The following is a 462,179-nucleotide window of genomic DNA, read 5'->3' as shown; positions in this document are numbered from 1 at the left end:
GAGAAACAGAAATATACCACCGTCTATCTAATCACAACACTAGCTTCCAGGCAGAATCTCGAGTAATAACGGAATGCGTAAATTGCATTAAAATAAATATGGCGCCCACAAGGCTTAACATATTTACCGACAGCCAAAAGGCTATTAGGTCGATAAAAGGTAATAAAGTTAAATCTATGACCATATTGTAATGTAAGAAAGTTTTAAACGAATACTCCCCCAGATGTAAGGTTCACAAGATATGGGGACCAGACCGCATGAAAGAGCTAATGTATTAGCTTTAAAGGGAAGGAAGCTTGAGATAGGTAATCTAACGAGGTCTGAATTAAAAATATGGGCATGAGAATCCCATAAGGTCTCTTGGAGTAATGAAACGGTGGTTAGAGCTATAAAGATCTTATGTGGTGATAATAAAGAGAGCAGGACTAAGGTTAGTTTGATGGTACGTATTTTAAGTGGACGCACAACTATACAAAATTGGCGTTGTGTGGATTTAGACCAGCGGTTCCCACAGATTTTTACTTCGCGGACCCCTTGAAGAACTTATTTTATTTCGCGGACCCCCATACATATTTTTTTTCCTGTACATTGAGAATATATAATATTTCAGAGGTTGTCAATTGCATGTTTTGAAGATAGAATGACTTCTTTGTTGATATGTTAACATGATGTTTAATTTTATGATCGTGTGATCTTTCATCTTCATTTTTCTTCAAGGTAGCGAAAAGGTTTCTTTATCAAATATTGTCACATGTGCTTAAGGAGTCACGTTTCAAAAATTTGTTGCGATTGCAAAGGGTGAACTGAGTAAGTGAGCTAAGTTTTCGGGAAAATAATAAGAAAGTTGGACTTCTTCTATGTTGTTGCGGAATGCGTTATCCGCATAATATATGATTTGAACTCTTTGTTAAAGTACTGTGAATTTGGAACTTAAATTTGAATTTTAAAATACCAACGAATTATTTTACTTCATGGTTTTTGGCTACATATTTACGCGAAACGCTATGGATTTTCTATTGTTAATTTAATAATATGTATTGGTCGACAAAATCAAGTTAAAATCTGTGTATCACGTCGGATTGGAATATTTATATAGAGATGCATAAAGAGTCACCTCTGTTTTGGAAATATATAATTTTAGTCCTTTCAAACGAGAACACTTTTGCTTACAATTTGATAAACTTAAATCTGTAATAAGCTTGTCTTTGAATTGAACTTCATACTCCGGAATACCAGTATCCCTAATTTAATTGTAAGGCAGAGTATTATTTGTCTGAAATAAAAACCATTATTTCAGTACATATACAGGAAATAAAAATTACAAATCACGCAGTACTTTACTTTATAAAAGTTATACAATAAATTTGTAGGGCCTAGCTTCTTCCTGATAAACAACCGAAAAAAAAAATTCAAAAAGTTACCAAAAAATTTGGGATTATTGCACAAAAATTGGAGATATTTGTACATACATATAAAAGCAGAATATTGTTTATTCATGGTTTTTTTCGTTCGTCTTCGCGGACCCCCTAGGATTTTACTACGGACCACTAGGGGTCCGCGGACCCCCATTTGGGAACCGTTGATTTAGACGAATGTAGAGCATGTGTAGAGGACAGTAAAACACTGGAGCACTTTATTTGTCATTGTCATTCCTTCATAGAAATTAGATATTAATATCATGGGAGTGATATTATTCTGGATATAACATACTCTAAGAACATTGATTGAAAAATTCTTAGGCATTATGTTTGGGAAACTGAGTTTTGAACAGTCGCTCATTAACTAAAGTTTTTGAACTTTAGATCTAAGTATGTCGCCTGAAAGGTTAATATACTCTTAATTAATAAAATTAAACAATTAAACAAAAATCCAGTTAATACACATAATACATAATTAAACATAAACAATGAAGGGCATAACAAATTCGTCACATTGAAGACATAAAAAAACATAAATTAAAAAAGTAAATATTGTTTATATTTTCTAATAAAAGTAATATTTTAAGTATTCAATATAACTGACAACACTTTTTTTTATTTATTTAATTTATGGGTACATAATACTAGTGTGTAATAATTTTTTATTGTACAAAGTAGTATTTGATTTGTTATTTTCAAATTTTAACCACCACTTACCCAGTTACTTACTTAGTTGTATCTTTTTTTTTGTTAAATAAATACTCATCATACTATTATTAACATTATTATGTATGGAGGATGATGGTTAAGAATAAAATAAGTTCAATGCCACATTTAAACACAAACATACATATAACTACAATATTTGTACAATCATAGGCAGACAATTTTTGTTTAATTCTAACATTATAATGTGTAGTTTTTTACTACAAACAACTAACAACTACAACAATAAGTAAACATGTCTTAAAGCAACAATTGTACAAAATTATTTGAAACAAAAAATAACAAAAATAAGAAACCTTAAATGAATTTTAATTTATTTTAAACACATTAAATTCTCATTTTATTTATTTGTTTAATAATGAAAAACCAACAACAACAACTATTTGAAAATAAATTCTTGATTTTCTCTATTTAACCCTGACTAAATTTTATATTTGTACGAGTCCAAGATCACTGACAACGAAAACAACCCACTAAATATTTGACAACTGTTATCATTTGAACGTGTCATCATAAAGAAAGAAAAAAAATCATTATTCTGATTTTAATTATCGATGATGATTTTGATCATAAATATTATTATGATCGTCATGTCATAATTGTTACAATGACCGTCGTCAGGTCGCTCATGGTTTTTTTATAAGATAAAATATAAATAGAATAAAGTGTCATAAGAAAACTATACATAAATGACATTTATTTTCTGAATTATTAAGAGAATTATAAAACTAAAGTTGAGTATAAACGATTACACAAATTATGAGTGATATAACCGAAAGATATAACCGAATACTCTCCCAGATGTAAGCCTGGTATCCATGATATAGATACCAGTCTACTCGGGAGTATTCGGCTACAAAGGTGCGAATGTACTAGCTTTAGAGGCAGCGGAGCTCGAGGTAGTTAATCAAACGAACGCTAAACCATACGATGCAACGAGGGCTGAATTAAAAATATGGGAGAGAATCCCCACAAACATAATATAGAGTGACCTTAATGAAAGAAGTTCGGGAAGCCTCCTCAAAATTATCAAGTCTGCGATTGGTATGATAATAGGTGTTCTAAATGGACACACAGGGGGTAAAACTATACAAAATTGACGCGGATTCAGACGAATATAGATCATGTAGAGGGAGTGAAACTCTGAAGTACTTTATTAGCCATTGTCAGACTTTCGTGGAAATTATATTTAAATATCTTGGCTGGAAAATTCTTAAGAATTAAATCCAGGAAACTGAGTTTCTGAACATCGGATGATTATACATTCTTCGGATTTTATGTAGTATACATTCTCCAACCCATCGCTACCCCCGGGGGCATGTTCCCTTGATGATAGATCCCATCTTGGTGTAATTCAATCCCGGGGTAAAGAGGTAATGTCACTTCACTCCTCGGCTAGTCCTTGCTATGATTTGACATGGGGTCTAATCAGTTGAGGTTCCTTCGGGATCGACGTAGTGGCTGTGGTATAAACCAAATTTGCGGGGAGAGTAAGTGGCGGTTAAAGGACTGATGTAAGGTAAATTCTATATTTCGGAATAAGTTCGATGCTATTACCGAAAACAACAGATACCTTCAGATTCTCCGGGATCAACGTAGTAGCTGTGGTTTAAACCCAAATTCGCGGGGAGAGTAAAAGCTCACCCAGTGGATTAAAAAGACCACCGTGAAATAGGTCAACAGGGCAGGTGTTTACGTTAAGCACTTCGACATTAATTAATTCTCCTACCAACCTAATCTAAACTATTCTAAAGTCGATGGTCTCGGCCAAAATCAACCTGGAATGGAAAGGGTGTCTGAAAAGAAGCCCCTATAAAAGCGGAAAAACAAGCTAGACACTGAAGACATCTTATGATATCTGATGATTTTGCATTTATTCGAAGCAACCAGGCTAAGGAACTAGGTTTTTGAACATTTCGACCAATATGTTTCATGAAAAACTTGTCTGTGTGTATATTGTCTGAAATAATCTTATCCTAATTATCAGTAGTCATGTCGGGCCACATTTGACTTTAGGCCCCATATACCCCCTGGGACATGTTACCTTGATGAATCTTCCTCATCTTGGCGTTTTTGCAATACCGGGGAAGTACGCCTAGTCTGCTGAGACTATAAAATTTATAGTTGGCGGCGGCGCGGCTTGCAAAATATTACCGGCGGCCAGCTGTCGCCGATTTGAGCCATCTCGTCTTGTATCTCTGCTATAAACTGGTGATTAAATGTATCCTCGGCCTTTCCTTGGAATTATTTGACATGAGGTCGAACCAGAGAACCACATAATCTGGTACCACGGTAACCGGTAGCCCGCTGGAAAGAGTTTCGACTTTGTCTTGTCCCGGTTATTGGAGAATCCCTTCGCGGTTATTGAAGAGTCTCAAATTCGTGGGAAGAGAATGTTGGTTGAAAGGCTGATGCACGGTAAGGTTTGTGCTGTTGCCGATGGCACTGAGCTTTGGAAATGTGTTGGTGTCAAGTGTATATGATACAGGATGGATGTAGGGGGATGTAAGCCTTACCCCACCCGTAAACCTAGAGTGTGTGTGTCGGAAGTTTTTCTCAATGAGCACGTCAGATGAATGAGAAGTGTGCAGGGTAAAATTGTGATGGACTTAAGGTATCTTAGACAAGTGAGACCATTCAGTTTTCCTTCCTTGCCCGGGTATGTTCAGAGTTTACTTTGTTCATGCCAAATCTAACACACTGTGTCCTCTGTGAGTAAGAACAAGTATTCGGCTTATTTGATGGATTCGTGATTCGGTCTACCGATTACGTCTCTAGGTAATGGTTTAGACTCAACAGAGGCCATCACATCTGCTTGGTTGTAAATGAAGTGATGTTTTTGCATCTCGGAAGTTAAGCAACGGGGCAACAATGGTCAGAAATTTGATAGTTACAGTAATTGTGTAAAGTGTTTGTACATGGATCGGCGTGTAAAAGTATGTTAGGGGTGGTGGTGAGTCGTCACAAAAGTTCACCCTGTGAATGAAAAAGACCACCGTGAAATTAGGCCTTTAAAGCAGGTGTTCTCGTAAAGCACTTCGACATCTTTAGGTTCTATATAAGATCCTTTTCAGAATATGGCATTTAATTACATTCTTTAATTGTGTAGAGTTCAGTCCATATTTGACTCAAGTCTCTAATAAAAGTTCTAATAAAATAATACAATTAACATTTTGAAAGGATCGATCCATAATAATCTAAGTCTTTATAAAGGAGCAACTTCCAAAATTTACTTTACATTTGCGAAACCTGTTATCCTTGTTTGTATCAGTTTTAGTAATCGGTTTTATGTAAACCTTTTGTGAATCTATTTGGCGAACCTACAAATTGAACTTAATATTTGGCCGATGATGATGATGATGGGACGTTATGCGTTACAGTTCCTGTAGAAAACCTTATAAAAGGATTTGGTTAAAATCGGTGAACTAACCGACGTCACTAAAAGCAATGCTGGGTTTATGGTGGATATAGAAAACCAGAATTTATGATTTTTAATGTGTGCATTTTCATATGACTTAAATATTTAATATTTATGAGACAATAATAAAAAAAAACACAAAACGCCATCTAGAATTCTGAATGTCAGTTTTAATTTTTAATTTAATTTATTAACTATAAATATTTTGGCTACTGATCAACAAGTTCAACAAAAAAACATGATTTTTATCATGATCGTCATCATGATCATCATTGTCGTCGTCGTCGTCAGCAATATCATTAAGTTATTTTATGCTGATATTTATTAAAAACATGCACATATACATACATATGTACATGTTTGAAAAGTGCGTTAATATGCGTATTTTTTGTATGTTTGTATTTTCGGGGGAATTTTTGTTTATTTCTCTGATTTTTTAATGTTTTGCTACTGTTTTGCTTATAAAATTACTAATATCTAGATATTTTTTTTTCATTTGACTACCGTTTAATATGGACTCTAAATATTTGTATAAATTTTTATGTTATTTGTCCGGCCTTCCGTGCAAATATCTGTCTGTCTTTCCAAATATCAGGTTGTACTAGTGCTACAAGTGTTTTGCCTGCATGTGTGTATGTGCATTCCAGTTCCATAAGCTAGCTTTCGATGCGTAATTTTCAGAATGTATATGAAAATTGCCTCAAAATCGTGATAAGTTAAAGTAGAATAGTTTATCAAATTGCGAATATTTTGAAAAAAATAAATAATTATTATGCCAAAAACACTTAAGCCAATGAACGGACAAACACATACTTGTATTACTCACTATATTTGTGGTTTTATTTCGTAAGCGAAATGTTTATAAACGATTTAAATAAAAATTTATAAAAAAATAAACAAGAAGACAAATTGATGGGTTGGCTGGTGTTATTTGGTTTTCAGAATAGTTTAGTTGACAGTTTTTAAAATTTTTAATATTAAAATTTCAATACAAATTGGAAGCAATAAATAATGATTTAGTTCTAGTAATAATTTATCACTTTTATTTATTGTTCAGCAAACATTAATTTTTTTAAATATAGTTTCTTTATCCTGAAATTTAACAACAAATTTACAAAAACAAATGTGTTAATTTATTTCGCTGCAGTCTACTATTTATTGCACAGTGCAAACTATTACTACTTTTACAAATAATTTTTGTGAAAACAAAAGACTTAAGAAACAAAACTGTTTTTTTCTGGAGCAATAAATATTTCACATTTATTTCTCTTTTCTCTTTTTTTGCAATTTAACACAGTAATTTGGCTTTTTTTAATTTGTTCATAAATGTTTTTATTTTTAATTTTATAAAGGAACGCAATAAGTTAGTGGCATGGCACGTATTATAGATGTTTTTTTTTTTCAAAATACGTGATTTTGCATCAATATTCATTTGAACAAAAAAAAATGTTAAAAATTAAACATGAATGAGTATAAAAATTAAGAATTATATATATCGATACAATAAATATAAAAAATACTATATTACAATAAATAAAATTAAGTAGTTTTGTTGTTGAACACACACACACACAAAAACTTGAAGCCGCAACAACAACAATCGCTTAACTCTACAATACCGGTAACAATAATAAAAAATACATTTTAGTTGAAATATTTTAAGTTTGAGGGTTTTTGTAAATGAATTTTGTTGTTGTAGCAGTTATGTGGACGCGCATATTAATTGTTATTTTTTGACTTAAACTAAACTAAACTATGGAGTAGTGCGGCAGTAATGTTCTTTTTAAAAAGTATTTTTATGTTGTTTTTTTCAAGTCGTGCTGATGACCCTTCATCATACTACTAACACAGTGTCACTGAAATAAAAACTCACTTGTTGTATAGTTGCGTATTCTTGTGTATTTATACCCTACATTATGACAATGGGGTGGGTATTACTAACTGGAGTTAAGGTTTGTACACAGAGGGAAAAAGAAATATACACGCTTGGTACCAAATTGGCACCAAAGAGTTTGTAATTTTTCAATAACAACCGTTGTCAAAGTATATACATACGTACGACAACACTATGTCGCAACGTTGTCAACATTGCAACAATTCGTTGTCGAAATCTAAATTTTTTACACATACGTTGTCTAAATGTTAACAAACGTGGTAAGTTCACTATTGCAAACAATCCGTTGCCAATAGTGAGCTTACCACGTTTGTTAACATTTAGACAACGTATGTGTAAAAAATTTAGATTTCGACAACGAATTGTTGCAATGTTGACAACGTTGCGACATAGTGTTGTCAACAATCCGTTGCCAATAGTGAGCTTACCACGTTTGTTAACATTTAGACAACGTATGTGTAAAAAATTTAGATTTCGACAACGAATTGTTGCAATGTTGACAACGTTGCGACATAGTGTTGTCGTACGTATGTATATACTTTGACAACGGTTGTTATTGAAAAATTACAAACTCTTTGGTGCCAATTTGGTACCAAGCGTGTATATTTCTTTTTCCCTCTGTGTAACAGCTAGTCTAGTCCAATATATTAACTGACTAGTATTATGTTCACTGCACTTTGAACTAGTCTATTGTTTAGTCTATTGAATAGCCCCTTGACTAGTCTATTGCAATTCAACTTAACTAGTATCATGACTAGTCTTTTGTTTAGTCTCTTAACTATTTTATAGATTAGTCTCTCGACTAGTGCAACGGTTAGTCCACTAACTAGTCTCTCGATGAATTTATTCATTAGTTTCTTGACTGGTCTCTTGGCTAGTCGCTTGACTAGTCAAAAGACTTGAATAGTCTATTAAATAGACAAAAGACTGTTCCATAGAATAATCAAGAGACTAGTCAATAGCCTAGAGAATAGTAAAGATTCTTGTAAATAGACTAGTCTCTTGTCTAGATTCTTGACTAGTCCCTTGACTAGTCCCTTGACTGGTCTATTGAATAAGCTCTTGACTGGTCTCTTAATACGACTATTGACTATTCTCTAGTCTCTTGACTATTTTCTAGTCTATTGACTAGTCTTTAGTCTATTGACTAGTTTCCAAATTAGTCTATTAAATAGTCCCTTGTCTGTATATTAACCAGTCAATAGTCTCGTCTCTTTTCAAGTTTCTTGACAGTTTTTTGAATAGTCTCTTGACTCTTCTCTTGTCTAGATCCTTGACTTGTCTATTGAATAATCTCTAGACTAGTCTCTTCTAGTTCAGTTCTAGTTCAGTTCTAGTTCAGTTCTAGTTCAGTTCTAGTTCAGTTCTAGTTCAGTTCTAGTTCAGTTCTAGTTCAGTTCTAGTTCAGTTCTAGTTCAGTTCTAGTTCAGTTCTAGTTCAGTTCTAGTTCAGTTCTAGTTCAGTTCTAGTTCAGTTCTAGTTCAGTTCTAGTTCAGTTCTAGTTCAGTTCTAGTTCAGTTCTAGTTCAGTTCTAGTTCAGTTCTAGTTCAATTCTAGTTCAGTTCTAGTTCAGTTCTAGTTCAGTTCTAGTTCAGTTCTAGTTCAGTTCTAGTTCAGTTCTAGTTCAGTTCTAGTTCAGTTCTAGTTCAGTTCTAGTTCAGTTCTAGTTCAGTTTTAGTTCAGTTCTAGTTCAGTTCTAGTTCAGTTCTAGTTCAGTTCTAGTTCTAGTTCTAGTTCAGTTCTAGTTCAGTTCTAGTTCTAGTTCAGTTCTAGTTCAGTTTTAGTTCAGTTCTAGTTCAGTTCTAGTTCAGTTCTAGTTCAGTTTTAGTTCAGTTCTAGTTCAGTTCTAGTTCAGTTTTAGTTCAGTTCTAGTTCAGTTCTAGTTCAGTTCTAGTTCAGTTCTAATTCAGTTCTAATTCAGTTCTAATTCAGTTCTAGTTTTATGAACCCTTCTTTGAACTAATTAACTCATACCTGTTGTAGCGTATCATATGTTCGATTATGCCCAGTTTTTTTTTTTAATCCTACTTGTTTTAAACATTTATCATTGAGTGTACTCGAAAATTTATACAAATAATTTTAATTTTTTTGTTTTTGGTTAAACAGTGTTTTTGTTTTTTAGTCTTGTCGATGTTGCTTTTGAAAATGTTGTTGCATTTTTGTTTTTGTTTTCGTTTAATGCTGTTAATGTAACGTTGCTCGTCTTCAATTCCAAGTGATATTGATTTCTTATTTCTCATTTTATAATCAGTTAGTTGTACGATTTTTCAAAAATAATTTGTTTATTTTTTTTTAATGAAAATTTTAACGGTTTGTCAACTCAGTTGCTCATCACTGTTAAGCGCGTAATGTTGGTTGTTCATACTTGAATTAAATTTTTGAAAAAAACGAAACAAAAAATAATTAAATAAAAGTTTAATAATAACGTTCATATAATAAACAACGGTCAAGTGCATGTGATTTTTATATAAAAGAAATATCTTAGCAAACTAATAATGCATAAAATTTCTATTAGATTCAAGTGTTAAGAAATATTAAAACAAATATAAGAGAAAAATATTTGAAATTTTATATTACAAAAAGAGAATTAATACAAAATTATTATTAAAGTTTACAACAGTTTTTGCTTAAAAAGAGCTAAATAATAAAACAGCAATTAAAATTTAATAACCACCATCATTAAATATTTGCAGTTAAAAATAAATAATATTCAAACATAAAAAAATATCAAAGTAAGTAAAAAAATATAAACAGCTGTTTGTAAGATATTTCATTGAATTTCCTTTTTTAATAACGATCAATAAATATGGCAAATATATGAATAATAAAATTTGATTTAATTATTGAAATTTTTTTTGCAATAATTAAATACAGATGTTGAGTGAAATGAGGGTTTAATTAGTAAGTATTGAAATTATTTCCAATTAGTAAATTGTCTTTTTCTTTAAATAAAAGTCATATACATATTTAGTTACTTTGACAAAAACGATTTTAATTAACAAAAGACTGCAAGTAAGTCTTGTTTTCTTTGCCAGGCCATAAATTTGAAGAATAATTTGTAGGTGCTCTGAAAATTTATTATCTGTCAAATATTTCTGTCTTTATTTCACTCAAATTATCACCATTACAAAGTTATAAATTGTTTTTATTGTTTTAAAATTCATTAAGCAAAATGTTCATCTACATATGTATATAAGAGAATCGCGTTTCATTGAGAGGTATGTATGTATGTTACATCAAACGGGACTATTGAGCGCCCATTTACAAGATACGCTGCTGGTAGGAATTGAATTAATGACTTCCAGTTTTGGCAAACTAGAACTGTAACAATAAGTACAGTGGTTAAGAAACTTATTTTTGGAAATAATTCGGTATGTCTGGAACTATTGAATATATCACGATGTCATTTCACATGTTGAGAGCTGAGGTGTTTTTAAGTTGATTGACAAATGTAGTTAATCTTGGCCGAAATGAGGGCCAGTGGGTAGCCCCTCAAATTCGCCAGAAATCCGTTTATCATCTGAATGAGCTGAAATTTAAAATATAGCTTATCCTTAAGAAGATTTACAAAACGTAAGCTTAAATTTATGGGTTATCTCTTTTGCTTTAAGAGATATTTATGTTTAAATTTATTTATTCATAATAAACTTCTCAACAGTTATCTTGTGCGTAGAAAAAGTAAGAGGCATGCAATTTTTTTATTCTTAAATTTTCACTTTCATTTTTTAGTGCTTTAAATGTAGCGGGCCTAAGAAGGGTCGTACAATTTTTTTAAAATATCTTTTTGTTTTCTAATGAAATTCTAAATAATACAAAATAAACTTCTCAACTGTTATCTTATCCTTAAAAAAGTTGGACACATTCAAATTTGAAACATATAGAAAGGGCCGTTTTTAAGTTTTTTTTTCGCAAAAAAGTCCTATTATAGAAACAAATTTTCTTTAGAACTATATATACATTTTATATGAACTGGAAAGAAAAATTAAGGCGTAAGCGTGTTAAGTAAATTGTGGCGGGTAATTCATTTGAAGAAAAAAAAAAAAATTGATTTGAGTAAAAAATTCTAAAAATGCAAAGCACCGATCCGCATAATGGCTTTATATTAATATATGAACCTTAAATATATCCGAAGTCGTTTTAGTATCACACGGTAAATAACGACAGGGTGGGCAGTTTTATCAAAAAATTAGTTTCTTTGAAAAACAATTTCACGCTTCAGGAATTTCGGTATTTGTATATAGAAAATGGGAAAACTGGCAATGGTGTTGTTTTGGAAAGATTTGGATATATATCAAAAATTTTATTCTGATATTTTTATCCGCTCAAATTTTCAATTAATTACAATTTTCTAGTTGAGATTTTTGAACTTTTTTGTACATGGTATTCTAATAAAAGATCCGTTATCTATCTATAAAATGGGCAGCCTAGCTATAGTGGGCGTGGCTCCACCCATATAAAGAAAATCTGAAATTAGTATATCTGGGAAAGTATAACAACTAGAGTTCTTATTTATTTCGGAAACACTTTAGTATCAACATTAATGTTTAGGACCAAAATGGGCGGACTAGAAATAGGGGCGTGGCACCTCCCATATGAATTAAATAGAAAAACTCGTTTATCTGGGAAACTATTGTAGTTAGTTAGTTAGTTAGTTAGTTAGTAGTTAGTTAGTTAGTTAGTTAGTTAGTTAGTTAGTAGTTAGTTAGTAGTTAGTTAGTTAGTTAGTTAGTTAGTTAGTAGTTAGTTAGTTAGTTAGTTAGTTAGTTAGTTAGTTAGTTAGTTAGTTAGTTAGTTAGTTAGTTAGTTAGTTAGTTAGTTAGTTGTAGTTAGTTAGTTAGTAGTTAGTTAGTTAGTTAGTTAGTTAGTTAGTAGTTAGTTAGTTAGTTAGTTAGTTAGTTAGTTAGTTAGTTAGTAGTTAGTTAGTTAGTTAGTTAGTTAGTTAGTTAGTTAGTTAGTTAGTTAGTAGTTAGTTAGTTAGTTAGTTAGTTAGTTAGTTAGTTAGTTAGTTAGTTAGTTAGTTAGTTAGTTAGTTAGTTAGTTAGTTAGTTAGTTAGTTAGTTAGTTAGTTAGTTAGTTAGTTAGTTAGTTAGTTAGTTAGTTAGTTAGTTAGTTAGTTAGTTAGTTAGTTAGTTAGTTAGTTAGTTAGTTAGTTAGTTAGTTAGTTAGTTAGTTAGTTAGTTAGTTAGTTAGTTAGTTAGTTAGTTAGTTAGTTAGTTAGTTAGTTAGTTAGTTAGTTAGTTAGTTAGTTAGTTAGTTAGTTAGTTAGTTAGTTAGTTAGTTAGTTAGTTAGTTAGTTAGTTAGTTAGTTAGTTAGTTAGTTAGTTAGTTAGTTAGTTAGTTAGTTAGTTAGTAGTTAGTTAGTTAGTTAGTTAGTTAGTTAGTTAGTTAGTTAGTTAGTTAGTTAGTTAGTTAGTTAGTTAGTTAGTTAGTTAGTTAGTTAGTAGTTAGTTAGTTAGTTAGTTAGTTAGTTAGTTAGTAGTTAGTTAGTTAGTTAGTTAGTTAGTTAGTTAGTTAGTTAGTTAGTTAGTTAGTTAGTTAGTTAGTTAGTTAGTTAGTTAGTTAGTTAGTTAGTTAGTTAGTTAGTTAGTTAGTTAGTTAGTTAGTTAGTTAGTAGTTAGTTAGTTAGTTAGTTAGTTAGTTAGTTAGTAGTTAGTTAGTTAGTTAGTTAGTTAGTTAGTTAGTTAGTTAGTTAGTTAGTTAGTTAGTTAGTTAGTTAGTTAGTTAGTTAGTTAGTTAGTAGTTAGTTAGTTAGTAGTTAGTTAGTTAGTTAGTTAGTTAGTTAGTAGTTAGTTAGTTAGTTAGTTAGTAGTTAGTTAGTTAGTAGTTAGTTAGTTAGTTAGTTAGTTAGTTAGTTAGTTAGTTAGTTAGTTAGTAGTTAGTTAGTTAGTAGTTAGTTAGTTAGTTAGTTAGTTAGTTAGTAGTTAGTTAGTTAGTTAGTTAGTTAGTTAGTTAGTTAGTTAGTTAGTTAGTTAGTTAGTTAGTTAGTTAGTTAGTTAGTTAGTTAGTTAGTTAGTTAGTTAGTTAGTTAGTTAGTAGTTAGTTAGTTAGTTAGTTAGTTAGTTAGTTAGTAGTTAGTTAGTTAGTTAGTTAGTTAGTTAGTTGTTAGGAGGATGTATATACATCAAATCCGAAGAAATACACCTAGGCCTCTATCGGGCCTGTTGTGCGCTCCTTAACCAGTGCCTAGGTGGGAATCGAAACCACCACCTCCGGCCTACCACACTAGAACACTAACCACTAACCTACCGGAGGCCACAACTATTGTAGATAAAATCTTAAAAATTTTGCACAAAGATCTTTAGCATCCATGAGAATATTTAGGACAAAAATGGGCGGACTTTCATAAGGGCGTCTTGGCATCTCCCATACGGATTGAATACAAATATTCGTATGTCTGAGAAACTATTAGAGCTAAAATTTTAAAATTTTACACGAACTACTGTGACATCCATGTGAACTTTGGTGTAATAAATTGGCGGACTAGCTTTTAGGGGGGGCGGATGCTGTGATACCCCCCATATAAATAACTTGGTTATTTCTGATTCGATTTAAGTATTTTATATCTTATTCTTAAGTTAAAATTCTGTAACACTATTATAGGTTCTACTTAATTTCGATTAGGGCGACGAAGCTCGCCGGGTAAGCTGGTTCATAATAAAATTAAATGAAACATATATCAAGATGTCAATGTACTTGAACTTTCTTGAACATATTTTGCTGCACAAATAAATATTTATTAAAAATATGAAAACCTTATGTTTGTAAAATAATTTTATTATTTATTTAATTGTTAATAATGATATTGAATAGTAAGTTAATGAAAATATCATTTAAATGCAGTGACCAATTGTTAACGCCTGATCTTGAAGTGTGTTTCTCTATACAGAATGAGTAGTTTGTTAGTTACAACTTAAATCACGGATGACACAAAAATCGTGCAAATGTATACAAAGTAAAAATCAAACGTTTTTTTATTTAAAATATTTTTTATTAAATTATTTATTTAATAAATTAAGAATTACACAATTTGCAATGATAATTAAATTTTGAAATTTTGACTTAAGAGTTTACTACATCAAGGGCTTCATTTAGCAAATGCAGAAATTATTTTAAAAAGCCTGCAGAAATAGATTTCCATATCAATATTTTATATTTCTATTTTTAATTACTTTTAGCAACAGTGTAAAGTCTATTTTTATAATACATATTTCAAAAAATGCAAATTAATTTAATTGTAGCATTTAAATTAGCAACGGAACAATGAAACAGACTTACAATTCTCTTCATGCATTCAGCAAGATTAATTATAAAACTCTGTTTAATAATAAAAAAAAATATTGGCATCAAATTTAAATAAATTAAACATTTAATCAAGTTTATGTTCTATATTGAAAAATAAACACTAATTGTTGAGATTAAATAAAAAATCTTAAGATAATATTTAAAAAACGTTTTTAAATATAGAACAAAGGGTTGTCAAGTAAAACTAGTTTAAGAGTCATAAAAAGTTTTGTTTTTTAATAAAAAAAAGCTGAAAAGCACAATTACATTCATGGATTTTACGTAATTAACATAAAAGTACAAATTAATCATTTATTATTTGTTTTGATTTATTTTTTTATTATGTAATTTTCAAATTAATACGAGTATCAATAACAAACATTTGTTTTATTGGAAAAAAACGAAGTGGGTTTTCAAAACGGACATTTGAAAAAGGGGAAATCCTCTATTAATATTCAAATAATTTGTAACACGAGCCATTTTAAAGTGTTTTTAATAGAACATGACCTCGAACTAGTATATGTTCACAAACGGAATTGTTTGTATCTATAGGAATAAATGATAGTTACTCTTTCTAATGGATTGCGGAATAACAATTCTTATAGTCTGGTCTACAGTAATTTGGTGTAGTATACAGTCTAATCTATAGACTACACTATAGTGTAGTGTAGTATAGACTATAATCTAGTCTATAGTCTAGTCTATAGTCTAGTCTATAGTCTAGTCTATAGTCTAGTCTATAGTCTAGTCTATAGTCTAGTTTATAGTCTAGTCTATAGTCTAGTCTATAGTCTAGTTTATAGTATAGTCTATAGTCTAGTCTATAGTCTAGTCTATAGTCTAGTCTATAGTCTAGTATATAGTCTAGTCTATAGTCTAGTCTATAGTCTAGTCTATAGTCTAGTCTACATTCTAGTCTATAGTCTAGTCTATAGTCTAGTCTATAGTCTAGTCTATAGTCTAGTCTATAGTCTATCTATAGTCTAGTCTATAGTCTAGTCTATAGTCTAGTCTACATCTAGTCTATAGTCTAGTCTATAGTCTATAGTCTAGTCTATAGTCTAGTCTATAGTCTAGTCTATAGTCTAGTCTATAGTCTAGTCTATAGTCTAGTCTATAGTCTAGTCTATAGTCTAGTCTATAGTCTAGTCTATAGTCTAGTCTATAGTCTAGTCTATAGTCTAGTCTATAGTCTAGTCTATAGTCTAGTCTATAGTCTAGTCTATAGTCTAGTCTATAGTCTAGTCTATAGTCTAGTCTATAGTCTAGTCTATAGTCTAGTCTATAGTCTAGTCTATAGTCTAGTCTATAGTCTAGTCTATAGTCTAGTCTATAGTCTAGTCTATAGTCTAGTCTATAGTCTAGTCTATAGTCTAGTCTATAGTCTAGTCTATAGTCTAGTCTAGTCTATAGTCTAGTCTATAGTCTAGTCTATAGTCTAGTCTATAGTCTAGTCTATAGTCTAGTCTATAGTCTAGTCTATAGTCTAGTCTATAGTCTAGTCTATAGTCTAGTCTATAGTCTAGTCTATAGTCTAGTCTATAGTCTAGTCTATAGTCTAGTCTATAGTCTAGTCTATAGTCTAGTCTAGTCTATAGTCTAGTCTATAGTCTATAGTCTAAGTCTATAGTCTAGTATAGTCTAGTCTATAGTCTAGTCTATAGTCTAGTCTATAGTCTAGTCTATAGTCTAGTCTATAGTCTAGTCTATAGTTAGTTATAGTCTAGTCTATAGTCTAGTCTATAGTCTAGTCTATAGTCTAGTCTATAGTCTAGTCTATAGTCTAGTCTATAGTCTAGTCTATAATAGTCTATAGTCTAGCTATAGATCTAGTCTATAGTCTAGTCTATAGTTCTAGTCTATAGTCTAGTCTATAGTCTCAGTCTATAGTCTAGTCTATAGTCTAGTCTATAGTCTAGTCTATAGTCTAGTCTATAGTCTAGTCTATAGTCTAGTGTATAGTCCTAGTCTTAGTCTAGTCTATAGTCTAGTCTATAGTCTAGTCTATAGTCTAGTCTATAGTCTAGTCTATAGTCTAGTCTATAGTCTAGTAGATCTATAGTCTAGTCTATGTCTAGTCTAAGTCTAGTCTATAGTCTAGTCTATAGTCTAGTCTATAGTCTAGTCTATAGTCTAGGTCTATAGTCTAGTCTATAGTCTAGTCTAGTCTAGTCTATTCTAGTCTAGTCTATAGTCTAGTCTATAGTCTAGTCTATAGTCTAGTCTATAGTCTAGTCTATAGTCTAGTCTATAGTCTAGTCTATAGTCTAGTCTATAGTCTAGTCTATAGTCTAGTCTATAGTCTAGGCTATAGTCTAGTCTATAGTCTAGTCTATAGTCTAGTCTATAGTCTAGTCTATAGTCTAGTCTATAGTCTAGTCTATAGTCTAGTCTATAGTCTAGTCTATAGTCTAGTCTATAGTCTAGTCTATATTCTAGTCTATAGTCTAGTCTATAGTCTAGTCTATAGTCTAGTCTATAGTCTAGTCTATAGTCTAGTCTATAGTCTAGTCTATAGTCTAGTCTATAGTCTAGTCTATAGTCTAGTCTATAGTCTAGTCTATAGTCTAGTCTATAGTCTAGCCTATAGTCTAGCCTATAGTCTAGTCTATAGTCTAGTCTATAGTCTAGTCTATAGTCTAGTCTATAGTCTAGTCTATAGTCTAGCCTATAGTCTAGCCTATAGTCTAGTCTATAGTCTAGTCTATAGTCTAGTCTATAGTCTAGTCTATAGTCTAGTCTATAGTCTAGTCTATAGTCTAGTCTATAGTCTAGTCTATAGTCTAGTCTATAGTCTAGTCTATAGTCTAGTCTATAGTCTAGCCTATAGTCTAGTCTATAGTCTAGTCTATAGTCTAGTCTATAGTCCTGTCTTTTATATTAACCCCAAGAATCGATAAAAATTGGTGATTGTATGTATGTATGTATCATTTCATTTGTAAAGCTTCACTCCTATATTCCTTTGTTTATTTACAATTTTTCTCACAAATATTTTTATTGACACAAAATTTCATCATATTGTCCCCCACATTAACAAAAACAAAAGACTTAAGACACAAGCGTGTTGTTTCAGCTTTGTTTTAAATACAATTAAATACGAAATTGTTTACTTAAATTGCTCTTAAATTATGTTTTTTTTGCTTTGAAAGATAAACACTACAGCAAATCAATTAGCTTTTATTACATTCCACTATTCAATTAAACACAAACACAAATTAACACAATTTCTGTTGTAAAATCCCGCATTAACAAAATAAAAAAAGTAAAATTGTTTAGGTTTTTTATTTAACTTTTTTATTACATTTTTTTATTTACACCTCTTTTTTACATCATCACAACACTCATGACACACAAAACTAAATTCATTCCGTAAAATAATCATAAAAAAGCACTTGCAATTTCAGTTGACATTGAAAATAAGAAATGAACACAGAAAACACAAAAAAAAAATCATAAACATTTTTAACCCGCTTTAAATGTGAACAAACAGGCCTGAACCAACTAAACAACAACTTGTACTATAAAGAGAGCTGCGGACGGAGTTGAACAAATATGAATAGTGTTTTTTTTTTTCTTGTAAATATGAATAAAACTGCATTTTTCTTATAAATACTGATACATTTTTTTATGATTATCTTCATTATGTGTTCATTTTCTTTTGAAAATCATTTTTTTTGGTAAAAATTTTTATGATGCATTTTAATGATTTAATTGTTTAAAAACTAAATTGATTTACATTCCTCAAGTTGTTGTTGTAGTTGTTGCTGTCCATCATTATGATGTTGATATTGCTGGTAATAAATGTTTATAATAAGTAGTCACGTGATTTAAAGCACATCGACCGTTCGTTCGTTCGACCACCAACTATCAGCCACATTAATCGATAAATCGTTCAATAGCTAGTTGCCAGCAACAACAATATCATCATTATCAGCAGCAGCAACTAAAATTATACATACATACTTATTTATACTGTGAAGTTCACAGTGCCGGTAAATTATGCAAAATTATGAAATAATTTAATTTTAAACAACAAATAATAAAAATAAATAAATTAAAACTATTTAAACGATTCCAACGAAATGCAGTCAGGCTTTTAAATGAGCGTGTGATATTATTAAAGTTATTAATAAAGTTGACCAGGTTCGATTATGTTATACCCTACATATACATAAATACATACACACATACATTAACATTGAACAAGCTTTAACCTTTGTGCCATAATGATCAGTTAAGATAGATTGTTTTCAAGTAAAATGTTCAACTAATTTTTGTTGTTACAAACATAATCCTAATCGCATAATACCGTTGAAGTAATGTAGGGTATAAAAATATTATCACTTGTTAAAATTTTTGTAGTTTTTGTTTTTTGTTGTTAAATGACTGTGGAATAACAATAAAAACTGAAAAACACTTATAATTGTTAAACACTTTGTAATTAAATATTGTTCAAAATTTAACACTTAATAAATCAAGGTAAATTACAAAATGATTACTTTTTAATACAATTTGTTACATTTTGATTTAGCCTAAACAACACAGTGGTTTGGCGGCAGTAAAGTTAAACCAAAATCCAAATCAATGTTAGAATCACTTTCTGAAACAATTTAACGAAGCCCATCGGACTGGCTATCAATCTACTCTGATATTTCGTACTTGTTCTTAAACGATAAAATCTTTATAAAAACTTCAGAATTTTTGTAAATGTCGGACCAATATAGACTTAACGGCATCGATCTTCTATGTTGTTTTCATTGTAAATTATTATGTGATGACAAAAGTTCGTATTTTTTAAAATAGTTTGTTTTAGAATTTTGTTTATAACTCCGTTATTTATGCACCAATTTTGCAGATTTTTAAACCAAACTTCTTGAAAGTGTGTGAAGGTGTAGGATACTACATGACCTCAATATTTGAGGCAACATAGAAATTGTTGTCGATAGTCAAGCGGCACTTTCCTCACTACATTCTTATACTATAGGGAAGTGCTATTAGTTAGACAATGCAAGAAAGATCTGTCAAGGCTGGGTCGCCAGTCTGACATTACCCTTTTTGGGGGTCCCTACGCATAGGGACTATTATGAAAATGAACAGGCAGATGAGCTTCCCAAAACGGGATCTGTTCTTGATATCTCCAATGCCGTTCCAGTAGCAACCCTTTAGGTTTTATCAAGAGTATCTATCTTAAAAAGGCTGAAAATAGGTGGAATAACCTAGACACATGTAAAGGGGCCAAGATATTGTGGCCCTCCTTCAATGAGAAACGCACAAGACTCCTTATAAACCGAAGTAGACGATATATATCGAGATTGATAGCAGTAACAACAGGACACTGGCTGCACACATGCAAGTCGGCTTGGGCTACCCTTCAATGAACACTGTCGCACTTACAAAGACAGGGAAAAGGAAGAAACAGTCTTCAATCTTCTCTCCGAATGCCCTGCTCTATACGTTTAAAGAAAACGTTTTCTTGGTAGTTACTTCATATCTAAGCTTGGTGAGATATCTGGATCTAAGCTTAATGATATCCTGAGATTTCTAATGCTATACAATACTACGTCTGATGAGTGGAGTGATCCGGTCAAAACGGAGTCTCTTCGACCCTACTTGACTGTTCGCGTAAACTACCGCATTAACCAACCAACTAACGTGTCTGATATATTTAAGATTTAGAACCCAAAGATAACTGTGTTCCGGTCTTCCATCTTCTCTCCAAATGCCAAGAAACCGTTTTCTTGGCAGTTACTTCATATCTAAACTTGGTGAGATATCAGGATCTAAGCTTAATGATATCCTGAGATTTCTCACTGCTATAGACTGGATCTAATACTATACAATACTACATCTGACGTGTGGAGTGGTCCGGTCAAAACGGAGTCACTTCGACACTACTTAACAGCTCGCGCGCAGTGAACTACCACGTTAACCGACCAAATAACGTGTCTGATATATTTAAGATTTGGAATAGGCTGAGAAGAGAATGTTGGTTAATTGTTTGGTTCTGTTACCGAAAAGACAACAGATATGCCATAGAGGAATGACTATGGGGTTAAGCGTTGAGAATGGTTTGGTGTCAAATGTGTGAGATGTAGAATGAATGAAGGAGTATACGACTTAGTCCACCTGTATACCTAGAATAAGTCTGTACGATGTTTATCTCAATGAATGTGTAGTGTGTTGGGTTGAATGGTGAAGGATGTATAATATTTTATACAAGTGAAATCATAGAATTTCTCTTCTTTGTCAGGGTTTGTTCAGGATTTACTCTATTTATACCAGACTTACCACAGTGTATTCTCTCTGAATAAGAATAGGTCTTTGGCTTATTTGTTGGATTCGTATATCGGTCTGCTGCTAACAACCAATGCGGTTGTAAATGGAAGAAAGGTTTTCGCATTTCGGAAGTTAAGCAATGGTGTTTAAATAGTTCAAATTGAAATTAGATAGATCGGGGGAACTATGTACGAAAATTGACACCTGTTTGTTATTTGCAAATCGCAAAGATAGCGATGGTAAGTCGTTCTAAGCTGACTTGTGGTTGTAAAAGTACCATCGTGAAATAGGCCGTTTTGGCCTAATTTTGAATTAATTTTCCTTGTTCGAAATATCCCAAAGTTTGAAACACCGCACACCTGGCTATACAGAGTGCTTTTGTAAGGAAATACGTTTATTATAAGTACTCCGATAGTTTTTGTTGGGTAAATGCAGAAAAACTGTTAAATAACACATTTCTTATAATACTGTTACAAACTTTAGAACTAAAGCGTCATGGATTAATATATTCCCATAGCAAGTTTTGAATTACATACAGATGTAATAGGAGTATGGATAGAAGTAAACAAATCAAACAAATTTTAATTAATTGTATTGTTAATTTCTTAATAGTCTTGTTAATAATTTTTTTTTATAATAAAATGTATACATTTGTAGGCTCAAGCAAATGTTTAAAATTTATTGTTTTAAATTCAAATCCAAATAAATTAGTTACTAAACAAACTATTTTAACAATCAGTTATTATTCAAGAAATGTATTCTTTTACATTTATTAAAACACTGACTAATTTTTTTGGTATTTTACAAAGTTTGGTTAAAAAGCAAGTGCAGCTACGACTAGATGGGTCTACTACGTTGAAATAGCAACGTAACACCAGTGAGTAAATAGTTTATATTGATTATTGTTGTTGTTGTTGTGGTCAAAGTAGTTAAACTATTTGCTTCATTTGTTTTAAATCTGTTGGTCATTATTGTTGTTGTGCTGGCGTCGCTATGCTCCGTATGATGACAGTGTCGTGTTTTTTTTTGGTCAATGACCGTTAACTATCAATGACATTGATTTTGAATATTTTTCTTTTTGAATTTTGAATATTATTATTATTTATGTTATTGTTATTGAAATATTTTGCTTTTTTGTTACCTTTTGTTTTAAACTATTAATTGAGTCTAATGATCGATTAGTGTTTTAATGTATTAGAAAAATCTGTTCTTTGATTTATGAATGTTTAATTGAAAAATCAACAAATACATGTTAATTTATTAAATTTTTTTTGAAAATATCGTTGAAGTTTATACACTAATTTTCAATTAAAGCATAACAAATGAAATTTATATTAATTAAATACCCACTGTTAATGCTTAATATTTATTTAAAAGTTATTAAATATTTATTGTAAATTCTTTTAAATAATTAGTTAGGGTATTATAAACGTTTTGCATGCTGTTCTTGAAGGTCTTCGTTTTATAGATGAAGGCCTAGTTTTTTTTTCAAAATTTTATCGTAAACGTCATAATTTTTTACTGTTATGCATTCCAAAAGTTCATTCCAAAAGTTCCAAAGTTTTTAACCAATCAAAAACTGCCATAAAAGTGACACTCAGTTGGAAAATTTTGTACCAGCCAGATCAATAGAGAGGAATTCCCAGAGTCTCCTGGGACACGAATGTCGAGAGTTTAACGTGAACACCTGCCTTGACGACCTAATGTCACGGTGGTCTTTTTCATCCACTGGGTAGACTAGAGACGGTCTACCACGCGCCCCTGAATTCTTCAATGAAGAACTCAGGTAGCAATTTTTGTACATGGCTGAGCCGGTCCATGTACAAGCACTTTGTTGAAGAACTCGAGCTATCTAATCTCTTGCCATAGTAGCCCCGTTGCGGAATGACAGTCAGCATGGGATCAATCCCAATGCAAATCCCGACAAGGAAAAAGCAATCACTGGTCTAAAGTCAATAGAAGGGGGTGACAAGTCTCAACATCAGGTGAAATCAATCTTCCGGTAAGCCGGAAGCTGACCACCCTTATTATGTGATGAAAGATTGCATTATTCAAAATGCAATCCCCATCATCTAATGACCCATTCCAGTGCATTCCTTAACCTCTTTAAGCCCGCGCAAGCACACTACTGAAATAGCTCTGTTGTTTTGGCAACAGCACCTAGAGACCGAAATACCCAACAAAATGGATCAGGATCCCTCTTTTATGAACCGATCAATGTAACAAAACATGCTACGCGACAATTAGTCGCGTAGCATGTATCAATATATCCTGTTGAGATGGCAACAGCACCGAAGAACTTCCCTGAAGCGTAAAAAGGCATACTAAATCAGTACCAATCTCCAATATATGGAGACTTTCCCGATCTTTCACCAATTTTCGCATCAGTTTCATTCCCATGATCATAAAGATCGCTCTACGGGATGACAGGCAACCATTGGATACTAACCTAACAATTCCCCAGCATATACCGGCGTCCCACTACGCGACCGGTAAGAAATACCGATCGGGTTTAGGAATCCAGCATATGCTGCTTTGTACACAGACCTGTTCGAAGAGAGAATTATCCAACCCATTAGGTATGGGATATATCAGTCCTTAAACCAACATTCATTCGGGATCCACGTTGACCAATCAACCAATTGACCAGTCAGGACTTGGTCCTGTGCGCAACCGGCCACCCGTAGTGCCAGATTATATGGTGCTCTGGTTAGACCCCATGCCAAATCATTCCAAGGCGAAGCCAAAGATACATTTGATATTACCAGTTTATAGCCCTGGCTGACTAGAGATACTGGTAGCATCTCTTTACCCCGGGATTGCAATACACCATGATGGACATTTCATCGTGGAAACATGCCCCGGGGGAAAAGTCTCCTGGGACAGATGGTATTTCAGCACTGGTCTTGAAGCAAGGTTTTTTGATGCTAGCTCGTCCATTAGCTAATGTTTTCAAAATTTCATAACATGCCGTTGAATTTCCCGAAAACCTGGAATATTGTTATTGTAACGCCTATTACTAAAAGGAGAGGAAAAGATACAACCCTGAAACTACACGTTCCGAAAGTTATGGAAAATATGGTAAACTACTGTCTTATCAAGTATTCAAAGTCCAATAATTTTGAAACGAATACCAGTCTGATTTTAGTAGCAATCGATCTACGAGATACCTATTAGACCTGATTTTAGAGAAGTAAAGTCATTCTTTTCATCATTTTGATGAAATTAAAGTGGTAACTCTAAATACTTCCATGACAAGGTGCCCTATCATTCAAACAAATTACTTTTGATGTTGATAAGAACTTCTCACGATTTATATCAAGCTTACTTAGTCATTTTATAGAGATACAAGTTGTTATAGATGGGATTTCATTAGAGCCTTGATTCTATTCTGTTTTTTATATTTTTAAATGACCTTCTATGACAGGTTTTCATATATATAATACTCTATATCATTCCTATTCGTTCAATTGTAGTCCAAGCCTTTTAGAGAAGGACAATGGAACAAAACATAAATACTGAAGCTAGAGGGTAGACAGTCGTCGCTCTAGTGTCCCTTTTGAAAGTGAGAGCTAAGAGAGGCGTCACTTTACTATCTCCAAATTATCTATAGAGTGATTATACTTAAGCAAAAATGTTGGACTGCCTTCTTTGGACTAGTCTTCTGACTGTCTCTTTGTAATCTATGGAGAGACGATTGACTTACTTGTAGGACAAGTACGTGTTAAAATAACCTTGTTACCTGGGTAGCCGTTGGGTAGCGGTAACGCGAAGTTATAGTTTAAAAAACTCGAAATAGCCACCGCGAAGGGTTGGTTTTAATCTCGAAAAAATCATAAAATCACTGTTGTTCCCCCCGTGATCATGTAACCTTGAGGAAAGACACCATCTTGGTGTTATGGCAATCTCGAGGAATAGAGGTGCTAGCTCCGCTTTTCCTTGGGTTTAGTCTCGAAAAAATCATTCAAATGTCTCTGTTATTCCCCCATGAGCATGTAACCTTGAGGAAAGACACCATCTTGGTGTTATTGCAATCTCGGGAAAAAGAAGTGCTACCTCGGCCTTTCCTTGGAATGATTTGATGTGGAGTCGATCCAAAGAACAACATCTTCTGGTACCACGGGAACTGGTAGCCTGCAAGACTGATCTGTGAACTTTGTCTTGTTTTGGTTATTGGAAATGTCCCTTCGGTAGCACGTGGTGGCTATGGTTTAAATCCAAATTCGCTAGAAGAGAATGTTGGTTAAAAGAATGATGCATGGTAAGGTTTATAATTCCGGATAAGCTCGGTGCTGTTTTCGAAAACAACAGATACCCTACAGAGGAGTGACTGTGGGACTAAGAGTTGGTGTTAAGCGTATATTATACAGGTAGAATGTAGGTGTATACGGAACTTACCCTTCAGTATACTTAGAGTGAGTGTGTCGCGTGTCGTTTTCTATGGCTTTACCGAATGAATGAGAAGGGTTGAGTGGTGATTGATGAAAGTTATATTATACAAGTATTTAATACCATTTAATTTTCCTTCCTTGTTCAGGTATGTTCAGGGTTTACTCTGTACGTATCAAATTCTCTGTTCTCTTTGTGTAAGAACAAAGTCCCCGGCTTATTTTATGGATTCGTGTTACGGTCTTCCGAATATGCTCTTGATGCTGTTGCCGACTCAACAGAGGCCATCCCATCTGTGTGGTAGTAAACGAAAGTGATGTTTTGCATCCCGGAAGCTAATCAACAGTGTAACAATGGTCAGAGATTAGATAGATCCAGTAAAAAACACAAAGAGGCAGTGGTAATTCCTCTAATTAGTTTCCCCAATGGTTGAAAAAGTACCACCATGAAATAGAGCCAACACGGCAAGAGTTCACATAAAGTATTTCGACATCTTGTCTCACTTGTTATAAAAACGCTACAAGAAGTACTCCACTCCATATGTTCCAACCAAAAATGGAATACAACTGTTATTTATGGGCCGGTGTCTGAAAGTCCAACGTGGAGCTACTCGGTTAAAATAGGTCATGATATTAGAATGGAATATGTTTCTCTGAAATTAGGGAACTTATTATCGATACACATAGGTTTCTAAGCAAAACTTTTGAAGAACACATCCATTTCGCACAAAGCATTAGATGAAAACTCGATCTTTAAGTCGTAATCATTATATATTATATGTTGTTGTTATATTTAGTTTTTATAAACAAGAAGTTTATAGCTGAAAACAACAACAACATATAATATATGATATGTTTTTGTTGTATTGTTATTCTGTATATTATTAGTCATTGTTTGAAAGACAGGATCTTAGGGATTTGGGCGATTGTTTCTAAACTCTAATGACCGCTGCGAAACTTTATTTGCTCTTAAAATTTTATTATTTTTTTACTTTAATTCTTTGGCTAGAGCAATGATGAATCATTGAATCAGTTAAGTTATGCTTATAAATATTCTTAGAAAGAAGTCAGAGATTCTATAAAGTTATAAATATTAATACATAATAAATATTATTAATAAATAATTTATTTTAAACATAATTTTTTCTGGTAAATTTAAAGTCATAAAAAAGCAATAGCTTTTTCGAGCAATATGACGCATACCCGGATTCTTTCAAGCTGCAAATGGTATTGATTTTTGTTTTCTTTTTGGTTCATGACTTAAAAGGCAGTTTGTGCCAAAATTATGTAAAAATGAAGACAATGAATAATTTACACATAGTAATAATAATATTACTAATATTGTATTAAAATGTTTAAAATTGTAAAAAAAAAATCAATAAAAATTATTCCTTAGCCTTTAAAGTTGTTGGTTTGTTCACACGAAGTAGTTGTTGTTGTTGTTAAAATATAATTTACATTTAACAAATGTTTAACCTTGTATTTGGGCTTAGGAAACCATCAGTGTTTGTTAGGTTGCTGTTGTAGTTGTTGTTGTTCAATTCACCTTTAAAACATTAAAATGTTCATAGTATTTTATAGTTGTTGCTGTTGTTGTAGTTGTTACCATTAAATTCATCATTAATTCTGCCCACGTTAAAAATGCGGAATTGAATTTGTTGCTATTTTTCTGGTGTGAATTGAATTGAAGTGAATTAGAATCATTTGTATTTTTATAGTGGAAACAAGTTCACTTTTGTTTAAATTACAAACAACAGACACCATTAACAATAATTGTTTAAACGAAAATTGACTAAGTGACTAAAGTGACTATAGTGTAAGTGTAAGAGTGAGTGGTGCCGCTGATCAACTGAATGAATGAAACATCATTTTAAATTATTAATGCGTTTTTTTCCTTGTAACTTGATTTGTTAATTTGTAACATATTGATGTAATACACAATTATTAACAACAACAACAGACTATAAATAATAGATTTTGATTTAATCGTTTAATATTTACTTTGATTTTATTAATGTTTTTTTCTGTTGATTTTATTTGATTTTTATTTGTTTGTTGTTGTTGTTGATTTTTGACACTTGTTACATTGTAGGAAGTGTTTTGTTGTACTGTTGGCCTAATGTTTTTTTTTTTGTTTTTCATTATTAATTGGTTGCCTTTAATTAATGTAACTACAATTAATTAAATTTAAAATTTTAAAATTGTTTTTGTTCTTTTGTCTCAAGTTTTTAATGGTTTCATCACTTAGTCAATCACTGTTAATATTTGTAATATTGTTGGTTTTGTTGTAAAAAAAAAGATGTTACTTCCGTTTTTAAGATGGTGTGTGTATGAAAGTGTGTTTGCTCAAGTGTATAAAAACAAAAGACTTAAGAACCAAACTTTATGTTCTTGAAATTTTTAAAGGTTTCTTAATGAAATTTCTAGGAAAATGAAAACCGGAACCATATTGTAATTAAATTATTGTTATCAATGAAAGATAGTTTGTTACATTTTTAATTAGACACTCGTTAATTGCGTGCAAAATTAAGAGGTGAAAAAATAGCTTTAATTGTTTTTAGACATTGTTGCTACTTTTATATAAATAACTACTTATAGCTTAAGATTTCTGTCAAATCGTCTGTATATTATATATAAAAGGGTTGCATTACTCACTGATTGATCATTGCTCAGACTAAACGGCTGAATCTAGAAGCATGATATATGTTTAATTTCATATTTCTACACTGAGGGATAAATAAATATACACTCCTGGTACCAAATTGACACCAAATTTCTCAATAACATCCATTGTCAAGTATATACATACGTACGACAACACTTTGCAATGTTGACAACAATTCGTTGTCGCGATATAAATTTTATACACATCCGTTGTCTAAAAGATAACAAACATGACAATGGATTGTGAGCTTACCACGTTTGTTAACTTTCAGATGTGTATAAAATTTAGATTGCTACTACGAATTGTTGCAATGCTGACAACGTTGCGTTGTCAACATTTCATAGTGTTGTCGTACGTATGTATATACTTGACAACGGATGTTATTAAAAAATTTTGTGTCGATATATTTTTTTCCCTCTGTGTAGGTTTTACGTTATAGACAACTGAAAAGGGACCTTTTGAAGAACGAAAAAGTACCAAAAAGTCCCTTTTTATAGGTTTTCATGTGCTCCGGACTTTACATGCTAAATTTTATGTTTCTAGCTTCAATATTATAGAAAATTCAAAAGTACCTTTTGTAGAACGAAAATGTATCTTTTGTATTACCAAAAAGTACCAAAATGTCCCCTTTTATAGGTTCTAATGTACTCCGTAATGTACTAATTTACATGCTTAATTTCGTGTTTCTGTGATCAATATTATAGAAAACTCAAAAAGATTCTTTTGAAGTACGAAAAAGTACCAAAACGTTCCCTTTTATAGGTTTTAATGCACTCCGGGCTTTACATGCTTAATTTCATGTTTCTAGCTTCAATATTATAGACAAAAAGACCTTTTGAAGATTGAAAAAGTACCAAAATGTCCCTTTTTATAAGTTCTCTTAAACTCCGGGAATTTCATGCTTAATAGAAAGCTCAAAACTCTTTTTGAAGAAGGAAAAAGTACCAAAAAGTTCCCTTTTATAGGTTCTCATGTGTTTTATGTTTCTAGCTTCAATATTTCGTTTTTTTTGCAGATCGAAAAAGTACCAAAATGGGTCTTTTTATAGGTTCTCATGAACTCTGGGCATTCCATGCTTAATTTCATGTTTCTGGTTTCATTATTATGGAAAACTCAAAACTTCTTTAAAAGAACGTAAATGTACCGAAAAGTTCCCTTTTATAGGTATCATCTGTTTTATGTTTCTAGCTTCAACATTACAGAAAATTTAAGAAGTACCTTTTACAGAACGATAAAGTACCAAAATGTTCCTTTTTATGGGGTTTTCATGAACTCCGGGCCTTCCATGTTTAATTTCATATTTCTAGGTTCATTATTATAGAAAACTCAAAACTCCTTTTGAAGAACGAAAAAGTTCCCTTTTTATAGGTTCTCATTAACTCCGGGCTTTATATGATTAATTTTATGTTTCTAGGTTCAATATTATAGAATATTCAAAAAGTACCTTTTTGTAGAACGAAAAATTACTAAAAAAATGCCCTTTTACAGATTCTCACTTAATACGGGCTCTACAAACTTAATATCATGTTTCTAGGTTCAATATTAAAGAAAATTAAAAAAGTACCTTTTGAAGAACAAAAAAGTACCAAATGATCCCTTTTATAGATTCTCATTTACTCTGGGCTTTACATGATTAATTTCATATTTCTAGGTTTAATGTTACAGGAAACTCAGAACTCCTTTTGAAGAACCAAAAAGTCCCCTTTTATATGTTCTCACTTACTCCGGGCCCTTTATGCTTAATTTCATGTTTTTGGGTTCATTATTACAGAAAACTCAAAATTCCTTTTGAAGAACGAAAAAGTACCAAAAAGTTCCCTTTTATAGGTTCTCATGTACTCCGGACTTTACATGATTAATTTTATGTTTCTAGCTTCAATGTTATAGAAAACTCAAAAAGTACCTTTTGATGATCGAAAAAGTGCCAAAAAACACCCTTTTATAGGTCTTCACTTACTCCGGGCTATACATACTTAATTTTGTTCAATATTATAGAAAATTCAAAAGGTACCTTTTGTAGAACGAAAAAGTACTAAAAATCCCCCTTTTATAGTTTATCACTTAATACGGGCTCTACAAAATTAATATCATGTTTCTAGGTTCAATATTAAAGAAAATTTAAAAAGTACCTTGTGAAGAACAAAAAAGTACCAAATAGTCCCATCTATAGATTCTCATTTACTCTGGGCTTGACATGATTAATTTCATATTTCTAGGTTCAATGTTACAGGAAACTTAGAACTCCTTTTGAAGAACGAAAAAGTAGCAAAAAGTCCCGTTTTATAGGTTCTCACTTACTTCGACCCCTTTATGCTTAATTTAATGTTACTGGGTTCATTATTATAGAAAATTCAAAACTTCTTTTGAAGAACGAAAAAGTTCTCTTTTATAGATTCCCATTAACTCCTGGCTTTACATGATTAATTTTATGTTTCTAGGTTCAATGTTATAGAAAGCCCGAAAAATAACTTTTGCAGAACGAAAAAGTACTAAAAGCCCCCTTTTATAGTTTTTCACTAAATGCGGGCTCTACATGAAAAAGTACCAAAAAGTCCCCCTTTATAGATTCTCATTAACTCTTGGCATTACATGATTAATTCCATGTTTCTAGGTACAATGTTATATAAAATCCGAAAAGTACCTAAGATCGAAAAAGTACCAAAAAGTTCCCTTTTAAAGGTTCTCACTTACTCCGGGCCCTCCATGCTTAATATTTCTTGGTTCAATGTTATAGAAAATCCGAAAAGTACCTTTTGTAGATCGAAAAAGTACCAAAAAAGTCCCCTTCTATAGGTTCTCACTTACTCCGGGCACGTTATGCTTAATTTTCATGTTTCTGGGATCATTATTATGGATAATTCAAAACTGCTTTTGAAGAACGAAAAGCTGAAATATTAAAGTTTTGAAAGAATTGAGTTTTAATTAGCACCGTGCTCAAAAATAGTCTTTTACTCCCAGTTAAAGAATTTCTGCGCTCAATTTCGAAATCAATCCCGATGGGTACTTATTATAAGTACTTTTTTGCTTGAATTAAGAAAAGTAAACTTAAAACTGAAATGTCGCTTGCAAAAGTTGTGTAAATATACATTGTAGTTGATATATAGATCCAAAAATGTACTATCTTCTCTTCATATTCTATACTAGTTCTATTCTATTATAAAAAGAATCAATAAATCTTTACAAAATACCCGATCAAACCAAAAAAGAGGATGTACAACAACATTCCTAACCATTTTTTTTTCACTGAAAAAAAAAAAACACTTGACACATTTATGCAACCAAAAATTATTTATTAACAAACATTTTAAAAATTATGCAACAAAGTAATAGTTACACACAAAGATAATTAAACCATCTGTATCATTATTTATAATTTATTGTGATACAAAGTTTAAAAGTTTTATAATTATAAAAAATACAACGAAACAAAAAAACTTAAAAACAATAGGATGTTATGTGACACCTTCAATTACAACTAATACGAGTTCGAGTATGATGAGATGCTAGTTGTATCTATAAGAACAATTCATATTTGTGTTCTTATATAAACGAATGATCGAAAAAATAAATTCTCATAATTACACGAAAAAATGATTGAGTAAATACTGGGATTCAAAAGTCATTAATTCTCTAATGAATAAAAAGTTTTCTGTTTGAATTGATTCCAAGATTTCAATATTCTTGAAACTTGTTAATTTTTAAAGTTCTTGACAGATTTATCAGAAATTCTTTCAGAATTGTGGAAAATATCTTTTTTTATTCTGGTCTTTGATGCCCCAAAACTTTTCAATCCTGTTAGTTATAAACATTTTCAAATTATGGTTACATACTCAGCTCCATACATGTGGATGTAACAAATGAATTTAACAATTTAATTTTTTTCTTATTATAACTTTTTTATAGTTTTAACTATTGATGTTGCAGTTTTTCTTAATGAAAAAAAAAAAAAATAGTAAATATTTCAAGGTTGCAACAATTAGTAGTAATATTTGTTTAACACGTGCAACCGTAAAAACCTGCATGTTTGAAAATTATTAGAAGCAAATTCGTTAAAAAAAAAAATATTTAAACAAATTAACGAAACTCTAACCTCAGTAAGAACAATTGCAAATTCAATGGCAAAAGGCAATTAAATGCATTTCCTGCACACAAAACAAAACGAGCTCAATGTATTCTCAGCTCATCAACATTAGAGGCATCGTGTCGTCATCATTGTGTTTAAACATCTTTAGCCATCTTAACAGCCACTAACACATTGCCGACAAAAGGCAATAAAATCGAAAAAATATCTAATACATAAAGTGTACAAATGCATCGCACATATAGGGGTTTTAGAAGGGGAATTGACGGCAAAAAAAAAATACTGGGATAATAAACAAATATTTGACCTTCTGAACCGGTTGCTGAATGATATGATGACAAAAGATATTCGAGTAGAATTTTATCCCGATATCACGAGTTATTTATGATTATTTTTTTTTATTTATTTATTTAACAATATTCAATAACCTAGCCTATAGGCCATATATCTATCTATCTATCTATCTATCTATCTATCTATCTATCTATCTATCTATCTATCTATCTATCTATCTATCTATCTATCTATCTATCTATCTATCTATCTATCTATCTATCTATCTATCTATCTATCTATCTATCTATCTATCTCTATCTATCTATCTATCTATCTATCTATCTATCTATCTATCTATCTATCTATCTATCTATCTATCTATCTATCTATCTATCTATCTATCTATCTATCTATCTATCTATCTATCTATCTATCTATCTATCTATCTATCTATCTATCTATCTATCTATCTATCTATCTATCTATCTATCTATCTATCTATCTATCTATCTATCTATCTATCTATCTATCTATCTATCTACTATCTATCTATCTATCTATCTATCTATCTATCTATCTATCTATCTATCTATCTATCTATCTATCTATCTATCTATCTATCTATCTATCTATCTATCTATCTATCTATCTATCTATCTATCTATCTATCTATCTATCTATCTATCTATCTATCTATCTATCTATCTATCTATCTATCTATCTATCTATCTATCTAGCTATCTATCTTCTATCTATCTATCTATCTATCTATCTATCTATCTATCTATCTATCTATCTATCTATCTATCTATCTATCTATCTATCTATCTATCTATCTATCTATCTATCTATCTATCTATCTATCTATCTATCTATCTAAAAGAAAAGGAATGCATATTAGGTCTTATAGAGACTTGGTTTCTGGATTTGGCGTGTGTTTTCTTTGTATGAAGCGTTTTTTCCTCTTTCTCCGGAATATAAATTCAAATTCTGTTAAAAAAAAGTCGGGAAATTAAAACCTCTAATCACACATACTAAGTTAACTGAACAAAAAACATTAGAATAGAGTAATAAACTCATGAACTTTATATGTTTTTACAAACGAGGCACACTTGCTTTGAATATTAAATAATTCTTGGGTTACTATTTTGGAAGCATACCTTAGAGACCCGATAAGAAGAAATATATATGTTTGAAGGCCACTTTTAACCTAATAAACATTTAAAAGAAATCCAATTTTTTCTTTATACTCTGTAACAATAATTGGCTTAAACCTTACCCAAATAAATATGGATAATTTTTATATCATGCTTAAAAAGGTACCCTTTCATCAGTGTAAACACTTTTCTTACAATCCGACCAGTGTCATCTCTCTTTTTTACACAGCAACTTACAAACAACCAAATGTGTTAAATCATGCACTTGTAACTTGACTCACTTGTCATTGCAAACAAAAAAAAAAAAGTCAAATGCATTTAAGTCATTCAGTTGTAGATGCAGTCAGTCACATTGATTTCACATTTAGATGGATACACAGGGGTCTCTAAAAACATACACACTTACTTAATCACTAACTTGTGGACTTAATCGATCTGTCTTAACAATTGCAGTTTTTTTTTTAATTTCAGAAGTACTAGTAGTAACAGATGTTGTTTTACAATTTTTTTTTTTTTTTTGTATTATTTCAAAAAACTTTACGATCTTTTTAAACATGGAGGAGGTTGGCTGACAGTCTTGACAGTTTGTTTGTTGGTTGGTGGGTTTTCGTTGTTAAATTATGCAAAGGAAATTAATTACGCCAGTGGTCTCATTAAGCCATTTTGCTAATTGTTGTTGTGTATTTAAATGCTTTTTGTTGTTGTTTGCTTTTTTAAATAAATTATTATTTTGTTCATTTAAATGACAAGAATATTTGATTTTACAAATAAGTTTTTTTTTTTTTGCTAAAAGCTGTGTAACACATTTGCATACTAGATCGTTATATGTAAGTATGTTTTTAACCAAGAAATTAGAAGCCATTGAATTAAACGTCCTTGATTCTAATGTAAAATAAAGTATTTTAGATTTCATTCCACCACATTTTAAGAGACGAGGGTTGATACTTTGTGTCCACCAAATATTTGGGGTTTATTGATTTTATAATTCTGAGTCTGTGAAATTTTATAAAAGAAAATAGCTTTGTCCATCCATTCTGTCTGTTAAAGGCTCAGGGGTGCAGACCCCCGGTCAGAAGAACCCTAGAGATCTGTATCAACATTCTATTTTAAAGTCTTACTTGGAGTCTCTTCCAATGATTATCCGGAACTCTCTTCAAATGTACGAGACATATTATCGCTGATCTATTTATAGACTAGGTCAAAGAACCGATCCATTCATGTATAATGGGTTCTATAGCAACGATGTAGTAGTAAATAATTGTTCGTTCGAGATATGATACCGCTGATGTAATTTCCCGTTCGGTCAATAGGTTTATCACAATTTCTAGACCTTAAAATGTCGGAATCCTTGCTGTTTAGAATGAAAACCCGAACCATTCAAGTATAATGGGATTCTATAATAACAACAAATTGTGGCAGCGATAAATAGAAGGAATACAATAAAGCTATAGTAGTCGCAAGAAAAACTCAAAAGATTCTGCTGGACTTAGTAGAACTCTGGATAAGAGGCAACAAAAACACATCTAAAAAAGAAAAAAGGACTCGGAATCATCAACGTAATCAATTGATATCATCAACGGAATAAACGCAAATATATATTTAGGGTCCTTAAAAAATTCTGCGACGATCTAGTTATGTCCGTCTGTCTATTTAGATTTGAAAATGAGCAATATAGGTCGAAGATTCCACCTAGCCCCCTTACAAGTGGCTCCTCAAAATACAGTAAATTATATCAGACTGTAGTTGATCCTACCCATATTAGGTCCTCTTTAGAAAATGACTTCAACGCTCATAACTAGCTTAAAATTAAAAGAGTGAGAATGAAATTCTGCAAAAACAGGTTTTATAGAGAACGGGCATGGCCGACTATATGATACCCTACACCATGGGTATATTTTAAAAATAATTTATTTTTCATCAAGAAACTTTTATGTTGATTATCGCTCCCCATATAAGGACCCCTATAGAAAATGATGTTATGGCTTAAAACTTCCGACCAAATGTTAAGGGAGTCGGCCCATAATTGATCCTTAACAATATAAGTATGGTGATGAAATTTATTAAGAATAAGTTTCATAGGAATGAAAATCTTGTTAACAACTTTCATGAGGATCGCTCCATAAATAAACCTATCGCCCATATAAGAACCTCTTCAGAAAATGAATTCAACTAAGTTCTCTTTACCGAATTTTATGAGGTTAAGTCCATAATAGATCATGTGTTAGCAATGCCACAAACCATTTGAACTTTCTGAAACGAGAATCGCAGCACAAGCAATGGTTGATCTATATCCCAGAAGTATAGCTTTATGTTGTTAAAGTGAAGTCATGGTCTTCTTTGCAACCTTTAGTTAGATTTAAAAGTACAAACGGATTAATGGTCAAGTTAAATCGACTTAATTCTGATTAGATTAACAAATCGACTTAGAAAGTGTTTCTGCTCCAATTAGTAGATTTTAAGTGAGGTGCAGAACCATTATTTTCGATCTTATTTATAATTTTGGAAATTTTTGAAGTTTTCTTTAAACGAAATATAATCATTATTCTCTTAAGAAATATGGACAATGACATTTACCAAGTTTATCATTAAAACAAAGTTTAAAATCCGTTAATAACAGTTTAAATTATAATAAATGAATAGAGAAATCATTAAATTTGCTAAAATAGAATTAATAATTGAAAACTAATTTTGAAAAAAAAACAAAGACATAAATAATGAACATGCAAACTAGAATGGTGGGTGGGTAAAACCAGCATACATACACATACATACATATTCCAAAAGATAAAGAAACACCGAACCAAAGATAATTAACACAGCATGAAAACAAAAAATTAATTACCTATAATGGAAAATTTTCTTCTAATTAAATATAATTTAAAAATATTTAAAACTAAAAATAGCTTAAAACTAAAGATTGGACAGCCTAAAATAATTTCAACTTAAAAACGTGGGACTTGAACTCAGACCCGAAGAATATTTTTATTAAATAATAAAATCTAAATAATTTCAAAACTTAAGAATAAAAGAAATAATTTTTAATTGAAAACATATTAATTATTTAAGAATTTTTATTAAACATTAATTGTATGTTATTTAATTGTTTTAAATAAATCATAAAATTAAATTACTTAGTAATCATAGAATTCTTAAACAGTTTAAATATTATAAAATGCCATGACTTGACATATTTCTAGTTAAGTGTGTTAATTTAATAATAATTTAAAATTTTAATTAAAGTAGAAATATGAAAAATTCAATGTCTAAGAGAACACCTTTCAGATTTTGTACACCTGTTGCAAGACCCTTAACAACAATGACAAGGTGGCAAGAAAACAAGTTCAAATTTTATGGTCTTTTCATTAAGACTTGTACTACTCCTATTATAAAATACTTATTTAGTAAAGCACATAAATTGTAATTTATTTAGTTGTTTAACAGATTCACATAAATTAATATTTAATTGATGTTTAAATTAAACTAGACAGATGGACAGTTCGACAGACAGACAGTCAGACATTTAATCAATTTACAACCTTTTTTTTAAATATTTAAAATAATCAATACACTTTATAATAAAAATAATAATTTGTTTTTTGAATATGATTGCGTTTGTCAATACAACATTTGTAAATTAAACCACAAATTAAAAAAAAAAAATTATACGAACAAAATGGTTGCCCAACAGATGTGCAAAATGACACTGCTGCATTATATAAACTCACTTTGAACAGCTGTTGGTTGGTTGGTTTGTTGACTTGATTTCATTTTTCTTTTAATTGTTGGGCTGTGGTTCATTGGGTGGATTGTTTGGTTTAGTTTTCATTAATTCAGTTTCTTTTGATCTATATAATTAAGTTGTTGCATTAATCACTAACTAAAGTAGTTATTTACTACATAATTAATGTATACACAAGTGCAACGTTTGAAATATGAATTATTAATGCAATTGCTAAGAAGGTAATTTAAAAGAAGCAATTAAATTCAATAATTTTCTGTTTTAGTATAAGTCTCATATAAGAAGACTTTAGGCTGCTGTATAATTATATGAATGCAACTGCCCCGCATTTGTTAAGTTTTTCAGAAATGCAGGTTTAAGGGAAAGAATTTAATTTTCTTAATTCTATGTGGAATGATTATTCCAAAAGTTATTTCAGAGTCATTAACATTATTCTGTCCAATCTGTCTTAGTAACGCCAGTTTCTGGAGACACGATTACTGCAAAATTAATCATACTATATTTCAGAAGACTTTAAATCGAAGACAAAATACTTTTAAGTTAAAAGGTTTTTAACGATTTAAAACTTTAAAAGCGTCACAGGCAAAAGTTTTTCTTCATTTCATTAATTTGAAAAAAGTTCAGCTGGAGCACACCGATTGCTCACAGGAGCTTATGGTGAACGTTTTAACGTGCCACCTGACAAGAAAGCTTAATATTCCATCATCACAACGCATAAATCTTCATCCCGCTCCGTGAAACTCTAAACTCCTGCAACTCGTTTTCTATCTGGGAACTTATAGACGCCTGGTCTTCTAGAATATTGGGGGTTGAATTCGACGGCTTGTTGAGTCTTGCCTTCAACATGGTGTGCCAACCAAATTTGGGCTAATATATGCACATATAAATCCACGCATAATTCTCGGAGATTCAGTAAGTAAGATAGTGGCTGGCCACAAAACATTTAAGAATAAGTCTGAGGCACCGATTGACAAAAGCTTGTAAACTGATCACTTTTTGACCGGATATATTCCATGTTTCGCAGCCATATAGAACGGCACGGCTTTTATCTTGGACTTAAAAACTTTGAATTGGATGTTGGTTGCGAAGTTTTGTTATCTCCAGAATTTGTATGTCCTTCTTGCTGCCTACGATCGTTAAGATTAAAAATCCAAGGTAGCAGAAGTTATCAGGCTAGAATTGTGCGTTGTTTGTGGAATTTATAGGCATTAACTTGCTTTTCTTAATGTTAATTTGTAAGCCAGCTTTACCCGCACGAGAAGTGAAAGCTTACATTTTGGACTGCATGCTTGAGAATCACTAAATCGTCAGCAAAATCGATGCCTATCATGTAGACCTCACGAAAACCATGTTTTCCAGACATAGAGTTGCCCAATATAGATTTAGGTTAGGAAGGGTTATACAAAAACCGTGCATATCCACTCGTAGACCTTAAGGTCCATTGTGATTCCCTTCAAGGCGTGAGGATTTAAAAGCAGCAAAACAAAATAAAATTACACTACAAGTAAAAACAGAGAAGAAGGTAAAAAAGGATAGATATAATTAACAAGTCTGTACCCCAAAGAACAAAGAAATAAGAGAAAAAAATCTTCGTCCCCCTATAAAGCCCAGTCGAAGAAGTGACTAATGCCCTTGACAAAACCTAGTAAACTGCGAGGGTCAATATCCCAATATTGTCGTTAAACCTATTTCCTAGCCATTTCAGCCTGAGACTATGTATCCTAGGCAAAATATATGCTCGATCGACTCCACTTCCTCCTCATCCTCGCATAACCTACAATAATCCGGTGTATTACTGCCCCACTTACTGACAAAGGCCCTAACTGAGCAGTGCTTTAACATAACATCCAGAACAATATTAAATAATAGGAAGGGGAAAAACACAGCCTTGACGGGCTCCAACGTTAATTTTAATGGGTCTGTTCTCTGAGTTGTTTTATAGTTCTTTTATGGCCTCCCATATCGCATTGTTATTGAATGTGACAAAAGCACGTTTAAAGTCCACGAATACTAAGTAAAGGAATGAACGCCATTCTACTGCCTGAAGAGTTTCCAGACTTTGAAGGCTTAATAGCATCACTATGGATGCTTGGGTTTATATAGTGATTCACGTTGTTAATATGATGTATTGGATCGCCGTTGGACTTACAGGCAACCATTTCATTTCTTGATCTTTGGTATAGATCAGTTTGTCTTGTTCGTTTCTCAAGGGTTTTATAATATAGTAGTTACGAACATCTATCTGATTGGTTATATGGTAGAGCTACTTAAATCGACTTGTTTCACCGCTTATTTGGACTTCTTTGTTTAAGTTTTCAGCCCACTGTCCACTCTTGAACTTCTCTTGACCTCTAGATTTTTCACTAGATATTCATGTTGCCCTTGCCATTTAGATCATAATGTGTCAGCACAATTTAGCCTGCCCTTCTACTTAGATTATATCAGATGCCATGTTTTGGATGATATCCAAAATTTGTGGCTTCTCCTAGCATTTACTATTTCGCTTCCAGTTGTTCCTTAATGTTCTGATAAAAGAAGAGAGAAGTGTATCAATGACTTTACGTGTGTAAAATTTGTGTAGATCGAATCTTTTTCTGCTTGGTCTTCGTCATACAGCCTTTCTTGCCTTCAGCATTAATTAGATGGTGGTCATTATCTGTATCCGCACAACTGTTGTTCCTCACATCCAACAATTAACCTCACCATATTGTACTCATAGCGATCAATCTGCTTCTCGGTTATGTGTAACCGAATTCAAGGAGTCGCGTCAGGATAATAGTTACAGATTTTTAATCAGAAAATGGCTCAAATTGTCCATTGTGTGCCACCCAATACCAAATTAAAATTCTTCGACAAGCCTTTCCCCTATTTCATTTCAGTTACATGTACGTCCAGTGTCATGTTTACCCATAACGCTTTCCCTTCTAGAAATTTCACAACCAATTTGCACGTTTTAGTCTTCCATTAGTATTAGAATCTATCATTATTTTGGTAATCAGCTCATAGGAAACAACTTCCTAAACCATGCTTGTTATTTAATAAGAACATTTCTCGCCACCTTTGATTTGAGGAAAGCTGCTTTCTATGAGCTGATTACAAAGAAAATCATGGATTTTAATACTAAATCCATGGATCAGTTGCTCTGCGAACATAAGCCAAAGTTGAGCCGCCAGTCTTTGTGTTTTCAACTCTTTCTGGCCATTGTGTTTCCTACAGTCTCAATATGAGGATGGTTTAATTGTTATACTCCTTCTCGATTTGCCTTAGCTACTTTGTACGTTCCAAGACCCTATATGTATTATTTTCTTCATTGCAAGTGCCGTATGTGGGGGTCGACTTGAGCGATTTACTAAAGATATTGGCAACACTTTAACCAAATCACTTTATACACTCCTTGCTATACCATTTAAATATTACTAAGAAAGAAGTTGTTGGAAAGTTTTTCCTTACCCGCCTTATACTCTAGGCCATTCCTCGTCCTAATACTATTAGTTTCTATCGATATAGAACATTCTTTCTGTGAACATTTCTATTGGAACTGAATCCATATATTTGTAGCAAAATGAGAAAATGTCAAAGCTCAAAAATTATGAATTTTTTAAGTTATACGCCCATATTTTCCCACGTTTTCAAGTACTCTTCAAATTCAACCTCAATCGGATCGTAAATAGAATTTTTATGATTTTATATTAATGGGCAATTGTTTATACTATTATTCCCTTAAAAAACTACTTGTCTTAGCATTTTGATTTAATTAAAAACAATTTCAAAATCTTTCCATTTAATAGAAATCAAATCAAAAAGTTCATGTCTTAAATCTTTTGTTATTAAGTAATAATGACAATAACTTAAAACCAGAAATTGCTCATCAATGTTCTTATGACATTTCTACAAGATTTCATCTTTATTTTTCAACAATTATTTTCTAAAAAGAAATAAACCAAGCAACACAATAGACTATTAATAAAAGTTAAAAATAAATATAAAAAAACAATGAAGAAACTATGCCAAATTCGTTCAAACTGACATTTGGTCTGTAAAAAAAAATTAGATTTGCAATGAAATAAATAAATTTAATATATTTTTTTATTTCAAGATTTAAACATTTCAAAATAATGATTAAATATTTATTTATTTTTTATTTACATATGTCAACTTGCTAAAATGTTTCAACTTTGCACCAAAAATGAAAAAAAAACACATGACCTTATAACATTTAGCCAAAAATACTAAAATAAGCCAAAAAAAAAACTAAAAACACCAAATGCAAATTATTTTTTTACAGATTTCTCCTCACATTTGATATTTTCTATTTTATTCCCCAAAAACATTTTTTTGCTTTAAAGTTAATATTAAAAGATCAAATAGAATTTATTTAAGCTTAACTAATTGCAACCGAAAAAAGAGACAAATAAAAACTTTAAACGTCTACCGAGATTGAAAAAAGCATGACAAACAAGACATTTGAGACAATAAAATAAATAATAAAAATAACAATAATAAACAATAATATTGAACATTTAACCATAGATTAGTTAAACATTGACAAATTGTCAAAATTTTATTGGCAGAACATAAATTTTAGAAAAAACAAACTATAAAATGAAAAATAACATAATTTTAAATTAAATGACAATAACTGAATAAAACAAAAACAAATACAACAACAAATTGCAATATATTGAACACCCGCTTAATGGTTACAACAACTACTTTACTAGCGCAATAACAAAAATAGTAGCTTAAACTCGGCTCAACTTAACTCCACAAATTGTACAGAATTTGTACCATCATTATACATTTGTTGAGTGTAGGCAAGTTGTATGTATGAGTCCATGTATGTATGTTTGTGTTTAAATTTGTAATTGAACAATACAAGACCTCTAATATTTTAAAGAGTCTCTGTACGTACGAGTACTTACATTGCACAATGGGTTGCTGATTAATTGATAATAGATATATAATATTTATTGTGTACTCCACGCATGGACGGACAGTTTTTTTTCGATCGGCTAAGCAGATTTTAATAATTTTAATATCAATCATCTATGATCAATAGTTCCATTAAGAGTAGAAACTGGATTACAATTGAAAAACTTTGTTTCACATGGGCTGATTTTTCCACACAGATCCTCTCTATTGTCCCTAAAGCCATCCCCCGGGGCATGTTACCATGTTAGTGAACTACCCATTATTGCGGTCCGGGGAATTGATGTGCCACTGGTACCTCTGCTCCCACTTTATGCGCAACGTGAAAAAGATCATGGTTTCACAAGAAACATAATCTCACCATAATCTTAGGAGAGTACATACATAAATATGTAGGTTGACATGGGTTTCCCCTGAACACCGGACAGAGAAGAAAAAAAACCACATCGTCTTAAGTAGGAAACTGTGAGGCTTCTTATAGTATATTTAAAACAAAACGAGGTGCTGACGGATCCTCTAATCGCCATTTATTTGTTGGAGTACTTAGACTGAAAATGTCAGCAACTCACCCACAGCATATGAAACCATCACCTGGTCACGGAGAGAACGCTATGAGAGATCTTCAGTATTCAGCATTATAAAGAGTATCATAAGTATCGGAGCACACCTTATTAATGAAAAAGGACAACTGAAGAATTATTTAAATGCTGTGAGAACACACTTGTAGATTTGTTATCCGTCTCTGGGCTGCATGGATAAATGCAACGCTCTATGGTAAATCAATCTTGAACTGAAATACCAATACCCATTTTGATCAGAACAGGCTGGTTTTAGTGTTCGTCACTCATGCACAGATTACGTGAACAGGCTTCTTGTTATTATCGAAAAATCGGAGGATTGATGACCCAACCCCTTATAAAGCTATCTGACCAGCACTGGGATACAAATGAGTTCCATATGAAAGATAATACGTGCTTTTTACCGGAATTGTAAGGTTTTACTTGAACGCAATCTGACCAATCTGAATTAATGCAGGTGCATTAAGGCAAGGCTGGGTTTTATCTCCATGTCTATTCACTATAGTATGTACTTGACGTTGTAATGCATAAGTCAAACACCAATACAAAGGATATAATGAGGCCTAACTGAAAGTCTCGAAGAACTCGATTATGCCGAAAACATACATATAAATACAGCCTAACTGCGGAAAATACTTATGATGAAAGTTCCAAATAAACAACGTTAAAGATTTCAAATCGTTCATATTTCTGGCTAGTGTTATATTAGCATCAGGCGGCTTACGAGATGATATTAAAAATCATATCTAAAGGGTCACTGACATGATATTAAAAATCATGTCTAAAGGGGAACTGCCAAAAGTATTGAAATCAATCACAGATTTATTTGAAGAGCCAACACCGTCCACCGATCTGTAATCTAGGCAGATATTCATTAATCACACATTACGAAAAAATCCTAAGATATTCTGACTGAACTTATCTCAAACAGAGATATGTGACAAAGAGCACGGGAAAGGCAGACGCATCTAAGTCAATGTAATCAAGATACATATTAATTGAATGGAACCCCAAAGCAGTAGAAGAAGGGACAGGCCGGATATTATCTGAAGGAAAGATAAAAGAGATTTAACTGGAAAGAAATAGTCCCTTGTTCCACATTGGATATATAGAACTAAACATATACATATGAACATTTATGCGCTTTAAGCGAATTTTTAGTTGGAATTTTTCAATTTTTTTCCATTTTGACTGATTTAGGAAATTGCAATCCCCTCTTCTGTTCACACATTACCTGGCTGACTATCCATCAACTCAGTTTTATTGTAATTCAGGTGCTACCAGTATTTACAGTCCATCAGAATTATAAAGTACTGAAGACTACTTGCGGTCTGATCGGAGAACCTAAAACGAGAACTGGTGGATTGCGGGGTATTATTTATGACCTTATCTTATGTCGGTTACTGGAAGGGTTCCTTCGGGGTGTACATTGTCATTGAAACATGTTGGTTTAAAGATTAATAATGGATTTGCGGTATCCTATTCATATATTATCGAAAAATTTCCTTCATTTTAAGAGGGGTTTAGGATTCAATCTTCTCATATAGGACTTACCTCTGTATGACCCCTGTGAGAAAATGATTGGCTTATTAAACATATGCCATTACATCAGTGTGATTGTGAATTGTCGTCGGGGACTGCAATGGTCAGAGAACGTACTAGTACATGGACCGGCTTTAGGCATGTACAAAAACGGTCACAGAGGTAAAGTAGATAGATGGATATAGCTTATCATATGGATATAGCTTTATCATATGGTTTAGTCGGAGACCCACGACCGTTATACAAATTTCTTAAAATCGAAATTAAAATTTGACTGGACTAAGCACCTTGATCTAATTAGTGTATTTAGGGTAATAAAATTCTGTATAAGATGCTCTTTAAAATACGAAATTTTACTTACATAGTTTTCAGAAATTTCATTAAACAATCTTTTTTGATTTTAAAACAAAAATATTTAAAAATGTGACCCTTGAACCCAAGGATTTAAGAACTACAGTTTAAATTGCAATTGCGGTAAAACTGTAGAAGATAAAGACCTCTCTCTCAAGTACTCTCCCATCCTTTGCTTGAAATTTCTCTCTTATTAAAGCGGAGCGTTATAATCTTACCAATTGACAGGTGTCAGTTTAATAGCTTACAAATCTTATTTTTTGTCATATGCCAGTTTCTCTCGTGTTAACTAAACATGTAAGCAATTTTATTAACTTTTTTTTTGAAATATGGTTTAATTAAACCCAAAATCTATTTAGAGAACAGCCAAGTGCTACATTAACTATTTCAATTATTTGTTAACATTTCAACATTTTTAACCAGGACTTAATGTTTACTTTTTTTTCAGAAAATTTTTCCAGAAATTTAGTAATTTTTGAATTATTTCTCAAGCAATTTAAATATTACATTTATTTTTTTGATTTTTATTACAACTTCCAGTCGCATGTAAAGTTTTTGCCAAAAACACAGTGGGTTAATGTTGAAAGAAAAGTGGATAAAATAGCTAAGTGGGTAATGTAGTATGTAAGTTTAATAGTTTAGAAAATATGTGCAAAATTGTAAAGAAATATAGATGGGCCTGATGGATCTATTATAGAATTGTTTTGCGGATTTGTTTAGCTATGAACAGATCTGCAGATTGATTCTTTAAAGGCTTGGGAAATAGAATTTAAACAATCTGTATTACAATCTGTTCAAAGTTGTTGGATATGACAATGATTTCAAGTTAACAGCTCGTAACATACTATTGTTTAAATTTTTTTTTTTTTCAAATTTTATACAAAAAGTGGGTGTGTAATCTGCAATATTAATGCATAATATCTATTTAAAATATATAAATTGGTAAATTTTTGTGTAATCAAGTGGATTATAAAATACTTTCACTTAATTTGAAATAAATATTGAAAGGAATTGTTTAAACTTTTGTTATTAAAATGATGTGATCACGTTTTTCTTTTTCAACTCTTCTATTATTGATCAAAAAACTGCAGTCTTTAGACCATTGTGCTGTGACTATAACACACATTTAACGAAAAATAAAACCAACAAAAACAAATAAACTGACAAACTACATGATCCAAAACTAACAAAACTTATACGACAGACCAACAACAATAACAAAAATAACCTCAAAAACAAAATAAACAAAATTTTTTTTATATTTCGAACGAAGTATTTAGTAGTAATTTTTTAATACTTGAGCCGGCATTGATCAGACACCGAAGTCAGTTCCAGCACAGCCGCATTGGAGTGTGCACGCGAAAATATAAAGTGAATTGGAAAAAGAAAAAAACAAAGTTTTTTTGGAAATAATAAAAAAATCAACATTTTCGTTTAGTTTTTCAAAAAAGAAAAGAAATAGAGAAAAAAAGCCAACAACTTTTAAGTCATTCAATACAACATTTTGTTTTTTATTTTTGTTTTTGCTTATTTTGGTTAACAAACAAATATTGGCTGTATTTATGGAAGTTGAATAATAGCAACAACTACAACAACAACAACAAAACATGCATATTACGTTAAAAACAAATGAAAAATAAAAAAATTAAAGTTTTTGTTTGCTTAAATCAAAAAAACAAGTTGAGGCAGAAAAGTTTATACAAAAAATATACAAAATTGAATTGAAAAGTAAAAACAAGCTTTGTGTTGTTGTTGTTTTTTGGACCAAAATTTTGAAAATATAAAAAATTATATACAAAAAGTTGCAAAACCGCCCACTATAAACAAATTATTAGCATTTTTGGCCTTAAATTTACCAAAAAAAATCTATAACAATTTCATAAAAATTTTAAAGAAATTTTACAAGAAAATAAAACAAAAATTAAAAAAAGTAATAAAAAAAGAAAATTTTAAACCACATAACAAATCTTAAATATTAAACAATAATTTCTTTAAGTGCCCTTCAGGAAAAACCCACAAAAATCAAAGTGTTTTAATAATTTCATTATGATTGCCATTTAGCCCAGTTTCTTTAACTTTAAAATAAAAGATAAAAAATATATTTGACATAATTTTTTTTTTAAATACTATTTCTTTCTTTGTTACACTAACACAAAACCAACAACAATTTAAAAAGTTAAGAAAAAACAAACAAAAATAAATAAAATAAAATTAACTTGTCATAATTTTGTTTTTTGTTAAATGTAAAAAAGCACAAACTCAAATTCACTCTTAAGCCGACAAAGTGTTTTGAAAATTTTGAAAAAAAAAGTGTTAACACAAACCAACTACAACTTGAAATTGTCATTTAAAATACCATAACAACAACAATAAACAACAAATTTCAAATAAAATAATTATAAATGATGGATTCTCTTAAGCAACAACAGCAGCAAAAGGTATGAATGAATGAATGAAATATTTTTATACAAAATTTTGTTTATTTTGATAAATTTTGTTTTATTAAAACGACCTTTAAATTTCCTATAAATAACACAATAATACGGCTTGACATTTACACTATTTTTTTAGAGACATGATTATTATCATCGTCATCTGTGCCATTATTACAATGAAAATTATATTTAATATAATGATTTTTATTTTAAACATTATAGTTGGTAACCCTGATAATTAGTATTTTGATTTCACATGCAGATAATGTACAACACGTTTAATTATGTGCAACACTCAACACACACCATTTCCAGTTTTCTATTTCAGAATTTCTAAAGCTCCGTTCACACGAGCACACAAGTAATAGGACCTAACAGCTGTTTCCATCTTACATTGTTATTGTTTTAAAACAATCGTGTAAACACCAAAAATATAAATCATATGACTTTTATTCTCTTTTTTTTTTTTGCAGATGGATGGAATTTCATTTTACTTTTTCATTAGACTTTACATAAGTAAAGTGTGATCGTGTGAAGGGCTCTTAAATGAATTTTAGAATTTTTTTTTTAATTGTAAATCTGAAATTTTTAATTATTCCAGCAAAAACTCAATTACATTGGAAACTAATGATTTAAAAAGTCGGGAGTGTTATATCCGGAATAATATCACTCCCAAGATATTTAGGTTAGATTGATCAATGAAATCAGAAGAAATACACCTAGGACATTATCGGGCCTCTTGTGCGCTCTTTTAATATGAAAAGTTTATTGATAAAAACAAAAGCCTTATTATAGTATTTATCGTCCGAAGTTCAGAAACTCAGTTTCTTGGACGTTATTTCTAAGAAATTTCCCATCAGTGTCGGGAATGTTATATCCGGAATAATATCACTCCCAAGATATTTTGATCTAATTTCTACAAAAGCCTGACAATGACAAAGAATGTTCTCCAGAATTGCACTGTCTCCTCTATATGCTCTATATTCATCTGAATCTGCACATCCTCAGGCTTGCTCATTTTGAGAAGGCTTCTCGTTCTGCAATCGTTAGGGTCACCATATAGGATCTTTGTGGTTCTACCTACCGTTTTATTATTCCATGAGGCCTTATTCTCTCACCCACTTTTTTTAATTTAGCCCTCGTTGCGTCCAATGGTTTTGTGTTCGTCAGGTTAAGTACCTCGAGCTCCCTTCTCTCGATGCCGACCACTCCCGAGTAACATGGTTACCCATATAATGTAAACCTTACCTTTGGGAGTGTATTCGGTTTAAGCTTTCTTATAATCCAATACGCTCTTAGATTTAACTTTATCACCTGATTAGGTCGATAATTGGCTTCTGGCAGTCGGTAAATATAGCACGATATTTATTCTAAACCAATTTACGTATTCCGTTATTGCTCGGACTTCTGCCTGGAAGTGTTGTGATTAGGTAAACGTAGTATATTTCTGTTTGTGGGCCTTCAAAATAGAACCCCGGGTCCGCTTAAAACCCCAATTTAGAGTCATCAATGTAGCAACGGATTCCTAAGGGTCCGCTTGATCATGATATTCTAAGATCAGTGTTTCAAAGTTCCCGACATATTTTGTGTCTGTTATGCGATCGGGCATGTCTGATGATTATGTTTAGCCTTCCAATGTGTACAGTATACATTGATGGCGACTAAAGTTATGAGCAGTTCGGCTGTAAGTGGCGCCTCATATCTTATATAGTACATATGTTTCAATGGGTGAAATATCTATAGATGTTTACAGAGCCTTGGTTGACGTAGTGCTCATGACAACACTTACACCCAAGCAGCATGTACGCTGAAGTCCCTGTAATAGTTTGATATAACACTTTTTGTCCAAAGAAGTCCTCCAGATTATTGAAACATAAGTTAGAAATAAAGCCAATGGTTCTCCTACATAGCGGCCTAACTCCCTGGCCGTTGTTTTGTATTACACAAAAAAAAACTGCCTACACAGAATGAAAACATGGGTCTTGTGACTTCGCTAATCCGCTGTTGCACTCACAACACCATTGCTTACTCAACAAAGACTTTTCTTACCATTTAAGTTGTTAAAATTTACTAACACAATAGCATTTTAAATAATTATTTTAACACGGTGTTTTTTTTAATAGTTGTCACATAGTTGTTAGGGCGTGAAATGTGTAAACAAAATGGGAAAACTAAAATAAGTTTTTTTTTTGTGAAATCTAATAATAGACGCAGTGGACCTATCCTCGTAGGATTCTTTTTTAGAAACAAAACTACTAACTTAATTCCCTATTTGCAGGCGATCGTAGTAAGTACTTACCTAACTCCCTATTTGTAAGCGAGCGTGGTAAGTACTTGCCACTCCCGTACTTGTCATTCCCGTGTTAAAATAATGACTTAAAATGCTATTGTGCAAGGTAATGTAAGTTTTTGCTGGGTACATACTTACTTATCAAGAACTTTGCTACGAATATAATATTATTGTAATATCTTCTTAGTTGCATACGCTCTGTGTCACAAATGCGACTATACTTTCTTGAATTAGTAATTGTAATGGTATGAAACACGGTGCACTAAGAAATTTTCATATTCTATGAGTTAAGGCATCAAACATACTTTTGTAATGAGCGATTAATGGGAAAAGTTTAGGAAGGAAAACTTTTAAGGGTTTAACAGTCTGCAAATATGATCGTTTTTGATCCCAATATCATATTCGGATTAAGGTCATGTATGAACAGAAGTTTCGTCCACGTGGAACACAGCAAGCCATATTTTGCTACTTTATAGTAATGCAGAGTAATAATCACCATTTCGTTGAAGTTGTTGCGATATTTCAATGCTCTTCTTTATAACAGAATAAGTTCAGTTTTGAACATATTTTCAAAAGAGTCAGTTGCCAATTTTGAGCTAGAGATCATTAAAATCTTTCTTGTCTCTCTTTCAAAACGAGATTTTAGCTCGAAATTTAGTCATTTAAGAAGTACTAAAGTTGCGAGTCCTTTAGAATCTGTTCTATGAAAAATATTTCATAGAACTTTACCTTTCACGGAACCACATTACTTATTCTGGCTTTTGAGAAGCGTTAAGATTAGGTGAGGTACAAAGTCGTCATAAACCATCTGTTGATTCATCTTCATCTGTTCCAAAAGATGTTAATAATTTCTAAAGCGTACTCATAATACTAGAGGCTCACTTTATCTTGTTGATTCATTCATAACGGATCATTGTTCCTCGAGTTCAGAAAATCATATGTACTAATTTTTGGTTCCCACTATAGTGGGAAGGATATTATGCGTTTGTGCTGATATTTGTAACGCATTAAAATATTAGTACTATATCCACCTTAAACTATAACGATCGACTCAGAATCATTTTCTGAGTCGGTTTAACCGTCCGTCCGAGTGTCCATGTAAACATTGTTATCAAAGTACAGGTCGCAATTTTCAAGACAATTTAATGAAAATTGGAATACACGTTTGTTTTAACGAATCCTATTGAAAATGTTTAAAATTGGTCCATTATTTCATCTAGCCCCCATACAACTGAACCCCCCGAAAATGGCTTTTGAGCTCATAATTATGTATAATATAGATGTATCTCGATGAAAGTTCGCACAACTAAGCCTTGATGACCTTGCCGAATTTCGAAATGATTGGACTTCATATGACCCTAGCCCCCATACAAAGCCCCCTTCAGAAAGTGACTTGAATATCAGAAATTAATATATTAACATCGTTATTTCAATGAAATTTAGCACAGAGAAATATTATATAAATACAAATCTATCCAGGCCATTTTATCGGAATCGGTCCACATTTGCTCCTATCCCCGATATAAAACCTCTCTTAGAAAATTTGTTTTTCGTCAATAAATTGCTTAAATAAATCGGAATCAAGGTAATATTCAAGATAAATGCTTTATTATGAAAAATATATAACATTTAATAATCATAACTGGTGTAGGGTATCATATGGTCGGCCACGCCCGTCTATGCTTTCTTAATTGTTTATTTTTGGCTTTCTGTAGCTTGGAAGATACCACGAGTAATCGTTTAATTCTTAAAGAACCAAGAAGTGTTTAGAGTCATCATAATAGCGAAAGTAATCTTAATTGATTAGAAATCGGTTGACTCCGGTAGCACAAAGTATTCAACTGGATAACTTTGGTCTATAGATCTGTATCTTTCCCATGAGTACACACGTAATTCTTCAAAACTTTACACCCTAGGCAAAGAACAAACATATGACAAAGACAAGGAATCTTCGATCTGGAAAAATATAGTTTATTATTCGTAACCTTTATGACACAAAGGTGGTAACTCAGCTTTTTAATTAAAGTTCTCTAACCAAATTCTTTAGCAAGCTGTGAAATTAAAAAATATTAACACACCACCGGCTAAAGTCATTAAAAACCAAGAATAATCTTAAATAAAAGTTTTAAAGGCACGTGTCGAGATTATTGTAAATATTTATTTAGTTACATACGTAAGTAGTGAAATATATTTTTTTGAATATTCATTAATTTCTCTAAATTTCGCACCTCAAAATCTATTAAGAAATTGCGTAAAACATTTAAAAAATTCTTAATTACTAACTGACTATAAGCTCCAAATTAGTGATTGTCATGATGCTTAACGGGTTGTTATTGTTGGCTATAGAGTTGATGAGTGGTGTTGTATTTATTGGTCATGGGAAAGATTAAGCTGACCTTTTATTGTTTTTTTTTTATTATTTGTCGGCATTTTGATTTTAATAAACCTAATTATTACCAAACCCAAATGTACTTGTAGTACTTTGAATTTAATTCTTGCATTAGTTTTTTTTTTTATTAGAGATCTAAATTTTTTTCTTTTATTATTTGAATTTTTTGACGGCTTTGTTGTGTTTGACATTTAATACAGTTTAAAATTGAAAGTTGTTTTACAAGTGTCAATAACTTGCGGTGATTCGAGATAAAAATGAAAGAATAACAGCAACAACAGCAGCAGAAGTAATGGTGCCAACAGTACCAAACAGCAAAAGCAGTAAATTTGAAATAGATTGACTGGATATGGTTGACACGTGTGGTGTGTGGTTGGTGAAGAATGTATAATTTAAACACGATAAACATTCTAAAATTTTGTTTAAAATAATAAAGTTATAAATAATATTTTTATAAAATTGTTTAAAAAATCGTGTTAAATAATTCTTATTTAAATAAATATGTATCTCCAAGTTTGAAATAATTTATTATAAAGTTCAAATAGGATTTAATAACTTAATGACAAAACTAATGAATGAATTTTTATACCCTACACCACTTTAGTGGGGAGGGTATATTGGATTTGTGCTGATGTTTGTAACATACAAAAATATTCGTCCTAGACCCACCTTAAAGTATACCAATCGGCTTAGAATCGTTTTCTGAGTCGATTAAGCTATGCCCGTCCGTCCGTCTGGCTGGCTGGCTGGCTGTCCATGTAAACCTTGTGCGCAAGGTACAGGTCGCAATTTTCAAGATAATTGGATGAAATTTGGCACAATAGGACGAAGCCTATTGAAAATGGTTAAAATCGGTCCATTATTTCACCTAGCCCCCATACAACAGAACCCCCCGAAAAGGGCTTCTGAGCTCATAATTATGTGAAATACCAATCGGCTTAGAATCGTTTTCTGAGTCGATTAAGCTATGCCCGTCCGTCCGTCTGGCTGGCTGGCTGGCTGTCCATGTAAACCTTGTGCGCAAGGTACAGGTCGCAATTTTCAAGATAATTGGATGAAATTTGGCACAATAGGACGAAGCCTATTGAAAATGGTTAAAATCGGTCCATTATTTCACCTAGCCCCCATACAACAGAACCCCCGAAAAGGGCTTCTGAGCTCATAATTATGTGAAATATACCTGTATATCGATAAAAAGCGGCCTTGATGACCTTGCCAAATTTCATAAAGATCGGGCCTCATTTGACCCTAGCTCCCATACAAAGCCTACACAAATATCGCGATGGAATTCAGCACAAATAAATATTATATAAATATATTCACAAAACTTTATCGGGCTAGGTCCATATTTGCCCCTAGCCCCATATAAAGCCTCTTTCATAAAATTAGTTTTTCATCCATAAATTGCTTAAATGTATCAGAACAAGGGAATATTATTATGAAAAATAAATCACATTTAATATTCATAACTAGTGTAGGGTATCATATGGTCGGCCACGCCCGACTATACTTTCTTACTTGTTTTTTAATAAATTTGAAACAAATTGTTTTTAAATTATTACAAGATCTTTCAACAAATTTCACACCTCACATCTCTCAACTTAATCAACATCATTTATTATATAATTACAACAAAAACTCGTATATAGTACGCTATAATAGGCCAAACCCATTAACGGCTTATTTTTTGAAATTTAAATTGCTTTTTTTTATAAATTTAATTGGAATTCTAAAGATCTTAAGGTATTAATTTAACCCTTGAATTAAATAAAAACCTTTAATAAGCTTGAATTTTGTATTAAGTTCTCCCTGGGAATACGTATTATACAAAACTTAACAAAAACATTTAGATTAATGACTATTAAATTACAAAACATTTAACTTCCAAGTGTAAAAAATTAACATAAAAGGCTGTTGGGCATTCATTTGTAATATGATTGCAAATAAATACTATTTCTCTTAAAACTCTAAAGTCAACACCCTGACTACTACAAGTAGCAAAGATGAGCTATAACTGACTTCATATAAATTATATTTTCAAAAATATATAAAGATCAAATTACTGCACGAGAATATATTAATATCAAAACATGTTTTAGATATTTGAAATCAATTTTTTAAATATCCTGTTAGATTGTCGTTTTAGCTGCTAATTTTTCAGACACGAGACGTCGTTTAAATGGCTCATATTTCAATATTTATTGATTGCTTTTAGGAAAACTGTCAAAATCGTATTGGAATGGAATATTTTACTCTGTTTGAAATTTGTTTATTGACCTTCAGTCTCAATTGCATTTATTAATTAAAAATTGATCGGTTAAAAAATGGCAATACAAATTTGGCTAACACGTGTGAATTTAAATTTTTCATTTATGTTTAAGTTTTAACCAAGGATTAATAGGCAAATTGGCAACTAAAACTGCTGAAAAAATAGTTATAGTCTAGTCTATAGTCTTGTCTAGTCTATAGTCTCGTATAGTCTATAGTCTAGTCTAGTCCATAGCCTAGTCTAAAGTCTAGTCTATAGTGTAGTCTAGTCTATAGTCTATTCTATAGTATAGTCTATAGTATAGTCTATAGTTTAGTCTATAGTCTAGTCTATGGTCTAGTCTATGGTCTAGTCTATAGTCTAGTCTATGGTCTAGTCTATGGTCTAGTCTATAGTCTAGTCTATAGTCTAGTCTAGTCTAGTCTATAGTCTAGTCTAGTCTAGTTTATAGTCTAGTCTATAGTCTAGTCTATGATCTAGTCTATAGTCTAGTCTATAGTCTAGTCTATACTCTAGTCTATAGTCTAGTCTATAGTCTAGTCTATAGTCTAGTCTATAGTCTAGTCTATGGTCTAGTCTATAGTCTAGTCTATAGTCTAGTCTATAGTCTAGTCTATAGTCTAGTCTAGTCTAGTCTATAGTCTAGTCTATAGTCTAGTCTATAGTCTAGTCTATAGTCTAGTCTATAGTCTAGTCTATAGTCTAGTCTATAGTCTAGTCTATAGTCTAGTCTATAGTCTAGTCTATAGTCTAGTCTATAGTCTAGTCTATAGTCTAGTCTATAGTCTAGTCTATAGTCTAGTCTATAGTCTAGTCTATAGTCTAGTCTATAGTCTAGTCTATAGTCTAGTCTATAGTCTAGTCTATAGTCTAGTCTATAGTCTAGTCTATAGTCTAGTCTATAGTCTAGTCTATAGTCTAGTCTATAGTCTAGTCTATAGTCTAGTCTATAGTCTAGTCTATAGTCTAGTCTATAGTCTAGTCTATAGTCTAGTCTATAGTCTAGTCTATAGTCTAGTCTATAGTCTAGTCTAGTCTAGTCTATAGTCTAGTCTATAGTCTAGTCTATAGTCTAGTCTATAGTCTAGTCTATAGTCTAGTCTATAGTCTAGTCTATAGTCTAGTCTATAGTCTAGTATATAGTCTAGTCTATAGTCTAGTCTATAGTCTAGTCTATAGTCTAGTCTATAGTCTAGTCTATAGTCTAGTCTATAGTCTAGTCTATAGTCTAGTCTATAGTCTAGACTATAGTCTAGTCTATAGTCTAGTCTATAGTCTAGTCTATAGTCTAGTCTATAGACTAGTCTATAGTCTAGTCTATAGTCTAGTCTATAGTCTAGTCTATAGTCTATAGTCTAGTCTATGGTCTAGTCTATAGGTTCTAGTCTATAGTCTAGTCTATAGTCTAGTCTATAGTTTAGTCTATAGTCTAGTCTATGGTCTAGTCTATGGTCTAGTCTATAGTCTAGTCTATGGTCTAGTCTATGGTCTAGTCTATAGTCTAGTCTAGTCTATAGTCTAGTCTAGTCTAGTTTATAGTCTAGTCTATAGTCTAGTCTATGATCTAGTCTATAGTCTAGTCTATAGTCTAGTCTATAGTCTAGTCTATAGTCTAGTCTATAGTCTAGTCTATAGTCTAGTCTATAGTCTAGTCTATAGTCTAGTCTATAGTCTAGTCTATAGTCTAGTCTATAGTCTAGTCTATAGTCTAGTCTATAGTCTAGTCTATAGTCTAGTCTATAGTCTAGTCTATAGTCTAGTCTATAGTCTAGTCTATAGTCTAGTCTATAGTCTAGTCTATAGTCTAGTCTATAGTCTAGTCTATAGTCTAGTTCTATAGTCTAGTCTATAGTCTAGTCTATAGTCTAGTCTATAGTCTAGTCTATAGTCTAGTCTATAGTCTAGTCTATAGTCTAGTCTATAGTCTAGTCTATAGTCTAGTCTATAGTCTAGTCTATAGTCTAGTCTATAGTCTAGTCTATAGTCTAGTCTATAGTCTAGTCTATAGTCTAGTCTATAGTCTAGTCTATAGTCTAGTCTATAGTCTAGTCTATAGTAGTCTAGTCTAGTCTATAGTCTAGTCTATAGTCTAGTCTATAGTCTAGTCTATAGTCTAGTCTATAGTCTAGTCTATAGTCTAGTCTATAGTCTAGTCTATAGTCTAGTCTATAGTCTAGTCTATAGTCTAGTCTATAGTCTAGTCTATAGTCTAGTCTATAGTCTAGTCTATAGTCTAGTCTATAGTCTAGTCTATAGTCTAGTCTATAGTCTAGTCTATAGTCTAGTCTATAGTCTAGTCTATAGTCTAGTCTATAGTCTAGTCTATAGTCTAGTCTATAGTCTAGTCTATAGTCTAGTCTATAGTCTAGTCTATAGTCTAGTCTATAGTCTAGTCTATAGTCTAGTCTATAGTCTAGTCTATAATCTAGTCTACAGTCTAGTCTACAGTCTAGTCTATAGTCTAGTCTATAGTCTAGTCTATAATCTAGTCTATATGTTAGTGCATAGTCTTAACTTAGATAACCTTTTCCACCAATTCTAGCATTATACAAACATATAGTTTGAGATTTTCCCATCAAAATTATACATACTTTGATGAATGTAAATAAATATTTGACAAGGTTAAAAAATCTGCAAAAATATAAATTTGCATAAATAATTTAATAAAAAAAACAAATTTTTAATAAAGGTTCGATGGCATTTAAAAAAATATTTATTAATGCCTCTGCTCAATAAAGGTCAGCCTAAATGTTTTTTAATATTTTATAGTTTTTATTGAATTTAATTTAAATTAGCACATAATTTATTAACAATATTTAACACTTTTATTTAAATACATTCCCAACCAGCAAATCACATTTCTTATTTGGGAAATCCCTTGTCTCAACTAAGACATGTGTATGAAGAAGAGTAAATATGAGGAATATCACAAATCATCTAAAAAATCAAGTTAAATTCATTTGTCATTCATATACTAATTGCAAAAATAAATGTTTAAACAAACAATTCAATAATAATAATATTCACAAATAGAGGGCATTTTGAAAAAAGACAACAACAAAATGGCTAGAGCAAAAAAAAAAAAAGCCGGTAGACATTGATAACAAAAACACACAAACCCACATAAATAGAAATAACAATAGCAACAACAGCAAGAAAAAATGGCGATATCAATGTAAAACACCTGTAGATGTCGGTTATTTACACTTTGAAATCTAATACATGACTCTATTTACTCCAAAAAGCGACACTCTTTATAATTTGTATGTATGTAGAAATGTATGTATGTCTGTCTAGTTTTGTTTACAGGTGTGTTGTATGTGTATTTGTTTATTCATAGATGTTGTTTACAATGGAGAAGAGAGTTAGACAGATTTACTTACACACTTCTACTACTACCATTTGAACAAATATACAGACAAACAGAGATATATATTTCATTCATTCATATTAACATGCTCTCCCGCTATTTTGTCGTTGTTGTTGTAGTTTGAATATTATCATGTTCATGCAAATTTGACCTTGACATCATTTTCATACAATTTCATAATAAATTGAGAAAACAAACAACAAAACAATGAAAAAAATAAATACAACTCGTATTCGCACTCGTACTCTAATATGTATTTTATCAGGTGGCGAAAATAAAACAAATATATGAATGGATGGATAGTCTGACAGACGAATTATCAACAATGAAATGCAACAAAACTTAAGGAGGAATAGAAAAAAGTTTGATCTTTAAAAAGATTATTTTGTTTAAAATATTTTTTCTTTATATACTTTAAAAAAATTTAATAATTTTCATGTAGGTCTGGAAGCATCTATAGCAAGCTTTCACTTCAACATTTCAAGTGGTCGAGGTGACACGCCCTCTTATAAAAAATGTATTAAAAGTCGCATATATCAGAAACTCTAATAGCTAGAGTCCATATTAAAATAGCTATAATGAGTGTGGTAAATTAGTAGATCTAAGAAAAAATAATATATAGAGTCCTCAAAACTCTTTCCGAGCCATTTTATTATTAGGATGAAACAAAAAATGGGCGGACTAGCAATATTGGGTGTGGTTCCCATAGGGATAAAATACTAAAATTCGTTTATCTGGGAAACTATTAGAGAGAGAAGCTTCAAATTTAGTACGAGAAATTTTAACATCCATGTAAACATTTCTGGGAAAAATGGTCGGACCTCGGAGAAACCTTTGGAGACTATAGACTAGTCTATAAGCTAGTATAGAGTCTAGTCTCTAGTCTAGTCTCTAGTCTAGTCTATAGTCTAGTCTATAGTCTAGTCTATAGTCTAGTCTATAGTCTAGTCTATAGTCTAGTCTATAGTTTAGTCTAGTCTAGTCTAGTCTATAGTCTAGTCTATAGTCTAGTCTAGTCTATAGTCTAGTCTAGTCTAGTCTAGTCTATAGTCTAGTCTATAGTCTAGTCTATAGTCTAGTCTATAGTCTAGTCTATAGTCTAGTCTATAGTCTAGTCTATAGTCTAGTCTATAGTCTAGTCTATAGTCTAGTCTATAGTCTAGTCTATAGTCTAGTCTATAGTCTAGTCTATAGTCTAGTCTATAGTCTAGTCTATAGTCTAGTCTATAGTCTAGTCTATAGTCTAGTCTATAGTCTAGTCTATAGTCTAGTCTATAGTCTAGTCTATAGTCTAGTCTATAGTCTAGTCTATAGTCTAGTCTATAGTCTATAGTCTAGTCTATAGTCTAGTCTATAGTCTAGTCTATAGTCTAGTCTATAGTCTAGTCTATAGTCTAGTCTATAGTCTAGTCTATAGTCTAGTCTATAGTCTAGTCTTTAGTCTAGTTAGTCTAGTCTAGTCTACAGTCTTGTCTATAGTCTAGTCTATAGTCTAGTCTATAGTCTAGTCTATAGTCTAGTCTATAGTCTAGTCTATAGTCTAGTCCATAGTCTAGTCTACAGTCTGGTCTATAGTCTAGTCTACAGTCTAGTCTTTAGCATAGTCTATAATCTACTCTATGGTCTAGTCTTTAGTCTAGTCTATAGTCTAGTTTAGTCTATAATTTAGGCTATAAGTATTCTTGTCTATAGTTTAGGCTATAGTGTAGTCTATAGTCTGATCCAAAGTCTAGGCTATAGTCTAGTCTAGTCTATAGTCTAGCCTACATAGTAGTCGTATATTTAGGAAGCTATTTGTATATTTAAAAATGGGTTTTTATTTATGTTGTTTTAGGGTACAGCTAGTTATATACATACTTAAATTCACCAAAGTAGAGATTTCTTATCTAAATTTATTATTATCAACAGCGAAAGCAGTCAACATTATATCATAAAAGTTCATAAAGATCATAAAAATTCCCATTATAACTAATGGGAATTTCTCCAAGATAGTAGATACATATCTCAAAAACTATTGCTGATTGATTGATTAGCCAGCTCATTACAATAGATGAAACTTCTTTCCATCCAACAGTTCATAACCTTTAGTCATGTTAACATGGCACCCTATGGCAAATCTGATCTTCTGATACTGATTTCTCAATAATGTTTAGATTAATTCATTATTAGCAACATTTTCAACTGCTGGTTTTGTTTGTTTCTTTTATATTGAAAATTTATTAATAAAAATTCTTGTTTCTTCAGACATGCAATGTACTAATTCACAAATGTTACTCATGTTTTTGTTTTTTTTTTTTTTTTTTTTTTTTTTTTGAGAAGTTTCTTTGAGTTCAGCAGACAAAGACCAAAATTCGCATAAAAAATTCTTAATGATGAGAATAAAATTTTACACAGTTAAAGTAAAAAACGAAAAATAAAATTCACACACTATACAAAATTTAACATTTATTTATTGTTATTATTTTTTGTCTTTATAAAGGCTATTGCTTTTGTTTGAGAAAATATTTAAAAGAAATAAATAAAAATAAAATTTAAACAATAAAAATAAAATTGTGCAAAAAATGGGTTACATAAAAAAAATGAGCAACACCAACAATTTGCATAAACAAAATATTTTGTTAATAATAAAACATAAACAAAATTTAACAAAAAAATTTCAATATTAAATAAACATAAAAATTCTTAATTGTTTTAACAGCTACATACATTTGGAATATTTTGAATGAAACTTTTTTTTTTAATTTTTTATTAAAATTGTATTTCATTGCCATTTTTTGTTTTGTTTTGTTCAATTATAAATTTTTGATAAATATTCTGGTTGTACTTGTTTTCTATTGTATCTGCTGTTGTTGTTTTCTCTAGTTGTTTTAATTTTTTTTGAATTAATTAATACATTTTTGATTTATTGTTTTTCATTCATTTTATTTGAAATTAATTGAACTGAAACAAAAGATTTAAGTAACAAACTTATTTGACATACTAATTTTTGAATTGTTTCTTGTTGTGGTTGTTGTTATAGTTGTTGCTGTATATAATTGGGGTAATTGGCCCATGATCAATTAGAATTTTTTAACAATTAGTTACATTTAATGGTTGTTTGTGTGTGTATGTGTGGTTTTTGCTCTACATTAGATTAACGGTTTCAAAGTGGAAATAATAGCAAACTTAACGGTTAATTTGTTTTGAAAAGTTCAATATTTATGATTTTATTAGTTCCGTTTTATTGGTTACACTTCTTAATCATGAAAATAAAGTTTAGACAAAATCAGTAGGGCGCAAGTTAGTTTTTATGTTCACTCCGTTCCAAAAGAACTGCTCCTTTTTAGGCCAAAAAGGAACCAAGCCAATTTCTGTTCTGAAATTAAAAGTATCCTAGAGCGTTCTGTACCAATAAACACAAATAGTACTAGGGCGGAGCAAGTTCTGCACTGTAAGGCAGCCGAGATAAAACGACTTCTTTTATAATTAATTTCGCTATATGTGATCGAGCGTTATTATGATGAGAGTTCCCTGAGATCGTCTGTCTGCATAATTTTGCGGTTTTCGGAAAAATTTGTAGTTATTAAATGTTCCCTTTTTCTTACCTGATTTCTGCATCTCATAATATATAGAACAATAAACTAAATATGGAGCGTTTCTTTAGCGCCATGGATATTAGGCTTTGGTGTCATTTCGGCTTGTTGACCGGGCTTCACATACGATCACTTACACTTCGGATTATCGTAATTCTTCGCAAGTAATGATTTCGTGCAAAAAATTACACAAGCCGACATAGTTGATTAAAATCGAAACCAATTTAGACTTTTTTAAAGATATCGTGTCCTGAAATTTAAAAAACTCCATTTAACCCCCTTTTTGAGACTTTATAGCAGCGCGAAGAAACTTTATTATAAAATGCCTGCTGTAGGCCACCTGAAAGTCCATTCCGTCGACTTTAAAATAAAGGCTTAACATCTGACATATCTTCTGTCTTCTTCGAGATATCTGCACCTAAAGCTTAAGAGCTCCTGGTTTTCGGTGTATTCATGGTATTTATAACTTACACTACTATAGTACATAGGGTATTATGCATTGTAAATATTGTTTATAACGAACAAAATTACTGGATCTTCACCAACCAGAGGATGTTCCAATCGACTTAACATCAATTCCTGATTCGACTTAACAATGTCTGTCAGTCCGTCAACTTCAACGGATGATATCTCAGCAACTACAGCTGATTTTTAAAGAGTACTTTCATATCAAGCTTTAGGTGAAGATATTTCGCTAAAAATGGCTTTTTTCAAACTTCAGGACACGATATCTCAGATGTGAGTAATTCTGAGTTCTGATTAGGATTCAGCGCGACTCAATCCTTAAGATAAGTATTCTTTGGTCTCTGAGTTTAAAATTTATCGGCCTGTATTATATATATAATATAATATATATATATATATATATATATATATATATATATATATATATATATATATATATATATATATATATATATATATATATATATATATATATATATATATATATATATATATATTATATATATATATTAGCATTTTGGAGTCATATTTGAAGGTCTCCCGGATTTGATTTCCACAGCTATCTGATGAATCCCGTAGCTAGCAAATGTTTTGAAATTGAAAATACAGGTTGTAAACGTTTTACAGTGAAGTCCATAAACACCATTGAGTGTAACCATTACAAAAATGCATAAAAATCTTATTACTCTAACATATTCTCTAGGGGAAGATCTCTATAAAAACTAGTTCCATACTGGTACCTTCAAGGAGATGTATAATATAATCCATCATGATTAACTTATTTCCCTAGTTATTACTTTTAGAAAAAGGCCCCCCTCCATAAACACTTAAATTTTTACCCACCACTGTAGGATTTCCTTTCACATCGCTGTCACATTGTTAGTGTGTTAAAACCATTCCATCTTACTTACCGTAATTAATTATACGGTTATTTAATTTCTTTTTTTTATAATTTTTTATTATTTATTTAAAGACAATTAAAATGAAAAGAAACAAAAAACTTAAGAAATAAACTTGTTCTATCAATTATATGTTTTTTAAAAAATTCTGCTTTTTTTTGCATTTTTTATTATAAAACAACAATAAGCAGGGTTGTTTTAAAAACGCAACAACAACAACAACAGCAACAAAATAATTCTAATAAAAACTAAATCTGATAGCAATAATTAAAATACAATAAAAAGTTATACGATTCTCATGTAATACATAATACATCTGAGAGAAAAAGTGAGGTGAAGGTCATAATTATTTGTTCGTTCGTTTCGTTGTTATGCTCTCAAAACATTTTTAATTGGCAACACTAATAATAGAAACCGACACAACAAGCAAAACAATTAAGAAAAACTGCAGCAACGACAACAAACTGCAATAAGAAAAGAAACTCTCTACTGTAACAGCAACAACAAAAAGAAAAACTAAAACAAAAACAAACTGCTGGCATTATTATTAGGCTGGCGGTATGTAATTAAACTGTTTCATTATATTGTATGTGAATAATAATACAACAACAAGAACTTCCACTTAGTACTAGCAACAACAACAAACTAGACTACAATACTTGTACTTGTAATTTAATAACCTAAACAGAGTAACAAACAAACAAACGAATGAACAAACTAAATAGAGAAACAAGCAAAAAGCAAACTTATAACGGTAAATGTGTTTTTGTTTTTGCATTGCACAAACTTGCAAACATGCACATGATGCATGTATGCATGTTGTTCGTTTGTTTTTATGATTCATTGTCATTGTATTAGTTGGTTTGTAATTTGTTGTTTTAATTTAACATAAAAGTAAATCTGGACCAGTAGTACAATAGGCTGAGAGGTGTGGGGGAGGTTAGTTATATGCATTTGTTGTTTTATTAGACCCCCACAAGTTTTTATAACAAGTTTTCTGTCACTTTAACTGCACTTTTTGTTTGTTTTTTCTCTACTATGTTTCTATTACGTATGTGTATATTTTTGTGTTTTTGTTATAAAATCTTGACATGCATTTGCAAAATTGTTTGATTATCTCTTGTTGTTGATTTTTTTTCTCCTTCAAGTTGTCATAAACCGTGTGATAATGTTGTTTTTTTTTCTAAACAAATTTGTATATTTATTTCATTATTTATTTTATGTTTTGCTTTGTGAAAAGATCATGGTTTTCTTTTTTTTTTTTGCATTTAGCCGGTTACTAGTTGTTTGTTGCTGTTAGCTTTTGTCACTTATTCTGTTGTTTGTTGTTGTTCTTTATTTTAAAAGTCATCGTTGGTTTTTTTCCTTAGCCTATTTTTGACATTTTTATATGCAAAAATATCAAATGTCTAGATTGAAAAGGTGTAAATATTTACATACATGTATATGTTTGCTTTGTGGGTCTTCATACTTTATGATATTTTTTGTTGTTTTATTAGTTCAGGGTAAAATGTAATTTCTTTTCAACATGAAGGTTATGTTTTGGTGTGTAATTATTGTGTTACTTGATATAATAGCCGAACACTGTTTAAAGTTAGTTCGTTCTGCTACGGGTCTGAAGTTTGAAAACTTTTCTTATTAATTTCTCTTATTGTAGTACAAACGTAATGTACTCAGAAAATATCACAAATCAGCTGATGTAGTGTAGATTGATTTGTTGCAATCTCAGCATTCTTATCTACAACTTTGACGTTGTAAACCTTTTGAGATAGTCCCTGAAGCTCGTACTCTTCAACTACTACCAATAAAGGAGATCATCTCGAGTACCCTCTTTAGCAGTTGCCATTTGTGTCGTCTTCAGGCTACCTCATTTTTTACCTTTCGCGAGTCGCAGAGGTATACTCGGATGAAGATCGAAGATTCAAAGATTCGTTATTAAGTACAACGATCATATATCTTGAAAAATCAGCAGTCTCTGAATCTTATACCATTTTCCGATCGCTGAGGGTTACAGATCTGAATTTAGCTCTATATTCGGCGGTGGAGTGCATAAGAGAAATATCGAACCAAAACCATAGCAGACCTTTCTCTTTGTGTCTCTAAGCGTCTTCAAAGATTCGTTATTAAGAACAACTATTAAGAACAAAACTCACTCCATTTTCAATCGCTAAGGGTTACAGATCTGAATTCACCACGAGGAGGAGTGCTTAAACGGGATATTGGTAATTGACCTTAGTTAAGATTAGAGAGTAATATCCTTAGTATTCTAAGATCAATTTTGTTAAGCCATAACATCTTTTTGGATTTTCTTTCGATTAAGAGCTTTGATTGTCTAAGACCTGTTTTAGCTTCGAAGTGGCGAGCAAATTTCAATTCGATACACGAATCACATCTTAGTCTGGCGCTTAATTGTGGGATACCAAAGAATGGCTCAGGGATGGTGAGCTAGGCAGTCCACCCGTTCGTTGTAGGAGTGATCTTCATGACCAGGTATCCTTCATAATATTAAGTTGTTGTGTTTACCCAGTTCGTTCAGTGATATCTCATAGTACATTACAACATCCGACCTAAATTCATACGACAGTAAGGCCTTGAGTTCTGCTTGGCTGTCTGACATTATGTGAATTCCTAGGTCCTTTATACTTCTCCTCACACACTCCCTAGAACACTTGAAGATGGCGTGCTTTTCCACCTGAAAGATTGAGGTATATTTTATCATGAAGATTACCTTCTGGATGTTAGGACCACAAATGCCTGCTCCAGTATCACCATCTATGTGATTGCACTCGTTAGAAAACCAAACTTGATCAGCACTTTGCTGTCACTATGTTTGATTGATCCCTAGTTTCCGGTCAGGTATCATAACCACGAAGATACGCTCAAAAACCAATGTTGGTGAACCACAATTATGAACGCGGATCGTTGATGAATGTTAAATTCAAAGGCGGATTGTGAAGAACAGCCCCAATGGCATATGTAGGACTTTTTCTGATGGCCCCCGAGACACAAACGAAATGATAAAGTTTGTCCAGAGAAGCCCGAGTAGTGGTCTGCTCTATCTTTTTCCAACAGGCTAAGACAGCATAAGACAAAATGGTCTTTATTATGATATGAAAAGTCCATGAGACTATTTTCGGTTTTTGATCCTATGTACTAGCAAATAGCCTTTGATATAATGTTGTAATGGCTCTATTGGTCGTACTGGATACATGTGAGTTCCAATTTGTCGAGAATAATCCCTAAGTATTTGACATACTCAGTAAACTTAAGAGATCTCTCTCAGAGATCTACATCTAGTAAATGTTATAAGGATAGTTTTTGAAGGGCTCTCTCTTAGTCAGGGTGGTATCTGCTCAGAAGTCACCACCTCGAGTTTCGCAAAGTAATGCAATAGAACACTTCAACGCCGTGTAGCTCCGGTTGTTCTTAAGTTAAGTTGGAATAAGGGAAACTGTCATTGCTGGTTCGGACGGACACATTTGATTGTATGACCAAGAATTAAGCCCACATGTCCACAATGTCCATCACTCTCATTAAGGGCAAAATAGTCGTGGAGCCAAGCAGAGGAAAGGTAGTTTTTAAGTTAAACCGTTCCCTCCAGTATGGCTCTATAAACCACACTGAAGGGGACGCGATGCATGCCAGATGGTCTGGCCAAATTTCAACAGCTTATGCTAATTCTGTTGGTTATCATAACATTATTGGTTATTCTTGGTTGGTTATCATAACATTTTTAAAATAATATTTCATAATTTTACTTCCTTTTTGCAATAATTAATAAAAATTTCATCATTTAAATTTCCCAACATACATATATTAATGTATATTTGTTTAATTTTTTTCAGGTAAGAGCCCCACTAATTATAGTTTCATAAAAATATGTTCTAAATACTTACGTAAGTAATGACAAAATGTGATTTATATGCAAATTATAAAAAAAATATTATTCATGTTTTCAAGAGCGACAATTTGCTGATGCAAAAGTTATGAAAATTTCATAAGAAATAAAGATTTTCTATAAACATAACAAACTAATTTTAAATCCGGGAAAACCCATGTAACCGTTTTACAAAAGTTGATTGCTACAACCAAAACATATGTATGTACATACTTTTGGTTATTATAACGAAACTGTGCTCTCTAAGGAAAATAATATTAAATGTTAATGTTAAAGGATTTTCTGTTAAACCCTGTCAATATTTCATTAATCAATCTTACCACCACCACCCAGGTATTACAATAAACAATTAACTTTTATTTTTAATCTTTTTTTTTACAAAACATTTCAAAATATTTTGTGCTAAAAATAACAATTTCTAAATATAATTTACATTTAAATATTTTATTACACCAAGTCCAAGAAAACCTTTTCTGTTGGATGGATTCAATTATTTCTTATAGCGTCGATTTTAGCTGTTCCGTTTTGAAATTCCAGTGCGTTTGATTTACGTTTTGTTTTTTCTACTTTAATCCCATAAAGTTCTGTTGTGAAACAATCACGTACGTTTCATGAAATCCAAAGAAAAATAGTTTTTTTTAAAGATCTAGTGTAAATGGTTGAAGCATATAATTAAATGGTAATAGCTACATGAACAATGTTGTTATTATTGTGTAATGAAGGCAGAGAGTTAAAGGTATTAAATCATTAAAAATTTTATTCAAAGGATTTGTCATTGTTAACATTTTTTCATCTTTCTGGCCACATATAGATTCCCTGCCAATAGAACTGCTGATATTTTGAGACCAAGAACAAATCAAGCAAATGTCAGATACTATGTTCTGAAGTAAAGCGTATTCCATAGAGGACATTATGCATCAGTTGAAACAAATAATAGTCGGACGAATCAAGTTCTGGGCCATAAGTCGGCTGAAGTTAAACTTCAAAACCAAGACAAAACTGTCCAAAAAGTTCAATTATATATGTTAAAGATTTCATTCCTTAACATAACTGGTTCCCATGTCACTTTTTTTCTTTACTAGCTGTTGGCTTTTGCGTACGTGCAGAGTTCTTTTTTTTTATATGCCCCAACAATGTTTCAATTTCTGTTTAAGCTCCCGGATCTTTTTAACTTTTTTTCCATTTTACTTTTTCGTTTCTTTTTTGTTGTTGTAGGTATTAAGATTTCTATTTAACACACTTCCAACTCTACATAAACTTTATAGTACAAATGAAATTAAATTTTTGTTCCAATTCTGTCTGATCTTAAAGTGGCCATATAAGAAAAATTATAGTGGGTTTTTGTTTTTGGTACAAAATGGATAACATAAAAAGTAATTTACACCATGATTTTGATTGTTACTCATAAGAGAAGATTTGATTTTATCTTTATAATTTCTTTGCTATATTTTTTCTGTAAAAATGAGTAAAAAGTGGGGTTTTCAACAGAATGAAATTGTTATTTCTTATACGCGGAACCGAAAAAACACATTTAATCATGTTAATTTTTTTTTATTATTCCCCAAATGTTGATTGTTTTGGAAATGCCCAATTTTTTAAATTTATGGGAATTTCTTTTAAACATAAATATTTTCAAAAGAAATCATTAAATTGTTTTCAAATACTTATTAGGAATCTCTTTCTGTTGTTAATTTGTTTATTTTAATGTTTTAAGATTAATTGTAAAAGGGTTTTGCCAAAAGCTCAGTATTGAAATTTGGAAATTTGTTTGTGGCTAATGTAATTGGGAAGATTTTTAGTTAATTTAAATAACACAGAACAACGAGTTTTTTATCCCTAACGCTATTTTTGATCATATTTAAGAGGTTATAACAGCGCGTAGACATCTTTGTTATATCATCTGAAAGCACAATCTTTCGACTTTAAAATAAAATTTTAACCTCTGTCATATCTACTTCCTTCTTTGAAATATCTTTATCTAAAGCTTTAGACAACCAACGTTACGACAAAAACTGGATGTTTTTCTCTAGCTTTAGGTAAAGATATCTGGAAGAAGAAAGCAGATATAACAGATGTGGAAAAAGAGGTTAAACCTCTGGGTCTCTGGGTTTAGACTGTTTTCGGAATTTTGTTGGCCTGTGTATTCTAAATTAATCTGCGTTTTATTCTGTTATTGTATCTCAAATCACTGGAAATAAAATTTCTAAAACTAGGGGCGTCTCACTTCAGTATGGAGGTGGTCTTAAGTTCTTTTCAAAACACATTTTAAATGGAAATTGTCAGACCTCGACCCAGTAAAAATTGTATTTAGAATTTGTTTTAAAACGGATGCTGACCTTTGAACTAAAGATGTTGCCACTAGTTCTTCAACTCGATCTAAGGAACATTGTTGTGATGCCAAAGAACTTCTAAGGAACTTTCAAAGATCCAGTGCTTTGACACTAGCTATACATGCAATGTTACTCCTATTGAACCTATACAGTTCCAAAACAATTTCTTAGACCACGTAGAAGTGTGGAAAAATTAAAAAAAAAAAATCGGTTTGGCTTAAGTAGGACCACACAATTTTGTGTGAATTCACAAAACATTATCGTAAACCCCTTATATATAACCGTTGTCCAATGCCATAGATTACAGTCTAGCATTGATTTGTCACACTCTAAACTGATCCGCAGATATCCTCGATTGACCACCTCAATTGTAAATGTTGGTGGAGTCGGTCTCGAAGCGAGCGCTTGCAATTAGCAAGCGATATTTCGACAAACTGTCGGCATGCTCCCTTGCAGTGTTTGAAAGGGAAACCATACTAGTCCGGTTTCCCCTTCAAATATCAAAATCAGGTATATATGTATCTCTTATTGAATCGAAATCAGACACAATCCTACGTTTCGCAATCTTATTAAATGATGCCCAGTGTTTAAGGTCCAAGATTGATACCGTATACTCGTTAGAACCCAAACCAATTTGTAGAATGCTACACTGGTCCAATCTTGAACCAACCATCCGACTATATTACCACACACTCTATATTACCACATAGAGTTTTCAAAGTCAGAGTCCCTTCTAAGAGCGAGTGGTATATAGGTAACCTTCTGAGCGAATATAGCCCAGAATCTTTACAGATGATTCTAAAATGAACTGCGTGTTGTTTCTGGTGTCTTCTGTAAAGAAGTTGTAGTGCTTTTCAGCCTGAATGTCAGCCTGTAGGGTACTATACGATCTCAATATTCGTGGCAACATAGGAATCATTGTCGATAGTCAATAGGAACTTCTTTCGCTAAACTCCTGTACTATCAGTTCCATATTAATCAACCAATACTAAAAGGATCTGTCAAGGCTGCGTCGCCTGTCTGACATTACCCTTGTTTGGGTGCCTGTGGGGACTATTTTAAAAATGAACAGGCAGATGAGCTTGCAACTCCGTTAGGTTTTATCAAAAGCTGTATCCTCAGATTCTTTCTGCAAAAGGCTGAAAATACATGGAATAACCTAGGCACATGTGAGGGGCCAAATAGGCGGGAAATATCGAGATTCATAGCGGTAATAACAGGACACTGGGAGCTAGGCAGACATGCAAGTCGGCTGGGGCTCCCCTTTAACGAGTACTGTTAAAGTTGCAAAGACAGGGAAAAGGAAGAAATGATCTTTCATCTTCTCTGTGAATGCCCTGCTCTAGCCGTTAAGATAAACAGTTTTTTTTGGCAGATACTTCATATCCATCCTTGGTGAGATATCTAGGTATAAGCTTAATAATATCTTAAGATCTCTCACGGCTACAGGCTGGATCTAATACTATACAATACTACATCTGGCGAGTGGAGTGGTCTGGTCAAAATAGAGTTTCTTTGATACCACTTGACTGTTCACGAGCAGTGAACTTCCACGATAATCAACCAACCATGCTACACTGGTCATGAAGCTTAAAAGTGGGCGCAACTTAGAGGCCACCAAAGAAATTGCTATTTCATGTCCCGTATGGCCAACAATCATTAATCCCATAGACTTCAGTTGCACGAAAAGCGGGCCCAATTTTAACAATTACAACGGACAACAACATACTATATTCTTTAAAGCTTCCCTAGAACAAGTTCCGAGAGTGACAATTTCTAACCGGGACCGTTTTGTACAACGAGTGTCGGCTTTCATACAACTAGTTCGAAGTTGAAAATTAAGATCAAGAGCATTAATCTCAACGCCATAATAGAACGAATACTTGTTGTAGAACTAGTTGAGGAACTAATAAAAACATTTCAGGAAAACTTTAATATTTATTCCTTAATAAATTCATGATAAATGAAAATTTGTCGTTGCAAAAGACTTTCTATAGTCGAGCTTGTTTAGACATGTGACCTGAGGCATGAGATGATTGATCATTCTTTCAAAATTATTTTTCAGAATAATTACCAAAATGATATTAAAGTCATTAAAAATTCTTTGTTAAAAAATGTTCTCACGTTGGCTAATTCATCACCAAAACCGTGACTCACGTGAAAGATTTTTACAAAAAAAAACAAATTACAAACAACATGAGAACATTACGTTTACAATAAACACTTTTATAAATTGTAACATTTCGAAAATTTAACAAAAATTTTTAAAAGTTTAAAGCCCCTTTTTAAAGAATTCAAAATTTAATTTATTACATGCGGAATTGAATTTTTTATAAACATTTTACTAAAATTAAACAAATACATGTTTTAAAAAATAAACACATCAACTAAATTACGTTATTTTATTTATATAGTTTTTTTTTTTTAACAATTTCTATGAATTTTTAAATAATGCGTTGTTGTATGAAATACAAATAGTAGTATGTAGTAGCTTTTGTGCTTAGTTTCAAAAGTATTTATGTGTAAATTTTATTTGTTTTTATTTTCTATAGTATAACTATATATTTTTTCATCCAACAATAAACAAATCTATTATTAATATTCATACAAACTTTATGAGATTTTTTTAAGAAAATAATAATTATAAATTCTTTAAAACGAGTTTCTTTTAAAAGTAAAATATGGGAATTTTCTGCTGTCAGTAGTAGAAGTTACCAGTAGAATTTTGTACCAACAAAATCAGCAGCAGCATGTTTCTATAAGAATTGAACTGTTTTTGTTGCATAAAAATAGAAAAGGAAAAATGCTAAAAATAACTTCAACATATTTTTAGCCAAAATAACAAAGAAAATAAAAAATGTAAACAACTATAATAAATGGTAAAATAATGCAAGTCAAGGGGAAGTATAGCTGAGGGCGATAGTTGCTTCTTAAATCGTTGAACGTTGAGCTTTGTTAAAATTTGTAATTGTAAGATTTTTGGAAATAAAAAAAAACCTATAATAAAGAATTCTTAACAAATTGTTCCAAGAAAGTATTCAAGAATATTCCACAATTTCAGAATTATCGCAAATCTTTTTAGAAATAGAAAAATTATCTAAAATGATTCGAGAAATAAACTTCAGAAATGGTTCTGTGAAGGCGTTACGGGTCCGTTACTCGTTTTATGAAACATTTATGGAACCAGTTCTGTTCGAAGTTGTCGCTATTTGCACTTGTTCTAGGGAAGCTTCTGACTTGAAAAAAGTTATGGAACAGGTTCTTTTCTTGTGATTTTAGGTAGTTAGTTAGTTAGTTAGTTAGTTAGTTAGTTAGTTAGTTAGTTAGTTAGTTAGTTAGTTAGTTAGTTAGTTAGTTAGTTAGTTAGTTAGTTAGTTAGTTAGTTAGTTAGTTAGTTAGTTAGTTAGTTAGTTAGTTAGTTAGTTAGTTAGTTTAGTTAGTTAGTTCGTTAGTTAGTTCGTTAGTTAGTTAGTTAGTTGTTAGTAGTTAGTAGTTAGTTAGTTAGTTAGTTAGTTAGTTGTTAGTTAGTTAGTTAGTTAGTTCGTTTAGTTAGTAGTTAGTTCGTTCGTTAGTTAGTTAGTTAGTTCTTTAGTTTCGTTCGTTCGTTCGTTCGTTAGTTCGTTAGTTCGTTCGTAGTTCGTTAGTTAGTTCTTTCGTTCGTTTTTCGTTAGTTCTTCGTTCGTTCGTTCGTTCGTTCGTTTTCGTTCTTCGTTCGTTCGTTTCGTTCGTTCGTTTCGTTCGTTCGTTCGTTATTCGTTCGTTCGTTCGTTCGTTCTTCGTTAGTTCGTTCGTTCGTTCGTTCGTTCTTCGTTCGTTTCGTTCGTTCGTTCGTTCGTTGTTAGTTCGTTCGTTCGTTAGTTATTGTTCGTTCGTTCGTTCGTTTAGTTCTTGTTCGTTCGTTCGTTTCGTTCGTTAGTTATTCGTTAGTTCGTTCGTTCGTTCGTTCGTTCGTTCGTTCGTTCGTTCGTTCGTTTCGTTCGTTCGTTCGTTCGTTCGTTCGTTCGTTCGTTCGTTTTTCGTTCGTTCGTTCTTCGTTCGTTCGTTTCGTTCGTTCGTTCGTTCGTTCGTTCTTTCTTCGTTCGTTCGTTCGTTCGTTCGTTGTCGTTCGTTCGTTCGTTCGTTCGTTCGTTCGTTCGTTCGTTCGTTCGTTCGTTCGTTCGTTCGTTCGTTCGTTCGTTTCCGTTCGTTCGTTCTTCGTTCGTTCTTCGTTTCGTTCGTTCGTTCGTTCGTTCGTTTCGTTTCGTTCGTTCGTTCGTTCGTTCGTTCGTTCGTTCTTTAGTTCGTTCGTTCGTTCTTCTCGTTCGTCGTTCGTTCGTTCGTTCGTTCGTTTCGTTGTTCGTTCGTTCGTTCGTTCGTTCGTTTCGTTCGTTCGTTAGTTCGTTCGTTCGTTCGTTCGTTCGTTCGTTCGTTCGTTCGTTCGTTCGTTTTCGTTCGTTCGTTCTTCTTCGTTCGTTCGTTCGTTCGTTCGTTCGTTCGTTCGTTCGTTCGTTCGTGTTCGTTCGTTAGTTCGTTTATTGCATCACTTCATCATTCACTCAATTAATTTTGGATAGGTTAGGTTCGGTTACTTGATTGTTCACGAGTTTACATTACTGGAGACACTGAGTCCATTATCTTAAAACCTTCATGATACTAGTAAAGATCAAGGTTCATCGAATTACTACTCTTCGAACTAATTACTCTGGATCCCATCCAGTATGAAAGAATCTATCATCCGGATGTTGACCTCGGATAAATTTGTTGAATTCTGATGAAAGTTGCAGCCTAACAAGTTACATCTATATTCTGATAGGCTGGCACGTTTAAATAAAATTTTTCTTTATATCGGAGTAAAAAAAATATAAATTTGTCTGGTATTTTCGTTGTTTCGGAACTAGCGAGTATTTCATTGAACAATGTACTTTGGATCACAATAAAGTTCCACAGAACTGGTTCGAGAATTAAGAGCGATTGCAATTTTTTTGGAGAATTTATTAAAAAAAAAAAAAAAACTTAATACCAAAGATAATCAAAAAAAAAACTCTCTTAAAAGAGAATTGTTCGAAAATCATTCGCGAAATAACCGAAAATCTTTCCATATTGAGAATTCTTTTTTATTCAAATTCATTCCATAAAAATAAACTTGATAATCTCTTTCTAAAAAAGTAATCATATAACAATTAAGCAAAAACACTGCCCAAAAAAATCGAAACCCTGAAACCGAATCAGGTTCATCACAACAGATTTTTGAAAAATCCCGTTATTTCCTATAACTGAGACCTGAAGTTTATAACGATTGTCGCTGACATACATAGATCTTAATGGTTGTCGTAGTTCTTGCATGTTTCTCTTTCTGAAAATTAAATTTATAGAGAATCATTCCCGAAATATTCGAAAATCTTTCCATTCATAGGATTTTTTTCAGAATACATTAAAAATCTTTCGCGAATAAATAATTAATAGAAACCCTTCGCGAAATAATTGAAAATATATCCATGAACATAGAAATTATCTAAAAATGTTCCATTATTTAATATAGAATTCATTGAAAATCATTCGCGAATAAAAAAATAATTCATTGAAAAACTTAAATGTCAAACCAGGCTGAGTGAGATGAAATTCTCTAAGAAGAAATTCTTTTGTTAAGTATCAGCAGTCCTTCCCCACTAAAAAATCATAGCAATAATACAACAGTGGGCGTTAATTTTATGACGCATATAAAAACAACAATAACAAATGACAATATTTAGCAAAAAAAAATATGAGAATATTTTGCAATCATACTGGTATATAGTTACCTATAAAAAAGCTAATAAAACAAATAAAAAAAACTAAATAATATTAAACAATGTTGCGTCACTCCCGGATTAAATGAATTCTTTCTTAGCTCAAACTCACAAACGATTGATTCCATTCAAAACAGCTGATGACAGCACGTGAGTAAATTGATTTAAAACACGCATGAATGAGTCTAGAATTGACGGCGTTGCGAATTGTAAATTCCATTTAAATTATTCAACAAAATAAATATTAAATTAAATATAATAAATAGTTATACAACAAAGTGTTAAATATACAATAAATAAATAAATAAAATAGTATTTGCTTTACAATTAATTAATATTATTTTGTTATTTAACAGTAAAATTTAAGAGCAAATATTGATGTCTGGCTATTTTGAAAAAAATTAAAATGTTCAAAACAAATATATAAAGAATTGTTTAAAACTTTTGTTTAGAATTTAAATAAGTGCAGCTGATTTATAATGTTTTCATTTGTTTTTGTTTTTAAATTTATTTTTAGATATTTTGGGGTTTTTTCGAATGCTTTTTATTTGCTTTTTTTTACGTCAAACTTTAAAATATTTCTTTATTTTTGTTTTTATAACTGTTTTTATTATATAATTTTAAATTGTTTAGTTTATAAATTATATAAAGTGTAAGCCTTAATATTACTCATTATTTATTTTTAAAAAAATTTAATTATTTTTTACTTTAAAATTGCTGATAAAAAGATTTCAAATAATTTTAATTTTAAAAATAATTAAAATTTTTAATTATCTTCAAATGTTATTTCAACACTTTCAAAATAAACATTCCAACTCAAAAATCCTTTCACTTTCTTACGAATTTCATTCAGTAAATTAAGAATTCTTTTTTTTTTTTTTTTTGTCAATTTAATTATCAGATTTACAATTAATTGACTCCGCTGTTCTGTCAATTCGCTTGTTAACTGATCAAAATTTTAATGACTTTAGAGTGGTGGAGATTGTAGAACAATTACATTATTTGTACGAAACATTAATTTAAGATTTTAATATTTCAATTTGTTTTTATTTTTATTACAAACATTTAATCGACAATTGTTATTAATGCAACACTCCTCTTTTTTTAGCATTAAATTCACTGGTTTATGAGCAAAATAATTTTAATAAATTATGTTTTTTTATGAAACTAGTTAGTTTTTTTTATTTTAGTAATATAGTTAGTGTTTTTTTAGTTCAGTAGATCTTTTAATGCTTAAATAATGTTTTTATATGTAATCATAATTTTTAATAGTTTTGAGAAATACTTAATTGCGTGTTAAATAAATGAGAATTATAACGTTAGATTTGTAAATTATACATATTTAAGTTGATATTCCGAATCTAAGTAAAAAATCTGATATTAGGATACTCTAAGTATTATTCCTCCCTAATCGTTTTGTTCTCTTGATTCCAAAAAAGAACCATCCGATACTTCAAACAAATTTGATTTGACTCTTTGAGATAATAGAGATCATGAAAGAGGCTTGAAGAGCCAGGCTGTTACATAAAACTTGTTGTACCAATTTGTCTTCCTCTAAACAATTTCTGCAATAACTGTGGATAGTCCATACTAGGCACACTAGTCTATAGTCTAGTCTATAGTCTAGTCTATAGTCTAGTCTATAGTCTAGTCTATAGTCTAGTCTATAGTCTAGTCTATAGTCTAGTCTATAGTCTAGTATATAGTCTAGTCTAGTCTATAGTCTAGTCTATAGTCTAGTCTATAGTCTAGTTCTATAGTCTAGTCTAGTCTATTTATAGTCTAGTCTATAGTCTAGTCTATAGCTCTAGTCTATAGTCTAGTCTATAGTCTACGTCTATAGTTCTAGTCTATAGTCTAGTCTATAGTTCTAGTCCTATAGTCTAGTCTATAGTCTAGTCTATAGTCTAGTCTATAGTCTAGTCTATAGTAGTCTATAGTCTATCTATAGTCTAGTCTATAGTCTAGTCTATAGTCTCGTCTATAGTCTAGTCTATAGTCTAGTCTATAGTCTAGTCTATAGTCTAGTCTATAGTCTAGTCTATAGTCTAGTCTTATAGTCTAGTCTATAGTCTAGTCTATAGTCTAGTCTATAGTCTAGTCTATAGTCTAGTCTATAGTCTAGTCTAAGTCTAGTCTATAGTCTGGTCTATAGTCTAGTCTATAGTCTAGTTCTAGTTAGTCTAGTCTAGTCTATCTAGTCTATAGACTAGTCTATAGTCCAGTCTATAGTCTAGTCTATAGTCTAGTCTATAGTTTAGTCTATAGTCTAGTCTATAGTCTAGTCTATAGTCTAGTCTATAGACTAAACTATAGTCTAGTCTATAGTTTAGTCTAGTCTATAGTCTAGTCTATAGTCTAGTCTATAGTCTAGTCTATAGTCTAGTCTATAGTCTAGTCTATAGTCTAGTCTATAGTCTAGTCTATAGTCTAGTCTATAGTCTAGTCTATAGTCTAGTCTATAGTCTAGTCTATAGTCTAGTCTATAGTCTAGTCTATAGTCTAGTCTATAGTCTAGTCTACAGTCTAGTCTATAGTCTAGTCTATAGTCTAGTCTATAGTCTAGTCTATAGTCTAGTCTATAGTCTAGTCTATAGTCTATAGTCTAGTCTATAGTCTAGTCTATAGTCTAGTCTATAGTCTAGTCTATAGTCTAGTCTATAGTCTAGTCTATAGTCTAGTCTAGTCTAGTCTATAGTCTAGTCTATAGTCTAGTCTATAGTCTAGTCTATAGTCTAGTCTATAGTCTAGTCTATAGTCTAGTCTATAGTCTAGTCTATAGCTAGTCTATAGTCTAGTCTAGTCTAGTCTATAGTCTAGTCTATAGTCTAGTCTATAGTCTGGTCTATGTCTATAGTCTAGTCTATAAGTCTATAGTCTAGTCTATAGTCTAGTCTATAGTCTAGTCTATAGTCTAGTCTAGTCTAGTCTATAGTCTAGTCTATAGTCTAGTCTATAGTCTAGTCTATAGTCTAGTCTATAGTCTAGTCTATAGTCTAGTCTATAGTCTAGTCTATAGTCTAGTCTATAGTCTAGTCTATAGTCTAGTCTATAGTCTAGTCTATAGTCTAGTCTATAGTCTAGTCTATAGTCTAGTCTATAGTCTAGTCTATAGTCTAGTCTATAGTCTAGTCTATAGTCTAGTCTATAGTCTAGTCTATAGTCTAGTCTATAGTCTAGTCTATAGTCTAGTCTATAGTCTAGTCTATAGTCTAGTCTATAGTCTAGTCTATAGTCTAGTCTATAGTCTAGTCATAGTCTAGTCTATAGTCTAGTCTATAGTCTAGTCTATAGTCTAGTCTATAGGTCCCTAGTCTATAGTCTAGTCTATAGTCTAGTCTATAGTCTAGTCTATAGTCTAGTCTATAGTCTAGTCTATAGTCTAGTCTATAGTCTAGTCTATAGTCTAGTATTTAGTCTAGTCTATAGTCTGAGTCTATAGTCTAGTCTATAGTCTAGTCTATAGTCTAGTCTTAGTCTAGTCCTAGTAGTCTATAGTTAGTCTATAGTCTAAGTCTAGTCTATAGTCTAGTCTATAGTCTAGTCTATAGTCTAGTCTATAGTCTAGTCTATATCTAGTCTTAGTCTAGGCTATAGTCTAGTCTATAGTCTAGTCTATAGTCTAGTCTATAGTCTAGTCTATAGTCTAGTCTATAGTCTATAGTCTATAGTCTAGTCTATAATCTAGTCTATAGTCTAGTCTATAGTCTAGTCTATAGTCTAGTCTATAGTCTAGCTCTATAGTCTAGTCTATAGCTATAGTCTAGTCTATAGTCTAGTCTATAGTCTAGTCTATAGTCTAGTCTATAGTCTAGTCTATAGTCTAGTCTATAGTCTAGTCTATAGTCTAGTCTATAGTCTAGTCTAGTCTAGTCTAGTCTAGTCTAGTCTAGTTGTAGTCTAGTCTAGTCTAGTCTAGTCTATAGTCTAGTCTATAGTCTAGAGTAGTAGTCTAGTCAATAGTCTAGTCTATAGTCTAGTCTATACTATAGTCTAGTCTAGTCTATAGACTAGAGTCTACAGTCTAGTCTATAGTATAGTCCGATACGGTGGTGTGAAACAATCTGATGGAGATCTCCTCCCTGTGGCATGTTACCTTATTAAAAGACTTGATGTGATTGCAATCCAGGGTAAAAGACGTGCTACTAATAGCTCTTGTCTACCGAGACTATAAACTGGTGTTGATTAAATGTATCCTCAGCTTTTCCTTGGAATGATTAGACAAGGGGTCGAATCAGAAAACCACATAATCTGGTACTAAGGGTGGCCAGTCGCAGGATATTATCCTGGCTGGTCAATTAGTTGAGGTTCCATTGGCAGTTCGTGGATAGTGCCTGTGGTTTAAACTCAAATTCTTGGGAAGAGAATGGGTTAAAGAACTGACGCACTGTGAAATCTATAATTTGGAATAAGTTCTTTGCTGTTGCCGAAGTCAACAAATACCCCACAGAGGACTGACTGTGGTACTAAGCGTTTTAAATGAGTTGGTGTTAAATATATATGATACAGGATGAATATAAGGGTATACGGGTCTTCTCCCGCTTCTCCCGTATACTCAAAGTGAGTGTGTCGGAAGTCCTCGGGTTATTTTATTTCGTAACTGCCGAATACGTCTCTTTCATCTACGTGGTTGTAAACGGCAATTTTCAGAGATTGGATAGTCCGAGTACTTGAGCAAAGAACCATGTATAAAAATTGCCACCCGCGTGTAAGATACACAAAAGCTTACCCAGTGGGTGGTGAAAAAAGTGCAATAAAGGATAGACGCTCATTTGAGTCCACCTAACTGTGATTCCGTAGTGATCGTAGAAGTCTTGTGTTATAGTACTACTCACTACTTCCAGAATTATACGGATTTGATTTACGAAGTTCAGGATATGTTTAAGATTTATTCCTGATAGCTGCTCTATAACTAAGAACCAAAATATTGTTGCCCGCTCTCAGTGAATGTCCTTGGATAGTAGCAGATAATATGATATACAGTCTCCTCCTTCTCGTTATGTCAACTTCTTCCCTAATCATTGTATTCGAGACCCATTCTCCTGCCACGATTACGAATAACACAGTGTCCCGTTATTATAATAGCGTTCTTATCAGCTCCATACGAAAACTTAAATGTAAGGTTAACGTAGAGGCCAGATTGACCTCAGTATGGAATAGATGGCTTCGCTAAAGCATTTGATTTGATCCATTTCATATAACAGTTTGTAAGGGAAATAACAGTCAAGGTGTCGATTTCATCATCCCCCTCATTTAACCATTCCTGTCGAGTTCGTATGCTATACAGTTTACTTGTCAATTGTCATGTTAAGGGACCCATATTAGCGTTATCCGGGAATATTTCGCTATCTCATTCAGAGATAACCGGTATTCTTCGGTTAACCTAGATGTCATGGGAAGCAATATAACCGGATCTATTGTATATCAGTGGGTACTCTTACCTTTTTAATTTACGATATCATTGCAATTATAAAGCAGCCGTCATTTGAGAAAGTTATGCCATTCGATAGGAAATGTCTTTACGATTTCTATATTCATGTATCAAATTTAATTAAAATTTAATTTATTTATATTTTATTATTAAAAATACCTTTAAAAATATCATTATATATATCACAAAGAGTCTCAATATCATTAAATTTGATTAATGAAATATTTGACATATTATTATCGGCAAAATAATCAAACTTTTCTAATTTTCTTTTTTGCCACTATAACAACACTTTATTCCTTTTTTAATCAAAAGACCCATCAAACTAATTATAAAATTATAATCCGGTATAAAAATAATTAATTTTTTTTAAATGCAACCGAAAAAAAAACCGTACACATGCCAACAATAAAAAGAAGTCTTTTGTCTACTTAATGGTAATCACAATATTCTTGATCTTTAAAAAGAAATATATTTATGACTGACATTCTATTATTTTAAAAATAAATCTTAAAACTATACGTAGGTAAGCATTTACGATATTAATTCTAAATATAAATCTAAGAAACAAATAATTAAAATTAATTAGCTATAACTTAAAAAAAAATACTCGTAATATTTTTCTATTTTATCAAAGGTTTAGTGACCCTAAAAAAAATCAAAGAAACCTTAAATGAATGATCGCTAAATAGCTGTTAATTCTTTAAAAGTGCTAAATAATTAAAAATATATTTGTGATTTAATCATTATTAAAAACTTAAACTTTTTTTCATTCAAATGAGTTTTTATGTAAGTTTTCGATATAATTTTTTAAATTTAATTAATTACTAATTAGTAAAAAGTTTTTGATAATTGTGAATTTTGAGCGAACATTCACATAGATTTTCACCAACAAAAGTGTTAGTTTGATAATGGTTAATTAATCATTAAGAAAGACTTTTTCTTTTTTAACATGTTTTGTCACACTTTTGATTTGAAACTTTCAATAATAATTCCAACAACTTATCTGAAACCCTAAAACAAAACGTTTCTCAAAGATTTGAATGCTTTTTTTATAGTATTTCTCTTAAATTCCTTTAAATCTAAAATCGGTAGGGTACTTAAACAGTCGGTTTATTTTAATTGTATCTCTCTTTTTTTACAACTAATTTATTTAACCACCTGGTATTTTTTTAATTAATCGTAGTTTGTCTATCTATTTCTGTAACTACTTATTAATTTAAACTTTCACTGATTTTTGTTTTGTCACATTTTAACACATAATTAACGCTTTTTGTCCATTTTCGCCATTTTAATAATAAGGTCTTGAAGCGTTCATTTTTTTTAATTTTGTAAAATTATAATCACTTGTCTCGTGTCTAAAGGGTTCTTTAAATAATTTATGACTCATTTGTCATTTGTATTCTTTTGCCACTTTTTGTTACCAGTTTGCAAGGTTGGCTAAAAATAGATTTTCTTTACTCATATCATGTCAAATTTTACAAATGGTTTTGTAATAAATGAACATCGTAGTAAAGTGTTGCCAAATGTTGAAAATTTACTTACTTTTTAAAGAATTTAGATTTTTAAGAATTTTAAATTTTAATTATAGTTAAATTTATAAACGATATTTTGAACAGAGAATCACTTCCAGCTTAGACTGAGGAAAACAAGCAAGGATTAAGATTGCACCACTAAAGGTTGGATTCTGCACACTTCTACTGTACGCTGCGATATTGTCTAAAAAACTATAAAAAAAACAGCCGCTAAGGATCGCTACATAATTCTGATCGATACATAATTCTGAACGATACATAATTCTGATCTGCGATATTTGCTTGATTTTTTCAGGCTCAAAGAATTCTTTAGGATCATTCAGTTCTCATTCTTTAGCTTCTTCTCAGTTCTACTTTAGTTCTAGTTAATTTCTAGATCTAGTAAACTTCTAGTTCAATTCCAGCTCAGTTCTATATCAACCCTAGTTTAGTTTTACTCCAGCTCTAGAATTCTGTTATAGATCTGTTCTAGTTTTGTTGTAGTTCTGACCTAATTCAGTTCTAGTTCATTTATAGTTCAGTTCTAATTCTATTCTAGTTTTGTTCTAGTTCTGTTCTACTTCTGTTCTAGTTCTGTTCTAGTTCTGTTCTAGTTCTGTTCTAGTTCTGTTCTAGTTCTGTTCTAGTTCTGTTCTAGTTCTGTTCTAGTTCTGTTCTAGTTCTGTTCTAGTTCTGTTCTAGTTCTGTTCTAGTTCTGTTCCAGTTCTGTTCTAGTTCTGTTCAGGTTCTGTTTTATTTCTGTTCTAGTTCTGTTCTAGTTCAGTTCTAGTTTAGTTTTAGTTCAGTTCTAGTTCAGTTCTAGATCAGTTCTAGTTCAGTTTTAGTTCAGTTCCAGTTTAGTTCTGGTTCAGTTCTTGTTCAGTTCTAGTTAAGTTCTAGTTCAGTTCTAGTTCAGTTCTAGTTCACTTCTAGTTCAGTTCTAGTTCAGTTCTAGTTCAGTTCTAGTTCAGTTCTAGTTCAGTTCTAGTTCAGTTCTAGTTCAGTTCTAGTTCAGTTCTAGTTCAGTTCTAGTTCAGTTCTAGTTCAGTTCTAGTTCAGTTCTAGTTCTGTTTTAGATCTGTTCTAGTTCAGTTCTAGTTCAGTTCTTGTTCAGTTCTAGTTCAGTTCTAGTTCAGTTCTAGTTCAGTTCTAGTTCAGTTCTAGTTCAGTTCTAGTTCAGTTCTAGTTCAGTTCTAGTTCAGTTCTAGTTCAGTTCTAGTTCAGTTCTAGTTCAGTTCTAGTTCAGTTCTAGTTCAGTTCTAGTTCAGTTCTAGTTCAGTTCTAGTCTAGTTCAGTTCTAGTTCAGTTCTAGTTCAGTTCTAGTTCAGTTCTAGTTCAGTTCTAGTTCAGTTCTAGTTCAGTTCTAGTTCAGTTCTAGTTCAGTTCTAGTTCAGTTCTAGTTCAGTTCTAGTTCAGTTCTAGTTCAGTTCTAGTTCAGTTCAGTTCTAGTTCAGTTCTAGCTTAGTTCTAGTTTATTTTTAGTTCATTTATAGTTCAGTTCAGCTTAGTTTTAGTTCAGTTCGATATCAGTTCTAGTTTCGTTCTAGTTCTGTTCTAGTTCTGTTATAGTTCTGGTCTAGTTCTGTTCTAGTTCTGTTCTAGTTCTGTTCTAGTTCTGTTCTAGTTCTTTCTAGTTCTGTTCTAGTTCTGTTCTAGTTCTGTTCTAGTTCTGTTCAAGTTCTGTTCTAGTTCGGTTCAATTCTACCTCAACTCTATTTCACTTCTAGCTTAGTCATAATTCAGTTTCAGAATTCTGAAAAATACACTTTCTCGAACCAAACTTTATTTTTAGTAAATTTATGTTATTTTTATTATTTTAGCAGAAAAAATCACAACATCTTTGGTGAAAGGGAATTTTTTTGCCACTAAATCCACAACTAATAATTCAATATTATTATGACAGTTTATAAAACAAAACAATAATTATTGTTTAAAATAATGGAAATGTTTATTAATTTTAAGAAATGCTAATTTTTATTAAAAACAAATTAAACAAACGAAAATGATTATTATTTTAAATAATAGCTATTTATTTATTTATTTATTAGAAAATATTTCAGTTTAAATAAAAAAAGAAATGCTAATTTTTTAATAAAATAATAAACTGCATAAAACAGATAAAGTGTTTATAATGTTAAAAAAAGAAATATTTTTTTGTAAAAAATAATAAAAATACATTTAAGTAAAGAGAATTGAAAGTTAAAAAAAGAATGCTGTTGTTGTTGTTTGTAGTTTGGTTGCCACTGCAAAGGCGTTCACATACTTAATGTTGTAAGGAAGTGCATATATCAAATGGAAGGTCCTTTTAGACATTTACTAATTAAATTTACATTTCGAGAAATCCAATTCAGGATGTTGTTGCTGGAATCTGTTCAAATAACAATGTAACAATTATAATGCAAATTATAATAACAAAAGAAAAACCTACTTTTTCAAAATATCCTGTTTCTTTTGATCATCACTGGTGGGTAGACCCATTTCCTTTTGACGCTGATCATACATCATTTTCTCAACCAAACTTCTGGTTTCACCCTCCAAATCGGAAAGTTTTGAAGGTTCTGGATTGATCTTGCGGGTAGAAATTGGTGGATCAGTCATAACTAAACGATCCCACCAGTTCATTTTATTAATCTGTAAAACAAAACAAAACACAAACATAGTTTTATTAATTAAAAACAAAGTTACATTTTCTTTTTTCGCCCACAAACCTTTTCCAATGTAATTTGTACAGTTTTACTATCTTGCAATACCCAAAGACATTCCTCCACCTTAACCTCGGCACACAATTGACCATTGATAATGGGCTCTTGACCTTTAAGGCCCACCTTGAGTGTTTTCTTTTGTATGTCCACCACCAAGTCACGAGCTCTCAAATTGAATGTTACATTAAATGGTATTTTAAGCTAAAAATAAAATAAAAACACAAATAAACATAAATATAAAACATACGATTTACGATTGTTTATAACATTGTAGTTTTTGTATTTTGTTAAGCATCAATCTAAATTTAACACAAAAAAATTACAAGATTAAAATAAATAAGTAGATAATAAACCATTTTGTAAAATCTTCTTCAGTTTGAGCTCTTTAATGAAAACCTTGACTTTTGAAAAGTTCTTCTTTGTGTTCTTTACTACATTGTGTGGTTTGGATGAAAAAAAAAAAACTACAATCATTCCATTCCAATTGATCACAACAAAAAAACTATAAAAATCTTCTTCAACATTATGCCACAAGTTCTTTTTATACTTTTAAGTTGCCTTTCTTTTTTTATTCAGTTTTAAATTACAGTATTTGAGCGCGTTGTTGGTACGTATTACAAATATACATCCTACTTGGATCCATCAACTGATCGATTTCACCCGACAGTTCTACTTCAGTTCTGTTCTAGTTCGGTTCTAGTTTGGTTCTAGTTCGGTTCTAGATCTGTTCTGGTTCTGTTCTAGTTCTATTCTAGTTCTGTTCTAGTTCTGTTCTAGTTCTGTTCTAGTTCTGTTCTAGTTCTGTTCTAGTTCTGTTCCAGTTCTGTTCTGGTTCTGTTCTAGTTCTGTTCTAGTTCTGTTCTAGTTCTGTTCTAATTCTGTTCTAGTTCTGTTCTGTTCTAGTTCTGTTCTAGTTCTGTTCTAGTTCTGTTCTAGTTCTGTTCTAGTTCTGTTCTAGTTCTGTTCTAGTTCTGTTCTAGTTCTGTTCTGTTCTAGTTCTTTTCTAGTTCTGTTCTAGTTCTGTTCTAGTTCTGTTCTAGTTCTGTTCTAGTTCTGTTCTAGTTCTGTTCTATTTCTGTTCTAGTTCTGTTCTAGTTCTGTTCTAGTTCTGTTCTAGTTCTGTTCTAGTTCTGTTCTAGTTCTGTTCTAGTTCTGTTCTAGTTCTGTTCTAGTTCTGTTCTAGTTCTGTTCTAGTTCTGTTCTATTTCTGTTCTAGTTTTGTTCTAGTTCTGTTCTAGTTCTGTTCTAGTTCTGTTCTAGTTCTGTTCTAGTTTTGTTCTAGTTCTGTTCTAGTTCTGTTCTAGTTCTGTTCTAGTTCTGTTCTAGTTCTGTTCTAGTTCTGTTCTAGTTCTGTTCTAGTTCTGTTCTAGTTCTGTACTAGTTCTGTTCTAGTTCTGTTCTAGTTCTGTTCTAGTTCTGTTCTAGTTCTGTTCTAGTTCTGTTCTGGTTCTGTTCTAGTTCTGTTCTAGTTCTGTTCTAGTTATGTTCTAGTTCTGTTCTAGTTCTGTTCTAGTTCTGTTCTAGTTCTGTTCTGTTCTAGTTCTGTTCTAGTTCTGTTCTAGTTCTGTTCTAGTTCTGTTCTAGTTCTGTTCTAGTTCTGTTCTAGTTCTGTTCTATTTCTGTTCTAGTTCTGTTCTAGTTCTGTTCTAGTTCTGTTCTAGTTCTGTTCTAGTTCTGTTCTAGTTCTGTTCTAGTTCTGTTCTAGTTCTGTTCTAGTTCTGTTCTAGTTCTGTTCTAGTTCTGTTCTATTTCTGTTCTAGTTTTGTTCTAGTTCTGTTCTAGTTCTGTTCTAGTTCTGTTCTAGTTCTGTTCTAGTTTTGTTCTAGTTCTGTTCTAGTTCTGTTCTAGTTCTGTTCTAGTTCTGTTCTAGTTCTGTTCTAGTTCTGTTCTAGTTCTGTTCTAGTTCTGTTCTAGTTCTGTTCTAGTTCTGTTCTAGTTCTGTTCTAGTTCTGTTCTAGTTCTGTTCTAGTTCTGTTCTAGTTCTGTTCTAGTTCTTTTCTAGTTCTGTTCCAGTTGTGTTCTAGTTCTACAAACTACTCCTCCCTTTAATAGTACGAAAATTAGTTAAAAAGTCAAAAAAAATTTCCCTTTCAAGCAATTCAAGGTTTTATATACTCTTATAACTAATAACTAAACTGATTACATTTCCGAATTTTATCATGCGTACCAATGTCGTGCTGTTGTGACTGTATTTAAAATAACAAAATTATACACATGTTTCTTTTTTTATAAATTTTATAAAAACATAGTTTTTTTACGTAAATACATCTTGCTAATTGCATTTATACTTCTATTTATGTATGATTATAGAGGGAGAACTGACTACTTTAAACATGATCTTATAATTAAGTTCTATATAGTTTTCTAGGCACATTTTAGATTCGCCTGCTTGCATGGTCATCGGTTCTATAGAGATTTTTTATTTAACTTTTCAAAAATCATGTTAATGACTTGATCATTTTGTTAGTTTTTTTGTTTGTTTATAAATAAAACAAACAAAAAAACAGACAAAATTTTAATCGTCATCAGCATGATCATCATTATTATAATTATTATTAAATATGTTGTTGTTTTGGGGCCGGTCACGTTAAAGTCACTGTCCAGTACAGATTGTTTTTCCCTTTGTCAAGGTTATTTTTATTATTTTTTCTTCTTCTTCTTTTTACATTTTTTATTGTTGTAGTTTATTATTATTGTTGTTTTTGTTTTATGATCAATTGGTCACTTTTTTCTCTCGTTGTTGTTGTTGTTGTTGTCTTCAAATTCAGAGTCGTGCAGTCAGTCGCCGTCTTCATTGTTGTGCCAATGTTGGCAATGTGAACAAACGGTATTTTATAGTTTAATTGGCCACAACATTTCAAGGTCATTGCAATGCCTTTGCTGGAACTCTCCCTACTCGTAGTGCCGCTGTTAAAGATGCTGATGATGATCTTCAAGTCAGTAACTCTTTTTTTGTTTTTGTTTTCAATGTTTTGATCTTTTCATTTTTGTTTTCAAAGATCATGATGATTTTACTTTTAATCTTTCTTTTTTGTTTTAGTTTCTTAAAGAATGTGGAACAACTTGTTCTGAATACAGAAAATCCCAGCTAATAAACAACAAAAATATCACAAAACAAAAATGAAAGGATTCCGTTTATTGTTTACCTTTGTATAAAGTGATTTCTTTAAAGTGATAGTGTTTTGCAAAAGGATCGTACTATAAAATAAAAACATTCTGTTCACAAAAAATACTTGACCTACCTTACATGCCTGTTCAACTTAAAAACATATGGATAAAAACATCGAAATTAACTTAAAATTTGCAACCTATTTAGCACTTTAGCATAAACAACAAAAGTACACATAAACCGGAAACTTTAAATTCAAATTAACAGGCGACCGTTACTATTTCATTGAGCAGAGGCCGTTTTTGGGCGATTGCGTTTGATTAATCAACATTTTTTAATTAAAATTCATTAACGATAAGAGTTAAAATAAACATCTTCATTAATAAAATTTTTCCACTTTAAATGTTTTTATTTTATGTTGATTATAATTTGGACACGCATAAAGTTATAAACGCAAAATTGATTTATTTTAAAGCGTACGCATATTATGCAAAATTTTTGTTTAGGGAATTCAAATCATTAATTTTTAATTAGCAAAACCTCTAAATCTAGATAATCTTATAGTATGTGAGAATTTGAATACTTGTAAAAAACATCCTCTTCAAGGCATTTTTAAAATATTATTTCAGTTCTAGTTCAGTTCTAGTTCAGTTCTAGTTCAGTTCTAGTTCAGTTCTAGTTCAGTTCTAGTTCAGTTCTAGTTCAGTTCTAGTTCAGTTCTAGTTCAGTTCAGTTCTAGTTCAGTTCTAGTTCAGTTCTAGTTCAGTTCTAGTTCAGTTCTAGTTCAGTTCTAGTTCAGTTCTAGTTCAGTTCTAGTTCAGTTCTAGTTCAGTTCAGTTCTAGTTCAGTTCTAGTTCAGTTCTAGTTCAGTTCTAGTTCAGTTCTAGTTCAGTTCTAGTTCAGTTCTAGTTCAGTTCTAGTTCAGTTCTAGTTCAGTTCTAGTTCAGTTCTAGTTCAGTTCTAGTTCAGTTCTAGTTCTAGTTCAGTTCTAGTTCAGTTCTAGTTCAGTTCTAGTTCAGTTTAGTTCAGTTCTAGTTCAATTCTAGTTCAGTACTAGTTCAGTTCTAGTTCAGTTCTAGTTCAGTTCTAGTTCTAGTTCAGTTCTAGTTCAGTTCTAGTTCAGTTCTAGTTCAGTTCTAGTTCAGTTCTAGTTCAGTTCTAGTTCAGTTCTAGTTCAGTTCTAGTTCAGTTCTAGTTCAGTTCTAGTTCTGTTCTAGTTCTGTTCTAGTTCTGTTCTAGTTCTGTTCTAGTTCTGTTCTAGTTCTGTTCTAGTTCTTTTCTAGTTCTGTTCTAGTTCTGTTCTAGTTCTGTTCTAGTTCTGTTCTAGTTCTGTTCTAGTTCTGTTCTAGTTCTGTTTTAGTCCTGTTTTAGTTCTGTTCTAGTTCAGTCCTAGTTCAGTTCTAGTTCTGTTCTAGTTCTGTTCTAGTTCTGTTCTAGTTCTGTTCTAGTTCTGTTCTAGTTCTGTTCTAGTTCTGTTCTAGTTCTGTTCTAGTTCTGTTCTAGTTCTGTTCTAGTTCTGTTCTAGTTCTGTTCTAGTTCTGTTCTAGTTCTGTTCTAGTTCTGTTCTAGTTCCGTTCTAGTTCCGTTCTAGTTCCGTTCTAGTTCTGTTCTAGTTCTGTTCTAGTTCTGTTATAGTTCTGTTCTAGTTCTGTTCTAGTTCTGTTCTAGTTCTGTTCTAGTTCTGTTCTAGTTCTGTTCTAGTTCTGTTCTAGTTCTGTTCTAGTTCTGTTCTAGTTCTGTTCTAGTTCTGTTCTAGTTCTGTTCTAGTTCTGTTCTAGTTCTGTTCTAGTTCTGTTCTAGTTCTGTTCTAGTTCTGTTCTAGTTCTGTTCTAGTTCTGTTCTAGTTCTGTTCTAGTTCTGTTCTAGTTCTGTTCTAGTTCTGTTCTAGTTCTGTTCTAGTTCTGTTCTAGTTCTGTTCTAGTTCTGTTCTAGTTCTGTTCTAGTTCTGTTCTAGTTCTGTTCTAGTTCTGTTCTAGTTCTGTTCTAGTTCTGTTCTAGTTCTGTTCTAGTTCTGTTCTAGTTCTGTTCTAGTTCTGTTCTAGTTCTGTTCTAGTTCTGTTCTAGTTCTGTTCTAGTTCTGTTCTAGTTGTTCTAGTTGTTCTAGTTATGTTCTAGTTCTGTTCTAGTTCTGTTCTAGTTCCGTTCTAGTTCCGTTCTAGTTCTGTTCTAGTCAAAAGGATAGTCCACAGTCAAGTCTATATAGTAAACCATTGACTAGTCATTGAACTGTTCAATAGACTAGCAAATAAAATAGACCAATGGTCTATTGGTCCCTAAATTAGTCAACATAGATAAGTCTTCAAAATAATTTATAGAACATTCCCAAGACTAGTCTAGTACTAGTAGATAAACTTTCAAATATCTCAAATTGAATATAGTAACAGTGATCAAGTTATGCCCACACTATTTTTACTTTGTAATTATACCCTTCAGCTCCATCAATTAATAATAAAAAACCTTTTTATAAATAAATTAAATGAAAAGCTATAAATTCATTTTAAATTGTTTTAATAAACTGAGAAAAATTTTACATTAAAGCAAACAGATGTGATATTTCATATTGATAGAAATTAAATTATATGAATTTTTAGATTTTAGAAATTAACGTTTTAAATTGCTAATTAATAAATTATTTTGAAATAAATTAAAAAATAATTATAATTAACTACTTTGTAATTATTAGTTTACAGCAAGTTATGATGATTGTCAATGATTAACCGATTGAGTAACTTCAATACAATTAACAAATTTCAGAAATTTAAAAGAATAATATTCAAATATAAAGAGATGTCTGACATGGTAATGACTTGGACTTAATGAACAACTTACTTATCAAGGACTATTGCATACAGTCTGCATTACTTAGAAGGAGTTTAGTGATGACTTACGAATAAGTACTAACATTTTTCATTTGATATTTTGTTTTCAAGTTGTATACTTAGCTTTTCATTTAAAAGCGATCATAGTAAGTACTTACAAAACTCCCTATTTGTTAGTGAGTGTGGTAAGTACTTGCCTTGTCATCACTGTGTTAAAATACATAATTTCTTGAAATGCTACTGCGTAAGTAAAGTTTAGCATTTGAAAACCCTTACATTTCAATGTAAGTTTTTGCTGGAACGATTATCTTATTTTTGAAACTCTTACGAATCAGCAATGACCCACATTTGCGTAAATGGGTTAAGCGAAAGTTAATTCATTTTGTATAAAATTTCTATACAATGTTAATTTCATTTTTTATATAATTAAAGTGGGTGTTACTTTTTTTTATTAGATTTTGTTTATGAATGTCTAAATTATTATTATTATTTTTTATTAAACAAATAAATTTAATTACATTTTGTATAACAGTTTTTGTTTAAAAACATTTCTATAAAGTTAATCAAATAAAAAATTTATTAAACAGCATTCTAAATGTGAAAAAAGTATTAAAAAACTCAAAAAAATAAATAATAGACAGGTCAAGGTCGTCAAACAAAATTATACTTTACACAACAGTGATCACAGAGGGCATTGTACTCAGAGATTAAAACGTCAGTCTAGTAGTAAAAGTAGAAATGCAAAAACTGTAATTCCCACACATTTCATATGGAATTATTATTTATTCAAAATTTTTTAATAACTTATTTGAAATATTTACAATATAATCTTTATTAATTGAAATTTTATGGAAATTAAGTCAGTCTATGTTTGCAAATTTTAAGAAGCACAAATTTGACAGTTTTTAGTTAACTTAGTGTTTAAATTAGGATCACCTAACCATTAATATAACGATATATTTCAGATAAATAATTCAAAATTAACTACTTATTACTTTTTGTTTATTTACTAAAGTCGCAATTGTTTGTTTTCAAAAATTCCATTTTAAAATATTTAAAAATAGCCAATTGCTTCATTTAAATCAATAATAATATTTCATTAATTGTTTAAATCATTTCAAAGTTTATCATTTCAATCTGTAAAAATTCATTAATTTCCCATAAATCATTTGGGGTTTAAGTAAAAAACACAAACTATAAAAATCCTTTTAACTAAATATTTATCTTTAAATTTAGTTAGAATAAATAAATTTTAAAGTATAATTATTATCATTAATATTTTGTATATTTTAGCAAATTAATATTATTTAATAAAAAAACAATTATTAATCATTTAAACACCTCAACGATGTCATTAACAAATAATTTGCAACTAAACTATTTTAATCATTAACAGCAGCGCCATCAGTTTTTTTAAATAAATTATTGTATTTTTTTAGTTGAATTTAAAATAAATAATTATTTTGTTTTGTAAATAAAATATTGTTAAATTATATGTTTGATGTACAAGGATCTTGTGTAAATGATATTCCATGTGAAATAATAAATTGTTTCGAATTTATCTTAGAATTTAGTTAGGCTGTCAGCTAATTTTGGTTTTATGACCAACACCAAACAACTTGATTGATATTTAGAAATTTTTCATAAATATATTTTTGACAATTGACAAATTAAGTTAATTTTTTAACTTAATTTTAATTTAACACTGTAAAATAATTAATTAAAAATGTAAACCGAACTCACAATTTTAGATGACGTTCTAACAAAATGTCTTCGTTTTAATATATAGTTCCCTGTAGTTCTTGTTTATTCTGTCGAGGGGTCCTGAGATCGTTTTTCAGAGAGAGAGAGTCTAAAGAGCGCTTGAAGCGCAAACACAATTATTATATAAAGAATATCGAAGCGATGTGAAATATCCGTTAAAGTCTCCGGTCTGTCTCACAACTGGTCATCGCGACACAAGGACATAGAACATTGTGGGATTGAGAGCTTAAACTACTAATAGACCGAGGTGAAGTATTTGACCATGGCATTTAACAAGTCATCTATACGATATAACTTAGAGAAAATCGCTTGAAGTACAAACACAACTATTATATCAGACTTTAAAACCCCTGCGAAATACCCACCAAAGACTAAGTCCCTAATTTAGATGATTTTACAAATCCAAAACCGACGGCTACCCCAACAGTCCCTTGAGTTTGTTAGTCAGCTATAGGATTCATCAGATTATACCGATCTATAACGCTTATGGTCATCGTAACTCTCGTAGGACATTGTGGGATTCTTAAAAGTCTCCCTCCTTAATTTTGATGATTTTGCTATTCTTATTCCCCAAAAACCGCCTACTACACAAACAGTCTCTTGAGTTTGGTAGTCAGTGTTGCTATGGGCGTCACAAGACAGTAATGAAGACGTTCACGTTACAGGTTATCATTATAAGATCGATTGGACGATTAGGCGTCAAAAGCCCATGAAAAAGAAAAAGGGATGCGAAAGATTCCGGAATGTCTCACAACAAAGGGCGTATGGTCATTGTGATTCTGGTTCATATAACATTGTGGAAATCTTAAAAGTTCCCCTATCTCATGTCATGTTGCAAATTTTATTTCCGAAACTGACGACTACCCAGACAATCCCTTGAGTTTGGAAATCAGCACTGCTATCGGAGTTATCACGTTACGCAGATTTATAACTAGACAAGGTTCACATGCATGATGACACTGTCAGCTTATCCGCTATTAAGAGATTAAACTTTTATAAGATCGAAGAGAATAATTTGCTCATGGTATTTCACGAGTTAACTTAACGAAAATTGATAATTTAAATACTGAACTGATCGCGAAATGACTTAATAGGTATTTTCGTTTTAGGAGTTCAATCAAGAACAAAGTCAAAAGTTACACCAACGATTAGTAATCATCGTAATTCCCGGACATCAACGACCCATATATCAGCGTTAATAATTGTGGGTCCCCAACATTGGCTTTTGGACTTTACCTCAAGGTTATGATACCTAGCAGGAACCAATAGGTTATGATACCTGGCAGGAACTTATAAACCAATGGCAAAGTGACCATAGACTTCCAAAAGGCAATTTTCATGGGAAAGTACCCCTCAATATTTCAGGCAAAAATTTACGCCATCTTCATCTGTACTAGAGTACGTGAGGAGGGTTTAAGAATTTACATAATGTCGGAAGCTAAACAGCGCCCAAGATCTTACTGTCGTGTGTTGTATACCTGGTCATGAAGGTCACTCTGGCATTCATTCTCTTTCTTTGGTATCCCACAAGGACACACCAGACAAAGAGGGCAAATAGCGGGTCGATTTGGAATTTGCTAGCCAGGGGGGGGGGGCTAAAATAGAGCTATGACAGACAAAGCGTTTAATTACGCTACCAAAGGGAAAATCCCAAAAGCTGTTATCGCTAACAAAAGTAATCTTAGGGTCTACGAAAGTTTCGTTTTATAAAATGAGGGGGTTAGAATACTAGCTCCACTCAAATGACACTGTGGTCACAGATAACATTATGTCATCCTAGGAAACTCCATATCTAATCTATGTAGATTTCGTGGCTGTCAGGAGAAAACCTCTGAACCCATACTGTACAATTGTTTAATACTAAGGACTCGTCAAGCAAGAATCATAGGTGCTTAGATCACTAGCCCCAAAGGATATATTTAACCTCTCACCAATCAAACCCGTTATTTTCATGCGTGAATTAAACCTGTTATGATGAACCAACGTGTCGTGGAGCTTAGTGCCCTCTCTGGTCTAATTCTCAGAAATATTTTAAGGTTAAATAATTAGTTTTCTGTTCGGAAATTGACTAATTTTGATCTAATAGTAGCCAAATGAAACCCAAGACATTTAGATTAATAACTTTCTTAATTTTGAAGTTCCAGCGTTTTAATTTCAAAGTTAATATTCAAGTTAAGTATATTCGGAAAACATAAACAGTTTCATTACCATTTGTTTTTATCCGCCTAATTTTTTATCAAACCACCTTCAAAATAAATCAGTACCAGTAAATCCAAATAATATGAATTAATCTGTTATAATCATACACGACAAAAATTTATGACAATCTATTCATTTAAATTTTTAATTTTTTTTTTTTCTTCAAACATTCAATCAATTTCAAACAATAGGAGGAATAACCAGCATTAATAATAATAACAATAATAATGATTGTATTAATTATTTCAATTGTTTTGACCATAATATCATCGTCAAACACAACGTCACAACATTTCTAAGCAATTAACAGCAGTTGCTAATAACGGCAGTAGCAACACACAATAGACAGCTGATCATTTAAGATCATGTCATCCATATATGAAGACAACAACAATCTACTCCCAGCTGAGATTTGTCTGTTTACAACAAGCATTCTCTCATTTCTCTTCCATGATAATGAACTTTAAGTAATTGACTTAAGATTGACTTTTAATTACTATATTACGTATGTGAATCAACAATTTATTTAATAAAATTAATTAATGGGATTCAATAGAAAACGCACACACACAAACAAACGGTAAACATTAGAAATTGTTTGTTTGTTTTTTAAGCTACGATTTCTACACTTAGAACAGGGTGTGTTTTACATTTCTCTCTAAAATTTAAATATTTTATTTACATTTTTTATTAAATTTTGTTTCTTTATTAATTTGTTTGATTCTATATTAATTGGTTTAACTTTTTTTGGATGTTTTTTTATAAATTACTTTATATGAGTCTATAATATAAACAAATAAAATAATTTATATAAAATGTTAAAAGAAATTTATCGTTCAAAAATGATTTTTGAATGAAATCAATCGTAGAACACAAAAACAAATTATCACATCTATAACATTTCTAATGTATGCAAATTTGTTTAAGTTATAACATTTTGAAAAAAATTATGGCAAAAAAACAATAAAAATTTATAATTTATAAACAGTAATAAAAATCTTAATGATTTCTGGCTACAATGAAAGCGTTGGACTACAATAAACAGAAATTATCCATATCATTAGCATTTTCTTACTTTTGAAATCATTTCTGAAAATTAGGGAATACTTTTCTTTCTGGGAAAGTGTATTGCGTAAAATGTATAGTTAATTTATAAATATCGCGAATATTTGCGAAAAATTTAGTTTTTATCGTCTGAAAGCCCTATCCAGTGAATATCAGCCTAAACTCCGTTATACATTGTTTCTTCTTTGAGATATCTTAATCTAAATTTTGAAGCAATTATAACTTTCCCTTCTCGCGGGAGTTTTTCAGCTTTTGCTGCCGAGCATTTCTGCGGGTCTCTTCTACCATCTACAGTTTCTCATAAGCTGGTACTACTGTCCTGGCTGGTCAGTTGGTTGAGGTTCCTTCGGAATACACGAAGTGGCTGTGGTTTAAAACCAAAGGAAGGGGAGCTTAGTTAAAAGATTGATATACGGTGAAATATACATTTTCAGGATATGAATGACGGATGGAGTGACGGTAGAAGTGGCGGTGAAATTGGTTGAAGTGACGGTGGAGTTGGCTGCGACTTTAGGAGTTGTTGATACCTTAATCTTTAATTTATCGGCGATTTTACTTCATGGTTCGAGGGAAGGGGTGCGTGGTTAAAAGATTGATATACGGTAAAATATAAATATAAATTTTCGGGATAAGATGTCGGAATGACGGCTGGAGGGACGGTTAAAGTGGCGGTGGAGTTATTAATACCTTAATCATTAATTTATCAGCGATTTTTCTTCATGGTTGATTGTGTTGGAGTTTACTCTAAAACATGCTGAACTTATCAGAGTTGGTCCTTGTAGATACTGAAATAAGTCTTGTCAATTGAAAATGGATCCGTATGGTTGAGCGACTTTCAAGAGGTCAAGGAATGCATTGGGGTGAGGCTTTAGAAGATGAGAATGCTCGTAGGGACTAGCATCAATATGGTGTTTTCACCCGATGTAGGGTCCGCCCTTTCTATTGACACTAACCAGTGATAGCCTAATCCTTTGTCGGGGTTTGATTGAGCATGACTCGTGATAACTGTTATTCCTCAACGGGGCTACAATGACAAGAGATTGGATAGCTCGGGTACTTGAGAAAAATGTTTGTACATGGACCGGCAGAACCAACAAAAGGGGCGGTGGTGAGTCGTCAAAGAAGCTCACCCAGTGGTTGAAAAAGACCACCGCGAAATAAGGCCAATACGGCAGGTGTTCACGTAAAGAACTTCGACATTCGTGTTCACCAACTGGGAATCTTGTATTCCCCGTGGAATAAAAACTTGATACCGGGGTGTTTCCATAAAAAAGACAAATATGAAACCTAAATTTAACAAACGTTTGCTTGATGACAGAGATCCTGTATTCAAAATTACAATAAATTGGTGAATTGTTTAAAAAATAATTGAAACATTAGCTTAATAATTTGTTTAGAATCAAAACAAAAAGCTCGTCTCAACTGACAACATATAATTTAAAAATTTAAATAATTGATAATTGCAACTGTGTGTAGATTTTAATCAAAAACAAATCTATCACAATTAATCAATTTATTGTTTAAAAACAAAAAAATATAATTAAATAAAATGCTAAAAAACAAAATTGTACACCCCAAAAGAACAATAAATTTCTAAACAAAAATTATATTCCCTGGAAAAAATTTTGACATTTAAAAATTAATTGAAAATTAATTATTTTTTATTAAACAATAACATTTCAAAACCTACAACTTATTACTAAAGATTAAAAACATAATTAACATAATAAATAGAAAAAAATAAAAAAAATTATTTGTGACAAATAAATATTTAATTGTCGTAGCAACCAAAAATTTTGTTTATTTCTCTATTATTTTTATAATTCTTTGAAAAATTTCTTTTTTTTTAGAAAATTAAAGATGAACAAATTTGCCAAATAATTTATTAGTTATTTAATACAATAAAAGTTGTGACAACTTTTTTTAAAGAAACAAACAATCAAATTTAATAAAAAAAATAATGATAATGATAAATAACACAACAATAGTTAAAGATCAATGAAATCGTTAAACAATAATATAATGTTGGGGATTTCTTCTTTAAATAATAAAGAAAAAGAAGAAGAAGACATATTATTTGGTTAATAATAATTTCTAAGAGATAAAAATAAATAAACAACTAAATAATAAAGAAAAAAATTAGAAAAAACACATATAAAATTATAATATCACAGGTTTACAGACAAAGGCCTGTGACAGTTGAAATTTAAACTTTTCAAAAAGACAGCTGAATAGACGAATTTATAGACAGACTGACAGACAGACGGAGGGATGGACGGACGTTTCAAATATGTTTAGATATTTGTAGATGATTTGATGATGATCTTTGATAAATAATATTTAAATTTTGAAATCCTACAATAGATCCCAATCACATTATTAAATCTTGTTTTGAAAAGTTTCTTATAAATTAGATTTTTGTTGAAATAAATTTTGTTTTTATTTAAATTGGGTCGTCGTGTGTGAAGGGCTTAACAAAATTTGGAACAATAAATCTAAAAATGTCTTTATAATTACATTGATTTGGTGACAATCGTTTCAGAGATGTTTACACCTGTCCGATAGGTGACATCATCATTGCTTTTAGTAAAGTTGATGAGTAAAGGGTTTTGTAAACCAATTTCGGAATAATATTGGGTGTATAGCTTAAAAATAAGGGATTATTTTCAAAATGTTTAACATTATTTTGAAACATTTGTTGTTAGTTATGATCTTTTCCCTTTCGGGGAGGCCAAGACGAAAGTTCATTTTTTATACCCCGTTCTGAACTGATGCTTATCCCGGAGAGAACGTTGTGCAACGATCGAAAGAAGTAGTGGTCCGACTGGGGAAGGTCTGGACTATTAGGTATTGCAACATGTAGCCGACAATTGTCATGATGGAATATTGTACTTTCATATCTGATTTTCTTTAACAAAGTTCAAGCAGCATTTAATGTTATGCAATAGGCCTCTCGGATTCAATTCATATGGTAACCATTTTCCCTTTTGAAATTTCTGCTTGAGTAGCTCCTAATGATTTTGCAAGCTTTTTTAGAGTTTGACAAGAATCTTCATCGCTCCAAATCTTGATTTTCAAACTTTTAGGCCTGGACAGAGCGATCTTTGTCTTCCGTTTCAAATGACCACTTTTCAACTGCACAAACCATCACTAGAACGTTGACTGACGGACCCTCGCTCTTAAATTTTAAGATTGACTAAAACCTGCCTCGTTTCATTTCGTGCGGAAGTTTCGATAACCTTTTGAGGACCTTGTAAGAACTTTTAAAAGTATTCAGAGAAAAAAAATAATACGACTTTTCTTAAATTGATCTCAAACTATGATCAATTACGAGCATAGCTAACGGACAGGATCATATTTCGATCAAAAACTTAGTTTCAGTATCTGTCAAAGTTCGTTATTAATCAAATCAATTCGAGCCGCGAATCTTGAGAAGATCGATCCACAATAGTTCATGTAAAGGTCAATTAATTTATAAACATTCAAAAGTTACGAGATGTGGATTCTTCTGATCTTCATAGTTTCTCGATCGTATACTGATCGCCATAAACCATTACAACAACTCACAGCGAAGGAAATTGTGAGTACAGCACGGCCAATCATCCGAATATTCACCGCGCTAAGATAATACTATTTGTGTGCACCAGACCTACTAAAATAGATTCATCCATATCTGATGAATGCGCAATCAAAGGGCTCTTGGTAGAGCTCTTTTCCTTCATTTGGACTGTCTCAGAGATGCGTCACTAATAAACATGATCGGTTTTATTAGAAGCATCAGCTGGTTTTCACGGAGACCGAACGAACCAAGTAGTCAACGAAATTAGGGAGGGAAACCATTCTCTCAATATTAGGTAATGGCAATTCTAAGGGTATCACAATGGGCCACAAGGACTCCGAGTGAACTCGCTTACTAGCGAGCAACCCACGGAACCTAACCTAACCTATACATTCACCTTACAAACTGTTCACCGATAGATAACAACAGATGTTAGATCTGGACTATTAGGAGGTTTGGACTTTCATGGCCATAGTTTGTTTACAAAGCTTTACTGCCTTATTCATAACAATTTTCCAAAGTTTATTGAACAAATGAAAAACCTTACTGTATAATTAAAGTACAAATGCCATTTATCAGAAGTGTCGAAATGGTTGCGGAGCCTGTTAGTAGAAGCAATTTTAATACGTTCCCATGGCAACTGGTTTCGCATAAGTCATACTCTGACAAACTTCGTCAACTCAGCGACTGCCGAAAGTTGTTTTTCTCAAGAAGGAACTCTAGGAACTTTTAAAACTTCTAATTATATAGAACAGTTAAATTTTCTTCAACAAAATTCCGGAATCACATAAAAATGCGTAATATTTTGTCTAATGAAGACAACATAAATCAATTTCATGAATTATTTAGCTTTTTTTCTAAATAAATGTAAATTAAAACTTCCAAACAATAAACCCTTTGCCAAATTTCATAAATATGCGGAAAACTATATTTTAACATTATAATAACTAATGTTGTAAAAACTCGACGACATTCTAATTTTAGAAAAACCAATTTAAAACAAATTATAAACCATAAATTATAAAACACATAAAAAAAGACTAATAAACATGTCCAGCATGAAACAATAAAAATTAAGTTAATTCATGTCTAAAACTACTTTAAATACAACTAATTTGAGAGGCCAGAAAAAAAAACTAACATTTATAAATTCTATTAATTAAAACCACAAAAATGTTAAATGAAATGAAAAAAATATTCCATATATTTTATTATTACTAATAAAATTATAAAAATTTACTCTCCCCTTTATAATATTTTTATTTAAAATAAAAAAATTATCAAATTATTAAGTTATCAGTTAAAAAAAAAAGTTCAAAATTTTGCCAAGTTAAACTTGTTTTAAAAATTTCCAATTAAACCAATAATATAATGTGTTTTTAATACACAACTAGATAAAAACAAAAAGTAAATCCCCCCCTCATTAAAAATCTGCAAATTATTGATAAACAAAATATAGATAATATAAAATAATACTCCGAAAGAGTATTCACTAACTGATAACAATGATATTTTAAACCGACTGGCAAATGGAACTTGTTTTTCGTACCATACACTACTACTATTCAGAATCAATAGATTGATGAATTTTTAGTTTTTTTTTCAGATTTCGTTTTATAAAAATAAAGAAATCATCAGATTTAAAGTGTAATATTTTTTTCAGTTAACAATATTTTAATTTAAAGAATTTCATTAGAAGTTGTATAACAACTTGTATAAAGAAGAATTAAAAATAAATTAGTTTCTAATCGGTATTAATTCTCGAAGAAACATGTTACGGTTTTGTTATGTATGTCATGGTTGTTGGCGAATCGTAGATACCCTACAAAATTTTGCATATTTTTATTTTGATGTGTAGGGTCACTATTACACTGACGTCTAGTTTGACGTCAGTGTTGGATATTTATTGATTTGAGGCTCTTAAAACCTTTAATGATGCGCATGTTATTTGCATAGTTTCAGAAGAAACTTAAACAAATAAATTCGATAAAAAATAGACCTCAATTATTCATGGTTTAGTTAAATCATTGCAGAATTGTGAAATAATTAATTCCGGAAGGGTTATCGAACCAACGACTATCAAACTAGCCTTTTTTCAGTTAATTCCAAATTCATTATAGTATTAAAATCAGAAGATAAAATCTTCATATATAGAATAATTATTTTGAATTTTTGTATTAAATTTATAAAAGGTTTTTAATATTGAAGACCTAACTTTGAACGAATTGAGGAACTACTTTCTTCGAAAAGAAAGAGAGAGATCAACAACTGTTGCAAGAAAAATCAAAAAATTATATCTTCATCATCGTAGTCGTACGACACCTAAATGGAACAACAATGTATCAATGTAACCCACTGCCGATCAATCAGATTTCGTTTCACAGATAGAATTTCATCAGTATCCCGCTATTAAAATGCAACGTTCTGAAGATATCCAAGATAACTATTGTACATTTATGAGATAAAGTAATATTAAGGACCCTGTGGTCCAGGAGTCGAACCATACCTGAATACATAATCAGCATAATAAGTTCAATATTGCTCTTGTGCCATATTGTTCTTCATCGAAGGTACGACGGTCATCCTAGCGTTTCACAGACCACCAAATATCCGAAAGAACCCGAAATTCTAATCTGTAAATGTCAGTATTAAGGCTGGACCGTTACATCAAGTTTTTCACGGTTAATCTAATGACAAACATTAGTTCCAGAGTATTGTCAGAACACCTGGATTTGTAACTCTATGAGGAGACGCTCTCATCCGGATCAGACCATTCTCTCATTATTACATTATTATATAGCTCTGGTCCTGCACAAATCGTGTCTAAACATATGTCAAGCCTATAGTGAAGATCTACAATAGTACAATAGGACTAAAAACAAATTGATTATGATTTCAAGTTGTTAACTGGAACAATTAAATAACAGAGTAATTGACGATTTCTGGTTAATTTGGACCATAGTCAGAACTGTAGTCTGGACTATAATCTAAACTATAGTCTGGACTATAATCTGAACTATAGTCTGTACTATAGACTGAACTATAGTATGAACTATTGACTGAACTATAGTCTGGACTACAGTCTCGACTATAGTCTGAACTATAGTTTGGACTATAGTCTGAACTATAGTCTGAACTATAGTCTGGACTATAGTCTGGACTATGGTCTGCACTATAGTCTGGACTATAGTCTGCACTATAGTCTGGACTATAGTCTGCACTATAGTCTGGACTATAGTCTGCACTATAGTCTGGACTATAGTCTGCACTATAGTCTGGACTATAGTCTGCACTATAGTCTGGACTATAGTCTGCACTATAACCTGCACTATAATCTGGACTATAGTCTGGACTATAATATCATGTTCTGAAGTTTGAACTTGGTCTGAAAGTCTATCTGAGTAATCTATTAGGAAATTGCAAATTCATTAGTAGCGGCTGACAAGTTCAAAATTCAACAGAATCAATGAAAACAATGTACACTTCTTCATCGGCTTGTTCTTATCTTTATAGTTCCGTAATACTCAATTATTTTAAACATCAAAGCATAGATCAGATCACCATAAATGTAGACTGCTTTGGTGGTCCATCTTATCATAGCAAACTCTTCAGTGCTATACCGAAAATACTGTTATCTAAGAGTATAATGGATAAAAAATTCTGTTATAATTCATAGTGTCAAGTCTGGCAAACCCTAAAGAATTGGCATTTCTTTATATGACCCAATGTTCTCAGTGTAAATATGCTGATATTCAAATTCTCCGTCAAGGGCTGTCTAAATCCAATGATTTCAGGTCCTCAATACGGGTTGAACTTTCATCAATATTAAAAAGCTTTCGCTTCAGTAAGAGGTGACGTCTGATCTCTAATATTTCTGAGTTCTTCTTGATAAAAGAAGATATTGACACTGAGAGAAATCGGAGATATCTTAAGAAATTCATAAGAACATGGCAGAGTTCCAAAACTGAAAACTTTGAATTTGTCAAGCAATTACTTTAACAATTCCAGAAGTAACCATTACTCACTAACTCCCCCAACAACAACTATAACACCACTACACTTGAAAGTCTAATTAATATGGATTAATTCTGTCAAAAAAACCCAAAAACGTTTTGATATTTCTTCCTTATCACGTGTTATACCCGCAACAAAACTCTTCAAAATAAAACTTTATGAGACCATAAAAAATAAAATTCTCACTTAAAATAAACGAAATAGTAAATCACAAATAGGAAAAAACAGCACTAGACGTACGTCGGTCGAACGTACAACTTAATGTATGGGTGGGTTTTTGACATTCGTTCGTATAATTCTATTCTACGATAAAAACGTAACAAAAATACTATTTGACGATATTTGTTTGTTTAATATTATTATTTTGGTTATTTTATTTTTGTTTGAATTTTAAAATTTTGTCAATTCATTTAGTGAATGTCTAGAAAATGTTTATGCCAATTTGGCTTAATATTATTTGTTATCGAATGATTGGAGTTGTTGTTTTTTCTCTAGCCAATTTAGTTGATAAGATTCTGTATAAATTATTTAAGTTTTTTTTTGTGTTTCACAGTCTTTTGTACCATCTTTTTTTAGTACCAAAATTGTTGTTGTTGTTATTTTTGGGGCTTTTGTGATAATTTAAAAATCAATACTCTTAAACTCTAATTGGTACCAGTCTACGATGTCTGTTTTTTTTTTGTATATTATTATAATTTTCTACATATTTAATTAATTCATACGATTAAATGTTTTTTTATATTATTTAAAATTCAACGAAAAAACAATAAAATTAGAGGAAAGAAAAAAACTAAAAAAAATATACAAAGGCATCAACAATTATACAAACATACTCGTATATCAAAATGTTATTGACAGTTTAGGGGGAAGAAATATGTTTTAAATTTATATATTTCGCTACAAATTAACGTTAGTTTCTTTCTTTCTTTCAAAAAAAAAAAGGAAAAAAAAAACTATAAAAACAGTTTATAAAACATTTAAACAAAAATAAATAAAAGTCATTTTTAATCATAACATTTCTTTTTCTTTTTTTCTAACCATAAAAAGTCTTAAAAAAGGTTTAAAAAAAGTCTTCAAAAAAAAGCTTTAACAAATTAAAAACACAAAGACGCGTGTCTTTTTCTTTAACAACTATTTTTGCCGTAATTTGTTAGAAAACTTAAGGTGTTATAAAATTTATTAATAATTTTATTTTAAATGATGTCTTATTTGAATAATTATTGTTGGACAAAAAAAAATGTTAAATGTTCAATATTAAGAATTTGATTTGTGTACGTGACCACTTCTATTAATTATTGTTTCTTTTATTTTAATGGCTAAAAAAATAGAAAAAAATTAAAATTATGAATTTAATTTAAACTCGTTAATAAAACAATAAAAAAGCTTTATAAACCAGCTTTTTTTTTAATTATAAAGCTGCTTGCTCATCCCCTTTGCTTAGAGAGGAGGTGAACTTAGGGGTGGTACTACTTGAAGTTTGAAATAGAAAGTAGAAATTTGGTTCAATTGATTGAAACCGGTAAATCTTTGCAATGCATATAAAAGAGATAAATTCAAGTTGTTAACTGGAACAATTAATTAACAGAGTAATTGAAGATTGTTATCATTTTGAATAAATTTTGGATTTAACATTTTAAGTCTTTGATCCGGCTATATGTATATATAAGCATTTCCGTGAATACTTTACAATTCGGGATCAAATATTTATCAATTACTGTGGTCTAATGATCAGTAGTTTGTATTCTACAAAGTGTAGCTTGCGTTAACCATATTGGTTCCACAAGTTGCACTTCTCAGAGGTCAGTTTGAAGACAATGTCAGAGTCAAGATTCAAATATGACTGCATTGGTTTCGACACCATCTTAAACCGATCAGATCAGTGATGATTAAGCTGCAAACTTTGTCATTAAAAACTTGGTGATTTAAGGCCACCTTGAAAAACAATGGTACGATAAGCATTTCCGTGAATACTTTATAATTCGGGATCAAATATTTATCAATTACTGTGGTCTAATGATCAGTAGTTTGTATTCTACAAAGCGTAGCTTGCGTTAACCATATTGGTTCCACAAGTTGCACTTCTCAGAGGTCAGTTTGAAGACAATGTCGGAGTCAAGATTCAAATATGACTGCATTGGTTTCGACACCATCTTAAACCGATCAGATCAGTGATGATTAAGCTGCAAACTTTGTCATTAAAAACTTGGTGATTTAAGGCTACCTTGAAAAACAATGGTACGAAATTGTTTTCTGGTTAGCTCGTCCGGACTAGAGTCTGAACTATAGTCTGGATTATAGCCTGGACTACAGTCTGACCTAAAGTCTTGACTATAGTCTGACCTAATCTCTTTACTATAGTCTGGACTATAGTATGGAATATAGTCTGAACTACAGTCTGGACTGTACTCTGGGCTATAGTTCCATACTATAGTTCAGACTATAGTCCTATAGCAAGAACTATAATCTGGACTATAGTCTAAAGTATGGTCTGGAATATAGTCTGGACTGTAATTTGGACTATAGTCAAAACTATATTCTGGACTATAGTCTGTAATATAGTCTGTATTTTAGTCTGAACTATAGTCTGATTTACAGTCTGAACTAAAGTCTGGACTGTACTTTGGACTATAGTCTGAACTATAGTCTGCACTATAGACTAAACTATAGTCCAGGCTATAGTTTAGACTATAGGCAAGACTATAGTATGAACCATAGTCTGGACTATAATCTGAACTATAGCAAGAACTATAGTAAGGACTATAGTCTGGACTATAGTCTAAAGTATTGTCAGAACTATAGTTTTTACTATAGTCTGGCCTAAAATCTAGACTATAGTCTGGGCTATAGTTTGGACTATAGTCTGAATTTTAGTCTGGACTATAATCTGGATTATAATCTGAACTATAGTCTGGATTATTGTTGTATTACAATATGTAGTATACTCTAGACTATAGTCTCAACGATAATCTGGACTATATAGATAAGAATATAGTTCAGACTATAGTCCAGACTATATACATATAGCTCAGACTATAGTTCAGACTATAGTCCAGACTATAGTTAAGACTATAGTCAAGACTATAGTTCAGACTATAGTCAAGACTATGGTTCAGACTATAGTCAAGACTATGGTTCAGACTATAGTCAAGACTATAGTCAAACCTATAATTCTGACTATAGTCAAGACTATAGTTCAGACTATAATCAAGGCTATAGTTCAGACTATAGTCAAGACTATAGTTCAGACTATAGTCAAGACTATAGTTCAGACTATAGTCAAGACTATATTTCAGACTAAAGTCTAGACTATAGTTCTTGCTATAGTTCAGACTATAGTCTAGACTATAGTTCACACTATAGTCTAGGACTATATAGTCCAGACTATAGTCTGATCTATACAGTATGGACTATAGTCTGATCTATATAGTCTGGACTATAGTCTTAACTATATAGTCTGGACTGTAGTCTGATCTATATAGTCCAGACTATAGTCTGATTTATATAGTCTGGACTATAGTCTGGACTATAGTCAGAACTATAGTCTGGACTATAGTCAGAACTATAGTCTGGACTATAGTCTATAGACTATAGTCTGAACTATAGTGTGCACTATACTCTGAACTATAGTCTGGACTATAGTCTGAACTATAGTCTGAACTATATTCTGAACTATAGTCTGGACTATAGTCTGAACTATAGTCTGGAATATATTCTGAACTATAGTTTGGACTATAGTATGAACTATAGTCTTGACTATAGTCTGAACCTGGACTATTAGATTGCTTTTCTATGTCAAGATCCATTTTCTTGGTTTAAAAACCATTAAAGCATAAACCAAATACAAATAAAAGTCAAGCAAACACGACGTGAATACCTTAAATGAAAGCTTTCCCTTAAAGTTCATTTCTTTAACGATAAAATTTAGCTTTTACTGTCGCTTAACTGTCTGACAATTCTAACAAATTATGTAAATTTTTTCATAATTTTTTTTTTCCCCCTTTTAAGCCGTTAAATATGTATTTCGGCAAAAATATCAAAGAAATTATGAATAATGTAAAGAATTTTTGTTTTATTGTTTTAAAAACTATTCGCATAGATTAAGTTGGAATAAATTAATGAAATGTTAAAAAAATTAGTCATGTTAATCGCGCGAAAGCTTAGAAACTCGTGTCTCCCTTTTTTTGAGGGCTAAATAATTAAATCGGGGTTTTTTTTTTTTTTTTTTTTTTTTTGTAAGTTATATAAGATTTAACAAGCCCTGATTATAATATATAGATTTTTGTAAAAAGTAATTTTGAAGCTGTGTACCAAATTATGGATTTTAAAGAAAATTTTGAGGAATTTAAAGAAAATTTCTAATCAGTGGACCTGATTTTGAAAAAAAAAACTAAGATAAGTTTAGTAATTGCTCGCGATTTCTAAGAGCGAAAGAGAATATTTTTCAATTGAACGATGAAGTAATGAACATAAACTTGAAAGTCTTGTTTCTCTAATCAGAAATATTGTTTTAAAATTCTCAGAGTATTTAAAATCTGTAAATTGAAAAGGGGGTAACGACATTGGTTTTATATAATTTTTATTTGAATTTAAAATTCTTGTTCAATTTATTCAAATTATTTCGAGCGTTTTGACAAGATTTTTAAGCAGGTTTTGTTTTTGTTTTTTTTTGTGTTCTTCATACATTCTGTAAGAATCTTGTAAGATTTTCAGTGATAAATAAATCTTTATTTTTTCAATTAAAGTAAAAAAAAGAATTTTATGGGCTGGTATTTATTTATAAAAAAAATCATTGCAAATACAAAAAATATTACTTTTAAAAATGCAAATTGTTGAATTTAAACAAATTACGATCATTATGATGATTTTGATTTTTTTTTGTATTTTGTATGTCATCCATTAAACATTAAATAATTCTAAATCTATTTCTGTTGGTTTTTTAAGCTAATTTTTATGCAAATCAATTTTTAAAGAAATTTTATTTGCTAAAATTTTATATTTATTTGGTTTGTGTTTTTGTTTGCTGGTTCGTTCATTTTGGGAATCACGCCTATAAAACGAAAGCAATTTTTGTTGTTGACAATATACACAGAATGGAAAGATTTTTGAAACAACAATGAAAGAAGATATGAAATATTTGTTTTGTTTCTTGAGATTTTGCAGAAAGTTAGTGAATAAATAACTGATTTTTTTCACTTAATAGCTTCAGGTTAAACCCGCTTAAATATTAAAATTACTTTTTTTCTTATTTTTTGGCCTTTGATTAGCACTGAGACTAATGTGTTGATGAGTGAGTTTTACCAACATTTCGTTTCATGTCATTTAATTTACATAATTATTAGATTTAAAGCTGTAGGGGTTAAATAATATTTGACGTCCTAAAGTCTGGTCTTGGTTATTACTTTTTTTTGGGGGGAGGGGAATTATTTGCCTGTGTGCCTGTGTGTTAAACTAATTAATGACTTTCTAAAGAAAATTCATTGAAGCAATCAAGCATTCATACATAACTAATACAACAAATAATATTAATAATTCTTTTAATATTTTCCATTTCAACCTAGTTTTTTAGTTTTAACTTCCAAAAGGTTAATAAACTTTAGCTTCTTAAAATCATCATCATCGTCATCTACATCTTTCAAGCTCTTCCAACATCATCATTATCATCATAATCTTCTGGGTTTCTCATTTATTATTGATACAACTTGTTAAATTTAATTCTTCTTATGTTAATTAGTTCTTAGTAGCTTTGTTTGTTTGTGTGTGTGTTTATTTTTAAGTTTACTATTCATTTCATTGAATTAAATTCCTGAGTTGAGTCATGTAGGTTTTCCTCATAATTATTTCTGTTTTTTTTTTACTGGCATTTATTTGCATTTATTCATTTTTTTTTTTGTTAAATATTTAATGTCATTAAAAAAATGTTCTCAAGTTGTAGTTGTATTTTACGGCTGCTGTGGATGATGAGTAATCAAATCGATTTTGTTGTTAGCCACAAAATTCCAATTGAATATTTATTATTATTTTTAGATTTTTTTGGGGGGGTTTTTCAGTAAAACTAATTTTAGATTTTTAATTGGTTATTGAGTAACAATTAGCAACAGACGTTTTTAAAGCAGGAAAACCCTCATATAAAAACTCAGTTGTGGACCTATTTCTTAAAAATTTCCCTATCAGTGTTTGTGAGAGATATAATATCTCGAATAACATTAGTCTCTAGATATTTAGTTTCAATTTCGACGAAAGTCTGGCAATAACAGAGAAACGTTTCCAGCATTCTACATTCTTCAGAATCTGAAAGTACATTCATTGCCCGGACAAGTTTTATAGAGCCATCAGTAAAACAACATATTATTGTTCCGCTTAAGGAATGTCTCACAGTTCCCTATAATTTCTGTTTTCAGTAAGCGATCGGCCAAGTCTAGTGTTTGTGTTAAATCGTCCAATATGTCCTGTGTACATTGATGATATGTCCCGTAACTAGATTTAGTCAATTCGTCTAGAGATAAGAACCTGTCGACTGTGAGTGCCAAACCGAATCTCAAGGCATGCTCTACATTTGTCTGAAACTGTTTAGCTTTCTCAAGCTCCCTTTCATTTTTATCGCTCTTTCATTACCAATTATTCCCGAGTAGCCTTGTACTACACATAATGCAGAGCTTACCATTGGAAGAGTATTCGGTTATGGGTCTGTTACAGCCCAATACGGCCTTAGAATAAAACTTATCACTTGATATCGCTATAATTGATTTCTGGCTGTCGAAGCATATGTTAACATTCATTGACGCCATATTCAATCCAATCTATTAGACATTACTCAAGCCAGTGTGTAAGGCTTGAGTAATGTCTCACAGTTCCCGACAATTTCTGTTTCCGCTATGCGGTCGGCCACCTCTGGTGTTTGCTTTAAAACGCCCGTAACGAGGTTTGGTCAATTCGTCTAGAGATAAAAACCTTTAGGCGGTGAGTGTCGCCTCGAATCCTTTATATGTTCCGATTGGACGGATATCCAGCCCCAGAACAAGTCAGAAAATAATGCTAGACGTACTTTTATCAAGAGTATTTCTGCTAAATCGGATTTTGAATTTAGAGAACCCAGAGCACTGATCATGTCACCATCTACCAAAAGGTAGGCTGGCCGGTTCAGAGACGCTTGTCTGATTATATACTACATACACCAGTTCTTCTGAATCAGAATAAAAACAACGATAACTGGCTCGGGAATTTCCTTTGATTAGTTAGACTCCATGAGATTGCCTAGACTCTGTTTTCCGGGTTGGAATTTATGCTATTGATAAAACGTTGTGTATAATCCGAAATTTTAGAGAAATTTTGCTCAAAATTTTGCTCAAAAAACACTTTCAAGACCTCAAGTGTCCTTTAAAGATGTATCAAACCTATTAGAAACCGGATGGTTCTTTCGGGGCCAACATAATCTAAGATAATGAATCTAATACAAGAAGTACCAGCTTATTATCCCTGGAAGCACAAGTTGTAGAAAATCGTTCGGATTAAAGGGAGAAACTTTTAAAGTGGATAACAATGACAACCTAACCTAAACAATGGTCTCAACAAAAATCTGTTTATCTTTTCAAATCCCCTGTTAATCTACTAGATAAAACCCTAATCTCATTGTAAAACATAAGTGGAAGTAAAAAAAAAGAAAATATTTATTTAATTTATAAATTTTTTTAATAAATTAAACAAACAAAAACCAACAAAAGTCAACATGGTTTATTTACAAAACAATTTCAATGTTAAAAGAAAAAAATCCAACCAACATGAATAAGAAGAGTACATATTGATGACGTATAGAAACAAAAACAAAACATATAAATTAGGCGACCAAGATGACTACATGATCATTAACATGTTTTATTAACAAGATAATGAAAATAGTGTTTTTTAACTCATCATCATGATGATGATGGTGATGATTTCCAATGTTGGTAACAATTCGTGTCTGGCACCCAAAAAAAAAAAAAAAAAAACAAATTCTCAACAAATAAAAGATGTTTGTTAGCCTAACACTTCTTTACTTACTGGTACATGATGTACTCTCAAGTATGTACAACTACTTGAAATTTTTTTTATTTTTAAACATTCAAAACTTATAGAATACTACAGCTGCTCTTTAACTGCAAACCTTAGAATTATGATGATAGATTTTAACTTAAAAAAAAATCCTCAAACAATAATCAGTCAGTCGTCAGTAAGTCAATATTTATAACTACAAAAGTTATATGGATAGAGAAGTCTAGAGCAAATTGTATGTAAAACTTAAAATTCATAAAATAGCAACATGTGTTCATTTTTGAAAAAACGAAATAATAATAAAAAAGAAACACTTATCATACTTATAAGGTGAGAACACCATACTTCTTTCTAGCTAACAAAAGTATTAATTATTAATATTGTATATTTGTATATTTTTGTTTGTTATTGCTTTTTTTTATTAGTTTAAAATAAATACATTTCAAATAATTTTCCATAAGTAGTTGCTTGATATGTGCTATTTATATTTAACTTCACAAACATTATAACAATATATGAATAGTTAAACAAATAAATAAAATATTATTGAAATATATTTTAAATACTATAAAAGTAATAACAACAACAAAAATACAAATCATTGCAGCAGCTATTGTTAAATATTGAAAAATAAATCAAACAATGATATGAGCATTTTTAATATTCTTAAAGTTTTTGACATGTATTGTTGAGTTTTATAGGAACATTATGTTGTTTTAGAATAAATACAAATTTTTTATGAAAAAACAAGAAACTCCAAATTTAAAAAGGTACTTTTTTTAAGCCGAAACTTTGTCCTAAAACAATATTGTTCCTGTTTACATCTCTGGCCAGCCTGAAGACAATTTAGGCATATCTGTTATTAATATATAAATAAAATGTATTTCTACTAAGTCAGTTCTATGCCTCAAAGAATCAGACACACTGAAGCAAAAACATATTAAGTCCTGTTAAGAAGATCTCCACTCACGAAGGTCTTTTTACCCAAAGTGTGCGTTAGAGATTAACTATCGGTAACGGAATTGGAATCTCATCTCTAACTATACGTTTTCTTTTAACCAACATTATCTTTCCGCGATTTGGGTTTCCACCACTAAGTGGCACCTTTTTTCCCCGGGATTGCAATAACAACAATGTGAGGGTGTCTCAATAAGGTAACATGCTGATTGATTCACATCAACTAGATAAAATGTTATCTGTGTTGGAACAGTTTGTGAATAAAATGGGATGCATTTTGAGCTTATTGAGAGCATTGATAGATACAGGAATGTCCCTATATTCTTTTTAGATATAAACTCACGGTGGTCTATTACAATCACATGGTGAGATAACGAAGACTCACCAACGCCACTTTTGTAACTTGCAAAGAACACGCAGATGGCAATTTTGAGACATAGCTGAAACCGTTCCATGAACAAACAATTTGCTCAAATACTTGAACTATTTATCTCTTACAATTGAGAACCGTTGTATAATGTCCGGCAATATTCAGACCCTATCTGAAGCCTTACACTGACCTTTCATCTGAACATTCATAAGGATATGTGGGTGGAACGCGATCTGTATCTTTCTGCATACTTGTAACATCAACTTATTGCCAACATATAGTTGCCGCAGTCACTTCTTTGTGGGGTTTAGTCGGCAATGGCACAGAAATATTATCCCGAAATATAAATTTCATTGTGAAACCATTACCACCACGTAGGATCTCTTTGGCCCTGTAAGACATGTTCTCTGGAACGAAATGATGGGCACTGTTCATGAGAGATAGCAGAACTTATCTCTAGACCGCGTATTTTTAGTCGCGACACAAGACTTCCACGTAGATCTCATCCACACTGGAGCACTGAACGCGCTTCCCATTATAGGGAAATTTCATATTTTGGACGAACCATACGTTTGTGGAACATTATTCCCAGTAGAATATAATATTCGTCAATTTAAGTCAAACATTAACAAACAAATTTCTCACTTTTCTCCCCCATTTATTTCATAACATTGACACTTAATTCACACATACAAATACTAATTCCTCTTCTCTCACTTTAATTAGCGATATGGGTGAATTCATTGCTGATATTTCAATCCTGTTGGCCCAATCAAAGTTTGGATAGGTGGGTAGTATTGAGTTGACCTGATAATCAACTTTTATAGGACTTTGTCATGATCAATTCGATCGTGTTTCTTCCGCGACCTACTCTTACAGTCTAACAGTTTGAGCTTTAAAGAAAAGTTATTTTACAACATGTAGACAGTTATGATGAGCATGGCCTCCGGTAGGTTAGTAGTTAGTGTTCTAGTCTGGTAGACCGGAGGTGGTGGGTTCGATTTCTATCTAAGGCACTTGTTAAGGAGCGCACAACAGGCCCGATAGAGATGTGGGTGTATTTCTTCAGATTTGATGTATTTACATCCTCCTTTCAAACTAACTTACTAACTAACTAACTATGATTACGAAAATGTTTCAAAGCACCTGATTCTTAGAGAGCTAGTCTATAATCTAGTCTAGTCTACAGTCTAGTCTATTGAGTAGTCTATAGTCTAGTTTATAGACTAAGCTATAAACTAGAATATATACTAGACAATAGACTAGACTATAGACTAGAATATGGGCTAGACTATAGACTAGACTATAGACTAGACTATAGACTAGACTATAGACTAGACTATAGACTAGACTATAGACTAGACTATAGACTAGACTATAGACTAGACTATAGACTAGACTATAGACTAGACTATAGACTAGACTATAGACTAGACTATAGACTAGACTATAGACTAGACTATAGACTAGACTATAGACTAGACTATAGACTAGACTATAGACTAGACTATAGACTAGACTATAGACTAGACTATAGACTAGACTATAGACTAGACTATAGACTAGACTATAGACTAGACTATAGACTACTATAGACTAGACTATAGACTAGACTATAGACTAGACTATAGACTAGACTATAGACTAGACTATAGACTAGACTATAGACTAGACTATAGACTAGACTATAGACTAGACTATAGACTAGACTATAGACTAGACTATAGACTAGACTATAGACTAGACTATAGACTAGACTATAGACTAGACTATAGACTAGACTATAGACTAGACTATAGACTAGACTATATAGACTAGACTATAGACTAGACTATAGACTAGACTATAGACTAGACTATAGACTAGACTATAGACTAGACTATAGACTAGACTATAGACTAGACTATAGACTAGACTATAGACTAGACTATAGACTAGACTATAGACTAGACTATAGACTAGACTAGACTAGACTATAGACTAGACTATAGACTAGACTATAGACTAGACTATAGACTAGACTATAGACTAGACTATAGACTAGACTAGACTAGACTATAGACTAGACTATAGACTAGACTATAGACTAGACTATAGACTAGACTATAGACTAGACTATAGACTAGACTATAGACTAGACTATAGACTAGACTATAGACTAGACTATAGACTAGACTATAGACTAGACTATAGACTAGACTATAGACTAGACTATAGACTAGACTATAGACTAGACTATAGACTAGACTATAGACTAGACTATAGACTAGACTATAGACTAGACTATAGACTAGACTATAGACTAGACTATAGACTAGACTAGACTATAGACTAGACTATAGACTAGACTATAGACTAGACTATAGACTAGACTATAGACTAGACTATAGACTAGACTATAGACTAGACTATAGACTAGACTAGACTAGACTAGACTATAGACTAGACTATAGACTAGACTATAGACTAGACTATAGACTAGACTATAGACTAGACTATAGACTAGACTATAGACTAGACTATAGACTAGACTATAGACTAGACTATAGACTAGACTATAGACTAGACTATAGACTAGACTATAGACTAGACTATAGACTAGACTATAGACTAGACTATAGACTAGACTATAGACTAGACTATAGACTAGACTATAGACTAGACTATAGACTAGACTATAGACTAGACTATAGACTACTAGACTATAGACTAGACTATAGACTAGACTATAGACTAGACTATAGACGAGACTATAGACTAGACTATAGACTAGACTATAGACTAGACTATAGACTAGACTATAGACTAGACTATAGACTAGACTATAGACTAGACTATAGACTAGACTATAGACTAGACTATAGACTAGACTATAGACTAGACTATAGACTAGACTATAGACTAGACTATTCTGTGTTAAAAAATTTTATATTTAAACATTAAAATTGCACAAAAATCTAGTTTTTAAATATAAAAAGATCAGCGCTTGCGAAAATTATTATTTTTATATAAAAAAACAACATGTTTTCAGTAGGAAATTTTTGACATTCTTAATAAAAAACCTCTTTTTTTGCAAATTTTTCCATTTGACCTAAATTCATTGAAAAAAGGGGTGTGTGCAGTTACATTTAAATGTATAATAAATGCAATGGTGCTGTTTATTTGCCCATAGCTAAAACAAAACTACAAGATTTTTGGGGCTTAAATATGTGTAAGTTTATTGACTTACGACAATTTCAAAACATTAACTTAAAAAAACAACAAGAAAATAAATATTTATAGAATAAATACCAACAAAAATAAATTAAACGGTTTTAACACACAAATAAAACAATAAATAAATATTTAAAGAAAATATAAATAGAAAAAAAAGAACAAAAACAAACGTATAAAGAAAAAAACGACAACAACAAAAAACTAAATTGTCAATTTAAGAAAAAATCTTGAAAAAAAATATATTTCAAAATAAAAACACAGAACTGCACGATTATTTGATAGGGAATCCGTAAAAAACGAATTTAAAATTAATATTCAGAAAAAAAAAATCTACAAAAAAAATAATAATTAATAAAAAACAGCACGCATATTAAAAAAGTTGAACGAAAAATCGTGCATGGCGTGCGTTACTTAACACATCATAAACAATTATATCAAGAAGCAAAACATTCAAACTCATTCCACTAATAATAAGTTTGAAAAATATTGGAAATAATTTATAAGCGAAAAAAAATAAAAGAATGAAATCAAACATACACACACGCTTTGCAAAAAAAAAAAACCAAAAAAAATAGAATTATTTATTTGAATAATATAAGAGTGAGTGAGTGTGTGTGTGTGTGTGTGTGGTAGGAACCAAAATCCGGCAAACTAAAGTCAACAACAACAAATATCACACCAACATTAACAACCTGTTGACAACAAGTTCATACAACAACGACAGCAGCGCCAACAGCAGCAATAACAACAACCATATAACATAAAGGCAAACAAACAGCAACAAGCAGCCCGCTAAGGCACCAAGCACCAGCAGCTACCATCCAACGCCAGTTACCAGAGTGATACGTCAAACAACAGCCAACCTTTTTGGTTTTTTTTTATTTTTATTTTTTGCTAAAATTTCACACATACACTAACACCTTTAAACAACTACTATATACAATGACAAGAAGTTAGGCAGCTAGATAGAGATTTTTTGTTATTTCGCTTTTAACTTAAACAAATGAGCAAACATTTGTTATTTAGAGATTTCAGTTTGATTCTTGATGTTGGATAGATCGGTTCTAGATACGGTTGTTGTTTGAAAATAATCAGACAAAAAATCAACGAACGAAATAAAGTATTTTTTTCTTTAATGTTAAAAAAAGCAAAGAACAACTTAAATCTTTTTAAAGTTAATTATTAACAATAAAAAATTTTCTTAAAAAAAAAGTAATTAAGTGTTGTTGTTTTATAGCAAAAGAAAATTATTTAAAATAAAACGAATCTTGAACAAAAATTTCTAGTTAACTAAAACTAAAGAAAAAAGGATACGATAATTTGCCAAATCAAAAGCAACTCTTTCTAACTAACTTAACAACAAATGCAAAACAATTATTAACATTTTAATTTGAACAAGCAAAAAAACAAAACAATTGTGATATTTTAACATTTTATTTATTTATAAATTTAACAACAACAACGAAAAAAACAAACCACAAAGTAAGTAAAACAAAAAATTTAACAAAAAAAAATTAACAAGTGAAATTAATTTACAATAAAACAATGAAATAACAACAAAAACACACTTCCTTAAACTTCCGCCTTAAATGAAATTGTCATAAAATTTTTAAGATTAAACAAATTACATTAACAATATAAAAAATTTTTGTGCAAATTATTAAGAATTAAACCTCAATTGGGAAAACAGTTGAATTTCAAACATATTAAACAAAAGACTTAAGACACAAACTTCCGCCGAACAAACCAAAAACACATACAAACAGTTGGTGAATAAAAATTAATTTAAAAGCTATGTTTTATAACCAAATTTATAATAAATTTATTTAAACAAAAATTAAAATTGCCAAAACGTTTTTAATACAAAAAAAAAAACTAATTAAAATTCTATTAAAAGTTATAAAAATAAATAATGTTTATTGCAAAACTATAAACTCCAGACACATTAAAACTAAATTTAAATAATGAATGAAAACTAAGAAAGAAATGTAAAAGTTAAAGTTTTATTTTTTTTTATTGGAGCGCACAACAGGCCCGATAGTGGCCTAGGTGTATTTCTTCGGATTTGATGTAGTATACATCCTCCTATCAACCTAACCTAACCTAACCTAAAGTTTTATTTCGTGTTTCAAAAAAAAGTGTAATAAAAACAAAAGACTTAGGAGACAAACTTTATCAATGAACATGTAAATTTTTGGACTTTTTTTTTCGAAAAGAAAACAAAAAGAAAAGAAACTGTTAATTTAAGTGTTAAAAAAACGAATTGAAAACAGTGCTTTTAAAAACCATAAGAAACTAAGTTTAAAAAAAATTTAAAAAAAAAAGTTTTTAAAAAAAGTTTAAATTTGAATTGTTTTTGAAATTTTTAAAAAAAGTTGTTTCAAATTTTATAGAAAATTTACTATAAATAGCAAAATTTTAGCCAAAAATTTACAATAATAATAGTTAAAAATTAAAGATTTAGAAAAGATAAGAAATATTTTATCTTAAACTGATTTTAAATCTTTAAAAAAAAACAATGTTATACAACTTTTGCCGGAAAAAAAAGTGACAAAATTTTTTCCAAAAACTATTATGTTATAACAACCAATATTGGTACCAATGTCTATGAAATAAAAGAAACTATAAAATTGTAATAAAAGACATTTTTTTGAAATAAAAATTAAATTCCATTGACATTTTTCTAAAGTAAAAAAATTTATAAAAATTTTATCGTTTAATGTAAATTTATGTTGTCGAAAATTCATCATTTATAACAGACAAAAGACATTTTTTCAAAACTATTAAATAGAGACCCTATACAGAAATAAAAATAAGTATTTATAGTCGGACATGACCGACCATATGATACCCCACACCAGTGATTATGTAACAAATGAAGAATTTAATTTCATTTTTACCTTAATTGAGAAGTATTTTAACAATTTGTTGAAGGGTTATATGAGGGCAGGGGGTTAATATGGTCCTATCCTTATAAATTAGTAGAGAGATTTGCATCAGTTATTTATACAGAATATCATCATGATATTAGTGTTTATAAATGAATTTTGACCATCAAGTTATTTTCTGGAGACTTTGTATGGGGGATAAGTTCAAAATAGGCACGATCATTACGAAAATCAGCAGTATTATTAAAACGTAAATAAAACTAAGTTTTGCCGATTTTTGAAGTGATACAAGAACATTTAACATGTGCCAAATTATTCATCAAATTATCTTGGAAATTGCTACCTGTAGAGTACGCTTGGGACACACAGACAGACAGACGAACGAACGGACATAGCTAAATCAACTAAGAAAGTGATTTTGAGCTGATTGGTGGTTGATGGACCAATATTTTTGGATGTTACAAATATCAGCACAAAAGCATAATACCCTCCTCACTATAGTGGTATAGGATATAATCATGCTAAAATAGTGTAATCTTTACTAAAATCTTGATAAAACATTTTGTTAAATTTTAACACATAAACACATATCAAATTTTAAGCTAAAATTTATTTAGCAAAAAACACCTCCTGATGGGCAAAGATAAGAAATTTAATGGTTGACATTCAAAAACAAAAGACTTAAGACATAAACTTTTCATTAGGTAGACCAGCAGGTTAAGGAGACATAGAAAACAAAGTTAAAAAAAAAACTGTTTCTATTTATACAAAAACAAAAGACTTAAGACACAAACTTTTTCATTAGGAAGATAAGCAAAGTTAAAAAATCTAAACTTTATCAAATATTTTTCTAATTAAATTAACTATAAATTTTCTTTAGTTTTTATAATAATTTTCTAGATTTAAAATAAATTTTCAAAAATTGATTTTAAATTTATAACAAAATTATTTAAATAATAACTTTAAAAACCAAGAGAGAAAGGTTTATGTGTTAGTCTTTAAAGAACTCAACAATTCTAAAAAAAAATACTTTTTAAAATCCCCCCAAAAAAAGATTTACGACTAAAAAAACAAGTTTTCTCTAACTAAAACACTTCTAAAATTAACCAAAAAAAGCAAAAAATATTCTAAAAACAAACTTAAATTTAAAATTTGCCTCAAGAGATGTGTTGAAATAGCAAAAAAAAATATATATTACAAAACTTTATTATTTAAATATTAAAATTCCCCCCAAAAAATACTAAGCATTACTACTACTATAACAAACTAAATGATTTATGTATAAAATTTACAAATAAAAACATTAAATTTACAAAACCAAATACAGAAGATTTTGTTAAATTTTAAATTGCCATAAAATTGATTTAACTGTTTTGTTAGACTTTTAAGGAAATTAGACAAGTCTAAAAAAAAACAAATAAGGCATTAATTAAAATTAGAGCACAGCAAATAAACAAATAAACTTAAACTTAACAATTTGGTAGCATTTTGAAAGGGCGTTGAAGTTATTTAAAGCAGAAGATTTATTATATATATGATGACAACTAGTTGTTGTTGTTGTTGTTTAAAAATAAAAGGTGTTTAAATAAAATTTAAATTACAAATTAATTAAAATTTAAATTAGTTTTCAATTTAACGGAAGTTTGTGTCTTAATTAATAATGAATCAAAAAATTACAAAGCTTTCAACTATAACAATAACAATTTATATTTAATTTATAACTAAAAACTTTAAATTTTACTTTAAATCTATTGATTTCTTGAGTAGAAAAAAGTTTTTTGCAAAAAAGTTTGTTGGGCAAAATTTTAATTTCAAAAATTATTTTTTCTTGCTTTCAATTATAACAGCTTATTTTTAACTAAAAACATCAAATTTTCCTTTAAATCTATTGATTTCTTCAGCAGAAAGAGAATTCTTCAAAAAATTTTCGTGTCTTAAGTCTTTTGTTTTGCTCAGCAAAATTTTAATTTCAAAAATTCATTTTTTGCTTTCAACTATAACAACTAATTACAACAACAATTTATATCGAATTTTGATAGAGAATTTTTAACTAAAAAACCTCAAAATTTTGCTTTAAATTTATTGATTTCTTCAGCAAAAAAAAAGTTTTTTCAAAAAAAGTTTGTGTCTTAAGTCTTTTGTTTTGCTGGGCAAAATTTTAATTTCAAAAATTCATATTTTTGCTTTCAATTATAACAACATATTACAACAACAATTTATATTGAATTTTTATAAAGAAAAATTTTTTCGACAGAAAAAAGTTTGTGTCTTAAGTATTTTGTTTTGTTCTAAAAAATTTTAATTTCAAAAATTCTTAATTTATTTTTATAAAATTCGAAATAAAAAAAAATTTTAATTGATACAAAATTTAAAAATATGGCAAATTAAAAATTTTACAAAATTTAAATTTTTTAAAAAAATTTATAAAAATTTCGAAAATTCACAATTAAATTAAAAAAAAAAAAAAATAAAAATTAAAAAAAAATAATAATTCAAAAACAATTTAAATTTCCAAAATTCGAAATTTATTTAAATTTAGAACGTTCAATAGTATTTTAAAAATCAAAAATTAGTTTAAATTAAGAAAAATTAAGAAAATTCAAAATTAATTAAAATTTTCTATAGTCAGAAAATTTAAATTTATGTTCAAAATATAAAAACTTCTAACCAAATAAAAACGTTTCCTATTGGGTTAATTCTTAATAATTTGTCCAAGACAATTAAGTCTTATATAAAATAGCAAAAACAACAACAACCAAATATAATAACAAATATAAATCTATTATAAAATTTATTTAATTCAAACTTGTCTTAATAAGAACAACAAGAAATAAAATCAAAAACAAAAACAAAAAAATATTCCTTTCACTTAACACTCAATAAAAAAAGACACAACTTAAATTTAAGACATTAATTTACATACCAAAAAATTAAAATTATAAAAAAAAATCTGATTGGAATTTTTTGTCTTAATTTATAGATGAATGATTACTGGCATATACCCAGAGCATCACTCTCACCATCCTCCGCATCATCGGCTGTATCATCAGCATCATCGACACAGCGCAGTAATCGCTCGCAAAATAAACAAAAATTAACGCCCACACACTATAGACAACAGCACCAGCAACAGCATAGTGGTGTGGCGTCTATAGCAGCAGGAGGAGTTGGAGGAAGACGTGATAGTGAAATGAGTGCTACAACTAATGCAGCAGTAACAGCTGCTGCTGCAGCCGCTGTATTGGCAGCCGCCAAAAGAGGTTCCAGATCATCACAGGGTAGCAATGATAGTAACAATAGTACAAGGGTGAGTATAAGGTATTTAAGAGTTAAATTAAACAAATTACTTATAGGTTTTTTTTGCTATTTAGAGCGCCGCTTCTGGTTCTTTGCTTTTAACAGCAGCGAATCTAGAACGTATGGCTGAAATCCATAAAAAACAACAGCAGCAACAACAACAACGTACAGTAGCAACAGCAGCCTCTTCAACTTATAATGCAAATTTGGTTCAAGTCTCTAGAGATTATCAATTGGCAGCCCTACCAGCAACAGATGCTAGAGGAAAACATAATCATTTACATCATCATCAGCAGCATCAACATCAAGATCAAACACAAACAGATGCTGTCATTAATATTGATCCTAATTTGAATTTTATTAAAACCAAAGATTTAGACACGGTGTCCATAGCAAGTTCAATGCATTTTACTATGGTCAATGGTGAGGCCGGAGCAAATAAGAAAACCAAAAAGGGTTTATGCGATCGTGGCAGACAAGTCACAGTATTGATTATGACAATGAGTACAATATTTTTATTGCTCATTATTGGCATGGTGTATGCACTGGAAAGTAAGTTGTAATAACAAGCAAAAACTTGCTATTTGAAGACAAATAATTTAACTTAATTTTTTATTAATTAATTTTAATTACAGTGCGTGCTCGTGAAATGCCTCAAAGTTAACAATACTTTTAAGGGCACAATATAAAACAAACAACTTTTGAAACTCTTTTCCCGCGTTGAAAACAAAATAAACACAATTTAAGAGCAAAACAGTTAAAATAAAAGAGAGAGACCGAGAGCGAGAGGAAATCACAAAACAAAAGAGTATTTTTAATGAGAGAGTTCATTTTACAGTCATTGTAAAAAATTAACGTATACACCATTATTATTTTATTTAAAACGACTTTGAAAAGGCGTTTGTTTAAAAACAACAAAAATGTCAACAATTCCTTTAACAGCAAAAATCAAGGAAATTAAAAACAATTGTTAATTAATGAAAATTAGTTTATAAGATTATTTATTTTATTTTATACGAAAAACATGAAGAAGAAAAAAACAATCACATTCTATGTCATCAAAAAGTTAATACATTAAAACTACAACAACAAGTTAAAGTGTTTTTTATAACAAAAAAAAAAACACTTAATTAATTTAATTTATATAGTTTTATTTAATTTCTATTAATTAATAACAAACCTAAACCCCCCTCCCTTAAAAAAACACAAAAAAAATCAACCAATTAAAAACCATTAAATGTAAAATTCATTAAAACTTATTAAATTAAAAAAAAACCTGCCCAAAACATACATACAACATACCCACACATACACTATCACACACACATACACCTAACACCTTTTAGTTTTATTATTTTATTAACAATTATTTTTATTTTATTTTTTTTTTTAATTAATTACTTATTTAGTAATCCTTCCCAGAGTCACTTACATTTGTCTATTAAAAAAAAAACTTAAATTTAAGTTTTAATTTCTTGCTTTTAATTATAATTATAAATCATTTAAAATAATTTTTGTTTGTTAATTTATAAAAATTTAGTACATTATTATTTAATCTTTATTTTTATTATTTTCTATTTCTTTAATTATATAAAATTTTCTAGAATTTAGTGTAGTTTACAACATCGTTATATCGTGTAATTACGCGCGCGCCTTAATTGCTTCAAAAATCAAAAAGACAACAACAAAATCATGTATTATTTAATAACAAAACATTAATTTTAATTATAAATCTTTTATCCCTGTGATATGTTTAAATAAATCAAATTCATATATAAAATTCTATTCAAAACAAAAAAAAATCATGTTTTTCTTAATTTGCTACAAGCTCCAAAAAAGGGGGTATTACATTGGAAAGTAAGTATGAATCAGGGAACATAATGGACATACGTATTACAATTTACTTTTATTTGTGTAAAACTAAAAACAGGTGCTACACTTGCCAGTTATTAAAGTTAATTGCAACTTAGTAACAATGGTAGGCGATTATTATAGTAGATTCGTTTGTGGTGGTTCGCAATGGGAAGAATATCAGGGCAAAGTTTTTTAGATTGTCCGTGTGTAACCAAAACTTATAATTCCCGACGTATTATAACGTTTAAGAAGGACTATCTTATCAAATAACTTAAACAAAACTCTATCCCCTTTACTCTGGGTTACCACAATTGATACCTCCTAACCGAGAAAGACTTAGTTAGACCTGTCTGCTATGCAGGCGAAAGGATCCAAATTACTTGTGTATAAGAGCTGAGGAGGCTCCGAATACGGCCTTGAGCTGAGCTCAACCAAGGAAAGACTTCAATGTTAAGCCGGCGAAGACGAAAATCTGTCTTTTCACAAGAAAGATACAAATGTCTGAGTATAGTGAACCCTGTTTCCTGGGCAGAGTATCTATGTGTAATCATTGACCGGAAATTAAAACGGAGACACCCCATAGATAAGATCACCAAGGCCCATCGGTGCTGGACGATATGTAGAACAACTATGAAATCGGATCTTAGTCCTACCATGACACATTGGCTTTATAAAAGTGTAAATAGACCAATTCTAGCTTGTGCTTCAATAATCTGGTAGACTTCTTTGGACAAAAAGTTTAATATCAAACTACTACATGGAGTTCAGCATGCATACGGATTGAGTATAAGTGGTGCCATGAGTAGGGTAGAAGGGGGACCATACGCCACTTTTTTTTAAGGCGTTCTCAAATTAAAACCATAATACATATTCTTAATTTTTTTCTTGGTTCGGATACTTAGATATATTGGCTTTAGTTTTATTCATTTCAATCTTTCCTATATCATCTTAATGTACATATTTTTTTAAATTTTCTGCACTGACCAAAAACGGCGATACCGCCCCACTCATGGGGTAAATACGCCAAGGAGATGGAGCAGATTTGTCATTAGTAAAATAAACAAAAAAAAATTAAAAATAAAAACTTTTTTCGCTATTTTATATTTTAATTCATTAAACAAAGTATAATAAACCAGATATTTATTGTTTATTTCAAATAAATTAACAAAAAAAATTAAAACAAATTGTGACTGATTTTTTCTATATTTTAACCAAATTTTGTTCTACATCACAAGCATTACATATATTTGGCAAATGTGCCCCACGGGCAGTTTATATTATCGGAAATATTATTATATCTTATTGTTCACTATTATTGACGTTCTATCAAAGACCAATATATTTTTTTCTATCACAAAAACTAAAAAAGTTAGTACAAAAAATTCCCAAAGTGAAATATTTTCACAGCCTTTTGAAAAAAATTAATCACGTCTGCCTCCCATCATATGTAAAGTTAATGTTTCAAACTTTCAGGGATGATAGATAATCGATAAACGAAAACAAAATTCGGTAATGCAATAAAATCGATTACTCGGTTTTCAAGTTATTCGCTATTGGCAGATGTGCCCCTATGGAGAATGATCCCCCTTCTACCCTACTACGTCAACCAAGACTCTAGAAACATTGCTAGATATTCTACTCATTGGAACATACATATTTAAGATATAAGGTGGCACTTACAGACGAACGGCTAATAACAACATCAATGTATATTGGACACATTGAAAGGCTATACACAATCATCGGATGTGTCCGGTCGCATACCAGACACAGAAGATGTATGTCGGAAACTTTGAACCAATTAGAGCAAATACCCGTAGGAATCCGTTGCTACACGGATGGCTCTAAATTGGGGGACAATGTCGACCTGGAGTTCTATATTGAAGACCCAGTAATAGAAATATACCACCGTTTGCGTAATCACAACACATACTTCCAGAAGTCCGAGCAATAACTGAATGTGTAAATTGGATTCCAATAAATATGGCGCCCACAGGGTTTAACATATATTCCGACAGCCGGAAGGAAATTAGAGCGATATCAGGTGATAAAGTTAAATCTAAGACCTTAACGGATTGTAAGAAAGCTTTAATTGAGGTTAGGTTTACATCATATGAGTACCATGAGGCCACTCGGGAGTAGTTGGCAACGACAGGGCGAATGTATTAGCATTAAAGGGTAGGGAGAACTCTAGGTAGTTACCCTTACGAACGCATACAAATATGTATGGGTTAGAGAATTCCATAGGTCCTCTTGGAATAATGAAACGATGGTAAACCCACTCTAATGGGAGCAAGAATAGAAATCTCCTCAAAATGAACAAGTCTGCGGTTAGATGAATTGGACGTCGAATGTAGGGCATGTGGAGAGGACAGTGAAACTCTAGAACACTTTATTTGCCACTGTCAGGCATTCGTCTAAGTTAGGTCCAAATATCTTGAGAGTGATATTATTCTGGATATAAAATTCCTCACGAATATTGGAAAATTCTTAAGAATTACGTCCAGAAACATTGAAAAAAAATGTTTCTTCCATAAAAAGGAGCGCACAACAGGCCCGAAAGTGGTCGTGGTGTCTTTCTTCGGACTTGTTGTAATATACATACATCTCCTATCAACCAACCTAACCTAAACAAAACCCTAAAGGGCAAAAATGAGGGAGAAACATTTTTTAAAAACAAATCTAAATTATATAGATAATTTAGTCCGATTAGTATGCGAAATGCCACAACTGTTAAACTTATAAAGATTGTAATTCAAAGAAATGCATTTGATAGTTATTCGTTTATATTGTTCGACCATACCGAACATCTTCCAAATTAACCAAATGCTTAAAAGTGCGCGAAAAATAAATTAAAACATTTCATAAAAATCGCAAAAGATCTCAAAGTTTCTCGTCACACTATTTCCAAAACCATTAAACAGTATAAAGAAGACTTGAACATTGAAAGAGAACCTGGACTGGGAAGAAAAAAGGTCTAGCAGATATTAATAAGTCAAAAAAAAAGTTTCGAAGAAAACCAAAGACTTCCATTGAAAAATCAGCAAGTAAAGTTAAATACCAAAGAATATATTAAATACTATGATTCTAATCTTGTAAAGGGAAATTTTGTTCAGAATCGATATAGTGATGGACATTTGTCCGATATCATTTGTATTTAGTAATTGCCAAACCTTAAACTTTCCAATACAATAAACATTTGAATGATTTCAAATAAGTTCTTTCTTTTTTTACATATTGTTGTAAGTTCTTCTAACAGTGTGACCTTAAAATTATCACGAAGCGGAGGTGAAAACACTGATGCAGGGTAATTGAACACTGATCAGCAAGTTTTTTTTATACATACCCCAAGCAGCTGCCGACTGGTGTTTTGAGAAACCCTTTAGCAATCTGAGTGTGATTGTTTTGTCATGAACTGAGGAGCTAAACGTTTAATCTCAAAAATTTCTGGATGAATTACAGTTGGAATTTAGTACTTATTGACTACTAGCTCAAGATTAGGGTTTAACTCATTCGTCAAGTGTTGCTGAAGACTTCGCATGTTATACCTTAATATTAGGCAGTGTAAAGATTGCATTACTCATCAAAGCGTGGGCGGTAGCCAAAATAGTGAGATCGCTTCCATTCCTTGTGAAGGTGTAAGGAGTTTAATTTAATTGGGTATACGTTAAACTTAAAATGTGGGAAATATCTGTCGTAGAAATAGCAACGGTTCATGGACATATTTAGGTTTACTTTCTAAACTCCTTCTAAAACCATATCAATATATGTTCAATTATTAATTGTGAAGATATAATAAAAGCTGTTCAAGGAGCAAATGTTTGGAGTTTGGAAAAGTAGCATCTTTTATCTATAACAGGTGATTTTCCTGCCATTAGACTTTATGTAGTGGAGTATGATTCTTAATCTCAGGAATTGCGATTCATTAATTAGAACATTTTGAATGTCAGATACTGTCCAGAAGTGTGTGTTAACATACAATTTGTATTTTAACAAATTCGTGCTTTTGTTACTATGAAAAAATTTGTGTGGAACTTCTATTAACTTCTATAGCTTAGGCGAGCGTTCCAGTGAATTTATCACTGATATATGTATGTAAATTCTCGTTGATGCTATTGATTACAGAAAGTCAATTACATAAATTAGGTTCATCTAGGAGTTATACGAACGAGAACCTATATCTTTAGCGTTATAAAAACTATCAGAATTAGCTAAACTTCAATCTTATGTTAGGTAAGGCCGTTAGCATTCCAAAAACATATTTTTAAAAAGTAAATACTAAACATATACTTAATATAGCTTTACATATGAAAGAACTTCTATTTTAAGCTCTAGAAGTATCAGGGAAACTTATATTGACTTAGCTTTATCTTAATGTGTAGAAGTACTGGACATTCCTAGCAATTCTGATTACAATGCAGTGAGCATTTTCTTATATTAATATCTGTTTTTGAATTAATGCCTCTATAGATCTTTCCAATTCTTCACAAAGCCAAAAGATAATTTACAAAACTCTTGGAAATTTAGACTTTAAGGAGGACCTTAACAGCTTCTTCTATATTTAATTTACATTTTAGAAGATATCTTAAATAGTTTATTGGATGAGTATAACCTTTTTTGTTTCTGATACATTTCCTTTACTCAGAGATATCACGTGGAGATTGTCTTTGCCTACAAGTTGGGACAATTTGTTCAACAAGATTTTGTATTAGAAACCATATGATTGGGCTTTTTTTAACATCATAACATCATCACACAAAGGCCACTAACTTGTTTGTAATAATAGTATTTGCTATAACTAGGGTCTCAATTTAAATTTTATCAGAAAAATAAAAAAATAAAAATGGCAAACAATTTCTTATTTCCCTCATATAATACTTCTAAGTAACTTAAATTATCTTGACTTGAGAACTGTCCCATTATTTAAAATACAAATTAAAATTAACATATTACGCAAATGATTTTTTTATTTCAGAAATTTCTACTAATTAATAAAATTCCCAACAATTTTAGACTTAGATTTCCCACATTTTTGTAAATTTATTGTCTTTTGATAGTTATATTTTCCCAAAATAAAAAAAATTTACCAATAAATATTAATTTTAATAAATATTTCTTATTTAAATATGTGGTAAACTCTTAACTAAGGGATAATTTAAAAGCGTTGTTCTTATTTCGTGTAAAAAAAAATCACCACAAAAGAACATAAATATTGCGTGTTAATGAGTGAACTTCAACAAATAAATAAATCATAATAATTTTCTTGCCGGACAGTTTTGACATTTGAAAAGTTTTTTATTACGGCTTTAGTTAGAACAAAATATAAATCAAAGTTTTTTTTTCACTAAATTTATCATTTAGGCAAAAGTTCTTGACATTTATGGGGAATTGTACTAAAATAAAAGTAAAGTCCCCTGCAGGAATTATTGTTACTTGGTATTGTTTTGTATTTTACTTAAATAATTTTTACACGTTTAATGTCTTAAAAGGTAAAGTACAAAATAATCTAATAAAATACATGTTTATTTAAATGAAAGGAGTCTGATGTTTAAATTTTAACATTTGCATCTGATTGATTGATGTATATAATTTTTAAGCCCAAAAACGCGTTGATATTTTATGAATTGTCGCATATATAAGACGCACTTGAAATGTAATTAGATTTAAACCGTATGTCATTAATAAATGATAAATAAATGTAATATAATATAGAAAATACAAATTGCAAAATTAACTCTTATTATCTTATTTCATTTAACCCGACTTAAGTTTGGCTTAATGGTGTAGAATACTTCAAAGAGAATGAGATATTACCAAACACTATAAATATGTACCAATATGTAACCAAATTAGAAATGTTAATCCGTGCCACAATGCCTCTGAAATTTAGGTATACATTTTCAAGGCAAAATTATATACATATGTATTTACTTTAGTGTAACGTGACCAAATAGTTTGCAACTAAAAAACAGGATCGATTGATTGATTTTAAAAATCGTCTTTTATAAAATAGACTTTCTTAAGATCAAATGTAAATAATTTTTAGGAGATAGACATTAATATTTGGATTAAAGGATACTCGTACTAGATACTGTATAAGTTTATTCTAAAAGCACCACAAAGTGCTCTATGAAATATTAAGTTCAGTCCTAGATAAGTTTAGTTCTAATTTATTTCTAGTTTCAGGTCTAGTTCAATTCTAGTTCAGTTCTAGTTCAGTTCTAGTTCTAGTTCAGTTCTAGTTCAGTTCTAGTTCAGTTCTAGTTCAGTTCTAGTTCAGTTCTAGTTCAGTTCTAGTTCAGTCTAGTTCAGTTCTAGTTCAGTTCTAGTTCAGTTCTAGTTCAGTTCTAGTTCAGTTCTAGTCAGTTCTAGTTCTAGTTCTAGTTCAGTTTCTAGTTCAGTTCTAGTTCAGTTCTAGTTCAGTTCTAGTTCAGTTCTAGTTCAGTTCTAGTTCAGTTCTTTCGTTCTAGTTCAGTTCTAGTTCAGTTCTAGTTCAGTTCTAGTTCAGTTCTAGTTCAGTTCTAGTTCAGTTCTAGTTCAGTTCTAGTTCAGTTCTAGTTCAGTTCTAGTTCAGTTCTAGTTCAGTTCTAGTTCAGTTCTAGTTCAGTTCTAGTTCAGTCTAGTTCAGTTCTAGTCAGTTCTAGTTCAGTTCTAGTTCAGTTCTAGTTCAGTTCTAGTTCAGTTCTAGTTCAGTTCTAGTTTAGTTCAGTTCTAGTTCAGTTCTAGTTCAGTTCTAGTTCAGTTCTAGTTCAGTTCTAGTCAGTTCTAGTTCAGTTCTAGTTCAGTTCTGTTCAGTTCTAGTTCAGTTTAGTTCAGTTCTAGTTCAGTTCTAGTTCAGTTCTAGTTCAGTTTCTAGTTCAGTTCTAGTCAGTCTAGTTCAGTTCTAGTTCAGTTCTAGTTCAGTTCTAGTTCAGTTCTAGTTCAGTTCTAGTTCAGTTCTAGTTCAGTTCTAGTTCAGTTCTAGTTCAGTTCTAGTTCAGTTCTAGTTCAGTTCTAGTTCAGTTCTAGTTCAGTTCTAGTTCCGTTCTAGTTCAGTTCTAGTTCAGTTCTAGTTCAGTTCTAGTTCAGTTCTAGTTTCAGTTCTAGTTCAGTTCTAGTTTCAGTTCTAGTTCAGTTCAGTTCAGTTTTCAGTTCTAGTTCAGTTCTAGTTCAGTTCTACTTCAGATCTAGTTCAGTTCTAGTTCAGTTCTAGTTCAGTTCTAGTTCAGTTCTAGTTCAGTTCTAGTTCAGTTCTAGTTCAGTTCTAGTTCAGTTCTAGTTCAGTTCTAGTTCAGTTCTAGTTCAGTTCTACTTCAGATCTAGTTCAGTTCTAGTTCAGTTCTAGTTCAGTTCTAGTTCAGTTCTAGTTCAGTTCTAGTTCAGTTCTAGTTCAGTTCTAGTTCAGTTCTAGTTCAGTTCTAGTTCAGTTCTAGTTCAGTTCTAGTTCAGTTCTAGTTCAATTCTAGTTCAGTTCTAGTTCAGTTCTAGTTCAGTTCTAGTTCAGTTCTAGTTCAGTTCTAGTTCAGTTCTAGTTCAGTTCTAGTTCAGTTCTAGTTCAGTTCTAGTTCAGTTCTAGTTCAATTCTAGTTCAGTTCTAGTTCCGTTCTAATTCAGTTCTAGTTCTGTTCTAGCTTGCTCAGTTCTAGCTCAGTTCTGTTTGTTCTAAAATTAGAGATTAGTACTTTTAATTCTTAACAAAAGCTTTCTGGATAATTGTCATTTGTCTCTACATAGTTAAATATCAAAATACTTAAATCAATTAAAAATTCCAAACAAACTCATAGAATCTGTTCTTTAGAGTGACATAGCCAATGAGAACCATAAGAACTTTTCCACTGAAAGATTGATTTGATTCTAAATTACTCCACAAGAATTTTTTAGAAACCAGTTCTTCGACTGTTTTTCAAAACTAAGAAAAATTATTTGATCTCTAAAGATTCCTTCTTTTAGTGTATTAATTCAAATTGAAAATATTGATAAAAGAAGAATTTCCTTCTATAGAACGTATGACGAATCTAAAACAAACTTAAACATAACCAAGTTGCAACTTCGAACAAAGCTCATTTATACAAGAAAACATATCTCGACTCTTATAACCTTTTCACAGAAACAGTTCTATAGGTGATTTGCGAACAAAATTATTATTTTTAACAGCAAACTATAACAATTACAAAATACTTATTGCATTCAAAAACATCAACATATGAAGCCATTGCAGTTTTTGAAGAAAAATGCTTTATAAACATAACTTGTAATAGGAAATCGTGGTTTTCTATAGAAATACCTAGCAAAGTTTTTCTTAATAAATTCTTCTCTAAAAACAGAAACAATCACTTACCTCTACTTCACCCAATGTTTGTGTCCACATGTATTTGTCGAGTGTGCAACCGTTACCAGAATTTGGTAACAATTTACCAACTTCACTCTTTTCAGAATCATCTTCTACTTTGTCGATAGGCTTAGATTTCTCTTCCTCAATAACCACGGGAGCAGTGCCATCAGCGGTGGCAGCTTCTTGTAAAAGTTTTTGACGTTTTCTAAATACATTGAAGAAACACATTAAAGAACAAATTCATTTAGAAAACAATAAATTTATAAATATTCACTTGTTCTCTTCCTCCTTGATTATTTGAGCAGCTTCCTCATCGGTAATATCACAAATTTTACTTTCAGACATTTCTCTTTCACGGGCAGCTCTTTGTTGACGTTCTTTTTCTTCTTTGAGTTTTTGTGCCTGTTCTTGCTTTTTCATTTTTTCTTTGTGTTCACCCATGGCCACTTCAGCTTCTTTGCGTAAAATATCCATGATAAGTTTCTCCCAATCGCCTACATAGAAATCACTTCTACGTCTCAAGAAACCAGCAAAAGTTTTAAGAAACTGCGGCAAAACCAAATAGAAATTTATTAATTTTATTCCCTTGAAAAAAACACAAATAACAAATTCTACTTACATCGGGCATACCACCTGGATGTTTTTGGGCCATGGCCAATAAAATATTATCGTATTGTTCCTCTTGGCTGGACATTTTGTTTATGTTTTAATTAATCTTTTCGTAAATTGAAATGTTTTCAATAAATTGTTTCGATTTTTCTAGAAATGTTTGTTAAAAGAAAACGCTTTCTATGATTCTCACACCGGTATGGACAATGAAACGTGCAAAAAATGTTTTTCGTTTTGTCATCTGTTTGAAAAAAAAAAAATCATTTGTTATGACAACTAGTTGTGAAGTAAATAAACGAGAAAAAATTGCTAGGCAACCCTGTTGTTTAATGTCAAATTGGAAAACAGTGTTGGTAAGTGGTTATATTTATGAAACGAGTAATCGTTTGGCTAGAGATTGTTCTTTGAATGAAAAATAAGGAATAAATTTATTTGAATTAACGATAATACTAGATTGAATTAAGATTTGTGGTATTAAGTTAGTTAATATTAACCGATTTAAATGTTATGTTAACCCTCATAAAAAAATACTCCGTGTTTGTTAAAATGTTTCCCGAAATATTTTGGGTGTTGACATTTCTTGTAATAGACCGTTTTTAAAAAACACTTTTTAAATTATTACTATGATAATTTTCATAAAATTATGTAAACTTATTGTCAACTGTTGTAATAATAATGAAAAGTTTTTATTTTACATCTCCAATAAAATGTTCAAGGTGGCAGCTCTATGTCAGAACCGCAAAAGCGCCATCTGGTGGCTAATATATGAAATTGATGAATTTCCGGTTTGTATAGCTACTAAAACGTTATTAATTAAATTTCCGGTTAATTGTTCTCAAAAATAATAAAAACGAACATGATTTTTCGAAATTTTGAAACATTCGTTCAAAAGTTTGTTTAAAAATTGTTCATGTATACATACATATATTCCGATTTACACAACAAAACTTTTTTAATCTACAAAGAAGAATTACAAAAACAGATTATAGATGTTTTAAGGGGAGTGCTGTTCTTACGAATTTGAGTGCAAAGAACAATGTTTCTTCTAAAGCAAACAAGGAGAAACTTCTTGATAAAGAGGCGTCAAGAAGGAGCTGTACGAATTGTTATAGTATAATAAAGGCTCCTAGTTTTGATGGCACTACAACATCTAATGTGTTTAAGTTCCAGTTTGATACAGTTGCCTCAATTATGCATTAAAAAGGCAGTCTTGGAGATTTTAAATAACAAACGAAATAGAGCCAAAACATGATGTTATAACTGGGAAAACGAACCAGGTCTGATGTATCACCGGGAGAAAACCAGCAGGCGAATCATCCATTATCAAAAGAGCCACCTATGAAACGAATTAGCTATGCTGTACTTAATCTGGCCTCCACATCCGACAACACAACAATCTCTTAATGGTTGTGGATGCATCAACGGTCGGAAGCACAGGGGAGTTGCAATCTATCTCAGATACGATTTGGTAAGGAAAACGATTGAACCATTATGCTTTGTAGGCCTGCGGATCACTTCTGGAGAGCCCGCCACAGTCCATGACAAAGTATGTTTATGTGAAATTAACAATCGAAAAATTAGCGTCAATTATTTATATGTTGTTGCCGATATTGTGGACGAAGTAATTAGATTAGTCATGGTATTATTTTGCATATGGGACGAAAAGTTATGATTTGGCGAAATACATTTTAACGTTGGATATACAAAAAAGGCCCAAGTAAGAAATCTAATTGAAGTAGAACTTCTAAAGTAGCCACCGCCATCGTCAGAGGTTTTGGTGTGGGTCAATGAAGATTGTCATGTATATTCCGGAAACTTCTATCTGTTAAAATAACATTTGGTATGGCAACATTAAGTATGAGTACAGGCACAGGGTGGTCATTATAAAAAATAGAGCTTTCATAACTGTGTCGATTAGACGAAGCTAGCTGTATCTGAAAGGTGTAGCTAGAATGTCCTAGAAATATCTAAAAGATGACGCTTAGATATAAATAGCGCCGTCAAGAACCGAAATGAGTCAGTCTGTTGTAAAACTTCGTTGAGGTAAGTTAATTAACTCAATTGTGCTTTCGTGTATTGAAGATAAATAGACCGTCTAACAGTTTACCTTATAAGTTGTAGGGTGACCGATTAATCGGCATTTACAATAAACCGGTTTTCGAACAGTTGACATTTGAAAAAAACATTGATATCTTTGGTCTTTATACTCTACACCACTATAGTAGGGAGTGTATTAGTAATATTGCTCCTATAACCACCTTAAAGTATACCAATCGGCTCAAAATCACTTTCTGAGTCTATTAAGCTATGTCCGTCCGTCTGTCTGTGTGTCAATGTTCATTTTCATTTGTTCATTTCGGCTAGCCCCCATACAACCGTACCGCCCAAATAGGAGTTTTGAGTTTATTTATATGTTAAATGTTGTGGAATCTATACAAAAATCGGCAAATCTTGTTTTTATATAAGTTTAAATGAAATTGCCGATTTTTTTTAATGATTGGGCCTCATTTGATCTTAGGCCCCAGTACAAAGTACTTGAAGGTTGAAAATTCACCTTTAAACACTAGTATCGCGATGAAATTCTGCATAAATTATTATGCGAATAGGACCATATTTAACTTTGCACCCTCTTTCAGAAAATCACGTTTTTGGCATCAAATATTTCGGAATTAAGGTAAAATGCTTTATTATTAGAAAAATAATCCACATTTTCATATGGTCGGTCATGCCCGATTATACATTCTTACTTGTTTTCAAATTCAGAAAAAAAACTGTTAAACGTTTTTCCATTATTGGCAAAATTATTGCCTTGATAGTTTCATGTTTTAGGTTAAAATATCTCGAAGAAGAAAGGAGATAAAATTGAGGTTAAACCTAGACACCTTGGACTTATAAATGACGCAACAAATTGTATGAATTAAAATGTCTTTGCGCTGTTATACCGTCTCAATCAAGATTTTTCGATTTTAAGGACACTATGGAGAAATTGTAAGGCCAGGTTCAGATTCAGTGCAGCTCAATCCTTTTGGATTATTGGGCTGTTTTATTAAAAGAACAAGAAGCTTTTAGTTTTTATATTTTATTAAATGTGGTCAGTATCTAAATGAAATACTACATGTTCTACCTAAATAAAAAAATCTATAACTATAAATTCAAATACCTACCTTAAGTACAACAACAAAAACTTGCTTGCTGCACCACTATTTATAAAAACAACATGCGAATGCAAAAATAATAATAACAAAAAGTTTACCCCGAAACCATTGAATTCCTACACATGAAACAAAACACCCCAAATTGTGAAATTCTGCCCGCAAATGAGAGCAAGAAACGGCGCAACTGGTAACGCTGTTTGCGCAATTGTCTGGAGTGCACTTTTCCCATAAAGAGCTTCGAATATTCACTCAGTTTTGTTCGGTCTTCTGAAGGAATCAGTCGTTTAAAACGGTTTCCATCCTCAAAGCTTAATACAAATATATTTTTGTTACTGTCAACTGTGAATAGTGAATTTTCTAAAAAAGGAAAAAAAATCTTTTACTTATACACAAAAAATCCAAGTCCATATAAAGAAGTTGTTGAAAAAAAAAGTGTTAGAAAAAGTTAATTAAAGTGTGGAAAAACAGCTAAAGTTGGTAAAAATCTAGAAGATTTTTTGTGTTAAACTGGAAAAGACTAATCCATAAAAAAAGTAATACAATTAATTTAAGCTTTTTTGTAATTTTATGGTTAATAAATGTTTTAAATGCTTTTTTTTTGTGCCTGCTATAATGGTATAGAGAATTTTCTAAACTTTTTTTTTGTTGAGACAACAAAAATTTAATTAGAAATTGGCAAATTATAGTTATTTGCCGTAATAAATTTATAGCATATTTTGTTTATTTAAAAAATTAATTTATTATTTGTGTAGACAAAATAAATTTTCCACTACCGCTATTAAATGTCGTCGTTTTAATCAGGAATCCCTTTGCTGGGGGTATTTTTTCTTCTTTCGTTGGCTGCTGCTGCCTGCTTAAAAATCGATAAATTGTTTCCACACTTTTTGTTGTTGTTGTTCTTATATGTTTTTTCGTTCTCCACCACTTCTGTTCGTGTTCTACTATTGTTGTTGGTAACTTTAGAGATACGACATACATTCGCACATTAATACGATGAAATTAAATAGTAGTGCCATCTCTGTGCATTAAAATACAACAAAAATAACAAAATTACTTGCGTACAACAAACAAACATACATTTTTGCGTACATACTAACACATAAACACGAATATTTAACCACCACCATACATACCGCTATGAGAGAAACTTATAAACAAAATTCTTGTACATTGTAAATGGGGGAAGGACAACCAACCATGTGTTCGAAGCAAAAAGAGTTGGGGTACGTTTTTTTTTGTGTGTATTTTTTGAATAAAAGCTAAATATCATAAAAACGTGCTTTTCATTGTTTGTAACTGATAAATTAGGCAATGGATGGGGAAAGGTTCAAAGGCTCCAAATATTTGACAATAAAATTATGTAAATTTTGTTTTCCTGTTTAGTTAAGGACATAAGATTTGGAAATGTTATCAATTTATCTTTTTGTAATATACATAAGTCTTTGTTTTAGAGTAAAAAATTCAAAGAACATTATGAAATTATTATATAATATTCAGGAAATTCTGAATTATTGAGAGAATACATTATATCAAAAAGTTATATGAAAAAAAATTTAATTTAATTTGGACCCTAGAATGTCTCCGTCGCATCAGGTTTCGAGATAAAGTTTGAAGAAACTTAGGTCTTGCTTAATTCGACAAAATATTGGAATGAACATATTTACATTTTTCAGACGATAGAACAAATTTTAAGAAAAAATGTGAAAAGTTCTCAAATATAGCGAAAGAGGGGTTTCAAACTGAATTGATTCAGTGGATTTTGTGCCTGATTTACTAATTGTATATTCCCCGTCGTCCAATGTCCGAAAGTGTGCGACTTCATACCAAAATATCAACAACTCAAGCGTTAGAGACTAGATTTTGCTCATTTTATGGGCTGAAATGACAGATAAATATTAACTGGGATAATAAAATTTTAACCCAGAGCTGCGCTAAATCCAAATCTGCCCTCAGAAATTCTCCAACACACAAGGTTTTTCGAGATATTGTGTCCTAAATATGGAAAAAACTCATTTCGCCATATTTGACACGTTATAACAGAGCAAAGATTTATAAAATTGTTTAAGTCATATGAAAGTCAAATCTGTTGACTTTAAAAGAATGTTTTAACCTTTGTTATATCTTCTTCGAGATATATTAACCTACAGCTTGGGTTATGATATCTCGAAAAAGGGAGCAGATACAACAGAGGTTAAACCTTTATTTCAAAGTCGATAGATTAAACTTTAGGATGATATCACGTACTTTGTAAATAACGTCCTAAAAAACGAGAGTTTTCAAACTTTAGACAGAGATTCGGTTTAACGTAGTTTAAACCTATAGAAATAATTTTACGACATCCATGAGAAATGTATATAGACCAATATCAAAGACCATACTTTTGAGCAGTTCGAGGGAACAGTCCCGAACTAGCTATTTAATCTATCCTTAGACACACACTTTACTAGCTGTTGTAACATGTGCTTGTTCTAGGAGGATGTCAATCGCCACTTCATATATAACAAAAAGACAGTTGGAAAGCTAGTCCAAAGTAGTCAATTCGTGACAATGAACTTTTTTCGCTTAGCTATATTTAAAGTCTCCATATTAGTTGGGTACTATAAAGTAACTACTGTCTACGCTATCGCTTACAAAAGGGACATTAAAGTGACGTCTTCACTTTAGTTTACTCTTTGTAAAAACGAATTAGAGCTAAGCGTTAGAGAAAATTTCTGTCATTTTCAGATGCATTGATTCTTTATCGAAATTCCACAGTTGGACTTCACTTTTTTGCGTCATTTTAAACACACGCCTAAGTCGATAAGTCATTTAACAAACAGAGTCGCAGTATCATATTATTAATTTAGATTATCTGTCTATAATGTAGTGTCCATTTTGTAAGCAAGAGCTTAGGCTATATTTTGAGTTTCTATATTACTTGGGTACAGTAAAGTGACTATTGTCTCCGCTCACGCTTACAAAAGGGACATTAAAGTGACGACTGTCTTTACTCTAGTTTACTCTTTGTAGAGGCGAATTAGAGCTAAACAGGTGCTTAGACGTTAGAGAAAATTTCTGTCATTTCGCGGATGCATTGACTCTTTATCGAAATACTAGGTATTGAAAATTTGCATTTAATAAAATTTGAAAAATTCCACAATTGGGCTTCACTTTTTCGCGTCATTTTAAACACACGCCTAAGTCGATAAGTCATTTAGCAAACAGAGTCACAGTATCATATTAGTCATTTAGATTAACTATCTATATAGGTAAAGTCAGTAAAATTTTTATCAGTCTACATGCTACGTAAATGCAAAAAATTTCTAATTTTTCCACTTGCAATTTTGACAAAAACACGCCTTATGAGAAGTTATTTGAGTAGTTTGAAATTGCTATCACAACTAAGATATTTAATGCAAATAATTTTAGAAGAATTGAAAAGAATTGCTGCATAAAATTAATTCAATACCATTTTCATTTTATTAATTTAGAAATGAATAGAAATTTGTTTATTGTCTAGTATTAGTTTATTTTTTTTAATAATAGGAAAATAACAGTTATTTTGACAATTTGTTAATTTATTTAATTGATTTGTTTTCGTGTGATAATAAATAAGAATTTGAATACACATGTTCGATTATTCAATTAAATTTTATATTTAATTTAACAAACGTATCCTCTGCATGTTTCCTAGAGGTCATTTAAATAGAATGAAGTTTAGTTTAATACATAATTAAAATCATGTGAATTTTATTTTGTGGAAATTACAATGGGATTGGACAACTAGATGGATCAATTAAACCATATAGTAGCTGGTTCACTCCAAAGTTTTCTTCAGGATATCTGATACATTTAAAAATTAGGTAAAATAATTGTATCTGGTAAAGCGTATGATTAGAGTTTTTTGGTTCGAAACGATTTTAACCTATTTTCAAACTTTAAATGGATAAGAACCTAACGTTTCTATCTTTGAAAGTTGTGATATAATGCATCTTTTAGTAAACAGAAGTGGCACTATGGGATGAACGATGACCAAGGTTATAAATGCAAATTGAATCCTATACCAGTTTATTACTTGCATACTGTATTAAAGTATTTTTTCAGAATAAACTTTTGACAATATAGCGCAGCTGTTACACCCATGATTAGGATTCATTCCCACTCATTTGCAAAATATAAGTTTATAGCACGTTTATTACTGATTTTTTACTTTTTTATACTCGGTCATCATAGTATTCAATGTGCATCAGACATGGATAACTGAGATTTTGAAATGGCACAGAACTCAATTTAAATGGTACTTTTTAAAAGATTGAAAGTACTAAATTATTTTTAACAATTATTCACATATAACGAACGAAGCGTAAATGTATTTCAGATTAAAACTTATACGATCTTTTTCCCGATTCAAAACAGAATTGGAGTTTAAAAAGGAATCCCAACTTGTGCTAGGTTCAGTCATCAATTCTTTTTAATTTTTATTTTGCTAAATTTTCGGCGCATCCTGAAGGAGTATCGCATATGCAAAGAGAGAGGTTATATCGGAAATATAATAGAAATATTCCTAAAAATAACGATACGCAGTTGAGGTAGGTAGGTAGGTCGATAGGAGGATGTATACTACATCAAATCCAAAGAAATACACCTAGGCCACTATCGGGCCTGTTGTGCGCTCCTTATCATGAAAAAAGGGGGGAACTGAATGAATTATTTTTCAGTGTTCATAAACTCAGTTTCCTGAACGTAATTCCTAAGAATCTTCCAATCAGTGTTAGTCAGGAATGTTATTTCCGGAATAACATCACTTCCAAGGTACTTGGATCTAACTTCGACGAATGCCTAGCAGTGGCAAAGAAAATGCTCCAGAGTTTCACTGTCCTCTTCACATGCTCTACATTCGTCTGAATCCGCACGTCCAATTTTGCATAGATGTGCTCGTAATCCTGTGTGTCCACTCAGAATACGTACCATCATACTAACTTCAGACTTGCTCATTTTGAGAAGATTTTTCGTCTTGCTGGTAATGACAAAATAAAAATTCGAGCGTTTCACTGCCCTCTACATTCGCCTGAATCCGATCGTCTAATACTAACCACGGACTTATTCCTATGGTGTAGAACCATGTGTTTTATTTTAATGAAATCTTTATTAACAACCGAGCGCACACAGCCATATATGTTCGTTTCAAATTCAGTCCTCGTTGCGTCGAACGGTTTTGCATCAATCAGGTTAACTTCCTCGAGTTTGCCTCCATTTAAAGAAAGAACATTCGCTCTTTCGCTGACGATTATTCTCGAGAGGTCTGGTACTCATATTCAGTTACGACTCTCTTATACAGTTATGGCTCTCTTATAGTCCAATACGGTCTTACATTTAACCTTATCAGCTGATATCGCCATAATTGGCTTCTAGCTGCCAGAAAATATGTATATTAAACCAGAAGAATCTGAATAAACAAAAATACTGGTACAATTACAAACGCAAAAGTACAATTTTCAATATTATTTATTACAATTAGTACTTTTTTATTTCGCATCTCTGTTGCAAAGTTTATATGAACCCATGTAGGTAAAACTTTTTTTTGTTTATTTTCAAGTTAGGGTTTTTTATTTGTTAAACTTCGCTATTTGTGTTGTTGTTGTTTTGTTAAAGTACTCTTTATTTAAAAAAAAATTAAATACACAAAAAAATTGGCGTACGTGAGTGTTAAAATACAAAAAAAATCTACTCTTAAAAGAGTCCACATTTAATGTATGAGTATTTTATTTTTCTCAAACCCCTCCCCACCCCTTTTTATAGAAATACATATAATTTAGACTTGTTGTAGCCGCTCTGCTACCTACCTACCATTCGTTGTTTTTGTATTTTTGCCGGTTCAAGCAGAAAATTGTATTTCAAAATGCGATTTTTCTCTACGACTATTTGTCAATTACTCGTAAAATAGCAAAAAATTATAAATAATAAAAAAAACTAAATTATAGCTTAAAGTAAACAAATAAAATAATAATTTGAAAAACAAATCTGGAACAACATTAGAGCAATACTTTCTAAAAGGTCAGTTCAAGGTTATTTAATGCTACTTGCTGCTGCTTAAAAGTTAAATCTTTAATTGAACTGTTGTGTTTTTTTACTATTTGTTAGATACAATTTATGATTTGACTTTTTTGTTGTCTATATTATGGCACATGATTCCTTATTAAATAAAATTTCCAAAAACAAAAGTAATAAAGTCATAATGATATAAAAATATAAATCAAACACACGCGTTCTGTTAAACTTTAATACTTGTTAGTAGACCCATTGACGGCTGTTGTTTTGGTGCTTTTTTATAACTGTCATAAACATATATTTGGCATTTGACATCCTTACACACTTACATATGCTTGATACCAGATTATAGCACAACCTTAAAGGATGTATTATTAGCTAAACTGGGAGTTGCTTGTTCTTTTTATTGCCACTTGCGTTTGAAATATCCTTAATTTATTTCCACAACTATAAATCTGTGTTTGATTTTACTTCTGTAGAAATAAATTAAAATAAATTAGTTCTAAGAATTTTTGTATTAAGTAGTAGTAAAGTAGCAAAAGAAAGACAAATTTTTTCAGAGAAAAAAAAGGCATTTTCTGTGAAAACTTGTGTTTCTAGTAAATAATTTTGAACTCAAAACTTTTCTGAAAACGTTGAGTGAAAGTCGAATGAGTAAGTGGTTCTGTGCTTACGATTCTTGCAAGAAAATCATCGATAAATGATGGTGTCTTAAGCTATGTAAAGACGGTTGTCAGATCTTACAATGTTGTCAGATCTGGCAATGTATTGACAATAAACATTTTAAGCAACAGTTAAATTGTCAGTTCAGACGATTGAAAGAAAACCTTTTAACACATTTATTAGTCAACAAAAATTGTCAGTTCACACTGTTGTCAGATTATTGTATGTCAAAAGTTGCCAGATCCGCGGTTTGACATTGCCTGTTTCTTTTAATGCACCATTTTAATGATGTCATTGTCAGATGCATAAAAATCGGACATGTGACAATAACGATTATCTTACAATGATCTGGCAACGTAATGTGTTTACATAATTTTCAGATGTCTGACAATATTAATGTATAATTTACTGACAAATCTTTGTCTGACAATGTTGTAAGAAATAAATTGTAACACGCTTGTTTTACATTATACACTTGACCTATATTGATCATAACATGTGGTGAAAATTAAATTTCATATGTCCTTTTTGAACAACACGGTCGTTAGACATTTTCTGACAACATTGTAAGATCCGACAACCCTGTATAAATTACATTACACACTAGATCTATACTGATAATATGATCGGGTGAAAATCAAATTACATATGTTCTTTTTGAACTTACATAAATAATCAGGCGCACTTAAAAATGAACGCATCGGTCATGGCACCAAAAAGCAACTAAACCTTCGATAGGATCTTATGGTAGTAAATCATCAGGTTATCTAATGCCTGTTCTGATATTTCTGCCATCGATAAGGTTGCGAGAAAAATCACAACACAAAATCTCAAGACGTAGACTTTTAACGCTCTTGTAGAGCGATGGCTGAGATCTGTTATTAAGGAGTCTATCCAAATTTGCAAAAAGTGACAGTTGTTTCTCTCTGGAAAATTCATTTAAAGGGTGTCACAATGACCAAAATGGCATACGAGTGTTTTCGGATTGTATGTTGTATGGAATCCCCTAACGAATCCTAAATAATTCAACGGCCTTTACTTTCTGTATATATGCATTTGTGATCGATTTTTTGTAAGATAAGGTTCCTTCGGGATTTTCTCTCCGGTGCTGTTGCTATCCAACAGATGTCACTGGGTGATGTGAGAGAACAGCTTATGATGAATTCCTGAACCCGTTGAGTATCTCTTATTATTCGCGTAGTAGGGCGCCAGTATAGGTTAGGGAATTCGCCTGTTGACACTTGGTAGTTGCCTGTCATTCCGTAGATCGTTCTTGGTGAACGATCGGGAAAGACTCCTCTGCCCGACAGGAGATTAGTACGGATTTAGTAGACCTTTTACTTCAGAGAAGTTCTCGCTGCTGTTGCCATCTCAACAGGATTCATATTGTTTCATGATACGCAACTTATGGTTGAGGCCCTCCACTCAACTTGTCGGGGTAATTGTTGGGTTCGAATTGTTTTTGCGAATTCCTACATCGCTTGTCACATTATCTGACATACAGAGGGATTCTGATTTATTGGCTTGGTTTTTCGGTCTACCAAATCTATGTGTTGTTGCCGAATCAGCAGGGCCATCTCAGTAGTGTGGTTGCGCGGGCTTTAATGCAATCTTTCATGACATCTAAAGGGTGGTCACCTTCTGATACATCGGAAGATTGATTTCACCTGATGTTGGGGGTTGTCTCCCCTTCTATTGACTTTAAACCAGTGATTGTTTTTTCCTTGTCGTAGTTTGCATCGCATATGACAATATTAGATCCTGTTGGTACGTCTCTAATGTCATGTCCGAAACATAGTGGCTCCAAAAGGTGCGTTGTTGAGATTTGTGGGAACCCCTCTCTATTGATCAAACTGGAAATTGTCTCCTCCTTGTAGGGATATGCATTGGGGTGTCACGCTGCAAGTCCCAGCACTTTAGCTGTTCTTTATTAAGCCAGCAGGAATGAAGCGGAGGTTGAGATACCATTTTCTCAAATTTTGGCTTGACGTTTGTTTTAAGGAAATTGATTCAATAAAAAGGGTCATAGGTCTGCCTATGTAAGATTAATCATTGCAGAATGAAAATTGGACCCGATACGGACTTACATAAATAATCGTCCTACTACTTATGGAAATTATTTTATACTTTATTGATTTTAATATCATGTATTGTGCACTTGTTTTTTATAAAGTATTTCCTTTGACGTAAATAATGCATTCACGTAGTCAAGAGCAAAAATCCTTTTAATATTTTCTGGCAACTCGGTACTCACACTCTCTTTCGCAAGAGCAACAAAAAATTAACTTCCGTATTTTATTTTAAAAAAATCCTCCCACACAGAAATGAGAAATGTAGTATGTATCTGAGTGTATGTGAAAATAAAGGAAGAATTAATGTCCTTATTTAGCAAAAGAGAGCAAAATACATGGTGGGTGTAGTAGATTTACTACATACTATTTTACATATTTATACAAATATACTATATATTTTTATATAAAAACACTATTCATTATACAAAGATTGTTTTTGTTCTTTGATTTTTTGATTATTTTATATTATAACGACATTATATACTACTGATTTTGTGTAATATAATAAGTTTATTTATTAGATATACACTGTTATACACACACTTTTTATATGTATGTACTTATGTATACATATATATTTTTAAAAGTATCTAAGTATGTTTGTTTTTTTCTATTATATACAGCATGTTTAGATCCTTATGTAGTGATTCAAGTGATGGTCTCTACGTTAATGTTACATAATCTCTACTTTTGTGATTTCCATTCAGTTTGGTTGCCTTTTGCGGTTGTTGTTCAAATACTTGATTTCCCCCCAGAGTGTGATTGACATTTAAGTATGTTATTTTTTTGGTTGTTTGCAGTTAGTTAATCTCATTCTAAAACGATTTATTATTTTATTTTCAAGAGTTTTTAACTAAATAGCCATCTAAAGATTAAGGACAATTAGGACTTATTGTATTGGAAAACAATTAAAATTTTTGATTTAATTTAAGGTCAAAGATTTATAAAATTATAGGAAAATGTATTCATCTTTGGGATGTTTTAAAGGTTATATATCAGTCTGGAAATCGCCTGTTAGATTTGGAACAATTTGTCATTTTACTGAGATAATGGTCTTAGGAATTACATATATTTGTAGTTCCTAAGACCATTACAGATGCTCAAGCTCGTTTAAGAGCGAGCGCGAGCATCTTTATTATCGATGAACACAGACATATCTAATCAAATTGTCATTCTGCAATGATTAATCCCACATAGGGAGACCTAGAACCTAAAGTTTATTATACAGTAATACTCCACCTGTATTAATTCATCGCCTAGTCAATATATTGAAGACAACTCCATACAATAGTCTAAAAACTAGACCATTGATTAGTCAATAGAGTAGCCCATGAATTTGCCAAGAACCTAGTTAATAGACCAGTAGAGTTAATAGATAAGTCATTAGACTAGTCCTTAGTTAATGGACTAGTTCATAAGAGGTCTACTCTTAACAATTACGAATTTGTCAAATATAATTGCTGAGACCGTGAAAAGAGTAGAGCATAAATTGGAAATCTAGCCGACGAATTTTAGACCAATGGACTAGCTCCGTTTCTTCAGATAAATAGAGTTGTCAATGAGTACTATACAAAAGTTATATATTTTTTAACTTAAGAATGAGTTGAAAATTCGTTTTGGAATTTAAAAGTAATTATTGCTTTTAGATAAAATTCTTATCTAGTTCTTATCTTTTTATAACTTCAATTAACAAGAATTTGCAACAATTTTCAAAAACTACTAGGGGAATATGAGATTTCAAATAGCCATTGAATTGCAGTATAAGCGAACGTTGGAAAAATTATACTTATAGCAAATATTATTATGTATATTTTATTTTATAAATAGCAACATTCCGATATCATTCATCCAATCATCTAGTATACATGTGACTGACGTAAAGAGGAAAATACACAATTGAAAGAATTTTCTATCTGCATTTGTGGCGACAGCACAATACAGAGCAAATTTCCAGTGTTTTAAGTGGGTTTTTTTTTTCAATGCGTGATAAAAATCACGTCGGTTTTTTTACTAAACGGTCCTAAAATTCAAACATTTTACGATAATGTTCTTTTATTTTTAAAGTTTTAAGTAAATTTGGATAGGTTTTTATCTTACACTAGGTCCGGGGTCGTTAACCCAAATTTTTCGCTATAATTTTAATAAAAAGATAGACTACTTTATCTTTTTATTAAAATTTTTATAAAATAATACACTTTTCAAAATTATTCTCTAAAATGGAAGGAGGAATTTCTGAAAATTCTTCTATAAAAAATAAATTTCCGAAAAATTTTCTATAAAAAGAAAAATTTTTGTAAATTGTCTATAAAAAGAAAAATTTCCGAAAATTGTCTATAAAAAGAAAAATTTCCGAAAATTTTCTATAAAAAGAGAAATTTTTCGAAAATTTTCTATAAAAAGTGAAATTTTTCTATAAAAAGATAAATTTTTCGAAAATTTTCTATAAAAAGACAAATTTTTCGAAAATGTTCTACAAAAAGCGAAATTTTCCAAATATTTTTCCAATTTTCCAAATTCCAATTTCCAAATATTCTATGAAAAGAAAAAATTTCCGAATATTTTCTATAAAAAGAGAAAATTTCCGAAAATTTTCTATAAAAAGAGAAAATTTCCGAAAATTTTCTATAAAAAGAGAAAATTTCCGAAAAATTTTCTATAAAAGGTTAGTTTTTTCCGGAAAATTTCTTTAAAAAGAGCAATTTTCCCAATATTTTCTATAAAAAGAGAAATTTTCTATAAAAAGGAAAATTTCGGAAAAATTCAAAAAAAGATAAATTTCCGAAAAATGTTCTAAAAGAAATTTTTCTAATAAAAAGAAAAATTTCCGAAAAATTTTCTAAAAAAAGATAAATTTCTGAAAAATTTTCTAAAAAAAAGAGAAATTTCCTAAAATTTTTCTATAAAAAGAGAAATTTTCGAAAAATTTCTATTAAAAGAGAAATTTCCGAAAAATTTCTATAAAAAGAGAAATTTTCCGAAAATTTTCTATAAAAAAGAGAAATTTCCAAAACTTTTCTATAAAAAGAGAAACTTCCGAAACATTTTCCACAATTTTCCGAAAAAAAGAGAAATTTTCAAACAATTTCTATAAGAGAAATTTCCGAACAATTTCTATAAAAAGAGAAATTTATGAAAAATTTCTATAAAAAGAGAAATTCTCCGAAAATCTTCTATAAAAAGAGAAAATTTCCGAAAATTTTCTATAAAAAAGAGGAATTTCCAAAAATTTTCTATAAAAAGAGAAATTTCCGAAACTATTCTATAAAAAGTGCAATTTTACGAAAAATTCTCTATAAAAGGAGATTTTTCCGAAAAATTTGTTTAAAAAGAGCAATTTTCCCAATATTTTCTATAAAAAGAGATATTTTCGAAAATTTTCTAAAGAGAAAAAGAGAAATTTCGGAAAAATTAAAAAAAAAGAAAATTTTCGAAAAATGTTCTAAAAAAAAGATAAATTTCCGAAAAATTTAAAAAAAAAAAAATTCAAAAATTTTTCTATAAAAGAGAAATTTTCAAAAAATTTTCTATAAAAAAATAAATTCCCGAAAAAATTTCTATAAAAAGAGAAATTTTTCGAAAATTTCCTTTTAACAGAGATATTTCCGAAAAGTTTCTTTAAACAGATAAATTTTTAAAAATTAATAAAAAAATTCGAAGCTTTTCTATCAAAATTTTCTAAAAAATTAAAATTTTAGAAATTTTTGAAAAAAGAGACTGAAAGTGTTCTATATATATAGTAAAGTTCAAAATTTTCGAACTTTTCTTTAAACAATGAGAATTTTTTTAATTTTCTATAAAAAGAGAAATTTTGAAAATCATTCTTTAAGAAAAATTTTACTTCAGTTTGTATCACATGGAAATATTGGACTTAGACCCATAAAGTAATATATATATATTCGGGGTTCTTTTTAGATTCTTAGACGATCTAGCCATATCCGTTCGTCTGTCTATATGTTATAAGAATGATTGGTTCCGAATGTAAAGTGCTACGAGCTCATTTTTTCATAAATATATTAAGTATGCCGTACATCGGTACATATTTAACCCTAGCCCTGTGTCATTTACCTGTCATAGAGAAAATCATTTTTTTGTCAACAAATCGATAAACTCGATAAACTATTGACCTAAGTCCCCAATAATCGGCCTGATGTTTATATAATAATATTGATATATCATAAAAATAATAAATAAATCTGGTAATAAATGACGAAAGAATGGATCCATAAAGACCTATGTTCATATATAGAATGCGAGTTTTGGTATTTTTTCGAAAAATAAAATGAGTTTTTATAAAAATGAATTAATTTAGAAATAAATTATCAACTGTGCTATAATTCTCTTTCACACTGTTTACAATCTTTAAAAAATATAATTCGAATTATCAAAATGGCTTTTTAAAAAAATTAAATTATTTTTAAATATTTATTGAGTTGTTTCAATGATTTACAATTGTTTATAATTATGTATAAGTATCTACAGATATATTAACAAATATATTTTAAAATAATTTTAAATAAACATTTTTCGGCACAATTTCATGCCCAAAAAAAAATCACAGTCCCTGACCTTTAATTTAAAGAAATTAAAAGTGCTCGAGTAATAAAAGTTCTCTTTAATTTGCTAATAAATAAATATTTTTTATGACATAAATAAGGAAAAGATTTTTATTAGTAATCGAACTTTGTTCTCAATTTTCAATATTAGTAATTGATTCAATATCTTAAATTTTTTTGCAAACAAAAATATAGTCACGTATTGTTGAATTTATAAAATACATATTATTTGTTTTGTTTTTTTGTTGCTTTAATTTATTTTTCTTGTATAAACAATTAATTAAAAATAAACTGTTTTCTGTTTTTTTTTTCTCAAACCCATAAAAACTTGTTGTTGCCCCAATTTTTGTTTTTACCCACTACATCCATACTACAGAAATATCTGCAAATATATGTTTGTGTATAGTTGTTCAATATTTTTTATTTGGAAAAAATCTTTATATTTTTAAGTCTTTTATTTGTAAATATTGCGTGACATTGCCGGCCGGCAAAAATAAAATATTCGTCCATAATAACCGGCCAGCCAGTCAGTTCGTCACTTAATTATTTGTTGGATTTTAAGCATTAAATTATTGTTTTGTTTTATTCTTTTTAAATAGATTTAAGTGGTAAAAGAAAATAATGTTTTTTTTTTCATGTTTTTTTTTACCCCACTATCCGAAAATATGGTGGTATATTGATTTTGTCATTCCGTTTGTAACGCATGGAAATATTGAACTCAGAAATACAGAAATATATTCTGGATACTTTTAAGATCTTAAATTATCTAGCCAAGTCTGCCTGTCTGGATCGAATTGTCTAGTTGGCTGACATTTTTCTCAAACATTCTCTCTATTGATATTGAAAATTGGAAATATCGCTTGACGATTTCCAGTAGCCCCCACACAAGTGATTGTTTGGAATCGTGATCAAATTTTTCAGAAACTAGTTTTATGTATCCAGAAGAATACTGTTAAGTCTGGAGAACATCGGTTCATATTTAATCAAAATGGCTTAAAAATACCAGAATATCAATAATTTATAAGATTCAAAATCTTTTCAAGAGCATCGGTCTATAACTCACATAATTTGTTAAAAGTTATTAAGACAAAATTCGATTATGTGTTTTAGGAAATAAGTCACTCCTTCCAATTTCGTAGAGCTCAGTATACAATAGACCTAAGTCCACATAAATGGGTTTATCCCAGATTTCCGATCTTGTTAATAATACAATTCAGCATAAATCGTTAAACCGCGATAATAAATGACGACAATATGTATCTAAAAAGAGCTAAGTTCATACATAGAACCCCTTTCCGAAATTCCACACATACATATATGTAGACCATTTAGTTGGCATGACGAACCAACGATAGTTCAAAAGTTAATAAAAATGAATACAATTTTTCGAAATTAGTACTTTTGCACTATAATCTCCAATCGCAAAAATATGTTTCTTTTTAGAATGTGGGACATTTTTCAATATGTATTTAAATACCATATCAGACAGTTTATACATATATTGTTTTTGCAAAATTTTATTTCCAGATTTTGCATTTGTATTGTTGTCATTTAAATTTCTTTTGGCTTGCACAATATTAAAAGATATGTATGTTTAAAAATAGCATACAATTGTTATTGATTTTGGCAAAAATACAATTTTTTTGTTTAAAAAAAATGTTTTTTGATTGCACAATGTATAATGTAATTCAGATTGTTCCAGAATTATGCATTTGAGAAAAAATCTTAGAAGTTATACACTTATATTAGTTATACAGTCGAGCATGCTCGATCATATGGTACCATACTTCACAAATAACGCGGTCTACTAGGACCTTTAATTGACCACTCCACTCATCATTTATTGAGTAATTAATAATGTTATGGAACTTATTTATAACGAATTCGAAAAAGTCTTTTTATAGGAGTGTGGATCAATGAAGACCAAACTTTACAGTTTACTGATTAATCATTGAACAATCTTCCAAATGTTAGATGAGTTAAATCTTTCGTTACCACTAAGTCCCGAAAGGCCTGGTAGAGCTTACTATTGCAAGAAAAGTTGATTATGGCTTCAGCCTTAGACTTAATCGGAAAATATATATGTTTACATCTGCCTGGTCCATATTTAATTCTGTCTATTCTTCACATGGACTATACAGTTATCATTTAGGAAATGGGTTCATTCCTATTCTATCCGTCCGTATAACAGCAGATTCCCATGGGTTTTTTTTCTACTAATGTTCCACTGGTCAAGATTATTTATCTGGAATCAAAGTCTCGCAATTTCCGACAATTTTTGTCTTTGGTATTCTAAAATTATATCCTTTATACACTGATAATGTAATCTATATCCGCTTTTGATTAATACCTTTAGAGATATGAGGCACAAATTTGAGCATATACTTTAGGTAGTTCTGCTACATAGTGCCCAACATCGGTGTACTTTGTTGGCAAGGAGTACGCATAGATTTTTAACCGTGTATGTCAAAAATATCGTGAACAAAGGTTCAGTATAGTTGAGAATTGGCGTCTTCGCTGTTTTGGCATTCAGTCCTCTTAGTGTCGCTCAGTTGAAAGCCGTGTTAAGGGTGCCCTCGGTCCTTCCAAATTGTCATCGTCTAGGCAACAGATTGGTCTAAATTCTTCATCAAGCTGGATGTCCACACTACGCGTTTTCGCATCAAAGCATTGCATGCTTTTCACACCTTCTTTGCATCCTACGCATCAAGTTACATGCAACGCTTCTTAAGCGTCAATTTTTTTCTTTATTTATAAAGAACTTCGCGTTTTTTTTTTAAGTTTTTAATTTTTATTTTCACAATTTAATACCCCGTTCACACGGTGCAATTATTCGTAATTCACGCTCTCATTCATCATTCAACTCCCAATTACGTACTGAATTACATGATGATTCGCCATACAAAATTTCAGTTTGAATTACGTACCAATTACGAATGAATGAGTGTCATCTCTAATTTTTATCGGGTATTTATCATAATCAGCTGTTTGTTTTCGTTGATTAGAGACAAATAAAAAATAAAATTACAAAAACAAAATGCAAATAAATAGAAAATATACAACTTAAATTGTTGAAATAATGTAATGAACGTATTTTTGTATCATACACACACACAAATATTCCAAAAAATTACAAAATAATGAATGAAAAAAAAACAACATGCCGATGAACTGTCAAAACGAATTACGAATGTGTCATAGAAACGGGTTAATTGGCTATTGTCATTCAGAGGCCGAATTAAGTAATTCAACTGCTTCGTGTGAACTTGGTATAACTCGTTTTAGTTTATTAAAATTGATAATACACTTTAAAATAGAAAATAAATTGTCAAAATCAGCTGACATGTTCGTTTGCCGCTTATGACGCTTAGAAAATTAGAAAGTAGATCTACTTTAAGCATTCTACGCGTCAAGGCATCCTACGCTTTTGTGCTTGTAACTTGTAGTACATAACAACATTGATTCTACTTTTTTGAAAGCCTAGAAACATCCTTGGCAGTTATGTATATCGTACACCTCTCAGCTTATCCATATATTGCTTAGGATGTCGTTGATTCAATTACGAAGCGCCCAGTCAACCGGGAGCTGTTATAAGATCTCTGTTAACAAATGCTATATACTACACCTTGTAGTAAATTATAAAAATTCACTGCCCTAGGAAATATACTAAAATAAGTTATTTCCGTAACATTCCAAAAATATTTATTATTATTATTATTATCTTTTTAATTTATTATACCTACACCTGAAAATTTTAAAGTTTAAATTTTTAAAATAAAATTTCAAACGACAATACCTATTTGCATTTTTAATTTCAAAAAGCTCTAAATATTTATATTTGAAAATAATTATTTGGCGCCTGAAACGAAACGATAAGACTTCATGAGGGGTATCAGTAACGAGTGTTTTTCTTGATTTATTTTTTTTTTTTCTGTTAATGAACATTATTGTTATTTTTTCGCAATTTATACGATTAAATTATATAAATAAATAAAAAGCATTTTTTTTTTTTGGTTACGACAACATTCCCTTTTGATCTTGTATAAATTATAAATATATATGTATGTAGTATGTACTATATGCAAATAGAAAAAAAGAATCATCACTGTATGAAACGATGTAAAACCGTAAAATTGCGTTTCCAGAATATAAACTGGAAGAGATTTATTCAATTATTCTGTTTTTGGGAATTTAATACAAACCCACTTAAATCTTTTAAACTAGACGGATTAAATTTGCTAATTAGACAAAATTTTAACTTTAATATAAGTGTGTACTCTAGATATAGAAAACTTTTATTTTTTCGTAACTCAGTTCCTATTCAGTTCTTCTTTTAATCTAATAATTAGGAGAAATAACCTTTAGAAAGGTTAAATTTTTGTTCATGATAATAAACAAAATGTTATTGCTCTCGACAAAAGAAAACAATCATGATTAAATTCCTATTTGTCTAATGATTTGCATTTCTATAATTTCGTGAAACTCACCATTCGTTTTTAATAAATTCGATTAAATATCGCACAGTTAAGAATCGTACTTTTTGCATCTTCTGATTCATATTTCTTAGCAATATTTAATTTTGACTTTATAAGATAATAAAAATGTACACTGGTACACATTAGAAGTTGGAATTGGCAATTAAAAACCTATTAATAAACAGCTTAAGTAGTTAATCTAAAAATAATTTTTATCTAATCCCCTTTCATGTTCTTAAGTATAAATTTATACTTCGCAGTGTTATTATACAAAACAACAGAAAACGTCACTGTTTGCTATCAAAACAATGCATGTTTTATGAAAAAGAAGACAACTTTAAGTGTAATATGAAAAATAACAAAAATTTTGTGGTTTGAAACATAGAGAAACATATAGAGAGGAAACCTGTCAAAATTTTTTTGAAAACATAGTTCACAGTAGGCTGTTCACACATATGGGTACTTAGTATTCAACAGAAGCTCCCACCACTGAACCATTGATCTCTTGTTCGTACAAAGCTCTAATTGTTGTTATGAAGAGCATGTAATTTTTGTATTAATTTATGTATTTTCTGCGTCATTTAATGGAAATGTCCCATGTGGTTATTTCAAGCACTACATGTGGCTATCAAAGTGACATTTTTAAAACATTTATTTTTTTGGAATTTATTTTCTTAAGCTTCATGCGAAAATTTATCAAATGTGAACTATTGATTACAATGGTGAAATGTAGTGAACGTTTAGGCAAAATATCGACTACTTTAGTTACCAGAGGTAACTAATTAGTTGGAAATGCGGTAATATAACTAGTGAAAGGTGCAAATTGGCACTTTTCGTACACAAGGCAATGAAACACACAGACATCCAAACATCCGAAACGAAATACTCAAAAAAACAAAATACACAACGCAATGAATAAGCAGTGTTGTTGTTGCTTATTTATCAAAGCGTGAAAAAAATTGTCTTTTTTATGAAATTTTCAGAGGTTGTCTCGGATTTTCGCTTATATCAACGTTGTTTATGGACGGATTTTGCTGATTTTAAATAGGAAACTTCTCGAAAGCATGTCTGATAGAATTATTGAAGATTTGGATCCCAAAGATATCTGGGGTCTTCAGAAAACTGATTTCAACAGACAGACAGACGGGCATGTCTTAATCGACTCCGCTATCTATAAGGATTCAGATTGCCAACTCAATATATACTTTATAGGGTCGAAAAATTATATTTTGGAAATTACAAACGGAATGACAAACTTATATGTATATACCCTTCTCACGAAGGTGAAGGGTATAATTATCGGTTCAAATAGGCGATCAAATGTATCAGTGTTGTAGAAGTAAAATCACATCGAATTTGTGACAAATTCAATGTAAAATTGAAAATGCACAGTGGCTTTTGCATAAGCTGTTTACACTATTGCATTTCTTGTTGCGCCTCTATTGGGCGCTTAAAGCTGGAGATCCACACCACGCGTTTTACGCAGCTGTCAAAAAAGTAGAATCAATGTCGTTGTGTGCTACAAGTTACTAGGGTTCTATAGTTGAAACGAAAAGTCGACTTTTCGACTTTTTGCATTTAGTTAAAAGTCGACTTTTCGAATTTTTTGCATTTTATGGAAAGTCGATTTTTCGACTTTTTCATTTAATTAAAAGTTGACTTTTAGTATTTTATAAATAGTCGACTTTTCGACTTTTTCCGACTTATAGACTTTCGAGTTTTTCCGACTATTTTAGAGTTTTTGACTTTTTTCAAATTTTGGTCTATTTTTGAAATTTTTCTACTATTTTCGAGTTTTCGACTATCTTCGACTTTTTCCGATTTTTTCGACTTATTTCGACTTTTTCCAACTTTTTCCGACTTTTTTCGACTTTTTACGACTTTTCGACTATTTTCGACTTTTATTTACAAAGTCGACTTTTTTCATAGGCGATAGTCGAGTTATCGACTTTTTTGGAACAATTTTCGATTGTTCGAAAGTTGATTTATAGAACCCTACAAGTTACAAACACAAAAGCGTAGGATGCCTTGACGCGTACAATGCTTAAAGTAGATCTACTTTCTACTTTTTGTAAGCGTCATAAGCGGCGCACGAATATGTCCGCTGATTTTGACAATTTTTATTCTATTTTTAATAGGTATTTATCAATTTTAATAAATTGAAAAAAAAAAAACGCGAAGTTCTTTACAAATAAAGCAAAAAGTTGACGCTTAAAAAGCGTAGCATGTAACTTGATGCGTAGAATGGAATGAAAGTATGAAAAGCTCGAAATGCTTTGTCGCAAAACGCGTAGTGTGGACCTCCAGCTTTGGAGATTAATTTTAAGTACCGGTTCACACAAGGTTTCTTTTTTTAGAAATCTTTTGATTTGTTTCTCTTTCTCTCACACAAAATCAAAAGTTTCCCTGTGTGAACCGGTACTAATTTAATCGGTAATCATTCACCTAAAGATTGGTTCTTAATGAATTCAACGATATTCGTAGATATATCTTATAGACAAGCGGTATTAGAGTATTAGTTTTAGAAATGTGCCATCTTCCGAATCCGTCAAAGCCCAGTGACGGCGACTTAGTAGCTCAAAATAGGTCACTTTCAACATATAAACTTCCTTATTTTTTTGCTAGTCAAACAATTCCCAATCAAACACTAAAAGTTTCAGACCAATATACATACATACATATTTTCTGACTTAAAAAATTAAGCGATTTGCAATTTGAAAAATTTATAAATTTGATCATTTATCATATTTCTGAAAACATATGAATTCTGAGCCAATCATCATCGTTCCTCTTCAAGCCAATTTTGGATATCCTGTTCTAAAGTGAAGCGTATCCTATAGAGAGTGTTCTGCACGGGACGAAACAATAGTTGCTGGAAAGGGCAAGCTTTGGACTATAAGGCGACTGAGGCCAAACTTCCCAACAACTTCATTCTTAATAGTTTTATATTATGCTTTCATGTCTGGCCGCAGATTCTTGACATTTTTCGGCCAATTCTCGCTTCAAACGAATCAGCTGCATTCGGTCCAGGTTCTTTGTGATGGTTTGACCACAATTCAAGCTAATAATAGATAGTACCCTTTTAATACCACCAAATACGGAGCATTATCTTAGCGTTATAGATATTTGTCTTTGTTGTAGATTCGCCTGGTTCGTCGATACCCTTCGGTTTAACTTAATGAATCCAATTTTTATTGCAAGTAATTTATTCCGGTACATACATATGTATGTACGATTAAAATAGTCAGCACGAGTGTCTGGTATATGTATTTTTGTTTTTGTTTTATAAAATTTGTTATACCTACTACTTGTTGTTTTTTTTATGATAAGAAAAGGCATTTTTTATTGTATTTCTTCTCATCTACATCACCAACAACGCTGTCGTCGACAATGCGACGCTTCGTAGTCATGAATATTGAAGTGTATTTGAATGTGAACTTTATTTTGCGGTAATCTAAAATGTGTTTAATGTATTTTTAAGCTATTTCGATTGCATTCGCCTGATAATGAGTAATATGAGTAGTTTGTGACAAGCAACAACAAAAACAACACCTAGAAAATCATATTTTTTATAGAGCCCATAAAAAGTATGATTGAAAATGGAATAAAATAAAACCATAATAATCTCAAAAATCTACTACACAGCTTGATGATATCGCAAAAATTTTCACGGCCCTGGCATGTGATTTCGTTGTGGTCCCACAGGAAATTTAAAGGAAAGGCTTTCATAATTGAAATTAGATAAGTTAAAAACAACTGTAGTGTTGTTGTGTTTTTAAAATAGAAAAAAATTAACACAATTTACAATTATTTATTAAAATTGCTCCAATTTCTTAATCAAAAATTTGTAATGAATCTTTTAGATTCTTCATAAAAAAGTACATACATATATTTCTAGCTGTCTATGACTATGAGTGTATGAGTATGGGCTTGATTGGTTTTATAATTGAGGTAAAATTTTTTTCCATCAGTTACATCAAAATATATTTTATTTAGCGGTTTCCAATGTCATTTTTATTGCGTCTTTATTTAGCAAATCGTTTAAGCGCAAAATAAATTAAATAAAATAGAAACAATGAAAAAAATTACAATTAATTATGTAAGAAACGTTATATATAAGTAAGTATATAGTATATAACGATACTATCAATTATGAGCGTTTTCGAACCTACACCACAATTTGGTGTGGCTAGGGTGTTATTCGACGCTAGACAACAGGAGAGAGCTCTAATTTTCTACTGAATGTTAAATAAATTGTCAGATTTCAATATTCTAATAACCAAAAGACTGTATTTGTTTTACAACTACACCATTTCTAAGAGAAATTGAAAATTATATTAAAATTCCGTACTTTAGTACTTTTTGGTTTCTATGGTCTAGTCTAGCCTAGTCTACAGTCTAGTCTATAGTTTAGTCTATAGTCTCGTCTATAGTCCTGTCTTTAGTCTAGTCTATAGTCTAGTCTATAGTCTAGTCTATAGTCTAGTCTATAGTCTAGTCTATAGTCTAGTCTATAGTCTAGTCTATAGTCTAGTCTATAGTCTAGTCTATAGTCTAGTCTATAGTCTATAATCTAGTCTATAGTCTAGTCTATAATCTAGTCTATAGTCTAGTCTATAGTCTAGTCTATAGTCTAGTCTATAGTCTAGTCTATAGTCTAGTCTATAGTATAGTCTATAGTGTAGTCTATAGTCTAGTCTATAGTATAGTCTAGAGTCTAGTCTATAGTCTAGTCTATAGTCTAGTCTATAGTCTAGTCTATAGTAGTCTAGTCTAGTCTATAGTCTAGTCTATAGTCTAGTCTATAGTCTAGTCTATAGTCTAGTCTATAGTCTAGTCTATAGTCTAGTCTATAGTCTAGTCTATAGTCTAGTCTATAGTCTAGTCTATAGTCTAGTCTATAGTCTAGTCTATAGTCTAGTCTATATTCTAGTATATAGTCTAGACTAAAGTCTAGTCTGTAGTCTAGTCTATAGTCTAGTGTATAGTCTAGTCTATGTTCTAGTCTATAGTCTTGTCTATAGAGTAGTCTATATTTTATTATATAGTCTAGTCTGTAATCTAGTTTATAGTCTAGTCTATAGTCTAGTTTATAGTCTTGTCTATAATCTAGTTTATAGTCTAGTCTGCAGTCTAGACTATTGTATAGTCTAGTCTTTAGTCTTGACTATTGTATAGTCTAAGTAGTCTAGTCTATAAACTTGTCTATAGTCTTGCGGGAACTATTTTAATACTTTAAAACCTAAAAATATAGACTAGACTATAGACTAGAAAAGACTTCGAACTGGTCTATTGAATACTATTTGGACTATTTATCAAAAATTTTCTTTCAGAACTTTGAAAAGTTTTTCCTCGTTAAAAGACGAACAGTTAGTTCTTTTGGCGCGGAATCCAAATGCGTCTTTACAATATGGGTATATATTATTTACTATAGGGTAACTAATAGTTCCACATCAGTGGTTTGTAATTTGTTTAAGGAAGTGTACTGTTATGATTGATTTCAAATCACTTAAATTCTAAAATAAATATTTATTAATTCTCCATTTCATTTTTTTCAACTTAATGAAAAAGCACTTGTGAAGCTTCAAGTGCAACAAATTGATAAGCCTTCAATTTAGAATTAAATATTCCATTACAATAATAAAAAAAATGGCAAAACTGCAACAAAAAATTCGCTTAATTAGCAAAATACTAGCCAAGAGATACGATTTTTGCAAAATGTTTTAAATCGCAGAAAATACTATGAAATGCGAAATAGTTTTATAATTCATTTTTTAAACTAAATTGAATTTCATAATTGACACAATTATTTCAATTTCTTTAAAAAATAAGTTTAAATATAAAAAATTTTGTATTCAAATTTCCGCTGATTACTAATGTACTTTTTATTGATTAAAAATTTTTATTGTTTTTATTAATAAACCATATAAAATGTACATCCAAACAAAGTCCAATTACCTTTCAAAAATTTAAATGTGTTTGTTTATGGCGTTGGTGGTCTTATCAATTTAGCCCATTTATTCAAAATTTGAATTGGAAAAAAGTACTAATCACGCACAATCAGCACACGAATTGAATGCATGTATAATTTCCTATTTTGTTGTTCTTGTTCTAACAAATTTAATCTAATAAAACATGAAAATAGTAATAAAAATCATGCATGTATCATCATAAACAGAAAAATTCCAAAAATAAAAACTATAAAATAAGTTCACAGCTGATTTGTTTCCCCCCCTTACAAGCAAAAATACGTCAGACAATTTTTTATCAAAAAAATGTATTTGAAAATCATTCATTCAACTGTTAATGTGTTCTATAAACCAAAAGTGATTATGTCCATTTAATTAATAAAAAAATAATATAGTAATTATGACTACTAAAAATACTTTAATGGTTTTTATATGACATTTATTAAATTTTGTTTATACATAATGGACTTAATCGATTTTTCCTTTTCAAACGATTCAATATTGTTTATAGTTATACAAGTTTAAGCGTCTGAAAAAAAACATCATTCATAAAATAATTACTTTCAGAAAATGTATTTTAAACGTCGTATACAAAGGCGAACTTTGCTCCTGCACTAATCATTGTCATCACTGTCGAAAATATTCTACACAAAAAAACTAAAGCAAAACAATAATAAAATAAATAACAATAAAATACGTAACAAAAATATAATATTTGGTTGTGTCGAACTTCATATACCCTTCATGTGAAAGAAAGGAGTCGTATAACAACATTCGCGATCGAACGACTTTCACATCTAAATAAGACTATAGTCTAGCCTGTAATCTTGACTACTAGCCAGTAGTCATCATTATAGTTTAATATATAGTGAAGACTACAGTCAAATATGTAGTCTGATCTACAGCCAAGACTATAGTTTACTCTATAGTCTAGTTTATAGTCAAGACTATAGTCTAGTCTATAGTCGAGTCTAAGTTCAAGACTATAGTCGAATCTATAGCCAAGACTATAGTCTAGTCTATGGTCAAGAATATAATCTAGTCTATAGTCTAGTCTTTATCTAATCAAGACTATAGTCTTGACTATAGACTAGACTATATTCTTGACTATAGTTTACAATACAGTCAAGACTAGTTTGTAGTTTACTCTACAGTCAAGACTATAGTCTAATCTACAGTCAAAACTATAGTCATGTCTATAGCCTAACCTATTGTCAAAACTATAGTATTGTTTCTAGGTAAGAATAGACTGGTCCATGTTCAAGACTATAGTCTGGTCTAAGACTAAAGTCTAGTCTATAGTCAAGGCTATACTCACGACTATAGTCTCGTCTATAGTCAAAACTATAGCCTGATCTACAGTCAAGATTATAGTCTGATCTAAGACTATAGTCTGATCTAAGTCTATGGTCTGATCTAAGACTATAGTCTGGCCTATAGTCAAGACTATATTCAAGAATATAGTCTGGTCTATAGTCAAGAATATAGTCTGATCTACAGTCAAGACTATAGTCTGGTCTATAGTCAAGGGTATAGTATGGTCTATAGTCAAGGGTATAATATGGTCTATAGTCAAGGGTATAGTCTGATCTATAGTCAAGAATATAATCTGGTCCATATTCAAGACTGTAGTCTAGTCTATAGTCAAGACTATAGTCTGGTATATTGTCAAGACTATAGTCTGGTCCATTGTCAAGAAAATAGTCTGGTCCATTGTCAAGACTATAGTATGATCCATAGTCAAGACTATAGTCTGGTCTATAGTCAAGACTATGGTCTGGTCTATAGTGAAGACTATAGTCTGGTCTATAGCCCAGACTATAATCTGGTCTATAGTCTTCAAAACTAACTTTTTGATAAATTAATAGCGAAATGTTCAAAATTGACTTCAAAGGATAAATACCTAAATTTGACATTACTAGAAGACACAGAAAATAAAAAATCAAATATATTTTTTTTATCTAGTATATTCCAAAATATGTCGCTAGTATATAATACATATTATAGAGTACAAATATTTGTACGTAAGTTGATAGAACATTTTTAGTTCGTGTGCCAAAAACAAGAAAAAAACAACAAACAAACAAGTTGATATTAATCATATAGACATTCATATTAACATTATATATAATATAAAAACATAAATACGTACATATAAACCGATATACAAACATATGTATGTTAGTTCCCCCCCCAGCAGTTCCGGGCGACTGTTTTAAATTACGCAGATTAAAAAGATTGTACAATTTCGATTATAAATGGACAATTGACTGGTAAATATATTATTTTTGATAAGAGTAATAACTACTTACTTTCTAGAGTAAAATTAAAAATGAATAAAATAGCTACTCTCTTGATTACTTGGGCACACTAAAGTGATAATCGCCACCACGTTAGTTTACTTGAGCAATATTAGGTAAACAATTGAAAAAAGGCTAAAATGATATATAAATACATCTGTTTCATCTACCTAACTATGCATTTTGTATCTACAAAATACTACAAATTATGTATAATTCTTATCTCAATATTAATGAAGACAACAACAAAAATTGTCTAACAGCAAAATATTCAACTCATTTATTTACGTTTATTTAATAAAATTATTAATTAAATTTTTTTCCGCTTGTCATTTTAACCGTTTAAAACGTATCTTTATTGTTCATCTTTAAAAATCACTTATTAAAATCGAATAAAATAAATTTAAATCAAATTAGTTGTTTTGTGGAAATGTTGTGAAATTGTTTAGATTGAAATTGATTGATGTTTTTTATATTTCGTAGATTTGCATAGACAAAATTTAGAAAAAAAAGAATCAAAATTGTTAGTTTTAATTGATAATAACCAGTTTGACTTTGTAAAAATTTCCATTCATAAAAATAAGAATATTAATTCGTATGGAAAGAAAAGAATAACTTATTGCCCACAATGAGTAATTTTGCTTATAAAAATAAGTGCACTTAAGGGCACTTCATACATATATGAAGTATTTAGACGTTATAAGTATTCAAAATAGTCACAATATCTAATAAAAACACTTTGAATTCAATAATTTCCAATGAAAAATAAACTTTCGGTGAAGGAGGAAAAGATCGATGATGTTGTTTTTTAATCAAATTTAATTATTTTAGCCTTTATATATGATTCCTTTCATAAAATTACTTTTACGTCCATAAATGTCTATAAAATATGGTCTTAACCTAGTGATTAATATCGATATATGATAAAACTTTGTATACACAGTTGTCAAATCTTACAACGTTGGCAGAAAAATGTTCAGAAAATGTCTAACAACCGAACAATTATATTTTCAGACATCTAACAATCGTGTAGACACATTGTATAATTTTCTAAAAATTTTTAATGACAGATTTCCGAATTTTTTGCATCTGACAATGAAGCCATTTTCCGATAAATGTTTTCTATTGACAGCACGGTGCATATAAATAACATATAAATCTGACAACAGTGTGAACTGACAATTTTTGTTGGCAGATAAATTTATTGTTTGAAATTTGTCTGGCAATGAAATTGTAAGATTTTCTTTCAACAGTCTGTACTAGCAATTTAAATGTTGCTAACAATTTTTCATTGTCAGTGCATTGCCAGCAGAGATACAAGCCGAGACGGCTCAAAACGGCGGCGGCTGGCCGCCGGTAACATTTTGCAAGCCACGCCGCCGCCGACCTTTAATTTTAATTTAATTTATAACCGTTTTTTACTTGTTCCACTCAAAGCTCTAAAAGAATTCATTCCCTAATACTTTTTTTTAAAAATTTAGTTATATTTTATAGAATTAACAATTCTTCAAACTCATTCCCTTTGATTTAATTCCTAGAATTAATTATTAAAGCTTTCGATGTAGTGAATTAATTCCTATAGAATGTTAAATTCCTTCTGAATGAATTAATTTTGAATGATATACATTTGTTTGAATTCAATCTATTACAAATTGAATTTAAAAATTTTTCAACCATTCAATTTGAAATAGATTGAATGAAAGTTTTATTTTATAATTCAAAAGCATTCTGTATATTAAAAATTGAATTAAATTTTTTTTCTTTCATTCAATTTGTAATAGAAGGAATTAAACAAATATGAATGATCATTCAATTGAATTCATTGCTATAAAGAATGAATTTTCTTAGGAATTAATTCAATTAAATATAAAGCCAAGGAATTCAGCTTTAGAATTTAAATTCAAAGAATGATTTTAAAGAATGGTACATTCAAAAATTTAAAGCCGAATTAAAAATATAAGGGAATTAATTTCAAATAGAATTAATACAATAATACAATAGATTAAAACATATTTACTATAAACAGAATTAGAGAGACAGATTTTTTTGGTATTTTAGAATCTGTTTATTATTATAATTATTTTAATATCTATGTGAAAACAAAACGAAATTGTTTACTTTTTTAATGAGCAAAGTTCATCATAAATTTCTAAAATGTTTTTCTTAGCAAAATGTTTGGGACGGATTAGACTAGATGAGTGGACGAGCACCAAGAGAATCTAAAAATTTTAAAAATCAGATAAAACAAATAAATTTATAGGTATATAATTAATAAAAAAAAATGTTGAGTGTATATACCTAAATACATATATACATAATATGTATTTAGTTTTTCTCAGACCCTGCTAGCTTGTATGCCGACCACTGATTTAGACTTGTTGTTTTTGAAAATACACTATAAAATATTTACTCGAAATATAGTATAAACAATCCTACAATAAATATTCATTAATAGATATTAAATTTAAAGTGTTGTTATTTTGTAGTATCTACCCAGTCCATTTTCTTGTTTTACCATAAAATAGTCTATCAATAGAAAGGACAATAAAGATAGCTACACTCCTTTATTATGTAAATAAATATAATTTATTTACCAATAAAATTGTAAAGGACGTTTTGTTTTGTCTATTCAAAAAGAATAAATATTTAATTTTAAATATTATTTCTTTACTATTTAATAAACTGTGTAAAAAAATTGTTATTTATTTACCTGTCACCTTAGTTTCAAACAGAGTTTAAATATTAGTAGATGCTTTTATATTTTTATTTTTGACTTTGCAATAAATATGCATTTACCTCATATTTAAAAATATGCATATTTAAAAAATGGTTCTGTTCAAAATATTTCTAGTATTTTTGCTAAAAATATTTACCCATACAAACTATTGCATATTACAGCTTACAGACAAATATAAAATGTTTTCACTTACAATATATTACGCAGCAACTCGCTAACATATTTATAATACCCACATATATTTCATATGGCTTGCCTATAATATTAAAATATTTTCCTACACAAATTATTCGCAGTCAACAATATTGAAGCCATGCGAGCAGTAATATACGAACATGAAATGTACGCAAGCAGAGCATATATGTGCCGACGAAAACACGAAACAAAACGATAGTCGCGACTATCAGGTTACAATATTTTTACTATCAAACTTAAATATTATTTACTATAGGAAATGACTTATGGTCTAAAATTTAACATTTCATGTTGAACTTGAAAAATTATAAAATATGAAAAATGTATGCAAGATATAACCAAATTTTATTTAGAAAATAATTGAAAACGTTTATATCTATGTATGTTTTATGTATATTATGGGAAAAATGTATGCATGAAATAACCAAATTTTAATTAGAAAATTTTTGTATTGAATTATTGAATGTATGTATTTATTAAATTTATGTTTAATTTTTATGTGGAGTATTAAAATGTATGTATTTGTATTGATTGTAATATAATTAGAAAAAAATTATATAAATACTTAGAGGATCATATGAATGTAAAAATATATTCAAATATGTATATATGTAAAAAATTGTTTTTACAGGCTATATTTAAACATATTGTTTGTAACAGGATGACAATAAGTTTGTAAACAGGTAGTAATGCATTAGTAGTGTCTATGAAATGATCAATAATGAAGGAAATTATAGGTATTTTAGAAATTTGTAACAGGATAGCAAAAAATTAAGAGGGGACATAAAAACATAAAAATTTGTTTTTGTAATTTTACATTGTGAAAGGTTAAAACAACAAAAATGTATGAGTGTATTACATACATATACAAGTATGTTTTTCATATGCATGTGTCACATTTCTATAAATTATTATTACATACACTCAATTATCTTACAATAATGAATGAACAGGCGCGAAGAAAAAAATATATAGGTGTTAATAAATTTGCATATGCCATTGCCAACCTTTTGAATTTGCATGAGAGAGACTAAATAATAATGATATTTCTTTCCTCTTCTCCCCACCACAAATTCAAGTAAAGCAAAAAAAAAGGATCTTGCGTAAACCATCGTTAAGGAATGTGCGTAAAATGATAAAGTAGGAAGAGAATTTCTACTACAGGTCATTTTTATGACGAATGTATTTTTGCATCACACGTACATATCTTCTTCCCTCCACCAATTCAGGGAAAAAATGACCTATCGTAATCCACCGTTATGGAATGTGCGTGAAAAGTAGGAAAGAAAAGTGCTGTTACAGGTCATTTTTATGACGAATGTGTTTTTTGTTATTGTTTCACACATACTTACATACATACATATGTATATACAAAACCAGATATAAATGGTGTTGCATATTTGAATATATTTTTACATTCATATGATCCTCTAAGTATTTATATAATTTTTTTCTAATTATATTACAATCAATACAAATACATACATTTTAATACTCCACATAAAAATTAAACATAAATTTAATAAATACATACGTTCAATAATTCAATTCAAAAATTTTCTAATTAAAATTTGGTTATTTCATGCATACATTTTTCCCATAATATACATAAAACATACATAGATATAAACGTTTTCAATTATTTTCTAAATAAAATTTGGTTATATCTTGCATACATTTTCCACATTTTATAATTTTTCAAGTTCAACATGAAATGTTAAATTTTAGACCATAAGTCATTTCCTATAGTAAATAATATTTAAGTTTGATAGTAAAAATATTGTAACCTGATAGTCGCGACTATCGTTTTGTTTCGTGTTTTCGTCGGCACATATATGCTCTGCTTGCGTACATTTCATGTTCGTATATTACTGCTTGCATGGCTTCAATATTGTTGACTTCGAATAATTTGTGTAGGAAAATATTTTAATATTATAGGCAAGCCATATGAAATATATGTGGGTATTATAAATATGTTAGCGAGTTGCTGCGTAATATATTGTATGTGAAAACATTTTATATTTGTCTGTAAGCTGTAATATGCAATAGTTTGTATGGGTAAATATTTTTAGCAAAAATACTAGAAATATTTCGAATGGTAGCAATTAAATATATTATATTCATAAAATATATTTATATTTTAATATTACATACGTATGCATAGGAGAAAATATGCATTTTGGTTACTAATATATTAGTAATTTTAATCACTGGTTTCAAATACTTTAGGCATCTTAATTTATTTACGGCGCAATTACAACAATTAACTGTTGACAATAAATAAATAGATATTTTATAGAAATATATATGTATATAGTCGTGTAAAATGTTTGTTGTATTCGATAAAACAAAAAATTAATTGAAACCTGTTGGTATGTGTATCAGATTACATTGTCTGACTATTGGGATTAACTGTATCGATGTGTTTGTTAAGAAATGAAACTAATAATAGCTACACGTACAGTAGAAATTCGATAAATTGTTTAATTAAGTAGGGATCTAATTAACAATTAAATGCGTTTTAAATTATTATTTCAAGAACATAATATTAAATTTTAGTTGGTTTGGTTGCGAGAGATGTTCTGAAACCAGAAAATTGTTTTTCGTCTATATTTTAACATATATTCAGTTTATTAGTTTCAATGTATAGATAATAAAACAATAGATACTAATTAAAAACTGCAAAATATTAACTTATACTTTTTTCTACTATTTGTTTTATTATACAATTTATATGCGCTAATACTTTAAGACATGCAATTACAATTGGCTCATGAAAACATCTCAGCAGTTCTGGAGGACGACTCCGAAATGCTTACCTAAATGAAAGCGGTCTTAATGTATGTACTAAGAGAATCTACATATACACAGGAATGAAATCTAAGAAGCCATATAGGGGGGTAATGATTACATTTTTAATTACAATTAGATTTCAAGTAATTGTAATTGAAGTTTACCAATTACAGTTACTTGTAATTAAAAATTTGCGAATTACAATTATTTGTAATTACGAAATTGCAATTGCAGGTAATTGTAATAATTGTAAAAAATAATTACAAGTAAGTGTAATTGGTTATTGGTCAATTACCCATTGCAAATAATAGTATGTAATTGGAAAAACAATTACAAGTAATAGTAATTTGTTATTGCTCAATTACACATTACAAGTAATTGTAATTGACAATACCCGAACTGATTTAATAAGCCCTTAAGTTATTCATAGCTAACCGATATCACAAATATAGTAGTCTTCTGCAATTTTACTCACAAATACTCGTTTCAGTTTTACTACTCATCTGTTTGGACCCATAAGTCTTTAGAAATCCAAACAGTAGTTGGTACGGGGTTATATTAGGTATTTCGTTCAGAAACTTTATTCTTAAAAATTGTATAAACATTTCCCGAGAAACTGAATACGTGGGTAAAAACATTGCACATGTAAAACTGCTGGGTTTATTTTGTTTTTGTTTTTTTTTCAGAATTTTGCATGTTATATAATCATTAATCATGGCAACTTCTAACTGCATTGTTATTATTCAATTTTAAAGCACGCTTTTGAAATACATATTAAACAATCACGGTCGGTTACAGACCCCTTAAACGAAAATAACTTAAGTTACCCAGCAGTTCAACAAAGAGACAATATATTCGAAAATGACAGACATTTCCACTCTAACGTCTAACCACTTGGTTGGCTCTAACTCGTTTTTAGTACTGTACTATTTGTAAACGAGAGTGAAGATAGTCATCACTTTGCTGTCACCAAGTAATTAAGAGAGTAGATTCTTAAAAAAAACTTAAGCGAAAAGGTTTATTGTGCTGGACGACGATTGACTTCCTTCTAGGAAGGAAGTAACCTGGTTAGTCTAGGGGTAACCCTAAGTGATAGGTTAAATAGGTAGTTCGCGGCTGTCACCCTGAACTTCTGGGTAGAGATGACCAATATATTGAAAATGTGTCTAATATTGGTTCAAAGTATTCTTCAAAGTAAGAAGTGTAAAGCCCTGTGTTTGCATAATAATTCAGTTTAGAACCGATTGAAAACCATTTAAATTGTAAGGGAAATTGTTATTATTAGATAAGGTAGGGTTCTATAGTAGAAATAAAAAGTCGACGTTTCGACATTTTACAATTAATTATAAAAGTCGACTTTTTGTAATTTATATAAAGTATTTTTTCGAATTTGTGTAATTTTGAAATTAGATTTATCAACTAAATATTGGACTTTGATTTTCTTATGACAAAAAGTCGATTGTTCGAAAGGTAATCTTCCGATATGATTTTGGCGTTACTAATATCTACACTAATGCATAATATTATACCCACAATTAGGTAGAACCCAGCAAAATCTTTGCTTACAATGATTACCATTAAGTACTTCATTAATGACTTACTTTTGTAGGTAAAGTCTAAAAAAAATCAAAATAAAAAATTTCTATTTTTAGACAAACAGAAAATAAAATAGTATTTGTGTGTGAAAACTATTATTTGACGCACAATAAAACAACAAAGCAGTGGTGTAGTAAGAGTAGCATTCAACTGGTAGACGGAAGGTACTGAGTGCAACCCCAGTCTGTGTCGACTTTTTATTTTTATTTTTTCATAAATATTCTATAAATAACTCTACTAAAAAACAACTTATTTCCAATCAAATAATATTGACTTACTTTTGGAACATCTCAAACAAAAATAAGTACTTTTTCTAGTAGAATTGTAAGCACTTTACTCGATGAGTTCTGGTGATTTTTCTAGTGAATTTGTAAGCAAATATTTTGCTGGGAAAGTAGGGTGTAAATAGAGTTCTTATACATCGCTGCAAAATGTATAATTCCAAATACATAATTTAATATTCATAACATATTCAAATTGCGGTTTTTACGTCTAAACTCAAGCAAGGTTTTATTTTCTCGGAAAGCGGTGCTTTTTTTTGCAGTGAAGTTGAACCTAAACAAGAATTTTGTATAAACGTTTTATAAGAATTGAAGAAATTGAAATTATATTAATTTTTTATTTTTTTTTTCAAGTTATTATTCAGTCATTCAAAATTTTGGTCGTAGACCCACAAGATTATATTATATATGTATATTCAGGGTGCTTGTATGAGTAGGTCCACTAAATAAAACGCTTATACTGAAATTCAATTACAAATTAAAACTTTTTTGTAGGACCAATTTAATTTTTTCAAAACAACACGTTCCATTCAGGCATTACATAGAACCACGTTGTGAATTTTAAATTGGATCATGTAAACCAATAAATTTTTCAGGGAAGTAGTTTTGGGATTAATTTGATGTAATGGATGTGTGGATTACACGGTCCTCATCCATGACATCCCAATGTTAAATGGAACTGTAACCGCAATTTGATTATGGACCAATCCTCATAAAATTTCGTATAGAGATTTTGGTTCCTATACTAGTTTTTAGTTTAGTTTTTGTCAAATTTCATTCAAAATACTTTTATTTTAAAGCCAGTTATGGGCCAAAAGCCATTATCTGAAAGGGAACCTTATATGGGGATTTTGATTAATTATGGACCGATCATAACCACCTTTGATAGAGAGATCTGTTCCAAAAAAACTTGTTCATGCCCAATATCGTCGCTATATTGGTATTATTAAGCTAATTAAGAGCGTTGATATGATTTTCAGAAGGGGTCCTCGTATGGGGGTAGTGTTAATTATGGCCCGATATCCGCTATACATTAGAAAGTAATTTCAAGTTGCAGAAAACTAACTTGTAAACTATTTTTTTACGACTACTCTATAATGAACTTACTTATAACCCTTTTAAGCTGTATCCGAGGGACCACTTATATGAGGTATAGGTGACATCATGGACCAATGATATTTATACTCTAGGAGGTGATACTCATCTTGATTACAGACATATAGATGGACGGTCATGGCCAGTCATGGGGGGTAATGATAACACAAAGTAATTCATTACATGGTCAATTACAATTACTTGTAATGTGTAAATGAGCAATAACCAATTACAATTAGTTGTAATTGTAATTAAAAACTTTTCAATTACAATGTGATGTGTAATGATACAATAACCAATTATAATTGCTTGTAATTGCAATTGAAGTTTTTCCAATTACAATTACTTGTAATTGAAATTTCCAATTAAAATTACTTGTAATTGTAATTTAGGTATAAGTAATTATAATTGGAAATTCTTACAAATAATTGTAATCTGTAAAGCTTCAATTACCATTACTTCAAATGTAATTGTAATTGAAAATGTAGTCATTAAAATTAAAATCCGGTTTCTGAATATAAGCGGGAGTCTTTGATTAAAAATATATAGAAATATTGGTTATTTCTCATCTAGATTAACGTGTAAAATATCTGTCAAATACTTGATATCTAGTCATGTTAGCTAAAAACGGATCTCGTCTCGTTTTTCTATCACAATAGTCCCCCCTTAATCTTTAGAATAGTAATTTCAGAACCCTATATATTATAACAATAGGTCTGTTTGATCTATGAGTTACGATTTGAAATTTAACTAAATATTTTTAATGGATTTATATTTATTTTTCTTTTAAAATCAAGAGCAGATGAAATACATATTTTTGCAAAGAAAAAATGAACAAAATTTTTCTGTTTTATTTTATTTAAAATTACATGTGTTTAATTTTAAAAACAACGTGCTTTTTTCATATAAAAAATAAAATGCAATGAAAAAACAAGCACGTTTACGAACAAGAATTAAAGAAGAAGAAAAAAAATTAAATGTAAAACAGAGACATAGACAGTTTAAATAGTTTTTTGCAATTACTTTTTTTTTCAATTTTTACAAATTTACATACAAATCTCTCAAGCGATCTTGCAGTTACGCTAATGCTCTGTGCTAAAATAAGAGAAATCCTTTAAATGCAACTCTTTAATGAGAACGATTCCAACAAGAATTACAACAATTTCTAATAGAGAATTTTGCAATTTTTTTTGCAAACGACGCATTTTCGAATTGCATTTAGAGAGGAGGGAAAATAAAATACATTTAAAAATTGTTGTTGTATTTTAAAGATAATATAGAAAACCGCACGATCAGTCAACGGCAGCAAAATGAGAAGAAACAATTTTTTTATTTTATTTATATTTTAATTGCGAATGTATGAATGATTGTTTGTTGTGTTGTTTTTGCTGTTTTTTTTTTTTCATGCGGATTGTTGGGGTATAGTGCAAATTATTTAACGAGAGTTGGCTCATTCAACGGGAGTCACTCGTCGCAGTCGGTTCTATTAACGGTTACAAAACGCTATACGTTACGTTTTTTAAACAAAAACACAATCAGTAAAAGAACAATAAAATTGTGTGTCTGTGTTTGAAAGTGATTTAATTATTATAATTATTTTTTTTTTTATAAATTTTGACAATAAAAAGAAGAAGAAAAGTAAATAAAATATCAATTTTGTGCAAACATTTAATTGTTTATATTCTTGTTAATAATTAATTAAAATAAAATTAAATAATAATATACAATACATAGAAAACAAAAAAGCATTTAAAATTGTTTTATTAACAACGCCAAAAAAAATAAATTTATTAATAATTTTCTAACCTCTTTCATTTCTTTTCCCAATAGAATCAAAAAAATAATATAAAACACGAGCAAAACTGAGTGTTAAGAAATCTTAGAGAAAAAACAACAGAAGCAGAAGATTTAAAGAAAATATAAGAAAAATAAAAAATCTTAAAGAAAATTAAAAAAAAAATAAATTCAAGTTCAAAAACCCTTCAACACAAAGTGTGCAAACGAGCAAAAGAAAAAAAAAAACAAGAGTCAAATAAAACTAAAGAAAAAAGAAAATAATTTCCCCGTATTATTGAAAACCATATAATGGCCCCAATAATTGCTGACAATTTAAACGAATCAGGATGTGAATTTGTTGATAATTCCAATACGAACACTTCCAACGTTGCTCAAATTAGTGAAACTTTTTATAGTGAAGAAGAAACGTCATCATCATCATCATCGTCCTCCTCATCATCAGTTGGCAACTATACGAATGACGAAAGTGTTGTTGTTGTTGTCGAAAAAGAAGAAGAAAGTGTTAACGAAGTGAATAATTTAAATGTTGTTGATGTTAAAAATGAATCTTCTAATGCCGAATCCGATGGATTATTTATGCCAACTAGCAAGCAAATGCCCTGGGAAGCTCCAGGCAAACAAGGACTTTATGATCCTCAGAATGAGCATGAAGCATGTGGCGTTGGTTTCATTGTGGCCATCGATGGCAAACGCTCTCACAAGGTATGTTGTCTTAAGGGAACATTTTTCAAAGCGAATCTGTAAATCCCGCCAAAAAAATATTTAGCTTTTGGGGGTAAAAACTTTTTAGGAAAAAATTTATTGTAAACAGAACTGAGTAACCGAAGTAGGTCAAGATATCAAAGTGGACGTCTGTTTTTCAGTTAATATAATTTTGTAAACATAGCAACACGTATTGCTTTGGGGATAATTTGTTTTCAACTTTTTTCTCGGGTCATTTTGGTTCAAAAACCTTCTGCGGCAAATCGATTTTCTAAAACTATTCACAAACAAATTTACATACATGTATTTTTAATCCTATTATCTACAAGTTAGGGTACTAAATTTAGAAAAGGTCTAAACCGCAACCCCTATCCTTGCCTTTTCTCCATGTAAATGTCGTGGGTCAAGCAATGACACTTGTTTATATCAAAAATTTCCTATTTTGTATTAAAAAATTTAAAATAAATATCGAAAACTTTAAAGCATTTTAAACGGGAAAAGTACTTTTTCGAAGTACCTTTTAATACTCTACTATATGGAAAGGATAGAACCAATTTGAAAATTTCGAAAATTGCATAAAAGTGATGACCCTAATGTACATATTTTTATTAAGTTAGTTTGAATATAGGATATATGTTACAACAAATCCTAGACCTTCATCGGGCCTGTTGAGCGCTTCTGGAGGGAATCAAACCCACGATCCCCGGTCAGACAGACTAGAACACTAACCGGAGACTCAGTATTTACATACTACACCGCTAGAGTGGGGTGGGTATTATGCATTTGTGCTGATGTTTGTAACACCCAAAAATATTGGTCCTACACCCGTCCGGCTGTCTATTTGGCTGCCAGTGTGTCCATGCATTCTTGTGCTCATAGTCGATCCCAATTTAAAATGGTTGAAACCAAAATCTCTCAATCAAATTCAGACCCTATATAATCCTAACCGCCGCAGTCAGATAAATTTAATGTTGCCTATTCGAGAAGTGTTATTGGAACCGATTATGGCTTTTGGCTGGGATTCTGTAATTGAATGAATAAAATAAAAAAATCGACAATCACTTTACAATTAACTCAAGCCCCCCTACGGAACTGGGAGTGTACCGTTATATATTGTAATATCAAATGGTTAGGTCCATATAAATCTCAGTCTATAAATAGGTGCGCTTTACCAAATTCATATGAAATTTTCTAGAATAATCGTAGTTCTTCAAAATTTTTTTTAATAATTTAATAAAATGTCAAATTCCGTCGTGACATTGGAGACAAGTACTTACCACGCTCGCTTACAAATAGGGAGTTAGGTAAAAACTTACTATGATCGCCTGCAAATGGGGAGTTAAGTAAGTAGTTTTGTTTCTAAGAAAAAAATTGTCTACGTGGATACAACCACTAAATACTTTTTTTTTGTGTTAAAACAAAGTTCGAAAACAATATGTCAAGTCTGTTAAGTAAGTACTTACATAATATATTATATGTAAGTTATTACTAGACTCATTCTAAGTAATGCAAACGGTAGTAGTCATTTAAAAGTAAGTTGTTGAGTAAGTACAAGCCATTACAATGTCTTTGTCCAACTCTGTCCATTTTTTTTATTATTTTGGGGAAAAGGACTAACTGTTTCTCAAGGGTTTAAGATTAAAGGATCTATTAGTAAGATCCAGATAACTTCGTGCTCGTTTGCAGCTCTTATAACGTTATCAGCAAAGACCAGTAATCTAAAGAGGTCGTATGAACGATGTGGACGTTCGCGAACATCATTACATGATATTAATAACATATAACTCATATTGATATCGTCGAACTGGTCCCAAATATACTCCGACATCAGATATTTGATGGTTATGGGCGCGCCGTTTTCATCGAAAGATATCGGCTGCCGCGCAAAATAGTTAATTTTGTTACCTTGTGCCATTAAGTCAGAATTTTCCACAATTAAATGGCATAGGTTTCAAAAATAAGATTTGTCAAACCTACTGTAAAACCTTTTATCAGGTTTTAATTAGTTACCGAGGTTTAGGTATAAAAATATAAACATAAATTCATTTTCCATTTACATATCTTTCCAGATTCTTCGTGATGCCCAGACCTTGTCAGAACGGATGAATCATCGCGGTGCTTGCGCCTGTGATAATGACACTGGCGATGGCGCTGGTGTTATGGCTTCTATACCCCATGGATTATATGCCAAAGCATTGTAAGTATAAACATGCAACACTAATACATTCATATAGAAATATATGTACATTGTACATATTGCAAAAATGTCGAAATTTATTATCGATCAAACGTATGCATACCCTTACCTTACCACCCGCCTTCCCTATTTCCTATTCTATATTTTATTATAAATGCATTTATTAAACTAAAATAAAATTATTCTTTTGGTGTTTATTTTTGTTGGCACAATCTCAAAATATTCTATACATTTTGTTAAAAAGAAGAACATTTTCATACATATATTTTATTTTTTTATTTTTAATGTGTTTACTAATAAATGGATGTGAATGAAAACAATACAAAATTAGTATATTTTATATACTGTAATTGTTATTTTTTTTAATAATTTAATATTTTTTAAAAATATTTGTTATTTAAAATGAATAAACTAGATAGACTTCAAATATTGCTAAATTCTCCCTTTTTACGTAGTTAGTAAAGAAAGCCCTTAAACACGTAGCACTCTTGTATTACGTAGCTTTGGAAAATAGTTTCAAATTAATGTTATTTGAAGTATTTTTTGTTCAAAATTTAATTTCGTATTTTTTTTTAAATGTAAACTTTTACTTTAAATGTTAACATATTTAATATCAATGTCATTGAGAGATCACCTTTACAAAATTATTTACTTCCCGTTTGCTCTAAATTGCTATACACATAACCTAATTTTTACTAATTTGTAATGGAAATATGTTCCCATGTCTAGAGTACATTGTATTAACTTTCCTATAGAGTTTAACTAATACAAAATTGACAACTGTCGCGACAGTCCGACAAGTGATGCTATTTTAGCTAAACCAGATGTAGACAAATATGACGACGATCAGCGCTAATTTACTATAGCAATTATTTCCATTTATAATTTATTGTATAGTTTAATTTCTTTATAATTTATTTCTATTTAAGTACTCTCCTCATATATTGTTACTAATTAAAGTGCATTCAATTTCTCTTCATTCAATTGAAGGTATAAATAGGTAGCTCGATCGTCGTCGTAAACAAGTTCATATTTTTTTGCATATTTATAGTCACGACCTTGAAAATTATTCTTATTATTTCATATTGAATTGTGCTAATTTAGTTCATAACTTATGGCTACTATGTAGTATTTAATATTAAATGGAATTTCAATGCACTTTTAAGTATTTATGAAGTAATTTTTAAAAATCTATATAAAAATGTGTAATAAACTAGATGTATACAATAATTCTAAATTAAAACCTTCACACGTTTATAAAAAAAATTCGCATGTGAGACATATATTTGAGAGAAAGTATTCACTTTTCAATACAAGCATGGAAAATTCAGTACTTTAGTACTTTTATCAGTAGTTTTTGATATTCAAAAATACCGTGGACATTTTGGGTACTTTTTCTAACTTATAAACTTTTGATAAGTAGTCCTCATAGGAGTAAATAGACCAGTCTGTAGCAGTGATGCCAGGAGATTTTTTTCAGAAATCCCTACGCTTATGAGAAAAAATCCCTTTTTTCCCTACACGCATTTTTTATTTTCCCTACATTTTTCCCTACACTACTTTTTTCCAAGTTTATCTTAAAAAAATACAAAAATAACATAAAAAACTAAAATATTAGCTCCGTTTTATAATATACATATATACATATATATGTATTTTTTTAATTTTAGGAATAAAATTTCTAGAATTTAAATTTTAAATTTTTTTTCTTTCAATTTTACATCATACAAATCTTCCAACCCTGACTCTTCAGTTAAGATTAAAAAACCAAGACAATTGAAAGATTTATGCCAGTATCACGATTCGATGTTAAAAATTTATTTTATGTGCCCCCAACAAAATAATTTTCATAAAATAATTATTTTAAATAAGGTTTACTTTTGCGTTTACTTTTTGCGGTTTACTTTTATAAATTTTCAGAACATTAAATCTATATGAAAGATTTTAGTATGTCGCATGTTTTGTAGACCTCAGTTCAAGAAACCCGAATTTTGGATTATGCCAGTCTTGTAGAGATATGTAGGTACATATATTGTAGAAATTACAAGCGGAATTTTTACTAACGATACACTTAAAACTGATTTCATTTTTAGTTTTAAAGTTTAATACATGAGAGGGTATATTTTTAGTTGTTAAAAACTATGAAATTGAAAAATCCCTACAATTTGACAATAGTAAGAAATCTTTCCCTTTTTACCTACACGTGAAAATTTTGAAAAAAATCCCTACAAAAAGGGAAAAATCCCTACACTTGGCATCACTGGTCTGTAGTATACTTAGTATAGATTACAGTCTAGTCTATTGTCTAGTATATAGTCTAGTTTATAGTCTAGTCTAGAGTCCAGTCTATGGTGTAGTGTATAGTCTAATCTATAGTCTAGTGTATAGTCTAGTCTATAGTCTCCTCTATAGTCTAGTCTATGGTCCTGTCTATGGTCTAGTGTATAGTGTAGTCTACAGTCTAGTGTATAGTCTAGTGCAAAAATCCTAGGGGGTCCGCGAAGACGAACGAAAAAAACCATGAATAAAAAGTATTCTGCTTTTATATGTATGTACAAATATCTCCAATTTTTGTGCAATAATCCCAAATTTTTTGGTGACTTTTTGACTTTTTATTTTTTTGTTGTTTATCAGGAAGAAGCTAGGCCCTACAAATTTATTGTATAACTTTTATAAAGTAAAGTATTGCGTGATTTGTAATTTTTATTTTTATTACAGATTTAAGTTTGTCAAATTGTAAGCAAAAGTGTTCTTGTTTGAAAGGACTAAAATTATATATTTCCAAAACAGAGGTGACTCTTTATGCATCTCTTTATAAATATTCCAATCCGACGTGATACACAGATTTTAACTTGATTTTGTCGACCAATACATATTATTAAATTAACATCAGAAAATCCATAGCGTTTCGAGGAAATATGTAGCCAAAAACCATGAAGTAAAATAATTCGTTGGTATTTTAAAATTCAAATTTAAGTTCCAAATTCACAGTACTTTAACAAAGAGTTCAAATCATATAATATGCGGATAACGCATTCCGCAACAACATAGAAGAAGTCCAACTTTCTTATATTATTTTCCCGAAAACTTAGCTCACTTACTCAGTTCACCCTTTGCAATCGCAACAAATTTTTGAAACGTGACTCCTTAAGCACATGTGACAATATTTGATAAAGAAACCTTTTCGCTACCTTGAAGAAAAATGAACATGAAAGATCTCACGATCATAAAATTAAACATCATGTTAACATATCAACAAAGAAGTCATTCTATCTTCAAAACATGCAATTGAAAACCTATCTGAAATATTATATATTCTCAATGTACGGGAATATTTTATAGATATGACATCTCTACATTTATTAGACCTAGGGATTAATGAACTAGGTCAATTTTCGGATGGACAATTATTTAGAACAATAAGATATAAAAATATGTATGGGGGTCCGCGAAATTAAATAAGTTCTTCAAGGGGTCCGCGAAGTAAAAATCGGTGGGAACCGCTGGTCTAGTGTATAGTCTAGTGTATAGTCTAGTCTATAGTATAGTCCATAGTCTATATTCTAGTCTACAGTCTATTCTAAAGTCTAGTATATGGTCTAATCTATAGTCTAGCGATAAATCGGTTTATAGTCTAGTCTATAGTCCAGTCTATAGTCTAAACTATAGTCCAGTCTATAGTCTAAACTATAGTCTAAAATATAGCCTATTCTATAGTCTAGTCTATAGTCTAGTCTATAGTCTAGTCTATAGTCTAGTCTATAGTCTAGTCTATAGTCTAGTCTATATTCTAGTCTATAGTCTAGTCTATAGTCTAGTCTATAGTCTAGTCTATAATCTAGTCTATAGTCTAGTCTATAATCTAGTCTATAGACTAGACTATAGACTAGACTAGTCTAGTCTATAGTCTAGTCTATAGTCTAGTCTATAGTCTAGTCTATAGTCTAGTCTATAGTCTAGTCTATAGTCTAGTCTATAGTCTAGTCTATAGTCTAGTCTATAGTCTAGTCTATAGTCTAGTCTATAGTCTAGTCTATAGTCTAGTCTATAGTCTAGTCTATAGTCTAGTCTATAGTCTAGTCTATAGTCTAGTCTATAGTCTAGTCTAGTCTAGTCTATAGTCTAGTCTATAGTCTAGTCTATAGTCTAGTCTATAGTCTAGTCTATAGTCTAGTCTATAGTCTAGTCTATAGTCTAGTCTATAGTCTAGTCTATAGTCTAGTCTATAGTCTAGTATACAGTCTAGTCTATAGTCTAGTCTATAGTGTAGTCTAGTCTATAGTATAGTCTATAGTCTAGTCTATAGTCTAGTCTATAGTCTAGTCTATAGTCTAGTCTATAGTCTAGTCTATAGTATAGTCTATAGTCTAGTCTATAGTCTAGTCTATAGTCTAGTCTATAGTCTAGTCTATAGTCTAGTCTATAGTCTAGTCTATAGTCCAGTCTATAGTCTAGTCTATAGTCTAGTCTATAGTCTAGTCTATAGTCTAATCTATAGTCTAATCTAGTCTATAGTCTGGTCTATAGTCTAGTCTATAGTCTAATCTATAGTCTAATCTATAGTCTAGTCTATAGTCTAGTCTATAGTCTAGTCTGTAGTCTAGTCTATAGTCTAGTCTATAGTCTAGTCTATAGTCTAGTCTGTAGTCTAGTCTATAGTCTAGTCTATAGTCTAGTCTATAGTCTAGTCTATAGTCTAGTCTATAGTCTAGTCTATAGTCTAGTCTATAGTCTAGTCTATAGTCTAGTCTATAGTCTAGTCTATAGTCTAGTCTATAGTCTAGTCTATAGTCTAGTCTATAGTCTAGTCTATAGTCTAGTCTATAGTCTAGTCTATAGTCTAGTCTATAGTCTAGTCTATAGTCTAGTCTATAGTCTAGTCTATAGTCTAGTCTATAGTCTAGTCTATAGTCTAGTCTATAGTCTAGTCTATAGTCTAGTCTATAGGTCTAGTCCCTATAGTCTAGTCTCTAGTCTAGTCTATAGTCTAGTCTATAGTCTAGTCTATGTCTAGTCTATAGTCTAGTCTATAGTCTAGTCTATAGTCTAGTCCTATAGTCTAGTCTATAGTCTAGTCTATAGTCTAGTCTATAGTCTAGTCTATAGTCTAGTCTATAGTCAGTCTATAGTCTAGAGTCTAGGCTATAGTCTAGTCTATAGTCTAGTCTATAGTCTAGTCTATAGTCTAGTTTAGTCTAGTCTATAGTCTAGTCTATAGTCTAGTCTATAGTCTAGTCTATAGTCTAGTCTATAGTCTAGTCTATAGTCTAGTCTATAGTCTAGTCTATAGTCTAGTCTATAGTCTAGTCTATAGTCTAGTCTATAGTCTAGTCTATAGTCTAGTCTATAGTCTAGTCTATAGTCTAGTCTATAGTCTAGTCTATAGTCTAGTCTATAGTCTAGTCTATAGTCTAGTCTATAGTCTAGTCTATAGTCTAGTCTATAGTCTAGTCTATAGTCTAGTCTATAGTCTGGTCTATAGTCTAGTCTATAGTCTGGTCTAGTCTATAGTCTGGTCTATAGTCTAGTCTAATCTATAGTCTAGTCTATAGTCTAGTCTGTAGTCTAGTCTATAGTCTAGTCTATAGTCTAGTCTATAGTCTAGTCTATAGTCTAGTCTATAGTCTAGTCTATAGTCTAGTCTATAGTCTAGTCTATAGTCTAGTCTATAGTCTAGTCTATAGTCTAGTCTATAGTCTAGTCTATAGTCTAGTCTATAGTCTAGTCTATAGTCTAGTCTATAGTCTAGTCTATAGTCTAGTCTATAGTCTAGTCTATAGTCTAGTCTATAGTCTAGTCTATAGTCTAGTCTATAGTCTAGTCTATAGTCTAGTCTATAGTCTAGTCTATAGTCTAGTCTATAGTCTAGTCTATAGTCTAGTCTATAGTCTAGTCTATAGTCTAGTCTATAGTCTAGTCTATAGTCTAGTCTATAGTCTAGTCTATAGTCTAGTCTATAGTCTAGTAATCTAGTTTATAGTCTATTATTCGGAAATCTAGTATATGGTCTAATCTATAGTCTTGCGATAAATTGGTTTAATACTTTAACCCTAAAAAAGTATTATTTTTGTTATAAGTTAGTACTATTTCAAAATTTAAATTTGCCATGCCTGTTTCAACATCATACGTTTTAAAATTATTTCCCTTTCTTCAGCTCCCACACACTTTTGGCAATGGAATTTCTTATTTTACATGTAAATACATGGAACCAGTTTCGTTTTATTGCATTTCATTTAAACTTTTTTTATTTTAATTTTAATTAAGCTAATTTGAAAATTGTACATTTTAATGAAATAATTTTATAATGAAAATGCAAAAAAAAATTGTTGTTTTTGTAAGTCTATACTTTGTAGTATAGAGTTTCTAATTTAGAGAAGTGCGCGTCAGATTATTGTTACAATTTAGTCTGAAAACTTAATTCAAATCTGATAATATTAACACGTGTCTGTCAGATAATTTCAAAATGCGATTAGTAGAGTAAATAATTATTTTCCTTAGTTATTCATAGCGAGAGTGTAATCATTTTCTTAATCTATTACGACATGTCCGTCTGTCTATCAATTTAAAAGTGCAGTTCGCAATTTTGATGATAATTCGAATAATACTTCTCAAGAACAACCCCTATTGTTGTTGGTTGAAATCGGTCCATTATAATACACAGCGGGAATTCCGAATATGGAAGTCCTAATTGTACTACCAAATAGACTCAAAAGTAAAAATGATGGGTCCATAATTGACTACAGCACCCATTGAAAATCCCCTTCCGGAAATGCTCTTAACGTCCATAATTATTATCGCTTTGAAATTCGGCATGAATCAGTTTTTATTAACATAAATTCATTAATGAAATTTTTATGTAAAGGTCCATATTTTAATTATAATTAATATCCGATATATAAATTTAAAAAATTGTGAAATAGAACTGGAAAAGTTGTAGACACAAATTTAAAAACTTATATGTAATAATTCTTTCAATACCCTGATTATTTGCTCACTTGTATTTATATACATATATTTATTTCAAATACAGAAATTGCAATAAAATAATTGCTGTATTCCAGTATTTATACAGTTGGAATCCGTTATTTACTTTTGTGATTGTTTATCTAATTTGTTTTTTTTTTCAATACAGTTCTATAATGAAATAATAAATAAACACCTACCTATTTTTTCTGAAAAATTGTTCGTTTTTCATTATATTTTCCATGGCAAACGCTATAAAATATTTTTAATGATCTAATTTATTTTGTTAATTAAATTACAAATAAACTTTAGAAATTTTGTAAAAATAAAAGTTTAACATACATGTATGAATTACAACCTGTATTTGTAGATTTTCGTAAAATGTGAGTCCAGACACGCAACTCGATATCATGCAAAAATATTTAAAACTATTAAAGCAAGAATCATTTAGCAAAGCATGAACAACTTTGACAACCATGTGAACATTTGGTTAATATTTATATTGGTGGATAAATCACCATAAGGGGCGTAACACCTCCCATATTAATTAAATACAAAAATTCATATATCTGGTAAACCATTAGAGCAGAAACCTTAAAATTTTAAACGAGCAACATTAAACCATATATGAACATTTGGAAGAATGGGTTAACTTACTATACTAAATGGAATATAAAATTGTTAAGCGGGTTTTAATTATATTATTTTAATGGTAGCGAAGCACACTGGGTATAGCTAGTACTTTATATATAACGGTTTTGTACTGTTGACCTCAGTGAGAAGGGTATATATAAGTTTGTCATTCCGTTTGTAATTTCCACAATATAATTTTCCGAACCAATAAAGTATATATATTCTAAAACCTTATAGATAGCGGAATCGATTAAGCCATGTCTGTCTGTGTATCTGTTGATTTCAGTTTTCTGAAATCCCCAGATATCTTCGGGATGAAATGAGTCCTAAGTTTTATATAGTTTCAGATCATACTAATTTTATTTGTGTAACCTTGGCTTTAATGTGGTGAGTCCATGTTAAACGGCGATCAAGGTGGATACCAAGATATCTCACATTGCTTTGTTTAGGAATTTTTATATTATTTATCTGTACGGGAGGACAATTTTCCCGTCTTAAAGTAAATCTAACGTGAGTACATTTTGTTGCATTGACTTTTTTTCTCCATTTGTCCAGCTACTTCGCTAATTCGCTGATGTGAGACTGGAGTTGTTCAAAAGCTGTAGAAGGGTTTTCATGTATGCTTACAAAAGCGGTATCATCCGCAAATGTAGAAGTATGAGCCAGTGCGTTCGTTGACATATCTACAGTATATAAAATATATAGGAACGGACCTAGAATACTACCCTGGGATGTTCCAGTAGATATTTTTCGACGTGAAGAGATCACATTTTTAGATCTGATTTGAAAAGATTTTTCATATATGTAATTTTTAAGCAGTTTGTGAACTTTCGCAGGTAGTAATATGATAATTTTGTGTATTGGTCCATTGTGCCAGACTTTATCGAAGGATTGAGAAATATATATGAATAATGCTGAACAGTATTGCTTGCTCTCGAATAACTAAGAGTAGTTATTCGGTGTACCTTTTCAATAGTGCTGTGCTTTCTTCTGAAACCAAACTGATGGTCAGGAACAAATACCGCAATTACCGTTAAGGTGTACTAAAAGGATTTCAAGCAATAACTTTTCAAAAAGTTTTGAGAATATAGACAACAGGCTAATTGGACGATATGATGTTACTTAAGTGATATCTTTCCCCGGTTTTGGTATCATAACTGGGCAGGTTACTTATCATCGTGATAGTAATTTTATCTATACCAGGTGATTTTCCTGCTTTTAGACCTTAACGGTAGAGAACCGAAATTTTATTGGGCGTGGAACCACATTATTTACAATGTTAGCACTAATAGAAGAATCTAGAGACTATATTCTGTTTTCTTAGTAGTTTTAACGGGATATGGTGGAAATATATTGGCAGTACTGATGGTAGCGAAGTTCACTGGTCATAGCTAGTACTTTATATATATAACGTTTCACCTTCGTGAGATGGGTATATATAAGTTTGTCATTCCGTTTGTAATTTCCACATATAATTTTCCGACCCCATAAAGTATATATAATTCAGGATCCTTATAGATAGCGAAGTCGATTAAGTATTGTCCGTCTGTCTGTTGAAATCAGTTTTCTGAAGACCCCAGATATCTTCTGGATGGAATGAGTCTTAACTAAGTTTTATATAGGTTCAAATCATACTACCGATTTTTTGCATTTCCAAAGCGAAATACCTTTTCGACGATCGTCTTAATTAAGCATTTTTTTCATCACAATAATTATGTTTGTTCCCGTATTCTTCAGTTTTAAAGGTTTTAATGAAGACGGGCAGAATAATTCAGAAAAACAAGTAGATTGTATATTGAAATTTAAGCACGGAAACATCTTACTGGAAAAACTTGCAATCCAGCCGAGCACAAAAAATTTTAAATTCTCAGGAAGTTTTTTTTCGAATTTGATACAATTTAACATTTCAATGACTTCCTTAATTGTATGTAAAAGTGTGAAACGATTAAAAGCAATCACTTTATCACTTTAATTATTAAGTAACAAGTTCAAAGAACCACCATCTGTACAAACGTGAATATGTCTGTCTGTCTGCCTGTCAGAATTTCAATTCAACTTTATTTTAAAGCGATAAGAAATGCATTTCGTGCACACATTCACAATCTGAAATACTACTTTCCAACGTAGTATGGGATGGCAATTAAGGAATTATTTGAATTATTTTTATACCCCCCTTAAAGCTTGATTTATGTAATATATTTATGAAATGCAAACATCTAAACACAATTTGACATCGATCCAACTAATAAATGAATATATGTGCAAAAAAATTTTGATAAGTAATAAAATATTTTGCTTGATTGGTGGTCTGTTTGATATGAATGTCTAAGAGTGTGGACAAGAGGAGCTTTCTAATAGAATTGCATTCTCTAAAAAAAGGCAGTGAGGTGCAGTATTAAAAGCAAACAAACAAATAAACCAAACCAATAAACAATTGAATTAAATGAAATATGAGGTTTTTCCAATTGAATTGCATCCAGTTAAAAGTATTGTTTGTTACTAATTTAATTGAATTATCACTATAATTTACGTCACATCATACGAGCCATTCTGATGGGGGGTAGTTAAGAAAAAAACAAAACTATAGTTTATTATACATAGTCACTGTTGTCATTCATCCATATCAGACGAGTATCATTCATTATTTTACATCATTTCCTATAGTATTTTGTAAATTATCAATCAGCTGATATTTATTTTTTTTTGTACAATCATGAATTTATTGCACAATTTTATTAAATTTTTCATAAATATAATTCTTGATTACGTTTTATGAAATGGAAGATTCCTTTAATCCGTAATCAGTTTGCATTAGTTGCAATTTTTGCGATTGTAAACTAATTGATCATACTGTTGTCAGCTTAAACAGTTTCATCTCATATTCTGAATTCCATTTGATTGATATTTACGTTCAAAAAAGTACTGTTAAATATAAAAGGAAATGGTGTTTAGAACCTAAAGTAACAACTGGTCATCGTATGTGGTGTGGCGTTACAAATACTTGTAATTGATTCAATTTGAAATAAAACAAAAATAACTACTTTAAATCACCCCTAATTTGTTTAAACAATTGTATAAATATTATTTACGTTTTATTTCCTCAATTGCAGGTCTTCTCAGGGCATTGAATTGCCAGAACTTGGTAATTATGCCACTGGTATTTTCTATTTGGATCATCAAACTCACAAGGAAGCTGAGCAAGAGTTTAATGCATTAGCCAAGACTTTGGGAGTTGAGGTGTTGAACTGGCGTGATGTGCCATCGAATACGAATGCTATCGGTGTGGTGGCTCGTAAATCGGAACCATATTCTCGTCAAGTGTTTGTGACTCGTCCAGCTGGCATGGATGATGAGACTTTCAAGCGCAAGATATTCGTATTGCGTAAACGTGCCAGTCACGAATTGGCTAAAGAAGGTCGTCGTTTTTATATCTGTTCCCTTTCTACTAAAACCATAGTCTACAAGGGTCTCTTTACTTCCGATCAACTTTGGGATTACTATACCGATCTTAAGAATCCAGAATTCGAAACCTATTTGGCTTTGGTTCATACACGTTTCTCTACCAATACTTTCCCTTCATGGGAGAGAGCTCATCCCTTGCGTGTTTTGGCTCACAATGGTGAAATCAATACACTGCGCGGTAATGTTAATCTCATGAAGGCCCGTGAAGGTGTCATGAAGAGTGAATTGTTTGGTGATGAATTGAAGAAACTCTATCCAGTGGTAGAGCCCAATCTATCCGATTCCGGTTCATTTGATTGTGTCTTGGAATTTCTTACCCAAGCTAGTAGTCGCACATTACCGGAATCGGTTATGACCATGGTGCCTGAAGCCTGGCAAAATGACAAAACTATGCCTCAAGAGAAACGAGATTTCTATCAATGGGCCTCTTGTGTTATGGAACCCTGGGATGGTCCTGCTCTAATTTCCTTCACTGATGGTCGCTATATTGGTGCCGTCTTGGATCGTAATGGTTTGCGTCCTTCGCGTTTCTATATCACCAAAGAGAATATTTTGGTTATGGCTTCTGAAGTTGGTGTCTATGATGTTGATCCATCACAGGTTACCTTGAAGAGTCGTTTGAAACCCGGTCGTATGTTATTGGTCGATACTCAAGAGAAGAAATTCATTCAAGATATTGAGCTTAAGACTTACATTGCCAAATCTCGTCCTCATTCGGAATGGTTACAACAGAAGGTAAGTTGAGTAAATTGAAATTTACAAAAAGACATATGAGTTAAATACTAGACAAGATGAACCCACATGATAGTTTATTTGACTTAATAAGAACCAAATTAGATTAGCTATAAGAGATGAATTTCATCGTGATTGTTATCCAAAAAGTGTTGGAGAGTTACCAGAACCGTGAGAATAACTCAAAATTCAGTATATAGTTAATTAATATAGGTTTGAGATCAGTGCAACGTTTCTTTTGAAATGTCATGTACCATTAGTCTACTTTCAATCATGTCATGTATTGATTGACATCAAAGCCCGGAAATAAGTTGCATTGGGTCCCTTGTAAAAAGAGTAAAGCGAAACCCGTATTGTCTACCAAGTTTTAGTTAAGAATGCTCTCCATAACTTTCGTGAGCACAGAACGAATTACGATTGGGCAGAGTTAACTTGGGTTGAGGGGTCTCCTCTTTTTGGAATTGGCGGACTTCCCAATATATGAAAGATTAAATATGTTTTTAAGCTGTCGGGCGAGTGAAAAAGAACATTTACTGACAAAAACAACACTCTCTCAAATATAGAGATGCCGTTACTATTCCCAATTCTTTTCGTTTCATAGCTACTATCCGAAAATTTATAATAAACAACAAATAATGCTGATCGACCGATAGCTTGAGATAAAAGTTTCCTCTTCTAGTATCTTCATAATTCTCTTCGTTTAGAGAAACTTTTCAAATCCCTTTTTAGAAAAGTTAACTCCCAATTTATGAAAATGTCATTCTTATTCCTCTCCCTTCCTATCATTCTACGAAACAAATAGAATTCAGAACTTTATTCCCAGTTTATCTTGATCATCGTCAATTCCCATAACACTAAAAATATACACCAAAACCTTCACACCTAACTAAATATTTAATAAATATAAATTATAATTAATACTCGTATATCCTTTCTTCTAATGCTTCAATTAATCAAATTTAAATTTTGGACTTTAAAAGATGGTGAGTTAATATTTTCAAAATTTTGATTACGGAATGAAGCGCTCAAAAGCTGGCTGTTTTCTCTTTTAAGTTTTTATTTCCAAAGCTTTTAATTTCACAAAAAGATCAGTTGCTTTAATTTATGTTGTAAGATTTTTCAATAAATTCTTTAAAAAACGTATCGATAACTCTTCTATAATTTTACAAACCAGATAACTTTGGACGAAATTCGCAACGCCAATGTCTTTAATACGGATAATGCCAATGGTTTGGCAGAATATACCACCGATCCCGCTACTCATGGTATGTTGGATCCAAGACTTTCTTTGTATGGTTACACCAATGAGTCGGTTAATATGCTGTTGGTGCCAATGTTTAAGACCAGGTTAGTGGGAATACAAATTTCGCAATTAATTTGTATTCAATTAAAATTATATATTTTGTTTAATTTATTAGAAAAGAGGCTCTTGGATCTATGGGTAATGATGCTCCTTTGGCTTGTCTTTCAACATTCCAACCCACACCCTACGAATACTTCAAACAATTGTTTGCCCAAGTTACCAATCCTCCCATTGATCCATTCCGTGAGAAGGTTGTCATGTCTATGCAGTGCCCTGTGGGTCCCGAGGGCAATTTATTGAAGCCTTCTGCAGAACAAGTCCATCGCATTTGGTTGCCCAACCCCATTTTGAGCATTCCAGATACAAATCTGCTGAAACGCAATACTCATCGTGGTTGGAAAACCAAGGTTTTGGACATTACATTCCAATTTCAAGATGGCGTACAGGGCTACATTGATTGTATTGATCGCATTTGTCGTGAGGGTGAAGCGGCCGCTTCTTCGGGCTATCAACTTTTGATCTTGTCCGATCGCAATGGTGGACAAAATGGCAAAGCTCCCGTATCGGCTCTTTTAGCTTTGGGTGCTCTACATCATCATCTCATCGAAACATATCAGCGCATGAAGGTTGGTATCATCCTTGAGACTGCTGAAGCTCGCGAAGTTCATCATATTTGCGTGCTATTGGGTTATGGTGCTGATGCCATTTGCCCCTATTTGGCATTCGAATTGGCCCAAGCCTTGCGTAATGATGGTGTCATTAGCCCCGATGTTAGCGACAAGCAAATCTATTCGGCTTACGCTCAGGCTATTGATACTGGCATTGCTAAAGTCATGGCCAAAATGGGCATTAGTACTCTGCAATCGTATAAAAGTGCTCAAATATTTGAAGCCGTGGGTTTGGGTAGTGACATTGTCCACAAGTGTTTCCGTGGCACTGCTTCCCGCATTGGTGGTGTGACTTTGGAGATTATGGCTCGCGAGGGTCTGGAACGTTATCAAATGACTTATTGCAAAGTTTCTGCCGATACTCGCATTTTGCGCAATCCTGGCCAATATCATTGGCGTCATGGTGGTGAAGCCCATATCAATGAACCTGGCTCGATTGCTAGTCTACAAGAAGCAGCAGTTTCTAATAATACGAATGCATTTGAAGCTTTCAAGAATTCCACTTTAGAAAGTGTTAAGAGATGTACTCTAAGAGGTCAATTGGAGTTTGTTACTGATCGTGAGAAGATCGATATATCAGAAGTGGAACCAGCCAGTGAAATTGTAAAACGGTAAGAACAAGCTTTTGTGAAAAATAAACTTTCTTTTAAATAAAAATTTTCTTTGCAGTTTTGCTACTGGTGCCATGAGTTTCGGTAGTATTTCTCTGGAGGCCCATCAAACATTGGCCATTACCATGAATCGTATAGGAGGCAAAAGTAATACCGGTGAGGGTGGTGAAGATTCAGATCGTTATTTGAGTAAGTATTGTCGTTTTGTTTTTTCATTTCTAATTGGGATTTATTGTTAAAATGTGTAAATTATTTCAGATCAAGATCCCCAAAATAGCCGCCGTTCTGCTATTAAACAGGTAGCTTCGGGTCGTTTTGGTGTCACCGCTTCTTATTTGGCCAATGCCGATGATTTGCAAATTAAAATGGCCCAAGGTGCCAAACCAGGCGAAGGTGGCGAATTGCCCGGCTATAAAGTTACCAAAGAAATTGCTAAAACTCGTCATTCAGTGGCTGGAGTTGGTCTTATTTCACCACCTCCTCACCACGATATTTACTCAATTGAAGATTTGGCCGAACTTATTTACGATTTGAAATGTTCAAATCCTAATGCTCGCATTTCCGTAAAATTGGTATCTGAAGTAGGTGTGGGCGTGGTAGCTTCTGGTGTTGCTAAGGTATGGTATTTTTAATAAAACTTGTATAATCGGCGCAATAAAATCTTCAAAATACTCGTTTTCAGGGTAAAGCTGAACATATTGTTATTTCGGGTCATGATGGTGGTACTGGTGCTAGCTCCTGGACTGGCATTAAGAGCGCCGGTCTACCCTGGGAATTGGGTGTGGCAGAAACTCATCAAGTTTTGGTTTTGAATAATCTACGATCAAGGTGAGTTAGTCAATGTTCTGTGTTTCGCGTAGCAACACTAACCATTTAGAACAAACTACATACTTATATATATATAAATATACAATAACTTACAAAAAACCTGGTTATCCAGATAACGAGCTTCTTCAACGGCCTTGTCGTCGGAGAGGATTTTAACAAACAAACAGTGAGCGTACTCAAAATACAAAAAGTCGCGCGTCGCGTTTCATTTAGAAAGACTAGCAAATCACATGTCTTAAAACGGTTAGAAGAAGTGATTTCAAATTCTGCACATTTCTGAGAAAACAACAATAACGCTTACGAAATGAACACACACACAAAACTCACACGCTCCTCCTCCCTTACTACACAAAAAAGACTGGAGAGACTGCTGATCAAATAAGAAAAGCATCAATAAAGAACGTGAATCCTGGATGGCTGGATTGTGGGCAGTGTGTATCAATACAAATGAGTGTGTGTGTGTCTCTGGATGTGAGCGTTAAAATTTGTTGACGAAATGTTTGCATGATCGAAATTTTCTAAATGATCAAACGAAAATTATAAATATTTTAATAGAAATAAGATCGCCATCGTTGTCAAAAGCTTAATAAACTGATTGCATTACTTGCTAGAAACTAATCTTAACAAGAATACACATTCAATCATCTCACTAGTTGATCCCTTTGATATCTTTCGCTAAGTTGCTCACTTGCATCTTCCGCCCTAGTCGCCCTCGTGTTTGATCGTTCTTCATCAGCTGCTGCAGCGGCTTCATTAGTAATTTTTTCTCAATCTTTACTTAAACTTGTTTAGAAGTTTTTCTAATATACGTTTTTTTATTTTCTATGTTTTTGTGTTGTTGCTATCATTTGATTCTGATTATCACCTTGAATGCTGCCATTGCTGATCTCGTTCCTCCTTGTTGTTGTTTTCTTTTGTTTGAACAAATCAACAGAGTTGTACTCCAAGCTGACGGTCAATTGCGTACCGGTTTCGATGTTGCTGTTGCTGCATGTTTGGGTGCTGATGAATTTGGTTTCAGTACAGCTCCTTTAATTGTAATGGGTAAGTTTTCACTTAAAACTAGTTGAATATGTTATTAATGAAGGCAATGACAGGAATAGAATGCCAAAGAAGTGTCACTTACATGTTGAAATATTTATAACTTTTTAAACTCTATTTTCAGGCTGTACCATGATGCGTAAATGTCATTTGAATACTTGTCCAGTTGGTATTGCCACCCAGGATCCTGTGTTGCGTAAAAAGTTCACTGGCAAGCCAGAGCATGTCATTAACTTCTTCTTTATGCTGGCAGAAGATGTAAGTTTACTCAGAGTAACATTTATATATTAAAGCTTGGTTTATCTTACTTTTATATTTGAATAGATTCGTAAAATCATGGCCAGCTTGGGTATACGTAAATTCCAAGATCTTATTGGTCGCACTGATTTGTTGCGTGTCTCTGATAAACTCTCGCCAAAGGCCAGCACTTTGGACTTGTCGTTGATTTTGCAAGATGCCCTAAAATTGCGTCCTGGCACAAATATCTTGGGAGGTTCCGTAAAACAAGACTTCCAATTGGAAAAACGTTCCGACAATGAACTTATTAGCAAAATCCAACCCATTTTTAATGGTACTGAGGATAATGTTACTCTAAAAATGCGCATCAATAACGAAGAAAGAGCTTTTGGTTCCACACTCAGCTATCATATTGCTTGGTAAGTTTTAATTCTCCAGGGGAAAAGTTTAAAATTTTATAGCTTATTTGGGTTTATTATTTCAATTCTAGCAAATATGGTGAAGCTGGTCTTCCTGAAGGCAAAAGTATGGATATTTACTTGGAAGGTTCTGCTGGTCAGAGTTTCTGTGCTTTCTTAGCCAAGGGTGTTAATGTCACCTTAAAGGGCGATGCCAACGATTATGTGGGCAAAGGTTTGTGCGGTGGCAATATAGTTATAACGCCACCTGACACCGTACCCTATGAATCCCATTTGAATGTGATTGTGGGCAATGTTTGCTTGTATGGTGCCACTCAAGGTCGTGCTTACTTCCGCGGTATTGCGGCTGAACGTTTCTGTGTACGCAACTCAGGTGTTACCGCAGTTGTAGAGGGTGTGGGTGATCACGGCTGCGAATACATGACTGGCGGTACTGTGGTAATTTTAGGTCTTACTGGCCGTAACTTTGCTGCCGGTATGTCTGGTGGTGTGGCTTATGTCTACGATATCGATGGTTCTTTCAAAGCCAAAGTAAATCCAGAATTAGTAGAACTTTTACCACTCGAATTGGCCGGTGATGTGGCTTTAATTAAGGAACTTTTGCAAGATTTCATTGAGAAGACGGGATCAAAGATTGCCAAACAAATCATTGATAACTGGGCTCAGGAGCAGGGCAAATTTGTCAAAGTCTTCCCCTATGACTATCAACGAGCTCTTAAGGAACTTGAAGCCGAAAAGGAAGAACAAGAAGTAAAATCCGATGTCAAATCTATTGAGAATGGCAAAAGCAACGAACCCTCTATTAAGGACATCGAAGAAGCCATACAGGATGTGGCATTGGAACAAAAGAGAGCTGATCGCATTTTAGATAAAACTCGTGGTTTCGTCAAGTACAAGCGTGAGACCGCACCTTATCGTGATGCTCAAGAGCGTCAAAAGGATTGGGAAGAAGTTTACAATTTCCCTCATGTGCGCAAGAATCTAAGGGTTCAGGCGGCTCGTTGCATGGAATGCGGTGTACCATTCTGTCAATCGAATGTACATGGCTGTCCTTTGGGCAACATTATTCCTAAATGGAATGATCTAGTATTCCATGGTGACTGGAAGGAGGCGTTGCGTCAATTGTTGCAAACAAATAATTTCCCCGAATTTACGGGACGTGTTTGTCCAGCACCCTGCGAGGGTTCATGTGTCTTGGGTATATCCGAACCTGCTGTTACCATTAAAAATATTGAATGTGCAATAATTGATCATGCTTTTGAACAGGGTTGGATTAAGCCCGAAATACCAGAGGTACGTAGTGGCAAACGTGTGGCCATTGTTGGTTCTGGTCCTTCGGGTCTGGCAGCTGCTCAACAACTTAATCGTGCCGGTCATTTTGTTACCGTTTTTGAACGTAATGATCGCGTAGGTGGTTTGTTGCAATACGGTATTCCTACTATGAAATTATCCAAGGAAGTGGTGAAGAGACGTGTTGATTTGATGGCTGATGAGGGCATTGAATTCCGCACCAATGTTCATGTGGGAAAAGATATACCGGCTGAGACCTTGTTGCAAGAGTAAGTAGAGATGATAATGGTTTTTATATATTTCTTAAAATTGTTTTTAAAATTAATTCCTTGACAGATATGATGCTGTCTTGATTACCACTGGTTCCACCTGGCCACGTGATTTACCACTGGCCAATCGTGACCTCAAGGGTATACACTTCGCCATGGAGTTCTTGGAAGCTCAACAAAAGAAACAATTGGGCGGTAAGAAGGATATAATCTCTGCTGAGGGAAAAGATGTTATAATTATTGGTGGTGGCGATACCGGCTGTGATTGTATAGCCACTTCATTGCGCCAAGGTGCCAAGAGTATTACAACATTTGAAATTCTACCCGAACCACCCAAGAGCAGAGCCAATGATAATCCCTGGCCACAATGGCCCAAAGTATTCCGGTAATTTACGAATAAAATTAAAATGTAAGTTGTATTGTTGCTAATTTTTTTAATTTCTAGTGTTGACTATGGCCACGAAGAGGTGCGCGTCAAATGGGGCAATGATCCCAGACAATATTGTACTACAACCAAAGAATTCATTGGTGAGAATGGTCATATCAAGGCGGTTAAAACCGTTGAAGTGGAATGGACTAAAACAGCCAATGGCGGCTGGAGCATGAAAGAAGTGCCCGGCTCAGAAAAACATTTCAATGCTGATCTTATTCTATTGGCAATGGGCTTTTTGGGACCCGAAAAGACGGTGCCCAATGAATTGTCTTTGGAATTAGATCCCAGAGGCAATATTAAGGCCGTCAATGGTCATTATGGTACCTCGAATCCTAAAGTATTTGCAGCTGGAGGTAATTAGAGTTGTAATTAAAAAAGAGAAAATAATTTATTGATTTATGTTTCTAATATAAACAGATTGTCGCCGTGGCCAATCATTGGTGGTGTGGGCCATTACCGAAGGTCGCCAGGCAGCTCGTCAAGTGGACTCTTATCTTACCGGCCGTCCTAGTGGTCTTCCAGGGCCTGGTGGTGTTGTAGATCCCACTAAAAATGCTTAAATTTATTAGTTCATTAACCTTTTAAGATTTTTTTATTTACTTGCTATTTTTTGTGGTAAAGTCTTGAATAAATATTAAATTTAATTGTATTTGTTTCCATTATTAAACCTAAATTACTTTACTTTCATTAAAAAGAAAATGAAAGTAAATTACAACAAAAATACATACACACAGCTTTAAATTGTTTTTTTTTTAACGAAAACCAAAAGACTTTACTTTATAATTAACAAAAAAAAAAAAAAGAGAAAAAATTACTCATATTTTAGTTTTATTTATTTATTACATACATATAAAACTAAAATTATATTAATTATAACTTAGTAAGCTTCAAATTCGAAAAAAAAAGTAAATAAAAATTATTATTAATTACATTTATCTTAAACATAATTAGAATTTGCATCTTAGACTTATTTTAATTAACAACAAAATTTAAAAAAAAATGCTTAAAGAAAATATGTTATTAAATATTATATTTACATAATTATTATTATTATAAATATTATATTGTATTATTGCAAAATAAAATAAAAAAATTACACATTTAATGGTCAATTAGCTGCACTTTATATATCTGAAAATATTATTCAAATGATTAAATATTATTTTTAAAATGAATAATTTAAATTTACTTAAAAAACAGATTCTGACTAAATGGTATATGGTTTTAGCAACTGACATGTTAAATGAATTCACTTTAATTTCTGGCGAATGAGATTGAAAAGAAAACTTTAATTTCGCTTGTTAAAAGTAGAAGCTCAATGAGAAGTAAAACTGACAAAATAAAGCCAAGTTCTGGCATTATATTAATTGAAATATTTATATGGAATTCCATTTCCCAAATTTCTTATTAATTCCAAAGAAGAATTCAAAGAATAAAAATCTAGATCTTATGTTCGTTCCTAAGTACATAAGTCTTTATATTTAGAATTATAATTAAGATTCTTCGACATAAAATTATTACAGCGTTTTCTATAAATTAAATACTAAACCGATTTTAAAATAATAAGAAATTTTCTATATGGAGATAGTAGGATTTTTTATTTAAATCATAAATCATATCTGGAACATTGTCAGCCAAAATGTCCAAAATTTAAAATTAAGATAAATATTTTCTAAATACAAATATAAGACCAACTAGAATATATAATTAAACACATAAAGTCGGTCCTCGGAGTATTTTCCAAATTTAAAACAAAGCTTAAAAGCAAATTCAAAACAAGTTTGTTCAACGCCTATAATGATCAATTGTAGAAAAACTGGTCGATTTTAAGCCTAAAAGTATGCTAATTTACTTTAAAAAGTGTGGTAAAAATCTTTTAAAAATTAAAAAAAATGGAATATAAATGAAAAAAATTTAAATTTACAATTTGAATAACGTGTCAAAATCGCTGAAAACTCTATGCCCTTTACAATTTACTCAAAACTACTGATATAAATAAACCAACTCCTAAAAAATACCTTGTTTTTTTGGCAAAAATAAAACTCTACTATAATAAAAAAATTTTAAAAGAAATGAAAAACTTTATAAGACAATAACTAGAAATTAAACTATTGTAAAATTATTTATAATTTAAAAATAAATAAAACAAATGTTAATTGGTATGCTGATCACTTGGAAAACAGAAAAAAAATCATTTATAATTATAATTTTTGAAATTTTACTGAAATCATCCATAAAACCATTAATATATGTAATTCAAAAATTAAATAAAGGTTTTAAAAAAATATAAACAAAAATAAATGTAAAATACGAATTTTAAATTAAACATACAGACATACATACATACATACATACATATAAACAAGATTACCTACTTAACCACTTGCATATGTGTAATAAAAACCTTAACATATTTTAAGGGTTAAGGTTGTTTCAGTATTTCAATTTAATAATTTTTATTACACATCTTATTTTTCTGTCCTTTCTATTATTTTTAGGGGACATTTATTATTTTATTAATATAATAATTTTCTTTTGATTCTCTTTGTTTTTTGTCCTTAAGTATATTTTATTTACTTTTCAAATTCCTAAGTATATATACAATATCAAATAAAATATTAACTCAATTTATTACTAAAAATATGTATACATATATTCTTAAATAATACATTGCTAAAAAAACAGCAAGAATTATTAACTGAGTTTCAAGTTAAAAAAAATCAAATATACAAAAAACTTACAAAAATATTAATAAAATGTATTTATGTGTTAACTTTTAAAAACAAAAGTTGTTTTAATTTAAAATAAAAGAAAATTTAATTCAAACTCAACCTTTATGAAATTTGGTGCGATAGGCAAAAAACAATATAATTTTTTCATATGGATATTTCCGAAATGTCGGTTATTGTTTAACAGATTGATATACTGCCGGTTAAAATTATTTTTGTATATGAACTGTGAATTTATCGTTAGGATAAAACATAATCAGACTTTGAGAAATTGGGGATTAAAGTGATTGTAAGTTCAAAATAAAACCGATTTTAATTTTGGTTTAAGTTCTTTTCTAGCTTTTAATTAGTGGTGCAAAGTTTAACTTTGGGAAATTTTTCATTTTCAAGCTAAAACGAATCCTATATACCTTTCAACATGATATTAAAAAAAATATCAGAAAGTCCCCTTTTATAGAATTCCATGCAATCAGGGTGCTGCGTAGGTGCAAAAACCAAAAAGTACATCATAAAACGAAAAAGTACTAAAAATCCTTTATGTTTCTTGGTTCAATAAATACCCTTTGTATTATAATAAAGTACCAAAAAGTCCCCATTTATATATTTTCAATTATTCCAGGGTCTACATGCTTTATTTCATGTTTCTGGGTTCAGTATTATGGAATACTAGCTTAGGAATACCTAATACATAGTTTCCGCAATATACGAATTTTTGTATTTAATTCCCAGCAAAAAATAATTGATGTCATACTTTACAAACGACATCTTAATCACATCTATAAATGCGATTGCATATTTTTCGCTTCTATGAACCAAATTTTTCCTTACAAATAAAAACCGAGTTAAAAGTGAGGAAAGAGATGTTGAAAAGTCACTACAAATAACATATTCGAAGTACATCAAATTTTGGTGAAAAAACCAATGAAATTTACATAAGCGTGTCATTGAAAGAATGTGGTTTATTTTTGACATCCAAATATCGGATTTTTACTGCATCTATGAATAAGATTGTTTCCCAGATAAATGTAAAAATTCTTCGTCCAAAATTTAAAGATACTAGCTCCAATTGTTTCCCAGATAAACGAGTATTTAATTCATATGGGACGTGCCAAGCCACACTTGCGATACTGATGAAAATCATAATCTTCGGCGATTTTTGCGCATATGTACATTTTTGTGAAGAACTGCACATTAGATGAAGCGCAGTGATGTATTTCGGAACAGGACATAACTTTCGAAGTCTTCCGGAAGTCTGGTTAAGGGATAACGGTTCGACAAGTTTATTAAATTTTAACTTTATGAGCAAAGTATTGAAACGATGGATACGGAGGAGTAGGCATAAATAAAATCTCAACGAATTGTTGTGATTGTATGTATCACGATATCTACATTGAACCTTCTAAATAATTTTAACACTGGGACACTTGGAGAGGATTATGAATTCTTTATAGATAACAATAATAATACATGTACTTCTGGAGACACAAAAATAAATTGTAAACCTATTTTCCCCCTTTCAATATATGTATGTAAAAACAAACCTCAGCAACATACATAGATACCTAATAAGTATAAAAACCAGGATCCAAAGGGATAATATGTATTGGGGCCCTAACAGAGCTCTGGAGGTGCATCCGGCGATTTTCCAAAGGAAATCCAAGATTCGGATTCGATCTACTATTTATATATATATGTTTATATATTATTTGGTACTCACCAGTATATATGTATTATTTTCAAATAATTCAAGATGCATCAAAAATTAAGATGAACAATTTCTGAATAAATTCATTCAGCTCTATTCATACTTTTCGGTGTTTATTTAAAACACAACGAAAGTGTCATCGCTAAATGTAATCGCCAATGTATCATATCTAATTACTTACTTAAGGCCCAAATAGACTACACAAGCGGCTTGACAAACATACCAATATTTTACGTTTGCGCAAGCCTGTTGTGTAGTGTATGAGGGTGTTTTCGTGTTTGTACAAATGATTTCATTTGTTTGTACAAAAATTAAAAAAATTTGATTTTTACACAAACATTTTGAATGTTTGTCAAGCCGTTTGCGTAGTCTATAGTCAAATTGTTTAATTAATAAAAAAATTTTATAATATAAACATTTAATTTTGTGATAAAAAATGGAAGAAAAAGAATTTTTAATAGAATTTATTGATGTTTACAAGTCTTTACCATCATTATGGAAAGTGAAATCCAAAGACTATAGCAATAGAATGATAAAAAATAGAGATTATAATGTTTTAGTTGAAAAACTAAAGGAAAAATATCCTGATGCTACTAAAGAAATGGCAGTAAAAAAGATAAACGTCATGCGTACATCATATCGTCGTGAATTAAAGAAACAAAGAGCAAGTCTAAAATCTGGTGCTGGCGCAGACGACGAATATGTGCCAACTCTTTGGTACTTTGATCATCTCTCGTTTCTTAATGATCAGGAAGAGTTCATTACAGGACGAACTACAATGGAAGATGAAATAGAAAGCGGGGTAAGAAAAAATAATCAACATTTAGGTTATTTAAAAATTTTATTTTGCCATGAAACTGCACCATTAGTATTAAAATAAGTAGAAAAAGTTTCTCTTATATATTTTGCATTATTTGTTGCATTTTTGGAAGTTGAAGCTTTTAGATTTTGAAGATTTGGGCCATTGTGCCAATCAGCATATTCCATCGCTCCCGTTTCTACTATTTCGGAGTCAAAACCACCTTCGAAGTAGGTTTGTTCATATTCCCTTCTTAAAAAATTGTGCAAGTAACAACAAGCTAGAACAATTGATGTAGTTTTTTCAGGAGATAGATTTATAGTTTGTAAAAGTATTCTGAAACGGGATGCTAAAATACCGAAAGCATTTTCCACTAGTCTTCTTGCCCGCGAAAGTCGGTAATTGAAAATGATTTCTTCTTTTTTGAGCGTATTGTGGCTAAATGGCTTTAAAATGTTTTCGGATAAGGGGAAAGCATCATCCGCCACAAATACAAACGGCATTTTTTCATCACATCCTGGAAGAGGTTCTGGATTTGGAATTTTTAAATCATTATCCTTTAATTTTGTATAAAATTTTGTTTCGGCAAACACACCTCCATCCGATGCCCTCCCATTTGTTCCAACATCCACCATCAAAAATTCATAATTTGCATTGACAACTGCCATTAAGATAATTGAAAAAGACTTTTTATAATTGAAGTAGAACGATCCGCTTCCTGGTGGTTGACGAATGTTGACGTGTTTACCGTCAATTGCTCCTATGCAATTCGGAAAGTTCCACAAGTGATAGAAATCGGACGCTTCTTTCTTCCACTCGTTTGGTGTTTGTGGCAACTGGAATAAATAATAAGTGTGTGTGAAAAACTAAATAATTTCTACAATTTTTTACAGGAATTTGACATTCCATCAAAAAGGAGAAAGACTTGTCCAGAAGACAATTTAATAAAGTTAGCGTGCGAGAAATTAAGCAATAGCAACTGTCAGCAAAAAGAAAATGACTCTTTGGCGAAATCGTGGAATGCTCAGTACCAAGAAATTAATGACAATCAAAAAATATTTGCAAGGAAAATAATTTCGGATGTTTTATTTCACGGTTGCCTAGGAAAGCTGGAGCTAAATGATACTATAAAAATCCAAAATATTTTAAATAAGAAAAGCGACAGTTTAGATACATCAGTACCCAGAAACGTAATAAAAGTTCCAACACCGTTTAGTAATGGGTCTTCTACAAGTAGTTTTAGAGCAGTAACACCTCGAAATAGTGGTTCTTCAATATATGGCAATAAAAAACCAACTCCAAAAAAAAATGTAGTATATTTCATACAAAAGGAAACTGCTGATAACACAACAAATGACGGTTTTTTTGTAGAGGATGAAAGTTCACCAAATTGCTATGAAGAAAGCAGCATTCAAAACTACTTCTCAAGTTTCGAAGAAAGTGATGAATGAAATTTAATGTACACGCGTAATTGATGTCATATTCGTTTTTCGAAGTAGTTATTGTACTTTTTAAAAATAAAATAAATTATTTATGTTTGTAAACGAGAACTTCTGATTCTTTATCACTTTTTGTGTGGGATGTCATGGGATGTAATGTAAAAGTATATGTTTACCCACTATCATAAAATGTGTCGTAAACTTGTAATGGCAAATAAAATATTTGAAATCGACCTTCATAAAATTTACAAGGTTTGTAATCATATATTATAAGTAGCATTACAGGTCTACGACCAATATTTTTATGTGCTACCAACGGAAGGATGGCTATAACAATTTAAGCCTTTACCTTTATATAATCTTTTAATTCGCTTATTATAGCTTCACACGTTTCGATTACAATTTCTGAAATCGTTTGAGGTGCAATTGCTGTTAAGAATTTTAAATCCTGGAAATTATTGCCGCTAGCCAAAAATCGTAGTGTTAATGCAAGTCGATGATGTGGTGGTATTGCATCTCGCATTAACGTATCCTTTTTTGTAATGCGATGTATAATTTTCTCCAATAAGTTGTCAAATGTTGACTTGCTCATTCTAACATAATTTTTAAAATCATTCTCAGCGGTAAATTCCAATTCTTTTAGGAGTTTTGTTTGCCCTAATAGTGGTCGTTTGATATGATAAGTGGGAAAATGTACTTCTACTTAGAGTATATAGCATTTTTATGTTTTTTACCCAATAATTATTTAAGTTTTACCAAATGCAATAAAATATAAAACTTATATTAAATACGTTCATTACAATAATATTAAAAAATAATAATTATTAAAGGCTTTTAGAAAGCCTATCAACACATAGACATCTTTGCAGTTACACGCCTACTATTAAAGCTTGTGTAAATATTTAATCAGCTAACCATCCACCCATTTTTCCATTCGTATTTAAAATTCTGTACCACAATTGGAACAACGTTTATTCTTCATAGCTAAACAGCACAAAATGCCCACAGGAAAGAATAAAATTGCACAAAACAAACCAATGCAAGGATACGAATCTTCCAAAATACCAATACGACAAGCTGGACAACCACCAATTACAATGATTTCACGTGGCACTGTTGCAGCTGGCTGTATGACAACATTCACTGGAGTAGTTTCAAATGCACCATATGATGGTACCTGCTGAAAGCCAACATGGGCAGGTTGTGGAGGTGCACTAGGAGTTCCGTGTATTGGCACATTTTGAGCATAAGCCTGTGTTTGTGGCGGTACATATGGTGTTGATGTTTGGGTAACACCAACATTTGGATTGGGATATTTAAAGTCTTTATATGCAATGAAACAAATAATGTAAATATGTACTAAGTATGTCTTCGGTGTTAATTATTTAGACAATTAATTTACTTACCAACTTGAGGTGCCTCAGTGGGGGCAAACATAGCTTCTTCATAAGATGGTGGCTGAACTTCTTTAGACATTACTTTGTTGATATTCTTCTATTTCTTATCAATTTATCTTTTCGTTTTATGACTCAATTTATTTTGTATTAATAAATTAATCGAATCTATTTATTTTTTGATGTTTTTCTTTTAAGTTGTTTTTGCTTTGTATAACAGTTTACTAAATGCACGTAGTGATGACAATTTATATCGTTCACAATTGGAGATGACACTGATGGATACACTTACAAAAATGTTTCTAAAACAAAGTTCGATCTACGTAACTGATTTAAAGTTTATCCCAAGGCGAATTCACATTAGGTGGTGGCAGTTTTGCAACAACAATATTTTACATGTATATTATTACATGTAAATATTTTTAAAAAATAGAGATAGACATTAAAATTTGTGAAGAAAAAATATACTGAATTGAAAAATGTTTGTTTCAAACGAAAAATTCTATTCCGGCAGATTAATTTGCAAAAGTAATTTTTAATATTTTGTAAAAAATAAACATAAAAAAGTACATATTCATGAACAAATTTTATTATGAATGAATGAATCTTTGTTGCGAATGGATAATTCTACTCCGGCGGAGGCCATAACGTAGCCGGCCGGGTATGGGGTTTATTATATAAAGCGTTCCGGATCAGACTTTTTTTAGTTAATCACGTTATCTACATAGTGTAAATAAAACACAATATTGTTTAATTTGTTAGCATTTAATAGATTTCAAAATTAATCCATAACGTAGTAAGCTGCCGCTGGCCGGTTAAATTCTTCACAGGCGAATAAAAGGTCCAAATACATACAATACTTTACGACGAACTGCGACTGACAGCTACGCAACATAAAAATGTGATGCCCAATCGTTGCGTTGATAAAGTATTAAAGTATAGTTAAATATTTTTTAATAATATAAAAAATATTAAATATAAAAAATATTTTATATAAAAATGGTGTTTTTCACACACACACATACACAAATCACAATTAAACACAACAAAAAAGACAGACAATTATTTTCACAGTTTTGTTTTTGTTCTCATTTTTTCTTTCTTTTTTCCTTTTCTTACGTCAAAGTTAAATATTTTTCAACTTTTGTACTTCGTGAAGAAGTTGGACGTATTGATTGTGACCGCAAAAACAAATTATCAGCCGATTGAATAACACCACCTTATGTGAATTTGCCTTTGAGTATGCATGCGAATAAATTCTCATTTGTTTGCGAAATTTACAGAGACTTTTGACATTTAAAAAAGTCTAAAATCAGCTTTTGTTTGATTTTGAAATTGTTTGGTGAGAAGTGGTATATAAAACACAGCTAAAAAAATCATATTGAAATCGTTTTGTGCGAAAGAGAAACAGTTTTGTGCTCGTGACACCTCTGTGTACCCTACGGTTTTTTGCTCATATCTCCGTTATTTATGGACGGATTTTGCTGATTTAAAATTTTAAATAGATTTGGATCCCGAAGATATCTGGGGTCTTCAGAAAATTTATTTTGGCTTATCGATTCCGCTATCTATAAGGATCCAGAATATATATAATTTATAGAGTAGAAAAATTATATTATAGAGAAAAATACATAAAATAGTATTCATGAATACAAAAATGTCCTCGATAATCCGAATGTGTCCAAACTTAACCATATGTGATGAATTGTCGAAGTTGCACTGTAGATGAAAACTTAGCCGACTTACAGTCGATTTTAAGCCGGCGCCGACATTTTTTAATGCCAGCCGAAGTCGACGTTAATATTTGTCGGCGCAGGGCTCTGCAAACTAGTGCGACTAATTTTGTAAAAATTTCTCTTTAAAATTAAAATAAATTAATAAAATCCCTAAAAATGGCTAAAATGGCATTTCAACACCAGGCCGGCACGGCCATGGAGTGTTTGAGTGTAAGTAGTAATCACTAATTACATGGGTGGAGTTAATCGCATATAAATTATGATTTCCAAACATTTTTTTAGATTCCTATAACACTGCACAAGGAAAAGGATTATGACCAGGAAGGCAGAGAGATCTTAAAATGTGGTTTCAAGATTGGTGGTGGCATTGATCAGGATTATAAGAAAAGTCCACAGGGATATACAGATTATGTAGGTTCTTACTTTATTTTTAACTTGTACATAATTTATTAGCTATAATGTATATTTCAAGGGTATTTATGTTACTGAGGTACATGATGGTAGTCCTGCTGCCCGTGCCGGTTTACGCATACACGATAAGATTTTACAATGTAATGGCTATGATTTTACCATGGTCACTCATAAAAAAGCTGTCAGTTATATACGAAAGCATCCGGTATTGAATATGTTGGTGGCACGTAAGGGTGTCACCTCCACATAAGTTTTTTTTACCATAAGTGTAGCGCCAGTTGAATTTTACTCAAAAACCTCTTGTCTACCTATTAAATACAAATTAAGCAATTGTTATCGTCTGCATAATCATATACCTACACTACTCTACACAAAACTCACGAAGCTCTCTTCATCTTTAACCACCTAAAAACTCGGCAACTTTACTGTATTTCTAATAGGTGTAGATGGACTCAATGCCATTGGAAAAACTCAATGCAAGTGAAAAATCCTGTTTTTACCATTAAGGGCTTGAGTCCGTTCTACACTGTGCTTAAATTAGACATCCAAATATATATAACTTTCCAGCAATGACTTAAGAAAGTCGTTCAAAAGTAATTAGTATTTGTATTAATAATGGATGTTGTTATAATTTAAGCAAACTTTGAAGATCTCTTTTTTTCTTAATCTAATAATGATAATTATTTTATAAACTTATTAAAACTATTTAAATATTTTTCTAATTTCTCAATTGTCGTTCCAAGCCAATATAAATATTTAATCCGTGGACAAATTAATGCTATAAGTCTATGCTTATAAACAATTTTATAATAAATTATTAAAGAAACAATATGTATTAATTAAATGTACATTAGAAAAAGTAACACGCATTTATATTTAAAACAAAATCACCACAAAACCTTTATACTGTTTTTATATGCACCACAACTTGTAGTACAGAGTAGCTATTCATTCATACTTATTTATACAGTTATTTTTTTAATTAAAATTTCCCATTTTTTTATACTAAAACATAGATGTTTTTATTAAAATATCTAAAGAAAAATAGTATTTTATGTGATAGAAAAGCAGCTAACAAAAAATTAAATATGTTTATTTTAAGCATAGAAAACAATTCTATAAAAAATACATTCTTATTTTATTCATGTATTAACATTTATTATTTTTAAGAAGATTTATTTTTTATTTGTTAACAATAATAATTTGTATTTTTTATTATTTAATAAAAGAAAACCAAACGTTTCTTATTTTGCAATAGTTCAAAGAGTGTTTTATTTGGAAAAGGAGATTATATACATATGAGCAGATCTTTTTGAGTTACTGTATTAAGAGAAAATATGTAACCATAAATTAGGTTGAAGTTTTCAATACCTTGTAAGTAATGGACTCAATAGAAAGTTGAAAAAAAAGAAGTCACTGGTATTTATTTTTGTTTATATGTATATGGAATTTTTATAATTTTTAATAATCTTAGACATTTTAGCAGATGCTTAAATAAAACACAGAAATATTTATTTTTTAATTTTTTTATTAGAAAAAAAATCTCATTTTGTTTGACAAACAACGCACATTAAATAAATTATGTTGAAATATCAATGATAGTTATTCTTCTGTTATCAACTTAGAAAGTGCGTTTTAAGATGAGGATTTATTTAACAATTATTATTCTTTTTTTAACATAGATCATTATTTAAGTTATAAATCGAAAGACGACGCATCCTTCCTTCAGCTTTTCTAATAAATCTAAAACGATTTTTTCATGCTAAAACTAAAAAAAAACTTTCCTTTCTTGTGACAAGATGAAAGAATTTCCTAAAAAAAAATGATGCACTGTGTTCTTCACGTATGTAGCAGGAAAAATGGAAGCAAAATCGTAAAAGGGAGGGAATTTTAGTAAAATTTTTGAATGTATAAAAAATTATGTTCCTAAAATCTTAAAAAATAGCATGATTAACTTAATGCTTTTTGTTTTTGCCATAACGTTCGTATTTGCTCTTGGATGAGTGCCACAAAGCCAAAGGAATGGCCAAAGAAGGAAGGGTCATGATGGCGAAAGCGACCCAATCGAAGAAGTGGGAAGAGAAACGCTTGTTGAATTCGCTCAAGTTGACAATACCACCCTCACCAGGTTCAGAGCTAATGGCCAATTGCAACTGAAAACAAAAAACGTAAACAAATAGGTGAAAAAGGAAAATCTATAATTTATTATAATTATATTACCTTTTCAGCTTCTTCTACTGGTTTGTAGGATACTTCGGCAGCAGTGAAATTGAAATAACCATGAGACTTGGGACGTACAACCAAGACATGGGTGTAGTTGGCCTGAGGAGCAATACGTTCGACGGTAGCAGTGGGTTGACCTCCAACAATTTCAAAAGCTTCGGGATGGAAACCATTGTCAACCAACTTAATGTTGGTGGCAGCACCGTTGCCTACATTGAAAATAGTGTAACGTACCAACAGGTCGCTCTTCTCAACCAAGTATTTGTTTAAGATCTGTTTGGAAACCAACAAACGGGCAGAGGTTTCTTCATCAGACAAGCAGACATTGACAGCGGCCAACAAGGCGCAGGCAATTAATAGCGATTTGAACATGCTGCAATAAAAACAAAACGTAATAAGCTTAATTTTATCAAAGTGAAAAACTGATGACAATAGAGATGCCGCAAGTTTTGTTGACGTGGAGAGCGATTGACAGACTTTCTTTTTAACGGTTTATTTTTTCAATCAACTTGTGTTTTGTTTTATAATTGCATTTTCTAAGTAGTTTTTATTGTTACTTTTATTTATCACTTACATTTATGTTAAAAATTATTTAATATTTTTAGGAAATTAAAGGAAATCAGTCTTGATTGTATGCACTTTTTACTTCACTGCCGCTCTTCAATACAACGTTTCACTTTTCAATGGGAACGATGAAGTGTTGTGACGTGTAAACTTCGTTTAAAAATGTCATTTGTCGTGTAAACAAACACATAAACGAAAGCTGCTTGTTTTTTCAACACATCGTGGTTAACAATTAGAAAAACACAACTCTGAAAGGTAATATAGTGCTCATTAGTTGATAAAACCGTTGACAGTTTACTGCTTTAGTGTTATGGCAGTTCTGAGCAGGAACTTTTGGCAACAGATATAACCTTCCGGCGTATGTGATAATATCCTTTTAAGAAATCACATTCAATTTATTCTGGTGTTCAAAAATTTATCATATTTTTTTTTTAAAGAATTCTGAGAAGGTAATGAAGTTTAAAAGAATGTTTTCCATCTAAATGTCACACAAAAGAACATTTTTAACGAATAATTTTCACTATAACAGTACCACAGGAACTTCTGGTAACAGATATAACCTTCCAGCGTATGTGATAATATCCTTCTAAAAATGACATTGAATTTTACTGGGGTTCCTAAATTCAAATTTTATCTGTAACACCAAAGAACATTTGATAATATCCTTCAATGAAATGACATTGAATTTTTTCTGGAGTTCCAAAATTCATAATTTTATCTGAAAACAATTCTGAGAAGGTAATAAAGTTTTAAATGTAATAATACCAATGAACATTTTTGGCGAATATTTTTTAGAATAACAATACCACAGGACAACAGAATTTTAAAAACGTCGAAACTCAAAGACGAAAGTATAATTTTATAAAGAAATATGCAATCATATTTTCGGCTTATCATGTCAAAGATTTTAACGTTCTAAAAGCCCAATAAACATCGATTCAAACCTGTGAATATTTCTGAAAATTTTCTTAACTAAATAATGTATTTGCCAAATTGTTTTCAAATTTGAAAGTTTAGCCTTTGAAATAAACATGAAAATTTCCAAAAACGTTTAAAAAAATATAATGTGTGATATTTATAAAATTTTCAAAGTTTTGTTTTAATTGAACTTAGAAAAGTTTCTTTCAAAAAATAAATTATTTTAGAAAAATAAAAACAGAACATTTTTTCTACACAAGGGAGCGAAAAAACGTTAAATATAGGAGAAATAAATGTATGAATGTTTTATTTTCAGGTGATGTAAAAAAATATATGAATTTTGCAATAGTTAGCATTATAATTAGGGTTTGAAATATGTATGAAAATAATAATAAAGAATACTTGAAATACGTTTGAAAATTTTTTTAGTTTCAAGCTTACCTCTAGCCTTTTTTTAAATTTGAAATACATTTGAAAAATACGTTTGATTTCTAGCTGCCTTTTTGTTTGAGAAGGCCATAATTTTCCATTTGAAAACAAAAATTTTCAAATTTGTTCTCAAAGGCTATGTATGAAATTTGAATAGGTTTTCAAATACATATTTACATCATTTCAAAGGTTTTTGCTTATTGGGAGAACATTGTTTATTTATTAAGAATTAATATTTTAGAATTACATTAGTTGTGTTTTGTTGCTAACGTTCAAAGGCAATTTCATATAAATTTAAAATTTATAAACGTTAGGAGTTAACGTGTAAAATTATACAAGTTAATTTTAACGTCGATAAAAGTGCTACCAATTCAAAAATAAAAATACAAATATTAATGTGTTTATGTCAAACAATAAAAAAATATTTTAAAATAAAATTTAAATCAAAAAAAATATCAAATAAAAAACCTTTTTTAAGAAAATGTAAATAATTTCAAGATTTAGCAGATTTCTTCTGTGGAGTGATGCCAAGTCAGGTAATGTTCGTTTTGTTGCTAACTTTAAGCGTTAACACTCATTGATAGCAACAAAACACAACTATTGTACATAATATGTATGTATGTATGTATATCAAGCAGCCTAGGGTTTCATTCTAAAAATTAAAACTATACCTACTTGATATTTAAATTTTTTTATTAAGAAAACTATTTCAGTTATATAAAGATTAAAACACTACATATTTTATAAAACTATATACACCGATTTCTACTGTTGCTCATGGATACAGAATTGTTTTCTCTTTTATTGCAATATTGAAAAATTAAGATTTTTTAAAAAGTACCCTAAGGGTAAAAATTCCCCTGGATTTGGTTAGTTAGGGAAACAATCCAGTAGTTTGAAAATTATTACTTTTAACGTGTTTAATTTTTGAGACGTTTCAAATGTTTTTTTTTTTTTTTTTTTTTGTTAAAAACACTTTTTCATATCTTGGAAAATAGCAGAAACCCCAATACCACAACCATAGCCTTTGCCTCCTCGCCCAGTATATCCAGTTTTGACGCGTCCGTTGCTGCTCCCCTTACCGCACAACACATCACAACAACTAATGAATTTTTTAAGAAACTAGGTGAACTAAAATTCAACGAACTCATAGACCAGACCAAAAATTCGATTTCAGATTTACCAATATAAAATGCATACTAAGATGATCTTTGCTATTTATGAAAATTGTAATAATCCCAAGGAACCAACCAATTGATGACCATTCGAAATGAAATGATATTAATTCAAATCCAAACACATTTCCTCATTTCTTCTAAAATCATTTTGACATTCTTGATAATACAGACGCAAGTTCATCAAGTGATCGGAAGGAATACTTTAGTTTTATCTTCTTTTATAAATGATTCATATAATCTGATCTAAAGTCGCTTTAGGCCCACAATATTTTGCCAAACGACATCTATGTATATAAGACGACAACCTAGCCAGATTATGTCCTCTAAGTGCGTGACATTCTCTACAGTGCGATAAATTTGTGTAAAAGTCGGCTTAACAATTGTTTCTTGTAAGTATTCGGCCATCATAGTGTTTGGAGATAACAAGAGCTTCACTGAAAGGCACACCAGATAGGCATCATACGCTTTGGGTTAATGGTAGTGATTCTGCTGAGATCAATGGTATAATAATAAGTATGTATCCTTGTGATAACCCCTGGATACGGCAATCAGAGTCCGTCCATTGCCTCTAGGTGATAATATACCATGTCACCACTAACCGACCACCACACCCTAGGGTGACTCGTTATTTCAATATTGGCATGTCCTCCTAGGGAGGTATACAATTGCCACTCTCTTGTGGGCATTCTTCCACGAGACCATCATGATGCCTCCTCTTTCTTTTTAGAGACAAATAATTAATTATTTAACATGTAATGTACTTACAGTTTTTAATCTTCTAGATCACACAAACAGGCCAAATCTATAAATACTATTAGTAAAATACTAAAAATACTTTTATACTCTTCAATAAACAATTAATGTTAATTCCAAATTATATATGTATATTTTATAATTTTTTAAAAAGAATTCAAAAAATTTCCAAATTTAACACGTTCTACGTTTGTTACAAACTCAAAATGTATGTAAAATGCAGAAGATAATAAAAGAAGAATTTGCAAAAATTGCTGCGAAAACATGCAACTACGCGCAAAAAATTGCACAATTTTTTCTTCAAACAGATTCTGTTTGATGTCCCATTTAAAATAGATTTGTTTGACGACTTAGGAAACTCTGGTTTGTCAAACACCAATGTATTTTTCGTATTATCTCGTGTTTGTAGCAAACACTTATTTGTTTGAAGTGCTACCAGAAAAAAACTTGAAGTGCTACAATTTACAAATGTATCATTGACAATATTTCATAATCTGGCAATCTTTTCCACAGAAATGTCAAACAACTTGCCGCCATGTTTACGAAACAGAGACAACAAATGTTACACGTAAGAAAAGAATAAAGACAACTATATAACGCGGAAGCAGAGTTGTTAAAATATTGTCTAACAAAAAATTAATTACAAATTTCTACTATTTGACATTAATTAATTTACAAAACAGACAATTCAAGTAAATAAATTATTCTATTCGAATAAAAAAACAATAATATTGTTTATATTTAGTGTTATATTTGTGGATTTATTTGCGAGTGCGAACAGATAAATGCAACACTGAGTTTTGTTGTAAATGTATTGGGGTTAAAAAGAAATCGCAGTTGAGTTTTATTCGTCGGAGAAAATTCACGTACGTATTCGCTGTGACGGTGTGAATTTTTTTCATTTTTTATAATTATTTTGTTTAAACAATAATAAACAAAGTTTGTTGTTTTATTACCAAACAAAGCGGTATAAAAACAAACATTTACTACTAAAACACCACTTTTCGAAAAAAAAGAATCACACAAAAAATTTGTTCGATAAAAAAAAGATAGAAAAATTTCAATTTTTTGTCTTACAAAAAAAAAGTGCAAAAAAATTTTAGTATATCGTGTAACAGTGTGAGTGTGTGTGAGTGAGTGAGAAAAAAGAAGTGAAAAAAGGGCAACAAAAAATAAAGAAATTGGAAAAAAGAAAGGAAAAAAAGAAATCATAATCAAAAATAATAATTTAAATTGAAAAAAAGTGTTAAACAAAACAAAAAATATACAAAACAGAAAAAACGCATAACAAATTTGTAGTGAGAATTAAATTATTGTAACCAGCAAGAACGGGGTTAATATTTTTACAACAACAAAGCATTGAATTGATTGAACCTGTTTAATTGGTCACAAAAACAATTGTTTGTGACGACGACAGCAAATAACTACAAGCGGATTTTTATCTTCAAAATACATTTTTTATTTAAACAGGGTAAGTTTTATCATCTATCATTGTTTTACAATAAATATTTTGATAAAATCATATTTTTAAAATAAACTTTTAAAATCATTTCCATGTCACGGTTTTTCCCAAAAGCATAAAAGTTATTGAAATTTTTGTAAATTTTCATTCATTTTATAGACAGACGACATCCAACCAACCCCTCCTTCTTTAGATTTTTTTGGGCTTTTTAATTTTTCGCTTTTTTTTGCATTTGTACTCATTTAATGTCGTGTTTTGAACCGGTCTATTTGAACTGCGCTGTTTCGTCGTTCATACTCGCGTACACAAGTACACGTTTGGCGCTTTCTGTTTTATTAATTCCCTTTTTTTTTTGCTTTCTGTTGGTGTGTTTTGTTTTTATTTCGTTCTTTTTCCAATTTAACGTTTTTTTGTCTGTGCCCCATTATGATTCTCTCTCTTTCTATGTGTTTGTAGTTGTTGTGTTTGGCAGTTAACGTCAAAGTATTTTGACGTTTAATTTTTTCTTTTCGTTTGTGTTTGATTTACAAAAGCATTTTAATTAAAAATTACAAAAAAGAAGAGTTTATGAATTGAAAGCTTCTTTAAAGCAAAATCGGGAACATTTAGATAAAATTATTAAAGTTTGAATAAATTTAGATTGATAATAATTATAGGAGGCATTCGTGCTTGGTTTAAAGGTGAAAAGTTAATTTGCTTTTTATTAAACAAATTTTTAGATTATTTTAATATAAAATTGAGTTAACTAATTTAATTAATTATTACAATATTTGGTGATATTTTTAAATTTTTAGGAACTCATTGCTTTCATTTAAGAATCCAGCTCTACCACGTTATGTACCTATACCTACAGTTTATCTTTTCAAATTGCCATGAAAAAATAAAATGCTGTTTTTTTACTGTTCTATAAATTGGAATTCAGTTTTGTCAGGATATGGTTGGTGGATTACTTGCCAGAAAAGTTTCTTATAATCTTATCACTTTTACTGCCATATTATTTGCAGTTTATATCTTGGAATTGAACACTTGCCATGCAATGCAGTTATATTATCGAAATACATATTTGAATTGATAATGTTAACTCAGAATCTGATGAGAGGACTTCTTGTTCGGATCAATGATATCTTGCAAGAAAGGCTACGGCTTAGAATATGTTACATTATTTCATACATCTGCAGGAACTAAACACATGCAATGAAATATAGAAATACAGTTTTGGTTTGAAGTTCAGTTATGATGTCCTATATCATTTGAAATTGACTACCAATTTGAAGAAATCCTACCAAATCCAATTGAAGAAGTTCAGTTTTGTCATGATTTGAAAAGAGGATTTCTGTCAACAAACGATTTTATTATATTCTAAAAAGTTTATTTACATCTTGGAATTGAACCAATGCCTTGAAATCGTGAAATAAAATTTTAAGTTTTCCTAAGATCTGTCCATGAATACTATCATATCTACACAGTTTATATATTGTAACAGATCACGTGCAATGGAAAGGTAAAAACAAGATTTTTCAAATAAATGATTATTTCAAAGATTATTTTCCACGGTTCTAATTTAAATGAACTACAGAATCATGAATTTCATCATAAACTCTTTTAGTTCTTCAAAAAATATATTGTCATGTCAACGTTTGTCTACTTATCGATATTAATTTGGCAATATAAATGATAAATAACATTAGTATCACACTATATAATGCTTTTTTAAGCACTACATTGCTGGATATCAGCCCAACTTAGGTAAATGGCATTAACAAAATACTGAAAAAATACTCTATAGATAAGTAGATAAAGTATTACAATCACAACATTATTTAATTTTGTCGGCAATCTTTAGGTTTGAAACTATTGTACACTAATGCTAGATTATTGTTGTTGTAACAGGTTGGCTGCAACTGGATGTTCTTCCCTAGGGAAAAATACTTCCTGTTGATACAGCTGTTGCTGACTTGACAATCTTTGGGCGATTGAGAATCGGGTCGTTCCGGAGCGGAGATCCAATTGTCGTTGGAACGACTAATGTTAGGTGATTTATAATGCCTTTAACACGACCACTCTACAACAAAGAAAAACCAGTGGAGAACATTAGTTCTGCTTTATTAGAGATATTGCTGCTACCATGGTCCTTTCTTTTACATGCCTTAATGGACTTTTAAAGGCTGATATGTTTAAGTCCCATTCTTTAAATTCTATATCCAAATAGACATGTACATAATTCGATTTATGAACAGTTGCAGTTAGCAGCTCTTTAGTTAGCATTTAGTTTTTTATTATAGTTGTGTTTTGTTGCTAACGTTCAAAGGCAATTTCATATAAATTTAAAATTTATAAACGTTAGGAGTTAACGTGTAAAATTATACAAGTTAATTTTAACGTCGATAAAAGTGCTACCAATTCAAAAATAAAAATACAAATATTAATGTGTTTATGTCAAACAATAAAAAAATATTTTAAAATAAAATTTAAATCAAAAAAAATATCAAATAAAAAAACCTTTTTTAAGAAAATGTAAATAATTTCAAGATTTAGCAGATTTCTTCTGTGGAGTGATGCCAAGTCAGGTAATGTTCGTTTTGTTGCTAACTTTAAGCGTTAACACTCATTGATAGCAACAAAACACAACTTATGAATAAAACCCTTACTTTATTTGTTAAACCATTTTATTATCTCATTAATTGACTAAGATAATCTCTCAATGTTCCTGCTACGTGGAACGGGGTCAACCAATATCTAAATTGAAAAAGGAAGAAAATTAGTTTGACATTTTTTCAATTAAATGTTCATTTGTATACAATTCAAATAAAAATTGTTTTTTTTTTCTAATAAAATTGTTAAAATAATGTTGATGAAGTAGTAAATTCCCTTAAGCCTTTGTGACAATGGAAAAAGTAATCATACAAAAGAGCAACCATTACATTTATTAAAATTGTGATTGGAGGGGTGATTAATATTGGCTGTAGTATAATAATAATATTACAACCATATTAGTTTAAGATATGCAAACATATTAAAAAATATGTATATATAGTAGTACATACATAGTACATTATTTGTTTGGCTTGTTTTGTTGATAATTAAATATTCTTTAAAAAACACATTTAAATACCTTCATAACCTCGAAATTTCTAGAGCAGCATCGATATATTCAAACAAAAGTAGCAGCAGCAAAAAAAAAAAACCATGCTTGTTATTGTATGTGACCCCCCTTCTCTCCACTCTCCACTTAATAAAATTGTATGTACAGATGTATATACATAGATGTATAGAGTATAGTGTAGAGGTATGTAGCTACATACATACAAATGTATGTACATATTTATATTATATGTATAGTGTTTTTTGTATATAATCTTGTTGTATGTACTATTGCTGTTGTTGTTGCTGCTGTTATTTTCATTTTTACCAGTAAAAGATACCAACAATCAACCACTTACTCCTCTCCTTTCCTCTGGTCTATACTTTGGACACGACACATGCACACTCATACACTAATAAACAACAAACACACTCTTAAGTCGCATTCGCATAATTGTTGGTTGTAGTTTGATTTTTTTTCACTCGTTTAGTCATCTATATATTCATTGTTTTTGTTGCTGTTATTTTCTTCTTGTGTCTTTTTTTTTTTGTTTCAAACGTTTGAATTTATTGACCCCAACTCTTTTTTTCATATTTATTGTTTTTGATTTTTTTCTTTATTTAACTGTACTAATTTTTTTACGTTTTTTTATAATTAGTTTTATATTAAAATTGTATTAAAAACAATTATTGCTCTCTTTTCTATATGATCTTTTTTATGCATTTGAACTTGAAAATTACTTACGTGTATTTTTATTTCATTTCAAATAAAATTGTTGTGTTTATTTAGGTTATATTTATGAATTTTCTATACTATGTAGGTATCATAGTTAATTTTAATTTAATTTTGTTAAATTCTACACATTCTTCTTCTGTGAATTTTTTAATTTACATTTCTTTTTTACAAAAATATCATCAATTGTGCAGTTGTTTATTATTTGTTTATTTTCAAATTTATTTTTATTCCAATCATTAGTCTTCTTATCATTAATTTCTACAACTATGGTATTTAGTATATAAAGACAGAAGTTTAAAATAATATTTTCATTTGAGATTTTTACATATTATAAAAAATTTCTAAGATATATAGAATAGACCGATTTCAATCAAATCAATTGTGTACGTCCTTGCGACAAAAGTATTACCTTTATCTAATTTCATATTCAAAATAAAAACCTGTATTTTATTACAAGGTTTACATGGAAGGATGAAGGACAGACGAGTTTACGGGTGGAATTGACTTATTTGACTACAAAAATGATAATACACTCCCGTTTTGTTGTATTGTATTGTTGTATTGGGTATAGATTTTAGAACAAATCTTAACTTTCGTAGTTTAACGGGAACAGTATGTGCTGCAAGTGGGTATAATGAACCTTCCTTGCTAATGTATTATACAGGGGTGATTCTATAATTATAGATGTTTTTGTTCTTTGTCAGTTCCATATTATTTAAAATGTAATTATCAAATAATAGTTTATCGAATATTTACTTTAAGCCCCCCTCGGGGCATGTTTCTTGATGAAAGACTCTCATCTTGGTGTATTACAATCCCGGGGTAATGAGGTGCTACCAGTACCTCTAGTCTGCCGGGATTATAAAATAGGATTCGGCTAGTCCTTAGAATGATTTGACATGTGATCGAACCAGAGAACCACATAATCTGGTACTACAGATGGCCAGTTGCCCGCAGAACTTATGCTGACTGGTCAGTTGTTTGAGGTTCCTTCGGGATCCACGTAGTGGCTGTGGTTTAAGCAAAACTTCGCGGAAAGAGTAAGTTGCGGTTAAAAGACTGGTACACGGTATAAGGACGGTGCTATTGCAGAATGACAACAGATACCTCACAGAGGAGTGACTGTGGGACTAAGCGTTGGAAATGAGTTGGTGTTAATTGTATATGATATAGGATGAATACGGAGCTCATCCGCTCGTATATCTAGTGTGAGTCTGTCGTATGTTGTTCTCTTATGAGTGTGTCGGATAAATGAGAAGTGTGCAAGGTTGAATGGTGTTGGATGTAAGGTATATTATACAAGTGATACCATTGAATTTTCCTTCCTTGTTCAGGTAAACTCTGTTCATACCAGATTTACCACAGTGTGTCACTGTGATTAAGAACGAAGTCTCGGCTTGTTTGATGGATACGCTGTTGCCGACTCAACAGAGGCCATCCCATCTGCGAGGTTGTAAATGGGACTGATTTTTTGCATCTCGGAAGTTAAGAAACGGGGCTGCAATGGTCTAAGATTATATAGCTTAAGTACTTGAGCAAAGTGCACGTACACTAGACCGGAAATTCCATATACGTAAGTTGTCACCTGTGTGTAAGAAGTACAATGGGGCCTTGGTGAGTCGTTACAAAAGCTCACCTAGTGGTTAAAAGCCCACCGTGAAATAGTCCAACAAGGCAGGGGCACTTGACATTAATTTTACTTTATAGTGTGTCTGCTTTCACATATGTATCCCCACTTAGAAATAAACTTTACACCCCACTCCATTGCCTAAGATATGACTTAAACAGGTCATTGAATGTTCAATAGATCATACAATGATTAATAAATCTCTGCTCCTAAGGGCCGATAGCGGACTTTTTGAAGTTGTTGTATTATATATCTTACTGTCAATCTAACCTAAAGCCCATCTCTTCATTGTCGAGTCATTCAGGGTTGTTAACCCAATCTAAAATGTTAATATCTTCTAAATGCAACAAGAAGAATTGAGTCCAGGCAACACTGAGTTATTTTCATCTGTTTAGTGTAGATATTTAGACTTGTTCTGATATTTCTTTTATTAATACGATATTTTTGATAAAGTTTATTTATTAAACATCGATCAAATCTACATTATAGTAAATACCAGGGATGGTGTTTTTTTATTGCCATTCTATGACAAGCGATATTTTACGTTTTTGTTCGTACCAAGAAAAAAATTAACAACAAATTTTCAACACCGATTTAATGTAAAAGTTATTCATGACATTTCATCACTTTGTCTGCAATTTATACATTACATAAAATATGCAGACAGTGTACACACATGTATTTTTATATATACAAAAAACATTCCCTATTCGTTGTTACAAGCAAATTGTGTAATTTTAGTTTTCTTCAACTTTTTATTTTGTTTTTATACTTCTTACTGTGGCAATTATTGTGGCATTATTTAGATGCTGATTGTACTTACTATACACAAACAAAATATGCATTTAAAGACGGACAAATATTTCTTATTCTTTCTTTTATTGTCTTCTTCATTTTTTTTTCGTTTCATTTTATTTTATATTCATTTAATGCATCTGTTTGTTACGTTACTGTTGCATTATTTCCCAGTAGTTTTGGGAACTGGGCGAATCAAATGATCGTTTATAGTTTAAAAAGTTGAAGCTCTTCGATCAAAAATCTTTATATTGACTACATGGCACATTACCTAGCGATAGTAAAGTAGTGCAATTTTGACTTTACTTATTATTATTGTTGTTGTCATACAATGTTTCCATAAAAGAGTAATAAATATGAAATGAACTAAGAAAGCCCTTTTTTTAATGAAAGTTATTGCCTAAAAAGGAACATTGTCTATTCTATGAACTGCTGGGTTCCTAAGTGCAAGATTCTAAAAGTTTGTGTATATGTATGTATTTATTAGTTTTAGTTGTTGTTGTTGTTTTTGTATATTTGTTGTTTTTCTTTGTTTTATGGTTTGTTTCTACTCGATTAGTTTTTCGAGTGCACTTGCAAAATACAAAAATGCAAAAAATATTGAGCCAATGAATTTTTTATAATAAACGGATTGATGTCAATAATCTTTATTGTATATTTTGTTTTTGGTTTATTTTGTTTATTTTCTTTATGAGATTTTTTTTATTTTTTAATAAATAATAATCTGCAAAGTGCATTTCTTTAAAGCAAAACATAATTTTTGGTTTTAAATTATGTTTTTGTCATAAAAAATCAAAAGTTTCAAGTTTTTATCAACATGGATTACCTGCTAAGCAATTCTGCACGAACAAATTGTAAAAAGGACTATAAATTTTTTTTTAAATTTAGACAAATCTTACTAGAGTTAACTGATTTTTAGCGAGGATTTCTTTAAAATTATCTTTTAAAATGTAATTAGTTGGTATCCACTAATTTCTGATTAAAGATTACGTTTCTTGAGAAACTTACTAAAATAACCACCAGGTCAAAGTTTGTTAGTGTACATACAAATATTATTATATACATACATATACATACATATAATAGGTAAACATAATCTACAAAAACACATAACATTTACATATCCACTTCTAGATGACAAGTACAAAACGTACATAGATATTTTAACAGATAAATCAAATATACATATAATCATTTATATCTACAAGTTTGCATCCCAACATTTATCCGAGAGTACGAGTGCACAAGCTGTATTGCTGTTATTTGGCTTCAGATCTTTTTGCATTGAAACTATGCATATAAAGGAACTGAAATTGTTGTATCGCATTACAACACTAACTAAACTAAAGTGAATTTAACAAAAACATAACTAAAAACAAAATCCATATTGTACATAGATACATACAGCAACTAAGTACTAAAATTCATAGAACAACAACAATACTAGCAGCCAACTAAAACTAGTGGTACTAACTAAAAACAAACAAATGTTTAAAGACAGAAGAGCAGGAGAGGAAATGACTGAATGACAGACTGGTTGGTTGACAGAAACATACTTTCAATATACATACATATAGCTATATTGAAAATTTTTGGGTGTTTCACATATAGGTGAGTGTATCTAAAATCTAAAATGTTGCAAGAAGTTGATATTGAAACATATCGCCAGTGGGGTATGTTTGCATTAAAATTTCACATTTTGTTTTCGTAACAATTTTGTCAATATTATTTTCTGTTGTAGGTGTCATTAACGATATAAGTCACAAACAGATTTATAGGGAAAAGTATTTATAAAATTATAAAATATTCTATTAAAATTTCTTCTTAAATACTGTTAATGACAATTTACAACTGAATTTATTATTTCGTAAGGATAATTTGAAAGGACGGCAACTTTTCTCGTTTCATTGTGATTCAGTTGAATTTTTGCGAAAATTGGAATTATGCTGATTCTGGGAACATCGATAATTGTCATTTATTGCAAATAACTTTAGCCTTAGAAAACTTCATAGGAAATAATTACAGTTCATTCCTAGGACCATCATTTAGTGAAACGTTCTGACGTTTCTGTTAGGCGAAGTGTATTTCTAAGAGGCTTTTTTATATGAGCAGTTTTCACATTCTTATTAAATACGCGGAGCGCAGATCGGCTATTCGCGTGCTAGGATTAACAAACATGAAAGTTAATGCCCTGGTAGACGACCCTGACTTGATGGAAGTATTGTATTGATCATGTATGCAGATATGTGTAACAGGCATGGGGGGTCATAATTACACAAGGTAGTTCATTACATGGTCAATTACAATTACTTGTAATATGTAATTGAGCAATAACCAATTACAATTACTTGTTATTGTATTTGAAGTTTTGACAATTACTATTCCTTGTAATGTGTAATTGACCAATAACCAATTACAATTACTTGTAATTGTAATTGAAGTTTCCAGTTAAAATTGTAAATTAGGTATAAATAATTACAAATTACATGTAATTATAAGGAACAAATTTCAAAATTACAAGTAATTGTAATTGGCAAAACTTCAATTACAATAACAAGTAATTGTAAATGGTAAGTTTCAATTACATTTACTTCAAATGTAATTGTAATTGAAAATGTAGTCATTGCCCCGATTGTGACGCTGATTAGGTTAGGTTATCACAGGTAGTCGATTTCGGCTTTACTTGGCTCCATGTTGATCCCTTTGTAAAAATACCTGTAAGAAAAGAAAAGGAGAGATAGGGAAGAGTGCAAAAACAGAGACAGTAGCAAAGAGAAAGAGAGGATGGGAGTAAGATTGTTGAGAATGAGAAAATCCAGCCCAGCTGCCGTGGATAAATTTATGAAGATGTTCTAGTGATAACCGATATCAGCCTACTTAGCTGCGGTCTTTGGAGACCAAGAATATATTTAGACCTGTGTGAATCCATTTGTGACCACAGACTTCGAAGAGATATAATATCGGAACTTTCTCTCTAGGTACTGGAGTACAATAATCAACAATATACTGATTATTCGGTTACAGCCAGTTACACCCAATCTGGGCGCAGTTGTCATAGCCAATTAACTGGCTAGAAGGTTTAACTGGCTAGAAGGTTTAACGCTGTCCGAGAGTTTTATTACCTCGCCGTTTAAGCAAGGAAGAGGAAATAAAGGAATCTTGTATTTACTAGAGAGTGACGCTGAGTAAATATCCTTACAGAAATCTAAGTCATTCTCATTAGGAATTGCTGCAAACCCGTCCATAAAGGTCATTTTGCTCGAATGGTTTAATGGATTCTGCCATTTATCCGATCAGAACTATTTGGGAGCCATATCAGGGGTTAAAAAAAACAGTTCGTAATGCTAACAAAGGGAAATCCATGATGGCCTTAGAATACTATCAGCATTGTATATATAATGGACCATTTGAATTTTCAGATGCCTTTCATATTTTCGGTAATTCTGTGGGAATTCTGTGGAATGGAGGGTAAATCTGTACAAGTTGTGACTGTTAAACAGGATCAAGGTTTCTTGGCGTTACATTACTAGTTCCATAAGATTTTTAACATAACCTTCAATGATAAAGTGAAGGGCTGCACAAAAATCCAAAAATGTCCCCCTTAATCTAATAATATTCGTTAACATTTTGAAATGTATCAGCCATTCCAATGGTTATCCTTGTTTTGCTTTATAGCTATTAAAATAGTTCAGTAAATAAAAACAAATAAAATAAAGTTGCGGTAAGTTCTTTATATCCGCTAAACTATCTTTTGTCCTGTTTGGGGGACTCGCAATACTTTTTGGGAAAAAGTTTGAACAATCCTCAAAGTTATTCAAGCCACTAATTTGTGTCCAAAGAGGTATAATAACAACTGATCATAAACGCTTAATAAAGTTATTGATGGTATATTGTAAGATTTTTTGTATGGAAAAAGTTCATAATAAAGCACAAATAAAGCGATTAATATCTTTCTGAATACGTTGATGAAAATATATTTGTACTTTGTATCTCCCGTTATATTTATATTTACAATGACGTAGACATATCATATCACCAACATTTATACGTAATCAGTTGTTCTAGCCAATGGGATGTTTTAATTAGATCATGGCTTGATGATGGCACACACCCGCTGCCAGTTAACATTTAGAAACAAAAAAGACATAAAATAAAATATGCGGGTAAAATATTTTGGCCAAATTATATTCTTCAATATTAAATAAACAATTATTTGAACAAAGTACAGACAGTACACGCTGCTACCAACGTACTTTTACATAAATTACTAAATACATACGTACGCGTACGTAAAATATATGATGAGAGGAGTCTAGAGTACAACCATAAGAGACTGAGAATTATTGAGAGCTGTCGTGTAAGCCAAAAGTTGTCGTAGACAAATATGTTTTTTTTTCTGTTCACTGGAAGTTGGGTTTTTGTAAAAACAAAACGATAGACAGACGTTCTGCCAGTATGGCAGGGAAAACTACTAACCAGCCATAACAGGCAGCCAGCAAAAAAAATTAAAACAAAATTGTTGGTTTAAACAGAAAGTTGAGAAGTAGTGTAGTCGTCTACAATTCAACTCTATTCTAGTACAAATGTACAATTTTAGTTATTTTATTGTTGGAATATACTTTAGTATGGATGTTGAAAACATAAAAACAAATTGTATGTTCTACATACTTTAGTACTATGTGTATTTGTTGTACATTATTGTGTATATTTCTGAATTCTTTTTAATACGTGTACTATTTTTTTGAGAAAATATTTTTTTTAACTTTTTCAAAGTGTAAGTGAGAGTTAAGAATAGTTTTCTTCTGGTTTTATATGATATACACAAGAATTTCAATTCAAAGCGATTATATAGTTTTACGAATTTAATGTATTTACAGGTGTTAGAAATATTATTAGGATTCTGTAGTGGCCTTCTACAGAAAAAGTCACAATTATGATTCCGAAACTGTTAAGTGGCCTTCTTGAGTAGTTTACGCCGCTTAAGGATTTGTAACGTTTTCAGCTATACAAAGTTCAGATATTTGGGATAACAGGTGCTCTAAGAACTAGTCCTTCAGAAGCTCTGAACACTATATTGCACATCCTATCTATTGATCTGCATATAATGGCCACATGCAGTGCAGCGAGACTTAACTCATCTGGAAGTTAGAGATCAAAAACATATGGTCACGCTAAGATTTTAAGCCTATTACCTCCAATCTTGAAGCAACCATCCGTCTATATTACCCCACACTTGGACTTTGATAGTTTTCAAAATCAGAGTTCCTTCCAGGAGCAAGTGGTGTAGGGGTAACCTACCAAGAGCGAATATATCACCACAATCTTTACAGATGGTTCTAAAAGGAACTGTGGTGTCGAAGTGTGGGGAAAGTATATCTCACCGTCTTCCCAACAACTGTAGTGTCTTTTAGGCCGAAATATTTGCAATAAAGTCAGACTGCAGGGTAATACATCACCTCAATATTCGCGGCAACATAGACATTTTTGTCGATAGTCAGGCAGTACTTCTCTCACTAAATTTTTATATAACCACTTCCCTATTATTCAGGCAATACAAGAAGAATCTGTTAAGGCGGGGTAGCCTGTCCGACATTACCCTTGTTTGGATACCTGCGCATAGGGACTATTATGGAAATGAACAGGCAGATGATCTTGCCAGAACGGGATCTGCTCTTGGTATCTCCAACGCCGTTTCAGTAGCAACTCCGTTAGGTTTTATCAAGAGGAGTATCTTCAGATTCTTTCTTCAGAAGGCTGAAAATAGGTGGAATAATCTGGACACATGTAAAGGGGCCCTCCTTCAATGAAAAACGCACAAGACACCTTATAAACCGGAGCAGACGTTATATATCGAGGTTGATAGCTTTAATAACAGTTCTGGGTGCTAGGCTTGGGCTACCCTTCAATGAACACTGTCGCACTTGCAAATACAGAGAAAAGGAAGAAACGGTCTTCCATCTTCTCTGCGAATGCCCTGCTTTAGCTGTTAAGAGACAAAGCTTTCTCGGCAGCTACTTCATATCTAACCTTGATGAGATATCTGGGTTTAAGCTTAATGAGATCTTGGATTTATCAAGGCTACAGGCTGGATCTAACACTATACAATAATAAATCTAACGAATGGTGTGGTCCGTTCAAACGGAGTCTCTTCGACTCTACTTGACTGTTCGCTTTAGAAAAATCTGTTCAATTTTGGAAAAATTTTATAAGAAATATACTTGTGGTGTGATGGATAAGGAAACTTATGAACTGGGAGAATTTTTCCAACTTCCGAGTCAAGATTTTTATGCGTCTGATAGACGAGATAAAGTTCAAAAATAATACCGGACAAAAACAAACAAAATTCTCCAATATGTTTCTTGTGTGGCAAGACAACCATTTGTGACGTAAGGCTCGATAAACACAGAAATACAGAAGAATAAAGTGTCTATAAAAAGAGGGTTTACCTATCTTTAAACAGCGCAGAGGGTCTTCATGTTTCTGGTTCGATTTGATTCATTTCACTATGGAAAAAACACTGGAGGATTATCATAGTACTGGAGCTCTTTGACATGAAAAGTATTACAGCATTCATGTCTCCAGGAGGTAACCACATTAAAGTGTTTATAGGCTTTCTTAAAGGGAATGGAAATCTAAAGAGAATGGAAATTGTTTCAAAACCTATAGGACAATAATCCTAAAGTTAGTTTAAAAAATTCAAATAAATCTATAATATTTTTTTTAAATTTATCCTTTTAAATAATTAAACTTAAAATCTTAAATTTGAGAATTTCAATCAAATCCTTTTCATATCCTCCCACTACGTATTTTATTTTGTTGTTTTGTATAAGTAAAAATATTTCTGTATACATATACAAACACATACATAACTACAACTAAAAATATATACATACATATGTATGTGTGTATGTATAACCTAGCATTTTATATAACTTTTAGAGAAATACAGTGAATGACGGTGAATTGATCGTGGGTGGCTAGGGGTTGTTTGGTACGTTTTGGTTAAGTTCGTAACGGATGTTGGCGGGTTATATTAACGAAATTTTGAAATTATTTTTTTTTTTGTTTGTTCTATTTTGTTGGTATGATGCAGTTAGATGAAACAGGATTTTAGTACTGGGAGGGTGGGGGTAGGATATGGTGTTATTAGCCGTGGCAGCATATGATGGCAATCGCCATACAACAACAAAATACGGACAAAAACAAACGTACACACTTACACCATCTAAACCAATGAAACAAACCTATGAATTCTAACAACAGTTTCAACGGAATCTATTCAATACAAAATTCTTTACACATTCATACAATATGCACAAACTCACAAACACTTTCATACTAATACAAACGCATATATAAACATACACACACATATACATACAAATAGGCTCTTTAAATACAAATAACTAACATTTGGTCTTCTAAAAAGGGGAGAGGTAGGTTAGATGGCGGGCGCAAGAAGTAAGGAAATGTTTAACAGAAGTTGGAGGTCTAGGAGCTGCACGTGGAGATTATGTGTGGTTGAGATGATGTTGATGTTGATGATGATGACGATGTTATAGAGTAGAAGGGAGTAGAGCGTTAGGCAGATGACTGAATACAAGGATGATGTTGGTGGTGTCGGTCGGTTGGTGATGGAGCTATTTGTTTGGTTTTGTTTGTGTTAGGTCATAGTATTTTGTATAAGAACCCCTAGAGTGTCGTGTTGTTTAGGGAGTAGTTTCTGTTTCTATTTTTGCTTATGTGAAGTGCCAAATGTGTGTGTGTGTCTGTATGTGTGTAAATGAGTATTATTTTGACAGTATAGTTGTGAAATAAATTTCCATGTTATTTGTTCAACATTTGTCGACAAATTCTAGTCGTTGTCGACATTTATGCATACGCAATCATATAGGGATATTAGGTACATCATATGCATCCATTTTTTCATGCATTTGTAGTTGTAGGCAAAACGGAAACGGAACTAAATCAGTAGATATTTGCAATCTACATATAAATATTACTAATATTGTTACTAACAATATTTTATTTATTTCTTGTATTTTATCTAAATATAAATATGTTTTAAATAAGTGCTAAAGGTTTGCTATGTTTTACTTTTGTCTTAAGAACAAAAGGAAATTGATTTTACCAACAAAATGAAAACAAACAAAAAAAATTGGTTCGTGTTATTGTTGCAATGCAACCCTTATATTCATGAAGAGCTTTTTTTTCTTATTTCTTTTTAATAAACAAAAATCAAGCAGAAGGATGGATATCAGTTAAATTGTTAAACAACAATCCTTTAAAACTTTAATATCGAAAATGTTAATGGAATGCCAATAAAAGGAAAAAATACGCGGTCCAAAAGCGAACTCTTAAATGATTGCTTTCTTTTGATCAATACACAGATTTTATTTAAATTTCCATAATTTTAACGAACAATATTTATGCCGACAATATGACCGTGAAAAACAATCTGAAAGAAAACAGTTTGGGATTTATCGCAGGATTGAAATATATTGTTGGAGTAGGATTATACAGAGCCTGGCAGCTATCATTGCAAGAATTGAAATCGACTGCTGACCCTAGGAAAACACAGGCAGAAAAGACGCCCCTTACATACTTGGTTAGCAGATTTCTATGTGTTAACATCACTGGGGACACACTTGAGTCCATCAGAATGTTCTCCTTATTATACCTGCAAAGTGAGAATGGTCACTTCGACCTGAAAACTCTTGTCGCATTGATAAAGGAATCTTCATTAGATCCAAATATCGCGCAGAAAATTGCTACCAAGCGTGTTCAACTTATGTTCAGCCATGGCATTGCATTGACAGAGAAAGATAGTTATATTCTCCTCTTCTTTTTCATCTTGACAGCTGCAGAAGTTATTGCTTGGTAAGTTCAGACAGTGGCCAGTTACTTTGTGGGTTTTAAGAAGAGTACATGATCTTCGTCAGTCTGTAGAAAGCCTTAATCGAGCGCCTGGATTGTACAAGATCGTGTAGTTTATCATAAATCGAGCATTTTGGTGTGCCGAAGAAATTGTTCATGTGCTTGTTCTTGCTATTGAGGAGCTGCAGGGTCCGCCATGATATTATTAGTTATCTGTTGATGACTTGAAATCCAGTACAGTCATATTGTGGTATGTTTGGAAATTTCATTAAAAGATGTCCGGAGACAGTCCTTGACTGCCGGTGTAAACTCAAGTTATAGCCTTTAGGGCGCTCTAGCTATTGGTATATATTCGAATATCAACATTGTATATTCAATAGAACCTGAGACAGTTTTGTAGTCCGTTTAATAGTTGATAGTTCAATCTGAAGAACTCTAAAAATTAGAAAGTTTGAAGTTCGTATTCCAGTATCCTTACACCATAGTTTGCTTTAGAACCATCTTAAACGACCCGGTACGGGGGATTGATTCCATATAATTTGGATCGTGTTGAATCCTCACCGAAAAGCTTATTTTACTTGATAGTCAATCGTTACAAAACAATCTTAGGTGAATGGAGACTAATCAGAGAATATCTAACAGAACTGAATGGAACCAGTTTGTGGGGATTGCAGAGAAAACTTTTTATTGTCCAAAATAAAGTATTCATTCGCGCAAAAAGTTTGTGAGTTTAGCTTGCTAGTGGATAACACTCCCTTTCTTGTACGACCTATATTTAGAAGAATGTGGGAGAAACTTAATCAAACAATATCAAAGAAGCGTATCATGTGACTTGATACGTAGGATGCAAAGAAGGTATGATAAGCACGAAATGCTTTGACGCGAAAACGCGTAGTGTGGACCTCCAGCTTTATAAATTTTCTTGGGTTTAACTAGTTTCTCTGATAACAGTCCTCAGATTTAAAAAAAAACTGCCAAAAGAACTTAAAATTCTATTCATGACTACTGCCATTTATGTACTTTTTTTATATTCCATAAAAAAATTAAATGAAAAAAAAATCAACAACAACTTTAGAAAAAAGTAATTTTAAATACAGAAAAAAAAAATAACAGACAATTTCAAAGAAAAAAACATGACTGATGGTGGCAGTAGTCGAAAATGAACAAGTCTCAACAAACACACGCAATATTTGAACTTAAAAGGGTGGGTGCAGGATTTTTTCCCAAAGTGGGTGGTTGGCAAAAAAATTAAAAAAAAAAATCAATGGACTTGTTATACTGTAAAAATATCTTTGTGTAAACACTTCTTTTTTTTCATATTTTTTACAAAACCAACAATATTTCTATTTTACAAAATAACTTAACAACAAGAGTAGTAAAAAAATATATGGACATGTTTGTTTTTATCAACTTGAAAGTCGTTTGTTTTTAACCCTCTTTAAAAGGCAAAAGAAAAAGTTCTTTAGGAAGAATACAAATTTAACCTTGATTTAAATTTTTTATTAACAAAGTTAAATTTTTTTTAATCTTTTCACACACCACAAATGGAGGTTAAAAGATTAGAAAACTTAATGTGGCAGAAAGATTTAATAATACTCATGTGCCTTACAATTATGCTATAAATATATATAAAAAAACATCATATTTTTAAGAATACTATGACAAATTTTAGTTTGATTTAACGGAAAAATCTATATTGTCCCTAAAGGATTAATAATCGAAAAGTGTGTGGGTGGTTTTGTTTGGTCCTTTTTTCATTTATGCTAAAAGTAAATTAAAGAAAACAAGACAACTGAGGAAAACAAGTAAAAATTGTACAAGTATTTGCTTTTATACCATTTTATAAATATATCTATAAAAGAAAAGTAAAATAAACAAAGACTGTCAAATACAGTAAATTTATTTATAAATAAAATATATGTTTGTACAAAAATATCGAATACATATAAACAGTGAAACTGTTATAGGTAGTACCCGGTCATAGAGTTTCCAAAGTGTAAATATTGAAGAGCTGGAATCTTTTAAAACTTTTCTTTAGATGATTCTCTTATACATTTATGTTTTCAAGAATATCCAGTCGGTTATTTAATCCTTCGACTGAGGTACTTAAGTTTTAGATGATGAAGACTTTGATAAGACATTCGGAAACAATTTAAAGAATGTCCAAAGAATTGTCCTTGGACATAAATACACTTGTTTTGTCTTTGGAAATCATTTAAAATATGTTCTAATCATACATCATTAGAATATCGAACGTGTACTATCACACCAAAAGCGCAGAAGTCAAATGCTTTACGCGAACTCCTGACTTTCGGCTTATTTAACTTTTTTAACCACATAGTGAGATAGAGACGACTCACCTGGTTCCGCTCGTCCGTGTACAAGCACTTTGCTCGAGTACTTGAGCTTTCTACATCCGATATGCAAAAGCGTTACTTCCGTTTAAAAACGCGCAAATAGAATGGCATCTGTTGAGTCGAAAACAGTAGCTAGAAACGTAAACGATAGACAGAATTGTGATTCCATCAAAGAAGCCAAAGACATGTTCTTACTCCCAGAGAAACCACTATGGTAAGACTGGTATGAACAGAGTAAACCCTGAACATACCTTGATAAAGAAAGAAAATTTCAATATTATCACTTGTATAAGATATCGTACATCCATCATCATTCAACCCAACACACTTCTCATTTATCCAATACATTCATTGAGAAAGCATCCGACACTTCCATTTAAGATATACGGATGGTCGATGCTGATATACGCCTTCTTTCATTCTGTATTTTCTGAAGTTAAAAGTGTTCTCAACATAAACAAGTCTCCTGGACCTGATGGTATACTGGCTGTGGTCTTGAAGCAATGTTCTTCGACTGTAGCTCGGTCATTAGCCAATCTTTTTAGCATTGGAAGTTTGCTAATGTAACGCCAATTCCTAAAAAATAGAGGCTAACAACCATGATCATTATCGCCTAACAGCAATTTGTTATGCTCTTTCCAATTTGCTTAGCGAGTGGTAGATCTACGGGGGACTTGTTAGATTTTGTAGATCTATGGGGGACTTGTTAGCCTTCCTATCGGAAAATGGTGTCACTGGCGAAAGTAAAGTGGTGGCTTTGGATATTTACATGGCGTTTGATAGAGTGTGGCATGGAACACTTCTATAAAAACTAATTTTTCAGAGGTCGAGTTGTTATAGGTAGAATTTCATCAAGCGAGTTCAAGATAAATTCAGGCATACGGCAAGGCTCGGTTCTTTCCACTACTTTGTTTCTCATTTACATAAACGAACTGCTTTATCATGCTTTATAATCGTATATTTTCTTTCGTCGATAACATCAATATCTGCCATTGTTATTCTTTCAATCACAGGCCAAGCCCTTTAAAAATAGGGGCAAATAGGCTTAATATGAATGAATCGCACAACCACGACTTAGTAACTATCTCTGAATGGGGTCGAGCTAATAGAGTAGATTTTAACGCCCGTAAAACTAAATTTTGCTTCTTGATACACAAACGTATGTTGTTCCATCCACATCTATGAGTGGTGTAAATATTAAGGAATCGGAAACTCTTGATGTTCTGGCCATAATGATACAGTGCGATGTCCGCTGGACTAAACACATTCTTCAAGTGTGGAAAGAAGCATTGAAGTATCTCAGTTTTTTTTTTAAACGATGTAGGACATAATTTACTCCAGCTGATCTCCTCACCGACCGAAAATGGAATACAACTCTCATATATGGGTCGGAGCTTCAAAGTCTATTTTAGAGCTACTCGGCCGCGTAAGAGAGAGAAAGTACTCATTGGTGACAGTAGGGTATACAACTGTATTGATTCACTAAAGCATCGACGCAACGTGGGGTATATTTCATTTTTTTTATTGATATTACAATGCAATGTGTTTCTCTGATATTAGGGAACTTGTTCCCAATACCCCTATATTTTTGCCCAACAACAATAACATATCCATTCGTGGTCGAGTCCTCAGTCCTTATGTGAAATAGACTTCCCACAGAGGTATTCCCCGCCACTTTCGAAGTAAGATTTAAATCAAATGTCTACAAACACTGCTACCTCTATCCTCACCCCCACAACCAATTTTTCTAGTTCCAACACAAGGTACTGCAAGAATAGGAATCATTCCCAGAGTACTGGTCCGAGAAAAAAATATGTTGTCTGGTTCGACCACAGGTCTAATTATTCCCTAGAAAGGACGAGGATACATTTAACACCACCAGTTTATAGTCCCAACTAGAGGTACTGGTAGCACCTTTTCTTTAACCCGGGATTGCAATCAAACCAATATGGGGGAAGTTCACCTTGGTAACACTTCCTCTAAAGAACTTTATCACTTTACCCTTGTGCGGCTTCGTTGGGCATCTCAAGTGTTCAAAAATCATGTACCATTATTCCAACGTATTATTCCAACTGCGACTTCTAAGCTGAAGCATGTTATTTCTTTATAAGCATTTACAAGATCTACATAATAAACTCCATTTAATATGTGTCACTCTGTAATTGAGTCTTACACATAAAAGGTGCGTGTATTTTCCTTGAATTGGAAAACAAATGTCAAGCATGAAAATTCCATTATTATTTTCCAAAAAGGCTACAGTAACAACACATCCGTAAAGTTTTTCATTTTCTTTAAAGAAAATTAATATTTGTTTGATTTTTGGGTCAATGTTGATTTTGTTTGATTTCTATTAATTTATGACACGATTTTTATAATTTTCCCTAAAAAATATAAATTCATATTTCAAAATTTAACCGTCAGTGGTAAAGAAAGAGACAGAGAGTGAGAGCACAAGAGAATGAGTGATAAAGTTAATAATATGTAGAAATGTTTTCTAATGTAATAATTTCTCTTATATATTGTAGTTGTTGTTGTTTTTGTGTATTTTAAACCTGTTTTAGATGGTCATTTAATTGATTAAATATTCCAAGAACAACAAAACTGTCTGCAAATTATTTGTGCGTGTTTTATTGGACGGGAATGGATGGATAGATGAGATGTATGTGTGTATTAATGTTGTTGCTGTTATTGTTGTTGTTGCTATTGCTTCTATTGCTGTTGTGATTATTTGATAGTTGTAGAGATTTCAATTAATATTGTGGTGGGTAAAGGCGGATGGTCGGCTAGTCGGGCTGGCAGGCGATCGTTAGTATGGAATGGTTGAGTGGTTTAGTATTGCTGTTGCTGATGTTGTTGTTATTGCTATTGCTGCTGTTGCTGTGCATTATTTGTATGTATTTTTGGCATGTTATTGCGCACATGCTGTTCTTCTTCGTCTCCACCGTTTTTCCCTTGTTGCAGTTATAGTTGTAGTAGTTCTTGTTGTTATTTTATGTTTAATATTAGGTGGAGCAATATCTCTATTTACAATGCTATAAATAAAAAGATTTTGAAATGTTATACACACCACAAAAACTTAAAAACAAACAGCAAAACTACATACATACATTCACCCAAACATACATTCACACTGCAGCTTGCATATTATTGCAACTTGTACGAAAGTTGCATGGCTTTTTACATGCAATTTGTAGTTGTTATTGTTGTTTTTTCATTATTACTTTTTTTTCTGTACATATTTCACTTTTTTCACAGTTACTTTTTGTTGCTCTTTGTTGTTTAATTATTTTTAAATTATTATACATTTTCCTTGTTGCACATCACTCGAATGTGTGCCACAAGAGTCACTAAATTGGGTTTGAGTATAAAAGAAAATTATTAAATCGTATAAATATGATGATTTGTTAAAATTACACTTGTAATTTATTTAAGCACTACATTGAGGATTTGATAGTGCATTTACAAAAATCTTGAATATTAAATAAAGATGTAAAGATGTAGATATTTTGCTCGTTAAGCAAGATTTCAGACTTTGTTTCTACACCACTCATTTGTGGCAATATATGTATATCCTCACATTATTTTTGAATTTGAAAAAAAATTTGTGTCAAATTCTCAAATATTGAAAGTATTGTTATAAAATAGCATGTAATTTTTTAAATTAAGAAATAAATTAAAATTTTACTTTATTAATTAAAATAATTTTCTTTTTCTTTATTTCAGGTGAGCATTCACAAACAAATACATATTTGGTTAACATTTCAGTATTTAAAGAAAGTAAGTTTAAATTATATGTTAACTATAGGGAAGGTTCATGACTAGAAATCTGTATATAGAAATGTTGATGATAGTTTACAGAACACCTTTTCTTTATACCGATCTCAAAAAAGAGATTCGTTAATACTTCCCAGGTAGTATTTGAAAGATTATAGGATGACACATTACCTTAATAAGACTTTTACGACACGTTTTAATGACCCAAAACTGACTAATAAGTAATATTAAAAAATGGTTCGAAAACGATTTCTATTATTTAAAAACCAATAAGAAAGTGTACAGCAATCGTAAATTACTCTAAAACCATCAGCAGTTCGACTCAAAAATTAGTCAAAAATTGTTCACAGTATATTTATCAGAAAATAAGTAGGAAAGTATAGTCGGACATGGCCGACTATATGATACTCTACACAATTATTTTAAATAAAGAAACTTTTATGTTGAATTTTACCTTAATTCCGAAGTATTTAAGCAATTTATTGATGAAAAACTAAATTTCTAAAAGAGGCTTTATATGGGAGTTAGGGTCAAATATAGGCCGATCCTCAACAAATTGGGAAGAGGGATGTAATTTTATATAAAGGTTAGTTATGCTGAATTTCATCGCAATACTAAAGGTCATAAGTAAATTTTTGGACGTTTAAGTTATTTCTTAAAGGAGGGTTTGTATGGGGGCCGACGGCCGATCATTATAAAATTTAAAATTGGCACGATCATTTATGCCTACATAAAACTAAGTTGTGCCAATTTTTGGTGAGATAGTAGTATATTTGACGTAGTTATGAGTTAAAAACGCTAAATCGGAAGGTAAGGTTGTATGGGGGCTAGGTGAAATAATGTACCGATTTCAACCATTTTCAATATTCATCGTCCTTGTGGCAAAACTCGTATGGTCGAAATTTTATCAAAATATCTTGAAAATTGTGGCCTGTAACCTGCGCACAAGGCCAGACGGCGGACATGTCTTAATCGACTCAGAAAGTGATTCTGAGTCGATCGGTATACTTTAAGGTGGGTGTAGGACCAATATTTTTATGCATTACAAACATCAGCCCCACTATAGTGGTGTAGGGTATAAGGAGCCGAAATTAATCTGAATATGGACTTGTAATATGCTTTTTTAAAAGGGTCGCGCACAGGATACTTGTTTTCTACCGACAAAAGTATCATTTATGAACAGAAATAGAGAAAGTATACAGCAATCGTAAATAAGTAATTTAGGTGTTCGAAAATACTCAAAAGATCACCGATTCGACTCAAAAATTAGTCGAAAATTATTCCCAATACTTATCACAAAAAGAGCCGAAATTAATCTGAATATGGACTTGTAAAATATCATTTATGATTAGAAAATGAGCGCCCCTTAAGGTATAATGAGAGTATACATTGAGGGCCTCCAATGGAGGTGAAAGTCGTATAAAATCTTCCTTTAGAAGGTAAACAGTAAAACTTCACAAATAACATTTTCGTCGTCACAGATATCCATAAGTAGAAGAATGTATTTGACAGACCTCTGCAACACTCAATCAGCATAAACCCATAAACCTTGTTAAATTGGAATTCTTCTTGGGTTTCCATATCATATTCCAAACAGTAGATATTGTTTTGTTCTCGAGCATTAAGGTTTTTCCAATCTAAAACTGTCGAAACTGTAATAATATACTAAAGTATACTCCTTAAAGACCAAATACTATCTCTCATAGGATCCTCAATGGAGCATATTTCATTGATGCACCTCTGCATCTAGCTGTTGGCCTCATGTTTGGCGGGACCCACAACTTCAGGGAACCATTTGCCGCCAGTCATGATTTGTTCTGGATATTGGAGAGGACCCTTTGGAAATCACTTGCCCGCAAGTCATGATTTTGTTCTGGATATTGGAGAGGACCCTTTAGGAAACACATGAGGGGTATGGATGAAAACCAAGTCATGGGAATATTTTCTTAAAAGTTACCACAAACAATAATGCGGTTGTTCGACTTCGGTTGAAGAATGCTATACAATTGGAGAAGCTTCTAACTTCTCCAGATATATTACCATCGATGACAGTTCGAATGAGGTTTTGCAACCTCATTGAAGGTTCTATTAACGTCGATGCTTTTTATGATAACTGTTAAAAGAACTGAACTGCATTTTAGGGTCCTCAGTGGTAGAAGGCTATGTTGATTTTTGTTCGCTTTTCCGGTTTAACAGACTCTTTAGTAAATGTATTAAGCCATGCTTAATAATTACATGTATATAACTATAGAGATCAAATTTTAATATCTCGCATTATCTTGATTAAGGACATTAATTACATTCCTTTAAATTCTGCCCCCTCCTCAACATTTACACTCAAATTATTGTTAAAGAAAAAAGAAACACATCGAAATACATGCAAGAATTCATAAATATTTATTTTTCTAAAATTCATATTAATTCAATATTTATTTTCTTTTCGAATTAAACTTCAATGCAAAATGTAAATTCTGTATTTCATTCGTGCGTTCGAAGGTTTTGTTCGTTTCCACCTCGCAACCTCTCTCGTGCCTCTCCCTCTCTCTATGTTTAACGAACGGCCTTGCGTTTTTATTTCAAATTATACGATGACTATGGACGGACGTTCGAATACATACATTGGGTTATTAACCTTGAACTAAGCAGCAATAATTTTTTTGTTTTCATTGTTTCTCTTTTATTTTAATTTAAATTTTACTGAAAATAAATATATTTTTTTTATATTTATTTTATTTAAATATGTACTTACAAATATACATTTTCTGTCGATATAAATATACAATTTGAATATTTACTTTTTCTTTTGAAATGCAATCTATACATATGTACGTACGTACGTACGTGTATGAATGTATTTTTTCTTTTTATAAGAATATTTAATTAATTTATGTTATTTTGCTTACTAGAGTAGTATAAATGTATTCATATAATAAAAGAAATTGAGTTTAAAATTAGTGCATACATTGTTATTTTAATTTAAAAAAGTATACACGAAGTATTTATGGGTTTACTAAGAATTTTGCGAAAGCAATCTGATCAGCCTCTTAATTCCTCTTAATTCAAATCAGATATTAAGTTGCAGGTCCAGCTCTTTGAATATCTTAAAGATCAGTAATTCTTGGCAATGATTATTATTATTCTAAGATGTTATGCGATATATGGGATATATATTTTGACATGAATTAAATTTTAAATTATAATCTTAAGTTGTTTTGAAATGACTGTTCAGTTTACCCTCCTGTTTGTGATACATATTAGAAAAAAAAACTGTTGTTACTGATAAGCTTTTATTTATTTTAGTTTGTTTAATTTGTTACTTATTTGTGTTAAAAAGTTATTTTTTTTTATTATTAGTACGATTTTAGATTGTTAAGCAAAAACGAAAAATAATAAAAAAAATTGCTTAATTCCTAATGAATCATACTATATATGCACCCCCTTTTGATAAAATTTTGTTGCTATCTGGGTTTGTCACGTCCCTAAAACGTAAACAACGCTAAATCGATTAAATTTTGTTCAAACAAACAACTTTATTTCAAATATAAAATTGTAATTAGGAAATTCTCTTCTTTGATCGTTCTTTAAGGATCTCCTGTGGGGCATTTTCCTTCTATTGAGTTTCACTGAATACTTTAAACATCCGTTTATGATATTAGCTTTATATTTAAAAAACTTAATGGTGACAAATTTTCTGAAATAGGCTTTGTATGAAGGATACGGTCAAATACGAACCGAATGGTTTTATGTTTTATGCAAAACTTATTCCTGCTAATTATGAGCAAAAAAGCCATTTCCAGAAATGGTCAACTATATATGTATACACATAACGCAAAATTGTTTTGTAAATATACATGTATATTAAAATAATTAAAATCGGAGACCCGGTTGTAGTGGACATAGGTGAAATAATGAAACGATTTCCATCAGTTTAAATAGGTTTGATTCTTGGGTTAAAATATGTTCTAACCTTTCATTCCAATAAGAACAACTTTTTAACTTACAGACAATAATCCTAAATGTCCCGTTGAAATCTCTGTCCTCAGTGTCCTTAGACTATATCTATCTAGTCCAATAAGTATCTTCGTTTATTTCGCATTAAATCTTGGTCTCTAAATACTTTACAACCCATTTTATCCTAAGTGAAACCTTACTGTCGACATAAATTATAACAACAGAACCCAGATCGATATGGTACCGTATCAGTTCCGTCGCTCTTAGACCACTTTTAGATGAGGGGACACCAACGTGCGACACCAACGTGCGACACGAGTCATGCGACACGAGTTTGTAGGCAAAGGGGGTAAAGAAGAAAGGGAAGTAGGAAAAGACGCACGAATCGTAATTTGAGGGGTTTTTTTGCTATCTCTTTTGTTACGCGTTCGTATTTTTGGCAGTTTCTTTATTTTTATTCTGCACTCAGGCAGTGAAGATCGTCTGCGATCACTCTAATGCATGAATCAGTGTTGCCACTTGCAATATTTTGAATTTCATTTACATTTCATTTAATCCAAAAACAATAAACATTTTAAATATTTGCTTGTTAAATTTTAGTTATTTTTATGAAAAATGTAAATAATTAAATAAATAAATATAAAACAAGCAAAAACATATTTATTAGAAATTTAATTAACAAATATTTTAAAAATTAACATATTTAATGTTAAACAAAATAATAGAAACAATATGGCAACACTATCAAATAAATGTCGCACGCCTTCTGAGTCGCCATCTAAACGTTCATTATTTTACGAAGGGCATTTAAAAGAGAATTGAGAAAAAACACCGCGACATGACCCCTCAACTAAAAGTGCTCTTAAAAGACACTGCACGCGTCTGGGAGTAATAAGCAGACGGCAAGGGTGCCCACATCTTGCACCCTTCGGCAAATACTGCACACTACTAGAATATATTATCGGATCAATATCAATCGTTCTTAATTGTCTATAATTGTTGCTGATGAATTGAGTATCAGCCATCAATCTCTCTGCTTTAGTCTGATAGGTTTCAAAACTTTCGGCTTTAAGTGACTCGACGTTCCCCCTTTGGGTACGAAACCCCTAAACTCCCTCTACCACTTGGGGAGATAGATAGTTACTACTAAGACACCTCTTGACAAATTTCCATTAAAAGAAATAAACGGGTTTCAATCTCTGGAGTGTTTTAACACCGGGTTCGCAATATTAAATAAGCATTTCGATAATATAAGGACTGTTTTTAATCCGTGGACTTTATATCATTATCTCATGGTTTTTGTGACACTTGATGGTATGTACGGCATGTATGGCATTACGACATTCGAAAATTCGATCTTTAATGACGGTGAATTCTTCAGACTTTGTCCATATTGTATGCTGAAGTTGTAGATTCAGATATTTATTTATTTATATTGTAATTGATAAGTATTATGCAAATCTGGTTATATCCCTAATGTATAATACTTTGATTACGTGTGTATCATTATATTTAGCGTTTGTTTGTTGTACTCGAATGCCTGACCGTACATCATCTGTATGTACATACATACGTACATATGTATGTATAAATGTTAGTATGTTCTGTTGACTTAAGTGTGTATTTTGTAAAGCTGTACATCGCACAGTGGGACAATAAAAAAAGGAAATTTTTAAAACTTTGGAATTTCGATCTTTCAATAAATCTGAATTTCTTCAAACTCTGTAATTGGAAGCCGACACATTTTTCTATTTGTGACACGATTTCTCAGATTATAACTCATATATTTGTTGGATATTGAGGCAGATGAAACACAAGCACTTAAACTTAAATATTTACGTATTCCCTCCACTGTACATCGTACTATTATGTATGTACTACATAGAAATACATACTGAGATCTTTATACATATAAATATATAGAAAATATAAATATGTACAGAACAAGTGATGTCGGCTGCAATAAAAACAAAAGCAACAACAACAACAATAGCAGAAATAATAGAACAAACAACTAAGAAGCAGGAATGAACGAACGAACAAGTGTAGTGAGTGGTAGTGATACACACATGAAGTAGCTGCGGAAACTTGCATATTAAACTATACATATGTACATAGTTTGTATGTATGTATATACGATTGTCATCATTATGCATTTAGTATATAGTAAGTATATAGGTATATAAAATTATATTAACACAAACGGCGACACTACTATCAGAACATTTAGAGAACGCATTGTCTAATTGACACCTTCAAGTAGTTTAAACACACTTTGATAAGCAATAATAATTAAATGACATCAATTTCTGTTCTTTCTATTTTATTTATTCTATACTATATTCGCGTGCTCTCCCTCTCTCTCTGTTCCTCACTATTTCTCCCTCCCAGCTTTCTCTAGATTTGAATTGCAAATTTCAGATTACTTACACATTATTATAATTTAATTTGCAAATATTATCGCAATATTTTCTTAATCTTAAATTTGTTTAAAAACATCTGTGATTAATTGCTCTATACAAATAATTAAATATACATATATTTATAAAATGAATTTATTTATGTATTTATTTAACGTATGGTTGTGATACTACCCCTGCTCCTTACCTCCGCCAATAATAGAAATGATAATGATGAATTGTCATTCAAATTGTGCCTGTTTACATGCTAATTATACGTTTTTATAAAGTCAATTTAGCGTTTTTATCTACTATTTGCCGGTTGTAATGAGTTTAATGAACTTAATCTTAAATCGTTTGAGTTAAATCTTTTGTTTTTTAAGTTTTTGAATTGTTTAAAAATGGATTAATAAAGTTGCTGTGTTTATCAGATCTATGTTGGTCCTTTACTATAACATAGTTTGCTGTTCATTTAGAATGATCTTAATAATAACAAACTCTTCCAAGTTTATTAGGCTATATAGAAAGATAGAGTGTGAGAAGTGTTCTATCACCAACACCAATTTTTCAAACAATTAACTGATTATTCTTGGCTGTGGTAATAGCAGATAGTATGCTACTACCACTAGCAGAATATTCAAAATGCTCTAACCCTTTGAATTCCTTAAGGCTTACTTAAGGTATCGGTAGCATATCAAACCGTACGGATTAACAGTTCTTTGCGAAGTTATTTAGACGAAAAAGAATAGGAGCTATCTTGGTACAAGTCTCTTTCATGATCTGTATTCTCAGTAGGATGTATAAAAATTATCTTCAGATTGTCACCATGTTCAAAATTTCCTCCGAGTGCTTCTGACAAATGCTAAGCTTTGCAGGACGGGAAGCCTCCTTAGAATTAGAGCATTCCCAAGGTATTATTCTAAGTGGACACAAATGATTACCTGTACAATTATACAAAATGTGACATGTGGAGAGGAAAGTGAAACTCTGGAGAATTTTCTTTATAATTGCCAGGGTATCGTAAAAATTAGATTCAAATATCTTGGAAGCGACATTATTCCGGCTACAACATCTCTCACGAACATTGATTAGAACATTCATCCAGGAAATCCAGGAAACTTTGTTTCTGGACCTTCATATAACATTTTTAATGAAAAGGACCACATAATAGGTCTGATAGTGATCTAGGTGTACTAGTCCACTCGGGAATAAGCGGAAGAACGAATGCAATTGAGACGTGACGAATGCAAAACCGTTCGAGGTAATAACAAATGGACAAAAAACACGGGCGAATCCGAAAACCAATAAAGGAACACGATGATTCTACTATAAGAGAACAAGCGTCCCACTACATTCTTGGTTAGTATGATGGTACGTATTCTGAGTGGCCACACAGGATTGCGGGAACAACTATATAAAGTGGTATGAAGAGTTTCAAACGAACCTCTTTGTCATTGACAAGTTTTCATCGAAATAAGATCCAAATATTTTGGGAAAGATGTTATTACAGATACTATATCCCTTGTGAAACATTGAATGCAAAAGTCTAAGGAACAACGTTCAAGAACTGAGTTTTTACCATATTTTCCATGTATGACCGCACAACAGACCAGACAAGGGCCATGGTGTATTTTTTCGGATCCGACAAACGCAAAACCGTTCTTGAGCAAAACATGGAATTCCCACTATTCCATGTCTTGTTAACATAATAGATAACTCTAACTATAAGAGAACGAGAAGGCTCCCCAGTGATAGTAAATCTGAGGTTAGTTCTTTGCTATGTATTCTGACTGGACCCACACCTTACTACACTTTAATTTAAACGAATTTGACAACATTTTTCATTTAAGGAACTTTTTCCCAACTTAACTCTTTGACAAAGTGGCGATTGTTTATGATGATGACCATCACGACTAACTAGATGATTATGATGATGCTAAAGTAATGATCGTAATAATGATACCTTTAAAAGTAAATTGTAACAACAACTTTTGTGTTGGTACTCGTATACATGCTGCAGTTACTCACAATAATAGTTGTTGTATAGTTGCGTTGCAATACTATTTCTGTTGTAGTTTTCATTGGAAAATTGTGGTTACAACAATGTGTGCATATGTACGAACGCATTTTCTGGATGAAGAGGTCTGAGGCGTAAATAAGGGTAGATTGGATGGAGCCTTTCTAGGGAGACTTTTATTGTGTTGCAAAACAATACAAGATGACGATGACAATAACCAAGATGATGATGATGTTGTTGTTATTAGTGTTGGTGTTAGTGTTGCTGAAGGTGAAAATTGGTATGATGCAGTGGTGGAGTGGGTTGCGGTAGAGGGTATCGTGTTATTATAAACATTAATATCTACATCTCCGTTTCCTTTTCCATTTTGTGTCTTTTCGATGGCGTTTCATTTCGTTTTGTTTCATTTATTATTAAATTTTAGTTTGTTTGCGTTCGTTGGAACGATGATGATGATGATGACGATGGAGTGTCGTCGCTGTATTTTAGTACAATTTAATCTAAATCTTGTAGTCAAGTACACGCCGAACTACAAAAACATGCACTTGTTATTGTTTGTGTAGTTTTTGCAGTTGCAGTTCTTCTGACAAATACTTATGTATGTATAGATTGTATATATGTATGTATTCATACTATTCAAATGTGTTTTTGTATATACAAGTATATTGTTGCTGCCACCATAGTTCTGCCGCCGCCGTTGTCTTTAACTCACTAATGCAGTTGATTTGTTTATTTAGGATTTTTTCTCTTTGTATATACATAATATAATGCATTGATATAACAAATACATATGTATATATTTACATACATATGTAAGTATTATATAAAATATTTACTTACTCATATCAAATCTTTAAAAATTTCACAATATTTTGTTTTTACGTTAACAAAATATATTGATTTATTGGTTTTATTAACTAAAAATATTTCGAGGCAATTAAAATAAACTTACAGAACTTCTCATGGGATTTTCTGAGATATAAATCAAAAATTTTTACAACTTAATGATAATTTTAATCACTTGAACAAATTCTAATGAAAATTCGAAGGACATTAACTTGTTCAATTTTGAGAGGGTAATACAATCAAGATTTATTATACATATATGTACATATATACGATTTTTATTGTTTTACAGATCAAGAAGAAATGGATTTCCAAAATCATTGGCCTAACATTTAAGAAAGTTATAGTTAAAGACTGACTAGAGTATAGTACAACGGGAATCAGTTGACCGCATTATTCTGTTCTTGTCTTTTGAGCACCTTCAGGGAATAACATCTCCAACAAGAAGAAGTGCCTTTCGGCACCACATGAGTACTTCCTGCACATCTTTGTTATTGCTTTCCGATCTAGAGAGCTGTTACCAGTAACTCAGGTTCCACTAGACATAAAATTCAAAGAGTTTATAACTAACGGCTAACTAGCGTTCCTCTCTAGTAATTCCGATTCATTGCGTTTTACAATTTCATTTATAATTGACAGATATTGTAATAAATTAATACAATTTCTTCGAATCATGTAATATTACAGTTTTAAAATAAATAAATTTGTAATTAATACAAGTTACAATTACATATTAATTTATTTAAACACTTTAATAATTCCGTCATAGTAAATAAAATATTTACATATTAATAAACCATATTATTTGTTTAAATTTTTAATTGGTATAATTAAAAAAGACTTTCTATTTATCCCATTATTTCAATTGATTATAAAACAATTACGAAAAATCGTAGCAAAACAAACAAAACGACAATCGATTCAAACCCATTACGGCCAATTTAGTGTCTATGATATGCCTACAACGATTAATAAATAAATATTTTATTTGTTGTTAAACAATTTAAAAAAAATCTCTATTTAATAATCACAACATTTTATAAATAACACTTGAATATATTTTGTTATGAAAGCAACAACAATCAATACGTTAAATAAAAATAATAAGAAAAAAAAACACACAACGAAATCAAACAAAAACAACAACTACTTGTACAACACACAAGCCGACATACATACACTGTTGCCAATTTAGCTATTTTCTCGTCAAATCTAGCGATTTTTAATCCCATTTTGCGGGGAAAAATATGATTTAGCTATTAGCGGGAAATCTAGCGATTTTTCTTTAGATTTCAAGGCATTTTTTATTCATTTATATTTTGATAATATCGCTTAAAAGTTGCTACGAATGACGATATTTACATATATGTATGTATATAAAAATATTCATTCAATGTAAATTATTTGAGAACATTATTTTGAATGTTCTGAAGAACATAATTAGGTGCAAATATTTGTGCGTACAGGTAAAGTTATACGAAAAACTTTAAAAGGGGTATATTTTGTTGTACTCAATTAAAAAACGAATATTTAATTATTCTAGTCTTTTAGTAAGTGAGTGAGTGATAATAAAATTTACCATAACTCTAAAAAATAGTGAACATTGGAAATAAGTGACGAAAGGATCGATCCATGAAGTCCTAAAAATTTACATCATTTCTAAGGCGTATAGGGCCGCATATCGATATTGCAGATAAACTTCCCACAAAAGGAGTGTATAATAATAATCTTGGGTGCCCCGGTAGGCTAGTTGGTAGTGTGCTAGCCTGTCAGTCTGGGGGTTGTGGGTTCGATTCCCAGCAGAGATCCTGTTCTGCTACACTACAACGGTCGTATGGTTATCGTCACCCTGCTCGGTAAATTAGGTTAGAATATAATTTGTAATTGTATTGTAATGGAAAAATATATAATACTCTTATACCGAAAATAAAGGATCGATCCATAAAGGCCAGCATTTCGAAATACAATTTATTTTTACAACATTTCTAAAGCAATCGCATATCGAAATTAACCTCAACTTGACATTTTTCCTAACCCAAAGTGAAAATATTTAACATAAAAAAAGATTCTCTTATGTGTTTGTTATAAGATGTGTTTGTATCACTATCCCATTCCTACGTACGTATATAGATTTTAGCGATAAATCGCTGACTTTTTAGAATAATATAAAAAATCTGAAAAATTTAGCTAGTTTTTTTTTTAGCTATTTCTTATCAGAATCATATAATAAATATTATTTTGACGATTTATCGCTAAATTTTTCAAAATGTCTTGAATTTAGCTATTTTCTAGCTATTTTTCAGTCGACTTTAGCGATAGTTTTGGGAAAAAAGTTGGCAACAGTGCATACATATAATAAAAAACAAAGTGTTAAAAGTTAAAGAAGAAAAAAATTAAAATAATAAATACGAATTATAAATGAAGAAACAAAAGGAGAGAAAAGCAAATGTGTGACAAAAAGTGATAAACTAAAAAGAACAAAAAAAAATACATCACATTATGTGTGAGAGTAAAATAATGGATGGATACTTCTCATACAAACATGAATACATACATTCATATAACTATAAATTGACAGCAATAACAACAACAATAATAATATTATAATAGCAATATCAACAACAGCAACAACAAACCAAATTGGTATTATTTCGTATGTAAGTTTGTTGAATTGTATGGTCGTTTGGTCGGTCACCGACCAAATACCAAAAGACACATTAAAAAAAAAAGAAGATAAAAACCAAAAACAAATAAAACCAACCTAATACAATAAATTATTCGGGCGGACGATGATAGTCGTCTGTTAAAAACGTAAAGAACAAGATAGTGTGTAGTGAGTGTGTTGCTTTAGAAAAGCAAAAAACAGAAATAAAAAACAACAAGAACAAACAATCAAGCAGTGCACGTTGTATTTGAAATAAAATTGCAAAAAAAAGTTTGTTTAAACAAACGTCAGACATCGTGACAGACACAGTACAATCATTCACTCTCTGTTACACTACCCTCTTAAACGATGTTGCCAGACATATTTTATAGAAAATATATTTTTCTTAATATATCAGCTGTTTGCTGTTAATCATTGATCTGTAATTCTCGCTATGTAATATCTCTGCCCTTATTAACACCATTTTCAAAGAAGTTTAAACCCATGATAATGTAGATCCGGTAACTCTGTTTTACAACCGATTCTCAACAGTGGGCCTGTCTTGCCATGCTTTTTTTTATTGTTTTGTATTTTATTTTGGTTTTACTGTGTTGTTTTCTCCACTCTGTGTATTTTTTTTGTTGTGGTTTTGATGTTATCGTTGTTGTTTTTGTTGATGTGCTTGTTTGGGGAATTAAAACAACTCGCGTGAATGCTTATTTGTGAAAACACGATGTCAAGTATACGCGATGATAAATAATAATACTACGTATGTATGAAAAGAATGAATATTATTGCCATTGCTGTTGTTTCTGTTATTATTTTTAGTGTTGTTATTATTATTCTATAGTATTTACATATATCTATGCTTAAACAAATAAACCACATAAAGACAAATATACATACAAACAAACTACTCGAAATAAAACGAAGTGCTAGCAAGTGAGAAAATGTAAAATATTCGTATAGGTACGATTCAAATTTGTAAAATCGAAGAGTATAAAAATTGGAAATGACAGGTAGTAAACTATCACTCAACGATTTTATCGCTTCTAAATGCCGTAATTACAAAGAAAGCAGACTTGTTCACGGCTTTAGAGCATTCACCGAGCGTATCTTCAATGACCTAATATCTCCTCATTATACTTGTAGTACAGAGGCAGCAAGATTGGCGAATGGACTAGATGATATTCGCAGTACCAACTCAAGCGAACCACGTCTTATTCAGCTGCTCAGCGACAGCAGCAGATTGGCAAGCGGAATAAATGGTTAGATCATCTGAAGAACTGTAACCAAAGTTTAGGAGTTAATAAGCTGTTGTCTACGGTTTAGTCTCTATCATACTCTACGAAAAGGAAGTTTGCAGATAATATCATATCCGATCCTGAACGTTGCTCGCATGCATTCTGCCGGCTTTTCATTGAGCACACAAAGAGATAAGGTGAAACGGAGTGTTGTCCGCAAACTTCACAATTTTTCAATCTAGGACCTACCACAACCATACAACGCTTCCGGTGTTGCTAAGACCAGCGGGTAGTTTTGTACCTGCCGAAGTTTTCAATCTGTCAGTGAATAGCCTAATCATTCCTAATGCTTGGAAAATGTGTAAATCATACCGATTCTTAATCCGGATAAGATGCGATTAAAGGAAACTCATAGAGGTCAATATTTCTCCTGTCGCGAAGATTTTCCACGCTATTCTCCTCCCCCAGTTGACATGCCACCTCGCAGCAGTTCATCACATTATAATACTGATCAAACAGTTTCTCCTGTCATCGAAGGAGTCATCCTAACTTTGACATTACACAGTTTAATACTTCCCCGAGACATGTCAGGAAGGACTTTCGTGTTCACAGGGAAAACACACTGAGATATGCGCAGGATCCGTTATAACACAACTCGTATACAAAAGCTTCAATCGGTATTCATAGAGGCTCCATTAACTTCGCGGTTGGAGGCCGTCCACCGCAAATAGCAGAATCACAAGAAAACCTGCCGTGCAAAACAAGAGTGGTTCTGTAACAATTCTGTAACAATTGATGCCTACTGGGCCCTCATAGACCGTGCGGTCCCTAATGAATGTCCAGCTTGTGTTCGGGGTCCTCATGATACCCACCACATATTCAGCTGTCTACCCAACCCTTCTACACTTTGTCCAATTGATTAATTGACGAACCCTGTTTAAGCCTGGAACTCAATGCGGAGTATCTGTTACAACAACAACTAACAGGGCTTATATGTAGGTAACCAATAGGATTTCTTTATCCATACCCCAAGTGCTGGCAGCTAACGCTTTAAAAACATAGTTTTTACTTCGAAAGTACATAGTTCATCCGCATAAGATCACATCCACACCTTGTGTGGGTTCAAAATGTTGCAGTTGATCAAGAGCGTCTAGAAGTTGAAGCGTTTAGAAGTTTAGATTGTTTGTCTATAAACTCTAAAAAAGACTGACGATCACTATGATAACTAACGATAACTTTATGTAAATACTGTGGCTGTTAAAAGAGAAGATGCCTCGATCTTCGTGGCAGTTTATGAAGGAATATCGAAGAAGATTGTCCCTCAGAGAACCATATAATCCGTTTCTAACATATAATCTGGATGAAGTCCCTTCTGGGTCCATTTTGATTCTTTGATTGAAACCTCTGACTTATACACGGTTAAGTCAGTAATTCGGTATAAATTCAGTGCTATTGCCGAGACAGCAGATAACAGATTGGCATTTCTCTCATTAGTGAACAATACAATACTTGTCTCTTCAAGAATGGCCGTATTAAAGTGATATGAGTAAACTTTAATCGGTTGATAATTGAAAAATTTTTAATATTCAGATTGTATTTTTCGAATTACTGGAGCGCCAATGGAGCTCAAATGTTTACAGTGTTTATAATTTCAATTACAATTTTAAATGCAAAAATAAAAATGTGTTACCAAAAGAAAGATAAACAAAAAATACGTGAATAAACAAGTTGCTTACATTAAAATGCATTTTTTTAAATAAATTGTAAAAAAAAAACTAATTGTAGATTATAAATTTCTACGAAAAGTAGTGTCAACAACTGAGGTTGTTTAAAAAAAATTAATAAAAAATAACAACAAAAAATTAACATCATAATAAAGAGCTGAAACGACCAACTTACTAAGTGCATTTAGTATATTTTTTTGTTCATAAATCCAATAAAATGAATAGACGAATGAGGGAGAAGCAGAAGGAGATAGTAGTTGGAAAAGCTATTCGTAACTAACTACTAGTAATAGTTGTGAAAAATCAACATATTCATGTTGATTACAGCTAAATACACAGACGGACGGATGGATGGACGGACAGACAGGAGCACGGGCACAATTTAAAGTTTCAAACTTAAATGCTAAACGTTTTTGCTAATCAGTAATTACGATTATTTATAATGGTTGTCATAATTTATTTTATTTGTTTATTTGTATTACTTTTTATTTTATTTTTTGTATAGCTTCTGTTGTAGTTTTTTTTTGTTTTTTCACTTTAGAACTTGTTTAACCAGATTAGTTGGTCTTTCTTCATTAATGACCAGTCAGCGAAATAGAGCAACAAGCTCCTCGAATGTCTGCCGTTTTTTTTTCGATGTTGTTGATGATGATGGTACTTGTAGAAGTATTAGCAGAGATTTTAAGTTATTTGTATTTCTTTTTTATAAGTTTTCTAAGTTGTTCGTCTATTTTATTTGAGTGTGTGTGTGTGTGTGTGTGCTAAACGTATAGAAATAACATAGAATTAATTTTTACATAAAATTATGTGGGTCGAAACTGAAAGATACATAATTTACAGTGTTTGGTCATATTAATGAGGACATTCATCAACAACATATGTACATACAAATTGCTCATATGTAGTATTTGTTAGAAATCACACAAAATATTTGTAGTTTTTTGTGTCTTTAACAAATCGTTGGTCATTTTTCTTTAGCACAATATTCTTCAATTGAATGAGAACGTCTAGGCCACAGTCAAAGTTGTAATACATTCACTGCACCTGTTCTGTTATTTGGCTGTTTTTTTCTTCAAATTTTATGCAATTTTCAAAAGATAGAGTGCAACATGTGCAAAATGAACTTCATTCATAATTTCTGGTACAAGTATTATCGACACCAATGAATTTAATCCATTTACATATCACCAAATATGAGGACTTCGGGTTTATACGACTCTGAGGCAGAAACACTAGAGAAAATAAAATCCAAACATCAAAAGAACACACTCGGTTTTAATATCTATAGAACAGGGAAATACTTAGTATTCAGCTGGTATAAGAAACTTCGGCGGAACATATTAAAAACTAAAGTTTTTAATAAGTATTTCGAAAGTACTCCTGTGAACAAATAAATATTCAACTGTCACCATGAAGCCTGCTCTCCGCGGGTCATGTTATCTTTACGAACTTGCAGCTTGAAAGTCAAATGAATTAGTTTTGGTGGGTAGTCCCGTAATTGTGTATGGAATATCATCGGTAGAAGAAATCACAAATAAAAGTTTAGCGGAGACAAATCGCAAATCGTGTGACACGTAAGATAGTAATAATCAAATTCTAACGCTTGCCGTTGACATAGATACAAGGTCCGAAATCCCCACCAAACACTGACTTTCGGGATACATTAAAAAGATACAAGACTATACAAAATAATTGGCGGTGGCGGCTCGAACTTTTTAGATCGGCGGTCTGTTATTAAATATACCGGCGGCCGCTAAAATGTCGGCTAAATGTTTTATTGAAATGTATCTCTATATAAGTATTTTCTAGAAAAGATATTCATTATTACAACTATTTATATGAACAATTTTCTATATATACTATAGTCTTGTCTATATAATCGCCCGGCCAATTGTATCGACTATATTGTATTGTCTCTATAAAGCTGGAGGTCCAGACTACGAGTCTTCGTGGCAAAGCATTTTATGCTTCTCATATATTCTTTGCGTCCTACGCATCAAGTTACATGCTACGATTCTTAAGCGTCAAATTTTTGCTTTATTTACAAAGAACTTTGAGTTTTTTTAAGTTTTTTGTTTATATTTTCACAATTTAACTCGTTTTAGTTATTAAAATTGATAAATACACATTAAAAATAGAATATAAATTGTCAAAATCAGCTGACATATTCGTGCGCCGATTATGACGCTTACAAAAGTAGACAGTAGATCTACTTTAAGCATTCTACGCGTCAAGGCATTTTGTGATTGTAACCTCTAGCACACAACAACATTGATTCTACTTTTTTGACAGCCGCGTAGAATGCGAAGAAGCGTAGATCGCGTGGTGTGGACCTCCAGCTAAAATTTTTCACAATTTAAATATATGAACATAATATAATGTGGCAACTCGTTTAAATTTGTCTGTAAATAAAGGCAACTCAGCCACGGCGGCGTGGCTTGGCAAGATATGGCCGGCGACCAGCCGCCGCTGATTTGAGCCGAGTCGGCGTGTTTCCCTGTGGTATCATTCAAATTCAACAATTTAATTTGTTGACGAAAAAATTAGCTTTTTTCTTGATGAAAATTTCCTCTAATAAACCATTAATAACTTTATTAATTGTTTATGAATTCTGGAATAAATTTAACAAATCAGGTCTATATATGCAGTTTTATAACAGTATGCATTTCTTGTATATAAAGTTTGCTATTAAATTTTCTTTATAATACAATAATAAAATCATTTCACGCTTGGAAAATTTAACGGATTTTTATATTTGTTTTTTTTTTTTTCAATTCAAAAACGCGATATTAGTAGATGTGTTTAAATTGGCCTTGGTAGAAAAATAAAATTGTGTTAAATATCAGTTTTATTAATGCTAATGATTATTACAACATTTTTCAAGTAAAGTTTGTTAAAGAAATGGAAAATATTTGATTTGTATAAAAAACAAACTGAATAATTTTATTTAAATCTATAAATTAGTGAAATCTAATATTAAACAAAGAAAACTGCTAGAAGTAAAACTATTAATTTTAATATTTCTATTAAATATATTACTGTAATTCATAATTTTTAACACTAACGTAACAATCAATTCAAATAAATGCTAATTAATTTAACAACCTATAAATAATTAAGTTTTTATTAATATTGTTGTTAGATTATTATTATAAAATAACTAAATAATTAGCGCTATTATTAATATTATGCATTCATAAATTATAAAGTTTAAATACGTTTTATTTAAGTTGCATTTTTAATTATTTAAATTAATTTTCTCTCCTTTTTTTTCTTTTTTCTAGGTACGAACATTTTTGCTTAATAAATTTCATATAATTGTAAGTATTTATGTTTTTTTAAATAGAAAAATATTTAAAAATTATTTTTATTTTATCTCGCATTTATTCCTGTTCTTATTACGTTTCTCTAGTTCTTCTTCTTTTCTGGAATACTACAAATTCGTTAAACAAAAAAAATATAGACTAATAAATCTTAAAATTTGTTAATGACTTTTACAAACAGGTTTTTGTTAACGACTTTTGGTTAAAAAAAAATACATACAAACGTAGCCAACATTAAATAAAATATTAAACAAAAACAATATTCCCAGCCAAAGTAAATATACCTTCCCATTGTTCAAATATTTGGCCAAATAAATAACATTTATAAAACAAAAAAGTTAATTTTTTATTACATTAAAATTAGCAAATTTTATCTGTATAATGTTTAACTCAATTCTCTTTACTTCTTAAACACATTTAGATAATTTAAATTAATTTCATTTCAATTATTTGCATTTAATAATCTCTAAATTTCACTTCTTTTGTTTCTTTTTCAATAAAACTGATAAAAGTAAAAATGTGTATTTTATTTTACATTTACCTCTTCTTGTATTGATTTAATCAAAATTCTAATCAAAATAATTTCCAAAAATTTCTATCTATTTGTGTTTATATACGGAAATTTATCAGTATTTGTTAAACCGTATAAATGTATGAGTTATGTAGTGTATATAATGCTTAATGGGTTCACCTAAAATCCCAACAAAATTAAGGTGTAATTTTACTCAACCTTCACTTCGAACGTTCGCCCGAAAGCACTCATTGGAGAATAGGTTGTAAGAGACAGAATAGAGAAAGTTAAGTTCTCGAAAATTTCATTTAAACTTTCTCATCGAAAGTGACGTAAATAACTTTTACACGAATTTTATTTATGCGGACATATATCTTGTAATTGATGTGTCGATTGTTCAGTTCTTTAATTCAGGTTCAGTTCTGGTTTATTTCTGGTTCAGTTTTAGTTCAGTTCTAGTTCAGTTCTAGTTCAGTTCTAGTTCAGTTCTAGTTCAGTTGTAGTTGAGCTCTAGTTCAGTTCTAGTTCAGTTCTAGCTCAGTTCTAGTTCAGTTCTAGTTCAGTTCTAGTTCAGTTCTAGTTCAGTTCTAGTTCAGTTCTAGTTCAGTTCTAGTTCAGTTCTAGTGCAGTTCTAGTTCAGTTCTAGTGCAGTTCTAGTTCAGTTCTAGTTCAGTTCTAGTTCAGTTCTAGTTCAGTTCTAGTTCAGTTCTAGTTGAGTTCTAGTTCTAATTCAGTTCTAGTTCTAATTCAGTTCTAGTTCAGTTCTAGTTCAGTTCTAGTTCAATTCTAGTTCAGTTCTAGTTCAGTTCTAGTTCAGTTCTAGTTCAGTTCTAGTTCAGTTCTAGTTCAGTTCTAGTTCTAGTTCAGTTCTAGTTCAGTTCTAGTTCAGTTCTAGTTCAGTTCTAGTTCAGTTCTAGTTCAGTTCTAGTTCAGTTCTAGTTCAGTTCTAGTTCAGTTCTAGTTCAGTTCTAGTTCAGTTCTAGTTCAGTTCTAGTTCAGTTCTAGTTCAGTTCTAGTTCAGTTCTAGTTCAGTTCTAGTTCAGTTCTAGTTCAGTTCTAGTTCAGTTCTAGTTCAGTTCTAGTTCAGTTCTAGTTCAGTTCTAGTTCAGTTCTAGTTCAGTTCTAGTTCAGTTCTAGTTCAGTTCTAGTTCAGTTCTAGTTCAGTTCTAGTTCAGTTCTAGTTCAGTTCTAGTTCAGTTCTAGTTCAGTTCTAGTTCTGTTCTAGTTCAGTTCTAGTTCAGTTCTAGTTCAGTTCTAGTTCAGTTCAGTTCTAGTTCAGTTCTAGTTCAGTTCTAGTTCAGTTCTAGTTCAATTCTAGTTCAGTTCTAGTTCAGTTCTAGTTCAGTTCTAGTTCAGTTCTAGTTCAGATCTAGTTCCGTTCTAGTTCAGTTCTAGTTCAGTTCTGGTTCAGATCTAGTTCAGTTCTAGTTCAGTTCTAGTTCAGTTCTAGTTTAGTTCTAGTTTAGTTCTAGTTCAGTTCTAGTTCAGTTCTAGTTGAGTTCTAGTTCAGTTCTAGTTCAGTTCTAGTTCAGTTCTAGTTCGGTTCTAGTTCAGTTCTAGTTCAGTTCTAGTTCAGTTCTAGTTCAGTTCTAGTTCAGTTCTAGTTCAGTTCTAGTTCAGTTCTAGTTCAGTTCTAGTTCAGTTCTAGTTCAGTTCTAGTTCAGTTCTAGTTCAGTTCTAGTTCAGTTCTAGTTCAGTTCTAGTTCAGTTCTAGTTCAATTCCAGTTTAGTTCTATTTTAATTCCAGTTCAATTCTAGCTCAGATCTATATCAATTCTAGTTCTGTTCTAGTTCAATTCCAGTTTAGTTCTATTTTAATTCCAATTCAGTTCAGTTCTTGTTCTGTTGTAGTTCCATTTTAGTTAAGTTCTAGATTTTGTTATAGGTCAGTCCAATTTCAGATCTAATTCGGTTATAAAACGGGTTTAGTTCATTTTCTAGATCTAGTACAGTTTTATTCTAGTTGTTATCTAGTTTTATTCCAATTTTGTTCTAATTCTTTTACTTCTAGAAGTTTTGTGAAATTGAACCGGATTTAAAATGAACACTGATTTATGTGTTTGTATTTCATTGTGGATATACATACACATACATATGTATGTAATGAATTTAGTATACATATAAATAATATAAATATCCTTCATATAACTATATTGATATCTAAACTTATCGATTAGGCAGAGCTGTAACAGTATGTTAAAGTACATATTAGAATCGTTATGTACCTATACATTCAATATCTTAATAGACCTCCATGCAAATGTTTACGAGCTTCCGTGCATTAAGACTTGTATTTAAAGAATTTAAGGTATTTTGGAAAAACCTCTTTGATGAATTAAAACCAGAAATATACTCGTATCAGTTTAATTTGTAAAGTATCATTCCGTTTTTTTTTTTTTTTCAAATTGAAATGATACTTTAAAGTGCATCTCGGTACAATTTAAATAGTAAAGTGCACCTAAAATGGAATATGTATTCGTATGCTGCCAACACCAGCACCATCATCTCCACTAACTCGCTCACTCACTCACTCACTACCAGCATCGTCGTCGTCGTAGTCAACATCATTATCAACATCATGTGTGTTTGTGTTTTTCTCTATATGAGTTGTGTTGCACTATTGTTCTCGTTTGGTAACCATTTATATGTTTTGTGCAACAACTCAGGGATGTCTAAATAGTCAGTTAGTTGTTGTTTAGTTTAGTTTAGTTTAGTCGGTTGTTGTTGTATAGTTGTTGGTTGGTACTAGATGTTGTTGTTTTGTATCTGTAAATACACAGATAATATCTGTCGTTGTGTTAGTTTATTGCTAAAGTATTTGTGTGTATCTTCAAACTATTTCTATAACTTGATGTTTTCATACATACAAAACATACTCAGCAGTTTTACTAGTTACCAAAGAATCCCTCTTAAATTCCACAAATGTCTATTACAATTTACAAATAAGTGCAATTGATTACTTAGCATATCACTGGTAACCTATTTTGGGTACAATTATTACTTTCTGGTTCATAAGTAATCAGCAATCTATATTCAATTCCAATTTTGTAATCATTATTGGTAGTTAAAATCACTAGAAAGAGCGGTTTTGGCACTCGAAACTACTAGGTAGATATTTGTAAGTTTATATGTTGTAGTTGTATAGTCGTCGAAATATTTACATAACTGTTCTAATGTTTTACAACATACATATGTATGTATGTATGTATGTATAAAATACAGTAATGCATATATGTACTGTTTCGCATAGTTACATTAGAACATTTCTGTATGTTACTTTATACCTTTGTAAATTGGGAATAATTTATTTTTTCAAAATCTTTATTAATTACATTTTATCAAATTTAAAAGAAAACTAATTTTTTATAAGATCCAGTTATATTTAATGGATACATCTGAAATACATACTAATTTGTATGACAATATTTACTGCTTCGGGAGTGGATTACTTCGATTTTGTTTCTTCACAGCTACAACATTTCACGGACTTCCAGATCTAAACGAAATATAGAACCCTATTAGCTATGTATGAAACCTGCATTATGATTTGAGGTAACGTACTCCTTCATTGATGTTCCGAAATCAAATAGGTCCTAAATATAATGAGATTTTTTCATTAATACCGAATGCATAAAAATCGTTAAAGTATTGAATTAATAAAATGAAACGTTTAAATCTTTGTAATCAATAGAAAGAAAAATTTGTTTCATTAAACTCCAATATGTCGTAAATGTAATGAAATTTTATCATTAATACCAAATGCTAATATTGCTAAAGTAATGAAAAAAATTTCATTAATATAATGAAACGTTTGAAACTTTGTGATTAATAAAATGAAAAATTTGTTTCATCAAACTCCAAGATGTCGAAAATATAATGAAATTTTGTCATTAACTACTACAAATGCTTAAAAAAGAAGATCGAATAATTTCAAGTTATGAATTCTAAGTTATCGTAAATATAATGAAATGTTGTGATTAATAGCAAATGCATAAATATCGTTAAGCAATGAAGATAATTTCGTTAATATAAAGAAACATTTGATCTTTGTGATCGATAAAATGAAAAACTTGCTTCATTTAGCTCCAAGATGTCATAAATATAATGAAATTTTGTCAATAATACTAATTGCATAAATATCATGAAAGTAATGAAGAAAATTTCAGTAATATAATGAAACGTTTAAATCTTTGTGATCAATAGAAAGAAAAATTTGTTTCATTAAACTTCATTATGTCAAAATGCAATGAAATGTTGCCATTAATACCAAATGTAAATAATGAAGAAAATTTCATTAATATAATGAAACGTTAGAATCTTTGTGATCGATAAAAATGAAAAACTTCTTTCATTTAACTCTAAGTTTTCGTAAATATAATGAAATTTTGTCTTTAATAGCAAAGTTTCGTAAATGGAATGTAAAAAAAATTAAATTTATAAATATTTATTTGTTTAAGTAACTTTATGTTTGTATATGTATACAAATATATAGTTGTTGTTCATGACGGTGTTTCTCTCCATCCTTAGATACATTTTATTGTGCTGTTGTTGTTGTTGTTGTCTTTATTGCGTGTAAGTTTAACCAAATATACTCTATTCATATCTCTTTACATAACTACAAAATTTGAATGCAATATTTGTAAATTTCGCATTCTGGTAACAAAATCTATTTTCCTACAACACACACAACTTCAATACAAATCCATATAAACCATGAATACGTATTTACATACACATACATATACAAATAACATGCAATATGCTTTCATAATACAACTTATACACACTTACTAAAAACTTGCAACATAAATATGTTATATGTATGTATGTATTCGTTGTACACACACACACACCTATATATCAACACGCTTTATATTTTCGGCCACCTTGCTACCCAAATATTCTACCCACTTTACACACTGACAGTATTACGTAGTAAACACCGCACCTCTTTAGGTTGATTTTTCCCAGGCATCAGACATCCCTTTATCCTCTGTAATCCATTCAGCCAGCCAGCCAACCAACCATCTATCCATCCAAATATGTATGTTCATTCATGTATCCATCCATCCATCCTTTCACCCTCCACAGCCTCTTTCGTTAGTTGTGTGTGTTTTTTTTAATTTTTTGGAATTGTTGTAGTTTGTGTTATTATCCTATCTACTACTCATTCCAATTGTACCAGCATTTCATTCGTAGTTGCCGTTGTCATAATGGTCATCCATCCATAGTTCACCAAATGTATTCGAAGTTTAAAGAACAAAAATATTTTTGGTTTAAATTCTTTAAATACAATTGCAACACTGTGTCGTATTGAGATCAGTTAAACTACAGATAGAATTTTTGGTAAAAAAATGTTTGCTTTTACATTATGGCCTCAATTTTTTTCATTTGACTTAACACTATAATATTCGCCAAATATCATAATATGCATCCTCGCTATAGTCTCTAAATGAAGCCGCGGATTATGCCTAAAAAACCTAGCCCGTTATTACCCAGTGTCTCCGGTAAGTTATTGGTTAGTGTTCTAGTCTGGTAGACTAGTAAAGGAGCCGATCCTCCTTTCAAACTAACTGTTATCCAGCAATACTCAACAGTTCGCAATTTTCCCCAGAAACTCTATTCTAGGACAATAGCAATTTATGTGCCCAATCTAGTTTCTAGTCCCTCCTAAAATATATATTTATAGATTAACGACCCATTAAAATCCATATCATAATCCTAAGACTACATCTGTCTAATCCAAATGTACCTTGGGACTGCTTGATACTATCACGGAATCTATCAGAGATCATGCTATAATAGTGACAAATGTCTAATTTTACCTGTCCCTTCGAGTGAGATATAGATTCGACCCTGTCAACCTCATTACCCTGCCCTTGTAGCCAACAGAGTTTCATAAGTTCATTTAGAGTATTTCAACACCGTATGAGATAATCAATCCTCTGAGGCTGATTATCACAGACCCTAGAACGATGTGATCCATATCGCTAAGACTCAAAATAAAGTACTTACGTATCTTATTATAAGTAAGTCATTATAAATATACTTAAAAGTAATGCAGATGGTATGTAGTAGTCATTGAAAACTAAGTAGTTGTTAAAATACAAGCCACTACGGAGTTTTTGCCGGGTTCAGTCTGTAATGCGATCTTTCAGATTAGTCTACATAATAAACTTAATATTAAATACATTTTTTATAAACTATTATTTTTTTCGGGGACCAACACCAGTCTTAATTATACGATATCTTTAAATGGAAATATTTTTTTAAATAAAAACATAAATTTTAACATGTTTAGGCATAAAAGAAATTGTTTAAATATAAATATGCAAATTAGTTTTCAATTTTTTTCAAATATAACTTAATCTCAACTATTTATAAAAAAGAAATAAAAAAAATATACATAAATAATTTAGTGTGCGAATATATGAATATATTTATAATTATATACATACATATGTATACGTAGCATGTTACTAACCTATTTCTTTCTATTTTGTTTTATTCTTTCTTTTTTTTAATTTTTTTTCTTTCAATTAATATACACTTTATTTTTACTTAATATTGCTTTGTTTTGAGTTTTACACAGATAAATAAATAAGAACAACTACAACAAGAAAAAAAAAACAAACAAAATATAATAAAACACATTTAAAATAGCAAAAAATATCTTTAAATAAAAAAAAATAAATAAAAATATACACATATTTTTATTTATATACATTTATACACACATGTGTAGAATATACAGTAGAATATTGATGATGCTGTGGTACAAGAAATAACAGTTTATTTTTTATAATATTTAAGAAAACCTAAATAACAACACATCTAAAATTGTTCGATCAATAAACACTTTTATCGATTTTTATTTCTTTAAAAGATTTTCTGTTCATTTGTCATTCTACTGTACATATTGAATTTATCATTTATACTCAACTACATATGTACATATTTATGTTCATCTGTTCACTACCCTGCAGTTCATTTAACTGATTTCGCAAAGTCAATTTTGACTTCTCCATTCTATTCTCTATTATGTTTGTCAGTACGGGGAATTGTCACAGTATTTGTGAAAAGTAATTATTACAATTAAAAATTGTCCTAAATAATGTTCTACGAATCGCAATTTGATCTGTAAAGATGGCTTATTTGATTCAGTTATACATAGATATCAGAACATCTGATATTTTGAAAATAAATTTCATGACAATTTTTCAAAAGTATAAAATTTTGATATAGATTCTAATGATTAGGATATTTTATCCTAAATCGACGACTGATTGTCCCAGTAAACATATTACCTGTCAACTTCCAGGCCCTCTTATTCTCGACCCAATTACTAATAACTCGCGGCTAAGCTATTGATCTATATAACTACCACTTTTGTAACTAGTTCTTCATATTTTTCCTGTGAAATTTTATATTTTACATTTAGTTCTCAATATCGATAGTAATCCATGATTCTGAACTCACTTAGTGCTTCTCCAGACCTTCTAAGGAAATTTACCCACTGATGTAGGGACCAATTAATAATAATAACTCGTGGCTCGGCATTCGCTATAGAACTAATTTTTTATTTCGTGGTTTTATTCGAAATTATCACCTCTAGTTTTGTTTTCGGGGCCCAAGGAATAGTTGTTGCTTTAGAAGTCTTTTAGTATCACAATAAAGTTCCACAGAACTGCTTTTGTAATAAATGGCGACGAGGTTCTTTTTGCACCGATTCTTTAACTAGTCAAGTTAGAATAAATTTTTAATTTCCTGTGAAATGTTGTATTTTACATTCAGTCCTCAATATCGAGGCTATTTCATCATTCTGAACTCAATAAAAAGAAGATGCACCAGGTGGCACTGTAACAGAGCTCAGGAAACTATACGTGATTCTTTTTGTAACGATTCAAGAATTAGTCAAATTAGAACAAATATAATGTTAATGGTTGTATTTGTACATTCAACCATCAATATCGAGGGTATTTCATGATTCTGAACCCAACAAATAGGGCTGGAGATGCACCAGGTGGCACCGTTACGGAGTTCAGGAAACTATTGAGCAAAACATTTCTTATGTTATTATTACAATGTGAATGGTTCCGTTTCATTATTAAATGATCCTAAAGCAGATGCGCTAAACCAGTTGCTCCTATTTTTCTCCTCCTCTCTGGGGTTATCGCTTTGTAATACTTGGAATTGTGGGTGTATTTAGTAAGTACTTGTATTTTCTATACGAGTTTATCGCTCGAAAGAAAAAATCGCTGTCAACTTCAATTAAATCTTTAAAGACTTGCGTAAGAGGATTAAAGTTCTAAGTCTACCCAGCAAAAACTTGGTAATAATTTTCAATTGTAACCACTTACCATTTGACATACGTTTCAATTACTACTACATATCCTGTCCTGATTACATAAAAGTGGTCTAGTAACGTCTTATTAATAATATGCTATATAAATACTTTATAATTCATTACTAAACTTCTCCCTAACGATTTGCATTGACTTATTTTCCCAATTACTTATAAGCGAATTATGTAAGTAAATTATAGCATTTTAACCCCTTACTTGGTAATGAATGTTTTTGCTGGCTATATACTGTCTAATTTAGACAACAGTGAAAGTAAGAAGATTAATAAAGGACTGATTCCGCCAGTCACTATAAAGTGTGACAATGGATCTGAATCGAACATATGTCGGCTACATATTTTTGACAATTTGCCTCAGTAGTCTATCTAGTCTGTACGTATACGGTGAGTTTATCTATAAATCAAATGTTTCCAACCTAAATGTGATATTCGAATATATTTATCGGTCTCCACAATCACTAAACTGCAACTTCTGCCGAACTTTCTATGACTAGAGAATTTTCTATGACTAGTAGCAGATATTTAAATAGTACAAAGTTAGCTATTGACACCTTTAAAACTGCAGGGTGTGAAAATATGTATGTATGTAGGTGAGAATGCAAATATTTATGTATGTTGGTCTGTTTTATTTAATTTTTTTTTTTTTTTTTTAAATTACGTGTTTGTCTTCATCTCTCAATGTTAATGGTGTTGCAAATGTAGAGTTTTTTTTTTAATTTTTATTTTCTTAATTTAAATTTCTTTATCGTTTTGAATTGCTTTTTGTACATACTATTTGTTTACTATTTACTTATTTAGTGTTTTTAATTTTTCTTCTTTTACATTTCTTTACTTTAAGAGCAGCAAAAAAAACGAAACTTTTTTTGTATCTTTTAGATGACGTCTGTTTAGTAAAACTCTTCTTCTTTCCCCACAACTGTATTACCACTAATTTTTCATTTTATTCATGATGTTGTGTAAGGGTTTCTTTTTTATTATTATTAATGTTCGCAATACCCAAACACTCGTACATTTAACAAACCATTCAAACTCTCGACAAATCTCCTCTTTCTTTCCATGGCTGCACTTACTCATATATATTTGCTTGTTTTCGTTAGCAATCTCAACTTTTGTCTATTTGTTGAAACAAAATTAATGGTGTTGCTTCCTTCCACATTTGTAACCATGATGAGGAGTCATGTGTAGGGGTTTGTGTTTGTCTCCTTATCCCATTTCATTAAAAAAAATATTTAATTTTTTCATGTAACTACCAGTGACGTACAATGCGTTAGACGTTTTTCGAAATTAAAATCGCAACATTGAAACTTTTTTAATTCTTTACTTGTGAAACGTCAAAAGGAAATATTTGCCTTTTGTTTATCACTTTTACATTTTGATATTTTCTCAATAATATTTTGGTTGACAGCTCTGGCAACCAAATTCCTTTTGACTTCTTTCTGTGTCTTAATCCTTTAAAGTTATTTCCTATACGCTCCTGTTACTTATGATTCCACGAAGTTGTTGTTTTTATGATGAGATGTTGCTGTTGTTGTTTTTTACGTCTAGCAAACGTGTGCGCTTTAATCATTTGACTGGAATGTTTTTTAACTTTTTTTTTGTAAAAAAAATTGTTTATTTTCCGCTTCTTCTTTTTTTTATTATTTCTTTTTGTTTTAAAGGTCTTGAGCTTGTTGTTGTTTTATTGTACATAATATAAAATGTGATAAGATTTATACCTTGTCGCCAAAAAATATCCCCCCAATGGTTTATAAAGTAGATACTGGTATTGTTCTTGATGTTGTTGTTGCTATAGAGCGGTGTTGGTGGGTATTGTTTTTATTGCCGTGTTTGCTGAGATTTAAAGCAGCTTTTTTCCATCATTTGAAGGGTCACGTTTTAAAAACAACAAATAAATACAACAACAGTATAAAATACTCTTTAAAACAAACAAAAATTGGATTAGGGTTTCTAATTTTTCGAAAATGTTGAAGATTCCGCTAAAATTTTGTTTTTATTACTAACAATTTTTATGGATATTCTTTCCAAATTTAGTAGGTCTAGAACAGAACAAAACAACTTCAGATTGAAGCTAGTGATGTCTCCGTTATACCTAAAACAGGTTTATATGGATTATGGTTGGGATTCTAAAAAAAATTCAAATCTTACCAATCATTTCCTAACTCTAAGTAGCATTGTGGGATTCTCTCTCTTCGATCTCGTTGCCTTAAATGCTTATGCATTTATCAGGTTGACATCCTCAAGTTCCCTTCTGTTTATATCGAGTGATTTAGTTCTATCAGACTATACCGGAATAGCCTGGTGCCTAGATAATGCAGAACTTATATTTTTAAATCAAAAATCGGTTTGGATTTTCTTACAATCCAATACGGTCTTAGGTTTAACCTTATTAACCGATTAACTGACTTACTGTTTATTGAAATATGTATTAAATTTTGTCGGATTAATTTTCAAAAAGTTTTGCGTTTATGGGGGCTTAAGTAATATTCGGCAAGACTTCTCACATGTACATACGTGGATTCCTTATTGTAGAGGCGATATTAATTGTACCAGAACTTCCCCCCGGGACATGTCAACCGGATGAATCTTTTCGTCATCTTGGTGTTATTTCTATCCCGGGATAAAAGTGGTGCTACCAGTACCTCTAGTCTTCCGGGACTTTATCATCTGTCGGTGCTTTATCATCCTCGGATATTCTTTAGAATCGTTTGATTTGTGGTTGAACCAAAGAACCTATTGTATCTGGTAACATGGAATTGAGTGTCACTCAAGGCAAAGTTTCAGACTTTGCATGTTGATGGTTATTGGAGAAGACCTTTCGGGATGTTGTCTGATGCGCGGTGAAATCTTTATTATGGGACACGTTCGCTGCTGTTGTCCAAAAATATGTTGGGATTGAGTAAGTGTCAAATGTATGAGATACAGAATGAATCAGGTGTATATAGAACTCTCCACATCTATATACTTGTATGAATGTGTCGAATGTTTTCACTTGAATGTGTCGGATGACTGAAAAGCGTGATGGGTTGAATGGTGGTACCTGTCTAACCACCACAGTGGCTTCTCTGTGAGTAAGAAATTGTCTTTGGGTGATTTAGTTTATTCATTTTTCAGTCTATTGATTACGTCTCTAGGCGCTGCAATTGTAAACGATTGTCAGAGATTAGATATTAGCTCAAGTACACGAGTAAAGTACTTGTGCATAGACCTTAACAAAAGGAAGGTGGTGGGTCTCTAGCTTACCCTGTTGGTACCATTGTGAAATTAGATCGTATGTATATGTATATACATCATAAACAATACATCCCAATTACTTAACTAATTACACGAATATAAACTTTTGTATTTAAAGTATTTTAAATTATCATTAAATAGTAAAAACGTCCACCATCGAGTTAATTGTAAAAATTTCAAAACATTTTACGAATAATGGTTTAACAACCTTTAAATCGAATCAATCCACCATTTTGTGAGTGTGTAATAAACAATAATTATATTTCTGTCTTACGTTTCTTTTGTTTAAATAAAAAAAAAAACAACACTTACAACTGGAAATAATGATAATTGCATTGAAATGTCAAAAGTTAATTTCATTAGAACGTGACCATCGAAATTGCATTATTTATTATTTTATATACTAGAGAAGATGCATGTATTCAATACATAATGACTGACAAATATTTACTCACTCTAACAATGCAGCTGTTGTTATGTATTAACATATTAAGTTGTTTCTTATATACAAAAACTTCTTTATATACATATGGATAAATAAGTTTATATACTTATTTACATATATAATATGTTGGTATATACTCGTGTAGATACATACTTATATTATATACTGGTTATTTGTTTAAAGAAAATATGAATATTTCAAGTATATAGGATGAAGAACAAAAAAAAGTCTTTTGTATATAAGTTATATATTATATAATGTATACGAAGTACTTGGGTATATAAGTGTTTACATAGTATATACTTTGTGTATATTATTTTGATGTCATACTAGATGACGACGTCGTCACCAACGTTTCTTAGTATGTTTTTGTTGTATTATAGTCTCGTTGTTGTATTATTTTGTTGTTGTTGATGATTTTTTTTAAATATTTTTTTTCCTTTTACATATATACAACAGACTTGAATATATATATTTACATATATACATGTGTTTGTTTATATACAATATTATTCACCCCATAACTGCCAACCAGCCAGCCAGCCAGTCACTCTTCTCACACTCTCTTCTGTTTTTATATACAAAATATATGTTTGTTTGTGTGTCTGTCTGTTTGTCTGTATGTATTCTTTCGATGAATGTGTTGTATATATGTATTATATATAAACGTACATACATACATACATATGTATGTGCACAAGTGTGTAAGTGTATGAATGAGTTTGTGTGTATGTATGTGTTACGTTTTGCTGCACAACTGTACTTTTTTGTTGAGATAACCTTAGTTACCGAGTATTTGAATGGTTTTGCGTTGTTATCGCCGCAGATACATTTACTTCTTGTAGTTGAACAGAAAACTTTTTTTGTTTTTGTTATTATATTTTTAGGTGTTTTTGTTGTTTTTTGCTGATTTGTTTTTTTTTTTTCTAAAGTTTATTTCTTTTTATAGAAAAAAGCAAAACAAAATAAGAAGCTATTTTTTATTTTAATTAAAAAAAAAAACAAAAATTACAACAGAATTTCCTCTTTCATTTCTTTGTCTACCTATCTTTTTTGTCATCTTAATTTGTGGCCCGTGGTTTTTTTCCTTCTATTCTTAATGGTTTCTGAAATGTTTTAATTTAAATTTCATTAACACGTTTAAAATTTTACCCCTTTTTTTTTTCATTTGACTACTTTATTAATAATTTACTTTGTTTTGTTTTTATTTTTTTTATAAAAATTTTATTGTTATAATTATTTCACCACCAATCATCATCGCCACCTTTATTCATTAAACAATTTTTAAAGCAAAATATAAAACACAATACAAAAATAAACAGTTTGAACATTAAATAAAACACCAGCACGGTTAACTACTATAACAACAACAACAATAAAAAAACAATAATAATATTATTGAACTTGTATAATAAGCAATTTTGTTTAAATCAACCACAAAATATGCGAAATAAACAAATTCATTTCATTCAATAAACAACAGTTGTATGACTTTTAGACTTATTTGCAGCAATTTAAATGAATGTAATCTTTGAGTTATTTATTATTAAAATTTTGCTTTATAGTTTAAAAACCAATTAATGGTATAGATAATAGACTTGTTCAATGTTTCCCAATAAGTACCTCTAGGGCTCCATAAAAACGTCCTAGGGATGCGGATGCAGATTTTAAAATAGACTGATTGGTTTTATTAGATTGACCAAAAAAAAATCGTTGTTTTAGAGTCGAATACTCATTAAGATACTCATGTTTAAGTTCTCACGTTACATAAACTTCAGCAAAGTCCAGAAATCTTCTATAAACCTTAAAATATCATTACGGGTAGGAATTTTCCTATTATGTTGACAAGATTGCCTTCAGAGGAGTCATTTTAACTTCAAATTTTTTATTCTAGGTAAACGGGTGGGTGAGGCCCGATTACCCCACATTCATCCCATACCATATACAATTAACACCAACTCATTTCCAACGCTTAGTCACTCCTTTGTGGGTATCTGTTGTTTCGGCAACAGCACCGAACTTATACCGAAATATTGACTTTACCTTACATCAGTCCTTTAACCGCCACTTACTCTTCCCGCGAATTTGGGTTTAAACCACAGCCACTACGTGGATCCCGAAGGAACCTCAACCAACTAGAGGTATTGGTAGCACCTATCTACCCCGGATTGCAATACACCAAGATGTGATCTATCATTAAGGAAACATGCCCGGGGGCAGTCTATAGGGATAGTCAAGACAACACAGACCGAGATAAACAAAACATTCCAATAAAGTTTGAAAAATATCATTGACCAAAGAATACTTTTCTAGAGGACCCGCACTGATGCCGAATCTGGTCTCATATCAAGTTTTCCAGATTCGTGGCATAAAAAGTTTTTGTCTCTATTTGAGACATTTATAGTCCCGGCCGACTAGAGGTATTGGTAGCACCTATCTAGCCCCGGATTGCAATACACCAAGATGCGATCTATCATCAAGGAAACATGCCCGGGGGCAGTTGATAGGGATAGTCAAGACAACACAGATCTGACATAAACAAAACATTTCAATAAAGTTTGAAAAATATCATTGACCAAAGAATACTTTTCTAGAGGAGCCGCACTGATGCCGAATCTGGTCTCATATCAGGTTTTCCAGATTCGTTTCATAAAAAAGTTTTTGTCTCTATTTGAGACGTTGCAGTGCGAAGACACCATTATTGATAGAATTCGTTATGTATGAAAGTTTAATCTGTGGACTTTAAAATAAAGTTTTAACTTTTATTATATCGTTCGATTAGATTGATAAGATGATGAATACTACATCACATCCGAAGAAATACACCTAGGCCTCTATCGGCCCTGTTGTCTGAAGGTATTATCGTTTGACATTTCAAAACTCTGCTTCCTAAAGACACATAGAATTTTCCATTCAGTTCGTTAGGAATGTTATATCCGCAATATTATTGCTACCAAGATATTTGGACACAATTTCGACGAAAGCCTGGCAATGACAAAGAAAGTGTTGCAGAATTTCACTGATCCGGAAAGAAAGGCAAGAAGTACTTTTAATCCTAAAAATACACTCTCTTTGGTAATATTTTGTATTATACAATGTATTCCTAGGGTGACCCGGTAGGCTAATTGGTAATGTTAGTCTGGGGATTGTGGGTTCGATTCCCACCAGAGACTCTGGTCTGCTACACTACAACGGGCGTATGATCATCGTCACTCGGTAAATTAAATGGACAAATAAAATAAAATGTATTCTTTTTAACTTCTGTCCGCATACTCTCCATTATTATTCCAATAATTTTGTAATCCTTTAATATTTTCTATGTACATTAAAATTTACATTATTTAGCAATTAATAATTAGTATTAATTGCAAATAACGCTATTGTTTGTAAAACAAAAAATATTTAATTAAAACCAATTAAAGTTAAATTTTTATTTTGTCATACTAACTTAATTGTTCATTAATGTATAGTAAATAAACTTGCAAAACTAAGTATGTAATTGTTTTAATTAAAATATTTACTTGAAATGAGTGTTTAAAGGAATTTAGAATTCCAAAAATTGTTAAAAACAAAAAATGGAAAGTTTTTTAAATTGAGGTATTTTTAAAGAATTTTAATTTTAGAAACTCCCACCTGTAATTTAGATTTAGAGCAGCTATTGTCTGTGAGAGGTAGCGAACGCTCTTTGATTGATGGACAATATTTAACTGATTTAATTTTTCACTTTGTTTATAAAAATCTACGCAAAACGTGACTTGTTTAATAAAAAAAAAAAAACAATTATAATAAAACAAATATTCAAACGCAATCTGTGTTGACAAATATTTAAACATGATTTTAACGTATTTTACAGGGTGTTGTAGAGTAATAGTTTTATGTTTGAATTGTTAACAAATGAGATATTTCGCTGTTAATATTACATTCGATATTTTCAAATATTCGTAAACAAAGTATTTATTAGAAGACAGTGATATTTAATGACATTTAAATCCTATATTTAATGCCAATTTAAAATTCAATAAAATTGCATCTATATATTTTTAATTTAAGCCTGTTTTAACACTCATTAACAACATTATTCAATTAAAGGCATTTCTTGCAACCAGTTTTATATAAAAAAACACATTATATTGCAAAAGCCACCATTTAGGAAAGTCGATTTAGTTGTTTCTACATAATTAATATAAACCTGATTTTAAGTAACATCTCTAGGATGTATAGTAGTACAGACATAGGTCTTTATGATGATAATATTAATTAAATACTTTAATTAATGACATTTTACTTGTAATATTACCTTTAACTAAATAAAAATCGTCATGGCGATAATAATGGTTAAATGACAATCATCAAACTGATGATGATAACTCTGTTTAAGAATATCCATACTGATGAATTGACTATATAAAATAAAACATATCAGATTGCCAGTAAAAGCAGCATAACTTGCAAAATGTAAGAAGAGAAAATAACATGAAAATGCCATAGAAGGCAGCAAATCATGATTTGAAATTGTTAACCATTGTATTATACTTTAAGCAGAATTACTGCTACCTTTAAACATATGAGTAGCAAACGTTGTCCTCTTCTAAATGTGGCAAAAAAACGAGACACAGACATTTAGACAACGGCAACAAAAGTAAAAAACAACTTGCAACATAAGTAGTAAATTGAAAAGACATTTAAAACAATACAAGAACCAACAGCATTAACAGCAGGAAAAAATTGTTGTACTAAAGAAACAAAATAACAAGTAACAACAACAACAACAAGTTACAACGAACGACCAAGTTTATAAAGCAACATTTTTGTAAAAAACCCTGACGTCTAAGTTCTGTTTGCAGCGAGAACTAGGGTTGCCAGGAAGATTATTGCATATTGTTATTGATTGATTTTATAATAAAATACATGTATGTATATCACTTATTTATGACCATTAATCCTTTCCAATTTTGTTTGACAGTTGTTGTTCAGGTCTGAGTTGGCGTCATCGTTTTTGTCTCTTAAGGACGGTCAGGCTTGTGCTTCTTGCCGAGCTTTAAACAGAGTTACTTTTCACTTGTACTAATTTAATGCACTACTTCATATAACTCATGACAGAACAAGAGAGGTCACTACATCACTACAGCAATACAAAAACATCATGTATTTTGTTTTTGTATAAGAATTAGCTTACTACCAAAATTACATATTAAAATCATAACATGTAAACAGTAACAACCCAGCAGTTCAACAAAGAGACAATGCACCCAAAAAAGACTGTGATTTCCATTAACGTCTAACCACTTGTTTGGCTCTAATTCGTCTTTCGTCATGGATGCACTCTTTGTAATCGAGGGTGCAGATAATCGTCACTTTAGTGCCCCTTTGTAAGCGAGAGAGGGGACAAAAGCAATCTTAAGGTATTTGTATGACTATTCATAATCTATTAGGTGACGATTGAATTCCTGATACGAAAAGCACATGTTAAAATAGCTAGTTAAATAGGTATTTCGGGACTGTCCGACCTGGGAACTTTTGACAGAAGGGTACTCTACACAATAAAAAAAATAATCGGCTGCTTTATTGCAGTCAACTTTTTTATTATGCCATGGTATTACTGTTTCGAAGTTAAGCGTTACCTACATTAAACGCGTGCTTTCGTTTCGACTTTTAAAAGTCGAAAAGTCGACTTTTCATTAATTGCAAAAGTTAAAAATTTTACTTTTTGTTTCAATTTTAAAACCTTATTGCTAATCCATATTTGAGTTGAGATGAATTTATCTTAATAATAAAGATAACTTTTTTCAAATCTATTGAAACAAAACCAGCGAATGACGGCAACCCTTTTCTAAACATGCACAAAACTCGTAGTCGTACTTTTGAACTACGAAAATAACAACTACTTTCTACTTAACGTAGTAGTCTACGTTTTGGCAGACTCCAAAAACAAAATCAGACTGAATTTAAATGTTTAAAACTGTTGCTGTGACGATTTTTTTCATCATTTTATTCCATTCATTTTTGCTAAAAACTTGGCCAACTGCATGCTCTACATCTACAACGAACCTGAAAAAATGCAAAAAAAAAATAAAACAGAAAAAGTAATGATGTCGTTGACAATTTAAGCCAGACATTCTGCCAAACATTATTTATAGCAGCCAGCCAGTCAGTCAGTCCGCCTGCCATATAAACAAAAAAAAAAAACGGAACATAGTCATAAAATATTGAAAATTGGAATGAAGAAAAAACATAAAATTGTGTGTTTTAAAGAAAAGCGCGTGGTGAGTTCCACAACAAACTTAACAAGCTCTTTTTTTTTGAGCTGGTGCGCCTGACTTTAATGGTGTGGCATGTACTTGTATCTGGCAAAAAAATACATACCTTAAAGTGTTGCCACTTTAAATCATATTATTACCCAACAACAATTCGCAAAAAAAAGTTTCTTATACAAAAGAATTTTTAAAGGAATGTGTTCCTTAATTCAGCAAATATTTTGGAAGTGTAAATTTGAGCAGTAGATTTACTCTGAATTAATAACACAGGCCAAAAAATTTTCAAAATTTACGAGATAATATCTTGAAAACCTGATGTGATGTATAAATTCTGAGTCCAGTTATGTATACACGGTTTTCAGATATCTTGAGATCTTACAATGTTGGCAGATCTGGCAATGTACTTACAATGAAAAATTGTTAACAACAGGTAATTTGTCAGATCACACGGTTGCAAGAAAACCTTAAAATTTAATTGTCAGACAATAAATTTATCTGCCAAAAATGTTGTCAGCTTGTTATATGGCGAAAGTTGATCTTATTTTAGCTGCATATGTTCTTTTAATGGAACGTTTTGTCAATAGAAAACATTTATCTGACAATGATTCCATTATCAGATGCATAAAATTCACACATCTGACAATAAAAAGGAATTGACAACGTAATATGTTTACACGATTGTTAGATGTCTGACAATTTATTGTTCTACCAAATACTGACAATGCATTTTCTAAAGACAAAAATTGTAAGTCACACGGTTGTTAGACATTTTATGAACATTTTTCTGCCAACGTTGTAAGATCTGACAACCTTTAAGGGAAATCTAAATTTCTGGATTTAGACTTTTTCAAAATGTTTTTGGACTTTGAATTTATTTAATTTTAAAGAAATAATATTTCGAGTATGTTTTCTTTACAATAAATGATTTCATTCTTTGAAATTCCTTCTTAAAACTAGAGTGAGAAAGAGCGGATAAAAAACACGTTGGAAAAATGTTGAATTAAAATATTTTTACACGCAACAAGGTCTTTGTGCCACTAACTGCAACATGCATTTATTTTATTCATAAAAGATTTTTTACAATATAAAATATACACAAAAAATTTTTATGTTCGTTCACTTGTTTGGGTATCTGGTGTTTAGTGTTGCCATATTTGGTGCTTTTCACAATATTGTCCGGTTTTTAGAAATTGTCTCAAATATCTGCTCGGACTTTCATGAATACGTTAAACATGAAGGTCAGGATTCTAATTTGATATCAATCGAAACATCTTTTGTGCGCGTTTTTCGTCTTGGTTATATCCAATTGTAAAGATTAAAGATTATGAAAGATTAAAATTACTTAATTTTGAAGTTAACCCCATTTTTAATAAACTGGCAACTCTAATTTATATTCACTGTAAATTTTATTCTTTGATGGAGTATTTTTATTGCCTCCTTCCCTATTTACCAAATGTTGGTGGCAAAATGAATATTGCGTTTTTTTCGTCGTCTCCTTTTCAACTTAATGATGATGACGATGAACTTTTTTCCACTATACATACTTATAAAAATATGTTTATTACTGCAAAACATGTGGATTTAGTAGTAATAAAAAACATACAGTGTCTCACATAAATATTCGAATTTATTATTTTTTATGAATTACTGTGTTATTGTATGATGCTACTTTAAAAATAATAATAGTATTTAAAATTTTTTAATGAAATTTTATTAATTTATATTATTTTTACAAAATACAAGAAAAAAGTAATAAAAAATCATTAATGGTTTCCAAGAAAATGGAAAAAACCCAAAAAGGGTCATTTCAGGTACTGCGCAAAAATATTCGAATTTTTTCTAAGAACTTTATTAGAATCCTTGAACACGTGTTTTATTGCCCATTAATTAACCCATTATGCAGGTAGTGGTTATATGGAATATTTAACATTATATTTTTTGGAAATTTGCATAATTATGTTGTAAATCCTTCCTGTGTAAGTGCTTAAAATGTTCAAAGAAAAAGAGTTGATCAATTCAAATTAAAAAATTAATTTATATCTGTATAAACAAGGCCGATCAATTAAATATATATAGGAAATGGTTGATAGATTCCCATCGACAATATATTTTGTCATTACACGCATGGAACAAAGAATTCCATCGAGTATTTACCATTATCAAGTCGTCCAAAACTGCTGTCAATACAGGGCGACAGAGAAATACTGAAGAAATACCGAAAGAACCTTCATCTATCAGCTCCAAAAATTAACAACGAACTCATGACAGTCCTGTGAATAAAAATTAGTGTCGAAATTGTGCGCAAAGTACTAGGGAGCAATAATTCGCATGGTCAAGTACCAAGGTGGAAACCGCTCATATCGAAGTTAATCGATGTTAAGTGTCTTGACTCCGCAAATAGACTCATAAGTAAGAATATTGGATTCTGGAAGGAGGTTATCTTCTACGATTAGAACAAATATAATATTTTTGGCTCTGATGGTCGTCAAATGATATGGCGAAAGCTTGGAGATGCCTTGGAATTATCAAACTTAAAATCAATTGTAAAGGACCCAAGTTGCTCTGCCATATTTTGGGGTTCTGTGTCCGTCCACGGTGTTGGACTCCTAAAATTTATTATTGTAATTATAGACTAGAAGGTCCACTTGTCAATTTTAGAGCAGAATTTGCATGCTAGTACCACCAAAATGGGGCTACAACCCATTCAATTTATTTTTCAACAGAAAAACGATCCAAAATACACGACCTGGTACGTGAAAATGTTGATCATTAACAACACTAAGTATCTTCTTTCACCAAATTTTCAATGGAGTTAATGTCTGGACTTAAACTCCATTGAAAATTTGTGGTTATATTTACAAGAACAACTTTTAAATCACTCATTATCCTCTAAAACCACCATACGGTTGCTTTGCATGAAGAATGGGACATAATAACGCCAGAACTATTCCATAAATTGGTAGAAACGGTCCCACGACGATTGGAAGTTGTTTTTAAAAACAAAGGCTACTATACAAAACATTAATTTCATTTTAATTATTTATTTTTACTTCATAATGCTAATCTAAATATGATTTATACAAAAAATTCGAATACTTTTGTGAAGCTATTTTTTGCACTTTTTTAAAAAAAAGTTAAATTAGTTTATGTAAATAATTTTTTTTTTTAATTTTTAAAATGTGGTATAGAATTTAAGGACTGTCTGGACAACATAATAAATTTATTTATTTATTTTTCCCACAAAATCTATTATAAAATGATGTCTGTTTTCATAATACATTAAATTCGAATACTTATGAGAGACACTGTAAATATGTTTTGTCAGTTTAGTGTTTTTTTATTCAAATATTTTAATAATGAAAAGCTTTTGTTTTTGTTTGCAATGTTTAATTTAGTACTACATTTGTAACTAAATTTTCAACCAGAAATTTGGCATTCGCGAATTCGCTTAATGACAATGCAAGGTTATTTTCGAAGTTATGATCAAAAAATATTTAGAACAGTATCTGGATTAACAAGATCATTAATAAATTTTCGAAAATTCGGACTTATGTTCGAAATATTTTTAATACTGTTAAAATAATCACTAAATTATGAGATTTAAAATATTTTGATTTAAAACTTCATATGTAGGTATTAAAAATTAGTCTGGGACCTCTAAATTTTAGCTAAATATATGCATTTAATTTCCATAGGACAATATCAAATACCTCTTTAATAAAATCATAAAAAATTTCTGTTTCATTTACCTTAATAAACATTTTCACTTACACTTTTATTTTGTAAAGAAAATGAAGAACACTCATAAAAACTAAACAAATAAAATTAATTTCCAACATTGATTTCTATCTTCTGCTAGAGTGTCAAGGTCAGTACAAAAAAATAAGGAGGAAAGAAACCAAAAACAAAATAAATAATACAACTACCAACAAACAAATAAAAAATCTAATTACCTTTAGTGTTTTATTGTTGTTGTTAAGTTAGTTAACTTTATAAATATACAGAAAAAAAAAACGAACAAACAATTCCGAGAAGGAAATCTTTATTTTATTATCCTGACATAGACTCTCAAATACATAAACATTTACACACTTGCTTACACAACACACGTATAATATAAAAACAAAACAAAATGAAGAAGAGGAAGCATGTCCAGTGCTAGAACATAGAAAAAATTTTATTAAGAAAAAAAGGAAAAACACGAAAGAAATAACAAAAAGCGCAATATAAACCGGAACTTAACAAAACCAAATATTACAAAAAATAGCAATAATAACAAAACAAAACAGCAACAACTCGGCAAATAGTCCTGATACTCCCTAGGGGGTTGCACTCGTATCTACGTAAGTACGAAAGTGTACGCCCAAGTTGTTGTATATTACAGCTACAAGAACAAAAACATCGTCGACGATGACGACGACAATCAAAGGAGAACAGCAGGATATTAAAAACACACAGCTGAGAGAGCATAAACATGTTTGGCATGTTAAATTTTTGTTGTCGTTTTTTTGTGTGTGTTTTGTTTTTAAAGTGGGCTTAACAGTGCTTTTAAAGTATCCTTTCTTAATAAAACTTCAAATAGACATACATACAAATATTTTTTTTAAATATGTAAAAATAAACGTGTTCATAATTTTGCTTAGAAGAACTTTAAAATAATATCAAAAGATCCAAAGGAGTTTCAAAACTCAATTTATTGTTATGCTAGGTTATTGATTTGTCAACAAATTTCATATGTTATTCGTATAACTAGAATTTTTAAGGTTATATGCAATAACAGTCAATTTTAATCTTCTGAGTAGATCGCCCTACCATATTTATAATATATAATATATGCTCAAAATCGGGAGTTATCCCAGAAAACGGATTATTAATTGTTGTCGGACTTTAACATTTTTAACTCAATTTTTTTTTTTTTGATTCTAACATGTAAGTGAATCTAAAAAACAACTTAAATGAAAACACTCTTTTAAATTCAGACAGTATCATTAAAATGTGAATGTTAAAACAAAACTGAATATAAGAAGTAACAAATGAATAATAACAAAAACATAAAAAAGAAGAGGAAAACACTTTACAATTGTTAAAAAGAACAAAACACAAAAATCTATAAAAACACTTTCCACGCACTTCGTAAAATATCTTCCGTAGAAACCCTTGACATTTTATCTGTCATTCTGTTAATATTATTCTCTTTTATGTTTTAAAATTTTTTAAGTTTATTCGCGTTTATTATTGTTTTTGGAAAAATATTAAATAAAACACAATAGTTTTTAAAATTTAAAAAAGTAAATAAAAGCAATACCTTATAAAAAATTAACTAATTAAACGAATGCTTCGATATATTTTTCTATTTATAGATAAGTCAACATAAGCCAAAACGACGCGACGCGCGAAGATGGCCAAAATGGAAGTCGACGATGTCGTCGACTTAAGTTTAGGCACCGGCCGTGATCCGGCTCTAACTATAACACCTACAACCGTAAGAGACTTGAGAGCACTTACACAAAACTCTGGACTGACTATAACACCTGCACCACCGCCACCAACAGCAACATCACCGGCCGCAGCAACAACCGCCACGGCACTGGGCAATAATAGCAGTAGTATAACTAGCAGTACTAGCAGCAGCACTAGTAGTACAGCAATAGCAAATACAAGTGGTAATACCACACCAACTACAAATAATATATCGACGACTATAACCACGGTAGATCCATCTAGTAATAGTGCAACTAATCAAATAACAAATACAAATACATTAAACAACACATCCACGGCAAGTGCTAACACAGTTGTGGCCACAGCAACTACAACAGTTGCAGCAACAACAACAAATTCCCAAACCACAACCAACTCATCAGGGACGGGGTCATCTGGTGGCGGCGGCACTAGCATTGGTGGTTTAGGAGTAGTTAGTTCAGGCAACGAAGAGAACAAAGTTCAACGTCGTGTTCTGAGACCACGCACCGAACCCAAGTCATATGCAGAGGCTCCTGATATAGTCTTATTGCCGGCCCGCATGAATGGTCGCCAACAAAATGGTAACATAGACTCAGAAACAGATGACGAGGAAATGCCTCCATATGTACCCATAAAAGAGTTGACACCAGCCGAATTAAAAGAGCGCGAAAAGGGCCTGCGTAAGTTAAGAGACGACTTACGCAATGAAGAAACCAAATTAGTGTTGCTAAAGAAGCTTAAACAGTCACAGCATGTCATGAAGGAAAATATTGTGGTCACCTCGACCAGTGTATCGCCTACAAATCCCCTGGCAGCTATACCAGCAGCTTTGACATCGAAGGGAGCCTTAAGTGTTACCCCTACTACGGCAGTACCACTGCCAGCACATACCAAAAGTTCACGTTCCAATAGCAGTAACATCTCATCATCGGTTAGCATAAGGTAAGTGAAATGAAATCTGAAATACTTGAAATTTGCTTATAAATCTAATCGTTCTTTCTTTTTAGTGCTACCAATAGCCGCTCGAATACAAATTCCTCTTCATCCGGGTCGACATCATCCCCCCATCGTTCAACTAACAACTCTATACTGCCTCCACCACGTTCGGCACTACCCGGTGGTGCTACTCTAACAGCCGGTTCTTCCGCTTCAATTAGCATTCAAGCCACATCGTCACCATCATCATCAACGTTGTCATCATCAGCCCGTTCGAATGCTCTACCACCCCGCACCAATCTACCGAATCTCACTATAACGCCATCAGTGACTATAACACCAACATCGGCTCCACCATCTGGACTTAAATCACGCAATGTGAGTTGTTGTAATGTGATCGTTGCAGTAAGCGCTGTGTTGTTTCATTATTACATGTTTCTTTCTACACCTTTCCTCTAATCCTCCCGTCCTTTAATCACACTTTCTATAACACGAATCTATTACTAATACATACATCATACACACAACGCTTACTTACAACAATATACATATTATTTTTTGTTCATTATACTCATACTTACATATATATTTTAACTTAGTTGTAGTATAGTGTTTCATTAGCTAGAGGAATATAGTTTTGCGAATCAGTTAGATTTTTTAGAAGATAACATTTTTTGAGGATTAAAGTTAGGTCATTAAGTTATTTATTATAATGTAATTTATATCTCGTGGAGGATCTGTAGGCTTCTTCTCCACGGCGACTAGACTTAAAATAATGGCATCTTTACGCTATGTGGACGATCTTCTTTCGAATCGCTACTTTAGGTCAGTTAGAGGGGATGCCTTCCTACTTTGAGCACATATTACAATGATATCATGCTCCCCATCATAACTCATCTCCTCAAACTTTTATTGTGAAAAGTTTCTCAAAATAAATATATTGACAATCCAAAAATCTCATCAACCTTACAGTTTTTAAAAATCGTTCACTTTTTATGCGTTTATCCCAACCTTCATAATCGAAAAGATTAAAACAACATGTAATATTAATTAAATCACTGATCTTCAAGTTAAAAACTGGCTCTAAAAATTCAAAATAATTGAAATTTTAACATTGAATTTAAATAATTACCAAATCTTAAAAGACATTCCCAAGATTTAATTCCAAATATTAATTTTTAAAGCTAAATGATTATTTTTTAATTTTAATTTAATAACAATTAGTCTATACACATAAACAACTTCACACTACACTAATCCCATTCCTCACCTTAAGTAATAATGTTAAGGGTTTATATAATTTAATAAAAAACGATAGTGCAACATATTTGTTATTTAATACTAATAATCTATATAATTATTTAATATGCTAATTGTTATTTAAATGTAAAAAAATTTATCATGTTTTTTTTCTATGATTCATTTATCAATTTCATAAAACTAACCAATTTGTGTCATATTGTTGTGTGCCTTGTATTGTTTATATTGAACTAACAAAACAAACAAAAATATAAATAAATGAATATAAATAAGCAGCAGCCTAATGTTTCGGATAATTCAAAGGTACCTAACACCATCAGCAATTCGGTATCAATAACACCAGCACCACCGTTGTCAACACAAAATCAACAACACAATGAGTTGAAGGTGAATTAAAAGCAAAAAATCCTTTAAATAACAAATATCATTAACCTATGATATGATTTAAATTTTAGAATGAACGCTTAAATTCCCGCGAAGATGTACAAACACCCGCACAAAGGCAAGCGGCTGCTAAATTGGCTTTAAGGAAACAGTTAGAGAAGACTTTGCTACAGGTATTTGTTTGTATTAAATAAATATTACAAAAGAATATACTAATACATACATGTAATTAATTTTTTATAAAGATTCCTCCACCTAAGCCTCCACCACCAGAGATGCATTTTATACCAAATCCTAGCAATACTGAATTTGTTTACCTGCTTGGCTTAGAGACTGTTGTCGATTATATAACGACAAATAATAAGAAAACAAATACAGTGGCACCACCATTTCGCTGTGCTCAATGTAAGATTGATTTTACACCAGTCTGGAAGTGGGAGAAACAAGGTAAACAAACATTTGTCTTTAAATTAAAGATGAAAACAGAGTTTTAATTATTTACATTTTTCTCTCTCTCTCCGCTCTAGGCAACAAAGAAGCTAAAGTTATTTGTGAACAATGCGTCACCACTAATGTTAAGAAAGCTTTGAAAGCTGAACACACCAATCGACTGAAACAGGCCTTTGTTAAGGCCTTACAACAAGAACAAGAAATTGAGCAACGTTTGGCCAGTCAAAGCAGTCCTTCCCCGGTGGATGCTCATGTAGCTGCTAGTTCTGCGTTGTCTCAAGTCCAGAATCATTCTCAACAAACGGCGCATCAATCTCAACCACAAGCAGCCCATGCCGCCTCGACAGCAGCCGCTTTAGTTAATCTACCACCGTCTGTAACGGTTATACCCACCAAATGTCACACTCCAACACCGAGTATCACGCCGCGTCCCACACCACCACCAACCAATCAACCGACACCTCCACCACCAACTACGCCACGTTCGTCGCGAGGTTCCATGTCTCATCAGGCTCAGCCCAGTCCTAGTACACCTACACCCAGTCAAATGCATCACCATCAGCAGCATCAACTCCAGCAGCAACAACAACACCAGCAGCATCAACAGCAGCAGCGTGAGCGCGAACGTGAACGGGAAAGAGAACGTGAACGAGAAAGAGAACGCGAGCGGGATCGTGAGCGTGAAAGAGAACGCGAGCGTGATCATCATCGTGCTGAGCAGCAACAGCAAAGGGCTGCTGCTGAACAACAACAGCAACAACAACAGCAGCAACAGCAACAATATGATAAATATTCAGCTGCTGCTTTAGCAGCCGCTGCTCAATTGGGTGCTCTTGGTTTGCCGGGTCTAAACAATTTAGCTGGTTTAGGCGGTCTCGGTAATCTGGGCAATTTAGGGCAACTGGGTAATTTGGCGGCGTTGGGTGGTTTGGCCAATCTAGGTGCTGCTGCCGCCGCTACGGCCACAAATCCAGCAGCAGCTGCTGCAAATCTCGGTGCTCTTGGCAATGCATCACCTGCTGCCGCAATGCAAGCGTTCCAGCAGCAATTATTTAGAGGTAAATGTGCTAAAGCATTTCTTTTATTTATTTGCTCATTCTAAATAATATGTTTATTCCTCTAGCTTTGGGTCAAGGTTTAGCAACGAATCCTCAACATATGATGCAATTTACCCCACTATTGTATTCCTATCAAATGGCTATGGCTCAGGCAGCTCAAGTAGCTGGTAAGCAAAAACGCCTTCAATTAACAGATTAGATTTTCAATTTTAAATTTCTTTTATTTGGCAGCATTTACAAATAAAAATAAAACAACATCTGCATCTTCCTCCTCTGCTTCATCGTCCAAGAATCAAACAGCCTCATTGGCTGATATACAACGAGCCGCTGAATTGCAGCGACAATATTTACTAGAGATGATACCACCGCAAGCACCAGGACCTAGTAACAATCGCCAAAACAATTGGAAAACGTAAATAACACACAACATCAGCAGCAGCAGCAACAGCACCAATAATTATAGAACTAAAACTAAAAGAAATCGAGTTTTGTGCATGCAATAATCGTAAGATTTTAAAATAATCTTTAAACAAAAAAAATGTACTACAGTCAAATATTAAGTTTAAACTAATAACTTATGGAAAATGATTTATTTCTTTCTTTTAATTTAAACATTTTTAGCTTTTTTCTATTTTAAAGAAAAATCTTATTTGTTTGTTTAAAAACTATGCATGCTTTGGTCGTTTGATCAGACCAAAAACTCAATAAACCATTTCTTAATACATATTTGAAAATGTATCCTAATTTCTTTTTCTCATACTCTCTAACTTCCCCTCTATCTCTCATTCTGTATAGTTAATCCTTTAAAGATTTTTGTTTAAAATTTTTATCACATAATTAAATCAAATTATTTTAAGTTTTAATTTATTCAATAACATCAGATTAAAATATACAAAAACATTTGTAAAAGCAAGAATAGAACGAAAAGAAAACAAGCAAATGTCGTAAATGGAGTGATCGAACTCTATAAAAACAATCCTCTCTCCTTCATTCATACAATATTTTTAAGCATTAGTAACTCTTGAAATAATTAATGCAAATTCTTAAAAAAAAGCAAAGGCAAATAAATCCCATAATTTGCATTAAAATCTACAAACAAAAAACATAAATAAAACTATTTTTATAATAAAAAAAAACAAATAAATAAAAAATAGTTCAATAATTATTTTTATTAGTTTTTAAATGACTTAAGCATTAAGTGTTATTGTTTTTTTCTATAAAACAAAACAATTAATTAATTATTTAATTAACATTTCAAATGAATTTTAGTTTTTTATATAACATTTCGTTTAAATACATTTTTTTATAATTGCTTTAAAAAAACTTTCGTTTTTTTTTATTTTCTGCCTTCCCTTCCCCCTCCAGAGGCGAAATTTATTATTACATTACCTTTTACATAATAAAAAATACTATTACAAAGTAATTGTTAACTTCTACTTGTGTTTTTATTGTTTTAATTTTTTCTGTTTACATATTAATTACTCTGTATGTTTTAATTAATTAAATAAAATATTTTAATTTAATTATTACTATTTTTTATTACAAATTTAATTTCGTTGTAATAATTTGTATCTAAATGATTTATTTCTTAATTAAAAAAAAAAAAAAAAAAAAAACAATACGAAAGAAAGAAGCCTTAGTAATATCAAATTTAGTTTTTATAGTTTATTTTAAATTTTAGTTATTTGCTTTAAATTAAACAAACAACAACAAAATATTATTAAATATATATTTTCTAGATATAATTGAATTAACAAAAATAAACATTTTATTGCTTAATTTAAACAAAAAATAAATAAACCAACAACATGAATAACTTATTTTTAACGGGTGATATCTAAAAATTACAATAAAACACTCTTTTTTTAATAATTTACAATTTTAAATTTTTGCTGTGTTTCTAAATTACCGAAAACTTTTGGATATTTATTTAATATCAGCCACGAAAGTCGTCTTTTTTTTCTTTCGCGAAGAAAGGTAATTCTTATAGCAGAAAATTTATGGACTAATATGTCCTTTACTGACTTTTTTATATAGAAATCAGAATATAAATATGTTTCTATAGTATGTATTAATTGAGCTGTGCTGTATCCGAATCAGGCCTTCTATGTTGCCCACCTTTTCTTTGAATTCATACTTTAGGTTAATATATCTAGAAGAAGTTAGTGGTAGTTAGTTTGAAAGGAGGATGTATATACATCAAAGCCGAAGAAATACACCTAGGCCTCTATCGGGCCTATTGTGCGCTCCTTTACCAGTACTCGAGGCCACTATCTGGAAGATGAAACAAAGTTTTATTTTTATTCTTCTCTGACACAAGCGTCACAGTAGGAACAATGAACGAATTGTTCTCGAGACTCTTTTTTTTTTGTAGTTTATATGGGTCCAAGTTTAGGAGGGGTTTAGATGGCTTTTATATTACAAACTTTAGAATGGTTTAAGCTACATGACCAGTGAAACATCATCCAGATTGATATATAGAGAAATATTCGCATAGATTTCTCTCTGGCATCTACACTACATCCAGGCTAGTTTTCTTAACGAGGTGGCGCATCATTCGAACATCGAATTGTTCTGCATGCCGGGATACTCCAACTGTTTAAATATGTTCTCGCATTGATGATTGACATTTTGGTAGGTGTGCCGCTTTCATGTTCTAAAACTTCTTCAGCAGGAGTAAGGCTGACCTGACCACTCTACGCCAACCTTTCATGTGGTAGGCTGAGGCTACTGATAGTCGTCTTGACAAGTCATTCGTTATTAGGTGCGCTTGCTAGGATATTTTTTTTCTATCTAATGACTTTTCCAGAAGTTAAAATAATGAGAATTATGGTCGAACACTGTCCGTATCTAATCTGACCGATTTAAAAAGTAAGTTCACGAAGTGATCGGGGAAAACTGAAAGTATATTCGTACTCTATGTACTACAACGAAATAAAATATATGAGAACTTCATCATTTTATTTTCACAATTTTATTTGATTTGGATCTTTGGTCTTTCGTCAATGTCGACGAAATCTGTTCGCTATAACAGATTTTTTTTCCAAAATATGCATTAATCTTCGAAATCCTCTATTATTTTTTCACCTCTTTGAGGGAGGTAATGAGGACAGAGGTTAATATGTATACCAACATTTTAAACGTTTACAATTACAAATCCCGAAATCTTAGAAGCAGGCTTCTAGCCTCCTTTATTTTCTTGTACGACACCTACATCAATATGTTCTCAATAACACAGACCAACATAATTTGAAAATAAGTCAAAACAGACCAATACATACTTTTGTAGAGTGATGTATTCGAAAATGATTTTCCGGTGAAACTACAAATTTTATAAATAAATATGTCTTTGAGCTGTTATGACGCCTCTAATATGGCCGAAAGCGGGAGATTTTTCTATTTTATGGACATGATACCTTTAAAACATGATGTGATGGAGAAATTTTGGGCCCAAATTATGACATACGATATCGATCGAAATCTCCATTTAGATTCTATTGAGATTTCGATCGATATCGTATGTCGTAATTTGGGACCTGATTCTAATTCAGGGCAATTCAATACTTTAGAAAAATATACTTTTGGCCTGTGTTATGGAGATCATTTCTTAGCAACTCACATTGTTAAGGTTTCCAAACGACTAAGAATTATGAACTCATGGCCCAAATTATGACATACGATATCGATGGGACCAGAATCGGTAAGATAATTTCTAACCTGCCTGGACGTACAACCTCCTGCAGAAATTTCATCCGCTGCCTATTGCGAATGGACAATGGGTTATTAAATGAAGGTTATGGTTTAGGGAGGACCACACATTTATGTGTGCAATTCACAAGATCAACAATTGTTACAATTGTCCGGTGCCAATGCCTCCAATATCGTATATTTTCGTCAGGTTCTAAACATCTCTGTATTCTTCCTTCCATGCAGCATAGTAAGTTATATATACTTCACATTGAAATCGATAGCGAGATAATGCAAAACATTGACAGAGAAAGTGAAAAGAATCTTCTTCCTCCTCGTTACACCGTTGGCAAGTGTTACCATTACATAACTTTACTTTATTAAGGAAATATTTAAGCACATTATGTCCCGTGATTATACCTACATACAATCTTAGTGCGTACTTTTCCAATTCTAGAAGTTTTTTCTGTGTGTTTTTATCTTCTGGACTCCATAGAGCTTTTGTTTGGATATATCGAGATAAATTGTTCCAAAGTGTATACGAGTCGACTTTAAATGTATACCTTATACTTCTATAAACGGAGTCAAACCCAGGAAAGACAAGCTGTGTTCAAGTCCATATCTACTCAGGCTCATGCTAGTTTGTCTGCAATTTTTATTTTTATGACCTGGTACCCAGCACAGAATCAACTGGTGTTGTTCGTTGAGAATCTGTAGCTCTCTGCGAAACGACTATAAATATTTTTGGAATCTAAATGCGAAATATTACTGAAGTTTTTCAGTCTGAAGTTATTAAAATAAGTTAATTACAGAAATCACCCGTTATTAAATATATTTTGTTTTATTTTTTAACCAATTTAAAAAACAATTAGAAAAAAGTATGTAACAATATAATAAAGAAATAAAAAATAATATAAAAACTAAAATAAATTAAATTGAACAAGCAATATCAAAAAGAAACCAAACCATAAAAGATTTTTTTTCAAATCCATATCCATTACTTAAGATAGCATTTAATAAGCATATAAAACTTATTCCTTATAGGCATTTTCCATAATAACACATTATTAAATAAACACAGTTTTAATTATAGTTTAAAATGAAAAGCCACAATATTTTTTGCGTTAAAGTTTATAAAAATAAATAAAAACCTAAACTCAAAACATATAGAAAAGACACAATGAGAGAAAAGCTGAATGATAGAATATTATGTCTGGATCTATATCATACATTTCCCTCCTTGTGCTCAAACCCTTTATGTATAATCTAAAAAAAAAAAATAAAATAAAAATATGCCTTTAATATCAATTTACCGTATTCAGTTAAATGCCTTAGAATATTATTTGATTTGTTAATAATTTAGATTTCATAAAATTTTTTAAAAGAAGACTTGATGATCATCATAAAATACCTATTCAAAATATATATTTTTTATAAACAAACATACATATGTATCATTTTAAAAATAGTTTCTTTGTGAATTTAAAATAAAATGTTTATCATAAAATTAATATGTGAACAATAAAAAAAAACACTTACATTAAAAAAAATCTTCCATATATCATACATCATTTATTCATCATCATCATGCTTTCATACATTATACATTATTCATACATAGCACATTCATAAAATTTATGTAAACATAACCTACATATTTAATTATTATCATTGACTCATCATTAATTGTTTGCTGTAGTAAATATAGCAAAATATAAACTAAAATTTATAGTAAGATTATTATTAATAAATTAATAAAAAACAACAGTAATAATAATATTTATTTAACAAAAAATTATTATAATTTATTAATGTGTAAATAAATAAAACAGAAAAATTTTAATTATTTTGAGTATTTTTTTAAGTGATACAATTTTCTTATTATTTTATTAATTTGTAAATTTTACATTTGTTTAAAATTAATTATTTCATTTTTTAACACTTCAACATACTTCTCATTTTGCGAAGAGATCCATTTTGTAATATCTCAGGTTAGGTGAGCAGGTTGTTTATATGTTTACTTCACTGGGGAAACACTTGGGTCCATCACAGCCATTCAGTGTTATTGTACTATTACACAACTTTTCAATATCGAAAAATACAGCTTTTCTAAACTTTTGCTCATAATAGACTAGTCAAAATGCTAGGACAGAGATTCATATTTCATAATAAGTCAATAGGCTGGTGCATAGACTAGACCGCAGGCAAATCAATAGACTATTTGGTAGACTACTAAAAAGACTAATCCATAGTCTAATCAATAGACTAGTCAATACTGGTAAATACTAGTAAATATAGTCTATAAACTATTCAACAGGCTTGTCAACAAACTAGTCCATAGATAAGTCAACAGCCTAGGTCTATCTTTTTACATAAAACTCAAAAGGACAGTGGCCAGTAAACAAAGGAAAGTACATAGTATACTGATAAACTATCGTTCTAATCCCTTGCTATGCTAGAACATAGATTAATCAATAGACTATGCCAGAGATAAATCTATAGACTAATTTATAGGTTTGTTAAAAGACTATTTCATAAATAAGTCAATAGGCTGGTCCATAGCCTAGTTTACAGGCAAATCACTACACTAGTTAATCGACTAGTCAATACTAGTCAATATACTAGTCAGCAGGCTTGTCCACAGAGATTATATTGGCCCCTATTCTGCATTTCAATTAGAATCGAAATTTTCTCCGCCATATAAACAACAACTTACAAAAACGTATGTAGGTACGATCGTAACGCAGAATACACACATTCGTAAAGCATTGAAACGAAATGGAATTGCTTCTTCTTTTTCTTACGATGATTCAGTTTTTTGTTGGAATACCTTTTTTCGATCATTGCGTAACTGAATGCGTAAACGTAATCGAAATGCAGAATAGGGGTGATTATTCAACAGATTAAATCTATCTTTTAACATAAAGCCCAAAAAGACAGTGGCCAGTAACCACTGAAAAGTGGTATACATATAAAACTGTCATTCAAATCCTTTGCTAGTTTTTACATAGAACTCCATTTGTCTTCTTCTGGCATTTGCAGGTGTCTTTTCTAGCTAGAAATAGACAGTAGCCAGACCACTTTATGTTCCGTAGGTAATCCGGTGGGCATGGCTTTCTATCAAACAAGTGCACAGTGAGTACCATAACAAAGATCTATTTAGCATTCTTTGGATTCATAACCCAGGTCTCCCTATTGATATCCTCTACGTGAGTACTAGGCTGTAGATGCTTTACATCCAAGGATCCAGTATAACTCCCAAATATTTTGCACTATCAGACAATTTTAGCTTGAATTTTGTATTATCTTCGTTTTTGCACACATAGTCCACTTCTAGTACTCCAGGTAATGAAGTGCGTTCTCTGCCATTTCTAATGATAATGATACTGTAGGTCACGATTAATTCAATGTCTCTTTAGTACCGATGTAATCGTAATCGTTAAACGTCCCTTCAATAAGCAGCAAGGCAACAAGTTTATAATCCCCACATTATGTGAAACACTTTACCTTGTAGTTCCATACAATAAAATCAATTTTTAACCTTTAAATTTAGCAAATTTAATTCATTTTTTCTTTACGAAATGTTACAGAGACGGTCTTTTAATGTTTGAATTATAACACAGGCCAACGAAATTTTAAACCAAAGTATGTTTTTTTTAAAGATATTGAAGCACTGACGTTTTCTTTTCAAAACTTCATGACATTATATCTGAAAAACCTGATATAATGGGTAAATTCTGGGGCCAGATTCGGATCAACGCTGTACAATTCTTTAGAAAAGTATACTTATACTTTGCCTGTGTTTTCTTTTCTATTTCATTATTTTACAAGTTTGTTTTTTTAATATCCTTTCATTACATATTTAATAGAAGAAATTTAATAAAAATAAGCGCAATTATGATTTTTTTCATATTTTTAACGTTATTTTTTTAATATTCTTGACAAAATTAAAGAAAAACAACATCGAAATTAAATTATTTGTTAATAATTTATGTGTATATATTATAAAATTAATAATAAAAAATATTTTTTAATTAATTATAAGCTTATGTTTGAAAGTGACTGAATTAAATTAAACAAAGACACTTTTAGGTTCTTTGACAAATTAAACAATTAATTAATTATATTCTAGCATTAAATAAAAAGGTATTTTTGGCAAAATAAAATTAAGTTGTATAAAAAACTGAAACCAACAACACACACTTACACAAAACCGTTTCAAAATTATAGTTAAAAATGCATTTAAATTATAAAAACAAAAAATAATTAAAATTGATAAAATGTACAACATATTTTTGGATAATTACACAATGTACGAGAATTTTGGCTTGAAAAACAAAAATAGAGTAAAACGAATAAACAAATGAATGGTTTTGTAAAAGGAACAAAAAAAAAAAAAAAACAAAATTAAACAAAAATTTAAGGATATTTTAAGGAAAATAAATGGAGTCAAAGAAATCAAATTGTGATCAAAAAAAATTAAAAAAAAAATAGTAAACAAAATAATACAACATACATTTTAGGCAAAAAAAGAGAAAAAATCCCTTTTACAAAATATTAAATTATATACAGCTTATGTTTTTAATTGTTTATAAATATTTATTATAATTTTTTATTTTTATTTAATTTATTAAGGAATATATGAAAACTATTAAAAGTTTATTAATAATTAAGTAGAATATTCATAAATTCAAATCTCCGTGTGCTACTTTACTAAAAAAAAAACAAAATTAACTTTAAAATATTTATAAAACAAAAAAAATATTTATAACACAGAAAAAAATAATAATAAATTAAATAAAACCAAAAACTATCTACGTAAATGTATGCAGAACTTTTTGCCATTAAAATCAGCATAAATAATAAATAAAATTAAACAATAACAATTAAAAAAAAATTATATTCAATTTACCATAAACATCATTTCGTAATTAATTATTTTTCATGCCTATTAAAACAATTTAAAAAAGAGAAAGAAAAACAAATAAAACCAAAAAACCATATAAATGTTATTTAAAAAACTTTATTTAGTTTATTATCCTTTTTTATTGATATAATAAATAATAAACAAATAAAATGAAAAGTAATAATAAAATTTCATAATTTTCTTAATGTAGAAAATACTTACATACGTATAAAAATAATATTAATTATTGTGTTTTATTTTGTACTGCAGTAAAAAATGGGGATTAATTTTGCAGCCTGGTTTTCAATAGTTTATTATTTATGGATTTTTTCAGATTTTTTTTTTATATTTCAACATGCATACATACATATATTATATTCTCGAAAGTATTTATAACTTTAGAGTATAACAAATTTGTACACTGGAAATTGGGTATCAAAACGAGTAGTATACACTTCTAATTTAACTTCTTATCAAAACAGGGGTTCCCACCCTTTTTATTAAAGTCGGTAAAAAGTCTTGCTGAAACCAGGGAAATGAGCAAACCATACAGACCAATTTCCTCAATCACTCGAGAAACTACTCCTCTGGGAATTACAACATCATCTACATCCAACAGATCCTCAGCATGGATTCCGTCTAAAATACAGCATTAGAACAGGTGGACTTCTTTCACCGATCCTGTTTAATTTATATAACATCACCACACACATAATCTCTTTTGCAAATAACTGTTCATTGTATTGATGACCTTTGCGATTTGAAAAACAGGTACCTATGTGATAATTCCAGCTATGACTCTAGCCGGCAGCAGGGAATGAATAAAGAAACGTTACCTATCTACCAAACGATTGACTGGTCAGTGGTAAACTAAGCAGCGCCTGTGTGAACTCAAATTGTGGCCCTTAGATCCATAAGGGGCTATATTCAAATGACGTCAGAAGAACATTTGTATGATGAGTCGAAGATGCGTTCGGTTAAGGAACATAACACCCGAACCACAATCGAAATTAACTGGAACCTGAATCCCTTTGGACCCAGCCGATAGATTAGGCTCGGCTACTGGGTTTAGATCTAGCTGATTTAAATCACCAGAGCAAGGAAGAAGAAAATAAGGAATAATCTACCGGTACCAATTTGATAGCGATTTTGATTTGATTTTGGATTTTTAAAATCTTCATTTCATGGGCCTTTGTAATCTCACTATTTTACCTTTAATTACTGGATTTCAAATCCTGTTGAACTGATAAAATTTAAATTTCTTCTGAATAATTAAATTTTTATTGAATTCAATCTATTACAAATTGAAATTCATCAATTCCAATTTGCGATATTTCCAACTTAAAATGATATAAAATGATATATGATCAGTGGATTTTTAAACTTTTCCATAGAATATTTACATATATGATATGTAAATATATATTTTAAATCAAAATAACTTATACATATTTCTAAAAATAAGTATAATTCAAAATAGAATTTAAATGAAACTACTTTTTTAATGCTTGTAAATTAATTAATTAAAATAAAATTTCAACTTTGATTTCAATATTTTTCAAATACGTTTCTTTATTGTTATTATTAATGAACTTGGTTAGACAATTTTAAAAATTCAATGTAATTTTTAAATTGAATTCCTTATAAAAAACAATAATTAAACACAATAAACAAATAAAATACAAACAATAACAAAAAAACACACATTAAAAAGTTCAAGAAGTTTATCATTCTACATGTAGTACAAGTACGACTACATATGGATTGGAATTTTAAAATTTCACCTCCAACAATTGAAATAATAATGAAAAGTATTATTTACTTATGTAAAAAGTACACGAAAGCCCAAACGCCAATCAGCACCGGAACCTTTAGCAGGATATTTTTTTATAGATAAATTTATAAAACAAAATATAATTATTTACGTTTCCTATAATCATGATGTAGATGAAAGCGTGCCGAATAGCGAGTATTACCGTTTTGTAAGGAATTTGAACGATGTAAAACTTTGGCCGAACCATCGATTTGTGTATTGCCATCTGTACTACGCCATAGATTTGCAATGGCCTCTAGTGCTATTTCAGTTTCATCTTCTTTGTCATCATGTTCGGCGGACAGGGTTAAATCAATTTGTCGCTTGAAGCGTGTTTTCAGCAATTGTTTTTGTATTCCAACATTATTTGTTAATGGTGCCGAGTGGATTAGAACTACCAAAAGCAAAAGTAATAATGTGATTATTCTGGTAGAGAATATCATTTTGATACTTTTGTAGAGATTTAATACGAGTAGTACAAGTTGATTGTTCGAATATTTTATTAAAACTGAATTGATAAGAGACTTAACTACAGCTTAAATGAGATGATTAGCGTGTACCCATATACAATGATGTATTTCAGTTGGAATTATCTAAAATATGTATTAAGTTTAATAATTAAGTTAAATTATTAAATATTATTATTAAACTTTTATTTGTAACTTGTTCTTATTGAAAAATTAAAAGGACTGAAATATTTGTAAAATAAAAAATTTAGACATTTATTCAAATTTGTATTTTTTGCAAGCTTTTATTTAACTTGCTCTGTTCGTTAATTAGTTAGTCTGGTGGAAATTGTCCCACTACCTCCCGTCTGATAGGCTAGAATACTAACAAGTTACTAATTCGAATTTATATTCGGAAATTTAAAGTAATAAAGAACGAATCTTACATCTACCCTTCAGACTCTTCTTAACAAAAAAATCTAAGTAAATATTTTCGGAATAATAACAATGTCTTTTCCTACTGTAATAATAGGGCAGTGGTTTAGAAAATCTTGATTCGTAATAATAACACAAGTGTCAAGTAAACAATTTTTTTTTGTTTTCCCTATACCGAATGCTATTAATATTATACTGTCAAGATAGATTATAGTCAAATTAAGTAAATAGTCAAAAAGTATTTTGAGAAATTCGAAAATCTTTATTAACAAAAAATTCAAATAAACGGTATAAACTCATTATGTTTTCAGTTATTCAGTGCAATAACAATTTCATCATTATGCTGTTAAGAAAAACTTTGCCCTTACAGAAATTACTTCTAATAACAAAATAATTTTGCATGCATCTTTACATTAAATCCATAGACACTTTGAAAATAAGTTCTTAACATGTTTTTGTTTTAATTTATTTAGTTTTTTATAATTTAAATTTTAGGTTCAGTAATTTTTGCTGGTGGCCAATCCCACTGTTTGTTGGGAATGGGTTGTGCCAATTTTTCCCAAGGTTTCCAGCCCAACATTTTACGTGCCAATACCAATTCATTTTCAGCTTGTACAATCAATTCTTCAACTTGGCCACAGCCAATGGCTTTCTCCAAAGCGTTGATGTCTTTGTTCTGTAAATATATCCTCAAATTAAACACAATATTTTAAATTAAATATTTTTTACTACTTACGCTTTCTACAGCTTTTGCTCTTTGTTGTACAATTTGTTCAGTGTATTTGCGGTAGGCAGCATCTTGAGGCATCTTGGCTACGGCTCTTAAGATTTTACCATACAAAGCACTCAAGGTATGGTGTGGATTAACTGCAACAGCCAAGCCTGTCAAGCCGGTAGACTGAAAATAGTGGGTTAAATATTACCATTATATTTTACCAAGGTTAGGTATTTTGGACAAAACATTTTCCGAAACACGTATGACATAACAAAAACAATTCACTATTTCCCATTTTGTAGACGTTAAATTATTGGGGAATATGTTGTTTTTTATTTACAGTATTTAATTAACAAGTTGCATACTTACTGCTTTCAATATTTTCGACATGTTCACAAGTTTTTGCAATAAAGGTTTTTTAACAAAAACAGTGGATAAAAAACCACAAATCTCAGAAAGAATTGAGCTGAAAATCGAAAAAAGTTAAACAGCTGGTCAAGTTGCTTGCCAGACTTCCATGTAGCGTTACCATATTTATGCGGTTTTATTATTGCGGTGGCGAAAAATTAAAATTATATACGGCAATATTTGGATGTACACTTAGAGATTGAAAGGTGAGTATTTTAATTAAACACATATGAGAATGTAAAAAGCTATAAAATTTTATTATTTTATTTTAATTGAAATAAAATTAGTGTGAAACCACATTTAACTATGCCATTGTTACCTTCAAAACAACTTTTCAGCTAGTTTGTGATGAGTGAAATAGAAGGAAGTAAGTCTGTAACTTCTAAATGTTTAATTAGTCCGATTTGAATGAAATTTCACTTGCGGTAAAAGAAAAATAATATTTCTTCCTCGATGAGCTCTATAAAAACTTAGTTATCAATTAACTATTATAGCTTAGAAAATATTCGAATTTGAAGATTACATTTTTTTCAGTTCTTTGATAACATACTTGTTTAAAAATTGCCTAACTGACAAACTTTACACAAAATATTTTATATGAACAAAAATTTAAAAAGATAAATATAAATAACTATAAATATATTTTTAAATTGAAACACAAACGAAGAAATAGAACCGTTTTAAAATTTAACATACCTGAGTAGTCCTACATTGCGGACTCCTGGCCGCATCTGCATCTTTTGTCTCTTCAATATATAATTCTAAAATACAAGTTATTTCAACCCAAAATAACGTTACCGTTAAGTTACCCAAATACGCCTAAATACCGTTACCGAAATAAACCTAAATACCGATACTTTTTTACAGTTTCCAAACGATTTCTAACTTTGAAAATATTTCTTCTTTTAAACCTAAATAACATGGTGCAACTAATAATAATCTATAGACCTTGCTAAATACCCTTTCCGAATATTAAAATAATATTTATGATATATTATAAACTTTTCATATTTAGCAACACAAAATTTGCCCTACTAATTTATTTGTAACGGCGAATTCAAAGATGTTGCCACTATTGATTTTTTTCAAATTAACAATACGGCAACTCTAACAATTGCTTATCAGAAAAAAGTGAGAGAGCCAGAAAAAATTCAATAGCGGCGTGAAAATTTTTTATTTGTTTATACATTTTTACAATAAATTAATGTCAAGTATTTAAGTAATAAATTGTTTATTTACTATTAAATAAAATACTTGAAGATTAACTGCATTTATTCAAAATAAAAACATCTACAGTGCACGCTATTTATTAATGAAACAACAAGATTGATATCAAGAATTAGTAAACACTTAATGGGAGCAGCAACTGCAGCTACACAGAAATCTAACTTTTGCGACGTCGGAACAAGAACATAAAACATCCAAGAGAACTGGCCCAGTCTCAACTCAGAAGCGGCGGTGTTTAGTAAAAATACGGACGTTTAACAAAGTATCCGTACGATACGCTGAAAGAAAGTTTGGCAAAAGACAGGGGGAAAAGTGAAATTGTTAATGAACCACAAAGTTAAATAAATACGCGAATTATTTCATCAATACTATCAACGGTTTTAAGCAGTGAAAAGTAATAAAAACAGAAGCGTGTGTTAATTTGTGGTGTTGAAGAAGGGCGTAAAGTGTTAAATATTAGAAAAAATATTTAATTTAAATACAAGAAATATTAACAGAGGTCAGCATCTTTAGCACTGAGTATACTATAGTATAAGTTTTTATTCATAATTATCATTATTTCCGTACGTTCAGGTTTTTGACTGACAACCAGCTGCTATTGAATATCCTCTCTTTTGAATATTTAGTTGTTTGACCAGTGGTGTCTGCCAGTTTAGTGATTGTTGTTGAGTATCATCTTCAATAACATCATTATTATCTCAAAAGTTATACAAAAAGATTTAATTCTCAATTTGGTACACTAACAACGTGTTGTTTACACCAATAAACTGCTCATCTTCATTAAAAACAGTTTTCCAGATAGTCTAACCGACCGACGGACATACATACATACTATCAGGTAGATATATTGGTGTTGTACCAAGTATTTAGTTGTGAACATTAGCAATACTAACGAACATCTTTGCGCATAATTCTTTAAAGTGTAATAAATAATTGAATTGCTGACGTCAATAATAAAAATTCTTATAAAAGTAAACTTTTACTTTTTCCAACTAAACAAGAGCAATAATATAAGTGTATTCTCTCTTGCTATCTATATTATATCTAGAACACTTTTTAAAACGAGATGGCTCCCCCAACGGTATTAGTAACGGGTGGTGCTGGTTACATTGGTTCCCACACCGTTTTGGAAATGTTAAATGCTGGTTATAATGTTGTTTGTGTGGATAATTTGTGCAATGCCTATAGTTCCAGTACGGCAAAACTTCCCGAAGCTTTAAATCGTGTCCAGGAAATAACTGGCAAGAAAGTACATTTCTATCGCGTCGATATTACTGATCGCGAACAAGTGCGCGCAGTTTTTCAAGAGGTAAGTCAGCTTCAATTACAATTATTTTGCATTAATCATATTCTTTAGACTTTAACAAATTTTTTAAGATTTCTTATTGTATACTTGTGTGTATACATTTGTTTAGGCGTGATTTGTGATTTGTTTCCATACATCTCCCAAGTATTTTGTATAGTTTAGTTCATTGCCCTTTTCATGGCCTACTTACATAAAATTAACATCTCATTTTTGAAATTTGCTGTTTATAGATCTAACTAAATTAGTTATGATTTTCCATATTATTTAGAGCGCACAATGTTTGTTGTGGGTAATATATTTTTAATATATTGTGTAATTTAAACTTGACATTGAATTATTGTTGATGGTTCATTGTCTTTTAAATATTAATGATTTTTTAGTATGATTTTACAGTGCAATGTTAAAATTTAAACAGAACTTTAAATTTACATCGATGTTTGTAAATATAGTAATGTTAATTTTATGTAAATTTTTAAAAGTTTATCACTTTAATTTTGTGACAAAATATTGTTTGAAAATTGTCGTTTTGTTTATTTTCAAAATGTTACATTTTACAAATGGAAGTTATTAAAGAAGTATCATAAAAACTGTAGTAATTATATAAGAATTTTTGTAAATTGAAAAGTTAAACGCTTTTTATTAAATTCCAAAATGTTACACTTAACAAAATTGGGTCACATGTTGTATTTTTCTTTGAATTAATAAATATATTTGTTTAACAGCTACAGCTGTAGAAACATATTTATGTTTGAACAGCTTTTTTATAGCTCCATTGAGTGTTTATTTTATTTGTTTATAAAACATCAATTTAATTCTTTTTAAATAAAAGTAAGAAATCTATTTAAACGTCTTTCTCTGAAAGATAAAACAAATTTGATTCAACTTAATTTTATATAAAATTCTCGAATCAACTACTTTTTGAAGGTAAACAGTCTAAAGTGCTTTATGTCAAATGATAAGATAATGAAATTAATAAGAAATTTTTTCTTTTAATAGATATAAAAACATAAACTTAATTTGATGAATAATCCAGTACTACACTAAACTTAAAAATGTCGAAAAATCGAAATTAAATAGGAAAATTTAGTGAATGTTTTTATGGTTGAAAATTTAAACTGAATTTTTAACTAGTTCCTGTAGCCCAAATTTGCTAAAATTTGGCATACAGTATTGTTCGAAACCTAAGCAACTTTTTTTGGCATTGAATACAAAGTGCTATATTTTCTATTTTAATTTATTTATAACATTATGTGTCTACAATGTTGTTATTATAATGTAGACTCATAATATTATACAAATCAATTATATAATTTTGAATAAATCAATTAAAATAGAAAATATAGCACTTTGTATACAATTCAAAAAAAAGTTGTTTAGGTTTCGAACAATACTGTATATGTAGACAACTGATGAAAACATAATATTATGTTCTAAATCTAAAAATTCGATTCGAAAATTTTTAATTATTTAAAAAAGAATAGTCATATTGCCAGATATAAAATTTAAAGCAAAATTGCAAAAAAATTCAAATTTGTTTAAATTTTCTTGATTTTTGGTCAAACTAAACAAAAACTGAAACAGCTAACCAATTATTTAATACTTTAAAACTTGTCATAAAAGCATATATAACATAATTCTCAGTATTCGCTTTCGTTACAAAACATATTGTGTCTGCATCAACATATTTCTTTGATTTTCATAAAAAATACATATTTTAATTTAAAATATATCATTAAATAATTTCCGTCTGCTTTTAAATTTTTTATCGTGTTGGCAGTTTTTTTTAAGAATTTGTTTGTAGAATTTTATATAAACAATACACTATATAATATTCTTACATATGTACATGCGCTTATTGTTAAGATAACTAAAAATAATATTTTTAATATTTCACAATGTTGGACGTACATTTCTGTTTGCTTCCCTTTTTGGTTTGTGTACGTGTTAAAAAAAAAAAAACTTTATCGCATTCTTGAAACAATGTACATATAGCTAAAATATCAAATTAAAAAAAGGTCGTTATCAATTAAAACATATTTTTTATGTTATTTGTTTTTCTCAATAACATACATTAAATGATGCATTTTGTATTTAATTTTTTTAATTTCTTTTAGCATCATAATTACAAAATTCAGAATACACATATCAGCCTATAGTTATTACATTTATTTTTTTATTTTTCACTATCAGCATATTGTTTTACAATTACAATTGTTTGCCTTTTTTAATTCTTATCAGTGTTTTTAATGCAATTTTACTATTATCATTGTTGTTTATATTTGTTTGGAACTTGTAATATTTAGCTTTAATATGTTTTATTATTTAAACTATTAATTGCCAGCAGTATCTGTTTCTTAAGGTCAAAATATTTTCTTTATTTTCAAGTACTTTGATCACGTACTTGCTTCAATTGAATTCATATACATACTTACATATGTATGTAAGTGTGTTTATTTTTGTGCATGTATTTGGATTAAACAAAATTTTGTTTAGAATATTTTCATTGAGTGTAGATTTTCACATTTTATGTTTTTTTATGGGTATTGATTACAAAGTAGAGATCATGACGCACGTGTTACTCTTGATGGGTGATGGAATTTTAATTAAATATTAATCACGTGAACGTTGATGTTTGTTAAACAAACTTGTTTCCAAATTTCGCACGTATTAATACAAAAAATGTTCATAGTTAATATATGTACAATAGGGTGATTACTTTTATTTGCTTTTTATACCCTACACCACTATAGTGGGGAGGGTATTATACGTTTGTGCTGAAAAATATTGGTCCTACACCTTTAAGTATACCGATCGACTCAGAATCAAATTTTGAGTCGATTAAGACATGTCCGTCCGTCCGTCTGTCCGGCTGGCTGGCTGTCCATGTAAACCTTGTGCGCAAGGTACAGGCCGCAATTTTCAAGATAATTTGATGAAATTTGGACCAAGCATGTTTTTTGGACGAAGCCTATTGAAAATGGTTGAAATCGGTCCATAATTTAACTTGGCCCCATACAACCGTACCTCCCGATTTGAGTTTTTTATGCCATAATTACGTCAAATATGCTATTATCTCTCTAAAAATTGGCACAAATAAGTTTTATATAAGTATAAATGACACTGCAGATTTTCGTAATGATCGGCCCTTATTTGACCCTAGCCCCCATACAAAGCCCCCATCAAAAAATGTATTAAACGTCTAAAGTTGACTTGTAACCATTTGTATCGCAATGAAACTCAACATAATTAACTATTATTTAACAATATATCCTTTTCCCAAATTTAATGAGGATCGGCCCATGTTTGACCTATACTCCTATATAAAGCCTCATTTAGAAAATTTGTTTTTTATCAATAAATTGCTTAAATACTTTGGAATTAAGGTAAAATTCAACATAAATGTTTATTTGTGAAAAATTAAAATTTTTAAAATATTCTCATGGTGTAGGGTATTATATGGTCGGCCATGCCCGACTATACTTTCCTACTTGTTTAATTTTAAACCGATCCATTCCACATAAAGGATGTCGAAAAATATTTTTGTAGAAAACGTTATGAAAGTACATCGTCTGATGTTCAAAAACTCAGTTTCCAGGACCTGTTCAGTATTTGTGATGTATGCTCCAAGATATGTATGTATATAGATCTAAATTCGATGATGAAAGTGTTCCAGAGTTTCACTCTGCACATTGTTTGCCTTTCTCTGAATCAGCTCGTACAATTTTGTTTATTTGTCTGCGTAATGTGCGTGTGTTCTACCAAAATACTTATAGGACTGGAAAGACGCAGTCTAAGGGTTCTGATAGGGTTTCTAACTGGACACTGCTCAGTTAGAACCTTTGTCAGTAAGTGGGACAGTAGTATACCGGACTATTGCAGGATATGCGAAGATGAGGAGGAAGTAGAGACGATCGAGCATATTATCTGCTAATGTCCTAGCATACAAAACCTCAGGCTGAAATGGCTAGGGAATAGGTTCCACGGCGAACTGGGGGAAATTGCGGGACTTAACCCTCGCAACCTACTAGGTTTTGTCAAGGGAATTAGTCACTTCTTTGACTGGGCTTTATAGGAGGGCATGAATTTTCGTTATTATTTATGATTATTTATGTATCTGTATTTTACTATCTATTCACATATCCTCTTTACCTATTTTCTTTCTTTCTTGTGTTGTTGTAGCGTTTTTGTCTTCTCTGTTTTGAATCTTCACTTCTTGAAGGGAATCACAATGGACCTTATGGTCTCCGAGTGGATATACGCCGTTTTTACGGTGTATAACCCTTCCCAACCTAACCTAATCATGTGTGTTCACTCATCACCTTTCCAAAGAAAGTAGCACGATGTCTTAAATAAGTATAATCGTTTTTCGTTGCCGATTATTGCCTGGAAGCTATGGCTGGTACCCATATGATGCAAATCTTACCACTGAAAGAGTATTCGCTTAGTTCTCTGTAGCAGTCCTAATTGCCTTTTGACTGTCGGTAGATATATTAAACTCTGTTGGCACCATATTCAAATACATTTTTGCCTGAAGCTAGTGGTATGATTAGATTTTTGGGTTTTAAATGTAGATCCACAAGACCGTTTTAGAGCCATGTGTGCAGCTATGGATACCTATGGATATTTGCTCTAATGTTTGCTAAGATTTTCCATAAAGTTGCGAAATTTTGTAGAATAAATCAATTTAAAAATATGCGCAAAAAAAAAATAAAAAAAATAAACATATATTCCTATATTTTTTTTTCTTTTAGCACAAAATTGATATGGTAGCACATTTTGCTGCCCTTAAAGCTGTTGGTGAATCATGTCGCATTCCCTTGCAATACTATCACAACAACATGACCGGCACAAATGTCTTGCTTGAGGCCATGGCCGATAACAATGTTTTCAAATTTGTATACAGTTCTAGTGCTACCGTTTATGGAGAACCACAATTCCTACCAGTTACAGAGGAACATCCAACTGGCAATTGCACTAGTCCCTATGGTAAAACTAAATACTTTACAGAAGAGATTCTTAAGGATTTATGTAAATCAGATAAGGTAATTAGCTAATTTTAAGATTAAAAACTAGAAAAAATTATTAATAATATTAAAATGATCTACTATTTTTAGCGTTGGGCAGTAGTGTCTTTGCGTTATTTTAATCCTGTGGGAGCACATCCCACTGGACGCATTGGAGAAGATCCTAATGGTGAACCAAATAATTTAATGCCATACATAGCTCAGGTAGCTGTGGGTAGACGCGATTGTCTACAAGTCTACGGTACCGATTTCCCTACCAAAGATGGTACTGGTGTACGTGATTATATACACATCGTTGACTTGGCTGAAGGTCATGTTAAAGCTTTAGATAAACTACGTAATATAGCAGAGACTGGTTTCTTTGCTTATAACCTGGGAACTGGTGTAGGCTATTCTGTACTTGAAATGGTTCATGCCTTTGAAAAGGCATCTGGTCGTAAAATAAACCATAAACTTGTAGAAAGACGTTCGGGTGATGTGGCCACCTGTTTTGCTGATGCTTCTTTGGCTGCAAAGGTTTTAGGTTGGAAAGCTAGTCGCGGTATTGATGAAATGTGTGCTGATACTTGGCGCTGGCAGAGTAATAACCCCAATGGTTATGCTGTAAAATGATTTAAATTATTAACAATTGCATTTTTAAACTTTATTATTTGATAACAAAACATTCTTCAAAACATGTATTTTTTTAATGTTTATTCAATTAATTTTGTGTGTGTCTGTATGTACAGTGATGTGTTTGTTAATGTACATAAGTTGTAGTATATCTTGCCTTGTTGTCACTAATTCTGCTGATGACAGAAACGATGCTCATCTATGTACAGCAAATCTACAGTACAATACAATATTTTAATCATTGATGTTGTGTTTGTTTTGTTTTTTTATTTTATTATTATTATTTTTTTGCTTTAAAGTACATAAATTAGTCATTGTTTAATTAAAATTCACACAATATAAATAATATTTTTATTTTATTTAAAAGCAATTTTCCCCTCTATAACAAATATTTTTTGTTCCTTTATTTCTTTTATTGTCTGTTTTAGTTTTTAGATAAACATAATTTTATAAAAAAAAATTATAAATATTTAGTTCAATTATGAAAAAATCAAATGCATTTAAGCATTGCATAACATATATTACTATAAATTATATTATTACGTGTATTACCTATGTAAAGAAATAAAAAAGAAAAAAAAAGAAAGATTATTATGCAAATAAAAATGTGTAAAATATTTCTAATTATTCAGCTTTTTTTCTTTAAATTTGGGATTTTAAATAAGAGCCATTAAGATTTTTCATAAAAAATGGAGTAAAGGGTTTAAAGCTGTGGTAATAGACCTCTTGTAAATATGATGTTTTGTTGTAAATTTATATACATAATACATATGTATATACCCTACGGCTGGCAAATTGGTCCAGTTTATTGACTTTTCTCTGGTCTAGTATATTTTTTTTTGAGTTGTATATGGACTATTTTTAGGAGGATATGGTCTATTCTATAGATAATACTATTGTCTAGTCTATAGTACACTCTTGTCGTTTATTTCTAGTATATGTGTAGTTTATAGACTATTGACTAATCTACTGAATAGTCTATAGACTAGTATGTTGTCTATAAACCAGTATATTTTCTAGTTAATATATTAGTAGTACTAATCTATGGACTATTACAAGTATTAATAAGTATACTTACTAATTCGGATTGAAATTGTTTTGTTCTAAATTGATATAAATTTGGAAAAATTAATTTTTATTTGGTAAGAATCAAAAACTGTTGTTAACTCTTGTTTTGTACGAAAATTCCATTTTCCATTCCTGTGCTATAGTAGGGAGGGTATTATAGGTTTGTGCTGATATTTGTGACGCACAAAAATATTTGTCTCATACATACCATAAGTATATTAGTCGGCATAGAATGTCCATCCATATGAGCCTTATAATAAAACTAAAGATCATAAGTATAATAATCGGCATAGAATGTCCATCCATGTGAGCCTTATAATAAAACTAAAGATTGCAATTTTTAAGATAATTTCATGATGTTTGAAATTGGACCATTATTTTAACTAGCCCTTATACAACCGGAACCACCGATAATCATAATTACGTTAAACATACCAATATCTGAAAAAGCTTCACTTATAAATATTAGTTTCACGATGAATTTCGGCAAAAATAGCAATAAGTAAATCTATGAGAATCGCCTCCTGTATTATCCTATTCTCTTTTAAAAACGGCTTTAATTTACATTTTAACCAGACATGTAATATAGAGAACGTACTTTTCTACGGATTCTACCTTGTTATTGTTATATTGTGTCCTAGAGCATAATGAGTTTTTAGAAACAATCATAGATTTATTTTACAAATTTAACTATGTATGTATATGATTTATTTAAAATTAAAAACTTATTTATATATTTATTACGTACAACTACAATTTATATTAAAAATGAATGCATTTAAGATAACAAATATTTTCTACCATACAATTGAGCCTTCTTCTCAAACATGGGAGATTTAATAGGCGTATTTACTTTATAGAACGAATTCATTGAATATTTTACATAAGTCTCATAGACCTCATTAAAGAAATTCTTAATGCCTTCATCATTTTTATTGTCGTGGACAATAAGAAATCGTATCTGACTGGCAGTAACGAAAGCAGATACAAACCATTGATTAAATCGATCTATTGATTTCAAATGCATATTGGGAGTTTTCCATTTGTGTTCATCGACTAAATCCAAAGCTGCATGAGCTATAAACTGAGATAAATGACGATGATCTTCTTTCTGGAAAGAAATTAAGGGGAATATTAATAATGGATATCTAGGATTCATCGATTATGAACTTACTCTCATTTCTTTGCTAACTGTTGTGAATTCCATTTCAAATATAGGATTATCATTGTGGCCCACAATAACGAAATAAAATGTGGGCATTTTGACTTCTTAATATATATTTTTATTTGGAAAAGGATATAAGAAAAAAATATTCAATTATACAAAAATTGTTGATGACGATTTATTGTTACCTTTTTTAGATACAGCTGTAAAGGTGAATCAATAAAGGGTGAAATCAGTAAGAAAATATTTATTTTGTATTTCCCTTATTCACAAACAACATTTTTATTTTATAAAAGGTTTATAAAACAAAATTTCCATACAAAATCTAATTTATAAACCGTTTATAAAATAAAAATTCGGTTTGTGAATAAGGGAATATGTATTTGCTAGTGATATTTTTTATGTATAGAGTTTGACAATAAATTGTCATACATAAAAACAATCAAATGCTCAAATGACTTCACCTTGTATGAATTCTCCTTGACAGCTGTGTATAAAGCAAATGTAGCCAGATTTTCGTGAAATTGAGTAAAGGGTTTAAAGCTGTGGTAATAGACCTCTTGTAAATATGATGTTTTGTTGTAAATTTATATACATAATACATATGTATATACCCTACGGCTGGCAAATTGGTCCAGTTTATTGACTTTTCTCTGGTCTAGTATATTTTTTTTTGAGTTGTATATGGACTATTTTTAGGAGGATATGGTCTATTCTATAGATAATACTATTGTCTAGTCTATAGTACACTCTTGTCGTTTATTTCTAGTATATGTGTAGTTTATAGACTATTGACTAATCTACTGAATAGTCTATAGACTAGTATGTTGTCTATAAACCAGTATATTTTCTAGTTAATATATTAGTAGTTAATATATTAGTAGTAAATTAAGGGGAATATTAATAATGGATATCTAGGATTCATCGATTATGAACTTACTCTCATTTCTTTGCTAACTGTTGTGAATTCCATTTCAAATATAGGATTATCATTGTGGCCCACAATAACGAAATAAAATGTGGGCATTTTGACTTCTTAATATATATTTTTATTTGGAAAAGGATATAAGAAAAAAATATTCAGTTATACAAAAATTGTTGATGACGATTTATTGTTACCTTTTTTAGATACAGCTGTAAAGGTGAATCAATAAAGGGTGAAATCAGTAAGAAAATATTTATTTTGTATTTCCCTTATTCACAAACAACATTTTTATTTTATAAAAGGTTTATAAAACAAAATTTCCATACAAAATCTAATTTATAAACCGTTTATAAAATAAAAATTCGGTTTGTGAATAAGGGAATATGTATTTGCTAGTGATATTTTTTATGTATAGAGTTTGACAATAAATTGTCATACATAAAAACAATCAAATGCTCAAATGACTTCACCTTGTATGAATTCTCCTTGACAGCTGTGTATAAAGCAAATGTAGCCAGATTTTCGTGAAATTGATACCGCAGAAATTAAGGCGTATTCAGAGAAGGAAAAAGAATAATTCTTAAGTTATTGGTTTACAAATATTTTTTCAACTTTAATGTCATTCATTTTTTGTAAATATAGCGTTCTAATATAGCTGATTTTAACAAAATGTATGTACCACAAGATAGTTCTTTTTATTCCGAGTACAAAAAGAGAAACAAATTTCTTTCAAAACTTGAGCAAAAATTCACTTTTTTATATGAAGTTTCCTATATGAAATGTATGTGTTTACTGCCGGTCCACACTAGTAAACATTTTTTGGGAAACTTTTGATTTTGCGTTAGAGAGAAAGAATATCATTCATCTCTCTTGCGGTACGGAGTTTCTCGTACTCGGACACTTGTTTTGTACAACAACAAATCAATGCAATTAATACGTAGTTTCTGAAACAAAAGTTTCTATGTGTGGACATTAAGGAAACTTCAAAAGAGAATTAAGAAAAAGTTTCTCAACAAAAGTTTCCTAGTGTGGACCAGGTTTTATGTTTTGAACACCGCAAAACTACCTCTGGCGAAAAAATTGTATAGGATATTGTAGAAAAAATTAATAAAATATACATACTTGTTTGTGTATTGAACGCAGCAAAAGTACACCAAACGCGTTGAGGCGGAAACGCGTTCTACGGAACAACGATCTTTCTTTTAATGTTTTTTAAAAATGTTACTGTTTTAAAAATCAAAATTTAAAGGTTTTATCTATTTTTTTTTAATATTTCCTTTCATTGTTGGTGAATTTTTTTTAATTTTAGTTTATTCTTATTCAACACCCAACAAAATACAACCCTGATCAGCTGCCGATGCGTCAAAATTTAAAAGTTGCTGAACTTTTCGCGGCGGACGCGTTATAAACTACAGTGTGTAACTTGTTAAACTAAAATACACTATTTCAACTCTTTTTGACAGAAACCTATAACGCATTGCGCGTACAGCGGGTGTTGTGTACTTCTATTTAAATGAGCAAAAAATTTCAGTTCAACTCTGTCTTGTCGTTTCTTTGCGATCTATGTTTGTACTGGCAACCCTAACACAAGTCGTTTGTTGGTGTAATTACGGCTTTGCAAAATATTTAATTATTTTCGTCTTCTTCATTGTTTTATTTATCGTTCAAAACATTCTAGATCCAAAAACATTAGAAAGATTAGGAAAACACGTTAAGGGATAATACTTAACAAAATTTTCCACAAAAATTGTAAAATTTTTTCAAGAAGACGCAAAAATGAATATTTTTGATTTGCCAAATGTGATGTTAATCGAAATTTTTGAGTACCTCAGTTACGACGAAGTGTCCAAAAAAAGATTGGTAAGTACTAGGCAAAAACAAATAATTTGTTGCCCAATTAATGTAAACAATTGAAAAATTTTCCACTTAATAAAAGGTATGTAGACGTTTCGATCAAATTGCCCAACAAGTTCTCAATGGAGGCTTCAATAAGGTCATTAAGCAACACAGTGTTAGCTTCAAACGCATCAAAGCTTTACTGCCAAGACGGGAGTCGGAGAGACGGTAATGAATGAATGACATTGATATATATATACATATATTATTTTCATTCGGGTCCATATATTAATTTTTTTTTTTTAATTTTTAGAAATCACTGCCTAGCACGTCATGCCGATATACTTACTTCCATTGAAACCAGAATCTCGATGCTATCCATGACTTATACTAAATATATGGACCTAAATCTATGCTGCTTTATACCCGGTCGTGTACTTGATGAAATTTTTCGCATTTTACGTTTAATATCGAAAACTAATAAACCACTGAGGCCTCACGAGGTTTTGCAAGAGTTACGTGACATTTCATCGATGGCCATCGAGCATTTTGATGAAAAGATTGCCAATAATCTTAAGAAAACATTTGCCGACTCCAGTAAAATGTGTGGTGGTAGTGGTTATTGTGCGGATACTAGACGATTGGCAGCGACTAGTGGTTTGGGTAATATATCGTTCAGTGGCATGGGAACTTCAAATCCCGCAACATTAAATAGTGCCGCAGTCTCTTTATACGGTAATAATTCATATGTTCTGGAACCTCTTACACAACGTTTAGGTTTTATTGGCGAACGTCTAAGTGGAAATTCACTAAAAACAACTTTGAATGAAAGCGAACCTGTACAGTCTTCATTGCCATCAACATCTGCAGGATTTCTGGAACATTATCAACACCCTGTTGGAGGATGCCCAGAAGCTCGCACAACCATGATGTACTTTAAGAAACTAGAAACTGAATATAAGAAGGGAATTGTCAAGGTAATTGTGTTAATGTGTTAATGGAATACAGTAAAGAAAGAATTGAGATGTTTACCCAAATAAGGACTTTTATCATATTACAAATTATTTGCCGTATGTTTTCAAAATAATTTTGGGTTTAGTAATAATGTTCATAAGATGGACAACATTTATTAAAAAGTATTTACTCCATTATTACCATTTTCATAAAAATACCTAAGAAAATAAGTTTTACTAAGGAAATTAAAAAAGAAAATAACAAATAGTCATCACTAGGCCACACAAATTTTATTGGGAATAATCGTAAAATCGAAAAAAGCTAAATTTTGTGTTTTTATTTGATCACATGTACATATTTCCAAAATAATATGTATTATCTTGCAGATGCATCGTATGCAGCAGGTGCAAAATCTACAAAATAAAAGATTGCAACAAACCTTAAGTTCAGTTGCCGAATTAAACGTACAAATTGTGGAATTAAAGAAACGTTTGGAAGATGTCGATGCCAAAAATCGCGAAATATCGGCCAATATAAGACATATTAGTGGTGGTGAACCCACTAAAGCTGAAAATGTAAATACTACTACAGCCAATAAAATTGATGGCAATAATGATGCAAAGGATGAAAAAACTTCAACTAGCCCCAGTACAAGCAGCTCAGTAACAATGACATCGGATAAGAATTCGAAGAAAAGACGTATCGATGATGATGGTCACTTGCTTACAAAACCAATAGAAGATGCTATTGAGAAACCTGAAGAAAACTGTGATCTACAAGTGAAAAAAGCCAAACTGCAATCTTAAATTGATCAAAAATTAAAGTATTTACATAATTCTAGTGTTTTTGCTTTCGCTATAACATCTATCAATCAAATTCTATTAGTTATAATTTTCATATGCATACATTATTTTTTACATGTATTTCATTACTTTTTTTTAATATTTAAAAAATATAAATACATATGTACTAAATAAATATATATTTTGTAATAAAAATATATATATACATAAAGAATTATCGTTTGCTGAAATATAAAATTAACAATTATATGGATTTCATTTTATATGTGTAATCAAATAATTTTCTAAGGTACTACTATCAAACATGTTAAATACTTTAATTAGTATGTTATTTAAAATTGATTTTTTTACTTCTGAAAAACATCTGTAGTTTTATATTTAATTTAACGATATATAAGTGTATGTATTCAATATTATGAATATGTTACGAATTAAATACATATTATGAATTATTTTATAAATATTACATTAATTTTCTTTTATAGAAAAAATATTGCAGAAATAAAGATTTTTTATAATTAATGTGTTTTTATTTTCGAGAAAAAGATTAGTTCATTCTGATTTAAGGGTCTGTTCTGAAATACATCACTGCACAGTCTCTGATTAGTTTTCGATGCGGATACAAATAAGTTGTTGCGTAGTTTATACGCACTTTTTTGAGCATCATATGTACATTTGTGATGTTTTTCCTACGTACTGCGCATCAGATGCATTTACGAACAGGCCATAAACTATTTAAAGATTTTTTTATTTCATTTTTTAATTTTTGTTTTTGACAAGTCATAAAATGTGCATCACATTATACATTTCCGAACAGGCTCGAAATTAACAGCCACATACACAAATCTATTCACAACAATAAGAATTAAGTTGTTCAAAAAGGAGTTATGTTTTCATGATTTCTTTATTCGTCCCTATTCTGTATTTGAATTCGAATCGAAATTTTCACCGTTTGGCAAATTTGATATTCATCATTTTGATACGCTCTGTCACTAAAATAACGACAGAATACACACAATCTTAAAGCACGATTCTCATTAACAAGCTAATGTTAAAATCAAGCACGATACTTCTGAAGTCAAGTGGAAATTCTTCACATTTGCAGACTCAACTTTGAAAAATTGTTACATTTTAAGAATAGATTTTAAGAATAGATTTAATTCATTCGGAAGAAAAAACGAGCCCTTTACCCTATTATATTTTCCTTCGGCTATATTTCCTTCCCATTTTCATAATCCTAGTTATAAACTTCTAACGCTATCCTTCCTTTGTCTGGGTAACAATCTTGTAACGATGCGAGGTCTTTACTACATTATGTAGTCATGGTCTTGTAAAGGTAATGTTAGCAATATGTGAACGAACGAAGGAGATTATAAAGGTTTCGAAGAAGTGACATGTTAGACTGTGATTTGGACAAACTATTGGGGATATTAAGACTCCATTGGAAAACTTGTGCCACTCAGAAGTTTAGAGAAATTAGTCTGCTTTCTGAATGTTGGCATGATATCTGTAGTAGAAATATATGATATTATTGTAGAAACGCAGAGTTATCGAATCCCACTGATGAAGACTTGTGGATCCAAAGTAGTCAATCGGAAGAAGGTCGTCCACATGGCGTAAATGATGCCAAAATTGTTCAGCGGGTCATCGTGAAAGTGTTCCAAATACTGGACGAACCAAGGAGAATATGTCGTAGTACAATACCAAGAATTTTCAGGATTTCTTGCTAAGATGGAGCAGAGAAATCGTGCGTCGTTTGTTTGTGAATTTCTTAGAATATGTTCGTAAGAAAGCAACAGTAAATTGAAGATACATGAAAGAAAACTTTTCATTTTTACAACTTTGTATGCACATGCGTTCTAGCTCTGGTACGTTAACACTCAAACAGAGAACTGTTAACTTAACAGGAGGTTTGTAACTTGGGTTATTACACATTTCTTTATAATTTTCTATTTACATACTATTTATGTTTATTGAGAACAAAAACTAATTGATATTTAATTTTAAATACTGTATTTATGAATTTTTATATTTGATTTTTATTGTTGCACATTTGTTAATATCTACATTCTATAATAATACATCAATATATATTAATATATATAGATATGGAAATAAAGTTAACAAAAATATAATTAGTTGAAAAAATAAAAGATACAAATAATTATTATAAAACATAAGTAAATATCCATTTAAATAATGACAAAGTTATTGGTAAACCAGAATTATTTGTTAAAAAAAAAACATAAAATACTTTTAGTAGTTTTAAAAACTACTTTTTTATTTTGTGTATAGATTATTGGAAAAATAAATGAAAATGAAAATTATTTATATACTTGTATAAGGAATCCACATTAAAATATATAATATATTAGATCATTTCATTAAACAAATAAAATAAATTGAGGTCATTATAAAACTATGGTCTGCCATACATACTTATACAACTAGTTTTTTCTTTTTTTTTAATTATTATTTGTTTTACATTTTTTATTTAAGGATTAATACAAATCTAATGCTAGTTTATAATTCTAACAAATCAATATAGGCTTGGGTTTCAATTCATTTTCTTTTTTATTATTATTTATTTTGTATTTTAATTCAATGCAAAACTTTCAAACATGAAATATAAATTGAATTATCTTTGATGTCGAACAGTTAATAGGTTATTTAAAAAAAATGAGAAGCTTATCTACCATATATTGTTTATTTTTTGTTATAGCTAATACATATTATTAAGTGTTTATTATTTTGCAAAAGAAATAAAATTTATTTTTCACTGTGATATAAAAAAAGAAGGAATTTCAAAATTTGCCATTATGTATGTATATTAAAATTGCAATTTTTTCATTTCTGGAATATTTATTATAATGTTATTTTTTTTTTAATTTGTATTCATACATTGAAATACATTATTTACAAGAACAAGGGTATGTTGTGTTAGATTTTTACAGTTAATCTAAGCGAAATTCCAAAGCAGATGTACAAGTCCACAATGCTTAAAAACAAAACAAAAATATAATAAATCAGACAAAAATTTATTAAATAAATTTCACCACTTCTTGAGATCGTTATCAAATTAAAAAATAGTTCTCTTTTCAAAATGTAAATTAAAAATCAGAATGTATTTTATTTCGAAGTAATTATGAATTATTTTCACATATGTAATGAAGCTGGCTGATAACCGCTTTGGTAGATTTAAAAATCGATTTTATTCAGAACTTTTTTATTAAAAAAGTTCATGCTCTAAAGAATAAAAAGTATGTAAGAGTTTCACGTTCGGACTAAAATGTATAAGTTTATAGTAAAAAATAGAACTCTTAATTTTATTCAGTTAAAATTTAAATTCATTATACATATGTATGTATGTATAAATAATTTCGCTTAGATCAACTACTGTATTTATAGAATTGTGAAGATTGTTTCCAGTTAACTTTTTTTTTTTGTAAAGTTAAACTCATTTGCATTTTATTTACAAAGAGGAAATAAAATGCATTTTATAAAATTTTCTTTTTCTTTCTCTTTTTTGTGGAAAGTTTAGAATTATACAACTATTTTTGTTTCTTACCAGTTACTGCACGTTTTTGTTGTATTTTATCTTTCAGATTCTTAATGAGGTTCTCAATATCGTCGATATTATAGGCATAAATAAGCTTACATTGTTTGGCTTGTATGTTGCCATTATTGAGATTTTTCAAAGCATGTTGAAGGCAGTAAACGTTACCTTCATCAGTGCGCACCATTGAAATGTAAAGATTTGCACGGCAAAGATCACATTCGCTTTCAATGGATTTATGTGGAGGCTGTTGTTGTTTTTTACCTTTACCACTTTTTTCATTCGAAACTTTTTCCGTTGAAGTTACACCAGCAGCCTACAAATAAATATTGTAATGTTTAACTTTAGAAAACTGTATCAAAATATTGAGTACATATTATGTTGCTAAATTAGCAACAACTCTTTTAATTATGCTACAAAATACTACAATTTTTGTATGTGGTAATAATAGAAAACTCACCTTAAGTTGCTCTCTGGCAGCAGTTTCTTTTTCAAATACCTCCTTTAGCATTGGTAGCATCTGTTGTAAGGTATCAGGAGTAACACGTTGGTCATAACCTAAGGCAAACAATAATTGTTCCAATGAGAACATAGCAGGTTCGCAGCTGTCATGGATATCCTAAATGAAGTAAACAAATAATATTGTTTAAATAACAATAATGGTGGAAAATGATAACACTTTATTATTGACTTACTCTAAAGTCATCTTTAGCTAAATCTAGCCAGGACGATGTTGCGAAATAGACACTCTCCGATACCACATAACCAGTTGCTAAACTTGATGTATAGGCTCGGGGAAATACTACGATGAACTCTCCAGGTTTCTGTTCAATACGACAGAGCGACACACCACGGTCGGTAAGCATATGTGGAGGTACCATAACAGTATCACAGGGTAACCAAATGGTTTTATTTTGACAGTGAGTAGGAATGAGTGAGGTCAGAGCAGCCCTAAAGTTAGCACTTTGATCGTCTGGTATGCCGTACCAAAGCTTCGAGGCACCGGTATGCAAATATTCAATCCACGACAAACCGTGAGGGTCGCGATACCAACAACAGGCCGAGAAAAGCATTCCGACATGCAGCGTTGGTACGGTTACACCCATGACAGGTCCCAAAGAACGCAACACTGAGCCAGTGTTGTTTGTAAGCACTTTTAGATTCCAGGGGTGTCTGGCATAATTTGATCCTTTGCCCTTCGGTCCGGGACTGGGAAAGCCGAAACCCCAACCAGAGGAATCTATTGAACCGGAATGTACACATACATGACTATCACGAACGGCCACATGGCGCCAAAACTCTGCTTCAACTTCATTAACGGTGGGCTCAGTATTCTTAAACCAGAGAGCCATTGTATTCCGTGCAATACGATAAAATTGACTCAATGGCATACTACGCCCCTTAACAATACACTCCATTGATACACCATCAACTTCTTCTTCAGACTCTTCTTCGTCATTCTCCGATGACACATCGTCTTCTTCATTGGAAACGCTTTCAGTGTTAACAAAGCGATCCGCGTTGCGTCTGGCGCGTGCTTCTCGTTTCGCCCAATCAGCTTCAACTTCATCAAAAAGTTTTTGCCGTTCGGCTGGCGAGAGTGTATCATATGGAAGCAAGTATTTGCAATAAATGTCATCTAATTTGGTCACGCGATCCTGCGCCAGTTTAGGAATGCACATTTCCTCAGCAACTCGGGCCCATTTCTTCTTCTCAATAACCTCCTTCAGACCACCCAGCTCTTGGACGGTGTGATAAAGGCGTGGTAAATCTACTTCCATACCACCTATCCAGGGTGGATGATTCATCACTATACTTTGAGTGGCTAAGTACTTTTTAATTGCACTTAACTCTTTTGCACTAGGACCCCATCGGTGTAATAATTTATGCACATATTGATTATAGGCCGTGAAGCGCATTTCGTCGGATATGCGACATTCAGGTTTAAAGGAAGCTGGTGGTATAATCTTACAGATGCCAAATCTAGCTGCAATGGGCGTAATACGTTCTATAAACTCAATAGGATCTGCAAACTCCTTCTCAGAGGGCCGGAAAATAGGAGCTTCCACCATTTGTGTGGGGTCATCGTGACGAGGGAAGGCTGTGTTATTAGCCATTTTAATGGGAGTGTCGTCTTTAAACTTTTTATTCGAACTATGGGCACCCGTACCGCTGCCAGAAGCACCTGCAGCAGCAGCTGCTGCAGCATTGCGCGATTTAACCGAGCCGGAAAACAGAGATGAATTCGAATTGACACGTTGTAAAGCACCACTGCCACCACCTCCGCCAGCAGATGTAGATGGACCTTGAGCAGCTGAATCTCCTTTGAATCGTGGTTGCACAGTTCCAATTGGTACATTTTTTAAACTATTCGAACATGAGTTTGTCGCCGCTGCTGCTGCGGCTGAAGTAGATGCACCCGATACTTTCTTGTCGCTCGTCATTAAGTTTTTTACGATATCTGAGACGTTCATAGTATCTGGCAGTGGTTTAGTGTTCGATCCCATTTGAGCCTTAGTCACAAGCGTAGCATGCATAATAACTTTTTGATTGGGACCATCGGGACCTTCACGACCCAATTTAACAGCCACTCCCTGAATTCCACCGTCACCATCACCACCAGTACCAACGCCTTGTAATGGTATGTAGAATGTATGGCCATCCCCTGAATCTGATTCAGCGTCATTAGCCGGTGGCTTTGGTTCACTCTGAATGTTTTTCTTGCCACCCTTTCCTCCCTTTGTAGTCTTTGTTGTAGTTTTATCACCGTCAAGGCTTACTTTAACCAATTTTGTTTTTTCCGATGGACTTAGAGTCAATGAAACTGAACTTGTTTGAGAATTACCTCCCGCCAATTCTTTATTGGCAATTTCAGCAACAGCTGCAGCATTTCGCTTTGGTTTCGTGGGTGGAGTACGCTGCACTGCAGTTGGCGTTGTATTAATACCATTATCGACATGCGAGTCCTTTCTGCTCTGTCGTCTGTACGTCGAAGGTTTGTTTGATTTCTCCTGGTCTTCTGCATCGTCTTTATCGAATGAATAAATTGATTTTTCATTCTCGACAGAAAATGCGGTGCCATAAGTTGTTGCCGCGCGTTTATGACTTGTAGTTGTTGATATTTTAAGGTCCGTGTTTTCCTGCTGCTGAAGTTGCTGCTGCTGTTTTGGAGTTTGTTTCTGCTGATAAACCGGCGTACGCTTAGGAGTACGATTAATTGAGTTTGATGTTGAATTTGTATTCCCAACTTCTGGAGGATTTACGGAATCGTTTTGATTCACATTTGTTGGCTTTTCCTCCATGACCACCTCAGGCGCAGCCTTTTTACGATTTTGTTTATTAGAAGTGGCTGTCGTTGTCGGAGTTGTGACCGGAGATGGTGGAGCTTTCTTTTGATTCAAAGATTTTTGGTTAGAATTTTGTTTAGCAACTGTCAAGGATTTATTTGTTGTAGTTGAAGCCGTCTCCTTCTCAGCAGATTTGCTCTGTTTGGTCTCGTTTGTTGAAGTTTTGGTGGTAGGTTTATCTTCTTTAGCCTTTTTCTCATTCTTTTTCTCGGATTTATCTGATTGTGTAAGTTTTTCGTCCACATCTACACTTCCTGGATCGGGCGACTGTTTGTTGGCCGGCGTTTTGTCGAATATCAAATTCATTACCGGGGAAGTCTTCTCCATCTCCTCATCTAATCGGGGACTCGTAGGTTCAATAGGTTTAATGTCTTCCTTTCTACTATTAATTGCACTGGTAGACGCAACAACGGGGGTGGCTTTGAGAGAAGGTCCTTTAGCAGACCAAGCACTTTCACTTTTACCCAAATCACGAGTGGCTTTTGACGAAGAACTAAATGAAGTGCTTTCCTTGTCATCACGAGTTGGTGGCGGTGTAGAGCTGAAGTTGTTTGGTCTTAAATCTGAATCAAAATCATCATCAAGATCGTCTTGAATTTCATCAGGATTCGAAGAACACTCAATTAGCCATTTGTGTATTTGTTCGTGGGTCATATTCACTTTAGCTTTGCGCCTCTCTTTTCCAGAAAGTTGATCACCAATATAACTTTCGGTTGGAACTACAGGACCTAGGACAGGTTTATGAATTGAACCGCATTTTCCCAATGTACACTTTGTATTATCGGGGCCAGAACTTTGGGCCAAACTCACACTCGCAATACCAAATATTTTTCCAGATTCCTCTTTGCTTGGCATTAAATTAGCCGCAAGTATGCTACCGATTTCGTCCTTCAAGGGATCGTTGCTCACCTGGCCGGCAACTGATGTTGATGCTGCTGGATTATTTCCCATAAAGTTCATGTTGCTGGATATCAGCGTTTTAGGACTCATTGCTACATTCGGAGCCGAAAGGGACGAGTTCTTTAATAAACCACTGCTTGAACCAGACATATCAAATTTCACTGGTGAAGGTGAGGGAAAAGCATTATTATTTCCAGTATTATTTCCAGGACGAGATAGAGTATTGCGATCAAATTTAGGCGTTAAAAAGTTGGGATTAATTTTTGGCGAGGGATATGCCTCGATTGGTGGTGGATATGTAGTTGGAGGAGTTTGATATTTTATTGGCGACTGAGCAGTCATTTGTGATGGAGGAGTTGTCAGATGAGAAGTGACAGTGTTTGAGGGAGGTGCCACAAGCGAGGGATTCTTCACAGATTGCACGGGAAATTGTGGTAAACTTGAAGTTGGCCGTATGTGTGATGAATGATAGTGGACTGGAGATTGTGGAACATACATGGGCGATTTTCCAAAATTTGTATTGATACCAGCTGCAATATTACCTGTGGGCGACGCTGGAGGGATGCCATATGTTGCTGGCACATTTAAAATCTTCGATGTTGGTATGGGCGACTTCTTTTCAATACTTTTAAATGGTGATTGTGATGTAGGCGTAACTGGAGCTGGAGGCTGAATATTACATGTTATTGGTGAAGTAATTGTCGTTCCCATTATACCGCTAATTGTAGAAGATGTTGCTAATGCCGTAGTCGGCGCCACACATGTTGTTACAGGTGCTGTTTGTGTTAATGGTGGAGTTAGTTGAGCATGTGTGGTAGTTGTGGTGGTAATAGATTTGGTAGTTAATGGTAGCATAGAGAGACTGATTAACCCCCCGCCACTTGAAGCAGGAGGATTTACTGTTGGTAAAGTTGTTGGTGATAGGCACTGACCAACGCCCGCAGACTTTGGAGAATCCTCCCCATCTTTTTCTCCACTTTTCACGTGCGCTTTTATTGCCAAAGGTTCATCATCTGAATCACTGAAGCTTTTTTCTAGTTTACGTTTAGTTTCGTTAAGTTCTTCATTTAAGAGAAAGTCTTCGTCATCCTCTGTACCTGCTTTTGAGGGTTCTGTTTTGCTGTCTTTGACCTCAGCTAAGTTTTCGGTAGATTGTGTCAATTTTGCAATAGCGCCTTTCTTTACGAGCATCCCTTCGATTTCTCGTTTTGGTGGCTGCACAGGTGGCTGTATTTTCGGATTTTTAGGCGGTCGACCCCGACGACCTGTTGTTGATGGCTTTGTTTCTGCAGCAACTACAGTTGAAACTGGAGCAGCTGTGGGCTGCGGTATATCAGCTGATTTCGACTGTTTTAGCGGTGGAGATCCTTTCCCTACTGTCGTAGTATTTCGCTTAAGTTCATTTTCCATTTTTTCCATTTCGCGGACATTTGGTCGATCGAAACTACTTAAAGAAATATCGTCATCATCGTCCTCCGCCATTTGCAACCGATGTCCTATTATACCCATATAAATAGTAGCTGCTTCTTTTGTTTTACGCGATGGTCTCTGATTCCTAGTGGGACTGCCTTGATTATCTTCTGTCTCGTTTTCACCAATATGTTCATTAATTTCAGTTTTTGTTTTCTTACGAGACTGTCTTGCGTTGGTTGATTTTTTAGGGGAATGTGGGGTAGATTCCTTATCTAAATCGTTTAAGACTTCATCATTTTCTTTTTTCTTCAAATTCTTTGCTGCTTGGCCAATAGAACGCTTTCCCTTTGGTTTTGGGGATTCGTCTTCAATTGGTGGCACAATGGTTTCTATAGTCGCAGCTTCCTTTTTATCACTTTCACCCAGTTCCGTTTTAATTTCTTCTTTTTCATTTACTTTATTGGTTTCTTCAATTATTTCTTTTTTTGGTGGATGCTTCTTTCCACGAGGGTTAATTTTCTTAGGACTTGATTTATTCGATCCAGTCTTTTTTAATTTAATCGTTTTAGCCAAAGGTTGTTCATCATCAGACGAAAAATCAAACACATCTAATTGCGTTGGTTTGTTTTTATCATCACCGACAACCGGTTGTTTTGGTATAGTTTTCTCATCTTTATCTGTGGCTTTTGCTTTTGATGATTCATTGACTTTATCAGTAGAACTGTCTGTGGACTTGACTTTATTTAATTTATCAACTGATTCTTCTATATCATCTTTTTTTATTTCATCCTGTGTGTCTTCATTATCTCTATGAGGCACCTTAACAGGCTCAAAAAATGCTCTTTGTCTAGTCATACGCCCAGATGGTTCTGGCGAAGGTATAAAAATTGGTGATTCCTTTTGTCTAGGACGTTTAACCGGGACCTTCTCTTTAACATCTGATTTAACTGATTCTTCTTTTTCTGTCTCTTTGCTGCTCTCTGTTTCTTTTTTCTTATTGATTGAAGTAGGCCTTCCTTTTCGTGATTTTCCTGTAGTTTCACTTTCTTTTGAAGGTGTTTCAGATTTTCTTCCTGAATTTACAGGAGTTTTTGTAATTTTTCGTTCTTTACCATCTACATCCGAATTAAGAGCTTTGCTGTTTTCATCGACCGCTGAGAAGTATTCGTCATCTTCATCTTCTGATAGATGATCAAGCATAACTTTTGATCCTTTTGTACTTGCACGATTTGATCGCCTTTTTGAAGTCTCTGTAGAATTATTGCACTTTTCTTCAGCGTTACTGCGGTTACTGCGACGATTGCCGTCAGCTACAACTTCTGCTCTTTTACGCACAGCGAAAGTGGGTACATCGTTGTCTTCCTCCTCATCAGCGTCATCCCCTTCTGCCACCTCAACTTGTGCTTTTTCGGGATTTTTATTTTGTTCTTCATTTTCAATTGTCTTTGTTTGGGTTTCTTCTGGCACGACTTCATCTTTTTTATTTGGCCCACTATCTTCTTCTTTAGCCGTTAAATTATCTTCTTTTTGTTTAGCATTCTTCGGTGGTCGGCCTTTCTTTCCTTTCTTTTTAATCACTGGTTTAATAGCCGGCTTTTTTGTCGGTCTTTCAGGTTCTTTACTTTTACCCTGATTTAGAAAATCCAAGTGTGGTGGCAAAGCCGAGGAACCACGAAAGCATAGAAATGTTAAAAAATCTTCTGTCTTTGGCCGTTTATTGGGCAAAATCTCCGTTGGTGGCTCACGACTTTCTGATGAAGTACTTGGCCCAGTATTAGATGAGGATGAAGCTGCGATAATGGAACTATATGATGATTGCGGTGCACTCTGTCCTTGTGCAAACTTGCGTTGAGCTTGAACTTTAGTTCTGTGAAAATTAAAGTAGAAAATAATGAAATGAGATGTTAATATTGAAGCTATTATAAATATAGCTAATAATAAGAACACAAGTCCAAAGAAGTATACTAATAAATAATATGTAAAAGAGAAAATTAATGTGATTTGTACAATAAGAACTTCAATTTAAAATTAGAAATTCAAAATATCGAATTTATTAGGCATTTATTTTATATGACTTTTAAACAAGTCAAAGAATTTGTAAAATTGCAGATTCAGATAGTAGAGGTTAATATGTTTCTAATATAAATTGAAATTTACGTTTACAAAAAAATTCAATCTTACACCGAAAAAAATATACACATTTGAAATTTGATAAATCTACATGAAAGACTTTAGTATGACGCAGGTTTTGTAGTCCTCACGATTATGTCAGTCTTGTAGTAAATGAGCGATATGTAAATAACTGAGAATAGAATTAAAATGGGATTTTTTTGCAGTATATTTGTATTGCATATAGGGTTTTGTACAAGATTGGTTTCCGTACATGTGTCACAGATATTTACTGCATGCTTGAAATTAACATATACCGCAGTTAAACGGTAATATTTATACCCAAACATAGCTATGCAACACCTAAGTCCAATCGACCGATAAGTCTTACTTCCTTCCTACTTAAAACCTTGAAACGGATAGTCAAGTCGATTGTATGGTTAAAAGCAGTATACCAGACAATGATCTTATAAGCAGCATGCTTACGTAAAGCGACGATCGGTGAAAACCACTTTAAACGTAGAGGATAGGTTCAACAAGGCACATCGGTGCTGGGCGATATGTAGGAGAGCTATAGGCATGAAATGGGGTCTTCGTCCTACTATGACAATTTGGCTTTATAAAAGTGTAATTAGACCAATTCTAGCTTATGCTTCAATAATCTGGTGGACTGCTTTGGTCAAAAAGTGTATTATCAAACTACTACAGGGAGTTCAGCGTACATGCTGCTTGGGTATAAGTGGTGCCATTTGTAGTACTTCAACCAAGGCTCTGGTAACGTTGTTAGATATTCCACCCATTGAAGCATATTTAAGATATGAGGCGGCGCTTATAGCCGAACGTCTCTTTATTTTAGGCGAACTGCCAAAAGCGGTTAAAGGACACGTCTTCAATGTATACTAATCGCATACCAGACACAGAATATGTTGGAAACTTTGAAACGCTGATCCCAGATAGAATGTCAAGCGGAACATTAGAGCAAATACCAGTAGGAATCAGTTGCCACACAGATGGCTCTAAATTAGAGGGCAAAGTGGGCCTGGGGTTCTATATTGAAGAAACAGAAATATACCACCTAATCATAACACAAGCTTAAAGGCAGAAGTCCGAGCAAAAACGGAATGTGTAAATTGAATTATAATAAATATGGCGCCCACAGGGCTTAATATATTTACCGACAGCCAGAAGGCAATCAGGTGATAGAATTGAATCTAAGCCCGTATTGGATTGTAAGAAAGCTTTAACTGAATATTCTCCCAGAGGTAAGGTTTGAATCATATGGCTACCAGGCCACTCAGGAGCAGTCGGCGACGAAAGAGTGAATGTAATTGCTTTAAAGGGAAGGGAGCTCTAGGTAGTTAACCTGAGAAATCTCTTCAAAATGAGCAAGTCCGAGGTTAGTATGATGGTTCGTATTCTGAGTGGATTACGAGCATATCTATACAAAATTGGATGTGTGGATTCAGGCGAATCTATCTTCGGGATCCAAATTTTCAATAATTCTGTAAGACATGCTTTCGAGAAGTTTCCTATTAGAAATCAGCAAAATCCGTTCATAAATAACGGTGATATGAGCAAAAACCTGAGACAACCTCTGAAAGTTTCATCAAAAAAAGAAAGCAACTACAACAGTACTTATTGCAAAAAACGTACAAAAAACGTCTGGATGTGTGTTGATTTTATTGCTTTGCGTATTTGTTTTTGCTGTTTTGTTTCGTTTGGCGTAAATTGTTGTTGTTTTTTTGTTGTGTTAATGCTTAAGTAATGGTAGAGTCGGGAAAAATTAAATAAAATAAAATTTTATAAAATTAATATTTTCTCTGACTCTTACGTGTTCGATTTAAAAAGATGCTGAAGTGTTGAACATTTTATGTTCCCGCTATTATCAAATCAAAAATTTAAAATTTTCATACTTTATACGTTTTAATGTAAAAAAAACACTTAAACTACGGGATTTAAAAACACCGAAATTTCCGGGATTTCATTTTTTCAAATAAAAAAAAAAAAACGGGATTTTCGGAAATCGAGATTTTTCGTTTGGTATCATTAGTTTTGATCTATTGTTTAGTTTTTATAAACAAGTAAACTAAATACAACAACAATATATTAAACTTAAATAGGAAGCATCTTGAAAGCATGTTTTTTAGAAACAAGATTTTACTTCCGGAACTATCTGAGATCTTCAGAAACTTGATTTCAACAAATATACAGAAAAACATTTTCATTGAGAATATAATCAATAGTAGCTATCTCCTAGAAAACACCCCCACATCCGTTATATAAATTAGTTTGAATAATTTTCTGTTGCAAAACAAGTTTCCTTACTAATTTGAACTGCCTAATGGTTTTTGAGATATCGCTCATACACATATCTTTGATAAATTAAAAAAACATCGTATTCTATTGCTTTTTTTTAGCAATTTGGTTTATTTTAATCCATTAAATTACATAATATATAATATATATTGATATAAAATCAAATTTCTATGGAAGACTCTATCAAATATTCAACCATTCTCAAAAGGCTTCGTGCTTCGGTCAAGTATATGCCATCAAATTATCTTAAAAATTGCGACCAGTACTTTGATAACAAGGTTTACATGACAAACAGACGGACGGACATGGCTTAATAATTTCAGAAAATGATTCCGAGAGGATTGGTAACTTTAAGGTGGACAAAAATCAGTACAAACCCAATATACACTTCCACTAAAGTGAGGTAGGGTATAAAAATCTTCACCAATTAGCGAAATAAACTGATTTTTTGCTCTCCTGAAAACTTATGTTATTTAAGATAGAGACTATTATTGTGTCTAGATATGTATATACTTTATAGGGTGGAAAATGTATTTTGCGGAAATTAAAAAAGAATTGACAAACATATCGCTCATTTACTGTAAGACTGGCATAATCCAAAAAAGTGGCTTTGCATGTTTAAAGACATTTTACTATTTTTTTAAATAAATTTGAACTAATCAAGAGATAGAAAACGTCAATATGTTTCTCATCTAAATTCAAATTTATATTTATCTCATGTTCCTGAAAAGTTTCACTGAAAACATGAGTTTTAATTTTTAAGGTTACAACAAAAAATCGATCTCACACTGAAAATAATAAATTTTATAAATCTATATGAAAGACTTCAGTATGGATTATGACAATCTTGTAGTAAATGAGCCGTATGTATATATATAAATATTATTTACCCCTTCTCCCGAAAGTGAAGTATTGCAGCGAACCATTCAACGGAATTCGTTACAATTTGATGAACTTGGTAAAAAAAAAGAAATTATGACTTTTTTAAATGTAGTATCTTAAAAACAAAATATTTTATAATATTTTTAAATTTTAATATATTTATTAATCAACTAGTTTACATTTTTTATTGTAAATGACACATAAAATCTTTACTAATGCCTCATATTTTTTACTGTGTAGAGCTACATATTTCATGTTCGTTTCAAAATTCCCTCCAAAAGATTAAGTTTTTCGTTCCTTTTAGAAATTATCCATTATTAGAAATATTAAGAAAATTAAATTTGCAATACATATTTATTTATTCTACAAAAACAATAACTATGACCATAGAGAAATTCATTTAGACTTTTGTACGAAGTAGGGCTAATTGTTCAGGATATCATTCCAAGGTAATTTTTGACCATAGAATTAACACAGATTTCGGAGCGACACCTTCAACTGAATTGGTACTGAACTGGTATGTGGTAAACTATAGGAGCTCTAGCAATCTATTTTCATCCGTTTTTATTATATTGTTTTGACAAGAATCGTCTCCTATTAGAGTTCTACCTTAAAAGTGCATTACTCTTCTTAATTAAATCTATTTTTTTTTTACTTTTCTTTACAAAAAATATATTATTTTTTTATAGATCTCTAAGCTAGCAAGTTTTTGAGTTTTAAAATGTAAGCTTATAAGAGAAAAAATGTTTGCTCTCTTTTCATTTCAGAATTACGCCACTTTATAGAGGAATTTGTTAAATATAGAAAGCAAGCCCAAAATTTTATATATGAAGAAATAAAAAAGCATTTTTAGCGAAGCCGGTATTCGATACAGAATCGGGGAGAAAGTTCCTACATTCGTTTAAATAAGGCATGGTCCATGAGGCTACACAAGTTAGTATCAGAAACATCCTTACAAAATTAAGACAATTAACCAAAATAGTTGTAAATAAATATCTATCTGTTCTTTCATTCAAATATGGTGAGTAATATTAAAAAGAAAAAACATTATTGAAAACACTCTTATCTATTACAATTCAAATATCTTTGAAATTACACTTCTAAGATAATAGAAATTTTGTGATTAACAATCAGAGAATAAGATATATGAAAAATTTAAATACAAAAAACATTTACACAGTCATCTCTATAAAAACAGTACCCACCCCCACTATTTTTATAAAAAAAAAAAACAACGAAAACGAAAATAACCGAATAAATGCAACACTATTATACAAAAATAAAATAAAAATTAAATGAAAAGAAATGCTTCAACGTCACCCATTCAAAATTAAATGAACTAAACTGAACTAACCTACTCGTATCGTATCAACAAACATCTCCCCACCATACAAAATGTTCTTTTTTTCCACTACTACACTACGCTTTTAGCAAAGAGTCAGTCAGCCAGTCAGTCGATCGACAAACACCTTAACATACTACGATTGAAATATAGAGACACACAAACAACATCATGCACAAAGATATAACACTAGTATAGTATCCACAGTGCGAAATGCGAATGAATTAAAACAACAAAAATAGTTTAACTGGAGTATTTTGAGTATTTAAATGGTTGATGAAGAATTAATTAAGGTTGTTAAAAAAAGAAATTATAAAATTAACATTTTTACCTTTTGGGCATTTCTGGTGATGACTCTACAGCAGTAGATGATTGTTGCTGTGGTGTCGCTGGTGGTGACGACTCCTTGCGCTTTCGCTTGGAGTCTTTGGAGACCACCATAATTTATTCCGTCGGTTCAACTTTATTATAAACTTATATATTTTTAATTGCTTTTTTTCTTAAGTTCTTTTTTATCAATTTATAATAGAATTATCTATTTCTTCCAAGTAAAACAATTTTTGTTGAATTATCAATATGAAGCAAAAAACTCCAATTACACACAAAACCACCACTTCCCAATAAAAATTTTCATTCGCAAAAAGTCTGTTCGCGTTGCAATCACAAATTTTCTCTTCATATTTTCGTCATTTAATTTTAGCACAATCCTATGAAATTTATAATTTTTTAATAATATACTGTTTATTAAAGTTTTTTATAACATTTTCACTTTACTTTATGTGCATTTAATAAGCAGAAAAATGTAAATTTTTGTACAATTTTTTCTCAATACGACAGCGAAATTTATTTTTCTTTTCATGGCGGACGCTACAGCATTGCCAGATTAAATTTGGTTGTGAAAAGTGTTGTAGATTGACAAACATTATTAAAAGCAATGATTCTCAAACTGTATATGGGGTTACCCCACTGTGGGTGGGTGGTGCCAGATAAACAGATTTTTTAGTTTGTGTAAAATCAAAACATCATCTTAAAAAAGTAAAAAAGGTTTTCAACATTATATTAATAACGATAGGATTTTTACAAGTAATCAAATAAGTAAATATGTATGTAAAAACAATACCGATCACCGTCCTGTGAGTTTTCCAGATTTTATAAATGTTGCTGCCGGCATTTATAATGGATGTATGTGAGTTAATTTGTTTTTATAAGCGAGTCTTACATGGGAATTATGTTCTGTTATGTGTGAATGACTGGTACATATTCTAAAATTATTTAATAACTTCTTTGTTAATTCATAATTTTGACCTTATCATAAACTATTTTTCCCTCTGGCATTACCAGTAGATAAGGCAGTTTTCGTACTACTACCTAATTGTACAATACTGGGTTTTAATTGTTTTTGGTATGTGATCAGACCCCTGCGCCGATTCGGGTTAAAGAGGACTAAGCCTAGCCGCCAACAAAATTTCAAAACCGCTGCCAGTAATTTTTCAGCTTAAGACGACTTGAAATTTTTCGCCATACTTCATTACAAAATTAGCGTCACTTAAGGAGTATAAATATTGTTCCAAAAACCTAGATCTATCTGTCTTTCAAGTGTCTTCAAAAGAAAATAAGATGTCCTTTACTTGAACGTTAAGATAATGAGATTGTTATAAGTTACAAAACTAAATTTCTCTTAGCATATGCCATCAGTTGACTCACCTCTGAGTCCGTTGCCTCGTACGACATATACACCGAAGTCAGTGTGAGCGTGGAATGAGGAAAATGAAAACCAAATTCATTCTATGCCATTCCTTACCTTGTCTTCAGAATACGGGACAAACAAGGAGTTTCCTTTAATCCTGGCACTGTTTTCACCAAATGAGTCACTTGACACCTCTAGAAGGCCCTACACGTTTAAGTCCGTCAATACCTGACCCGAACATCCTTCCTGACCGTGGCGTCCGATATGTTCCTACTAATTAGGTCGACCACCTATCTCTTCGTGTCTTTTCTATCATGTCTTGTTTGGCTTGAAGTTTTGGCAAATAATTTGCAAGTTTGGAAGGGCAATCTACGCAGTGTCGGCGAATGTGGACTAGCAACTAGCTTTCAACCACTATTTGCCATAATACAGACTCTTGGGACTGCTACCACTCACCTTGACCTTAAATGTGCACTCAGACTAACTGTAAAGCCCTTACTACACGAAGACCGAGTCTGATCGAATATCAAACCGTATTATCTATGCCATGATAAAGGGAAATAGGATAACAGACACATACCACACTCATTTCCATTCTGCTCCACTGTGCTCCGCTATTTATAAGAATCCAGAATATATATACTTTATAGGGTCGAAAAATTATATTATAGATATTACAAACGGAATGACAAACTTATATATATCCTTCGCACTAAAGTGAACGGTATAAAAATTAAGAGTTGAAATAAAAATAGTTCTCGTGAAAATGTGTTATATAAGGAGAGAAATACATAAAATAGTATTCGCGAATACAAAAATTTCTACTATGGTCGACAATCCCAATATATAAAATATTTGCTTCCAAAATCCCTCTTTTTAATTTCTCGGATTCCGTTTTTATTTAAAATCGTTGAAGATTTCAAAACTAAATGTAGTTGAAAACTTAGCCGGCATACAGTCGATTTAAAGCCGCCGCCGACATTTTTAGTATCAGCCGCCGCCGTCGTTAATATTTCTCGGCGTAGGGTTCTGTTTGTGAGATTGCAAATTTTTTGTGATTTGTAACGAATGAACAGAAAATACTTAAAATTATATTATTTGCAAAAGACTGTACATATAATTGAATAAATAATAAAAAATGGAAGGAGCTGGAAATTGGTGTTTGATTGAAAGTGATCCAGGAGTATTTACGGAATTGATTAAAGAATTTGGTAAATTAATGTCAAAAAACCGGCTTTTCTAACAAGTTGTGCAAAATTGTTATTTTGTATACATTGGAAATTTATTTTAGGTTGCGAGGGAGCTCAAGTGGAGGAGATTTGGTCATTAGATGATGAAACCTTCAAAAAACTGGAACCTATACATGGACTTATTTTTCTGTTTAAGTGGGTGCAAGACGATGAACCAGCCGGTTCTGTGGTTAAGGACAATCGCTTAGAGAAGATTTTCTTTGCCAAACAAGTTATCAATAATGCCTGTGCCACCCAGGCCATTTTGAGTATTTTGCTTAACTGCAAACATGAAGATATTAAACTAGGTGAAACCTTAACAAATTTCAAAGAATTCTGTCAATTCTTCGATCCTTACAACAAGGGTTTAACTTTAAGCAATGCATCACAAATTCGCACTGTTCACAATAGTTTTGCACGCCAAACACTCTTCGAACTTGATTCGAAAAATCAAAACAAGGATGAAGATATCTATCATTTCATAGGATATGTTCCAATTGATGGTCGTCTCTATGAATTGGATGGTTTGAAAGAGGGTCCCATCGATTTAGGCGCTATTGGTAGCGGACAAAATTGGATTGATGTGGTACGTCCCATTATTGAGAAGCGTATGAATAAGTACAGCGAAGGTGAGATACACTTTAATCTTATGGCCATTGTTTCGGATCGTCAGAGAATCTATCAGCAACAAATCGATAAACTTCTTAGTGGCGGCGAAGAGGCCATGGAAACTGATGATGATCGTGAAACAGAAATAGCAAAGCTACGCTTCTTGGTTGATAATGAAGTAGAGAAACGTAAACGTTATCGCATCGAAAATGTTCGACGCAAGCACAACTATCTGCCCTTTATTGTGGAACTATTAAAAATGTTGGGTGAACGTGGTCAATTAATGCCCATTTACGAGAAAGCTAAACAACGTGCTATGGAACGTGAAGCTGCAAAGACCAAATCTTAAACACTTTTACCCAACTAGTATATATTTAGAAATATATTAAAAACACACTTTTTTATTAAGTGTTTCTAGTTATATTTGACCCGTTCAGTGGGTTGTTTCTTTTTCTACATCATTTACAATTATTTAGTCATTTAAACAGCATTTGTAATGATTATTCTTTTTAATTAGAACTTTTTTATAAAACCTGTATTTACATTTTATTTTTTCCAAGAAGTTTGTAAATCTTAAGAATATTTAACTGCCTGAAAAAAATAACATTATACATATAAAATCATTTTTGATAATTATTTAACAAAATTGTTAATACCTATCTTTTTTGGTCAGCTTTTGTGTATGAATTAATAAAGTACAAGAATATTAATTTAATTAAAGTAAATACGCAGATTATATTATTTAAATACTCTAGACATTTCTCAGTAAATAAATATACAAACCAGATCAGAAACGTGAAACATATGAAGTTCCTGGAATGGTTATAGCGTCATCGAGAATTTCTTTGAACCGAATTGCCTATGTAAGATCCTGTGAAAATCAAAATTTTGGTGGCATACAACAGATTCGTACAATTTCCGTTTTAAAGAATTATAGATTTATTTTAAAGAATAATATTTTTATTATAGATTTATTTATTTATAAAAAGTTTAGTCCGACAATCAGTGTATAAGGAAAATTTAACTTTAAAATTCATTTTTTTTAATTTCGTGTAGTTTTTTAAAAAATAGTTGTCCTAAACATTTACATGGATTAAAAAAATATCTCAAATCCCTTTTGGTATTTGCAATAAAGGTGTTGTTATTATCATCTGAGGATTCAGAGTAGGAGCCCTCACCTATATTCAAACGATGAGGTACATAGCTTAGAGCGCTCTTCGAGTTAATCCTTCTCTTTCACCCCTATGTTTTTGCAAATGACATGCCTTACACTTGACGCATTGTCCACCACGGAGGCCAAGGTACCCACCACCGATTGCAGGATGACTACGCCACGAGACTCGGGAGTAGATTAACAATTCCCACAGGTACTGGGTTATTTATGCCCTACACCGAAACTTTATTTTTATTTTCCACGTTTGTTTTTTCAGTTCTTTGGTCCGGGGGGAATAAAATATTCCCAGGTGGTGAACAATTTCTCCTCAGCACACAAACAAAGGTCAGGACACGGGCGGGCTACAAACGCTCTCTCCGGTATTTCAGATCGCTGGACTCTGGGGATCCTGCGACTCTGACTACCCGGGAAAAGCTTTTGCGGCGTAAACATACATAGGTGATGACCAATGCGGCATGACGAAGTCTGCTAGCACAACACCCAAAGGACTGTCTGCCAAAGTTCCAGCAAGCAGGCCTAGTATAAAGCGGCAAAGGTCAGGTGAAACGCAGGTGTCTGAGGGTAAGCGGTTGAAACCATCAACTAGCTTGACATCAGCACCTGAGCTGCAAGTGGCCATCATAGACCGTAGTCATCCCGATGGGAAAATGACTACGGACAGATGTCTACTTATGGAGCAGATCTTGCGGGTACTAGTTGAGATTCCTCCTATTCTGGAGGACAAATCCATACTAACATTAATTAAGCGTCAGAAAAAGGAGCTTGGTACTAACGACTGGACGATTGAACAAGGACACACGACGCACAACCCCTCCGACTCCTTCGTTCCTCTCAAGGAGTCATAAAGTACGGGCTCAACCGACTTCGGTTGATCTTGCCCGCAGAGAAGCGCAGGGATGAGTCCAAGTGGCCTGAATGCGGTACATATTAATCTGCACCATTCTGCAACTTCGCTCAGCAACGGACGATTTATTGCGCTTTATGGAGGAGGAAGTTATCCACGTGGCCTTAATCCAAGAACCCTGGCTTACAGCCAGTAAAGTTAGAGGCGTCCGGTCACGAAACTATGTGCTCCTTTCTTCAACCCCTGAAGGTAAAATAAGGAACTGTATTTCGGTCAGGAAAGACATTAAAATTTTCCTTCTATATAATTACAGTTCTGGTGATTTAACGGTAGTTGTATTAGAGCGATAAGGTCTACCAACCCTAATTATATCTTCTGCGTACCTACCTTACGACGAAGACAATACGCCGTCAAGTGCCGTACACACACTAGTAGAATGGTGTAATACAAGGGGCCATGGTGATGGGCATTAGCATCCTATGACATGTGAGGCTAATGCCCATCATACTCTGTGGGGGAGCTTGTATATGTTTACTTTACTACGTTCTAACTACTAACCTAAGGGTTTGCAATAGAGGTAATAGACCAACGGACCAATAGGATCAGGGAACAGGTCATTGATATTACTTTCGTAGGGACTTAGTCAATGGACTAAGTCAGAATTCTTGATTGGAGAGTATCACTCGAATGCTCATTCTCCGATCATCACAGAATAATCTTTACGATACTGCTTACGCTGTTTAGGGAAAACCCCTTTAGAAATCCTAGGAAAACCGACTGGGTCAAATTTAGTGATCTATTGATGCCATACCACCTCCAGAAATGGATGGACTACATGGTACACAAGACTTGGACGAATCCATAAATTATCTATCCAAGACTTTAAAGGAAGCCAACTATGCTTTATGTAGGGAAATTCCGGCAACCATGGTGGAATCCTAAACAAATGCAGCTAAGGAAAGAATATAGGAAACTTTTTAATAAAGCGAAGAGGGATTAAAACCCTGTAAGCTGGGACGATTATCGTCAAAGCATTAATACTTTCAAGAGGGAAATTTATCCCCAAAGCGGGAAAAGTGAACCATAGTACCGCCAAAGACTATAGACCGATCAGTCTGTCATCGTTTTTATTGGAAAGATTGGTCGACATCCATGTCAGGAACATCATCTCTCCTGATAATTGCTGTAGGACACAATACGCATACCTGAAAAGGAGGTCGGTGGAGACAGCCTTACATAACTTTGTCGGAACTATAGAGAAGGCACTTGGCATAAAAGAATATGTTATGACATCTTTCTTGGACATTGACGGTGCGTTTAACAACGTGAACATATTCGCAATAGTCGATGCGCGGATAAAAAATTGGACAGAAAATATGTTCAAGAGCAGGGTATTGGGTATTGGCAAGACAATGAAAGTTGTGACAAGGGGCACACTACAAGGTGGTGTCATCTCTCCACTCCTGTGGAATCTTGTCGTAAATAAAATCCTTTTCAGACTTAGTAGGATCGGTTTCAAAGTAGTCGCATATGCTGACGACGTTGTGCTTCTTATTCAAGGGAAATTTCATGGAATCAGCCCTCAGCCTTCTACTATCATGGGCCAAAGAAAATTAAGGTACAAAATTCCAGAATTCAGACCTCCGCGTTTGAATGGTACCATTCTGAATACCTCAAGCGAAGCCAAATATCTTGGCGTAATATTATACTCTCAGCTCAAGTGGAAACGTAATGCTTCTAACTGGTATAATTTCTGGGCATATGTCGGAACGTATGGGCTATGTTATAGCTACTGTAGAAGCTGTTTAGACGAAGAAGAAGTGGAATCGGTCCAACACCTTCTATGTGACATGATCGGTTTTATTAGCTGGTTTTCACGGAGACCGAACGAACCAAGTAGTCAACGAATTTAGGGAGGGAAACCATTCTCTCAATATTCGGGAATGGGAATTCTAAGGGTATCACAATGGGCCACAAGGCCTCCGAGTGAACTCGCTTACTAGCGAGCAACCCACGTAACCTAACCTAACCGAGAGCTTAACTTTTACCTTCAGCGGAAAATACAGACCACATTTTAATATTTTTTCTTACTTTGACGTATTCTGGTTACCAATCCGGATCGATTGAGTGGTATTCCTATGTAGTATTCATGATATACATACAGTGTCTCTCATAAGTATTCGAATTTAATGTATTATGAAAACAGACATCATTTTATAATAGATTTTGTGGGAAAAATAAATAAATAAATATATTATGTTGTCCAGACAGTCCTTAAATTTTATACCACATTTTAAAAATTAAAAAAAAAATAATTTACATAAACTAATTTAACTTTTTTTTAAAAAAGTGCAAAAAATAGCTTCACAAAAATATTCGAATTTTTTGTATAAATCATATTTAGATTAGCATTATGAAGTAAAAATAAATAATTAAAATGAAATTAATGTTTTGTATAATAGCCTTTGTTTTTAAAAACAACTTCCAAGCGTCGTGGGACCGTTTCTACCAATTTATGGAATAGTTCTGGCGTTATTATGTCCCATTCTTCATGCAAAGCAACCCTATGGTTGTTTTAGAGGATAATGAGTGATTTAAAAGTTGTTCTTTTAAATATAACCACAAATTTTCAATGGAGTTTAAGTCCAGACATTAACTCCATTGAAAATTTGGTGAAAGAAGATACTTAGGGTCGTTAATGATCAACATTTTCACGTACCAGGTCGTGTATTTTGGATCGTTTTTCTGTTGAAAAATAAATTGAATGGGTTGTAGCCCCATTTTGTTGGTACTAGCATGCAAATTCTGCTCTAAAATTGACAAGTGGACCTTCTAGTCTATAATTACAATAATAAATTTTAGCAGTCGAACACCGTAGACGGACACAGAACCCCAAAATATGGCAGAGCAACTTGGGTCCTTTACAGATGGTTTTAAGTTAGATAATTCCAAGGCATCTCCAAGCTTTCGCCATATCATTTGACGACCATCTGAGCCAAAAATATTATATTTGTTCTAATCGTCCAAGATAACCTCCTTCCAGGATCCAATATTCTTACTTATGAGTCTATTTGCGGAGTCAAGACACTTAACATCGATTAACTTCGATATGAGCGGTTTCCACCTTGGTACTTGACCATGCAAATTATTGCTCCCTAGTACTTTGCGCACAATTTCGACACTAATTTTTATTCACAGGTCTGTCATGAGTACGTTGTTAATTTTTGGAGCTGATAGATGAAGGTTCCTTCGGTATTTCCTCAGTATTTCTCTGTCGTCCTGTATTGACAGCAGTTTTGGATGACTTGATAATGGTAAATACTCGATGGAATTCTTTGTTCCATGCGTGTAATGACAAAATATATTGTCGGTGGGAATCTATCAAACAATTCCTATATGTATTTAATTGATCGGCCTTGATTATACAGATATAAATTAATTTTTTAATTTGAATTGATCAACTCTTTTTCTTTGGACATTTTAAGCGCTTACACAGGAAGGATTTAAAACATAATTATGCAAATTTCCAAAAAATATAATGTTAAATATTCCATATAACCACTACCTGCATAATGGGTTAATTAATGGACAATAAAACATGTGTTCAAGGATTCTAAAAAAGTTCTTAGAAAAAATTCGAATATTTTTGCGCAGTACCTGAAATGACCCTTTTTGGGTTTTTTTTTTCCATTTTCTTGGAAACCATTAATGAGTTTTTATTACTTTTTTTCTTGTATTTCGTAGAAATAATATAAATTAATAAAATTTCATTAAAAAAATTTAAATACTATTATTATTTTTAAAGTAGCATCATACAATAACACAGGAATTCATAAAAAATAATAAATTCGAATATTTATGTGAGACACTGTATGTATTTAAAATGTGTTATATAAATGTCCTCAATTTCATTTGAAATTTTCTTAATTTCATTTAAAATTTTCTTAATTTCATTTCAAACTTTCCCATTTTCTTAATTTCAATTGAACTTTTCTTTTGAAATTCTCAATTTCCAAGAGAATTTTCCCAATTTTAAATACAAATTCTCAATTTTATTCTGAATTTTCTCAATTTCATATTGAAAATCTTAATTTCAGTTAGAATTAGAATTTTCTCAATATAAAATGGAAATTCTCAATTTCATGTGGAATTTTCCTAATTTCAGTTAAAAATGGTGTAGTAAATAATTAAAACGCTCCAAATTCAAAGTTATATTTAGTTGTCCAATTCACAATCGATGTTTAGTGGTTTTATCGTAGTATGTCGTAATTTTTTTTATTATTGATTTGTTTTTGTTTCAAAAAATTTTATTTGAACATTTTTTATGACATACAACGATACAACATCGATTGTGAATTGGACAATTATGTATGTATGTTTGTGTACATTAATTTCATTCATTCAAAATATTGATTTTTTAAGGGCTAAATAATTTTCTCAAATATTTGATAGGTGTGAAAGTACTTAAACATTTCTATATATTAAGGTCGAAATGACAAAATCAATATATCCTAATTATAAATTAAAAACACAATTTTATATTGATTTTCTTTAGAATATTATTTGATTTATTTTTTTTGTAGATTGTTTAAATTATCATATATTTTATGTATTTTTATATATAATTTTAATTTTTGTATTTATTGTTTGTTCTTATGTATGACTGAGTGTAAAGATATTGTTAACAATTAGTCAAATATTTGATGAAATAAGCGTAAGCAATGTTTATTTAATCTACTTAGAATTTGTTATTTTTTTTAATATTTTTAATTAAATAAATATTTGTTCAAAGAGGAGTGAAATAGTTAATGATTATAATCAGAAAGAATAATTATTCTTATTTCATCGAATATTTGAACAATGTGAACATATCCTGTAATGTGTTTGAGTATGTATGTATAAGATAAATGTTTGTATGCATTACATACATACATATTTAAATACACTTGCATGTATTTAAAAATATGTACGAATTGCATATAGAGTATTTATTTAATTATTTTTTGAGAATATTTAATTATTTGGTGTATTTTATTTTTTGCTTAATTTATTACAATACTTGTACATATTTGAATGTACTAAATTTAGTATTAATTTTGTATTTATATTATTTTCAAAATTAGTTTTTATGTTATTATGTATTTTATATCTAAAAAATTCAATTATATTATATATACTGTATATATAATTATTAATAATTTTATGTTTATTTATTTTTTCTGTTAATTTATTTCGCCAGTATTGTGTATATAGGAATATTATGTTAATCATTTGGTTGCTAGGTATTGATTTTATTATATATTCTTAATTCTTATTTTAATTTAAATATTTATGTATTTAAGTATGGTTTTTTTGTTGTATATATGTATGTATTTTGAATTGTATATTAATCATTATTATTTATAATTTGGTTGTTTTACTTTTTTTATCTAAATTTAAATTAAATTTATGGTATTTTATATTTTAATGGAACTAGAGAGGATTTTGATTATATCAATAATGGTGTTTTATTTATGCATGTTTTCATTTCGTAAATTTGTTAATATTGAATTCAAACTTAAATTTAATTTTGTTATACCCTCCACTACTAATGATTAGGATTCTGATTATTGCAATATTAAAAATCATTTAAGTAGAATGTTTAAAAATAAAAAACTTTATATATATTTTTAAAACTATTTATTCATATCATTCTGGGACATGCTATGAACTCAACTCCAGCTAGAAGTTCTAGTCTGCTTTACTCTCGGATGTTTTTTCTTAGTCCGATAGAACTAGAAAATTTAAAAAATAACACAAAAAAGTTCTCTTTCCGTGCCATATAAAAATTGTATATTGTGCCGATGAATATTTCTTATTTTAAAAGTAAAAATTTAGGAACTTTTTGGGAAAAAATTTGGCCATTTCAATAAATAAAACTCTCTTGATCTAAAAGATATATTCTGTAAACATTTTAGATCTTCTCAAGGACTACTTATTTTTAAAATTTCAGCTTATTCCGATCATAATTACAATGGACAATTTCTTGAACGGTCATAAAAAGGAATAGTTTAAGAAGGGTAACTCAAGTACTATTTTTTACGAGTTGGTTTAATGTATAATTTAATTCCTATAATCATTTTGTTATAGTTGTGGAGGGTATAAACAATTTTGGCCATCTGATTGCAGACTTTTTTTAAAATAATTTCGATAATAAAGGTAATTTGACAAACTTTAATTTTACTAAAACTTAAGATTTTTTAATCAAATTATTTAGATAATTTTACTGTATTTCTATTTATGTTTTAATAAATGTGTGTTATTTTGGATACTGTTTTCTTAAAAAAAAAATTATAAATATAATCACTGTTTTCGACTAATGGGAAGTTTAATGGTTACCATACCATAATGTCAAAGACATACATATCTTAATATTTAACTTGTTTAGAAAACTTTTCGTGGCCCGAAACAAATTGACTGCGAAACAACGGATTTTTTCTTGAATGTAAATTCTATTATTTCAACCTCCGGCCAATTGAGGAGACATCAATTGGTCTCTTTAGTCTATTCCATAGTCTAGTCTATAGTCTAGTCTATAGTTTAGTCTATAGTCTAGTCTATAGTCTAGTCTATAGTGTAGTCTATTCCATAGTCTAGTCTACAGTCTAGTCTATAGTCTAGTCTATAGTCTAGGCTATAATCTAGTCTATAGTCTAGTCTATAGTCTAGTCTATAGTCTAGTCTATAATCTAATCTATAGTCTAGTCTATAGTCTGGTCTATAGTCTAGTCTATAGTCTAGTCTATAGTCTAGTCTATAGTCTAGTCTATAGTCTAGTCTATAGTCTAGTCTATAGTCTAGTCTATAGTCTAGTCTATAGTCTAGTCTATAGTCTAGGCTATAGTCTAGTCTATAGTCTAGTCTATGGTTTAGTCTATAGTCTAGTCCATAGTCTAGTCTATAGTCTAGTCTATGGTCTAGTCTATAGTCTAGTCTATAGTCTAGTCTACAGTCAAGTCTATAGTCTAGTCTATGGTCTAGTCTATAGTCTAGTCTATATTCTATTCCATAGTATAGTCTATAGTCTAGTCTAAGTTTAGTCTATAGTCTAGTCTATAGTCTATTCCATAGTCTAGTCTATAGTCTAGTCTACAGTCTAGTCTACAGTCTAGTCTACAGTCTAGTCTATAGTCTAGTCTATAGTTCTAGTCTATAGTCTAGTCTCTAGTCTAGTCTATAGTCTAGTCTATAGTCTAGTATACAGTCTAGTCTATAGTATAGTATATAGTCTAGTCTATAGTCTAGTCTATAGTCTAGTCTATAGTCTAGTCTATAGTCTAGTCTATCTAGTCTAGTCTATAGTCTAGTCTATAGTCTAGTCTATAGTCTAGTCTATAGCTAGTCTATAGTCTAGTCTCTTAGTTAGTCTATAGTCTAGTCTATAGTCTAGTCTATAGTCTAGTCTTATAGTCTAGTCTACTAGTCTAGTCTATAGTCTAGTCTATAGTCTAGTCTATAGTCTAGTCTATAGGTCTAGTCTATAGTCTAGTTCTATAGTCTAGTCTAGTCTAGTCTTAGTAGATAGTCTATTAGTCTAGGTCTATAGTCTCGTCTTATAGTCTAGTCTAGTCTATAGTCTATAGTCTAGTCTATAGTCTAGTCTATAGTCTAGTCTATAGTCTAGTCTATAGTCTAGTCTATAGTCTAGTCTATAGTCTAGTCTAGTCTATAGTCTAGTCTAGTCTATAGTCTAGTCTATAGTCTAGTCTAGTCTATAGTCTAGTCTATAGTCTAGTCTATAGTCTAGTCTATAGTCTAGTCTATAGTCTAGTCTATAGTCTAGTCTATAGTCTAGTCTATAGTCTAGTCTATAGTCTAGTCTATAGTCTAGTCTATAGTCTAGTCTATAGTCTAGTCTAGTCTATAGTCTAGTCTAGTCTATAGTCTAGTCTAGTCTATAGTCTAGTCTATAGTCTAGTCTATAGTCTAGTCTATAGTCTAGTCTATAGTCTAGTCTATATTCTAGTCTATAGTCTATTCTATAGTCTAGTCTATAGTCTAGTCTATAGTCTACTCTATAGTCTACTCTATAGTCTAGTCTATAGTCTAGTCTACAGTCTAGTCTATAGTCTAGTCTATAGTCTAGTCCATAGTCTAGTCTATAGTCTAGTCTATAGTCTAGTCTATAGTCTAGTCTATAGTCTAGTCTATAGTCTAGTCTAGTCTATAGTCTAGTCTATAGTCTAGTCTATAGTCTAGTCTATAGTCTAGTCTAGTCTATAGTCTAGTCTATAGTCTAGTCTATAGTCTAGTCTATAGTCTAGTCTATAGTCTAGTCTATAGTCTAGTCTATAGTCTAGTCTATAGTCTAGTCTATAGTCTAGTCTATAGTCTAGTCTATAGTCTAGTCTATAGTCTAGTCTATAGTCTAGTCTATAGTCTAGTCTATAGTCTAGTCTATAGTCTAGTCTATAGTCTAGTCTATAGTCTAGTCTATAGTCTAGTCTATAGTCTAGTCTATAGTCTAGTCTATAGTCTAGTCTATAGTCTAGTCTATAGTCTAGTCTATAGTCTAGTCTATAGTCTAGTCTATAGTCTAGTCTATAGTCATGTCTATAGTCTAGTCTATAGTCTAGTCTATAGTCTAGTCTATAGTCTAGTCTATAGTCTAGTCTATAGTCTAGTCTATAGTCTAGTCTATAGTCTAGTCTATAGTCTAGTCTATAGTCTAGTCTATAGTCTAGTCTATAGTCTAGTCTATAGTCTAGTCTATAGTCTAGTCTATAGTCTAGTCTATAGTCTAGTCTATAGTCTAGTCTATAGTCTAGTCTATAGTCTAGTCTATAGTCTAGTCTATAGTCTAGTCTATAGTCTAGTCTATAGTCTAGTCTATAGTCTAGTCTGTAGTCTAGTCTATAGTCTAGTCTATAGTCTAGTCTATAGTCTAGTCTATAGTCTAGTCCATAGTCTAGTCTATAGTCTAGTCTATAGTCTAGTCTATAGTCTAGTCTATAGTCTAGTCTATAGTCTAGTCTATAGTCTAGTCTATAGTCTAGTCTATAGTCTAGTCTATAGTCTAATCTATAGTCTAGTCTATAGTCTAGTCTATAGTCTAGTCTATAGTCTAGTCTATAGTCTAGTCTAGTCTAGTCTATAGTCTAGTCTATAGTCTAGTCTATAGTCTAGTCTATAGTCTAGTCTATAGTCTAGTCTATAGTCTAGTCTATAGTCTAGTCTATAGTCTAGTCTATAGTCTAGTCTATAGTCTAGTCTATAGTCTAGTCTATAGTCTAGTCTATAGTCTAGTCTATAGTCTAGTCTATAGTCTAGTCTATAGTCTAGTCTATAGTCTAGTCTATAGTCTAGTCTATAGTCTAGTCTATAGTCTAGTCTATAGTCTAGTCTGTAGTCTAGTCTATAGTCTAGTCTATAGTCTAGTCTATAGACTAGTCTAGTCTATAGTCTAGTCTATAGTCTAGTCTATAGTCTAGTCCATAGTCTAGTCTATAGTCTAGTCTATAGTCTAGTCTATAGTCTAGTCTGTAGTCTAGTCTATAGTCTAGTCTATAGTCTAGTCTATAGACTAGTCTAGTCTATAGTCTAGTCTATAGTCTAGTCTATAGTCTAGTCTATAGTCTAGTCTATAGTCTAGTCTATAGTCTAGTCTGTAGTCTAGTCTATAGTCTAGTCTATAGTCTAGTCTATAGACTAGTCTAGTCTATAGTCTAGTCTATAGTCTAGTCTATAGTCTAGTCTATAGTCTAGTCTATAGTCTAGTCCATAGTCTAGTCTATAGTCTAGTCTATAGTCTAGTCTATAGTCTAGTCTATAGTCTAGTCTATAGTCTAGTCTATAGTCTAGTCTAGTCTAGTCTATAGTCTAGTCTATAGTCTAGTCTATAGTCTAGTCTATAGTCTAGTCTATAGTCTAGTCTATAGTCTAGTCTATAGTCTAGTCTATAGTCTAGTCTATAGTCTAGTCTATAGTCTAGTCTATAGTCTAGTCTATAGTCTAGTCTATAGTCTAGTCTATAGTCTAGTCTATAGTCTAGTCTATAGTCTAGTCTATAGTCTAGTCTATTGTCTAGTCTATAGTCTAGTCTACAGTCTAGTCTATAGTCTAGTCTATAGTCTAGTCTATAGTCCAGTCTATAGTCTAGTCTACAGTCTAGTCTATAGTCTAGTCTATAGTCTAGTCTATAGTCCAGTCTATAGTCTAGTCTATAGTCTAGTCTATAGTCTAGTCTATAGTCTAGTCCATAGTCTAGTCTATAGTCTAGTCTATAGTCTAGTCTATAGTTTAGTCTATAGTTTAGTCTATTGTCTAGTACTTGTAGAAATCAATAAAATCTTCTCTAATGCACATAGACTTACGTAATATTGGTACCCATCGTTCGAACGACGGAGTAGAAAGTGAAGTACGTTATACAGTACTATTTGGACAAACTATATGAGTTGAAGAAGTTCACAACGACGGACACAAAAAAGAGAAGAATATGTTGCTTTATTAGTTTTTTTCGTGGGAAGTTTCCCTCCCGACCCTACTCTTAAAATACTCAGAAATGTAAAGAGAATTTCTGTTCATAAGGGATGTAGAGTTCTCATATAACTGTTGGAGCGGTTAATTTCGCAGTAAAACTTTTAGTATTCAGGAAAATAACATCCAAAATAAAAGGATCAAAATGACTGTTAAAAAGAGACGAAACAATCTGTAAACCAACAAAATCACTGCAATATAGTGATAATCGTGATATAATTGTCTAAATTCCTGAAGTAAGATTTATAAAATATAAGACAAAAGTGCAAATTTCTTTCTGTCGAAATTATTCTTTATGAGTATTATATTTATAACATTTTTTTCTTAAGAAATCCGTATAAATTGCTCAATTCTATTATTTAATTTAATACTTGATATACTTGTTTTTAGATTTTTTTTTAGTTATATTCCCTTAAATTTTGATTTTATCTAAATTTTTAGCACTTTTTTTACTTTTTTCATTTCTTAGCAATTTTTTGTTTTTGTAAAGACACAACAGTTACTGGTCCAGTTCCAGGAAGTTTTTATTTTTCGGGAGACGAGTTATGGTTTTTTTTTTTGGGAATTCAATTCAATCATATAACAATATTTATAGTTAGTTTATACGAAATCCAACTTGTAATTAAATTAATCGGGAGAAAACACCAACGTTAAGTTTTATAAGCGTCTTGCTGGTATAACGGCATTAATGGTGCGCTCGGTTGTGCGGGAGTTGTTGATATGGAGGTTGATGGCGGTGTTGGGGTCGTAGCTTCCGGGTGACATTCTTTGTGAACTGGAATTATGTTTTACAAAATTAGAGGAAATATTTAGTGATTGCAAGTGTTTCGATCATACCTGCTGCAGCTGTCATTCTATTATATAAATTTTTCTTTTTTTTTTTCAATATCGCATCTAAATTATAGCCATCCAAAGCCATTCTGAAATTGGTAATAATAAATTACTGTGTAAATTCTGTATTATATAATTTGCGAAAACTTGAACTCACTTTTCTATTCTACTTATGCCTAATAAATCTTTGAACACCAAGTAGATTTTACTTAATGTCAAATTGGGTAATCCCTGTCCCAAATAGCGTATGAATTTGAGCTGTTCGGATTTTGGTAAACCGTTCTCCTGTAAATCCAAAAAGGGTCTATGATCGGCCACCTTATATTCCTAAATCGAAAGTAAAAGAAAACACATTAACATAATACCAGACATTTTTGGAAAAATACGAATTCTTTAAATTGCATTTCAAATGTAAATGTTTTAATAGAAAAAATAAATGAATGATTTAGAATGATTTGTTTTCATTCTTTTCTGTGTTTTCACTTTTTGCTCACATTGCAAAATCTGTTGAAATTTTCGATGATTATATACTTTTCATAATACGTTACAGTTTGATTTGTTTGAATACCGAACTGTTTTAATAATTCCTGTTTTTTAGGTGGTAACCTGGCCATTTGTGTACTTATGCCGTCTTCGATGCGATGGGTCTCATGCACATCGAAATTTTCATAAATCATTAAACTTTCCAGTGGCCTTGCATTGGCCAACTGAGATTTTGTTTGATTAAAGTCGATCATGGGACCGAGTAAAGATGTTTGCTGTTGCTGCTGTAAAAGTGGCGGTTGCAGGGAATTTGCACTGCTGCTGCTCATTGGGTTCATCATTGTATTTGTTGAAGTTGCTGGCACCGTTGGGACTGTTGTTAGGAAATCCATGCTATCATTTGATTGATTGTTTATAATATTCTTAAGATCTAAAATTAAAGAAATAATACATTTTCGAAATTAAAAGTATATCTTTTTATATTCTTTACAACAACATAATTGCAAATACATACATATGTATGTATTTTATTTCTAAGCAAATTGTTCATGTCTATAGATTCATCGTACAAGTTTGTGCCGGCTAATAGTTATTTTTAGCATTTTTATGGGTCAATCTGTCTGTTTGGTTCATACAACAATGTCTTAAGATTTATGCACAATAAAATTAAAACAAATTTTGTAATAAAAATTTAATAAAATTGATTGTATGTACATATATTCTCGTACTTACATATAAACTATGCGCCATGTGTTGGTAGATGTGTTTTTTTTACAAATTTATCTCGAGTAATGCGTTTCAGATTATTGTGGTCCTTCATGTAATATACGAAATCCGACAATTTGAGTTAAAGCGAAAATTGTTGACCCCTATCTTGACCCTTCATTTAGGTAATCCCAAAAGTACTACTCTTTACATAGGACTATATTATGTATCATATAGTCCTATATATCCCATAACTTCAGCAAAGGAGTAGTTTTGGGATTAGTTAATTATGTGGTCCTTAACTAGGACATTGCAACGTAAATGGATGATGATTTTTTCGTATATTTGCATAAGTTTTCAACATTTCTTTGTCCAAAAGTATGAAAACCATGTATGTAGGTCCACATTAAAATATGTATACTGTGAGGTGGGCACCTTAGTGTCCGTGGCGGACAATGCGCCAAGTGAACAACATGAGGGGATACTAGTAAGTTGAAATATCTGGTACATAATAAAATTGTAGATTCAGCCGAAATGCTAAACTAGACTTGGAGAAGTGGGAGGTCTTTCACAAAATCAGGACTCCAACAATAGTCTTGCAAAGAGCAGAATTTTGTCTCTAATACTATTTTCTTCAGGAAGATAACAAGAACTGTAAACACTAGCTGCGAACGACTATGTGCACAGCATCAGATTATCTGAAGCTGTCAAATGCTAAGAGCGAGGAGTTAATATCCAACTCTTAAAAATAAAGTTTATTTGTTCTGATGGCCATGCAACTTTGAAAGAACGTTTCATATTCAAAAATGTACAATTCCGACTTTACAGGGTTTCATCCTAAAAAATATATCCTATGTCACATAAACTTATGTTTTCTTCTCAAACCAAGATTTTCATCGTCGAACACAATAATGCTCAACAAAAAGATAGTGCAAATGAGACTAGGAGATATGGAGAGATCTGAAACTCCTGAAACTCCTTGCTTTGAAATTAGGTGGTATATTGCCGACACTCTTGTAGATGAAGACATCATTAATTTAATTCATCGGTGAATGATATTTAATTCATATCAGAGTGTAAAGTATTACTGTTAAAAGCAGAATTTTGCAAAAGGACCAGAAATCCTATATGTTACTGTAAAAGGTACATAGATCTGTGATGGAACATCCACGATTAATAGCTTCTTAAGGACCCTAACTGAGAAAAGACTTAGACCAGGGACAAAGACCCAAATCTATATATATAAAAATGAATGTGTGTTTATTTGTTTGTGGGTTTGTTTGTTTGTTTGAAGTCTATAGACGGCTAAACTGCTGGACCGATTTTCTTGAAATTTTCACAGTGCCTTCCTGTATGTCTGGAAGGAACTATACGCTACTTTTTATTTAGAAATTTTAAGTGGGCGAGGTGCCACGCCTACATCCAAAATAATAATTAAAAGTTGCATATCTCAGAAACTGCAACAGCTAGAGTCCTCAGATTTTGTATGGACAACTTTGACATCCATATGAACATATGTGGAAATCTATAGTGGGCGTGACACCTCCCATATAATAAAATCTTAAATTAGTATATCTGAGAAAATATAACAGTTAGAGTTCTAAAATTTTTCGGAGCTACTTTATTAACAACATGAATATTTAGGACAAAAAATAGGCGGACTAGCAATAGGGGGCGAGGCACCTCCCATATGAATCTATATATATAAAAATAAAAGTGTGTTTGTATGTATGTTTGTTTGTTTGTTTGTGCTTTATAGACTGCTAAACGGCTGGACTGATTTTCCTGAAATTTTCACAGTTTCTTCCTGTATGTCTGGAAGGAACTATAGGCTACTTTTTATGTTGAAATTTCATGTGGGCGACGTGCCACGCCCATATTAAGAAAATATTAAATTAGTATATCTGAGATAATATAATAGTTAGAGTCTTCAAATTTTGTTGGAGCAACTTTAGTATCAATATAATTATTTAAGACAAACAGTGGGCGGATTAGCATTAGGGAGCGTGGCACCTCCCATATAAATTAAATACAAAAATTCGTTTATCTTGGAAACTATTATAGTTAGAATATTAAAAATTTGCACGAGTAACTTTAACATCCATGTAAACATTTTGGGAAATAAATTGGCGCACTACCAATGAGGGGAGCAGTACCTCCCATATTAATAAAATACAAAAATTGGTTTATCTGGGAAACTAATAGAACTAAATTCTTCAAATTTTGTACTAAGAACTTAAATATTCATCTGAACATTTTGGAGAAAAAAGAGCGGACTTTCGTAATGGGGGGCTTGGAGCCCCCATATAAATTAAATAGGAAAATTATTATATCTGAGAAACTATTAGAGCTAGAATCTTCAAATTTTAATTGAAGAACTTTGACATTCATGTGAACATTCAGAGAATAACGGGCGGACTTTCAATGGGGGGCTTGGCACCTCACATATGAATTAAATACAAAATTTCGCTTATCTGGGAAACTAATAGAACAAGATTCTTCAAATATTGCAAGAAGAACTTTATTATACATATGAATATTTTGGAGAAAAAAAGGGCGGACTTTCATCTGGGGGCTGTGAGTTCCCATATGAATTAAATAGAAAAATTCCTATATCTGAGAAACTATTAGAGCTAGAATCTTCAAATTCTACATGAAGATCTTTGACATTAATGTGAACATTTAGAGAATAACGGGCGGACTTTCAATGGGGTCTTGGCACCCCCTATATGAATTAAATACAAAATTTCGTATATCTGGGAAAATATTAGATTTTTTTTTACTTTGTCATCGATTACATTAAAATCTTAATTAACGTTTGGAAAAAATGCATCTCTGGAAAACATTACAGTTAGAATCTTTAAAATTATTAAGAAGATTTTTTATTTATATTGCTTTTAGGGTAGCAAAGCACACTGGGTATAGCTTGTTTATGCTATAAGAATGGACTTTACTTACTTTTTCGCTATTTAAATTGCACTTTTTGATAAAGTAGTTTATGTAGAACGAAAAAAAAACTTAAATTTTGTCCACCAGTGTAATTAATACTTACTTTGTATTGGAGCTATGGTGCTGCTCATTTTATTCTTAACCACTTAAGATGGTTATAAAATATGTAACTCGTGCGAAGTTTTGAGTTACTTTTTCCTTATATTATATCAGGGTTTTCAATAGATTTTTGATTACGCATTGTTTAGAAAAATTAAGAAATATGGCATCAAATATCACAAATCAGATGCAGATCCGTATGGTATTTTCCAACTTATCTCTATCGATCGATAAGCCTAACGTACTTCCTACTTAAAATCTTAGAATAGATATCGATTATCTTTTTGTTTAAAACCACAATTTCAGAAAAAGACTTGAAGATCAGTGGAATCAGCTTTAAAAGAGATAGACATTATGTACATACATATGTATGTATATACTTGGGTGAACAATTCAATAGCAAATTATAATATCAAATGTGATTTTAATAACATACAAATTGTTACTTTTATCGAATGCTTAGTTTCATATTAAGTGGGCGCTCCGTGACTATATCAACTATATGCCGAGGAATAGATATATGTGCTGCGAGATGTACCATAAAACTTTTTCGTTGCACATTTGGGAGTAAGATTTTGTATCGCTTATTCCTTTACCATTGGCCTCCTGAGGACCCTAACCGATAAAGGACTTAGACCTATTTGCTATGCAGTCCTAATACTACTTAGGGGCATTGCAAACTAATCACAAGAGTGCATCGTATGCAGTGATTCATATCTGAAATGAATACTATAGTCGCCTGTGCATCCGATTTGATTCAAATCAAAAATCTATTGAAAAATCAAAAATGATTTTCATTCTGCAGTTATTATTTTGATCTACAATATGTGTAATAATATAATTTTTTGTGTTTGTTTGTTTGTTTGGACTTTATAGACAGTTAAACGGCTCTTCCTGAATGTCTGAAAGGAACTGTAGGCTATTTTTTACATCAAAATTTTAAGTGGGCGACGTGCCACGACAACATACAAAATAAGTATTAAAAATCGCATATATTTTAGAAACTGCAAGAGTTATACAATGAATACATGAGTATAAATTGGGCAGCCTAGCTATAGTGAAAAGAAAATTTTGAATTGGTATATCTGAGAAAATATAACAGCACTTTAGTATCAACATGAATGATTAGGACTGGATTGAATTAAATACTAAAATTCATTTATCTGGGAAACTATTCTAGATAAAATATTAAAATTTTGCACAAAGACCTTTAGCATGCATGATAATATTTAGGAGAAAAATAGGCGGACTTTCATGAGGGGTCTTAGCACGTATTAAATACAAACATACGTATATCTAGACTAGATTTTATGGGCGTGGTACGTCCCATATAAAATAAATTCAAAAATTCGCTTATCTAGGAAACTATTGGAGCTAGAATCATAAAATTTTGTGAGAAGAATTTTAACATCCATTTGAATATTTGGGAAAAAATGGGCGCACTTTTATTTGGGGGGCTGTCACCTCCCATATGAATTAAGTACACAAATTCGTATATCTGGGAAACTATTAGAGCTAGAATCATAAATTCTGCACGAAGAACTCTGACACTCATATGAACATTTGAGTAATAATCCCATATGAATTAAATATAAAAATTCGTATATCTGGGAAACTGTTAGAGAAGTTAGAGTTAAAGAGGGTATAGTTAGTGATTAATATTTTGCACTGTAATTTGTCAAAGTTTTGCAGTCCAAAAAAATATCAAGTAAGAAAAAAGATAATCGAAATTTTAGTCATAGACCCACAAAATAGACCCAGTCCAAAAAAATATCAAGTAAGAAAAAAGATAATCGAAATTTTAGTCATAGACCCACAAAAGTTTGTATATTGGAGTCATAATCAAAATTAGGCCCTATCACTACCTGGTAGCCAGTAGTGTTCTATTAACGAAAACCTTTTTCTCGGGTCATTTCAGTGCAAAATCCTTTCCGCGGCAAATCGATGTTCTAAAACCAAGCGAATTTACATGAATTTTTAATGTTATAATCTACATGTCTGGATACTAAATTTGTAAGATGAATACACCACAATCCCTATAGTTGATTTTTCTCCTTGTCGATTTTGTATTAATAAATTTAAAATTTAAAAATATTGAAAAATTGTTACTCGAATTTGAAAAGCGCAATAAGTCGTCTCTAAATTAAATATAATAAATTTTAATAAATTTTTCTTTTCACAAAAATATATAATTTTGATATTATAAATCATAAATAGAGAAAAAAACTTAATACTCTTACCGTTTTTAAAAAGCCAATTAAATAAATAGAAAACAACAAATGTTTTTTTTTAATATTTTGATCAAAAATAATTTTTAATTTAATTTTGAAAAAAAATTTTCGTATGTAAAACAATTTTAAATTTGGATAAAAATTTACTCATACTTTTTTACTTAATAATGATACAAATAGTTTTTTTTTTTAATATTTAAAACAAACAAAAAATGATCATATAATGAATATAAATACAAACTGATAATTGTCATTTAGTTTCAAAAATAATTTAATGCATAAAATAATTAATTAAATAAAAATTAATATGTAGTATAGAAGATATATGTATATTTAGAAGTGGATTTTTGTTATTTTTATATATTTTGTTTGTTTATTTTTGTAATCTCAATAGTTGTAGTTGTTGGTTTTAAGGTATTAAAAGTGTGTTTGATTTAAATAAATTTTACACAAGAAATTTATAAATATTTCTTTTATTTTATTTTAATTTTCTTTTAGCAATATAGTTTTATGAATATTTTGTTAAATATTTTGTGTTTTTTTATATATAAAAATAATTAAATTAATTTATATTTTAGAAAAGGACTATAGTATAAGTAGTAGTATTATGTGTGGTTATGTACTGGTAAAATTATATATATTAAATAAAATAATTATAATAATTAAAAATTTCTAATCATAATATTAATATATAATTTCTTTTAAATAAGATTAAAAATAAAATAAACTTATAAACAAAAAACATTAATTTAGTAACATATATAAATACATACAGTAAACTTTTTTTAAAATTTTAATTTAAAAGTATTATAAAGTCATAATTCTTCTTTAGTATTTAGTGTAGAGTATTTAGTCTGTAGTTAATGAGTGTGTGAAATGTGTGTGCAACTGGGCTAATACAAGGAGGCTATTCAGTCAATTAACAAATCGTTTAAAGAACAACAAAAATAGAATATGAAAATTTATGAAAATTATATGATAATTTTGTATTTATAAAAACTTTGTTTGAAGCAGTTTTTGTTAAAAAGAAAACAATTAGGCAGTTCCATAGAGTTTTTGAAAAATAATATAAAATTATTTTTACAAAAATATTGTACATTATGAATTTGTTATTTATTTCCAATTTTATTAAAATTTTTATTTATTCTTAGTTTATATCAAATCTGTGACATGCCTAAATGTTTCACTTTAGCTAAGAAATAGGTTTTTTATACATACATACATAATATTTGGGTTATATTTTAATCATTATGAAAAAATAATTTAAAAAAATCACGTAGATCATGCATAATTCTATGTTTTTGTAAGTTTTCGCTAAAATTTTTGAATACAATGTCTGAAATTCAAAACTAAATATGTTGTAGAAACTTTAATATACAATTTCATTTTTAAAATTACATTGTGTTACAACAACAAAAGAAATATGGCAAATTACATAAAGGAAACATTTGACATTACATGTATTAAAGTCTCCTTTATGCATTTCAATACAAATGTACTATATTTCAATACTGTTTTGAGAAGGAGCTTTTCTAGCCACATTCTCAACAAATATTTTCTCTAAATTGGAATCTGTCATATAATTGAAGGTTTTCCCACTTAAGAATGCTATATCTCGAACAACTGATGTCAAATCTTTAGGAAAAATATATTACATATACGTGACATTTCATTCACTAACTAACAATCGGGAATAATGGTGAAAATTAAATTATTGTTCATTCACAATAGTAAACTTTGAATTATTAATGCTATTTTCAAAAATTTTCTAAACGATTGAACTGCGCGGAAACTGACCCACGAGTTTGTCTTCTACATCAGTTTTCGAGGTATAATATGGGTCGTAACCAGATATTAAAATTTTGTAAAATTTTCAAAACGTTTGAACTGCGCTGAAACTGAACAACGAGTTTATCTTCTACATCAATTTTCATAGCCAGAGGCCAAAATGAAATTGCAGATGTTTTTTAACTTTAATTTGGAAACTTTATAAATAATGAATATTTTATTCATTAATAATGCTCGTTCAATGAGCTTTTGCTTGACTGGAGCCATTTTCAGACTGAAAACATTGTATTATTTTGTAACCTGATAACGGAACTGAAGTACGGTTGGCATACATAATCGATTCATTGGCTTTATAACTGTTACAAGCTTTAGCTTAAGATATCTCAAAGAAGAAACACGATATAAAAGAGGTTAAATCCTCTGATTGAAGCCAATTATCAAGACTTTCAGATGAAATAATCATCGCAATCGCCAATCAAAATTTCACTTGAAATATCTCCCTTGTCACTTTTCTTGTTAACTAACTTTTTTGACGTCAACAAATTACTCCTGTTGTGAAATTTTTTATGACATTTTGTAAACAATAAACAGCTGTTGCAAACAAAATCAACTATTGTGAATTAAAATGTCCGCGGAAAGTTCACGATAGCAATTCAAGTGGAATGAAAATTTCAAGGAAACAAAAATTTCACTTCCATTGGCAATAAAAGTGAATAAAATTTTATGATCGTTAGTGTCTTCGAGCTGTTATAACGTCTCGATATGGCGTAAGGCTTTAATTTAGACTAACATGTATCGAACATCTGAGGTGAGGGAAAAATGAGTACAAATTTTTAACCCTTCAGAAAATTATAGTTTAGTCTTCTATCAAAACGGAGTCCTTTCGACTATACTTGAATGTTTGCACGCAGTGAACTACGCCGTTTAATACTTCAGTATTTGGGCTTTGGAGGTTTGAGAACTTTTCAAAAACAACAATAAAACTCTTCAGTCTGTTTTGAGATTGGAGAGGGCAACATTTTCAAAATGTGAAACTCTAAACAGTTAATTTTGTTAGTAATTGCTACTGTATTCCGAACACAAAACAAGATGAGTTTGATGTCAATAGAAAAAACACCAAGCGGTTTCAAAATTAGCATCTTTAAGAATTAATACATTTGTAAAATTAAGCAAAAACAATAAAATAAATAATTTAAATTATTTCAATAACTACACCTTTCAAAAGAAAATTGTCTACAGAACTCAATTTTGTAATAGAAAGCTGTGTAAAGAAGATATCTTCCTAATAAGAAACTTTCTAAAGCAGACATCTTTCTAATGGAAAACTATATTTTAAATTATTGTTTAATAAAAACTGAACAGAATTGTAATATTTTTCCACAATGTACATTTAAAATTCCCCCTTAAATATTATGCATTAAATAAAAATAAGCTAAAAATGAACAAAAACGTTTCCATGATGGCAGAAAGAGGGTAATTTCTGTCATCATTTGTTTTACGAAATACAAAATATACAACAAATATATAATTCCTTTTAAATAAACAATTCTTGTTGCAATAGCAGCCGAATTGAAATTGAAAATATAGTGAATTATTAAATTAAAAACAACGCATACACTCACACACACACGCACATACAATGAATGTACAAAATAAAATTTTGAGTAAAATGCAAACAAATTTGTTAAAATCTAAATAAAATACAGAAAATTAAATGAAAAAAGAAAATAAGCTCTAATACGAGCAGCAGAAACAGAGAAATTTAGAACAAGGCGCTCAAAAATACAATTAAAAAAATAAAAATAATAATAAAAATGAGACAAAATGAAAATTATTTTGAATACAAATATTTTAGAGGGGAGGATTTTGAGCAGCTAAATTGTGTAGCGGATGATGATTTTGTAGTTGTTGCTGTTGTTGATGATGAGGATGTTGCTGCTGCTGCTGGTGGTGATGATGTTGTTGTTGCTGTTGGTAGACAATAGCAGCAGTAGTAGTATGATGTTGTTGTTGTTGCTGTATTGGGGAAGGCTGGGCGGTGGTAACTGTGTGGACAACATGATGATGATGGTGCGTATGCGGATGTTGATGTAGGGGTAAATGATTATTTGGCTGCATATGATGGGGATGTTGATTGTTGTGATTAGTTGTAGAAGATTGTGTTACTGTTGCTGTCGTGGGGGGCAAAGGTGAAGCCACCATCATGCTGGTAGGTGCGGCAGTGGTAACAACAACCATAGGACTCATGGGCATTTGTACAAGATGATGTTGTTGTTGCTGCTGATGATGTGGATGCTGCAGTAGCTGTTGATGATTGTGAAGATGTTGCTGCTGCTGCTGTTGTTGTTGTAAATGTGTTTGGGGTGTAGCTGGATGATTTGCTGCCATTAGTGGGTGATGGGAGGGATGTGTTGTTGGTGGATGTGCTGGTAAAGGGGTATTTTGTGTTTGTATTGGTATTTGTGGCGTTTGCTGCTGCTGATGGTGTTGTTGCTGTTGTTGTATTTGTGGTGTTCTTGGTGTAGCTGGTGATGGCACATTATGAATTTGTTTAGTTGGTGTATTTATTATAATATCATTACTAATAATGTTGCTGCTGCTACAGCTACTGCCTTTAGTGTTGCCATTATCATTGCCGGCGCCACCAACACTGCCACTACTGTTGCTGCCATTGCTGTTGCCATTCTGCATGGCCACTGGCACTGCGTTTGCAGCATTATTACTATTTACGTTATTATTTGAATTATTTGTATTATTAGCATTCACATTAGCTGCTGTTGTGTTGTTGGGGGTGTTGGTTGAGGTGGTGGTATTTGGATTTGTGGAATTTATATTACTGGAACTATCCTTAGTTGTTGTGGAGGATGAGTTTGAGGCATTATTGTTATTATTACCTAAACATAATTTATGCCAATTATACAATATGAAAAGATAAAATAAACGAAAAAAAAAACAAATAACATAATGAACAAACAAAAAACAGGAAAATCATAAATAATTTAGATAATTTTTGTTTAGTAAAATTAAAAATAAAAATTACCAAAAAAATAACAATTATAATTAATGTATAGCCATTATAAACATAAACAAAATAAGAAAAAAAAAACGAAACTAAAAATTTTATTTAATTAGAAAATTAAAAATTTTGTATACGAACTTTGTACATTTATGAACGAACGAAGGAACGAACCAACACTGTGTTGTTTCTACAGTCTTTGGTACAAAAACTGGTCGTCGGTCTTTCTGCCCCGCTCTGTGTGTTTTTTTGGTCTGTTGTGTGCAGTCTTTATTATTCATTATCATATTTAATGATGAACTTACCCGCTGTTGTATTTGCTAGGAAGCGCTTTATTTTATCTAAGATATAAGGCAAATTATAGCCATCCTTTGTGTATCTGCAATTAGAGAGAGAGAGAGAAAACCGAATAAGATTATAGAATTTAATTTAAAGAAAGTTTTTAAATATTTAAAATTAAGTTAATATAACATTTTAAACCTCCACTAGCACTGGCAAAAAGAAAAACGCAACTTCTAACTCTACCAAAGAGACCACAAATTCATCGCTTTTAAGCAGTGTTAAGAGATATTTAGAACGATAACTGGTGAATATTATTGATAGTTACAAGAGCGCAATATTTAACTATGCCGAATCTTCATACAATAATAACTATTTGTTTTTATAGGGGATGCCATGCCCTCAATTTTTATTCCGCCCATTTTGATATAAATTACGCAAAATATATATAATATTACTTGTGCACAGATTTGGTAGACGATATATTTTAAATATACAATACAAATATTAATTTGACTGGAATGTGCCCACAATTCATATCCTGCCCATTTTTATTTCTACTAAATGAATTAAACAAATAATTATGAAATTCTTCTAACTTTTTGATACTGACAGTGAAACATTTATAGATATATTCTATAATTGGAGGTGTGACGCCCACTTTCTGAGCACGCCCATTTTAATTTCAACTATGCATAATACTTATAGTCGAAAATAATTATTTAGATTTCCTTTATACAGATTGGTTTTTAATGACCATTTTGCGTATTCAGTATCTGAGCCCTATTCAGCTAATGTTGTAACGAAGATTTGCACTGATGGCTCTAAAAGGAGTGGTATGTGGTAGCCTCTAGATTGAAAGAATCAAATACTCTTTTAGGCTATCTAATTATTGTAGTGTTTTACAAATAGCACAATTAGCTGTTATCAAACGAGCGGAATGCTGGATGTGTCATTATTACCTATCGGGTTATGTATAATATGGGTCCTTGGACATAACAACTGTCAGGGAAACTGTATAGCTGACGAAATCGCAAGGAATGGAGGCATTGAACTATATGAAATAGCTCAAATCAGGTTGACTGAAACCATCTGTCTCATTACGAGGTCAACTTAGCCTCTATATGTCATGCCCCTAGGACAAGTTTACTTTTAAGCTTTTGTTCCCCAGGGGCTCGTTACCTTAATGATCTTCACATCTTTGTGTTATAATAACTCGGGGGAAAACAGAGGACTTTAACCTGGTAGTCCACAGGGCAGACTTTGTTTTGTCACGGCAATTACAGAGAACCTTTTGAGGAAAGATTATGTTGGTTAAATTACACATACATACATTGTGAAATCTACATATATTTCGAGATAATTTCGATGTTGGTAGTTCGATGTTTTGGAAATTACTTGGTGTTAAGTATAAAAGATTGGGAATGGATGTAGGAGTATGTGGACCTCACCAATCCGTATACCTAAAGTGAGAGTGTTAGATGCTTTTCTTAATAAATGTGTCGGATAAATGAGAAGTGTGTTGGGTTGAATAGTGATGGATGTGAGGTATCTTATACAAGTGATACCATTGATTTATACTTCCTTGTAAGGGTATGTTCAGGGTTTACTCAGTTCATACCAGATTTACAACAATGTGTTCTCTGTGATTGAGAACAAGTCTTCGGATTATTTGATGGTTTCGTAATTCGTTCTACCGATTACGTCTCTAGCTGTTGCTGCCGAACCAACAGAGGCCATCCCATTAACGGGGATGTAAACGGCAGTGATGTTTTTGAATCTCGGATGTTAAGAAACGGCTTAACCTGTGATTATAAAAGTACCGCGGTGAAATAAGACCAACATGATTTCTTGTCCCTGGAGACTTATTGATTCTCATCTCGGAAATGATTTTGTACAAAATACAATATATGTAAAATATACTAATTTAGCTCCGGACACAAAAGTTTCTATAAAAAGACAAATGCGTCTTCTCCAAAAGAAGGATGAACAACCTAATTTACTGGTTGTTCGGGAAGAAAGAGTGGATTCAGAGATAAAATAAATGCTAATAGCTTAAAATCCAAAAATGTATTTACATTGAGAAGGGCACTTAAAACATTTTCTTAAATAATACTGGGGATCTGTACTGTATTGATTAATTTTAGTAGTTAACCAGTTGGTATACAGAGGCCACAATAACCAATACTTATAGCTAATGTGGAACAGCTGGTTTATTATCGGAATTGCTTAACCAATGCTTAAACTAGGAGTTTATTTTAAAAAAAATTCAAAATTAAAATATATTGATGAAAAAAAAACTGGTAATACTTACATTTCGGTACGTTTAGTGCAAAATAAATTTTTAAAATTACTATAAATGCAAAATAGAGTAAATGTTGGTAAACCTTGTCCAAGATAACGTGCAAATTTAATTTGATCAGGTTTATTTAGGCCACTTTGATTGAGTGATAGAAACGGTCGATGGTCTTTAATTTCATATTCCTAGAAAGAAATTAAAAAAAAAAAGAAAATAAAAAAGTTAATAATGAAAACAGTTAGATAAGTGTATAAATAAATATTGAAAGAAACCTAATATTAAAAGAATTATTATTTTAAACATAAACAATTTTTTTGGTTAAAAATAAAGGGTTTCAAATTTCATGAGTTTTTTATTTTAATTAAAATTATCGAATAGGTATTTATATATTCATTGAAAAGGGTAGAAAACCAATACATACATACTATATATGTATATAAATAACGGATGAATGACTTAAGAAAAATATATGAATCCCTAGCTTATAATAGATAACTAAATTTAAAAAATTTTCAAATTTCAAAATTAAGCTATTAAATACAACAACAATAAAAGGGTTTATTTGTGTTTAATATTAAACAAACACATACTGAGAAATACAAATATAAAAATACGCATACTTTCACACAAACCTTCAACTTCCTTTTCTAAATTAAAATGAGTAAAAAAACGTATAAAAAATCAACCTTGTGAATGAAAAGTGTAAAAATAAACTCATTCAAATACGTTAAATTTCACACATTCAGAGAGCAAAAAACACAAAACGAATAGAACATAAATAGTGGAAAATTCTTTTTTTATATGAAAAACCAACAACATCACACAATCTGTATTGAATCATCAAACACCAGTAAACCAAAACAAACTTAAAAAACACGCACACATTCAATCGTTTGGTTACAAACAAATGAACATTCACTCGTACAATAGTCCATTTTGTTTACAATAAGGAAGAATAAAACAATACGAGCAGAGAGTAGAGAAGAATAGAAAGGAAACCAACAATGTACACACACATATAGTAATATTTGTATGTGAGTTTATGTGTATTAAGATGGCCCCACTTGACTTAGTTGTTGCTCTGATAACTCAATTAGGGATTAAATTTCGTTAAGCTAACCATGCGGTGAATCTAAATGTGTTAGAGTACAGAAGATTATTGATTCCGATCATATTATAAAAGTGAAGTTTGAAATATTGCCGGCCAATGTTTTCTATATACTGCACAGATCCTGCAGAACTTCAACGATTGATGCGGCATTTTACTATAGACCTGCAGCTTCAGAAATCTTTCTGGAAAGATGATCATTTAAATCTCACCTCTGAAAGAGATAAACATTATGCAGAATAAACGTCAATTTTGATGAGTAATAAGTTTAAACGGTATCCAGGAATCTCGACCATAACCATCTGATCTGAGTAATCCAATCCCCATCCAAATCCTCTAAAAAACTAAAAATTTCTGACAGATAGCAATAGGACAAAAGTACGTTCCTAAACGTATGTCCGCCAAGATCCAAGCATACAGAGGACTCTTTAAACACTGGATGGAGGGAACTGTTCTACGACATACTAAATAAATTGTTAAGAACACTCAGGGTGGACGGACCATACACAAGCAGTTTACTAAAGAGCAAGACTCTAGTTTGTTACCTCCAATGCTTTGCTGCATCGATCAGAGAAGACACAATTACCTATGTTAACAGTGTCCATTCTAGTCTCACAGCTATCACTAGTCCCTTATGCCACTCCCGCTTTCCTATTCCTTCTAGCCTAATCAAGCCAACCAATACTTCTGCGATTTAAAAAGCACCGGACTGTTAAATTCTTTCTAGAAGGGAGCCACCGATCATTTATCTCATGAACTCTGTTCACCCCAGTATATACTTTAAACGAATTTGTTCAGCCACATACATACATATGTATCTGAGTTGTCAATTATTGATCCAAACATCTGGCTTTTAACCAACTAGAATAGAACACTATATGCTCCGATCATTTATCTTATGAACTCTGTTCACCCCCGTATATACTTTAAACGAATTTGTTCAGCCACATACATACATATGTATCTGAGTTGTCAATTATTGATCCAAACATCTGGCTTTTAACCAACTAGAATAGAACACTATATGCTCCAAAACTGGGTCCTATGTTAAAAACTAGTTCAAACCTTAGTCTTCCAGTTTGTAGTTCTTCAAAACCTGACTTATTACCTTACGACAGGGAATATCGTCAAAACTGACCTATTAAAACCCTTTGAGTCCGAAAATCAAACAATATCGAAACTTTTTTCTCTGTACTCCTTACGATTGCATTCATCGATACCGCTATATATAGTCAACATACCTTGCACATGTGTATACACCATAGAGAGTATAAACCCAAAAAGGAAATCATTAAGACGCTCATGGGCTCGAAATGTGGTCTCAGTCCATTAATGATTGGCTTTATAAAAGAGTAATAAGATCAATACTAACGTATGTACGTGTCTTCTTTTACAAAAAGTGCATCATACGAATTCCATTACAGGGAGTTCAGCGTACATTTGGGTGTAATTGGGTCCAACAAATTCCATCGATCAAAACACATAAAAGATATGAAGCGGTCGTATTGCTCTTATCTTTAGGAGAATTAACAAAAGTCGCTTACAGGACAGGTTATACACAAAAACCAGTCATACCCTAGGTCATACCGGAAAGAGAAATTGTCATTGACTGTGAGACATTAGTTCCAGATAGAAGATCGCGGTCATTAGAGAACACCGTCGTATTGGACTGTAAAAGATAATTGGATAATCGGCAATGAAAGAGCGAAGGTATTTGCTATAAAGTGAAGGGAACTTTAAGAAGTTAACCTGACGAACTCAAAACTGTTCGGCACAACTAGGGCGAGAAACAAGGGCAGTATTAGATGCCACTTTAGAATGAATATATTTGATCCAAATATCTTGAGCGCGATGTTATTTTAGAGGAACAAGTTTGTAAAATTCTAAAAACTACGTCCAGGAAACTGAGTTTCTGATCACCTAAACTATGCAGGAATACGATTAAACTTACCTATTTTTATACCCTACACTACTTTAGTGGGGTTTGTGCTGATGTTTGTAACGCACAATAAAATTGGTCCTATACCCACCTTAAAGTATACCAATCGGTTATGAATCATTTTCTGAGTCGATTTAGGTATGTCCGTCCGTCTGTCCGTCCGTCCATGTAAACCTTGTAATCAAACTACAGGTCGGAATTTTGAAGATAATTCAATGAAATTTGGTACATGATCTTCTATTGTCCAGGGAAGTCTATTGAAAATGGTTAAGATTGGTCTATTATTTCACCTAGCCCCCATACAAGTGGACCCCCGAATAGGGCTTGTAAAACTTGTAATCAAACTACAGATCGCAATTTTGAAGATAATTCTATGAAATTTGACACATGATCTTCTATGGTACCAGAGACGGAGCCTATTGAAAATGGTGAACATCGGTCCATTATTTCACCTAGACCATACAACTGAACCCGCCGAATAGGGCTTTTAAGTTCATAATTATGTTTAATATACTGGTATCTCGACAAAAAGCTGCAAAACCAAGTTCTATACTAGCCTTGATGACCCTCATGAATTTTATAATTATAGGGTCTCATTTGACCCTAGCCCCTATACAAAGCTCCCTTCAAAATTTGACTTAAATGTCCACAATTTTATTCAATAATAAATAAATTAGGTATATCTGAGGCAAGGTACAGTACAACTTAAATGCTTTATAATGAAAACTTAATCACATTTTATTTTTGTAACAGGTGTAGGGTATTATATGGTCGGCCACGCCCGACTATAATTTCTTACTTGTATTTTATTTAAACCATTAGTTTCCGGGAAAAACAGAAAAATTTTGAACTACTATTTATAAAGACAAAAAAATTGAATAATGACCAATTTTTTGGGGGAACCAGCTTAATATACATACATGTATAATATAAAGACACAGTCAACTTACTTAATATAGTAAGACAGGACTTATTGAATGAGTTGGAAAGTGTGTGTGTGTGTTTGTGTATGTTTGATAAAGATTATAAAATATAAATGTATAGATACGAAGACAAACACATTTGTTCATCATAGCAAAACATTCATATTTACATTCATACAAATATACATATCAACGCAGCCACATCAAATCGAAGACGAAGACAGACAGATACAATACACTCGTTGTCTACACATCCTTACAAATAACATCTACTGCTATATAATGTTTGATTATGTTAAAAATCAATAGAGCAAAAAACACAATGTGAATAAAGCAAGAAGACTACAAAAAAAAAATCCAAAAGCTTTAAAGGAATGGTAAATGATACAAACACTAGAATGTACAAACACAATAAAATTATCTTAACAAAGTGCCCTGAAGTTTTGAAAGCAGTTTGTTATCGCTGCATTACCTGTAAGCAGTGATATCACTAGTTTAATAATGGGTTTATTGATTAATTCGATTAGAAATTTCGAATTTACGTGAATTAATCTTAGTTAGTTTGAAAGAAGGATGTATGACATATTAGATCACTATTGGGTTTGTTGTGTTCTCCTCTGCCAGAGTCTCTGGTGGGTATCGAAACCACAACCTGGTATGTACTGACGGACTAGAACAATGCCAACTAACCTACGAAGTAGTAGTAGTTAGTAGACGCTTAAACCACTATCGGGCCTGTTGTGCACTCTTTCGATAGTGTATCTGGTAGGAATCGAACTCACCACTGTAATAAAACGAGTAATTTGTTTGTTCTATCATCTTTAGCTTTAAATTTCTAATCAAAATCTGGAAAGGCAGCTTTGATCTATTATGATACCCTTAAAACCATTTAGCAGTTCTAAAAATTTTGAAAATATTTGTCCAGGTTATGAAAAAATCTTCCACCAAGATATCTCAGTCTGATGCGATGCAGTTTCTTCCTTCTCGTCTGGACATACCACTAAATAACCACTATTCACTAGTCATTTCACTAACAACTTCATAAGGAAAGTTTTTTCAATTATTAAAGTTTGGTCCTTCGTAGAAGAATATTCGTCATCTTGAAATTAGTTTCAAATTAAAAAACCAATTCCATGTCCTGCAGGGCCATTCTACATGTGTGGAAATGATAGAAAATCACAATCAACCTCATCATTATTGTAATGTTTATAATGAAGTTGGGTGAAACGTAGGTACATACATACATATATTCAAAGGATGTTTAAGGATAATGAGAAGACGAAACAATACAACACGAAATAGGTTAAAGGCGATGAAACGAACTACTTATAAATTCAAATATTATTGTAGTTTGCAGAAAGACATACGGACGGACATGAATACAAAACATGCGAAATATAATTCTGTTGAAAACCTAATTACATTTAAGGACAATACCAGATTTAAATGAATTAAAAATTGTCGTAATTTTATTGAAAGTATAATTGTGTTTTAAGTAGAAATGTCATAGGATGGATTTTAACTAATCGAGAGTCTTCACTTAGAGATAAACAAAAGTTAGTGGAAGAAAGATTGTTTGATGAAAGAGCTTTATTCCTAAAAATATTATTTAAATCGCATAATATTAATCAGTGTTGTGCTTAATTTCTGAAATTTCCATTTGTACTTAGAAATTTTCAAGTGATATTTTACAATTTCAAATTGTATTTGGGCACTTTCTCTTTGTATTTCTGGCAGTTTTATTTAAATAAAAGCCTCTAATTAAAAAACTTTGAATAATAAATAGATATTTCTGGATTACAATCAGAGATTTCAGAAAAACGAAAAGAAAATTCTATATGACATATATTTCTAAATCTTTTAATCTCCATAAATTTTATTTAAAACACGAACATTTATTTAATAATTTTGTATAGAAAATTATTAAACAAATAATAAATGTCTGCATAAATGTGTTAAAGGCATGTGTGTTTGTTAAATAAATTTATGCAAAAGAAGTTTATTTTAACAAAAATATGTATTTGCACAATTCGATTTTATTATTTTCTCATTTTGCACATATTGCTCTGTATCATTATTCATATTGTTTGATTTTGAAAATTTCTTAAGGCTTTTTGCTTCAAGAACCACCTCAATAAAGCAAACATTCATGTTATTACGTATGTATAATGTGGTTGGTAATAGGGTTTATACAGGATAGAATTATGGCGGGAAGATAATTTTTGGGAATTTGGAGATTGGGATTGGTTAGGTTACATGGCTATCATGCAATTAAACGAATGCTCTTAAGGATCATAAGTGAAATTTATGTGAAACCTATCTACAGAAGTTTTAGTTGCATGGGTTCCTGCCTAATTTGGGCGATTTTCTGAAGCCTAAGGTTCTAGAGAGTACCAACTTTTATCAAATTTAATTAGATTTGTGTAATGATGTGTAATGCTGAATCTGCTTTCTTATCTAAACAATGTATAGTTCTGACATGTCCACAGTAAGTATGATTATTATAAGTAATAAACATGTAGTTGTGGAATGAAGTGGGTTTTATCTAAGCTCTTGAGTACGTGATGGATATCATGGGGACTCTGACCACAAGCTGGATATTCGTTGGGGGAGAATACATGGTCTATGCGTGACCAATACGCATTGAAACTGTTGCATCATGACGATCTTAGAATTATTCTTGTTTTCCGCGCCAGTTTTGCTTCTGTATCTGCTATTGACAGACAGTAGGACATTCATACGGCATCCAGCGACCGCGGAATGAATGTCGGTCAAAGCTGGCTGTATACGAGGACTGATCTATATGATCCTACACATTAATACGTATGTTCGAAAATTCTTTCTTATATGCCTCGGATAGCATTAAATGTGTGATGTTAAAGTTGGGATGTCTTTTCCGGTAACATCCCAGGATGTTTAATCAAGATAATGTTGTGTTCCTTGACTGGAAGGACCTTCCTTCCCTCGCGTAGTTGATATTCCATGGTAATTTGTAAGCAGCCCGTTACAGTCCTTAGGCAGCATTTTTGAATGTTTCCTTGCTGGGTATTATTAAGCGACCTTGACACACTGGAGCAGGGTAATTAACCACTGACCGATCAATCGTTTAATATAAAGCTAACAAGATTCCTTCACCCATACCCCAAAGCACAGACGTTTAGTGCTTTTATGATCTTATTTCTACTTGGAAATGCCCGATGAACTAAAAACTTAGGGTGTCAAGTGATAACTCAAAGATTTTTTACTGGTGCACTGTCAGTCGCTAAGATTTAGATTAAAGAATGCTGATGACAATTATCGGCTTCGCGCAGTGGAGAACTGATGTATTTCGTCGAGATAACCATTCACCAGAAAGCATAGTACATCAATGTATTGATCGGCTATTTTCTTTGTCTTCCTTATGTTTTGGATTCCATGTTAATTTGACAATGTACCGGTACAGATTAACTTCCTTAGTCCAGGTGTTAAAGGAAATTGTAGAAGTTTGTGATAATTACAGATTACACTGTAAGAAAAACTGATGTATTTCTCAACTCAACAGAACGCATAGTCGGCGATTTTCTTTGGCTTCCTCATGTTCTGTATTGCATGTTAATTTGACAATGTGCCGGGGGAGAAGTGAATGCGATTGTAGGGTACTTTCGCCTTATTACTATATTGTTTGAGGCAACCAAGAGACTAATCGTATAAGAGAAAACTCACGAGTTCTGTTTCGTTTGTCTCCCATTCGATATCATAGCTTAGAGAATATGAATATCCCTTGGCTGCCGTATTCGTTTATCGTCATATAATCATCTGATGTCCTCATGTCATAATAGTTTGACAAACTGCTGCTTAAGTTAAATGGAAAAGAGAAGTTGAATGTGAGCTTAATACCTTGAATAATACAAAACTATTTACGTTAATATTAACGCTTAACATCCTCTTCCCGCCACCGTATAGATTCCTGAATTTTAGTGGTTAACACAGGCATTAGCTAATCTTAACGAAGAGAAAAAACTGATCAGATCCTATCAAAGATCTGTATCGAGATAATCACTCATTAGATGATGATTCAGTGTGTCTGATCTTGAGGCAATAGATGTGAAGGTCTGGATTTGGTTTTTCTAAGTTGAAAGTATTGAAGCCAATAATAAGAAAACAAATGAGGCGTTTTATAGTATCCATCGCATTTCATTAGAGAACACGATGCTCAAGAATTGATATACTGACGGAAACCAAGACGTAAATTTTTCTCAGAAGAATAAAAGCAAATTACCCAAAAGGGTGATATTGAGACAAGTGATTTCCCTCGAATTCCAGGGAAAACAAAAGATTTTTCTTTTTCATTAACCAGCCAAGAAATTATCCCTGGATACATAAACTCTTGTTAATAAGTATGTATGTATATGGTTATATAAATCTTAATATATTATGGATTAACTACAAAAGTGTCTGTCCACCTTTAACGGTGTTCAAAATATGCACGTACATAAACTCAATGACATATTAAAGCATAAACGCATACATAAACACACATGTCGTAGCCACAAGGCACCACATTATATATGTTTCTATATACAAACATTTGAGAGTATTATACACACATACGTACTGTATGTAAATATGTACATATATACATAATAATAATGTATAAATATGTTTGTATTCGTGTATGTGTCTTTTAATACACGTTTATTATTATACAAACCATTTTAATCAAACCGTCGTCTTTTCCGTCTTCAAATGTGGTTGTTATCAAGCCACCCAAAAAATATATTCCAGCTAACACACACACATACCCATTTAAACATTTTATTGCCTACATTTGGGGGCTATACACATGTAAATACACTCTTTCTCATACACACACACAGAAACGCACTTAACAAAACCAAAATATCACACATTGTAACTTTATTTCATATCAAATGTTCACAAATAGACTCATTATCCTTTTTGTGTAGTCAATGTCTATGTGTCATGTTGTTAGTTGGTATGAGTACAAAAAGTACATACATATATGTGTGTGTGTGTCGAATGAATGTGTTTTTAAACGTGGCTCGATGATGTGTATGTATGTAAGTATTACATGTATATTTAAGTTACATGTGTTAATAAATGAGCGTGTGTGTGTAGTTGTAGCTTTTTTTGTTTTCCAACTTATAATGTTTAAATTCAGTTTGTACTATAGTATTTGTTCGCAACAGGGAGGTTAACAATTAAATGTTTTTTGGTACATTTTTTAAACTTGAAAAGTACTAGATGATATTTATGTAAAAGTAGTTAGTACCTTCCGCCATGTAAAAAGCAATTTGGTGGAAAAGATTTTTGTTGTAACAACCCTTTCGATGTTGGCCAGACACTTTTCTTACGTCGATAGATTGTTGGAATATAATAGGAATAGAATAGTAAGAATTACGATGCCAGTATCACTCCTATTCCAGAAATATCAAAAACAAAATTTTTTTAATGAAAAAGCCTTTAGAAAACTCAAACATATACGGTGGATAGTACAACTACAATCCTATGTTGTCACTCTGACGACAGCAGGTCGAGAAACTTTCTCAGAAAGAACGGATTCAACTTAGCGTAGAGCAGGCGGAGAAGACAGTGAAATTATGGAACAATTTATCTGTTATTGCAAGGCTTTCGAAATTATATAATGAAAGCGATGTTATTCTTCATAGTACATTTTTCCGGAGCAGTGATTGGAAAATTCTTAGGAACTACGTCCAAGAAACTGAATTTTAGAACATTTTGCGATAATGCTTTTATATATCGCTATAAAAGGTTTCTCCACCAACGTTTTCCATGAAAAGGAGCTCTCAACAGGCTCGAACCTTAACTAATATGTTTTGTCTCGCAAAACAATGCTTCACTTTCAAATGTTACAAAGTCCGATATGAAATTCACCAGGGATAGCACAAGGACGGCTTTGGAATCCTCGGGTTCTTCTTCAAGCCACATATATATATGTGGATCTCCACCAATCTAATAAAATTTTACAATCGAAATAGGTGTTTCTTAAAGCAAACGATGCAACAACCTCTAACCTTTGAAAAACCATCAGCCAATTCTCATTTAGGAAACTCCAGACGGAGCAAGACCATCATTGGATGAATATATCTTTGCGATTTGAGTCACTTTTGGGGAATATACCACTTCAATGAGCATTTCTTAGATTCCAGTACCTCAGGTTGATGGTAGTTTTTCCAGAATCAATGGGAACCGCCGTTGATTCCAAATATGCTTTAAAAGAGCAAATCTTGTGTTTGTTTAGTCTTGCGGATCCTTTTGGGAATGGAAATTTGTGACCAGTTGTTCGCGAAAGACTACTCACCAATATTGGGTTTTCAAATATCAGCCTATTCTCATCAAGAAAACTCCCGATAGAGCAAGACCATCATCATATGACGAATATTGCTTCACGATTTGAGTCACTCTTGGGACATGTTATCTCGCTAAACTTACCACTTATATAAGCATTTCCTATATTCAAGAGCCTCAGACTGATGGGAGTTTCTTTATTGATCAATGAGAACCGCCGTTGATCACCTTTCAAAAATGAAACACAAATACTTCACATAGAGCTGGTAAGGAATGGAGATTCGTGATCAGGAATTGATCACGAAAGACTAGTCTCCATTATTGGTTTTTGGAATAAGAGACGAGCCCTTTGAAAACCTATCAGCCTTAGACGAATATTACTTTGCGATTTGAGTCTCTCCCGGATCAAGTTATCTCGGTAATCTTACCACTCCTATAAGCATTTCCTAGTTTCCAGTGTCTCAGGATGAGGGCAGTTTCTTCCCGGATTAATGCGAACAGCCGTTAACCGCCTTTCAAAAATCAAATACTTATACTTCACTTAGAGCTGGTTAATGGAAAACCATGCATAAAACGCCATTTTCAAAACTTGATTCCAAATATCGTTTAAATATTCGAATCTAGTGTATGTTTAGTCTCGTGAATCCTTTTAGAAATGAACATTCGAGATCAGGAATTGATCACGAAAGACTACTCTACAGTACCAGACCATGATTGGACGAATACTACTTTGCCATTTGAGTTGCTCCAGGATTAAGTTAACTCTGTAATTTTACCACTACTATAAGCATTTCCTAGGCTGAGGAGAGTTTCTTTCTGGATCAATGCGAAACGCCGTTGCTCGTCTTTCAAACACACTAATACTTTGCATAGAATTAGAAACCCCTGTATAAAAAAACATTTTAAACACTTGATAGAAACTAGTGTGTGTTTATTATATTTGGGAATGGAGATTCATATTCAGGAATTGATCACGAAAGACTACTCTCCAGTATTGGGGTTTCAAATAGGAATCGAACGCTTTGGAAAAACATCAGCAAATTCTCATCAAGGAAACTCCACATTAGACAAGTAAAACTTTGAGTCCAAATATCCTTTAAATGATCAAATCTAGTGTTTGTTTAGTCTAGTGGATCCTTTAGGGAATTGAAATTAATGATCAGGAAAAACACAAACCGGAATCACAAAGAATTTTCCTTTTCGAACATTGAGTACAATTAACATTTTGCAACTCCATTTGACTGATGGGAGTTTCTTCCTTGACCAATGGGAACCGCCGTTGATCTCCTTTCAAAAATTAAACACAAATACTTCACATAGAGCTGGTAAGGAATGGAGATTCGTGATCAGGAATTGATCACGAAAGACTAGTCTCCATTATTGTTTTTTGGAATAAGAGACAAGAACTTTGAAAATCTATCAGCCTATCAGGACGAATACTACTTTGCCATTTGAGTTGCTCCAGGATCAAGTTAACTCTGTAATTATACCACAACTATAAGCATTTCCTAGTTTCCATTACCACAGGCTGAGGGGAGTTTCATTCTGGATCAATGCGAAACTCCGTTGCTCGTCTTTCAAACACACTAATACTTTACATAGAATTGGAAACCCCTGTATAAAAACCATTTTTAACACATGATAGAATCTAGTGTTTGTTTAGTCTCGTGGATCCTTTAAGGAATGGAGATTCATGATCAGGAATTGATCACGAAAGATTCAAAGGTTTTCAAATATGAAACGAGCGCTTTGGAAAAACATCAGCCAATTATCATCAAGGAAACTCCAGATTAGACGAGTATAACTCTGCGATTTGAGTGCAAATATCCTTTAAATGATCAAATCTAGTGTTTGTTTAGTCTCCTGGATCCTGTTACGAATTGAGATTCATGATCAGGAATCTAAACACAAACCGGAACCACAAAGTACTTTCCTTTTCGAACATTGAATACAATTAACATTTTGCAACTCCATTTCGTCCCCATACTAAATTTTATTTTAACTCTATATAATTTTACTCTTTCGAATCTGCTGCCAAAGTTAAAGTGTGTGTTTGTATTTCTGTTGGAGTATGTGTATGTGTCAGTGAGTGGATGATTGTTGTAGTTGTTGCTGTATTTGTTCTTGTTTTTATTGTCATTGACGTTATTATGTTTGTTGTCGTTGTGTTTGTACTTGTATGTTGTGTGTTTTTGTTATTGTTGGTTTTACGAACAAAGTGGTTATAATGGACGCAAGTCAAGTGTTGATTTTGAATTTAGTAGCGATGATTTTCACTATTGTTGTTATAATGTTTTACAATGATTTCACAAACAAACACAAGCACACATCTCACAGCAATATGTACACACACTCTCGAACCTTATGAATGTGTATAAATTTATAAACATGTGTATGTGCGAAAAATACATGGATAATATCCGTTTATACCAAAGCGTTAATAGTAATAATTGGTTGTATAAAAAATATATAAATACATAAATGTATCTATGATTGTGTATCTTATAATATAAAGTAGTGTTCAAGTTAAATAAAATAAAACTTATTTATACTTACACATACATATATAAATAATTATGAAAAGAAAATTTAAAGTCGAATTAACGGGGTATTTTATAATGGCGATGGCATAACGTTGGCGTTATATGCATTTACTTATAATACTGAGAGATCAATTGATAAATAGTTATAGAGAATATTTGCAAGGAAATATTTAAGTTCTTTCTTAATATCCCCTTTAGGCGAGTAAACAGAAAGTGTAATGCTAAAGCTTGGTCCGAACTGGCCGGAGATAATTCCATAATTAATTCCTGTTATTTGCTTACTTAATAATAAGTCTCGCAACTGTTGGCAAATTATTTTTAAGAATATTAAAGACATTTAACTTCCAATCGACCTTAAAATACCCAGAATACTTATTATACCTACATAAATATATATATATATTATATAATTTACGACTACCAAGAATTACTTGAAGAAAAAGAAAAACCATTGAAAACCATATGTCACGTATGCATTATTGTTGAACGAACAAAAAAAAACACATATTTACTTTTACGTATTATTTCCTGCTTCCGGGATTCTTTACATTTCTGTTTAGTTTCATTTCTTTGGAAATAATTCTATTTGAAAGTCAAAACTTGTTTGATTTTTTTTTTCAAAAATACAATCTTAAGAGAATTAGTGTAAAATGAACTTACACACGTAACATGCAAGAGATTGAAAACTATATTTATCTCATCTCACAGTTTTACTCATTTAGAAATGGGTGGTGGTAACAGGATACTTAGTACATAGTTTTTCTTATTCTACACCCAGCATGTGAGAGAGAACACGTGTTGTAATGGTATCATTACAACAGCAGCAGCAGCAAGTAACGAAAAAGCACACAGCTTGAGCAACGCTGTAACAACAACTACTACTGTGGCCACTAATAAAATAACTAGTGATGTGTAGTTTCCTTACATTATGCTGAAAGAATAATCGATATTTTTTAATGTTAATTAAAAAACTGTTCAAAGAGTTTAAGGATTTTTAATTACTATGTGCTTCTTGCGAAAAAAATCGACCTCTAAAGATCTCCGTTAGTCCACCAAAATTTTTTCTCAAAGAGATACGGATCAAACATGGAAGTTCCACGTAAGGTGATCGTAATTAAGTAATATGGATTTGTCGCCCTAAATAAGGACACTCTTCTAAATGCTCAAAATGTGTATCAGCTCATCACTAAGAACATTGCAAATTTGGATTATTTGGAACTTACGGATGAATAGGTTATTCTACAAAGTTGAACATTTCCAACGCAAGCCTCGATGTGAAGTTCTCATCCGATCTGTTTCAGTTGCAGCAATCAGTTGGAGATTCCGGGTGAATTGGATATTTTCAGAAGTTGAACTTTTCGAACGCCAGCTTCGAATTCATGAAGTTGAGGTTTTGCAAAGTCTACCTCGGATGTTTCGTCATACTATCACGGATAGAGGCGAAGTTCTCCACCTATCTCATGTCTAGGTATAGATAACTCAATAATAACTCTTCTTCTTTGAAATTTTTGAGCGCCACGCCCAAACCATGTATACATTTATTTAGTGTCCAAGATGGTGACGAGTGGTTTGAAACACTGGACCGAGAACATCACAGACTAAAATGTAGAGGAATACCGGAGAGAATAGATTCATCATCTTTAACAAGTCTACAATTTGACGTTATTCCAATTCCGAGTTAATGCTATGATATATGTTCTCACTTCACTATTTAGTATACAAAGAAACTGCAAATGTACTAAGAACACCACTGATAGTCGTGATAATATAGAGAAAACCCCGGATATAATCCTTGCCGTTAACACAACTACATCTTGACGTTACTGAAATTCCGATGTTAAGCGATGTTGCAAGTGCCCACATCACTTGCCCTCTTGTTGAACTTCCCCCCATCTTAATATTATTGCAATCTCGGCGGAAAGAGGTGCTACCAATAGCCCTAGTCTGTCGGGACTATAAACTAGTGATGATCAAATGTGTTTCCGGGTTTTCTTTGGAATGATTTGTCATGAGATCGAACCAGATAATCACATAATCTGGAATCCGGTAGCCCATAGGGCAGGGTTTCGGACTATGTCTTGTCCCGGTTATTGGAGAGGTAGTTTGGAGTGCACGTGGTGGCAGTGGTTTAAGCCCAAATACGCGGAAATAAAATGTTGGTGGTAAGACTGATACACGGTAAAGTCTATAACTTGCTGTTGACAATAGTGCCGAGACAATAGATAGCCCGCAGAGGAGTGATTGTGGGACTAAGCATTGGAAATAAGTTGGTGTCAAGTGTATATGATACGAGATGGATGTAGCGGTATTCGGACCCTATCCACCCGTATACCAAGAGTGACTGTGTTGGATGAATGAGAAGTGGGTTGCTGTGTTACACTATTATATACTATTGAATTTTCCTTCCAAGTCCGGATATGTTTAGGGCTTACTCTGTTCATACCAGATTTATCACACTGTGTTTTCTGTGACTCAACAAATATAGTCCAATTTCCGTGGTTGAAAACGGAAGTGATGTTTTTCATCTCGGAAGTTAAGCAACGGGAAACAATGGTCAAATATTAGGTAGCACTAGTACTTGAGCAAAGTGCTTGTATATGGACCGGCAGAACCATGTATAAAGATTGCCACCGGCGTGTAAGATACACAAAGCGGTGTGTCGTCAAAAAAGGTCACCCTGTGGTTGAAAAAGACCACCGTGAAATTAGGCCGTCATGTCAGGTGTTCACATAAAGCAATTCGACATCTTATTCTCTTTTGATATTTGATAAGGACCTTTCGAGGATCAAGTCAATGCTGTAACAACAACTACAGTGGCCACTAATAAAATAACTAGTGATGTGTAGTTTCCTTACATATCTATGGTTAAAACTCTAATCGTGGAAAAATAATGTTGATTAAGGGTCTAATAGTGACATTTTTTAGGCCCTAGCTATTATTGATATTCTTTAGATACAACTTCAGTTGTGTGGGTATAAATGTACAGGTGTAAACAAAGATCATGGAATGAATGATCAGTAGCTCGCTTCTAAAATAAGTTCAACAGCTGTCTGTTGCAAAGTGGATCAATTGGTTGAATTTATAAATTGCCATTTCGGAATAGTTGCGGAGTAGTAGGGTACAGTGGTTGTTCAGTAATTGTCAGCTTTTGTTTACGTTTCAGGATAGATATAAGATAGCCCGTACTGTTTCTTGAAGTGCATTTACATTCAGTCATTACATTCACATTAAAAGTCGTGTGGTTAGCTAAATAGGTTCCAAAAGATAAAGCTTCCAATGCTCCAAAAAACAGCCATATTTTGAAATGGGAATTCGAAAAAATATAAATACTGCTACTGAGTATCGTCCCCATTACCAGAAACTTTTAAATGTAATCATACGTATGTATATAGCAAGCAATTTTTGTATCGAATAAATGAAGCACCATAATTAGGAGTGAACAACTCTGTGGACGCTATAATGAAGATATGGACATCTCTTGATGTCCATATCAACAATCACTCAACAGTCGATCGTTCGATTTGACCATTATTATAGGGCGATCTCAATATAATCCCTAAACAATCAAGTTCTTTGCAAGAAAAGTAATTATAATGGCAACTTTTGAACCACAGTTCCCATACTCTTGTTAACTTCTTCAGATAAATTCAACTACTCGAGTAACTAATAACTGCTCAACACTATTGATTAAGATTACTTAATACTATTGTTGTACATTTGTCTTTTATTACATTCTGGCAAACATTGTTGTTATAATAAGAAATACATTGTATGTATGTGTATCAGAATAGTGCATTTTATATATAGATTTTATATCTGTTCTCTCTCTCCTTGCTCAGAGTAAAAAATATTTTAAGATTTTCTTTTACTTCCTATATTTCGTAACATATGATATATATATTTACATACATAAGATTTTTTTTACATACTCGTATTTCACTTCTGAAATATTTAAAATGTTAAACCTTTTTTTTCATATTTTTGGCAACATTTACGTTTAGTTTTCTTTTAAAGTTTTAATAAACAAACGAACAACCCCTTTTTTGGGTTGGTTGTATCTCTAATAATTTATTACTTAAATTCCTTCTCATTATCCTTCTTCATCAGTACATACAGATAGGAAGACAGACAGACAGACATTCATAAACCCGTATATATTTTGTTCGTGTATAAAATTTTAACATAAATTAACATCCATCCCTGTTTTGTGTTATCAGTACATAGAACCAAATACATAACTAAATATATGTATAGCTTCATTTTTATATACATACATATGTATGTATAGTTCATATATAAATATATAAATTGAGGTGTTGTTTTTAACTTTAGCGTTTTACATTTTATAAAAATTAATTCTGACAAACCTTAATTTTCAGTTGTAGGTACAAATTTTATCCCTCTGCTATTTAAATATAACCGATTTTTTTTTTGTTTAAAGCAACAACAACAACCTCAATTGGGGGGTTTCAAAAATGCGACCAACAATTTTGGTTTTAAACACAAATTTCAATCCTTTGCTCGTTACTCGTTCTCCTCCTCGTTATCGTTGTAGTCATCGTCGTCGACGGCAGTTTCTCTTTCCATAAATTTAACCCCATTACATCATTTAAATTTTTCGTCTATAAAATCGTTCATCTGCTGATGTCTGTCCATCTATTCCCAAAAGCATCAAAGGGAGAAAATCTACGTTTTGATATGTGTGCGTGTGTATGTGTGTAAAGTTTTAAAGCTTGCCCACTTACTTTTGAAATTTACACACACTAACATTCACATAGATACTTTAAAATACAAACATACACGAAAAACATTCGCACAATTTACTTTTGTACACATGTCGATTGTATGTATGGATGTGAATTATATGGAATATTTTTTGAACGTTATTTTAATAACAGTGTCGGTTCACGGTATTGGCATAAGTAGAAAAAGTATAAGTTTTATGGCGGAATTTCAGGAAGGTTTTCGATATATCAATAAATGCATGTAGTTGAATCTTTCGGTAGGAAACTGTATACCCTGGCGGTATGTATTGACATCGAAGGCGGCTTCAATAACGAGCACACTTATACTTATCTAATCTTTAGACCAGTTTTATGTTGACCTGATACTCCGTAACTGGATCAACTACATTCTAAGGAACCGATGGGTAAGCTGCAAAATGTACGATATAACTATCAGAAAAAGGGTATTTTTAGGTACACTACAAGGAGACAACCCTTTACTCTGGTTAACCACGTTTAATAGCCTCCTAAGGACCCTAACCAAGAAAGGAGTTAGACATGTCTGCTATGTCGTAATACTTCTAAGCGAAAAGGATCAAAATTACTTGTGTGGAAGAGCTGAAGGGACTCTGAATATGGCCTTGAAATGGGCTCAACCCGGAGAGGCCTCAATATAAACCCGGCGTAGACGGAACGGAATATTGAACCCTGTTTCCTGGGCAAGAAGATACCGGTGACAGAGTTAAGTACTTAGGTGTGATCCTTGACCCCAAATTAAAATGGAGAAACCACAAAAAGGATAGGATCAGCAAGGAACATCGGTGATGGTCGCTATGTAGGAGAACCATAGGCATGAAATTGGGCCTTAGACCTACTATGAAACTTTATACTTCTGGTGGACTTTTTTGGATAAAAAGTGTAATATCAAACTACTACAGGGAGTTCAGAGTACACGCCGATTGGGTATAAGTGGTGCCAAGGCTCTGGAAAAGTTGCTATATATTCCACCCATTAAAACATATATACATATATAAGATATTAGGCGGTACTTACAGCCGAACAGCTCATAACTTTAGGCGAACTGGTCAAAAGCAGTTTTAGGACAGGTCATCAATGTATACTGGACATATTGAAAGGATATACACAATCATCGGGCACAGAATATGTAGTAAACTTTGAACGACTGATCTCGGATAGAATGTCTTGGTCAAGCAGAACATTAGATTCAATACGATGGATGGCTCAAAATTGGGGGACAAAGTGGCCCTGGGGTTCTATATTGAAGACCCAGAAATCACAATATATTTTCCAGGCAGAAGTACGAGCATTAAAGGAATGCGTAAATTGGATTAGAGTAAACGTGGCGTCCTCAGAGCTTAACATATTTATCGTTTGACAGAATGCAATCAAGGCGCTAACAGGTGATAAGGACCGCATTGGATTGTAAGAAAGCTTTAACCGAGTACCCAGAGGTAAGGTTTGCATCATATGAGTACAGGCCACTCGGGAGTAGTCGGTAATGAAATAGCGAATTAATTTGCTTTAAACAACCCCGAGTTCTCGGGGTAGTTAACTTAACGAACGCAAAATCATTCGACGCAACGAGGGACCTCTTGGAATAATGAAACCGTTTAATTATTCCAAGAGGCCACTACAAAGATTGTATGGAGTGCCCCTAAAGGACTCTTTACACGATCACACTTTACGTACGTAAAGTCTAATGAAAAAGTAAAATGAAATTCCATCCGTAAGACAAAAAAAGAGAATAAAAGTCGTATGATTTATATTTTTTGTGTTTACATGATTGATATAAAACAATAACAAAGTAAGATGGAAAAAGCTGTTTCACTTTTTTTGTATGTGTTTACATAAAAATACATCCCTGATCTAATACGACTTGCTTGTTTTTTGAATAATTTCAAAAAATTAAGAGAGTCATACAACTATCAACTATCATTTTCTCTTAATGTGTGATGGTTTCATTACATATTGCGTTTAAACGATCCCATCCGTACTCTTCTGTACAAAATTTTGACAGATCATATTACTTGTGTGCTCGTATAAAGGGGGCTTAACAAGGGCAAAACGAGAAGCCTGTTCAAAATGAGTAAGACAGAAGTGAGTGAGATGGTACATATTTTGAGTGAACAGACAGTATTACGGGCTCAACTATAAAAAATTTGACTTGCGGATTCAGATGACTGCAGATAATGTGTGGTGGACAGAGAAACTCTGAAGTGCTCTCTTTATCAGTATCAGGCTTTCTTCGAAGTTTGATCTAAATGTCTTGGAAGCGATATTATTCCGGATATAACATCCCTCACAAACACTGATAGGATAATTCTATCAACCTAACCTAAAAAGATACGAGCAATAGTACCAATCAGATCTTATTGGAAAATTCTTTATTTCAAGTAATGTTTTTAATAAAACATCAGTATCACATACAGTTTAACTGACTACTCGTAACCAAGTGAGTATACAATGTGCCAATAGTATGATCCTAATACTGTTCCTATAGAGAGTTGCATTTTAGATCTTATTGGAAAATTCTTTATTTCAAGTAATGTTTTTAATAAAACATCAGTATCACACATAGTTTAACTGACTACTCGTAACCAAGTGAGTATACAATGTGCCAATAGTATGATCCAATACTGTTCCTATAGAGAGTTGCAAAACATGTGTGTTTGTGTACTTTCATTGTAACATTCTACTCTTTGATTATAATTTTAAAATTATATAAGTATGTATGTTTTTATATATATACATGTAAATATGTATATATTTATTAATGTGAATCTGTATGTTTGTTTTTTTTTTTGTACAATTCATAAGTATATAGAAATGAATATTAGAAAATGTATAGATGTGCACGCATATGTGTGTATGTGTTTGTTAATATAATATATGCAAATTTAAGCATAAGTGTGTGTGTATACACGTGTGTATGTTTGTTTTTATATTATATGTACAATATATATAACATGTAAATTATTTTCCATGTACCACAGAAATATCGTTTCCATTTTCATTTTTGCTTATTTTGAATTGAATCGAGTGTGTTTTTGTATGGTGAAACCCATTTATGCGAACAAAAATTTTAGGCTTCTCATTTAGATGTACTGCTACGAATGCGAATGAAATACCTTCAGCTCATATTTATATTTATTTGTACGTATGTATGTATGTATGTGTATGTGCATATGCCCTGATAAAATAGTAATAGAGCAGTAGTCGTAGTCATAGTTAGTGGTAGTGGTAATGGTGGTAGCAATCATGTCCCTTGGTAAAAATATCGAATTTAATGGACGTGCTTTTTTATATATATGTATATATATAATGCTCTTCTGTATTTTTCATTTTCAACGTTGAAAATTTAATTAAGTTTTATTTTGTGGGTTTAGAAAAAAAAGCAAAAAAATACAAACCCATAAATAAGGATGAAATTCTAGTAAAAATGAACCTAAAAAAATCGATATACTAAGTTTTAGTAGTCTTATCCCCAAGGATACTAATACACTTATTAAAGCCTTACAAATGAAATTTAATAAACAAATGTACCTAAGGAGGGGACGAGAGAGAGAGAGAGAGAGAAAGGGAAATAGCTAACCATAACTTTATAAGAAAGAGATAGTGTGTGTGTGAAAAGGCAGCATAATTGAAATTTAAAATTCAAAAACATTAAAGATTGAATAGACTCATTCATGTATCCATCTCTGTGTATTTATCCTCTGAAATTAATTACAAATCATATTAGTTAGAACAAAGACTGAATTTAGAATTCATACTCGTACGTTTCTGTTGTACTTAATTTGTATAGTTGGGGGGGTTAGAGAAAATTAAACTACACATTGCCAAGGGGGGGGGGGTTTTAAAGAGGGAAACAACATGTCTTACATGTCTTCTCTTGCTCATTGACAAATGTCTTCTTTTCAAGAGGAAAAGAGTAGGAAATATTAGCATTGGTGTCTTTGGAGTGATGAGATGGTGTGACGCTGTCTGTGTCATTGTAAATTTACCCTTAAAAATGAATTTTTAATTAATGAATCTGCATAAATTTGAAATTAAAGTTTATTTGTTTTTTTTTCCAGTTTGCAATTAATTTTCTTTGGCAGACTGCTTTTTCTTAATAAATTATTTCCTTAAAAGGAAAAACAGCAATTTCCCTGAAATGACTACTACTACACACACATTTCATTTTGACTGCCTTATGCAACAAACAGTGTTGAAAATTGATTTTATTTTAAAGAATTTAAAAAAATCTGTTAATCATTAATAACCTTTACATTTATAGTTCCAAATTCAGTTATACAATTTATTTTTAGAACCATCCAGATGTTTCTATATAGAAAAACACACACATGTCCTTTTGAAAATAATAGATATTCAGAAAAAACACCCTTAAATTCTTCTAAAATATAACAATTGCAGTAAGCTGATCATTTTCGGTGAATTGATATTTTTTTCAACAGTTCATGATCATTAAGCATGATCATTAAGAGCAAGATTTAAGATTTTATATTTTGTAATTAACACTTAGGGGATGACTGTAAAGTCAAGTTTCCTAATTCCATATTTTACTGCAATAGCTGTATTATGAAGAATGGAACCAGTTCGGTTGGATACTACACATTGTCATTTGCTATATTATAAGAAACAAATGTTCTTCCATTATTAATGGAATTCGATTTCATTCTGTTTAAACCATATATGATACCGAATTCAGCTGTCTATGGGTTAAGTTCAAAGCAGGACACGCTATTTGCACTTTGAGTTTCTTTATAGAAGTCCACGCGCGGTAAAGCCTACTACACTAACAAACTTCTACGCCTTTTTCGATTCCATACTGAAGATTCTTGAGAGTTGTCCGAATAGTGAAATTGTAGTTGCTGCGGATTTCAATGTTTACAACTCCTCTTGGCTTCGACATTCACATAACCAATGTGTTGAGTTATTCGCCGCACTCAGCCACCTAGCACAATTAGTGAATGGATCAACACATATTTCCTGTTGAAAGGCACCAAAAGAATACCCTTGACCTTTTTCTCATTTCACATCCTGACAAGTATGAAGTGGATGTTCTTACACCTCTCGGAAAATCGAACCACTGCACCATCTTCGCCTTTTTGCTCTCTGAACTTCGCAACATTTCACGAAATGTTCAATTTTAATTCACGAAAAGGCTAGCTGGGCTAAGTCCAAAAATTAAGACTACTTAGCACACGCGTGTAAAGAGTACTCCGCAAAGAATCTGCACTGATCCAAAAATAATCCAAATATATGAAAAAAAGATGTTCCATTTAACATTGCGATGTCCTAATTCAGAAATGCATTACATCGCACTAATCCCAAAACTACTCCTTTGCTAAAATTATTTGAGTACATGATCCACAACATGGTTCCATGTAATGCAGGCTATGGACCATGTTGTTTTCAAAAAAAGTAAACATGATCCATGCCTGCATTACATAAGACTACTAAACGGATCATGTACTCCAATAATGTTTACAGGGGCGTAGTTTTGGGATTACCTAAATGTATCATGTACTGCAATAATTTTTGCAGGGATTGGCAATTCAATTGGAAACTTAAATAGTAAGGAATCAGAACCTTTGGTATTCTGGGCTTAGAAATGCAGTACGATGTCCACTGAACTACGACATACATCACTCCATCTGATCTTCTTACTATTTTCATCACCTATATCCAACCGAAATTGGAATATAACTCTCATATATGGACCAGAGCTAGAAGTCTACTTTGGAGTTACTCGACTGCGTATTGGAGAGTATTTATCGGTGATAGTAGGTTATACTACTCTATTGATTCAATAAAGCACCGCCTCAATGTCGGGTGTATTTCACTGTTCTATCGATATTACAATGGAATGTGGTTCTCTGAAATTAGGACACTTGTTCCCGATACCTGTATATTTTTAAATTTTTCATCAATTACACACCCATTTGTAATAGATTGGCCAGTGGACCGCACGAAACATTACAGGGAAAATTCATTCTTTAGGAGCACTATTCGTATGTGTAACAAACTTCCTGTCAAAGTATTCCTTGCCACCTTCGATATAAGAAAATTTAAATCGAATGTCCACAAACACTACCCCCTCTAGTCTTCCTCGCACAATGAAAAATAACTAATAAATTAAATCTACCTTTCCATGCTTTCTATAGAAGTTGTAAACGGTAGGCCAATTCCCTGTTCGAAACACTACTCCCGACTCTACAGTTATTAAATCTCATCAAGATTGGTTTACAATTGCCCGAGGTTTCTTAAAAATCTAAGTAACGGATAATTTTAACATTCCCTGATAATATTAGGTGATCCTTCTTGAGTACATGCTCAATATCGAGGCTAATATGTCCTCGACAATCTTGAGTCTGCAGCTCTAATCGGGCTTTATGTATATATTGATGTAGCCAGACTTTTAGATCTGGGATTTGTAATAATTGATTATTACTTCTCTTCATTGGAAATATCCGGATTTTTATTATATTTCATGATGTCAAGATTGGCTTACGAATATTGGAAGTTTCTTAGTGTACACTTCTCATACTTTGACTTTTTGGCTCTAATCAAAAGAGGTGAATGTTATTGATCATGTATGCTCGATATCAAAGCTGACCCTATTAATGATTGGGCTTTCACGAGAGTGGATAACATTTCTAATAGCTGTGTGATATCAAGGAACTGTTCGATATACATATTTAATGAATTCAGAAGAAGAAGATCATATTGGAGCAAAGAGGTTATTGTTATTAAACCGACTATTGAAAAAGAGATGGCAATTTTATATAAAACCTTCTAAATTCCTGATTAATGCTTCATTATTTATACGTGGACGAAAGCCCACAGTGTTCAGGTGAATTAGATGTTCATATTAAAATGAATATGTGAGTTGAATTAGCTTGAACCTGAGCGATTATCTGGATGATTTTCATACTATGAATCTGTTATTTGAAATTAACGAACTTTTGCTGTTTCATTATTATTACATTATTTAGTAAGAGTCCAATGGCAATCTAAACGATTTGGAATTTTTTTTTTCCAAATCTCTTCAATATTATATAAAACCTGTGTTATCAGTGCGTATAATATTTAAAATTATACGCAAATATTTACGATTGCCAAAAATATATGATGTCAGTAAAGGAGAAGGAAGGACATGGGCATGAATAAACGCTAGGGAATTATAAATAATTTGTAGTCCTATACACATGAATACATTCAAATGAATGTATGTATGTGGATGCGGACGTATGTATACGTATATAAAGGAAATATGAGAATATATTAAAAATAAATATCACATCATGTGGATGGTGAATGGTAGATAGACATTAGCCGCTGCCATCACTCCTATTTAATTCTATGTAAAAGACCTTACGGTATTTTTATTTTTATAATAAATATGACCACATATATACATACGTATGTACATATGTATGTATGTTTGTTATATAGGGAATTTAAAAATGCATATATGCGTTGGTACTTACATGACAGAATTTAATAAAGTTTTCCACAATTATCGATTTATCATTGAGTGTCATTTGACCGGTAAAACGTACACCCAATTGTTTGAGATTCTCTTTCTTTTTGGGCGGCAGTTTGTTCATATGCTGGAAAATGCCTTCCTCCACCTTGTGCGATGGATGAGCTTCAAAGTTATCCTTGATGGTAAATGTAGCCAATGGCTTGGGTGCAGCTGGTGAGGCAGCCGCCGCCGCCGCTGCTGCAGCAGCTGTTGATGCAGCATTAGCTGTTGAAGAATTCTGTGAATTGGCCACACCACTTAACATGGAGAAATCACTGTGATTCTGGGTGTTGCCACCCTCTGATGATGTATTCGAGTTGGAGGCGTTTAGGTGAGAATTGGGATAGTTCATGGACGACAGTTCCATGGAAGATTCATTTGAATTGGAGCTATGCATCGAATTCATATGATGTAAATCGTAGATATTGTGCTTTGAATCGTGATCGTAAATATCCATGGGTGTGGGATGGGAACTATTGCTGGCCGCTGAATTATGATGGTTGCTGTTGACGGAAGACATGAGCGGAGTTTTACGTGCTGCTGCACGTTTGTGTGCGTTATCTAAATCCATAAGACCATTATTTAAGGAAGCATCTGGTTTTGTACCCACCGCTATGGCATGGGAAGATTGTGATTGATTCTGTTGGCCGCTGGCATCATGTGAATTGTCACTGTAGTCATTTGAGTGGCGTAAATATTTCATAAACTCAAAAGAACCATCAAAATGTTGAGAACCTGTTGTTGCAGCAGAGGCCGCCGCTGCAGGATTTTGTTGGTTGCCGGGCAAAGCCCATCTAGTTTGCTGCTGCTGTTGAAGATGTTGCTGTTGCATATGTGGCGGTTGTTGTTGTTGATGATGTCCTTGATAGCTGCCATAATGTTGTACGGATGTTATTACGGGTTGAGTATTTTCAATATTTGAATTGCCTTCATCGCCATTACTGCTGATAATTTCACCATTGGCATTACACAGCACTCCCGCTCCACCATTGAGATGATGTTGCTGTTGTTGATAGTGTTGTTGCTGCTGTTGTGGTACACTAGTTTGTCCATAGACCTGGAAATCTTCGAAGGTTGAGGAGAATCTCAGTTCTCCATTGCTTAAATATTTCGAAAATTCCGAAGGATCATTAAGAGAGTTAAGGAAGAAGGAACTAAAATTTGAGGATATGCAGGACATGTTGATCAATTATGTGTTGGCTAAGGTTGTTGTCCTTGTAATAATGGTTACAGGTGGTGGTTTGTTATTGTTTGATTGTGGCCCACAAATAAAAAAAAAAAACAATCAAACCGCGTGTAGTTTGTTTTGATTTTTTGCTTCTGTTTTGGCTCTTTTTTTGCTTGTGTTCTTATTTGTTTTGCAATTGTTATCCTTGTTGTTGTAATTTTTTTCTCTTCGTTTTTTTTTTTTATTTGTCTTCCTATCCAATGTTTGGATTTGTTTGGTTGAGTCTGTCTGTCTGCTGTGTGTGTGTTTCGGTTTGTCTATATGATGATGATTCCTGACTTGTTGTTGGTTTTGTTGTTATTTTGCCTTTTTTTGTTTTTGTAGCAGCCAAGCTGTCAGCCAGTTGAGTCAGTTTCCTCGTGAACACACAAGCACACTCAGAGTGTTGATGTCTTTTTTCAAAAACATTCACACAAGCAGTTGTTGTTGTTGCTGTTATTCTTACAACTTGTAAACGAGAAGAACCAGCAGCAGAGTAGTTAGTTAGTACTGGATGAAGTAGAGGAGGGAATCAAAAGAGAATTATGGAGTAACACAAACAACAGCAATGAAATCAAATACACAACAATGAGGGGGCAACTTAATGTGTTGCATACAAATGTGTTGTACACACAGCCAGCAAGCAAAAAATGCGTTGAATGTATAAAAAAAGACGAAAGAAGAAGAAGAAGACAACAAAAAAAAATATAAAAACTTCAAGTCAAGTAGGGGATTGAGTATAAATGTTGTTCACAAGAATTAGAGTGGGGGGTCTTCCTTCGGCTGTAACGTTGTAATGTGTTGCTATTTGAGGTTGTAAAGTTATTCCTGGTGTTTATTGCTGTTGTAGTTATTGTTCTTTTTGTTCTTGTTTTGTTTTTATGGTAGCCGTTGTTGTTGTTGCTCAATGATGATAATAATGCTGATGATGATGATGGCTGATGGTAAAAATACTCTCGTTTTTTTCTCTTCTCTGTTGTGTGTTCGTTTACAAACAGTAAAGATGTTGGTGTATATGTTGTTGTTGTTGTTGATGATATTGTTGTTGTTGATGATGACGATGTGACGTAGGTTACGTGTTAATAATACTGTTATGAATACAATGTTTACACTTTGTCAAATTTGTATGTTTTTCACTTGTTTCTTGTTGTTGCTGTTGGTTTTTTTCTCACTTGTTTGTAGTTGTTTTTTTTCGTATTTATCCTTGTTGTTTTTTATTATTTGTTATTGTTTTTCAACACGTTGGTTAGAACAAAACACAGTGGAAGTTAAGGAAGGTGTTTTGTTTATTTATTTTGCATTTTTTTTTTTAACTTCGTTCTGCTTCAATTTTCTTTTTAAGGTCTTTGTGTTTTTGTTGTTATAAGTTATTTTTAAAGCTTTTTTTGAATTATTTTCTAATTGTTAGGATGCAAGTAATTAATGTTCTATATGAATAATAAATATGTTTTTGTTTTATTAATTAGGAATTTTCTTTTTTATATATAAATTAATTTCTTTTACATTTTTGTTGTTATGGCACATAAATTAGTTTTCTTTCAGAAATACTTGAGTATTTTTGTTGTTGTTTTTCTTTTTTTCCTTAATACTTTTATGACAATTATATTTATTCGCTCTCTTTACTATATAATTTAAATAAATTTACTTTTTAATAACTTTAAACTTATTTTTCTTTCAGTGTGTGTGTGTGTAAAATTGCACTTTGTTGTAGCTGTTTCTTTCTTTAATTTAATTTATTTGTTTTTTAAAAAAATTTCACCATAATTTTTTTCTTTTACTTTCTTTTTTTATTTTCAATTTTATTTATTTATAATATGCGTAATTTGTTTTATTATTTGTACGAGTCGTGTTGAGTAGCGTCTATATCCATTAATTTAATAAATCTGTAAAAATGAAAAGAAATTTTATTTTAACTTTTTTTGTATTTATTTAATTAAAATCAATGACAAAACAATAATAATAATAATAAAAATACTTAAATTTAAATTTGTTTAAGGTTATGGAGGTTAAATTAATAATAACAAAAAAATAATAATAATGCCAACGTTTTATTTTTAAACTTTATGGGAATTTTAAACAAAAAAGCCTGTGTTTTCCAGGTTTATCTAATAAAATAACTCAGGTCTAACAAAAGTGTAAATTTCTGTTATTCAAATTTGTATTTTGTAATGTACTTTATCAAATGTTTAGTAAAGTCCGCCCCTTTGATCATCAGCATTATTATAATTATCAAAATTTCCAATTTGAACTTTGATGTCCTAGGCCATTATCAAGCTTGTCCTTTTTATGGAAAATGTTGGTGGTAAAACCCATCAGAAATTCAGTTTCCTGGACGTAATTCCTTAGAATTCCTTCCAATGAATGATGTAACATCTTAAATCCTTCCACATATATGGGGAACAAATTTCATGCAATCCTGGCAATGGCATGCTCTACATTCGTCTGAATCCATACAACAATTTCACAACTATTCGACGAAGTGACAGATTTGTCAGGCCCCAAGTCAACAACCGTCAAACAAAGGAACGCCAAAAATATTGAAGTTGTCTTTAGGCTTATATGTATATAGTCCAGGCCAACACATGTGCATTACTCAACTGAGTCATAGACCAGGCTTTTCTTTAATCTATATTCTGAACAATAGTCGAATCTATGGTTCAGCCTAATCTTTAGTCCAGATTATCTATAGTCCATAACGGCACCTTTATAAGATGTAACTGATTCATGTAGTTTCTTGAGCGTAAACATTCTGTTAGAATTCAGAATTTTTCTAAAAGTCTATTTTATAGTCCATACTAAAGTCTAGTTTATAGTTCAAAATCTATAAAGAAGAATATATAGTCTAGACTCTAGACCAAAGTCTATTCTATAATTCAGATCGGTACCCGTACAACATTCAACTGACTCATAAAAACGAAAGTTAACTGAGGTTTAACAGAATTCAACGAATATTGGATATGGAAACCCAAGCGAGTACTGGACCAGATCTAAATGATCAAAAAGCTGAATTTGAATTATAACAGTGCGAAGACCCCCTTATTTATAACATTTGTTTTGTCGTCTAACACATGTTTTATTTTCTTTCTTCTTCGACCTTAAACTTGACATGGATTCATCGCTTCTCAAATTTTGTTGGTCTGTGTAATCTTTAACGACGTGATACGACTTGTATATGGCAAATTTTATGTCCAGACTTGACTTCTTCCGACAATTTCGAGAGACGCAGACGAAACCGTTTCTTTGTACAATAGGACTTGATGCATTTGAAAAAAAGTCAAAACTCAAACTTTCTTAGACTTGAACTTGGAAAATTTTGATCCTGAACTTTAGCCTTCATTCGATAAGATCCAATTGACGCTCCTTGCAGACTAAACATTAAATCAATTGGAAGAAGACTCACATTTTTACCACTGAGTGGAAGAGGAACTAAAGCTAAATTTCAGCTATTTAAAGCGATCAAGCACACGAGGTCCACAAAGGCGAAGCATTCTCCAAAAAGTAACAGTTTGACGTCTCAGCAAACTCTTTCGTAATTGAATGGATACAATTTTTTAGAAAGAACTTCAACTTTCTTAGACTTGAACTCTGAAAATTTTGTACCAGAACTTGAGCTTTGATTCGATAAATTTTAACTGACACAGACAAAGTTGTTTCTCTGTATACCAGTTAGTTATTTAGTCTTCATTCGATAGGATTCAACTGACACTCCTTGCAGACTAAACATTAAATCAATTAGAAGAAGACGCACATTTTCACCACTAAGTGGAAGAGGAACTAAAGCTAAATTTCCACTATTTAAAGAGATCAAGCACACAAGGTCGACAAAAGCGAAGCGTTCTCCAAAAAGTTACAGTTTGACGTCTCAGCAAACTCTTTCGTAATTGAATGGTTAAAATTTTTTAGAAAGAACTCAAACTTTCTTAGACTTGAACTTGGGAAATTTTGTACCGGGCTTGAGCTTTCATTCGATAAGATCCAACTGACACAGACGAATATGTTTTTTGTATACTAGTTAGTTATTTTGATCAATCTATTGTGCGCTACTTCACCAGTACCTTTAGTGAGAATAAAACCTAACCTACCAAAGACTTAGTAGACTACAGTAAGTATCAAAACATTCGTAAAATTTATAAAATTTTTACCGACAAAAAGAGGTTTGAAAGCTTAACTTTCCAATATTGATTAAAATAAACTTCCTGAGGTTTTGCATGGGGCAATGTTTTCATGAAAAGTTATTAGTTTTAAGTAGATATGAAACGCTAAATGTGACATTTCGAAGTGAAACAATAGTTTCGTTAGAAACCTATTGAACAAGATCCCTTAATTTATAAACAAAACAGTTGGTAACGCTCCAATTCACAAAAAAATTACAACAACAATTCAACTCTATATACCGATTTGAATTCATTTGAAAACGAACAAAATCCCTCTTTGAAAACTTTGGGTGTGGTTAAAATAATTATTTCCCTCTTATATTTTAATTAATTAAATAAAAAAAAAAAACGAAATAAAGCCATTATTTAAAAATTCCTTTTATCTTACGTTGCCAATGCTTTAAATCATAAATTACAATATTAAAATAAAATAAAATGAAAAAAGAAGAATTTATATATAAATCCTCATTATTGTATAGAGTGTCTGAATGTGTGTGTATTAATAATAATATATAGTGAACAAGTATTTAATATATACACACATAGATACCTATATATGTATGAACATTATATTATTAAATTGTATGTTCGAAATGTATCTCTGTGTTCATGTTCCCAATACTCAGATATTTTATCAACATTTCTCTTTTATTTAACGTTTGTGTTAAATTTTAAATTTCCACTATTTTATCTTGATTTATTAATATGAAAAATAACAAAAAAAAAAAATAATAAAAAAACGACAACTACGAAAAACTGAATTTTCTCTAGAAATAAAATTTAACCGAAAAATGCTGGCGGCTGCTCCCTTTTTTTCAACTGCGTCTTTTTTTTACTATTTTTTTTTTTTTTTTTCATTTTTTGTTAATTGATCTGGTTTTTTCGCCACCACTACAATTTCAAAAATAAAGAAATAAAATAAAAATAAATAAAATAAAATGATGAAAAATTTTCACTGCGAGAAAATAAATTTCTTGTTTCTTTTTTCGAGGGTATTTTTTATTACTTTTTATAGATGAATTTCAACAAAAAAAAATAAAGAAATACTTTTTTATTTTAGCAAAAATCTTTAGAGGAGAAGTGCAGAGAAGATGAAGGAAGCAAAAAAAAGTAATTTATTATTCCTTTATTTTCTTCTTGTTGCCGGAATAAGTTTAGTGTTGCCAGAATTGCCAGAAACTATGGATGAAGGGAAATAGTTTAGCATATTGCCATTTTTAATAATTCAGTAAATACAAATAAAGTTCACCAGGTACCATACACTCACAAGAAGTTAAACGTGGTCTAGGTCCACAAAATGGTATCTCCTCTACTAAATTAGACCATAAATGAATTGAATATACAGTATTGTTCGAAACCTAAGCAACTTTTTTTGGCATTGTATACGAAGTGCTATATTTTCTATTTTAATTGATTTATTAAAAATTATATAATTGATCATAATAATATTATGTGTCTACATTATAATAACAACAACAAAAGTATTAACTGAATTAACTCCATAAATAGCTGTTTGAAACTTAACCAACTTTTTGATCTTCTTATGAAAATCTTTGGTCCCTTTGAATTCCAAACACCTTTATGGAATAGATTAGTTACTAGTGTAGTTCGTAATGAATCCCAATCGGATTTTAAGCTATTCGCCCCTGCAATGTTTTCTAAAACGGCGAGTTCCGAAGCAACACTTAAAAACGCCGAACAGCATCTCTAAGGGATTTGAGTCAGGAAATTTTGATGAGCAATCAAAGAGTTAGTCCTGATGTTGAAACACAAACAAAGTTGGATTGTTTTTCCTTTTGGGACGTTTTTCGCCAACAAAATGAATCATATGATTGAGTACACCGAACAAAACAACTTACTTTATTGCGATTTTCAGCATGATAATGAACCAAAACCTTTGGCAAAGTTGATCTAAGAGTAGTTATCGTATAATGGGACCCAAATTCTTTGATTGTCCATCAAAATCTCCTGACTCAAGCCCGTTAGAGATGCTGTTCGGCATTCTGAAGCGCTGGGTCGAAACTCGCAGTTTTAGAAAACATTACAGCTGGCGAATGGCTTAAAATCCGATTGGGATTTATTACGAACTACACTAGTAACTAATCTATTTCATAAAGGTGTTTGGAACTCAAAAGGACCAAAGATTTTCATAAGAAGATCAAAAAGTTGCTTAAGTTTCGAACAGCTATTTATGGAGTTAATTCAGTTATTATTTTCTTGTAACTCACATCGAAATGAAAATAAACTTTTGTTGTTGTTATTATAATGTAGACACATAATATTATTATTATCAATTATATAATTTTGAATAAATCAATTAAAATAAAAAATATAGAACTTTGTATACAATGCCAAAAGCAGTTGCTTAGGTTTCGAACAAAACTGTATGTCTGTAAGCGGAGATGAGAAGGACTATGATGGATCAACATATAAACTTTATCGCCGGTGCGACCTTAATCATCTCCACTTTCATTGATAGGTATGTACTTTCTAGGAGAGTCAATTTAAAAACCGTAGACAATGATGTTTACCTTCTGACTGGAGTTCAGAGCGCTTGAAAGGAGAACCTGTGAAAAACTAAACGGATAACATCACAACAGTGCGAGTACGAGAAGAGAATCCTTAGTAGTTAATTCTTAACATAGCTTTAACCTAACTTTATCTTGGCAAATTTTGATTCGGGACTTGTTTCTCCAAAATTTTCCGACGGTAAACCGATAAAATTTTTACCAGATGAGAAGTAATTGTGTAACGTCAGATGACAACATTCGATAATCAAATGATAACTCTATAATCAGTGAAGAAAATTATCGGGATTATGTTGCCTTCATGAACTTCCCCCATCTTGGTGTTATTGCAATCCCGGGGATAAGAGGTGCTACCAATACTTCTAGTCTGCCTGGACTATAAACTGGTGATGATCAAATGTATCCTTGGCCTTTCCTTGGAATGATTTGCCATTGAATCGAACCAGAGAACCACGGGAACCGGTAGTACACAAGACAGAGTTTCGGACTCTCTTCTTGTCGCGATTATTGGAGAGGTTCCTTCGAAATGCTTGCGGTGGTTGTGTTTTAAACCCAAATTCGCAGGAAGAGAATGTTGGTTAAAAGACTGATGCACGGTAGTCTATAATTGGGGATAAGTTCGGTGCTGTTGCCGAGACAACAGATTCCCCGCAGAGAAGTGACTGTGAGACTAAGCGTTAGAAATGAGTTGGTGTCAAGTGTATACGATTTGGGATAGATGTAGGGGTATGCGAGCATTTCCCAACCAGGGTGAATGTGTCGGATGTTTTTCTCAATGAGTGTCCATAATGATTGAGAAGTGTACTGGTACCAGACTAGTACCTCTAGTCTGTCGAGACTATAAACTGGTGATGATCAAATGTATCCTCGGTCTTTCATTGGAAAGTTTTGACATAGGGTAGAGCTAGTGTACCACATAACCTGGTACCACGCGAACCGGTAGCCCACAGGGCAGTTTCGGAATTTGCATTTTGCCGTGTAGTGGTGAGGTCCCTTCGGGTTGCAAGTGTGGCAGTGGTTTAAACCCAATTCGCTGGAAGTGAATGTTTGTTAAAAGACTGATTCACGGTAAAGTCTATAATTCGGGGTAAGTTGGTGCAGACTGATTCACGGTAAGTCTATAATTCGGGATAAGTTGGTGCAGTTGTTCAAGGTTTACTCTGTACCGATTACATCTCTAGGTGCTGTTGCAGACTCAACAAAAGTCATCCCATCTGCGTGGCTGTAAACGGAAGTTAAGCAACAGAGCAGCAATGGTCCGAGATTATATAGCTCGATTACTTGAGCGAAGTGCTTGTACATGGACCGGCAGAATCATATACAAAAGATACACTAAGAAGCAGAGGTGAGTCGTTAAAAAAAAAGCTCACCATGTGGATGATAAAGACTGGTGGTTAAAGACGGAGAGTATTCATTCGAATTATTTAGAAGCGATTTAAACCTTTAAAGCTACCAACCATGCCTCAATAGATCTAGATAAGCATATAAATAAAGGCAACTTACAAACTTCTGAAGGGTTTTCCGTTAGAATAATCCAGAAACAATCCCTACTTTCAGACTAATATCGAATCTACTTGAATATTAAGATTGGCAATCGGGATATTACACGATATTTGCGATTCGAGATATCTTGAAGTTGAGTCCGGTAAAATTCGAGAGTATTTGAGTATATATTGTCCGGCATATTGTAGGAGTAATCAATGTCTTGGGAAATTGTACTGACAAGAAAATCTACTCTTAAGTCAACAGGAAGAGATCAATTTAATCAGTCTTCTCTTACTGAATCTTCAAACTAGCTTCGGAGCAACATTTAGCAATGTTTTTACTAGAGTTAGGCCCATTATCTCAACCAAAGATATTCTACCGGTATCATTACGATAAAAAATAAACAGACATTAAGAAAATGGGGGTTGTAATGTTATTTAAATTTGATCATATTCTACTTTTTTAAATTATCACAGCACTTGCAATACTATTTGCTCTTTACTAAAACACTGTTATTTACTCATTAACGGTAAAGTACACATGTTTAATTATCACTTCACTCTGATACTCGTCCTGTGATATTCCCAGTGTGAATTGAAATCCTTGTATCTGGCAACACTTTGTTGTTAACAACTACAACTATAACACTACTAATAGTTGTAGTAGTTGTTGTATTAGTGTTGCTGTTATTGTTTTTGTTGTTTTGTATGTCTTCCTTTTGGCTTTTTCCTTAAGTTGGTTGCTGTTTTGTATGGTTTATGTGTGTAAGTAAGTGAGTGAGTGTGTACAATATTAATGTGAATACAAGTGTGTGTGAGTGAGTATGTACTGCTATTCGTTCGTAAAAGGTCTTGTAGAGAAGAAGAAGAAGAAAAAAGTATGTAGTGTTTTGCGTGCCTGACTGACAAACTGAATGCCTGCCTGCCTGGTTGCTTTGCTTAATTTCTTGGCTGACTTTTTTAGTTTTTGCTTGTTGGCTGCTAATATATTTTGTTGTATTTATTGTTGTTGTTTTTATTTTTTATTGTATTTGTAGTTAGTCGTCGCCTTTGTGAGGCCTAATGTCTGGTTTTCTTATTTTTTCTTTTCGTATTATTATTAGTTTGTTGCAATAAAAATTATTTCATTTTATTGTTATTGTTGTATTAAATTATTAATTTATATTTACTAAAAATTACTTGTGAGATTTTTTTTCATGTCTTTTTCACATTAAATTTCTCTTCTATGAATTTTTCTTTAAATTTTCTTTCATTTCATATTTTTCCGTTTAAAAGAAATAACGTTTAATATTTCATACATTTTATTTTATGTGGTTTTTTCTGTTGGTATTTTATATTTTTCTTTTCATAATTGTCATATTCTTTGCTTTGGTCTTATTTTAGTTTTTTTTTTCTTTTTGTATATTTTACTTCTTTAATTTATTGTATTTCTTTAGTTTTGAGGTTTTACAAAATCAAATAAATTACCATAAAATTTCAAGTAGTTTTAGTTTTATGAAATTAAATATTCTCTTTTTTTATTTGTTTGGTTCTCATGAAATCAAGTTTATTTTTTTTAATATTTGCTGGTTTTTTCTTTATAATTTTTTGTAATAAAATATAAATTTGAAATAATTTCAAAAGAATAACAGAACATACGGCATTTTAATTAGTAGAAATTATAAAAAATTAAATAAAAACACTACACAACACACACATGCAATCGATATAAAGAAAGAAAAAAAGATGAAAAAATTAAAAAAACATACAATGTTGTTGCTCTTGCTTCATGTAGTAAAATGAAATAACAACGCGATACACACAATACGCTTTAATACACTCTACACTAAGCCGCAACTAACCGCACACTAACTTGACAGTTGTATTTAATTTTATACTGAAGTGCAGAAAAAACAAAACTGATCTAAAGGAAACTCAGCAGCAGCGGCGAAAGCAGAGCTCTGTACAGAAATCTTTTCCATGGCAGCACAGTTGACTTTGTTAGGATTTTTGTTTTTTCAAATGTGTTTGACGACGACTGTTCTCTTTTCTTTTTGCCCTGGTGCGTGTGTTTATACTTGTGCGTTTTTTTTTTTGTTGTTTTCTTTTGTGAAATTTTCTTTATGGGAGATTTACTTTGCTTTCACAAACAAACACACATGTTTTTATTAATTTTATAGCAAAACAAAAACAACAAAATTTAGGCAGAGAATGAGAGAGAAAAAGTAGTAAAATGAGTATAAATTATTTAAAGAGAAGATGAGACATAAATTGAGAATAATTTTCTTATTAAGTGTGTTAGAGGGTTGCCAAGTTATTAACATTACAAATAATTAAATAAATTTCGTATATTTCACGTACAAATGTCGGTTAGGATCAATTCTAAGCCATGTATACATGTCAGATCTTACATCATTAGAAGATCTGGCAATGTACTGACAATGGAAAATTGTTGGCAGCTGGTAAATTGCCAGACAATTGTCAGACAAAAAATTTATCTGCCAACAAAAATTCTCAGTGTGTACTGATTGTCAGATTGGTGTATGGCAAAAGTTGCTATATCTTATTTTAACTGCATATTTTCCACTAATGCGCCGTGTTGTCAATAGAAAACATTTATCTGACAATGGTTCCATTGTCAGATGCATAAAATTCGCACATCTGACCATACAAATTGTAAGACAATTTTGGCAATGGCGACGTAAGGTGTTTACACGATTGTTAGATGTCTGACAATGTTATTGTTTTGCAATAATATTGTCAAATTGTTGTATGGCCAAAGTTGCCAGATCTTTTTTAGCTGCATATGTTTTTTTTATGCACCGTGTTACCAATAGAAAGCATTTATCTGACAATGATTCCATTGTAACAGGTGATTGTTTTCTGACAATGGTTTCATTGGAACAGCTGATTGTTTTTTGCTAATATGGAGTTTGACAGCATGCTGACACTTTTAAATGTGGACATACTGTCAAACTCCATATATAAAAAATATGACGTTTCCAGCAGTTTCACACTTTCGGTAACAGTTGCCATAATCTAGACGGTACGCGCACCATGTTATGACAGTGACCATGAGTATTATCCAAGCCAATCTATAGTACTTTTTGTACAAATTTGTTTATATCTCTTTTGACAATGATATGAGCCTCCGAATCTTGACATTCTCCGACTTGAGAAAAAAAAATTAACATTTAAGTTTTCATCGGAACAATAACAAAGAACTCCATTAGCTTCTTCAGATTCCATTTACATAATTCAGTAAATTTGGTATACTACTTTGGTGCTTAATTGGAAGAAACAGGTAGCTTAGGACCTCTGCTCCCTTGTCCAAAGGATAATTATTATAGGCATACTGTTTGATAGGACGCATGTCGTATCACATGGGATACCCACGTAACAATTATTACAGCAGTTGCTTGGACGAAGAAGAATCAATGAAACACCTACCAGAGCGCAAACTCAGATATCCTGGTTAAAGCACTCTCTATCATGATCTGGACTATCTCAAGGACGTGTCACAAATGAATCTAATCAACTGTATTAGGAGAACCGGTTTTCCTGAGGACCAGGAATTACAAGACCACCTAAATTAGGAAGAAATCACATTGCGAGCTTCCCACATAATCTAACCAAATCTTCCATGCTGAGGATCAGTTTGGGAGAAATTCTTACATCTGAAATTTTCATCCTTCCGACGTCAAAATCAATTAACAGACCCGAATAATATAAATTGATCCCAATTGTCTAGCCTTAAAAACGCGCGAAATCGACCCACCGTTCATATGTCGTCCTACTAAATTTAAATTCCCATAGAAAGTGTTGGCAACTCTATTGTAATGTGCCAAAAATCAACCAAGTACAAATAATTTAACGAGAATGTTTGTTGTTGTTAGTGGCTGGTTTTGTTTGACTGGTGGTCTGGTGTATTTACCTCGTGTCGTATATGTACGGACTTCGTACCAGGCCAGACCAGACAGACAACGAAACAGACATCAAGTATGTTGTAGCAAGTAAAAAAAAGTAAAACAAAAAAGCTTAGAAACAGACATAAATGCGTTTGCAAAAAAAATAAAAACAGACACACACACAATGAAACCCGAAGCAGTAAAATGAAAACAGAAGAAAAAAAAAACAAAGTCAGGAAAAACGTGCTGTTGCGGTTTAATGTGCAATTCGTTGTTGTTGCTGTTGTACAATTTATATTTTCCACATGTACATGAACATTTTTCTTTTTTAGTTTTCTTTTTTTTTTTTTTGTGTCGCTTGTATTTTTTTGTATTTTCTAAACCCGTTCACCGCTATTTCCTTTTTTATAATGAAACACAAAAAAAATCACAATTTATTACAATTTATTTCATTATTTAGCATTGATGAGTAAGAGTGAGAGGTAGAGAGAGAGAAAGAGAACGGCAAAGTGTTAGTAACAGTTGTTCTCTTTTAATTTCCGTTCAATGTAAAAATAAATGTTCTCTAACATAAATTTAATTTTTTAATATAAAAATTTTTGGGGCTTTTAATTTGAAATTTAAAAAAAAAAAAAAAATGTGGAACTGAAATTAAATAAAATAAAACGAAATGTAAAGAAAAAAATGAAACACGATTTCTCAACATTCATTTGACTTTAATAAAACAATTGCCATTTTGGATTTTAATTCCATTTTAGACGATTTTGTAATTTAATGAAGCATTAATGTGAAATTAATTTTACGAACATTTTTATGTTTTCAAAAAAGAATATGTGATGTTTTTTTTTTTTTTTCTTTAAAGGTATTTATTAGGGTTTGGGGCAGAGTGTTGTAGTTGTTGCCAAATTATTGTGTATTTGTAGAATTTTAAGGGGCTCTTTAAGTAAAAGTAAAATATTTGGGCAACATCATTATCATCTTTCTTCAGCACCATAATTTGGTTATTGTTGTCATAATTATTGTACACAGCGCAGGTAAATGAGCTCTTATTTCTTTAGAGTTGCCAAGCGTTTTCTTTTTAATTAAAATTTATAGTTAAAAGAAGAAAATATAGACTTGCAACATGTAGAAAATCTTTAATATCAAGGTAACAATTATAAAAGCGTAACAAGGTCGTTTTTTTATTAAGTACATGTTGGTACATATGAATATATCATACGTAACTAAAATCTTTTTAATAAATAATCTATAATACATTATATTTTGCTATAAATGGTCCCAAATGACGTCACCAACAAAAAGGTGCCTTTTTGTAGTTAACAGAAGGTATAATTTTACTTGGTTTTGATAAATTATTTTGTTGAAATTATGGCGTGCGGTACGAAGTGGTAGTGTCTCAAAATATCCAATATCCATGGATGTTAATACGCATAAAAATGTTATCCATGAGCATATTGACATAAAGTCCATTGAATGACAATGTACTTTACGTGAGTAGGTACCTGCCTTGACGGCATAATCTCACGGTGGTGTTTTTCATCCTCTGGATGGACTTAAAACGGTCCACCACCCACCCTTTAAATGAATTCAATAAAGAACACACAGGTGGCCATTTTTGTACATGACTGTGCCAGTCCACGTACAAACACTTTGCTGGAGCTATCCTATCTCTTGCCAAATGCAGGCAGCATGGGAACAATACAAATACCGCATCGAGGAGGAGACAATTGCCAGTTGGATCAATAGGTAGAGGTTCCCACAAACTCCAATAACGCAATTGCTGTATCACTAATCTCAGACATCCGAGATGTACTAACAGATATCTCGCTGTTATGAACTATGCCGAAGCACCCACCCTCAAGTGAGTCTAGAGACATGTATATTTTTTAGACCGAAATACACCACCAATATATCAGTATCTCTCTCTATGTCGTGATGGTACGACAAAGGATGTAGGAATTTCAAAAGTCAATATGTGTCCTGTTGGGATGGCAAAAGCTCCAATATCTTTCCCCGAATTAAAAAGGCATACTCCATCTCTCCCAGGAGGGAGAAGAGGTTTCCCAAAATTTTACAAATTTAGATGAGTTTCATTCTGAGATCAGAAAGATCTTCTATGGAATGGCAGGCAACTACCAAGGATGCATTTGACACTACCAGTTTATAGCTCCAGAAGACTTCTACATATATCAGTCCTTAAATTAACATTTTTTCCTCCGCGATTTTGGGTTTAAACCACAGCCATTACGTGGATCCCAAAGCCACTCCAACCAATGAACAGCCAGGACAAGTCCCGTGCGCAAGTCTTCTCCTCTGCTTCGACCCCAGGCCACCAGTTTATAGCTCAAGAAGACTAGAGGTATTGGTTGCACTTCTATATCCCGTGAATGCAAAAACACCAAGAAGATGAATGTTCATGAAAGTAACATGCCCCGGGGGGGAATAAAGTCCATAGATTAATAATAGTCCATTTATTAATATAAAGCCAGTGTTCATGGTGTTATTTCAATCCTGGGATATAGAGGTGCTAACAGTACGTCTAGTCTGCCGGTACTAAAAAATTATACTAAGGAAATACCTATATAGGGTCTTGCATAAATTATAAATAGGATACATTTAATTTCCTAGCATTTGTGCTGAGCACAAAAACATCATTGTTAATATAATAAAAAAAAATGTACTAACTCACATACATCGACACTTAATAAATTTCAAAGTATTTGAGTGAGTGTCCGTGTGTTTTTCTTCAATTTACTGATGACAATAAGAATTAAATTGTAGAGAATAGAAGATAGATAGACAGACAAACGGACAGTAGACAATCAAATGCAAGTAAAATTAAGTATTCTGTCAATGAAAAGTAATACTGTATATAGTATAAATATGTACATACATTCATACATGCATAGTTATGTACATACATAAGTTATGTATATAAAATTATGTGTGAATATATTTATGAATGTTCAAAGAAAACAACAATAGTAAATATAGTAAAATACCGTTAAATATCAAATTAATGTACAGTGACACCATGCAGTACCAAGTAACAAGTTGATTAAATACGAGAGCAGTTTAAAAAATTACTTAATGTTGTAAATGTGGGACAGTAGGGTAATTTAAGCACTTTTTTTTACTATATTGCTTCACTTTCTTCTACGAGAAGAAGGTTTCAGATTCTCAACCTCAACGGTTAGGTGGTCGCTGCTCAACAGCTGATTGTGTCTCCTATCGCATTCAAAGAAGACTCGTGATTCGATGAACTAATAAATATCGTTTGAATTTATAACGTACTCGAGGTAAACAATATTTTACTTATCTCGAAGAATGGTACCAATAAAAAATCTAATTGACCTAGGCGATTGAGTTAATGCAAATTGTAAACGTCATTTCCACCACCTGGATAACTATCTTGCCGCGATGTGTTGGCTTGAAACTTGACTGTGGATCCTGTCTCTCAAATAGACTCTACACTAGCATTGTCTACGTGGAGACAAGGAACTTAAAAGCCTTCATGACCAAAGGTTATCCATCCCTTCCAAATCCTATGTAAATTTAATATCCCTTCTCTTCCCCCCAACTATCCCATCCCCCACTTGTAACGTTAAGGTGGTTGGTAGCAGTGCCGAGAACCTGAATGGCTAATCAGAAGTAAAAGAAGATTAGTCGTTAACAGCTCCCCTCTGGTGCTACGATACGGGCCGGTTGTAATGTCATAGTCTAGTTTATGTACGCCGTCACTGCATGGATCGTCCTTCCCACTAATATAACCATAACTGTCAGACGACCCTTTTATGAGGTGGTGAAGGATCATCTCCTATTGGCCCTGGCAAACTACAAATGTGATGTCATTAGTCCTGTAGTAACAGAATTGAGTGACATTGAATCCCAATTAACCGAGCTAGTTATGGATCACTTACTCGCAAATAAGTAAAATATTTTACCTCGTTTTGACTCCAGTGAGATTTACAGGGGATACAGGGTTACAGGCAAGTCTAACACCATTTACAGCAGCGTATAAGATCAAACTTTTGACTGTTTAGACTCATCTAACTGACTTCGTAAAATAAATTGAATCTTAGTAAGAAATTAAATTATTACTTCATTTATCCCATCACAGTAAAGAAAGAAGATGTATAATTTAAAAGAAGGAAATTGAAAAGAAAACAAAAGTAAGAAATAAATCTTGATATACATATGAAGGTATAAATTGAATAATTTACCAGTTCATGTTCAAAAATTTATTATATTTTTATATTCACAAATTATTAAATCACACACACACACATACCTTCTGCATACACTTACATTAGATGTGTATAAATCATTAAAATTGTAATTTTTTTCTTTTTCAAAATTTTAGTTATTTATTGAAATATTTCTCGAATATTTTTTTAAACATCTCGTTTAATACACAATAAATGAACAAAATTGTAATTTTTCAATTAATTTTAATTATAAACTTAATTAGGAAACAACAAAAAAAAACTGAAAATAATAAACCGAACTGTTGTTGTATTAAGTAAACTATATAAACAACAACAAAAATGCTCACACGGACACAAACACTAACAAAATCACTACTATATATGTCAATGGCTGCCAGATGTGAAGATTCATTGGCACTTTGGTGATTTTTTTAGTTTTTAAAGGAGATTATTAAACTTAAGGAAGAAGAATGTGACTACAAAAGATATTATAAAATGTAACACATTCTTGAAATTGTTTAGCATCATTTAGTTTAGTTTGTATACAAATTTTGTCCAATTCTCCATACCTGTTTTTGTAACAGTTTAACTTACCGGTAACCAGTTTATCACGAATTGCACTTGAATTGCTTCTATCACGAACATCGTGAAGACTCTTCTATAATTGATTTGATACAATTAAGATAATGCTGATAATAAGATTTAAGTATTTTGGTCAGAACCACGGTATACTTAACAATGTACCAGCACTTGAGAGGAACCGCAGGATTGTAAAATTTTTTTATATGTAGTTTGACAAACGTGCGGTTTAAGCCTATATACAAGTCTATGTATAAAAAATTGTAAACAATGATCAGGTGATAATTAATCAGTAATGTCTAAACTCAGTGAAAAAAACCTCTGAATAGAAAATTATAAAGTAGCAGTTGTTATAACAACAAATCCAACTCTTATACCAGTATTCTTTCTAGACTCTCACCAAAAACTGTAATACTTATACCTTCATTGGTCTGTGAGACCATCAAGCTCTTGTTAAAGTAATTACACAATTTCCAATTGTATTATAAAACTTTCTAATTATATTTCAGAAATTTCCAATTGTATTTCAGAATTTTCCAGTTGTATTTCAGATTTTTCCAATTGTTTTCCAGAAATTTTTAGGTAAAAATGATTTTTGAAACTTTTTGGAACTTACCGATTTATTAATTTTTTCTTAGATATATCCCAAAATTGTCCAAATATGTAAAGGAATAATAATTGTGTTTCTGTAGTATTTGTAAGTATTGAAATACATATGTATAATAGGGTGACTCTAAAAAAAATTATGAAAATCTCCAAAAAAGACCTTTTATTCTTTGATTCAGCTCAACAATTATTGAGGCCAGGATAAAAATTTTGGGAAACAGTATCATAGAATCGGTTAAACTTTAATTTTAATTCAGAATATTGTCACCTTATCTTTCCTTATTACAAACGTACCACCCTAATGTATAATAAACTGTGTGTTTTGTAAATCACGTTAAAAAAAATCACTATTATTAGAAAACTTAAAATTATGACTTATATACATATTGTACGAGTCGCTTCACGAATAGCAGAAACATTTCAGTATATCAGGCCTGTCAGGGAATACCACTGCGGAATTTGATTCTTCAGAAAATGTAAAACAAAAACTTTTATTCCGGAAAGTTTTCAACTTTTAAAGAGGAATATAATTATGTTTTTTCTCGTTGTTTTTTAAGTTTTAACCAAAAAATATTATTTTATTATTTTACCTCCATTTTCACCAAGTTAAGTTGTAATTTAACTTTAAGGTATACTAACAGCTCTCATATAAAAATTGTCTTAACTTAAAGAATAACTACCAGTTAAGCGATAACTGGAGGTGGTGAAAATGGGGGTTAATGGCGCAAATTTTGATTAAATCAAAAGTAGTACTATTGTTTACGCAATTTGACACTTTTCAAACAATTTCAGGCATGAGTTACCGTTATCCGAATGGACTAAAATTTAGGCACTAATGAAGAAAATGGGACCCATCCAAGCAAAATTCTTAATTCTTGGGCATCTCTAATGTACATACCTATTAGAATTCCTAAAATAAAATAATTTTGACTATACCTGTAATGATATTTGACGATGAAACTGACAAAAAATTCATTTGACAACCCTATATGACTTTGATATACAAAATGTAACAGCTGATTTCACAATGTAAGTTATGAGTAAATTACTGTTACTTTTTCTTGAGCGATTTATCACTTCAACCGTCTGGCAACTATGAAGACAACTAGAAATTATATTATTATCATTATTATAATAAAACAAAAACTACAAAAATTATTGGGGAAAAGCGGGCGCTTGTTGCCATCTCTTGTACACTCAATGTTAAAATGAACAAGAGTAAATGAGAAAGAGAGAGTTTGTTCGGTCATTAGCTCATTTTATTAAAGTTCAGTTTGCTAGTGAGCAACAATAATGAAGAAAAACGGAACAAGTAAAAAAATTAAAATTAAGTAAAGCAAAAAAAGAAGAAACGCACACACAACTTTTTCTTAATTACACTTTGCTAGGCGAGCACTTAAAATATATGTATGTATGAATAAAATATAATAAAAGGAAATACAAATTAAAAAAAGAGAAATTATTCTCCAAACAAATAAAAAATATGTATTATTGTATTTTACTTGTCACTGCTGAAACATGTTTTTCGTACACAAATTAAAACAACAAACAATTTTTTTTGCGAATATTCAAGTAAAGAAAGAAACATATAAGCGAGCATAGATTTTTAATATTAAGTATTTCTTTATTATTATTAAGTTCTTTACTTTTTTAAAAACACAGCAATCATAAGTTTTACATTGATTTTTTATTTAACGGCAAATGACAACCGACCGACCGACTGACAAACACCGCACAACAAAGTTTCGTTTCGCACTGGTTTTTGTGCAAGAGCATGGCAGACTAATGAAATTTCGGCACATTATTTTCACTTTACTTTTTGCTTTTTTATTTCTGTTTCTACTTTTTTGTTTTGCTTTGCTTTTGTTCTGCTACACATATGGTGTGTAAATAGATACAAAAAAGCCTAAACACATACAACACTTTTGCCTCAAATGCCAAAAACATGACTGACAGCAACGCAATGATATAAATAAAACGACACAATCATTGCATTACTTTAAAACCGAAGTTTATTTGGACTCGGTCTGAATGGGCAGTTAGAAAATGAAATAGAAATTTCAAATGATTCCCGCAAATGGTGAATTTTTCCTTGTGTGGCAACACTGATTTAAATACTTTACAAGCTTCAGATGTGCAAATTGTACAATTTTTGTACTTTGCGTTAAAGTTTGCAGTAGTGATTGGGTAGAATATCACCTGGAATTCACAATTGAATCAAAAGTGTTGCTTTATAATTAGGCCTTGTTTATTTGTGTTAAATTTTATTTTACATACCGTTTTGTTGTTTTTTTCCTATTTTTACACTCTGCACTTTTTAATAATTATTTAAATCACAAAACAAATAACTAAAAAAACACGCTAAATAAAAGAAACAATAATAAATAAAAATTGCAATACTTTTACTCGTTTTTCAAATCACAGTTTCAATGATATTGAGCACTAAATGTGTGAGCGAATGAGTGAGTGAGTATTAAAAAATAGAGGTTAAATAAAATTACTCACAAAAGTAAAGGTGTGCCAAAAATAGTTGTTATTTATATGTAAAAGTGTTGTCAACTTTTCATGTTAAATATACAATGCAATACAATGTTTACTAATGAAAAAACGCCACAAATTTAATAAAAACAAATACGTTTTTAAATCTTTGATTTCAAACTGATTATGTTGTCAGCTTTTTTTTTGAATTTTTCGATTCTACGAAAATTATTGATAAAATCTTTTATTCGACTTTTTTTATAAGTCGTTTAAACGTTTTTGTTAGGTCCAAATGTTGGTTAACGTGATAGTTTACTGCGCGCGCACAGTCAAGTGGAGTTGAAAAGACTCCGTTTTGACTTAATAGTCCAAATATTTGACAATGTTTTTTTTTTTCGAAAACACAGGCCAAACATTTTTAACTCATAGACCAAAGTATATTTTTCTAAAGAATTGAGCAGCGCTTAAACCGAAACATCAAAATTTATCCATAACATCAGGTTTACCAGATATAGTGTCATAAAGTTAAACAATTTTTTGGTCATTTTTGAGACGCTATAAAAGGGCTGTGTCATCTGCAAAACGCTATTGAAAGTTCTCTATTTCCCCCATATGTTCACATGAGTTCTTAGTGCATATGAATTTTTCTATTTAATTTGTAAGAGAGGTGTCCCGAACCTAATTCTAGTGCGCCACTTTACTACTCAAGTGTTCACATGGATATCAACGTTCTTCGTGCAAAATTTTAGAATTCTAACTCTAATAGTTTCCCACACATGTAAATTTGGGATTCATATGGGAGGTACCACACCACCTATTGCCCAATTTACTGCACAAATGTCAACATGGATGTCAAAGTTATTCCTGCAAAATTTGGGGATTCTAGCACCAATAGATTCCCAGATATAATTTTTGTTTTTAATTCACATGGGAGGTGCCACAACCCCTATTGCTAGTCCGGCCATTATCCCTTAAATTGTTCATATGGAGTTTAGTGTTGCTTGTGCTAAATCAACATTTCGAAATACTGAAAATGATTTTGACGTTTTCAATCAAAAGTCATATGTATAAAAGTCGCACCACTGACAACATTTTTCTACAGCTGTGGCAATCCTGCGGCTAACCTTGTAACAACTCTGTTTTTGAACAACAATAAAAAACGAAACATGTGTTTTTGTTGTTGGAAAACGCGGTATCAGTATTAAAAAATATTTGTCATCGATTGTAAAATATTTTTTTACGAATTTTCTTAAAAAATACACACAAAATTAGCTATGAAATTCGTTATAGAACATTTAAGTAAAACCTCTGGACGTTTAGGACATTTGGTGCAGCAGGAAAGTGGAAAACAATTCAAAACTCCGCTATTAGTGCAAGTTACAAAGGTAAACAAATGTTAATACATTCAAGAAAATTAGCCGGGAATAAGTTTTAAATAATATTATTTAACTACAGGGTGGCAGTATACCCTACCTCAGTCGTGATGTATTTGACCATGTCACCCAAGAGCAACAAGTGCTACAAATGTCTTTGGCTACTATGGATCATATGAAAGAAGCCTTGACTCACTTCAAAGGTGGTGGTTTGTCCGGTTTTGTAGGCTACAAAGATTATCCTACCTTCCTGACCATAAGAGATCCTTGCGAATTAATTCCAGGAGGTTTTAATGAAAAAGATATTGTACCTTTGTTTACACGTCGTGGCAAAGAGCCTCTAACGGTGCAAAAGTTTGTTAGTCTAGTGGAGGCATTTAAACCTGACATTTATCAAGGTCTCTGCGATGCTGACACCAATTTTGAGAGTGCTAAGAAAAGAATACAAAAGTCGGTGGATCGTACTGAAGCATTTATGGAAGCCTGTTATGAACACCACAATAATTCAGAGACTTTAAAAAAGAGCTGTCTATTTGCTCCCATTGTAGGTGGCTACAATACTTTTAATCGTTCACAATCTATTAAACATGCCAAAGCGAAAGGTGCCGCCATGACAGGAGGTTATATTTTTGAAGGTTTCCATAGTTATGGTTTGTCTGCTACGGAGGTAAAGAGTGAACAAATTATGCCTATTATGAGTCATTGCCTTAAGGAATTGGATATGGATAAACCTTTTATGCTGCCTGGTGCTTTTACTCCCGTGATTATGTTAAAATTGATTCAATTAGGAGTTGATATATTCGATTCTTCATATGCCTATTGTGCTGCCGCTAATTTTAAAGTTTTATCTTTTAATTTTGATTTGAGCAAGAAGACAACGACGGAAACACCATTTATAGATGTGACGGATGAGTGGTAAGTTCTGGAAAAGTTTCTTATTCATATTTTATCATACAAATATAATTCATGTCTTAAGACAAATTGTATCATAATATTCAGGTCGGGGTTGATTGTAACCAAATAATTGATAAAAGTTGCTTAATTGTTCCAAAAAGTTTTCCCAATCTTGATAATTTCAAACAAGTTTTAATAGACTCCATCACCACATTTCCATTAGTTTAATTTAAATAAATAAAATATACTTTAAAAAAACCCACACATATTTTAGCTTAAAAGAAGATTTTAATCCACTACTAAAGGACTGCTCTTGTTTGGCTTGTCAGAAACATACAAGAGCTTATATAAATCATCTATATAAAACCTCTGAACTTTTAGGACCCATATTAATAATGATGTAAGTATCTATAAAAAACATAATAAATATTTCTAAAATTAATTAAAATTGTATCTCTTGCAGCCACAACTTACATCATCTAATGCAATTCTTTAACACAATACACAACTGCATATCAAATGACAATCTTAATGAATTAATAGAATTGATTGAAAAACAAGGTGGTGATAAACCTGTAGAGTATCGCATCGAAGCCAATACTAAAGTTATTAGTAGAGCAGGTTTAGGCAAAGGTTTTGCTGATGCCAAAGTATAATAATAGGTGAAAAACTTTTAAGCTATTAATGACTATAATGTATATTTATTTTACTTTTGTATTTTAATATTATTTTTATAATAAATGTACATTAAGCTAAATATCTTATTTTTTAAAATATTTGTAAATCTTTGTATAAAACTGATTAGTTTTTATTATGCGAAATGTTTATAAATCGTTTTATAAACTTTGCCACTTTCTGATGTTATTTTTCCAATAACATCCTCCTCCGTTAGAGAGTCGTAAAGTTCTTGCACTAAAAGGGGAAGGAATGTTAAAAATTTTTTTTAATTAGTTTTCTGTGAAAAATCACTTACCTCCTATAGGAACATAACCCGCTAATTCACAAAATCCTATATTTATTGTATTAAATTGTTTTACAATACAAAACTCTTCTCTAGCGAAAACAAAGATTTTTAATTTTTTATCTTCTGCCACTGGTGTCATGAAAATATTGTGTGGCATATTGTTATCGCATAACCACATTATAAATTTGAAGAGTTGGTGTAATTTCAATTCAATTTTAGTTTTTGAATCATTAGTATCGATGATAAAACAAATGGCCTGTGTTGGCATATTTGCATCCAAACGATAGATATCCGGCTCAGAGAGAGGTTGTAGTTTCTGTAGAAAATCATATGTAATTGAGTTTTGAGATAAATATTTCAGAATTATAATCTTCCATAACTTACCACACTATCTATATACAATTCCTTTTCGATTAACATTAAATGCAGATGTAAATGATTAACTGAGGCCAATGCTCCCGGACTATTATAGCCAATACGAAAATAACGATTTCCCTCTAAAGATAGTAAAAAATCAACACAAAATCTTAACGCATCCAAGGTAATACGTTGTGGTAAACCCTTCTCTACATTCGGACATATTAAGGTGTGATATTTTGTTAATGGACTATTATTAATGATAAACGATATTTCCGTTTCCTCCTCAAATTTTAGTTTCATTATGATTTCGGCTGCAGCAACTTTTTTGAAATTGAATTTTTCTTCATTGAATTGTGGATTCATCGAGAGTATAGTTTGTGGTGGTCTTCGTAAGGCGATACGTTGGGGATTAAACTAGAAATATGTGTGTTAAATGTTTTTAGATTATTAATTGGTAAATTTGTCTGTCCGTTACTTTACTTACCTCTGAATAAAATTGATATTTTCCCGGCAAATATTTGCTTTGTGTTATTTCCAATTTATAGGCAAATACATTGGGCATAAGTTGCAGTTGTTGCCATTTTTGTAATCATTCATTTAGGAAAAGATTTGCTGGTTTTTTAAGGGACATTGTGTGTTTTAGTGAAGTAACGCGAAAAAAACGAAACAAAAAAATAAGTAAATAACGTCATAGTAAAAATATAAAACAGCTGTTTATTTGTTTACAACTGTGTTGTCCAACCAGAGGTACTTTTCGTTAGGATTGTTTTTTTTTAACTTAGTTTCAAAAGAATATTTTCAGACTGTTTTCGACATTTGATTTTCTCAATAAAAACCAAAGTTAGAAACCTGCGAAGAAGAAGTCGTCCTAATTATACATTTACGTGTATGTCAAAGATCAATGTTTTAATGAAAACATAACCTAGAGGCGCTAGAGTGTGAGAGATATTATAATATTTTATCGTCATCCAGACTACAACCCTAGTTTCCAGGCGGAAGGGTATTTTCAACCCATAAGGTTAAGGCTGAGTCCTATTCATAATAAAAAACAAACTACTACTTTGTTCTCCTTTTTCATTACGAATAAGGTCGGAAATTTATCTTCCAAATGTTAATCTCAGTAAAATCCTTTAAATCGTGCAGTAAGTTGACATCTAGCGAGCTAAACCTAAATGTTCCTATAGCCGAACAGTGAAAGGGAAAGTGGGTGACATCCTATTCTTCCTCTTTGTCAGCTTCAGCAAAAGTCTTTTCTAGGGAGATAAAATCTTCTAGGATGAAGCTCATAAGGCTAGTGGTCTTCTGTACACACTACAATAACTTTGCTTTCGAAAAGTTTAACAAGTTTTGAGATCATAGGGGGTTGCAAATTGGATTCTGTTCGGAATCGAGCTAATGTACATTGTGAGGGGTGTGCCAACAGAATTATTCGTCTCCTATCTTGCTAGCGAAGTACCACTTCTTGTTATGTTTCTATTGATGACCCGAAATACAAAAAGCCTCTCATAGAATGATGCGTTAATAGATGTCCGGTAATAAATTACCACGTTTGATATCGTGTCACCGTTGATAACCTTTAGGGCTGCTTAGCTGTCATCATATATTAGAATATATTTCCCCTTGATCTCGGCATTCTGTTATCATGGTCCACGGAAAACGGTCTGGGAGCCAAAAGTGCCAAAACCGAACTGGTTCTTTTCACCAGGAGGTACAAAATCTCAAAATTCAGACCTCCACTATTGGATGATATCATTCTGAATAACTCCAGCGAAGTATCTTGGCGTAATTTAAGCTCTCAGGGAAACGTAATGTTGAGAGTAGAATATGTTGGAAAACCTTTGGAAAAAGATGTGGTCTTAAACCATACATTGTCCACTGGATGTACACCGCGGTCATCAGGCCTATTTTAAACTACAGCTCTCTATTTTAAACACCACTCTATTTTAAACAAAGTACAAAGATTACCATGTCTTGCAATCACTGGTTCTATGAGCTCCACCCCTCAGGCCAGTCTAGAGACTATGCTAAATATAACTCCCCCTTGATATATACATCAAATGCATTTCTGCTAAATCTGCTCTACGACTTAAACAGTCGAACGGACTGAAACATGATCGTATTGGTCACGGCACCATCCTACAAAAGATAGAAAGGTCAATTATGGGGCAGAGAACACTGAATTTTATTAGGCCGCAAACACTGTCCTAAGCGATGACATGATCACAATCTACATCGATGGTTCAAAAACGGAAAGAAACACGTTCTATGGAATTTTATAAAAAAAAACTTGATCTTCTGTTGTCTCTTCGACTACCTACAACCTGTACGGTCTTTCAGGTAGAGATATATGCCATCGTTACAGCTGCGAGAAGACCCCGGAAACTAAATCTAGAAAATTCGTCTATACACATCTACTTGGACAGCCTTGCATCAATCAAGGCTCTCAACTCCAACGTTATTAAGTCGAAATGTCACCTCAATTGTATCCTATAACTGGCACAACATCACGTTGAGTTGATATGAGTCCAAGGACATATCTAGGGTTGCCAGATTCCGATTCGCAAAAAGCTGGACATTGGATTTTAAAAAGCTGGACAAAACAAAAAAAATACTGAGAAAATGTTAATTTGGGTTTGTGTAAATAATTTCACAATGATACACCAAAAAAATGCAGGGGTTCTCATATACCAATTCCGTTTTGTTATAGTCCATAGAGTAAGAATATATTTTTAGTTTTCCCCGATCACTTCGTTAACTTAGTTTTTAAGAGGAAAAGATGTGAAAAGCGCCATTTTTGAAGTTTTAAATTTAAAAAATCATAAGTACTTAAGATGTTGAAATTGACTATCGCTCGCAATAATAGGTCTTTTCGCGTACTTTCCTGTAAGAAATATCCAGTAACTTAATGATAGAGAGTAATTTTTAATTTATTCTCAATCAAATAAAATATCCAAAAAAGTACGCGAAAGCCAATTTTTTAAAAAAAATTTCCAAGTTTTTGTTTATAAACAAAGATTTTGCTGAAATCTCAATCGCTAACATAACACTAAAAAACAAATAATTGAAACTTTGATTTTTTTCCTATAAATAAATGAATATTTAAAGTTAACAAAACATGCAGTATCATTACAAATATATTATTGTTTTAAAACTTCATGATACTAACATATTATTAAAATAAAAATTTACAAAAATCGCTAAGAGAAAGACAAACTAAATTGTTTTAAAAACGCTAGATTGACAATATTTGATATGATTTTTCACAACAAATAAACTCTTTTAAAAACTAATTTATGATAAATAAACTTAAAATAAATCTAATTACAAATAATTTTTTAATATTCCTGTGTTATTAATTTATATATTTCTTTCAAAAAATTTAAAATTTACCAAATTTTCGATTTCTTTGGTTTGTTTACATATTCAAAAATCAAACATATGTTGTGAATATATGTTGGATATTTTTTACTGGGGAAAAAATTTCCAGTAAAATCAAAAAATTCTCTATCACGAACTGTCATTTTTATCGCTCTCTTGCTCTCTCGTTGCAAGTTTTCAAAAGTACGCGAACGGAATCCAATAACAATTGTTGCAAATTGTTATAAATTATCGAGTACGCGAACAGACCTAATATTTATTACGACATCAGCTGTTCAAGTGTTGAGGCATGTTGTCATTGATGATAGAAGAGGGAAATCATAACTTAGTTGTATACAAATTATTATAAAAATTATTGCAGTGTACTAAAAAATTTGTATTTAGCTGGACAAATTAAATTTTAGCTTGAAACTGGACAAGCATCAAAAAAGCTGGACAATCCAGCCAAATCCAGCCAGGCTGGCAACCCTAGACATATCTGAGCAACCAAAGGATCGTCCCTAGACTTAATTATTGCGCAAAGGGATATTTACACTCCCCTGGTGACCCTATCAAAATTGATAGATGACTGGGCTTTGGGTGAGTCGAAACTCAGGTGGTCAAATATCACCACTTGCAGAATATCGAGACTGCTCTGGCCCACTCTGACAAAGGATAGAACTAGGACTCTCTTGTCTTTTAGTAAGAACTCTATTAGGCTTCTCACGTGTATAATTACTGGGCACTGTATGATTGGACATATGTATGTCGGAACGAAAGGCTACCCATGTTATAACTACTGTAGACGTTATTTGGACGAGGAAGAAGAGGAATCGGCACAACACCTATGTGAATGCCCAGCATTGCATGATCTGGACTGTCTCAGAGTTCCGTCAATAGTAAATATGATCGGATTTATTAGGCTTTCCGGCAGGTTTTCACAGAGAACACAGGAACCACATTGTCAGCGAAATCAGGGAGGGAAGTCAATGTATAAACTCTCAACATATGGAATGGCAATTCCAAGGGTACAAGGCCTCCGAGTAAACTCGCTAACTAGCGAGCACGCCACGGAATATAACCTAACTTACAAAGGCAGGATAACTTTAAATAACTTACGATGGGTAGCTTTATTACAAGGAAGTTACTATTAAAGGCAGGAAACTCGAAGAAGTGGATAGCGGAAATTTTAAGGAGTAGAATCTGAGGATTCAGTGCATTTGGCGGGAATATTAACACATTGTAACATTATCTCTGCCATTACAAATCCTTAGTCGAAATTAAATCCAAACATCTTGAGAGCATGTTATGAAGGACATATTGAAAAACAACTTGTCGAACAAAATTATTATTTTTTTATTACCACTCTTTTTACATATTTACAACAAAAATAAAATGATGAAATGATTTAAATAGTAATGATTCGATAACATGAATATAAACGACACCAACAAAAAAACAAAAACTTTCAAATTTCATCGTTATATACCACAATTTAAGCATGTATCAAAAATCCATGGGCATCGGCGTGGGCATGATGATCGAAATGTTGTTCTTCTACGATCTTCTTTTTAGGAGTGTAAGGATTGTGTTCTGGATCAGCGTTTAAACTGAAATTAAGATATTCATATTTTAAATTTAAGGAGAATACTCTTTGCGATTTTATTAAACTTACTGATAATAATTGACTGCCTCCTCACACTTTACATTGTACCACCAGTCACAAGCGAATTCCTTCTGATTGAAAATAGTACCATTGGTACATAAGAATGATGCGCCTTGATGTCCTTCACGTCCATCGTGACAGACATGATAGGCTTGACATCCCGTCTCGACATTAGCATACATTCCAGGTGTGGCCGGTACATGAGCACAGGAGAAAGAAGTGTGTGGTACTTCATGATAGACAGGATAGTCTACACCGGGAACACCGGGTATTTTATTCAAATCTTGTTTTTCTTGCTTATGATGATGTTCTTCTGTTGGTGGATGGAAAAGATGGCCATAGGTCTAAAAAAGAAAATAGAGATTGTAAACTTAGTTGTTGGTATTTTTATGAATTAAGTGCAAATTTCTGTTAACATCATGTTAATTTTCTACATTCATGTTACATCGTTATTATAATTGTTATTTATTTAATATTTTCTATTACAATATGTTAGTTTTTTTTAATAATTTTTTTCTTTGCATGACTGATTTTAAGTTTTAAAGGCATTTTTTTTTTGCTTTCAAAACTTGCAATGTTTTAAGATTGATATTTAGAAAACATGTTTTAATTTTAATCAATACAATGTGTAATATTTAGTTTTATATTTCCATTGATTGATCAATATTTCCGCTGATATTTGTCAGTAATAGAAAAATTAGTTTAACTCAAATAAAATACAATTGTCCCATTCACTGTCGATGTCGTATCGTTGTATGTTGAACATATTTCTCTTTCAGTACAACGCCTGACTTTAATCCTAAAACGATAACAGTTTACGACATTAATGTGGGTAAGAAGTAAAATTTATTCCGCTGTATGTATGGTTTCTATGTTTAGAGCTTCTTACCTATAAGGAATCATGTCAACAAATTTTTAACCCAGAAATTTGACAGTTTCGACTTTCAGACGCACTGTTATAACGTTTCAATTATGGATATAATAGGAAATTTTTCAATATACAGATCACGATATTCAAAATACCAGATAAGAAAGAGAAATTCTGAGGTCAGATTCGGAATAAACGTGTTAGTTTGACCTCTAAACTCTCGTGAAAATGTAGAGTCGAGAGTTCAATAAGTGACGTATTCAGGAGTACATAAGACCCATTTCGATATATGATTCACTTGCTTGAAAGAAAACATATATATGACAATACCTGCCATATATAAAATGCTTTTATGGGACTGGGGTTGTTAAAATCATTGAAACATAGTCATACTTAAGTCTACTGTATATTTTGACATCACTACCTTCGACAGGATCTTTTAAATCAAAATGCCAACAAGGGAATGCTGGGTTGAAAAAACCGTACGTTGCAATATCAATCTATACTGAGGGTTAAAAAATGTTAACGGGTACTAGCATGGGAACTAAAAATCGATCATCTTGGTCTCAATCAGATTGCCTAACGTCTGCATCGTTTTCTTTAGATAAGGTAGCGAGAAGAATCAGCAAATTAAATATCGTGTCGCCGACCATAAATTGCGTTATAAACGTTTTCTCGGGAATTTCATCAGGTAGCCGACATCGTTTTCCTAAATAAGCGAATTAAATCTCGAGTCGCTGGCCATAAATATAAAGTCTTATAATTGTCGCGTTTATATGGGTTTCCGGGAGAAACTGTATTACAAAAATATATTTATATTCTCCTGGCTGCGGTATCAACGAATGGGACCTTCGGTAGTCCACTTACTACTTAATATCAAATCTATTTTAAGCGGCACGTCCATCTTTCGACATCTAAAATTATCGTCAAGATACATTCAATAATAAAATTGAATACTTTGTAGTAGTTCTTGAAGTGTGTATCGTTTCATGAACAAATGGCATAGACTAACACCGAGAATTTTGAATGAATTTTGAAATGAATTTCAGTCCTTTTCAGAAATGTAATCAAACTGTTCTTTACTGATCCTCCCACTCTACATGTTGACAAACTATGATAATTTGGTACAAGGGTTTCTATTCTAATTTGTTGTAACAGTTCAGTGCTATCGTTGGTAGTAATTCCGACTAAGTATGTTGACAATTTTTGGCCAATTGGGAATCGAGTCATTCCTCGACAACGATGTAATTATCGTGGAAACGTAATCAAATTTGTTACAAGTAACTGTTGGTTATCGGATGAACTGCTGGATTCACAAGATTGCCCAATTTAGGCAGTGTTCTTGTTAAATTGTCCTTTATAATATAATTCGCATTAATTTGATTACGAAATGAAATATCATGCGATCTAATAGCAGTCTTCCAGAAACGGTTGATTCTCAGTTTGAACTTTTGTTTAGACCAGAGACTGTGGAATATGTCTTATATATAACAGCATCAGAATTTCTAACAAATGTAGTGTCTTGAATATAGAAATCTGTGATGGGTACCAGGACACTGCAATGCCTAATGAAATGAGGTAACCGACGAATTGGCAAGACATGGCTGGAACCTTGATCTAAATGGAAGAGCGAGAAGGAAATCTTCGAAAGATTCGGGGTCATCACTAACCAGTCTTGGAATAGCATAATGGATTGTAATATATCTAAGGCTTATGTCCAAGACTTGATGAAAAGGTAAACAGGATACTTATTGGACTGGATAGAAGTAGTCATTCTTTTATTATGCTATCTAGTCTCTTGCCATAGTAGCCCCGTTGGGGAATGACAGACAGCATGACCCATTCTAATGACCCATTCCAGTGCTTTTCTTAACCTTTTGAAGCCCGCGCAACCACACTACTGAGATGGCCCTGTTGATTCGGCAGCAGCACCTAGAGATATATTTGGTAGTCTGAAATACCCAGCCAATAAATCAGGATCCCTCTGTATATCAGATAATGTGACAAAGGATGTAGGAATTTCCAAAGTCAATTTTAACACAATTTGAGTGGCAGGTCTCAACCAAAAGTCGCGTAGCATAAAACAACTGAGAACTTCTCTGAAGTAAAAGGTCTACTAAATCAGTACTAGTCTACTGTCGGACATAGGAGTCTTTCCCGATAGTTCATCAACTTACATCAGTTCCATTCTCAGACTATAAAGAACGATCTACGGATTGACAGGCAACTACCAAGTGTCAGTATGCGGACAGTATGACATCTGTTGAGGTGGCAACAGCACCGGAGAGAGAATCCAGACATATTTGGCATTTGGATATATCAGTTCTTAAACCAACATTCTCTCCCCGCGAACTACGTGGATCCCGAAGGAACCTTAACAAACTGACACTGGCCTGCGGGCAACTGACCACCCGTAGTGCCAGATTATATGGTGCTCTGGTTCGACCCCTTGTCAAATCATTCCAAGGAAAGGCCGAGGATACATTTGATCATCACCAGTTTTTAGTCCCGGCAGACTAGAGGCTTTTAGTAGCATCACCAAGATGGAGATTTCACCAAAGTAACATGCTCCCGAGGGAAACTTGTGCAGACAATGCAATGATGTTGAGTAGCTACAGAAGATTGAGCTCGTAATCTACTATGGTCCTAAATTCAAACCAAAATGTCAGGGAAATTAGCCATTCTTTCGGATCTTCTATCACAATTCTTTCTTATTCTGAATTCGATTCTACTTAGTCTTTTGGATAATGTATCTGATTTATATTCCGGTATAAAAGTCTAAGGATTGGGATAGGGTTATTAGCAAACGTTATATTACTATATCAGACTTCTGCCAGCAATGCGAGGATGTTGTGGAGCTAGAAATAATTTAACACATGCTTTGCCATGGTCCTAAATTCAGACAAAAATTGTTAGGAAATTGACTCCACGCCGACCTGGGAAGTATTGCTGGGAGGCTAATCTTCTATCACAATTCTTTCATGTTCTGAATGCAGTTCTTCTCATAATTTTGGAGAATGTTCTAGTATAATATGCCAAACAAATAATCATAATCCACGGAGTGTGCTTAAATCTACAATCACCGACTAGATTGACAGCTCTGAATTGTGACACCACTAGACCGTACAACCAGACAATCTCACCAATGAAAATTGGATCTTCGCTCCAAAACGACACGAGTTATACTCAGCCAAATATTGTCAACCCAGCGACAGCTGTATCAACCGAAAGATTTTTCCCCAGAAAAGAACTATTGGCCACAGTCGAACTGTTACAACAACAACCAATGAGAAACCGCCAAAATAGGGCATCTAATGAATCATCAAGAAATCAATGTCTGATTAAATACTATTAATCAAAATAAGATTAATTTTAAATATTAAAAAAATCAATCTAAATTTATCCTACGAACTCTGTATCCGATTAAAAATTAAACTTTTAACAACTCTGTTTGAATATAGGACGTCAAAGTTTATCACTAATATTTCCTAATTTCAAAAATTCCTCAAGTATTCTGATTTCTTTATGAATTCTGCATAAATTGGACGACTGAATAAAATTGCAAACCAAATTAAAACACATGAATTTAAAAATTTGGATTAGTAAGACAACTTTAGTTGGGCAAAAAAAAGTAATAATAAAATGTATAACCACTTTTTAGCCCAATTATACATAAAAACCCAAAATATACAAACAACAAATTTAATGTTTTTTTTTAGAAAAAAAAAAAATGTAACAAATGAACCGGTTGGGAGAGTTAAAGTGAATATAACAGACATTAACTGATTTCATGTTTAAAATTTTAAAAGCTTTTCAAAATGGAGTTTTCAAACTGTGAGTACAAAAAACTGATTTTACTGTCTTAAAAACAATTATATATTAAAATATAGTTAAAACATTAGACAATAATAACAACAACAATATTGGCAAAACAACAATTATAAAACCATATAAGTCAGAAATTTTATAAATCAATAATTTATAGGTCAAAAGTGAATGTTAAACCGAAACCGAAAAAAAGCGGTATTTGAAATGTTTGAAATTAGTATAATGACTATAATTGCATATGGCCAACGACAACACGGTGATAATATAAATATAAATTTAAATTATTATTTAATTTAAATTATGATTAAAACATAAATTTTATAATTTCTTTAAATATAATAAAGATGAGCATAAATCATTTAAGACTCACCTGAACTTCTATGGCAAAAACGGCATAAGCCATTAAACAAAATGAAAGACAAATTGTGATCAGGAAACGTTGTTGCGACAACTGCCTCATCATTATTAGTTTCTGGGTTATTGATGATAATAATCAGTAACAGATGATGATGATTTTAACACTTTAGTAAAAGAATAATAAGAAATATTTAAAATAAAATTTAAATTGTTTACTTTTTTGACATTTGATAAATGATTTCAATTTTTAAACATATCTTGACAATTATATGTACAAAATACTATATAGTAATAGATTAGTAGACAACAACAACAACATAAAAAAAGCCAATAACTAAATTAATACCTTGTTAATTTTTCAAATTATTTTAAATTGTTTAAAGTTTTATTTAATTGATTGTATGCTGCTGCGGCCTTCTATTGTGTTGATTATATTTTGGCTTCTTTCCTGTTAGACTTGAAAATATCAACTGATATGAGGTTGATTTAACCACACGCTCATTACATGGCCAATTCCAATTTCAATTGTTCGAAATGTTGTTTCAAAGAAATCTCCATAAAAATAAAGCTTTTTTAGCTTAATTTGTACGCGCTGCTGTTGTTGCACTTGGTACATGTTGTATGCTGCAATTGTAGCGCAATGAGAGTAGCAACAACAACAACAAATACTTCATGTGTGTGTTTAGTTTACTAGACTGGTGTCTGGTAGCTATATACGAGTGAGTGCTAACGTCATTCCATTCTTTGTTTAATTCGGTTTTACTATAGTTTTGTTTTTCACTTTTTTTAGTGGCCAAATTTTATTTTATATTAAGAAAAAATCAGTTCATATTAAGTTTTTTTCTATTGTTTTTGGGAGCATATAAAAGCTTTTGTTTTTTTATTACTTCTGTTTATTTTTTTCACAATTATTTTTTACCTTCTCAAATTGTTAATGGTACTAAGCAGGTGGTTTAAGGAATCGAATCATTCATAGCAATTTAAATTTTAAAGCATCATTTCGTTCTATAATAAGTAACTGTGCAGGAAATATCCAACATATATCTTTACTCTCGGAATCTTTTCTGTCGACTTTGAATTCGGTATTATTAAACGTTTGCAGTTTAGATCCATTTCGCCAATTACTTTATAATAAGCAAAAAGTCTGAAATTTTTTCGTCGTCATAATAGTCTCTCTCGGGAAATTGCCATTAAATTAATCCCGAGATTTTGAGCTCTTAATCCTTAAAACCTTTTCTTCCAGAAGGAATTTGAGTTCGGCATCTGTATATGAATTCAGTGAGATGACAAAGTTCCTAATCTACTTTGCCAATTTAGAAGCTTCAGTAAAATATCTTGAACAACACAGGCCAGTGTATACTTTTCAAAAGGATTGAGATGTAACGAACTCGAATCTAACTTCGGGTTAAGATATCTCGTAGAAGGATGAAGATATTATGTATGTTAAGTCATTCATTTTTAATAGTCGACAGATTGGGCGCGTTATCTCGAAAACTGATTTTGAGGAGAAATTCTTGTTCAGATTCAATCACTTGGGTCTCTGAGATTCGATTTTTTTTCAAATTTTTTGGTTGTGTAATCATTATTATTTTCGTACTTCCTAAAGCCCCCGTTATGCAAGGGTAGCAAAAGAAAGCGGATGGCAATTGCACTGAAATAAGTATCGTAACTCTTCAACTTCTAATCGACACCTACTTTCAGGAGTTAATTAATGTCGAAGTGCTTTACGTGAACACCTGTCGTGTTGGCCTATTTCACGGTGATCTTTTTCATTAACTGGGTGAGCTATTGCAACGACTCACCACCGCGCGGTCCAGTATACGTGCACTTTGCTCGAGCTATCCAATCTCTTGCTATAGTAGTACCGTTGGGGAATGAAAGGTGTCATGAGTCAAACTCAATCTAACCCCGACAAAGGAAAAGGCAATCACTGGTTAAAGCCGATAGAAGGATCGGACCCAACATCATATTGAGGTCATGAGGAATGCTCTGTCCCTACAAACATTCTCATCATCTAAAGACTCACCCCAGACCATTCCTGGACCTCTAAAAGTCGCCCAACTACTCTAGTGAGATGGCTTTTGTTGATTCGGCAACATCACCTATCTATATTTAATTAGCCAGACTTATTTAAGTGGCCACAAGGACCTACTGTGATATGTTGAGCATGATTAGAGTAAACTCCAACACACTCAACCATGAAGGAAAATCGCCGATAAATTAAAGATTAAGGTATTACAGCTCCACAACGTCTCAACCAATTTCACCAACATTTCAACAGTCACTCCTTTTGTCATTCCGACATCTCCACAGATACAACTCAGGATCGCTCTCGTCCATCAGGTACAAGTATCCGAATAGTACATCTCACTCCATCACATACCCAATCTTTGCATTATCAGCTTAATTCCAACATTTTATTAATCCGCAACAGTCTTGACCTGTGGTTTGTACCGTTCTTAGTTTCTAGGAGCGGTAACAGAAACTTATCCCGAAAATTTATATTTCACGGTGTATCATTCTTTTAACCAAGCCCCTCCTTTCCGCGAATTTGAGTTTAAACCACAGCCATTACGTGGATCCCGAAGAAACCTCAACCAACTGACCAGCCAGGACAAGTCCTGCGGGCAACTGGCCACCCGTAGTACCAGATTATGTGTGGCTCTGGTTAGACCCCATGTCAAATCATCCAAGGACTAGCCAGGGAGTGAAATGTCATCACCAATTTATAGTCCCGGCAGACTAGAGGTACTGGTAGCACCTCATTACCCCGGGATTGCAATACACTAAGATGGGGGATATCTTGGAACGATGAAACGGTGGGGTGATCCTAACGAGAGCAGGGCGAGAAGCCTCCTCAAAATGAGTAAGTTTGAGGTTAGTTTGATGGATTTGAGTGGACATACGGGATTACGTTCACAGCTATACAATATTGGACATACGGATTCAGACGAATGTAAAGCATGTAGAGAAAACGGTGAAACTCTGGAGCACTTTCTTAGCCATTGTCAGGATTTCGCCGAAACAAGACGCAAATATCTTGGGAATGAAGTTATTCCGGAATTATGTCCAGGAAACTGAGTTTCTGAACATGGGGTGATAATACATTCAGTGAATACTAGCAATACTAACCTAAACTAGACGATACCTTGTTTGATTGTTCCAGTGGATTAGGGCATTCGGGGAAATAAAATTGTCATTCGTCCTTAGAGAAAACTATTTCGCAAAAGATTATTGTTATTACCCTGGCCTGAAACATCGATCATAATTGATGAATTGTAGCCAGAAGAAATGGAAACAGAGAATACACTCACGAAATCTTCCAAATACTTTTCAGAAACCTTGCCACTTTTGATTTTTAATAGGACTTCGATAAAACTTCTCATATGTAAGCTTAGCGGGTACTGCACTGTTAGTAATTTCATTCGGGGACTATAGGATATGCAAGATCGTCCTAATTAATGAGGAATTATAACGGTATTACAATGGATCAAAAGGTCTTCAGGCGTTCTCTCTAAATTGCAAGCAAGATACAGATTACACGAAGAATATGCGAAAGTTAGTGATGAACACTATAATGTTTTTTAGTGTTCCAAATAAATGTTATATCTATTATAGACTTAATGATGATTTCAAGAATCTTCGATTCTGCATACGGTGTTATTGTTTGGAATAATCAGATAACCTTTAACATAAAGAGTCTATGAGAGGTTACATTTGAAGATTTAGTTGCTGATGACAAATCGAAACGTCAAAGATGTTCAGCAAATCTGAAGAGAGCCAAGATCTGGGATGTCCCTAGATCTACGTGTTACATAATTCGAGCTTCCGAATTGTAAAAATAAGTTCTTTTAATGCGTGTTCATTAGTGCCAATGTTTTATGGAACTTTTCAGATCCAAATCTCTAACATATGATGGCCAATTTGTATATTATCGGTTTGGTAAACATTAGTGAGTCAGTCAAATCCACGTTTACAATAATTCGCACCTAAGTAGTCTGCGAACTACTTAGACGACTTAGGGAGGGGTTTTCTGATAAAGATAATCTATGTTCTTTGTTTAAACCTAGTTTCATCTATATTTTGTGGTTTTCAGTAATCAGTCACGTTACTTATTAACTTAGTTGTGGCCTCCGGTGGGTTAGTAGTTAGCGTTCTAGTCTGGTAGAGCGGAGGGTGGTGGGTTCGATTCCCACCTGAGGCACTGGTTAAGGAGCGCACAAGCGCACGACAAACGAACTAACTAACGAACTACAACGACTAACTAACTAACTAACGAACGAACTAACGAAACTAACAACAACGAACGAACCAACGAACGAACGAACTAACGAACAACAACCGAAGAACGAACGAACAACGAACTAACTAACGAACGAACTAACGAACAACGAACGAACAGAACTAACGAACGAACGAACTAACGAACAACAACTAACGACTAACGAACGAACAACAACGAACGAACGAACGACTAACGAACGAACAACGAACGAACAACGAACGAAACAACGAACGAACAACGAACGAACGAACAACGAACGAACGAACGAACGAACGAACTAACGATACGAACAACGAACGAACGAACGAACGAAACTAACGAAACTAACTAACTAAAAACTAACAACGAACTAACTAACTAACTAAACTAATAACGAACTAAACTAACAACTAACTAACTAACTAACTAACTAACTAACTAACTAACTAACTAACTAACTAACTAACTAACTACTAACTAACTAACTAACTAACTAACTAACTAACTAACTAACTAACTAACTAACTAACTAACTACTAACTAACTAACTAACTAACTAACTAACTAACTAACTAACTAACTAACTAACTAACTAACTAACTAACTAACTAACTAACTAACTAACTAACTAACTAACTAACTAACTAACTAGCTAACTATTATCTTAGTTTAACTAAGCGTTGTTGGCCAATTAAACCTAAGTTATAAGTGAGAAAACACAATCAACAAAAACAATAAAATAACCAATTCGGAACAACAAAAACTTAATATTTTATATAAATAGTAACTTTTTGATTTGTTTTATCAATATTATTATTATCGTTTTAAATATTTATTTAAATTTTTTTTCTAAAATTTTTTAATTTTACAAACGTAATATTTGCCAAATCAGCTGTTCATTGTTTATGTTTTTGACTGAAATGTTGGCAATACTAAAAAAGTTAACTGCTCTTAAATCCATAACTGAAAAACACAATCATCGGTTAAAGTCCGCCTAAATTTGTTCCGAGTTTAATCTAACAGCAAGTTAAGCCTAGTTTAACTGAGTAGCAAGAAACCCGCCCTTAGAAGCACCGAATTGTGTTAGTTTAGTTCTTCAATTTACTTTTAGCAGCTGTAGGGGTTATAAGAAACCTCTATGATGGTTTATTTTTGAAACTCACCTCTTTAAATATTTGATATACAACTTTAGAGTCAAATTTATGCAAAACATGTTTTAATTAAATGAGTCTCACTGTAATTTTTCTTGTATAAAAAATAGATAAATTGATTTTAATAAAAAAGTGCAAATTTCTTTCTCGTTTAAAGTTTCAACGTTACAGGAATACAAATTTTAATATTTGTGTGAAATGTGTAACAGTAAGGGTCAAAACATCTAATAAACTAAAAATAATTTGCTGCAAATTTCTATAATTTCTATAAAAACATTCAATCCAATTTTAAATTAATCTGAGTTCTAATTGAAAACATTGAATACATTCTTTCACTTATCTTTTCTTACACTTCACATTTGCCCAGCCTTCTTATTGGCACAGATACGAGGAGTATGATATTGCATCTAAGTACTACACATACACAATATGTACTACAACAATTTAAAATTTTGTTACTTTTTGTTGTACTTTTACTTTCATTGAATTTTTTAATAATTTTAACTTAACATTATTATTATTGTTATTATCACTATTATTACTACTTCTTTTCTTACTTTTTATTATTATTTTGACTGTAAACCAAATCAAATTGTATGTAATGTAATTTAATGTATTATAGTGTAGTGTAATGTAATGTAATGTATATATTGTTGTAATAATAAAACATTCATTCAACAGTTAAAATTACGTGATTTGTTGTTGAACAATTTGTTTGCTTAAGAAAATTGATTTGTATTTACTCGTAGAGTCCCCTCTGATTTCTGTTTGACTTTTTAAGCCTGTTATTTAAATTAAACTTTTAACGTTTTTTTTTAATTTAATTTATTTAATACAAAATTGCTTATTATTTGTTTATTTAATTTAATAAGATTTTTAAATTAAAACAAATGATAAAAGTATTTAAACGGGAAAATGTGTATTGTATGGTTATGAATGAACTTAAATGCTAAATATGCATGACAAACAAGTAGGTTTTGTATTTGATGTAAAGTTATGGGATTTGAAATTAAGGTGACCAGATTGTTGAGATATTTTATGTTTAGAAAAGTATTTGAGTTCACACAGTATTTGTTCATATTCAGCCAAATCTTATATAACCTTAATCACATTCCGTAAAATTTAAGTCAGAAGGTAGCCTTTGTTATTTGTAACAAAGATTTAGTTATTTTTTAGATATTAGTAGTGCCCGCTCCGCTTTGCAGGCCTTTAATTGGTTATATGGACTCTCCATGTAAAGATCTACATACCCCTCAAATTTTAAAGTAATCGGTTGGGTTTAAGAGAAATCGACTACAAGTTAATGCGAAGCCATCTAATGTTTAGTCTCAAAACTTAACGGGAACATGACCCGTAAGCAGGGCCTTTAATGAGGGATTGGGTCAATTTGGCAATGAACAGATTTTCTTTAAAAAGGCTGATATAGAAGGGGAGGGGATTAAGATAAATTATACACCGATACTCATAAAACCTTAACGGTCCTGAAATCATGGCTCGATATAGGTTATTTGCAATACCAAACAAACCTCATCATTAGAGACTATGCTAATCAGTAGACAGACGGATGAACAACTCGTCTCTCGACATAAACCACTCAGTGCAAATATCTAGGCATTGATTTTGTATGTCATTTAGATCATTAGTTCAAGAACTTCGAAACGCCTAAAAGGAACTGGACCAAAGCAAATACCTTATTAAAAAGATTACGCTAACTTCAGCGCTTCAGGCTAAGTCCCAGCCTATGCTTGGAAATCTTCAACATTCTTTTGCTCAACTCTGAGGTATTGTAAGCGAATTAGGATGAACTCGAAGTTTCGACAAATACTTTCACAAGATTTTTCTAAATTTTTCTTTTACTAAAGGCAGTGCTCCACTCATGGTTCTGAGAATTTGGAATTGGACCCACATAGTTGAATCCCATACATTTAAATTGGTTTTAAAACATATATATGTATACAGGTTGATTTTGCTGGATGACTTCGATTGATAGTTGATTAGCCAGTAGAGACTAGAAGATTTCAGTCTTATATGAAGTCTCTTAGCTTTGCTGTGGTGATGCCAAGTTAGTCGTCTATCCAAATGAATGCTAAGGTATGTGTCATTATCCGACTGGGGAATATTCACATTATTTAGTGTCACTAGGGAACAGCTTCGTATTTTTTTACCACGTCTCCAGGACTCTGATTTTTAAAGTTTCGCGACATAGTGTTTGAGTCCACATCTGCAACTGTGAAAATTGTTAAGTTGTCTCTCATAGACAAATCGGGAGTGTTAATTAAGTACCTACCTACCAGTGTTGGCTATTCAATAACGTTAATATTTGTACCCTACACTACTTTAGTGGGAAGGGTTTGTGCTGATGTTTGTAACGTAGAATAATATTGGTCTTATACTCACCTTAAAGTATACCAATCAGAAGTCGATGTAGGCGGTCTATGCAAGATTTGTAATCAAACTACAGGTCGCAATTTTGAAGACAATTCATAGAAATTTGGTAAATGATCTTCTATTGAGACGAAGCCTATTAAAACTAATAAACGGCAATCCATCCACCAAATTTTATGAGTATCGGTCCATATTTTCCCCCCTCCCCGATGTAAAGCTTCTTTCAGAAAATTAAAGCAAAATTGATGCATTAATCGTAATTCTTATTAATTAAACATCAGAAAGTTAATGGATCTGCTTAGACCCTATGGTATGCTTTGAAGAGTCTCTCTCGATATTGTGTCGATATTGCCAAAATGTATTCCTCCATTCGTGACAGAGATTTGTGTTCGCAAATATGCTAAAAATAAAGCCAGGTGACTTTTGATTTGATGTCTTAGGTAAGCTAATAGATAATTATATCTTTAACAAATATTTCCAAAGAATAGGTTAGTAGTGACTTTAAAGCGAAATGTGACAATTCTACTTTTATTTACGTCTTCTTAGGACATCGTCATGTAAAAGAAGTAATACGTCCATTTCATATAAAGGAACTATATATATTTTTATAAACCCCTGCCGTTGATATATTCTTTGTTCCGATTTTGAATACTTTTTATAGAACAAAATTTCGAAAACATTTTAAGTAAAGTCTATGAGTGGTGATCAGGAATTTCCTTTAAAATGTTAAAACATTTGATGCGTTAAAGATAACACAGTCCAACGAAATGTAAAAAAGACGAAACCCAGATACAAAAGTATACTTTGGTTTTTGGTATACTTCAGGTTTTCCAGATATCGTGTCATGAAGTTTGAAAAATCTCAGTTTTTGCTCATATTTCAGACGCTACAACATATTTCAGACGCTATAAAAAATCACTTTAACCACTGCTATATCTGCTTATTTCTTCGATATATGACATCTGATATCTGTGGTTGATACATTTTGAGATCAGGCTTGGATTCGGCGCTGATTAGTTCTTTAGTAAATTTTGCTTTTAACTCTGATTTAACTAATTGTTGGCCAGTGTAGTTCAATGTCAGTTGATTAAAACAATTGTCTCTAAACGTATGCTTGGAAATTTAACTCAGTTTAATTAACTTAACCAAAAATACTTTAAATAAATCAAGAAAACATATTTCTTTCAATCTGGCCACTTGAATCATTATTATTATTATTAAATACAACTATTTATTTAAATAAATCTGAAGGAAATATGAATGATATTTTCGAAAGTAATGAAAATTTGTTGAATATTTTGTTTCTAACAAATTGATTGATGAATACTGCTGTTGTTGCTTTTGTTGTTGGCTAAATGTTGTCTAATAACGATGTTAATAAGTTGCTGCTGACGCTGCAGCTCCTGTCACATGATCATTTGTAAATGCATTTGTTTTCTTAATTTCACCATCGTAGATTTCAAACTGGTTAAATAATTCATCGAATTCATTGAAAAGCTAAAAAGGAATAAATTTACTAAAATTAAAATTAACATCCATGAGCATCATTACTGCAACAGAAACATAAATAATGTAAATAGAAATTTATAGGAAATATGAATAACTTACATGTGAAGAACTCGTCGTACTGTAATTGGGTAAATAATGTTTACCATACGAGGATGTTTTTGAAGTGAATGTCGACGACAAGGGCGTATTTAATAGTTGAACATTTTGATAGGATTTGGGATTGCCAATCGATTTGCTGCCACTAAAACCAGGGTTAACATTACGAAATTGAGCTGTAGTAAAAGATAAAATATTCAATTTATTTTCTATTTAATATTTTGAATTAAAAACCTTTATCTTTTGGCTGAAATTTAACTTGATTCAATAGAGGATTGTGTACTCTAAATGGACTATAAACTGGCAGTTCTATGGTTTGAGGTTCTAGTGTACCTCTATGGCCATGAATTTGGGGATATAAATAAGTGGTCTCAACCGATGGCAGTTCTTGATTATGAAAACGTCCTTCTTCCGGTGTGAAACGGCCATCCGAACTCAATGCAATGCGAAATACTTTACGTGAAGGTCGATTGAAGAAAGGATAGACCTAAATATTTTAATTTCATTATTATCCAGGATCTAGTTTAAACACTTGTCATTATACCTGTGGATTACGTTGTTCTGGCACTATTCCATCTGGCACAGCTATACCATCTTTTTGAAGTTGATTCAAAAATAGACGATCAGTCTCAAATGCCGTATCTGGTATTCGTCCTCCAGCATGTGGTAATACTTGTTCTCGATAGATTTGTCTTTTCTATGAAAATAATTTTGAAATTAATTTTCTATCTGACAAATTCTATTAAGATCAATGACATTTAATATGAAAAACGAGTAAATCGTTAAATGGAAATGATCTATTAAGCTAAAAAGTACTAAATTAAATATTCTTCATCTCAAAATGGAAAATTACGATCAATTTTACTCCATCATGTAAGTAGTAATTTGGCACCTGCCAATATATTCTTAGAGATAATAGTTAATGCAAACGTTAAGCAATTTTTTTTTTTAAATTTGAGTCAGCACCGGAAACTTATGGTACTAATTTGTTAACGTCCTCTCAATTATTGTAATTATTTATTTTAAAATATAGTGAAAGTGAGAACAAAATAACCCTGAATATTATACTATTAAATTAAAATGAATTACTGTTTCTATATAAATAAATAATAACTTAATTTTATATAAATAAAATAGTTTAAAAAAAGCTTTGAAAATGTTTTAAGTTCTATTGTTCTTTAAGTGATCTTTATAAAAATTGCGTGTTAAAATAATATTAAATACTTATGTATAATATAAAGTTGTATGCTTGTATTTTATACCCTATACCATGGAGGATATTATGTGTTTTAACAGATTTTTTAACACATTATGGTTTTACAAAATCGTTGGCACTCAAAAATATTATCTGGTAACCCAAACGATAGGAGAACGAGAAGTCTCCTTCGTGAGAGCAAGTTCAAGGTTACCGAAATACATGATCGAGAGTTTCACTGTCCTCTCTACATGCTCTATATTTATCTGAATCTGCATGACCAATTTTGTATAGCTGTGCCCGTAATCCTCAAAATACGTACCCTCATACTAACCACAGACTTGCTCATTTTGGGAGGCTTCTCGTCCTGCTCTCGTTAGAGTAATTAATCCTAGAGGCCTTATGGGATTCTCTCATCAATATTTTCAATGTTTCCCTCGTTGTTTCAAATGCTTTTGCATTCGTCAGTTTAACTACCTCGAGCTCCCCTCCCTGTAAAACTATTCACTTTTTCGTTGTCGACTACTCCCGAGTGGCCTGATACCCATATGATGTAAACCTTACCTCTGGGAGAGTATTCGTTTAGAGCTTTCTTTAGTATAGTCTTAGATATAGCATCATCACCTGATATCACCCTAATTACCTTCTGGATGTCGGTAAGCCCTATGTGCACCATATTTATTCCAATCCAATTTACGTTTTCCGTTATTACTCGGATTTCTGCCTTAAACCTAGTGTTGTGATTAGCTAAACGTTATTTCTGTTTCTGGGTTTTCAATATTGAAACCTAGGACAACTTAGTCCCCCAATTTAGAGCCATCAGTGTAGCAAAGTATTCCTGTGGGTATTCCTTCTAATGTCCTCAGAAGTCTACCAGATTATTGAAGCATAAGTTAGAATTGGTCTAATTACACTTGTACAAAGCCAATGTGTCATAGTAGGACTAATGCCCCATTACCGGCCTATGGTTCTCCTACAGAGCGCCCAACACCGATGTACCTTGTTGATACTATTCTCTATATTGTATATCCTTTTTAATTTCTGTTCAAAGAATTACACCTAAGGACTGAATTTTGCCGGTCACAGGTATGTCTTTCTTATGAAAAGACAAATTTTCGTCTTACCCCCAGCTTCCGTCTAGCTCAAGATCTTATTCAGAGCCTCATAGTTGTACCGAATGTTTAGGGCAAAAAATAGGCGAACCATCAATTAAATACTAAAATTCGTTTATCTGAGAGACTATTGGAGTTAGAATCTTAAAATTTTTGCACAAAGACCTTAAATAGTCAAAAGAATATTGTGGTCTTGGCAACACCCATATGAATTAAATAAAAAATTTTTATAACTGGGAGACTATTACAGCTAGAATCCTCAAATTTTGCACGAGGAATTCTGACATCCATGTGAACATTTGGGTAGTAAATTAGCGGACTTTCAATAGGGTCTTGGCACCTTATATATGGACTAAATACAAACACTCGCATATCTGGGAAACTGATATACGAATAGTTTTTTTATTTATATTGATTTTATTGTAGCAAAGCATACAGGGTATAGCTAAATATATGTATGGGCAATTTCGCAGCATGGTTGCTACTAATGGATACTAGGCCAGATACAAACTTTCAGCTCTATCGGTCAAGAACTGCCGTATTTAGAGTGGTTCAAAGTTGGACATTTTGGTCATACAGGGTTTTATTCGAATGAGTGTAACTTTTCTCCTATTGCTCCTAACAAAAATTGTCCAAAGGAGTTCAGATAACTATTTCTTCATTGTTTCCAAAAAAATTTATTTTAATTTTTTTTAAATTCATTTTTTTTTTCAAAAAACTTCCTTTTTTCTCAGATGAAAGCTTATACGAGTATAGACACGAGTACGTAGTTTATAATTAACCCAATGAAAATAACAATAACAAAGTTTAACCGTCTTGTCTATACCCGAGCAAAATTACGTACATCAATACCCAACATATCCGGGTATGTCATACAATTTATATGGCTATTTCATCTTTTTATACATTTCTAGTGTATAATTCAGATAATTATTAAAACTAATTTAATAAAACGTCTGTATATATAAATTAAATAGTTTTTGATTATAAACCATTAAATTTTAGCAATTTTTTGTAGAGTTTTCTTATTGCTTTCCTATTAACAAAAATATCGTATGCAAAAAACATGCAGAATTTGAATTTGTAAAATTTTGACTTCAAGAAGCTATTACTCAGTGACCGGGAAAGATAATTGAACAAAACTTTTCATATATATTATTTATTAAGGTGTATATAAGCTTTAAAGAAATAGTTTTTGCTTTCGTAAGTAGAGAACTTTTTTGCAAAAAAAGATTGCTAAGTCATGGTCAAAAATTAAAATTTTAAAATTTAAACTTAAATATTTTTGTTTATATGAGAATAAAATTATTATAATCAGCATAATTTTACTTTACTAAGTCATATACAATAAAAAAAAAATATTTCATCAAAATCGGTGCATATTTGTTAATGTGACAAGGTCCACAAATATTTCACATTCAAAATTATGAATAAAGACACATGACTCTGTATTTAAAACTAAATTTGTTGTTTAGTTCAATTTTTTTTTTCATAAGATACAAGAATATATATGTATAATTCTAATAATAAAACATAAAATTTGTAATGAAACTTAATTTTTGTCCGATAACTGACATATAATTTTTATACATACCGGGGTATGTTGGGTATTGATACACGAGGTAAAAAAGGAAAATCGGTCATAAATTGGTTTAAAATATATATATCTAACTTTTTTTGGAAAATGTATAGAAAACTTTACTCTGAAAGCATAGTCCAAATTACAAGCCGATACGATATATAGATCTCGAGATATATCACTTCAAATGTGGGTATTGACATAACGGTTAATATTTGAGAAAGCATTTAAGAAAAAAAAATCGATTTTTTTGGAAAAATTTAAAAAAAATCATAAATTTAACACTATGGTGAGGGGTATATAAGATTCGGTACAGCCGAAATGAGATACATCCCAGCAGAAATTTGGTAATGGCTTTCAATTGTAACCACTTACCTCTTAACATACTTTTTAATTTCGTCTTATTAATAACACGGTGACACAAAATAAGCGAAAATTAAAATACCTGGGAAGTGATACTATTTTTCTGAAAGGTGGATCCGAGTAGAACAAGAATATGTTTTTGAAATTTTCCAAACACCTCCAAAATCTTAAGTTACAGGTAAAAAAACGGTTTTTCGTACCATTAAGCACTTATAAGTCAGTAACTTAGTTGAATCTGAAGCAATTTTAGGTTTCTCCACGGACTTAGAAAGCAGAAGCTGAAGCCTTTATAATGACATATATGTATAACGTTTAAGCAAACTGGAGAGATATGTGTGAATTTGATCAGCAAACATATGTTTTATTTTAGTTTTGCACCGTTGTCCAAGTTTGGAGATGCTTTTTGAAAGTTTTTATATAGGAACCGTACTATTTATTAACTGATTAGAAACCCATGTTAATTAATATAGGGCTAAATATGGGCCGATTCTCATACAATTTGGTGGAAGGATTTAGATTTATATATAAGTTATTTATGCTGAATTTCATCGTGATATTGATGTAATTAAGAGAATTATGGAATTAAAGTCGCTTGCTTAAGGAGGATTTGCATGGGGACTAGGGTCAAATAAGGTCCAAACAATACAAAAATCGATATAAATAAGTTAGCTGTAATATTTAGTGATACTGTAGGTTCTTTAGACAATACGGACTTATTTCACCCCATACAAATGACTTGAGTTCTATAATTCTTCTCTTAATATTAATATGACGATGAAATTCAGCATAAATAACTTTTTTGAGTATCGGCCCATATTTAACCCTATCCCCCATATAAAGCATCCTTCACAAAATCAATTTTTGAACAATTTTGTATGAAGAGAAAGATCAATAACTTCGTCAATTGCTAACGGATATTTAAAACAAAGTTGAGTTTTTCTCACGAATAGACATATATTTCTTATCAATTACTAAATACTTTCAAGTGGCCTCCGGTAGGTTAGTGTTCTAGTCTGGTAGACCGGAGGTGGTGTGTTCGATTCCCACCTAAGGCACTGGTTAAGGAGCGCACAACAGGCCCGATAGAGGCCTAGGTGTATTTCTTCGGATTTGATGTATATACATCCTCCTTTCAAACTAACTAACTAACTAACTAACTAAATACTTTCAAAAATCATCTGCAAACTTGGACAACGGTGCAAAACTAAAATAAAAAATATGTTTGCTGATGAAATTCAGCCTCAGCTTCTGCTTTCTAAATCCGTGGAGAAACTTAAAATCGGTTCAGATTCAACTGTATACGTTTTTTCATAAGATTTATATTGTCTATTTGTTCTAATTACTTGTAAGCGATTATAGTAAGTACTTGCCTTCAATGACATCACCATGTTAAAGTAATGACTTAAAATGCTATTGTGTAAGTAAATTTTAGCATTTTAACCCCTTAAATGGTAAAAAAGTTGTTATTAGGCTATATTTAAATTAAAACAAGCCAATTTATTCCAGTTCATAAATAAAACTTTTAGAATTTCGTAATTTCTCAATTCTGCAATTAGGCGTAAGTAACTTTTAAAACCGCATACTGTTCCATGTGAACTAATGATTATGATTGCCCGACTTTCAACTCTTTGAACATTCAGAACAAGGTAATTTACCAATAGAAAGAAAAATACATAACCTAGAAAGATTAAAATACATAACCTTCTAGATCTCATTTAAAACATAAGAGTTAATATTCGACTGTGCCCACCTTTAAAACATTGTCATGTATCGATATTAATATGAACATCAATGTGATTTTCAGAAGAGGTCCTATTAGGATTTAGTATGTCAATTATGGACCAAACTCAAATATAATGTAAATGGACGACTGATGGAAATCACTTTAAGCTAAGTTGTCCACTATATAGGTGAATTTTTCCATAGCAAACTGTATACACTGGTTGTATGTATTGACATCGAAAGCGTGCATACTGATACTCTTATGCGTTTTCTGTTGACCGGGTGCTCCGTAACTGGATCAACTACATTCTAAAGAACAGATAGATAAGCTGCGAGATGTATGATATAACTATCAGGAAAAGGGTATTTCGCGGTACACCACGATTAATAGCCTCCTAAAGACCCTAAACGCGAAAGAACTTTGACCTGTCTGTAATGCAGACAATGTCGTAATACTAAAGAAAAGGAATTCAAGTTACTTGTGTGGAAGAACTAAAGAAGCTCTGAATACGGCCATGAGCTGTGCTCAACCGAGAGGCCTTAATCTTAACCCGGCGAAGGTGGAAATATGTATTTTCACAAGAAAGACAAATATTTCTTATTATAGTAAACCATGTTTCCTGGGCAAGAACTGGTATGGCGACAGATGAATACTAAGTAAACCAAGGCTCTGGAAACGTTGCTAGATATTCCACCCATTGAAACATATATAAGATATGAGGCTGCACTTATAGCCGAACGGCTAATAAGTTTAGGCGAACTGTCCAAAAGCGGTTATAGGACACGTCATCAATGTATACTAGACACATTGAAAGGCTATGCACAATAATCTGACATCTCCGATCGCATAGCAGACACAGAATATGTCGCAAACTTTGAAACACTGATCAAAGATAGAATGTCTTGGTCAAGTGGAACATTAAATCGAATACCCGTAGGAATCCGTTGTTACACGGATGGCTGTAAATTGGTGGACTAAGTAAGCCTGGTGTTCTATATTGAAGAAATGGAAACTGAAATATACCACCGTTTACCTAATCATAACACTAGCTTCCAGGCAGAAGTACGATTAATAACGAAATGCGCAAATTGTATTAGACTAAATATGGCGCCCACAGGTTTTTAACATATTTACCCACAGCCATAGGGCAATTGAGCGATATTAGATGATAAAGTTAAATCTAAGCTCGTATTGGATTGTTAAAAAGCTCTTACCGAATACTCTCCTAGAGGTAAAGTTTACATCATATGGGTAGCCGGCAACGAAAGAGGGTGATAGAATCCCATAAGGCCTCTAGGAATAATGAAACGGTGTGTATAACCACAAAGACCCTAAGGTGTGATCCTATCGAGAGCAGGACGTGAAGTCTCCTCAAAATGAGCAAGTCTGAAGTTAGTATACCATACGTATTCTGAGTGGCACACATGATTACGTGCACAGCTTTACAAAATTTAACGTGCGGATTCAGACGAATGTAGAGCATGAGGACATTGAAACTCTGGAGTACTTTCATAGTTATTATCAGGATTTCGACGAAATTAGATCTAAATATCTTGGGAGTGCTATTATGCCGGATATAACATCCCCCACGAACACTGATTGGAAAATTCTTAGGAATTACGAACAAGAAACTGAGTTTCTGAACATCGGACGTTAATACATTCAGTGACTTATATAAAGTTTTTGTTTTTAGTAACAGACATTTTCCATGAAAAGTAGAGTAAATCAGGCCCGATAGTGCCCTCGGTGTATTTCTTCGGATTTGATGTAGATCAACCTAACGTAACCTAACCTTAATTTAAATTTATCCAGATTATTGTTCGAAAACTTTCTGAACATTTTTTATTTCTTAAATTCCCATAAAAATTAATAACTTTCATTCCAAAAATGAAATTATTTCATTCATTCATATATCAATATTTATCATTTATTACACTAGTCTACATACATATTTACAAATTTACTAAATCCTTTTCTTCAAGGACTTTTTCATTTTAGTATTAAAATTTTGTTGCATAAATTAATTTTTTTCATATTTATTTATTTATATTTTATTATTTATGAAACTTACTTTTGGATTACGATCAGTTGACGAACAATAAACACCAGCCGTTAAAGAAGCCATTAAAATGAATTTTATTACAGAAGCAGACATTTTTGGTTTTTTTCTTATTTTATTTTTATTTATTTGTATTTTTTTTTTTTTTTTTGTATACGTTTAACACTTGATGGAATTTTAAATGCACTTTACTAACTATATAATTTTTATGGTAAAACAAAAAAAAAAAAAAAATTGTTTAATTAATACCACAATACAGCAACAAGTTAATTTTGAAACGATCTCATATAAAGTTTTTATATAAACAATTTGTATGATCGGTTGTTTGGACTGAGCGCCAACAGATGATCACAGTTGTGATGATGTTTAAAATTTTAAGAAAAAAATCTTTCAATTTGAAAGAAGAAAAAAAAACGTTTAATTTGTTTATGTTGGTTGTAAATCTACATAAAAAAACTTTAAACAAAAACTAAATAGAATTTGTAAAAATAATTTCAACGACAAGTTATAGACAATAATAAATCAAGCACCTTCTTCTTCTTCTTCTCTAACAATAATGATTGTTTTTTTTTTGTTATTTGAGGTTTCTTTGGGGTTTTTGTAAGATCTTTTGAACGGCTCTTTTGTTGTTGGTTTACATTTGAATAAATTCGATCTTTGAAAAGCGCCACAAATGTAACGATCAGTTTGTAAGAAAACGATCGATACTCTATCAATATATCCATGAGTAGAGTGAGTGCAGCAAAGTTAACTTGAGTTGAGATCAGTTGAGATGAATTATCGTGTTTGCAACCAATAATTTTTGTATTTGTTGTAATTCATTTGCCAACTTAACTTGATACAATAAAGACGACACAATTTGTTTAAATTTCAAATAAACATTCTTACTTATTATTATTGTTATTGTTGTTGTAGATGCTATTGTTGTTATTGTAATGATGATAAAATAACAGAAATTGGTTAAAATTGCGCAAAAATATTTGAAAAACCCCAAAAAAATAACTAACAATTTGTAATAATAGTTGGTTTTGTGACAAACCAACCAACCAACCAACAAAAAAGACAATATTTAATTTAAAACATTAAAATTTGTATTGAATTTAAAACGAACAAAAACTATTTAGTTTGAACCTAAAACTTTAAACGTTTTTTTTTTTAACTCTTTAGAATTGCAAAATATTCTTTGACAGCACGTTTTTCTTTAAGTATTTGGCAAAAACTGACAAACAGTTTGTTTTCCTTTTCCTACAAACAAATATAGTTTTTTTATATAATTTTTTCTTTTGGTTAAAGTTAAACACACTTTAAATAAATATTTGATTTGTTTTTTTTTACAAGATTGTTAACGATTTTCTAATGTTTTTATTGTTTATTTTTTTTCAAAATTATAACTTTAAACGTTTTTTAAGGTTCATTTGTTTGTTTTAAAATTTATTTTATTTTCAACGCGCGCGCGTTTTAAGCTGATGCGATCGCGATGTGATCTCTGCAACGGAAGCCAATACAGTAAAACAATGCAAACGATGCTGATGAGCTGTTGGGTCTCCACACCATCACCAGCACACAGTTTTTTTTTTTTTTTTGCATTTACTTACAACCCCCAGACAACAGATCTTAGTTGTTGGTGGTAGACTGCTACATCGTAACTGTTGATGTTGTTCATGATCATCATGTCGGTTGTGTAAGTATTTGCGCGCGGTAATTATTGTATTAGTGTTTGTTAACAACAATTCGCTGTTTATTCACACTCCGTTTAAATACCACCAACAGAATTAAACTCTGTTTATCTATTAATATTATAGAGTGACAGAGATTAATTCATACACATTTATTTTCTCTCCTGAAATTAATAATAATAGTAAGGGAACTACATAGTTATAAGCCAGAATAACTAAAATTTAATCGTCATTATACTTAAATCTGTAGCACTTATTTACAGTTTTCATGTTAGGATAGCAGGTTCCATGTGGGCTGGGGACGATGTTGGACCCATGACGTCGTTGCCTTTGTGATACCTGTAAAAGAGAAAGCGATCAGCGTATTAGTATACTTCGATCCAATTACTCTGGATTCCTATGCAAACCATTTGTCACAAGAATAAAGAATTCTATCTTTCAGTCTCGTGTAGATCTTTTAAATCTTGCAGGAAATAGGCTCCTAGCAGATTTAATCTTTGCCCAGCTAGGGCAGGACACTTACCGAGGAAGTGAGTAATAATATATTCTTCCTTTTCGCAGGGCACTGACCGAGGAAGTGAGTAATAATATATTCTTCCTCTTCGTCTTGACAGCTAATGCAGAATATATTGCTGGATAAGTTCAGTCTTCTAGCATAGAGCCCAAAAGGCCAGAGGCCAGTCACCACTGCAATTAAGTTCTGTAGATTTCTGTTCTCGTAAACTGAAGTAGGGCTTGTGAATCGTATGATGGTCATATGATCTTTGCTAGTCTAGAGGTAACCTCAATTGACCGCTTGTGTTGCGATAATTAGTGGAGTTTATCACGAATCATGCGTTTGCGGCTTAAAAGCGGTAGGCCGTCAATAAAGTCATGATCACCTACGATTTAACGATTGTCCCATCTGCCTATTCTTGTAAACTTACGGGATTTTATGATGATCGGTCTAATATTGGTCATTGCTTCCATAAAAGCCCAGATCCTCTCACACAATAACGTTTTGTGTCGTATGGGTCTAGGCCACCCGAGAGTAGTCGGCAACGAAAGAGTGAATTTACTTGCTTTAAAGGGAAGGGCACTCGAGATAGTTAACTTCACTAATGCAAAACCATTTGACGCAACGAGGACCGAATTTAAAATATAGGCGAGAAAATTGGTAAAATGCTTGGTCCTATGGGGTGACCCTAACAAGAGCAGATGGATGCTGATGACTACAGGCACATCTATACATAATTGGAAGTGCGGATTCAGATGAAAGTAAAGCATGTGTTGTCATTGTCAGGCTTTTGTCGAAATTAGATTGAAATATCTTGGGAGTGATATTTTTCGGGGATCGATATTATTCACGAACACTGATCGCTGATTCTTAGGAATCACATCCAGGAAACTTTGTTTCTGAACATCTGGCGATAATACTTTCATTGATCACTAAATAAGGTTTTTGTTTTTACCAACAATCCATGAAAATGAGCTCACAATAGGTCCGATAGTGGGCTATGCAGTGGATATGCATTCCTAGAAATGGTGATATTGGAGATACTTGGGGGTAATTATTGTTAGCTTGACCGACTCACTGATAATAGAAAGTAAAAATTAAGAATGCTTGATTTTACGATGATTCCTAAACATCTAGAACCAAATTAATTTGGAAATATCTAAACTCTTATAAGCATTTTAAGTTTTAAAATGATGGTTCAATATATCTCCCCTATAATATATATATATTAGTTGAATGTGAAGTTCAAAGAAGCAAGTTGTTTTGTAGGAAGAACAAGTATTAATCGTCGGTAGTATTCCTACAAAAATGTGGACTTACATGTTTAAATCTGATTTGAACAGAGTAAACCCTGAACATAACATGTCAAAGAAGGGAATATAATCGATAACACATGAATAGTAATACCGTATATACATCACAACTTAACTCATCCTTCAATTCTAATATCCGAGACATTTCTAGAAAAAAAAAACAGCCGATTATGCGGGTGAAGTGATTTGCAAATACCGCCGATTCATTCAATATTTAGTTGCACAATCACTACTCTGATGAATACTGTTGTACTGCAACAGCACCGAACTTATTAATATTATCGTGCACCTGCGATTTAGATTTCAACCACAATCACTATGAGAACCACGAAGTACCTCAGACAATAGCTAGTATGGGACGAATCCCACAAGCCAGCAAATCCCAAAATACCAGATTATATGGCTTCGAGGATTCTAATAACTCGTCCAGTTTATAGTTCAGATAAGACTAGAGGTACAAACACCATTTATGAACGACTCCCTTTGTCGTTATAATATTCTTGTTACACTTTAAATTATTTTTTAACTGCTGTCTGGTGTCTATTGTACAATTTATTCTGTCATGATTTGATAAACCAATGCCATACAAATATATAACTTGTGGGTTTTAGGTACATTTACTGTAGAATCATAAATTCATTTAATTAAAACTTATTTAAATAATAAATATTAAAATATCGATCTATATAATTTAATATTGTTTTGACAGTTAAAATGGAATTCGAAAATGTATATATGAGAGAATTTTGTAATACCCTATGAATAATATACATAAGTATTGAAACTCTTTAAAGTTTTCAATTATAGTTCAATACAATCACTATTTAGAGAATGGGGCTAGAAGCCTCGTACCAAAGTTCTATCCTTACTTATTTCTGCTGTACTCACGAATAATAACCGAATTCAAAACATATACATACATTAGACCCGTTAGTATCGAATTTTTAAATATTCCAGAGTACATACTATGAAATCTGGTTGCTTATTAAAGAACATATGTTGCTTTTCAATGTCTAGTGTTCGAGGGCCCGATATAACGGACAAACAGTTATTTTTAAAGCAAATAACTTTGATTTAAATTTTTCTGAATCAGGAAGCAAATTAATAGGTTTAACAATAAATCGTTTTATATTTAATCCGTATCTTGGGTATGGAAGATATAAATTAATTATTAATGTATTTTTTTTTTGTCTTTGTATTACTGGAATAATATATAAAACATATCAAGAATTTTAAAAGTTTCTATGAAATTTTATTTATTTTCTTCAATTTAAAAACATTTCCAGTTATATATTTTGCAATTTTTAAATAATAGACGCAAATATTTTTTTAATTTTTCCTTAACTAATAGGGTTTTAATTGTTCGTCTTTGTATTACAGTAAATTTTTTGACTTTCTGTTGGGTCTTCATAAACTTACATTTAAATTGGGTGAACGTGGGTACAAGTCATCAAAATAAAACTGGCACATAAACATTGATTCATTCAGACAGTCAGTCAGTCAGCCAATGAGCACAATGTCTTGAAAACCTAAAAACGATCATGATTTTAAGTGTAGAAGAGAAAAAAAAGATCACCATAAAATAATTTGTCTATTGACTTCGGAATGATCATCTAGTTATTGCGATCACTTAAGATAATCTTCATTGAAGTGTTGACGTTGTTATTGTCTGTTGTGGTTAAATGTTTTCTTAAAAGTTTTATTTTTCGGAGAATCAATTGCAGCTCACAGGTTTGAAAGTCTTTGTTGTGGTTTTTGTTTAAAAAACAAAAGTCCCAAATTATTTAAAATAGGGGGTTGTTTAAAGAGTTTAAAAGGTTAAGTTAAAGAGAGTTATGCTCCAAACAGGTGCCACTCGGAGACCACTAAGGTCCATTGTGATTCCACTCAATGAAAGTAAAGAATAGAGAATAATTAAGAAAACAGCAAATAGCCCCCAAGAATTCAACCTTGTTCCTGAAAATAAATGCTTTCAGATGTCGAAGAAGGACATCCAATCAAAGAAGCAGTTTGAGACCTAGTTTCTCAGTTTCTCAAAATTCTACTTTCCCACTTTCTGTGTCACGGAATGTGTCAATGATCAACTTATAACATTGACAAATTGGCGTTATTTTAAACCTAATCTAATGTTGATCGAATCCAAGTCAATCGTCCCTGGTTGGAAACTATTGTAGGTAGAATCCCGAAATATAGAGTAGTAATTATATGATCTGAAATTGCATAAGGAAAGTTAACGTGATCTTACAAAGTCTATAGCCTTGACTATAGTCTTGTCTATATTTTTGTCTATAGTCTTAACTATAGTCTATTCTATAGTCAAGACTATGGACATGACTATAGACTTGGCTGAAGTCAAGACTATAGATTAGACTATAGACAAGATTATAGACTAAACTATATACAATAGACTAGACTATAGTCAAGGCTATAGACTAGACTATAGTAAATACTATGGACTAGACTATAGTCAATACTATAGACTAGACTAAAGTATAGTCAGACTATAATGTAGTCAAGACTATAACTATACTACAGTCAAGACTATAGACAAGACTACAGACAACACCATAGGCAATACTATAGACTATACTATAGTCAATACTATAGACTGGACTATAGTCATGCCTATAGACTGTACTATAGACAGGACTATAGACTGGACTATAGACAGGATTATAGACTAGACTATAGACAGGACTATAGATTGGACTGTAGACAATACACAGGACTGTAGTCATGACTATAGAAAGGACTAGTCAGGACTATAGACTGGACTATAGTCAGGGCTAAAGACTGGACTATAGTCAGGGCTATAGACTGGACTATAGTCAGGGCTATAGACTAGACTATAGTCAGGACTATAGAATGGACTATAGTCATGACTATAGTTAGGACTATAGACTGGACTATAGTTATTACTATAGACTGGACTATAGTCAGAACTACAGACTGGACCATAGTCAGGACTATAGACTGGACTATATTCAGGACTATAGACTGGAGTATAGTTAGGACTATAGACTGGACTATAGTCAGGACTATAATCAGGAATATAGACTGGAGTATAGTTAGGACTATAGGCTGTACTATAGTCAGGACTATAGACTAGACTATAGTCTAGACTATAGACTAGACTATAGACTGGACTATAGTCAGGACTATAGACTGGACTATAGTCAGGACTATAGACTGGACTATAGTCAGAACTATAGACTGGACTATAGTCAGGACTATAGACTGGACTATAGTCAGGACTATAGACTGGACTATAGTCAGGACTATAGACTGGACTATAGTCAGGACTATAGACTGGACTATAGTCAGGACTATAGGCTGGACTATAGTCAGGACTATAGGCTGGACTATAGACTGGACTATAGACTGGACTATAGTCAGGAATATAGACTGGACTATAGTCAGGACTATAGGCTGGACTATAGTCAGGACTATAGACTGGACTATAGTCAGGACTGTAGACTGGACTATAGTCAGGACTATAGACTGGACTATAGACTGGACTATAGACTGGACTATAGTCAGGACTATAGTCAGGACTATAGACTGGACTATAGACTGGACTATAGACTGGACTACAGTCTGGACTATAGTCAGGACTATAGACTGGACTATAGTCAGGACTATAGACTGCACTATAGTCAGGACTATAGACTGGATTATAGACTGGATTATAGACTGGATTATAGACTGGACTATAGACTGGATTATAGACTGGACTATAGACTGGACTATAGTAAATACTACTATCAAAACTATAGACTATAGTCAAGAATCTTCTTAGATTTTCAAACAAGCCTCGCACAACAAACTGCACTATATCTCCCTTTAATTATTGAAAACTTTGCCAGCTATCTTTACAATAGTTTTTAATTTTTCAAATAAATAACCATAAAAATAAGTTAATTAATCTTTTTGTCTTTTACTGTAAATTAAACCTTTTGTTAAAAATTACTTTTGGCCATTTTTTTGTTTGGTTTATGTTTATGACTCCCATTATTTTTTGTCTAAATTGTTTTTATATTGTGCAATAATTAGTTTTGTGTGAACAAACATTTTGTTTAAATAAAATTTAACAAAAAACACATCAATAATAGTAAATGTTTTGTTGGTTTAATAAAATAGTTTTAAGAAATAATTGAAACAGTGGTAAATAAATAATTGTTTTGACTATTAAATTATATTTATAGACATACTTTGTCATAAAAGTCAAACATCGTTTGTAGCATCATATTTTTATTTATTAATTTTTTTATTATTGTTTTTACTAGTTTTATTGCATGAAACCATTTCGTAAATATGTCTGCGGTATCATGTTCACATTGAATTGCAAACATTTTATTTTAACACAATTTTTATCCATATTGAGGATAACAAGTTAGTGGTTGTTGTTGTTGTTATTGTCAAATACACGCAAAGAAATTAAGGTTTAAGTGAAAATCTATGTTAAATGTTAATTAATATAATGAAATGATATTTAATCAATATAATTTTCCCATAGAAGTTATAAAATGTTAATTATTTGGTTTAAAGTGATTCGAAAATTTCTCTGTGTGTATTGAACATAAATAATAACAAAATAATATGCTTTTGCAACACTTTTTAAAACAACATTTATATTATTATAAATGATCTAGAATCATAGTCATGTGTTTTTGAAACATTCAGGTCTAGGTTTGTTTTTTGGGCTAAAGAATTTACTTTTTTAATTATCAACATTAACATAAATAAGTTAAATTTAGTTTTAATTTTATTCGTCTGATGGTGATACAATGCCAACACTTCTAAGCGCCTTGTAATGACGATGTTGTTGAATGAAAAAAAAAAACGAATTCAATGTTATTCTTTTTGTACTTCGTCAATACTGTTCGTTTGAGTACTCGTATTGACAAGTTCAATTGCTGGTTGGTTGTTCAATAAAGTTTATTAACGTTTTTTTTTTTTTTTTGATTGCTTGATTTTGGAAATGTGTTTTTATCAAAATGCGCTAAGTATTTCAATTTCATAAATGGTAAATAATCTCGCAGTAGAACCAAAAAACAACTTGACACTGTAACCAGATTTTTAAAATACCTGTTCAAACAATGTCGTATTATTGGACAATTTTTTTATTAACCAAACAATAAGATTTTCAAAATAAGATTTAATTTTAAGTAAGAAAGAAAAAAGTTGCAAAAAATAGTCATTATTATAAATAACTTAAGAATTGTCTATTGTAGTCGCTTTAGAATTGTTAAGATACAATGTAAATACTACCTATGAGTATTGAAATCTACTTGACGCAGAGGTCATTTGACCTTTTACTACATGATGTCTCTGACTTCTTGAATAGTTCAATAGAAAATATTTCAATACTTTTATGTATATTTCTTAATGATCTCGAATATTTTCTGTTTGTGCATTGTTAAAATTGTAATATGTCTTATGGTTGAATAATGGGTGGCATGTCACCCATTATGTCCACGTACGTTATGACAATTTCAATAGTGTCACAATGTCTATAACTAAAATGACATAAAATCCATGGATTTCTAAGAGTCCATTTAACAAAAAAGGCTAAATTTAGCAAAGCTGGTATTCGAAATACCTCAAAGTTTAAAAGCCCAGGGCCCTGCCGAAGGCCATCTATCCAGGTCACTTTTTAAAAGGAGCCCAAAATGAAACATACATCATTCTTTTCGGTAGAAGAGCGCCCTTTCCTAAATTCTGAACCAATTTTCCATTACATTTCTGATTTTAAGTAATCCCTTCAATTATTTTGATGTCCTATGGTTCTTATGAGCAACAAAGAGCTACCACAAATTGGCTACATTTAAATCTGTAATATGCTTTCGGCTATATCTCCGCTTTGTGTTATTTCAATCTCAAGTTGACGACCTCTACTTCGTATGTTTCCTTGTGGTGTCAGTCGAAGGCGGCTTTTGTAATATGGAAACGCCACGCCGTATCGTATGACCTATAGATCTCCTTTTGTGAATTAGAATTTAATTTGTTATTGGACTTTGATTTGTTCTGATCCAGAGTTGTCTATTTAATATTACCACAGGCCAGAATATCTGCAAGATCTTGTGCAAACACCGATTTACGAAAACCTGTACAGGATGTAAATCCCGTGGCGGTACTGATTTCACACAGGTGTTGAAAATTCTTAAATATTTTTGAGTTTAAAGAAAATATGTTCGATCTCCACATTGTGTTTAACATACCGAATGCTTGATTGGCTTTTAATATTCGATATGAAATATCGTCAATGAGCCGTATTAGTATGGATGCTACTTAGCCGCATTCATCATCAGACCAGCCTTTGCTGCTTCCAGTTCCAATGATTTCAGTTTCGATGCCATGATGCCTGGTAGCTATGTGATAGCAAACATATATCGTATTCTAGTCGACCATTTAGGGCCCATCTTAATCCTTTATTGGAACGAGATTGCCATTCGAAAGACTGTTCCGCAATCAACCTCAAGCTATTGATATGGTCGTTGCAGGAATTTTGTGGCTGGAAACCATATGATCTTGTCCATTGTGAAAAATATTGTTATTCCCCTTCAGTTACGGCAGTCCGTTAGGTTCCCATTTTTGGGAGTTCAGTTCACCAGAGTATCCCAGAATTTTTCGATTAGTGGCAATAAGTATACTGTAGATTTCCGCCTCTTGGTGACCTTATTAGCCTTTAAAGCCAAAACAGACTTTAATATTTCGTCGAATTCGAGAGTTAGATTTGAGATATCCTGCCTTACTAGATGGTCAGTGCATTGCACATACAACCGGTAGGTAATGGAGAATTGGAAAGTTGTTCTAACCTGGATGTGGTCAGTTTGCCCTCGCTGTTCCTCAGGGCCTTAGTGGTTGCAACGTTTTTGTTAGTAAGCTTCTTAGTGAAAGAAGAACATAAGCTATGGATTGCAAAAAACGGTTTTTTGGGGAATTTTGAAGAAGCCCAATTTATACATATGTATATGATGATAATATATATGATTCTCTCTCAAAGTCTGTGGCAAAGCGAAACATGAAACTCCCCGAGGAGCAGAACACTGAGAACAAATCCAATTTACTGACAAAGTCATATCTTTTTAAAAAGGGTCAGAATCCTACGACTGCGGAAGACAAATTTTATGCTAAAATGTAAAGAGAGCAGCGATCTTAAAAAGTAGCCAAGAAGAAGCCATCCGGACGATCTATGCTATATAGTTTACGATGCAGGTACAGCAACGGTACAAAATTCCAACAGGTCAGTACTGGTCAGGAAGAAAAATGTTCCCGTACTCTCAACGCCTACTGTCAGCATGAAAGGAAGGGGATGTAAATTGACGAATGACTTGTTTTAAAGATAAAGCTTTAAAATTGGAAAGCTTCCCATTGAATGTTCAAGGACTTTGAATTAACCACTGGTATCGGGAAAGTAGTCATCAACTGGTAATACACAGTTTAATTTATCTTTTTAATAATTAAGAAGGCGGCCATTACGGTTATTACGAATAGACCAGACAAGAATACCGAAAGTCTAACGATATCATCATTATCGACCCTGAAGTGTCTCGTACATCCCACAACTCTACACCTCTTCTGAAGTTGCAGAAGTCATCAACGCAAACAAACCATCTAATGCTGAAACTAAAACTCCTTGGCGATTGTAGAGTCGAGTATTTGACAGTGGTTTTTAATTCAATGAGAAGCCTGATAATACCTGGAACAAGGGTAGAATTATACCGATACATAAACCAGTACCCCGTTTCTGTATTCTGTAAATTGTCGGAGAATTTATGATCATCTTGTATAAAACAGGGCGAACACAAGAAATTTAAATATTTGTTAAATTTTAATCCCTATATTTTGAAAATAAACTGAATAATCCTGTTAAAAACTCGATTTCTCGCTTCGAGAAATGAGGCACAGGAAATAACGAGGGAACAGAGGGAAGTCCGATTTCTCTCTAATCAGTATTTGCGATGATTTTTGAGGCTCTCCTTTTTCCCCTGTTGTCCAGCTACCACCACCATAACCACTCAGATTTTATAGGGAAAGAACACTCCTAGTGCTGTTGGATAAACTCAACCATACCACACTCTTCCAGGACATCCTGCGGTCAACCATGCCCAACATTTTGAAGAGATGGATAGTGGTATCTGAGTGGTCGTCAGTCGTATAGAAACAAGCGTTTAAGCGTAGAGTTTAACAAAAAGTAACACATGGTGGTATCCTATCCCCCTATTTTTTACCTTATACCTCTCCTCTAAACTCCCCACACTCCTGCAATTTGCCAAAGTGAAATACGCGGGCGGCCGTATCATTATGTGCGAAGGTCCAAAAAGTTGTTGATATATGCGAACTAGTAAATAGCTATATCTATAAAATAGCTACATATACAATTTCTCACTGGTCGTAACCAAAAATTATCACTAGCAGAGTATTCAGCAACACTTTTCACCCAATTCCAACTGTAAACCACCCAAACAGCTATTTTATTCATCTCCTTAGCTCATGACACTGCAATTACGCACAAACTGCGAAGTAGAAGCAAGGTCCTCAAAGCGCTTGCTGGCAGCTTTTGGGGTTTAGGCAAAGAAACCTTCTGGTCTACCTACAAAACAATTGGACGGTCAGTGGTCAATTAGTTGCAGTGTGGTCTTCTTCGCTGAGTGATAATAAGTGGAGAAATATTGGAGGCTATCAAAATGCTGTCTTACGGATTGTAACGCATTGCAAACAATTAACCTCTGAGCTCCACCTACATGGGAAATAAAGGTCCTCTCAGACAGCCTGGCATGGTGTAATTTAAGGTTGCCCACCTCCTAATGCAGTATTAAACTGTAAAAGAGCCATTACTGATTAATCTACTAGTGCCAAGCTCGACATAATATGTGCACCAGGACATTCGGGTATAATTGGTAATGAATGAGCTAATGTAATTACTGTAAAGCAAACATCACGAAGGATTAAAACCAGGACAAAGTGTAACGGGTACAATCATACAAAATTGAACGAGGGAATTCAAACGAATTTAGATAATTTGATGAAGATAACAAAATGCTGCAAAATGAAATTAGATTCAAATATCTTGGCAGCCATGTTATAACAGACTTTTCTTACTTCATGAAGACTAATTGAAAACTTCTAAGGAACTTTGTTCTGGTAACTGAGTTATTTGAACCTCGAACGATAAATTTCATTCATAAGTTACTCCATAATGTGACGTCATTACTTCGTGGTTTTTATTCAAGATTCTATGTGTTCTCAGATGACGCTCACTCTAGAACTAGTTATTTAAAAAATCTACAGTTTTTTCTGGATATGTTCGTGTTAGTTTGTAATAAATTTTGTTTTCCAATCAAGGAAATCATATACATTTACTAAATTATAGTTAATTTTATGTGGAAACCTTGATTTAAGACAAACGAAGTAAAAGCCTAAAGACAATAGAATATAAAATAATAAATTTAGCTTGAAATGTAAACATTTGTACAACTAAAATAAACATGATGATTTAACCATCCATCCATCCATCCACCTGGGGTGAAAAATCACACAAAATTCACAAAATAATTAAACTCGTGCAGATGCTTTTACATACATACATATGTGCATATGTTGTGTGTGTTTGTTTATGTATTTTATTGCCTTTTATGATGCGGTAATTAATTTGTTCATCAAATAATCAAACAAAACAAATAATTAAGTTGTTAAATTTAAACTAAACATAACAAATCAACAAATAAGCAAACAACCAACAATATTTTGTTGCAAACCATATCAACCAAATAATGCGGAATGTTTTTTTTTTATAAAAATTAAACTTATTAAGAAATCAATAAATAATAATGATACAAATTCCTTGATCCAATTTGTTATAAGTTGATTTGTATTGTTATAGTATTTATACTTCTTCCCATATAAAGTTCAATTAATTTTTTTGTTATTGTTTAATAATAAAACTCTTTTGTTATTTAGTTACCACCTTGAAATCAAAAAATTCAATACCCTTGTTTGGCATTTTAAAGAAACCGTCACAAGGGTTAATTTCTGGCAAGTATTGATTTCAAAATATCGAAATTATATAAAAAATTTAAGAAAAAAATCATTATTCGTGAACTTCTTTTAGTAATTGCATTGCTAGTACCAAACAATAAAATCTTTATTAACAATTTTGCGGTATTTATTGTTAACAAGTCGTTAAATTAGCAAAAAAAACATGGCTCTTAACAAAATCTTGCGAACAATCTTGTACACACACACACGCAAACAACTAAAACTGCAATCTAATTACACACGTGTTAAGACCAAATAAAAGTAGCAATTTTGTACCACCAAAAAATATAATAAAAAATTCGAAAAAAAAATCCAACTCAATGTTATTTGAAACAAGTTAACAAGACTTCACTACTTACCAAACGCGCACTTGGACCAACAAAAGGTTTTAAACTAACAACATCATTGATTGGTTGGCAGACAAACCAAAAAAAAAAAACAAGATGTTTAGACATTATTATTTGACAACCATTAACTTGGCCAATTTATACTAAACTAATCAATTTTATTTGCTAATTGATCTTACAGTAAAGTGGAAAAATATAATAATTTATGGAGAATTTTCGGTTAAAATATTTCCTCGTAAGAAACTAATCCAGCAAAAACTGACATTGAAAGTTAAAATAAAACAAAGACAATGGCGGCAAGTACTTACCAGACTCGATTACACAAAAGTACTTAAATAAGTAATTACAAATAGGCCATTTAAAAGTTGTTATGTTTGCCGCCACAGAATATGAATACTTACCACACTCGATTTAATATAAGTACTTAAATAAGGACATACAAATAGGGAATTAAAAAGTTATTTTTTTGTGGATCAAATAGAGGTTTTCACACAGAAATACTATTTCCATTCTGTAATGAAGATGGTATGTAGTAGTCTACTATTGAACTAGGGTGGGCTGAAGAATTGAATATGTGATACATATCATGGTGGATATATCAATATATGCCAATAAGAGAGTGCGTGATCAGCGAGTTCAGGAGGAGTATGATGATCTATCTTGCGCCCTGAAGAATTGAGCAAAAAATATCCTTCCCCCTGGGACGGCGCTAAGCTTCGATGTTCCCTTACTCTCAACGTCTACACAGAGGGAAAAGAAAATATACACGCCTGGTACCAAATTGTCAAAGTATATACGTACGTACGACAACACTATGTAATGTTGACCACGTTTGTTAACATTTAGACAACGGATGTGTATGCCTCCAACTGGTATGCCTCCAACTGTGCGATATTAAAGTTGGGATGATTTCTCCGGTAACATTCCAGAAGGAACTGTTTAGTCAGCATGACATTGTGTTCATTGAATGGGAGGAGCTTTGTTTCCTCACGTAGATGGTTCTCCAAGGTTATTGCACGTAGACCGTTACAGTCTGTTGGGCAGCATTTCGGCATTATTACTCCACTGGGTGTCATTCAGCGAAGAAGGACTTTGTTTCTATTTCGCAATCTATGAGTAATTGTAGTAGCATGAGCTGAGGAAATAAACGGGCTGTTAAAGTTGACAACCAAAATTTGTGGATGGTGCTCAGTCGGTATTGGGGCTTATCGTGTGGAAGTGACATCGTGGGGAGCTTAAAAAGGTAGATGTTAAACAGTAGGGGGAAAGGACACCGCCATGTGGTACTTCTTGTTTAACTTTACGGATTTTTCAACACTTTTCCCTAAACTCAACGAACGACCAACAACTACTCAGATAATTCACCATGCATCACTTCAAGTTGTTGGGTATGGAGGACTGCAGGAGCGTGGTATGAGTGAGTGTGCTTTCGCAAAACCTCTGCTGATTTGAGCCCTGTGAGAACTGAGAGGCTAAGCTAGTGGCAAGCTACTGTGAAATCGGCCTGCAGAATTGCCATTCTGTCGCGTTCTTATATGTTTTTAATATCGGGATGACTTAAAAATAAAAACCATTGTCAATCGCCTTGTACGGTTTGACAGCGTTGTAGCCTCTGCAACTATAGAAGTTGTGCCTCAATAGTCTTCGCAACCAGTGACAGGAGGGAAATCAACCTGCAGAATTGTCACTCTATCGCGTTCTTTCCTGGTTTAAGTATCAGGATATTTTAAAACTCATAGTCAATCTTCTTATATGGTTTGGCAGCGTTGTAGCCTCTGCAACTTTAAAACGAGTGTAGTGTTGTGGAATTTCCAATACTGGGGAGTTGTTGAGTTTGCGAACAACACTTCTTTTAGCCACATCTCCCTCTCTGGGCTCTTAATAATAAATCGGCAAAGTGCATCGTTCAGGGTTGGAAATGTTGGTATCTGCAAACTAAATCGTGATTCTGACATCCTTCTTTGTCAGGTTGTAGAGAGACCGAAATTTAGACCACAACTTACCAACTCCTGAGCTCAAGTTGTAGTTTTTTTGATGATCTTTTTTTGATGTCGTAATTTAACTGGATAATATGTTTTCGGAGTTGGTACTTTCTTTGCGGGCTGCTGCGAAGACAGTTTCACGAAATTTTTTCTCTGCTTGGTGTAAATTGGTGGGAGCTGGAAGATGAATTATCGCATCATAACTTCCATATAGAAACTAAAATCGCTTATAACATCAAATTCATCGATTTTTTTGGTAAAAAGTAGTGAAATCCTTCTTTGGTAGCTTTTTAACTCATAACTTTTTAATGTAAGTTTTTGCTGGGTTCTTATTTCGCAGTTTTCTCGGGAATAATCCCTAGATTTATGAGTAATTTAGAGAATTCAATAGTTAGCCTATTGAGAATTTGATAGTTGTTTTAGATCATTTTAGAAGTTCTAATCTGCCTATTGTGAATGAATAATTATGGACTATGTATTTAATTGTCTACCACTTTCACCAATTGAAAGTTTTTAATGGAAACAGGAAAAGTTCTTAATATTATTTTGTGTAAATTTTTTGCAAGAGTAATATTTTTAGTTGGTCTGTTTTTACCATAATTTTCTTATTAATATCATCTTCTGAAGTCCAATTTACTTTAACTACACCTGTCTTCATATGTATATACCAAAAAAAGCTAAATACATAATTCCTAATTATAATATAAAGCTATTTATAACAACTCATGTTCAATCATAAAATCTAGTTACAAAAGACTGAAATAAACATAAATTCAAAATATAAACATAAATATTAAAATTGGTAAAATCGTGTCCTCAAGTATCTTGTCTGATGATTTAAAATTTTGTATGCCTTTCTAAACACCTTGAATACTTTTTTCTTTCGATTTCTGTTGTTAATAAAATCAAAAATTATTTATTTTTTTTTTGTTTATACTTGTTTATGCATTAAAAATTAACTATAACAACAATGAATTAAGAGAAAAAAAAACAAAACAAAAAAATTTTTTTGTTGTCAAGATGATTTTTCTGTACATTTACTTTTCCAACAGTTCATTCAGTTCAGTTATATTTTGAAATATTCAAATTCATCATTTAAACGAGTGTAAATCTCCGCAATTCAAGACAACACAACTTGCTTGTAGTACTTGTGGTTGTCGGTCTGCCTTCGATTGTCTTGTCGACTTGAGATGTTGAGGTCAAAATTATGTTTTCATTAATATAATTGTATATTCGTAACTATATTATTTATTTGTACGATCAATTTGTATTTGATACTCCAAAGATTACACACATAAACCCACCTACCAAACAGAAAGTATTTTTAATAGTAATTTTATTGGCAACTCAATAGCTTCATATGAAGAGATATGTACTTGTATGTCAATTTTAATGATTTTTATTTGTATTTAGAGTAAAATCTCTAGATAAAGTGGTTATAAATTTATTGATTTCAAGTTTAAATTTATACATCATACATCTTCACATTATTTGGTTATCATTTGTTCTTCAAATTTTGAAATTAGTTTAAATTAACTAATGAATTATTATTTTCAAGGTCAATTAAATGAAACGAAATTCTTTAAAATTCACAAAATTGTTTTTTAAGAAGAAAATTAAGAAAAACAAGAAAGAGTTCTATATTCTGTAGGAAAGCAAAAAAGTACCAGAAAGTTTCTTTTATAGTTTATCATTCAATCAGTAAGCTGCGTGTTTAATTTTGCGTTTCTAATTTCAATATTATAAAAGATTCAAAAAGTACCAGTTAAAGATCAAAAAAGTTCAAAAAAATTCCTTCTTATACATTTTAAGTTCAATATTGCAGAAAACTCAGTTGATGAAAGAAAAGTACAGTGGACGTCCACTAGTACGAATTATATAGTGTCAGGCCCTTTCGTAATACCGAAAAATTCGTATTATTGAACAACACATTTTGTATGTTTAAATTCAAATAATACACATAAAATATTTGATTTAATTTATTTTTGTTTTATTTTTCATGAAAAATTACATAACGAAACAAAATATAATAAATGTGTATTATTTTAAATAAATTTCTTGTACATAAACAGGCATAAAAGGGACATATTTACGTATATGAATTGTTAATTTTGAAAGTATCGTGAGTCCAATGGTTGAAATGAGATATATGTAGAAGGTATTAAATTTTAATGTTTTTAAAAAGATGTGTGCCAAAGACAATTTGCAATTTACATATGTGTTCTAAAATGTATTAAAATGTTCAGATTACATAAAACATTTATTAGAAACTTGAATGGAATATACCACAATTCTCTAATTTATAATTTTCTCTTAAAAATTAGAATAGTTATCCTTAAACCCATTGTTTGGAATGTGGAGTCACACTACTTTCAAAATTAACAGTTCATACATACATATGTATATAAAATCATTTTACTTATTAAAAAATCCATCATTTAACATCGATGTTTATTACATTGTAAAATGATTCTTACGGCTTTTTCAATAACAGCGCTTTTGAGGCTTCAATATTGTTCTCAGCAGAGTTATTGTCGGGAACTAATAAAATACTTTCCTCATTGGCGTTATCATCCAATTTAATTTCTTCTCTTGGGTCATCAAAATTCCAATAAAATAAATTAATAACACTAAATAATTGTTGATTTGTAAATATACATGCAGTAAATTGTGTGTATAGGATTTTTAAAAATACAAAACACTTGTAATAAATACAAAAAAAACTTCAAAATTACTGAGCTTAAGGTGAATGATACCGAAATAATAAAATAAAAACATAATAAAAACTTCATTCATACGTAAATAAAACCAAAATTCCCATAAAAAATGCGTTATTCGTACTATCGAACAGAAAAATTGTGACTTTATTCGTACTATAGAGTAGACAATGCAACAATTTTGCCATTCGTATTATTGGATATTCGTAATAAAGAGTGTACGTACTATTGGACGTCCACTGTACCAAAAATCGTTTCCTATAGATTTTCATTCACTAAGGTATCTGAATGTTTATTTTTATGTTTCTAGGTTTAATGTAATAGAAAATGGAAAAAGTACCTTTAGATGAACGAAAAAGTACCAAAATGTCACCTCATACAGGTCCTCATTTACTCCGGGCTCTGCATGCTTGTTTTCATGTTTGTGTTTTCAGTACATATTATAGAAAACTCAAAAAATACTAGTTAATGAACAAAAAAGTACCAAACATTAACATATTACATTTTTCATATTACATTTTTCAAATATTTTTATAGTTTTTCCCAACCCTGCTTAATTTCCCACAAACAATTTTCCATCTCTGATTTTGGCAATAACCAAACAATAACAACACACAGCTTCACTAGTAACGTGTTGTTCTTGCTCTATTATTAATAATAAGGTAAGTACAAGAACATCATTTACCATATGAGGCTGTATGTTGTTGTTGTTATTATTGTTAATTTTTAATGAAATTTTCAGAAGTTGTATTCTGAAAACTGATTTCAACATATACGCAGACATCCCCCGGGGCATGTTTTCTTGATGAAAGACCCTCATCTTGGTGTATTGCAATCCCGGGGTAAAGCGGTGCTATCAGTACCTCTAGTCTGTCGGGACTATAAACTAGTGATGTCAAATGTATCCTCAGTCTTTGCTTGTAATGATTTGACATGGGGTCGACCCAGAGCACCACATAATCTAGTACTACGGGTGGCCAGTTGCCTGCAGGACTTGTCCTGGCTACTCAATTGGTTGAGGTTCCTTTGGGATCCACGTAGTGGCTGTAGTTTAAGGAAAAAAGATACACGGTAAAATATAAATTTTCGGGATAAATTTCTGTTACCCCTCTTAGTTTCTGGGAGCGGTATAAACTACAGGGCAAGGCTGTGGATTAATAAAATGTTGGAAATTGAGCTGATAATGCAAAGATTGGGTATGTGATGGACGATAGGGATCCTGAGTTGTATCTGTGGAGATGTCGAAATGACAGAAGGAGTGACGATTGAAATGTTGGGGAAATTGGTTGAGACGTTGTGGAGCTGTAATACCTTAATCTTTAATGGTTGAGTGTGTTGGAGTTTACTATAAACATGCTCAAATTATCACAGTAGATCCTTGTGGCCATTGAAATAAGCATGGCTAATTAAATATAAATCTGTGTTTTCGAACCACCAGTTACGTCCCCCAGTGCTGTTGCCGAAGTCATCTCAGTAGAGTAGTTGGGCGACTTTAAAAGGTCCAGAAATTCACTGGGGGGAGTCTGATGAGGATGTTTGTGGGAACAATGGCATTCCTCATAGCATCAATTTTGGGTCCGTCCCTTCCATCGACTCTAACCAATGAATGACTTTTCCTTTGTCGTGGTTAGATTGAGCTTGACTCATGACACCTGTCATTCCCCAATGGGACTACTATGGTAAGAGACTGGATAGCTCGAGCAATTGAGCAAAGTGCACTGGACCGGAAATTCCATATACGTAAATTGGCACCTGCGTGTAAGAAGCACAATACCTCTAGTCTGTCGGGACTATAAAATGATGGTGTCAAATACATTTCCTTGGAATGATTTGACCAGGGGTCGAACTACGGAGCCTTACAATTTGGTACCAAGCCCACAGAGCTTTGTCTTGTCCCGGTTATTGAAGAGGTCCTATAAAATGATGGTGTCAAATACATTTCCTTGGAATGATTTGACCTGGGGTCGAACTACGGAGCCTTACAATTTGGTACCAAGCCCACAGGACTTTGTCTTGTCCCGGTTATTGAAGGGACCTCTTCAAAAACATACAGATCTATGTTTTTGAACCACCAATTACGTCCCGCCGGTGCTGTTGCCGAATCAACAGAAGTCAGGCTGTGGTTTCAACCCAAACTCGAGGGAAAATAATTTTGGTTTAAAGACTGATGCAGTGTAAAGTCTATAATTCTGTATAAGTTCCAAAACCGGATGTTTTACTCAATGAGTGTGTCGAATGAATGAGAAGTACTGTTGAGAGGTACTGTTGCCAAGGTAATGTTTTTGCATCTAGGAAGTAACGCTACGGTACCTGAACAACGTGCTAGTGCATGTATCAAAATTGTCACTGGCATATAAGAAACAAAAGGGGGTAGTGGTAAGTCGTCAAACAAGCTAACCCTTTGTAAAAGTATCACCGTGAAATTAGGCCATATGTTCACAAAAAACACTCTGAAACATTGGAGGACATGGCTCCATCGACTCCGATATCTATAAGGACAAGGAATATACTATATACTTTATACGGTCGAGAAATGATTTATAGAAATAACAAACTGAAGGCGAAGGGTATAATAACGTCACTTTCGATCGGAATGGAATTTTGTGACAGACCCCTTTATACTAAGGACGAACCGTAATCAAAGTGGTTGAAATCGGTACAGAGATACAGATCTGACAAATCTCTTATACATATATACTAATTATGCGGACAAATTATTTTTAAGTGTTATGAAGGATTGTGGAGATCAGATCTCCACAATATGATCTTTCCAGACTTAGTTTCCTTAAAATTTTTTAATAAGTATTCCTGAGAAATGTAATATCTGGAATAATATCGCTTACAAGATATTTGGACGGGGCATAAAAAGTGCTCCATCGTTTCACTGTTTTCTCAGTATACTCTCCATCTAACCTCAGACTAATGGGAATTAGCTCATTAAGAAATTGTTAAAACTCCTGCGGTGGTATTATAAAAGATTTTTACTGTTTTTGTGTAAACTTTGAGTTTATTACATTTTAAGTGTACGTAACAGTAGATCAATCTCAAATTTTAACATTAGTTTCTAAACAGTTGGGACATTGATTTTTTATTTTTTCCAAAAACACAATTTGAATATTGATGCATTAAATTTGTTATAAAATCTCACATAATTTCAATTTAAAGATTTAGTTAAAGAGATAAGGACTAAAATTAACAATTAAATAGTTGTACATAACTAAATAATAGGCATTTATTAAAAAATTTCAAATACAAAACATGCATATGTAAATATGTATGTATATTTATATATGTAGATGTGCAAGTGTAAGATAAAATTTTAGGTTACACATGTTTATTATAAAAAATGACATGATTAAATTAAATACGTACATTTGTATGTATGTTTCAAAATGTTCACTTTTTCGCTCATAATTAAATAATGAGACATTCAAATAAAAGTACACGATTTGTAATCATCTAAAGTATATATTTTACTACTACTGTGACTGATTATTCGACCGATTTCGAACACTTAAAGTAAAAAAACAAATAATAAAGTAGCCAGTATACGGCTATGTCGACTTTTATACACTCTACTATACAGTGTGTTCCTGTATGCCTGGAAGGAAAAATAGGCTACTTTTTATTTTGAAATTCCAAGTAGGCGAAGTGCCTAAAAAACTATTAAAAGTAGTATTTCTCGGAAACTGGTATGACTATGGTCTTCAAATTTTACACGAACAACTTTGACACATATATGAATACAGGGGGAAAATGAAATGGAACTAACATTAGTGGGTCTCCCACGCCTATTATGCTAGTCAATACCAAATGACATAATTTTGGAAAACTACAACAGCTACAGTTCCCAAATTTTGTATGATAAACTTGTGTCAATATGAAAATTTTGTGCGACAATGAGCTGATAAGATATAATGGGTGTGTCATCCCCATATAAAGTTAGTACCAAAATTCGTAAATCCGGGAAACTATAAAACTTTGAGTGCTTAAATTGCGTCCGACCTACTTTGATATCAATATGACTATTTAAGACAAATATGGGCGGACTAGAAAAAAGGAGTCGTAGTACTTCCTATATAAATACAAAAATTCGTATATTGGAGAAACTATTGGAGCTAAAATGCTCAAATTTTTCAAAAACAATTTTGACATTCATGTTAGTATTTGCCTAATAAATTGGCTGATCACGGGGGCGTGATCCCTCCCAGAAGAATAAAATAAAAAAATCGTATAATCGGGGCAACTATTGGAGCTAGAATGCTCAAATTTGTCTAATAAATTGGCGGATAACGGAGAAAATCGTATATCTGGGAAACCATTATAGCTAGAATCCTCAAATTTTGCACGAGCAATACTGAAAACCATGCGAACAATTTGCGAAGCAATAACCGGACTAGCAATAGGAGCATAGTACCTCCCATATGAATTAAATTAAACTCAGGTTTCCACCTATTAATTCTGCAACAGATTCCACTAGAAACGGTTTCTTTAGAAGGGGTTCTACTAGTTTGCCGATTAGAGAAAAATCGTAAAGGGTTTTTTATTCATATTGTTACAGGGTAGCGAAGCACACTGGGTATAAATAATGTGTTATAAACTTAACTTGAATATCGGAAGATTATACTATTATTGTCTTTATGAATTATCATTTGCAATCGCAATTTACTCATTTATTAGATTAATGCTGAATTTTATTCGTATTGTGCAATTTTATCTTTATAGGTAGAACAAAAAAGTACCTAAAATTCCCCTTTCAGACATTTTCATTCAATCAGTCAAAATGTACCAGTGGAAGGAGAAAAAAGAGATCACGCTTATAGATTTTCATTCCATTAGGATCCTGATATGCCTGATAATATGTTCAGTATAGCAGAAAAATCAAAAAGTACGAGTTGAATAACGAAGTTCTCCCAATAAATTTACAATATTCATTTATTAATATTTATTCAATTTTTCTTACAACCTTTGATTTTTCTCAATTTCTTTATAATATTTTTCCAATCTTTTACAAGAAATTCCCCCAAAAATATAAATAAAGAAATAATATAAAAACATATTAAACCCATAAAAACTATTCTTAATTTAATTAGAGTTAATGGTACTGGTTTCGCAGACATCTTATGTTTCATATATAATTCCATATCGTTGGTTTTATCGAAATTCGATAGATCATGCATCCATTTGTATAAAATACCAGCAAAATTTAAAGAATGAATTAAACGATTAATCGGCTGTATCAAATAGGAATGATCTTTCATATAAGCACAAATCTGATTTAGAACCACAACCGTTGATAAAATATCAAATTCACTGTAGCATTTTTTGGACTCTACATACATTTGAAAGTCCCAATAGTTGGTAAGTGTAGCCACATTAGTCGGATAGCTGCGCATTATGTCGTAGATGAAGTAATCCTCTGCCACATCAAGCAGTTGTATCTGCTTAAGGGGAATGTGTAATGACTGTATAAGATCACTATCGAAACTGGATCTTAGTAGGAAGGTATAATTAGCTTTAATCAATTCTTCTAAGTCTTTAATTTTGAGAACGCTGCCACTGTTAAAGGCATTATAGAGACGTCCCTGAAAGGTGGCACAGAGTAGCATGGTGCCAAAAATGCAGACAAAAAATGAAAACTTGATTACATAGGATTTAATGCGTAAAGGTCTAGAATTGCCCAGAGCCAGACCCACAATATCTATCCAGGTAACCGTTCTAGACAAATAGTAGTGAGCTAATTGTACTATAATAACCACTAAAAGTGACTGTAGACCAAGAACTAACCAAGTAATGGGACCAAATGGTTTAATAAGCCAAACTCCCACAAATTCATGACGATTATGTTCACTGATGACCATGACAAGCGGCATAAATGCATACGTAGTACTCTCGGCGAAAAAACGACTTCTGACAGGATAATGATAATAACCCAGTAAAACATCAACCTTGTTTTCATTTAAATAACGAAACGTTCCAACTGAAGTGCCATTTTCATACACTTTACCAACACTATCACTCTTATCGTAATACATAAGCAATTTAAAATTTAACTTTTTGGCCATTATCTGAATCATATTTGCCTCTACGCCTTCAATGTGATCGATTTGTGTACCGTCTTTTGTCAAGTTGAAACGATAAAACAGTGAACTATTCCGAATATACATGGTGAGGGGACAATTGTGAAAATTTCTAAATTTATAGGGAAACAATTCATTATTTTGAAATTGTCCATTACGAAAAAGATTCACTTGTTCCACCACAACTTGGCGACAATGATGAGGATGAAATATATCAAAGGAATATAATTTAAATGTGCCATTTCTTACATACACTGCTACGACAACATCAACTATATTTAATTGAAATGATGTTTCCAATATGGATTTCACCTCTTGGTCCTGATTTAACGGTTTCGCTACATCCATTACTATAAAATATTCACCCATATTTTCATTATAATCGTTTTTAACGGCCACCAATAATGAGCTGAAAAGAAGAATAAAAAGAAAGTGTATTTTTTTTTTTTGAATTGGTCCCCTAAACGGAACAAAACTTTTCGAACCACTAAAAAAATCTCTCTAATACACATGATTACCAAATAAAACTTACCGAAATCCCTTGTACGAATCAACATACCACAAATTGTGATAGGAAACCTTGGTTACACGTTGATGACGATTCTTGGACTTCATAAAAATTTCATATTTCATAAATTTAGAATGCGTTAAAGCATCCGTTAGGTAATCTGAAACCACATTCTGCCAATATTTCGAATATTCCAAATAAACACCAACGCTCATCATAAATGTTTTCGTTTCATAATATTCCGAAACGGCGGCATCAATAGATCTTTTAGCTCTTAGGAGTTTAAAGTTCCATTGACTAATATTTAATGACTGCACCAATGAAATCCATGAAAAAATTATTATTCCCGCTGACAACTGCATGTTAATTAAACTGCAAGTAAACTATTGGATAATTCTAATGCGTTATATCCTTAAATACCTACATAGAACGAATGCTTCTTATTAATCATACTCATACTTTCGACAAATCAGCATTTTTAATTAGACCATATTTCTTGTAATTTCGAAAACTTTTGTTTAGCTGCAATTATGTAGTTCGTACAGATAATTTTATAATTTTTTTATTAATTAAAATGTAAACAAAAGAAAAAACAAGTTGTTAGTGAAGGTAAGGTGGTAGGTAGGGTAAGTAAGTGAATTTATTAGTAATCTCATTAGCGATTTGTGATATAAAAAGGGTTGAAATTGTAGAAAAATCTAGACTCTATCCTTTCCTCACCGAAAACAAAGCCAAAGAAAAAACAAACAATTTCAATTTAAAGTCTGGAAAAGAAATTAGTAGCGAAATTAAGACAGCTATTGAAAAGATTTTATAAGTATTAGACTTCAGTTATGCCCCAATAGAAGACACAAAAGATACTAATATGGAATCTAAGATGAATATTACGCTCAACTTACAGCCATGCTCAATAAGATTTGAAGAGAAATATCATAATACTCATGAGTGATTCTAAAGTGAAGATAGAAAGTGATAACACCAACATTAGGACTACTATTGGAACGGACGATTGTGTAGTTAGAATCAATAACGTGTAACGTTTAGTTCAACAGTGCCAAACTTATCAACTCATCATAGGTCAAGAAGATAAACAAATATATATACCTAGCGGAAACTCATGTGGACTGATTAACGGATATCAGAAATACAAAAAGGATTATATATCGGTAGTGATTTTGAGCTCATCAATTTATGTCCAGAAGATAGTATCGTCCCGAGCAATATTAAGAGGACTGATGGTATTTGGGCAACAACCATGGTACTTGGACAACAACTTTGGAGACCGTTTTAATAACACATTTTCCTGGCTGTAAAATAAACTCTTGGATGTTAAAATCCAACAACAATAAAATACGAGTCCTTTCAGCCATAGAAATGCTCCGGTAACAGATGAAATTGCTCAAGGAATTGTTGACAGTGCATTCATACACTCCGCAGAGCTAGAGAAGGTTGAAAGTTATTTTCAAAATTCAACACAGTGAGTAAAAGGTCCAACTAGTGTATTATCTTACTCATCGAAGTCCCTTGAGAGTATTTTGATCATGGTGTTTTCCATGGGCCAACATTGCCTATATTAAAAGAAAATGAGTAGAAACAGCACTTCATAAACTGGCATCGAATATAAGAAGAATATACACTACAGGCATGGAAAATTTAAATTTTGAAGTAGTACTAACTTATAACAAAATGTGTACTTTTTAGGTACTAAACTACAGAGAAGACTATAGACTAGGCTATAAACTAGACCATATACTAGACTATAGACTAGTCTATATAATAGACTATAAACTTGATTACAGATAATATTATATACCAAACTACAGACTAGACAATATACTAGATATAGACTAGACAATATACTAGACTATGGACTAGGCCATAGACTTGACCATAGACTATACTATAGACTAAACTGTAGACTAGACTATGGACTACACTATATACTAGACTATAGCCTACAGGCTGGTCTACTGACTACTATGTGGACTACTTATCTAAAGTTTATAAATTAGAAAAAGTACTGAAAATGTCGTGGTGTACTGAAAGAAGTACAAGAGCACTAAATTTTCCATGCCTGATACATTACCATGTTTCCTAGATATACTTAGATAAGTCAGAAGTAATAATGCTTACTATGCTTGAATCATGAACGAACGCCATATATAAGCTGAACTAGGCGGTGACGAAAGTAATGAAAGCTGTAGCTCTTAGATGTACACTTCAAGGCGGAGTTCTCGATTCTTGTCCTAAACGAGATATTAATAGATCTTAAGAGAAAATTTTGTAAACATTCTATCTGAGGTTATGGAATGTGCTCCTAAGTAACTAAAAAAAATGGACTACTAAACTTGGACTTGATATTAAAGCTAAAAAAACAGAGATGGTACTTTTCACAAAAAAAATTTAATCTATTTTTAACTGTCAGAAAATGAGTTATCGAAAGCCATAGTTAGATCGATTCTGACATATGAATCTATTGTTTGGTGGTCTATAACGAACACACGTAGCCATACATTACTTGTTGAGAGGTCACTTAGATAAACCGGTAATCAAGCAATGTTTGCGATTCTGTGAATTGATCCACTTCACCTACAAATGAAAGACAACACTCTTAGTACTCAAATCAGACTTGAATAGATCGTTTATAAGAAACTTTTATTTCAATTATATTAGGGCGGATTACTATACGTGCCAGATATTATATGAGTCATTCCACCTAGAGATAGCTTGGAGAGAATAAACCACTATTGTATTGAGGATTATAATAGATTTCTAGAAACGCGTACTTCAATCATCAGTTAGTCAATCATTTCTCACAGTAAAATAAGGATGAATACATGAGGCATCCTTATTTTACTGTGAGATATCATGAGTGAAGTCTATTTAGATAGAAATTATCAGAGTCTTTTATGTCAACTTAAAGATTTGAGTTATGCGGATGACATTTGTCAACTCTCACATAAGATCTTCAATATGCAAGCAAAATAGGAAGCCTTTAAAAACGATGACTATTTATACCAGATTTATAGATTTAAGTCTTTAATCATAACAATTTACCAAAGGTTTAAAAGACAAATTTTCATAAAAATTTTGTTCTATAATCCTTTGATAAATTGTTATAAATAAGGCAGATATAGATTATAGGTTTTTATCTGTAGTCTAAATCTATTTTATGATGTTTATTCTCCAGTGATCTTAATGTACTGATGTACTAAATGTAACAGAATTACTATCAGTAACACACACCACCATTCAAAAATTTGTCTCTCCAATATATTTTTAACTTTTATTTAAGTATTTAAATAAAACATCATATGAATAGTTATTGAATTAAACAATTTTTTTTAAATTTATTTCTTTAATATCGTTTGGTGTATATTGACTTTTTTTCAATTTGTACAACAGTAAATGGACTACATATTAGCTTTAGTAACGATCTTAATTACCTGTTTCTTGTTTGTGTTTAATTAAAATTTTATAAATTTGTTTAAACAGAAATTGTATATTTTATCAGAGATTATTAAGCAATAAAATCATATGTATAAAATCGATGTTTCAAGTTGTTGCTTATATGATATATTCATATACATTGTATGTTTTTTGAAATTTAATTTTTGGTACTTATGAATGTGACTACGAACATACATACATATGTATGTAGGTACATTAAAAGGAAAAGAAATTAGATTTCAAAATGACTGAGAGCAGGTTTACGTTATCTTATGAACTATTCCAAGGCCGCTGTTGAATCTATTGTGATTTACATATGCAAAGAATTATCGTAACGATGTGCAAAAACACAGTTTCCGTTATCCTGTATGTTCTGTCAGAACACTTAAGGCTTCTCGCCCTCCTCTTGCTTGGGCCACCCGATATGCTCTTCGTAAAGACATACAGGATTACGGACAAACTTAGGAGAGTGATATCAGACAAATTTGGATCATGCGCAGAAGACATTGATACTCTGGAAGAAAATATACTTGTAAGCTCCGACAACATTAGGGATTTTGGGAACGATGTTATTCAAGTATAAAATCATTCAAGAATAAAGATTCAAACATTTAGAAGAACTACGTACAGGAAACTGAGTTTCTGAACATCGGTAATCACATCAGCATTATAAAAGTTTTGCCCCTGTAAAGGAGCATACGATAGGCCTGCTAATGCCCTAGATATATTTTTCGGATTTTATGTATTAGACATCCTGTTCTCAACCCAATCTAACTTAAATTACAACGTGATCATGACTTTTGTATTGAAGAAATACTTTGACAGTATATTGGAAGACGGGCAGTTCTCAGTGTTCATCTCTTTGAAAGGTCGGATTCTCTTTGACTCTGAATAAGTTAAAGAAGTGTCTGTCATACCCTTTGGATTGTACTGAGCTTAACTCAATATCATATTATTAAATCTTCTTCTTCATCATTCTTGAGATTAGGTATGATGTATTTCCTATTACTAAGAAACCCCTTCTTCACATATTAATTTTTGCCAATAGCTATAGTTATATACTTGATGCATTTACCAGCACGAAAGCCAAGGTATCCTCCGTCTGGACATTTAGATGGGCGTAAAAGTTATTCTTCACCGATCTGTTAGCGTTTTATCGTCGATTGATTCGTCTTGAGTTTAGGCCTCAAATTTGAAAAAAAAAACTAATTTAAATGCACTTTATCATAAATTTCTTTATCACAATCATAACTGAACTATCTACCAAATCAACATCTAAAATTTGCTCACAATTTCACAATTTGGTCTCCGATTTAATCAAATTTACTTAGCGGTTATAGTTGAGACCTAAATCACAGACAAAAATGTTTCGGTTATTAACTGAGGTCCCTTCATAGTGCACGTAGCTTCTCCAGTAAAGGGACTGCGATAATAGATAGCTGAAATCCTTGAGCAAAATGGACCGGTGTCAGCTATGTACAAAAATAGTCGCATGTGTGTTCTTTTCTAGTCATAAAGGGGCGATGGTTAATACATAGTTGAAAAATTACCATTCTAGCATAGGTTCCCCCGGGGCATGTTTCCATGATGAAATGTCCCATCATGGTGTATTGCAATCCCGGGGTAAAGAGGTGCTACCAGTACCTCTAGTCTGCCGGGACTATAAACTGGTGGTGTCACTTCACTCCTCGGCTAGTCCTTGGTATCATTTGACATGGGGTCTAACCAGAGATTCACCTAATCTGGTACTACGTGTGGCCAGTTGCCCGCAGGACTATGTCCTGGCTGGTCAGTTAGTTTAGGTTCCTTCGGGATCCACGAAGTGTCTGTGGTTTAAACCCAAATTCGCGGGGAGAGTAAGTGGCGGTTAAAGTACTGATGTAAGTAAAGTCAATATTTCGGGATAAGTTCGGTGCTATTGCCGAAACAACAGATACCCCACAGAGGAATGACTGTGGGACTAAGCGTTGGAAATGAGTTGGTGTTTATTGTATATGATACAGGATGAATGTAGGGGTCTTGTCAACCTGTATACCTAGAGTAAGTGTAAGTGTGTTGTTGTCTATTCGGATGAATGAGAAGTGTGCTGGGTTGAATGATGATGGATGAAAGGTATCATATACAAATGATACCATTGAAATTTCCGTCCTTGTCCAGATATGTTCGGAGTATACTCTGTTCATATCAGAATTACCATAGTGTGTCACTGTGAGTAAGAACAAAGTCTCGGTTTATTTAATGGATTCGTACTTCGGTCTACTTGTTACATCTCTAGGTGCTGTTGCCGACTCAACAGAGGTCATCCCATCTACGTGTTTGTAAACGGAAGTGATGTTTTACATCTCGGAAGTTAAGCAACGGGGCAGCAATGATCAGAGATTGAATAGCTCAAGTACTTCAGCAAAGTGCTAGTACATGGACCGGCATAGCCATGTACAAAAATTGCCACTTGATTTCTTCATTGAAGATTGAAGGGGCGATTTTAGACCGTTCTCAAGGCTACCCAGTGGATGAAAAAGACCACCTTGAGATAGGCCAACACGGCAGGTACTCACGTAAAGCACTTCGACATTCATTTTACATACTTTACTCACGTAAAGTAATCGTACTTCTGTATCTCTCTGCCTAATGCACTTTTTCACTAGTTTTGTTAATATTGTGTGGACTTGCTGGGCAAATTTCTATGGTGATTTGGAATCAGCGACTGTGAGAATCATATGCTTATTGGAAAACCATTTAGTTATAAAAACTGAACTTATTTAAATAATTTATTTATAGTTTTTAAAGATGAGTTTTTTCTTTAAGAAAATGGACTCACAACTTGCTTATGTACAGTGTATATGAATTGATATTATCGGGTTTAAATGCAAACTTCTCATTCTATATTTTCTCGTTTTTGGATAAATATGCCTGTAAAAGTGTTCTCATATTGTCCAATTTTTTATGAATTACTAAAATAAAAACCAAAATTTGTGTAAAAATAAAAAATGTTTATATTTTTTTTCTTTCTTTTGAATTGAGTACTAATGATTACATGAATTTGTTTTGACTATTGTTTTTATAAAAAATAAATTGAATAATTTAAATTAAATTAATACTCTTAACATAAAAACACAATTTTCCCAAAATAAATGTAAAATACAAAGTTATTAGCTATAGGAAAATATATGTATATTGCATATTTAAGAATTGTTTAAAATTTAGAAAAACTA

General features: G+C 31.6%; 21 protein-coding genes across 36 annotated transcripts in view; 9 read left to right on the top strand and 12 right to left on the bottom strand.

The window, feature by feature from the left end:
• Positions 1 to 83,310: 83,310 nt before the first annotated feature.
• On the bottom strand, positions 83,311 to 132,388 carry LOC119602604 (nuclear migration protein nudC). The gene is made up of 6 exons (XM_037954203.1): positions 132,118 to 132,388; positions 131,773 to 132,044; positions 131,505 to 131,703; positions 84,055 to 84,249; positions 83,775 to 83,977; positions 83,311 to 83,714 (listed from the first exon to the last, which is right to left on the bottom strand). The coding sequence occupies exons 1-6, from the start codon at positions 132,190 to 132,192 to the stop codon at positions 83,663 to 83,665; spliced, it is 996 nt and encodes a 331-aa protein (XP_037810131.1). The 5' UTR covers positions 132,193 to 132,388; the 3' UTR covers positions 83,311 to 83,662.
• LOC119602605 (transcriptional regulator ovo) lies at positions 116,182 to 122,548 on the top strand. The gene is made up of 4 exons (XM_037954204.1): positions 116,182 to 116,630; positions 121,017 to 121,343; positions 121,408 to 121,885; positions 121,969 to 122,548. Exons 2-4 carry the CDS (start codon positions 121,017 to 121,019, stop codon positions 121,995 to 121,997), a joined length of 834 nt encoding a protein of 277 aa, XP_037810132.1. The 5' UTR covers positions 116,182 to 116,630; the 3' UTR covers positions 121,998 to 122,548.
• A 3,129-nt stretch (positions 132,389 to 135,517) lies between the features above and the next one.
• LOC119602600 (putative glutamate synthase [NADPH]) lies at positions 135,518 to 194,280 on the top strand. 4 transcript variants are annotated; one of them, XM_037954195.1, is made up of 17 exons: positions 135,518 to 135,795; positions 171,849 to 172,517; positions 174,587 to 174,714; positions 185,421 to 186,507; positions 187,485 to 187,487; positions 187,679 to 187,851; positions 187,923 to 189,086; positions 189,145 to 189,275; positions 189,345 to 189,703; positions 189,769 to 189,914; positions 190,849 to 190,958; positions 191,080 to 191,213; positions 191,280 to 191,611; positions 191,683 to 193,170; positions 193,238 to 193,555; positions 193,616 to 193,956; positions 194,021 to 194,280. In XM_037954195.1, exons 2-17 carry the CDS (start codon positions 172,104 to 172,106, stop codon positions 194,161 to 194,163), a joined length of 6,471 nt encoding a protein of 2,156 aa, XP_037810123.1. In that variant the 5' UTR covers positions 135,518 to 135,795; positions 171,849 to 172,103; the 3' UTR covers positions 194,164 to 194,280. The 4 variants fall into 4 exon arrangements, with proteins under 4 accessions (XP_037810123.1, XP_037810122.1, XP_037810125.1 ...); XM_037954194.1 differs by lacking the exon at positions 135,518 to 135,795 and adding an exon at positions 171,461 to 171,656; XM_037954197.1 differs by lacking the exons at positions 135,518 to 135,795; positions 187,485 to 187,487 and adding an exon at positions 171,461 to 171,656.
• Positions 194,281 to 198,399: 4,119 nt separating this feature from the next.
• On the top strand, positions 198,400 to 200,298 carry LOC119602594. Its single transcript, XM_037954185.1, has 2 exons — positions 198,400 to 198,839; positions 199,730 to 200,298. The coding sequence occupies exons 1-2, from the start codon at positions 198,474 to 198,476 to the stop codon at positions 200,285 to 200,287; spliced, it is 924 nt and encodes a 307-aa protein (XP_037810113.1). The 5' UTR covers positions 198,400 to 198,473; the 3' UTR covers positions 200,288 to 200,298.
• Positions 198,817 to 200,939, bottom strand: LOC119602593 (putative nuclease HARBI1). Of its 2 annotated transcripts, XM_037954184.1 has the most exons (3): positions 200,625 to 200,939; positions 199,432 to 199,672; positions 198,817 to 199,365 (listed from the first exon to the last, which is right to left on the bottom strand). In XM_037954184.1, exons 1-3 carry the CDS (start codon positions 200,865 to 200,867, stop codon positions 198,866 to 198,868), a joined length of 984 nt encoding a protein of 327 aa, XP_037810112.1. In that variant the 5' UTR covers positions 200,868 to 200,939; the 3' UTR covers positions 198,817 to 198,865. The 2 variants fall into 2 exon arrangements, with proteins under 2 accessions (XP_037810112.1, XP_037810111.1); XM_037954183.1 differs by having other exon boundaries at positions 198,817 to 199,672.
• Positions 200,940 to 201,035: 96 nt separating this feature from the next.
• On the bottom strand, positions 201,036 to 202,908 carry LOC119602596 (brain protein I3). The gene is made up of 3 exons (XM_037954188.1): positions 202,889 to 202,908; positions 201,682 to 201,996; positions 201,036 to 201,598 (listed from the first exon to the last, which is right to left on the bottom strand). The coding sequence occupies exons 2-3, from the start codon at positions 201,749 to 201,751 to the stop codon at positions 201,216 to 201,218; spliced, it is 453 nt and encodes a 150-aa protein (XP_037810116.1). The 5' UTR covers positions 201,752 to 201,996; positions 202,889 to 202,908; the 3' UTR covers positions 201,036 to 201,215.
• Positions 202,909 to 203,443: 535 nt separating this feature from the next.
• On the top strand, positions 203,444 to 204,910 carry LOC119602597 (tax1-binding protein 3 homolog). The gene is made up of 3 exons (XM_037954189.1): positions 203,444 to 203,615; positions 203,688 to 203,816; positions 203,878 to 204,910. Exons 1-3 carry the CDS (start codon positions 203,562 to 203,564, stop codon positions 204,064 to 204,066), a joined length of 372 nt encoding a protein of 123 aa, XP_037810117.1. The 5' UTR covers positions 203,444 to 203,561; the 3' UTR covers positions 204,067 to 204,910.
• Positions 204,911 to 205,326: 416 nt separating this feature from the next.
• Positions 205,327 to 206,793, bottom strand: LOC119602595 (translocon-associated protein subunit beta). The gene is made up of 3 exons (XM_037954187.1): positions 206,614 to 206,793; positions 206,037 to 206,412; positions 205,327 to 205,969 (listed from the first exon to the last, which is right to left on the bottom strand). Exons 2-3 carry the CDS (start codon positions 206,409 to 206,411, stop codon positions 205,772 to 205,774), a joined length of 573 nt encoding a protein of 190 aa, XP_037810115.1. The 5' UTR covers position 206,412; positions 206,614 to 206,793; the 3' UTR covers positions 205,327 to 205,771.
• Positions 206,794 to 210,460: 3,667 nt separating this feature from the next.
• Positions 210,461 to 279,836, top strand: LOC119602613 (mucin-5AC). Of its 3 annotated transcripts, none has more exons than XM_037954220.1 (10): positions 210,461 to 211,352; positions 250,700 to 250,735; positions 274,902 to 275,946; positions 276,012 to 276,318; positions 277,477 to 277,587; positions 277,656 to 277,757; positions 277,830 to 278,031; positions 278,112 to 279,092; positions 279,158 to 279,259; positions 279,324 to 279,836. In XM_037954220.1, the coding sequence occupies exons 3-10, from the start codon at positions 274,940 to 274,942 to the stop codon at positions 279,506 to 279,508; spliced, it is 2,997 nt and encodes a 998-aa protein (XP_037810148.1). In that variant the 5' UTR covers positions 210,461 to 211,352; positions 250,700 to 250,735; positions 274,902 to 274,939; the 3' UTR covers positions 279,509 to 279,836. The 3 variants fall into 3 exon arrangements, with proteins under 3 accessions (XP_037810148.1, XP_037810147.1, XP_037810150.1); XM_037954222.1 differs by having other exon boundaries at positions 210,462 to 211,352; positions 277,504 to 277,587; positions 279,324 to 279,597; XM_037954219.1 differs by lacking the exon at positions 250,700 to 250,735 and having other exon boundaries at positions 279,324 to 279,597.
• A 9,390-nt stretch (positions 279,837 to 289,226) lies between these two features.
• Positions 289,227 to 290,026, bottom strand: LOC119602615. The gene is made up of 2 exons (XM_037954224.1): positions 289,662 to 290,026; positions 289,227 to 289,554 (listed from the first exon to the last, which is right to left on the bottom strand). Exons 1-2 carry the CDS (start codon positions 289,939 to 289,941, stop codon positions 289,508 to 289,510), a joined length of 327 nt encoding a protein of 108 aa, XP_037810152.1. The 5' UTR covers positions 289,942 to 290,026; the 3' UTR covers positions 289,227 to 289,507.
• A 592-nt stretch (positions 290,027 to 290,618) lies between these two features.
• Positions 290,619 to 291,626, bottom strand: LOC119602614 (NADH dehydrogenase [ubiquinone] 1 alpha subcomplex subunit 5). Its single transcript, XM_037954223.1, has 3 exons — positions 291,464 to 291,626; positions 291,116 to 291,277; positions 290,619 to 291,055 (listed from the first exon to the last, which is right to left on the bottom strand). Exons 1-3 carry the CDS (start codon positions 291,482 to 291,484, stop codon positions 290,864 to 290,866), a joined length of 375 nt encoding a protein of 124 aa, XP_037810151.1. The 5' UTR covers positions 291,485 to 291,626; the 3' UTR covers positions 290,619 to 290,863.
• A 994-nt stretch (positions 291,627 to 292,620) lies between these two features.
• On the top strand, positions 292,621 to 300,041 carry LOC119602598 (UDP-glucose 4-epimerase). Of its 2 annotated transcripts, XM_037954191.1 has the most exons (5): positions 292,621 to 293,228; positions 293,303 to 293,567; positions 293,778 to 294,038; positions 298,787 to 299,077; positions 299,150 to 300,041. In XM_037954191.1, the coding sequence occupies exons 3-5, from the start codon at positions 293,796 to 293,798 to the stop codon at positions 299,669 to 299,671; spliced, it is 1,056 nt and encodes a 351-aa protein (XP_037810119.1). In that variant the 5' UTR covers positions 292,621 to 293,228; positions 293,303 to 293,567; positions 293,778 to 293,795; the 3' UTR covers positions 299,672 to 300,041. The 2 variants fall into 2 exon arrangements, with proteins under 2 accessions (XP_037810119.1, XP_037810118.1); XM_037954190.1 differs by lacking the exon at positions 293,303 to 293,567 and having other exon boundaries at positions 292,622 to 293,228.
• A 1,346-nt stretch (positions 300,042 to 301,387) lies between these two features.
• LOC119602599 (probable trafficking protein particle complex subunit 2) lies at positions 301,388 to 302,998 on the bottom strand. Of its 2 annotated transcripts, XM_037954192.1 has the most exons (3): positions 302,093 to 302,152; positions 301,914 to 302,008; positions 301,388 to 301,850 (listed from the first exon to the last, which is right to left on the bottom strand). In XM_037954192.1, the coding sequence occupies exons 2-3, from the start codon at positions 301,998 to 302,000 to the stop codon at positions 301,518 to 301,520; spliced, it is 420 nt and encodes a 139-aa protein (XP_037810120.1). In that variant the 5' UTR covers positions 302,001 to 302,008; positions 302,093 to 302,152; the 3' UTR covers positions 301,388 to 301,517. The 2 variants fall into 2 exon arrangements, with proteins under 2 accessions (XP_037810120.1, XP_037810121.1); XM_037954193.1 differs by lacking the exons at positions 301,914 to 302,008; positions 302,093 to 302,152 and adding an exon at positions 302,845 to 302,998.
• Positions 302,999 to 304,408: 1,410 nt separating this feature from the next.
• LOC119602611 (F-box only protein 28) lies at positions 304,409 to 306,936 on the top strand. Of its 2 annotated transcripts, XM_037954210.1 has the most exons (5): positions 304,409 to 304,689; positions 304,766 to 304,893; positions 304,979 to 305,328; positions 305,443 to 305,642; positions 306,006 to 306,936. In XM_037954210.1, exons 1-5 carry the CDS (start codon positions 304,606 to 304,608, stop codon positions 306,423 to 306,425), a joined length of 1,182 nt encoding a protein of 393 aa, XP_037810138.1. In that variant the 5' UTR covers positions 304,409 to 304,605; the 3' UTR covers positions 306,426 to 306,936. The 2 variants fall into 2 exon arrangements, with proteins under 2 accessions (XP_037810138.1, XP_037810137.1); XM_037954209.1 differs by having other exon boundaries at positions 304,979 to 305,642.
• A 2,369-nt stretch (positions 306,937 to 309,305) lies between these two features.
• On the bottom strand, positions 309,306 to 323,174 carry LOC119602610. The gene is made up of 5 exons (XM_037954208.1): positions 322,619 to 323,174; positions 310,674 to 317,505; positions 310,439 to 310,597; positions 309,991 to 310,294; positions 309,306 to 309,420 (listed from the first exon to the last, which is right to left on the bottom strand). Exons 1-5 carry the CDS (start codon positions 322,726 to 322,728, stop codon positions 309,377 to 309,379), a joined length of 7,449 nt encoding a protein of 2,482 aa, XP_037810136.1. The 5' UTR covers positions 322,729 to 323,174; the 3' UTR covers positions 309,306 to 309,376.
• Positions 323,175 to 324,964: 1,790 nt separating this feature from the next.
• Positions 324,965 to 326,537, top strand: LOC119602609 (ubiquitin carboxyl-terminal hydrolase isozyme L5). The gene is made up of 2 exons (XM_037954207.1): positions 324,965 to 325,185; positions 325,266 to 326,537. Exons 1-2 carry the CDS (start codon positions 325,113 to 325,115, stop codon positions 326,159 to 326,161), a joined length of 969 nt encoding a protein of 322 aa, XP_037810135.1. The 5' UTR covers positions 324,965 to 325,112; the 3' UTR covers positions 326,162 to 326,537.
• Positions 326,538 to 338,166: 11,629 nt separating this feature from the next.
• Positions 338,167 to 399,204, bottom strand: LOC119602612 (putative uncharacterized protein DDB_G0289263). Of its 7 annotated transcripts, XM_037954217.1 has the most exons (9): positions 399,054 to 399,204; positions 398,423 to 398,975; positions 378,086 to 381,213; positions 353,041 to 353,210; positions 350,753 to 350,826; positions 339,671 to 340,089; positions 339,334 to 339,503; positions 339,183 to 339,265; positions 338,167 to 339,120 (listed from the first exon to the last, which is right to left on the bottom strand). In XM_037954217.1, exons 3-9 carry the CDS (start codon positions 379,301 to 379,303, stop codon positions 338,996 to 338,998), a joined length of 2,259 nt encoding a protein of 752 aa, XP_037810145.1. In that variant the 5' UTR covers positions 379,304 to 381,213; positions 398,423 to 398,975; positions 399,054 to 399,204; the 3' UTR covers positions 338,167 to 338,995. The 7 variants fall into 7 exon arrangements, with proteins under 7 accessions (XP_037810145.1, XP_037810146.1, XP_037810143.1 ...); XM_037954218.1 differs by lacking the exons at positions 398,423 to 398,975; positions 399,054 to 399,204 and adding an exon at positions 389,245 to 389,402; XM_037954215.1 differs by lacking the exons at positions 338,167 to 339,120; positions 339,183 to 339,265; positions 339,334 to 339,503; positions 339,671 to 340,089; positions 398,423 to 398,975 and adding an exon at positions 346,748 to 350,325 and having other exon boundaries at positions 399,054 to 399,197.
• Positions 399,205 to 400,399: 1,195 nt separating this feature from the next.
• On the top strand, positions 400,400 to 402,278 carry LOC119602606 (queuine tRNA-ribosyltransferase accessory subunit 2). Its single transcript, XM_037954205.1, has 4 exons — positions 400,400 to 400,639; positions 400,710 to 401,542; positions 401,796 to 401,921; positions 401,985 to 402,278. The coding sequence occupies exons 1-4, from the start codon at positions 400,529 to 400,531 to the stop codon at positions 402,175 to 402,177; spliced, it is 1,263 nt and encodes a 420-aa protein (XP_037810133.1). The 5' UTR covers positions 400,400 to 400,528; the 3' UTR covers positions 402,178 to 402,278.
• On the bottom strand, positions 402,205 to 405,586 carry LOC119602607 (GDP-D-glucose phosphorylase 1). The gene is made up of 5 exons (XM_037954206.1): positions 405,534 to 405,586; positions 403,330 to 403,457; positions 402,870 to 403,259; positions 402,495 to 402,801; positions 402,205 to 402,433 (listed from the first exon to the last, which is right to left on the bottom strand). The coding sequence occupies exons 2-5, from the start codon at positions 403,405 to 403,407 to the stop codon at positions 402,333 to 402,335; spliced, it is 876 nt and encodes a 291-aa protein (XP_037810134.1). The 5' UTR covers positions 403,408 to 403,457; positions 405,534 to 405,586; the 3' UTR covers positions 402,205 to 402,332.
• Positions 405,587 to 407,377: 1,791 nt separating this feature from the next.
• LOC119602603 lies at positions 407,378 to 431,844 on the bottom strand. Its single transcript, XM_037954202.1, has 8 exons — positions 431,551 to 431,844; positions 430,370 to 430,552; positions 422,871 to 423,023; positions 422,561 to 422,813; positions 422,330 to 422,502; positions 422,099 to 422,218; positions 407,878 to 408,212; positions 407,378 to 407,812 (listed from the first exon to the last, which is right to left on the bottom strand). Exons 2-8 carry the CDS (start codon positions 430,451 to 430,453, stop codon positions 407,698 to 407,700), a joined length of 1,233 nt encoding a protein of 410 aa, XP_037810130.1. The 5' UTR covers positions 430,454 to 430,552; positions 431,551 to 431,844; the 3' UTR covers positions 407,378 to 407,697.
• A 30,092-nt stretch (positions 431,845 to 461,936) lies between these two features.
• Positions 461,937 to 462,179, bottom strand: part of LOC119602602 (proton-coupled amino acid transporter-like protein pathetic) — a 12,117-nt gene continuing 11,874 nt past the window's right edge. The window contains exon 9 of the mRNA XM_037954198.1: positions 461,937 to 462,179. This exon is cut by the window's right edge and continues 1,132 nt beyond it. The gene's annotated coding sequence lies outside the window, so the exon portion shown is untranslated.

This window comes from Lucilia sericata, unplaced genomic scaffold (genome assembly GCF_015586225.1).
Source record: "Lucilia sericata isolate MDLA Ls3-8-SP2 unplaced genomic scaffold, ASM1558622v1 Contig000244F_arrow, whole genome shotgun sequence".
Taxonomy (NCBI): Eukaryota; Metazoa; Arthropoda; class Insecta; order Diptera; family Calliphoridae; genus Lucilia; species Lucilia sericata.
This window is presented reverse-complemented; position numbering and strand designations above follow the sequence as displayed.

What these genes read in the sequence shown, in the direction of transcription:
- LOC119602605 (XM_037954204.1), top strand. Translation starts at nt 121,017, where the DNA reads ATGAATGATTACTGGCATATACCCAGAGCATCACTCTCACCATCCTCC. An exon ending in ATAGTAACAATAGTACAAGG is followed by an intron (nt 121,344 to 121,407) that starts GTGAGTATAAGG and finishes TTTGCTATTTAG; the next exon opens with AGCGCCGCTTCTGGTTCTTT. An exon ending in CATGGTGTATGCACTGGAAA is followed by an intron (nt 121,886 to 121,968) that starts GTAAGTTGTAAT and finishes TTTTAATTACAG; the next exon opens with TGCGTGCTCGTGAAATGCCT.
- LOC119602604 (XM_037954203.1), bottom strand. Translation starts at nt 132,192, where the DNA reads ATGTCCAGCCAAGAGGAACAATACGATAATATTTTATTGGCCATGGCC. An exon ending in ATCAAGGAGGAAGAGAACAA is followed by an intron (nt 131,704 to 131,772) that starts GTGAATATTTAT and finishes CAATGTATTTAG; the next exon opens with AAAACGTCAAAAACTTTTAC. An exon ending in TACAAATTACATTGGAAAAG is followed by an intron (nt 83,978 to 84,054) that starts GTTTGTGGGCGA and finishes TTTGTTTTACAG; the next exon opens with ATTAATAAAATGAACTGGTG.
- LOC119602600 (XM_037954195.1), top strand. Translation starts at nt 172,104, where the DNA reads ATGGCCCCAATAATTGCTGACAATTTAAACGAATCAGGATGTGAATTT. An exon ending in TAGCTTCTGGTGTTGCTAAG is followed by an intron (nt 189,704 to 189,768) that starts GTATGGTATTTT and finishes ACTCGTTTTCAG; the next exon opens with GGTAAAGCTGAACATATTGT. An exon ending in TTGAATAATCTACGATCAAG is followed by an intron (nt 189,915 to 190,848) that starts GTGAGTTAGTCA and finishes ACAAATCAACAG; the next exon opens with AGTTGTACTCCAAGCTGACG.
- LOC119602594 (XM_037954185.1), top strand. Translation starts at nt 198,474, where the DNA reads ATGGAAGAAAAAGAATTTTTAATAGAATTTATTGATGTTTACAAGTCT. An exon ending in AAGATGAAATAGAAAGCGGG is followed by an intron (nt 198,840 to 199,729) that starts GTAAGAAAAAAT and finishes AATTTTTTACAG; the next exon opens with GAATTTGACATTCCATCAAA.
- LOC119602593 (XM_037954183.1), bottom strand. Translation starts at nt 200,867, where the DNA reads ATGAGCAAGTCAACATTTGACAACTTATTGGAGAAAATTATACATCGC. An exon ending in AATTAAAAGATTATATAAAG is followed by an intron (nt 199,673 to 200,624) that starts GTAAAGGCTTAA and finishes TATTTATTCCAG; the next exon opens with TTGCCACAAACACCAAACGA.
- LOC119602596 (XM_037954188.1), bottom strand. Translation starts at nt 201,751, where the DNA reads ATGTCTAAAGAAGTTCAGCCACCATCTTATGAAGAAGCTATGTTTGCC. An exon ending in CACTGAGGCACCTCAAGTTG is followed by an intron (nt 201,599 to 201,681) that starts GTAAGTAAATTA and finishes TTGCATATAAAG; the next exon opens with ACTTTAAATATCCCAATCCA.
- LOC119602597 (XM_037954189.1), top strand. Translation starts at nt 203,562, where the DNA reads ATGGCTAAAATGGCATTTCAACACCAGGCCGGCACGGCCATGGAGTGT. An exon ending in CGGCCATGGAGTGTTTGAGT is followed by an intron (nt 203,616 to 203,687) that starts GTAAGTAGTAAT and finishes ACATTTTTTTAG; the next exon opens with ATTCCTATAACACTGCACAA. An exon ending in CACAGGGATATACAGATTAT is followed by an intron (nt 203,817 to 203,877) that starts GTAGGTTCTTAC and finishes GTATATTTCAAG; the next exon opens with GGTATTTATGTTACTGAGGT.
- LOC119602595 (XM_037954187.1), bottom strand. Translation starts at nt 206,411, where the DNA reads ATGTTCAAATCGCTATTAATTGCCTGCGCCTTGTTGGCCGCTGTCAAT. An exon ending in CAGTAGAAGAAGCTGAAAAG is followed by an intron (nt 205,970 to 206,036) that starts GTAATATAATTA and finishes TTTTGTTTTCAG; the next exon opens with TTGCAATTGGCCATTAGCTC.
- LOC119602613 (XM_037954220.1), top strand. Translation starts at nt 274,940, where the DNA reads ATGGCCAAAATGGAAGTCGACGATGTCGTCGACTTAAGTTTAGGCACC. An exon ending in CTGGACTTAAATCACGCAAT is followed by an intron (nt 276,319 to 277,476) that starts GTGAGTTGTTGT and finishes ATAAATAAGCAG; the next exon opens with CAGCCTAATGTTTCGGATAA. An exon ending in TAGAGAAGACTTTGCTACAG is followed by an intron (nt 277,758 to 277,829) that starts GTATTTGTTTGT and finishes TTTTTTATAAAG; the next exon opens with ATTCCTCCACCTAAGCCTCC.
- LOC119602615 (XM_037954224.1), bottom strand. Translation starts at nt 289,941, where the DNA reads ATGATATTCTCTACCAGAATAATCACATTATTACTTTTGCTTTTGGTA. An exon ending in TTCAAATTCCTTACAAAACG is followed by an intron (nt 289,555 to 289,661) that starts GTAATACTCGCT and finishes ATCCTGCTAAAG; the next exon opens with GTTCCGGTGCTGATTGGCGT.
- LOC119602614 (XM_037954223.1), bottom strand. Translation starts at nt 291,484, where the DNA reads ATGTCGAAAATATTGAAAGCA. An exon ending in TGTCGAAAATATTGAAAGCA is followed by an intron (nt 291,278 to 291,463) that starts GTAAGTATGCAA and finishes CACTATTTTCAG; the next exon opens with TCTACCGGCTTGACAGGCTT. An exon ending in GAGCAAAAGCTGTAGAAAGC is followed by an intron (nt 291,056 to 291,115) that starts GTAAGTAGTAAA and finishes ATATATTTACAG; the next exon opens with AACAAAGACATCAACGCTTT.
- LOC119602598 (XM_037954191.1), top strand. Translation starts at nt 293,796, where the DNA reads ATGGCTCCCCCAACGGTATTAGTAACGGGTGGTGCTGGTTACATTGGT. An exon ending in TGCGCGCAGTTTTTCAAGAG is followed by an intron (nt 294,039 to 298,786) that starts GTAAGTCAGCTT and finishes TTTTTCTTTTAG; the next exon opens with CACAAAATTGATATGGTAGC. An exon ending in ATTTATGTAAATCAGATAAG is followed by an intron (nt 299,078 to 299,149) that starts GTAATTAGCTAA and finishes TACTATTTTTAG; the next exon opens with CGTTGGGCAGTAGTGTCTTT.
- LOC119602599 (XM_037954193.1), bottom strand. Translation starts at nt 302,931, where the DNA reads ATGCCCACATTTTATTTCGTTATTGTGGGCCACAATGATAATCCTATA. An exon ending in CAGTTAGCAAAGAAATGAGA is followed by an intron (nt 301,851 to 302,844) that starts GTAAGTTCATAA and finishes ATTTCTTTCCAG; the next exon opens with AAAGAAGATCATCGTCATTT.
- LOC119602611 (XM_037954209.1), top strand. Translation starts at nt 304,606, where the DNA reads ATGAATATTTTTGATTTGCCAAATGTGATGTTAATCGAAATTTTTGAG. An exon ending in AAGTGTCCAAAAAAAGATTG is followed by an intron (nt 304,690 to 304,765) that starts GTAAGTACTAGG and finishes ACTTAATAAAAG; the next exon opens with GTATGTAGACGTTTCGATCA. An exon ending in AGACGGGAGTCGGAGAGACG is followed by an intron (nt 304,894 to 304,978) that starts GTAATGAATGAA and finishes TTTAATTTTTAG; the next exon opens with AAATCACTGCCTAGCACGTC.
- LOC119602610 (XM_037954208.1), bottom strand. Translation starts at nt 322,728, where the DNA reads ATGGTGGTCTCCAAAGACTCCAAGCGAAAGCGCAAGGAGTCGTCACCA. An exon ending in TAGCTAAAGATGACTTTAGA is followed by an intron (nt 310,598 to 310,673) that starts GTAAGTCAATAA and finishes TACTTCATTTAG; the next exon opens with GATATCCATGACAGCTGCGA. An exon ending in CTGCCAGAGAGCAACTTAAG is followed by an intron (nt 310,295 to 310,438) that starts GTGAGTTTTCTA and finishes ATTTATTTGTAG; the next exon opens with GCTGCTGGTGTAACTTCAAC.
- LOC119602609 (XM_037954207.1), top strand. Translation starts at nt 325,113, where the DNA reads ATGGAAGGAGCTGGAAATTGGTGTTTGATTGAAAGTGATCCAGGAGTA. An exon ending in GGAATTGATTAAAGAATTTG is followed by an intron (nt 325,186 to 325,265) that starts GTAAATTAATGT and finishes AATTTATTTTAG; the next exon opens with GTTGCGAGGGAGCTCAAGTG.
- LOC119602612 (XM_037954215.1), bottom strand. Translation starts at nt 379,303, where the DNA reads ATGTCCTGCATATCCTCAAATTTTAGTTCCTTCTTCCTTAACTCTCTT. An exon ending in TGCACTAAACGTACCGAAAT is followed by an intron (nt 350,827 to 353,040) that starts GTAAGTATTACC and finishes CTCTAATTGCAG; the next exon opens with ATACACAAAGGATGGCTATA. An exon ending in CCTAGCAAATACAACAGCGG is followed by an intron (nt 350,326 to 350,752) that starts GTAAGTTCATCA and finishes AATTATGTTTAG; the next exon opens with GTAATAATAACAATAATGCC.
- LOC119602606 (XM_037954205.1), top strand. Translation starts at nt 400,529, where the DNA reads ATGAAATTCGTTATAGAACATTTAAGTAAAACCTCTGGACGTTTAGGA. An exon ending in ATAGATGTGACGGATGAGTG is followed by an intron (nt 401,543 to 401,795) that starts GTAAGTTCTGGA and finishes CACATATTTTAG; the next exon opens with CTTAAAAGAAGATTTTAATC. An exon ending in GGACCCATATTAATAATGAT is followed by an intron (nt 401,922 to 401,984) that starts GTAAGTATCTAT and finishes TATCTCTTGCAG; the next exon opens with CCACAACTTACATCATCTAA.
- LOC119602607 (XM_037954206.1), bottom strand. Translation starts at nt 403,407, where the DNA reads ATGCCCAATGTATTTGCCTATAAATTGGAAATAACACAAAGCAAATAT. An exon ending in AATATCAATTTTATTCAGAG is followed by an intron (nt 403,260 to 403,329) that starts GTAAGTAAAGTA and finishes ACATATTTCTAG; the next exon opens with TTTAATCCCCAACGTATCGC. An exon ending in AATTGTATATAGATAGTGTG is followed by an intron (nt 402,802 to 402,869) that starts GTAAGTTATGGA and finishes GATTTTCTACAG; the next exon opens with AAACTACAACCTCTCTCTGA.
- LOC119602603 (XM_037954202.1), bottom strand. Translation starts at nt 430,453, where the DNA reads ATGTCTGCTTCTGTAATAAAATTCATTTTAATGGCTTCTTTAACGGCT. An exon ending in CAGAACAACGTAATCCACAG is followed by an intron (nt 422,814 to 422,870) that starts GTATAATGACAA and finishes TAAAATATTTAG; the next exon opens with GTCTATCCTTTCTTCAATCG. An exon ending in CAGCGTCAGCAGCAACTTAT is followed by an intron (nt 408,213 to 422,098) that starts TAACATCGTTAT and finishes TTTCTTTTTTAG; the next exon opens with ACCTATGGCCATCTTTTCCA.